The sequence below is a fragment of the Carcharodon carcharias genome, chromosome 12 (assembly GCF_017639515.1).
Source record: "Carcharodon carcharias isolate sCarCar2 chromosome 12, sCarCar2.pri, whole genome shotgun sequence".
Classification (NCBI taxonomy): Eukaryota; Metazoa; Chordata; class Chondrichthyes; order Lamniformes; family Lamnidae; genus Carcharodon; species Carcharodon carcharias.
This window is the reverse complement of record NC_054478.1, coordinates 92398629-92975344: the sequence shown is the minus strand read 5'-3', so window position 1 is coordinate 92975344 and position 576716 is coordinate 92398629. Positions and strand designations below refer to the sequence as shown.

General features: G+C 43.1%; 1 protein-coding gene and 1 pseudogene across 1 annotated transcript; both read right to left on the bottom strand.

Annotated features, from left to right (window-relative positions):
- Positions 1-223616: 223616 nt before the first annotated feature.
- Positions 223617-573851, bottom strand: znf804a (zinc finger protein 804A). The gene is made up of 4 exons (XM_041200252.1): positions 573741-573851; positions 292201-292344; positions 233539-233669; positions 223617-227133 (listed from the first exon to the last, which is right to left on the bottom strand). Exons 1-4 carry the CDS (start codon positions 573849-573851, stop codon positions 223617-223619), a joined length of 3903 nt encoding a protein of 1300 aa, XP_041056186.1.
- Positions 432855-433075, bottom strand: LOC121285359 (annotated as a pseudogene).
- Positions 573852-576716: the final 2865 nt, after the last annotated feature.

Sequence of the window (576716 nt, the reverse complement as noted above, 5' to 3'; positions counted from 1 at the left end):
ATTTATGTTTACACGAAATTGACAGTATGAAACATATGTTCACTGCTCTTCATCTCATCATTTTCTAGTTTGTCAATCACCTCATGTACATGTTTCTTACAGGATGCTGAATGGTCACTCTTATTGCTCGAAGGTACCCGTTGTGTACGGTCTGTTTGGATCAGTGCACGGCTCTTTGTAGCTGCATCAACTTTTGCTTTAGTGCACTGCCACTGCCAATGGCCCATTCTGCCACAGGCCTTATCGAATTGATGAAAAGCTGGGCAGTTATTGGTGTATGCAGAAGGCCACATGTTTTTCTAGGTTTGGATGTTCCAGTGAGTGCATCAACAATTGGGGTTGTACTTATGACCTGTAAACTTTGTCAACCTCTAAGGATCGCTTCTACTTATGTTCATCCTTGAGTAGCTCTTCAATGCTATACATTTTGGGTTTGTATGGTAATCTTTCTGGAATGCTTCCATGGGAGCGGATGTGATCACCAACTCAACAATTCAGTCTTCTAGCTCTGCATTTGAAAAATCACAGTACATACCCTTGTCTCTGCATCACTTGACAAAGTGGTACATAGATTTTGTAGGCTGTTGTTGAAATGACATGAACTCTAGTCGATGAACATGAAAGTTTAATCTGATTCTGAACTGGTCTTCCAATACAGTCCATAATTTTTGGAGATCCTTTAGTTTTTCTTCTGTAAATCCTGATTGGTTCAGCCTGTGTAGACCTTCATTCCCAATTGCTAGGTGAATTTTTAAGGCATGCTTGTCTGGTTCAGGCACATCTGAATCTAGAAACCATAGCTCTGTACATTTTTTTGAATTCAGATAGTAGGTCAGCTGCATCCCAATTCAAACTAAGGAATTTTGTGGACATTCTGACAATATCCCTTTCACCTTTCATCTTCTGTAGTATCTAGGATGATGTCACTGTAGCCATTTTCATGCGCTTTTCTGAAGCTTCACCCATCGAGATGAGCTGAGGTAGGAATGTACCACAGAGTAATAACATCTTAGCTTTTTTATTCACCTTACTGTTCAGCAACTCCTGAAGCCACCAATTATAACTGAAACCTTCTCTGGCCCGATTTTTAAGATTGTATTTTCTGGGTTTTTTGTTTTACTCTCCCTTGCTCACTATCAATTCAGCCCAAACCCTGGTCACTTGCCTTTCCCAGCTAGACTAACCCACAGTTAGCCCTCTTGACGCATTGCATCACTCATGGAACTGACAGGCTAAGTGCTGTAATCTCGCCATGAGGGATCTATCTGCTTACCAGCTCTTTACTTGAGCACTAGCTCAGTGCTGTATCTCCAAAGGTTTTCTTTGCAGTCACCATATTGCATTTTCAACACTCTCTAGCACTTCATTGTGGTGTGACCAAAACGTTGAAGGTTGCCTCATGCCATGTAGCATGATCTAAGTCTGTTTACCATGTTATACTTGCACTTAATCTTGCTGCCACTTGTCTGACCACTACTGATCACCATGTTGATATAATGATACAATACCTTGGGCTTATTTACTGTACAAGACACAAAGCACCAATTGCTTATAAGGGATCGGTAAACATGTTGTGGGTTAATTTATTAAAAATGGGTACATGAGAACAGTTATAGATAGGCATAAAGCTTGAAAACATCAGAGTTTTGTGTGTGCTTTGCTCAAAGCAAAAGTGAAACTAAGACTGGATCACATGATGCATTTCCCTTCTAGTGATGTCATGCTGATATCCGTTAAAGGTATATTACAGCAGTATGTACATCCATGAAAAACAGTTCAAAGAAGGTTCACTAAGCTGATCCCTGGATGGAGGGATTATCTTATGAGGACATGTTGAGCAGGTTGGACCTTTACTCATTGGAGTTTAGAAGAATGAGAGGTATCCTTATTGAGAAACGTTTCTGAGAGGACTTGGCAGGGTAAAGGTTCTGATGATGTTTCCCCTCATGAGGGAAGGTAGAACTGGGGGCACAGTTTCAAAATAAGTGGTCTCCCATTTAAGATGGAGATAAGAAGGAATCGCTTCTCTTAGAGGGGTGTTAATTTTTGGAATTCTCCACCCAAGAGAGCAGTAGAGGCTTGGCCATTGAATATATTCAAGGCTATGTAGGACAGATTTTTGATCTATGAACAAATCAAAGGTTTTGGGGGCGGGCAGGAAAGTGATGATAAAGACACAATTAGATGAGCCATAATCTTATTGAATGATGGAGCAGGCTTGAGAGGCTGAATGGCCTACTCTTGCCCCTGTTTCTTATTTTCTTAGAAGTCTGAGCTTCCAGTGCATGACTCAGATATTGTGTGGTTTCTGCTTTTGCTGCAATGGAAGCTGCAGCTCGATCATCAGACGTGGATTCATGACTAGGTCCACAAGTGTGTGAATGGAGTGGACCACTACTTCCATAATGGAAAAGCTGGGCTCTAAATTCTACACAAAGCCCTGAGCCAAGTTAGCACTGGACTCCTCCATGTTCTTTAATATTGACTGCTGGTTGTCTGTCAGGCTTTCAATGAGCTAAGAATTATGTTGCATCTAACTATCTGCTTTCTTCTGTCAGTTGCCACATCAGTGTCCTTATCCGAGTCTGCTGGAGCAGAGCCAATATCCAACCTCATCCTCCAGCAAACTGACACCTGTGTTGTACTTGCATACCACCCCCTCCTCCTCCCCTCGTTCCCTCACCCCCCCACCCCCACCCCACCCCCTCACCCCCAATTTGGCTGCAGCCCACTCATGTTTGCTGTTTCACCTGGTGCCAATGCCATTGTTAATTGTGTATGAATCAGAGTGAACTGTATGCAGGTGGTGGACATTAACTGGGGATTCATGCATGCACCCATAAATAGGAAGAGACTGAAATTGTGAGAGCTGGGCTAGGAGGGGAACACTTATGTTATGTATCATATCTCTGTGAGCAAATGCTTATAAACATATGTAAAGATTGGTTCCAGTTCTATCCTTCACCACCTGGTTTTCTGGATTATAACATGATGGCACAACATTGTTGCCTAAAGGTGAAGCTTGGAAACTAAGGAAACACTTTTCAGAGAGAAAATTAAAATCCTAGTAGTCATTTTGGAAAATGGCAGAAAGCAAATGTAAATTGTTGGGGTATGATTCCTCTCTGATGTCAGATTCTGAACCATATTTCTGAAGGAAGAACAAAGTGGATGTGTGGGCATGGGTTACATCCCTACCAAAGAGGAAACTTTGCATTGTTACTTCCCAGAAGAAGTAAAATCAGAAGTATTTTGTGAGATTGATGTCTTTCCATTCCAGTTCTTGGATAAAGTGTACAAGAAAGATGAATTGTTAAATGTCTATGAGGCATAGAAGTTAATAGGTTTCAGAAAACAGATGGTCATTCCATGGGTGAATATTTCATGGACTTTTGCAAATTGCATAAAGAGTTGACCAAGTTCAATTTGGAGATCCCTGGATCAGTACAAGTATTTAAATTACTGGATAGTGCTAAAGTGTCTCAAATGCATAGGCTACTGGTTGTAACTGTTATTTGCTTCTTTGAGAAGGAAACCCTCATGCATCAGAAGTCTGCTGCCTTACACCGGAGAAGAAACACTCTGCTGTGATACAGAAAATATAACACTCAATGATTGCCAGATTTTGAAATAGTCAAAATGCTGGATGTAGGTGTTAATACAACAGAAAGTTTAAAGGCAGGTTAAATGAGGAAAACACACTTCCCACAAATCTGGCTATTACAGCAGAAGACAAAAAATAAATGAAAATAATACATGAGGGAATCCCTGGAATGCCAGTTAATGGGTGTTTCAGGTCTGCTTCAAAGTTTCGTTATGCAGTTGACTGGCCAAAGTGAAGAAGCAGGATCCTCAAAATGCCTAATGATGATGAAGAGAATTATGTGGAAGAGAATGATGAATCTGAACAAATTGTACTGGTCACAAGGAGTTTTAGTCCTATGATGTATATATTAGCTATGGACTCTTTTAAATATGCAATACTTAATGGTGCTTGTACTTCAACAGTATGTGGGACAGATTGATTAAAATATTATCTCAATTTGCCAAGTTGAAAGGTTAAGGAATATAAGAATATACTACTTGCTTTAGGTTTGTCAATGATAGCTCATTGAGGTCACCAAAGAGATCGTGATTCTGTGTAAAATAGCTGGAGTAGGTTATTTTTATAAAAGTACTGATCTAGTCTCCAGATCCCTACTCTAATGAGTAAACCTTTTATGAAGAAGGCACAAATGAAACGTGACCTGGAGCATGATAAGGCAACTATTTTGGGGAAATCAGTGTATCTGCAGTTTATCCACTCAGGTCCTTATTGTAGCCCCTTAACAAATGTTTTTACTCAAAATGTTAGACAATAATTGATGGTTATAAGATTCAAAGAGAGAAAAAATCAAATTGGCTTAAAGTTACATAGACAATTTCTCACCGTACTTATCAAATGTTAAAAAACTTGCAAAAGATGCAGATGTAGCGGATGAAGAGTATAGGAGGCTAATAGAAGAGATTAGTGAGCATTGTGAAATCTGTAAAAAGTATTGGAGGATGCTGCCATATTCTGTTGTGAGTCTTCCATTGGCACATGTTAGTTGCCATAAATCTAAAGGTATGGGACAAAGATAAAAATATTTTCATTCTACATTTTGTAGATGTGGCAACCATATTTAGTCTTTCTACCATATTAATTACTAAGGACAAAAAGGTTATAGAAATGCCATGGAGAAATAGATAGAGACTGGACTTGGGACACCAGCAAAGTTTCTGACTGATAATCAAGGGGAATTTTAAACATGTGTAAAAATACTGAAAGCACAGCTGAAAGTCCTTCCAGCATTGTGCTCTGTGAAAGGGATCATACAACAATTGACAAAATGCTACAGAAAATTTTAGCTGATCAATCAAACTGCAATTGACAACCTGCTTTGCATGTGAAGTTCATGCAAAGAATTCACTCCGAATGGTTAGTGAATATAGTGCCTATCAATTAGTCTATGGGTGAAATCCCAGATTGCCTTCTATTCTGTGTGATAGTCATGTTTCTTTAGAAGACCTCTAAGAAAGAACTTGCCACTGGTAAGTTTAAGTATTGTTTGAATGTTCAGGATGATGGCCCAGAAATGAGACCCATGGGCTGTCAGAATGAGGTGAAAGAGCAGTGCAAGTAGTGCAAGTAGATGAAAGTGACCAGGTGTCAGAAAACGACTGCAAATCTAAAAAAGAACCTTCGATCGCGCAGAGAGAGATCTCGCAGTAATGGTTCCAACAAGCTTAAACATGGTAGTAGAGACCATACTTGAATAAATTAGATGATGAAATAAAAGCCACAGAATAGTCTTGCAACAGATCTAGAGGTAGAATTCCTAACAATTTTCATATTTTGCTGGCTGCCAAAAAACTTGAGGATAAATTATAAGAGTGACAAAACAAAGGAGAGAGTTTGGAGTTTATTCTGAAGTACCAGATGAGGGTCAGACAGCTTTGTCACATAGCTGGATTTGTGCTGAAGAAGTCCTTGCAGATGGGACTTGCAAGGCTAAAATGAAGCTAGTTGCTTGAGGTTTTGAAGAGTAACTGGGTGATGCAGATACTAGAGTGACCTCCCCCACAGCTGAAAAACTAAGTTTAAAAAATCTTTTTAGCTCTTTTGGCCACATATTCATAGAGTGTAGCTCAGCCTGCATAAAAGTCCTATTTCTGCAGGGTAATACTTTTCAAAAAGAAGTCTCCAAAGAGACAGCAGATGCAGGAGAAAATCTATGGAAACTAAACAAATATGTTTGTGACCTGAATGATGCCTCCAGGGTCTAGTATTTTTCAATGAGACCTTGTTTGTTGAAAATTGCTTTGTTCAACTAAAAGCTGATTCTGCACTGTTTATCTGGTATCATACAGGAAAACTTTCAGGCGTCTTCATGATACTTGTTTGTGATTTCTTATGGGGCAGAACTGCAAAAATTTGAGAAATGCATGATTAATAAGATTAGAGTGGAATTTAAAATTGGGAGCTGGCTTGTGGGGCTCTTAAATATATTGATTGTGATATTAAGTAAAGTATGTCTGGAATAATTTTAAATCAACAATCTTACTTAGACCAATCATAAGAAATAGGAGTGGGAGTAGGTCATTCGGCCCATCAGGCCAGCTCTATCATTCAATCAGATCATGGCTGATCTCCACTTTTCTGCCTGTCCCCATAACTCTTGACTTCCTTGTGAATCAAAAATTTGCTTAACTCAGCCTTGAATATATTCAATAACCAAGCCTCCACCGCTCTCTGTGGAGAGAATTCCAAAGACTAACCAACCTCTGAGGGAAGCAATTCCTCCTCATCTCTCAGAGTGTTATTCCCATCCAGTTAATCATGCTAGGGCATCACAGTAAGATAGTGACACAATCTAAAGAAAAGATCGAGCAATTGCAAAGCCTGATTGTTCTGCTGAACTGGTTGGGTTCTCAGACTGGACTAGATGCTAATTTTGATGTGATGGAGTTGAGTATTAAGATGAAATACCCTAAAGTAGAGGATGTGCTAAAGGCAAATAAAACATTAAAAAAAGACCCTGGAGAAATGCATACTCAAGTTCCCATCCTTAGATGACCCAAAGATCATGAAACAAATTATTTTTTATGATGCTTCACATGCAAATCTTCCTGATGGCTATTCCAGTGCAGCTGGACTTGATGGCTGAGAAAGGGAAATGTTGTCCATTAGCTTGGGAAGCTAAGAAAATAAAAATAATATATTGTTAGAAGGACCCTGGCTGTCGAAGCACTGGCCATTGTGGAGGCAGTGCATATGGCATTCTATTTGTCAAATATTTTGAGTGCAATTCTGTACAATGGGCATACTGAATATAATATGTACATTGAAAGTTATGTAGATAGCTTATGAGGTTGCCAGGAAAAATGGTAAACCCAGGGATTGGGAGCAATTTAGAATCCAGCAAATGAGGACCAAGAAACTGACTGATTAAGGGAGAAGAGAATATGAATGCAAGATAGAGAGAAACACAAAGGCAGACTGTAAAAGCTTCTTTAAGTACGTGGAAAGGAAAAGGTTAGAAAGGGCAAGACAGGAAACAGGAAAATTTATAATGGAGAATAGGGAAATGGCGAAGAAACTAAACAATGACTTTGGCTGGGATTTTCTAGTCCCACCCACCACTGTTCTGTTCTGTTCTGCTGAAAGTCAATGGGCTTTTGACTGGCCCGCTGCATCCCCAGTGGCTATTCCTGCCATGGTGGGGCCAGAAAATCCTGGCCTTTGTGTCTGTCTTCATGGAGGAAAATATAGAAAATCTCGCAGAGATACTAGAGAGCCAAGAGGCTTGTGAAAATGAGGAGCCAAAAGAAGTTAGTATTAGTAAAAACGTAGTACTCAAAAAATTATTTGGGTTGAAGGTTGATATAGTCCCTGGACCTGATAAGCTACATCCCAGCATGCTGATGGAGGTGCCTATGGAGATAGTGTATTCATTGGGAATTATCTTTCAAAATTCTATCGATTCTGGAAAGATTCCTGTAGATTGGAAAGTAGCAAATGTAACCCTACTATTTAAGAAGAGAGCGAGAGAGAGAGAAAATGGAGAACTACAGACCTGTTAGTTTGATATCAATGGTAGGCAAAATGTTAGAATCTATTATAAAGGTTGTGATAAGGAAAATAATGATATGATTGGGCAGAGTCAACATGGATTTATGAAATAGAAGTCATGTTTGACAAGCCTGTCGGAGTTTTTTGAGGGTGCTATTTGTAATAGATAAAGGAGAACCAGTAGATGTGATGTATTTGGATTTTCAGAAGGCTTTTGATATGGTCCCACACAGGAAATTAGTAAATAAAGTTAAAGCACAATGGGATTGGGGGTAATGTACTGGTATGGATTGAGAATTGGTTAACAGACAGAAAGCAGAGGGTCGGAATAAACAGGCCATTCTCAGGATGGCAGGCTGTTACTAGTGGGGTGCCACAACGATCAATGCTGGGCCCATTGCTGCTCACAATCTATATAAAGGATGTGGACATGGGGACCAAATGTACTATTTCCAAATTTGCTGATGACACAAAACTAGGTGGAAATTCAAGTTGTGAGGAGGATGCAAGGTGGCTTCAAGGGGTCTTGGACAGGCTAAGTGAATGGGTAAGAACATGGCAGATGGAATATAATGTGAATAAATGTGAAGTATTTTACTTTGCTAGACAAAAGAGGAAAGGCAGAATATTTCTTAAATGGTGAGAGGTTAGGAAGTGTTGAAGTCCAAATGAACCTGAGTGTCCTTGTTCATGAATCACTAAAAGCTAGCAGAAAGCAATTAGGAAGGCAAATAGTATGTTGGCCTTCATCACAAGGACATTTGAGTACAGAAATAAAGATGTCTTGCTGCAGTTGTATAGAGCCTTGGTCAGACCACATTTGGAGTACTGTATACAATTTTGGTCTCCTTGTCTAAGGAAAGATTTACTTGCCATAGAGGGAGTGCAACAGAGGTTTACCAGATTTAGTCCTGGGATGGTGGGATTGTTTTATGAGAAGAGATTGAGGAAACTGGGCCTGGATTCTCTAGAGTTTCAAAGAATGAGAGGTGATCTCATTGACACTTACAAAATTTTTACATGGCGTGACAGACTGGATGTTGATAGGATGTTTCACCTGGCTGGTGAGTCTAGAACCAGGGAACAATGCCTCAGAGTAAGGGGCAGACCATTTAAGATGGATATGAGAAGAAATTTCTTCATTCAGAGGGTGGTGAATCTTTGGAATTCTCTATCCCAGAGGGCTGTGAAAGCTCACTCAATGAGCATATTCGAAAATTGATAGAGTTCTGGGTACTAATGACATCAAGGGATATGGGAATAGCATGGAAAAGTGGAATTGCCATGATCTAATTGAATGGCAGAGCAGACTCGATGGGCTGAATGGCCTACTTCTGCTCCTGTGTTCCTATGTTCCAATGCAGATAATCATTCAACTTATATTTTACAAAAAGTGTGGGTGAGAAAAGGTTAAGTATTGACCTTGCTGGCTTGAAAAAAATTTGCAGATGATACAAAAGTAGGAGGGAAGGCAAGTGGTGAGGATGACACAAGGAGTCTACAGAGGAATATAGACAGATTAAGTGAGTAGGAAAAAAAGTGGCAGATGGAATATAATGTGGGAAAATGTGAGGTTCTGCACTTTAGCAGGAAGAATAGAGAAACTGAATATTATTTAAATGGAGAAAGACTGCAGAAGGCTGCAGCACAGAGGGATTTGGGAGCTCTTGTGCATGAATCCCAAAAAGCTAACATACAAGTTCAACAGGTAATATGGAAGGCAAATAGAATGTTGGCCTTTATATCAAAGGATATGGAGTATAAAAATAGGGAAGTCTTGCTAAAACTAAACAAGGCATTATATATAAAAAATGTAATGAACATGAACCCTCATGCGACTCTGTCACGTGAGCAAGGACATGTTACTAATTAAGTTTTAAATTTTTTATTTTATTTTTATTTGCTTTAGGAAACCTTGTCCCGCCCGTGGATGAGGTTTCCTTAAAAAGTGCAAAGGCAGCTTAGCCTTTTTGCCTGCCTTCCAACCGTTAGGCTGGATGGGCAGCGAAAACTCCTATTTTATTGATAATTTACTGGCCTTAACAAGCCTTTTAATTGTCGGCGGGTGCCAATTCTGGCATGTGCCCGCCGAAAAAAATATCGCACGACAGCATGTTGACATCAGGACACACACCAGATGTCCATGCACGTCATTTTACACTCCGGCAGGTCGGGTGTGCACCTGCCCGCCCAGCTAAAAATTTTACGCTAGAGGTCCTAGAGGAGGGGCACTCACAATGTGATATTTTGTACAGAATATCAAGATTTTTGATTTAATTTGTTATGTAATTTTGATTGTATGTATAAATTCTAATTATCATTTAATGAGAGGAAAGATAATCTGATAATTGTATATTAATTATGTTTAATTGAACATGAACTGGGGGTTAATTTCTGCCCTCATGAATAGGAACCGACTGAAATTGTGATTGTTGAGTCAGGAGGTGCACACTTGTAATCAGTATCCTTGTAAACAAATGTTCATAAAAGTGTGGAAAGACTGGTTCCAGATCTATCCTTCGCTGGTTTTCTGGATTAGGCACCATCGCCTCCAATCTATCCTCTAAGATATTCACAGTATCAGTATCTGAGTGTGAAATCAAGTAAGGGTGTTGTGTCTTTATCATCACACTTTGTGGCGTCCCTCCATTGCCTGACCAGTTGTGCCACCTGGGTACCTGAAAGGAAAAAAGCACAGGAGTAAGGTTGTGATGCAGGGTTGTGGGGAGAAAGCAAGAGATGAATGCTTACACCATCAGCAACTTGCAACTCTGAATAGATTGTTGGATGAGGATATAGTGGAATGTCAGAAGGAGAATTAGATACAAGGATACCATCATCTTTGATGGTTTCAGCCCCACCAATGGTTAAATCCATAACAATGGTTATTCCAATAATGGCCAGCACCATCTCCTCCATGGGGAATATGATATGCAGGCATGGCCTGTTTCCCTCCAGTTAGCTTCTGCTGCCTTCAGTTTTGCATGGCCTTGCTCTGCAAGTGATAGAGAGGCACACCATTGAACATTATGTAATCCATCTGGCTGATGTGGTTAACATGGTTGAAAATTTGGCAATGTGTACAAGCTGAGGTGTGGGTGCAAGGCTTTCAGTGAGGGTAAGGTGGACCTTATGAATGTTAACTATGAGACCTGATTAATAGAGACTATTGTTAAACGAATGATGGGTGTGTTGTTCTGAACAGCTATTGAGGCTATTGGTTAGGTTATGGTTTCTGAAGATGTACCCACTGACCTTGAGAACTGGTGCAAGGTCATTAAACTTCTTCTTGTACTGAATTTAGGTCCATTGGGCTTGCCTCCTAGCTGCTTTCACTGCCTTTTGACAATGTGTATGAAGAGCCTCCTGCCTATTCAGGATGCATCTCCTCCTTTTCACCTCCTCTACCAAGAACTCCAGTATAATGTCTGAAAATCTTGCAACCCACTCTCTCCCACATTGTGTCATTGCTCACTCTTTGCCTAGTTAGATCCTCCTCAATCACAACTCTAGTACCTACTCCAGTCACAATGTACCTCCCCTTTAAGAGATGCAGACTGGCTTTCAGTGGTGTTAGCCATTCACAATGTTGGCTAACTAATGAACAGAGTAGTTAGTATTGCACGGACACACAGATCATTCAATGAGCAGACACCACAATGGCGACCTGCATTGCAATCAATGGACAATTGTGCCTCCCAACCCCTGTGCATGTTTTTGGGAGTGATCCAAAAAAGAACTCTCTGTATCTTGAGGTATGAAGCTATAGAGACTTAAGCTGATACTGAATGTTCATTAACTGATATTAGCCTCAAAGTAAGAACACTTGCATTTCTATAGCATCAAAGTACAACATCCCAATGCATTTCACAGGAGCATTATGAAATAAAGTTTAATACTGAGGTAAATAAGGTGCTCTTAGGACAGGTGGCCAAAAGCTTGGTCAAAGTGATATATTTTGATTCATATTCTTAAGGGCTGGAGGGTGGGAGGAATGGAGTTGTGTGGCCATGAAGTGTTTTGAAACAAGGACGAGAATTTTAAAACTGAGGCATGATTGGACCAGAAGTCAATATGTAGCTTTATTTGAAAGCATAAAATGTATTTGATCTGTAAAAATCTGACTTAAATCAAGGTCATTTCACAGATGAAACATCACAACTTGTTGGAAGAAACCTGAAAAAAATCTTTGGTGATAAACCATGCCAGTAAAACATTTTGATTCCAGATACAAGCATAAAAGCAAAATACCCTGGATGCTGGAAATCTGAAATAAAAACAGAAAATGTTGGAAAAACTCAGCAGGTCTGGCAGCATCTGTGGAGAGAGAAACAGAGTTAATGTTTTGAGTCCATATGACTCTTCTTCAGAGCTCTGAATTTTTCCTGTTAAGTTTTTCCAGCACTTTCTGTTCTGAATCCAGATACCTTTGGCAAACAGAAATGAATATCTGAGGGCTTTAAACGCACAACACTTATTTTCAGTTTCATACAGTATCACATCATCTGCCAGTAGTAGGGCCTGGTGCCCTTTAGACCTATATGTATGCAGGTTCAAAGCCTTTCAGAGAAAGTAATGATAAACTTGCTGCTTACCATATGTTTCATTAGTTCTCAAATTTCTGCAGGCAGAAATGTTTCCAGCAACTTAGCATTGATTGGGTGGGGGAACGTGATAGAGAGGGGGGATGGGGGGAATGCTGGAGTGGTGATGAGATGGGGATGGAGACAGGAAGGTGCAAGATAAGCATTGGAAAAGTTATTTTTTCAATCTTTGAAATGAGTTGCCTTTAGTTTCCTTCGCTGCCTAAAAGCGAACAGGTTTCAGAATATTCAGTTTACAGAATGAGAGGGACGATAATTCCACATACTAGTCAACGATTTTATACTAATGGTAAATCAAATTTGCATTGTTCGCTAAGATGAGTGGGAAAATATACCATGCTCCTCACGTACTGTAAGTAATTGCATACATAAAGGTGTACTCCTCAGATACTGCTATTTCATAGATAAATAATTCTTGAACTTAAAACAATCACAATCACTAGAGACTGGGAAAACTAATAGGACTAAGAGCTGACAAGCCCTTGGACCTGATGACCTGCATCCTAGGGTCTTATAAGAAGTGGCTAGATTCTGGAAAAGTCCCAGCAGATTGGAAAACCGGAAATTTAACACCTCCATTCAAGAAAGGAGGGAGACAGGAAACTATAGACTAATTGGCCTAGCATCTGTTATAGGGGAAATGCTAAAACCTGACATTAATGAGGTTGCAGCAGGACATTTAGAAAATCATAATACAATCAGACAGAGTTAACATGGTTTTGTGAAAGGGAAATTGTGTTTGACAAATTAAAGTTCTTTGAGGATGTAACACGCTGAGTGGATAAAGGGAAACATTAGATGTAGTGTACTTGGATTTCCAAAGGGTATTTGATAAGGTGCCACATAAAAGGTTACTGCACAAGATGTTCATGGGTGTTGGGGATGATATATTAGCTAGGGTAGAGGATTGGCTAACTAACAGGTATCAGAAAGTCAGGACATAGGGGTCATTTTCAGGTTGTCAAACTGTAATGTGTAGTGTTCCATAGGGATCAGTGCTGGGGCCTGAATTATTTACGATCCTATATTAATGACTTGGATTAAGTGTTTTGTCACCAAATTTGATAACGATACAAAGAGTCTTCAAAGGAATATGGATGGATTAAATAAGTGCACAAATATTAGGCAGGTGGAGTACAAGGTGGAAAAATGTGAGGTTGTCCACTTTCGCAGGATGAATAGAAAAGCAGAATATTATTTAAATGGAAAGAGACTGCAAAATATTATGGTACAGACGGTCCTGGCTGTCCTTGTACATAAATCGCAAAAGGTTACCATGCAGGCACAGCAAGTAATTAGGAAGGCAAGTAGAATGTTGACCTTTATTGCAAGTGGGGATGGAGTATTAAAGTTGGAAAGTGTTGATACAACTGGACAGGACATTGGTGAGACTATGCCTAGAGTACTGTGTACAGTTTTGAGCTCCTTACTTAAAGAGGTATGTACTTGCATGTGAAGCAGTTCAGAGGAGATTCACTAGGCTGATTCCTAGGATGAAATAATTGCCTTATGAGGAAATTTGTGCAGTTTGGACCTATACTCAGTGGAGTTTGAAAGAATGAAAATTAACCTTAGTTAAACATATAAGATTTTGAGGGGCTCGATAAGGTAGTTGATGAGAGGATGTTTCCCCTCATGGGGAATCTGGAATGAGGAGCACAGTTTAAAAATAAGGGGTCTCCCATTTAAGATAGAGATGAGGAGGAATTTCTTCTCTCAGAGGGTCATTTGTTTTTGGAATTCTCCTCCACAGAGAATAGTGGAGGCTGGATCATTCAATACATTAAAGGCTGAGTTAGACACATTTTTAATCTACAAGGGAGGAAAGGATTATGGGGGGCAGACAGGAAAATGAAGTTAAGGCCACAGTCAGTTCAGCCATGACCTTATTGGATGGGGAGCAGGTTCAATGGGCCAAATGGCCTATTTCGGCTCCTATTTCTTATCATCCTATGTTTTTACACAAAATGGACTGTAGATGGAGGTACATACATCTCTACACAACATAATGTAATGTAGTGGTGTGCAGGACTATGTATCAGTCACGATCTAATTTAATGATGCAGCAGGCTGTAGGGCCTGAATGGCTTACTCTTGTTCCCATGTTCCTAATATGCTTCAGGAAAAGACACCTGCCATCCTTACCTAGTCTGGCCTATAATTGACTCCTCTTCTGCGCCAATATTGTTAAGTGCCATTTGGAGTGTCCTAGCAAACCACTCAACTGTATCGAATCTGGATAACTAGAGATGGGCACTAAATGCTTGCTTTGCCAGTGATTCTTCCATTCATAATTAATAAACTTTCTAAAAAGATAATGCCTCAGCTGCCATTTTCTTTTAGCTGCTCTTCTGTGTGCTGAAACTTTCTTGGATATTGGTGCACAGCAAGGAATTTGAGTCCATTTCTATCCCAACTATTCAACACCTAACATGTGAGAGGCCGTGCAGGACCTCTATATATGTCTGATACTCTACTGTAATCTTTCTCTTCATGGCAGGGTCCTTTAGTAATTCACTCATTTGCTTTGCAGCTAAGGGCTGAAAGTTTTACCCCTCCATTCAACTAGATCAAGTTCCATCTCTACTTAGGCATTCTTTGCCTCCTTTGTTCTCTGTTTCCCTGTGTTGTTACATGCAGGAACTGAATCCCTTCCGTTGAGTGTATTAGGGATGTTGAGTGAAAGGGAGAGGATGAATGATGAGCTCGAGGGACTGCAAGGTCAAGCTCTCCAACAGACTCTGCTATCTCCTGGCTTGCAACATCTGGAGGGAGTAAAAAAAACAATGTTGCTAACTTTGGTGTGCTTGAGTAGCGTTCTACCTTAATCAGCTATTTAATAGATCTGTTAAAAAGAAAGTGGCAGCTGGTGAGGGAAGTGAATGCATAGAATTGTTAAGTTCTGCTATCTTTACCCCATCCCCCCCAGCAGGGTAAATTTATTCAGTTGAACTTATTGTTAGCTTAAAGAACTAAAAGAACATTCAAATCATCATGAGCTTGAATCAGCTCATTGCAGATCTCTCTCTCATTTACTTTTTCATTTTTAAGTTCAGCAGATAGATGCAATCAGTTTGTATTTTATTTTTCATGCTTTGCAAATATTATATCATTAAAACATTTAAGCATAGCTACACTAATCTGAATATATCTCAATCAATCCACCTCACTAATAGAGATGAAGGGTAGTGCATATTCTGGTACAAATGTGAACATCAGAAACCCAGTACTCAATTTCATTGCTTTGTGTTATAATTAAACCAGGCTGATGAAAAACTGACCTGGAGAAATAATCAAGATAAAATTAATTCTATAGGGGTTAATTGCAGAACTCTAAAGTAAAACTGTTCCCTACTGTTCCAATGGCCATTGCCCAGGGCCCTTCCCCTCGCAACCTCGTCACTAAGTCCTGAAGCCTTTGAACTCCCCCAGTCTAGTCCCTCGACAACAGTGTCTATGGCCCAGTGCCCTTCCTCTTCTGTCATCAGGAAGAAATCGGGAGGGGAAGGGCACTGGGCCACAGACACCATTGTTGATGACGTTGAAGGACTGTACCTGGGGAGGATGTCAGGCCTCAAAGAAAAAGTCTGAAGGGAAGACCCTTCTGGGGCGAGGTAAAGTAAATGTAGATGTGCTCCAGGATCCAGCCAGGGAAGAAAGCAGCACATGAGTCAGACAACATTAGGAGGTAGGCAAGAAAAGGAAGGACCGGTGAATCTGACGCATCCAGCTGTGCCAATGATCGCTGCTGTTCAGAACAATAGCAATCATTGGTCGAGTATCTATTGGGATGGTCTACATGCCTGGATGGTCTACATGACTCATTGGCTGCTTTGGACACTGAACATCCCCATTGGACAGGCTACTCAGCCAATGAGTCTGGGCTCCTCTAGAGGCATGGGCCCTGGTGATTAACACTGACTACACCAGGTTCATCTGAAGCATTCAAAAAGGAATTCAACTGTTATTTGAAAAGGAAGAATGTGCAGGATTATGGGAATAAGGCGGTAGCATAGCACTAAGTGAATTGCTCCTTCAGAGAGCTGGTGCAAACACAATGGGCCAAATGACTTCCTTCTGCGCTGTACTAATTCTGTGAATCTGTGATCCTCTGAATAAAGTAGGGAAGTTTTGCCACAATTGTACCATTGTTGGTAAGACCAGATCCGGAGTACCATGTACTGTTTTGGCTCCTTACTTGAGAAAGGATATGATAGCATTAGAAGCAGTTCGGAGAAGATTCACACGACTGGTGCCTGGGATGAAGGGGTTATTTTATGAGGAAAGGTTGGACAGGTTGGGTTTGTATCCAATGGAAGAATGAGATTTGACCTTATTGAAACATTTAAGAACCTGAGGGGACTTGACAGGGTGGATGTTGAACGGATGTTTCCCCTTGTGCGAGAGATGAGAGCTGGAGGATGCAGCTTAAAAATAAGGGGTCTCCCATTTCAGATGGAGATTAGGAGAATTTTTTTCTTTCAGAGGGTCATGAGTCTGTGGAATTCTCTTCCATAGAGGCAGGGTCTTTAAATATTTTTAAGACTGAGTTATTTAAATAGATTTGTGATTGACAACGGAGTGAAAGGAGGTAGACTGAAAGTGGAGTAGAGGCCATAATCAGATCAGCCTCAATCTTATCAAATGGCAGAGCATTCTTGAGTGGTCAAATAGCCTACTCCTGCTCCTAATTTGTATATTTGAGTTTTTAATTCATCGAACTGTGGAGAAAGAATAAGGGAATTATACCTGTCCTCACTAGAAAAGGAAAATCAAGAGTAACAGTGACAATGATCCAAGTTTAAAATTATCCTAGATGGCATTAGAGCAGAGCAAATAATTGAAAATAAGGAATATGCTTATATACTAAGAAAACCACTGAATATGACAAGATCTTCTTGTATAATTAAAATGTTACTCTAATAATAATTAGGTAATATTTCAAATGTAGAAGTCACACTTCTTTCTTTCATTAGACGCCAGTCAGTAATGCTATTAAATTACTGTACCGGAAAAGTGAAATGTAATTGATTCCTCAAAAGAATTGCAACAGACTAGTTATTACATGAATTCCCTTTTTTTGGTTTAAGGGCATGATTGAAACCTTATAAAGCTGAATCCTCAAGTTGAAAACCATTTTCTCCCTTCCAAACTTGTTTGGCTATAATAAATACTTGACCTGACCCTTGTTGGAGCAATTTGTGGATAGCTGGATGTCATTGCTCTTGTTGTGTCAATTTGGCATGGCAAAGACAATGAGAATTTCTATCCGTTTTCAACTAGAACCCACATCAATGAGAATCAGCTTCCACAAAGGCATCAAAGTGTTGCAGTGAATCTTCCAGGAAAAAGTAAGTTTTATGGCAATGAAATTATGAAGATGCATTATGGTTTATGGTTAGCTCTCAATTTACACACTTTCTGAACTTTCTTTTTCACACTGGATTCCTCTTCAGTCCAACTCTGGCAGGATCCAAAAATGTGCTCAACTGTTTGCCATTTAAAAAAATACATTTTCACTGAATGTATTGCAAGTTACCAGTGTGACGAAGAATGTCATTTACATTTAAATTCCTTGCCCTACTTCTTACATCGGGATAAACTGATGATCAAATTGCTGTGTCAGCAGCAGTTTGTATCTGTGAATAATATTGTCAGTACTTCTAATCACTTGGCAATTATCTTGGCTCACAGACTGCACAGTTAAACGTGCTGATTAATATAGTAGGATGGGTTGATCGGGTTCGATGAAAAAAGTTGGGAGGAGGCTCATCTGGACCATAAACACCAACATGAACAAGTTGGGCTGAACGGCTGCAAATTCTACATAATCTTTGACTTTTAAAAAAAAGTATTTTTGTATTTTTGTACTGGGAAATATTTTAATATATTAATGTTCAGTCAGTCTCCCTTGCATTAACTTGCCAGGGTTTTAATTTCTTACAGGGGCTGTATGAACGCATTCTTGCCTACAACAAGTTTCAATGCATCACTTATATTCTTGAGTGATTCACATTTTTCTGATTTGATGTTTGGAAGACAAAGTTGACTGTCCTTTGCTGGCAGTCCAAAAGTATGACTGAACCATAATGACAAACATCAGTTTATCAATCTCATGAGCAAAGTATTTTGGGACTGATTCTTACCTGCTGAAATTGGTGTTAACTGGATGCCCAAGGTGTCGTAATGGGATTGGTAGATTAACTGCACCATTAGCACTGACAATCAGGCTTTTGTCAATTTCCCTGGGGCCTCCCATTCAGCGACAGAAGTATCTGCCTCTTTCGGGGGTATTTATTATACAAATTGTGGTACTATAATATACATTGGACCCTGATAACCATTTTAGGATAGGACTAGTCTATGCAGGATGATTGTCAGGCCAGGAGCAGCAGGAGTACTCTTCTGTGCCCCACAAAAATAATCACAGCCATCTCTCTGTGACTGTGTCACTATCCCTGGACTTAGCTTGCTGCCAGCCTGGTGGCCCTTGGTTACCCAATATTGGATCGCCTACATGTGATGAGGTGCCATTTGGCATCCATAGCTTGCAGATTCCTTTTAAATGAAGCCTGAGCCTTAAAATAGCTGAAGGCTCTTTACCCTCTGTGTGGATGTTGCCTTCCAAAATTTAAATTGATCCCTTGAATTGAGACTAAAAAGAATCCATTCAGGACAGAAAGGAAGCTAATATCACGTGTGTAAGCATCAAACCTTGCTCAAAAACAAAATACAACCAAGGTTCCTTTTGTGGCCATTTGCACCAAAACATTTCCAAGGCTCCTTTTTAGCTTGTCACAAAGTGTGATACTGAACCATACAGATTAGAAAGATCCCAGGTTCAAATCTTGGTCTTGGCTTTGATAGCTGATCTTAAGCTACATTCACCATACATCCTATGTCCTCAGGTTAGAAGGAAAAATTAAGTCTAGACTCTCACTCCTTTTAAGAAGGACACTTATTGGTGAAGTTGCTGTTTGATACATTTTTCCAACAAAATCTTTGCCAAACCTTACAGTACGGCATTGCAGAGACAGTAGGAATCTTCCAAGAGTCCTTAGATTTTGCAAAAGTCCCAGAGGATTGGAAAACTGCCAATGTAACACTCTTATTTTAAAAGGGAGGGAGACAAAAAACAGGTAACTATAGGCCAGTTAGCTTAACAGCCGTCATTGGGCAAACATTGGAGTCTATTATAAAGGATGTAATAGCAGAGTATTTAGAAATGCATAATCTAATCAAGCAGAATTAGCATGGCTTCATGAAGGGGAAATCATGCCTGACAAATTTATTAGAATTCTTTGAGGAGGTAACAAGCAGGATAGGTAAAGGGGAACCAGTAGATTTAATATATTTGAATTTCCAAATGACTTTCAATAAGCTACCATACATAAGGCTACTTAATAAGATAAGAGCCCATGATTTTGGGGGTAGTATATTAGCATGGAGAGAGTACTGGCTAACTAATAGAAGACAGAGAGTTGGGATACAGGCTGCATTTTCAAAGTAGCAACCTGTAACTAGTGGAGTGCCACAGTGATCAGTACTGGGGCCACAATTATTTACAATATATATTAATGACTTGGATGAGGGAAATGAATGGACTATTGCCAAGTTTGAGGATGATACAAAAATAGGTGGGAAGGCAAGTGCTGAGGATTACATAAAAAGCCGACAGAGGGATACGGATAGGTTAAGTGAGTGGGTAAAAACGTTGCAGATGGAATATAATGTAAGAAAGTGTGAGGTTATGCGCTTTGGCAGGAAGTATAGAGGAGATGAATATTATTTAAATGGAGAAAGACTGAAGAAAGCTGCAGCACAGAGGGATTTGGGGGTCCTCGTGCATGAATCCCAAAAGGCTAGCATACAAGTTCAGCAAGTAATAGCTAAGTCAAATGGAATGTTGGCCTTTATTTCAAAGGGAATGGATTATAAAAATAGGGAAATCTTGCTAAAACTATACAAGGCACTAATTAGACCACACCGAGAATACTGCGAACAGTTTTGGTTCCTTTATCTAAGGAAAGATATACTGGCATTGGAGGCAGTCTAAAGAATGTTCACTAGGTTGATCCCAGGGATGGAGGGATTTTCTTCTGAGAAGAGGTTGAGTAGGTTGGGCTTGTACTCATTGGAGTTTAGAAGAATGAGAGGCGACCTTATTGAAACATTGAAGATTCTTAGGAGGTTTGACAGGGTAGGTGCTGAGAAGTTATTTCCCCTTGTGGGAGAGTCTAGGACCAGAGGGCATAATCTCAGAGTAAGGGGGTGCCCACTTAAAACAGAGATGAGGAGGGATTTCTTCTCTCCAAAGGTAATAAATCTGTGGAATTCTTTACTGCAGACGGCTGTAGAGGCTGGATCATTAAATATATTAAAGGGTGATATAGACAGATTTTTAGTCAGTAAGGGAATCAAAGGTTGTGGGGAAAAGGCAGGAAAGTGGAGTTGAGGATTATCAGATCAGTCATGATCTCATTGAATGGCAGAGCAGACTCGATGGGCCAAATGGCCTACTTCTGCTCCTACATCTTATGGTCTTAACATTGTTGCCAAAGTGATTTGCAAGACAGAGGGACTGTTTCACTGTCAACTAGAATTGATCAAACTGGCATCACAGGCTGATTCCATTTATTTTGTCAGTGAGGAATTTTCTGACAAGTCCCACAATTTTGTCAATTTAAATAGTTTAAAAATTAACAAATGTTGACATTACCCTGTACTTATTTGAGTGTAATTTGCTTGTTTGTACACTGAATACAGTGAAGTATAATCTCATAAATATGACAACTATTTTGCCAATAAAACTTTATTCAAGGAATTCTCTTGAAATTAGGCTATATCAGCAGATAAACATTTAGCAGCTTTGCCTCAAATGTCCATTAAACTAAGGTATTAACTTGTATGTTTTAAACAAGTTAACACATCCATTGAAATACCTTGCACAGTGCACTTTTATAACCATTATTACATGAAAATATTAAGGAACTTTCTGAAATCCCACAATTCCAGCTAGAAAGTTGAAGTCAAAGGGAGGGCAGGTCAGAAATAGGGCTGAAAGCATGGGATTGCTAATTTTTTTCTTATTTGTTCATGGGATGTGGACATTGCTGGCTAGGACAGCATTTATTGCCCATCCCTAGTTGTCCTTGAGGAGGTGGTGGTGAGCTGCCTTCTTGAGCCTCTGCAATCTATGTATTTAGGATCACCCAGAGTGCTGTTAGGGAGGGAGTTTCAGGGCTTTGACCCAGCAACAGTGAAGGAACGGCGATATAGTTCCAGGTCAGAAATGTTGTGTGACTTGGATGGGAATTTGCAGGTGGTGATGTTCCCAGGCATCTGCTACCTTTGTCTTTCTGGGTGGTAGAAGTCGAGGGTTTGGAAGGTGCTGGAGAAGGAGCCTTCGTGAGTTACTGCAGTGTGTCTTGTAGATACTACAGACTGCTGCCACTGTGCATCAGTGGTGGAGGGTGTGGATGTTGAAGATGGTGGTTGGGGTGCTAGTCAAGCGGGTTGTGTTGTCCTGGATGGTGTTGAGCTTCTTAAGTGTTGTGGGAGCTGCACTCATCCAGACAAGTGGAGAGTTTTTCATCAAATGGTGCTCAAGCTTTGGGGAGTCAGGAATTGAGTTACCCTCTGAAGAATTCCCAGTCTCCGACCTGCTATCGAAGCCACAGCATTTATATAGCTGGTCCAGTTTACTTTCTGAACCCTCCAGAATGTTGATAGTGGAGAATTCAGCGATGGTAATGCCATTGAATGTCATGGGGAGATGATGCGATTCTCTTCTGCTGGAGATGGTCATTGCCTGGCACTTGTGTGGTATGAATGTTACTTGCCACTTAGCAGCCAAAGCCTGAATCTTGTCCAAGTCTTACTGAATATGGACACAGACTGCTTCAGTATCTAAACAGTTACAAATGGTGCTGAACTTTATGCAGTTAGCCGCAAACATCCACACTTCTAACCTCATGATGGAGAGGAGGTCAGCTGAAAATGATAAAATAGTCACCGGACCAGTTAGCATCTATGTTTTGGGACAGTTGAAACCCGGTTGATCCCTGGTCAGCACACATGACTGTCTTGGCAGGTTGGAAGCCAGTTGATGCCCGGTTAGCGGGCTGTTGAACTTGGCTGGTTGAAACCCGGCTGATCTCCTGTTCGTGGGCAATTGACATTAGCTGGTTGAAACCTGGCTGATCCCAGCTAGCGGGCACTCATTGCCCATCGAGTTGAAAGGCTGTTGGCTCTGATTACCGACTCATTGGTTGCAAGTAGTTGCAGGCATTAATCCCAGGTTATCTCCCGGGCTGAGCATTATGAGCCATGATATTATTGTTAGTGACTCCACCATGGTAAAACTTGTGCTTCACCATGTCATTGTTGCGTGTGATTGTGAAAATCCAGCAAAGACATTGGCTGAGCTAGGTTTCAAGCTTATTGGCAAAAAATTGAATTAAGTCAACATAATCACTGTATAAGTGTATGAATTCCTAAGCTCCCAGAAGACCCACCCCGAGTGATCAAGTTGGCTTAAGTGCACAGGAATGATGTGCAGAATTGTAACTAAGCTGTTAATCAAGAAACTGAAAGAGACAACAGCTTACTTCAAACATTTATTGTAAAAACCAAAATTAAACAATTGAAAACTCAACTGAAAGAAGCACGTTATTTACAAAATCAAACATTACTAAAATAAACACTTTACATAGTACCCATGGGATGTGACTTCTTGTTCAGATTCTGATGTTTTTCTGATACGTGGTCACTCATTTTCTTCATTTCCTTTGCTATACCCTCTGCACTTGGGCCCTGGATGTGGTGGTGGGTTATGAGGACAGAGAGACAAGGATAATCACAGCAGAAGGGTCATTTAGGCAACATTAATTTTTTTTGTTTTTTCATAGGATGGGGGCATCGCTGGCTAGGCCAGCATTTATTGCTCATCCCTAATTGCGCCTTGCTCAGCCATTTCAGAGGGCATGTAAGAGTCAACCACATTGCTGTGGGTCTGGAGTCACATGTAGGCCAGGCCAGGTAAGGACAGCAGATTTCCTTCCTTAAAAGGGACATTATTGAACCAGATGGGATTTTCTGACAATTAACAATGGTTTCATGATCATCATTAGACTTTTAATTCCAGATTTATTTTATTGAATTCAAACTTCACTGATAGAATTAGAACCTGTGTTCCCAGAGCATTATCCTGTGTCTCTGGACTACTAGTCCAGTGAAAATAACACTCCACCACCACTGTCCCTAAATCAACGACACAGAACAAAGATGACAACAGTAAACAGCCAGATGTATATTTGAGTGGTTACCTGCAATGCATTCAGCTTGATCAGTGAAAGTGCCAGCTTTGCAGTACCCTCACTGGTCATGATCCACAGGCATACTCTGCTGCAGGCCACTCTCTCCCGGAACGTCTCAGTGCCCCAGGTGCTAATAGCCAGGGACCTTACAATTTTGTCTGCTAGTCGTGGACTGAGTCCAACAGCTGCTCCAGGATCACGGTTCCACCCAGCAATTAAACCTGCATGAAATAAGGCCAGAGAGTTATTACACATTTAAAAAAGTGGGTAAAAATCACATATTCCATTAAGGTTCACATTACCATCTGCTGTCATATTATACACACAGTTAAGCCCCAGTTGATGAGAATCATTTAAGATTAATTACCTTGTTGTCAATTGGTTTGTACAGGTTGTTGCGTCTCTAGGTTCTGGAAGCATTTGGGGTGGCTTGACCTTGCCATTGCTGCACCTTTAGGTGCTGCCTTTTGAACTGCAATCCTGGAAAATCATTCATGCCATTCTCCCACCTTCTGCCGCTTTGAGAGAAGGTGAAGGAATATACAGATAGGCAAGTTACCTAGCTCTGACAGCACATTTTCCAGCTTCATGTTTTGCGCCTCGAGTCTCTCCACCCTGTGGTGCAGGGCTGCCCACTCCTCCTCCTCCATCATCTGCCGCAGGGCTGCCCTCCCTTTCCTCAGCTGTGCCACTTTCTGCCATAACTTTGCAATCTTCCCTTGAGTGTTTACACAGCACAAGGGAGTCCAGAGCAACATTAGAGATGCCTAACCTCCATGCAGAGCTTTACATATAATGAATCGGGCCAGACTGAGTCCCACAGCTAGATTGTAAGTATTCTAAGAACAGGGAATAATTTCAGCACCAAAAAATACTTTATAATAGCACAGATAATCAGCATTGTCTCAAAATTGCAAACTCTTTCAATAGCTCCTTTCTCTATTTCCCTACAAATTTATGCAAAGTAAATAAAAATGGGTTTCCTAACTATCCAGCAATGCATACCTTCAGAAATTTAGGGATTACTGATTGCTGAAATCTCTCCCTCTCCCATAGCAGACACCATGGGATGGCTTCTTCCAGGCTGCAGACACAAACAGCCCACCTGAGTATCATTCACAATGACCAATTGGATTTCAGCTTTGCTGAGGTCTGGCCAATCAGCATAAAGCAGAGGAAGGATATTTGATTTTTGAGATTTGGGGGCGGGGTCAGGAATGAGCAGCAAAATCTCACTGAGCCAATGAGGTTCCTCCGATCGGAAACCACTTCTGCTAATGTCCCATGCGAGGAGGAGGCAGCTGTGCACAGTGCCATATTGTTTAACCTTGATTCCAAAGCAGCACAATTAAAACAATGTATTAAAAACAAGCAGCGAATTTGTTGATGGGCCCCAGCTTCTCCGCATGCCTCCCCGCTTGCTGCTGCTCTCCCCCATGCTTGCCACCGGCCTCCCTTGTTCCCCCGCTTCTCTGCAGCTCTCCCGCACCTTTTATTGGCTGTGCACCCACATTCGTATGCTGCTAGGCCTCAGGCTTCACTCAGAAGCATAATAAGGGTTAGTGTGGGTGAGTGTGAGCCCATTAGGGTGAGTAAATGAGGATTGGTGAGTGCAAGAGGGCGAGTGAGTGAGGGTTACTGAGTGAGTGAGGGTAAGTGAGGTTAGTGAGTGAGGAGTTGAGGGTGAGCGAGTGACTGCGTGAGTGGGGTCAAGTAAGTGAGGGTGACTGAGTGGGTGAGGTTCCCAGGTGCAACACATTCATCAAGGTGAGATATCTCTGAGCGCTGGGGTCTCCTCCAGTTGGTTCCAATACATCCCCCTCTTCCTCTCCACCACCCCCCCTCCTCTTCCTCTCCGTAACCTCACCTCCTCCTCTTTCTCTCCACCACTTCCTCCTTCGACCTCTCCACCATCCCCTCCTCCTCTTCTTCCTCTCCACCTTCTCCTCTCCTCCTCTTTGTCTCCACCACCCCTCCTTCTCGTCCTCTCCGGCACCACCCTCCTCTTCGTCTCTTCCACCTCCACCTTCCCCTCTTCGTCTCCACCACCTCCAGCTCCTCCTCTTTCCCTCCTCCACCTCCTCCTCTTCCCCTCCGTCGCCTCCAGTCCTTCCTTGTCTTCTCCTCCACCTCCCTCTCTTTAGCTCTGCCACACCCACATCCTCTTCTTCCTCCCCTTCACCTCCGCCTCTTCCTCTCATCCACTTCCTCTTCTACAGCAACGCATTGGCCACGCAGGCATCTTGTGGTGGATCCAGGCAGCCGTCGTCTCTACAGCCACATCCCTCTCTATTTCTTGTACCTTTGAGTATGGCTCAACATGTGGAAACTCTCCATTTTTGTCATGTTGCCTGTTCTGTAATTTCATTGCTTACAAAAAAAAAATCAGTCAGAAATCAAACAATTGATGAACATGCATATAATGGATTTTCATTTTGGAACTGGGTACTTTTCCATATTGCAGGTTAAATGCCCATCAAATTCTCACAGGGCGGGATTTTGAGGTCGTCGGGTGGGCGCAGTGGGCGGGCCTGGGAGCGGCTGGGAAACGGTCCACCACACGCGATCGGCCCCTGACTGCAATTTCACGCTTGTGGGCCATTCAAGACTCTTGACTGGTCGAGAAGGACCGCCAATGGTGACCTGGCGGCCAGTTTAAAAGCCCCTGGAAGGCTATAATGGAAGGATGTCTCCTCTGTCTTTGCAAACCGAAGTTTTGGAGTCGAGTGTGGCTGGACACGGGAGATGGGAAGGGAAGTCAGATGGGCACTCGGACCCTCCTTTTCCGATGAGTGCCTTGCTGTCCTCCTGGAGGAGGTGGCTGCCAGGAGGTGGAAGGAGGAGGCCACCGCACCTCACAAAGAGGGTATGGGAGGAGGTAGCAGCAATGGTGAGCAGCCATGATGTGGTGCAGCACACCGGGGTGCAGTGCCGGAAGTGCTTCAGTGACCTGCTGCGCTCAGGAAGGCTGAGCACTGTGTTGGCATGGGTCAGATGTGTAGATGTGTTAAGGTGTGGCCGCCCCCCTCGTGGACCCGGGAGCTAGACTCTGAGTGACAACTGTCAATCACGCCGGAGCTGTCCAAGGGGGTGAGCCCTGGCTGCTTGGACTGGCTGCCTTTCGGCTTGAGGGCCATGACTCGGATGTGCCCTGCAAGCGGTTCCTCAGCTGCTGTTGGCCAGGCTACAATGGCGCTGCAGGTAGAGAGTGGATTAATCAATGTTCTTTCAGGAGGAGACAAGCGATAAGCAAGCAGAGAAGGCACATACAGGTGGAGGGCAGCCCAACTTCCTGCTGCTCAGCAGGCTCGAGCAAGACACCGTGGAACTGGAGAGCCAGGAGGTTCCCCAAGTAACCGGGCATGGAGAGGTAGGGTGCCAGACGAAGGTAAGAGTGCAGTGCACAGAGATGAGAGTTTCAGGTTGTGCAACCATTCTAGTGTAGTCTCCTCATTGATGTGAGCCCCGAACCTGGAGTCCCCATTGATCAGTGGAAGACAAGGGTACCATGATGCAGATTTCCATTGTCTCACCAGGGTGCCTGGCATGCACAGTGACAGTGTGATATCTTTAACTAGTGACATGTCCTTCTTCTCCCTTTTAGGTTCGCCAGCAGGCTTTCACTCTGTGGACCCCAAAGGGGCACTCCTGACACCAGAGGAGCACTGAGCTGCTGTTGCACCTGCATCACACTCGCTCTCTGAAGCAGGCACCAGCCCAGACACCAGCACCTCGATGGGCATTAGTTCAGTTGCTAGTATCTCGGTGCACATTGGTAAGGGCATTTCACATTCATTTGAGGTGCAGGCAGAGTCAAAGGGTGCCCAGGGTGACAGCAGTCAGAGGACTGCTAGAGACCAGGATGGTGCTGAGTCAAAAGCTGATGATGAGCCTCTGGAGTCATCCATTAGGTGGCAGATGCTGGATGTCCAGCGAGATGTGTGGGAGGATCTGGCAGAGATCCATGAGGTTATGTATGTCATGGTCTCCATTTGGAGGAGTTCTCATGGCTGACCGCCCTTCCTCCTCCATTGACAGAGTGGGGTCTCTCATGGAGAGGCAGCTCCAGGGTTCCTGGGGTTTCGCTCGGACCTACAAGCCCTCACATAGGCACTGAGCTTAGATGGTCAGTACCAGTGTGGGACATGGACATCTCCCCAGCATCCCAGCTAGGTGCCCGTCCATCAATGGTGAGCAGGGGGGTCCAGAGCGATCTCACGTTGGCACACAAGCTCTTCTCATCTCTGCAGGCTCCTCTCAGGCGCTCTGAATGACGGCAGCATCTCCTCTACCCCTCTGCCAGTGACCGTGGCATCTGATGAGGCTGCAATGACTGGGGAAATGCCCAATCAAATTGGTAAATGGAGGTCACGGTCTCCCTTGAGAGGCAGAGCCTCCTTCGTCATTGCACCTCAGATATATTGAGGTAGCTGCATTGCTGCCTGTAAACTCTGGCAGCAGAATAGTGGCATCGTCAGTGGCCCCTCCCGCCTTGGACTTCCTGCTGGCCCTGTGCCCCTTGTGCCTGCCCCTCTTCTCCTATAGGCTCCTCCCCAGGAAACTGCATAAGGACACATGGTCTCCTCTCCCTTCTGCCCTTCTCTTTCTCCTCAGAGGCGGTGCCACCATTGGAGACCGCAATCCCCATTACCAGGGTAACAGAAGGCTCTCTGATACCTGGAAGGGTGCACACAGTCCGAATCCTCCAGCGGCCTTGCAGATACTAAGGAAACCTGAAATGAAGCCTGGAAATGCTAAGAATGAAGCCCCAAACAGAGATGAAGCTGCCAAGAACCAAGAAGTCACCAGCAGCAAACTAGCTACCAAACACCTCACAACTCACACTCGCAATGCGGCTGACCCATTTTATCCCGCTCATGGATGTGTTTTTTGAAAATGTTGGCTGGCCTCCTGCTCGTTTTGCCCATGCGATGAGCTCGAAATAACATGGGCCATGAAAAATAACTGTCAATTGGACTGTTAATGTCCTTTAGTGGCCTGTTAATTAATAGTGGGTGTGGCTCCAGCACCCGCACGCACCCACCATGTGAAATATCGCGCAAGTGCGCTATGACGTCGAGGTGCTCGCCCAACACCATCGCGCGCTATTTTTGCCCGATCAGGTTAGGCACAACCTGCCAGTAGGACCTAAAATTCTGCCCATAGGCGTGAGGCTGATAATTGTTCAGCTGCCCAAAACTCACATTTAAAACAGAAGTAAAGGGACACATCGGAGGCCAAGGGGCATGCTCGACTTCAGCCTGTCTGCAGCCCAAGCTCCCTAGCTGACCTCACCAAGGCTTCTTAGGCAGCACCTTCCAAACCCACGACCACTTCCATCTAGATGGACAAGGGCAGCAGGCACATCAGAACATCGTCACCTGGAAGTTCCCCTCCAAGCCACTCACCATCCTAGAAATATAGTGCCTTTTCTTCATTGTCGCTGGGTAAAGTCCTGGAACCTCCTCCCTAACAGTGCTGTGGGTGTACCTACACTACATGGATGCAGCAGTTCAAGAAGGCAGCTCACCACCACCTTCTCAAGCATAAATTGCAAGCAAAATGCTTTCTGGCTGGTTTCTGGTGGGTTTCTGGTTGCTCTGGTTGACCCCAGGTACATACTGGTCATTCTGGTCAGGATGTGACCGGATATAGCTGTTTCTTCCAGCTGGGTGGGCCTAGGACACTACCCTAAAGAGCCCCTGCAGTGATGTCCAGTACTGAGATGATTGACTTACAAAAGTCATAGCTATCTTCCTTTGTGCTAGCTATGACTCTAACCAGTGGAGAGTTTTCCCCTGATTCCCATTGACTTCAGTTTTGCTAGGGCTCTTTGATGCCACATTCGATCCAATGCTGCCTTGATGTCAAGGGCAGTCATTGTCACCTCCCCTCTTGAGTTCAGCTCATTTGTCTACATTTGGACCAAGGCCGTAATGAAGTCAGGAGCTGAATGGTCTTGGCGAAACCCAAATTGAGCATCACTGAACAGTCTATTTGCTTAGTGAGTGCCTCTTGATAGCACTGTAGATAACACTTACCTTCAGTTTGCCAATGATTGAGAGTAGACTGATTGGGCTGTAATTGGCCGGGTTGGATTTGTCTTACTTTATGTGTGCAGGGCATATCTGAGCAATTTTCCACATTGCCGGGTATGTGCCGGTGTTGTAGCTGCATTGGAACAGCTTGGCTAGGGGTGCAGCAAGTTCAGGAGCACAAGTACTATTGCCGGAATATTGTCAGAGCCCATAGCCTTTGCCATATCAAATGCCTTCAACCATTTCTTGATATCATTAGGAGTGAATTGAATTGGCTGAAGACTGACATCTGTGATACAGGGGACCTCTAGAGGAGGCCGAGTGTGATCATCAACTCGGCATTTCTAGCTGAAGATGGCTGCAAATGCTCTAGCCTGGTTTTTGCACTGATGCGCTGGGCTCCCACTTCATTGAGGATGGGGATATGTGTGAAGCCTGCCCCTCCAGTGAGTTGTTTAATTGTCCACCACCATTCATGAATGGATGTGGCAGTGCTGCAAAGCTTAGATCTGATCCATTGTGGGATCAGTCCTGTCTATCGCATGCTGCTTCCACTGTTTGTTATTCAATTAGTCCCGTGTTGTAGCCTCACCAGTTTGATACCTCATTTTTAGGGAAGCCTGGTGCTGCTCCTGGCATGCTCTCCTGCACTCTTCATTGAACCAGGGTTGAACCCCTGGCATGATGGTAATGGCAGAGTGAGATGACAGATCATGAGGTTACAGATTGAATGTAGAAAGAACATTTTAGAAGATTAGATATTTCAGTTCCAAAACTTGTTAGGCATTCTACCAATCTCCCACAATAACTTTGGGAAGAGACTGATGGAACACTCAAGGAACTGACACAAATCTGGTTGCGTTGGATCCCGGCTGTTTCTGTCAGTTACTGCATTTCCTTCTGATGTGAAAAATTTCCATCTATCTCTGACAAGATAAATGACATGATAAGGGTGGGAACTCCCAAAGCCAGGCATTCCTGGCAGTGAGCTACAGTCATGGCCCAACATTTCCATGGCAGCCAGTGTGCTAAGAGCAATGAAGCAAATTACTTTCCATAAAGGTGCATATGGTCCACACATGTGCCGTTCAGTCAAGGCGAGCGTCAATTTTTATTACATTTTACTTTGTAACTTGGCTCAATCATTAGAGGGCTGGAGGGCTGATTGGATCCATCACTGGCTACTATCAGATAGCTGGCTCTTGGCAATACCCCTAGCTGCCCAGTTTTCTGGTGCATGAGGCAGACGGGTATCAAAGAAACAGCCCAAGTGGCTATTCAGTCCACTGGCTTCATACAAATGATGTGCCATATCATTGACCTTGGTGCGAGCAGACATAATCCTGGCCAAAATCACCACTCCTGGAATTCTGAGGCCAGAATATTGCACAAAAGCAATGAGCTCCAGGACAAATAGGACTTTAGCTGCTGCTTCATTTGAGCAGAGGTGATAAGGACTTCAAAAATAGAAACTGTGCCAACCTTCTCCTTTACAATAGCATGAAGTCTAAAGAGATTTTAGAAGATCAAGTTACTTTTAATATCAGCCATTTCTCTGATAAGGTGAAATTATTTTTAAGCAAACTCAAGTCAGCCAAGGAGAGCATGTGGAACAATGAGTCAAAGGTTATTTTTTATTTAAATCCCACGAATACCGAGATATAGAAATGTTTTTGCTTCCACGGTTTCACTAAATGAAACACTTTTTTTAAAAATTAGACACACCTACAGTATGTGCAGCAACCCATTGCATCTCTGCTAATTATAGATTTGATCTTGTTGTAAAGACAATGAATCTGAACTAATACGCCTTCATGGAAAATGAGTGCAGTAAACACAGGTATAATTCTGATTCAAATATTCAACTCCAAACTATTTTCTATTCACTTCCATTAAACAGATTTTCTGATCCTAGTATAACACCCGCATGCATCATCCTGCTTTGAGAATGAAATATCCCCCCAGTTGTTCCTTTTTAACACTTGTCAGGCTACGCTAAATCCGCAATGGACTTTCTTTCAGAGATAGCAGTATACATAACCATTCCTTGTGCAACATGCAGGGTTGAATTTCTACTTTTGAGTTGCATCTGTGGATAAAGATTTTCACCCATATGTGGTCACTAGAAGCATTTACCTACAATCCCTCCTCAAGAAAATTAATTTGAGGAGGCAAAAACACTTTGTTATTTGTGCCAACAATGCTGCCTGGAACATTGCTTGCATCACCTGGAGGGAAGTGATCCTGGGCAGTATTTAATCAAGGCGACAGGGTTCTCTCCCATTGGCTGGAGAGCTGGTGAAAGTTCCCTATTGCCCCTTTTAGGGAACACCCGTCATATGAAGTGTCAGTCAGGCACTTAACTGGACAGCGGTGGGTCATCCCCGGAATCGAAGCTTCTAGGTTTTAAGTCCTGCCTACCTTGAGCTCCTGGCCAACCAGGGGCTGGCAGCTCTATTGAACAGCGGTGCCACCAGGGAGACACTGGTTGCTGCTGGTATAACACCCACCCAACAGCACCTTGTTGGATCCCAGGCCACAGAAAGAGAGAAACCCTCCACAGTTGCTTGTCGGGCTCCCTGTAATACTTGCCCACCTAAGGCCCGCAACTGGTGGCAGAGAGGGGAGACCATCCATAGATCTTCCTGCCATGGACTTAATCAGGGTGGAAGTGGGCAAGCAGGGTCCTCAGCCACCTGATTAAATGCCAAAACTCGCCACGGGATGGGGCATTAAATTCCACCCAAGTTCCTTTCTATTGATGTAGATGGGGTGCTCTGTTGCAAAATGATGTGGATATCATTGACTGCGTCTTGGACACTGGAGAAGGCAGCATTGTCCAGAGTGATTCTCTTTCAAGATAATGACAAAGAAGAGTATGCCCATAGGGACTGCCATACCTGCTGCTGAGATAAGTCCTCACTATAGTCAGGGAGGTGCTGAAAAATCTGTTGGCAGTTTGACCCTGTCAGCGGGAAGCATTCCAGGCCAGTGTTTCCAGAATGGAAACAAGGATTAGCAATGCAGAAATCACATATCAAGCTCTCCGAGCTCTCCAGGTCAGAAACTCCCCACATCTATCCATAATCAACTAATTTTGGCAGCAGCCACAGTGTATAAAGCACACTTACACTGAGGCAGTATAAAAAAGAAACTTCAGCCCTCGTTAGAATATAATGACATGAGGGTACTCAGGAGAATGGGCGATTCATGGGAAGAGCCATCAAGTTTAGGAACTGGTAGAGAATGGCTTTTGCCTGATTCATAGGCTGGTAGTGCATCAGAAACAGCGAGGCAAATCATCCCCTATAAATTTAGGTTAAGTGTTTTATGTAAAGTGCAAAGTAGAAAACCTATTCTGAGGTTAAATTTTCATCTGGCATTAAAAGCTTTGCAGTATTCCTAAAGATTAATTTGTTCCGCTCACACAACATTAATGAGATAATATGTTTGAAGCTGGATTATTACAGGTGTTGCGCTCAAGATAACAATGTCAAAGTGTAGTTCAACCAAATGGTGGCATTGCAAGAGAGCCCAGAAATCCACTTATGTGAGAAAGAGTTTTGCTTTAAACAAAAGAGAGTGTTAAATAATGGTGTTTTGGTTATTTGCACTTCCATTGAACACAGAAAGTTCAGAATAATCATTTGTTCTCTATGATGTTTGCATCCTTAAGCTAGTTGTCTTCCAGTAGGTCCAAGTCAAGTGTAGAGCATGATCCGGTTATTAATTCTACAGTGTTCCTGAGAGAGACATACAGAAATAGAGTGCGTGCTATGGAAGTGAAAAGCTGCTGGTGAAAAGGTGCTCAGAGGCTGTCATGGAATTAAATCAGTACAGTTTGGGGGAAGCTCTGTTTCATTTTGTTGCTTTCATTATTGGGTGCTGTTTTTGTTTAGATTCCAGGTTTCTGGCATTTAGGATTTACCTTAGCTGCAGAATTGTAGATCAGAAATTCCTCCTAAAAAGAGGGTAAAAATGAACAATTTAAATGGAGTGAAGATGGATTGGGAGGAAAGAGGGATGGAGGTGGAGTTAGAATCAGCAAAGCTGCATCTCAGTGAGGGTTCCTGTCTACATGACATTAATAGAGGTAGAGCAAGAGCATGAGAATGAGCATTATAGGGAAATATGACTCATTAAAAAAGAGATCTCAGATTCTGAGGGAAATGTTTCAAGTTTCCCTCTAGGATTTGAACAACTCAGCATTTACCATCTGCTGTGCCATAACATGACCTATGTTGTTGGTAACTGAGTGGACCATGACAACTTGAACCTGCCCCTCCTTCTCCAAGTTCCCTTCAAGCAAATAAGGAGAGGTCCTTAATCTTGGCACTGGGCAGGCATCATCTTGGCTGCAGAGAACAGTATCTATTCCCCTAACTACAGGGTTCCCTACTACTACTACTACTACATTCCGCTTTATTCCCCTCACTTGAATGGCCCCCTGCACCACGGTGCTGCAGCCAGTTTGTTCATCCACCCTGCAGTCCCTGTTCTCGTCCACACAAGCTGCAAGAACATCAAACCTGTAGGACAATTGCAAGGGTTGAGGCTTTTCCAGTGCTTTCTTCTGGATCCCCATACCTGCCTCATTCATAATCACACCCTCCTGTCCCTGACCATGGACAACATCTGATTTAGATTGGTTTTATCAGGTCTATTGGTGCAGCAGGTTGCCACTGTGATTACCATTACTCTGTTAGGGTGGGCACCTTTGCATTGATTACAAATGTCACAGCCCCTGTAATTTGAGATGGGGCCAACAGCTTGGACAATTGGCAGACAGAATTCCCACCTTGTCACACTTCCAGTGACACAGCGCAAACCCAGCAATTTTAGGCCCAGCGGCACAGCAAGCAGAATCTGACTGCACACACAATACAGCTGCCAACTGGCCATTTCACTAAAGATCTTTGGAATTGCACACATATCCATAATTTGGTATGACCAATTGCATCACAATGTTATGATGCTCTGGCCATGTTCTGCTTTAGATTTTAGAGTTCTGTTTGCTCCTTGTAATATCACTAAAGAGCTGACAGTATGGAGCTCCATCACTGGACTACTTAAGGGGACTTTTGAATGATGTAGTTAAGAGTGCTTTGGGTTCAGTCCTACAACTGTAACTTTCAACTATTATATGCTGTATGCCATTACAATTGAGTACACCAAAGGATTCCATGTCATATACACATCTTTTCCTTTCTACCTTTTGGTAAAGCACAGGACATAGCACCAATGCTGCCAGAACCAGAACAAGGATTGATGTGGCTCATATCTAAATTTGATGCCTGCTGAAATCTAAAGACTTGGAGGGATTGTGCTAGAGTACCAGCGGTCTAATTCATGCCTGGCAGAGCTGCAGAAACAAGAGGAATGGGTTACAAACCAGGCATTTTGGATGAAAGCAGAATGCCAAGGTGCTGTTTTGGCAAGCAACTTCGGCCTCCCTAACAGTGAGCACAACAAACTTGCTTAAGCATTCTTGTGTTGCGCCTTTCATGATTTTATAGGCCATTGGTCTCCAAGGTTATAAAGTGCAGACTTTCACAAGGAGTACACCATCATCACGCACTCCACTAGTTTGGCATTCACTGAGCCCAGAAAAAAAAGTAAGGGTTGAGCTTCCTTTGCACTGTCAAACAAGAATGCAACATTTCACCAATTCTGGTAAGAATTGATATCTTAGGGAGGGGAGGGGAGGTGAATAAAGAAGAAATTGAGTGAAAAAATGCAATATAAAATACAACAGTCCTTCAGTTCAGAATCAGTGTTAAGGCAGAGTACACCCTTGCTGGGAGGCCCAATCCACCCCTCATTATTCATTATTTGCACAGGCTTCTGGCACTTGTCCTGCCTCAATAAACAGCTCAGGATGTGTAGAAGAAGGTAAGTCTCAGGAAAGGTTTGGAGTAGTCATTGGGAGGGCAGACAAGGGGGCAAACAATCAAAGGACAGTGGAGTCTGGGAGCACTTCTGCTTCTCCTGGGTCCACGCAAGGGTTTTTTTCAATGTTGTTTAAAAAAACTAACTTTTAGTTGACAGTCAAAGCCTAGCTCAATGCTCGCTCATCACTACCCATTTTATGTGAAGGGTAATTAAACAACTATTAAGTCACCCATTCAAATATGCAAGAGATCTAATATCTGTTTCAGGTGGCTACCAGAGAAGCCGGAGAAATGGCCCAACTTAATTTTGGGTCAGAGGTTTGTCATATGTCCTTGAGGTACATGGTATTGGGTGGAATTGTCCATGCCCGCTGGTGTCAATGACGTGAGTGGACAATATGGCGAGGACAAAAATCGGTCTCATGACGTCCGTGAAACCAGTTTGTGATCGCCTGCTCAATCCATCGGTGGCGGGCTATATCTCCTGCCATCGGACGCCCACATTGGCATGATTACATGCCGACATGTTTTGCAATAGCATATAAAAGGCGTGCACTTGGCGGGCTGCACTTTGAGGGGAACTTGGAGGTGAGTGCACAGTAACGTTGCAGAGCACTTGTGAGGGATGCCTGTTGGACTTCAAGGTTGTGGCGACTTGGCGGGGGGTTGGGCAAAGGCTGCCCTGCGGTTGAAGGCAGTGCACAAACATGTGTGGGGTGATGTGGGGGGTGGTGGTTGGGCAACGGAAATAGCCACTCATTAGAGACACCTTGTATAAAGTGACCATTCCCCTGCAGCTGAGACAGTTCAGGTGCAGCCACATTGATATAATTGATGTCAGGCCTCTAGCTTACCTGTTCACTCAAGCAACACAGAGACTTCAAAGTGCCACCAAGCGCTTCAGAGCTTTTCACCCCTCAGATACAAACAGCAAACTAATTAGCATTTTAGTGGACTGCAGAACAGTTAGACGACTGGGCACAAAAATCTCCTTGCTAAACTGGCAGAGGCGCTCACAGCCTTTGGAATGTCATCATCCCAGTGTGGATCAGTCTCCCCCATGTTTCAAGCTAACAGTGTAGCCTTGCAGTGTGGGTTAGGAGAATGCCTGTGGTCCTGAACTGAGAGCACAGCATGCAGTCCAATGGGCAAAGCTGTCGCCAATCAGTCAGGTGGAGTGCGTGGGACGAAAGTAGACTTTCAGGCAGCCATGCAGCGCACTAATCTCTGGCCATCCAAGTGATGGCCAGCACTCTCTGGGATGCATTAAGGGGCCTTCCGACTTAACCAAGAAATGTTCTTAGCACACCAATGCTAACCTGTGCGTCTCTCTCTTTCACCCTGCACGCATAGAAAATCAGGATCATGGAGCCTGGTGAACTACCTGTATGCCTCGTGGTGCACTGAGAGCAAAGACAATGGAGCAGAGAGCGACTGAGATGCCAGGCTGTGCGGAGGGTGGAGCAGCACCCTCTGGAAGAAGGGGCAGCTGGGGTTCCCGTGCACACCTCCAAACACCCATAGCGAGCCGTCGTTGGTTTATGCCTAGCTAGACCCAGGGTCTATGGACACCGCCGTCTCGGCCAAACCATTGGATGCGGGGTGGTACGGCAAGATCTTAACACGTGTCATGCCATTAAGACTTGCAAATCTTTGGAAGCCCCCACTGGTGAATGCCGTTCCATTATCAGACACTATTATCTCTGGTAACCCGTGTATCGCAAAACTCTCACAATCAGTCTATGGTGGTGGCAGATGTGGGTGATCTCACTTTGTATACATCCATCCACTTCAAGTGAACGTCTATAACCAAGAGGAACATTGTGCCCAAAAAAGGCCCCATGTAGTCAACGTGGAGGCAGACACAAGGCCTTCCTGGCCATTCCCAAGGATGCAATGGAGCAGAAGGGGGCAATTTCTGTACCTGTTGGCACTGTATGCAGCTCTTGACTAAAAGTTTTTGATTTCTGTATCCATCCCTGGCCACCATAAGTAGCTGCGCACCAACATTTTCATTCTAGAGATGCCGGAGTGAGCACTAGGCAATTCGGTCAATAATGGCTTACTTCCTCTCAGAGGCACAATGACTCTCCCCACAGCAAGATGCCAACCTGGCAGGTGAGCTCGTATCTCCTATTAAAATAAGGCTTCATTTCATCCAACTTTGGCTCGTTAGACCATCCCTGTAAGACTTGTTCCCTTACGTGAGACAAAACTGGATCGCAATCTGTCCACTCTCTTATTTGTTTGACATGTACTGGTGATGATTCCAGAAAGCTTAATAACAAGACAAGCTCTTGAGGAATTGGGACGTTCACATTGCTGTCTTTTTCAGGTAATTGGCTCAGTGCACTGGCATTTGCAATCTGGCTTCCTAGCCTGTGAATAAAAGTATATTTGTAAGCAGCTACAGTCAGTGTCCACCTTTGGATGTGTGCGGAGGCAATTGGGGATATTGCCTTATCTTTCCCAAACAAGCCTATTAGTGGCTTGTGATCGGATACAGTGGTGAAGTGGTGACCGGGTTGTATTGGTGGAACTTCTTAACGCCAAATACAATGGATAAGCTTTCTTTCTCTATTTGTGCATGTCTTCATCTGCCACATTGAGTGTTCTTGAGACGTAGCCAATGGGCTGTTCGGAGCCATCTGCTATCTGGTGGGAGAGTACTGCCCCTACTTCGCAAGAGAATGCATCGCATGTTAAAATTAATTCTTTCGTTGGGTCGAAATGTACCAGCAGGGCCGATGAATATAGCAACTGCTTTACTGTCTTAAAAGCCTCTTGTTGTGGAGCTTGTCAAGTTCACCCTGTGGTTTTTCTGGAGTAAACCGAATAATGGAGCCAGTACTGTTGACAAATTTGGGAGGAAGCGGCCATAATAGTTAATCATCCCCAAGAAGGACTTGAGTTCTGTGGTATTTTCCGGTGCTGGCAACTCACAAATAGCTCTCACCTTGTCTTCTATTGGGTGAAGTCCCTGTGAGTTGACACTATGACCCAGGTGAACTGCTTCTTTTGCTTGGAAATACATATTTCTCTTTTGAAATATACTCCAGCTTGTGAGAAACGCTTCAATAGCTCTTCCAGGTTAGCCAGGTGATCTTCATCAGTTAGCCCTGTTTCTAGGACATCATCAAGATAAACCACAACATGGGGCAGACCTTGAAGTAAATTTTCCATAGTCCATTGGAAAATGGCACAAGCCAATGAGACTCTGAAGGGTAACCTGGTATACTGGTATAACCCTCTATGTGTATTGATAGTCACAAAATCCCTAGAGGCCTTTTCTAGCTCCACTTGCTGGTAAGCGTGGCTCATGTCGAGTTTTGTATATGTGGTTCCCCCTACCAGCCTCCAGTACAATTCATCAATTTTTGGTATAGGGTGCCTGTCAAGTCTGACCACTTTGTTAATGGTCAACTTGTAGTCCCCACATATTCATACACTATGGTCAGGCTTTAGTACTGGAAATATGGGTGTTGCCCATTCAGAAAATTGTACAGGTTATAAGACTCCCAACCTTTCCAGCCTGTCTAATTCAACATCAATTTTTTCTCGTAATGCAGAGGGCACTGGCCTCGCCTTCAAGTATCTGGGGGTTACCCCAGGATCTATGTGGATTTTAGTTTGCAGCCCTTGAATCTTTCCAAGCTCTTCCTTGAAAATGGATGCATGTTTCTGTAATAATTCTTGCAGATCTTTCATCCTGAGTTGAAAAACCTCGGTCCACTCTAACTCTATTTCCTTAAGCTAGTTACAACCAAGTAGATTTGGACCCTCCTCTGCTACCACTATCAGGCGTAAATTAACAGACTGACTTCCATACTGTACTGGAACCTTGCATGTGCCTCTTACTTGTAAGTCTTCACCAGTATACGCCTTTAATTTATCACCTCAATTTTCCAGATTTAATGAGTGGCCTCCTCCATTCAGACATTTAAATATATGTTCCCCTATAACTGGCGTGGATGCCCCTCTATCCACCCTCATTTGGATGGGTTTACTGTTGACTTCCACTGTCACTAGATTGGCTCTTTTTTTACCCATTTTTAAGTTGTGTATAGAGTAAATATCTAAACTCTGTTTCTTCTGGTTCCGCCATGATGTGGATTTCATGATTTCTACCTGTCTGCTTAAAATTTTGTCTTAATCCGCCTTTACAATATTGCATAATGTGCCCTTTACAATGGCAGTAGAAACACTCGACTCTTTTAAATTGTTGTTCACTTGCAGGCTGGCTGGTTCCATTTTTGCCCTTATTATTGTGAGTTTTCTCTGTTAAACCGGCGCCATTTGGTTCTCCCCTGATTGCTTCTGAATCCCTGACTGTGCTCTCCATTGCGAGCGCCAACTCCAGCACCTTGCTGAAGTCTAAATTTCTGACAACAACCTTTTCTGAATGGCATCCTCGTAAATCCCACATACTAATCTGTCTCTTAACATGTCATCAATCGACACCCTGCACTCTGTGCTCTGTCAGTTGTTTTAAGGCTGCTACATGGCAAGAAACTGTCCCTCCAGGGTTGTGACTACTCGAGTTAATTTTAAAATTCTGCGTTGCTACTGAGGGTTTTGGCTGAAAGGGCTTTTTCAGAAGATTTACCAACTCATCAAAGCTCTTGGAATCTGGAGTGCTGGGTGCCGTTAGGCTATGATTTAGGCCATCTGTTTCACTGCCACATGTTGATAAAAGGATCGCTCACCTCTTCTCTTCCCCAATATGTCATTGGCCAAAAAGAACATGAGGCGTTCAACATAATGTGACCAGTCATTTGTGGTCGGATGAAATGGTTCGATTCAGCCAAACTGTGGCATACTGGAGGAAGATAACTTTGACGGCTATGATTAAGGCTGTACTTACAATCGCCTTGCAAGATTTACTTGTGTTGAATTTCCACAGCTTCCTTTGGTGTCGTCGACTGGTCGTGTTTTGCCGCGTCACCAGTTGTTATGTTCCTTCTGTCAGATCGCTTTGCTCAGTGAACACGGCTGCACACCTATCTACCAGTGCTTGATAAACAAGATATTGCAGATGCAGAGGCCAATGTCAGATGAAGCACATGTTGTTTATTAATACAAGTAACAGAGCACTAACACATGTGTGCTTCTCAAACCAGACCCAATTTTAAACTACTGATTAACATTGTAGCCCATGCTACACAGCAATTGGGTAATGCAATCACATGGTTAATCTGCTCACATTCACTTAAAGGTGTCTTGCACCTTAGATTACCACAGCAGCACACATACCCTCTGAGATAATGCTCCTGTCATGAAGATGCAGTGGAGGCCCTAATAGTTGCTTGATTGCAGAAGGACGATGACAACATGCAGTGAGGACACTCTACAGATCTTCATATAGCCTCTGAGAATGCCTGACTCCTGTCTGGCTGAGGGTAGCTTACTTACGCTCTGTGAGCAGGGTCATATCATAGAGACACAGCCATGAAATTTTAAAAAACACCTGATCTTTGTCAGCCTTCAGCAGCTGAACCCTTCAAGAGCACAGCGTCACTGGTCACAGATGCTGGAGCGATGGGGGCTAGCCCTACCTTAAAGGTGCTGAGGGCACACAGAAAGAATGATGGAACTCTGTGATGCCCGCCCACGACATTCTGGCAGCAATGACAAGCACCATCAAGGTGCAGGTATCAGTGATGTGTCCAGGGAGTGTGAGGCCGGACCATCGCTTTGGTCTGAAGGCTGCACAAAGCACAGGGAAGAGGCCCTGGACTGAGACCCTTGCCTTTATCTTGCGCAGAAAGGTTTCACATCTGAGTGACAAGAACACTGCTTATCAGAACAAGGAGTCATAGGCAGGGTGACATTCTTGGGAGTTTATGTACAATAGTGAACAGTATTTACTAGTGAGTAAAACCTTCCTAAACATAACACTACATCTTGGTGCTCCCTGGACAGCCACAGCGGAGGCAGAGGCAGCCTGCTGACTGCTACGCACACTCTGTGATGACCTTGCTGGGTGACCTCTGGAGGGCTGAGACTTGGTGGGCCCCGGCCTGCTTTCGGGATCCTGCTGTGTGGCAGTGGCACCTTCCTTGGCCAGTGGAGCTGGAGCAGCGGGGGTGACAGGAAGAGGGAAGTTGGATGAGCCAGAAACACCCTCGGTCATCTGGATGGATGGCTCTGGGGGTTTCACCTGCTGATCCTCCTACCTATGGGTGCCCAAGGGCCCCTGGCTGACTCCTTGAGGAGAAGAGGTAGCTGGAGTGTGCTCGAGCTGCCCAGCACCCCTCTCACATACACAGTGTTGGAAACCAACTATGGCATCAGTGATGGAGTTCATTCCACGCAGCCATGCAGGAACGATGTCCTGAACAAGGTCTCCATGGCAGCCACCATCCCGGTTGACCTCAGTGCATCGGCATGCTGGCGCTATCACCTCAGCCTGATGGCGGATGGACTCCTCCATTGTGCCTTGCAGTCTAATATCCTCAAACTTGTCTTTGCAGCTCCAACAACTGTGACATGACCGAATCCAGAGGCTTCTCATCTGACATGGACTCAACAAATTTCTGGGCTCCAGCAGTCCTCCAAGTGCCAGAAACCTGGGAAGTCCCTGCCACCGCCTGCTATGGATCAGCTATGTGCTCACCAGATTATGATCCTGAGGCCACTCTAGAGCTAGGTCCCACCAAGGTGTGTGTCTCTGTGCTGGTGGAGGGTGTGGGTGAGCGCTGTGACAGGTCTTCAGGGAGGGTTTCAGCGGATTCCTCTTCTGAGCTTTCCTCGGGGCTTGATTCATGGACTCCTTTGGCAGTTTCCCAGATGTGCAAGCGAAAGCATGGAGAGAGAATTAGTGCATGGCAGTGGCCTGAAAAATCCAATTTCTACCCCAATAGTGTACATTAGTAGTAATAAATTGGTGTTTATACAATGGATCCATAATTAGTAGTTAGTTTCATCGAATGATATTGTATGAAGTTGCAGTTTTAAGCTTTCTCTTCATCACATCATTATTAACTTGACATCAACAGAGTAATCAATCCCTCAAATTAGATACTGTAAACTTTCAATACCTCAACATTTACAAACAGTACAATTTTAGAATGGTACACACAGGGAGGTCACAGACTTGCAGTTACTAGCATATGCTCACAGAACTTGCCAAGATTCCTAGCTGTGGAAATGCATTGTGAACAGCAATTCTACTGACACAATGCATAAAGTTCTGTTTAAATCTTGAGTAAAGTAACGTCATTAAACAATTGTTTCTGCATCAGTGAGTTTTATAGCTAAGACAGAATGAGTTCCCTTTCTAACACATGCTGACAAGGGGATCTGGGTGGGTACATTGAAGGGAGCATTGGGGTAACTGCAAGCAACTGATGAAATGTTACCCTAGATTATGGCAATGAGCCATGATAGAAACACTAAGCAATTGCTTTGTGCTTCATTTTCTCATCACCATTAATCTAATGCATCATATACTGAGCAATTTATCATTCTGGAAGAGAGTAAGCAGACATTTTAACCCTTAGAGAGCAAAATGAGATGACATTTTTAGCAGTAGTATTTTAGGAAGTGTGCCCTTCAGTTTGAGCATACTGGCTGTGGATAATTTTGGCAAATCAAATAAGCTAAGGAATGCACAGATTATATTTTGTCCCAATAACAATATTTAGGCAGCCTCGTTCATAAATTATTTCTCATAATTTTAACATTTGGGTCCTGCATTAATTGACACAAGAAGTAAAGATAGTATGTGATGCACATACAAATATTAACAATTCGCAGGAGCACAGTTTTATGGTGACTGAATAAATCAAACGCTGTTTTTATTGCATGGAAATAGCTGTCTTTACAACATTTAGGCACACTCAGGGTAGGCAGGCTGAATTCAGGACAGAGGTGAGAGCCAGGTAGAGCATGCAGCAGTGAGTAGACTCAACTCAGGGTGGTAGCAGCAGGAAGAACTCACATTGCAGCAGGCAGATTCAACTCATGGTGGCAGTCTGAATGTGGATTGGGTTGGCAGACAAAGCACATGGTCAGCAGGTAGCACCTGGGAAATTCTAATAGTGAATTCAAAAATCTGGGTATAGGCAGTCACATTCTGAAAATATATTCTATTGAAAACAGATAACCTGACTTTGACGATTGTAAAGATTATTATTCTTTGATTGTACCAATTAATTACATTAGAGATTTGTCCATATTTTCATTCAGATGTATGGAATAGAGACTCCGCATCAGTTTTCACAAAGGAGGACTCTAGTCAAAGTTCCATCATAGTAGAATGGAGCCAATCCATAGATACTTAGAGGCCAGTAAGATTATTTAGGACCCAAAAGAATAAGGGGACTTGAGTTGAATCAGTAGCATACAATATACTGCATTAGCTTTTGTTTTCCATAGAATTGGGAGATATTACCAATATTTTTAATTTCAAACTAACTGAAAGCAACAGTGAGCCTAAGAAAGAAATTTCTGAGAATAGTGTGAACTTCAGAGAAGAATGTCCGTTCAGGGCCAACTGATACCTTTGAAAAGGAATAGGATTGCTACTTGTCCAAAAGAATCACTGAGGGTTATAGTGATATTTAATAATCCTTTTTTTCACCAGAGTGAATAGGGGAAGGAAATTAATGTTCACTAATATAGGCAGAACAACAGAATGTGTGAATCAGAGATCTACAATGGAATAATCACTTTGGTAAACTCTGGTTAGAACAGGATTGATAGCTGAATAGTATTTTCTACTCTTTGGGTTTTCTTATGCTTGGAGTGGTTGGGCCAAAAGGCTTGTGTCTGTGCTGAATTCTCTATGCCTTTCTATGTTGATTCTAATTGATTCTGGATAAACTTAGGGAGGCAAGACTGAAGCTAGTTCTATAATCTGCAGGATATGTCACATTGCATGAACACAGGCAACAATCCACCCAAAACCAGAGAAACACAGCAGCTACAGCCTAAACATCATGTAGATAAATCCTAACCCTCTTTCCCTAATGTACTAGTGTGTTCCTCCTCCAATCACTGTGCAGTCAGAATGTACAGTGGTTTCAACAATTTAACTGTACGTGAACATTGGAAGTTTTTATATCAGAATACATTTGCATGATCTCAATATCTATATGGCACCCACCGGCTGAAAGACACAAATTTAAACTATTGTAAAATGAACTGTAAAATCACTATGACATTTATTAGGCTCTTGGTCCCTTTATAGTTCCTTCTTAGAACTATAAAAAATGTTTTTATCATAATCTCCTATGCAACATGTGACTACATTATTCTGCAGTTATTAAATCATGGTTACTTCCCTGACAGTTTAATGAATGAAATGTCTGCATTATTTTAACCTCTGTAATTTTTTAACTGTGTAAACTCAGTACAGCTAGAACAAAGAACCCCACTATCACCATTCATAATGTAGCTAGTGCAAACATTTTCACTATAATGTCTAAGATTGGAGTTGAGAAGAAAATTGGCTAGGATTGTATATTACCTAGTACCTACTGAACACAAACTAAAATTTCTGGGGAAATGCACATGAATTCAGGACATGTTCTTAGCCAGTGATGACGACTTGTGTCATCTCAATCCCTCAACCTTTCTACTCTAAATTAAATTGCTGCTATCTATAATTCAAGTTCAGAATTCATAATTTGAGATTAAGTTAGTAAAAACTTAGTGAAACATGGAATAATCAAGTACAGTTAGTATGAATTTGTTAAAGGCAAGTCGTATTTAAAAAAAATAGAAGGCCTGTTTTATTCAAGTGTAAAAAGATGTATAGTAGGATGAAAGATGGCTGACAGGAAACAAAGATTTAAAATTAATAAATATTTTTCAAATTAAGTGTAGTGTAATGCAAGGGCCATTGCTCTGTCCACTTTTGTTCTCTCTCTCTCTCTCGCCAGATCTTCCAGGGGTCAGGTGGCAAGCGGGGAGGGGCTGTAAAATTGAGCCCCATGCCAGCAGCACCAATCCCAATGCCTACTCACCCCCACACTGGTCCCCTGCAATTTTACCAGTGGCAGCAGAGGTATCAGGTGACCTTCTGGCCTGTGGTACAATTGAGGCCCTGGATAAAAGGGCTGAAAGCAGACAGCGTAGAGCTGGAGGCTGCCATTTAAATTGCGTGAGAGGTGAGGGAGTTGGTCTGAGTTCACTTTGCGCACACTTCTTAAGGGGAGCTGCTGAACATCTTGAGGGGAATTATTTTGAAGAGGGGCTGCAGCCCCGGAGACATCCTTACAGGGAAGGCTGTCAGGAATCAATCACAAGGAGTGTGGGGGGTGGGGGGGGGGTGCATTGGTGATAGTTCACTCAGGTGGAGGTTTCTCAAGTGAGAATGAGAGAGGGCAAAGGATTCAGAGGAGAACAGCTGCCCACAGGGATAGCAGCAACCTGCTAGCCAACCAATTGGATAGCACGGTGATGCTGAAAGGCAAGAAAGACACAAAAAGGGCCACAGGCAACTTTTCCAAAGGAGACGAGCTTACCCTGAAACTAGAGTGTAGAGGCAACTCCATAATTACCTCACATGCCTCAGAACCAGTGCCTTAGGCAGCTGCATCTCTCCAAGAAGGCAGTCACAATTATTTGTGATGTGTTTGAAGGGGAAAGAAGCTGCAATTTGTTGGTGGCCATCCAATGCTTGTGGCACTGAAGGCGATGGTTACAGTGACTTTGTATGCTTTGGGATCCTTTCAAGGATCAGCCAGAGATCATGATCAGCAGCCCATCAGGATTGTCACTGATGCATTGTTGCAGAGGATGGACAACTTCATCAAGTCCACCACTGATGAGGACAGCTAGGCCAAGAGAGCAAGAGACTTTGGGGCCATTGCCGAATTCCCTAAAATGCAAGGGCCATTGCACAAGTGTCCATCAATACACCTGCAGGACAACCAGAGGCAATTGCCAACCAGAAGGGATTTCATTCCCTTAATGTACATATCTATTCCATGGAGAGAGACAAATGATTATAGCTTGAGGAGCAGCACTCTACATCAAGCAAGGCTGACCAGATCCACTAAAGCACCAAGATCTCACTCTACCACCTGCCATGGCAGGTATTCTTGTGCCTTCACTGCTGTGTGATGGAAATATAATAATTTTCAGAATATTCTTTTGGTTTATGGTGAAGTAGGTTTATGGGGCTAAGTATAGTTGGGTCTGTGTGTGATTTAATTACATTTGGAGTGAAGTAGACTGCAATTTTAAATCATAAATAAAAGCTAGGTGCTTGACATTTAATGAGTACACATGGCTTAACATGTAAGGTGTGAAGGCAATTTGCATTTTTAGATACATGAAGGGACATTTGCATTTCAAAGGGATCTTAATCTGTTTACAACTATCCAGGTAAGCAAGGCTAAGGAATGTGTTTATTTTTTCTCAAAGGTTACTGACAATATTGGCACCATAAAAGTTTTTATGTTATGAAAAAGATACTGTTTCAAACTCAAATGGAACAATAGAATTTACATATTAAAAAGAGAGAAACATATATAAAGGAGACAGAAAGACTATGTGTCAGAAGGCCATGTAAGATCAAACAGGAGTGTGTGAAATAGCCTTATTGAAGCCTCCAGCATTTATGCATGAGTCTATTATACAACAAAACTCAAGTTGGGGGAAAAGCCCTTTGGAATTCCACTGTCAAGTGAGTATTGTGTTAACTTGCTGGATCAGTTTAAAATCTAAAATCTATTTTGGACCATTGCCTTAAAGGGAGTGTAACTGGGAGTCAGGTTAATTAGGAATTGTAGGAGTTATTATAGCAGTAATTGTAGTCTTACGTATGTGCTTGAAATCTTTTATTTTGCTAATAAGTATTTTAATTTAATTTCTCTAAGGGGAGAGTTTTACCTATGTTAGGTGGGCTGGGCGGGAGTGGGCAGGGGTGGGCGCAAAGCTGATTGCCTCCTGCGATCAGCTGCATGCCACCATTTTACATGGGTGGGCAAATTAAGGCCTGCTCAGCATAATGCATGGCCAATAGCTCTCAGCGCTACCTGTGTGGGCGGGCCTGCACTCTTTCGCGCATAATCACAAAAGAGCACAGCAATCTCCCTGAGGCATGGAGCTGCCTCAGGGAGATTGAATGGATTATAAACCTTTTTAATAAATAAAATAAAAATTTAGTTGAACATGTCCCCACATGTGACAGTGTCACATGAGCTGGGACATCTTTGTGAAGTTTGGAAAAATATTTATTTATTTATAAAAGCTTCAGGAAACTTTACCCCACCCGTGGAAATGTTGCAATGACGTGCAACGACATCAGGACGCACACCCAACGTCATCGTGCGTCACTTTACACATCAGCACGTCGAGCCCGCCCCTGCACACCAACTGGAAGATTCAGCCCTAAAGGTCTTGGTAGACTTTTTACTTCTGAATTCAGTGCACGCATCTTGGAATAAATACAAATTGCAAAACCATTGTGAAAGCATGAGCAAATTTCCCTCGTGGATTTGGTCCACCTGGCACACATCATCTGCCATTTCATAATAGCTGTCAGAGTGATCAGTTAGCCTCTGCTCCACTACTGGAAACTTCAGGCGTTTGACGGATAATCGTCCCCATATCCAGTTGGCTAATGTCACATAGTTTGGCCAGTGGGTTGCTACTGTTGCCCGTTATGTAATTGCTGCCATGCCCCAGCAGCTACTTGGAGCCATATGTGAGAGCTGAGTATGATGTGTGGACCAGTTGCAGTACCAGCCACCCAGGACAAAAACCCAGGTTTGACCACTACACTGAGAGCATACACATGTGGTGTATTGTGCTTTATGGGTTCAAGAGCTAGACCCTAAATAAAGCTGATGAGGAGATGATTTCAGCTTTTGAAATGTGGCTCTGGTGAATGATCCTTAGAATTTAGTTAGACAGAGTGAAGAACCAAATAATTTGTCAATAGGAACATTGGAGTCCCAGCATCTCATGGGCTTTTAGCTGCAGTGAAGAAGCATAAATTTAAAAAGTATGCCCGCTGGAACGGGTAGGGTGAGAGTCTGGTGTTAGAGAAGCTAAAACATCAAGAAGGAACAGACCAGGTCAGAGAAGGACTGCTGAGTGGACAATATCAGAAACTGGATGGAGGGAGGAATGACAGCTGCACACAGGGTTACAGTAAACGGAGAGAGATGCCAATGGCCCCTGCTGAACCATGGCTAATTATGGAATGGAATGTAAGATTGTATGCTACCACCACCTGAGGGTCCTGCAGATGTGTGTGTGGTACCCTGGGAGTAGCCATGACGCTTATACCCTCAGGCACTCCCAGGTGCCACAGCCCTTTGCACCTCCGTGCAATTAGATGATTAGCCACTTGGAGACTGGGGCCATCCATTAAAGAGGCCACTCATGACGCCAATCAGGCATCCGTGCACAGATGCAGAGGAATGATAGAACATGAGCCATGCTTCCACCAGGGCAAATATTGTGCGTACAGTTGTCTTGTAAAAATGAGATTCTGACGCCTGGACTGAACTGCTGGTGCCCTTCAGTATACACCGACTTGGGTCTGCCTGGTTGTTGTCATTTGCTGTCCACTGTAGAGGGGAGAATAACTGTCAGATGAGGGCACCGTTCAAAATCAAGCTTCCTCAGATGGGGAATCAAACGATGAATCAGATGAAGATGACCAGCTTGCTGTACCACAAGAAGGTCAGCAGAGAGTGGGTGCCAGGGAGACCCAGGAGTCAATGATCATAAGGTGACACATTTAAATATCTGGAGGTCTGTTGACACAAGAGGTAATTAGATGCCATGTTTTGCCCATCAACCCCGATTGGCAGGATGCTCACAACTACCCAGAGGCTTACATCACCATGTTTTTGAGGGAATCTCTGAGGTCCATTGGATGTGGTCAAGGGCTTGCTGCCTTTATCATTATCATGTAGGTGTGAAAGCTTTCTCAAATATGGCACCGTCATCACAGGTGGCAATCATTTAAAGAAGTGGGTCAAAGCAACAAAACACTCAGTCTAACAGAATGAACCCCTGATAACCCATGTGAGTTTTATAGTGATTCCTTCATTTGTTTATGGGTGCTGTACTTCATGACCATTGGCCTGAATGATCTTTGCAGGCATTCTTCTGTCACCTGAGGACTTGAGAGCCCCAGCATTCTGACACAGTCCTGCCCAGTGGCAAGAGTTTCTCCTCTGTTACTGAGGCACTTTGAGGCACTGGTGTCATTGGCAGAGGGGTGGAGGAGACGCTGTAACCATCAGGAGCTCCCTGAGAAGAGCCCCCGATGCAGATTGTTATTGCTCATCTGCCATCATGAAGTCTTTAGAACTCTTCCTGAAAAGGTGGTGTAAGCAGAGTTTTTGAATATTTTTAAGACAGAGGTGGATAGATTCTTGGTAAGCAAGGGGTGATAGGTTATCAGGAGGAGGGGGGATGCAGATTTCAGGTTACCATTAGATCAGCCATGATCTTATTAAATGGTGGAGCAGGCTCGAGGGGCTGAATGGCCTACACCTGCTCCTTGTTTGTACGTTCATGAAAGGCTTGAGTGTTTGAGTTTAGAGTGATGAGATGGCTGCACGGCTGAGATCACTCATCCTCTACCTGCTTTGAAAGGCCAACCTCTTCTGTGCAGCATTGGTACTGATCACAACTGCCATCGTCTACCAAGCCGGAGTGCTAATGTAGTTGTCTCTCCTGTGGCCAGAGTGGAGGTAGAGGACATCACAGTGGGCCTCCACGGCATCCAAAAGGGCTGCAGTCTTCTTGCCTTTCAGTTCTTGCCTTCTTTGCTGCTGTCCTGGGCTGGAAGCACTGAGTGTGGCTGTTATTTAAATGTGGCGTCTGGCGTGATGAAGTGGTGAGGGGATGGTGTGGCGTACAAATAAGAGCCCTTCCACTATGGAAATGGCTTATTTCCCAGGAATGCATAATTAATACGGCAGGTTTGGGGCAATATGGCATGAAAACCCACCATCGTGGTGTTTTACCCACCTGCTACCACACTTAGGTACAAAACTGGGGTGATTCCACCCAGTGGATCAGCAGCAGCCTGATTTATATCTTACCCAATTTTCTTTTCTATAGACTTACATCAATGCAAGCTGTTGTCTTTTTACACTCAGCAATAAATGTTAAAATGACCCCTGAGTGAAGAGTGGTTAAGAGAAATTGCTTTGCTCAAGAGGATTGTTAGAGCATGGAATGCTTTGCCATAGAGAGTAGTTGAGGCAGGGATTACTGCATCTCTTAAAAAGAAAAGTGGATAAACTTTTGTAGCAGAGAAGACATGGTTTAGTCAAGCAAGAGGCGAGCAATGAGATTAGATTGTTGTAACAAAGATCCACACAGATATGATTCACTGATGGCCTCTATGAGTACTATAAATTTCTTAAGGGTTTATGGTCCAATGCTACATAATTCCCTCCTAGATACTTTAATTCTGACTACGCTCAATCATATGCCATGAAATCTTTATTGGCTTATGCTTTGAGCATTACGAGGAAAGAATATCTTTGACTGACAATTATCAATTTGCAGGAAAGATAGTTGTATTGAAGGATGAATTCTAAATTATTAAACATATTACAAGAAGATAATTCCAAAATCTTGTCAACAGAAAGATTCATAAAACAACTTTAAATTAATTTTATCTGAAAACATTGGCCGTAATAAATAGCTCGGCAAGCTCACATATCATACTCTAATTGGTGCACCAGGTTCCATTTATTACAAAACTTGCTGAGCTTTATTTAATATAACTGAAATATGAAACAAATGAAAATTAATGCATATTTGAATGTCATGCAAAGGGTTCCTTTTTCCTTGTTTGGGTATTTCCTATTCTGAGCCACTTTTCCCATTTGATATCTCATTGCATTTTCTTGTGCGTGTTTATTTGCAATATTGTTTTTATTCTATGACATAGATCACAGACAAAAAAAAATGCACAAATGGGGATAATGCTGAAAATATTGACACTGTTAAAAACCATATTTTTTTAACAAATGGAAGGATACTTGGAAGCTGACCTGGATTTTTAAAAAAGGGTCATAAGCTCATCTTTGGACTGAGAGTAAGTATGCCTTTTTCTCTTGGCCTTGCCTGAAACCATGTGATTGCCAGTATCCAGCTAAGAATACTCATCCCCATGGAACTTGTATTTCTTTGGAAACCTGAGAGGCTGAGATAAGAAGGATTGACTCTTGGCTATATTCTCTTCCATGTCGAAGCTCCATTGGTGGGAACATCCAGATGTCTTCACTTGAGGAAGCTCCATTCTGACAGTGTTGAAACCCTGCAAACTTTCTCCTTTAATTTATATTTATATTTTTGGGATAACTTCCCTGATGGCCTAAAGGCTAGGATTTGGCACTTTCAAGGGTTCGATTTCTGGTGTGGGAATGAGGGTTCTTGCTTATGTCCAACTCTAAAGCATCAAGGAGTATGGGAGAGAGTGGGAACATAGCATTGCGATAGAGGATCAGCCATGATCATATTGAATGGTGGAGCAGGTTCGAATGGCCACTAGCCTTTGGTTTCAAATCAGTCTTTTTCCCCCCATTCATGAAAATAATTGCAGTGTCAACATGCAAACAGCTCTTCTCCCTCAAGTACCAGGCTGGTCAGGTAATTTCTTGAACATTATGTCCAATTGTTTAGGGAAGATATGAAAGCTTCAGAAAAGCTGCAGAAAAGATGTGCTAGACTGGTTCCAAGGAATTGGAAACTCAAAATGGAATTGGAAAAATAATAATTGCAGAGCTACAGGGAAAGACAGGGGAGTTGGACTAGATGAGTTGCTTTTTCAGACAGCCAACATGTGCTGACAGGCCAAATGGCCTCCTTCTATGCTCTTACCTATCCATGATTTTAAGACATGCCAGAGAGGTCAGGAAGAACCACAGCCTGACTGTGCAAACCCACCATTATAGCACCAATCATACCACAAGTCCTGGCACAGTTAACTACCTACTGATGATTGAGACGAGCTGGCTTCACAGACTGAGAGCCAGCAGGAAGCCAGCTGCAGATTCATGCCATCTGCTTAAAGGGTACCTGAAGTCAACTTGAACCAAAAGGATGGCCCTCAAGGTCACCTCCTTTCTGAGCTTCTCTACCTCTGCCTCCTTCCAGGCTGACATGTGGATCTTCTGCAGTGTTATCTAATGTGCTTCTCACAATATATCAGACTGATGACAAATGCATTAATCAGCATGGTCAGTATTTTAATTTCAAAAGTAACAGCAGCGTAACACTGCTGGCTAATGTTACTACACACCTTCCTCTCCTAAAAAACAAGGGACCATTTAGGGCAGTAGGTTCCTGCTCTCCCTCTGTTACCAACATTGTTTCTCCTTGTTAGGACACTACGACTCCATGACATTACCTGGCCACATGGACTAAGTGGTTCAAGAAGGCAGCTCACCACCACCTTCTCAAGGGAAATTAGGGGTGGGCAATAAATGCTGGCCTAGCCAGTGATGCCCAAATCCCATGAAAAAGCTTAATAGCCGCTTCCTTTGGGTTTTGTGTGGTTTTGCTGCTGGTTGTTGGTGTATTCCTCACATGGGCTGCAAAGAATATAACTAAAACATTGGAGTTGGATTGTACCATCCCTGAGCTTAGCGGAATAACTGCTTCCCTTTCTCCTTCCATCTTTTGAAATGCAATGCTCCCCAAGGTGGGTCCTACTGAGGAAATCTAGGACCTGTAAATCCGAGCCGTTCTCCAGTTTGTTTCCATTATTTGTTGACAACCTGCCATGCAAACAGACAAAGTAATCTCCTGATGTAATTTGAAGGTGCACATAAACAATGCACTCAACCCAGGATCCATCCTGGTTGTAGCATCTGACTGTGCATCATCCAGCCAGGTTGTGACACAATACTTTGATGAGCATGATTCCTGGAAGGTGTCAGGAAGCCTTTCAGTTGCACTTATAACTTGAATATGTGTCCTGCTGGAGTATTGGAATGCATGAGGAGCAGCAAACATGATCTAAAGTTATGCGAGAGCTTGGCATGGGCCAAGACTAAATATAGAATCGTTTAACAGCCTATGCTTTGTGACATGCATATGTGGCTGCTCTAGTTAGAAAATGTTACTGTAATGTAATATTACCATGGCAGCTTCTTTCAGCTACATTGTCTTCTTTTGCATTTGCCCTCAGATCTTCGAGATACCTCGCATCATCAGCCATCAAACAGAAGGCTCCATTGTCTACATCCTCCTGCTTTGTCCTTTATTTTCCTATCTACTCCGACTCTCTCTTCACCCACATCTTGCTATTCCACCAGCTGCATTCCAACCCTTGCAGCCTCTGGAAATGAAAATAAAATATTTGCAGCCTCAGTCACTTACTGTTGCAAGGCTGCCTGCCTTTAAATATTGGCTGCAGGCCTTTAAATATTGACAAGGCATGCAGTTTCCCCCATCCCCCATTTGAAATACTCCCACTATCAGGTCTGTATGGCTAACCTTAGGAAACCTCATCTGTTAGGCCTAGTGAGAAATAGAACTCAATTAATTTTGCTTTTAGCCTGAATGCTTTAATGACTGAAACAAAAACAGAATTACCTGGAAAAACTCAGCAGGTCTGGCAGCATCGGCGGAGAAGAAAAGAGTTGACGTTTCGAGTCCTCATGACCCTTCGACAGAACTTGAGGGATTTGGACAATGTGTCTTGGTGTCTGTAACTGGGAACAATGGGCCATCAAACAATTGCTTTGATTCTGGGAGCGGGCTGACATGCAGGAAGTCATAAAATTGAATGGGATGGCAAAGGCTGCAATGCCCATCACCTACTTACCTCTGCTGGTATATTACCAGTGGCAGGATAGGAGTCAGGTGACCCACAAATCTTTGAGCCAATTGAGACCCTTAAATGAGCACTCAATAGCCTCTTAAGGGCCTCTTCCCACCACCGCTGGTCTTTTACCAGTAGCAGGTGGGTGCCCAGGCCATGTGACAAGGTCATCTGGTATACCTCAACAGCTTGCCTGTTGGCTCGGGTTGAGGGGACTCTCCTGTTTGGGCACCCCTTTGCCCTCACAGCTCCCTGCAGCAAAAAGGGCCATCATGTTTGATGACCCCTCTGGCTTCTCAATCAAAATCACAGAATTGTTACGGTGCAGGAGGCCATTCAGCCCATCATATCTGCACCCACTCTCTGAATGAGCATTATGACTTAGTGCCATTCTCCTGCCTTTTCACCACACTCTTGCACATTGTTTCTATTCAAATACTCGTCCAATACCCTCTTGAATGTTTCAGTTGAACCTGCCCTCACCTCACTTCCAGGCAGTGCATTCCAGACTCGAACCACTCGCTGTGTGAAAAAGTTTTTTCTCAGGTCACATTTGCTTCTTTTGCAAATAACTTTAAACCTGTGCCCTCTCATTCTCGATCCTTTTATTCTTTTACATTCACCCCAGCCCTACCATCCCTCGCATCAGGCCTTGTCTGAAAGGCCCTGGCGAATACACCCCACTCCCCTGCTTTTCCAGCCTCCATTGCAGGCTTAGTTCCAGACTGGCTGCAGTCCCACCAGTGGTCCAAGCTCCCAGTAATGCTGCTGGGACTGAAGAGCTGCTGATATTATGATTGGCCAGCATTCTTGGACATCCTACCTCAGAGGGATGGAAGCCATAACCTCAGGAAATTATTTGCTTGAACGAGGCAAAATAGCTGTTGTGGCTTTCAAGGTTAGCAGAGGCGGACTCACCCCTGGATTTCCAACTGGTCGGTGGAGGCACAACCATTGCGTTATATCCCGGTTTTGGTGTGTTTGCCTGAAATTCCACTTCACCGTTTTAGCGGTGATGTTAACCTATTTAAAATTGTTATGACCCTTGTGGAGGAAACTCAAACCAACATAGCCAAATTTACTAAATGACCCCCCAAAGAAGAAATTACTGACAAGACTTTACTTGTTGCGACTTTTACTTAACATGAACCTGAATCACTTAAATTAAACATGAATTAACAGGCAAATGGTACTTCAAATTAAAAGGTAAATTTTACTTTAAATAATCTATACAACAGATATGCCTTATGGAACCACAAACATTTGTATCACACCCTGCACAAATGTGATACTACATAGCTACACAGTTCCACAATATGCTGCTCTTTGTTCACACAGGGTAGGTCAGGAGTCCTATTTGACGACAGCTTTCACCTTCGAGTTTCACAGGTATGATTATTATTAGAAAGGCACAACTCTACAAACCCTCTCTTCCTTGGGTCACAACAATCCTGATGGTGTAGCTTTCCAGAGTTCCTTTTCAACAACCAACTAATAATACTCCAGTTCACAGTTTGATTACTTCTGGGAAAACAGCCAGCTCATTTGTACCTCTGAGCTATTCACACAGATTTCCAGGCTTTAGACCTTTTTAGCCAATTCGCACATTGCTTCCAAGAGCTTCTGTCTCCTTTCTGCTAAACAAAAGAACTGACCAGTTCCTGAGAGAGATTTGCTTCTTTTCCTCCCAAGAAATCACTGTGTTCCTCTTTCTGTTTCTGTCTGCTTTTTCTTTGTGTCTGCATCTGCGCACTGATCACTTCCATCCTCAAGCTCCCTTATCTCCTTTAAAGCAGTAGCTTCTTTTTTTATTCTTTTTTTAATTCATTCATGGGATGTGGGCTTTGCTGGCTGGGCCAGCATTTATTGCCTATCCCGAATTGCCATTGAGAAGGTGGTGGTGAGCTGCCTCCTTGAACCGCTCCAGTCCACGTGGTATAAGTACACCCACAGTGCTGTTAGGGAGGGATTTTGACCCAGCGACAGTGAAGGAATAGCGATCTATTTCCAAGTCAGGATGATGAGTGACTTAGAGGGGAACCTCTAGCTGATGGTGTTCCCATCTATCTGCTGCCCTTCTTCTAGATGGTAGTGGTCGTAGGTTTGGAAGGTACTGTCGAAGGAGCCTTGGTGAATTCCTGCAGTGCATCTTGTAGATGGTACACACTGCTGCCACTGTGTGTTGGTGGTGGAGGGAGTGAATGTTTGTGGATATGGTGCTAATCAAGTGGGCTGCTTTGTCCTGGATGGTGTCAAGCTGCATGAGTGCTGTGGGAGCTACATTCAACCAGGCAGGTGGAGACTATTCCATTACACTCCTGACTTGTGCCTTGTAGATGGTGGACAGGCTTTGGGGAGTCAGGATGTGTGTTACTCGTCACATTATTCCTAGCCTCTGACCTGTTCCTGTAGCCAGAGTATTTATATGACTAGTCCAGTTCAGTTTCTGCTCAATGGTAACCCCCAGGATGTTGATAGTGGGGGATTCAGTGATGGTAATGCCATTGGACATCAAGGGGCGATGGTTAGATTCTCTCTTGTTGGAGATGGCCATGGCCTGGCACTTGTGTGGTGCGAATGTTACTTGCCACTTGTCAGCCCAAGCCTGGATATTGTCCAGGTCTTGCTGCATTTGGACATGGACTGCTTCAGTATCTGAGGAGTCATGAATGGTGCTGAACATTCTGCAATCATCAATGAGCATCCCCACTTCTGACCTTATAATGGAAGGAAGGTTATTGATGAAGCAGCTGAAGATGGTTGGGCCGAGGACACTACCCTGAGGAACACTTGCAGTGATGTCCTGGAGCTGAGATGACTGACCTCCAAAAACCACAACCATCTTCCTTTGTGCTAAGTATGACTCCAACCAGTGGAGAGTTTCCCCCTGATTCCCATTGACTCCAGTATTGCTAGGGCTCCTTGATGTCACACTCTGTCAAATGCTGCTTTGATGTTAAGGACACTCACTCTCACCTCACCTTGGAGTTCAACTCTTTTGTCCATGTTTGAACCAAGGCTGTAATGATGTCAGGAGCTGAGTGGTCCCGGTGGAAATCAAACTGGGCATCAGCAAACAGGTTATTGCTAAGCAAGTGCTGCTTGATAGCATTGTCGATGACCCCTTCCATCACTTTACTGATGATCGAGAGTAGATTGATGGGACAGTAATCGGCTTCTCTGTCTGTGTTCTCTGTGTCTAACCACACAGCTTTTGTACCTTAACTTCCAATTGTTTGGTAGTGCAAAGGTTGCTAGCTCACATAGTCCAGTATTTCTTATTGTCCAAGAAAATTACAATTGATCTCTTTATAATTGATGAAAACTATTAAAAGTCCTTTTCAAACTTTCTTAAAAACAGTTACAGATTCCCTAGACATATTAAATAAATTACAAATTTTACTTACAATACTTCTTGGTCAAATGTTGTCACAAAATAAATGGGTTAATGCCTTCACTAAAAGAGCTACTAGTTCACACATTATTTTTCCTGGCATAATTTGTTGGCTCATATGTTGGACAAATGTCATTATCTCAAAGTCCTCATTGTTAAATTAGCAATGCTGTTTTAAAACAAATGGATTAATACCTCTGATGAAAGAGAAAAGCCAAGCCAAGCCTTATTATGCATTTCTGGCTGAGAGCCCAGACATACATTAGACTGCTGAAACAGCTGAGCCCCAGGGAAAACTTCGCATGATTGACAGCTCTGGTTCTCTGATCTCTTCAGTCAATTGCACAATGTTTATTTACACAAGGTAAAGAGGTTTCAACTGCTTGCAGTTTCAGCTATTGAAGCTTTAAAAGGTCTTGATGATTGACACTTGTATTGGCCTGTAGTAAAAACAAGTTTTTTTTAAGTAGAAAGTTATCAGTAAATGGCTGATTTTTTTCTCTTAAAGTTGATCCGACACATCCTGTCGTCACTATAGCACTCGTTGGTTCTATATGGTGTGTAGTGGGTGAATGGGCATGGAAGTGCCATAGCTTCAAATGTGGGTCATGGGGGGAATTGGCTGGTAAGTGACAGTGCATACGTTGGCATGGGGGCATGAAGGGCTATAGGGGTTAGGGTGGGAATACTTTGGCATGGGAGTATGAGGGGCTATGGGAGTGGCTGGAGAGGCATGAGGTGGAATGGATGGGGCATGGAGAGTGTATGTGAGGTGAGGGAATGTGAGGGGATGTGAGGGTTGAGGGCTAGAGGACCTTTTACATTATCAATGCGATGAAATCACACAGCACTGAGGTGGGTCTTTTAAACAGCCCGCCTCCGCACCCAGCAGCTGCTGTGGCTGTCTCCGAACTCTTTCCCGGGTTGAATGCAGCCCACACACAGCACCCCGCAATGAAAATCCCAGCTTTCCAGGCACTTTCTCCTGAGGTGTATGGGCCAAACTGGGAATTTTCCTGACTCCTGCCACCCACCTCGAGAATGAACATCCAACCCAATGATTTTGGTCCATCCTTCTCCCTTAATGCTCCGTAACCTGTTACCTCAGTATTTTCTCAGCATTTGATAAATTGACTGCGCAACACCTATCATTTTCCAAATGTTTCACTTATTCGTCTGGTTAATGTATAATACAATGTCTAATTAATGCATGAAATACTCTGGAAAACAAGATCAATTAGATTCACAGAGCACAAAAATGCAGCTAATGAAAGTTCTGCTGTTTTTAATCAGAAGAAATGCTAATCTTTCACTGTTACAATTTGTATCTTTGTTATGGCTGTGACTTTCTGCCACTTTATCAGTTCATAGACTGTGCAGCAGCAATTTCTAAAGTGTAGACAGTGCCTCCCTGTATAATGGCAAAGTATGGCACATGCAGTGCATAGTCACATTCTATGTTCAAAAGTTTATTGCCATGGTTATCAAATTTGTATATACAGGTGTGTACACTGATGTTTGGGTGGCCCCATCTGTGCCTGCCAGTATAAATTCTGCATTTTAACTCTTTCAGGAGAAGCAAAAAGGAAAGCATCAGGCTGCACTGCAGAACTTCCAAACGTCAGCAGATTGAACTCTGCACAAATTTTCTCTGGTGGTCATCCATATGAATAAAATGTTGGGACCAGACTATTCTGAGAGTCAGCTTGGAAGTTTCAAGTACAGTGACAACATTCCTTTAATTATTTACAATTGGGCTATGAACGTTTCAGTGTACAGTGTACAGATAGAGTATTATCTGATCCCGTGGTCTAGAAACAGGGGAGGTTAAAGGCTAAGGTTCAGTCCCAAACCCAAGCATATGCTGGCTTTAACCAAAATCTTTTGTTGGCATTGGGTCCATTATAATTGGCCTCATTGTCATTCCTGCTTGGCGCTAGTCCATTGCCCCTTTTGAAATTGAAGGGCAGAACTTAATGTGGCCCAGAGATGTGAGGAGGTGGGGTGGGGAGGGGAAGGGTTGTGGAGCATAGAATTGGTGGAGACTGGGGAAGGCAGGGGATGGAATCTCTGTCACCTTACTTATGCCGTGCAATTATTTCAGTGGCAGGGAAGGTGGGATGGTCAAGGATGGCCTCCCCACCCAGAGGTCAATTTGAAGCCTTTAAGTGTTCATTTGAGGCCTCTTCTCACCACTGCTGTCATTTTACCCTCCTCGATGTGGGAAGAGTCCTCAGTAATGTCTGGTGGCCTCTCTGCAGGCTTGGGAATGGGTGGCCCTCCTGATCGGAGACTCTGTGGCCCACAGAGCACCCCCCACTCCCTCCACAACCTGCCTTACTGGCCCCAGTGAGTGTGACCCCACATACCTCAGTTCCAGTGTGGTGTCCAGGATGCTGCTCTGCGCCAGTGGCATTCCCAGCAGTGTCCACCGTTCCCAGTGGCACTGCTTGGGCTGAAGAGCTGCTGGCTCTCCAATTGGCCAGCAGCTCTTAGAGGCAGGGTCTCCGTCTTTAAAGGGACAGGCTGAATTGCCTGATGGAAACAGCATTTTGTTGCCCTGTCGGAAACAGCCGAGATAGTGTTGCCCTTAGATTTCCAATCCATCATTGGGGTTACTGCCGGTCACATTAAATTAAGCTTAATGCGTGCAAATCAGGCAGGGGCAGGGTCAACCTCAGCTTTTGTGGCATCCATGATGAACTAGCCAGAAAACACACTGCACTGATACATGAAGAATGAATGCAAGTGTCTGTGATATTCTGCAGCAATACGAATCACTGCCTTAACGATGGAAGCAGATAAAACTAGAGTAAAATGTAGAAGCAAGCGGTCCATGCAATAATAATGTCTAAAACAAGCAAACATAAGTCTGTATTTGGATTGTAAACGTAAACAGCCATGACTATTACCTCCATGGATAAGAAAAAACGAGTCAAACTCAGTTGCAGGATTTTCCACAGCTCAGCTGAATCTTCTGAAAAGATGAGAAGGTTTATCACTACATTATCCAAACATGAATGAGTACATCAAACATAAGGCTGCCCCATAAATACTCTCCTAACCCAAGAGGCATGAAAGGACAGATTGCCAAAGAGCTATCACTGCAGAAAATATTTTATAGATGATGCAAAAGGCTCCAGTTATCTGCGTAGTAACATTAAATATTGGCATTCTAGTGTGCAAGTTAGTTAAAGTCAATTAGTATAGCAAGAGAGCTCCATTAAAATATGCTGATTATTCTTGTTTGCAATCTATCATTATTACCTATAAACCTCAAGGTTCATCAGCCTCCTGGCATTCAAATTGATTTTATCATGGCATGCATTTTGCTTTCTTGAAGAATACAGACTTTCAAATTCAAAATCCACCAATGGATATCTGAGCGTTAGATGTATCTACAGGTTGTGATGTGGCTTTCTGAATTCTTGATATCTCTTGTTTCAATGCAGAAATATAACTATAAGTGAATATTAATCTTGTACTGTGTTAGGACAGAGCTAAGCTTCTGGTGCTAAATCTCAAAGGTTGGATATTTCTGCAACAAGCAGACTACTCAATGATCAGACTATCTTTGCTCATTCCTGGTCACCTTAAATAAAAGAAAGCTGCAAGTCCACACATCCCTCAGTCTCTCAGAAGTCATGAGACTTCTTATGCTAAAGCTGACAAAAGGCTATCTTTAAGCAATTGTCTTTCTCTTATTGCAGTTCAAAGTTCAAATTTTTATGATGTAGTCAATAAAAAATTATTTTTATTTAAATAGTAAGTACTTAATCAAAGCAAGGGTTTTAAAAGCGTATCTGCAACCTTTATGAAAGGTTTTCTCAGCTGTTTTAATCATGCGAAAAAATAAAATAATAAAAAACAAAATAACGAGAGAAATTCAAGAACTTGGACCTTTAAATCTCACCAAATTAATATCTTCAATATCAAATGTTTAATGTGTTTGAGCACTCAATGATTGTGACTGACAGAGATGAGTGAACCTGCCCCAATTTAGAGATTTGTTTCAGCTTGATTCAGTCTACTTAGACCGAGTTGTCTACTGTATTTCATGGGAATACAAATCAATCATTTTGCACACCCCAATGTCTAGCACTTAAAAGTGACCCCATGCTACTACAAACCAAAGGATCACAGGTGCTGAGTTTCCTTACTGTTGCTGGTGTAGTAGCCAAGATGATAATTTGGCCCCTGGACTAAGGAAGAGAAAAGCTAGCCATGATTCTAACTTCTGATTTTGTTACAGACAGGAGGGGGGTCAATTCAAACAGCACCGTCCTCCTCTTACCACTTGTCCGTAAACAGAAAGTGTTTTGAATTAATTTGTTTTAAGGAATAAGCGGTGGCGTATTTTTTAAACCCCTCGGTTTTTGTGTGATCAAATTTCAGTAGTAATCCACAACAATTTTGAGTTAGGATTAACTCAGAAGGTTAGTTTATTTTGTACATTTGAAAACTAGTGAAAAGGATTGTTTGCAACTTCCCACTCCACATTCACACAGTAAAGGGATGGATAGAGGGAAGGAGGTTTACAGTACAAGGACCACATAAAAACTGAACATTTTTTCACGAGTTCCAGGGTCCCAAAGTCAGAGTCCAATGAGGAAGTCTTTCATACAGGCATTTGATAGTCGGCCGGCTAGAGACCAGTGTTGTAAGATTCAATTTTGCAAGCTGTGTTGATGTCGCGAGATGAAGTAAACATGCAGAGATGGTGTCAGTTCCATAGGTGATGATATAAAATCTTCCAGTAGAGTCAGGTTAGATGGTGGTCCAACCTGGACATAGCTTACTTTAATGTAGTCTGTCAGTTGGATGTTAAACAGCAGACTGACTGCACAACTCAGAGAGGTAATATTTAATTGCTCAAAAGGCTAGAATCTGAGTTATATGACCGTCCTTCTCCACAGTGACTTCAAAAAAGGATTTTTATTCAGCGTCTGGAACCTGGCTTTGTTTTCAGCTGATGTCTCAGCCATTACGGGTTGAAAGTTGTGCTATTCATGTTGAGGTCTAGTGTTTGGGTAGCGATTGGCCAGAATTTTACGTCTCGTCGATGGGCAAGCCAGGCCTGAACGGACATAAAACAGCACAAGATGACTTTAGACGAACATCCCAATGTCATCCCGCATGTGAGCAATCTTCATGTCGGTGGGTGCGCATGGATGTTGCAGCCACACCCGCCAACAATTAAGGGGTCACTTAAGGTCATTAAAAAGGCAATTAATCCCGATTTTATGTTGCTAGCGCAATTTTGCGCTTATTGCACAGGCAAAATGGGCACTTTTAACAAAACCTTGTCCAAGGGCGAGATGAAAATGATCAGCAGTATTGCCATGGTAACAGTGAGGAGTCTAGGAGGTAGTTTGCTGCTGTTTGCTTATTTGAACTGTTCTGAGTTTCAACCTTAGTATTTTGAGGCTTCATTTCAGGACTCATTGGTGTCTCCAAGGCCCCTGAGGATCTTGACCGTGTGGACCCTTCCAGGGACCAGACAGCCTTTTGTTACCCTGGTAATAAGGATTGTGTTCTCCACTGGTTGCATCTCCTCTGAGGAGGAAGAGAGAGGCAGAGGGGAGAGGAGGCCAGGTGTTTCTATGCAGCTTCCAGGGGAGCAACCTGTGGGAGGAGAGGCGCAGGCACCAGAATCACAGGGCCATCGTGAAGCCCAAGGCAGAAGGGGCCGCAGAAGATGCCACTACCCTGTTGCCAGGGTTTACAGGCAGCGATGCAGCTACCTCAACATGTCTGAGGTGCAATGCCGAAGGTGCTTCTGCCTCTTCAGGAAACTGTGACTTCCATTTGTCAGATGATTCAGCCTGAGATCACCTTCAACTGTATGGGTGAACACCCATGCCAGTGGCTCTGAAGGTCACAGTGGCCCTCAACTTCTATGCCTCCAGCTCTTTCCAGGGGTCAGAGGGGGATCTTTATGAAGTTTCCCAATCAGCTGTCTACAGTTGTGTCAAGCTGGTGACAGATGCTCTATTTAGGTGGGTAATTACATTTATTCATTTCCGTACAGACAAAACTAGCCAGGCTGAGCGAGCCAGAGGCTCTGCGGTGATCTTTGGCTTCCCCTGCATCGAGGGTGCAATCGACTGCACGCATGTGGCCATCAAGGTGCAAGTTGGTCAGCCGGGTGCCTTTGTCAACAGGAAGGGCTTCCAGTTGATGAACGTCCAGACAGTTTGTGACCACAAGATGCAAATTCTACAAGTCTGTGCAAAGTACCCTGGCAGCTCCTCTTGCGTCCTCAGACACTCATAGGTGCTAAGGCTGTTCACAGCTCCAGTTCGACTGGATGGATGGCTGCTGGGTGACGAGGGCTATCCATTGAAAAGTTGACTTATAATGCTTCTCTGCCAACCAAGAACACAGGCAGAGGAGCGTTTTAATAGGAGTCATGCGTACACAAGGGCAGTGATAGAGAGGACCATATGTCTTCTGAAGATGCACTTCTGATGCTTGGGCCGTTCAAGGGGAGCGCTACAATACTCCCCAGAGCGGGTGTCATTGATAGTGGTTGCATGCTGCGCTCTCCACACTCTGGCACTGGCAAGGGGAGACCCACTGGAGGAAGCGGATGTTGACTCAACTCCACAGACCACAGAGGATGAATCCAGTGGTGAGCCAGAAGAGGAGCACGGTGAGGAGAACTCTGAGGACTTGGAGGCAGACCTCTGGATCCTTCAGGGAGGTAGGGAAGCCTTAATCCAATGCTCCTTCAGCTAAGCTGACAAAGATCTGCTTCCACCTCATGCCAGGGGTGCCGCCTCCATCCCGTATATTTGAAATGACCCTTTCCTTTGAACTCAAAGTGCCAGTGCAATAACATTTAGAGCCACTCACATCCAAAATTTTTATCATGTTGGCACTCACATCGAATGAACATAACTATATATGGTGTTACTGGTCACACCAGTAAACATATTAACAAAACATAGCAGAACAGAAGGTCACCCATGAACAGTCCCTCTTGTGCTCATGGTGCCTTAAACTTACTCTTATGAGTACTGCGTCTTGTTGCCCCCCTCCCCCTCCCTGACACCAGCTTTGGAGCAGCCTGATGACTCTGCTGTCCCGTTGGCCTTGATGACCTTGTCAGGCGTCCTCTGGAGGCAGTGGGTTGGGCCATGAGGATCAACGCAATGCTCATGTCCCGCATATACTCCTCCACAACAGAAACCATGACACACATACCTTCATGGATCTCCACCAGATCCTCCCACACATCCCGCTGGACATCCAGCATCTGCTGCCTAATGAACAACTCCAGAGGCTCATAATCTGCCTTCAAATCAACATCGTCCTGGTCTCCAGCAGTCCTCTTGGTGCCCTGGGCAATCTCTGCCTCCACCTGCTCTTCAAGCGAGCTCTGCACCGACATTCTAGCTGACTATGTAATGCCCACTGAAGTGTTGGTATCTGCACTGGTGCTTGGTGCAGAGGGGGAATGTGATGCAGTGCACCCAAAGCCCAGTGGTCCTCTGACATCAAGGGTGGCTCTTCGGGGTCCAGCATTTGTGGGCTAGCTGGCGATTCTAGGGGAGAACAATGACATGTCATTAGTTAAAGTCATCACACTGTCACTTGCATGCCAGGCATCCTGGTGAGACACTGGAGATCTCCATCATCTTTCAATGATCAATGGGGTCTCCAGGTTTGAGACTCCCATTAAGGTTGAGACTACACAGGAATGCTTGCACAATCCAGCACTCTCAGTTCAGTGTCAGGTTTTTTTTAAAATGTCCAATTTAGCCTTTGAACTTCAAACTCTTGGGCCAGAAAATTCTCCCCATTGGGTAGGTTGTGTGGGGTCGGGCGGGGGCAGGCATGAACCCGATAAGCACCCCCGATCAGGTCTGCTCCTCCATTTTACATGGACGGGCCAATTAAGGCCTGCCCATCGTGACGCACACCCAGAAGCGCTGAGCGCTCGCTGTGCGGGTTGGGATTTGCTGAGTGCTTCCCTGCGTTCTTTCGTGCATGTGTACAAAAGAGCACAGAGATCTCTCTGAGGCACGGAGGTGCCTCAGGGAGATTTGCTTAAGGTATGGAAATTTGAATAAAGATGGGAAAAATATTTAAGGACATGTCCCCTCATGTGAAAGTGTCACATGAGCTGGGACATATCCATTATTTATTTTAAAAATTTTAATTTAAATAATAAACCCTTCATGAAACCTCATCCCGCCCGTGAATGAGGTTTCATGAAAAACGAGAAGGCTGCCTGGGCTCTTCACTTGCCTGCCAACCAGTTAATTACTTTAATTACTTTTTAACTGGCCTTAATAGGCTTTTGACAGTTCGGGGGGTGAACAGCCGACCAGGCTGCATGCCTGCAGACTGAATATCTGAATGACGTGCAGTGACGTCAGGATGCCTGCCCGATGACACCATTCATCATTTAACGTGTCGGTGAGCAGGCCCTGCCGCCACCCCCCCCACCTCCGCTTACCAATGGGAAAATGCTGCCTTTGATAACACATCTGCAAACAGATTTTCTCTACCAGCAACATGTATAATCCATAGATTAAATGGTTGGAATAATAGACTCCATCTGATAAGTTTTGCACTTTTGTCTCGAAATTTGTCCATAAACCTCAAAGGATTGTGGTCTGTACAAACAATTGTTTCTGATGAATTGTTGGCAACATATATTTCAAAATGCTGCAATGCTAACACCAAACCCAAGGTCTCTTTCTCAATCATTGAATATCTTCCCTGTCACACATCCAGCTTCCGTGAAAAATACCCTATCAGTTTTTCAATTCCAGTGTCATCTTCTTGTAACACTACAGCCCCAATTCCAATATCACTTGTGTCAATGGCCAACTTGAATTGCTGGCATAATTGGATACTGCCACAACTGTGGTCGTAGTTAGTACAGTATTCAAACTATCAAATGGCTTCTGACACTCCAGTGTCCATTGAAACTTCCTGTTCTATTTTAATAGTTCAGTCAGTGCAGTGACCACTTAGCTAAAATTTGGTACAAATTTCCGTTAAAACCCACTCATGCCCAGAAATCTCAAAACTTCTCATTTTGTTGTAGGCACTGGGAAATCCATGATAGTTTTGACTTTCACATCTCTCGGAGCCACCTTACCACGTCCATGCTAAGGCCTGGATACGTAAATTGCACTTTTGCAAATTCACTTTTAGCCAAGCTCATCACCAAATTAGCTTCTTGTAATCGAGAAAATAATTCTTCCAGATGCTGTAAATGCTCCTCCCACGTCTGGCTGAAAACAATTAAATCATCAATATAAACAGAACAATTGCTTAGACTTGCAATTACTTTGTCGGTCTTTGAAATGTCAAACGGCAGGACTTTAATTTGATATAGTCCACTTGCCGTTGCAAAAGCTGATATCCCCTTTGCTCTGTCTGACAACAGTCTGTGGCTTCCATTCGGTTTCGGTGCGAGCACAATAGGCGAATGCCAGTTACTGCAACTAGACTGAATGATATCATTTTGAAGCATGAAATCAATTTCATTTTGTACATGTGATAATTTTGCTGGATTTAATCGATAAGCAAATTGATTTATTGAAGATGAAACATGTACAGGGACATTATGGATAGTTAAATGTAACTTTCCCAACTTATTTTCACAAATAGGTTTGTGTGACTCCAAAACATTTCCAAATCACTTTGACACTTGCTTGGAAGGTAACTCAATATTTCATCTAAATTACAAGCACCCCCTCATTATCCAATCTGATTAGAGGAAAATCAATTTTAGAGTCTTGCACTTCTACCTCTTTCTCATCATTCGCCATCAATAATATTTCTTTTTGTTCCTCTTCCCTGTCAAGGTACTTTTTAAGCATATTTATATGACACATCCTCTGCTTCTTTCTTCTATCTGGAGTATTTATTAAATAATTTACTTCACTCAATTTTTTTTCAATCCTGTAAGGCACATTAACTCTTGCATTTGATGAATCCCATAGTACCGGTTCCAAAACTAATACTTTCTCTCCAGAAACAAAACTGCGAGCTTTAGCTTTCTTATCTGCCTTCACTTTCATCACTTGCTGTGACATCTTTGAATGTTCCCTAGCCAGCTCACATGCTCTATTCAATCTTTCCCTGAAATTTGATACTAATCCAAGAGAATAGTTTCTGAATTTTGACCCACCAATTTCTCATGAATTAATTTCAGTGGTCTCCTTACCTCATGACCATAAACTAGTTCAAAAGGATTAAAACCAGTTGATGCATTAGGAGCTTCTCTAATAGCAAATAACAAGAATGGAATTCCTATATCCCAATCCTGTGGATAATCCTGACAGTATGCACTCATCATAGTTTTTAAAGTTTGATGCCATCTTTTCAAAGCTCCTTGTGACTCCAGATGATAAGATGTTGACTTAAACTATTTTATTCCCAAACTGTTCATTACTTCCTTAAACAGCTGTGACATGAAATTTAACCCATGATCTGTTTGTATTTCCTTAGGTAAACCATATTTTGAAAACAATTTACTTAACTCCTCCACAATCTTCTTAGTTGTAGTGCTTCTTAAAGGTATCATTTCAGGAAACCTGGTAGACATAACCATTATTGTCAGCAAGTACTGATTTCCACTTTTATTCTTAGGGAGGGGTCCTACACAATGAATTATGACACTGGTAAAATGTTTTTCAAATGCTGGTATTGGGATTAAAGGCACTGCTTATGATTTCCCTGTTACTTAACATGCATGACAGGTTCTACAGAATTTAACTGCATCCTTAATCAATCCTGGCCAAAAAAAATTCCTCTGTATCTTTTCCTGTGTTTTCCTAATTCCTAAATTGGAATTTGATGAGCAATCCTTAGAACCTCATTTCTATACCCTAATGGGATAACATTCTGATGCACTTCCCTCCCTCCAGCTTTCATTTGCTGAGACATGATCAGGCCTCTGGATTACTTCCGGTGCCACGCGCTAGTGAGTATAGAAATAGGAGGTTAGTCCAGATGAATGTGTGGCTGGAGAGATGGTGCTGGAGAGAGAGAGAGAGAGAGAGAGACAGAGAGAGAGAGAGAGATTTCTGTGACATTGGGACCATTTCTGGGGGTGGTGGAACCCATACGGGTTGCACTTGAACCAGAATGGGACCAACATCCTTGCGGGGATGTTTGCTAGTGCTGTTGGGGAGGGTTTAAACTAACTTCGAAGGAGGGTGGGATCCTGAGAGGGGGTTCAGCAAAAGGGAGATGCACAGCTGAAATTAGAAGAGAGAGCAAGTGAGTCTGGAAGGCATAGAAATCAATTACAACAGTAAGGAGGGATTACAACAGTAAGGAGGCTCTTCAAATGAAACCATATGGGCAGAACATAAAAACAAAAATGGAGCAACCACATTGCTGGGAGTGTACTATAGGCTCCCAAACAGTCAGAGAGAAATGGAAGAGCAGATATATAGGCAAATTTCAGAGAAGTGTAAAAATAATAGAGTAGTAATAGTGGGGGATTTCAACTTCCCCAAACTTAACTGGGTTAGTCATAGTGTGATAGGTTGAGAAGGAGCGGAATTCTTAAAATGCATCCAGGAGAGCTTTTGAAGCCACGGCGTAGAATGTCCTATAAGAGAGGGGGTGGTCCTGGACTTATTTTTGGGAATGAAGCTGGGCAAGCGGTAGAGCTATCAATGAGGGAACATTTTGCAGATAGTGATCATAATTCTGTTAGATTCAAGGTTGTTATGGAAAAGGACAAAGATGGGCCAGAAAACAGAGTTATAAACTGGGGGAAGGCCGATTTGAATAAGATCAGACATGATTTAGCCAGAGTGGACTGGGAGCAGCTACTTTTAGGTAAATCTGCATCAGAGCAGTGGGACTCATTCAAGAAGGAAATAGGGAGAGTACAGGGCCAGCATTTTCCAGTAAAGACAAAGGGTGGAACCAACAAATCCAGGGAACCCTGGATGTTGAGGGATATATAGGATTAGATAAAGACAAAAATGGAGGCTTATGGCAGATACCTAGGGCTCAAAACAGCAGAAGCCCTAGAGGAGTATAGAATGTGTAGGGGGAAACTTAAAAAGGGAATTAGGAGAACAAAAAGGGGGCATGAAAAAACATTGGCAGGTAAAATAAAGGAAAATTCAAAGTGATTTTACAAGTACATTAAGAGTAAGAGGATAACTGGGGAAAGAGTAGGGCCCATTAAAGAACATATTGATCATTTGTGTGTGGAGCTGGGAGACATAGATAGGGTTCTAAATGAATACTTTGTGCTGGTGTTCACAAGTGAGAGGGATGATGTGGGTATAGAAATCAGGCAGAAGAACTGTGATATAATTAAAGAAATTAGCATAGAAAGGGAAGAGGTTTCAAGTGGTATGGCACACTTAAAAGTAGATAAATCTCCAGGCTCAGATTAAATGTATCCCAGGCGGTTGAGTGAGGCAAGGGAGGAGATAGCAGGGGCGCTGACAATAATTTTCAATACCGCTCTGGCCACAGGAGGACAACCAATATGGTACCATTATTCAAGAAGGGAGGAAGGGAAAAACCAGGGAATTACAGGCTAGTCAGACTAACCTCAGTGATGGGGAAACTATTAGAAGCAATTCTGAGGGACAGAATTAATCTACACTTGGAGAGGTAGGAATTAATGAAGGACAGTTGGCATGGTTTTGTTAAGGGGAGGTCATGGCTGACCAATTTGATTGAATTTTTCGAAGAGGTGACCAGGTGTGTAGATGAGGGCAATGCATTGGACTTCAGCAAGGCTTTTGATAACGCCCCGCATGGGAGACTGATAATGAAGGTAAGAGCCCGTGGGATCCAAGGCAATTTGGCTAATTGGATCCAGAATTGGCTGAGTGGCAGGAAGCAGTGGGTGATGGTTGAGGGGTGTTTTTGTGACTGGAGATTGGATGCCTGTGTCCAGTGGGGTTCCACAGGGACCGATGTTGGTGGTATATATAAATGATTTAGACTTGAATGTAGGAGGATTGATCAGCAAGTTCACGGATGACATGAAAATTGGTGGGGTGGCAAATAGTGAGGAGGATAGCCTTAGATTACAGGAGGATTTAGACAGGCTGATCAGGTGGGCTGATCAGTGGCAAAAGGAATTTAATCTGGATAAGTGTGAGGTAATGCACTCGGGCAGGACAATCAAGGCACGGGGATACACAATGAACGGTAGGACCCTGGGAAGTACCGATGATCAGAGGGACCTTGGTGTGTATGTCCACCGGCCCCTTAAGGTAGCAGGACAGGTAGATAAGGTGGTTAAGAAGGTATATGGGATATGTGCCTTTTTTAGCAGAGGCATAGAATATAAGAGCAGGGAGGTTATGCTGGAACTGTGTAAAACGCTGGTTAGGCCACAGCTAGAGTATTGCGTGCAGTCCTGGAATCCGCATTATAGGAGGGATGTGATTGCACTAGAGAGAATGCAGAGGAGATTTACCAGGATGTTGCCTGGGCTGGAGAGTTTTAGTTATGAGGAGAGATTGGATAGACTGGGGTTATTTTCCCTGAAGCAGAGGAGATTGATGGGGGACATGATTAAGGTGTATAAAATTATGAGGGGCTTAGATAGGGTAGACAGGAAGGGTGGAGGGATCAATAACCAGGGAGCATAGATTTAAGATAAGGGGCAGGAGGTTTAAAGGGGATGTGAGGAAGAACTTTTTCACCCAGAGGGTGGTGGGAATCTAGAACTCACTACCTGAAAGGGTGATAGAGGCAGGAACCCTCATAACATTTAAGAAGCATTTGGATGTGCACTTGCGATGCCATGGCATACAAGGCTATGGGCCTAGTGCTGGAAAATGGGATTAGAACAGTTAGGTACTTGTTTGACCAGCGCAGACTCGATGGGCCTTTTTCTGTGCTGTAGACCTCTATGACTCTATATTGTTCGGTTTCTAGTAGCTAGGTGCAAGATTTCACCCCCAGTCTTTGAATGGTTTATTCAACTAAATGCAAATATACTCTTTACCTTAACTTCCTTACTGTCTAACATCTCAAAACTACTATACATCAAAGCATCCAGACTAGCTGGCTTTAATCCTACTGAAAACAATTTCCAATAACATTATATAAATTAATATCTTCATGACAAGGAACCCAATGATTTCAATTCAGCAACCTGAATCAGAATACTCATTTTTATTTTTTAGGTCCTTGTACAAAAATGAGCCCTTGTAAAAGATACCAAGGCTAAATGTGGTGAGATGGTGGTGTAGTGGTAATGTCTCAGAGTTAGTAATCCTGAGGCCCTGTCTAATGCTCTGGGGGCATGTGTTTAAGTCCCACAATACCAGCTGTTGAAAAGGAAGAAAAACAATATGGTCCACTTCTGTCTAAATCTGACCTTTTTGGGTCATCACAGCATTGTGAGTGAAAACAGTTAATGGTTGCTTTTATTCTGTGGAAGTGAACAATGATTTTTTTCTGCTGAGTAGGCTGGTAATTCATATAAGTGAAAAGTAAATGTATGCTAATAAATAGAGTGCAGTCAGTTACAAAGCAGTAATTCAATCAAGTAGTCTGATGATATCATAAGCAACGAGTCAGCAGAATCCCTTTGAGTGAATTAGAGTCTCACATCTGCTGGCAACTCTTCATTATTGTAAACAATATAAATGGAATACCTTATTTTTACCTAATAATATACTTGTATAGCCTATTTTTACCCAATAATATTTATTTTCCTGTATCTTATTATTTATCAGGAACACAGTATTCTAGATGCACTGTAAGATGGAGATCAAAAATGTGTTGCCTTTTGGTGCACTCCACCTTAAACCTGGCAGGAGTGCACCAGATGGGTCGAGAATTCAGCAGGATCTGGATACACCAGGTCCCTGAATTTCCCAATAATTTTCCTGCAGTCTTTATTGGGATGGGATTATTGCATATGCTAGCTAAAGTTTCTGTAAAAAACCTACTACGGGGATAAAGGTTAAATGCCCATACCAGTTAAATATGCCTAGAAAGGAAGGGTGTAAACTGCCCTATAACATTTCCAGTGAGTTTGTAAGAAGGATGTTGCTGATAGAAAGACAAAGGGGTGGATTTTGACTTTGTGGAATAACATAAAATGGGCGAACAACAACAATTGAAATAAAAAATCGGGAGAGAAGTAAGACAGGCTGCAGGCAAGCTGACATGCATTTATATGGTCACCTGAAGCCAAGAGCTACCTGAAAACATTTAAAATTCTAGTATTCAGAGAGTAAATTGTAGATTGAATGAGGATGTGGGTAAATTGGTCTGTTGATATGGCAAATTGACAAAGAATAAAGAAGGATACCGGGGCATGTGAAGAAGAGTACAGGCAGGGAGAACTTTGCTCTCATAAAGCCTGTGATTAACTCTTGAAAATAATGAACTGCTAACAAAGAAATGAGCCTTCAGGATGATTTAAAACCAGATAAGGAAGAATAACAGAAAGCGGAATTCTGCCTGGGCGACACATGAACATAAAAATTAGGAGCAAGAGTAGTCAATGTGGCCCATCAAGCTGCTCTATCATTTAATAAGATCATGGCTGATCCAATTGTGGCATCAACTCCACATTCCACCTACACCTGCTAACCTTTGACCCCTTGTTATTCAAGAATTTATCTACCTCTGCCTTAAAAATATTCTAAGACTCTGCCTTCACTGCTCTCTGGGGAAGAGATTCGCAACCCTCTGAGAGAAAGAATTTCTTCTCATCTGTCTTAAATGGGATACCCCTTATTTTTAAACTGTGTCCCCTAGTTCTAGTCTCTCCCACAAGGGGAAACATCCTTTCAGCATCCACCCCATCAAGTCTCCCCAGGATCTTATCTTTCAATAAGACCACTTCTCATTCTTCTAAATTTCAGTGGACACAGACCCAGCCTGCCCAACCTTTCCTCTTAAGATAACAACCCCCATCCCAGGTATTAGTCAAGTAAACCTGCCCTGAACGGCTTATAACCCATTTATATTCTTTCTTAAATAAGGAGACCAAAGCTGTACAAAGTACTCCAGATGTAGTGTCACTAATGCCTTGTACAACTGTAGCAACTTCTATATTCCATTCCCCTTGCAATAAGCAACAACATCCTATTTGCCTTCCTAATCACTTGCTGTATCTACCTACTAACTTCTTGTGATTCATGCACCAGGACCTAAATCCCTCTGTACCTCAGAGTTCTGCATTCTCTCTTCATTTAATTAATATATTGCTTTTCTATTCTTCCTGCCAAAGTGGACAAGTTCATATTTTCCCACGTTACATTCCATCTGCCAAAATTTTGCCCACTCACTTAACCCACCTATGTCCCTTTGCAGGCTCCTTTTACCTTCTCCACAACTTCCTTTCCTATCTATCTTTCTAGCTTTGTGTCATCAGCACATTTAGCAACCATACATTTAGCCCTATCATCCAAGTCATTGATATAATTGCAAATAGTTGGGGCCCCAGCACTGATCCTTGTGGGGTCCGCTCGTTTACATCTTACCAACCCAAAAATGGTTCATTTCCTGTCAGCTAACCAATCTTCTATCCATGCTAATATGTTACCTTCTACACTATGAGCATAGTAACCTTTGATGTGGCACCTTGCCAAGTGCCTACTGGAAATGTAAGGACAGAACATCCAGAATAAGCAAGACAGTGGAGCTCGTTGTAAACATGTGGGCTATTAAAATCATTGAGAATCATGGAGCTAAAATTTTGATTAGGCTCATTAGTGGGCAAGAGGATCATGATGTGTGAATGTCCTGCACCTGGTCAAGGTCGTGTAGGCAGCACGCAAACCTTGTGCTGCCTGCTCATCCCAACGATTGTGAAATGTAGTACAGCATGAAATATATTGCGGATTGGCTACACACCGAGCCAGAGGCCCATTGCATGCCCTGTCGACATGACTTACAGCTAGCCTCCATTTCCTATAGGCAGCTTACCCTTCTTAAAGGAGAGGTGCACTCAGGCTGCATCAACTCTGGATCTTTTCATTAAACCCTTGCTGAGAAAGAAGAAGACTACCAATGGAGAAACAGGGATAAGACACTGCTCCCAGGTTCTCTGATGTGGTTCTGGAAGCCTTAGCCCAGGAGGTCCAAAGGAAGAGAGAGGTCATCTTTCCACAGGAGAACCAGGAGGCCCTCAAGGCATATCCTATGAAGGGAATTGGAGTAGGTGGCCATGGACATAAATGGCAGAAGTCTGGCCCCGAGGACCTTTCTGCATTGCTGCAAAAAGTTTAAAGACCTCACGTGAGTGGTCAAGGCTTGTGACTGCTTCTGTGACACCCCCGACCCACAGCAGCGCCAGCCTCTCATGCTTTTCGATGCACTATAGCCCCATCATTCAGCATTCAGCACTTAGGATTTATACCTAACATTCAGATGCTTCACCTCACCATCATGCACTTACCACTGCTGCAAGCCTCACATCCACACTACGCAGCTTCCACATACTTTCAGCTACTCAGCTATGACAGGCACATCACTCCTATTTGCAACACTAACACTGACGCTCTCCCTTTCTCTTGCAGGACAAAGTCACACAGAATGGGAGGCAGAAGCAGAGAATGGGCTGGGGACAGATGTGACTCCATCCCTTGAGCCTTTTGAGGAGATGTTGCTCTGCAGTATACGGTAGGCAATGACTGAGCCTGTCACAACGGCCATCACCAGGAATATTAAGACTGAAGGTTTGTTCCTGCAATATGTACCTTCTCAAATCCTACTTCACCCCCAGCCTTCTAACTGGCATGAAGTGTGAGCTCCAGATCATTGATCATGGGCTTCATGCTTTCCACCAACATCCTTTCCCTCACCCCAAACTTCCCTTCTGCATTTATGTTTTAAATACCCAAGGTGTGATGTTGAATCAGCCTCACCATGAAGGGCACAAGTAAGAGCAAACAGGTGTGAAGAAGCACTGACACTTAATCTGACACTTATTGCCACCAACTCAGATAGTGGCACTATAGTACTTCATAGGGTAATATAGAGTGAGAACCAGCACTAGGTAATGAATCAACAGGCTATAGCCAAACTGGGGGAAAGATAGAGCATGTGCCAGCCCACCAGAGGGTGAAATTAGAGACATGTTCTGCTACTGAGGACTCAGATGAGGATTAAAAGGAAAACACTCGTAGCATGTGTAGCGTATTGAAAATTGTGTTGTGCATTTTGTCTACTTAAGGCTACCATGCACTTACATACCAGTTGATGGAGTTTATTGGAAATCCATTGTTTTAACAGTACATGAGGTCTTGGAAATAGATACCATAACTCAGTTATATTTAGGATAGTTATGGAAAAGGACAAGATTGGGCCTGGAATAAAAGTTTTAAACTGGGGAAAGACTCTTGCTCTTTATATATTTTAAAAACCCCTTTGGGCTTTCCTTTATTCTACCCACCAATGCTTTCTCATGCACTCTCTTAGCTTTCCTAATTTCCTTTTTAAGTTCCCCTCTGCACTTTTATACTCCTCTAAGGACTCTGCCGTGTTGAGACCTTGGTATCTGCCATAAACTTATCTTTTTTTTCTTAATCCTAACATTTAGGTCCCTTGACATCCAGGGTTCTCCAGACTTGGTCCCCCGTCTTGTCTTTATGGGAACATATTTGCCCTGTACTCTCGCTTTTACCTCCGTGAATGCCTCCCACTGCTCTGACACAGTTTTATCTGCAAGTAGCTGCTCCCAGTCTACTTGGGCCAAATCGCATCTCATCTTAGTAAAATTAGCCTTTCCCCAGTTTAGAACTTTTATTCCCAGCCCAACCTTATCCTTTTCCATAACTATCCTAAATCTAACTGAGTTATGGTCACTATCTGCAAAATACTCCACTGATATGCCTTCCACCTGCCCGAGCTCATTTCCGAATATTAGGTCCAGAACTGCCCCCTCCCTTGTTGGGATTTCTACATACTGGCTAAAAAAGTCCTCCTGGATGCAACTTAAGAATTTGTTCCCTCTTACCTTGCACACTAAAACTATCCCAGTTTATATTTGGGTAGTTAAAATCGCTACTATTACTGCCCTATTATTCTTACACTTCTCTGAAATTTGATTACATATTTGATCCTTTTACTCTCCCTGACTGTTTGGGGGCCTATAATACACACCCAACAGCATGTTTGCCGCCTTTATGTTTTTTACTTTTACCCATATGGCTTCATTTGATGATCCTTCTAAGATATCATCCCTCCTCATTGCTATAATTGATTCCTTGATCAATATTACAACCCCACCCCACCCCGTCTCATCTGAATACTCTATAACTAGGAGTGTTGAGCTGCCAATCTTGCCCTTCTTTTAGCTAAGTCTCGGTCATAGCTATGATATCACCCTCCCACCTACCTATCTGTGCCCTCATCTCATCTGTCTTATTCCTCAGGCTCCTTGCATTAAAATGTATCCCATTTAGCCTTGCTAAACTCACTTCTTTCTTATCTAGCCTATGTTTCTTCTGCCTTCCAGACTCACTTATTAGCGTTTTAACTTCTAATTCCACCTCAGCTTCTCTCCCCTCTGAACTATGTCTCAGGATCCCACCCCCCTGCCAATTTAGTTTAAATCCACCCCAACAGCATTAACAAACCTCCCCACGAGGATGTTGGCCCCGTTCCTGTTCAGATGTAACCCGTCCATCTTGTACAGGTCCCACCTCCCCCAGAAAGGGTCCCAATGCCCCAGGAATCTAAAGCCCTCCCTCCTGTGCCATCTCCCTAGCCAGGCATTCACCTGCTCTATCCTTCTGTTCCTATACTCGCTACTGCGTGGCACCAGGAGTAATCCGGAGATTACTACATTTGAAGTCCTGCTTTTGAATTTTCTACTTAACTCCCTAAAGTCTGCTTGCAGGACCTCATTTCTCTTTTTTTCTATGTCATTGGTCCCAACATGGACCATGAACACTGGCTGTTCTCCCTCCCCCTTCAGAATGTCCTGCAGCCGTTTCATAACATCCTTGACCCTGGCACCCGAGAGGCAACACACCATCCTGGAGTCTACGGCTGCAGAAGCGCCTGTCTATTCCCCTCATTAATGAATCCCCTACCACTATTGCTCTTCCACACTTCTTCCTCCCACTCTGAACAGCTGGACCACCCACAGTGCCATGGCCTTTCCTCTAGTTGGCCTCCACAGAGGAACCATCACTCTCACCATTTCTCAAGGCCAAAAAATGGTTTGTGAGCAAGATGCACTCAGGAGATCCCCTTACTATCTGCCAGATCCCCTCCTTCTGTCTGGTGGTCACCGATTCCCTTTCTGCTTGCACTTCCTTCAGCTGCGGGGTGACCACTTCCTGAAACGTGCTATTCACGAACTTCTCAGCCTCGTGGTTACACCATGGTGCCCCCAGCTGCTGCTCAAGCTCCAAAACCTGGTGCTCGTGTTGCTCCAGTCGGAGGCACATCCTGCACATATGGTCATCCAGACCACCAAGAGAGTCTAGGATTTCCTATAAAGCACGGGATATGCAAATCATGGGACTGAGCTCCCCAGACATATCTTAGCTAAATAGAATATGGACCCTTGCTTTTATTTTACCCTTAATCCTACTTGAGTATAGACTAGATGCTAGATCCTCCTCTCGCACTCTCCTGTAGGTGCTGCTGACTGCCTGCTATCATCTGTATTCTTATGGCAAAAGTGGCTACGTTGTTTCGAAGGGGCAATGGCAGGTTTTGCAATCACAGATGACAGGAGAAAGATCTTAATTCTTCATTATTGAGGTGAAGAACTGGAAGATATATTTGATACCTTATGGCTGAGCAAAATGACTACAACTCAGCAAAAAACGCACTAACAACCTATTTCACATCCAGGAAAATACAATATATGAAACAATTGTCTTCCAATGCACTAAGCAAGAAGCAAACAAAACATATGACAAATATTGCACCCGATTAAGGCAACTAGCAACCAAATGTGACTTCAGTGATGCTGAACAATCAGAATCACGAATAATCAAAGGTTATCTCCCTCATCAACTACGTCAAAAAGCACTCGAGAAAGACAGAAAGCTGTCAGAGCTGTAGGTGTTAGCAAGATCATGATCAATTTTAGAGTCCAGAGCTACTGAAGTTGAAGCTGCCAACAGTGACTACCACACTCTGAATGCAACTTCTGGGAACATTGTTCATTGCTCACTTGCTAGGAAAACTACCTGAAAAGTAATAACAGAATTCTCACAAATAGAGTTGCAATGTGTCCAAATAATGCTTCCACTGTGGCAGTGCCTACCCACACTGGACAAGTATGTCCTACTACTGGCAAACAGTGTAGATCCTGTGGAAAATTCAACCACTCTGCTCGCACTTATTGCTCATCAGCAAAGTCAACTACAAAGACCAATACAAACAGAAGGGTGCCATGTGTGTATACCAGAGCAAAAGGGCAAGAGAATGTAGCCAACGTAGAGGCAGACAGCCTGAATATACTTTTGTGCTTTCATTCAGACAAAGCAACCAGCTATGCGTTATAGTGACCGTTGGCTGCTCGGATGTAGATACTCATGGATAAAGAAGCACCTGTCAATGCCATGGCAGACAAAACATTCAACAAACGTGAGGACTGCCCCATTCCCTGCACACCAGGGAATACAATAATCTTCCCTTACAGCAGTGACAAACCACTGAAAGTTCTCGAGACTTTTGAAATGCCAATCTCATTCAAAGACACTAAAATGAATGTTGTATTCTATGTCTTATCTGGAGAATGTGACATGCTTATCAGTTTCCACATGACAACCAATCTGCACATGATTCCAGTCACATTCATGATTCCTATACATACAACAATATTCTTGAAATGAATGCTGACCGCTTCGTGACATCGGCAAGCTGCAAGTAGATCCTAATGCGCCCAGTCATGCATCAATGACAACAACTACTATTTCATGTGAGAAAACAGACAAAGGAGAAACTTCAGCACTTATCTCACCTTGACATTATTGAGAAATTTGGGGATGAGCAAGAACCAGGTTAGAATATGTGGTGACCAAACCAAATCGTACAGTGAGAAAGACATTTGGCACTGATAATTGATGATATCATGGAGAAAGCGAATGGTGCTAAACAGTTTGCTAAACCTGACTTTAATGTATGCTACCATCAAATCAAGCTTGCAGAAGAATTGAGCTATCTTACAGTTTTCTGCTCTCACATCAGACATTTTCAATACAAGATGCTCAACTTCGGCATCAACCCAACAGCTGAGATATTTTAGCAGATGATTCGGTCTGTACTGCAAGGACTTGAAGGCATGCTGAACAACAGTGATAACATTCTCACCTACAGTCATTCTGAAAGTGAATTTGAAACACGCCTACATGCACAATGCTTTACTAACCTTGAAGACAAGTGCTTGTGCAATGAAAGTGGAATCCAAATCTGTTGAGTACCAGCCAGGCGATCTCAGCCCAGCGGACAAACTTTCACAACATCCATTGCTGACAGTCAGTCCTACCAGTCCTACTACTTAAACCTAAATACAGTGCCAAAGTCACTAAAACAAGCTGACATCAAAGAGGCAACAAGAAGGATGAGGCATTGTAACTCTCTATGATGGCTATGGAATCATGCAGCTGAAAAGGCGTGACTGACAGTCTCAGCAGATGAAATCATTCACACACTACAAGGTCTTCACAATGTTCGAAATGAGCTCACTGTTACAACCGCATCTGATCTCACGTTATGTATTGTCATTCCACAATCATTGAGAGAATGTGTTGTCAATATATCACATGAAAGTCACCAGCGAATTGCTAAAACCAAACAACTCCTGAGAAAAAAAGTATCGTTCCCAGGAACTGATCACATAGTAGAGCACATAATCAAACACTGCTTGCCATATCAAGCAACTATAATATCAAATCTTCGTGATCCTCTCAAAACATTTGTTCTACCTCCAGGACCATAGATGAAGTCAGGGTTGATTTCTCAGATTTGCCCACTTGCTTGTTGGCACTAGTGATTACTAGTTGTGATGTCAACTTCAACAAAAGCAGTCATCACAAAGTTTGATCAGATTTTTGCCTTGTTTGGAATTCCTCAAATGATGAGAAATGACAAAGGACCCCCATTCAACAGCGATGAGTTCAGTAAATTTGCAAACTATCTGGGTTTCACTTATTGAAAAATCACACCCCATTGGCCAAGAGCTAATGGAGAAGTCAAGAGATTTATGTGTATCTTGAAAAAAATTGATACATGCAGCGACAGCTGAGAACAAGTCATGGAAGCAAAAGTTGGATCACTTTCTTCACAATTACAAAGCGATTCCTCACTTGACTACTGCAAAGCTTCCAGCTGCACACATCTTTGCACATCCCATGCACATATATCTTCCTGAGCTACCCAATGGAGCTAATGACTAACACGTACCCAAATGTAACCAAGAACAGAAGAATCGAATGAGAGTAAATGAAGAGCAAAGCATTGAATTCAGAGCTACACCGCTAAAGCCAGGAGATAAAGTGCCTGTGAAACATGATGGTCATGTTGGAAAGCAAACAACCGCTTATGACATCCAGCCATTTGTTGTGACCAACACAAAAGGATCAATGATCACTGCAAGGCTTGGTTTGCAAATCATCATATGAAGCCTGTCATTCTTCAAAGCACTGAAAATGCCATTCTGGGTGTTCGAATTTCTCTTTAAACTTTAACGGTCCCTAATAAAATGTCAACACATCTCAGAACCTATCAAACAGGAGTGGAAGCAAGTCATCCTTGCACCAAGAAACTGCCTAAGAAGAAGACACAGGTTACAGCTCATAGTGTTGGGAGTAAAATATTGGCATGGATAGAAGATTGGCTAAACTAACAGGAAACCAAGAGTCAGGATGAATGAGTCATTTTTAGGTTGGCCTCAGATATGTCTGGGGTTCCAGTCGACAGTTCAGTAGCTATCTCTTCAAGGGATTTCCATTGAAAGGATCCATCCATACACTGCAAGTTGGAGTGAAGTTCTGAGACAGTGTGGATTGCCAGAGGATGAACAACCATGGAAGCTGGCAGGAAAGCAAGCGCATGCAGGGAGGATGCTCTTGTTGTTGTAGCAGACTAGGTGAACGTTGAGGGAGTGGAAGCCTTCCTTGTTGATCAATCTCACTGGTCGCTGGGTACCTTGATGGCCACATGGGTACAATCGATGATGCCCTGTACCTGAGGGAATCCAGAAAACAAGGCAAAATCCAATGCCCATTGTCACTGCAAGGCTGTGTTTTTTGTTAAATGAATGCACTGACCACCTCTGACAAAGGGGGCATCATTGACCAGTGACATGTAATGGTGTGTGGCCATTTTTGAGATGCCACTATGGTCCTCAGCTGATCCTTGGAACGAGCTAATAGCAAAGAAGATCAAGGTCACAGTGAGTTTGACAGCCATTGGCAGGGCATGGCTACCAGTGATGCAAAGTTTTCAGCAACAAGAGCACAGATCTCTGTGACTATCTGTCAGGAGAGTCACAGTTTCCTGCAGCATTGATTCTCAGTCATCTCCAGATTGATCCAACTTCAGTAGTCAATCAGGTGTTCAGGATATGGTCTCCGATGACTTCCTGCCTTTTTCTCCTCCTCTTTGCCCTCCTGATGCCCAGAGTTCTGCCTTTTCTGCAAAGGGTGTTGTCCTTCACTACCAAAATCTGGGGGCCCAAAATCCGACAGTAATGACTCCATTGCCAGCTGTTGCCTTCCTTCTGCACAGGTGGCCTTGCTGCCTGCTTTTCTGCCTCTGCAATGCCGGGGGTTTCTGATCCTGTTCAAAGCCTGGGTGCTGAGTGACCACTCATCGTATCACCTCTGCAGTGTCAAAGGCACCCCCTTACTAAGTTCCCAGCCCTCCTTTGTCTTGCTGATCCTCTTAGGGACTGGGGTGATGCCCTGTAGCAGCCATGATTGGGTCCCCACTAGGTACTTGTTTCGATGTTGTTGCCGAGCGTTAATGAGGTTTTACTCATGCCATGTTTTTAGTCTTACTGAACCTTGATGAGGCTTTGCTTCCCTTTAACAGACTTGAGATAGTCGGCATAGTTTAACTTCAAACATTTTACTAAGAACTATTTGCAGGTACCTCAGGGTAAGCACACTGTATTCAGTACACAGACTGTTCTGCATCTAGCTCTCTTGGAGCCTCTCCATCATCTGACTACAGACAGTTACATGGACTAATGAACATATCCATTAACCCATTGCTCTACATCTCCCTCCAAGTATAATTACAAGCTGTTACATTCTTTTGTTAAACCATTTACATTACATTCGTTTTTCCAATGTCTGTAAACCTGCTGCACTGTTTACAGTTTCTATCATACTCCTACACTCCCCCTGCCCTCCAAGTCACTGTCACCCAAGTCTTCAATCTTCAACAGTGTTCTCCACTCTCTTGGAGGACCTTGTGGAATATCCAGCCACGTCTTTTTTCTGGAAGACAACACATTGGTGGAGTGGATAGCAGCTTCCTACGACTGCTGGTACTTGGGCTATGATCTCTATGATGATTTGACTGTAAGGGTTGTGAAACCTATTCAATAAAAGACTGATTCAAGAGAGAGAACTTCAGAACATGGACAATAGCACTGTCTTGAATAGGAAGAGGACACATTAATATTCTCTCCAAAATCTCCTTCTTTGCACACTGGGAAAGGGCTGAGAAAATGAAGCATCTTCAACTGCGCTGAAGAATTCTGCAGCTGTATCATTCACTACTGCATGAACAATGAAAAACATATTCAATATCTGAGATTTGAATAAATTAGAAGACAAGAAGAAGAATGATGAATATCCTGAAGACATTGCAGGACATGAAGAATATATGACATCCCCATTACTCTTAGGGTACTACTCGCACTTTCTGTAGGTAGTGGTAACATTGCCATACTTGTTTCAGTGTGAGGCTGCTCCACTGTAGGCAAAGGGATAACAGTGCCAAGATAAGAAGGTGAGACTACACCACCTTCAACAATGGAGTGAATCTCCAAGCCTGGATCTAGATGAAATTCTTGTATACGACTCTTCAGCTATAGAAGCTCTGTAGTTTTGGCATCTGCTTCTGCACTGAAGGATAATTTGAATGTAAGCATGACTTGCTGATAAAATTCAAGTGTGGGCTGTAGTTTACTTGCACACAAATGAGTAGGCGATATATTTCCTCCAGTAATTTGGAATCAAATATTTCCTTTTCCCTGAATAGCTGAGCCAACAATTTACAATGCATCCTATTGGCAGGTTCAGTGGAACAAGTAGATGAATCCAGATCTTCAGCAGCTTCTTCAACTGACTCCTCAAAAAAAACAACAGAGACATCATCTGGATTGACAGCGAAGTCAAAGAATGTAGCAAGATCCAGGACCTTGTCTTCTGACAGATCACCTGTTTCTGCAACAACCTCCTTCTCATAAACTTTATCAGGGAAGAGCCAACCAAGGCCTAGAAGCTCTTCTAGCAGATGGTCACTTTCTTTTACAGTGCTTTTTATTTCTGCGCCTTCTAGCCCATCTGTGAAAAGAATTCATAGATCTGCAATGTCCTCCTGCCATCCAGTGGATGATTCTTCAACAATGAACAGTGACTCACTGCATTATGAGTGAACTTCACAAGCTGCTGCTGAATTGGAGTTTTCCGTTCTTCAACCAACTTTGAAAATTCCTGCTTGAATAGTACCTCGCGGTCCTGAACTGAGACCTTGTCGATATTCTGTATAAGTCCAAGGCTGGAATTTTCCGTCCTTGTTTACATCGGGCATCTTGGCAGGCACAAGCTGGCAATATGGCAAGAAGGCCAAAAAGTGATCTCATGCCATCGTGAAACAAGTTTGCAATTGTCCGCTCCAACTGTCAATGGCGGGTTGTGTTTCCCATGATCATACATTGGGAATGTCACTTTAATGCATCTGCATATAATTATAAGCCTTGCTCACTAGAATCACCCCCTCTCCCTGCCAAATTTGCCACTCATTTCAGCTGGAAAGCACGCTGGCCCAGAACACATCTTGCCAAGTGTGACATGCGGAAGTCGGGACTTATTGTCAGGGCCTTTCTCACACCACTGAGATCTGAGGAACAGAGGGTGCTGCAGCCGGACAGCAACCGGACTCTGGAGGAACACTTGCGATGCATGCTGGATGGATTTCTATGTACATGGTTCTGTCGCAAAGAAGTTCATGGAAGGTGGAAGGTTGCCGTTGATGTCTGGGATCTGCTTTGGGACATGAGGGCACAGGCAATGGGCTGCTATAGATGATTGTTGATGGGAGGGAGAGAAAGGTCTAGCTGGGAGCAGGAGAGAGAGGTGTACCCGAGGGGGCAGAAGAGGAAGTTCTAGGTTTGACTGGGAGAGGAAGGTGTTTTGGGGGGGGGGGGCGGGTGAATTTGGGAGTTGAGGAACAATGATGTTGGGAGGGTGTGGTTGGGAGGGGGGAGGAAGTATGGGGGGAGGGAGGCGTAATGGGGGAGAATGTGGCAATTGGGGATACAGGTCTAAGAGGGAAGGAAGATGTAAGGGAAGGAGTTCGGAGAGGGGAAGGCGTCCAGGGGGAGGAAGGAGTCTGGGAGGAGAAAGAAATCCAGGGGGAGGAGGGAGTAAGGTTAGAGGAGGAAGTAAGGGTGGAGGAGGAAGTAAGGGAGGGAAATCCAGGTGAATGTGCAAGGGAGAGGTCTGTGGAGATGTAAACTGCCTCCTGGGGAACAAACTGAGGGTAGGCATGGTAGGAGGGAATGGTGAGTATGAGAGAGGGCAGAATGAGTCAGTAGGTGAAACTGCGACGGTTACAGTAGAAGGGATGATGAAGGTGGTTGGTGGGGACTTGGAGGCAGGCATGGATCTTGGAGATGGGAAAGAGGAGGTCAGGAAGGTCAATGTGGATGGGGCTGGGATTCTTGAGAATATAGGGAATGTACATGTTCACCTGGACATCCTGTGAGGAATGGGTTCTGGTTGGTAGGCAACAGTGGAGAGGTAGAAGGTGATGCCGGGGGAGGTCAACAGTAATGGTGAAAAGGACATGAGTGACTAGGGGAGGGGAAAGGACAGGGGAGCTGAAAACAAACCTTACAACAAACATACCTCTGAAATCAAAAGTGAGAGGAGCATCGTGTTGGCTGGGCACAGATGCCACATGGGAGTGTGATCAGTGGTGGGCGGAGATGCAGGTCAGCTCAGATGGACAACTGAAAGAGAACCCCAGCAGGTTACATTAAAAATTCTCGGGACTTTGAGATGAGTGTGATGGAGAGTGCTTGCACGAGGCTTCAAAAAGCCCGGCTACACACACACTCATGGTCGGATGCGCGTAGCTGAACTGGTAGTGGTGAGGATGTGGGGAAGGACTCGCAAAGCCTGTAAATGAAGATAAAAGACACCATTACACATTACTCAGTGAAAGTGAATACATTTTCAGATTATAAATTGGCAAAATGTATTCTCCCATGCAACAACTTGTGATCAGAAATTCTTAACTTTTCTGTGCCTACCACTTCTCCTAGGTGCTGCCCTGACATCCACAGCAGGGGTGGAGACAGCCTGTGCAATGGTTGGCCCTGTTGCCTTTGATGACTTTGGTGTGGGTCCTTTGGAGAACCAAGGCCTTGAGGGTCCTGTGGGCCAGCTGCTCCCTCTGCGGTGACAGATGATGGAGTTGACGGAGTCACAGCAAAGGAAGCTCAGAGGGAGCAGCCAGCCTCTGAGATTCGTAAGTGGATAGCCCAGGGGTGTCTAGCTGCTGCTTGTCCTCCCTTTGTGTGCCTCAGGGCCCTGGCAAGGCTCCTTGGGGGGAAGATGCACCTGGGGAGACATCGAGGTGCTCTGTTTCCCTCTCGCGTTGCCACTGCAGGAATTAACCCATGGCTACTGTGATGGAGTGCATCTCCACATTCTGCTGGACTAGGGTCTCCATGACATTCACCATCCTCCCCATGGAGAGGTCCATATACACACATGTGGGCACCACTTTATCAGAGAGCAGGCACTCTCTGATTCGCATGCCACTCTGTTGAGGGCTTCTAAGAGCTATGCGTGATTTCCTCCCACCTTCTGCTGACTCTCCACAATGAGTTGGAAGGCTGAATCCAGGGGCTCGTCATCTGTCTCAGACCTCAGAGATGCCTCTTCCTCAGCAGTCCTCTGAGTACCGGAGTGCTAGGCTGAACCTGCCTCATCCTGCTGTGGAAACGTGTCCATGCAGTGACTACCAAATTGTGAACCCGAGCCTGCTCTAGATCTAAGTCCCACCGAGGAGCTGGTGCAGGTTGTGGGTAAGCACTTTGATGGGTCTTCCAGGCTGCTTATTTCCAGCTCTTCAATGGAGGAGGTGTCCTCTTGGCTGGAGGTGAGGACATGGATGGAGCTGAGGGACTGGTTGGCTGAGGGTGTCTGTCGCTTTGCACAGCTCCCTGTGAACCAAAGTTGTGATGATTACGGCATGGCAACAGAGTCAAAAGCAGGAGAGAGAGCACTCAGAGTTGTGTTGAGAGAGGGATGATGTGGTGCAGGATCCTCATGTGCGTGTTTGCCATTGACCCCACCATCGCTGCAGGCACGGTTCACATGCTCACCAGCCAGCACGATGCCACGCTCCTCAAAGTGAGTGAGGGGCCTAATGCGGGACACTCCCGCCTGGGACCTCTCCTGCATGGGAACAGATGGAGAGCGTGTGAGCAGGACGCATGGCACTGTGTGGAATGTTTGTGTGGTGAGCGGAGCCATGACGGGATAAGGACACAAGCTCCGGAGGATGTGAGCCTGATGGAGATGTGAGGGTGTGCGTGAGCATTGGTGGTGCTGTCCCTTGAGGTGTGAGATCCTTGTGGATGTGTGATGGGTTTGCGAGTGTGTGAGTTAAGAATGATGAGAAGAGTGACATACCCTGGCTTAATGGGTGAGAGCACTGGGTGGCTATCCTCTTTTGCAGGGGTATTGGTGCTCATCAACGCTGTCACTGCCTCCCATGCTGGACTGGTGAACTTGCTTGCTGGTCTTTGCCCAGATTGGGATAGAGGACATCACGGCAGGCCTCCACTGCGTGCAGTAGGTGTTCGAGGGAGCCATTGCTAAATTTGGGGCAGCATGTTTCATCCCTTTAGCAGCCAACAGTTCCCAGCAGCTTCCTATCCCTTGAAGAGTTTTTACTCTGTGCAGGAGCGACCTTTAAATATGGTGCCCGGTTAATGAAGGCCTGAGGTGATGGCGGGGCGGGTGTATCAGAGGCTGCCCCACCAGTGACCTGGCATGTTTCCCGGGAATTAATTATTCATGAGGTGGGATATGCTGGGAATGGGACAATATGGCGCAAGAAGCCGTGATTGTGGCTGGCGGGTAAATCGTCCTTTATTCTGCCCACTACCTCAGTGTAAATCTGGGATGATTCCACCCCAAGTCTCAAACACACTATCTGCTGAGCAGAGAAATTGGCTGATTCTGTCAAATGTAGAGGGTTTCTTTCATTCTTTTATCTTCGTGACAAAGGTTGGTGGTGAACTGACCCTTCACTTGGAGGTTTGTGCCTCCAGGTCCTCGTAGTTTTAAATCAGGTGCTTAAATTTTGTTTTATTTAAGCCAGTTTGGAAGCCAATCCAACTGTCTGAGAAGACAGAGACTCCCATACTGGTGTTGAGTTTAAATTCTGTTCTGTATCCTAAAGCTTCCAACTACGCAGACCAGAACTGTTTATTGGCTTCTTTGATCTCTCTTAGGAAAGTATCAGGTTGGAAAGATATAACCCCTGTTTCTTAGACCTCACACTGGCTGGGAAGTTGTTCTAATTTCCTGCCCTTGATTGTTGTTTTTGATTTACAAAACTGTTTAAGATGGCTAGTCCTGCCACAGAGAAAGCATTCAGCTCTCTCTGCAGGACTGTCTGTTAGCGCCACATCAGGAGCACTTGACTGCAGATGGAAGAGTTCTCCCTACCCCCTCGATGGTTTTGGCAGGGCTACTTTTTGGGCTTTTTGGTGGGCAACGCCCGACCTTGGGTCTACATACTACTGAGCCTAGCTGACAACTTGCATTGATTTTGGGGTCTCAACTCAGCCTGCCTGGTGAGCTATTCAGCCTTCTCTAGGGTCAAATTCTTTTTTGATTGCAATAAATCAGACAGCGGGTCGTGAGTAGGCCGACTTACAATGCAGTCTCTAATCAATTTGTTTTTTAAGGCTCTGTAACTGCAGGTACTTGCTAACCAATATAAGTCATTAACAAATGAAATGATGGACTCCCGTGGCCTTGGGGTTTTCTGATTGAATTATGTTCTTTCTATAACCAAATTATTTTTGGGACTGAAATATTTCTCAAAGGCTTCCATCATCTTGTCTTATGATACCGAGGATTCTTCAATGCCTTGCTGTGTGAGGGCATCAACTGCTATGGCTTTGACTGTATATGAAAATGTACAGACTTGGTGTTTCTGATATTTCCCTTGTAACCACAAATCCTTTGGGTACCTTTCGAACTATCTCGTCCAGAGCTCCCATCGCTGTCCTTGTGGACGTTCAATGTGTTGAATAGGCTGTGGAAGGGGTAGGGGCTGCTCAGTGGCTAACAACATCATGTGTATCTCACTGTCCCCTTACCGTGATACTTTTTGAGTCTGATCTTCATCACTGCAAAGTCCATTTCCTTCTTTCACTGATCGTCATTCGTGGGTCACCGATCTTTGGCAGCAGTTTGCTAGACCTTGGCCTCCAGTGCTGCCACCATGTTTTGCTATCATTTCAATGTTGTTGCCAAGCATTAGTGAGGTTTTACTAATACCACACTTTTGGTCTTACCAAATTTTGATGAGGCTTTGCTTCTTTTTGACAGACTTGAGATAGTCAGCATAGTTTAACTTCAAACAATTTATTAAGAACCATTTACAAAGACCTCAGGTTAAGCACATGGTATTCAGGAAACAGACTGTTCTGCATCTAGCAGCATGTCACAGTTGCATCGTTATTATCATCATGGTCTCATTAACATATCTATTAACCCATTACCCTACAGTACCTGCCTCCCCTCAGCTGTTCTTAAACAGACAGCTTCCAAAACTTGTCTGCCCCTTTAAATATCCCAGCCTCCCCCTTCAACAAGCTCTAAAGAAGCCTTTCAATGATCTTGATTGGACAGAGTGCAGGATTCCTGTCATGCCTTCCCCCCCACCACCCCACATGTTACTTTTTATTGCTGGCACCAGTATCAACGCTCTGAAATCAATATCCTGACATTGGTATCTTTGGAGTGACAGTTTCCATTTTTGTCTTTGTCTGCGATGGGGGAGAAAAAAATTCAGTCCAAAAAGTAACTGAAAGCATAAGAAAGATGTTTGTGATTTAAAACTAAAGCTAGATTGCACCAAGTAATCGGCAGCATGTCTGTTTGTCCCAGCATCAGCTTACTAGAAAATGAATTATTCAGCACATACCAAACAGATATAAATCTGTCAATTACTGTCTACCATTCCCAGCCTGCACACAATTGTATGGTTAATTTAAAAATTGTCTTAAGACTTTAGAAAACATTAATAAGGAGAGGCTCCTCCAACAGCGCGCTCCATTAGATGTATGAGCCTGTTGTATCTGTTGTAACTCAGTCATGAGTGAATGAATGCTGGTAACTCACCTTCACTGTTTAGATCTCTACACATCATCACTTGTGTTCTTACAACAAACAAATCACTCCTTGATTTTCACATCCCTTGAATATAGTCATAATAAGCATTTACTCTGATCTTTCAATTGTGGTGTATGGGAAAAATCTTCGAGGCTGTTAACACATCCCATCCACTACTATTCCACCTGCAACAGTGACAACTGCACATTAACTATGAAGCAGTGTTTTTCAAGGGTCAGGAAAGCTAAAGGTTAATTAACTAATGAATCCCTGTAAAACAAATGCTAGACTTTTATCATTCTTCAACCAGCTGGAGGTAAATTACCTGGCAATAAAGAATGTACAGCACATGATCTACATTCACAGGCTAATAAGTGAAATATGGGAATTGTACACAGTTACGTCCCACATATAATGATTGCATTTATAGAAAAGCCTGTGCTTTGGCTGATGCTTCAGGAATTACACTCTTGCCACCAATAAGTGCTATAAATTAATAGACAAGTATATCTGTGTTGTTATGGCAAGAGTAATAATTTTTACATTAGTGTTTGATAAAGCGTGATGCCTCAAGCTGATAAATATTTTTGGGGTCAGTTTAGCTCACATATTTCATTTTGATATCATTCCAGTAGACATTGTTTCAATTCATTATTCCAATTTATGACTAGAATACTAATGTCTTTGGTGCTTGGAATGAAGATCATTCAAAATGGTTGTCTCTCCACTGCTGTTAAAAATGAAAAAGTCTTCTGGTTTTTTTGACACAGGAGGTGTTAATTATCTTCTGTAACACTGGTTTCCAGATACACCCGGAGCAAGTTCCACTTCTTTCAAATCACTAAGTAATATAAGCAATATATTTGATTACAAGTTCATTTTAATTTTGTTTTAAAATCATGAAATATTTAAGCACACTGTCCAGCAGGATGCACAGCCGTTTTTTGAAATTGAGAGGTTCAAATAATTTAATGTAAGAAATGAGATTCTGGATGTGCAGTGGCATAAGGATGAGGCCATTGTTCTGCTCTGGTAATATGCCAAAACCACCCTAATAGCTATGTCATTATTAATTCTCGGCAGCCGTTGTTGATGCAGTGGAACAAAGCTGCATTAATTGGCCTCATGATGTTGCAATTTTAATTCTATTTGATCACTAGAACACTAAAACAGCTGTTTATGAATAACTGCTGATATAATTACTGAAACACATTGGCCTTGTAGAACAAAACAATAGTGTTTTCTGCATTATGAATGACAAGATAAAGTATCATTTTGAAAATGTTTGAAGTGTTTTTGTCAAAATTCAGTTTTTATTCTTTTGCGAATATTGGTCCTTTCTGTGCAATGATTTGGAAGGTGAAATTACAGGCGTAGTGAGGATCATGCTCAACAATTTTCCTGGGTATAAACTATGGCCATCTTTACAACTGTTGGTAACAAGGTTCTATAAATTACCAATAGGCTCTGGACATGAACAAATGTTGTGTTTGGTGCTTCTTACCTGGGGAGAACAGCCTTATTGCCTTAAATGACTAAGTCAAGAACTAGCAAAATTCCATCAGGTTTCGGAGTGTCAGTTTTAGTGCAAAGCACTTTTGAATGTGGGATGAGAAATCCTTGCTACAATATTGCACTGCAAACAGTACTCCAAATGAGTTAAAATAAGAGGAACTAAACAGGTGGAAAATAAGTGCCATTAAAAAACATTTGGTGAATTAACCTCAAAAACAGTAAGTATATTAATAGTTGAATTCTTTGTGATAAGATGCCATTCTTTTCTAACTTACTTGGATTAAAGCTTAACGCTTGCAATAAATTTCTGAAAATCTAATAGTAAAAACCATAAAACAAAATCCATAAATATAAAAGAATGTCATCCCCTTGAGTGTATCGCCTTTGATAAAGCAGATTTCATGACAGGAAAGGAATTATATGTCTTGAAGCTGACAATTCAGCAGCTGATTTATCCCATTACGCTAACAAGAGAAAGGCAATAAAATAACAGTCCCAGCTATTGAACTTTCCATTATTCCAGATCAGCCACCATTGGTGTTCACCATATACTTGCTGCCACAATCTAGGCATCATTAGAAATATTTTTACATGGGTTAAAAGGAAAAGAGACGTGCATTTATATGCTGCCTATCACATTTCTCAATTGCCTCAAAGCATACAATAAATTGTTTTTAAGTCCAGTGTCCATTGTTATGTAGGCAAGCACAGCAGTCAATTTCTGAAAAGTCATATTTACACAATTAATTGGATGAATGCCTAGTTAATCAGTTCTTGGTGGCTTTGTTTGAGGACGTTGCTAGAACACTTGCTCTTCTTTGAGTGGTGCTAAAGGATCTTATGCCAAATAAGAATAATGAAGGCAATATGGTATGTATGGATTAGAACATAAGAGTATAAGAAATCGGAGCAGGAGTAGACCGTATGCCCTCAAGCTAGCTCCGCCATTCAATATGATTGTGACTGATCTGCTTTAACTCCACTTTTTCACCCATTCCCCAAATTACTTGATTCCTTGAAAGCTACCTATCTCAGCCTTAAATAAAACCATAACATTACATTATATAAAGAGGATCAATGGAAAAAAATGTTTACCAATAATTTATTTAAATAATAACATTGCCATCATTTAAAATGGACTCTATAAGGGATTGAGCTTTTTTCCTCTTCTCTGGCTGTCTTCTTATCTGTGATAGCACAAAGTCTATGAAGAGGATGCCAAGGTAATACTTTGATGTAAAGGTTTAATTTCACATGCTGTTTTGTGCAAGTGTACTTGGAATAGGTGTTGTAGGCTAAAAGGAAATATATCGTCAAAAACTGCTTTGATACGGTAACATTTGAATAATCTGAAGAGATGTACGCAGACATTACATTCCCTCAGAATCATGAGTGGAAAACAGAAGTGTAAGAAAACTCGCCCTGTGCTGAGGCAAAAGTTGCACAGTATTTCATTTCAGACTTCATGTTCAGTATGAAAATGGTTTACTGAAGCTGTCTAATGGAAAGAAAGAACTCAATTTACAATATGTAGCTATTTTCATATCCCTCAGACAACCTGAATCATATCATTGACAATGAAGTGAAGTCCTGTTGTCATCTAGGGAAACACATCAGTCAATCTGTGAACAGCAAGATCCCACAAACAGCAATGAGATGAATGGCCAGATAATCTGTTTTGGTGGTTCAATGATTGCCAGGAGATTTGAGAATTCCACTGCTTTTGTTCAAATAGAGCCAAGACATTACACCAGATGGCAGATGGGACCTCAAATTAAAGTCTCATCAGAAAGATGGCACCTCTTGTAGCCCAGCACTCGTTCAGTGCTGCTTTGAAATAACAGTCGAGTGCTCATGTATCTGGACTATCGTTTAAACCTATGACCTGCTGACTTGGAGATCAGGAAATAATTCTAAAATGGCCTTAAACTACAGTTCCCTTTTTAAAATGATAGGTGGCCTTGAATTTCTGAAGTATTTTCTTGATAGCATATATGACTGTTAACCATTTCTCTGAGAAGTTTCCATCTCGCTCCTCGAGAACATTCATGTAAACTTTAAGCCTGATCTTACAAAACAGCTTCCTAGAATTCTGTTGTTAAGTTTTAAAATACCCCAAAATGAAATGTTCTCCAATTATGGTAATTCTACAAGCTATGCATGTTAACTTTCAATTTATATATTGGAATCTGAAGAGAGAGCTGTTCAACAATGTTATTACTCTTTCAACAGCTCTAACCAATGTGACATTTGTCATGTTCTTGTACAGTCTTTATTTAATATTATTTAGCCCTTGGAAAGAAGCCCAGGTGTACACAGAAATACACATCATTGTGCATTTGCAATGAAATGTTTGTAAATTTAATTTAACACTGGAATAGGTTGAGAGCACTGCGGTACACAGGGTACCAATTGCAGGGAGATGATCACAGATTATATAATGATATAATCAAAAATGTATCCAATACTGATTTTTGAGGGTTCTGATGAGAAGGAAAAGCAGATTGAAATGAGTCTACAAATGTATTCTGTTCACCTAACATACAATTTTAAAAAAAAACTTATATTATGTAGAAACACCTTATGGGGGTTACAACTGAAGCATTTTATGGAAAGTATAATTAAATGGGGAAAATTACTATTTTAAGACATTTGCTGAAGGAAAACATTTGAACTTAGATTCAAAAATCAAACAAGCTGTATTAAATCAAGGATGGAATTTTCCATTCCGGGACTAATTCCTGTGTCGGGGTGGGAATCAGGAGTGTTTCCCACTGCAGAGGCTGGGAATTTGCCCTGTATCGTGCAGTGCCAGCCTCATTAATTATGCAGTCAGGGGCTTCCCGGTGTTTTTCGCAGTGGAACAGGCTGGATGGCACATGCCCCATCATCATATCTGAGCACCATACTTAAGAGGTGCCGAGATATCAACTTACCACTATTGAAGGAGGAGATAGCCCACCAATCAAAGTGAACCCCAGCCCCCAGGTTCAGTGATGCTTTCTTGGAAATCCTTCTCAATGCAATGGAGGCCAAGAGGGCCGTCGTCTACCCAGAGGATAGAAGAAGGAGACCGAGCCATCACCCCAACCCTGCCTGGGAGGAAGTCTCCAGGGAGATCAGTGCCCAGGGCCTGCACCAGAGAGTGCCCTGCAATGCTGCATTCCATTCCATCAGCTTAAGTGAATCTTCAACTACTCAAACTCACCTCACTGAATGGTACAGGGGACATGGGCCTCAGTGTTAAGGGCACCATTTGTGTAGCCCATGAATTAAAGAGCTGCTCAATGTGGGAAGGTGATGCCTCACAGCCCCATTGCAGTCCATCTAGTCTGCAGGTGTACTCTGGGTCCCTGTCCCTTCCACGCTGAGAGCTCAGTTGTCTAGGAAGTTGGACTGGGGGAAGGAAGAGGGTTAGGCAGTGACAGCACCAGCAAGCACTGCCAAAGACCTGCCTCTGTGAGCCTTATCCTTCTATCTGAATGGGCTCACCAGGCTATAGGGTGCTGCCCCACAACCCTCGTGGAAAACCTGCAGTGCATCAATCACAGGGCACACAATCCAGTGGGTTATTTGTAAGACTGGAAGTATGAGAAAGATACTTGAAACCCAAACTGCTCTCAACACCATCTTCTCTCAACGCAGGAAAAGTTGAGGCACAACAGGAGAGAGAGGAGATGGGGGGGGAGAGACCTGAGTTCAAGAACCTGACTGACTTTGAGGTGTGGGCACCTGGCTGGCAGGGGAGGAACCAGACCAAGCCTGCGGAGATGGAGAGGTCAGCGGGTGGCCTCCATCCAGTAAGGACACATGCATGTCACATAGAAACCTAAGGGTCACGTGTTCCTTCATGTTGGAGGCAGCTCATGGAGCTGCTCGCTCTCTCATCTCTTACTTAGAGGAGCCAGCAGGAAGAGGGCAAGGAAACAAGAGGAGACCCTGTCCAGCAGTTCATCCAGCCCACAGATGACCCAGGACATTGGGGAGGAGGAAGAAATTGTACCTGCTGAGGTATCACTGCAGTCACCTGCACCCTCCACCTGCCCTGAGACACACACCTCAGTGGGAACTAGTTCAGGCAGGGTCTCACATTCTGGTGGTCACCACATAGACACGTGTCTACAGTAGGAGGAAACAGGGTCAGCCAAGCTCACCGGCATTCGGAGGACTGCTAGAGATGAGGCATCTGTGATCTTGGAGTTGGATGACACATCCCTGCGATCAGCCCTGCACGAGATGCTAGGGAAGCTACAAGAGGTGGGGAAACAGCAGGTAGAGGTGGCGGAGGCCCTCTACAGAGTGGCATGTGAGGCAGAGTTCATCTGCCTGCTCTCTGATGAAGTGGTGCCAACATGTTCATGCATTGAGGTCTTGGTGAGGAGGATGGCAAACACCAAGGAGAACCTGGTCCAGCAGAAAGCCCAGTGTCTGTCAGAGATGCGCACAGACCTGCACTACATCACTGTAGTCATAGGCGAGGTTTTGCCGCGGCTATGCGAGTGGGGAACAGAGCACCTTGATCTCCATCCAGTTGCTCCTTCCCCTCAAGGAGTCAGGCAGGAACCCTCGGGCACTCAAAGGGAGGAGTGGCAGTTGGACATCCCTGGAATCTCCACTCAGGACTCTCTGAGGATCTTCGGCCCTTCAGAATCTCCCTTTCCTGTGACCCCTTCAGCTTCATCCTCTGTGATCGCAGAGGGAGCAGCTGCCCCGCAGCAGAACAGCCGGGGCCCTCCAGGTCTCAGGTCTCCAGAGGACAGCCATCAAGGTCATCCAGGACAACAGGGCAGGCAGGTCAGCAGGCTGCCTCCGCCCCTGCTGCAGATGTCCGGGTAGCACCTAGAAGAACTGGTAGGGAATACAAGATTAAGAAGTTTTGTTTCCACGTGTGGTTGCATGGGTGCACTATGATTGTTAATCTTATAATGCTTTTGTAAATAGAATATGCTTGCAGTTTAATGAGGTCTGATGTGCTTTGTTTGCTATGTAGTCCTTAAGCCTATACACCACCCCCTCACCCCACTCATCTTCAGAGGGACAACCCAGGCTGGGTCCAGGTCCCACGGAACCATGCAGCTGCAGGGAGGCAAAGGTATTTGCCAAGGCCCTTGTGAACCATGTGCAAGAAGCCTCCCATGCACACTGAGCCTTCCCTTTCACACGTTCATCTTTCCCAGGGCCCTAGCATTGTCAGTACCACATGTCGGGGTTACCTTCGGTTGTCCAGTTGAAATGACCTGCATCTCCACCCACCCCCAGTGACCCATGACAAGTTGTGAGCAGCCATGGTTGTTATTACCTTCCAGGTACAGTCGAATACATTTACCCCCTCCCTGCTGTGACCTGCACTACCCTCCCTTTAACTGTTGAGCCCCCCAGGTACAACATTTGACTACCCAGCTACCCTTCAACCCTCCCCCGTCACCATTCCCCTTGTGCCGGTGAATGTCCACCTCCCACACCTTCCTGTGAAGCCCACCCCCATCACAATATATCTGCCCCCCTCATTTTGCCAAGCCCCAGAACCGCTTCTCTTTCCATATCCCCTCTAACAACCCTCAGCGCTCCTTTATCCGTCATCGTCGAACCCTTAGCCTCCCACTCTTGCATTTCACCCTTATCATCCCTTCCTATTACTAATTCTGAGTATACCCCCCAGGATGTCTCAATTGACACCACAAACCCTCTCCCTGAACCTCTTTCCCTTCTTCCCCATGCCATGCCCACTCACACCTGCACACACCCCCATGAGACCCAGGGTAATGCTCTGGGAACCACAACAAGAAGTGAAATTTGAATTCAATAAAAATCTGGAATTAAAAGTCTAATGATGACCATGAAACTATTGTCAATTGCCGTAAAAATCCATCTGATTCACTAATGTCCTTTATGGAAGGAAATCTGCTGTCCTTGCCTGGTCTGGCCTACATGTGATCCCAGACTCAATGCAATGTGGCTGACTGTTAAAAAAATGCCCTCTGAAGGAAAGCAATTAGGGATGGACAATAAATGCTGGCCTAGCCAGCGATGCCCACATCCCATGAACCAATAATAAGAAAAATGTCTGTTCACACTTGCACAGCCCCACCCCACTGCCCACACTCCAGCACAGCCCTTCCCAAAATCATGTTACATACCAGTTCACCCTCTCCATGATCCTGGAAACATCTCTCTCCTTCCCTACAACCCCCAACCTCCCTCACCCCCTTTAGGCCTCCACACCCACCTCATCATTCCTCTCCGCCCCGTCTAACCCCTCCCCCCAGCACACACCATCACCGCCCAACAGTGCCTCCTGCAGCCATCCACCTGCAGCTTGAAGAAGCTGTTGCCTTAAGATCCAAATCCTGGAAGAAGCTGTTGTGAAAAAGATCCACATGCTGGAAGCTGCTGCACTGAGAAGATTCACATGGTTGATGCCCCACCCACCCAGTGCTGCACGTGGTGGTCCAGGGCCCACAGTCACTGGAGTCCACCATCCCGATCTCCACAGGCTGCTCCCGTCCTTCTTCAAGTCAATACCGACACTTGCGCACCACATTGGTCCTGACGTATTCTGGGCTGGCGTGAAATCCTGCTGGTGGCTTGGATGATTGGGCATGGGAGCAATATTCTGGTTGGGCCTTCATCTGCATCCCATTAGCAGTATGCAAGATGGCCTCTGGCTCATGAATGGCAAACTGCTATGACAGGCAGGAGTGCGCATTCCTGCTGTCATTTTATGATGACAGGAAACCAATTTTTCAGCTCCCACCGCAATGCCCCCCCACCCACCATTAAACCCGGCACAGCGGGTCCGGAGTGGGCGGGGGTGGGGGGGGGGGGGGGATGGGGGTGGGTGGTGGTGGGAGGGGGGGGACTGGAAAATTCCACTGCACAATTAAATTTATATGAGATATTCACAGAATATAGATCCAGAAAAATAACTTTACACAAACAGTGAAACTGTTTTGCTGCATTGTCCAATTTCTGGTATCATCCTTTAATGAGATAGAAAATTGCTTTATTAAGTTTCTGATAAAATTAATTGAAGGGATAATGTTTGTTATACCAGAGTTAGTCCCATGAAATTGGACAGACTTGTGATAGTAGATGAATCTGACAGATTCACACACCAAGAAAACACTCGCTAGTTAGGAAATCACAGAGGTCATGCCAGCCTAGAAGTTTGGATTAATTAGGAATGACTTGAATTCAGCCACTGTGCTTTCTAAGCTGCTATCAAACATTTAGCACAACTCTGGCTGTGCCAGACTTGCTTGCTTGTTTGGAAGTGACTTGATATTTGATATGAGGGAATTGTGACCTTGGGCTCTGATTGAAACAAACTATTCCATGAGGTGACAATGTAAGTCAAACATCTAAAGCTGACAGCTGGATTTCTTTTTGTCACACAGCTGAGTGGTGAAGCACATGATGGCACTTCATCGGTACAAATTATAGAGCCTTTTGAGGGAAAAGAAAACATCCAGAATTCTAAATTGCTAAAGCACAAGTAAGGAATCAATTGGTGCACTCTCTCTAACTAGCCCACAGAGCAGCACAGCCACATAAGAGCACGTCGGTGAGCATGTATACGTGGAACAGCCTTGACTATTGATAAAACTTTGTTCATCAACACTATCCAATTGGAGAGGTTACACCCTGCACACCTGCGCGTAAAATGACATGTGGTGACGTTGGGTGAGTGTCCCGACATCACTGCGCACCATCGCCATATTTGGGAAGGCGCGCATGCTATAAGTTCGGATATGCGCCTGCTATCAATTAACGGACTAGTTAAGGCCCTTGATCTTGATTTTTCAGTGCCCATGCGATCTGCAGAATGTTGCATGGGCATAATGTGCAGGTGGGTAAGAGACATTTGTATAAACCTCATCCAAGGGTGGGATAAGAGGGGCCAGTGGGGTTGCGAATATGATGTTTGAGGTATTTAAGTGTGAAAGTAACTTATACTTGCCTGAGTGAGCAGAAATACTTCAAAACTCATAATAGCTGCTGGGATAGGAGTAAAAGCTCTGGTCAGGACTCTATAGTAGAGATCATTTCTGGGGCCTGCAGCTTTTAGGAAGCCTTCCCTTAGCCAGGGAATGGGAGCTGAACTCCCCACTGCAGGCACCACCTCTGAGGAGGAAGGGAGGGCCAGAAGTGGAAGGAGGCCAGGGTTCCACATTCAGCCTCCAGGGAAGCGACCTTTGGGAGGAGAGGCGCAGGCACAAGGGGAGCAGGACCAACAGGAAGCCCAAGGCAGAAAGGGACGCAGAAGATGCCACTATCCCGATGCCAGGGTATACAGGCAGCGAAGCAGCTACCTCAATATGTCTGAGGTCCAGTGCTGAAGGAGGGTCCGTCTCTCAAGGGAGACAGTCACCTCCATATGCCAGATGATAGGCCCTGAGGTTTCCACAAACTGTGTGGGTGGGCATCCCATGCCAGTGGCTCTAAAGGTCACTGCTACCCTCAATTTGCCCTCAAAAAAGATTCCTCACTGCAGAGTGCTGACCTGAAGGTTGTGAGACCAGACCAAGCAGCTGGTCTGCGTTTTGAAGTATTGCAGATCACAAAGGCAAGTATCAGTAACGTTGAAACATCAATATTCTACAGAGCACACTCACGACCACACTGAGCCCTCTTATCTGCCCATGGATCAGGTTTATACACATGTGTCCTAGCCACTTGCCCGTTGCACCCATGCGCCAACCCAAAGATTGCACGGGCACCAAAAAAATCACAGTTGATTGGTGTCTCAAGGGCCTCAAGCGGCCCGTTAATTAATAGCGGGCGTGCATCAGAGAGCATCGCATGCCCGCGCAACGAAATAGCACAATGGCGTGCGGTGATGTTGGGACGTCCGCCATCATTTTACGCACATGCTTGAGGGGCTCACCCCCACACGCCAATGGGAAAATTCTGCCCCTGAAATTTCTCAAAAAATGTAGTTTTGAGGAACATCTTAAAGGAGGAAGGAGAGGTCGGAAGGCAGAAAGATTTAAGGAGAGAATTCCAGAGCTTAGGGCCTAAGCAGCCGAAAACATGCCCACCAATGGTGGAGCAATTAAAATTGGGGATTTACAGGAGGTCAGAATTAGAGGAGCACACATATCTCAAAGGGTTGCAAGCTGGAGTAAGCTAAAGAGCTGGTTGGTTGTGTGAGATGTCAATGTTATGGAGGGGGGTGAAAATAAGGATGAGAATTGTCAAATCAGCCATTGCTCAGCAATTGTAGGTCTGCAGGCACAGGGGTGATAGGTGATTGGGACATGATGCAAGTTAGAATGTAGGCTGTATTATTTTGAATGAGTTCAAGCGTATGGAGGGCATAAAATGGGAGGCTATCTAGGAGAGTATTAGAATAATTGAGTGTAAAGATAACAAAGGCATTGGTGAGGGTTTCAGAGGAATCGTGTAGCATGTCTTAATTACTTCCCTGGCCCGAAAAATTTAATTTGATAAATGTGGAGCCTCATTTCTCTGGAATTTATTTATTGTTGATGATTTTTAAAAAGAAGAACACCTTATTTTTACAATTTCTTTCTATCTCCCTCTCTGTCTTAATCCCATCTTCCTTTCCCTCACTTTATTTCATTTTTGAACCTGATTTAACATTGAATTAAATATTTTAATTGATACTCCCTGCTTTAGTCTCTGCAGGCAGAATATTATGCCCTTTGAAAAATTTCAGGGCTCCGGACCATTTCTGGGTCAGAGTTTGCCCCATGGCACAATCTAATAGGCGGTGACCAATTAAAAGGCTGCGTCTGCCTTTACCATCCAATTCATTTTTGGAACAGTTCAGCAAAGTGAAAAATAAAGCATGGCTACAGTGCTCAGGACATCATTGTCGAGGGGGACCCCTTTCACACGGTTGCTTGGGGCTGCAGCTGTGGCCCTCTGATCCCCATGCCTCCTTGATGAAGGAATTCATAGAAGGCATTGATGTCCCTTGGCCTGCCACTGGCAGACTGTCCATGGTTGGAAATATCCCTGCGGCTTCACCAATTTGCTCCCAAGTGAGCACTTAATTCACCTAATTAGCTACCCACTGTTATTAGGTGCATAACCTGTGCCAATTTGACTCTGCCTCTGGCAAGATCAATCAGAGGCAGCAAATGTGGGGGAGGGAGTGTGACCCAGTGCACTATTTTCTTGTTTTGGTCCTGGTTACACCTCCAGACCTGCCCGGCCAGGAAGATTCCAGCCTGATGTATTAGTGAAGATTCTTCAATTTGTTAGATTGGAAAGATGTGTTGCTGCTTGCCTTGCCTACATACACCATAGATCCCGTTTGGAGGGCATCATCTTTAAATAGATCTCTACTAATCTTAAGTTATTGCTGAAATACCCACAAAATGTCTTTGGGCAACTTTAAGTGTAATGAGTTTCTTTGCCACTAATCTCAAAATTTGGGCTTTTGTTTCTGTTAGTTCTTTATTTGTTTGCTCAACTCGGCTCAGCGCAGATAATCCCACCTTGCTCTCGATCTGCAGCAAAAGTATTCCGTCTCTTTGCTCTCAAACAGCTTTTGGCCCTCAACCCTCCTGCTTGGGTATCATTATTCTACTTTCACAGCCATATCTCCTTGCTCAGTGACTGTCTCAGTCTCCGAATTACCCCACGTGGATTTCAACTGAAATTCCACCCCTCATGTTTCGAACCCACCCAGGATTACAGGTATCTCCGGGACCTAAAACGTCTCTCGGACTGCTGTTCCCGTCACATTCTGAAATCCACACTCAGTGCCATGCGCCGCCATATGAACACGCTTGACCTCTCCCTCCAGCAGCACCGCCGTACCTTTTTTCAAAGCTGTGCGTGCCCCCAGTTTCATTTTATCCTTCGGCTCATCCGACACCTCAACAAGAAACTTTTCCTCTTTCTCTCAAGTGCTAAGGAACGCAAGCTCCAACAACTCATCGAAACCAACACCCATCTAGGACCCTCCACCCCTGCCTGTCCCTCCATCCCCACCCTTTCTTCCAATCCCAACCCCAGCCGTGTATTCACTATACACCCTGACCTTCCCCTCTCCGACACTGAACGTTCAGTGCTCAGCAAAGGACTTAGTTTCATACCCTTACGCCCTCACCTCAATGAATTTCGGGCTCGGCATGATGCTGAACCCTTCTTCTGCCGTCTTCGTCTCCGGGCTCACTTCTTTGGGCAGGAGTCCTCTCCCAGTTCAACGGATCCTTTTACCATCTCCAATATTCTCCCTCCACCTGGACCCCTCCCTCTGGATTCTTACCTTCTCTTGATCTTTTCATTGAGAACTGTCGGCACGACATTAGTCGTCTCAATTTCTCTGCTCCTCTCACCCATTCTAACCTGTCTCTCTCTGAACTTACTGCACTCCATTCTCTCAGGTCCAACCCTGACATTGTCATCAAATCCACTGACAAGGGTGGTGCTGTTGTTGTCTGGCGCATTGACCTCTACCTCGCGGAGGCTGAGCGTCAACTCGCAGACACTTCCTCCTACCTCTCCCTGGACCATGACCCCACCACTGAACATCAAGCCATTGTTTCCAGGACTGTCACTGACCTCATCTCCTCTGGGGATCTCCCTCCCACAGCTTCCAACCTGATAGTCGCCCAACCTCGGACGGCCCGCTTCTATCTCCTACCCAAAATCCACAAACAGAACTGCCCCGGTAGACCGATCGTCTCAGCTTGCTCCTGCCCCACAGAACTCATTTCTCGTTATCTTGACTCCCTTCTCTCTCCCCTTGTCCAGTCCCTTCCCACCTACATCCGTGATTCCTCTGACACCTTACGTCACATGAACAATTTCCAGTTCCCTGGCCCCAACCGCTTCCTCTTCACCATGGACATCCAATCCCTCTACACCTCCATCCCCCACCAGGATGGTCTGAGGGCCCTTAGCTTCTTCCTCGAACAGAGGCCCGAACAATCCCCATCCACCACTACTCTCCTCCGTCTGGCTGAACTTGTTCTCACGCTGAACAATTTCTCCTTCAACTCCTCTCACTTCCTCCAAATAAAAGGTGTGGCTATGGGTACCCGCATGGGCCCCAGCTATGCCTGTTTCTTTATGGGGTATGTGGAACATTCCTTGTTCCAGTCCTACTCCGGCCCCCTTCCACAACTCTTTCTCCGGTACATCGATGATTACTTCGGTGCCGCTTCAAGCTCTCATCGGGACTTGGAAAAATATATTAATTTTGCTTCCAATCTCCACCCCTCCATCATTTTCACGTGGTCCATCTCTGACACTTCCCTTCCCTTCCTTGACCTCTCTGTCTCAATCTATGGTGATAGACTGTCCACCAATATCCATTACAAACCCACCGACTCCCACAGCTATCTCGACTACAGCTCCTCACACCCCGCTTCCTGTAAGGACTCCATCCCATTCTCTCAGTTCCTTCGCCTCCGTCGCATCTGTTCCGATGATGCTACCTTCAAAAAAAGTTCCTCTGACATGTCCTCCTTCTTCCTTAACCGAGGTTTTCCACCCACGGTCGTTGACAGGGCCCTCAACCATGTCCGGCCCATCTCCCGCGCATCCACCCTCACGCCTTCTCCTCCCTCCCAGAAACATGATAGGGTCCCCCTTGTCCTCACTTATCAACGCACCAGCCTCCGCATTCAAAGGATCATCCTCCGCCATTTCCGCCAACTCCAGCATGATGCCACCACCAAACACATCTTCCCTTCACCCCCCCTATCGGCATTCCGTAGGGATCGCTCCCTCTGGGACACCCTGGTCCACTCCTCCATCACCCCCTACTCCTCAACCCCCTCCTATGGCACCACCCCATGCCCACGCAAAAGATGCAATACCTGCCCCTTCACTTCCTGTCTCCTCACCGTCCAAGGACCCAAACACTCCTTTCAAGTGAAGCAGCATTTCACTTGCATTTCCCCCAACTTAGTCTACTGCATTCGTTGTTCCCAATGTGGTCTCCTCTACATTGGAGAGACCAAACGTAAACTGGGTGACCGCTTTGCAGAACACCTGCGGTCTGTCCGCAAGAATGACCCAAACCTCCCTGTCGCTTGCCATTTTAACACTCCACCCTGCTCTCTTGCCCACATGTCTGTCCTTGGCTTGCTGCATTGTTCCAGTGAAGCCCAACGCAAACTGGAGGAACAACACCTCATCTTCCGACTAGGCACTTTACAGCCTTCCGGACTGAATATTGAATTCAACAACTTTAGTTCGTGAGCTCCCTCCCCCATCCCCACCCCCTTTCTGTTTCCCCCTTCCTTTTTTTTCCAATAAATTATAAAGATTTTCCTTTTCCCACCTATTTCCATTATTTTTTAAAAAAAACACCCCCACTAGAGCTATACCTTGAGTGCCCTACCATCCATTCTTAATTAGCACATTCGTTTAGATAATATCACCAACTTTAACTTTAACACCTATGTGTTCTTTTGTACCATTATTGCCGACATCTTTTGATGATCTGTTTCTATCACTGCTTGTTTGTCCCTACAACCACACCCCCCCCCCTCCACCTCTCTCTCTCCCTCTCTCTCTCTTTCCGCCCCCGACACACACACCTTAAACCAGCTTATATTTCAACTCTTTCTTGGACTCGAACTCAAGTTCTGTCGAAGGGTCATGAGGACTCGAAACGTCAACTCTTTTCTTCTCCGCCGATGCTGCCAGACCTGCTGAGTTTTTCCAGGTAATTCTGTTTTTGTTATCATTATTCTACGTTTGTTACCATCCTGCCTGGCCAGCTAAGCTAAACACAACGGGGCCTTGGGATTTATCAGACTACTTAATTGGGCCATGGGCTATAAAGAACTACACCTCAGCTCTGGAACACAAGTTTATCCACTGCTATCTATTCCCCAGGAAAAACTCAGAAAATGGTACATGCAATGCATGAATCATGGGTAATCTTGGGGAATTGAGCATTAATGTACAGCTTTAAATCAAGGTTGACATATCAAATGCACATGAGGGAAACACATGTTCTATCTATTTATATCAGGTGTCAAGCTGAGCTCAGTGGGATTAGTTTTTGCTTTTGAGTCTGAAGGCCATGAGTTTAAGCCTTACTCAAGAGACTTATGTTTATAATGTAGGGTGACACCTAAATGTAGTACTAAGTGCTACACCATTGGAGGAGTCATCCTTCAGGTAAGATGTTATAAGTCTCATGGGTGGATGTAACAGAACCACAGTACTCTCGATATGCTGAGTAATATTTTCCCTTCATGCAGAACCATCAAAAAAGATTATCTGGTCATTTATTTAATTGTTGTTTGTGCTGTGCACAAATTGGCTGCCAAGGTTTCCTGTAGGACAAAAAGGACCACACTTCAAAGTTATTTAATTGATTGTGAAACGCTCGAGGATATCCTGAGGTCCGGAGCAGCACTACATAAATGCAAGGTCTTTTTATATGCAACCTGGCATGGCCAGAATGTGACTGAACAGCATGGGCTGAATTTTTGTCAGGGTTTGGAGGCATGCATAGATGCGCAAATGGCCATACTTAGGTCTTTTTGAAGCAACTCCGATTTTTCTCCTCATTCCTGATCCCACACCATTTTCCTCTGGGGCAGGATCTTCCGGTTGGTAAGCAGGGATGGGGCCCGCTCGCCGACACCTAAAATGTCGCGGGATGATGTCTGGCGTGCAGCCCGACGTCAACCTGCAACATTCACATTTGTAGGCTGGCGGTCGCGCTGCCAAGCTGGCTGCGTGCCCGCCGACCTGTCAGCAGCCTATTAAGGCCATTAACAAAGTAATTGAAGTCATTAATGGATCTGCCCATCCAACCTTAAGGTTGCCTGGCAGGCCGGGATCTCTGGCAGGCTTCTGAGAGAGCATGAAAGCTCATCCACGGGGGGGATGAGGCTTCATGATGATTTAAAAATCTCACAATATTTAAAAATAAAAGTTATGGACATGTCCCAACTCAGTGCCATGAGGGGACGTGGCAGGGGAATTTTTTTCTCAGCTTTATTTAAAATTTAAAATCTCAGCCGATCTTCTTGAGGCAGCACTTTGCCTCAGAGAGATCTGTGCACTCTTTCGCGTGCATGCATGAAAGAGCCCACTCCCACCTGAGAGAATCCCCCCCCGTCCACTCAGACAACGCATAGCACTTCCTGGCGGACGTCACGCTGGGCGGGCCTTAATTGGCCCGCCCACTTAAAATGGCAGCATGCTCCCAACTGAGAGAACCGATCGGAAGCCTGCCCGCCCACACCCGCTCCCGCACTTCACCACCCCCCCCCTCCCCCGATCGGGGGAAAATATTGCCCCTGGCCTTTTTGCTGATTGGGAACGCATAGTGTATAAAACGTACACCTGCCCCCACTCAGGATGTGTTCCCCATTTTAAATGGGGCAAAAAAATTGGATTTCCTCACACATACCATTTGCATCTGATGGTGTGAGACACTGGAAGCCCATTAAAGCACACCAGATTTGAGAGCTTGTGAAGAAAATGTAAAGACTGGTGTGGATACTGGAACATTCGGAAGAGTAAGTGTAAAGTGTTTTCACACCATCAAATGTCACTATTCGGTACTTTATTGGAATATAGATGTGTTTTATTGCAGGGATTCATCATAGAAATCTGCCTTTTATAAGAAAAAAAAACGTTAAAGGCAAGTTGACCCTTACATTGTCCATCCTTGTGTATTTGTTCAATCTTCAGCCAGAAGTGCCGAGTGGATGGTCTATCTCAGCCTCAACCTGAGGAACCCAGCATCACAGATGCCAGTCTTCATGCAATTCTATTCACTCCATGTGATAGCAAGAAAGGGCTGAAGGCACTGGATACTACAAAGGCTATGGGCCCTAACAATATTCCGGCAATTGTACTGAAGACTTGCGCTCCAGAACTTGGCGCATCCCTAGCCAAACTGTTCCAGTACAGCTACAACACTGGCATCTATCCCACAAGGTGGGAAATTACTTAGGTACGTTCTGTACACAAGAAGCAGAATAGATTCAATCCGGCCAATTGCTGCCTCATCACTCTGCTCTCGATCACCCGTAAAATGAAGGAAGGAGTCATCAACTGTGCTATCTTGCAGCACTTGCTTAGCAATAACCTGCTCAATGATGCTCAGTTTGGTTTCCGCCAGGATCATTCAGCTCTTGACTTCATTACTGCCTAGGTTCAAACATAGGCAAAAGAGCTGAACTCCAGAGGTGAGGTGAGAATGATAGCCCTTGACATCAAGGCAGCATTTAAATGAGTGTGGCATTAAGGTGCCCTAACAAAACTGGAGTCAATGGAACTAGGGGCAAACTCTCCACTGGTTGGAGTCATACCTAGCACAAAGGAAGATGGTTGTGGTTGTTAGAGGTCAGTCATCTCAATTCCAAGCCACACATAATCCTGACTTGGAAATATATTAACAATCCTCCACTGTTGCTGGGTCAAAATCCTGGAACTCTCTCCCTAACAGCACTGTAGTGCATGTATACCACATGGACTGCAGCAGTTAAAGAAGGCAGCTCCATCAGCTTCTCAATGGCAACCAAGAATGAGCAGTAAATGTTGGCCTAACCAACTATGCCCACATCCCATGAATGAATAAAATGACGTTCACATGTATTACTCTGCTTTTCCAATGGAAAAGCGACACCATAATGCCATGAAAAATGTGTCAAAATGTCCTGCCAGACTGTGCTCATATTTTTTACTGTGATTTAAATGGCACTGGCTGATTTAAAAAAGATTGATTTTGACATTAAACTAACCATCTGCCTACCTACATTGATTAACAGACTTTGAAATTGAAATGTACACCTTCTATTCTCAGAGAGTGATCTATTGTTTGGACATCTGTGGCCATTATCAATGCTTGGCTGAGTTTCAAGTGCTAATTAGTTTCAGCACAATAGGTATTCCATTCATCTGAGAATGAATGACAGTTTTAAGAAGGTGTCATATTGGATCGTGTCTTTGATGTAATTTCTATTTTGGTGACACAAGCTCATAGGATTACAAGTGTTACAAGTTTTTTCAACATGGCAGAATACATATTTTTCTCTCAATATCAATGATATGGAGACTTTTTGTAAATGGTGAGAACTTCATTGTTCCCAAGAAATACAAGATTTGTTCCATTCATATTGAAGAATTTGAAGACTGGATGAGTGGCTATGGAGGATAGAAGGCAGGGCATGGACATGGCATGGGGAATCTGGGGGGTGTGTGTCCTATGTGCTTTGGGAGCACACTCTCCATATTCCTACAAAGCCTGCCCACCTCTGCCCCCTCATTGTGTGACTGCTTCTGGCTGCCTTTCCTTCTGGAGGTGGGGCTGAGCAGCCAGTGCTCTTACCACTGCTCCCTGCTCTGTCAATTGCAGCCCAAGATCTTACTGATCAATTGAGGATGTCTTTGAATCCCTTGGATGATTTAGTTGCACGGACAAAGTCAAATACAAGACCGATATTAAGAGGTTACACATTCTTATGAAAGTAAATCAATGACTTATCCAGCAGATAAAAAGACACACATGGTTAGTAAGGGCCAGACTTTTATCTAGAGGTGAGTAGCTTGATACAGGAAATTTCCGAGCTACAGAAAAGTGCCCCAAACAGTGCAATTTCCATTCCAGAAGGTGGGGGTGCGGTATGGCGGTTGGGGGGGGGTTGCGGTTGGTGGTGGTGCTGGGATGCGGCAGTAGCGGTGGCGGTGGTGGGTGCAGGAGAGAGTTGGATCTGCTGCACCGGATGCAGATCAGAGGTAACCAGAACAGCTGCTAAGTGCCACGGCAGGCTATTTAAAAGGCCCATCTTGGTTCTCTGGGACTTCATCCAAGTCATTTTGTTAAACATGAAGCCCTCTGGCCCTCATTCCCCTATCCACTCCTCATGCCCCATATGCTAACTCATATCCTCTACCCATCCCCAAGGCCCTTACAGTCCCTATGCCAACTCATGCCAACTAATGATCCCCTACACACCCCCATGGCCCCTCATAGCCCCTGTTCGAACTTAGTACCAACTCATGATAATCCATGCCCCCATCCACCACCTTTTGCCCTTATACCCCCCTTGCCAACTCACCCAGTATTCACCATGTGCAGGCCTCAGGAACCATGCTAAGATTAAATAGAATAAAGTCCTAAGCATCTATTACAGACTTCACTATATAAAAAACTTTCTCATTCATGAGAGCCCATTCAATATATTTAAACTCCTTCAAGTACTTAAACCCCCATAAGAACACATATTTGTATATGAATAGTTCAACCCAAAACCACCCTATAACATGATCTGTCTGAATTACTTTAATTATACAGCTTTTGCATTTTATCTTCAGTTGCGGTTTAACCTCCAAAGAGAACCAGACTCCAGACTGGCAGCCTACCTTTGACCTCCATCTCTCTCCAAGTCTGATCCCCAGAAAGAACCCTGTATTTCACCCACAAAGTGAATTAATACCCAGGATACAAGAATACTTTGCTGTATCTTCAACAAGCTCAACCTGCAACCCAGTTCTTAAGACCAAGACCAGGAATTTCCAGACAAAGTCACCTAAAGGAACCTTCCTTGGACATTGATCCTGGACTCTGGACTCATGTGAAACCATAAGTTTTATTTTTATCGTGGTCTTGCCCTGTACCCCTTTCTTTCCCTTATCCCTCTTTTATTGTGAGTGCAAAAGGGGTGGAAGTCGCGAAACCCCTTTCCTGCGTTTTGTGTGTGTGTAAAATAAACTAACCCTCTTATTTTACCTTATCATGAGCTTGCTGTGGGGCTATTAATAGAAGATTGGATCACTCTAAACTGAAGGGTTGTGAAAAACACGCCACCACTTACAAAGGGGGAAATCAAAAATCAAAATTACCTTTCTGTTTACAGGCAAATAGTGAGAAGAGAAATCAAGGCTGTCCAAATTAATCCCCCTCCTGTTCTTAACACTGTGAACTTACAGGCCCCGCTGTGACAATGAGAGGTTACGGAACCAGTCAAACAGCAATAATGCTTTAATAATACCACTTAGGGTTATATCAAAAAACATCTCTTGAAACTTCTAGAGCAGATTTTTTTTACCCACACTGCTTCCAGCAGGCAGTTTTATTTCCAAACTTTAAAGGCAGTGGATTTAAATAACTTAACAGCTTGACAGTTCTGCATAGCTTACCTGCCCTTCATGAGCATTTATGTCTCCACCATAAAGTCATGGAACACACACCTTGGGTTGAGGCCCTTCCTGGAGTGAAAATCAGATCTGCTTGTCCCTTGCAATGGCCCAGGCAATTCGTAACTTGTGCCTGGGTGTTTCACACACAGCCCCCTTTCCCCTGCCGTCAAAAACCTGATCTGCCACAAATGGGAGCAGGACTTCCAGATCCGGGTCCCATTCTCCATTTTTGTCTGTGGAGTCTCCAAATCTCCTTGACAATCTAGCTCAAATATCCAAATAATTGTGCTAGGTGCAGTGCTACCACAAGGAAATGTTATAGAATTATTCCAAAGTGAAAATTGTCAGAAATAGGACACGTTTTTAAAGAATAAATGAAATCAACAGGTGAAAGTTAGCTCAGCTGGTTTTGCTCTGAGCTTCAGTTCCAAGTGACATGTGATTGGATAACTGATTATTGACTAATGCAACATCCAAATTCATATTATAAAATCAGAAGTTTAGGGCATTTCCACTTGGATGTGGGCAAAATAAAACAGATCAAAACTATGACACGATTGAGCAGAGGAGAGTTATCTTAAAATTTGATAACATCTTATGGTGAGCTGTGATTATGAAATATTCTGTAGTTACATGACAGCACAAGCAAAAAAAGTTATATTGTTCACAACACGGGCCCGACACGCCAGCACATAAAATGGCGCGTGATGACGTTGGGTGTGTGTCCTGAAATCATCATGCAGTCTCATCATATTTTGGCAGGCACACAGCCAGGGTCGACTGCACGCCCACTGATAACTGATAGGCCTATTAAGGCCATTAATGAAGCAAATAACTTCAAGTTTATGCTGCCCATCCAAGCTTATGGCTGGCCGGCAGGAAGAAAGGACAAATGGCCTTTACATTTTTTAGGTAACCTCATCCACAAGCAGGATGAGGTTTCCTAAAGCTTTTACAAACTAAATAAAAACTTTTTCTGAAAAATAAAAACGCGTCCCATCTCATGTGACACAGTCACATGAGGAGACATGTTTCATTAAATTTTTATTGCATTTGTTTAATTTTTTCAAAAGCGCTTCAACCTCCCTGAGGCAGCTCCATGTCTCAGGGAGATTGAAGTGCCCTAAGGAATGCTGGACCTGACTCTCCCTCCCCACAAGTAGCACTCAGCACCACCGCTCACTTATTAAGCTGGGCGGGCCTTAATTGGAACCGTTTGTGGGCAGCCATCAGCTCTGCGACTGCCCCTGCCCACTCCCACCAAGCCCGCCTGACACAGGAAACATTTTTCCTTAAGTAAATGAAAGAGTGCAAAAACACCATGGCTATATGAAACACTTTCCTAACTAAAGTTATGCTGACAATTAAAACATTTAGAAATTATGTTGAAAAGCACCACCCCAATTAGAATAGCTTATTGTCTCTGGATGGGCAACAAAAATGCTTCCTACCTTTTCTCTTGTAGGCTTCAAAGAATGGCCAGCCCAGTCCCGCACAACTGCCCACCCCAACTGTATTTTTGGCATGGGCAGCGTATTATTTGGGATAATAAGTTTGCTAACAAGCCTAATTGACCTTTAATTATTCACTTACATATGGCAGGTAAGCTGTGTAATAGGAAGGTAGTTCAGCATAGCAAGGATTAATGTGGGACTGGAGAACAATACCGCCCACAGTAAGATGTAAAGAATGTCATGACAGCGGATCACAGCCCAAATCACTTACGGACATATTTTTTAAATAAGACCTGTCTTTTATTTAAAAAGACTTACAAGCAAAAACTGGCTGAGAATGTAAAGTAACCACTTTCTGGAAAATACCTATGTGGATGATCCTTGACCAACTAGTCCAGAGAGGACATGGAATGTCATACCTAAAAAAGGCATCAAGGCCAACTTCAGACAGAGACACTTAAAAGGGAGAGATGCAATGCAAAAGACTGAATTCTAATCTCCTGCGATCGCAGAGACAATAGAAACTCATTGCCACATCTCAGCAGAAACCATCACCTGTTGGGTTATACCTCAAATGTTGAAATGGTCTCATGTGGAACTGGGCAGGTCATTCTTTGAGTTGAAAGAAAGCAGATTCTGGGCGAAAGGCATATTTGTTTTTCCCTTCCAGGAATGCACAAGTAAATGAGTTAAAAAGCCAGCTGCAAACCTGATCTGTGTGTTCTGGTTCTGATGTGATAGTATGTGCTGTAAAAGTCACAGCAGATGAACATCAGCTAGACATCTCTGCAGCTTGCATGTGAAAGTCTACCACTGTCTCTCTCTCCCTGGCTGGAAGCAAGTCAGCAAAGCCACAATCAAAAAGGAAAGAGGATAACTCCTTCAGCTAAGCTGCAGGATCAAGTGTCTCCAAACCAACTGCTCAACTGCCAAAGTCAGCTCTACCGGAATCACCCAACTTAACAGCTACAACGTTTCGCCATCTACTCCTCACGGACAAGCCAAAGACTGATTCATATGTCTGTTTTAGCTTTTACTTTTGGAGTCAACTTCTCATTTCTGATCTGTGTATATGTGCGTTGTGTACTTATTTATTTTTTTTTCTAAGATTTTTAGTGGCTAATAAATTTACTCTTTCTTTGACTCATAAAAGCCTGGTTAAATTGGCTCCTTCTAAAATTAAATATATTTGACTGGGAAAAGATGTCACAAGAGAAGGGATCCCTTTTAAATTAAACCTCATTGCAATCAACAAAGGGGGTTGAATAAAGAAGGGGAGCCAGCTCATACCTCCTCACCCGGGAGCATAACGAAATTTGGGTCCTGTTCAGGAAGCTAACAATTTGCGGTATCTCGTCCAGGATCATAACAAATTGGGGGATCTCACCCAGGCACCAATCGTAACAGGAAACACATGGCAGTGGGCAGGAAAGAGAGTTGTATGGAGAGGCTCAAGTAGAGGTCAGCATGAAGTTAGCTCTTAGTTTGGGCTATACTTTGTCCATATGTAAATAGTTATGTGTTACCAGTAAACACTACTGTTCAACCTTACAAGCCTCTGAACCACTTTGTGAAACCTACTGAACAAAGCCTTACAACAGGCTGCAGATTTCAACACCTGCCCACCTAGTGTATTATGGGGACTGGGTGGGGGGTGGGTAGGAAGGCAGTGGGTTATTCACCTGGCCCAGTTCATGTGACCCACCCCTCCTGCTGCCAAAAACACACCTAGTTGCGGCCTGTAAAATCCAGCCCCTTGTTGTGTCACAAAATACCTAACTTGTAAATGGTAATAAGAAGACTTGTGACCAAAACGATATTCTAGGTGATGTTGCTCAAAAAAAATTAACATTACTAATTTAAAAGGACAATGAAGTTTATAATTAGCAGCATTAAAGAGACCAGAGAATGGTATGAGTTTTCCCCAGTGGAGCTAAAGGGGACCAATTAGCGTCCAATTTAAAAACATCTTCAGAAGATATTCTCACATTGCCTTATCTCATGTACTATGTGGTAGAGGCACAGTTCCTACCACTAGGTCATTTCTGTATATTTGCAAACCTTTATACCTTTATACCTGTTAACACTAGCAGTTTAAGACTAACTTATCCTCTAGGTAGAAATAGATCCAATTTTCTGTGGAATATGATTATCTAAGATAAGGTTATGGATGGCAAGGACTTTACCCAGCACTGAATGGATATCAGGAGGGAAATGCAGCGAGACACAATTATCATTAATCTGCTGGCAAAAGTCCAAGGCCAGAATTTTTTGCTGAGTCGGTGGGCGCGATCCCAACCTGCTTGAGTGTAAAGTAGCGCACGATATTTTGGTGGCGGGTGCGCACTAAACTGGGAAGCATGCCTGCCGACAATTAAGAGGGCTATTAAGCCCATATACGGTGCAATTAACTGGGATTTTTCACGGCCCATCCAATGTCCTGGTTGATGGGCAGGTGAATCAGCCAGGCAGCTTTTGCATTTTTTCAGGAAACCTCATCCAATGGTGGGATGAGATTTCCGTTATTAAATATAAAAAAATAAAAATCTATGCATGGAATTTTTATAATGTCAATGCTCAGGTGACTGCTTGTGCTGCATGGACCTTTTTTACTGGATTTAAATATCTTTATTTGACAGCTTTGAAGTCTTCAGCTCCTTGAGGCAGCTCTCTGCCTTCAGGGAGCTTTCTGTGAGTGCTCCCCTGTGCCAGCGCTGACTTCAGCACTCATCCTCCTCTTGCCTCCAACCCAGGCAGCACCGATCATATTAATGCATTCTTCATGCTGGCTGTCTGCTGGTTGGCCAACCAGCATGAAATCGCAGTTGGGGGCTGATCGTGGGCGGCGCTCCATTCCCTGCCCACTCCTGGGCCCGCCAATCGTGCCTGCATGCCAACCTAAAAATCCTGCACCAAGGGGATAGTGGCAGGTAAGGTGAATGTGGACCGGAAAGAGGCTAGCCCCAGTGGGCATGGTGGATGTGAAAGTTAGTGAGGAAAAGTTTGAGGCAATTTGGTTTGCTGTTTGTGAGGAGTCAGCAACATGTATCTTGACAGGCCGTTTGGAGAATCCTGAGAGAGGCTCGGAGTGTAGCCGTGGCTTACTCAAGGCAAAAGGAGAGTAGAACAACAGAGTAGTAATGGACTGATGTAGGGTTAGGGCTACATATCAAAGGTCATATGACTGGGTGACAGGAAGTAGAGAAGAAAAGAGAAAAGAAGCTGCGATTTTTAAAAAAAGGTCAATGTAAAGGTCTTGAGGCCCAAAACAGTAACCAAAATACAGACACAAATTGGCATATAAAGAAAACACAGGTTACATATAAATTAGGAGAAATTAGGAGACCAGGGAAGAGATGCTAAGGAAAAGCGCAAAGTTAAATAAAGTCAACTTTGATACAGAGTGGAGTTTGCTCAGAGCTTTCAGTGATCGATTTCCAGGTTTGGAATTGCGGAAAGGGAATGGATCAAGGGCACATTTGATGGGTTAAATATCAACTGAAGCATTGGTAGATGTAGTTCAGTAGCATAAGAGGACTAAGGAGTAACAAAAGGTCAACCATAAACCAACAGTGATTGATTCTGGGGTCCAGCAGAGATGTGTTATGATGTCTGGTGTTAACAGAGCACTTCAGCAGATCTGGTAGACAAACAGAGGAATTAGGATTAATGGGAATTAAAGGACCAGGACCAGGGAGTCAGGGGAATATGAAAGTATGAAAGCACATGATGGAGCTGTATGGCAGTGAAGAGCACACAGGAATGGGAACTGCAGCAGGAGTCGGTCAGCCCAAATCAGCCCTGCCTAATATGGGGTGGTGAAGAAGTGCTTTCCCTTCATCCCCTGCCCTCAGGTTGCTCCCAGCATTAGCCTGAGTCTACCATCTTCCACATGGAAGTCATGGGAACTGCTGGCAACTAGGGTGAAGGGGATATTCGCTCACACTCCTGACTTGAGTCTTGCAGATTGTGGACAGGCTTTGGGGGTCGGGAGATGAATCACTCATTGCAAAATATCCAGCATCTTACATGCTCTTATACCTTGAGTATTTATGTGTCTGTGTTATAACACAGCAGTTGATAAAGCTGAGTTATTTAAAATCCCAAACAGAAACTTTAAACAACTGTCATAACCAATATTTTCAATTGGTAAAAGCAAAAAACTGTGGATGCTGGAAATCCAAAACAAAAACAAAAGTACCTGGAAAAACTCAGCAGGTATGACAGCATCTACGGAGAGGAACATAGTTAACGTTTCAAGTCCATATGACTCTTCAATAGAACTAAGGAAAAATAGAAAAGAGGTGAAATATAAACTGGTTTAAAGGGGGGATGGCGGTGGGACAAGTAGAGCTGGATAGAGGGCCAGTGATAGGTGGAGATAACTAAAAGATGTCATAGACAAAAGGACAAAGAGGTGTTGAAGCTGGTGATATTATCTAAGGAATGTGATAATAAAGGTACAGATAGCCCTAATGGGGGTGGGGTGGGGGGAAGGGATCGAAATAGGCTAAAAGACAGAGATAAAACAATGGATGGAAATACATTTAAAAATAATGGAAAAAGGTGGGAAAAGAAAATTCTATATAAATTATTGGGAAAAAGAGGGATTGGAAAGGGGGTGGGGATGGAGGAGAGAGTTCATGATCTAAAATTGTTGAACTTAATATTCCATAGTTTACTGCATTTGCTGCTCCCAATGCAGCTTTCTCTACATTGGAGAGACCAAATGCAGACTGGGTGACCGCTTTGCAGAACACCTTCGGTCTGTCCGCAAGCATTATCCAGACCTCCATTTTGCTTGCCATTTCAACACTCCATCCTTCTCTCATGCCCACATGTCCATCCTTGGCCTGCTGCATTGTTCTAGTAAAGCTCAACGCAAGCTGGAGGAACAGCACCTCATCTTCCGACCAGGAACTTTACAGCCTTCCTTACTGACGACTTGATGGCCACATGTGTGTAGTCTGTAGCACCCTGGATGCAGGGTAAGCCAGCAATGGCTGTGAAGCCTGGCTCATCTGTCTGGCTTGCCTCATCCCTGTGGTAGTGGATGAAGGTCAATGCACTCCTGAACAGAGCATTTATTACCTGCTTGACACAAGTGTGGACAGCTGATTGCGAGACACCGCGGAGATCACCCATTCTGCCCTGGAAAGAGCTGGAGGCATAGAGATTGAGGGCAGCTGTGACCTTTAGACACATGGGTATGGGCTGTCCGCCCACATAATTAGCTGAGATCTCTGGACCAATCATCTGACAGATAGTGTTGACTGCCTCCTTTGACAGATGGAGCCTCCTTCGGCATTGTACCTCAGGCATGTTGAGGTAGGTGCTTCGCACCCTGTATACCCTGGCAGCAGGATAGTGGCATCTTCTGCAGCCTCTTGCGCCTTGGACTACCTTTTGGCCCTGAACCCCTTGTGCCTGTGCCTCTCTTCCCAAAGTTGGCTCACCTGGAGGCTGAATGTGCACTCCTGGCCTCATCCCCGTTTTAGCCCTCCCTTCCTCCTCAGATGAGGTGCCTCCAGTGGAGAGATCATCTCCCATTCCCAGGTTCAGGGAGGCTTGCTGAAACCTACAGGTCCCAAAACAAATCCGCACTGAAAAGCGCTGACCTGAAGGTTATGAGTGGAATCCAAGCAGCTGCTATGAGTTTTGACACTTCTCGACCTCACACACACAAGTTTCAATAACTTATGAGCTCTAACTATTAAATGTCTGGATTTGCAAAAATAATGATCCCTCTTTCTCGGCTGTAGATGAGCTTCATTAAAGTTTCCGAGAGCCGCCTGGTTATTGCACCAGTGCGACGGGCCCAAATATCATACAGGTGCCTTAAAACCTACGGCAATTGGAGCCTCAACTACCTTAATTGGCCTGATAATTACTGGCGGGCGCTCAACAGACATCGTCATGTGCCCGCCCAGTAAACTATCGCGATGGCACGCGGTGACATCAGGATGGGCGCCCGACGTCACCACACATCATTTTCGCATCGGCATGTGGGTCCCGCTCCCTGAACACTGACGGAAAAGTTCTGGCCTTGATAACACATCTGCGAGCAGATTCTCCCTTCTAGCAGTTTGTATAATCCATAATTTTAACAGTTGCAACGATAGGCTCCATCTGAAAAGTCTTGCACTTTTGTCACAAGATTTTTCCACAAACTTCAAAGGATTATGGTATGTATAAACAATTGTTTCTGCTGAATTGTTTGCAACATAAATTTCAATATGCTGCAATGCCAACACCAAACCCAAAGTCTCCTTTTCGATTGTTGAATATCTTCTCTGTTGTACATTCAACTTCCGTACATTCAAATTCCAGTGTCATCTTCTTGTAACAGCCCTAGTTCCAATATTGCTTGCGTCAATGGCCAACTTAAATTGCTTGGCATAATTGGGGACTGCCAAAACTGGTGTCATAGTTAATACAATTTTCAAACTATCAAATGACTTCTAACACTCCAGTGTCTGTTGAAACTTCTTGTTCCTTTTTAATAGTTCAGTCAGTGGAGCAACCACTCAGCTAAAATTTGGTACAACTATCCTGTAAAACCCACTCATGCCCAGAAATCTCAAAACTTCTCGTTTTGTTGTAGGCGCTGGAAAATCCACAATAGCCTTGACTTTCTTATCTCATGGAGCCACGTTTTCATGTCCATGGTATGGCCTAGGTATGTAATTTGCACTTTTGCAATTCACTTTTAGGCAAGTTCATCATCGAATTAGCTTCTTGTAGCTGAGTAAATAATTCTTTCAGATGATGTACATGTTCTTCCCACGTCTGACTGAAAACAATTAGATCATCGATATAAACAGAACAATTGCTTAGACCTGCAACTACTTTGTTTGTCAGTCTTTGAAATGTTGCAGGTACATTCTTCATACCAATTAGCATGACTTTAAACTGATATAATCCACTTGGCATTACAAAAGCTAATATCTCCTTTGTCCTCTCCAACAATGATACCTGCCAATATCCTTTTAGCATGTCAATCTTTGGGATAAATTTGGATTGTCCCACTTTCTCAATGCAATCTTCCAACCATGGTATAGGATATGAATCCGCTTTTGTCACCACATTCACCTTTTGATAGTCCACACACAGTCTGTGTGGTCCATTTGGTTTTGGTACCAGTACAATAGGTGAACTCCAGTTCCTGTAACTAGACTCAGTGATATCATTTTGAACCATGAAATCAATTACTTTTTGCACTTGTGATAACTTTGCTGGATTTAACCTATAAAGATGTTGCCTTATTGAAGATGAAATTTCTATACATACATCATTTATAGCTAAATGTATCTTTCCCAACTTATTTCCACAAATAGGCTTGTGTGACTGCAGTAGCTTTTCCAAATCACTTTGACAGTTGCTTGGAAGGTAGCTCAATATTTAATTTAAATTTCCAAGCATCCCCTCAATTATCCTACTTTATTAAAAAAAATCAATTTCAGAGTCCTGCACTCCTACTTCTTTCTTATCATCCACCATCACTAAAATCTCTTTTTGTTCCTCTTCCCTGTCAAAGTACTTTTTAAGAATAATTACAAGACACACCCTCTGCTTCTTTCTTCTATCTGGAGTATTTATTAACTAATTTATTTCACTCAATTTCTTTTCAATTCTGTAAGGCCCACTAAATCTTGCATTTATTGAATCACCTAGTACTATTAACAAAAATAATTTCTCTCCAGAAACAAATCCACGGGTTTTAGCTTTCTCATCTGCCTTCACTTTCATCATTTGCTGTGATATCTTTAAATGTTCCATAACCAATTCACATGCTCTATTCAATCATTCCCTGAAATTTGATATGTAATCCAAGAGAATAGTTTCTGAATTTTGACCCACAAATTTTTCCTGAATCAGTTTCAGTAGTCCCCTTACCTCATGACCATAAACTAGTTCAAAAGGGCTAAAAGTGGTCAATGCATTAGGAGCATCTCTAATAGCAAATAACAAGAATGGAAATCCTGTATCCCAAACCTGTGGATAATCATGACAGTATGTTCTCATAGTTTTTAAAGTTTGATGACATCTTTCCAAAGCTCCTTTTGACTTCAGATGATAAGCTGTTGACTTAAACTGGTTTATCGCCAAACTGTTCATTACTTCCTTAAACAGCTGTGACATGAAATTTGACCCCTAAACTGATTGTATTTCCTTAGGTAAACCATGGGCAGAATTTTGCCGTCAGCGAGCAGGGGGCAGGGCCCACTCGCTGACGTGTAAAATGACACATGATGACATCGGGCGGAATCCCCGATGTCATCCCGGCCTATTTAAATTTTCAGGAAGGCAGGGACGCAGCAAAATCAGCTGTGCGCTCACCAACCTGTCAATGGCCAATTGAGGCCATTGACAGGGTTAATTATACAATTAAAGGACCTGTCCGTCCAACCTTAAGGTTGGCGGACAGGCCAGCAGCCCCAGGGGGCAATAGAAAAAACATGAAAACTCATCTACTGGTGGGATGAAGTTTCTTGTAGGGTTTTTAAAAGTTTAATAAGCTTATTCTGTAAATTATGAACATGTCCCATCTCATGTGACATTATTACATGAGGGAGACATGTTAGGGATTTTTTTCTCTCCTATTTTTAAAAGTGTCAGTGATCTCCTTGAGGCAGCTCTTAGCCTCAGGGAGATGTGCGCATTTTCGTGTGCATGCGTGAAAGAGCGCACTCTCGCTTTTGTGGAATCCCCCCCCTGCCGGCACAGGAAGCTCATAGCGCTTCCCGCTGGACGTCATGCTGGGCGGGCCAGCATAAAATGGTGGTGGGGCCCACTTCCCCGGTGAGGATCGGCTCCCCACCCGCCGGCGATTGGGTCAGGCCCGCCCACCCAACAGGCAGAAAATTCTGCCCCATATCTTGTAAAAAATGTAATTAATTCCTCCACAATCTTTTTAATCATAATATTTCTTAAAGGTATTGTTTCAGGAAGCCTAGTAGATACATCCATTATTGCCAGTAAGTATTGATTCCCACTTTTACTTTTAGGGAGGGGTCCTATACAATCGGTCATGACCCTGGTAAAAAGTTCTTCAAATACTGGTATTGGGATTAAATGTTAGGATTATATTCACTGGAGTTCAGAGGAATGAGGGGGGGATCTCATTGAAACCTATAAAATTCCTACAGGACTAGACAGGGTAGATGCAGGAATGATGTTCCCGATGGTGGGGGAGTGCAGAACCAGGGGTCACAGTCTGAGGATATGGGGTAGACCATTTAGGACTGAGATGAGGAGAAATTTCTTCACCCAGAGAGTGGTGAGCCTGTGGAATCCATTACCACAGAAAGTAGTGGAGACCAAAACATTGTATGCTTTCAAGAAGGAGTTAGATATAGCTCTTGGGGTGAAAGGGATCAAAGGGTATGGGTAGAAAGCGGGAGCAAGCTATTGAGTTGGATGATCAGCTATGATCATAATGAATGGCGGAGCAGTCTCGAAGAGCCGAATAGCCTACTCCTGCTCCTAGTTTCTATACATTTCTAAGGGCACTGTCTTAATCACTGCTTGTGGTTTTCCAGCTATTTGACATGTATAACAGGTTCTACAGAATTTGACTACATCCCTAGGCAACCCTGGCCAAAAAAAAAAATACCTCTGTATCTTCTCCTGTGTTCTTGCAATTCCTTAATATCCCTCCATTGGAATTTCATGAGCTATCCTCAGAATCTAATTTCTACACCCTAATGGGATAACAATCCGATGCACCTCCCTCCAGCTTTCCCCACGGGTAATAACATACTAGAATACATTTTGCTCCTGTTTCTGGTTAAGCTTCCTGATAAAACTGTTTTAATTGCAAATTATTTTTCTGCAACTCCACTAACCTCCTTGAGTTAAACATTTCAGCTGAATTGTCCTGTATTCTTTCCTCCTGAACAATGTTAACAACAAAAGTGCCAGCTAATTGAATTCTGACACCTTCTTCATGCCTTTGAACTGCCTGCCTCTCTTGTTTTTCTTGTTCTTCCCTATGAGTCTTGATCTTGTTACAACACAATCAGGAAACAATCCAGGATGTTCCTTCTGTAACGGTCCTGTTGAAAACACTTCTGCAGGCAGCTCAACTACCATAGGCATCACACACATTTGGGATCCAGCTATATCATTACCCAGAATAAATTGAACCCCTGCAATGAGCAATGTTTCCATCTCTCCAACTATAACTTTACCTGTCCTCCGTTTGCTCCGTAAATTTACCTTCCACAATGGAATAGGTTTAGCATCTCCATGAACCCCACTTATTATTACCTGCTCCTACAATGCTCCATTTGAACAACAAATATCAGTATCCCACAGCATTAAGTGTTGACTAGCCCCTGTGTCTCTTAAAATTTGAACATCTTTACCTACTCCACCCTGTACACATGGAAAGACTTTCCCTCCAGATACAAAGCCTTTAAATATTTCTGCAACCTGTTCCTCAGAATTCTCTTGAGTAAACTGTGAACACCCTCCTACTCTTCACCTATCACTGATTCTCCCTGTTTCACCTGTACACGAACCATTGATTTCTCATGCATTTGAACCTCAGAAACCACTGTGCTTTTACTTCCAGAGCTTTTCTGTACCCCAACAATTCCAACAGATTTTTCCTGCAATTTCCAACACACTGACTTCATGTACCCCACTTTATTACAATTAAACACTTCAATTTTCAAATGTAACTTCTACCTTCAGCACTTTGCTTTTCATTCTGAGAGAAATCTTCCTGCGAACTTCCAGCCACTCCTTCTCTTCCCTAACTACCTACCTTCCTTTCACCTTCCCCTTCTAAACCTTTTCCAATTTGAAAGTGTGATGGAGAAAATGCTTAGCTCTATGAACTAACTGATAACCCTCGGCTATCTCTGCTGCTTGTCTTCAAGAATCAACCCTCTGTTCCTCCACATGACTTCTCACTGCTGAAGGGATTGAATCTTTAAATTCTTCCAGAAGAATTACTTCCCTATGAGCTGCACAGATGGTCTCTATTTTTAACTCCCGTATCCACTGGTCAAAATTACTTTACTCTTTCAAACTCAATATAAGTTTGCCCAGGCTGTTTACTCATATTCCTACCTTTCTGCCTGTATGCTTCTGGAACCAACTTAAGGCACTCAAAATAACCTTTTTCACCGCATCATAATTCACCAACATTTCTTCTGATAGCGAAGTATATACCTCATGCACCCGACCCACTAACTTAGGCTGTAATAATAACGTCCAGTTTTCCTGTGGCCATTTCATCTGTTTAGCAAGCTTCTCAAATGAAATAAAGAATGCTTGAATATCTTTTCCCTCAAACTTTGAAAGAGGTTGCACAAATTGAAACACCTCCCCACTGGGTTCTACTCTGGAGATAAGTCCTTCCTCACCTCCTGGCATCTCTCTTTTAACTGTCAACATTTTCAGTTGGAATTCTCACTTTCTTTTTTCTCTTTCCTCTTTCTCTATCTTCACAATTTCTAATTCCCTTTCCTGTTTTATTTCTCTCTCCTGTTTTTCTATTGTTCCCTTTTAAAAGCCATTTCTCTGCACTTTGCTTCTAATTCAAGCCTATTCAGTTCCTTTGCTTGATCAAATTCAAGCATCTTAATTTGTAACTGAAGTCTTTCTACCTCCAGCTATGACTCATTAGTGTCAGGTTCCATTTCCAACTGTGGATGTTCTGCTATGCTTTTAATCATATCTGATTTCCTAGCCCCTGCGGTTAACCCCAATTTTAACTTATCTGCCAACCCTGTTAACTTACTCTTGTTTATGTTTTCCAACCCAATAAGAGTTACATCTTCTACTCCCAGACAAGTCTTAGCAATCGCCAAAGCCATCTTGCAGTCTCACCACTTCTAAATTACCTCACCAACTCCTGAATTCAAAGTGCTTCTCATACTCATGGCCTTAAGATTCACCAATTCCAAACCAATCAAGGAATTATAATTTTATCCCAGATGAGCCCCCCATTGTTATGACACAACAGCTGGTAAAGGCTGTTATTTAAAATCTCAGAGGGAAACTTTAAACAACTGTCATAACCTATATTTTCAATTGGTATGCGTGAGATGCAACTCTAAATTCAGGAATAAGACCACCAGTTCTAGACAAGTTTTTATATCAAATTAAATGAGACTTTTATTAATTTACAACAAAGTTTTAAACACATATACATGGTTACAAATTACTATCATCTTAACTTTTAACAAATTCCCAAATTAATCTCCACTAAGGCAGCATTAACCAATGACTTAAACAGAAACCAGACAAAACATTTTCACCTTACAAATTCAAAATAAGTTTCCCTTCAATTTGGTTCTTTTGCAGATGGTTGTAGGCTTACAGCTACTTTGATGTTACACGCCTCTGACTTCCACACACAAAACCCTCTCAGGTTATACCTGGCCTTTCTCTTTGAATGCAAATTCTCATTTTATAACCAGGCCCTTTGAACTCCACCTCTTCTAAAACTAGAACCCCTTTCATTGTACCAATTTTATTAGTAATAGCAACATCTTGCTTGGTATCTTCTAGCAAAATGGAAATGTACCTCTACCTCTGTTTACATCTCAAAACTACTATACACCAAATTACCCACACTAGCTGGCTTTAATCCAATTAAGACACACACAGACACACCCACAGGCTAAACCTCTATTTAAAACATAATAATTTCCAATAACATTATATAAATTAATAGCTTCATGACAGTCTGGTCCAGTTAAGGTTCTGGTCAATGATGACCCCGAGAATATTGATGGTGGGGATTTCAGCAGGTAATGCTGTTGAATGTCACTTTATAGAGACGCCAATAAGCTGACAATTGTGTGGCATGAATGTTATTTTTATCATAACAATCATCACATTTTTTTGAAGAAAACTCACCTTGCTTAATATCCATAGAACAGTTTTATTTGCAACAGCCTTTGATCCCTAATCAGAATGTATTTAACCTGCACCTTAATCCTCTCATATTTAAATATTCCACACTGCGGATCAGCTGTTCAATCTGTTATTTTTCAAACCAATTAATCTGACTTGGATCTGCTTTTGTCCCACTGAAACTAACTAACTTGCAATTCAACACATTTATCTGAACTCCCCATTTCCTATCTTTCTATTTAATACGGACATAATTAGGTTGCGGTCCCTATTTCCCAAGTGTTCAGATCACTTAAATATGACAAATCAAAGCTAGGAGAGTAAATTTCCTTGTTTAATTAAATACATAGGGCAGGATATTGTGCTCATTGGGCGGAATGCCTAACCCAAATGAGTGTAAAATGATGCCCGATGACGTTGGAAAGGCATCCTGCCATCATCGCGCACTCGTGCGATATTTTGATCAGTGGATATGCGTAGGAGTTGGTAGCCCGTCACCCGACAATTAACAGGCCTTTTAAAGCCATTAAAGGTCTAATTAAATGACATTTTTTGCTGCCTGTTGGCAAGTAGGCGAAAGGGCCAAGTGGCCTTTGGATTTTTTGTGAAACCTCATCCACAAGTGGGACGAGGTTTCGATCCATCATTAAAAAAAAATTAACATTTTTCAAACTCATTTCTAACATATTCTTGCTTGCATGACAGTGTAACATGAGGGGCCATGTTATTAACATTTTTTAAATCTTTCTTTTTTTATTCTGAAAAATCTTCATCTCCCTGAGGCTGCTCTGTGCCTCAGGGGGCTTTTCCTGCACACAATTGTGTGCATGCTTGAACTTCCACACTTGCCCTCCTACCACCATCCCCCCCACCGCAACCCCCACCCCCCCCCCCACCCCCCCCCGCAACTCAGGCAGCGCTGAGCACTGCAGTGTGTGCTTCATGCTACGCAGGCCTTAATTGACCCACCAGCATGAAATCGCGGCCAGGCCCCGATCGCGGGCGGCCGTCGCTTTTGCAGTTGCTCCTGGGATAGCACGCCTGACAAGGGAAAAATCCTGCCCATAATGATGAAAGAAAGAAAAGAAAAACAAAAGAAAGGAAAGCAAAAAAGAACGGAAAGGGAAGAAGGTTGGCAGGGGAAAAGAAAGGAAGGAAGTATACAAAGCGCCATTCACAGTTCAAAATCCATTCCAGGACTTAAGAAATTCGCTACCTTCTTAACCTGAGCTAGTTTGCTTTTTCCAATCTATGTGCAAGTTAAAACTCCCCCATTAAAACCTCTTTTAGCACCCACTTGTCTAATCTCTGCATTTATACAATCTACCACTTCACAGCTGCCACCAGAGGACCTATACAGAATTCCAGCTGCAGTCTTAATCCCTTTTCTATTTCTTAATTCTACCCATAATGTTTCAATTACCTCAACACCCTCTCCAATTTATTTTTTCCCATTCTGATCTTCTCCAGTCTTTGGACTACCTGTGGTATATCTCTTTATAGCGCCTCCTCTTTTTGACATTATTTAAGACTGTTTTTCCTTGTCTTTGACTACTTCCCCATATGCTCAAAGATGTGTCCTTCCCCCCATTCACTACTGATTAGGTCAGCAACACTATAATTCATATAAAATAGAGCAGAAAAGGGACACAACTAACAAATTTTCTTCCCAACCTGAATTCTTTGGAAGTCACATTGCAGCAGATAAGAATTGATTCCAGAAAGCAAATTTATGAAAGAACGGAAGTATGTCAAGTGCTTTTCATGTTCCCCCGATGAATTACTGGTTAATCACAATATGAGGTGGCAGGTCATATTGACATGGAAGGCAGCAGGTTTGATCCCTACCCTGTTCTACGTGAGCAGTTATCAACTAGGATGATAACAGGGGTACTACCATAGGAACTACGACAGGAACCCCTTGGAGAGGAAGATGAAAAAAGAATGTCTTGTAACCATTCCGAAAAGTTGGGTGATAACTGTGACCCTGCTATGATTAAATAGTTTGGCCTTGTTCCTTTCAAGGGAACCTCACAGAAACAATACTTACTTGGATGAAGCTCCTGAAGGTGGCCAATGTCCTGGAACATATGCCCTGGCAACATATGCCCCAAGTAACCTTCATGTAGAGGCATGATTCAAACGTTGTTCATGTATGGGAATAAGAAACATACAAAAATTCATCCGGAAAGGCTTTGCAGTTGGATTGTTTCCCAATGTAATTTCTTTGATGCCTTCCCAAGCCTTCTGTATTAAAGTAGGTAGATTTATTCATGCAGCGAGGTACTTCATTTTATTTGAAATAACCAATGCTTTCACACTGATCAGGGTGGAACTCAGAAAAAGCTCATGAAAATCGTTGATAGCTTATGAGCCTCTGAAGGGTAGAAGGAAGTAATTTGGCCTTTTGTATGAATAACTAGTATGTAGCTATCAGTTTATTTTTAGTTCATAAGCCAGCAATCTGCTGGGCCCACAGCATTTCAGCCAGGAAAAGACAAGCTTTTGATAACGACATATCTAATCCTGTTGTGATTCCACTCACCAATGTTGTTTATGTACACCCTGAATATGCTAGCTAACTGTTGTTTTGTCTTCATTTTAGTGCTCACAAATGTTTTTTTTTGCAATTATAAATGATATTAACTAATCCAAACTCAGATGGGCTGGCAGAAGGAACAAAACAGTTTTCCCTTGGCCTGGCAATGACAATGTGAGTTATATTTTCCACCTTTAATAACTCCTTAATGAGCTCTGCTAAAGGATGTATGGTTATCGAATGAGAATAGTATTGGGTACAGCTCTGGTGCTTTCTCATAGGTCGACATAAATGTTTAATGTTTCTTCTTGAAGAATAATTAGTTGGATTTTTATAGTGGTTGGAAGGGGATTTGCTCTGGTCACTATCTTTAGTGACAACATAACTCCTTTCAAAGTGAACATATTTCCCAAGTCATTAACTTGGTGATTAACAACCTCTTGCAAGTAAGCAAAATGCAATTGTGGAAGAGACAGGGCCTGGATATACTGGCTCCCAGCCCATGTTGTGAATCTGCACTGGGCATTTAAGGTACAAAGACTCTGTCCAACTTTTACAAGCCTATTGACATGGGAAGAGGGGATGATCTGGCTGAAAGTCTGAGGGTGGAAACTCCCTTCATTAAGTCTCTGCAATCTTAATCTTGGTCAAGGTATCTTTAGAGTCCAATCACCTTAGTATCTTTAATGTAGCCAAATTTTTCAAGGCAGTTCAGAAGCGGGCATTGGATACTGAGCTAGAGTTAGGAACAGGGTTAGGTGGGGTGATCAAAGACCTGATCAAATAGTCAGCCTTTTGAAGGTGGGATGAGGTATAGCAAGGTTGAGGAGTTAGGCAGAAAATTTCACAATGCAGCTGAAAGGTCTATCAGCAACAGTGGAATGGAGATGAGGCATGCACAATAACCCAGATTCAGCCAACTGATGTTGTGAGTTATGATGTCAGACTGGGGAGTTCACAGGAATAGAGGAGGAAAGAGTTTGAAATCAACATAGCTGGGGGCAGGGCACCTCTGGAAGTCAGTGAGAATGGATGATAGGTGAACAAAGCCAATTATGGAATAATTTGCCAGTAACACATTCTGGATGAATCAAAATTTGTGTAGCATAGAACATAGGTGGGTATCAAGGACAGTATTGGAGGCATGGAGTTAGAATGTGACGAAAGATGATTGAGGATTGGATAATGCAGTCTAAACTGATGGCGGGGCAGACTTTGCACCCAGCCATCCTAGCAGCCAATGATTCTGGAGTAGAGCAGCTCATGGCAATATTCATGCCATTACTGAGCTGCCTGCCTCAGGCAACAGGGATTAAGGGAAATGGTTGTGTCACTTGCCGCAATATAACCTAATTGGCAACACTGTTTTTAAAAATGTTTTAACCTCCCACCATGTCCATTGCAACCGATTATTTGTAGAGATACAAGATAACATTTTGTTTATCCTTCTTTTATTATTTTATAATTTTAGTAGACAGGTAGGATTTATATGCACATACATTTTGTGTTATATTGTTGCCTATTTAATGTTTCAATTAGTATAGTCATATATTTATATAATTTAATATTTTAGACCTATTTGAGGCTTTATCAATGCCTTGGCACGGAACTTGTGGAGTTGTAAAAAGGAGAATTAATAGATTTGCCACAGATGAATGAACACAAGTTTTATGTAGTTGACATGGCTGGGAGCTGGGACTCGCTTTGGAGACTGATTTAACAGCGGAAAAATCTACAGTAAAGAAGGATATAGAAAGAAGTGAAAACATAACAACATCCTCAGGCCATATGGACTGTTCCCTGTTATGATCAAATACACAGATGTGTATTTTAAAATTTATTTTTATAATGTATAATCACTTGAAGTTTAAATCAAGTTGTTGGCATTAAGACATTCTTACACAGTAATCCCAAAAAGCATTGTTAATTCTGGGCTGTTTTCAACCTCCTTTGAAGAGAAAATTGAGATCAGCTGAATGTGTCTTGAATCAGACCTAAGAGATTAGCTGACAGGTGTGACAATATTCCCGGCGTTAGAAATTGTCTACACATGTCGTGAATTGAATCCCTTACCATTGCAGAAAATAATTTAATTTGGTGAAGATTCACTCAACACTACATATCTTCACTACAAACGATCCACGACCCATGGAAAACTACTGGTAATAATACATTTGCCTTTTATCTTTGTAATGCTGAGTTTAGAGAAATATAAAATAATATAATTTATTTCCTAATGTAATGTCCTGCCCTTACAAACTGATTGATGGCAGCCTATCTGTGCTGTTGAAGTAAAGCTTAAATAAAGTCAGTAATTCACACTAGTTTTGAAGGTAGGAAAAATATATCCAATGTATACAAGGTCTTCGCATCCTGAGTTACAGATGCAAATAGATTTTAAATGTGGCAGATGTTATTTCTCTCGGTTGAACAAGTTCAGAGAAATTAAGTTAAGCCCAAATATATTCCTGTAATAAATACATTTGGTGAAAAAAATTCACTCAGAATGCCACTGCTGAAGAAGAACATGCCACTTTTGCTTACCCTTGAGGCAGTGTCATTATCTGAAGTGTTGTCCTTTGTATTCAATAATATAAATATAGTTATGCGTTGCTTTCTGAAGAAGATTGGCTGATATTTGGTTTCAACTATTCACAAGTTAGCATGAGTCTTTTTCCAAATTTTGCTCTGCTCCCAGTAACCATCATGGCTTTTTTTGGTGAAACGTCTACCCTTGCAATACAAATTTGTATCTGTGTAACCATGTTATTAGACCACTTAACATTTAAATTAACAAATAAGTCACTGGGGTAAACTTTCGACTTCGTAAATTGCACCCAAAATGTGCTTGAAATTATGGTGGTTCGGTTACGGTTCATTTTTCTGTTAAAATTTATTTGCAGAATCACAAAATGTGAAATCTTTCACAAACCAATGCAGTTGGGCAGCATAATAGAACATAATTGTTTTTTTCATTAAAATGTATCTTTTGATGTAATTAAGAGTGGTAACCTGATGTTGATTTGTTAATATGGCTGAGAATGAGTTTATCAGCAAAAATTAGTTGTTTAATAAGGGAGTCCAGCAATGTTCCCTCAAAACTGTGCAACCTTGAAGTTCCTGTTGCAATCCAAGCACAAGTCAGTCCCTTAAAGTAGCATGCTTGTGTGAAAAATGTAAAGGTCCTGTTCACTGAGTATGCTCTGCAGAACAAATAAAAAATTAGAGGGAACATTGTTGTCTAGTTCTCCACCAGTGAGTAACTGCATTTAAAATCACTGAAAAGTTGTTAAAGAAAAATGATCCTGAACCATTGAGTGGTTTCATTGGTGTACACTAGTTAGTTATTAGTAAACTAAATATTTTTTGGTATTTTTATTTTAAATGTCTACTGTTGCCTTTGTATCTATGAAAAGTAGCACAATTTGAAAAGATTTCTCCAAGCCAACACAATCAGCAGATAAACCAATGTGCAATCCTTTGTCCCTTCTATTTCTCACCCATCTGCAAAGACATGACGAATTTTCAGGTGTGGCTGATGACACCCAATTTATTACGAACATATGGATTAGGTGCTGAATAGGCCATTCAGCCCCTTGAACCTGCTCCACCATTCAATAAGGTCATGGCTGATCTGATTGTGGACTCAACTCTATTCTCCTTCCTACCCCATACACTCTTTGACTCTCTTGTCAATTAAGAATTTATCGAATTCAGAGATAAAAACAAAAAACTGCGGATGCTGGAAATCCAAAACAAAAACACAATTACCTGGAAAAACTCAGCAGGTCTGGCAGCATCGGCGGAGAAGAAAAGAGTTGACGTTTATCGAATTCAGCCTTGATATAAACCACCACATATCTTCCACTATCTCTGTATAATCAGACTGCTTGTCTGACACGGGGGGAGAATTTTCCCTCTATCGGGGGAGTTGTGCATGGGCGGGCATGGACTCGATCGGTGCCCCCAATCAGATCTGTGCCGCCATTTTATGTAGGCAGGCTAATTAAGGCCTGCATAGCATGAAGCGTGCCTGGAAGTGCTGTGTGCTCCCTATGCAGGGGGAGGGGTGGGGATTCCCTGAGTCGGGAGTGCGCGCTTTCACACATGCGTGCAAAAGAGCACAGAAATCTCCCTCAGGCACAGAGGTGCCCAAGGGAGATCAGTTTAAAGTTTCTAAAGTTTAATAAAGGAGAAAAAAATCTTTACACCAAGTGCCCTCATGTGAAACTGTCACATGGGGCAGAACTTTGCCGTCGGCGAGCAGGGGCCGGGAGCCAGTCGCCGACACATAAAATGACACGGGACGTCGTCAGGCGGAACCCCTGACATCATCCCGGCCCATTTAAATTTTCAGGAAGGCGGGGCGCAGCAAAATCAGCTGTGCACCCCCTGACCTGTCAATAGCCAATTGAGGCCATTAACAGGATCAATTATATAATTTAAGGACCTGCCCGTCCAACCTTAAGGCTGGCAGACAGGCCAGGAGCAGGGGGGCGGCAAATAGATAAAACATGAAACGTCATCCAGCAGTGGGACAGCTTTCAAGCAGGGTGTTAAAAAGTTTAATAAAGTTATTATGTAAATTCTGAACATGTCCCATCTCGTGTGGGACATGTTAGGAATTTTTTTCTATTTTTCATATTTTTCACAATTCCAGTGATCTCTCTGAGGCAGCACTTTGTGCGCATGTGTGAAAGAGCGCACTCTCGCTTTTGGGGAATCCCACACCCCTCCCACCTGCACAGGGAGCACATAGCACTTCCCGCCGGATGTCACACTGGGCGGGCCTTAATTGGTCCACCCACATAAAATGGTGGCGGGGCCCACTTCTCCGGTGGGGATCGGCTCCCCGCCTGCCAGAGATTGGGTTGGGCCCGCTCGCCTGAAAATTCTGCCCATGAGCTGGGACATGTGTATTAATTTTATTAAAAATTTTTCCAAGATTTCAAAAACATTCATGAAACCTCATCCCGCCCTTGGATGAGGTTCCATGAAAAATGCGAAGGCCGCCTGGACTCTTTGCCTGCCCACCAACCTTAAGGCTGGATGGGCAGCTTTCTCAATAGAGTTAACTAGTTAATTAATGGCTTTAACAAGCCTTTGACAGTTCGGCGGATGTGCAGCTGACTCGACTGTGTGCCCGCCGAACTGAAAATCTAAATGACGAGCGGTGATGTTGGGACGCATGCCCGACATCACCCCGCATCATTTTATGCCTAGGTGAGCAGGGGCAAAAATTCTCCCCCTAATTCTGAAAATGTCACCTAAGCTAACAAAGGGAATACCAAAGCCACTATTTATGGCCCCAGCCACAAATGTGTTAGCCACTGACTCCATCTTCCTCCCTAACCACTGCCTCACACCAAACGAGTCTCTTCACAGCCTTGGCATCCTACTTGACTCTGAGCTGACTTTCTGACCCCTGAGCCTCTCCATCAGGAAGGCATACTGCTTCCATCTCAGTAACTTTGCCTATCTCTGTAACATTGCCTGTCTCTATTCTGTCTCAACTTATCCAGTGCTGAACCCTTTATCAACGCTTTTGTTACCTTTAGTCTGGACTATACCAATGCTCTCCTTAGCTGTCCTGCTAGCTTCCACCTGCCATAATCTTGAGCACATCCAAAACTCTGTTGTCCATATTCTAAGCAGCAACAACTTGCGTGCATTACTCTGCGCTTATTCACTTACATTTGCTCCAAATAATTTTTTACTTCAGCTTTATATGTCCTCAGCTCTCCCTCTCTAAAACCTTCTCCACCGTTACAACCTTCTTAAGAACTTGGCATTCCTCCAACTCTGGATTCATTCATTCCCTGCTCTCTTTGCTCACCCTTGCCTTGAGCTATTCGTCCCTAACCACTGAAACTCCCTTCCTAAAATTCTCCATCCTTCCATCTCTCTCCTCCTTTAAAACTCTGCTTCAACTTACTTCACTGACCAAGCTTTAAGTCTCTTGTCCCAATCTCTCCTTCTTTGTCTTGATAGCAATTTTTAAAAATCTTATTAGGTACACATGAAGTTAATTTTTTGCTACATTAAAAGTAATTACTTAAGGTAAGTTATTATTGCATCTATATCCATGTGTTGCACAGAAATAAGTCTAATCAGAAGAGAAAGGAAATTGAGATTACCATTTCAAGTTGAGAGGATACCTGAGATCCCAATCATTCCATTTTAACAACATTGGCGAGTGATTATCTTGGTAACAAAGAAATGATTGGACAGCTCTTTCCCAGGCACGATGAGCCAAATTATATGCTTCTATTAAATTTTTTTTTCATTAACACCCTCTCCATGCATTCAACAGTTCTTTTTTTCTTTTGCGAAGTCCCTGAACTCTCACCTGACTGTCAAAATTTGATGTATTCTTTGGACTGTGAAACATGCCTATTGCTAACCACATTCAATCATAAAATGAATTCTGAGAGTCAGCACTTCCCTTGTTAAACATTGCATCACGTGACACTGAGCACAGCAGGTTCACTGGAGGAAACTAATCTCCTGTAATTTCCCAAGACAAGCAGTTTCCAACTTAAATTGCCAACATGTCACCTTAGTAGCTCGGAGTAGCAGAAGGTATAATTATAAGGCCACTAAACTTCTGCCAGCCAGCTTGTTTAAAATAAACTGGCAACCTTTCTTGAGCGTATTCTTAATTTCCTGTGAGGAAAAAAAAACACAACATGCCAGAGACATGAGATATTGAATTGTGTACAGAAAAACATTCATTGTTCCAAAGTGAACAATGCCCTAATAGATGAGTTGCGAGGTCATGAGTGAGTTATGAAGGGGAGATATTAAATGATACATTAAAATATTTTCACCATTTGTTATGTTTAAACTACACTTTAACTTAAAACATTCTTGTGCATAGTTATCTTTTAACTGTTAATGATATATCTCCTCAAGTGACTCTGTCACATGAGCAGGGACATGCTAGAAGTTAGTTTGAAAATTTAAAAAATATTAATGGCTGACTGAGATCTCATCCCGCCTGTGGGTGAGGTTTCACAAAAAATCCAAAGGCCGCTTGGCCTTTTCGCCTGCCTGCCTGCCAGCTGTCGAAAAATTTTGTTTAATTAGATCTTTAATGGCCTTAATAGGCCTGTTAATTGTCGGCGGGCACACTGTCGACTCCCACGCATGCCCGCCAACCGAAATATCGTGTGATGACTTGGAATGCTCGCCCAACGTCATCGTACGTCATTTTATGCTCATTCAGGTCAGGCGCCTGCCCGATGTGCGCAATATTGTGCCCATAGACACATCCCACTATAGCTCTATTTTACAATAAATTCTAATAATGTTATCTTCCTGACAGATTCTCTCAGTGGGTGTAGGGTATGAAGTATGATATTGTGTCACTCAGCATTGTGGGCATGGTTTGATTATGGACAATTTGATGACATAGGCCCCTCACTTACAATCATTGGCGTTCATGTGAGGGGACTAGGTTGTGAATGTCTTATTACCATGTGTTTGTAATATGATGAGGTCCATGATTATGATGGCGAGGGTTTCAGCTATGTGAATGTGACTGAGTCCAACTCATTGATGTTTATTATCTGCCTCATGGGGGATGAACAATCCCTTGATTAACTGTGGAGTCAACGTACAAAATCCTTTGGGTTGAAGTATGTCACCAAGGAATGGTTGATGGTAATTGTGATATCAGAGAACCCGAAGAGAATCTATTTTGCACAAAGATCCAGCTGGCAATGATCCCTTCCTGCATAGAGTCAGCCCTGGCTACAAGGCCATGCCTCCCAGCTGCTCTGCCATTGGCCTCCTCTTTATCCTCATCCATTTCCAAATCTTCCAAATGGATGGGGTCTTCCTCTTCCTCCTCATTTTCCTCCCCATCCTTGTAGCTCTAGCATGCTATTGTCATTATCGAATTGCAGCACACCACTATTATTCTTGATACTCTTGCTGGGGCATATTGCAGAGCTCCACCGGAGTGATCAAGGCACCTGAAGCTTTAAAATGTCAATTGCCTCCTCGATGGTACTCCTGATTATATGGCTGCTGTTGTAGTTGCACTCTGCCTCTGTTTGTGGGCTCCTAAAGGGGGTCATTATCCAAGTTTTTAAGGGGAAGTCCTTGTCCCCTAGAAGTCAAGCATAGATCTGCGTTGGTGGCTGAAATAGCTGAGGGAGTTTGGAAATCCTTAGTATGAACCTTGCACTCACATGAAGGATCACTTGGTGTGGACAAAAGCAACCTGTACCTTGACAGGAAGGACCTCCAGTTGACAAACTGGGTGCCCACATGTTGAGTTGGAGTCTTTATGGTAACATGGGAGCAATCAATAACACCCTATACCTGAAGGAAGCCTGCTAATTGTGCAAAAGCCATGGCTCTCTGCTTCTGAGGTGCCAAATCTATAGGGAAATTAATATCATCCCCTACATAAGCAGACAAGGCATTGGTTACAACTTTAATGCAGCTGTGCACTGCTGTCTGAGATATATCAGAGGGGTCTCCTGTTGAGCCCTTTAAGGATCCTGAGGCATACACATTGAGAGTGACGGTTACCTCTACAGCCATTGGCAGGACATGGAATCAACAGAGTGGGGCTTGAGTTGCTGTTGGGCCATGCAACGTATATCTGTCACCACCTCACAGCTTAGCCTCTGTCACCTTCGACACTGGTTCTCTGCCATGTTGAGGTAGGATGTCCTTGGTCTGCACACCCTTCCCACAGGGTGGTATATGGCTGTCCTGCCTTTCCTCCTGCTTCCTGGTGCACATGCAGCAGCCTCTTCCTCCTGACTTTCTGCCTGGCCCCTGGCTGCTCATGGTGACTGGCTTCTAAGGTCTCAGCGTGCAAGGGTGTCATGCCCATCTTCTATCTTCCTGCACACAAGGTGCAATGCACACTTCTCCAGCACAAAGTCTTTCCTGGCACCTGGGTGCATGAGTCTGTAGTGGCAAAAAAATTGTCCTGCAAGACCAGCCTCCTACTGCATTGGGTAGAGACAAGGCAGTTGGGATTTGTTTGTGCCAATTCTAGGACTGTGAATACATAGTTGAAGCAAATTCAACAGGGGTACCCTACTTCTCCAAAGGGGTATCCAAGAGAAACACCAAGTTCAGAGCTGCTTTTACCAGGTTTACTTTGCATATTGCCAGTTCCACACTGCCAGCTGCCAAAATTCGACCAGAGTGGAGGCAGCTGCTAGTTTAAATGACCAGCTGCCTCTGTGAAACGTGCATGCATGAAATGCACCCCCATTTCCACCTGAGGGGGAATGGGAACTGCCACCTTCAGGGGTGGGGCTTAGGATTTTCAGCTGCTTCCGCTATTTTCACCACAATGGATAGGTTCCATTTTGGTATTGTCTTCACATTTACATTGTGTTTCTGTCTCTCATGTTATCTCTTTTTCACCTTCAAAACTCTTAAACTCTTTGATATTGTCTGCCTCTGTGTATCTCTGTTTCATTTTGTCTGACTTTGTACATGCCTCTTATTGCCTATCTATTGTGTTTTGATCATTTATTTTTGCTTTTTCAGACAGTCTGGTGTATTTTTTTCATATAATCCAACTTAGTGTATCTTTCTTGCATCGTCTTTCTCTGAATTTCTCTGACATACTGGCATATTTGTGCCTACTGCTCCCATTATCATTTTCTTTGTGTATTGTCTTTGTATTGGCTCGTTTCTGCTGACTTGCTTTTCCAACTTGAACCTAATCAGCCTGTAATTTGTCATCTTGATTTCCATCTGTGTCTACGACCAAATGATCTCCAATTGTAAACGTGCAAAAAAGGAAAAGAATTAGACTTAATTTTGGTTCATGCTACTGAACCTTCTGGGACCTTCAAAAAAGCGACTTTGTTCTAAATCATGGTGGTTTGTAAAAAGAAAGGAAACTCTAATTCTTCTTTGAAGCATCAATCTTTGATCTTCCAGTGGAAGCATTTGTATCATTGATCTATTCATTTAAAATAATAAGATAAACGGAAGCTGTCAATGGAATTTTAAAAGTCAAAGAAGCAGCAGAAAGAGTATTGCAAAGAGGAGTGAAAGTAACAGGGGTGAGAATGAAGCCTGTAATAACATGACAGGCAGAAGGAGGAATATTGTGCCCAAAAAGCAGGAAACTTAGTTTGAACTGGTGAAGTGCTGCATTCTATTGAAAGAAGTAATGAGCTGCGATGCTATAAAAAGAGGAATGTTCATTTGAAGTAAATTATTATCAACTATTTAAAATAAAATGAAATCATGCTTATCCTTTCCTAGTACAAACATAAACTGCTCCTTGTTACAAAGAGGAAATATAAACTTGATGCTAGCAAACAGCTGTTCTATGAAATGCTATTTTTTTTACAATGAAGTAATATGTTCTCACCTCTTGGGGTCCCCTCACTGGTGGCATGATTTTCTCACTGAGGGTAGGTGGGCAATCTGTTCTCTTGTTTCTGCCAATGCCACTCAGATGCTGGCAGAATCTGTATGTATGTGAGAACAAATAGGGGTGACTTATCTGTCATTTTCTGCCTTCAGGGGAGCTTTGTGCCTTCACATTCTACCTCCCAGATGTTCTGGCAAAGATTGAAAACTCACTGAGTCTTGTAATTGCAGACTGTAATTGCATTGTAACTGTTTGCTACTGCTCCATGCAGTCTATTGTCAGAGTAATATGTGGACATCAAGGCATCTTGGATCAGGATTTGGACAAATTGCACATAAAGTAGCCAGTTGATTGCTTTTTATACCATGCCTCCTTTAATCATTCATTCAGCAATTCAATCTAAAATAATAGAAAACACTTCTCAAAACCTGTACCTTACCTAAAAGTGCTTAGACTTCTATAATCCATTGCTATCCCTAGTTGAAGATTGACAGGGGATTGACTGTGTTTTGTGTGCTAAGGCAAAAGCCTTGGCTTCTTGTAGAAAATTTTATTAGGCTTTGGTAGAGGTGAGAGATGATTTATTAAAAGGGCATTCATAAAATGTCACAAATGGGGGTGATAAGAATAGGTTAATACTATTATGCTGTTATACCATAACATTTTCAAACAGGCTGCCAATTGAAGCATTAAAAATGACTTAGTTACTGTCTAAAATAAAAAAAATGTTATGTGAAAGAGAGTGTTCTTCTGGGATTGTGGTACAGGCACATTTAACTGAAGATTTATTTAAAACCACAAGATCTTCATCTTTTGATCATAATGAGGAGTTGATTCTTGAATTATTAATGGGAAACATAAACATCCCAGCATAATATTTACAGGTTCTGCTGTTATCTTTAAACTGAGAATAGTAATGAAAGTAATGCAATTCTACTGCGATGAGGAAAAGTTAAAAAAAAAATTACACCTTCAGGGTTTAGAATACAGAATATGGCATGAATCTCCTGAAGGACAAAGAGATCTCTAAATGTAATGGTTATTAACCAAATGTAAATTTTTCAATCGCAGGAAGGATCTGCTAATTATAAATTAAGATTGCTGAAGTCTGCAATAAGAAATGCAGGATGTCAGAATCTTTTTCAAGTGTTGATTTGAAGTTGAAACATTGGAGACATTATAAAGTATCAATCTCATGTTTGGAACTGTGAGAATTAAAATGTTATTAAAAGATTTTGCATTCCTTTTCCGTTTGTCCTGGATCATTAGCTACAGTCAAGTGTGAAATATTATAGTATTACTGTTAATTATTTTGTACAGACTAAATTGCAGAAGTATTTATTTAATAGCTTTCCAAAATATCTCCTAATACAGTAATTTAGTCATTACACTTAAGCTACAGAAACTGGAATGAACAGATCACACAATATAGGGGATATAGAGTAAAATATAATTACACTTTGATTCTGGTTTTTAAACACATTGAGACTGGCAGCTATCCCAGGAGTCTTTGAGGCAGCAGATGGCCTGTATGCAATTCCCATCAATACAAAACAAGAGGACAATCATTTTCACATTCGTTGTTGAGATAGTGACAAACCGTCTAATATTAAATTCTTTATGAATATTAGCACTCACATTTGATAGCATTTATGTGGGGCTGCAAGAACTCAGTAAGTGTAACTGTTCCAGGAATCTCAAATGGCAGGATCAGATGAACTTAAATGTTCTAGGTTAATTTAGTAACAAATATATGTTAAATGTACGTACAGTGTGTTTGGTCTGTGTTGAATGTTTCTGAAAGAACACTAAGATAGATAGACCACAATTGGTTTCAACATCCTTAAGCTAAGGGCAGGGAAAACTAGCTTCTAGTAAATATTCATTAACCTTGCTGCAACGTACCCAGTCGTGGACATTGCATGATGACAAGAGTATTCTCAGCTACAATGGCCTGGACTTGAGTTGCAAACTGGGGTTTCTGGTGGATGGGGGATAGATGTTTCAAGGTCAGGAAAGGCAGACAAACAGGTTTCCTGAATAGCCTGCAATTAACTACTGGACTCCTTTTTAAAAAACCTGCCTAGATTGAACAAGCAGCCTATCAGGTAAGGAAGAATGTAATATGAGGCTGCAAGCTAACAAATCAGGTAGGTGCACTGGGGGAGTGGGAGAGATTGCGGTGGAGGAGGGTCCTAGTTGTGGTGCTCTCTCTGATCACAGAGGAGGAGGAGTGGGTGTCCAACTGTGTGCTTGGGGACTCCCGGTCGCCGTGTGGTGCGATGGGGTTGGTGGGGCTCCAATTGTGGAGTGTGAGAATGGGGACCAGTGATGTTTAGGATGGGGGAGAAATGAAGGGACTGCCAATTATGATGGGGAAGTATAGGTTCTGATGCTGGTTGGGGTGTGGCAAGAGGGAGCAGATGGTTTTTGAGGGGCTTGCTGTGAGGTGGGATGTAGACAGTGAGGCTGGGGGGTAGTTAGTTGAGCCCGGAACAAACACTCCTGCTCCTCCTGGCCCTTAAGTGGTTTTGTAAAGGCACTATAACCCCACAAATGCATCCCTTCTCACTTCCTCTCAGCTGCCAGGTTTCCTGAGGTCTTGGAATCCGGATCAAGATGAGTGAAAAATAGAATGACTGTTAAAATGAAGGCAGGCAACCTTCAAAATATTTCAATGACCAATCTGTCTCCCGGAGGGGGTTGGTCACCCATTCCTCACCTCACATGCAGCAGGAGAGAATACAGGAAACCAGGGAGGAAGAAAGAACTGAAGGTAATTCAACACAGGTCATGTAGCTGAGAATTGCAGAGGATGAGACTCTGGAGATCAGTGGAGCTTTAGTGGCCCTGACTGTTGGAGAAAGGAAGATGGGGCACTCTCATTTACATGGGGTGACAAGTAAATTAAAGCCACTACATGTCATGTTGACAGGGTTTCATGTAAGGAGGGAAAGAAGAGACAAATGAGTAAATGTAACGGAACATATTCATCCGATGGATGGAGTGCATCTGGTGAGGGTGGCTGTGAGGGAGAAGCATGGTATACATAAGGATGAGGGTAATGGGGGGATAAATGGGGAAAATAAAATAGATTTAAACAAAGAACGTAACATAAGGGAAAGGAGCAGGAAGAGACCATTCAGCCCCTCAAGCCTGCTGTACAATTCAATAAGATCATGGATGATCTGATTGTGGCCTTAACTCCACTTTCCTGCCTGCCCCCATAACCCTTGATTCCCTCATCAATTGAAAATCTGTCTAATTTGCCCTTGAATGTACTCGATGACCCACTGCTCACAGGGGGGGAAATCCCAAGCACTAATAAAGCTCTGAGGAAAGAAATTTCTCCTCATCTCCATCTTAAATAGAAGACCCCTTATTTTTAAACAGTGCCCCCAGTTCTCGATTCCCCCATGAGAGGAAACATGCTCTCAACATCTTTCTGTCTAGTCCGCTCCGAAAGCTTTATGTTTCAATAAGATCACCTCTCATTCTTCTCAACTCTATTGAGTATAAGCCCAACTAGAACTCACTAAGGCATGAAGATTAAAATTGATTTAAATTTACTAAAGTCAAGTCTTGATGAAGTTAGGTGAAACTAACTCAATAGCCATCACTTAGGCAATCAAAAGCTCAGGGCCATAATGATGAAATAGAGACATAGGGAAGAAATCTCCCCCCGTTGGGGGGGGGGAAGTGCAGGAGCGGGTGCGGTTAGGCGCGCCTCTGATCGGCGCCCCTGATAGGGGCGGGCCGCCATTTTACGTGGGCGGGCCAATTAAAGCCTGGCCAGCATGACATCTGCCAGGAAGTGCTATGTGCTCCTTGTGCGGGCGGGGGGATTCCCTCAGCTGAGAGTGCGCTCTTTCGTGTATGTGCTTGAAAGAGCACACTCATCTCTCTGAGGCTAAGTGCTGCCTCTGGGGGATCGACTCCAAATTTAAAAATGGTAAAGGTACAAAAGCAAAATTTCCCTGACATGTCCCCACATGTGACACTATCACATGAGTTAGGACATGCCCATCGCTTTAAATCAAACATTTATTAACGGCCCGTGGATGAAGTTTCATGCTTTTTCTGAAGCTTACCAGGGCTTCCGGCCTGCCCGGCAACCTTAACGTTGGACGGGCAGGTCCATTAATGAGGTTACTGACTTTGTCATTTATTCCTATTCTCTGTTTCCTGCCTGCTAAGTAATTCTCAATCCTTTTTTTCAAAATATCAGACTTGGTGCTGTGTGGAGTTGTCAAGGTGAAGAGCATTGATACATTTAAGGGGAAGTAGATAAGAGCATGAGGGAGAAAGTAATAGAAAATATACACTCAATTTAGATGAAAGAGAGTGGGAGGAAACTCAAGTGGAACCTAAATCTGGCATAGATCAGTTGGGCCAAATGGCCTGTTTCTGTGTTGGAAACTCAAAACTCTACTCAACCTTTCCTCATATGACAAGCCCCTCATCCCAGGAATCAGCCAAGTGAACCTTATCTGTACTGCTGCCAATGCAAGTATGTGCCTCCTTTAAGTAAGGTGACCATAATTGCACACAGTCTCTAGGTGTGGTTTCACCAGTGCCCTGTACAGTTGTAGCAAGACTTCTTACTTTTATACTCCAATCTTTGGAATAAAGGTCAACATTCCATTTGCCTTCCTAATTTCTTACTGTACCTGCTAACTTTTTGTGATTCATGTACAAGGATACCAAGATCCCTCGGTCCTGCAGCATTTTGCAGTCTCTCTCAATTTAAATAAACTTATTTTCGAATCTTCCTGCCAAAGTGGACAACCTCACATTTTCCCACTTTATACTCCACCTGCCAATTTTTTGCCCATTCGCTTAACCTATCTATAACCCTTTGCAAATTCTTTGTATCCTCCTCACAACTTGCTTTCCTGCCTATCTTTGTATTATCAGTAATTTGGCTACAATATACTCAGCCCCTCCATTCAAATCATTAATATAAATTTTGAATAGTTGATGCCCTGACTCATGTGGCACTCTGCAAGTTACAGTTTGTCATCCTGAAAATTAGCCATTTATCTCGAGTCTCTGTTTCCTCTTTGTTAGCCAATCCTTTATCCATGCGAATATATCACCCAATACCATACATTCTTGTGTAATAACTTTTTATGTGGTACTTTATCAAATGCCTTTTGGAAATCAAAATACACTATACCTACAGGTTCCCCTTTAACCACTCTGCTTGTTACATTTATAAAGAACTCTAATAAATTTGTCAAACATATTTTCCCTTTCCCAAAACCATGTTGAATCAGCCTGATAGTATTATAATTTCATAAATGTCCTGCTACTCCCTCCTTATTAATGGACATTAACATTTTCCCAGTGACAGATGTTAGGCAAACTGTCCAATTGTTTCCTGCTTTCTGTATCCCTCCTTTCTTGAACAGAGGTGTTACAATTGATGGGACCTTTCCAGAGTCTAGGGAAATTTAGAAGATTATAACCAATACATTCACTATCTCTACAGCCATTTTTTTTAAGACCTCAGGGCGCAGGCCATCAGGTCCAGGGGACTTGTCAGCCTCAAGTTCCATTAGTTTTCCCATTACTTTTTCTCTAGTAATAGTGATTATTTTATGTCCCTCCCTTCCTTTTGCCTATAGATTTTCAACTATTCATGGGATTTTTTTTGTGTCGTTTACTGAGAAGATGGAAAAAAAATACATATTTGTTCAAAGGCTCTGCCATTTCCCCATTTCCCATTATGAATTCCCCAGCCTCACCCCCAAAGGATCAATGCTCATTTTATTTAGGCTTTTCACCTTTATATATGCCATGTCGTATTATGAACTGTCAGACAATACTTTTAAAAATTAGACAGAAACAGGCTGTTAAGATAGCTGCTACAAATCATATGACTTTTAGCATTTGGGCTGCAGACAGTATCAAGTATCTGGCAAATACTTAATTAAATATGAACATATGTGAGGGTACATCACAGGCATCCACGGAATTCACACATCTCTTTGTTTAAGGATGGGCCAACACAAAGGACTGGAGTTTCCAGATTTCCTGTCTTCAAGTTTCATACTGGACAAAAGGGACGATCAAAACTTAATTTATGTCAGATGGAAGTGAGTGGCCTCTATCAACCTCCCATTGTATCATAATGGCCTCTCCTTCCAAACAAAACTATGTGGGTCTCAGAAGTATTAACCCACAACACAGGATATGGAATCAACATGAACACCACATCCTTTTTTGAAAAGATCTTGAACTTATAAAACGCCACATGGTGGGACAATCATGTTTTATTTGTCTGTTTAAAGCATCATCTAAGAGTAGTTTGTTGATCAGATCCAGCAGATCCATCAGAACCATCAGTCATCAGCCAGTTTGCAAACAATCTCTGAAACTAGTTGTAAGCCATCAAGCAGGCAAAATGCTTAACCTGTTCCAGTTTCAAAGTTCACCTGAGGACCAACCTCCTAGATCTTCGACTACCAGAAATCTCACAACCTGATGTGAACCCTTCACTTTACAAGACCCTCACTTCAACTTTAAATCATTGCAACCATTCAGAAAACCATAGGTCTGCCATGTGTGAGACCGGAAATCATAAATCAGATACTGAATTAACTGTATTCTGTAAAAGTGCATTATCTTTCCCTTATCTGATCTGTGTGTGTGTGTGGGTGTGTGTGAGAAAGAGAGAGAGAGAGAGAAAAGAGAAAGCCCAAGTGTGATGTTGTGTTAATTTGGGGTAGGTGTGTGAGAACAAACAACGTTCTTTATTTTGAAACTTACAAAAGCTTGCTGCTGAATTATTTAATTGCAATACCTGATCCAGGGGTAAGAAAATACACATATCTTCCCATACAAAGCCTTCTGATTAAAAGCAGTATGAGAACAAATACACTCTGCCCATGACACTAGTTTTCTCTCATTCTCTAATTTCTCTCTTTTTTTTTAATTCATTCTTTGATGGTTTCTAAAACTTTCCCAACCTTCTGGCCTACGACGAATCTTTGCAGCATTGTACATTAATGGTGATACAACCTTTAACTCCCTTAGTTAGGTGCAACCTTCTGGTACATTCTTTCTTCCTCAATGAAATATATATTTGTTGAGAGTTCTGAAATATCTCCTTAGCTGTTTTCCATTTCCTCTCTACTGACTTGCCTTCAAACCTATTTACCCAGTCCACTTTAGCCAACTCTGTTTTCATATCCTTGTAATTGCCTTTATTTGAGTTTAAGATAATAGTTATGGGCCCATATTTCTTACCCTCAAACAGAATGTGTAATTCTATTATGTTATGATAACTCTTGCCTAGAGGATCTTTTACTATGAGATCTTTAATTAACTGTGTCTCATTGCACATTACCAAATCTAAAATAACCTGTGTGCTGGTAGGTTTCAGCACATATTATTCTAGAAAATGTCCCAAATACACTCTATGAACTCATCCTCCAGGCTACTTTTGCCATTTTGATTTGTCTAATTGGTGTGAAGGTTAAAGTTACTCACAATTATTGCAGTGCCTTTTTTGCCAATCCCCATTATTTCTTGATGCATATTCTGTCCTACTATGTAGCTATTATGAGGGGGCTTATAATTACTCCCACCAGTGACTTCTTTCCTTTGCTATTTCTTATATCCACCCGAAGTAATTCCACATCTTGATCTTCTGAACCAAGATCATTTCTCACTATTATACTGATCTCATTCATTATTAACAGAGCTAACCCATTTCCCTCTTTTTTCCTCCTGACCTTCTGTAATGTTAAATACACTTGAATAGTCAAGCTCCAGCCTTGGTCACCGTTTAATTCTCTGCAATGGCTATCATATCATACTGATTTATTTCTTTATGCAAAAAACTCATTTATCTTGTTCTGAATGCTATAGGAATTCAGATAAAGGGCCTCTAATTCTGTCTTATTTACCATTTTTGCTACCTTGACATTATTTGCTGGGTGCACTCTGTTCCTTCCGTCACACTCTGGTTATCATTACCCAAATCATTACCCTGCACTATTGCCTTGTTCTTTCTCTTTAACTTTCCTAATCTCCCCTCATGTGAACCAACCCCCAACTATTTAATTTAAGGCCCTCTCAACAGCCCTCATTATATGATTCACTAGTACTCTGGTCCCAGTGCAGTATAGGTAAAGATCCCTTTTTGCCCGGTGCTGGTGCCTGTGCCCCATGAATTTAAACCCTTTACTCCCACACCAATCTTTGAGCAGCATATTAAACTCTATGATCTTTACCTTTTATTAATTTGCTCATAAATCAGGTAGTAATCCAGAGATTATTACATTTGTGGTACTGCTTTTTTATTTTAGCCCCTAGCTGCTCATTGGCCCTTAATAGAAATTCTTTCTTAGTCCTACCTATGTTGTTGGTACCCATGTGGACCATGACAACTGGATCCTTCCCCTCCAACTCCAAGCTCCTTTCCTGCCCTGAGAAAATGTCCTTAATACTGGCACTGGGCAGGCAACCCAGCCTTCAGGACTCATGCTCTTGGGTATAGAGAACCACATCTATCCCCATAACTCTATTGTCCCCTGCAACCACATCCCTTTTAACTTTCTGTACTTGAAAGGCCCCCATACCACAGTGCCAAGGTCGGTTCGCTCACCCTCCCTGGGATCCCTGCTCTAGCCCATAAAAACTGAAAGAATCTCGAACCTGCTGGATAGGTGCAAGGGCTGAGGCTCCAAAATTACTACCTTCTGGATACCCATACCTGCCTCACTCACTGTCACATCGTGCTGTCCCTGGCCAAATTCAAAGTATAAAGCCAAAGGGATGTGGCTGCTTCCTAGGACAAAGTGTCCAGGTAACTTTCTGCCTCAGATGCATCACAGCGTCTGACGCTCAGACTCCAGTTCATCAATTCTGAGACAAAATTCCTCAAGCTGCAGCCAGTTTCTGCGGTTAGTATGGATCAGAATGGTGTCCACCAGCTCCCACATACTTTGCTGCTACACATCACCTGCCCTGCCATCTTTACTGTGCTTCATTTAATGTATTAAGATTATGTATAGCTATATCAAGCTGTTTAATTCATTAAGTTATAAATTTAACACAATGCTTATATCTTGCAAGTGCCAGTTTAAACTACTGTTCCCATTTTTAGAGTGAAAAAATGAACTTTAAACTCACCAATATTATAACAGCCAATGGTAAAGGCTGAGTTGTTCAAATCCCAGAGGGGAACTTGAAACAACTGTCATAATCCGTTTTTGCAATTTGTATATTTTGAGGTGCAGGCTTTGAATTCAGTAGTAATAAGACCACTGAGTCTCAAGAGGTTATTTCATAAGACTAAATTAAACATTTATTAATACAAGAAAAATTGTAAGCAATTTTTTAAATTGTCTACAAAATTACCACTATAATAACAACAAAAATCGCCTAATTAATTTAAGTCTGTTACATCCCCTCGTTAAGGCAACAGGAAACCCATAGATTTTAAAAGACTCCACGCAAAGTACATTTGACCTTACAAATTCAAAACATGGTTCCTTTCAGACATGGTTGTGGGCTTACAGGCTGGTTAGATTGTAAATGCCTCTGTCTTACACACACAAATTCCTTTCTGTTTATACCTAGCATTTCCTTTGAATGTAAATTTGCTTTTTTATTACTGTTTTTTTAATTTTACCTCTTCAAACAACAACATCCTTTATTTCACCAATTTTATTAGCAAACTAAAAAAAATAAACATATTGCTTGGCATCTTCTCGCTAGGTGGAAGATTTCACCCATTCTTTTGAATATTTTATTTAAAAATGCAAATTTCCCCCTTGACACCTATGTTTCTAAACTTCCCCATGTTTATCTAATTACCGTTTCAAACCTACTTCCTTCTATTCATCAAAGAACCCAGACTAGCTGGCTTTAATTCTGTTAGACACATATAGACAAATACACCACTAAACTCTATTTTAAAAAATAATTTCATGTAACATTATAGACATTAATCTCTTCATGAAATTCCCCTCCTTATCGAAAAATGAACCATCATAATTCTAAAAGACAGCTTCATTTTTTATTAACTCGTCTTACAATATCTCCTATACTTAACTATACGCTTACAGTATTACATTACCAGATGCATGCATTAACATAATATATATACAAATCCTTGGCCTCAACAGAAATCATTCCAGTTCAGTGTCCAGGTTTAAAAATGTTCAATATTTTCTTTAAGCTTCAAACCCTTGGGGCAGAATTTTTCACTCAGTGGGTGGGTGCTCACCTGAACCGCTCAAGGGTAAAAAGACACATATTGACGTTGGCCGAGCCTGCTGACGTCAATGTGCACTCTTGTGATATTTCTCTAGATGGGTGTGCCTCCGTGACTCTAGCACGCCTGCCATTAATTAAGAGGTCAGTTAAAGCCCTTGAGACACCACTTGTCTCCGAGCTTACATAGCCCATGCAAATTTTTTGGCCGTCACATGGGCAAAACGGGCAGTCCAGCAGGCCACAATTTTCAAAAGCTCATCCATGGGCGGGATAAGAAGGGTCAGCAGCATTGTCAATGTGAATAGTGAGGGGTTTTGGAGATTGTATGCTGCTGGTTGGTTTTGTGAACTGGACAGCTTCAATTTGCTTCAGAGCTGCATTTTGAAAATTTCTAGGTTTCATTTCAGGACTCATTGCTGCCTGCCAGGCTGCAGGAGGATTCAGACTATGTGGGCCCTTCCAGGTATCAGACAGCCTTCCATAACCCTTGTAATGGGGGTTGTGCTCTCTGCTGGTTTCACCTCCACTGAAGCGGAAGAGAGAGGCAGAAGAGAGAGGAGACCAGGTGTCCCAATGCAGCTTCCAGAGGAGTGAACTGTGGGAGGAGAGGCGCAGGCACAAGGCGGGGGAGGGGGGCAAGGCCAGCTGACAGTCCAAGGCAGAAGGAGCCACAGGAGATGGCACTATCCTGCTGCCAGGGTTTACAGGTAGCGATGCAGCTACCTCAATATATCCTAGGTGCAGTGCCGAAGGAGGCTCCTTTACTAAAGGGAGATGGTGACTTCCATTTGCTAGAGGATCGGGCCTGAGATCAGCTCCGACTGTGTGAATGGACAACACACCCCAGTGCCTCTGAAGGTCACAGTAGCCCTCAGCTTCTATGCCTCCAGCTCTTTCCAGGTGTCAGTGTGGGAGCTTTGTGGAGTTTCCCAATCAACTCTCTATAGTTGCTTCAAACTGGTGAAAGAAGCTCTGATCAGGCATTGACTTTCAATCATTATCGTACGGACGAGGCCAGCCAGGCACAGCGAGCCAAAGGCTTTACAGTGATTGCTGGGTTCCCTCACGTCCAGGGTACCATCGACTGCACACATGTGGACATCAAGGCGTCAGCGGGTGAGACCACTGCCTTCATCAACAGGAAGGGCTTCCACTCCATGAACGTGCAGATAGTGCGTGATCACAGGATGCTGATTCTACAAGTCTGTACAAGGTACCCTGGCAGCTTCCATGATGCTTACATCCTCAGACACTCCCAGGTGCCGAGGCTCTTCAGTGTTCCAGCCCAACTGGATGGATGGCTGCTGGGTGACAGGGGCTATCCCCTCAAAAGATGGCTCATGACACCTCTCCTCCACCCAAGAAAAGAGGCCAAGCAGTGGTAGAGGAAGAGTCATGCCTGCACAAGGGCAGGGGTAGACAGGACCATGGTCTTCTCAAGATGCACTTCTGGTGCCTGGGTCATTCATCAATACCTGCAATGACCTGCAATACCCCACCAGATCGTGTGTCACTGATAGTGGTTGCATGCTGCACTCTCCACAATCTGGCACTGGCAATGGGGGACCCAGTGGAGGATGAAGATTTTGATGCAGCTACACAGGCAACAGATGATGAGTCCAGTATTGGGTCCGAGGACAAGCACGGTGAGGAGAATGCTGAGGGGATAGACACTGACCTGGATAACCTACATGGAGGCAGGGACACCTGGGACTCTTTGATCCAACGCTCCTTCAGCTAGCCTACCAAATAAGAATCACAACCACATGCCAGGGCTGCAGGCTCCATACTCAATTCCTGACAGGACCATTTCCTTGGCCACAAACATACATTCTGTGCCTTTGCAATAAAGTTTCAGACGACACACGTCCATCATTACATAATGGCTTACCTTGCACCTACAGAACAAATGAAGCATACAGAGGCCAATAGCACAAAATAAAATCTCATTTAATTGTGCATGTGAAACATAGCTGAAATGAACATAAGCACCCAGGCTCACATCAATAGAGACTACACTACAAAGCTAGCAATAACCGACATTCTCCCCTCAGTGCACTGCACTGTTACCTTCGTCTGACACCCTAGCTTCACCGTGGTTGGTTGACCGAGGTGCATGCCGCCTCTCAAGCTCCAGTGCCTCCTGTTCATAGCGTGTCAGAGTTAGGAGCTGTGGGGGTCCCCCACCAGTCCACAATCTCTCAATACTGTTATGGGATGTCTTCTCCTGAAAGGTTGGAGGAGCATTGATTAGTCCACTCTGTAACTGCATCGCCACTGCAACATGGCCAAGCCCAGCTGAGGAACACCTGGCAGGGCTCGGCTGATTCATTGCCCTTGAGCTGCAAGGCACTCAGTCCAAGCAGCCAGGACTCACCCTTTTGGCCAGCTCCAGCGTCATTGACAGTTACTACTCTCACTCTAACACCCATCAGGTACATGGGACATGGCCAGCTCTTAACTGTTCTGCACACTGACCCATGTCAACATGGTACTCACCCTTCTTGATTGCAGCAGATTGTTGAAGCACCTTCCAGCATTGCCCTCCATGTGCGCCTCACCACGTCATGGCTGCTCACCCTGGATTCCACCTCCTCCCAGGCCTATTTGATGAAGTGCGGATGCCTCCACCCCTTTTCTGGAGACAAGGGTTTCCCTTCTGGCTGCCACCTCCTCCAAGGAGGGCAGCGAGACACTCATCGGAGAAACACGGGGCCGTCTGCCCCGCTGACCTGCCCTCCTGCCTGCTGTGTCCAGCCGCACAGGAACCCATCGAGACTTCAGAGTCCTTCCATGGCAGCCTTCCAGGCGCTGCCTGGGCTGCTTTTGAATTGGCCGCCGGGTCGCCATCGGACCTGGTAGATATCTTGCCTCCTCCCCTGCTCGCCCCTTCTGAAAGCTTCCCCAGCCGTCTGTCATGCCAGGCCCGCCAGCTTGAAATCACAGCACAGTTCCGATCATGGGCAGCGGTCAGCTTTCTGACTGCCCCCACCCGCCCCCGCTGAACCCGCCTGCCAAGGGCAAAATTCAGCTCTTGATAACACATCTGCAAACAGATTTTCTCTACCAGCAACATGTATAACCCATGGATTAAATGGTTGCAGTAATAAACGCCATCTGTATAGCCTTGCACTTTTGTCTCAAAATTGTCCAGAAACTTCAAAGGATTGTGGCCTGTATAAACAATTGTTTCTGATGAACTGTTTTCTACATATATTTCAAAATGCTGCCATGCCAACATCAAACCCAATGTCTCCTTTTCAATCATTGAATATCTTCTCTGTTGTGCATTTAACTTCTGTAAAAAATATCCTATCGGCTTTTCAATTCCAGAGTCATTTTTTGTAACAGTACGGACCCAATGCCTATATCACTGGCTTCAATTGCCAACTTAAATTGCTGGCATTATCGGGTACTGCCACAACTGATGTCATAGTTAATACAGTTTTCAAACTATCAAATGTCTGCTGGCACCCCACTGTCCATTGAAATTTCTTGTTCTTTTTCAATAGTTCAGTCAATGCCAAAATTTGGTACAAATTTCCAGTAAAACCCACTCATGCCCAGAAATCTCAAATCTTCTTGTTTTGTTGTAAGCAATGGGAAACCCACGATAACCTTGACTTTCACAGCTCTCGGAGCCACCTTACCATGTCCATGGTATGGCCTAGATATGTAACGTGTCCTTTTGTAAATTCACTTTTAGCCAAGTTCATCACCAAATTAGCTTCTTGTAAGCGAGAAAATAATTCTTCCAGATGCTGTAAATGCTCCTCCCATGTCTGGCTGAAAACAATTAAATCATCAATATAAACAGAACAATTGCTTAGACCTGCAATTACTTTGTCAGTCTTTGAAATGTCGTAGGTGCATTCTTCATACCGGATTGAATGACTTTAAACCACTATAGTCCATTTGGCGTCATAAAAGCCAATATCTCCTTTGCTCTCTCCAATAACGGTACATTTTTTTGTAGCAAGTCAATCTTTGTGATAAATTTTGATTGTCCCATTTTTTCAATACAATCCTCCAACCATGGAATAGGGTATCAATCCTCTTTCGTCACCACATTCACCTTTCGATAGTCCACACACAGTCTTTGTGTTCCATCCGGTTTCGGTACCAGTACAATAGGTAAACTCCAGTTACTGCAACTAGACTCAATGGTATCATTTTGAAGCATGAAATCAATTTCTTTCTGTACTTGTGATAACTTTGCCAGATTTAATCTATAAGGGTGTTGCCTTATCGAAGATGAAACTGTTATAGAGACATTGGGCGGAATTTTCCCAGAATTGCACTAAGTGCTGTAGCAGGCGGGTAAAAGGAAGTCCTGCCCGCAGATGAAAATGACATGTTTTCGCACCGTATGTTCCCGAGCCCACCTCATTATTTATTCCGTCCTGGGAAACATGCCGTTCCCATGGCGGGTGGCTCTCATTCGTCCACTCACCGTCACCCTGCTGCTGCATCACAGCGGCTGCCATATTTAAAAGGCAGCCACCAGCAACGCGCTCATCGCCACCAGCTCACCACTAGAGGATGAATGCCCTCCAGAGGATGAATGATCTCCTCCGGCCCACCAGGGCAAGTCATTCTTTTCATCACTCCCAACTCATACACTCACAAACCCATCACACACACACAGGGCCCTCACTCACTGCCAGTGCAAGGGATATCACCATTCACTCTCTCACACAAACCGTCATTGTCCTCATCTCGTCCATGGGACCACTCACCACCCACACAGGCCAGGCATACTTATCACCTGGCCCCGCAGGCATCCTGATACAATATCCCCATCTCTATCCATGCAGGACAAACTGGCTCACAACAGGAGGGAAAGGTCGCAGACAGTTGGAGGGATGACAGAAATCAAAATTCTGACAGAATTCGAAAACAGAGCCATCCAGCTGGCCAGCGATGACTGGGACCAGTCCTGTGCTGTCAGTGAGGTTGGCGCTGCTCTACCAAGTGAGGATCCAGCAGTGCAACATCTGTCAGATAGCAACTGCCATGCACTAATTATCTCCCCTTGCTTTCGCAGGCACAACTGCCAAACAGTCACCCGAGTCCATGACCCAGGGCCTCCAATCAAGAAACTTCTGCAGAGGAATCTGAAAGCACCTTCCCTGAAGTCCCGTCACCATGCTCACCCACACCCTCCACCAGCGCAGAGACACACACCTTCGTGGGACCTAGCATTAGAGTAGCCTTGGTTTCACAATCTGGTGAGCACAATTGCACTTTCTGAAACACAATAGGCAGAGGAAGGGACATCACAAGCCCTTGGCACTCGGAGGACTGCTGGAGGCCAGAATGTTGCTGAGCCTGAGTCAGATAACGAACCTCTAGACTCGGTCATGTCACAGATGCTGGAGCTGCAAAGGCAAGCTTGGGAACAACAGGAAGGGATGTCCGCTGCACTCCTCAGAGTGAAAGGCACAATGAAGGAGTTCATCTGTTTCCAGGCTGAGGTGATGGCGCTAGCTTTGTAATGTACTGAGGTCAATGCTGGCAGGATAGCGACTGTCATGGAGACCTTGGTCCAATACGTCACTCCTGCACTGCTGCACAAGCTTAACTCCATCGCTGATGCCATCGTTGGTTTCCAACAGTGTGTGTGCGAGAGGGATGCTGGGCAGCTCAATCTCACTCCAGCTACCCATTTCGCTTACGGAGTCAGCCAGAGGCCCTTGGGCATCCATAGGAAGGAGGATCAGCTGGTGCACACTCCGGGGTCATCCAACCAGGTCACTCTGGGTGTGAACAGCCAGCTGGCTCCCCTCTTCCTGTGACCTCCACAGATTCAGCTTCACTGGCAGAGGAGGGTGCCACTGCCACACAGCAGGACCCCGAAAGCAAGCTGGACCCCACCAAATCTGGGCCCTACAAGGGGATGCCCACCAAAGTCATCACAGACAGGGTGTCACAGTCAGCAGGCTGCCTCCACCCCCGGTGTGGATGTCCAGGGAGAACCAAGATGTAGCGGCAGGGTTAGGAAAGTTAGGTAAAAGTAGTTTCACAACCTGGCCAAGGGTGTTGATCACTTGTATATACTATTCACTATTGTCAATGAACTCCTCAGAATGTCACCCAGCCTGTGGCCCCTTGTTCTGATGAGCAGTGTTCTTGTCACTCTGATGTGAAACCCTTCTCTACAAGATAAAAGGCAGGTGTCTAGTCCAGGGCTTCTTCCCTATGCTCTGAGCAGCCTTCAGACCACAGAGATGGTCCAGGCTTACACTCTCTGGAAACATTACAGGTATCTGCATCTCAGCAGTGCTGGTCATTGATGCCAGAATGCAGTGGGGCAGGCATCACAGGAGTTCACTCATTCTCTCTGTCTGCTCTCAGCACCTTTAAGGTGGGCCTGGCCACCATCACACCAGCATCTGCGACCAGTGATGCTGTGCACCAGCTCCTGAAGGGCTGAGGTGCTGTAGGTGGACACAGCATCAGATGCGTCTAAAGTGTCATGGCCACGTCTCTGATGAGGCCCTGATCATGAAGTGCAAGTGAGCTGTCCTAGGCTAGACAGGAGTCAGACATTCTCAGAGGCTATGTGAAGATCTATGGAGTGTCCTCACTACATTTTGTCATCATCCTCCGGCGATCTAGGTTCTCCACCGCATCTCCAGGACAGGAGCATTCTCACAGTCAAATGTTCACAAATGCGATGTGTGAAAGCCTCATCCCTGTCGTTGTCATCACTGAGGATCCCCTCACCCTCATCCCCATCGGCGTCCTCCTCATCGGGGGAGACGTGCAGCTCCTCCATCTCCTCAGGCAGCTTCTCACCTTTTTGTAGTACCAGGTTGTAAAGGACACAGCAGACAACGATGATGTGTGAAATCCTCTGTGGACTGTATTGCAGGGCTCCACCAGGCCGGTCCAGGCACTGGAACCGCAACTTCAGCATCCCGATGGTCTGCTCCACCAAGTTGTGAGCTGCAGCGTGAGCCTCATTATAGTGTCGCTCTGCTGCAGTCTGAGGCCGCTGTATGGGTGTCATCAGCCACGGCCTCACCAGGTAGCCCTGGTCCCCAAGGAGCCAATCCTGCAGCCTCTGTGGACCCTGGAAGACTGCAGAGATCTGTGAGCGACTCAGGATTTAGGCGTTGTGCACAATCCCTGGAAACCGTGCTCATACCTGCAAGATGCGTTTCTGGTGGTCACATACCAGCTGCATGTTCAGTGAATGGAAGTCCTTGTGGTTGATGAAGTCCACCGTGTGTATCGATAGAGACCTGAGCACCACATGAGTGCAGTCAATCACACCCTGCACCTGTGGGAATCCCGAGATCAGGGTGAATCCAATGGCCCTTGCATCCTGGCTGTCCCGGTCCCAGGAGAAATGCTCAAAGTTATGTGTCCTTGAGAAGATGGTATACGTGACCTCGTGGATGCATTTGTGAGTGGTGGATTGTGAAATCCTACAGACGTCACCTGTGCAGACCTGAAAGGAGCCAGTGGTATAGAAATTGATCGCCGCAATCACTTTCACAGCCACTGGCAGTGGATACCCTCCATGTCCCCTTGGCACCAGGTCCTACAGTAAGAGGCAGATGTGAGTGACCAGGTCCCTAAACATGTGCAGTCACTGGCGACACTGTTTCTCAGCAGGAATGGCAGGTGATATCTAGAGACCCTGGGTGTCACTAGGCACTGACCAGCCATGGCTCACTGTCGCTCCTGAGCAGTGTGTGTGGGAGCCCCTGCTTCCCTTCATCATGAGGTTGCTGCTCCTGCCTTTGCGCAGCCAGGAGCCTCAGTCGCTCTCTCCACCATTTCTATGGTCACTTTCAGCCATCAGGCATACAGCCAGGTCACCAGGATCCTGACGTAGTCCTCCTGCAGCATGAAGGAGAGGGAGAGATATGGCTATCATTGCTGTACTTAGCACCTTTCCTGTCCCTGTGTGACCACCCCTAATGCTTCCTGGGGAGTGCTGGGCACCCCGTGGTTGGCCAGAGATGAATGTGCTGCATGGCTGCCCTGACAACCTGTGACATGGGGTACACTGGTCCAAACCAGGATGCTGAGATTGCAAGGGGCTGTGAGCTCCTCCAGCAATGACATGGCCAGCATTGGCAGGGAGATTGTACAACATGTGCAGTCCAACTGCTCCATGGTCCAATAGAGTCATGGATGGTGGGGTAGGATATGGAGTTCTTGGTGGACCTTTGGTGCTACTGCATTGCTTGCATGGATGGGCAGGCTTGGAGCCTGACGCCAATCATATCGTTGCGGCTGTGCCTGACCTGCCTCAGTTGCAGAGGCATGGTTGGTTTATGCAGGTGTCCCTAATGCATGGACACTCTCCTTGTTTACTCTGCCTCCCACCTCAATTGCCTGTGCGTGGGATGCAGCGCCAGAGCAATGCTTGGCTACCCTCCCTCAGCAGTCGCCTCTGTGGCTGGCCAGCACTTGCCCTGACATCCCACCCCCTCAGCAGTTGCCTCCGAGGCCAGGCATCATTTTCTCCTGCCCCCCCGCCCCCCCCACCCCAGGCCTCCTAAGGCCTGTAAACAATGGGCGAGCTGTGGAGAACTCTGCTGCTCACTCGCCTCAATTTCCCCAAAGTGAAAGCCGCCAAATGCACGTCGCCTGTGTGCTGTTGTGAAACATGTCAGTGTGCTTTCCCGACGACGTGGATGGATGATATGGCAGGTTCCTAGAGCCTGGCAGGATTGCCTTTTAATTATATGCTAATGTATTACAATTAGCTCCCCATTGACCAATGGCAGGAAACATGGCCTGCAGCTGGTGGGCTGAGTGGAAGATGGCAACCTGCCTTCATGCCATCTTGAAATGGGCCCTGTCAAATTTTCTGCACACACCACCTATCACACCCACCAGCAGGCTCAGAAAATTCTGCCCATCATGTATAGCTGCCCTCCCCAACTTATTTGCAGAAATAGGCTTGTGTGACTGCAATAGTTTTTCCAAATGACTAACACTTGTCTGGAAGATAGTTCAATATTACATTTAAGTTTTCAAGTACCCACATTGTCCAATTTGATTAGAGAAAAATCAATTTCAGAGTCTTGCGTTTCTATATCTTTCTCATTATCTACCGCCACTAGCACTTCCTTTTGGTCCTCTTCCTTGTCAAAGTATTTTTTAAACATAGTTACATGACAAAACCTCTGCTTCTTTCTTTTAGTTGGAGTATTTATTAAATAATTTACTTCACTCAATTTCTTTTCAACCCTATAAGGACCAATAAACCTCGCCTTTAGTGAGTCACCCAGTACTGGTAACAGAACTAGTACACTTTCTCTCCAGAAACAAAACTGCAAGCTTTAGCTTTCTTATCTGCATTCTCTTTCATCACTTGCTGTGATGCCTTTAAATGTTCCCTAGACAGCTCACATACTCTGTCTAATCTCTCTCTGAATACATAATTCAGAAGAGTAGTTTCTGAATTTTGACCCACCAATTTCTTATGGCATTCTTATTCAGTGGTCCCCTTACCTCATACCCATAAACTAGTTCAAAAGGACTGAAAGCAGTCAATATATTAGGAGTGCACCAATAGCAAGTAACATGAATGGAATTCCCCCTATCCCAACCTGTGGATAATCCTGACAGTACGCTCTCATCATAGCTTTTAAAGTTTGATGCCACCTCTCCAGAGTTCCTCGTGACTCTGGATGATAAGCTGGTGGCTTAAACTGCTTTATCCCCAAACTGTTCATTACTTCTTTAAACAGCCGTGACATAAAATTTGAGCCCTGATCTGATTGTATTTCTTTAGGTAAACCATTTCTTGTAAAAAGTTTAGTTAACTCTTCTACAATCCTCTTGGTTGTTAAATTTTTTAAAGGTATCACTTCAGGAAACCTGGTAGACACATCCATTATTGTCAGTAAGTACTGATTTCCACTTTTAGTCTGAGGGAGGGGCCATACACAATCAATCATGACCCCAGTAAAAGGTTCTTCAAATGATGGTAATGGGATTAAAGGTGCCGGCTTAATCACTGCTTGAGGTTTCCATATCACCTGACATGTGTGACATGTTCTACAGAATTTGGCCACATCCCTATGCAATCCTGGACAATAAAAATGTTTCTATGCTTTTGCCTGTGTCTTTCTAATTCCGAAATATCCCCCCATTGAAATTTCATGATTAATCCTCATAACGTCATTTCTATACCTTAAGGGGATAACAATCTGATTTACCTTCCTCCACCTTTCATTTGCTGACACAGTATCCGGCTTCCATTTTCTCATTAAAATATCACCTTTAAGGTAATATCATTCTGGTATACATTTTGCTTCTGGTCCCAAGTAAGCCTTCTGATATAACTGTTTTCATTGCAAATCCTTTTACTACAACTCAATTAACTGCCTTGAGTTAAATACTTCAGCTATCGTTTCTCCCAGGCTTTCTTCCTGAACAATGTTATCAAACACAGTGCCTGCTAATTGGATTTTAATGCCTTCTTCCTGACTTTGAACTGCCTGTCCTTCTTGTTTTTCTTGTTTCAAGCTATAAGCCTGTGAGCCCATTACCACACAGCCTGGAAACAATCCAGGATGCTCCCTCTGTGGTAGTTGAGAAGGCTGTAGAAGTGTTTTCAACAGAGAACATCTCTGCTGAAAACACTTCTACAGGTTGCTCAACTACCATAGACACCACCCACATTTATGATCCAGCTATATCATTATCCAGAATAAATGGAACCCCTGCATAGGAAACTTTTCCGCTACTCCAACAATAACTTCCCCTGTCTTGCATTTACTCTTTGAATTTACCTTACACAAGGAGATAGGTTTACCATCTCCATGAATTCCACTTATTATTTCCTGTACCTGTAATATTCCCTTTGAACAACAAATATCACTATCCCATAACATTAAGGGTTGATTAGCCCCGTGTCTGTTAAAATTTTAACATCTTTACTTACTCCACCCTGAATACATGGAAAGACTTTCCCTTCACACACAAAGTCTTTAAACATTTCTGCAACTTGCCTCTCAGAATTCTCTTGGTTAAACTGTGAACATATTCCCACTTATTTACTTATCACTGATTCTCCCTGTTTTACCTGTATACACACCATCGGTTTTCCCTGTGCCTGAACCTCAGAACCCACAGTACTTTTGTTTCCAGAACTTCTCTGCACCCCAATAATTCCAACAGGTTTTTCCTGCAATTTACAACACACTGACTTTGTGTGCCCCACTTTATTACAATGAAAACACCTTAACTTTGGAATGTCACTTGTATCCTTAGCACCTTCTTTTTTACGCTGAGAAAAAAACTTCCTGGGAATTTCCAGTCACTCCTTCTTTTCCCTGACTACCCACCTTCATTTCAACTTCCGATTTTCTCATCTTTTTGGGTTTAAAAGTGTGACAAAAAAAGGTTTAGCTCTATGAACTAACTTATAATCATCAACTATCTCTGCTACTTGCCTTACAGTTTGAACCCTCTGTTCCTCCGCATGAGTTCTCGCTACCAAAGGGGTTGAATGTTTAAATTCTTCCAAAAGAATTACTTCTCTAAGAGCTGCATATGTTGTCTCAATGTTTAATGTACGTATCCACCAGTCAAAATTACTTTGTTTTGTTCTCTCAAACTCAACATATGTTTGCCCAAGCTGTTTTCTCATATTCCTAAATTTCTGCCTGTATGCTTCAGGAACCAACTTATATGCACTCAGATAGCCTTTTTTAACATATCATAATTCATCGATACCTCTTTAGACAGTGAAGCATATATCTCATGCGCTCTATCCACAAATTTAGGCTGTAATAATAATGCCCAGTTTTATTGCGGCCAATTCATCTGTTTAGCTATCTTCTCAAATGAAATAAAGAATACTTCGATATCCTTTTACTCAAACTTTGGAAGAGCTTGTACAAATTTAAACATCTCCCCACTGGACTCTACTCTGAAAATAAGCCCTTCCTCACCTCCTAGTGTTTCTTTTTTAAGTGCCAACATTTTCAGTTGGAATTCTTTCTCTTTTTCTCTTTCCTCCTTCACTATCTTCATAATTTCTAACTCCCTTTCCTGTTATTTTCTCTCTCCTGCCTTTCTGCCTTTCCCTTTGCTACACCCTGTCTCTTTCCTTTTCTTCCAATTCAATTGTTTTCATTTGCAAATGAATTTGAGCCCAACCCAATGAACCACCTCATGGAGAACTCTGTCTCTCAGATCTTCCTTCCAATTTCAAACACTGTGCTAGCACTTCAATTATGCCTGATTTCCTAGCCCTCGTAGGTAACACCAATTGGAACTTATCCACCAACTCTGTCAACTTACTCTTAGTTAGTTTTTGTAACCCAACCAGAGTTATATCTTTGACTTCCAAAAAAGATTTAGCCATGGATACAGCTATTTTGCAGTCTCACTACATCAAAGGTACCTCACACCCACTCCCGAATTCAAAGTGCTTCTTGTACTCATAGCCTTAAGATTCACCATTTCCAAAAATATCAAGTAAATTCAAATATATCCTGCCAAGAGCCCCCAGTTATTATGACACAGCCGATGGTAAAGACTGAGTTGCTCAAATCCCAGAGGGAAGCTTGAAACAACTGCCATAATTCATTTTTGCAATTTGTGTGTTTCAAGAAGCAGGCTTTGAATTCAGTAGTAATAAGACCACTGAGTCTCAAGAGGTTTTTTATAAGACTAATTTAAACATTTATTAATACAAAGAAAATTGTAAGCACACACATATGTATAAAATTACTACTATAAATCTACAAAAATCACCTAGTTAACCTGACTCTCAGTTACATCCCCCGTTAAGGCAACAGGAAAACTCATAGATTTTAAAATATCCCAGGCAAAGTACATTTGACCTTACAAATTCAAAATGAGATTCCTTGCAGTCACAGTTGCAGGCATACAGGCTGGTTAGATCTTAAATGCCTCTGCCTTACACACAAAAACTCCTTTCTGTTTATACCTAACTTTTCCTTTGAATGTAAATAGCTTTTGCCATTGTATTACTGGGTTTTTACTTTTACCTCTGCTAATAATAATGCCCTTTGATTCCACCAATTTCATTAGTAAGCTAAAAAAAAACATATTGCTTGGCATCTTCTAGCTAGGTGCAAGATTTCACCCATTCTTTTGTATGCTTTATTTAAAAATGCAAATTTCCCCCTTGACACCTATGTTTCTAAGCTTCCCCATGTTTATATAATTACCATTTCAAACCTACTTCTTTCTATATATCAAAGCACCCAGACTAGCTGGCTTTAATCCAATTAAGACACACACATAGACACGGACACCACTAAATTCTATTTTAAAAAATAATTTCCAATAACATTATAGACATTAATCTCTTCATGACACCAACTACTCACCTACTGGCTCACCCAATTAATGCTTCCATGCTTCAGCTGTGATGTCCTGCTGCTGGTGTCTGGCTCCCTTTCTTGGACTACTCCTATTTTACAAAAGGTCAGCACAGAACCTCCTCCCTCACTACACCAAATTCCCTCACCTCATAAATTCCAAAGCTTACATTCTGTCTCGAGTTGCACTCAGTCACAATCTGCTACCTTCATGCTTGCCTGCAAAGTAAGTAGGTGTGAGGGGTGATCCGATGCAGTAGAATTAGGAAGGCAGAGTGAAGGCCTGGAGACATGCACACCTCAGGATGTAGGTGCATGTGCCACTGTATTCACCTTTCCTGAACTACTTAAGTCAGTAAATTGCTTTCTGCATTAAATACAGGAGTGTGGCACCACACCCCTGCTGCTGACATCCTCAGCAGCCTCCAACTACACCTGTTTTGTTTCAGCAGAGGCCTCGTCCTCCTGTTGTAAGGTAAATGTATTTCCCTTTGCCCATCCTGAGGCTACCGCAACACTTGCAGTTCTCTGATAAAAGCAAAATACTGTGGGTGCTGGAAATCTGAAACAAAAACAGAAAATGCTGGAAAAACTCAGCAGGTCTAACAACATCTGTGGGGAGAGAAAAACAAAGTTAATGTTTCAAGCCAATATGACCCTTCTTCAGAGCTGAAGAGGAGTGGAAATGTGATTAAATTTATACTGTTTAAAAAGGAGGTAGAGCGGGTGGAGCTGGATAGAGGGCCAGCAATAGGTGGGGACAAAGGAAGGAATGACAAAGATGTCATGAACTAAAGGACAAAGGGATTGTTAGTAGTAGTAGTTAGTGCTAAAAAGATGCTAATAGTGGCATAAAGGTAAGAAAGCAGAATGTGACTGTAGCAGAACAAGGGCAGCATTGCGTGAAAGGGCAATAAGGGACAAGTAACAAAAAACATAAAGACTACAGCCCCCTGCTTCAGTGACAGGTCCCTTGAGTGCCTTTTGAATACTGTGAAGGCCTGTCACGATGTTCTTGACCCCTGCTCTTGTCACAGGATGGACAACTGCATCCAGCATGAGAGGCAGTGGCAGTGGTGGTCAGCACCAATGCCCTGCTAAAGAAGACAGCCATCCAGTGCCGCTACAGGATGAATGGTATCATCTGTTTGCCAGGATAACTCACTCTTCTCATCACTCTCAACTCATACACTCATAAACCTATCTCACATCCGCAAGGATCTCACACCTCAAGGGACAACACCACTAACTCTCATACACACCCTCACATCTCCATCAGGCTCATACCCTCTCGAGCTCACATCCTCAGCCTGTCCATGGCTCTGTTCACCATACAAACATTCCACGCAGTGCCATGTGCCCTGCTCACACTCTCTCCATCTGTTTTCATGAAGGAGAAGCCTGCTCACGTCAGCAGGGAGCGGGCCCAGGCCAGGGGTGGAGTGGTTCTCATTATGCTCCTCATTATGGGCCTCATTATGCCCCTCACTCTCTTTGAAGAGTGTGCCATCGCGCTGACTGATGACCGTGCCTGCAGTGATGGTGAGGTCAGCAGCGAACACCCTCGGGAGGATCCTGTACCACATCATTCCCCTCTCAATGTAAATGTGCATTCTCCTGCTTTTGACTCTGCTGCCACACACTACTTACCTCTACTTTGGTTCACAGGGAGCTCTGCCAAGCGACGGACATCCCCAGCCAGCCAGTCTCTCAACTGCATCCAGGTCCTCACCACAAGCCAAGAGGACACCTCATCCATTGAAGAGCTGGAAATAAACAGCCTGTAAACCAGTCATAGCACTTACCCACACCCTCCACCAGCGCCAAGACACACATCTCGGTGGGACCTAGATTTAGAGCAGGCTCAGGTTTGCAATCTGGTGGTCACCAAATGGACACATGTCCGCAGGAGGAGGAGGCAGGTTCAGCCAAGTTCCCCAGCACTCGCAGGACTGCTGTGGGAGAGGCATATCCCAGTCAGGTCCCAGTCAGGTGATCAGCCTCTGGATTTGGCCTTCCAACTCATCCTGGAGGGTCAGCAGAAGGCATGGGAACATCATGCAGAGATATTGGATGCCTTCAACAGAGTGGCAAGTGAGTCGGAGGAATGCCTGCTCTCTGATGAGGTGGTGCCCACATGTGCACTTATGGAGGTCTCCATGGGGAGGATGGCAGATGCCATGGAGTCCCTCGTCTAGCAGAATGTGGAGACGTGTGCAGACATGCACTCCATCACTGGAGTCATGGGTGACTTCCTGCAGTGGCAATGCGAGAGGGAAACGGGGCACCTCAACATCCCTTCAGGTGATCCTTCCCCTCAAGGAGTCAGGCCGGGACCCCCGGGCACCTGAAGGGAGGAAGAGCAGCAACTGGACACTCCTGTGTCATCCATTCAGGAATCTCAGAGGCTGACCCTATGAGTCCCCTTTGCCAGTGAGGCCCTCAACCTCATTCTCTGTCACCGTAGAGGGAGCAGCTGGCCAACAAGAGATTCTGGAGGGAGAAGTAAATTTGTGACAGGGCCATTCAGAGCCTGTGCAAGCATTCTCCCAGCCATGTAGATCCTTCATTTATCGCATTCACCTCAATGTGCTGAGCATTTTGAATGCTGCCTTCTAGGGTTTGCTTTCAGTTGTCCATCTGAGCTGACTTGAATCTCCGCCCATCCAATGATCACACTCCCATGCAGAACCTGATCTTGCCCAGCACGACAGTCATTCACCTTCGATTTGGACAGCATGACCTTTGTATGCGTCCTGGTCTTTACCCCTCCCCCAGTCATCTATTTCCTTTCCCCAATCCCTGTTGACTACTCTCCACCCCAGCTTCATCTTCCACCTCCCTCCGTCACCTACCAGCCACAACCCTTTTCCTTTGGGGATGTTCAAGTGAATGCAAACATTCCCTTCCTTCCTGAAAATTCCACTCCCATCCACATTCACCTCTCCAATCTCCCTCTTCCAACCACCAGGTCTGTGTCTGCCTATGAGTCCCCACCAACCACGCGCGCCGCCCCTTCTACCATTACCGTCGAACCTTCAGCCTCCCACTCCACTGTCTCACTCTGCCCTCAGTCATTCCCATTATTCCCTTGTTCCACGCCCACCTTTAGTTCACTCCCCAGGAGGCAATTATGGACTAATCAGAGCCCTCCCTCGCACATTCACCTGGACATCTCCCCACCTTTTAGCCTCCTTCCCCCCTTTGAACCCCTCCCCCCCTTGGAATCCCTTCCTCCTGCCCAGACCCCACCTCTTCTTAGTCCTTCCCCCTTCCTGATTCCTTTAGGCGCCCTTACTTCTTCCGCCACCCTTACTGCTTCCCCCCCCCCCCATCAATTCCTTCCTCCAGCCTCACTTCTTCCTCTAGCCTTACTTGTTACTCCAGCATTACTCCTTCCCCTTCCCAACTCCTTCCTCCATGCTTACTTCTTCCGCCAGCCTTACTCCCTTCCCTCTCCGCATTCCTTCCTCCCCCTGGACTCCTTCCCTCTCCACACTCCTTCCTACCCCAGACTTCTTCCCCTCTGCGGACTCCTTCCCCCCTCAGAACTCCTTCCCTTACACTTTCCATCCCCCTTACACCTGCCTCCCCAGTTCCTGTCTTCTCCCCTATTACCTCCTCCTCCGCCCATACTCCCTCTTCCCTCCCAACCTCCCACCAACAGCTTCATTCCCCCTCCCAACCTCGCCCCATCCTGAGCTTCATTCCCCTCCTCCCAAACTCACCTCATCCTGATATCTTCGTGCCCCCCTCCCAACCTCACCCCATCCTGACATCTCTTCCTCTCTCAGTTGATCTTAGACCTTCCTCTCCCACCCCTCTGTACATCTTCCTCCCCCAAACACAGCTGGACCTTCCTCACCACCCCTCAGCCATCAATGTTCAATGTAGTGAGCATCAACGGTGACTTCAACTTCCGTGAGCTGCTTCACAGCAGAGCCATGTCCATGAAAATCCACCCAGCATGTCATGGATGTTTCTCCAGTGTGCCATTGGACTGTGCGCCAGCATCTTCTGCTCCTCGGATGTCCGCGATGTGAGTGAGGCCCTGGCATTTAGTCCCAACTTGTGCACATCACACGTACCAAGACTTGTCTTGCACCAGCGTGTTTTCCCACTGATGTGGACGGACAATCCAGCGGGTTGGGGAGATAATTCTGGCAGGCTGGCCTTTTAGTGATATGCTAATGTATTACAATGAGGTTCCCGATGTCCGATGGCCCACCATTGATGAGCTGAGCAGACAATCGCAAACTGGTTTCACAACACCGTGAATTTATTTTTGGCCTCTTCGCCATATTGTCTGCTCTCGCCGCCGAGCATGCCCAACGACAGTGGGCATGGAAAATTCTGCCCATCACCTTCATCATGATAATTTGCAACAGATTCTTACCTTGCCAGGAATTATTGGTGTTTTTATCTTAATTTTTATCAGAGCTTTCATACATACAGCAGAATCGGGTTGCCGCAACATATGCTGAGTCCTCAGTGGAGCTAAGCCCTTCATGATCCTGGCAGGTGGCAGGGGAAGGCCTCCCAATGAAACTAAGCATCCCTGGCTGAAGATGGCAAGGCATGTTAGCAGCCGTTGTATCAACAGAAGAACTTGGGTGAAATGCTGTAAGAGGTTTAATGACCTGTTCTGACAAGGTGAATGCAATGTGAGACCCAGATGATAGGCCTCCAGATCTGCAGCCACCCAGCAGATACACCAGCTGAGCAGCCTTAGGGCACATGATGCTCGAATGGGAGAAATGTGTACCCAGGATAATCATTGATCCATCACCAAATCTCAGATCTCTTGTGCTGTTGATGAGCTGGCCCACTGATGAATGCAGCATCGAATTTACAGTAACTGGTGAAAGAGGCCAGCATTGCCTTATACTTCTCCCTCGCTTTGGTCCTTGCAGGAGAAGAGGCCACACAATGCCAAGGAGCGAGCTCACACAGGAGGCAGTACAGTTTCTATCCTGACAGCCATGGAAGAGGCATTCATCTCCATATAACCACATGCCAAACTTTCAACTGCATTGCTAACGCTTGCCTCTGCAGAGGCCTCTGCTGCCAGACGCAAGCTCTCATCACCTCCATTTTCTGTTTCTTACAGGACCAGTTGTGGAGGGAGAGCATGACAGTGCCATGGCAGCATCACCAGATGACATAGAACCCAGACCTAGTGCCCTCCATCAGTGCAGGTGCACTCACAGCAGTAGGCCCTTGTGTGTGGTTAGAAAGGGTGTCACTGAGTGATAAGCACAGCGCTAGTAAACAGGAGGAGTTGAGAGGGGCAGAGGCAGTTGTGGGCTGTCCCTCTTGGAGGGTGGAGGATAGACACAGCCATGCTTAGCTGAGCAGAGATGCAAGTCGTCAGCAGTCATAGCAAAGGAGGCTACAGTTTGACCAGCAGTGTGAAAAGCGTACCCACATCTCAGCAGTGTGGAACCATGGGCTGAGAATGAAGGAATCCATTCAGCTCATGTGTACCAGCAAGCTTTGCTGCTGATCCTTGGAAAGAGCCAGGGCAAAAAACATTCAAAGCATGGCAGCAATATTGTGAAGTCTTTCTCAACAAATCCCAATGTCCATCTGCCTAGATAGCCACACTCTCCTGTGGCACTGATTTTCTGACATGCCCAGGTAGTTGCTTTGGTGGTTCACTTGGTGCTGAGGTTATTGCCTTTATTTTGTTTCTGCTCCTGAGGATGTTGGTCCTCATCACTACTTGATCCTGTCACCGAGTACCTTAATCCCATGTCCAGCTATTGCCTTGCTTGTGATCAGCTGCAGCCTAATTATTTACTGTACCCCCATCTTATGGTCCCATGATCTCTGAAAGGTCCTGACCCTCTCAACTGCCTGAACACGCACAGACCGCTAACTCTGCTCACCCAATGGCTACTCTGTGCCAATGGCTGAGTGTCCCTGCACCTCAGCAAATGGCGCAGACCTGACTGGCTTCCCACTATGATGCTGCCTCCATGTACTTGGCCTGTTCCAAATCCAGGATGATTCTGTGCCTTCCAAAAAAATTACAGACTAGTCCTTAATGAGCTGCGAACAAACTTATTAAAGGTCTTAATCAGGCATTGCTCAGAATTGGGCAGATTTCTGGGTCCCGCATTCCCTTCCTCAGCAAAATCGCTGACCGTCAGAATAGCATCAGCAAACCAGTACAATGGCAGGCATCAGGAAATTACTTGTCCACCAGCCTTGTTTCCCACCCCCTTTTGCCCACCAAAATCCTGCCCTATTTGTCAGCTCAGGTACTCACACTCCGGTGGGACAAGGAAGACAGATTGTTGCATTTTCACCTGGTGACTCACAAATGAGCAAGCACAGATAGTGGAGACAGGGGCAGCAGTGGAGAGTCTGTAAAAAAAAAAACAAAAAAACAAAAAAAAAAACAAAAAAACTGCGGATGCTGGAAATCCAAAACAAAAACAGAATTACCTGCTGAGTTTTTCCAGGTAATTCTGTGGAGAGTCTGTATTGGATACAGCACTCTCCAATCTCAGCTCAGCTGGACACAGATGCTGTATCTAGGAAGCCGTTGTTGAGAGGGGGAATCATTGAGCAGCAGCAGATAATGAGTGAAGCACTGCCGGGCCTTTAAAGTAAACTCATCATGATTGCAGAGAAAATGGAGGGGTCCACCTCCACCATGAATGGGTGGATGATGCAGACCACTGAGACAGCATCTCCTTCTATAGGTATAGTGACAAACTAAGATACGAGCAATGGGCCATAATATGTTCCAAACAAACCATTCAGTTTCCAATACCACTAAGTAGATTTTAGATGCCAACATATCTCTCAGATTAAATAAGTTGACCTTTTTGATACTTTTGCCTTGATCTTACAGCCCCTCACTGATTTGGACCAAACTGTCCTCCAGCATGAGGGTAGCAGTGATGCGCAGCAGGGCCATGACAGGGATTATGGTGAAAGGAGACATTGAAGTGGATACTCCACTCAAAGCATTTCCATTTCTCAGCCGCAGCTAACTCTCAGTCAGTAGCCCACGTACTATCTCATCTGCTAATGGGTGAGTCTGCCCTTGCAATGGAGCAGATGGAACAATGGAGTCTTTGGCTCCAATGGGGTGTTGTTGAAGAGCTGGTTGTGTGGTTGCAGGGCTGCCTTGTGTCAGTTACATTGCTTAGGGGAGGGGGAAGGGCAGAGTAAGAACATGCTGCTTTCATTTCCTTGTGACATGGGTCTGCCACCTAAGTGAACCTTACCATAATAAGGGTATCCCCAGCAACAATGTGAATAGCTGGTGATACCCTCATCATACACCTCCTCCTCCACCTCCAGATTAACTGAGGAGGATCTGAGCAGGCCCTCCTGCAGGTCCAAGCCTCATGGCTGTGCATTGTTATGCAGAATGTGGTACACCAGGACCATTTTAGAGACCCTAGCCGCTGAGCACTGAAGGATGCCTCCAGATCTGTCTAGTGATCCAAAATGTACCTTCAACAAGCCAATGGCCTGTTCAAACATACATCTGGTGGTGATCTTGTATTCATTGTGGCGCTGCTGCTGTTGCACTTTAGTTATTGGTTTTCCAATGGGTTTAATGACCCAAATTTGCAACCCGTATCTCTTTCCTCCTAGCAGCCACCCTTTAAGCTTGCTTCCAGTTGTGAAGAGACTGGGTAGATTGGACTGCCAGAGGGTGAAAGCATCATGGTAGCTCCCTGGGAATCTTGCACACACCTGCATAATGATCTTTTTGTGGTTGTACACCAGCTGCACAATAATGGAGTGGAAATCTTGTTTAATGGAGGCCATATGTGCTAATGATTGGCTGTTCGAATCAAACAGCATGTTCCTTCGGCTTTTCATCATAAGCAGAGTATGGACTGAACTCAACCAGCCCATGCTCACAAAGCCCAAAACAAAACGTCTACTGTTAGATGTGATTCTACCATAGGGCAGCACTTGTTGAACAATCCTGGGTGTGCTAATAGCTACACTAACAACCAATTTAAGATAATCAGTTGAGATTGTAATGTGGCTCATTTATGCTTCCTTACATTCATTCATATTCAGGGGCCCATTCACTGCAAACAAAAGGAATATGTTCAAGCCAGTGTCTTTTTTGAATTACCCAGGATCTTGAAGAGTCTATACTTCTCAGTTGCTTTTTCCATGATAGTGCCTTGGCCAATCAGAGTCAACTTGTCTTGGCCAATCAGCACTCTTTTCTCCTGGGCCCGGATTTTATGGCCCTGCCGCAGTGTGACTCCTCCTGGCGGATGCGGCGAGCCATTTCAAGCTCCATTCAGTTCGACAGGACCGTAATATCCTGCCAGGCAGGAGGGGCCATAAAATCCTGGCCCTGCAGTATAAATTGTTGTGATTGTTTGAAATTTGCCATTCTTGCATTTGCCCTGATTAGTGCAAGTTGCAAAACTTTAGAAACATGTCTTTCTTTTCAGCAATAGAAACCCATGTTGTTGATGAACACTCCTGGTTGTCCTCGAGGTGCCTGAATTGCCACATCTGTGTAGTCAATGGCTCTCTGCCCCTGTGCAAAGCCAGCCAGTGTCACAAAGCCATGTGCCTGTTCATTCTGACTGGCATAATGATTGGCAGACTGGACAGAATTGCCCACCCTGTCAAACAAGCCATCAGTCACCGGTCTTTTACATTTGTGGGTGCCGTTTCTGAGATACTGAACTTGTCTGTGGCAAAAGAATGGAAAGATATGGAAGCAAAAAATGTTGAGGGGATGGTGGTGAATTTGGCAGTCATTGGCAATGCATAACTATCAGGTCCAGCAGCAGAATGTGTTCTTCCAGGAGGCGGCAGATCTATGGAAAATGCTGATGTTGCACCCTAAGTCACCTGAGACCCTAAGAAGCTGCACTTCGCGGGATATCCCCTATCTGTGATGCCCCTCCTGGCTGGTTCACTCCTGGCTGCTCCCCTCTCCCTCCTGCTCCCTTCTATCTGCTGCTCTCCTCTCTCTGCTGCTACCCTCTTCCTCCTGTGCCCATCTCTCCACTGCTCCCTCTCTCTGCTGCTACCCTATTCCTCCTGTTCCCCTCTCTCTGTTGCTCCCTCCCCTTGCTGCTCCCCCTCTCCCCCCACTCACCTCTCCCTGCTGCTCCCCTCTCCCTCCTGCTCCCCTCTCTGCTGCTCCCTTCTTTGCTGCTGTCCTCTCTCCACCGCTGCTCTCTGCGCAACACACCTTTCCACCCTTCCCCTCCCCGCCCTAGCCCTCTCAACCCCTACCCTCTCTGTCTCTTCCATCTCCACCGCTTCCCTCTGCGTTCCTGCCCTCTCTGCTGCTGCCCTCTCTCCTGTGTCATGTCTGTGAGCAGTTGGCTGTTGGGGCTGCTGTTGCTGGTCATCTTGGTCCTCATCTGAGGACCAATCAAGGTAGCCTAAGCAGCATCCATGCTGAAAGGACAAAGTCTAAAGTACAGGAAATAATCTCCCAAGTGCAAAAAAAACCTGTTTGTAAAAGTACTGCGAAGAAACCCATTCCCACAAGTAGGTTAGAAAATGGTTGATTACTGAGTAATTATTAGCATATTTCTCTGACATTGTTTAACCTTTCCCTCAATTGCTGTTGTGTACTCACTTTGTTTTCACTGGTAGGTTTCATGAAACCCAGGATTCATGAAACCAACATTAAAATCATTAGTGTGTGTTCATATGGTTCTAAATGAACAATTAACATGGTAATTGGTAACACGCTTCTCCCAAGGGAGTTGCACTCCACAGCCTCATTCACCTGAATTAAATGTGGAAGTCAGCAGGTTAGAACCAGCTTCCTGAAGCATTTTCCCCAGTTTTATACCTATCCCCACCCCTCCACCCAGACCCAAACCTGTTCACTCTTCCTAGTGTTTAAGTGGAGGAAATTTTGGCTCCTCCAGGATGAGAAACTAGACAAGTAGCTTGAGGGCACAAAAAATATAGAAAGGCCGAGATGGGATGTGAAGAGCTGGAATTGGTTGTTATCGCACTCATAGAACCTAATGTCATGGCTTGGGTTGAAGTATCTGAGAAGTATCATGTAGATAAGATATATGAGGGGACCAAGACTAGACCCTGGAGGACTCCAGAAGTAATGATGATGGAGCGGGAAGAAAAACTATTGGAGGAAATTCCCTGGATACCTCTGGATGGGTAAGAGTAGAACCTAGCAAAGGCAGTCCCACTCATTTGCAGAATAAAGGAAAGGTGTTGGAGCAGGATGGTATGGTCAACTGTGTCAAAAACTCAAGACAGCTCAAGAAGGATGAGGAGAAATAGTGCACCAGTCACATTTTGTAGATAAAGGAGTCTATGTAGAATCATGAAAAAGATGTTTTTTACAATGTTGTAATGGAACTGTGCCTATGGGTGACTTTGTGAGCATAATGTTGTGCCGCCTGATGTTATATGGTCATCAATCAATTTGACGGAAGTTGCTTATGCTTAAGCAAACAGCAATAAATAAATATTGCCACTTGGTGGCATGCACTGCATTTACACATAGACAGCGGTCACCTCAGTAAAGGCTAATAAACGAAAAGTAAAACTCACCTACTCACCCACTGCAGAGACAATATGACACGATGAGAAATAAGAGAGCGGAAAATAATATTGAATACAAAGGCAGAGCATGCACAGAACAGTGGAAATATAAGGCTAGAGATGTGGGTACTGCGAAGAAACAGAATTGTAGGACAAAATCATCGGGCTTTCACAAGTAAAAGTCTTTACAGTCTTTCGAGGAGTCTCAAATCATGCTCAATTTTCAGTTTTTCAACAGCTGGAATCCCTCCACCTTTTAAACATCTGGTCTGTTTGCACTTCACTGAGCATCTTCTGGATAATTGATTCCCTTGACCCTTCACTGAGCATCTTCTGAACTGGTCCCTCAACCCCTTTCTGAGCAACTTCTGAATGATTGGTTCCCCCCACCCCCGCCACCCCCCCGCATCCCCCCCCGCCCCTTGACTCTCCACTAAGCAACTTCTGAACTGGTCCCTCGAGCCTTCACTGAGCAACTTCTGAACAACTGGTCCCCTGAAACTCGCTGAGCAACTTCTGAACTGGTCCCCTGATGCCTCACTAAGCCAATTTTTGACAAATGGCTCCTCGATGAACAGCCTTTCAATATCTAGAAACCTCCACTCACAAATGAACAGATTTTCCTTCCTCTTCTCCCTAATCCCCTCTCCATCTTATTATCCCCTTCTTCACCATCTTGTTTCCTTTCATTGTCTCTTTGACTTTTCATCTTTTCTGCTTTTGTCAAATGTCTGGCCTCTCTCTCTCACCTCACTTCCTTCCCCTGGCCCAGTGCCCTCCCATCAACTGCTACCCAACTCTCTCCCCTCACCTCCACCCCCCCTCCCAGTAGCCTTCCTCCAGCTTTCCATTTGTCCCCATTCCCCTTCCCCAGTTTTGTTCTAATTCAGTTTTTCCTCCATTATCTAACACCACATGACCTGAATAATGCCCTTGATCTTGATTCCTGATAAGCAATGGCTTAAAGGATTGACTAAGGTAGAAATAGGATCAGTCATTTATGGTTTTGCTGAATATATGGACATTGATGCTTTGAATTACACAATAATGGAAGTTCTCAATACCCCATCTGACTCAGTCTCGATGCAACGAAGCCAACTTGCCCAGCCTCAAGGCACTAATGACTCAAAATCAGCTCCACTGGGTGAGGCAATTGTATGACTCCCAAAGCAACTGCTGTATTTAATATTTCTTTTTATCAAAGCATAGACACTTGCACTGTGTCATATATCATGGTGATCTAGGTGCACCGCCAGTATCTGAATCTGCATTCATTCAACTTATGAATTTAGCAACTTCAGCAGTTGAGCTCAGTTTTAGTGACACCATGTATGCCCAAATAGACGGTGTTGCCATGGAATCTCCTCTAGGCCCAGCTCTCACAAACATCTTTGTTGGTTTCCAGGAGAAACGCAACTGCGATGGAATGACGAACTTCCTACCCCTTGCATGTTTCCGATATGTAAAATGACACAGGGAGACATCGGGCTTGCGCCCCGACATCACCCGGAGTCATTTAGATTTTCAGTTTGGTGGGCACACAGCTGATTTGGCTACGTACCCGCCGAACAGTCAATGGGCTATTAAGGCTATTAAAAAACTAATTAACCTGATTGATGGACCTGCCTGTCCAACCTTAGGATTGGCGGGCAGGCTGGGAGCCCAGGCGGGCCTCGGAGAAAGCATGAAGCCTCATCCACGGGCAGAATGAGGTTTCATCAGGGTTTTTAAAATTTTAACAAATGTTTCAATAAAAGTTATGGACATGTCCCAACTCATGTGACAGTGTCAAATGAGGGGACATGGCAGGGAAATTTTTTTATTATCTGAAATTCAACTTTTACATCGGAGCCAATCTCCCCGAGGCAGCGCCTTGCCTCAGGAAGATCTGTGCGCTCTTTCACGCGCATGCATGAAAGAGTGTACTCCCAGCTGAGGGAATCCCCCCCTCCCCCACTGCACAGGGAGTGCATAGTGTTTCCTGGCGCATGTCATGTTGGGTGGGCCTTTATTGGCCCACCCACATAAAATGGCGGTGCGCCCTCGACCGGGCGCGCCAATCGGAGACCCGCCCGCCAGCGCTGACTCTTGGACCCACCCACCACCACCCCCCCCACCCCAGCCCCCGACTGGGGGAAAATGTTGGCCTATATGTTTGTTATATTTGAATCCCCAGCTCCAAATAAGGACTTCCTTATACACATTAATGGGCTTCATCCTGCGCTCAAATTCACCTTTGAAATTAAGATCCATTTCAAAGAGGGTAGATCAGGGTAGCCATTATCTTGCAGGATGCCTTTGATGTGCCTTATTTCAGCGTCAAACTGTGATGTCAGGTATGTGGGCACTACGTCCCAATGACTGGTGGATCATATCAAACAGCACATCCCATCTGCAGCTCACAACAGCAAACTAATGATCATAGCCAACCAACCCATGCTTGCAAAACTCAGAACACAGAGTCCAACAACAGATATGATTCTGCGACTGGACAACACCTGCTAAACAATCCCGATCATGCTAAGAATTATACTGAAAACCAATTTAAGATTGTCAGTCAGGCTTGTAGTATGGCTCACATGGGTACGCTAGATGCCACATATATTCACACACAGCAGACCAAAGGAACATGTCCACACATTGTGCCTTTTTCACTAAACAAAAGCTTGGGGAAAAGTTATTCTCTGGTTCATTCCCCAGGGCAATGCCTTGACCATTCAGAGTTGACCTGCCCAATTTAAATTGAACAAAGCTGGGCAGTTAACTGTTCCATTCTGCATTCTGCAAAACAATGTCTCCACTAGTCAAAGTCCACTTCCCAATCAATCAGCACTCTCTGCTCATGCAGTATAAATTGTTGTTCCCTCTTTACTGTTGGTAATTTCTTCTGAGCTGTCCTGATGAGTGGAAGACAAAAAGCTTTCATAGCACATGTGTCTCTTTTTTCAGCAATACTCAAGTTCTGTACCACCAAATGACTATTTCTTTTTTTGCAACCTGACATCTTGTTTACTTTGGTTACAGCTTTTTGGCATTGTTCATGATGAACAATAACACCAAGATTCCTTTTTCTCTCAACTGATTTTAATTCACTACTCTGTAGTTTGTGTAATCCTTCCCTAAATGTATGATTATGGAGGTCTTGTGGCACAACAGGAGCGTCTTTACCACTGAGCTAGAAGCTCCAGGTTTAAGCCCCACCATAGGACTTGATGGCTAAGGAAGGTGCATTCAAATGCAAGCAAACAGGCTGAGTATCAACCTGCAGATCTTTCCAACATGCTAATGGCAGGCAGTAAGCATAGCAACAATTCCTGGTCAGCCATGTGATGGAAAGGAAGTTGGACCGTCTACCATCACTATCCATTGCTCTAGACTATAACACACATGTAAGAGTGCATGTTGCCACAGCAGCTTCGACTCCCTGAGTGATCTGTAACGCATACAGAGAGACACGTTTATGAGCATTGCCTTGATGTTTTGTGCCTATAGGAACTTGAAGTCTTCTACCCATGGATTTGACTGTTATTTATGATAATTCTTGTTTATTTTCCATAAGGAGAAAAGTTTGGAGAGAAATTTAAAGGTATTTAAACAAGAGTTTTGATAGTATAGCCCAACTACTAACAAGTTGTAAATTTTGCCTTTCTTAATAGGAAAATGCTCAGCCGTCCCATAATGAAAAGACATGGTTTTATGCACTAGCTGTTATTTTGCTGTTAGTTTTGTTTATTTTAATGTTCATCACAGAATCACAGAATTTAGCAGCACAGAAGGAGGCCATTTGGCCCATCATGCCTGCACCGGCTCCCCAAATGAGCATTATGACCTAGTGCCATTGCCCTGCCTTTCCCCATAACCCTGCACATTGTTTCTATTCAAATAATCATCTAATGCCCTCTTAAATGCCTCAATTGAACCTGCCTCCACCGCACTTCCAGCCAGTGCATTCCAGACCCAAACCACTCGTGTGAAAAAGTTTTCTCTCACGTCATATTTGCTTCTTTTGTAAATCACTTTAAATCTGTGCCCTCTCATTCTTGATCATTTTAGGAGCGGGAACAGCTTCTCCCTATCCACGCTGCCAAGCCCGCTCATGATTTTGAACATCTCTATCAAATCTCCTCTTAGTCTTCTTCTCTCCAAGGTGAACAGTCCCAGCCTCTCCAATCTATCTTCCTAACTGAAGTTTCTCATCCCTGGAACCATTCTTGTAAACCTCTTCTGCATCCTCTCCAATGTGTTCAGTCCCTTCTTATAGTGCGGTGCACAGAACTGTATACAATACTCCAGCTGAAAGCTAACAAGTGTCTTATATAAATTCAGCATAACCTCCCTGCTTTTGTACTCAATGCCCCTATTAATAAAGCCCAGGATACTGTATGCTTTATTAACTGCCCTCTCCACCTGTTCCGCCACCTTCAATGATCTATGCACGTATACACCCAGGTGTTTTTGACCCTGCACCCCCTTCAAAATTTCACCCTTTGTTTTATGTTGCCTATCCATGTTTTTCCTACCAAAATATATCAACTCACACTTCTCCACATGGAACTTCATCTTCCACCTATCTGACTGTTCCACCAACTTGTCTATGTCCTCTTGAAGTTCCACACCGTCCTTCTCGCAGTTCACAACACTCTCAAGCTTTGTATCATCTGCAAACTTTAAAATTGTCTCCTTCATTCCAAGACCTATGTCATTAATATATATCAGGAAAAGCAAGGGTCCTAATACCAACCCCTGGGGAACTTCACTGCAAACCTTCCTCCAACCCAAAAAATATCCATTGACTCTCTGCTTCCTATTTTTCAGCAAATTTTGTATCCACATTGTTACTGACCCTTTTATTACATGAGCAATAACTTTTCTCACAAGTCTGTTGTGTGGCACTGTATCAAATGCCTTTTGAAAGCCCATGTACACCACATCAACAGCATTACCCTCATCGACCTTTTCTGTTAACTCTTCAAAAAACTTCAGCAAGTTAGTTAAGCACAATTTTAGCTTTAGAAATTCATGCTGGCTCTTCCTTATCAACCCATATTTTCCCATGTGACTACTAATTTTACCCTAAATAATTGTTACTAGAATCTTGCCCACCACTGAAGTTAAACTGACTGGTCATGGATGACCATTAGGCATAACTTTGAGACAATACCCATTTATTTTCTGTGGAAATGTGTTCAGCCAGCAAACAATTGCTTTGGCTAAAATATTGGATTATTTTTAACCCATTTATTGTGGCTAATACATTCTGTCAAGTTGGCTTTACTCCCTGCATTAACTTGAAAATATTTTCTCCCATAGGACCACTCCTATGCCCCCACATTGTGGGGCAAGAGAGATGTCATTCAGTGTGTACAGACCTCTGACTTAATAGATAATTTTCTTAATTTGTTTTCACTCTGCAATAAAATAAGTTGCTGAAAAAATATGTTTAGGCATTAATAAATTTTATCTGAAGCAGGGTGCATGTCACAAAATTTTACAGGAAAAAAAGAAAATATTTTCAAGACACATCAACCAAAGCGAACCAAAGAAAGATTTAAAATCACAGATACCATCACTACTGCATGGTTTTTATGCAATATCCTAGATGATCAAACATTTTCTCTCTACAATGCATTAAATCCACATTTTTGGAGCATACTGATAGCTGAAAAACAGAGAATTCCACAGGAAATGAAAGCCCATTTATTAATCCACAACGTTCATGACCACTTTCTGGTTAAGGTGATGTTGTCTCCACCACCCACCCCACCCCCATCCCTGGTCTCCCCACCTCCTCAATTCCCTAACAGATGGCCATACATTGGAACTCCCCTGTTAGCTTGATGAGCGCATCTGTTTTTCTTCCAGGCTGCTAACTAGAGCACTAGATTATGGTGTGATTTCTAGGGTGAAAAACTGGCAATGTCAGTGGGCCTCACAGTAAGTGAACTTTCTGTCTGCCAATTACACAGAGAAGCAGGACCAGAACTCCTGGGGAAGTCTACTCTGTCTTGGTTGCTGCTTGCAGATATTTGATAAATATATGTGTAAATATAATAAAGTAAAATGCAAAAAAGTAAAGAAAATCCATTGGGATTATTAATGTTCACCTTTGCTTAAGTAAGAAACAGTGTTCTAACCCATCTCTTATAATTAAATGTTTATGCTCCCATACTCCCAGGCGGGGCCGGCACAGGTTCCAAACATTTTTAGCTCTAAGAGGGGGAATGTATCAGCAAATAGAGTTTTACATTCTGTTTTATCCCTCGGAGAAACACAAATCATGATGCAATATGAATCAGGGGTAGCAGAATCCCTGTAACACATGGAAATAAACAGAATTGACTTTGTCCAATGTTATACATTCACTTTGAAATGGAGATAACAGGACAACCAATATTCCATAAAGTATTTGAGCACAGGGTACAATTTTTGCTGATCGTTCTTCCTGAACCACTATTTTGTTTCAAAGTCAAACAATGAAAGTGAAACCATCTGCGGCATGTCATTCATTTCTGATTCAAGTTATTGATCACTGATCCAATCTGGTAACACAACGCCAACTCACTTTTTTTATGGATTGTCACCCATTCATAGAAGAATCGATTGTTACTCTTTTCCATTTAAAACATTTCATTCAATAAAGATTTGATCAGTTATGCTTCTTGGCCTGGCCACAGGGGTACATTAATAATGATTGTACTTTGTGATGGTACATATAAAAAATAAGGTGAGCTGCCAGCAGTATAGACTGACCCTCATGTACTTTCATCCTTTATATCCAGATATCACTGCTGAAATCCACACCAGGAACCTTGTAATGATTTGAACTATGGCAAACTTAAAGGGGAACCACCTTCATACAAGTATGTTTGGCCATGTTATTTTTACAAGCACACAATGTAGTTATGCAATTCATTCAGAAAAGTTGAGTAAATAACTTTTCATACAGTGACTCTTTAATGCTGCAAAACAGGAATCGAGCAAGGGTTCTTGATAGGTTATTTAAACCTTTTCTCAAATTCCAATAAAGCTGTCATGAATGATCCATCAGGTTTTATAATGTAATAGAGAAGCTCAGGCAAAAACTGAAAGGTGTGAGCAGGTCATGGTGCCCATTTAGACAATAAATGAGTGTATCTTTGTGAGCTTACATTGGGAGTTTTACAACCTCACCAAAACAAACACTAACATGATAAATTAAAACCATGATCACTACCAATAAATCTGTTAAAAATAAAGTGTTAAAAACTGTTTAAATCTCTCAAGTAATAACTTAATTTCTGGATGGATTATACATATCAAATGAAAGCAATTTCAAACAAATATTTTAACTTGTTCAAGATAAGACTTTCACATCAGCAGCAAGTGGAACTGTTATGCTAAGATTGAAGTATAGAAAGTAGAATAAAATATTAAGCCAACAATACCAATGATTTGCATACAGTACCACAAAGGTAGTAAAAAGTTCCAAGGTGTTTCACAGGAGCATTTCCAAAGGTAAAGAGATAATGGGATAGTCAAAGAGGTAGGTTTTAAGGAATACTTTATAGAAGGAAAGATCGGAACAGAGAAAGGTTCAGAGAGGAATTCCACAGCTTAAGGTCTCAGCAACTGAAGGCACAACTGCTAGTGGAGGAACAGTGAAAATCAGGGATGTGTAAAAGGCCAAAACTGGAGGAGTACAGATATCTCAGAGAATTGTCAGGCTGGAGGAGGTTACAGAGATAGGGAGGGTTTTGAGGGATTTGAAAAAAAGGATGAGAATTTTAAAAATTGAGCCATTGCTTACTTTCGAGGCGAGGTTAGTGAAGACAGTGATGATGGATGAACAGAACTTGGTGCGAGTTAGGGCACTGACATCAGAGTTTTGGATGACCTCAAGTTTACATAGGGTGGAAATATGGGAGACTAGGAGTGTGTTTGGATAGTCATGCTTAGAGATTGCAAGGGTATGAAGGAGGATTTCTGAAGCAGATAAACTGAGGCAGTTGCAAAGCTGGGTGATGTTACAGAGGTGAAAATAGGTGGTCTTAGTGATGACATAGATACATGGTTTGAAATTCATCTAGAGGCCAATTATAACACCAAGTTTGTCAACAGTATTGTTCAATTGCAGACAAATGCCAAGAAGAGGGATGGAGTCAATGGATAAGGAATGGAGTTTACAGTGGGGGCTAAAGACAAACAGCGGCATCTTCTGGTCTTACCCGCCAGCAGGATTAACTGGCGCTATCAAAGTCAATGGACTTTTGGCTAGCTCACCGCGTCCCACCACCGTGTGGCAGGAAAATCCTGACCAAAGACTTCAGCCTTCCCAATATTTAGTTGGAGGAAATTTCTGCTCATCCAGTATTGGATGCCAGACAAGCAGGCTGATAATTTAAAGACAGTGGATCGATTAAGAGAGGTGGTGGTGAAGCAAGGCTGGGTATTGTCATCTTATATGTGGAAACTTTCAATGAGAAACAGAGGGTATCAAGGATAATTCCTTGTGGAACAACAGAGATAACAATGTGTCAGTAGGAAGAAAAGCCATTGCAGATCATTCTCTGGATATGACTGGCTTGTTCAGAAGGAACCAGGCCAATGCAATCACACCAAGTTGGATTATGGTGGAGAGGCATTGGAAGAGGATGGTGTAGTCAACAATATCAAAACCTGCAGATGGGTTGAGAAGGATGAGGATGGCTACTTTACCACCTCCACAGCCACATATAATGTAATTGGTAAAGTTGTTGAGAGCCATTTGTTACTATGATGGGATGGGCATTTGATGGGCACAAATTTGAGAGACAACAGCACATTGAAGGACCATGATGGAGAAGAGACATTGGAGATTGGACAGTAATTTGCTTGGATGAAAGGAGTCAACAGTTGGTTTCATGAAGAGTTGGTAATAAGGGCTGATTTGAAGGGAAGGGAAACAGTACGTGAGGAGAGAGGGCCATTAACAATATAAGCCAACATGGAAGCCAAAAAGAGAAGTTGGATCATCGGCAGTTAAGATGGAATGGTATAAAGGAGCCAGAAGTTGGTTCTCATGGATAAAATGAGCTTGACAATGAGAGCATATAGTAACTTTAAAACTGAGGGAAAGTTTTCCTATGTGCACACATGGACTGAATTTAGTGCTCTGCCTGGGAGTGGGCTGGGAGATGGGGGTTTGGCTGTATAATGGGCTGGAAAGGCTCAGAAAGTAGAGCCCATCAGTTTCCAAATTCCTGCCAATTAAGTTCCAGGTACGAAGGGTCCGGAATGGCCTTTCTGCCCAAGGCCAATTGAGGGGGTAACACTATATGGCCAAATCTCCAAGTAAACCGTGGTGGGAATGCTTGCAGCCTGGTGGGGCTCCCTCCTTCTCAAGCACCCTGTTCCCAAAGGAGGACCTACAGGCAGCAAGGGAAGGACCTGCGGGAATAAATAGCCCTCCACTTTACACTGAGCACCCTCTCCACCTCTCCGGGGTTTCCCTGACTGGTTCCAGTGACTCCAACCCACTTAACTCCATTCCAGAGTTCCAGCAACAATCCTTCCATGAGGCCCTCCTGCTGTACCAGCATTGGCCACGCCTCCTAGTGGCCTGCAGGATATTCTGCCTGGAGGAGCTGGAAACCCCAATGGCAGTCAGCAGATTGTCTAATTGAGAGTAAATCCCACCAAGTCTCCTGGAAATGACCGCAGAAGAATTGGCCTCAAGATGAATTTCGAACCATGTATCTATGCCATCACTAAGACCACCTATTTTCACCTCTGTAACATCACCCAGCTTTGCCACTGCCTCAGTTTATCTGCTTTAGAAATCCTCCTTCATACCCTTGCAACCTCTAAACGTGACTATCCAAACACACTCCTAGTCTCCCATCTCCTAGTTCTCCAGTGCAACCATTAAATTTCACCCAACGTTATCCCATCAATGCCTTTGTAGAAAACAGGATTATAATATCATTATGCATTGTGCATGGAGAAAATTTTCCCTCTGTAGAAAATCTTCCCTCCCTTGCAAGCACAGCCCTGGGCCAGAATTTTGCTTCCCGCAGGAGGGCGCACGGCCAACCCTAACGGGCGGTAAATTGTGCGGGATGGCATCGGGCGAGTGTCCCGACATCAGCGTGCACTTGCACAATATTTCACTCAGCGGGTGAGTGCAAAAGTCGGAAGCGCGCCTGCTGGCAATTAAGCTCATTAATGGCCCAATTGTCAGCAAGTTTTCGTGGCCCGTCCAGTCTTACGGTTGGCGGACAGGCCAATCGGCCAGTCAGGCTTTACATTTTTGACGAAACATCATCTAAGGGCCGGGTGAAATCTCCATTAGGATGTAAAATAAAAATAAATATCAGGGGACTGTTTTTTCTTTATGGGGTGTGCTTTCAGGTGCTTGATTATGCTTCATAGGCATTTTTTTTGTAGAAAAGTTATTTTATTAAATGTCATCCTTTACGTCTGTTTCAGCCTTTCCTCTGAATCCCACTCCGTGGGTCTTCAGCCCAGCCCCAGGCTGGGCCCCCCCACATTTTTGAGCTATCTTTTATTATATGGAGGTCCGCAGCGCCCTGAGGCATCTGTCTGACATCGGAGCTCAGTGGAAGCGTTCACCAGTACCTATGGTGACGTCAGCACCCACCTTCTTTTCATCCCCAAGCCTTTCTCAGCATGCGTTTCATGCTGGCTGACCATTAACTGACGTTAATTGGGGGCTGATCATGACCTGGGGGGGGGGACCATTTCCTGTCCACGCCGGGGCCCTTCCAACAAGCACAAAATTCAGGCCTTAGTGTTTATTCAACAGTGATTTAACCTAAGAGACCCTACTGATTCTCCACAATAGTCATTCATACGGGGCTCAACATTAAGCAATTTTAAATTTATTTAATGTAAACATTGTACATTTCTCCAAAGTTATTCTGTGCTTCCAATAATTCTTTCGATGCCCTTTCCTGATCCTTTCTGTTGATTCTTTGAGAATTTCAAATTCAGTCCAAATGAATTGGGAATTAATCACTGCTGATTATCCAATCAGAATTTTAGCTTGTAAATAGCATTAATTGCTTTCCTGTTTTTAATTTCTTCAGGGATCGGAACAGGCTCAGAGATTTAATAGCGGTTCTAAAAATTATGAATCGTTTAGGCATGATAAATATGGATAGGCTATTGCCTTTGGTTGAGGGGTCGGTGAAAAGGTGTTAAAAAGTCTTCTATGGTTCTGGGCAATAGCAATCCAATCCACATTTAGGCAATATTGTAGAAGCTAATTCTTGACAAGGCCTTAGTGTATATAAATTCTTACCACTCCCAACTTTGCTTCTTTCTAATCATAAATGGTTCAAAGCTCGAAACGATTCTTTTATAGTAATCAAGACTTAACTGAGAACTGTTATGTGGCAGACTCATTAACCTACAATTATAGTTTATTGTCTAGTGTGAGATGGCATGCGTTATAAAGATTGGGTAACTAATGAAACAGTAGCTGTAATCATGTTCAGCACTTGTTTGAAGCACGAAGCAGCTGCTCAAGCTTTGAAGTGGAACTTGTCACCACAATACAGCTGTTTTCTGATTGAGTTCAAAGTGGAAATGGAGCACAAGAGGAACAGAACTCACATTTTCATGATCAGCTTTGGGTATTTGCTAATTGGGAGTTGCCTCGATTGTTGCTGTACCTTTTAGTGAAAGATCAGTGGTAAACCTGTTTGTACATGTATCTGGGGGTTATGCTTATCTTCCACCAGAGTTACAGTAGCCAATCAGGACATACCTAAGGAACTTCCTGGTGCAAATATTTAAGGTTGATTCATGGGTCAGAATTTTGAGGCCGGAGGGTGGGCGCGCTCGGCGGGCCTGGGAGCAGCCAGGAAATGGCCTGCCACTTGCGATAGACCCCCGACCGCGATTTCACACTGGAGGGCCTATTAAGGTCCGCCCAGCGTGAATGGCAGCTCTTTAGTGCTCGGGGAGGGCCAAGTGGGGGCAGGAGCCTGTCGGCCTCTGGATCCAATGGCGACCCGGCGGCAAGTTTTAAAACAGCACAGGCAGCCTCAGGAAGGCTGAAAGAGGTTCAATGACCCGGTGTGCACAGGAAGGGTGAGTACTATGTTGGCATAGGTCTGGGTGCAGAAGTGTTAAAGTGTGACCGGGGTCCCCCCCATGGAACTCAGGGGTGCTAGAGTCTGAGTGCCAACTGTCAATGATGCTTGGACTGAGTGCCTTGCGGCTTGAGGGCCATTACTCGGATGTGCCCTGCAAGGTGCTCCTCAGCTGAGGTTGGCCAGGCTGCAATGGCGCTGCAGGTAGAGAGTGGACTAATCAATGCTCCTCTGTTCTTTTAGGAGAAGACAAGACATAACCAAGCAGAGAGGGCACAAATAGGCGGAGGTAACCTTCTGCTGCTCAGCAAGCTCAAGCAGGACACCCTCGAACTCGAGAGCCGGCACACTCCCTGTACAACCGGGTGTGGAGAGGCAGGGTTTCAGATGAAGGTAAGAGTGTGGTGCACAGAGGTGAGAGTTTTGGATTGTGCAACCATTCTAGTGTAGTCTCTTCATTGATGGCAGCCTCAAACCTGGAGTCCCCATTGAACATTGAAAGATGATGGCACCATGCCATAGATCTCCATTGTCTCACCAGGGTGCCTGGCATGCAGTGACAGTGTGATGACATAAACTAATGACATGTCCTTGTTCTCCCCTTTAGATTCACCAGCACACACTCGCTTTCTGGATCCCAAAGGGTCACCCCTGATGCCAGAGGACCGCCAGGCTTCACATGCACCTGTGTCACACCCGCTCTCTGCGCCAGGCACCAGCGCAGATACCAGCACCTCAGTGGTCATTAGATCGGCGACTAGAATGCTGGTGCACATTGGTGAGGGCACTTCACATTCGCTTGAGGTGCAGGCGGAGGCAGAGAGTGCCCGGGGTGCCTGCAGTCGGAGAACAACTGGAAACCAGGGCAATGCTCAATCAAAGGCTGATGATGAGCCCCTGGAGTTGTCCATTAGGTGGCAGATGCTAGATGTCCAGTGGGATGTGCGGGAGGATCTGGTGGAGATCCATGACGGTCGGCGTGCCATGGTCTCTGTTGTGGAGGAATCCATGCAGAGCAAGAGCACTGCATTGACCCTCATAGCTGAGCGCATTGCCTCCTCTATTGAGAGAATGGCGACTTTCATGGAGAGGCAGCTCCAGGGACAGAATGAGGGGTTCCTGAGGTTGCACTCGGACCGGCAAGCCCTCACACAGGTACTGACCTCAGGTGGTCAGTGCCAATGTGGGAGATGGATGAGGCACCCAGTATCCCAGCTAGGTGCCCATCCAACGATGGTGTGCAGGGAGGTCCAGGGTGGCCTCATGTTGGTGCACTAGCTGTTTGTCGTCTCTGTGGGCTCCTCTCAGGGTGCTCTCGATGATGGCAGTAACTCCTCCACCCCTCCGCCAGTGACTGTCACATCTGATGAGGCTGTGATGACTGGGGAGATGCCAGCCATAGCACTGGCCACTCACTCCCAGGCAGGGCCAGCACAGGCTCCACTGGCCAGAGGATGACCACCAAGGTCATCAAGGTCAGCGAAAAGCAGAGTCAGCAGGCTGTCTCCAATGCCCGTGCCAGCGACAGGGAGCAACAAGATGTAGCACTTGCAAACGTTAGTTAAATGCACCAAGAAAACAAGAGGGACAGTCCACAAATGATTTTCTGTTCATTTATGTTTAGCTTATATGTCTGCTGGTGTGGACATCAACAGCAGGAATGGTCATTATGCATTCAGTGTGACGATAACATTAAATTTGCTTTTGTTCTGATAGCCTGAGAATGCTTCACCTTTTCTTTTTCTGCTGCAGGGTACGCCAGTCTGGAATGCTGGACGTGAGTGACTGGATACTTTATTGCACAAGCATTGAGTGGACTTTGGATGCAAATGAAAGTGTCATCTCAGATATCTGGGATGGAGGCGGCAGCCCTGGCATGAGGTTGAAGCTGATCTTTGGCAGCCTAGCTGAAGCGTTAGATCAAGGCTTCCCTGGTGTCCTTGCCTCCTTCGAGTTACCAAGGTCTGCCTCCATGCCCTAGTGTTCTCCTTGCCATGCTCCTCTTCTGACTCACCACTGGATTCATCATTTGATGCCTGTGCAGCTACATCAAGATCCTCTTCCTCCAGTGGGTCCCCCCTTGCCAGTGCCAGATTGTGGAGAGTGCAGCATGCAACCACGATCAGTGACACCCACTCTGGGGCGGGGGAGGGGGGCGGCGGGGAGGTATTGCAGTGCGCCCCCTGAACAACCCAGGCATTGGAAGTGCATTTCCAGAAGATCTATGGTCCTCTCTACCACCACCCTTGTAGAGGTATGTCTTCTATTGTTACGCTGCTCTGACTCTGCTCTTGAGCGGCGGAGAGGCGTCATGAGCCACCCTTTCAAGGGATAACCCTTGTCACCCAGCAGCCATTCATCCAGCCGGGCTGGAGCACTGAAGAGCCTCGGCACCTGGGAGTGTCTCAGGACGTAAGCATCATGGTAGCTGCCTGGGTACCTTGCACAGACTTGCAGAATCAGCATCCTGTGATCACACACTATCTGCACATTCATGGAGTGGAAGCCCTTCCTGTTGATGAAGGCTCTCAGCTCACCCACTGGTGCCTTGACGGCCACATGTGTACAGTCTATTGCACCCTGGATGCGGGGGAAGTCAGCAATCGCTGTGAAGCCTCTGGATCGATCTGTCTGGCTGGCCTCATCTATGCAGTAAAGAATAAAGATCAGGATCCGCCTGAACAGAGTTTCTGTAACTGGCTTGACTCAACTGTGGACAGCTGATTGGGAGACTCCATATGGATTCCCCACTGACCTCTGGAAAGAGCCAGAGGCATAGAAGTTGAGGGCCACTGTGACCTTCAGAGCCACTGGCATGGGGTGTCCACACAGGTAGAGTTGATCTCAGGGCCAATCATCTGGCAAATGGAGGTCACTGTCTCCATTGAGAGGCGGAGCCTCCTTTGTCATTGCATCTTGGACATGTTGAGGTGGCTGCATCACCGCCTGTAAACCCTGTCAGCAAGATAGCGGTGTCTTCTGCAGCCCTTTCTGCCTTGGAATTCATGCTGGCCCTGTGCCCCTTGTGCCTGCACCTCTCCTCCCACCGGTCCCTCCCTTGGAAGCTGCATTGGGACACCTGGCCTCCTCTCCCTTCTGCCCCTCTCTTCCTCCTCAGAGGAGGTTCGATGAGCGGAGACCACAGTCCCCATTACCAGGAAGGTAAGGGAAGGCTGTCTGATACTTGGAAGGGTCCACACTCTCTGAATCCTCCAGGGGCCTTGGACACACCAAGGAAACCTGCAATGAAGCCTGGAAATGCTAAAAATGATGCCCCAAACACAGAAGCTGCCATATACCATTAAGTCACCAGCAGCAAACTATCTACAAAAATCCTCACTGCTCACACTAGCAATGCTGCTGACCCTTTTTATCCTGCCTGTGAATGAGGTTTTTGAAATTGTTGGTCTGCAGCCTGCCCGTTTTGCCCATGTGACGAGCATGAAATCGCATGGGCAATGAAAAATCGGCATCAGTTGACTTTTCAATGGCTTAAGTGGCCTCTTAATTAACAGCAGGTGCTTCTTCAGCACCCTCATGTGCTAACCGACTGAAATATCCTGTGAGTGTGCAATAACGTTGGGACCCTTGCCCGACATCATCGTGGTCTATTTTCCGCTCATGTGTGTCAGGTGCGCGTCCACATGCTGAGCAAAAATTCTGCCCATGGAGTGAAAAAATTGAGCATATCATGTTGGGAAACCATATCTTCAAGAATTATGTTTTCTTTTCAAATTTGGAAGGATGTTGCATTATTTGGACACTTGGGAAACAACATGTATTTTTTTTTAAATAGGTCATAAATTCACCTTGGACTGTGAGCAAGCATACCTTTTCCAAGCATTCATATTACCAGCTTGGCACTTGAAGAGGAGAGCTATTTGATTCATTGAACTGTAATTACTTTAATGGCTAAGGAAAAAAAAACTGTGTAAAAGGCAAAGCCCTGGTGATTAACTAGAAATCACCTGACGAAGATGAGTTTTATGTTTTGAACATTTTTTTTAACTCAGTTGGAAATAAACCAAGAAGGGGAGAGCTGCCCAACATGCATTCTCCTTGCCTTGCCTGAAATACAGTGTGGTTATCAGAATCCATCTAGGAATCCTCAGCTTAGTGGAACTTGTCTATATTTGGAAACCCAAGAGGCTAAGATGAGAGGGGGATCCCAAGCATTGATCCAGCTCTATTCTCCTCCATGCCAAATCTCCATTGGTGAGAATCTGCAGATAACTTCTGAGACTAGTGATCCTTCTTCGCACAAGGGACTGTGTCAAAACCCTGCAAACATTATTCTTTCTATAAAGTTTTTCTTTAACCACCAGTCTCCACAGAGGCCCTATTTGTTTGTTCTTTGCTTGTGTGTATGTGTGTATGTTTCTGTGTGTCAGTGGGTGTGTATGTGCTGGGGTATTTTAAAAATGATGGATGGTTACACTTCCAGATCATAAATTGGGTGTTCACCAGTTCTTGCAACTTGTTTTTAAAAGAAGTTTCATTTTATAATAAAGCAATCATCCTGAGTTTATTGAAAGAAGCCTGGTTAAAGTCTTTTTTATTCTGGGTCTAACCATAATGAAGGTAAACAATTAGCCATTTTGATAAGCGAATTAAATATTTACACTGATAATGCAACCTGTAGGGTAGTTGGCTTAGAGTAACTACGCATTCCCCCCGTCCTGGCCGTAACAGACATGGGAGGAATTTTATGGCGCCTCCCTTTGGAAAAATTTCCTGGTCCCACCGAAGACAATTGACTTTTGAATGGCTCACCACATTTTACAGCCTTGCCCCTGCTACGATGGGACTGTACAATTCTGCCCCATCTCTCATATGGAAGGTGATTCTCCCTTCCCATAACTGGTGTTTAACCTGTGTGAGAAGACTCAAATTGTTTTTGTAGCCAGGATATACAGAACCTTCAAGCAATTCGAAGACAATACCTTGGGAATCATTGGTAGGAATATCTAGAAGAGTACACATCACTCTGGAACAGAATGTACATACTTTGGAGACAAGTATATAGAGCCCACCTTCCAAGTCTGTTCAGCCATAGCTGAATTGTTGTCTGCAATCCACCTCTAAGGCCTGTGTAAGAGAAGCTATCGTCTTTACTCTTCTGATAGTTACAACCTGAAGTACCCAGATCTTGGTGCAGATTTTGTAAAAGGAGTAGTTATGGCTTCAAAACAGGTCCATACTTCACAGGCACTTTGGAATGCAAATAGTCAAGATACTGGGCAGAATTTTCAGGTCAGCATGTGGGGGCAGGACTGGCATGTTGACGTGTAAAATGACACGCGATGATGTCAGGCGTGCATCCCGACGTCACTGCGCGCCATCATGATATTTCGGTAGGCAGGCGCTATGAGTTCCGGGGCGCGCCTGCCTTTAATTAACGGGCCAGTTAAGGCCCTTGAGGCACTTGTGATTTTACACAGCTTGTGCGATTTTCAGTGCATCATATGGACACAATGGGCAGGCGGGTAGGCCATATTTTTTAAAACCTCAACCACGGGCAGGACAAGAAGCGTGAGTGGGCTCATTAATTCGAGTTGTTAGAACTTTAGTTTTTAACTTACAACTACATGCTTGTGTGAACAAGACAACTTTATTTCGCTTCAGAGCTGCTTTTACAGAAAAAACAGTCTTCAGTTCAGGACTCTGGAGGAATCATAACACTTGGGGTCTTGCAGGTATCAGATAGCCTTCCCTTACCCTGGGAATGGAGATTGTGCTTTCCACCGGAGGCACCTGCTCTGAGGAGGAAGAGAGGGATGGAAGAGGGAGAAGGTCAGGTATCCCCATTTAGCCACCAGGGGAGCCAACTTTGGGAGGACAAGCTCAGGCATAAGGGGCACAGGGCCAACAGGAAGTCCAAGGTGGAAGGGGCCACAGAAGATGCCACTATCCAGCTACCAGAGTATACAGGCGGCGATGCAGCTACCTCAGTATGTCTGAGGTACAGTGCCGAAGGAGGCTGGTGCCTGCCTGCCTGAGAGGATGTGACCCTGGTGCGATAATGTCTTCTGTGCCCTCAGGGATCAGCGGTGGTCCCTCAGCTTCCTGAGTCAGGCGTGCTCCGGTGAGGCTGAAATGATGGACAAGTACATTTGATTAGTTGAAGTAGTTACACTGTTAATGTGCATGTCTGGCACCCGGATCAGGATGCGCTCCTCCTTCCATTATCAATGGGGACCCCATGTTGGAGGCTGAAATCAATATAGAGACAACAGTGGAATGTGCACTGACAGACATTGTGACCTCAGTGCAGGCACTCTTACCTCCCTGTGGCACCCCAACCTCAGCACGGCCGGTTGACCTGGGCGCATGGCACCTCTCCAGCTCCAGTGCCTCCTGCTCGTATCTGGTCATTATGAGAAGGTGGGGCTGCCCTCCGCCAGTCCGCAGCTGCTCTGCATTGTTGTGGGCTGTCTTCTCCTGAAAGGAGAGAGGAGCATTGATTAGTCCACCCTGTACCTGCATTGCCATTGCAGCCTAGCCAACCCCACCTGCGTGAAACACTGCAGGGCTCATCTGATTCGTGACCCTGGAGCTGCCATACACTCACTCCAAGCAGCCAGGGCTGACCCCTTTGCCCAGATGCTGCCTCCATCACATTTGCCACTCACACTCTAAGAGCTTCCAAACCCACGAGCATTACCACCTAGAAGGACAAGTGCAGCAGATAGATGGGTACACCACACCCTGGAAGTTCCCCTCCAAGTCACTCAGCATCCTGACTTGGAAATGTTTCAGCGCTCCACCTCTGTCACTGGGTCAAAATCCTGGAACTCGCCCCCAAACAGTACTGGGTCTTCCTGCCCCACATGCAGCCGTTCCAGGAGGCAGCTCAGCACCACCCTCTGAGGGGCAACTAGGGAAGTGCAATAAATGCTGGCCCACCAGTGAAGGCCACATCCCTCGAATGAATGAATACAAAAACAAAATTCTGAGTTGGTTGGGGGAGGCCAACCTAGCTGCTGTGCTAAGTGGCCCATGCCAACATGGTATTCACCCTTCCCGATCACAAGAGGTCATTAAACCACTTGCAGCACTGCACCCAGGTGCGTCTCACCACATCTTGGGAGTTGACCCGTTCTGCCACCTCTTCCCAGGTACATTTGGTTATGTGGGGGGGGAGCTTCCTCCTCCCATCCCTTGGCACAAGGATCTCATGGCATGCTGCCACCTCCTCAAGGAGGGCAGCGAGACACTCATCCGAAAACCTCGGGGCCAACCGTCCCCGCGGACCTGCCCTCCTGCCTGGCCTGCTCTCAGAGGACACTATCCGACATCCTCCTGTCCGACATAAGTGGCAACCTTAGGGCAGCTGTCTGCGCTGTTTTTGAATAGGCTGCCGGGTCGCCATTGGACCTGGCGGACATTGATCTCCCGCCCCTTCCCGCTGATCTCGGGAGCCGCGATTTACGCTGCGCGGGCCTTAATTGGCCCGGCCGCGTAAAGTGGTGGCGCGGAGCCGATTGTGGGTGGTGATCAGCTCCGTGCCCACCCTTGACCCCTTCCGCCCAGCCTGCCCGCCCAAAGTAAAATCCTAGCCATAATGTTGCATAGCATGCGCGAAGCAGAATTTTATGTTAATAGGCATACAGCTGAATTGTCATTGCATGAAGCAATTCATTATAATCTTGACTATTCCAATACTCTCCTGGCTAGCCTGACATCTTACACCCTTCATAAACTTGAACTTCACAGGCTTCATAAACTTTAGAGGGTCAGCTGTGGTTCAGTTAGTATCACAATTGCCTCTGAGTTACAAGTTCTGGGTTCATGTCCCACTCTTAAGGCTTGAGAACAAAAATTGATACTGATCCTCCAATGCAGAGGAGTTACTCATGGGCCAGGATCTTTACCTTATCGGGCTGGCGCGACGGGTGGGCCCAGGCATGCTCACGAAGCCAACAACCACCTGCGATCGGGCCCCGACATTGCTTTCGCGTGGGCTGGTCAATTAACGGCTAGCCAGCGTGAAAGGCGCGCTGCAGCGCTCAGTGCTGCTGGGGTGGGGGGGTGGGAGGAGGACGAGTGCAGAAGTTCACGAGTGCAATGAAAGCTCAGAAGCACAAAACTGCCTCAGGGGGCTGAAGCTTTACAAACACAAAGATAAAAAAGTTACCACTGGTAAAACCATGTCCCCTCACTTGACTCTGTCATATGATCAGGGATATGTTATGAATGAAATTTAAAGGAATTTATTTAATTTTTAATTGCTGTTGGAAACCTCACCCTGTCCTTGGATGAGGCTTCCTAAAAAATCCAAATTTGCTTGACCTTTTCACCTTCCCGCTAGCTGTAAGGTTGGATGGGCAACAAGAAATTTCATTCAATTGTGACTTTAATGGCCTTGATAGGCCTATTAATTGTCGGTGGGCACGCTGCTGACTCCCACACCCGCCCGCCTACTGAAATATCACGCGAGTATGCGATGACACCAGGTGCTTGCCCGACTCCGTCTGGCACACACCTGCCCGCTCAGTGCAAATTCCTGCCCCTGGTGTGTCCTGACAAAGTATTTATCCCTCAATCAACATCACAAAAAAGTTACCTGTTCATTATCACATTGCTGTTTGTGGCAGTTTACTGAACACAAATTAGCTGCCATGTTTCCTACATTACAACAGTGGCTACACTTCAGAAAATACTCATTAGCTGTAAAGCACCTTGTGACGCCTGATGGTTGCAAAAAGTGCTATATAAATGCAAGTCTTTCTTTTTTTCTATTTCTGACTTAATTCAAAACTCTCCAGCCTGTATCCTAACTTGCACCAAGTTCTATTCACCCATCACCCTCCTGCTTATCTTTAGATAAGGTTCCATCAGGTTGGAAGCTGGCAGATGTAACACCACTATTCAGGAAAGGAGGGAGAGAGAAAAGAGTGAACTAAAGGCCAGTTAGCCTAACATCAGATGTTAGGGAAATGCTAGAATCTATTATTAACAAAGTCTTAACAATGCACTTAGGAAGTATAATATGATTAGAACAAGTCAATATGATTTTACAATAGGGAAATCTTGTTTGACAAATTTTTGTTAGGGTTTTTGAGGGTATGACTAGTAAGGGTAGATGGAGGGGAGCCAGTAGATTTCCAAAAGGCTTTCAATAAGATGCCACACAAAAGTTTAATAGGGAAGATAAGGGCCCATGGAGTTGCACGTAATATATTAGCATGGATAGAGGATTTATTAACAGAGAGGACACAAAGACTATGCATAAACAGGGCACCCAGGGGAGATGGTGGTGAAATGGCATTGTTACTGGACTAGTAATCCAGTGGCCCAGGTTAATGCTTTGGTTTTTGGCAAATTAAAATTCCGCCATGGCAGCTGGTGGAATTTAAAATTTAATTGATCTGGAATTGAAAGCTAGCCCCAGTAGTAGTGACCATGAGACTATCGTCAGTTGTGGTGAAAACACATCTTGTTCACTAATGTCTTTAGGGAAGGAAATCTGCCATCCTTACCCAGTCTGGCTTGCATGTGCCTCCAGACCCACAGCAATATGGTTGACTCTTAATTGCCTTCTGCAATGGCCCAGCAAGCCACTTAGTTCCAAGGCAATTAGGAAATGGGCAACAAATGTTGGCCTTGTCAGTAACAACCACATCCCAGGAAAGAATATATTTTTAAAAAAATTTGAGTTGGCAAACTGTGACTAGTGGAGTGATGCAAGGATCAGTTCTGAGGCCTCAGCTATTTACAATCAATATTAATGGCTTAGATGAAGAGACAGAGACCTAATGTATCTAAGTTTGCTGATGATACAAAGCTAGGTGGAAAGGTAGCCTACGCAAACTTTAGAGGACCAGCTGTGGTTCCGTTTGTAGCAGCAACTGCCTCTGAATTACAAGGCTCCGGGTTCAAGTCCCACTCCAAGGCTTGAGCACAAAAATCAATGCTGCCACTTCAATGTAAAGGCGTTAGCCCAGTGTGGGGAGGACACAGGAAAGCAGCAAAGAGATGTAGGCAGTTATGTGACTGGGCAATGAAATGGCAGGTGAAGTATAATGTGGGGAAGTCAGTTCCCAGTGTGGTACTCCTCAATTTTAAAATTCTCATCCTTGTTTTCCAATCCTCCATGGCCTTATCTCTCTTTATGTATAGGAACTTCTCCAGATCCTTCAAGATACCTTGGGTCCTCAAATTCTGGCATCTTGCACACCCCATATTTCAAATGGTTTATCACAGATAGCCATGCCTTCGGCTGCCTGTGTCTTAAGTTTTGGAAGTGCCTCCATAAACCGATTCACTTCTCTGCCTATTTTCCTCCTTTAAGAAATTCCTTAAAATCTACCTCTTGGTCTTCTGCCCTAATATCTCCTAATGTGGCTCAAATTTTGTTTGACACTTCACTCATGTGAAGTGCTTTAGGGCAATTTACTATGTTAAAGGCACCATAGAGATATAAGTTATTGTTGTTATTGACATTTCCAGTAGCACGTTCTTATTAAAATCCATTCCCCACTCCTGCCTGTTTATTTGTATGGAGCGGACTAGATCCCTAAAGTAAACTATAAAAGTGATATTCATTTTTTTTGAGAATGAAGGGACAGTCTTTCATTACCAAAATTCAGTTGAAAAGTGTTTTAACTGGAGGTATTGAGAATTGGGAGTTGAGAGAAGTGTTTTCAACTTTTGCCTTTTTAAATTCATTCTTGGTCTGTGGGTGTTACAGGAAAGTCTAACATTTATTTTGCATCTCCAATTAACCTGAGAAGATGGTAGTGGGCCTTCTTTTTAAACCATTGGAATCTGTGTGGTGAAGATACTCCCACTTTGCTGTTAGTTAGGATTTTGATCCACTGACTGTAGAATTATGCTCTCAATTCTGGTGAGTCTGTCCTGCCATTGGATAGGATTTATCTACAAATGGTGATGGGATAATCTGGAACATTGATTGATAGGTTTGACTCTGTTAAATATAACTACCTAAAACTGTTGCTTTACTAATTTGTAGGAAAGCTTTCTCAATTTTGGTACTAATCCCCAGATGTTGGACTTTGCAGAGCTGACTAAAGAGCAAGAGAATAACTAGGGAAAGAGTAGGGCCAATTAGGGACCATAGTGGTAATCTGTGTGGACCTGGAAGACGTGGGTACAATCGTCAATGAATACTTTGCATCGGTCTTCACAATGGATAAGGACGACGCAGGTATAGACATCAGGGTGGAGGACTGTGAAAATTTAGAGGAAATTAACAGAGAGAGAGAGGAGGTACTAGTGGGTTTAGCAGCCTTAAAAGTGGGTAAATCCACAGGCCTGCATGAGATGTATCCTAGGCTGTTGAGCAAGACATGGAAAGAGATATCAGGGGCCCTGGCAGTGATTTTCAAATCCTGGCTGGCCACAAGTGAGGTGCCAGAGGACTGGAGAACTGCTAACATTGTCCCATTATTAAAAAAGGGAGGAAGGGATAGACCAGGAAATTACAGGCCAGTCAGTCTAGCCTCAGTGGTGGGGAAGTTATTAGAAAGAATCCCGAGAGACAGAATATATCTGCACTTGGAGAGACATGGGTTAATCAGGGATAGTCAGCATGGATTTGTTAAGGGAATGTCGTGTTTGACAAATTTGGTCGAATTTTTTGAGGCGGTCACTAGGAATGTTGATGAGGGTAATGCGTTTGATTTGGTCTACATGGAATTTAGCAAGGCTTTTGATAAGGTCCTTCATAGCAGATTGGTCAAGAACGTAAGAGCCCATGGGATCCAAGGCAAAATGGCCCATTGGATCCAAAAATGGCTGAGAGGCAGGAAGCAGAGGGTGAGGGTAGAGTGATGGTTCTGTGATTGAAAGCCTGTTTCCAGGGGGTTCTGCAGGGCTTAGTGCTGGGGCCTTTGCTGTTTGTGGTGTACATAAGTGATTTGGACTTAAAAGTAGGGGGTATGATCAAGAAGTTCGCGGATGGCATGAAACTTGATAGGGTGGTAAATAATGAGGATAGCCATAAACTACAGGATGATATCAATGGACTGGTCAGGTGACAGAGCAGTGGCAAATGGAATTCAACCTGGAAAAGAGTGAGATAATGCACTTCAGGAGGGCTAACAAGGCAAGGGATTACACTATGAATGGCAGGACCCTGGAAAATACTGAAGATCAGAGGGATCAGATCCCTGAAGAAAGCAGGGCAGGTACATAAGATGGCTAAAAAGGCATATGGGATACTTTGCTTTATTAACCAGGCACAGAATACAAGGACAGGTAGGTTATTCTGGAACTGTATAAAACGCTAGTTAGGCCACAACTGGAGTCCTGTGTGCAGTTTTGGTCACCACATAATAGGAAGGATGTGATTGCACTGGAGAGGGTTCAGAGGAGATTCACCAGGATGCCTGGGCTGGAGGGTCTGAGCTATGAGGAAAGATTGGATAGGCTGGGATTGTTTCCTTGGAACAACGAAGGTTGAGAGGCGACATGATAGAGGTGTATAAGATTATACAGGGCATAGATAGGGTGGATAGTAAGGCACTTTTTCCATTAGTAGAGGGGTTGATAACCAGGGGGCATAGGTGTAAGGTAAGAGATAGAAGGCTAAGATGGGAGTTGAGGGGAAATTTCTTCACCCAGGGGGTGGTAGGAGTCTGGAATTCACTGCCTGAAAGGATGGTTGAGTCAGAAACTCTCGTAACATTTAAGAAATATTTAGATATTTATTTGTGATGCCATAGCCTCCAGGGCAATGGGCCAAGTGCTGGAAAATGGGAATAGTGTAGCCAGATCTTTGTTGACTGGCGCAGACACAATGGGCCATATGGTCTCTTTCTGTGCTGTAAACATCAATGAGCCTATGAGCCTATGAGACTAGGCTGGGGAACCTGTCACTGTGCCCTGATTTGATGCCAAGGCTACAGATGAGTGACCCCTCTGGTTTTATTCTCACTGGGCAGAATTTTAGGCTCGGCAAGTGAGGGCGGGGCCTGCTCTTCGAGGTATAACATGATGCTGGGTGACATCGGGAGTGCGTCCTGATGCCACCATGTGTCATTTAGATTTTCAGTTTGGTGGGCCCACAGCCGACTCGGCTGAGTGCCCACCGAATTGTCAAAGGCATATTAAGGCCTGTTAAAAAGCAATTAAGGCAATCAGCTGAGCTGCCCATCCGGCCTTCCGGTTGGCAGGCAGGTGAAGAGCCCAGGCAGCCTTCGCATTTTTCATGGGACCTCATCCATAGGCGGGATGAGGTTTCATGAATGATTTAGAATTTTCAGAAAAATTTTTGTTGAAATGAATGCACATGTCCCAGCTCATGTGACAGTTTCACATGGGGGGACATGTCATTAAAAATTTTTCAACGCTTCATTAAACTGTTTAAACTTAAAACTCACGATCAGGCAACCCGCCCTCACCCACACTAGGAGCGCACAGCACTGCTGGGCGCACATCACGCTGGGCGGTCCTTAATTGACCCGCCCACGTAAAATGGCAGCACCCAGCCAATCGGCTGCACGACCGCCCACGCCCGATTAGAAAATTCTCCCCATTATTCTTTCTAGCAGTTTGGTGCAACTAAGCAGCTTACTGGAACATGTCAAACAAGGGTTAATAGTCTTTTGAAGGTCATGCCACCCTGAATCCATGATTCTTGCTCATCTCTTTGGATCAGTTGGTCTATCAGTCCCAAATCCCCAATTCCTGCTGTTACATAGGAACAAAGGAACAGGAGTGGGTCATTCAGCCCTGTGAGCCTGTTCTGCCATTGAATGAGACTTCGTCTCAACTGTATCCTAACTCCAGCTATCTGTTTTGTTCTTAATATCTGGGCTAGCATCAAGAACAGTTTTCTAATTTATCCCCTGACTGACTTTGCTCTTATTTTAAAATTATGTTTCCTTGTCAACCATGTTACAAAATTCCATCCAAGCAGTCTTTCAAAAAACAGTGCAAGACATCGAAGGGGGTCAACTGGAAAAAGAACAAGCCTCCTTCCATGTCCATAAGTAGAGCCAGTAGCAGCTAAGTAAAATTTTCTAATGTATCCTTTCTTTATCTTATCTTTTCAAACATCATTTTTGGGCGGGATCATCCCAGATTTGTACTAAGTGCGGTAGCGGGCAGGAAAAAGAACGTTTTAACTGTCGGCCGTAATGGCGGCTTTTCACACCATATCGTCCCACTCCCACTTCATTAATCATGCATACCTGGGAAACACGCTGTTTCGATGGCGGGCAGGCACTCATTCACCACCGCCCCTCCCACGCCAGCGCCTCACAGATTCCTCATGCCGGGCACCATATTTAAAGTGCAGCCACGCACACCTCTCTGTGCTTCCAGCCCTGGACTGCTGCACAGGAAACATGGCCCCAAAATGTAAGATGACTGCAACCCGTCATTCAGTGACAAGTCCCTGGAATGCCTTCTGGATGGCGTGGATGCCTGCTATGATGTTCCCTGCTCTGGCCATAAGAGGGGCAACAACTTCACCAATCAGGTTTGGGACATGGTGGCAGCAGTGCTCAGTGCCAATGCTGCAAAGAACAGGTTGGCCATCCAGTACAGAAATAGGATGAGTGATCTCATCCGTGCCACCAGGATAAGGCAACCATCTCATTGCTCTAAACTCACACATTTAATACAGCAGTTTATAAAGGCTGAAGTATTTAAAATCCCAGAGGGAAGTTTAAACAACTGTCATAACCTATATTTCAATTGGTTTGTTTTGAGTTGCAGCTCTAAATTTAAGAATAAGACCACCAGGCTCTTGAGAGGTTTTTATGTCCAACTAAATGAGACAGTTATTAATTTACAACAAGGTATTAAACACATACACATGGCTACCAGTTATTACTATCACAACTTTTTAACAAATTCCCAAACTAATCACCACCAAGGCAACAACAGCCCATAAACTTTAAGCAGACACCAGGCAAAGCATTTTCACCTTACAAATTCAAAATGAGGTTCCTTTCAATTTGGTTCCTTTGCAGACAGTTGTAGGCTTACAGCTGCTTTGAGGTTTCATGCCTCTTCCCTGCACACACAAGCTCCATTCTCAGGTTATACCCAATTTGTCCTTTGAATGCAAATTCTCATTGTATCACCAGCCCCTTTGATCTCCACCTCTTCTAGCAATAAAACCTCTTTCATAGTGTCAATGTTATTATTAATATAAACATTACTTGGTATCTCCTAACTAGGTGCAAATTTCACTCCCCTTCTTGAATGCCCTATTCAACAAAATGCAAATATACCTCTACCTCTGTTTATATCTCTAAACTACTATACATCAAAGCACACAGACCAGTTGGCTTTAATCCAGTTAAGACACACTCAGACTAAACCCCTATTTTAAAATAAAAATATTTCCAATAACATTATATACATTAATAGAGTCATGACACACACTCATAAGGCCATCACATATTTGTCTCACTCACTGCCAACTCAAGGGACATCACCACTTGTTCTCTCACACACACCCTCACATCTCCATCTGGCCTCATCTCCACTGGAACTGCATCCTCAGCCCTCATCCTCTTGAGCCACTTGCACAGATCAACATGTGTCCCCACTCACATCCTGGGACACCCCCTTCCCCAGTAAGGCCCTAGCCCTGCAGCCTCTTCTCTTGTCTGAGGCCACTTCTCCCCCTTCTTTAAGCAAGCCATAGCTCTGCCAGCTGAAAAGCCACCACACCTTACAGCTGGTCTCGTAAGTAGAAACATGCCCGTGAATCCCCCTAAAAGTGATGTTGTGCCGCCTGCAAAGCCTGATGCTGATGACCATGAGTGCTGCCCAAAGCAAGGTAGGCAAACAAACCTCAAAGTCTCAAATGGAGTGCAGCTCAACAAATTCATGTTGCTTATGTTCAGTTGTGAAACAAGTCAGCAGGCAATCATGCCAATGTGCCTGGATGGTCCAGCATGGGAGGATGATTCCAGCGAACTGGACTTAATACATGCAGATGTATTAAAAGGAAGTTCCTGAACTGTGGTGGCAGGAAATGTGGAGCGGACGATTGCAAGCTGACTTCACAAAATTGTGAAAACAATTTTTGGTCTTCCCGCCATATTGTCCGCTCACGCCCTCCATGATGCCCGATGCCAGTGGGCACAGTAAATTCCACCCTTTCTTTAAAATTGTTCTAATGAAATGGTTAAACATAAGAAAATAACATTTTTTGTATTATTTAACCATTCCAATGTTCTGTGTTTAAATCTAGATCACAGAATCACAGAACCTGCGTGCAGGAGGCCATTCAGCCCACCAAGTCATCACTGGCTCTCTGAAAGACCATTCTATCTCGCCCCACTCCCCTGCCTTATCCCGGTAACCTTGCACATTCTTTCTTTTCAGGTAGTAATCCAACTCCCATTTGAACACCTCAATCGAATGCCACCCTCTCAGGAAGTTTGTTCCCGCTACCAACCACCGTCTGGGTGAAAAACTCTTTCCTCGCCTCACTTTTGCTCCTTTTATCAATTATTTTGATATCTGGAGTCATTACAGGTGCGTGACAATTAATGCTTCTAACGCCACAATACAAGTGCAGTTCAAATGTTGTTTCTCATCCATTGTTTGAATATTTCAACTTTGACTCAATTTGTAATGAGTTTGATATTGCCAAAGATAGAGTTGCGGAGGTATGTGTGCCCCGAGATGAAAATATGTTGGGTATTCAGTTTTCTCAACAGGAGCCATCAGTAGATTTTGTCCCTATTGTAAAGGCAAGCAAATCAATGAGGAAGTCTGGAGGGACATGGAGAATTATTGAAACTGGAAAAGTGAAACCAATCTGCAGCATTGCTAGACCTTGGTTACACAGCCATGTCTTGGACTACAGAAGAGAATAGGATAGTCCCAAAAGACTTACCATTCCTAATAGAGGAAAACTAAATGAAGTGCTAGTAGCCAACAGATAAAATAAAACTTTTACCTTTATCGATGACAAATAACACACTGACCAAAAAAGGCAACATTTTGAATGAAAGCTGTAACATTGATAAAATAATTATATTGCACTTTGAAATTTCTCTAACAGTAAAATCATTTAATGGATTTTTGTATTTGAAACGATTGGAGGTGTCTAACTTTATAACCATTTGAGATGGTGCCACAAATTAACAGCAGAAAGTGGTGAATCAGCATTTCGCCAGGCCTCTCATATTGTCTGATTGATTGGTTGAGTCATTGACTGATTACTATATTCAGTTAACTTGATTTAGCTTCTGTTGCTTGGGCAATTTTAATGATTTATCAGCTGGATATTTGAGTAAATTTTCCAATCCTGATAGTAATCTGAAGATGACAATTCTTCTACTAGACAGAGAACAGATATAGTCAACCAATATATCTGTTAATCTATTGTGCTATTCTTTTTCTATGAATAAATTGCCCTTAAAGAAAACAATTAATGTCCGAACTCTTAATCTGCATTTTTACCTTACACTGAATTTCAATTCAGTAATTGCAATCATAGCATGATATAGTTTCATGTTCAGTTTGAAGGGGAGAAGTGTAGGTCTAAGACTAGTGTTTTAAACCTAAGTAAGGGTAATTATATAGAAATGAAAGCAAAGCTAGCTAAAGTGACAGGAGAGATGTAGAGTCAGACTTTTAAGGAGATAATTAAAAACTCAGCAAAGAAATAAAGACTCTTTGAGAAGGATGCATCATCCATGGCTGAATAAGGAAGTAAAGGATTGTATCAAATTGAAAAAAAATCTCTGCAGAGATTAGTAGTGGGCCAAAAGAATGGTCAGAATTTAAGAACCAGCAACAAATTACTAAAAATAAGGGAGAAAGTAGAGTATGAGAGAAAGTAAGCAAGTAATTAAAAAAACTTATAAAAATTAAAAAATATAAAAAAGTAAGACTTCCTACAAGAATTTAAATAGGAAAACAATAATTAAAGCTAGAGTTGGTCTTCTAGAGAGTGAGTCTGGGGAATTGTTAAATTTTTAAAAAAGGATGGTGGAGATGTTGTACAGGCATTTTGTGTTTGTATTCACTGAAGAAGGCTTAGAAAACTTACCAAAGATACCTGAAAATCAAGAGATGAACAAGAGGGAGGAAATTAAAACAATCATCAATGCTAAGGAAAAGGTTCTGGGAAAACTATTCGACTAGAGGCTGACAAGTTCCCAGGACCAGATGGCCTGCATCCTAGGGTCGTAAAAGAGATAGTAGAAGCATTGGTTATAAGCTTCTAAAATTCCTTAGATTCTGGAAGGGTCCCAGTGGATTGGAAAATAGCTAATGTGGTACCTTTATTCAAGAAAGAAGGGAGACAGAAATAGGAAACTACAGGCCAGATAGCCTTCCATTTATCAAAGGGAAATTGTTAGAATCCATTATTGAGGGGATTATAGCAGGATACTAAGAAAATCATAATGTGAAAAGGCAGAGTCAACATGGCGTGTGAAAAGGAAGTCATGTTTAACCAATTTATTAGAGTTCTTTGGGGAAGTAACAAATAAGGTGGATAAAGGTGAACCTGTAGATGTGATGTACTTGGATTTCCAAAAGACATTTGATAAGGTGCCACATCAAAGGCTACTACACAAGATAAAAGAACATGGTGCAGGGAAGAACATATATCATGGTTAAAGGATTTGTTAGTTAACAGGAAGCAGACAGTAGGAATAAATGGATTTTTTTGAGTTGGCAAGCTGTAACAAGTGGAGTACCACAGGGATCAATGCTGGGGCCTCAATTATTTACAATTTATGTCAATAATTTGGATGAAGAGACCAAATGTATGGTAGGCACATTTAATGATGACAACAAGATAGGCAGGGAAGTAAGTTGTGAAGAGGAGGTAAAGAGGCTCCAAAGGGATTTAGTCAGGTGAAGTGGCTGGGCAAACATTTACAGATGGAGTATCATGTGGGAAAATGTGAACTTGCCCACTTTGGCAGGAAGAATAGAAAAACAGTATACTATTTAAATGGACAGAGATTTGCAGAACTCTGTGGTACAGAGGGATCTGGGTGTCCTGGTACATGAATCACAAAAAGTTAGTATTCCTACCTACCCCTGATAACCTTTCACCCCTTTGCATATCAAGCATCTATCCACTGCTGTCTTAAAGGTATTAAAGGATTCTGCCTCAACCACCTTTTGAGGGAGAAAATTCCAAAGTCTCACAACCCTCTGAGGGAAAAACAACGTCCTCATCTCTGTCCTAAATGGGCAGCCTCATATTTTGAAACAGTGACCCCAAGTTCTAGATTCTCCCACAAGGGGAAACATCCTTTCCATGTCCATCCTGTCAAATCCCCTCAGGATCTTATATGTTTTAATCAAGTCGCCTCTTACTTATCTAAAATCCAACAGATACAAATCTAACCTGTCCAACTTTTCCTCATAAGATCCATCCATTCCAGGTATTCATTTAGTAAACCTTATCTGAACTGCTTCTAAAGTATTTACGGCTTTCCTTAAATAAGGAGACCAATACTGTACACGATACTCCAGGTGTCGTCTCACCAATGCCCTGTATAACTGAAGCATAACCTCCCTACTGTTGTATTCAATTTCCTTGCAATAAACAATAACTTTCTATTAGCTTTGCTAATTAATTGCTGCATACTAGCCTTTTGCAATTCATGCACACTGATACCCAGATCCCTCTGCATCCCAGAGCTCTGCAACCTAGATAATATGCCTCTTTTTTATTTGACCTGCAAAAATGAACAACCTCATATTTTTTGGTCATCTGCCCTAATATCTTTTTACATGGCTCAGTGTCAATCTTCAATTGATGAGGCTCGTGTGAGGAACCTATGGAGGTTTTTTCTCTGTGTTAACGAAAAGTAAGTTGTTATTGCTATACTTTCAGAATAAAAAATAATTTCCAAGTGGCAACTGTGACACAGATCAATTTGCCAGAAATTAACAAAATAGTATTTTGGATGGGTTTTATAACCCTGAAGGGATTAGAATTTAGAAACAAAACAATGTGTCCTTATCACATTTGGTGCTACATGCTCTATTTTCATATAAATATATTTTCTAAATGTGTACTGCCAATGTGGAGCATTGCCCATCAGGAACATGTAAACAGCAATTTGCTCACCATCACCAGCTCGCCTGTTCATTCTATCTCAGTGATTTTTCTTCCATTGTAATGAATGGGCAGAAAATTCATGTGATATTCCAATATGCATTCCAAGCTGAGAGCATGATTTGTAAAGCTTAGCCTTTATTTTATACAAAGTTAAAACAGTGCAGGGCTCAAGGACAATACAATCATCCTTTCATGGGAGATGTTTAGTAGAAAGGGTTGCCATCAATAGCATCAAACTGTTCTAGCAGTAGCAAGGAGACAAATTAAGGCCTTGGAATTTAAATATTTCATTATTATTTTATTCTTTGATCTTTAACTGGGAACTGTCCCTTGGTGGCAATTCATTCTAGAAGTGCTGGTGTATATTTAAAGATAAATGGTAACCCTTACATTTAAAATTAGGCCAGTGATGTATTATTACAGCATATGCAACTGTGGAAATTAATGTTAAAAGATGTCAAGAAATGAATTAGCCAAAAACCTAAATAGATCCATCAAAAACATTTGAGTACAGGCCAAAAATTAGCCCTGTATTCATGTGCAGGTTTCATGATAGGGGATTACCCCCTGTTTGGTTGAGTAGAGGCAGGAGGAGAGGGTTAGGATTGTCAGACGTCTGGTTTTGTAGCGGACAGTCTGACTTTTAGTCCGTCTGACCACTGTCCAAAACTGAATGGCTTTACATTTTGACCCTTGGTCCACTTACCTTAACAGCAAGGTTATTTGTGTTCATTTATTTACCCATCTGCAGCAGCTTCAATGGAATGGAGACTCAAAAAACAGATTTGTTTTCATACATCCCCAATCCCTTGGCCCCAGCACTGTGTCTTGAACTGCAGTGAATCTCTGATCATGATGACATCACTGCAGTACTTTAATTATCCGAATATAGACTGGGAAAGTCGTAGTGTAAAGGGCAGAGAGGGCAAGAGTTCCTAGAGTGTGCAGGAGGCTTTACTACAGCAGCATGTTCCCAGTTCAATGAGAATGGAGGCATTGCTAGATCTGGCTCTTGGGAAAGACGTGGACCAAATGCATCAAGTCTGAGTAGGGGAGCATTTGGGGGACAGTGATCATTGTATCATAAAGTTTAGGTTTGTTATGGAAAAGAACAAGGAACAATCCAGAGTGGGAATAATGAACTGGGGGTAAGCCAATGTCAATGACGTAAGAATGGATCAGATCCAGATAAATTGGAATTGAAGGTTGGCAGGCAAAACTGCAAACGAACAATGGGCTACCTTTAAAGAAGAGACAGTTCAAGTACAGTAAAGGTATATTCCCACAAAGAGGAAAGGTAGGGCAAACAAATCCAGAGCTCTCTGAATGACAAATGATATAGGGATTAAGACGAAGAAGAAAAAGTGTGCTTACGCCAAATAGTAGGTGGATAATACAATCGAGAATCAGGCTAAATACAGAAGGTTCAGATGAGGAATTGAAAAAACAAATAAGAGAAGCAAAGAGAGAATATGAAAAGAGGCTGGCAGCTAACATAACAGGGAATCCAAAAGTCTTCTAGTAAAAGGGTTGTAAAAGGAATGGGGCTGGTTAGGGACCAAAATGGGGATTTAAGCATGGAGGTGGGTGCATGGCTGAAATCTATCTTTACCAAGGAAGGAGATACTGTGCAGCTCATTGTTAAAGAGGAAATAATTCAATCACTTGAAGGTATTTAAATTGATAAGGCATTGGTTGGGTTGTCTGTATTTAACTTTGATAATGCACCAGGATCAGATGAGATGCATCCAAAGATACTGAGGGAAGTGAGAGTGGAAATTACAGAGGCACTGACCATAATTTTCCTGTCTGCTTTAAACTCAGAGATGGTGCCAGAGGACTGGAGAATTACAAATAATATACCCTTGTTCAAAGCTGTGCAAAGGTAAGCCCAGCAATGACAGTGTTGTCAGTTTAACCTCGATGGTGGGGAAGATTTTAGAAATGATATCTTGGAAGAAAATTATTAGTCACTTGGGAAAATATGGGCTAATTAAGGAAAGTCAGATTGGAGTTGTTATGGGGAAATTGTGCTTACGGAACTTGCTGGAGTTTTTTTAATGAGGTTAACAGAGAGGGTTGATGATGGTAACGCTGGTGATGTGATGTACATGGAATTCCAAAAGGCATTTAATAAAATACTGCACAATAGACTTCTGAGCAAAGCTAGAGCTAATGGAATAAAAGGGACAGTGTCAACATGGATACAAAAATTGGTTAAGTGATAGGAAACATGGAATAGTAGTTAAGGGATGTTTTTCAGACTGGAGCAAGGTTTATAGTGGACTTCCCAGGGGCAGTGTTAGGACCCCTGTTCTTTCTGATATATATTAGTGACCCAGGTCTTGGTGTACAAGGCATAATTTTAACATTTGTGGACATTACAAGATTTGTAAGTATTGGGAGCTGTGATGAGGGTAGTGTAGAACTTAAAGGGACGTAGACAATTTGGTAGAATGGGTAGAAAAGTGGCAGATGAAATTTTGTGCAGAGAAGTGTGAAATTATTTATCAAGCTTTATTAATATGGGCATAGATTTCAAAAGCAAAGAAGTTATGTTAAACTTGTATAGAACATTGGTTCATCCTCAAGTGGAGTATTGCATCCAGTCCTGGTGACACACTTTAGGAAGTATGTGAAGGCTTTAGAACAAGTTCAAAAAAGATTCACAGGAAAGGCTCCAGGGATGAGGAACTTCTGTTACATGGATAGATTGGAGAAGCTGGGGCTGTTTTTCTTGAAGAAGAGAAGGGTGAGAGTGAGATTTGATAGAGGTGTTCAATATCATGAGGGGCCTGGACAGAATAGATAGAGAAAAACTGTTCCCATTGGTAGTTGTACTGAGAATAAGAGAGCACTGATTTAAAGGAATTGGCAGAAGCAATGGCAACATGGAGAAATTTTTTTTATACAGCAAGTGGTTAGGATCTGGAATATACTGCCTGAGTGTGGTGGAGGTAGGTTCAATGGAGGCATTCAAGAGGGAACTGAATTATTATCTGAAAAGGAAGAATGTGCAGGGCTATAGGGAGAAACCTCGGGGGTGGCACTAGGTGAATTGCACCTTCAAAGAGCTGGAAACTCCTTCTGTGCTGTAGCTATTCTATGGTGCTGTGACTGTCAATCCCCCAAGCATCACTACAGTGTCCAATTTTGGTGGCCTTCTGAGAGATAGGTTATGTTTCCATAGGGACCCAAGAGATCTTCATGCCATGGTCTCTGAAGGGAATGTGTACAGGTGACTGTGGAGGTCAATTCATGGAGTCTGGCCCCAAGGACCTGACTACAGTGCCAAAAGGTCCAATGATCTCATGCAAATGATCAAGGTCACTCTCGCTTACCAATGCTGCAACACTCACACTCACCTGTTGAAACATGCATATATTTCCAGCTATTCAACTATTGCTGACATATCACCAAAAGACATTGGACGTAGTCACTGTCATTTTTCCCTCTCTCTTCTGGGCCAAAGTTGCACAATACCGCAGGGAGTAGCAGGGAATTGTTGGAAGACAGGCATATTTGCATCTTCTGAATCATTTAGAGTGGATGGTGTTCCACATGAAGGTGCCAGCTGTCACTGAGGCTGTTGTACACAGTGTCACTGAGAACATTGAGGATAATGGTATGTTCTTGCCTTACCCATATTCTCAAATTCCACTTCACCCTCATCCTGCTATCAGTCATGAAATCCAAGCTTCAAACAGTGTGACCATGGACCTCTTGCTATCCACTCCAACCACCTTCCTTCACCCCAGCTTTCCCCTTCTACACTTTAACTTTCAAACACCCAAAACTGCTATCTGGCCAGCTGGTGTAATTTCAGTTTGAAGGATGTGAGCAAGGCCAGGCATCTAAGGAAGAGGCACAGCACTTGATCTCACATTTGTGGCCACCAGCTCAGATAGTGGCGATGCATGTACTTTAGAAGATAGTATAATGGTGAGTTCAGCATGTGGTGAATCATTGGGCATGAGTGGGATACAGCCAGACTAGGAGAAAGGGATAGTGAAAGTGCCAGCTTATCAGTGGTGAGCTTGCAGGCAGGCTCTACTGCAAATAAGTCAACTGAGGACATTGATGGAGTAGCATACAGGAGGACAAAGAAACATATGGTGCATTAACAGGCCTACCACGGGGCCTGTTGTCACTGTCAAGGAGCGTGGAGGACTCCAAATTGGCACAGGCCTTTGTGCAGAGATCTGAACCCATCCTTTCCAATGTGGAAATACTGGGCAACTCCAAGAGAGTGCTAAAGCAAAGTAAAATCCAAAATCCAAAAGTTCTGATGATAAGTCATGATCTGAAATGTTAATTCTGTTTTTCTCTCTCTATAGATGCTGGCAGACCTGCTGAGTATTTCCAGCATTTCTGTTTTTATTCCATGAGGGCACTTGCAGACTAAGCCATGATGCAGTGAGGGTGGCTGACATCTCAGCTTCCATTGCAGCATGAGCAAAGTCTCAGTTCTGCAATGGAAGCTCATGAGATCTATGCTTGTTGTCATGCAAGCCCAGGTTGCTGCCATCAGGGTTGCAGATATCAGTGCTCAAAGGAGCTTGTGGGCTTTTACAGCAGTAGAGTAATGTGTGCTCCAGCAGGCTGCTAGCATTACTCAGGGGAATGGCAATAGCTGTCCTCTCTCAGGATGAAAGCATTTGTGTCCCCACCCCTTCCACTCTGCCAATGCCTTTGCTGTTGCCTTTCAGTCAAACAGCCCAGACTGCTGTCACCCATGCCAATGGGGTACAGTCCAAAGTGAGGCCTACAAGGCCCAGAGCTACTTGAAGGCATCCTGCAAGGCTGTTGACAGTCTCCTCCAGTGAAGGTTATCAGCCTTCCACCAGCAAAGAGATTGCACTCAGATAGGCAAAGCCACATGGAAGGCTAAGGGATGCACTAGGATGAATAGTTCAGTTTTGTATGTATTATTGGAAGCATTGTTGGATAAAGTTATTCCAGAATTGTTTTTTTGTGCTGTCTTTAATTTCAGGAATTTGGTCAAGAGAACATTGTGAAGATCTGTAGCATAGAGACTGAGAGATGGGGAACTGCAGAGCAATGTGATAGAGGATCAGCGACGGAAACTGAAGACTATGTAACTGGTCATGCTCAGCCCATCAAAAGTAAAGGGTTCCTAGATGCCTCCTGCTCTTCCTCCTTCTCTCATGGTGCCCTCCAAAGACCTGGTGACAGTACCTGGTGTCCTCATGACAACTAATTTGTGGAGGGCACAGCAGACCACCACAATTTGGGGAAAAGCTCCAGAGAGTATTGAAGGGCTTCCCCAAATTGCCCAACTAGCAGAAGCATTGTCCCAGACAGCAAATGATTTGCTCCATCATATTCCTGCATGGCTCTCATTGTACCCATGTTGTCCATGCATGGCTGTGTGGCAGAGGGGAGTTGTGAGTCAGGTGTAGAGCAGGTAGCACTAATTACCAATAGCCAATAGAAGAACGCAGGTACATCTGACTGATGAAGAATGTGTTGCGATTGCTGCCAGGATAGTAGGCATTCATTGTCAGGAGGTCCCATGTATTGTTGTACACCTACTGCAAGTTCATGGAGTAGCAGCGATTGCTTTTCCAGTGCACATCCCATTTGCTCAATGGGACCTGCAAAGTCAGCTACATGCACTCATTTAAATCCTGCGAGCCATGTACCCCTCTTGCTAGCTTGTTCCTGATATAATGTCCCCTTTTCTAGCTTACAGAGCCTCTGTGACCTCCCCAATGCAGTCATGCATGATGAACTGCAAAATATTAATAATATTGCCTGCTGCTGCCTGGGAGGATCTACTGGCATAGAAATTGAGGGTCACAGTGATCTTGGCTCTGTTGAGTGACCACCTCTTGATGAAACTTAACCACTTCAAACCTTGCACCTGGATGATGTAGAGAGAGGAGAAGTGCACTCTGAAGATACTTTGTTGGTACGGCCTTCTGTAGGGACTCTCCCTCTGTGCATTGCTTCCCTTTTTTGCTGCCTCTGTTCCATCTCCCAGACATGCTGCAGCACAAGAGGGACTGTCACCCATCATTACTGAAACAGGCTTTTTCCTGTCAACCCTTTCAACTCCTCTGACATCCTTATCAATGCCCAATACCAATCCTCGGGAATCCAAAAATATCTCCAAACTTCTCCAATAACACTCAACAGTCAGGATGATGTGTGGCATGGGAGGAACTTGCAGGTCTCAAAGTCCCCATGCATCTGCTGCCCTTGTCCTTCTAGATGGTAGAGTCACAATTTGGAAGGTGCTGTCGAAGGAAGCCTGGTAAGTTGTTGCAGTGCAAGTTGTAGATGGTACACACTGCTGCCACTTTGCGCTGGAGTGAATGTTTAAGGTGGTGCATGAGGTACTGATCAAGTGAGCTGCCATATCCTGGATAGTGTTGAGCGATTTGAGTGTTGTTTCAGTTGCACTCATCCAACCAAGTACAAAGTATTCCATCACACTCCGCCCTGCCTTACTTGCACCTTATAGATGGTGGACAGGCTTTGGGGAGCCAAGAGGTGAGTTACTAACTACAGAGTTCTGGCCTCTGACCAACCCTTGTATCCATAGTGTCTATATGGCAAGTCCAGTACAGTTTCTATCAATGGTGATTCCCAAGATGTTGATGGTGGGGGATTCAGACACATTTTCAGATTTTTGTTGTGGCTGTATTGGAACACTTTGGGCAGAATTTTGCCCTTGATGGGCGGGCGGGCCCCACTGGCTTGGTGGCGGGCGCGCAGACAATCAGCGCCGTCAAAATGGGTTCTGTCGCCATTTTAAGTGAGCAGGTGGGCCTCCCCATGGGAAGCGCTATGAGCTTCCTGTACGGGTGGGGGAGCATTCTCCAACTGCCAGAGTGCGCTCTTTCGTGCATGCTTGCGGAAGAGCACACATCTCCCTGAGACTAAGTCCTTCTCAGGGAACGGTCTGAAAGTTTTTGAAAGTTTAAAAATAGAAAAATAAAAAAATTATTAACATGTCCCCCTCGTGTGACAATGTCACACGAGATGGGACATGTTAATAAATATCACAGAAACTTTATTAAAGTTTTTTAAAACTGACAGGAAACCTCATCCCGCTGGTCGACAAGGTTTCATGTTTTGTCAGAAGCCCGCTGGGGCTCCTGGCCTGCCCACCGCCTTAAGGTTGGACAGGCAGGTCCTTTAATTGATTTAACTACCCTGTCAATAGCCTTAATTGGCCATTGACAGGTCGGCGGGCGAACAGCTGATTTTGCTGTCCGCCCACATTCCTGAATATTTAAATGTGGCGGGATGACGTCAGGGGTTCCTCCTGATATCATCCCGCGTCATTTACGCGTCAGCGAGTGGGCCCCACCCCCAGTTCGCCAACGGAAAAATCCTGCCCTTTGGCTGGGAGTGCAGCTAGTTCTGGAGCACAAGCCTTCAGTACTACAGCTGGGATGTTTTTAGAGCCCATAGCCTTTGCTTTCAGCGCCTTTGACATTTCTTAACACCATGTGCAGGGAATCAAATTGTCTGAAGATGGCAATTCTGATACTTGGAACCTCAGGAAGAGTTTATGATGGAACACCCACTCAGCACTTCAAGCTGAAGATGGCTGCAAATGCTTCAGCCTTGTGTTTTTCACTTATGTACTGAACTCTGTCATCATTGAGGATGGGGATATTTATAGAAACTCCTTTTCTGATTAGTTGTTTAACTGTCCACTGCCATTCATGACTGAATGTGGTAATACTGCAAAGCCTTGAAGTTTTTCAGCAGGTCTGACAGCATCTGCGGGAGGAACACAGTTAACGTTTCGAGTCCATATGACTCTTAACAGAACTAAGGGAAAATAGAAGGGAAGTGAAATATAAGCTGGTTTAAGGGGGAGTGGGACAAGTAGAGCTGGATAGAGGGCCAGTGATAGGTGGAGATTGCCAAAAGATGTCATAGACAAAAGGACAAAGAGGTGGTGGTGATATTAGCTAAGAAATGTGCTAATAGGTGACATTAAGGGTAGAAAGCAGGACGAGCAAGGTACAGATAGCAATAGTGGGGGTGGGGTGGGGGGAAGGGATCGTAATAGGCTAAAAGGTAGAGATAAAACAATGGATGGAAATACATTTAAAAATAATGGAAATAGGTGGGAAAAGAAAAATCTATATAAATATGGAAAAAAGGGGGATCGGAAAGGGGGTGGGGATGGAGGAGAGAGTTCATGATCTCAAATTGTTGAACTCAATATTCAGTCCAGAAGGCTGTAAAGTGTCTAGTCGGAAGACGAGGTGCTGTTCCTCCAGTTTGCGTTGAGCTTCAATAGAACATTGCAGCAGGCCAAGGATGGACATGTGGGCATGAGAGCAGGGTGGAGCGTTGAAATGGCAAGCGACTGGGAGGTCTGGGTCATGCTTGCGGACAGACCAAAGTGTTCCGCAAAGCAGTCACCCAGTCTGCTTTTGGTCTCTTCAATGTAGAGGAAACCGCATTGGGAGCAGTGAATGCAATAGACTAAATTGAGGGAAGTGCAAATGAAATGCTGCTCCACTTGAAAGGAGTGTTTGGGCCCTTGGACGGTGAGGAGATGGGAAGTAAAGGGGCAGGTGTTGCACCTTCTACGGTTGCGTGGGAAGGTGCCGTGGGAGGGGGTTGAGGTGTAGGGGGTGATGGAAGAGTGGACCAAGGTGTCACAGAGGGAACGATCTCTGCAGAATGCCGCCAGGGGAGTGAAGGGAAGATGTGTTTGGTGGTGACATCATGCTGGAGTAGGCAGAAATGACAGAGGATGATCCTTTGAATGCAGATGCTGGTGGGGTGATAAGTGAGGACAAGGGGGACCCTATCATGGTTCTGGGAGGGAGAGGAAGGTGTGAGGGCAGATGCACGGGAGATAGGCCGGACACGGTTGAGGCCCCTGTCAACCAACGTGGGTGGAAAACCTCAGTCAAGGAAGAAGGAAGACATGTCAGAGGAACTGTTTTTGAAAGTGGCATCATCAGAACAGATGTGATGGAGGCGAAGGAACTGAGAGAATGGGGTGGAGTCCTTACAGGAAGCGGGGTGTGAAGAGCTGTAATCGAGGTAGCAGTGGGAGTTGGTAGGCTTGTGATGAATATTGGTGGACAGTCTATCACCAGAAATTGAGACAGAGAGGTCAAGGAAGGGAAGGGAAGTGTCAGAGATGGACCATGTGAAAATGATGGAGGGGTGGAAATTAGAAGCAAAATTAATAAATTTTTCCAGGTCCATACAAGAGCATGAAGCAGCACCAAAGCAATCATTGATTTACCAGAGAAAGTGTTGTGGGAGGGGGCCAGAGTAGGAATGGAACAAGGAATGTTCCACATGCCCTATAAAGAGACAGGCATAACTGGGGCCCATTTGGGTACCCATAGCCACACCTTTTATTTGGAGGAAGTGAGAGGAGAAATTGTTCAGTAAAAGAACAAGTTCACCCAGACGGAGGAGAGTAGTGGTGGATGGAGATTGTTCGAGCCTCTGTTCGAGGAAGAAGCGGAGAGCCCTCAGACCATCCTGGTGGGGGATGGAGGTGTAGAGGGATTGGATGTCCATGGTGAAGAGGAGGCGTTTGGGGCCAGGGAACTGGAAATTGTTGATATGCTGTGGGCTGTCAGAGGAATCGCGGATGTAGGTGGGAAGGGACTGGACAAGGGGAGAGAGAATGGAGTCAAGATAATATTTTCTTTTCCCACCTATTTCCATTATTTTTATATTTATTTCCATCCATTGTTTTATCTCTACCTTTTAGCCTATTTCGATCCCTTCCTCCCATCCCACTCCCACTAGGGCTATCTGTACCTTGCTCATCCTGCTTTCTACGCTTAATGTCACCTATTAGCACATTCCTTAGATAATATCACCATCTTCAACACCTCTTTGTCCTTTTGTCTATGACATCTTCTGGCCCTCTATCCAGCTCTACTTGTCCCACCCCCCTTAAACCAGCTTATATTTCACCTCTCTTCTATTTTTCCTTAGTTCTGTTGAAGAGTCATTTAGCTTTGAGTCATTGAATCATAAGAGTCAGTTAACTGTGATCCTCCCCGCAGATGCTGTCAGACCTGCTGAGTTTTTCCAGGTATTTTTATTATTATTTTTGTTTTTGTTTTGGATTTCCAGCATCCACAGTTTTTTGCTTCTACCTTGATCTTATTCGCTGACTGTGTGACTACTTTGCTCTGTCTGTCGCATGCTGCACCAGCTGTTTGGCATACAAGTAGTCCCTTGTTGTAGCTTCACTGGGTTGGCATCTCATTTTTAGGTATGCCTGGTGCTGTTTGTGGTATGTTCTCCTGCACCCTTCATTGAACCATGGTTGATCCCCCTCTGGCTTGATATGAATGGTAGAGTGGGGGATATGCCTGGCCATGAGGTTACGAATTGTGGTTGAATGCAATTCTCCTGGGCTGATAGATCTGTTCTGAATTTATCCCATTTAGCATAGTGGTAATGTCACACATGCTCAGTGTGAAGACAGAACTTCACCGCCACAAGGACTGTGCAGTGGTCACTCCAACAATATGGCTTGGGCAGATGCATGTGCAGCAGGTAGATTGGTGAGGAGGAGATCCAGCAGGTTTTTCCCTCTTGTTGGTTCCCTCACCACCTGCCATTGGCCAAGTTGGCAGATCTGTCATTTAGGACCTGGCCAGCTCAGTCTGTAGTGGTGCTCCAGGGCAACTCTTGGTGTTGGACATTAAAGCCCCTCACAGTATGTATTCTGTGCCCTTGCTACCCCCATGCTTCTTTCAAGTGATGTTCAACATGGAGGAATACTGATTCATCAGCTGAGGAAGGACAGGGTGTAATCAGCAGATAGTATGAATTCTGGATTACTACTCCAATAATATTACCACTATGCTATTGCTTAAATAGTGTGATTGGGTGGATTTGCCTGTGCAGCTGGATGCATGTTCCCTGGGAGAGATTGAGAGAGGGCATTAGCAGGACCCTTCTGAACTGTAAGAAACATCAAATTTACCATTGGCTCTAACTCTACAGTTAGAAATATAAACCTTAAATTTACTGCTGGCCATTCCAGGATGGTGCTTGAATTTTTAGGCCTAAAGAGCAGAAAGCTTTCCAAGCCACAATTTGCCCTGTAAACAGTAACATGCAAATAGATCTAGCTGTGTGTGGGTTGGCTGCCATGTTTGCCTGCAAAGTGGTGCGCTTCAAAGGTAATGGATTGGGATGTTCTGAAAGTATAAGAGGCATTATATAAATGCAACTTTATTCTTTTTAAAGAGACTGTATTTGCCAATAGTTTAGACTGCACTTCAGTTTATCAGAAACCAATCTTGCAAAAATGATTTACAAGGATGGTGTCAGAGCTGAAAGATTACAGTTATCAAGAAAGATTGAACTGGTTTGGGCTTTTTCTTTGTAAGAGACTGACTAAAAGAGACCTGATATGGATCTTTGAGTTTATAAACGGGCTGCACAGGGGTCATAAATACAAGACATTTACTAACAAACCTAATTGCAAAATAAGGGAAAATTTCTTTATTCAGAGAGGTCAGAATGTGGAACTGGTCACAACAGGAGGTGGTTGAGGCAAATAGTTGGATATTTTCAAAAAGAAACTGAATGAGTACAGAAGAGAAAAGGGAATGGAAAGATATGCCGAGAGGTTGAGGTGATGTAGTTAGAATGGGAAAAGACTGATGTGGAATATAAACAACTGTACAAACTAGCTGGATAAATGACCTATTTCTGTGCTGTATATTCCACGTAATTAATACATTTCTATGTTCTAATGCCGGTATAAACCTCTTTATTTCAACTAGTTTAATGCCTCCACCAAAATAATAGACTAAGGCATACCATATATAATTCTGGCTGTTCTGGTCTTTGATGGTTCAGTTGATACATGCATTGTCTAATGTGCAACTGATCTATACAGATCAGGAAGTCCCTATGTTTAATCCCAGGTCTGTACTAGTTGGTTGATTGCAGCTGGATGGCTGTGGATGTGCTAGAATTGGTCTCAAACACTCTTGAGCTAGGGAGAGAAAAGACCAGGCAGTGTTACTGCTACTGGTTGCTATGTAGTTACTTCTGCAGACAAATATGTGTTTATGTCCCTGAGGATTAAAGAATTAGAGCATTAGCTGTAGCTCAGTGGTAGGAATCTTACCTTTGTGTCAGAAGGTTATGGGCTGAAGTCCCACCCGAGAGTTTCGAACACAAGGTCCAGTGCAATACTGGCTGTGTGAATGCTGCAATAATGGCAATGCTGTTTTTTTTTGGATAATGCCTTAAACCGAGGCTCTGCCTGTCTTCTGAGGAGACATAAAAGATCTCTTGGCATTATTTGGAGAAGAGTAGGAAATTATCCTAGTGTCCTGGCTAATCTTTAACCCTCAACATCAGTGAAACAGATTATCTGGTCATTATCACATTGTTGTTATTGGAACCTGGCTGTGTCAAATTTGGCTGCTGTTTTTCCTGCATTACAGCAGTGATTGCATTTCAAAAATGAAGATTGGTTGTAAAGCACTTTGGGAGGCCCTGCATTGTGAAAGCTTCAAGATAAAGGTAAGTCTATCTTTCTTTATTGAGAACAAGCAGAATTAAGCTTGACTGAGATCCGCTCTCTATATGTTTGAAGTCCTCACAACTAGTCATTATCTAGGCACATGGGTGAATCATGGTCGTATAGGAATATAGGAATGGCAGTAGCTGTCGATCTGTGTCCCATATTAACCAGTGCGTTCAGGATAGGAGGAGAAAACATTACAGAAAGGAGAAGGAGTGAATGATTAAATACATCAAAAAATGTTTTGGTTTAAATAATTAGAACTGATCAAGCGGAATGTTTTCTCACATTTTTATTTTCAAATTATTACACTTTTACATGGCGCTACATAATCAAACAGTATCAACAATAAATCAGATGAAGAAGCTTAGACCACATGAAGCATTAACTTGCATTTAGGAGAGCTCTGTTTTGACACATGACTGTGTATTGTTAGGTATGTCTACAGGAAGGTCAAAATCTAGGCAAACCTCAGCACTGCAAGGACATAAACAATTCATACTTCATCTTGCTGGAACATATTAATCTTTCAATTTTTTTTGGTGCACTGTAGCTGTTGTTCAAGGAATGATTGGTGCGTGAAAAATTCTATTAACCACTTTTACTCTTATTGTTAAAAATTGTAGAAGGACTAATCCCTATACATCAAACTATTTTGCTTTCTGGCTTCAATTTTGTTTTGAAAAGGTCAACTGAAGTGCAAAAAGACTTAATCTAGCTGCAGTTGAATCTGTTTAAAATTACTTTCAGTTGCCCAGGGAGGCAAAAACTAAATGTTGAAATGGAAGAGATTTTATGAGGATGTGAACAGCATGAGCTCACAGAGCTCAGTTTTGTATGAGAGTAATGTTACAAGGGCTACAAAAAGTACTGAAGGATTTTTATGATTCACAAAAGCTTTACCTTAAAAGTTAAGATGCACCATGTTCATTAGTTTGTGTTGGATTAGCTTCTGCAATGAAAGATCAATGTCTATATGAATTCCTTTTCATTGTCTGGAACAATTTAAATATTAATTAATTTACATATTTTCTACTATCTAGAATGCTTTGGATGAACGTGTTGAGAGAATGAAGAATGATTGTCTAGATAAGTTAAACATCTCCATGAGAGAACAAATGGAGTAAGTTATGGTTAGCTCATGAATATTTTTCATCCCCCACAGTTAATCAGCCATTATTACATTTACATCAAATTCTTAAATCATTATTGATGAGAAAATTTATATTTGTAGTGTGGCTATTAGGAGGACATGTTTAATGCTTTTCATGATATTAAATCGAAAGCCTCTCAATTTCTTTCCTTTTGATGATTGGCCACACTATTGAATACCAGTATAATCAAAATATGGGGCTAATACCACCTTAGTCAATGAATAGAAAATATAACCTTTGATTCAACTGAGCATTATGAAGTTATTAACTCTTACGCTCTGTATTTTATTTAATTTTCTGATTTTTACACTTGCCAGGTTATGAACTATATGGTAGATGAACATGTAGGAAGCCTACGTGTGCCCATTCTTATGCAAGAAACATTTTACAAATGTCTGCTGAGATGTATGTGTGAGCAGAGTGAGGTGTTTGACCCATTTCTTCCCCTTCATTGATCAAAGGAAATATTAAAGTCCTGTCTGGTGCTTCTTCTTGTTCCATAGTTGGATTGAGAACTCAAACATGTGAAGAATTGCTGTTGCTTCTAACTATTCCACAGCACATAATTGAATTACTCGTATTCTCTGTCATTGGCCCCTTGGGTAATCAAGCTAACAGGTAGGATGCTGTGTATATTCAATGGGCTAATACAAATAACATCAATAAGGTATGGTAAAAAGGGATCCTTTAATGAAATTTTCAATTTTAAATGAAAAAAATGGTTTTGAAAATTTATTTGAGTATCATTTCTCAGCATATCTTCTGTCACTAAATGAGGTTGTGATTTACAATGGATTGAATGAGCAAGGATCTCAGTGTTATGAAGTGATAAAAAAAATGCAATTAATTGCCTTAACTTTGGGATTAGCGGAACAAGAAAAAAAATCATGAATATTATTTGTCAAAAAGCATTTTTAGCCTCTGCATGATACATCAGTTCAGAATTGTCATAAAATCATACAACATAGAAAGTTATTTGGCCCATTATGCCTGTGCCAGCCTTTTTGAAAGAGCTATTCAATTAGCCCCACTCACTTTTACTTTCCCACAAAACCCTGATATTTTTCCTCTTCAAGAATCTATTCATCTCTCTTTTGAAAGTCACTTTTATATATGCCTATTCCACCCTTTCAGATAGTACATTCCAGATCACAATTTATTGCATTGCACTACCACCTATAAGAACAAGGGCAGCAGATAGATGGGAACACCACCACCTGGAGGTTCCCATCCAAGTTACTCACCATCCTGACTTGGAAATATGTCGCTGTTCCTTCACTGTCACTGGTCAAAATCCTGGAACTCCCTTCCTAACAGCACTGTGGGTGTACCTACACCACATGGACTGCAGCGGTTCAAGAAGGCAGCTCACCATCACCTTCTCAAGAGCAATTAGGGATGGGCAATAAATGCTGGCCCAGCCAGCGAAGCCCACATCCCGTGAATGAAAAAAAATTCTCATCTCACCTTTAATCCTTAGTCGTGGGAAAATTAGAATGTTAGCTTATTTTGTGTTTTGCTGCTTTTCTTGCAGCAATTCACGATTGACTTGACAATTCATTAACAACCATAAGCACACTTCTTCTGAGAATTTGTCTAAACAAAAACACAATAGGATTTGAAAGATCCCTTCCATGTTACATCTGCCCATTCAGTTTTCCACAGCCTTCAAAATTCTGTCAGATTCCACATAAACTTGCCTTTGGTGCACCTATAGCTCAGCTGATCCTAGCTGAAGAGATGAAGGCAGTGATATTGGCCCTTGAACAGTCTGTATGCAGGTTGTTTAGCTGTTCACAATGTCATTGGTAATCCTGTAAGTGTAGCAGGATTGCTGCTTTGCTGGAGTATATTTAATTGCTTTTGTATTTGAATATTAGAGGTAGAATTTCAAGACTAGCATTACCAACCTAGAAAAATGCTGCATCAAATTTACACCTGACACCATTGGGATATTCAACAGGATTGAAATGCACCTATAAAAGAATAATAGGTGTAGCTAACTTCAGAGGAATAAAAATGGCTATCAAGGCTATTATTTGTCACACCACCAAATGAGAATAGGTATTAACACCATCTACCAATACGTAGTAAACTATGACTAACAGATCTCAGATGTAAGATATGTCAGAACAGTAATAGTAAAGAACTATACTGTTATTGTTTGGGGAATGGGGCTCTTCATCAACTATCATGATACTACTACTGAATATTAATTTGTGAAATTAACAATGGCCAAGATTATGTGATGAAACTATCAGCATCCATCATCATTACCCTTTTGAAACTGACAGCAAAACCTGGAGTCTGCACATGCGCAATTAAATCAGATGTAATTAAATCTGAGGTCTGTAATCAATCAGAAATCACTAAATGGACAAAATCTTGCCCATTAATGCCATTACTCCAGTGTTTAAAAAGTTACAGCTTGTTGAATGGTGGTTTTTAATAGCATACTAAATTCATAATTACTGCTGAACAGCCTCATTAGGAGAAACTAATTTTGTGTTTGTGAATGTAAAAGTTCTACACTATGATAAAAGAAGTTTAAATATTTTTTTAAAATTCAAAGTTTGTTGAAGATATCTCAGTTTTAACTTTAATCTCATATGCATGTTCCCATAAAATTTCATTAAAAGTGAAGAATAAAAAGTGAATTTTACTTTCTGCTTTGTTGTCTGTGAGGATGTTTCAATGTAATTACTCAAGCTGCTTACCCTGCATGATGACATCACTGTCACTGGATGCCTGAAGATTCAAACTCATGTGGGGAAAGGGTAATCCACACCACAGAGATTGCTGGATCTTTTTGGGCAGTTTTCTTCAAGTAGAGTGTGCCATCACTTTGCTGCTAATCACAAAATCCGGTCCAGTGTTAATGGTGGGGGTATCAGTACCCATATATGATTCTGACTTTGTCTCTGAACATTACTGTGTGTAAAGTGAGGTTGGACCAAACATTTTAATGCAAACTGTCCAAAGCACAATTTATTGTGTTCTTACCTGCTTAGGTAAAGTGTAAAGCAGTATTTAGCATAATAGCAAAGAATATTTATTTTGTCATATTAAATAGTATTAAATAGAAAGTGTCATGCTCCTTTGGTTTCTAACTTGATTTATATGCAACAGTGAACATTACTATTTGCTTGACTGCATCATTCATGCCATGTGGCAGGATAATGGCCAGAAATATTACCTACTTTTTACAGTTCTGGTACAGAGGTGGAGGGCGGAATTTTACACTGGTGAGATTTTATGGTCCCGCTGAAGTCAATGAACTTTTGAATGGCTTGTTGCATTTTATGGCCCTTCCCCCACCATGATGGAGCTGTAAAATTCCACCCAGAGTGCTACCTTACTTATTGTAAAGGCTGAATTGAAATAACCTTAAACTGCTGTTTTGATTTACAAAATGTATTTCCACTGTCAGAAACAATGCTCTTAGATATGTGCACTCATTAGAAAATAGAATATTGGACCTCAAGGCAGAAGCATTTTTCTATTTCACATGCAGTGACAGCTTTTAAGCCTCGCAGGTCAGGTATGACATAGATAAGATGCAATGCAATGGATCATGGTGTTGACGATGTACATCAACCACCTCAAAAAAACAGCCTTCAACCAATGACCAAAACACTGTAATTGTCCACACACTATATTTATGATGTCTTAGAGCAAGACTACTTAATTAGTGCCAGTTAGTGCCGAATTAGGATAATTTTCTAATGTAAGCTATGCTGATTATGAATTAAACAGTGTCTGTCGAAAATTATTTCAATTTTGATGGAGAAATACCATAGTACTGTTAAAATATGATTGTTATACATTGCTTATTGTAATATTGGATTTTAGGAGACACTTGTCAAAGTGTCAAAGTGTATTAATATTTCTATCCCAATGACAGGAAAAACTTATCATATTACTAAATTAAGACCTGGATTTTCACTACTGAGGCAAGGTAGATCAAATTGGGAAATTTCCCATCTTGCTGGGCCTGCCCCAGATGTTGCTATTTTTGCTTCAGGGGGAACTAGTGTGTGATGGAATCAGGCCATCCTGTTCTACTGAAAATGTTTTTACACCTGTCTTCATTATGCATGCTTGGCTAGGAGCCTAGGCTCATAAAAGGATTGTCCTAATAGCGGGTCCTGCACTGATAACTCGAGAGAACTGTTAAATCTGCTTGATTGACATCTTTAAATGGCTATAATAAGTTGTTTATTCTGTGATATCTTTTGGCAATGCTGCAATATTTGTTTGCACAAGATTAAGAAGTGTGAATTGTTTGAAGCCTCGATTACTGATACTTTAATGGTCTTTCTGATTGACACTTTTATAGGGCTGTAGGAGCAACATTTTTTTTCAAAGGAATGTTTGTGATTATTTTTTCTGCCTAGTTCCACACATGTCATTTTAACTATATAGCTATTGGTTCTGTTCATAGTGTATATTGGGTGAATGGGCATGAAAGAGCCATGAGTTTTAGCTTGGGGGGTTTAAGAGGCCATGGAAGGGTGGAAATGGGGCATGAATTGGCCTGAATTGGAATGGAGGAGGCATGGAGAAATGGAAGGGGCATAGGATGGGTAAGACTTTTTGAACTTATCATTCAAAAGGTTCGCAAATCCAGGCTATCGTTCATCACTCTTCTGAGGGATTATGATCCACAAGTCATGGTGTATCTGGCCTGACTCCATGAAAATTGTGGGGGCTAGATGATGCCTACATCTCCAAATGGAGCTAGCCAGGTCAGGAGTGCAAGGTGCAGGCTAACTACCTGCACCCCTATCATATGCAACAAAGGTTAGGGGAGCTGGAAATGGGAGTGGGAATCCTGGAATCAGGTCCCACCTGCCATTTTTAAAAGGCGCCAGAGTTGTTCCGTCTCCACGAACATCCGACTTAAGTCTTCCATGGTACAGCCAAGGAGTCATATAATGCCAGGAATTGCATTGTGCCATTGTACTGTGATACAGTCACATTATCAACGTCTTGCTTTTAGTAATGTATCAGAAGTTGGCATCTTTTATTCTTTGACAACACTTTGGTTGTGAAGATATACAAAATATACTTAATAAATAAAATAGATGGATAGTAGTAAGTTATAAGTTGCCAAAATAATCGTGGGTTCAGATGATGTTTCCAGACAACTTGAACTTAACTGTCAGAATTTATATTACTGGTTGCATAAATACCTGTATGTGTGTGTGTGTATGCGCATACCAATTTAAACAGCTATTTTGATCCAGCAGTTACATCCAGCATTACAAAATTTAGTGTAGTGACAAGGTGCATCAGGTATACACACAGCATTCACTTCATAAAAAACATAGCATACAACAAATAATTACAACAAAGTAGAAAGAAATTCCATAGCTAACATATTTTAAAAGGTTTGTGTGTACATTTGGACTAAATTTATGATATTTATTTACATTGCTGTAAACACTACCAGCAGTACATCAACATTAATACTTTGTAGACTTCAAGTATAATAGCAAGTCCTGCAGCAAGAAGGGAACATTCCAATACTTACAATATAAGATGCAAAAAAGGGATTAGTGTGACACATTACAAGGTATCCTTAATATTCTACCACTTTGTAAAAAGATTGTAAACACACCCAAAATAGGTAATGCCAATATTATTTTACAGGCTTATTGAAAATCCAAGCCTGGATTCCAGGCTATTTAGGTAAACATTTATTTCATTTCATATTTTACGTGTTGTGACCTGTTAGGTGCAGGAAATCTTGGGTAGTGAAATTAGAATGAAGTAAATGGTGGAGTGGAAGAGGAGGTGTATGTAAAGTGAGTAATGGGGGGAACAATGTAGCAGCTGGCAATGGATGGACAGCAAAATGGCTTGGGTGAAGAGCACAGGCAGGAATAATGTGGAGTTGTGGAGCTGCTAGAAAAGTTGGGTGCCCTCCTTGATAAAGGCCGGGGGTTAATGAAAGGTGAGTTAAGATTGGTGGGGGAGGATGGGCGTGTGGAACAGGCTGCGAGTGAGGTTGCATGAATGCTCCTGCAGTCACCGCAGCTGCAGTGGCAGCGTGATGTTGGAGCACAGTGTGATGAATTGTTGTAATTGATGCAGTCGTCACCGATTGCTGACGAGGCTGTTGCATGGGAGCTGCTACAGCAGTTGAAGGTGTCTTCACTTTGCTGACCAGCTTCTGTTGTTCTATGTGCTGTTGAGCTTGGATCTGAAGTTGCCTGTATTTCTCAATTTCCTCTGGCGTGAATGATATTGTTTGAGAGAGTGGAGAGAAAGTTTTGTACATTTCCTCAGTACTTTGAGTTTGATTGTCAATAATTGTGGTTGCTTCATTTTGCAGAGTTTGCTGAGTATTGCAGTGTGGAATATTTGAATTATCTTGAAGCCATGATGTTCTATCTGCATGTGTCTCAGGTGCAGTTTCATAATGACAGAGAAACACTTCATTTAGGGATGGCTTGATATCTTTGATGTTATCACCATATGAATCTGTCTGTTTCTGATGTATTACATCTCTTTGTGATAGAGTCTTCATAGTTGGCACCTTTTCACTCTGTGGCAACACAGTGTCATCATTTAGAACAAATGAGAGCCCAGGAAACAAAATATTCTCTGAAGGGTCTTTGTGATTAATCCACATTTCTGAAAACCTATTTTTTGTATGCTCATCAAATTCTTGTCCATCATGTGTCATTTTAGACACTTCTGTGTCCAGAAAATGGTTGCTTATCTTTGAATGGTAATCATCTGCAAATGTTCCTGCTGACAGCTTGAATACTGAACTGCAACCTTCCTCTGCCTGCTCTACAGTAGTATGAGAGATGTTTATCACATTCTTATCTTGCCTTGGAGCATTTGGTGCAGAATTTTCACAGAGATTCTCTTGACATGAAGGGTAGCAAGGCTGCAACTCATCTGCTGAAAAACACTTACTCTTTTCCCTTTTAGATATTTTGCTCTTTAAGTTAGGCCCAGCTTGACATAGTTGTTTTTGTCGGCGAGATTCTTCACTATGATTGTGTCTATAATCTGAGTTGGAACTACCCACTTCATTCCAACTATTATATGATGAATTCGGGCTTTGTTTATGATCTCCATTTGGGGATGAAGAATGTCTATGCCTACCGCGTTTGTGATGGATAATGACAGGCTTGCAATTCAGAGATTCATACCTTCTCTTCACTGAATGTCTTTCATCACTTTGTTGATCAGAATACTCCATGTCTGAAAAAGAATTGTAGCCATTGCTTCTGCTTCTTAGCTTATTTTTAAAAGAACATATGTTACATGATGAGTGGCAGTCAGTTGAAGAATCCCTGGACATTGAACAATGCTTGTGCCGTCTGCAGCCATTTCTCTGTCTGCCTGTAAGAAAATCATCATGTTCCCCATTGTCCTCACTACTCTCTCTTTTCTCTCTTGTTTCATTATTTGTATTACACACTCTGTCATTCTGGTTACTTTGCAAGGTCTCTCTTTTTCTATTGTTGCAATCAATTTTTTTCTGAGCTTGAGCCAGTTTTTCTGAGGCTGCATTATTTTGATCACACTTAACTTCAAATTGTTCAGGGCCTTCTTCTGAATATTCTTTTTGCATCTTTTCTTGTCCATGTCTGCATTCTACTGTATCTGTGGTGTTTTCTTCGTCAGACAATTCATTTGTGCCTGAAATGCTAGACCCTTCATCTACCTCCATTTTCTCTCGATTTTTCCACTCCACTGACAGCTTTCGCCTCTTCATTTTTTTATATATACAACCGTGCTCTTTCTCTCCTTTCCAGTTTGTATGACGTTTTTTTTCAGTCTTTTTCTTCTTCTGCTTATGCTTTAAATGCCTGTAAGACTTTTTGTGCTTTTTCCATTTTTTGGGCTTGTAATAAGATTCAGTTTCTTTAATGGATTCTTCTTGGCCGGTCCCATTGCAGTGAGGCTTTAATCCAACCATTTGTTCACCACAAATGTTCTGTGTCTTCTCAAAGTCACTTTTTTGAAGAGTAGTATACATCTCATCTCTACTCATAGCACCTTGTACATAGAGGCTCGAGTCATCTGGTTTCATTTCAGAAAAGCTACTTAAAAAATTCCTTTTGGCAGGTCTGCTGAGTTCTTTCAATGAGATTTGTGATGCCTTTAATTCATTTGCTTTGGATTTAATTTCCTCCACACAGCTTTTAGCTCGGGATGTCCTAAAGTCAAAATATAGAGGGTTGCAACAAAAAGTTATGGAAGGCTCAGTGTTAGTAAAGTTTAACATTTCTGAAGGCCACTGAAGGACAGTTGACTCATCCTTGCTGACTACAGGAAAAAAAGGATTATTTGGTCTTCTGCATATGCAAGGATTATCTTGTACAGCTGTACTTTCTGTCTCTACATGTAGAGAACAACAATTTTTAGATAAACCATCAAGGAACGCCTCGGTGGCATCACCCTTTTGTGTTAACTCGTTAGCTGTTGTAGATGTTTCAACTTCCACCAGTGAATTTAACACTTCATTACTTAATATCATTTTAACTCCATTTTTTTCCTCAGTTGGATCAAAACACCCTGACCTATCATTTTCAGAGGCTTTTTCTTCCTTGGTTACATCCTTGTAGAGTGCATCTTGTTTTGTTAATGGCACGGACTCGAAGAAGGGATGTTTTGGCTTATTCTTGCATTGAGCTTGAGGTATGCAGGAAGAAAAACTGCTTTCTGCTGCACTATTGTGTTCCTTCATTATCAAATCCTGTGACCCTTCTTTAAGCAAGGACATTGAATTAGTGCAAAAATTGTTTTCCTGCTGGTATTTACTGCTTTCTGGCTTCACATCCAAATCAGCAACTGTCTCTGGGCTAGAACTTGTCTGAGTACTGTAAGTATTACAGTTGATTTTGCGTTTGTGGTTTGTATTCGTTTTGCTTGATCCTTCTTCACTGTTGTCACAGAAAACTGCTGCAGATGATTCCAGTTTGACAGGAGCTTTCTTGGGAAAGGAAAAGGAGAATCCTACTTTTTGTCCACAGGTTTGTTTTCCCAACATGCAATGTTCAGCTCTCCAGATGTCAGTTGTATTGCTTACAGACAGTTTGTTCTTTCCTCTACTGATTTCTTCCGTGCTGCCTGCCATGCCAGTTTCAGGATCTGCTGATTTACTGTCTGCTCTTCCAGCATCCAGGTTGGCATGCTGCTGATTTTTCCCCGAGGCATTTTTCACAGCAACAGTTGTGGACTTGAACATTGGACCACTCCCTGGGGCACTAAAGCGCAACAAACAAGATAGTCTGAAACACTGCACATGAACAAAATATAGATATAGTATTACTGTCAATTCCACCAACAACAGAAAATAAAATCATAATAGAATATGTAAGTAGTCGTATTTCTTTCTATAGGGATTAGGCTGTCAATGCTATGATTTCTAAAATGATAAGTAACAACATTAGGTTCTATGTAGGTTACATAGTTCAGCAAAATTCTACCTGACAGGCTTTATAATCAGCACATTGGAGGAAATGGTAGTGCTCTATTGGTGCTTTATGAGAAAATCATGTTAGGCTAACTTGATCGAATTTTTTAATGAGCTCTTCAAAAGAGATAGACTAAATGGCTTCTTCTGTGCTGTACTATCTTATGATTCTAGGTGGAAAGTGGTAAGTTAAATTCATATCTGAAATATTTAGAACTTTTTAAAAATAAAATGGTATATGTATCTATATATGTTATGTGCATCTGGGTCATGATACTTATGTATGGAGAGTAATGTACAAAGTGTAGGATTAATACCACATCTGCTTATACACCACATAGAACATAATTAAAATTCATTGAGAACAAAAGGAATCTTGGTCTTATTATTCTCTATAGGGTTTATATGAACAATGCAGAAAAGCCATAGCCAAAGTAAACAGGATGTCAGGTTGCATAAAAAGAGCTATTAAATATAAAGCATCTCATACTGTCTTGATCTTGTACAACTGCCTCGAGGTCCTCTTGGGAGGCTATTTCAATTAGATAGGTTGGAAAAGACTAGAAATCATGTATATAAGTTATGTAAGAGTAGAGAGAGGTTAGATGTTAGATGGTGCTTCTTTTCTCAGACGATATTGGACAGATGGAGCAAGTTACCAGTTCATGTGTTGAGTCTAACCTTACTTCGTGCCTTCCAGAGAGCATTGGACCAGTTCATAATGGAAAGGAGATTGCATGCTATAAAAGATAGATCAAATACCCAGTGCTATGCATATGAATGATGTTGTCTGCTGGACAAGTTTTGATCATCGAAGGTTTCAGTAAGGAATTTTGCAAGAAAAAGAAATGACCCTGTTTATCTTGTTTTAATTCTGGATTTTTCACCTCTCCAAGGAGGTCACTTAACTGATGGTGGGTAAATAAGTAGGTGTACTGGTGGTAGGATTGCCTGACCTTTTTGCACTACTTTGATAATAATATCTGATATAAGACTGCTTGACTAGTGTGTGAGCAAGTTCTCCCAACTTCTTGAAATTTGCAGAATGCAACTAGGCAGGGTGTGTTATGATTCTGGTACATGCAGCAATGGCAGTCTAGAATAGAAAAGCCTGAGGATGAAACAAAATTTGTCATTGTGATTCAGATGAGTACGGGAGCCAGCCAAGCACCTGATGCACCTTGCCTGTCTCCACCTAATTTTCTACCCACCCTGAACATGGCCATCATTATAAAAGGAGAGGAGTGGATGTGGGTGTTACTGAATGTCAGAGTTGTGTACCCAGGTATTTCAATCAATGGGATCTTCTATACAGTCAGTGAAGGTACATATTGGGAGAAACATACATCACCACAGCGATGGAAGTGACATCCACCAAATGGTCCAGGATGAGATCGAGAATGAAAAGGAGCTGAATTTGAAAAAAATTATAGATTCAAATCTGGTTCCTTTGTAAGGGCCCATTGGGAATGAACAGAAAGTTATTTCAGAGGGGAAAGGGGAACCCAATACTCATGGCACTGAATCAGTGTCCTCTGTTGGATTTTCAGGTCTTCCCAGTGTTGTGGTTGCCCAGGTGTCTGCCAAAAGTAAAGAATGACCCTGATTCTGACAAATTCATCTGGGTCAGTGACAGAGGTTCCTGATGGGTATGATCCTGTGATTGATTGGATCGCCAGCTTTCAGATTATTAGGTCTATGGTTCACAAGTTTGACTATGATATGTCAAACCTTTGTGTCTATTGTTCCCTTCCCCTGTACATAGCATTGCCTTCATTTTCTCCATAATTTCTGTGATTTGACTGCAGAACAAGGAGAGTTCCAGGGAATTTGAGGACCAAACCTACCTTTCCATTGCCATTTCTCCAATATTGATCACTAATTAATATCCTTGCTCGAAACATGCTTTTCAAGATTTAGCTTAAACAGCATAAACCAATATAATGAGCTGGCTTCTCGCGAAGTCAGGGAGACTCCACAGTCCTTTAAAAATAACGTTGGGGACCTGATTCCAGGATTCTCAGCCCCATTCCCAGCACACTCCAATGTTCACCAGTCTGGGATAAGAGTGTGTCCTGGTGATGGTCATGTGCCCATGCCTCACATTCCCAACCTGGACATCTCCAGGGATAGGTGTCTCCTAGGCCCCCACAATTTTCGTGGAGTCAGGGCCAGCTTTTCATTGCAGTTCATGGCCCCTCAACTGTGTCATGAACCATAGTCTGGATGAAGGTAAGTTTGAAAGGTAATTTCAAAAGGTATTACCCATGCGCCCCCACCCCCCCCACCATGCCAAGCTTTGCTCCTCCCCCAAGGTCCCTCATACCCTCCATGTCAAACAATGGCACTTCCATGCCATTCACCTCAAATACAGGACCAATAAACCTTATAGTAAAGATAGCATATATGGAAAAGCTTTTAAAAAGTCATTAATTCATAACTTTCTACGTTCTTTAAAAAAATCTTTTATTACAGCCCTATAAAAGTTACAATCATCCAGATCTTTAAAGTCTCAATGGTAGAAACTACAAACACTTGGTATCTCTTTAACTTGTTTAAATAAACATTGTGCAATTGACAGAATAGGTCACAGAGAAAGAGCTGTCAATCAAATAATGTCTTCCCTTGGGCATAGCTGTCAAAATGGACTAAAAGATATCTGGACACTCAGCCAAGAATGCATAATTGGGGGTGGGTAGAGGGGCATAAGTTGGTATGGAGGGTATGAGGGGCCATGGGAGGTGGTTGGGTAGGAGCATAATATGGCATGAGTTGGCAAGGATAGGCATGGGGAGTGAGGAGGCGTGAGGGGTGAGGGCTAAAGCACTGATTTTTTTATTGATTTTATTGTAACTGGGACAAAGTCCCAGAATGCCAGTGTGGGTTTTTTAATTGCCCATCTCAGCCCCTGTGGCTGCCTCCAAACTCTTTCCAGGGTAGCAAGCCCAACTCCAGTTATCACCTGCCCCTCCCATAATGAAAATTTCACCTTTGCAGACATTTTCTCCTGAGGCAGACATGCCAAACTGGGAAATTTCCCGACTCCTGATAGCCGCCTTTAGGATGAAAATTCAACCCATTGTTTAGAGACTTTTAGATATTGCTTTATCCCCCCTAAGCTCCCATCTCTGCCAGGAGTATTGCCAGAATCCGATTTCCATTCAGTTAGTTCAATTCATTTGGTGTAAATTAGAGTGCTCGACAACAACAGCAACTTACACTTATAATGCACCTTTCATGTAGCAAAAGGCCTAAAGGATGCTAACAAATACACTTTGACAACTAGCCACATAAGGAGATATTAGGAGAGATGACAAAACTTGGTCCAGTAGGTAGGTTTTAAGGAGTCTCTTAAAGAAGGAGAGGGAGGTAGAGAACCAGAGAAGTTAGGAAGGGAATTCCAGAAAGAACGGGTACCAAAGGTGGATCAATTGAAATTGGGGATCTGCAAGTTGCCAGAATTGAAGGAGCGGAGAGGTCTCAGAGGGTTATGGTGCTGGAGGATCAGAGCTAGGGAGAAGCATGGTCATGGACGGATTTGAAAACAGGGTGAGAATTGCCATCTTGGAGAATGAAAAGTGGTAAAAACACTCTTACATGAAGCATATTAAGGTTATAGATGAGTGGAAGCAGTCAGTGTGAATCAGACCTGTAGAGAATGGAAAGGAAGGAAACATAAACTGTAGAAAATAGATTAGGGTCCAAGTGGAAGGAGACTTTGTGTATGAGCCAGCTTGGTTTGGTAGAAGAAGTGAACTCTAGAAAATTAATGCAGAAATATGTATCTCTACATGATATAATTTTAATATTATTCTTACACGTTTATGTTATATCCACACTGAGAGAATTAAAAAAACATAGTTAATTAAAAAGAAGTTCCCCAAACAACTTCTACAGCAGCAGAGGTATTGAGTTGAATGTGGAATAGAAATGTTATACTTGCTTGGATGGATTCTCAAATTGCAGTTATATGTGAGGTTTCCATGAGGTGCAATTGCCTGAAATCGGTCAAGCAAGGTAAAAGATAGGAATTTCAATTGCAAGTTATGTCTAGTGCAAATTGAGTTTTTGTGATCTTTTGCGCTGGTTTAAAAATGATTGTGTCCTGCCCTCAAAACTGGCCACTCTTCCAGATTGCAATTATCATCAAGGTAGGTTTCCATTAATTGCACCTGCTTGCAGGCCTTCGAAGAGACTCTTCAAATTATGCTATCTTTAGACATCAGAACACTAGTAGGTACCTTTAAAAAGCTTGTAAATATTTAAAAATATTAAATTTTTGCAAAACACTGACAAGTGTACATAAATGAAATGAACAAATATTTCGGAGAGGCCAGGATTTTCTGGTCCCACCAGCGGTGGGAAACGTTGTGGGCGGGACGGAAAATTTGACGGACCAGCCAAATGTCCATTGACTTCAGGCAGGAATTTCCGGTTCTGTGGTAGGCGGGGCCACAAAATCCTGGCCATAGTTTTTAAAGTCTTTTCAGCTATTTACATCACTCACAGTTACTCACAGATGGTTACTTTTGTGATAAGCCCATTTTCAGCTGTACTCAGAAAACTGTACCGCACTACTGTTAAATATAGCAAAGATTTTTTTTAATGCAGGAAAAAATAAACAACTACATTCTAAAATGCTGCATGCTGCTGGTGCAATGAAGGTTTTATGTTTGTGGTTATGCAAATGATTTTAAGCAGAAACTCATCAAGTGACAAGTTCATTTCGGAAAACCAGATCAATTTCCAACGTAATTCATACCTTCAATGTTGATTGTGCCCAAAGCAGAAACCTTACCCAATATGTAAACGGCCAATAAATTTTGGTGGGCATTTAGATTTAGAATGTTGTGGGAAATCATTTGACAAAAAAATCATCCTACCTGTTTTATATATATACATAGGGGATAAAATGAGAAAGTAATTCCTTTTTTGTCCATGACTGTACCTGGAGTAAGAAATGAGGATACCCTGTTGGTAATCACTGATTATAAACTGCAGTGGTTTACATAGGATATTTGACACAGAATAAAAGGCCATTCAGCCCAACTAGTCCACACCGCTCTTTACGCTCTACTTGAGCCTCCTCCCATCTTTCCTTTCCTAAATCTATTATCATAACCCTCTATTCCCTTTGCCATCATATCCTTCCCTAGCTTCCCCTTAACTGCATCTATCCTGTTTGCTTCAACCAACCCTGTGGCAGTGACTTCCATATTCTCACAACTCTTTGGGTAAAGAAGCACCTCCTGAATTGCCTATTGGATTTCTTGTTGACTATTCTATATTAATGATCTTGAGTTCTGCTCTTGCCCACAAGGGGAAACAATTGCCCTGTAGCCACTCTATCAAAATATTTCACATTTCAAGGACCTCCATTAGGTCAACCCTCAGCCTTCTTTTTTCAAGAGAAAGAGACCCAGCCTGTCAATCCTTTCCTAATATTTATACCCACGCATTTCTGGTATCATGCTTGTTAATTTCTGTGCCCTCCCCAGTGCCTCCATATCCTTTATATAATGAGAACCAAACTGCATGCAGTACTTGAGGTGTGGTCTAACCAAGGTTCGAATCAGATTTAACATGACTTCCTTACTTTTTCAATTCCAAACTCTCCTAGAGATAAAGCCTTAGTCTTTTATTCAAGGCCTTGCTAACCTGTGGCGCAGCCTTTCATGATTGGCGTATTTGCACTCTGAGATGCCTTCATTCCTCTACCCCACCTAGACTTGTACATTCCAAAAAATAAATGTCCTCTCTATTAGTTTAGGAATTAAATTGGCTGGAATGAGTTAGGGCAAGAGCAATAATGTTTGACGATTAGAAAATGGATTTTCCTAGTTTTAATATCATATCAATATTTATACACCAGTCAACTTGAGCTCTACCAGCTCATTGTATATCATTTTTTAATTTCCTTATTTGTGAATTTTTATTTACTGAAGTAAATTAATGTTTTGGAAAACAATTGTTAAGCTATTTTGCAAGTAAGTTAAAACATATACTATCGCAAATCATGAATGTGGTGGGGATTCTTATAATATAAAGATAATTTAACAACTCTAAATTGTTTAAAAGGTTTAATGTTTAATGAGATCCAAACAAAGCATTTTAACTGGTCATGAAGCTCCTTTGATTGCATCTGTGCCTGTTAATGTGCCTTTTCATTTGAGCATTAAATCATTTATTTACTCACCACACAACTTGCTTTCTGAGTTCAGCTAGCTCATGTAAACGTTTGAGAGCTTTTTCCTGTTTCTTTTCATCTTTTCTTGACTTGGAAGCTACATTCCGGGCAAACTCTCTCTGCTTCAGTTCTTTCAGTCTCTGCAAATCAGGTAGAATAGACATCAATTTAAATGTTAAGGCTTCTAACCTTAATCAAGCAGTACAATGAATCTATTTTCTTTTACCAATGGATATACATATCAAAGAGTTAATAGGGGGTGGAGTTTTGTGTGGCACAGTGGGACAGACACTGACCTTCCATCAAATCCAGCTCAGATTGCTAGGATTTATCTGCTGGATATAAGGATCCTGCATGAAATGAGTCTGAGAAATTTGGTGCCCTGTATAGGGAGGGCTGAGAGCATCAAGCTGATTGAAATGATGAGAATCTCAGGCAGAGATGCTTAAGAATAGCTGGTGTAGGAGATAAAAAAAAATGTACAGAAGAATGTGTTTCTATTTCGATGTTACAAGGAGATACTCATTGGGGCTGAAAGAGAGGAAGCTTTACTATTCTTCCAACTGTGATATACTTCACCAAGGGCGCTTGATGTTGCCCATCAGCACCAAAATTCTTTACTTTGAAGAGCATAAAAATTGACATACAAGCAGTGTTAAGTTCACAACTGCAGTGACTAAGTATTAGTTTTAAAACCATTTGTGGCAAACTAGGGTATTTGTGCATTTTTTGACATTGGAAATTAAGCTCTTTGATGAACTTTTGCATTATTGGATTCCAGCCGGTGGCAACAGTGCAGATCATTGCTAGCTCTTTTCAGCATTTATGAGCCAAACCTTTCTGACACTGATGGCATTATAGACCAACAAAAATAGGGGTTTGTGAATCTGTTGTTGGGTTAAATCTACCAGTTCCTGCAAAATATCTGCCAGACCCTTGCGTTTGCTCCTTATTTAAGGAACTGCAGGCAGGTGGGTAGACTTACTCTTTGGGTGCAAAACCTGCATTACCAATCGGTTGCATGGGGAGGATCTTCCGGTTGGTGAGCAAGGGTGAGGCCAGCTTGTCAATGCATAAAATAATGCAGGATGACATCGGGTGGAACTCCCAATGCCACCCCGCGTCATCTCCATTTTCAGGTTGGCAGGGGCGCAGCCGAATCAGCTGCACGCCCACCGACCTGCCAACGGCCAATTGAGGCCATTTAAAAAGTAATTAAGCTCATTGATGGACCTGCCCATCCAACCTTAGGGTTGTCGGGCAGGCCGGGAGCCCTGGAGGGCTTAAGAAAAAGCATGAAACCCCATCCACAGGCAGGATGAGGCTTCATGAGGGTTTTTAAATATTTAATAAGGGTTTCAGTAAAAGTGATGGACATGTCCCAACTCATATGCCAGTGTCACATGAGGGGGCATGTCAGGGAAATGCTGATATCATTTGCTTAACATTTTAAAATTTGGAGCCTATCTCCCTGAAGCAGCACTTAGCCTCAGGGAAAGAGCGAAAGAGAGCACTCTCGGCTGAGGGAATCACCCCCACCCGCACTGTCATGTTGGACAGGCCTTAATTGGCTCACGCACGTAAAATGGCGGCATGCCCCCGCCCGCTCCTGCACTTCCCCCACAATGGGGGGAAAATTATCTCCCATGTAAAGAAAGAGCTCAAATTTGATTTCCATTTGTGTATGAGCCAATGGCAATTAAAATTGGGCAAGTTTCGATAGTAGGTGACCAAAATGGATTCATTAACTTATTTTGATAGTCTATAAAGAAGTAAATGGTTTTACTCTTCTTCAGTTAAGAATAGGATTTTCTTTATGTGGTGTTTCTGTTGCATGTGTGGTATAAATTACTTACAAATAACCTTTCCATAAAACTCAGTAAAAGTAGTCAAAGCCTATATCAAAAAGAATTCATATGGGAAAACATTCTGAAGTATTATACAACTAGTAAAGATGCTTTAATTATTAAAATATAAGTAATAATGGAAAATAAGACCAAAATTCCATTTAGCTCCAGCAGCTGGTCCAGTTAACCTATAAGGTTGTTGGAAGCGATAACAAGAAGACAGTGGCATTCAGAGTGTAAAATCCTGCTTATGCTGCAGCAGCTAATTTACACATTCTCATCAGCATGATTTCTGGTTGGTGTTAAATGCTTACTTGTATCCAATACATTACTCATGTTTCTCTCCATTTAATTACTGTGAAAGTTGCTCTGTTTTTTCAAGGCTCAGGATATTCTGCACTCACATACTCTGCCTGCGCTATTATAGAAACTGAGGGTAATATTTGTCTGACAACTGCCCTGTGTACAAAGATATAGCAGTGGTAATATCAGTTTTTAAAAAAGAATTGATTCCACATCTGAGTGCTCCCCAAAGTAATTTTCCAGCAGGTGTCAATTTAGGTGCCCAGTGTTTCCACTTGAAACAAGCAGGAGCTGAGTAACAAAATGCATATCAAGGTCCAACACTGCTTTCAGGACCCGAATAGAAGGACATGCTGATAGGGAGGGATAATGGAGGGTGGGAGGAGGTTTGTGGTGAACATAAACACTGACATAGACCAGTTTGACCAAATGGCCTGTTTCTCTGCTGTAATTTGTATGTAATTCTACGTAAAATCAGAAGGATTGTTGATTCTGAGGCTTAAGTATGGTGGCGCAGGGTTGTGCAGGGAATGACAGAAATGCAAAGGAGAGTCTTACTTTTCCAGTTCTAGTGAGGTTGTTAGATTCCTTCCTGCGCTGCTCCCAGGTCCTGGAACCTCCCTGACATGTGTAAAGCTTGAAAATCATCCACTGAATCGTATATTAAGAACATTAATATTAACAATTATCACATTGTTAATGCTTTAAGGAAAATTGCACTGAGTTTGTACGGTTACTTTTAGTGGCGTTACCAACATCTTGTATGTTCTTGATGTGGGTTTAATGCACCAATAATTGATTACCACAAGAGAACTAAAAACATCAGTTTGTACAACCACCATAGTTGAATTACAATCAATTCAGTTAGTATGCCATTTTGGTGTTTTACAGTGCTATAAGTCACTACCCAAACAGCCTTTTGTGGCTATTGAGAAATTAAAGGTGCACTTACACTACAATTGTATCATTATTGCAATATGAAACCCCATATATGGTATAATGCAATCTGAATCTAGAGTCTGGATCTAATATACCACTGGAATGAAATTGGGTGAGATTCAGTGGATGGGGCCAAAACCTAACTGGATGCAAGCCAGGTAGCCAAAATAAACAAAGACTGTAGACAACATTGTAAAATGGCAGGAAACATAACATTTTTAAATGTTTACCTACATTGTTAACTTGACAGGAATACTGATTTATTTTTCATTTCAGGAACTTGGGTTGCTCATGTAAACATTTTAGTGACCTGGTCAAGAATAGATTTCACAAGCAACCCAATAACTGAGATAAATGGCCAAAATTTGTAGTGCCTTTAGAGTGTATCTTTGAAACAAAGAAGGTTGATTACAACACCAAAAAGTAAATCATCCATTCTTTTTCTGAGTACATTGAGGAATAGAAAAAAGTAGTAATCTTATACAATGACATATTGAAAATTTGATTAATCTCTTTTCCAAGGCTTCTAATTCATCAATTTCACCACTTAGCAATATAGGCTGAATAATACCTATGTCGGGCGGGCTGGGTGAGAGCGGACGGGGTAGGCGCGGTGTCGGTCGCAGCCTACGATTGGCTGCATGCCACCATTTTATGTGGGCGGACCAGTAACTAAGACAAATGGCCGGTAATGTGCTATCTCGTGAGCACACTACTTAGTGTGAGCAGGGGGAGGAGGGAGAGTCAGGGCCTGTGCTCTTTCCCGCATGCACATGAAAGGGCGCAACAATCTCCCTGAGGCACGGAGCTGCCTCAGGGAAATCAAATTGGTAATAAAACTTATGAATAAAGGAAATAAAAAATTATGTAAACATATGACAATGTCACATGAGCTAGGCCATGCTTGTGCATTTTGCAAAATTTATTTAAATATTTTATAAAACCTTCAGGAAACCTCATCCCGCCCGTGGATGAGGTTTCCTGAAAATGTGAAGGCTGCTCGGGCTCTTTGCCTGCCCGCCAACCTTAAGATTGGACAGACAGCGCTGTTAACAACGTCATTTACTTTTCTAATGGCCTTAATAGGCCCTTGACAGTTCGGTGGGCATGCAGAGGCCTCTGGCGCATGCCCACAGAAAGCAATATCGAAATGGCGCACGATGACATCAGGACGCATGGCCGACATCATCTCGCGTCATTTTACGGGTCGGCATGTCGGGTCCACCCCCACATGCTGATGGCAATATTCTGCCCAATATGTAGTTAGAAAACTATGGTTGTTGCAATAAACAAGCAAACCAAAATATTCTGAACAGAAGAGAAAAAAAATCTGAGAAATATTGTGATTAAATAGAAGGTTAGAGAGAGAAATTGAATTAAAGCAATGAATTTGCCACTGGAGTTTAATTTGCATTTGAACTTGCTGGATAATTTGTAAGATTTGACTTAAAATAGTAGGTCTGCTTCAAGCTATACAGCAAATGTGGCTTTTAAAAAAATCAATTCCTGGATCAAGATGCCATCAATTGGAAACAAAACACAGATTAATAAACATTAGAGATTAAAAGCGGCATTGATTAAGGTTTCATTTGTCTTATTTATACAAAGTACTTGTGTGGCACAGATAACCGATTCTTAAATTTTTTAAAAATCAATGAACAAGAGGCAGGACCTATATTGGGAAAAGGTTAATATTATCAACGACGAATTTAATTACAGATAGAATAGTGAATGCCAGAAAGAGAGTGTAAGTGACACATGGGTTCGTTTAATGAATTTTAAAAGGAGATTTTACATTCTTAAAGCAGAGAGAGAGATCATTTAATCGCAGTATTTGAAACCGAAAATGTTTTTGGTTCTGTAACTCCACTTTCTGCCATTTATAGAGCCAAAAATAAGTAAAGCATACATTTAACTTTCAATCTGAGGCTACAGAATTTTCAATTCTTGCCAGGTGTCCCATTTCAAATGAAATCTATCGAGTGGTAAACATATCTAAGTTGACTGGGCAGTATTTCAGCATCACACAAACATTTTATGGGCTCCAAAGCTCATAATTGTATAAACTAAAACATTCTTTCGTACTGAAAATGGTGCTATTGATACAGTTTTCTCATTTTAGGATTAGTTTTCTCTGGTTTAAGTGCAAGAATGCACTTTGGAAAGTAAAATAAACCCTCTTTGAGAAATTTTAATGGAGTTGTTTTGGCAGAACAGAATTCCTTAAAGTTGTCAAGTTTCTTGATGACAGCAACTAAAACCATAAGCCACTTCAAGTACCATTAATGAATTAAATCACTCTTAGTAGGAATGGAGTTAAATCAGTGGATTCACAGGTAGATCAGACATCTTGGAACTGGAGCAGCCTTGAACTCTCTTCCCCAGATGGCCTACTCCTGTGTCTAATTTGCATGTTCAAATCAGTTTAAAAATATGGGGTCTCCCATTTAAAACAAAGATAAGGAGATTATTTTTCTCTCAGAGGGTCCTGAATCTCTGGAACTCTCTTCCCCAGAGAGTAACAGCGACAGGGTCCTTGAATGTTTTTAAGGCAGAGGTAAGTGGATTCTTGACTAACAAGGGAATCAAAGGTTATCGGGAGTAGGCAGGCTAGTGAAGTTGAGGCCACAATCAGATCAGCCATGATCTAATTGAATGGTGGAGCAGGCTCAAGGGGCCAACTGGCCTACTCCTGCTCTTAATTCATATGCTTGTGAGTTAGCAAATCTAGTATTCTGCCATTTGCTGCAGTTCTTACATTATCTCACAATTTTCGTCAAAAGGACTTATTCTAACTGTTGTGTTTTCCTTTTATTCTGGAGCTGATGCCTATTCACTCCCCTTCACTTTTAATTTACAGGTGGTCAAAGTTGCATTCTAAGTACTGACCATTCCAGTAAAAATGCCCCAAACTTTTGGCGATTGTGCAACATTATTAGTCACATGGCATACTTTAGACATGCATCAAATTCAGTTCTTAGGATCAGTTATAAATCACTGAGGTCATTTTTACAGTCTTGCCATATTGTTTACTGTTGTGCATTACATAACTTTCCAGGATAGCATATCCTATTTCAATTTTCTTATTTGCACAAATTTTTTGTTTAGCATAGGCAACCAATTCTCAAGAATAAATCAAGGGGCAGAAACTATATTGGGGAAAAAATAATATTATTAATGAGCAATTGAATATAAATGTATTTAAATGTTATATTTCGTTGCTGCAAGAATGTACAATCTCATTTTCAAAAGAGTAATCACTGATTTTGATAGAAACACCGGAAGGGGTCAGCATCAGTGACACACATGAGCACATAATAGAGTTTCAACAGCCAATAGTGAACAATGCTCATGAGATTCATACCTGTTTGATTCTGGGTTAATTTTATTCTGTCCCTTTTCTAATCATCAATGGGGAAGGATTTGTGTTTTATCCTTCCTGTTCCCTTGCTACCAACAAAAAGTTGATGATATTCAGACCTTTCACTTGTTCCTGCTTGCCTATATCCAAGGCCCACCAATCCTGGTTGATGAGTTGCTCAGATGTGGTGATTTCCTTTCATTTTTTAGTCATATATTAAATACATTCTGAGAACATAATCAAATGTGCCTTACAGGGCTATCAGTCACTTCCATTAGCAGCCTGAGCATCTTACCTCAATGGGTATTAACTCACACTGCTCCATATCTGCATGCACAATAGCGTAACATGACAATAGAGCAAAACCCCTTGTGGCTGGGAAAATATATTTTTATCCTGCTAACATGTGCTTCTCCAATCTTTCTGAAAGTGGATCTATCAAACACTCAATTGAATATTGATATGAATGTTAAGATACTTTGTTTCACAATGACTGAACATACAGAACACCAGCTTTATCAGATTTGCTTAGTTCACCTGGTATAACTTGTCTTCACATTCTGTTTCAAACAAAGACTGCACTTGTCTTTCAGTTTTATCTCTTGCTGTTCACCGCAGATAAAGGATCAAAGACTTTCCAGTTGAGAATGAAGCATTACAAAGTACTTACAGCACAGAAACTAGCTATTTGGTCCAACACGTCCATGCAGGTATTTATGCTCTATGCGAGGCTCCTCCCAACAACCCCACGCTTAGCCCCTTAATATATCTTTTTTCTTTTTGCCTTGTGCTTATCTATCTACCCCTTGAATGCATCCATACTATTCACCCCAACTACTTCTTGTAGTAGCATGTTCACATTCTAACCAATTTCTTGATAAAGAAGTTTCTCCTGAATTCCCTAGTGGATTAATTACTAACTATTTTATCTCTCTGGCCCCTTGTTCTGGCCTGTCCCACAAATGGAAACATTTAGTGCTGGAGTTTCATGTCGGAGGCAGAAATCAGGAGACAGGAATAATCCTGCATCCTGTTCCTGCCTCCGTCTTGAGACTGCCAGCAGGCAGGAGTTTCTGCACATCCAGGCCCTACATGGCCTGGAAACAGGCCTGTCACCTGAGCAGCCAGGCTAAAAGGCTTGTTTCTGTTCCCAAAAAACCTTGACTCAACTCTATCGATGTTATCAGCAGCTCATTCTATACAGTTGAACCTTCTGCCCACTTTAAAAACCTCCTTCGTCCTACCCCACAACCTCACCACTCCACCCATTATCCATTTTATGCATATAGCTCACAAGCTCTATTATAACAGTTGGAAGCCATTGAATAGACCATAACTCACCCCAAGTAAACAAACTGACTCTTCAAATCAGCTGTGCAAATAGATTCACGCACTTGTAAAATGATTAGGCAGTTGGATTACAGCCAAGAATCCATAACTCTCATCAAGTAAACAACTTGACTTCAGAACTGCTATCTCACCAGATGTCAAGGCTGAATACATAAAAGCAATGGGAAAAGCTTAAACAAGTCAACATTGTTATAAAAGGCTACAGTTTCAATACTATAAAATGTACTCCACTATTTTAACCATTTCATAAACTTTTTTAAGTCATCTGAAGATTTTTCGACATTTACAATATAGATCTTTTACTTACAGTGTGCCAGTTGCCAGGAGTAGCGATCTGGCAAAGATATTGTTCAATGGGTAGTTACATCTTCCAATCACAGTGTTATGACTCACCTTAATGAATACAGATGCAGCTCATGCTACAGAATTTCATGATGAACTATAAAGGAGGCAAAAACATTTTATTTACCTTTTACATTCTTCCCACCTCCAATCCATGGTCATGCCTCAATAAAGCTGATGTAAAACCTGACCGCTGTTAAAGACCAGAAGCCACCATAAAAATTTAAAAAAAACTTACCTGTGGCAGGCTCTCAATGAGCCCACAATGCAATGAATTTCCTCCTTAAGAGTAGTGGTCATTTTTGACCACTCCTTCCTCCTTCCCTTATGCTTGTAAATTTGGTCAAGGGCAGAAATGGAGGCTGGGCGTCTGAGCGAGCCGCTTTTTTTTCTGCCTCAGCCTCTGTTTGGTACCAATTGGGACAATGAAAATTCTGCCCTTTGTCTACATCTACCCTATTGAGCTATGTCATAATCTTAATGACCTCTATCAGATCACTACTTAGTCATATATTTTCTAGTGAAAATAGCCCCAGCTTGTTTAATCTTTCCAGACAGATATGACATCTCGGTTCTGCTGTGATTCCATTAAATCTTTTATGCACCTTCTCCAGTTCTTCCATGTTCTTTCATAAGATAAAGACCAGAACAGTTCACAATACAAGTGTGATCTAACCAAGGTTCCACATAAGTCTCTGCTTTCCAGTTCAAATTTAGGAAGTAACTATCATGGCAGATTAAAGGGAACCAGTGGATGTAGTATATTTGGGTGTTCAAAAATAATTTAATAAGGTGCCATATGAAATGTTGTTGCATAAGTTAAGGACTCATGTGGTTGCTGATAACATATTAGCATGGGCAGAAGATTGTCTAAGGGACAGAAAACATAGAGCAGGAGTAAACTGGTCATTTCCAGATTGGCAGGCTGATAGAGTGATGCAAACAACAGTGCTGGGGACTCAGCTGTTTACAGTCAAAGCTAATGATTTAGATGAAGGGACTAAATGTAATTTGGTTGTTTTCTGATGATAGAAAGCTAAGTGGGAAAGTAAGATGTGAGGAGGACAAATGGGAGTGGGGGTGGGGGAATCTTCTCACCTCAGTCCACATTGGAATGATTGGACAATTTTTGGGTTAGAAACCCAATTGTTGCTCTTTCTCAATGCAAACTAATTCTCATCTAACCACCGAGCTCCCCAACTAATTAAGAAGGGTGTTCATTCTGTCAAAGAAAGGATTTCTAATTAAAGGAACGATATGGCATAGATCACAATTGCTGGCCGGCATTTGTATTATTAAGGCTGCAGCATCCACAGAAATGGAGTGGAGACCTGGGAAAGCTGTTCCCCGGGTCTGTCACTCTTACCTGGAGATTCTCCTGTGGGATCTGAGGGATTGCAGTGAGATGAGCTCTCCCAAGGACAGAGGAGGTTCGGAGTGGAGGGGGGAGGGTAGAGAGGACAACCTCTCCAACCAAGCAGTTGTGGATGGAAGTGGCTGAGTAAGTCAGCAGCAGGAGTATGGCCCCTCTAACCTGGAGATGGTGCACCAAGAGAATCCAGGACCTCAGGAAGGTGGGAAAGGTGAGTGGCATCACAGTTTGAGCTGCCAAACCCCACATTCTGACTTTCCCAGCTTGCTGCTGCATAGCACTCCTCAGAATAACACATCTTGCAGTTCCATGTATTCCTCTCTCTCAAGGTACCTCATACCCCCATTTGAATGATGAACACCCAGGCCAATCCTCAGTGTATGGTCCTCTCGCATTCATACCTCACGATGGCCCTTAACAGCTTGGTGAGGTAAAGACTGGATGTTGGGGGCGGGGGGAGGGAGCAGTGTTGGGTTGACAAACACCTTGTTGGCTATTGTTAACATGTGCCAGTTGCTCAACTCGGAAGGAGGTCTTGTTCCGGAGGCTATAGATGTAAGCTGCAATTACCATAAGAGCCTAAGCTTCCTGAGGTACTGGTGTTCAGGCATGGTGAGAAAGCTGATCCTCTACATCTGGATCATGTGTTGGGGCTCCCACCTCGGTTGTCTAGAGCTAGAGTTGGATCTCGGTGTTCATCCACTCTGCCCTGCAGAGAGGCACGTAGCTGGGGAGAATGCAGCTGGTGCTGCTCTGGTGTTGCTCCTGCTGCTGTTAGAGCTCTTTTGGTCCTATGATGCCAGGAGTGATGTGGGGCAGAGGTGGGTGGGCTGTGGTTGGGAGTGTGGCTGATAGCATCATTTGATGCCTGAGCACTGAATGCACACTCTTACTGCACAGTGCCAAGGGCACGTCCTTACCAAATTCCAAGACCCCTTTGTCCCGCTGACTCTCTTGTGTGGATGGGTGATGTCCTGGTGCAGTTCCCCACAATGTACCTGCCTTCCCTCATCTGGTCAGAAATTGACAGATCCGAAACCCATGCACCCTTTAAATAATCCACCAACTCCCTCCAAAGAGTTCTTAGTGAGCTTTTGAAGCACTTTAGCTGGCATCAGTTGATGGGGAGAGCCTGTACCACCTTGGTGAATATTGGTGGCACCGGGAGTGGCATCCCACAATTGACACATCGGCTGGCACCCATATTTTTGGGCCCCGCCCCTCCCTCCATTCCTGACTTTATGGGGGCCCAAAAATCCACCCCTTACTCTCTGGAGTTTAAAAGAATGAGAGGCAATCTCACTGAAACAAATATGATTCTGAGAGAGCTTGACAGCATAGAGGCTGAGAGCTATCTGCCCTGTTGGAAAAGCTTAGAACTAAGGTCCCTCATCTCAAGATAAGGGATAGGTCATTTAGGACTAAATTGGGAGAAATTTCTTCACTCAGAAGATTATAAATCTTTGAAATTCTCTACCCCAGGTACTGTTGATGCTCAAGTTGTTGAGCAAATTCAAGGCTGAGAATAATAATAGCTTTTTGGAATCTAAGGCAATCAAGAAATTTGGGGATCAGGCAGAAAAGCGGATTTGAGGTCAAAGGTCAGGTCTGACCTTATTGAATTGCACAGCAACCTTGAGGACCTGTTTGGCTTACTGTTTCTCCTATTTCTTATGTTCACTAGACCTGAACCCCAGTGCTTTGTTTGTTTTCTTTTTCTGGCTTTATTAACCTGCATTGCTATTTACAATAACTTGTGCATTTGTGACTTGTGTATTCTCCGAATAAAGGTGAGGTGCTCTTTGATTATAGAGATAAACAATGAATTTCTTTTTGTGTACCATTTAAGAGGGAACTACATCAAAAGCTTATTAAGAAAGGCTTGCAGTTATATAGCACCATTCACAGCCAAAGTGGCTTTACAGCAATGAAGTACTTTTGAAATGAAGTCACTGGTGCGTTAGGAAATAGAGATAGTTTAAGTAAGTTATATTGCTATGTGTGAGTGTTAGGAATCAGTTTTAGCTTTAATATTTAAGTTTGATTTGTATTTCTGAAAAATGTCAAGTTGAGTTTTAGTTTCACTTTAAAAGGTGCCTGCAATTTTAATGAGAGTTTGCACCTATAAGAGAAGTTAAGCAAACACAAGAGTAGAAAGACTGGGCTGTTGCCAGGCAACAGAAGTCCAGAGAGGCAGGTCCCTCCCACAGACACACACACTAGAAACTAGAAACAACAGTTTTTGATTTTAGTTTTGAGGACAGCTGCCAGGGAGAAGCAGCCTAGGAGTGGCAGAGAGTCAGTCCAAGCAAATATTGCTTGAAAGTAGCTGCCAGAGATAAACTGGAGCAAAGGGGACAGATAGCAAGTCCCAAGCTAAATAAGAAAGTCCCCAAGAATCCAGGGGAAGGGAACAGGAGAAAGTCCCAAGCAGACCTTCTAGTCAAAGGAAGGGCAGGAACCTGGAAAAGGTCCTGTTAAGTGAAGTTAAGAGTGAGGGGCAGAGAAAGGCTCCAAGTTTCACGCTCTGAGCTGCAGGAAGCAGAGTCAAAACAATATAAAGACTTGTGAGAAGTCAGAAGGTCCAAAGAGGCAACTGAAGGTCTGTAACTCTTTGCTATGGGCATATGAAGCAGCAATGTATTGTTGACAGCTGAGTCAGTGAGAGAGAGTGCATGTAAGAAAGTTTGAACGCATGTGGTGACCCAGGGGAGAGGAACATTGGAAGGAGAGTTCAAAACCTGGAGGTAAACACTTGGGAAGGCATCTGAGAGAACGTGTTGGTTTGGGAGAAGATTCCAAGGCAAGTTCTTGGAATGTGGAGATTGGAAACCCTCATATGAAAGACAGAGTTCAGTGAGACTGGTTGGTTGACGGTGTAATAAGCACCTGGGGGGTGTTGAGGAGAGATCCATAGCATCTGTCTGGGGTGGCATCTGTCACTTGGTTTCAGAGTGTGGTGTGTCTGACCATAGGTCACCTATTGGTTTACTTACTGTGTACTTACTGTGAACATTAGAGTATAAGATAGCTTTTGTAACTTGTGTTATCATTACAAATCTGTATATACCTGTAAAGGTATAGTTGCGGGTGGAAGAGTATTGTAATATATCTCATCTTTTCTTGTTTAATAAGCATTTTATGCTTTTGTTAAAAGTTCATTAGCTGACTTTGGTGACTGATTAGTACCCCTCTCCACATATCTAAACAAACAAATAAAAGTTAGGATCTATCAAGCTGGGTTCCATTCTGGGATCAGGCTTGTCCAGGGGTAATCTCAGCTGGGGATCATAACAGTTGTAATGTAGCAAACACAGCAGCCAACTTGAACACAGCCAGCTCCCAAAAACAGCAGTGTGATAATGACAAGATAATCTGTTTTTATAATGTTGATTGAGGTATAAATATCAGCCAAGACACTGGGGATATGCTGCTCTTCTTTGAAATAGTGTCATGGAATCTTTTACATCCACATGAAATATGGAGGATCAGCCTTGATTTTTGTGCTCAAGTCCTGGAGGGAAACTTGGGCCCATTCTGACTCAGAGGTAGAATGCTACCAGTTGAGCCAGGGTTGACACTATTAGTATTTAATTACCTATAATTTGTATAAACCCAACATTTGAAGTATTATTTCTCACAAATCCATTCTGTAGAAAAATGGCCAAAATAGTCCCAACATATGACAGTCACTTCCATCATTTGGTTGCATCATGATTGTATTTATATTCAGAATACAACGGTAAAGTACTACAGTGCACATGGACAAATCCCATTGCGAGAAGAGTTTTTTGTAATTGTATGCAGAGGTCACAGAGAATGACAAACTGCTATAGTAAATGAATATAAAATCAGCTCTATTGTTCAACTGATCACATTTTTAAGGCATGAAATTCAGTCCCCCAATAGACTTACAACAGGCTACCTATTTTACACTGTTACTATTGTTACAATTCATTTGTATTCTGATTACGGAATTGAAACTGAAACAGACTTTTGTTATTGTAACAATGTAATTGAGATTTGCACTGAGAGTAAATAAAATGCTTTGAGATATATCATCCTTCCTGGCACAGAATTGTTAATAATTTTAGAAATACTTTATAGATGAAAAGGATGCAACATTAAGAAAATCCCTGATGACATACTTTTAGATGGCTCTGAAATTTGATAAGTGGATAAGGTCTAAAAAAAATGAGCTCATTTTGGCTTCCATGAAAATACGATCCCTCCTGAAAAGCAATAGACTCTGCAATGGCTCTGCTTTGGATTTTTTTTTAGGTTCAGAATTACCAATCTCACCCGTAAACCAACAGAGCAAAAATTGAATGTAATATAGCAAATAACAAAGCATGCCGCTCTGGCCTTGTTAACAAGCTAATTACATTCTTCTGACCAGAAGGTTATTTGAAGCTGATTTTCACTTGGGAATATTGGCATTAACAGAAAATGGAGCTAGTGTCCTTATTCCCCATTAACCCTGCTGGAACCTCTATAGAAGTGCACTGCTGGGTGATGGAGCATCTTCCTGAATCAAGCAGATAACCTCTTTTCTATGAAAATCACATTACTAATGACATACTTTGCTTTATATTCGTCCTTGGGATGTGGGCTGCACTGGCAAGGCCAGCGTTTGTTGCCCATCCTGAGCTGTCCTTGATAAGGTGATATAAACTGCCTTTTTGAACTGCTGTAGTGTAAGTATACCCATGGTGCTGTTAGGAAGGGAGTTCCCGGATTTTGACCCAACAACAGTAAAGGAACAGTGATATAGCTCCCAGTCAGGATGGAGTGTGGCTTGGAGGGGAACTTGCCAGTGTTGGTTTTTCCATGTATTTTCTGCCCTAATCCTTAGGTGGTAGAGGGGATGGGTTTGGAAGATGCTGTTGAAGGGGCCTTGGCGAGTTGCTACAGTGTATCTTATTGAAGGTACACACTGATACCACTATGCGCCAATGATGGGGGAAGTAAATGTTTAAGATAGTGGATGGGGTGCCGATCAAGTGGGCTGCATTGTCCTGCATGGTGAGCTTCTTTGAGTGTTGTGGGAGCTACACACATCCAGGCAAGTGGAGAGTATTCCATCACATTCCTGACTTGTGCCTTGTAAATGGTGGACAGGCTTTGGAGAGTCAGGAAGCGAATTACTTGCCATAGAATTCCCAGCCTTTGATCTGCTCTTGTAGCCAGAATATTTATATAGCTAGTCTAGTTCAGTTTCTGGCCAATGGTAATCTTCAGGATGTTGATAGCGGGGGATTCAGCGATGGTAATGCCACTGAATGTCAAGGGGTGATGGTTAGATTCTCTTTTGTTGGAGATGGTTATTGCCTAACATTTGTGTGGCGGGAACGTTACTTGCCACTTATCAGCCCAAGCTTGAATGTTGTCCAGGCCTTGTTGCATGTGGGCAGGGACTGTTTTCACATCTGAGGATATAGGAATGGAACCAAACACTGTGTAATTGTTGGTAAACATCCCCACTTCTGAGCTTATTTTGGTGGAAATGTCATTAATGATGCAGCTGAAGAAAGTTGGACCTGGGGCACTACCCTGGGGAACTCCTGCAGTGATGTCCTGGGATTGAGATGATTGACCTCCAACAACCACAACCATCTTCTGTGGGGAGAAAGACAGAGTTAATGTTTCGAGTCCATATGACTATTCTTCAGATTTCAGATTTCTAGCATGTGCAGTGTTTTGCTTTTACCACAGCCATCTTCCTTTGTGCTATGGATGACTCCAATCAGTTGAGATAAGCCAGCAAGAAGTGGATGGTACACTTGGACACCCCTTCAGGTGTAGCTCCAGCCACAAGATGCATGGCAGTTCCATCTTGCAGTGAGAGGGCACAGGAGCCGCAGCCTGACTCACTTGAGGGTTCCTCTCAAAGCACTCTGAGGGTTGACAGCAGTTCCTCAGCCCCTTTGCCAGTGATGCACCAGGGTGGCAGTGATGATTGTGTCATTGTGTAATGATAATGTTGTTTGTGTTCCATTAAAATGTGTTTGTGCTTTCAGAATTGCCTGTTCTATTCAGTGAAGGCCTGTGGATAGCAGGCATGTTAGAGAGTTTGAAAAACAAGCAACAGTTGTGCAAGGGGCATTGTGTGGTATGTGTTGTTCCAGATTTGTGGAGCACATTAGAAGTTATAGATGGCTTATGTGAATGATTTATTGGCAAGACATGTGAAATATGTTAATGGTGAAGAAATCATGAAAGTGGCTGTCCCTCATGAAAGACAAGAGAGCTGGAAGTGTGTAAGCATCAGATTTTTTCTGGCCTCCCAAGCGTCTACCTCTATCCCTCTGACATCAGCAGAAGACAGATGTTCTTGTCTTTCTTCCTGCTGAACTTCCTCACTCCCATCGACCTCATTAGGTGAGGCTTGTGCCTCCACTTCATCCTCTGGGTTCAGATTCTCACCCCTTTGCATTGTTAGTCTGTGCAATGTGCAACATAACCATGATGATATGTGAGACTCTCACTGGTTCATACTGTACAGCTCCCCTGGACTGCCAAGGCAACAGAAGCGCATCTTCAAAAGACCTATGATTTGCTTCTTAATGGATCTTGTGGAAAAGTGACTGGCATGTACCTCTCCTCAGCCTTACTGCAAGGGTTCCTGATGGGGATCATCTTCCAAGTCTAGAGAGGTCCAAGTCTTATTCACATTCGGTGAATAAAGCTCTTCCTCTTTATGAATGCCGCCAGCTGATCCAAGGGAGCTTTGATGGCCACATGAATGCAGCTATTGACATTCTGCACACGTGAAATACTGGCCATGTCAGCAAATCCCATGGACCTCTAAGCCTGGCTGTCTTTGTATGCCCTGTAATTAGTGAAGCCTCCTGCCCTCTTGAATAGCGCATTGGTGACCTCCTTTATGCAGCAGTAAGTACTACTTGGGAGATATCATGCATGTCACTGGTTGAATCCTGGAAGGATCCGGGGGGCATTGAAATTGAGAGCTGTGGTGACTTTAAGTGCCATTGGCATCAGGTGGCCATCCTATCCCTTTGGAGCATTAAGATGCAGAGGCTAGTGACAATCTCCCTGGAGAGATATAATCTCTTCTGGTACTATTTCTCTGACATCTGCAATCAATTCACCCTTGTTCGATTGAAGCGAGATGTGCCTGGAGCTTCCATCTGCCTCTCCCCTACTGCCTGGCTGCCTGGCAGTGTGCTACCTCCTGTTGCTGCTGCCAGGGCTGCATTGGTGGGTGTGCAGCCTGGTCCTCTACCTCATTGCACATCCCTCCCGGAGCTCATTTATGCAATAGGACTGAGTGGATGATTCCCATTCTACTATGCCTCTCCCATTACCAGCAGCAAACTTCGAGGTGTGCCTCTCTGCCTTAGCTCCTCGGATATGTGCTGCCAGTTTAAGTTTTCACCCTCAGCTCCTCAGATGTGAGCTTCCTGTATACAGCTCCAGCTCCCAGCTCCTCAAAAGAGGTTTACACAGATCTTCCCTGGGAGTCACTCTCTTGCAAGTCAGTGAGTCAGAGAAACCCCTTATAAAGAGCCAACTTTCACTGCTTGGGTTTCTGAAGGCATGGGAGATCCATGCAAATCCAATTAAATTTGAGAGCCACTATAAAATTCCAGTGAGATTCATGATAGTTGGATATAAGTGGGTTGACAAGAATTGTAACTTCCGCTGCTAGCGAGTGTCTTTGCTGTCTTTCACCCTTTCTGGCACATTCTTAATAGCGCATGCATCTTCTGTTGTCAGGAATTGGATGGAAATCCTTCCACCTCTGGGCTCGAGCACCAGTTTGCCCACTCTAGTGGGCTTCACTAAATTCCACCCTACAATTCTGGATATACACTGCTTCTAAATTAATTCATATTTAAACTGGAACTGGAAATTCGCTCCCAAAGTCAATGGGCATTTTACTGGTCTGTCAAATTATCCACCCCGCCCGCTCCGATTCCTACAGCGGAAGGGATCAGAAAATTTAGGCCAACGTATTGTGGATTTAACTTCTCATGAATTGAATTTACAACATTGATTAGTATTTATGTAGTGCCTTTAATAAGATAAAAGCTGAAGGCATGGCCACGAGTGATGGAGTGATCAAAATTGGGATGCAAAAGAAGACAGAATTGAAGAAGCACAGATATCTGAGAAGAAGTGGAGGGTCACAGCGATACACAGCGGTGAAGCCATGAAGTGATTTGGAAAGGAGGATGAGAGCTTTAAAGCTGAGGTGTTGCTGGGCTGGATGTCAATGTTGGTCAATGAGCTCAGGTGCGATGGACGAAATGGGTGAATGAGATTTGGTGTGAACTAGGATAGCTGGGCAGCAGAGTCTGGATGAGCTTAAGCTTAGAATGTTAAATTGGTATAACCAAAATTCTTCTTTTTGAAAAGTGCAAATTGAACAAATTAATTACAGTTGTGACCCTTCATCCCAAATCTATTTTGATATTTGTGGACATTAAAATACAGTGGAGTGTAAAATATTTAAAATAAACGGAAAAGAAAAGATAGGGTTTTCACTTTGTTTTATCAACTCAGCCTTAAAATAACCTTAAAACCAAAAATCTTGTTTAACGCTGGGACTAGTTTTAAGCTTGTGTGATAACGTAAAACAAGTGATAGCCCATTTTATGTGTCTCCTGACTTTTATTTCCATTGATTTCCTTATTTATAGTGAGTCAGACCAGTACAGAATTGTAAGGGTTAATTAAGTAAGGATGTAACAGAGTGGTTTATTGAAATGCATGTCAATCAAAACTAAACAGCAACTTTGAAAAGTGGCACTGAGAGTAACTTGCAATCTCAAAGTCAGTGAAGGATGGAAAATCAGGTAGCATGCACGCACCGGCTGATCCAATACTGTCAGGTTTCCCAACCTCCCTGAAGGTGCTAGCTATCCCTGGCACTGAAGTCCTGCAGCGTATCATTTTATGCCAGGAAAATGCATTACATTCCAAATTCATATCTAAAATTTGTGGGATAGTGTTAGCCAGATCAGAAACATGGAAGATGGCATGATTAAAATGGAGACTAGGGGTGTGTTTTCAGATGAAACAGACTAAATGTTAACATCTCCAAAGGATGGTCTCTGTTGCATCAATGCTCATCATAGCAGAAAATCATGTGTTACAAATTTTGAGTCTGCTCTGGATGTTCTCTTAGATTCACTGCCATTGATCTTTCCCATAAGTGGACCCTCCGTCCCTTATATTAATAACAACAATTTCAACAGAAAACATTTACAAGGCCATTGCATAAGAGCAGGGGAATGGGCCTTTTTGGATAGCTCTACTGGCACAGGCACAATGAGCCAAATGCCCTGTATTGTTTTATGATTCTATGATCCCACAGTAAGGCCCTGTATTAAAAGAACTTGATACAGGAACCTCACATATTCCCACATTTCTGCTTCTTCTGTCTTTTGAAAAGCAGACAGCTTAACTTGTTAGTAAGATACTGCCATTGTACAAAATAAAGAAGATGGTTTACTTTACAGGTTACATGCACCTGAAGAGTGTAGCAAATCTAGTGATGTATTGTTCAAGTGTGTTTGCTTCTATCAAGAAATATAAAGTTGCTGGGGTTCTGTGCATTAAATCTTAGGATCCTGGATTTGACTAGATATTGTAATTTAAATCAGGAATCCCTTGCAGGTAAAATAGATAGAAATCCTAAAATTTGAAATATCTTGAACATTGTGTCTCCCTAGGATGGTAAAGTTTGATTTCAGTCAATTTTATTCCTTTACAAGTGTCAAAGGTCCATTTATACTGACACTGTTAACTCTCATACTTACCAGTAAATAGTAGAGAATTCTCTATTAAATGCTATTAGTCAATTCAGCTATTTCAACAATCTTCAGTAACCTTGAGAAAAATAACACCTCATTATTCAGACCAGCATTCATCTTTTTTTCTTTAGTTTGCCACTTAGAAAGAAAATGGGTCCATTTGAAATCCACACCATTTTCCTTTGGGATCAGTGAACTGGATGCCCTGTTCAATGATCATGACTCTATCATTCTGATGCATAAGCATATCTGCACCACCCCACGCCTACAGCCAGAATTGCCCTGAGGTAGGACCACCTCAGCTTCCTCCTGAGTTCCCCTCAACATAGATGACAGTGATCAGCCAATTCAGTTCATGCCATGTAATGCCATGAATTGGCTGAGTATACTGGATACAGCAAAAGGCTGTGGGCCCCGACAACATCCTGGCTACAGTGCTATAGTCTACTGCTCCAGAGAGAGCTACGCCCCTTCCTAAGCTGATCCAGTACAGTTACAACACTGGCATCTACTTGACAAAGTGGAAGATTGTCCAGTATGTTCTTCCTGCAAAAAGTAGGACAAATATGATCTAGCAATTAATCAGCCTACTCTCAAACATCAACAAAGTGGTGGAAAATGCCACTAATAGTGTTAGCAAGCGATGTTTTCTCATCAATAATTTGCTCACTGATGCTCAGTTTGTGTTCTGCCAGCACTGTCTGGCTCTAGTACTTGTTAGACCTTGTTACAGCCTTGGTCCAAACATGGACAGAAGAGCTGAATTCCAGAGGTGAGGTGTGAGTTACAACCCATGACACCAAGGTAACATTTGACTGGATGTGGCATCAAAGAGCCTGAGTAAAACTTAATTCAGTAGAAATCTGGGGGAACCTCTTCACTAATTCCCAGTCCATAGCACAAAGACAGAAGTTTATGAGTGTTCGAAGCCAATCGTCTCAGACCCAGGACATCGCTGCACATGTTCCTCAGGACAATGTCCTAGGCCCAACCATTTTCAACTGTTTCATTAATGACCTTGCCTCCGTCATAGGGTTGAAGAAGGGATGTTCGCTAATGATTTCATTCAGGTCTATTCATTATTCCTCAGATAATGAAGTATTCCATGCCTGCAAGCAACAAGAACTGGACAATATCCAGGTTTATACTGATAACTTACAAGTAGCCTTCATTTCACATAGGTGGCAGGCAATGACCATCTCCAACAAGGGAGGATCTACCCATCTCCCCTTGACCTTCAATGGCATTATCATCACTGAATCCACCAAAATCAACACTCTGAGGTCACCATTGATCAGAAACTTAATTGGACTAACCACACAAATACAGTGGCTACAGGTCAGATGCTGGCAGGTGACTCAACTCTTGACTCACCAAAGCTTTTCCACCATCTACAAGGCACAAGTTAGGAGTGTGATGGAATACTCTCCACTTGCTTGGATGAGTGCAGCTCCAACAACATTCAAGAAGCTCAACACCATCCAGGGCAAAGCAGCCACTTGAATGGCAACCCATCCACCACTTTAAACACCTCCACCGCCAGCACAACTTTGCTGCAATGTGTACCATATACAAGATGCACTGCATCATCCTTCATCATCGCTGTGTCAAAATCCTGGAACTTCCTACCTAACAGCACTGTGGGAGTACCTTCTCCACAGAATTGCAACAGTTCAAGAAGGCAGCTCACCAAAACTTTTTTTTAAGGGCAAGTGGGGTTGGGCAATAAATGGTGACCTTGCCAGCAACACTCAGATCCTGTGAATTACTAACTTAAATAAAAGAGAGGGTAAATTGTGATTTGTACATTAAATGATTTCTAACATTTGTTTTCTTACTTTACACCCCCACTGACTAAAATGCTCCTTTTGTTTCCATGCTTTTCTGTTTTTAAATGTAACAACATAAGCAACAACAATTTATGTCACTGCAAATAAAAACTATTTTCCAAAAACAGGTGAGACCCACAGTATATTGAGTTATATAATCACCTGCTTGCAAAAATCTCAGGAGTAAAAAATTTTAAGTGTGGTGAAAACTGTTGAATTAATCATTATTGCTTGCAGTATGCCACTCTCGTCATATTTTGGAAAGTAACAAAATGGTTTGATACCATTGTAAATGGTACAAAGGTGCTCAAGTAATCACTAACAAAATGAATGGTTTTAATAGTGCATTTGCAGATGAACAAATAGCACCGAAGAAGATATTAAAAAGCTGTTTTAGCAATGAACCTAGAGAAACAGAAACGCTACAGACAGCATGAGGGTTAAGAAACCAACTTGAAATCTATTGTAGCCGATATTCTCCATCATGATGTTAGTCTCGGATCTTTAGGTTATCTTACAAATGATTCCTACTTTCCCCCTTAGAGAGCATGGGCTATAATCAAGAGAACCTTCTTTACTGGGGCAGTCTTGAGAGATTTTAGCAACTTGTAGGACAATCTATCTAGTATATTTGGGCTACAGTTCAAAAATTAATTTCTCCTTTTCAGTACTTGCCAGAACATCAGCTGTAATGCTCCATAACTCATCCGGACATATATCTATTAACTATCTACGTGGAATTTTCATGGGAAGACCTTCTGTAACTTTGGTGAAACAATGGCTGAAATAGCTATTTAGTTCATTTGTCCACGGTTTTTGCCAAGGTTACCGTGGGAGGGCAAATGAACATTCACAGAAACTCTACCCCAAAATATTAAACATCTTACAAATTAACTGTATAATTATACATGGCAAGTTTACTTAGGTAAGTTTCCATTATAAATGTTGACATAAGAATTTATATTGGAATTATAAAGAGAAGGATTGTGTCTCTGTCATTTTGTCTTCATTTTCTGGTTCATTTATTGCATATCCTCTAACCCAACTTCATATGAAGTCTTTACTTGATCTTCTGTGTGTACAAAGCAGCTTGTAATATTTTAAGAACCTTGGGCTGAATTTTTAACTCGCTGATCTGTCAGGAGTGCGTGGGTTAGAAATAAATCCTGGGGAGCACTCCATATAGATTGCCTCTGTTTGGTTCCTTGCTCCAGAAGCCAACCTGATTGGTAGGCTGCCTCCCAACTGGCTGAAGGCCACATGGTGAGGTAAATCTGCTTGGTCGCTGGTAAAGTCAGAGATCAATCTCAAAGGCAGGGGATAAGGGTCGATTGATGATTGGTTTCCATTGCGGTGTGAGGAGGGTCAATGGAGTCATGTCAGGAAATGCATGGACCTGTATAGTGGGGGGTGGGGGGAGGTCAGAGGCCTCAGCAGGGGAACCAGGTTGGGGGCTTGCAGAGGGAGAGGTCAGAGACTTTAACTGGGGGAAGCAGTCATGGAGTCTTTTGGCTGGTGGGGGGCAGGGAGCCTAAGGGAGGACGGTAGACTTAGTTTGTGGGATGGGTTTGAAAGCCTGGTTAGGGATGTATTTGGCTCTCTTGGGGAAGATTATCATATTATAATATTTAAATTATCATTTAAGTGATCATATTTATAGTTTCAATAAGTCTCCTTGGCTTAGGTTGGTCGCCTGCCCACCTTCCAGCTTCAGGTAAAGCCAGAAACGGGCAGGCTGAAAGCAGATTTGGGCCAGGCAAAAAAATTTTCAGATTTTAACCCCACAACGACCCTTCTTTTAGATTAAAACTAGCCCCCTTATGTATGCACACAAATTCTATCAACTTTTTCTGATACAAGTTTCTGTATTCACATTTATAATGTAAACATGTCATGCTGCACCTCCAGCCTTTCACCAGTGATGGCAGTGTAACCTCAATTTTTGTCTTCCAGGTCCTCAATTTGCACTGCAGTGAAACTCCTTGTCTCCAACCAATAATTTTCACTCAGGGCATAAATATAGCGTGAGGACACTGAAACAGGTGGCCACCCCTCTCCTGCAGTTGGAGACCCAGATGTTTTCAAATCCTGAGACTCATTTTAATTTGTCCATGCTGACTCTAGCCTGAAGCCAGCCATCATGACATGGCCGACGCTAGTACGAATGGGAACTTGCATGGCTGCAGGGACACAAGTGGCTGAATTTTCCTTCCCGGCTCCCAATCCAGCCATTGGGAGGAAAGGGGGGTTGGGAACTCGCAAATGTTTGTGTTGGAAGTCAGAGGTTGATTTTCAAGGAGACTCCGGGAGCCCTGTCCAATTAAGGGTGGAGGGCGAGCTCCTGAGGCTGGAGTGCCAGAAGAAGCCTCTGTAGAACTGAAAGATCAGCAGCCCCACCATCAGAGGTGGAAGCCGCTGATATAGGGTGGGGAACAAGAAAGCATTTCAAGGCAGAAGCGCCTTCTGAAGAATTTTTCAAGGATTAAAAGTAAAACGTCATCACAGCTGCCAGACCGTCATTGTGGAGGGGGAGATCACATCTGGGTGATGGGGTTCGGGGGTGGGGGTGCTACAGTTAAATTCAAAGAGGTATCGATAGCCCCAGGGTCTGCCATTGGGGGACCACCTCAATTCATCAGCCTGGCTTTGGCTTCAGTGGTGGGGGTGGGGGGGGGCGGTGGGGGGGGGGAGGGGGGGGGGGGAGCCTGCCTACCAGAAGGCTTCTGACAATTGCCCTCGATGGGCAATTTAATTGGCCTAATTGGCTACCCAGTCCAGCTTCAATGAAAATCACCCGGAGGCGGGGCCATGGCAGTAGACTGCATGCCAGCTGGTAGAGGTAAACTGCAGGCCCGCCTGCCTCCGATCTCGCCTTCTCATCCCATTGAAAATTCAACCCAAGTAAATGGTCATCAACAAGATTACTGATGTGGAAGGTTTCGTGATGATTGCAATGGAAGGACGGGGGGAATGCCTGGGGGAGCAGGCCCAAATTTTCCCTGTGATGCCAGGGAAGAACTCCCACTCCTCTAGGCCCCATATGAAAACCTTAAAAAATGCAATATTGAATTTTCCTCAGCCTCTTCTAACGACAATACTGCTGGTTGTGCGATTTGCTGGCAGCTGTAGCTGGACACTGCATGATTTGTGCATTGTACAGTTAAATTCAAGCCAGAGTGCAAATTATTTATTCAGACCTCTTCATTTAAATATTTATGAGGTTTTTCAATGGGTGCCCTCAATGCTTTCAAAGGCATGAGAGTTAAAATGGCAGAGAAAGCAGCAGGCAGGCTGTGAACACTTGACTGGCATGAGGGGAAAGGTTTAAAATTAGGCTTGAGTTTCTGCTCCCCAAAGTCCCATTAATTTTGTTATTTATCCATATATATAATAATGTCATCAAGGTAAAGTATTACATTAAAAGAACACAGAATGCATGGCTTTAAAATGAGGTATGAATTTCTTCTTGTACATAAGTCCAATTATCTCCCACTTTCTAACCAGCGAAGACTTGACTTGAGCTTGAATCCCCATTGTGTGGAATGCCACAGAACATAACACACATGATAAATCTATTGTGTTTGCATATTTATACATATTGAGAATTTCCTATCAGCCATTGTAGCAGAATTACAGCATAAATGTGCATAAACATACACATTCTTTCAAAATTAGGTCAGTGGAGTGGAAGAAGCTCCGAGGAAACTGGAAATTTCAGGCCAGTGTGTGTGTCTATATAATGTCTGGATATACATTGTAAACATAAATACAAATGTGTACATATATATACATATAAATCATTGTGTGAATGTTACCTGTAGTGCATGCCTGTCACATGCTGGGTGTCACATATTAAAGTATCACTTTTTATTACAAATGCATGGCAATCTTTTTCAAAAAAAGAAAAAATGCCGGTAATTTCATGATGTGGTCTTCACAATTGGAGCCAGAATTTTAAATAGAGTTACAATTGTCTTGAAGACTTGACTATAGTTATGGTTATAGTTACCTGGATTTTTCTATTTGGAACATTTACAGAGTTATAAGAGGGAGTGTGCTAGGCCTAATCATCACAGCCTATATCCAGAACCCTCACTATACCCGTGAACAACATGTGGGAGATCTGCTAATTATTAATTAAATGACATACACTGAAATCTCCATTGGTGAAAAATTTTACTTGCACATGAGCAAAAAAATGAAGCCTGCATTTTCCTGTTTAATTACAAGCCCTGTGATTTGATGGATTATTAAATTAATTTTATGTCAAAAAGGCATTACCTTTCCACATTGTCTGAATTAATTTAAAACAGTTTGGGAACATGCAACTCTTGTTAATGGCCGAGGGCATATAATGAAACCTAAACTTTGTCTCTTGGTTCAGTTGCGTGAGCCTTTTTCTCTCATAACGGTTGTCTAGGTTTATCATCAATTTCAATTAGAGTGAATTTTATTGTTTTTGATTTATTATTTTTCACATAGCCAAATACGTTGTAACCAGAGAATAAATGCAATGGCATTGCATTTATTAATAGTATTCAACCTCTTTGATTTTGACTCTTGGGTGCCAGTTCTGGCATTGAAGACACAGTCAATGATTTGACAGACATCCTGGTGTAGTTCACTGCTCTTTGCCTTCAGAACTGTCATAAATCTGGGACTAACAATGGAGTCCGCAGGTGAGTACTCGCCTGAGGGGAAGGGTGAGATGAGGACAGATGAGATTGGTTGAAACAGGGCCAGCAGCAACCCACTGCATTCTTATGCAGCTAGGAGGAGCTCATTATGTTCAATAGAAAAATCAATGTTCATAATCCTTCTGGCTGTTTCCTCATCCAAATGCCAGTACATATGGAGGGAGCAGCGTCGAGACTTGCTTTGCCTATGTCTCCCTTAACATTGCAATTGGGGTCCTAACTATATGATTGGGACTCTGATTTGCATGGGAAAGAGACCTACTGCTTGATTTCTGGCAGCTGCCTTAGCTGCCCAGCAGTGATGGGTCTCTGTGAAAGTTACACTGGATAGATTGTCAGGGTTAACAGGATGGTAATGCCGTTTTTAGGGCCTTAGTGTCCCATTAATGCTGATCCTTTCAAGTGAAAATTATTCGTGGGAAGAGGAATTCATTCAATTTTATATTTGCTGATGTACATCACAAAAGAATTACAGCAATAGTGTTAATGGTTCTACTATCCTTATCCCTGGGCAAGGTAAACCAGCCAGGTGAACTTATTGTTAGTCTAAAATCTCAACTAAGAGAAATTTCAAGTCATTAAAGGAACCTAATCAGCTTTACCATCTATAGACTGGCTCCTGAAATGAAATGCCCTTCTCCTAGTAGTTTTCAAACCAGCAAAATTATCTCAGGGTAGAATGTATCTACAGGTATATTACAGCAGAACAAAAACTCTTGTTAAGTTTACCAATATCAGCACTTAGAATCCTAACGTAAGAATTCTAGGAAAGTGTTATCTATGTGTGGGCTCTTGAGATATGAGTATGAGACTACAACTCTTTCATACTTATTTATGAATATTTATTATGAGAATCAATTATAGATTGCATTACACTAAGGAAGGCATATCACAGAATAGATGGTGATTAAACTAGTTATAACATGACAATTCTACTAAAAATTACGTGCATTTTTGAATCCACCTTAATAAACAATGTGGATATTCAAACAAATATTGATTTGGAGAAGGTTATATTTACAATCCATCTAATCCAGTATAATTTCTTAATAGTATGTAGTGTCTTTGTCTCAACCTTTTTTGAGGGAATTCTTTTCAGAATTCAACTCTGGTGTCTTAAGATGGCTGACTTAGTAGCTGGAATTTTACGCTCCCCCCGGTGAATTCTGAGGCGGGGGGAACAAGAAGTTGCATGGATAGGATTCCCTCTGTGTTCTTGCCTGCCCCGATCTCGCAGCAATACTACGCTGTGGTGCGCAGGGCTACAGATGAGAAGCCCACCCTTACCCCAATTAATGGCCTCTTAAGGTCCTTTTCCCACCCGGCTTCAATTTTTAGGCTTGTGGGTGGATGACAGCTGGGGGGGAATAGCCATAAATGAAGAAGCCCCCTTCTGACTGGGAGTGCCCCCCACCTCTTAAGGCACAGTGACTTCTGGACTTCCCTCCCTCCACCCTTGCTCATCCTCTGAGACCCCAATCGCTCTCCTCACGACACTCCCCTGGGCCTTCCCTACCCTCCCCGCTCTTGGACCCCCAACACTTACCTGGGTCTCAGTTTCCTGGGGCTTAGGTTCTGGCTGTTCTGTGCATTGCCTCTTCCAGCCACTACAGCACTGTTGCTGGAGGAACTGGAGAGCTGGTGACCAATCTGATTGGCCGGCAGCTCTCCTGGGTGGTATTGAGGGTTGGAAGTCTGCCTTACACCGATCAGTGCTCGTTAGAGTGTAAAATAGCAGCGGGGCTCTCTGAGTCAGCAGGGAAGTGTTCCACGCCAACTCTTCGGATGTAACACATCCAACAGTAAGGCAATTCAAGGCCCTGTTTTGAGTTCCCGCATTTTCTGTGCCTAGCTTTTTGGCAATAGTTCAAATGCTGCACAATGTATTGATCTAATTAACGCCTCAACTTCTTCATTAAATAGGTCACTCCCTTTACAAGAGGACCTGCATTTTGAAATGCTGTAGATTATTTACATTTCTCTTTGTTCAGAATTTTCCGGTCAGTGTGTGGGGGTGGGCCCGACATGCCGACACTTAAAATGACGTGCGGTGATGTCCGATGTGCGGCCTGATATCATCACGCACCATCGCAATATTTCGTTCAGTGGGTGCGCGCCAGAGTTGGCTGCGTGCCTGCCAAAATGTAAATGGCCTATTAAGGCCATTAAGAAATTAATTGAAGGACTTGTGAACGCTGCCTGTCAAACTTTAAGATTGGTGGGCAGGCGAAAAGCCCAAGTGGCCTTCACTTTTTCAGGAACCTCATCCACGAGTGGGATGAGGTTTCCTGAAACTTTCATTAAACAAATAAATGTTCATATATATATATATATATATAAAGATATATATATATAAAAACATGTCTCGACTCATGTGACACAGTCACAAGAGGGGACATGTTTAAATAAATTTTTAACTCATTTCTTTAATTATTTTGGTATCCATTCAATCTTCCTGAGGCATCTCTGTGCCTCAGGGAGATTGCTGCGCTCTTTTGTGCGCATGTGCGAAAGAGCACTGGCCCCGACTCTCCCTCTTCCCCCCCCCCGCCTGCACAGGTAGCACTGAGCGCCACCAGTTGTGTATTCCGCTGGGCGGGCCTTAATTGGCAGTAATCGGCTCCGCGCCCGCCCCCACCCGCTCCCGCCCAGCCCGCCCACCATAGGAAATAGCCTGGCCTTGAAAGTATTTAATGTTTTCTACATGAAATACAGATATATGTATCTTGCTGCAGAGCATCTTCCTTCAATCAGTAATCTGCTACAAAGAATAGGATAGCAATGTTTAACTGTATAAGAGTCACCAAAGATGGGAAGTCAGATAAACCATAAGAACAGAAATATCTTCAAAATTGTTTATAGTGCTGCTTATAAGGTCATTGTGGAATCTAAGAGGATTGTGACAGTAATTAATGTGCAGAAAATTGCATGCTTAGATTTTAGGTCTAATATAACTCATCCTTTTGGGTAAAGATGCCAAATTGCAATGCAAAGATGCCAAGACAAGTAATTGTAAGCAATCAACATTTTAGAATAATTTAAATGTTAATAACTTAATTTCTGATTGTCTGCTATCCTAAAGAAATTTAATCGTGCCTTCATTAATTTTTTTTTAAAAATACAAGTATCTTAGAATGAATAACACAAGTTGAACATTTATTTTAATAAAATTAGTCTTCCACATGATGGATTTGAGACAATAGCACTCAGGAAGGTGTAGGTAATTTGCTTTCAAAATATTAGATAGAGGTAATCAAAATTCTAAAACGCAGGAATTTTTTTTTAGTCTAATTGACAGAATACTTTGAACAAACAATTGAAATGTGGCATTGGTACAACAGATAATTTCATGTTAGTTTGGCTGTTGTTGTAAACTTTGTTGGATAATTTGAGGAACTATTACTCCCACTCGAAAATAATCTCCTGTGAAAACTTATAAACTGAGTTGTTTTTAGTTATCCTCAGTCTACAGGTATCATCGATGTGAGATCAAGGAAAGACTGAAAAATATGGAGTATGGCAGCACAATTCTCTTACTTTCAAAGAACAGTTTCTTACACTAATTTTTGATTCACTGTTAGGTAAAATATTTCAAAACGACTTATATTTTTCAAAATGTTACATTTGATTGCAAAATGAAAGGGAAAAACATGTTCTGCGTGTTATAAATTCCTCGTTATGAATTTGGATCTGCTGTAGATATTTTCTTGGGTTCAGTGGTGACAATCGCTCCTATAAATGGTTTAAATGCCTTAACTTATTGGAACTTGACTTCCACTGGCCTACGTCTGCTGGTACAATGGTGTGCAATTTATGAATTCTTTCTCTGATATTTCTCAAGAGCAGGGCAGGTTTACGAAAGACATACAGAACCATCTGCATCTTACAAATAGTATTGCTTTAGCAGTCAGGAAACACAATTTTTCATCATGCCAAACTCATTCTTTGCATCTACAATTGTGGATATTTTCACTTTTGCTAGTTCAAGCAGACATCAACTATGATCTGAAGAGAGTAGTAATTATGTTTGAAGGCTTTGTCTTTGCTTCAATGCACAGGCGTACTTTAATCATTCCCTTTCATTATCACTGTCACTGAAGAGCCCCAATCAATGGTGACATTGATTGGTGGAAGAACCATCCTATCAGCAAGATCATTAATGGGCTTCTTGACCAGTTCTTTTACAGCTAGAGCTATCATACTGGCTGGCAGCTGTGTGAATGGCAACTCAGATTCAATTTGAAGGTGTGTAGTCTTTTGCATCCGTCTCATCTTTGGATACATTCTGGTAGTTGGCTACTGCATTTTGTATTGAGAGCTTTGATGAACTCTCCATTATCTTAATGCAGGGGTTTTCAAGCAGTGCATCACTATCTCCGGTGGGGTTCGCGGGATGAGATTTCGGGGTCATGAGCTCTGACGCCCTAATGGTGGCCAAGGAGCAGAGACACTGTTGGGAAAGCCCTGGGACCGGCTCCAAAGTCCCATGACACACACGCCGGGTTTTTTTTCAGCTCGCAGTTGGCTGGGAGGGCAGTGAACAAGCTTCACACAGGCAGCCTCACTACCTGCTTTGAGTGCACCTGATTGTTTTTAGGTTTGCTGGGAGGGGTGGGGAGTGATGCTTCACACGGGCAGCCTCACTGTCTGCCTTGAATGCGCCTGATCTCTCCCCCCACCACCCCCCACCGGCTCGCAGTTCACTGGGAAAGGAGGGGAGCGAATAAGCTTCGTACAGGCAGCATCAGTTGTGCTGCAGTTGGAGGGTTGGGGGAAATAGCATCTGTGTGCATAAAATTCCCAAACTCCTCATTGGCAATGTGCTTCCCTAATTTGGAGCTGAACAGGCTGAGAGACATTTTGATAATTAACAGCAACTTGCCATCTAACACCACAGACACATTTTTATGCATAACTTTTACTTTCAGGAGCCAGCCTTCTCACTCCTTTGTAAATGAGAAAGAAGAAAGTAAGAAACCTTCTTGTAAATACGATGAGGTGCCCCTTGAGTACAGGGTCACCAACATTTCAGTCAAATCCAAAGGCCAAAATGCTTAATTTCTCTCCAAGTGCTGTCCAGCGAAAGCATGAAGCTAAATAAGCTTAAGCAACACTTGGAGACCATTCACTAGGAATACATCAGGGAACCACAATCATTTTTCCAACATTGGAAAGAGGGATTCTCGCAGCAACAATTTCAGTTTAAGAAGGCCGTAACCATCGCCGAACAAGCTCAAAGAGCATCTTTTAAAGTGAGCTATTCAATTACACAGGCGAGGAAGACTGACACAATTGCAGAAACTTTGAGTTTTGCCTGCTGCATTCAGAATGGTTAAAATAATGTTTGGAGAGGCAGAGCATATTCACTTGCAATTGAATGATTGACCCACAGCATTCATGAAGAAAATTGCATTTCAGAAGAGTAAAATGTTGAAGTAGAACTATGATTCTTTCCAAGTTTCTTTCTGACAATGAGATTGAACAGTGTCCCACTCATGTGATGACCAACAATTTCAGCTGCCTAGAGACACGTCTTGCATCCTATTTTTCCCCTTATTTGGACATGAAAAAGTTTGATTGGGTCCCCTTAAATCTTTTTGAATGTCAGCTTAAAGATCTGGATTTGCTCACAGCTGAAATTGGACAGCAATTTGAAATTTCACACAATCGATTTAAAAAAAACATTTCCAGAGTTTCGCTGACAGAATTCTGGTTCAGTGTGAAGACTTACTACGCTGACATCACACTGCATGCATTAGAAGTGATGGTTCCTTTTAGCCAGCACGTATTTGTGTGAAGCTGGGTTTAGCACACTGGTCTGCATCAAATCTCCATGCCGATCAAGCCTGGATGTCACATTAGAGATTCAATGGGCACTATTAATCACACTGCCAGCTCTTGAGGTACTGTGTGACAACATGGATGCCCATTTGTCTCATTAGGCCCAGTGAGTAAGATAACGGGTGGAATTTTCCTTTCTGGGACGAAATCCCATGGCGCGGGCGGGAATGGGGAGTGTTTCCCGCTGTAGAGGCTGGTGGGAATTGGTATTGTGCAACGCTGGCCTCATTAATTATGCAGCGGGGGGGGTTCCCCAACGTTTTGTGCAGTGGGGCAGGCTGGATGTCTTCATATTTAGGTGGCATATTTAAGAGGTGCCCGGACAGCAACCTAGCCAGCGTTCAAGTAGGACATGGCCCACCACAGTGAGCTCCGACCTCCAAATTCAGTGTTGCCTCCTGGGAGTCCTGCTGCATAAAGTGGAGGCCAGGAGGGGCATCCTCTACCCAGACGATGGGAGGGGAAGGCCAAGTCGACAGATGAAGCTGGCATGGGAGAAAGTACCCAGGGTGGTCAGTGACCATGGCTTCCACCGGATGACTGTCCTGCAGTGCTGAAAATGGATGCATGACCTCATCCACGCTGCCAGGGTAAGTGAACCTCAACTGTTCATGCTCATCTCACTGAATGGTAGATGGAACATGGGCCTCAGTGGCAACATGGTAAGGTGATGCCCCATAGCCCCGCTGCAGACCACCTACTCTGCAGGTGGAGAGGCCACTATGAGTCCCTGACCCTTCCACACAGAGAGGTCACATGTTGTCTGGGATGGGGGAGTCAGTAGTGGATGTGCAGGGGTGGCGGGTGGCAAGGGGTTCAGGTGTTGAGGGCATCAGTAAGCACCATTTACAACATGCTGCTGTGAGCCATATCCTTCTATCTGCATGGACTTACCTCCCCAGTACCCTTGTGGACAACCTGCAGTGCATCAAGCACAGGGAACACAATCCAATGGGTTATTTGTAAGACTGGAAGCATGAGAAAGATACATAAAACCCAATAGCTCTCAATCCCATCTTCTCTCTTGGCGCAGAAAATATTGAAGCACAACAGGAGAGACAGAGGAGACCTGACTTCAAGAACCTGACTGACTTTGAGTTACAGGCACCTGGCTGGCAGGGGAAGAATCGGACCGAGCCTGCGGAGATAGAGGTCAGCAGGTGGCCGCCATCCAATAAGGGTCCATGCATGTCACATAGAAACCTAAGGGTCATATGTTCCTCCATGGTGGAGGCTGCTCATGGAGCCGCTCGCTCTCTCCTCACTTACAGGGGCCAGCAGGAAGAGGGGAAGACAAAAGGATGACACCCTGTCCAGCAGTCACATAAGCCCACAGAGGACCAGGACGCTGGTGAGAAGGAAAAAAGTGCACCTGCTGAGGTGTCACCGCAGTCACCTGCATCCTCCACCTGCCTGGAGACACACACCTCAATGGGAACTAGATTTAGTTCAGGCAGGGTCTCACATTCTGGGGTTCACTGCATGGACATCTGTCTACAGCAGGAGGAGGCTAGGATCAACCAAGCTCACCTGCACCCAGAGGACTGTTGGGGAAGAGGTATCTGTGACATTCGAGTCCAATGATGAGCCTCTGCAATCAACTGCTTATAAGATATTGGTGAAGCAGCAAGAGATGGGGGAACATCAGGCAGAGATGGCGGAGGCCCTCAACAGAGTGACATGTGAGGCAGAGGAGTCCATTCGCCTGCTCATGATGAAGTTGTTCCAACATGTGCATGCATGGAGGTCTCCGGGGGGAGGATAGTAGACGCCATGGATAACCTGGTCCAGCAGATTCTGCCGGAGACGTGCGCAGACCTGCATCCCATCTCTGTAGCCATGTGTGAGCTTTCACAGTGGCTATGTGAGAGGGGAATGGGGCACCTCGATTTCCATCCAGGTAGTCCTTCCCCTCAAGGCAGGGGACCGCAGGCACTCAAAGGGAGGAGCAGCGGCAGTTGGACATGCCTGGGACTTCCACTTAGGACTCTCTGAGGGTGGCCGGCCCTTCCGAATCCCCCTTGCCTGTGACATCTTCAGCTTCATCCTCTGTGACCACAGAGGGAGCAGCTGACCCACAGCAGGACAGCCAAAGTAAGCCCATGCCCTCCAGGTCTCAGGTCTCCAGAGCACGGCCACAAGGTCATCCAGGACGACAGGGCAGGCAGGTCAGCAGGCTGCCTCCACCCCTGCTGCGGATGTCGAGGAAGCACCTAGAAGAAATGGCAGGGAATTAAAAACTAAGAAGTTTTGTTTTCACATGTGTGAATGGGTACACTATGATTGTTAATGTTCTTACACTTTTGTAAATTATGGTCCACTTGCACTTTAATGAGGTCTGATGTGGTTTATTTGCGGTGTAGTCCTTAAACCTTCTGCCCATCCCCCTCACCGACTCCCCCCTCACCCCACCGTCTTCCGAGGGATCACATTTGACCTCCCACAGTTAACTTTCAACTCTCCCCCATTACCCTCTGTCCCATGCAGGTGAAGGTGGAAGTCCCCTACCTTCCTGAGGAGCCCACCCCGTGACAGTTGATCTGCCCCCACTCATTCTGCCAACCCCCAGAATCCACTTCTCATTCCATCTCTCCTCCAGCAGCGCCTCTTCACCCGACATTGCACATCCCTCACCCTCCCACCCTACCGGCTCCCACTGCCCCCTTTAACCTGCGCCATCCTTTCCCATCAACAATTCCCTCAGTATGCCTCCTGAGGGCTCATCAATTGACAGCACAGACCCCTCCCTCTGAACTTCTTTCCCCTCTTCCCCTACCCGTGCTTGTTCACATCTGTACACCACCCCCCTCATCCCCTGCCAGACTCCAGCATGACCCTTCTCACCCTCCCACTCCATACAACCTCGCCCATTCGAACACTCCCGCAGCACCCCTCTCTTTCCCCTGCCATGCCCAGCCTCCCTTGCTACCCTTTAGGCCTCCATACGCATCATTCCTCTCACCATCTAATCTTGCCCACCCCCAGCACAGAGCATGGCTGCCCAACGGTGCCTCCTGCAGCCATCCACCTGCAGCTTGAAGATCCGAACCCTGGAAGAAGCCGCTGCGAGAAGATTGGCACAGAGGAGATCCACATGGTTGATGCTCCACCCACCCACTGCTGCACGTGGTCTTCCAGGGTCCGATCACTGGAGGCCTCCATCGTCCATCCCGATCTGCACAGGCTGCCCCTGGCCTTCTTCACGTAAGCCCCGACATCGCCACACCACGTTAGTCCAGACATGTTCTGGGTTGGCTGGCGGCACGAGCATTTGGGTGGGGCGCAGGCAATTCCAGTCGGGCCTGCATCTGCACCTGTTAACGGAATGTAAAATGGTTTCACGCCGGCTTCTGGTGGGAATGGCGGCCCACCATGGAATGTGGAAGCACACGTTTCTGCCATCATTTTACCCTAACAGGAAAGCGCTTTTTCAGTTCTCACCACATTCTCCCCACAACCCCCCCCCCCAAACCGTTAAACCCACCACTGTGAGGCAAGGGAGGGGACTGGAAAATTCCACCCAACATTTCCACAAATCAGTTTAAATTTAAAAACACATGATTTTTGTACGTTTAATGTTATTGTGCTGTTTAATAATAAAATAGTGAAGGCTCCTATCCTGCTGTTTTGTTTTATTCTGGTACTGCCGCATCCCATTCAACAAATCTCTTACTCCCCCAGATTTTCACTCTGGGGTCACACCTCGTATGAGGCATTAAAATGGGGTCACACTGGAAAAAAGTTTGGGAAGCCCAGTCCTAATGTTATTATGAGTCACTATCCTAAGTTGCATATGTTGAATGAATCAAGCACCTAAAACAGATTGGAACTAATTAAAACTCTGCTACATTCCTTGGGGCCGGTAGCACTACTTATTCCTTTTCCCAGTGGCTTAATTGCTGTTTCATTGGAAATGAGCAGTAAAATTTAGAATATCAAACTGTTTTCTCTAGGATCATCAAAAGAATTGAGGTATTTATTCCAAAGTAGAACATAGGCTGTTATATAATGGTCTACCTGAAACCTGATTTTGTTTGTAATTTATAAGCATGTAGCCAGGTCATTGGTCAGCATGTTGGTCTCCTACAAATCCAACAACTTTAAAACAAGAGAATGTGATCTTCATGTGAATTACAATGAGCTTCACCTGTCGGGGACAGTTGCTATATTTCTTTATTCTGCCTGCTCTATTTTGTATGCTTTGCTGGGAGGTTATTCATGTTTCTACATGCATTAGTCTTCCTACCCAAAGGGGAACAAGATTCTTTTGTCAAGGATTTCAGCTCTATAGCATCGAGAGTTTTAGTGTAATGAGCAAAATTTGGCATGGCATCTGAAGTGTGCATGAGCACATCCAGTGCTAGCCATGCCAGATGTGTGATGAAGGTGTTAGCATGTGCAAAGGGATATCTGCCAGCAGTCGGCAGATCGTAATGCCAATTTGATTCCAGCACTTCCATTTTGGAGATCAACACTCCAGCTAATGCCCTCTCACAGGTGAACATGCATTCAACACCAGTACTATTTAAAAGAATCATCAAATACTTTCATATTGGTTACTGATTTATTTCTACTGGCTATTGTTGTAATCGTAGAAGTATTTTGTAGTTTCTGGGGTTGTTTAAAATTGATGAAGTCTACAAGGAAGTGGTGTGGGAGGTGCTGTAAGGCTTCCTCCTGGGCTCAAGGATTCTACCATTTGCTCCCAGACATGATGCAATAATTGCATCCCCCTTGGCACAGAAATAGCAGTGAAAATGAGCACAGATAACACAGAGCAGGACAAGCTGCTGGAAGAGGGAGCTGGAGCAAGGGGGAGAAGGGCTCTCAACAGGAGGTCATATATGCCCAGGATGTTCAGGGAGTAATTCTCTTCCCTGAACATCAGTGAGGAACAATGTTTCCAATATCTCCATTTCAGTAAATTCCACCTGCTGCGGCTACAGCTGCAACCTCAGAGTAGGGTGAGGACGGCATTGCCCGTGACTGTGGAGGTTATTGTGGCCACAAACTTTTGTGTGTTTTGGCTCCTTCAAGATAATATTTGCAACACCTTCTAGTTTACCATCCAGTGATGTATACGGGAGGTCACTGAGGCTCTGAATTCCAACAGGGCTGAATTAATTTCAATTTCCCTTGCCCAAAACATGTCGGTAGAATGAGCATACGGCTATTTGAGGATTGTACGCTTTTCCATGTTGCAGGGTGCTATTGACAGCATGCTTTCACTTCCTGGGCACTGCTCATCAACCCTGAGATGTACCACAAGTGAAAAGGATTCCAGTTCCTCAACATCCAGCTGATCGGTGACCAAATGCAGCATATCATGCAGGTCAATGCCTGGTTTACTGACAGCAGTAATGCTACCTTCGTTCTGCAGCAATCACTGTGCCATCTGCATTTGAACCACTATGACAAAGCAGAATGTGGCTACAGGGTGACAAAAGTTATTCTTTGACAACATGGCTCACTCATTCAGTGTGCAACCCATACATATGTGGGCAGCATACGTACAACAACAGCCCATCTGCCATGCAAAATGTGATAGAATAAACCATTGTGGTGCGTAAACAATAATTCCACTGCCTGGACCACAGTGGAGAACACTGCGGTACTCAGCAGAGTGTCTGTCAAGACTCATCATAGTCTGCTACATGATGCAGAATCTCACCATCATGAGGACACAGCCCTCGCCTCCAGATATATATCAACTTGCTAAGAAGGAGCAGAAGGGGTAGGAGGAAGAGGAGTAGAAAAAGAAGAAGGAGGAAGAAGGGAGGAGGCAACTTAACACAGCCCCTTTCTGGCCAGGATGTCTGTGATTGACTCATCCAACTATAATACCAGTAAACAAAACCCCAATATCCCATTCACCAATAATCCCATACCTTGCCTTCCCTCTGTCACTGACCATCGCAAATTTCACTTGGCTACAATGCAAAAGTAAAAACCAGCACAAAACATTCTAAAACAAACTTATAAATCAAACCATGCCAAATTGTAAATAAACATCAGCCAATCACTCTTCGACAGTCCCCTTGTGCCTGTTTTGCTTGATCTAGTGCTCGTATGCAATGCCAAAGCAGTGCTTGCAGCATAGCTGATGACTTTCACAGCTGGAGACTGCAGATGGCCTTGCACAATCACCTCGAGCAGCTCTGGCCCTGAGACCTGGGTCCAGACTGCACCATCTCAGCGTGGGTGACAGCAGTCTGGGCTGGCAGACTGACAGCCAATAGCAAGGACACTGACAGAGTGGCAATGGTGAGAGGACAAAAACTCTCATCCTGAGAGAGCACTGCAGGTTCGTGTTCCACAGAGTCAATGCCACTCGCCGAAGCAGTGCTTTAGTGATTCAGTAATCTATTGGAGTACAGACTGGTTCATTGCTGAGTTGTCCTGCAAACCCGTTTGAACACAAGTATCTGCAGTCATGATGGCAGTAGTTTAATATGGCATGGCAGCAAGCTCAGCTTTCATGAGATCGGTCTGAGTTTGCATGGCAGCATACTGAGCTTGAATGAAGTTCCACTGCAGCACCCAGTTGTTGGGTGACTTCTGCTTGCGCTGCAGTCGAAGCTGAAACATCAGCTGTAAGATGCTGCATCATGGTTGAGTCTGCAAGTGTTCTCGTGGGGGTGGCCACTACTTCCACACTGGAAATGATTACCTACATGCTGTCCTCTTCTACATTGATCACAGGCTTTCTGGCAAGCCTGCCAATGCACCAAGCATTTCACTGTACATATACATTAGCTTCTTCTATAGGACACCCAATGAATTTCTTTTCTGAGGCTTCTGCAGTCACACTCATGTGCGAACTTACCCTCCAGCAAGCTGACACCTCATCTCCTGCCCTGGCTGCAAGCCACTCCTGACTGGTGTTCCACCACAGCCAGATCCCACCTCTAAACTATCATCTAAATCACGCACATTATCAGTCTCTGAGCAGGCTGTTGCAAGTGTGAGAGCGAGTGATATTGTTTCTTCTTCATCACTGATATTCTGCTTTTCTAATTCTTCCTTCTCCAACACTGCCTGGCCAGGTGACAGTTCTTGTATCTCTGAAAGAACAAAGGCACCAATGTAAAATTGTGGTGTGGGTAGGGGAAAAAGCAAGAGGTGAGTTCTTACATCCTCTGAAACTTGTATACCAGAAGGGATTGTGAGCTAAGGGAGAAGCAGGGTGTGAGAAGGAGGATTAGTTATTAGCATACCGTCATCTTTGGTGGTTTCAGCTCTGTCACTAGCAACTGCTTAAATGATGGCAACCACTGTCTCCATCACATGCAGCCATACGTGACCTACATTGGTCAGGTGCTGCTGCTTCCAGATATACACCACCTTGTCTTGCAAGACAGAGAGAAGTGTATCAGTCACAGTGGTACAATGTGTGTCGGTGATAGGGCTGTCAGGGTTGAATAGGTGGCAGTCTGCAAACCCTGAGATGTAAGCGTAAGGCCTGCAGCAGTGCTCAGTGTGTGAGCCTGAGGTAAAGTTATGAATGTTGGGTGTGAGTCATGATTAATAGACATGCGAGTGAGCGAGGGTGAGTGATGTGATTTTGGTGCATTGAGCAGCCTGTGAGGTTGGTGATACAATCGGTTGGATGTGATATTTGAAGATCCATTCTTTGACCTTGTGTGAGGTCATTGAACTTCTTGCAGCATTACATCCAGGTCCTTAAGTTTAGACTACTGGCATTGACTATCTCGGTAATCTGATCCTACTGCCTTCACAAAGTTTATCTCGAGGATTTCTTGGCCCCCTCTGTATAAATCACTACTCCCCATCTCGCCCCGTCCCACAGCAATGCCTCCAATGCAATGCTGGAAAAGCTTGGAGCCTGTTTTTTTAAACCTTATGCCATTTTTGTGTGTTTTCCAGGTTAGAATTAGCTGTATAATGATTTCCAGCACCTGCTCCAGCCAGAATGAATCTCCATTTTAAGAGGTGCAGACTGGCTGTAAGTAGTGCAGGTTAGCTTTAAATGGTGCTAGCCTCTTACGATATTGCTCCCCCTGCTCAGGCATGCAGCCACTCAACAGCACATTTAATTAGTACTGGCTACATGCTACAATCCTTTAAATAAGCAGTGTCTGTGTACTAACTGCATCGGAAGCAACAGCAGCAAGCTAATCGTGCATCATGATCCCCTCACCAGTTCTTGTAGTATAAAGAGTTAACAATTGGGCTATGCTAATGTGTGACACAGATGATGATGCACCACTGACATCAGTCAGTCATGTGTTAGACTCTCGAGAGAGAGGTTGGAACATGCCAAAGAACTTTGTCCTTACTCTGTGACCTGTTTAGATGTAGTACTAATAAACAAGTGCTTAACAGACACCAGAGTATGTCTACAGTCTGTCTACTAATTAAATCCCATGCCTATAGTCCAAGAGCAAGCCCTAGGGCCCAATCGCAGAATATGGCGGCAGCAGTGGAGACATCGATGTAAAAAACACATCAGTGTTATCAAAGGAACCAAAGAGTGAAGAAAACTTTGAAAGCAGCTCGAAAAAGTTTGGTGGAAGAAGGAGGCATACTGGAGAGAGGTAATGATGATCGTATCTGGTGAGCAGTCCCTGCCCTTGCCCTACCCCTACTCCCCGTTTGATTGCGTCGAGGGCCCGCAGAGAGACCAGCAGTGCGAGTTATGGAAATGCATTTTCTCGGTTACCGAGCAGCATTAGGTATTTATGAGAAAGAGCCAAAGCTCCAAGTCAGTTCCTGTCTTTATGCAGTAAGCCCAGTAGCAGGTGACGTTCTCTTAAGGCAGCACGAGCAGGAGACTGCTGCAGATTCTGGTTCCATTATTAAAGTTTTTGACACCTATTTTAGCCCAAAGCAAAATTTAGTAATTGAATAGTAATTGAAAGAGCACGTTTTAACCAGTGCTCTAAATGACCTGGAGAATAAATTGAATTATTCCTAAGCAATCTATATCTCTTAGCTAGTCCTTGTGGATATGGGACGCTGAAGGATGAGCTAATCCATGATTGCATAATTGTGGATGTTTGGGATGAAAAACTCTCTTGACTTTCTGCAGGCCAATGATGATCTTACTTTGGATCAAGTGGTCCAGTATGCAAGACAGGCCAAGCTTAGAGCGTTTAACTGGGATATAATTCAACATGACTCCAAGGCTTCAGATGAATCCATTGACTGGGTAGGTCCATGGGCAGTGGCCCTATCCATCCAAAAGCCTGCCAAACCAACCAAAATGGAGGGAAGCTCCATGCTAGCAGCCATGTTGAAATGCTTGCGTTGTGGCGGGAAAACCAAGCTTAGATGCCAAGACTGTCCAGCAGGGGGTGTGGAAGCTTATAGCTTGGCAAAACTGGACATTTCAAGTGCTTCTGCAAATCCAGCAATTATAATCTGAGTCACAGACCAGGAAGTATTTAGGAAACACATTCCTTCCAAGAAATGGATAGTCCAGAAAACAACAATCCTACAGAATCCCTAAGGGAAGTAGACAGTCTTAATCGAGATTACTAGTCATTACAGTCCAAGTTCAAGGCTTCAGTACTTCTTTTAAAATCGATACTGGAGTTGCTGTTAACATATTAGGAGATGACCTCGACTGGCTTCAGCCAAAGACCCTTTATCCATCAGATATCAAGTTACAAGGTACAGGCTGCACAGACCTTCCAATGAAAGGCAGGATTATTGTTCCTCTTAGCTACAAAGGACGACAGATCATTGATTCTCTCTGTGTTCTTCACAATCAATGTACATCCTTATTGAGTAGTAATATTGGCATACTTTTAGGAATCCTAGAAAAACCAGATGATTCTCATAACTTGAATGACTCACTGTCTTTTATGCAGCAATCTTCAACCTTTTATTTAGAAGCAGTGGAAATTCAGCCTTCAGAAGTTGAGGAAGTTTATACACTCAGCAATAAGTCCCTTTCTTTCACAGACATCATCCTCTAGATCCAGGGCAGACACGGAAGTTATGAATCTCTCAGTTCTTCATAAAGTAAGGGCAGACGTGGAGGCACTGCAGCAGATGATGACTATCTCCATGAAGACCTGATGGACCTGAATTGGCTCTTTCTAGAGAGTGATTAGGAAAAATGTCTTGCAGCATTGAGTGACCTCTTGGAAGTTGAGGTCCTAGAGAATGATTCATTTTTCTCATTGATGGATGCACCTTATGAAGTCTCCATTGTCTTTTTAGAAGAATCAGCCATGCTTTTCGTAGTTGAGCAGCATTCAGATCTTAGTTCCACTGAATCTACCGACATAGCACTGACTTTATTTCCTGTTGTCCATGAAGGATCTTCTACAGAGAATGCCTTACCTGAGTCCATAGAGGATCACACTGCTTAAGAGCTCGTACATTCTCAGGGTGAAAGTCAATTGAAACCCATACTTCAGTTCCAGCTGAAAGTCTTCTTCTCTTCAGGGTTGAAGGCCCGTTCAGAAGCTGCGACAGAATCTTTAGCACTTCGAAAGCTGCAGAACCCTGTACAGCAATCTTGTCTCAGAGTTTATTTTCTACAGGAAATTCATCTCATTCCAGAAGATGAGGCTATCTTGTCTCCATATTCTCTGAAATTCTTCCCATTGTCCATAATGGAGCAACCCCATACAGAGAAAAGTCTGGCTCATTTACCACTTCCTACAGAAAGTAGACAGCCCACCCAAAGAACCTTTGGGAAATCATCTCTTCTTCTTTTCCTGACAGTCTTACAGGAAGTTGGTCATTTTTCCCTCATCGTCTAAGCTCACTGAAATTTGAGATCTTCAATGCATTTCCAGTCTTTGATACACAGTTGATGACGCAGCTTTAATAGCCTTCCAAGGATTTTAAAATCATTCCTCTCCTGACGCTTTTTCCCAAAGTTCTTTAAGGGAGAAACAAGTTCCTCAGATTGCCCTGAGTTCTTCTTTTCTAGTTCATTGAAAAGTCTTTGTTGTCCTAATTCTGCAACATGCCACCCAACTTTCCACCTATGCTGACACCAATGCTGATAAGATGTTGTCCTATTCTGCAGACGATGATCTCCTACCAGATTCAGCAGAAAACCCTTTTGTCTCCAAAACATCTTCCCTAAGGGCCAAAAATACTGAGGGAGATTGAACCCCTTAGCATTGTGACTTGGGAGGTGAAGAGTAGGGATTGGAGTTGAATAGAGTCTGTGGTTGTAAAAAGGGAGTTACAGAAATGTAATGTAAATAGTTAACGACAGTTTCATGTTATTGTTAAAAAGTAGGATAGTATACTTGCGGGCAGGTGTAGTATAAAGAGTTAACAGATGGGATCTGCTAATATCTGACATAGATGATGATGTACTACTGACACTAGTCAGTCATGTGTTAGACTCTCTCTCTCTCTCTCTCGAGAGAGAGAAGTTGGAATCATGCCCAGGAGCTACATGCCCAACCTGTAACCTGTTTAGATTTGGTATTAATAAAGAAGTGTTAAGCAGATACCCGAGTATGTCTACAGTCTGTTTAAGAACCAAGTCCCACACTTAGAGTCCAAGACAGAAGGACCCAATCTCAGAACAGTTTTCAGGGTTATCAAATTCTGAGGCTCTTTGTTTCTGACACAATGGGTGGAATCTTTTGCCCCTTCCCCGCCCACCGTGATGAGTTTGGTGGTGGGGTGTCAATTAATCAGATGGGAGTGGGGGGTAATGGATGGGGACGCTGCCTCCTTCCTATGTCCACTCTGATTAAGTCTGTGGGGAAGGCCCATGGACAGCCTTCCCACCCCACTACTAACTGAGGATCTTAAATGTGGCCAATTAATGGCTACTTAAATGATCTCATCCCACCACCTCTGGTGTTAACCACTCACCATGCGGCATCCACAACAAGCAAGCCCTGCTGTGTTTGGTTGTCAGCTCCTGGGGGGTGGGGGGTGGGGGGGGACATGGTTTGGAGGGTGCGTGGTGGGTTCCCTTGTTCAAAGGCACTCAGTGCCTGATTGAGGAACCAGGTACCGGGAAAGGGGGCCCCGCTGAGAGACATCCCCAGCCCCTGCTGACACCTTCTCCACACACACCCCTTATATCTCCCCTCCTGCAACCCCACCCACCCCACAAACCCTCTCACACCATCAATCACCTGTTGCCAAGGTCTTGAGTTTTGGTCAGTTGTCATTCCACCGGCAGCCAGCACCTCTCTGGTGGTGCTGCTGTTCAAAGAGCTGCCTGCCCCTGATTGGCCAGCAACTCTCAGTAGGCAGGACCTCTGCCCCCAGGGTCCTGATCCAGGTAAAGGCCTGTTGGTATGTGCTAAGGATGGGTCTTCTTGGGAAGAGGCAATATGAGGGCCTCGCCGGCTCTAAAACCAACAAGATCCCTGCTGCTGCTCAAGATTCTGCCCAATATTTTTGACAATTTTTGCAATCTCATTCAGGATATTTAAGGGAAAGTCACACTCTGTAAAACAGGTATGTGGAACCGAACAGTATTCCCAGTGCTTAACATTTTCATTTTCTATTTTAAAATGCTTTTTCAATTGATACGGTTACAGAAGAGGAACCAGTTGAGCAAAAAAAAAATGCAAGAGCTGGGTTTTATAGTTTAAGATAGTTTTAGAATTGCAGGAAGCTGGCTGTCCATGCTTCCAATTGTCCAAAAGCTTCTTTGATAACATCATGTTAAGTTCAGAGTGAGTTCTAACATGTCTCATTTGTTATTAAGTACAATTAATTATAAACTATGAAAGAATGCCGCGCTTTAAATCTGTGGTTTTCATTCATCGGCCATCTTTCTATAGAGGCAAACATGCAAGCAACTTCAACACAAAGGGAAGCAGTCAGAAAACTTCTGGCACATTATTGTAGAGTTACACTGACATTGAGGCAACTATGGCTATCTTTCCCTCCTGGTATTCATTAACGCCGCTACCCCTTCACATTGTTAAACAATCCATTTCCTTTGGGGCTGAATTCCAAGTCCCACTGCAGATTTCAGCACATAATTCAGACTGATGGTTCTATACTGCCTGAGTGAATGCTGCATTCTCAGAGTTGTCAGATTTCCTTAAACTCTAATTGCAATTGTTTCAGTCTTTTTCTGCGTTTGTCTGTACACTAACAGCTCATTACAGAAATTCAGACATGCACTGCGCATAATTTTCTCATGATTTAATTTTTCAGCAAATGCAGGCACTCAGATTTCCGATATCTGAGGCCAGTGGATGAACTGCCTCATTAAGGGTGTGAAACCCAAAAATTATCACTTGTATTCATTGTAAACCAATTTCTGCACTAAACTTTACATTAAAAGATGCCTCGGGCAGAATTTTGTTCGCATTGGGAGGGCATGCGTCCGAGCCGAGCGAGTGTAAAATGACACGCATTGATGTTGAGCGAGCATCCCGACTTCATCGCACACTTGCGTGATATTTCGGCCCGCTGACAATTAAATAACCTATTAAGGCCCTTAATCAATTAATTGACGAGAATTTTTTGTTGCTCGTCCAACAGTTCAGTTGGTGGGTGGGCGAAAAGGCTAAGCGGCCTTTGCATTTTTACCAAAACCTTATCCACGGGCAGGATTAGTGATTAAAAAAAAAACCTTTTAACACTCATATTTAACATGTCCCTGCTCATGTGACAGAGTCACATGAGGGGACATGATTTCATTATTTTAAATACCTTTATTTTTATTTTAAACATCTTCGGCTCCCTGAGACACGAACCCATGCATGTGTGTGAACTACTGCGCTCACCCTCCTCCACCCCCACCTTGGCAATGCTGAGCCCTGCAGCATGGAGTCGGAGCCCGATAGCAGGCAGCGGCTGGCTTCCTGACCGCTCCCAAGCCTGCTTGTCAAGCCTGCCTGAAGAACAGAAAATCCTGGCCCTTGTTCAGACTGTCTTACTATTTTTAACGTGAATGTTTTATTGCATATCATACTTTAGGATTAACATTCTTCCTTTTTTCAATGTAAGTACTCAGTTATGATATATTCAGGTGTCAGTTGTAACTCAGTTGGTAGCGTTCTTGGTCTGGAGTATTAGACTAAATTTTGTGCTCAAGTCTCTGGAGTGGCACCTGAACCCACAACCTTGTGACTAAGAAGGGTAATTTTGCCGCTGATTTGAACTCGACTTTTGGGAAGTTGTTAAGAGGAGACCATTGTCTTCACACAATTAGCTGATGCACATCAACTTTGTGAGGGAATGGATTCTGTGTCCCACACTGCTGTGCCTTCGCACACTAAATCTTAAGTACATTGAATCACTGCTCTGTTCCCAAACTTGCATTTTGAAAACCAGAAACGGTCAAAAAATAAAGTAAGAGCTGAGGAAATGATGAAGTAAAATGTAATCAAACTGTAATAATGCCTGTATTTTATCAGAGAATAGCAGGCCAATCATGCACATTGACCTGCCTATCCTCTGTTTTTTGGTTTCCAGTGCAAGCAGTTACTTTAATACAATGACTATTGTTGCAATAATTAACAGTTACTACAAATATAATAGCATCTACATTTTTATAGTCTGTTTCAAGAGCTAAAACTTATATTATTGCACATTGGAATGCCACTGCTATATAATGCTGTTATTTATCACGACCAACATATGGCTGGTATGTAGATGGAAATTAGATTTCAGCACAGAATATATTTCTTTTTTGTGTACTTTGGCAATAGAAGAAAGTAATTATGGCTTGTTTAGTGGCATGATAGTGCTATATAGAAATAAACATGTACTTTTCAGAAAAATGCACTACTGAAAATAAACAGACATTCCAAGCTGTTTTTTTTGCCAGTGTGATGAATATGTCAGTTACCAAGAGGACCACACTGAACTTTTTTACCATTCAAATATTTCTAATCTTACCAGGTTGTAAAAAATATCCATTAGACAGATGGGAGGCATTAGAAAGCCTTAAGAGTCAGTTGACTGCTCATAGGAGTTTTCCAATGGCACTAGATCCAAATATATATACTTTAATATTTATTGCTGTAATCCAGTAAGGTTTGTAGTTCACAGTTTTGAGCTAGGGTATAACATATATAGGAAACAGATAAAGGATGGCCATTTTGTAGTGCTTTTAGTACTGACAAAATCCAACTGTAATTCTCCACTACCTCTCTTGATTGTACAATCACCTTCATGTTATCAGATTACAACCCTGATACTTCTGGGGAGGCTGGGAGGACATGGGAGACTGGGGTTGTCCAGAGAAGTCCAGCAAGGCTGGGGACAAGAGATCCTTCTGAATTTAATGGCAAGATCTCAACTTATTTTTTTCCTTCCAGACGTTGATGAAATCCATACAGCTGAATGATAACTTTAAATCAGGCTTGACACCGAGCCACAGAAGGGGATATCAGGAAAGATGACCAAAAGATTAGTCAAAGACATTGGTTTTAAGGGGCATCCTAAAAGGAGCACAGAGGGGGAGCGAGGGAATTCCAGATCTTAGGCCTAGGCAGCTGAAGGCATTCAAAATGGTGGATGCGCAAGCAGTCAGAATTGGAGGAGTGCAGAGAGCTTACAGGGTTGTCGGGCTGGAGGAGATCGCAGAAACAGGGAAGTGAGGCCATGGAGGGGTTTGAAAACTGAGATGAAAATCTTAACATTGAAGCATTCTTGACCAGGAGACAATGTAGGTCTTCCTTCACACACAATTTTGTAATTTTTTTGGACCTGCCTTAAACCATGACATAACATCATGTCAGAAATCAGGCTTGAAGTTATTGACAAAAAGGGCCAAAGTAATTAGATTAAGGGAGGCATTCCTTTTAAAGCATATGTTCTTGTTTCAAAACTTTCAACATGTTTTCTTGAGTGGCTAATCGATTAGAGTGTTGAAATTATAGAGTGTTAGCCTTGCAGGGAATCACTTAGTTATCAAGGTCACCAAGGTCAAACCCTAGAAAAGGATCATTTACCATTTTAAAACAAGTTAATGACCCTGGCAAAAAAATCTATGCATAAGTACTTAGCTGAGGTCACTATTCTAGTCTCTGATTGACTGGTTATAAGTAAGCTGGAATACCTTCTGTCAGTTGTAATTTTTTTGTCATCCTTGCTAGCCATCAGAACTCTGTAAGTAGATTAGAAACAGATGGTAAAATGGAGCTGAACATTCCTGGAAACAGGGTTATAGGAAGGATTGTGCTTAAACCTCTGGAAAACATCATGAAAGAAAAATGCAGAGCTTTCTGGCAAAAGTGGAGGAATATCTGAGGTTGTATAATGCTAAGGACGTTGAAAGAGAAATGTAAAACTTCACCTTGTCTGAAATAAAGGTCGAACCTCAGCAATAGCTTACACTTTGTACTGCTATTGTAAACTCACTGAAAATCTTCATTTGTGACTTTGGTCTAAGGCAATAAGCTATAGCCAAGCACACAGTAACAATTATCTTCTAAATGTGGAAGGAATGTCACAAATTAACTGAGCTGTGTGGGGAAATGTGAAATGTATTTGTATGCAGCATTGGAGAAATTATGAATAAAGCACACATGTCTAATTGGGCATTAGATAACTGTGCATCAAGCACAGCAATTCCAACGTTAGACTGAAGGAATCAGACAAAGCAGCGGCAACCTTAGATACAAGAAAGTGACATTGCTCATGTCATCACTTTAGCAGTGAAAGCATCTCTACTGTTGTGCAATGCCCTTAATTAGCAATGTTTGAATGAAATACATTGCCTCAAATGTCTAACTTCAGCTTTACATTTAAATAGCATCACAATTTAATTTTTTTTTTGAAGATAAACTAATGCCTAAATACAATTGTGGCATTACATGACAACTGAATTGTGGTTCTGGCTTTAAAGAAAGTAATGCTACAACTCAATAATCATATAGATGTGTATGGTTGCACCTGTAAACCATCTGAAATGCCTCATAAATTGGGTTGACAGTACATTAGTTGATGAAGTCATTTGATGAATTGATTTATTTGAAACTGTTCTGTAACTGATCATTTCCATTGATTGGATCTAATTTCCTCAATTCAGAATGGATCAGTGAATGAAATTTATTTCCCCAGTTTGTGCCCCTTATAGACTATCACAACAAATCTGTGGTGATTATGAACAGGTCAAACCACTCACCAGAAGGAGGGAATATAGTAGCAAGTGGTATTGTTGGCCAGAAATGTGTGAAGGGATAAGTAAATAATTAGCCATGATCCACAAAGGATCATAGGCATCTTTCTCCATCAGAAAGAGAGAGACAATTAGTTATATATAGCTTGAGGGGTACTCCACAAGCATGGGGCAAAGCAAGGAGGCAAGCCTCCATGAACTATTACAGCCACTATATGGCCTGAACCCAGATCATCGGCATCAATCTGCATCACACTATAGCTATCGAAGCTAATAAGTTGTATGCGTAGTCGTTGAACAGTTCAATTGTATATGAATTGTACATGAATGTTATTTATCACATTGAATATCTGAATGTGTTGCCAATTAAATTCTGTGTTTACATATCAGAATGAATCTAACTCCAAAACAAGTTTGAAAGAATTTCTGAGCAACTACAAAAATCCAAATACCAGAAAGAAATGTTTTAATTCTTTACAAAATAGTGAAAAACCCATGAATAAATACTAGTTTATGAAAATGCTAATTTAACACGTTACCAGTAGCTTTACGTTCATTTCTGTTGTTAACTTGAATAAAACTGGATGAAAAGCCATGGTCAAAATCCATTGACAAAGGACACAAAAGGTGAAAAGAGCTGAACGCCCCTGTTAATGTTTTAGTGACTTTATCCAGTGAGTAGCTGAGTCATTTCGACCACTAAAGTCTTAGGTTTAATCACTGGCTGGTGTTAAATTAACTGTTCTCAGCAAGGAAACATTGCAAATGCCTTTTACCACCCCTGGTTTAGGGAGAGTAAAGTTGAACAGGAAATCCTGTTTCTGACTGTTGTCCAACAATCCCTGTTGCATGTTTAGATGTGGGCTTATGGTATTCTACTCGCTATCAAGACTTATACAGGCATGAATAATAGCACTCAGGGAAGATATTAGAAAGTGATCAGCATTCATGAAATTGTATCCCAACAAGAATTTAAAATCCTTGTAGAAATGAAAGAAAAGTGGAGCAAAAAAGAAAGAGCTGCTGATAAGAGGAGGTAAATCAAGAAGCAACCATTAATTGATGCCAGGTTTGGATTTTAAATTTAGAATGAAGGCAACATTTAGAATGGATTTAGAATGAAGACAATATTAATAGCTCAATAAAAAATAGCAAGCCATTGGCCTCCAATACTCATAATTACATTGTTCCATTGTTCTATGTGGGCATCAGGGCCAGTACAGGTGGTTTACAATCCTCCCAGATGACTTATAAAGAATAGCTGCCAAAAAGAGCATTACTGTGTTGCAAAGGATGGCAACATTTAATAAAAACCTACTCATACTCAATGCATGTAAACAAAGCAATGTAGTCAACAGATCATGCAGATAATGCCCAGGTATACTTGGTATCAGTACGTGCTGTGTTGTTTTCCATGTTCTTTATTTAGTGATTCACAGCGCTTTTATTCCCTTTCCTACAAACTTTATCAAGCTATTTTATGGCAATTTAGAAGATAAAAGGAAGATACTTTTAAAGGTTACAAGCAAAGGAAAATTTGAAACATTTATGGGCAGGTCTGTGCTAACTGTCACACCTTATCATGTAATCTAGAACTCACCCACTGTTAACTCAGAGGTCGGAGGCTTATTTCCCAAGATCAGATGATGTCCGTATTCAGCATGTTTAAAATGGATGCAAGCATACTGGGCAGAATTTTCTGCCCGTCAGGCAGTGAGCCCAACCCAATCTCTGGCGGGCGGGGAGCCGATCCCTGCCGGAGAAGCGGGCCCCGTCACCATTTTAAGTTGGCGGGCCAATTAAGGCCCACCCAGCGTGACGCCCGGCGGGAAACGCTATGTGCTTCCTGTGGCGGAGGGGGGGGTGGGGTGTGCGGGGATTCCCCAAATGCGAGACTGCGCTCTTTCACACATGCGCACGAAAGAGCGCACATCTCCCTGTGGCTAAGTGCTACCTCAGGGAGATCACTGACAGTTGTACAAACATTAAAATTAGAAAAAAAAAAAAATCCTTAACGTGTCCCCCTCATGTGACAACGTCACACGAGATGGGACATGTTCATAAATTTCACTCAAACTTTATTAAAGTTTTTTAAAGCCTACATGAAACCTCATTCCGCTAGTGGATGAGGTTTCATGTTTTTCAGAAGCCCACCAGGCTCCTGGCCTGCCAACCAGCCTTAAGGTTGGATGGGCAGGTCCTTTAATTGTTTTGGTTATCCTGTCAATGGCTTCAATTGGCCATTGACAGGTTGGCAGGCCCACAGCTGATTTTGCTGCGCCCCTGCCTTCCTGAAAATTTAAATAGGGCGGGATGACATCAAGGGTTCTGCCTGCGTCATTTTGCCATCGGCGAGCGGGCCCCACCCCCTGCTCGCCGAAGGCAAAATTCAGCCCACTGTTTCTAAATATCTGCTAAAATGAGTCAGTAAATAATTTTGGGCTGATTGAGTTAGCAATGACATAAAGTTACCCATTGGTTGGAGAAACAGGTCATGATCTTCAGTTGTATGTTTACATGCACAGCTGAATATGAGAGCATGTTCGTGCTTGTTTAAGTAATTCAATTTTATGACAATGCTCAGAGGTACTTGCCACCATGTTAAAAACATCTTTCTATCCTCTATTCTAGACTGTGAATAAATAGCAGAGCTATGTATCACAAAATAGGGAGTTATGGAAAATTTTATGATTTGCTGCAGTAAGATTTTCAGAAAGCCTAAGAATGCTTATGAAAGATTTCTACAGGGACTGAAAGCAGCACAAGTTTATTGGATTCATAATTAGATTCAAAATTGGTGGAAGGCCAGGAAGCAATAGGTACTCCTTAGAATGTTGGCATGGGAAAGCAGTACCCGATAGATCAGTTCTACATTCCTACTATTCCTGAAGTACACCAGTGACTTAGATTCATTAGCCAATTTTAATTAGTGAAATTTGCAGATAATAAACAATGATTGGGAAAAGCAGATATGGACCTACAAAATTATTTATATAAGAACTGTGCATGGACAGAACAGTGGCAAGTGGATATAATATAGTCATGTACAAGGTAATGCATATGAGGAACGAGCATAGTCATCAAATGTATGCAGTAAGCTACTTAATCTCCAATGGCGTTTCACACAGGGAGTCAACTAGAGTCTTCGGACTGAGCAGAATTAGACTTTGGGAGGGATTAATCAGACCAAGGCAAGAGAAAGGGGGAGGGAATGAGGACACAGGTGATGAGAAAGAGAATGGTGAAAAGGCAGCTGAGGAAACTGCAAAAGGGGAAGGGAGAAGAAGGCACAGGAAGGGAGATAGGGAGGAGGAGGGGTAGGCATGTTACTAAAGGAGGAGGCAATGTAAGTAATTATTTGCATACGTGGGGAAGAGATAAACAACTACTTTAAGGGAAGTTGAAATCTATTTCAGTGGATTGGAGATGAGTATGGGGAGGTGGAGGCATTGAAAGGCATCTCAGTGAAGGAAAGGATTAGAAATATCCTTCAAGAGAGGTTTGGTTGGAGATGTGCCTTGTGGAAAGTGCTTTAGTGGTTGAGGGGTGGAAAATGGATCAGGCAAAGGGACCAGGATCTAGAAGAATGATACTTTAAAATAGGGCTCAATGCTTTATAAGGAAGCAAGTTCTGATGAGTTAATGGCAGGGCAATCGCAGCAGGATACATCAAAGTTGGTGCATAGAACAGTGGGTTGATGGCAGGTGCTGTGCAGCAGCAGGAGTGAAATAGTACAGAAACCGTGAGCCTCCAAACTTTAATGCACAGCAGCAACATGGAAGTGATGAGGAAGAGAGGGCAAAGATTCTCATGATCAAGGGACAATATACACGGTTCAGTCTACCCTTGGTATTTGGACAAAAACACTCAGATGGAGAATTGGTAGTCCTGCAAACAAGGTATCGAAGACAATGGGAGAACAAGACTTTTACTGACATGAGGAATTTGATTTTCATTTTGAAGATTGTCTGCTGGGGTATACCATCACAAAATTCAAGATACTTGTAACCTCCAACAATATTAAAATTCAAAAATAAAAGCAGAAAGTGGTGGAAAAACTCAGCAGTCCTGGCAGTGTCTGTGGAGAGAGAAACAGAGTTAATGTTTCGAGTCCAAAGTGCCTCTTCTTCAGAACTTTTATTTTCAAATTCACAAGTTTATTTGGACTCACCGAATGCTCATGTTTATCACAATGTCTGCCTGGAAGGAGTTTCAGACAGCAGCATTGCTGAAACATCACCCAGTCACCCAAGCCTCAAAAAAAACCTCAAACCAAGCTTTTTGATGAGGAACTACAGAGTGATGGGTTTTACTGTCTGAGTAATGTGACAAAAGATTGAGTATTTTAGATAGGGAAAGCTCATTACAGCACTGATAGGATGTGGCCTGCCTGAAGGCAGGTCCTTGGTACATTGGCTGCTGATGCTTTATGGCAAACAATTTGCCATGGATTTCTACTCTTAACAATAGGTCCCAAGTCTACCTCAACTAGAACTGGAATTGAATCCATTCTATTCTTGTTATTCTCTGAACCAAATGCTAGCTATCTAACCAACTGAGCTAACCAGCCCCCTAGCGCAGGATTACCTACAGTTAATTTGAAATCTAATGGGGCCATGGCCAATTAACATTTAAAAAATCCAAAAGAAATGTTGACAATTGTAAAAATGTATAGATAGTATAGAAATGGGTAAGAATGAAGTTGGAAGGGATTTGGGAATGAAAGTATGCTCTGTTCTTAGCCTATCAAATTGCTATAGAGCGGCAATAATCCAAGCAAATAGACTGCTAATATGGTAAATTAGTAAAATATAAGTCACAGTATGATACACAATAATGTGCAGACCTCTGGTCAAACTGCACCTTTAGTTTTACATTTCATTAGGATCACCATGATATAATGCACACAAATCGATTACTGAGGTGGAGCCAGAGCATCAGAGGATTAAGCTATAGGGAAAGATTGCAGAAATGAGGCCATTTTATTCTTGCAAGAGGTGAATGAGAGAGGAGTCTACAGAAGTATACAAGATATTACATTATACAGAAGTAAAGCTGGAGCACTCAAGACAAGCAGCAGAATGTCACTATTTTCACTTTTGCCAATGAGAATCTGTTAATCATTCATTTGAATATGTCAGTTTTACACTTCATTATTTAGTGAATTATATGAATCTAACGAGTGTGAATTGTGAATTATTTAAATCATTATAGCCTCTCCTACTAAGACTGTTCATGCTCTCGTAAACTTGTACTTCATATTTAGAAAATGCAAATTAGTTGCACATGTTTTGAATTCTAGGATATTTCCGTCGTTTGATTACTTCATACGTGCCAACTGTTAGCTTTTCAACACATGTAGCAGTTTGTCAGTGATTGACAAGAAAAATCAGTTTTTAGCACTGAAATTGGCTATTGTGAGAATCAACTAATCAGATTGGTTGAATGGTAGGACTGAAAACTGTTAGGAGGAATCAATCAATCAGACATTACCTTCTCTCACTGTGGGTCCACAGAATGGGCCTCATTAGCATGGGATAATGTTGACTGTCATGTCCAAACATACAAGTACAGGCAAATGATTACTTACAATTTTCTAATCCTCAAGTTGAATTAGGCACACTGATAATCATGGGGCATGGTCTATTTAACCAGGCCTCTTAAAAGTTATTTAATCATGCAATTTCATTTTGAATTGCATCTGTGCTTTCTACATTTTGACCCATGTAGTCATCCCGTTCAATAGTTTCCTTCATGAGCATTGGCAGGTGCAGGCATTTAAATGAGTCCATACAAAGTGGTGAGCAGGAATATTTTTGCTGGATTTTGAATGTGCTGGATGCTTCAGGAAGAGGAAGCTGAACTCAGGAGGGGCCTCTGAATGGAGATGCGAGGCATTCTGCCCATATCCATAAAAAACATAGTATTGGTATTTATAAATACTTCCACATTTAGCTGGAAAAGTCAGAAGAGACCTTTCTTCATCACTTCCACTTAATCTGCTGCAGGATGACCGTCAGAAAACACCTGGAACAAGGATAGCTCATCTTCTATAAGTGAAGGTTACAACAGCATAAAATTTTCATGTCACTGGACCCTAGGAATGTAGCACGTCAGGCTTGCTGCAGTGCATTAAGCATGTGGTAGATTCTGGGGCTAATTTTACTTTTGCTGCAGTTTCAACCCGGTGACCTTTGCTGCCCACTGATTTTCTATTATGGGAATTGGTGTATAATGTCAGCCAATCAGATATCACCCATTTACACCATGGTCAAATATTAAAGTAACCCCTAACCTGTGTCATATGCCCTGTGAAATGGAGGCATTAATCAGGCAAAGCTTTCACTGGTGGGAGACAAGCTTAGGTGAAAAGTGATACAAATGTCAGTCTTGCAAGAACCAAAATTCCCTGAAGGCCATGGTCTAAAAGCAATAAGAGTTGCAGTCAGTCAATGTTTGGGTGGTATTTGGCTACAGAATTGTATGCCAATGGCTGTTCTCTAGGAAATAAGTAGATTGCCAATATTGAGTATTGGTCCACAGTGGCTGCAGCTTTGGCAGGAGATGACATAATAGTGGATAGGCGAATGGCTTTTAGGAGATGAGGGCTGACCTCTCCCTGCATGTTTGCTGACCCCACTGAGAAATCATCTAACAGCAAAACCCGGAAACCAAAGTATCTGTGTCATGAAGCTATTAATGTATATAATAATTTGGAAAATATTTTCTTTTAAAATAGAGATTTAGTCTGCAGGTATGTCTTAATTGGATTAAAGCCAGCTAGTCTGGGTGCTTTGATGGGTACTAGTTTTGATATGTAAGAGAGATAGCATTTGCATTTTTTGAATAGAGCATTCAAGAGGTGAGTTGAAAACTGACACCTATCTAGCAGCTACCAAGCAATATGTTTATATTACTAATAAAGTTGGTACTATGAAAGAGATTTTATTGTTACAGAGGTTTAATTCAGAGGTTGTTGATGAGAATTAATATTCAATGGGGCTGGTAGGTATAACTTCAGAGGCAATATGAGATCAAAAGGCAGCTGCAAACTTCCAACTGGCTCCACAGGAACCAAGTGAAAGAGCCTCTTTTTGAATTCATAAGGTGAAATGCTTTGCTTGGTGGTTGGTTAAATCTATGGGTTGCTGTTGCCTTAATGAGATTAGTTTGGGAAAGTTATGGTGGTAGTAATTTGTAGCTATGTGTATGTCTATTTTAACCTGTGTAAATTAATAAAATGTTTCCTTTAGTTTAATGTAAAACCTCAAGAACTGACGGTCTGATTCCTGAGTTTAAAGTCGCATCTCAAACATAACACTTATAATTATAGATTATGACAGTTGTTTAAAGTTTCCCTCTGGGATTTTTAAACAACTCCGCTTTATCAACTGCATTGGTCATAACGTCGTTTAATTGCTGTACATCAGCTACCTCCGCTGGCAGGAGAAATGTGCCAAATAATTTACCTGAAGCAAAACGTGTGCAAGAAACCACAATGGGCTGTGTTGAAATGAGACTCAGGAGGGTGTGGAAGCCCTTGTCTCAGAAATGTGGCATCTTTGATAAGCCTCAGAAGAAAAAATGGATATCAGTGACATGCACACTCACCAACATCTTCCTCTATCTCCTAGCAGACTCATTCTTCATTTCCTGGCAAGTGTAAGAAACCTTGGTGTCTACATGAATTTGACCAGTAACTTCCTGCAATGTAACTTGTTCCTGTGCTTTTTCTGAAAGCTGGTCTTGTGCCCAAATTGGTACAAGTCCTACACAGGACTCCAACACTTCAGCAAGGGTGCATTGTTATACGCATGTCTCCACTGCACCTTTCTGATCACTGTCTTCACTGTCCTGTCCTTACTACAACTTGCTCTTTCATGTGTAACTGAAGCCCTTAAGAGCTGCTCCTTTGGGCAGGATTTTCTGATCCCTAGCCAACTGTGCTACAGGCTATGCTCATTGGTCAAGTTTTTTGGTGCCTGTGACTGATTCAAATTAGGAGGAGCAGCTCCCAAAGGAAAATTGGGCCAGCTCACAGCTCTGTGAGCCTGAAAATGGGGCTAGGACAGCTCTATTTTTACCAGACTGGAAAAATCAAGAGTTAAGCTATCCAATGCTTTATATGCTGTTTAATTCAAAGAAAAAGTTAAACTCTGGACTACAGTTAACATCAGTCCCTGAAGTTTCTGGATGATGTGTTAACAGGAGCAGGTCTCAATAGGCTAGCTTTCCCTGTTCTCCTCATTAGGTACAATATTGTGACATGCGCTATCCATTTAACCATTATTTCCATTTTTTTAATAGTAACTGTGGGTCACAGGTGCAGCAACCCTAGATGAACAGGGAAAAGCTAGCATTTACTCTTTGTGCTAGTTCTGTTAAGTATGAGAGCAATAACACTATGACATAGAATGATTGTGAAATTATATTCTATCCTATTAAATGCATAAGTGGTTTCCTGGAATTTTCAACACGCGCTGAAGAGGGATAGCATGTTTGAAATTATGCCGTTGTTTCAAAAGAATGATAAGATGTCAGTTTTAACATTTTTAAAACTAATTTTCAGTACTACATTTGACAGGTCTGAACTTTGAGGACTTAGTTTAATAATTGACACATTAGGAACAGTGGGCTGGATTTTAGGGCACCCCCGCCAGGCACATTTTCAGCGGGTGGGTGGGGAGGTACATAAAGTATGTCAGGTGGCCAGCCCACCACCTTTCTACCCACCCTTGACCTGACCCCCGCTAATACACTGGGTGGGTGAGATCTGAAATTGGCAGTTTGCCCATCATATTTAAATGAATAATTAAAGGTCAATTAGGCTTGTTAGCAAACTTATTGACTGGGATAATACATTTCCCATAATATGGTTGGCATGGGCAGGCAGGCGGGAGTGGGCAGGTCATTTTTGTGGCCTACAGTTAAAATGATGGGAAGGAAGGGAGATAAGGCATTCAAGGCGGTGACCTGTGTGCATTGGGGTCACCCCTCCCACTCCAAGATGTCACCACCCCCCCCCCCCCCCACTCCTTCCTTGATGATTGCCCTCTAAAACACAGCTCCCACCTCCTCTGCCCCATCCATGGGCTCTCGGGTCTTTCCCCAACTGCTCCACTGAAGTGAGATTTTTGTAGGGCAGGAGTGTGAAATTTGGTGTGGGCAGATTAGGACAGGTAAGAGGAGGTCTGACCTTGGTGGATTTATTTGCATTTATAGGACATCCCTATGGAGAAGTAAAATACCCCTTTGTATATGGTCCCAGGACACCTTTTGGAGAGGTAAAGCATCCTTTTGGAGAGGTAAAGCATTCTTTGGGAGAGATAAGGCATCCTTTGGGATTGTTAAAAGTAACAAGATCATATGTAAAAAGTCCACAAACTCATTGGATCTGTCAAAGCTGTCAAAGAACTATCAGGTTGTCAAGGGATTCTCAAAGAACTGTCAAAGGATACTAGGTGAGTTGGCATGGAGTGGGTTTCAGGAGTGTGGGGGATGTGAGGGGTGAAGGCTGGGGGTCTGTTTTTTATTTTAATCTATTTTTAAGTAACTTAAACAAAGTGAAGGAGTACAGAGGCAGACCTTTCAGCCAGCCTGCCAGCATACCCAGCAGGTTCCGCACTCATCCTGGGGAGGTGGCAAGACTGACTTCCAATCCAACCCGCCTCCCTGGAACGAGAAACAAAACTGCGGGTGGCCATTCTTAAGGGTGGGTTCGCAGAGCCTAGAATTCTCCTGCACCCCACCTAGGAGCAAAAATATGGGCCCAGGTACTGCTACATGTGGACACAGACTGCTTCAGTCAATTAATGTAAAAATTGTAAGCAATATTATTTGAGGATTAGGAACTAGAATGGGAATTTCACCTGGGTGGCCCCTTCAGTGGTGAATGTTTTAGATATATATGTTCCTGTGCTGAATTCTGGCTGTTATCACAATACAAGGACTGTTTCCTTACCTGCTTGTGAGCATGATCATAGGAGTTTATATGATTATCAAACTCTTGATGTTTGTAATACTGTTTGTCACACAATTCACAGTAGAAGTTGGCTTTCAGATCCTCCAAGGCTTTTGCTATTGCTTTTTCCTTTTCAGCATAGTCCTGTGAAGAAATCAAAGAATTTGTCATTCCAAAGGATATTGCATTTCAAAACATTCTGGAACCCTGTAGTGTTCTGCTGAACATTTAGTAATTATGCAGCCCTAAGCTTCTAACACTCTGACTCCTTGTATGTAAATTTTATTTTCATTAAAAAGATGCTAGTGAAATAAATATAAGCAATTTCAAACTCAAACATTAATATTTAAATGCTTTGTTAGTCTGATGCAGAGAGAGTGATACGTTGCATCAGCAGGAACCTATAAAAAAAAACCAAGGCAAAATTTAATCATATAACTTTTCAAAACATATCCACGTCTCTAGTCACTGTTTTTTCAGCCTAAACATTAACTGGCATCCAATGGGTATGATATTTAATGTGAATGCATTAGCATTTTTGCAAGCTTTAAAATCCTACCCAATGGGGTGAATTTTTGGCCCTCCACCAATGTATCTGAAGGTGGGGTGGCATGTAAAATAAAGTGGGCAGCCAGCCCGCTGCCTTCCTGTCCACCCCCCTCCCCAACCAGTACCCCATATTATGGAGGTGCAGGGAAGGTGTCAGGCAGCCCACCTGCCCATAGGCCTATTGAGGCCCTTAAGTGGATAATTAACTGACACTTAAGAACCTCAATCCACTTCCGCCTCAATTTTTCATCTAGTTGGGGAAGGTGGGGGAATGGCAAGCATCCTGGCAGTTTCGACAGTGTGGACCGCTGTTGGGAAGGAAGTAGGGGTGGGGTTACCTCCTTTGCGGGGTCACTTGTACCTACTGGAGTTGCCCCCCTACCCCCCTGCCCAAGATGGTGCCCGCCCCCCGCTTTGTGCCTCCCTCAGGCTTTTAAAACCCTTCCCCCCCACCCCATCCCTCCTCATTGTAGTCTCCAATCCCTGTCCGACCAAAATGCGCAGACTTAACTTCAAGTCTGGGGGACATTTTTCCTTACTGGGGACTGCTTGGAGTCCCAGCAGTGGCCACTACCGTCTTCTGGCACTAATGAGATTACAGAGCTGCTGGCCAATCAGATTGGCTGACAGGTCTCCAGGCTGGGACTTCCTGTCCCTGAGGGGCAGTGGACCAACTCACAAGTAAATAAGGCTGCCTCCTGTGTATTATCTCTGTGAGGCAGCCGGATTTGAAATCAGCAAGGTGCCAAGCGCTTTTTCAACTGGGGAAGCGGGTAATCCAGCCCCAATAAAATTTACCCCTATGACTTGCACATTTAAGCCTCGGTCACTTTTGTATGTTGCACTGCAAAATCAGGCTAATACCCAGAAGAATTGAATATAAATCAATAAGTATTGAGCCATATTCTAACATATTGATGAATTGTCCTTTCTGCTTTTCAAAACTTTGACAAATGTGAGGAAGATTAGACCTTGAAATAAATGATAATCAATAATGATGATAATGGCCTCTATCACAGCCTTGATCATTCATGCTATTATTACTGCATTTTAAATTTATGTAAATTATTTAACCTTTATAATAGTATAATTTCAGTAGTTTTGTATAAAAGTAAATAATATTTTGCAAGCTTCAAAAGCCAAGGAGTTCTCCATAGTCATTGCTAGCTAGTTTCAACAATGGATGTCGATATGGTTGGTGCTTTCTGGTTGGGTGTGGATGATCTAATGATGCTGGTCTTTGATCACTCTGACATAGCTTCTTTCTTGCAGTAACATTGAAAGCATGACATACTGCAATTGGTGTGCTTCTGACGGACCATCCAATATTATGTTCAGGCAAGTATATACACATCTTTGCCATGAGCCTGCAATAACCACCTACTTTAAAATTTGGAGCTTCTGCATTTGTACCATTAAGGCCCAGGGCTTTTTCCACTTTGAATTCATCATTATTTCAGTACTGCCTTCTTATCTACAGTCAATCAATCTATTAAGTTGCTCCACTTCCCCCATTTAATACATTCTCTTTGTCACTGTCCTTTCTAAAAAAAAATTAACTGCTTATTAAATATTTCCACCACTCCTTCATCCTCCATATGCATATCTAAAACCTTTTACTATTTCTCTCTGCTCCCTGCAGCTATTTTCCTAAGCATTTCTCTTTTCCCCCTCTTTATTTTCTATGCTGCTTACTTTTAATTGTATTTATTAGTCCCAGATTTGTCTTATGCATTTGTTTAAGCCTCATTTTAATTTATTCTACAATTAACTTAAGATTTGCTTCACTTTAATTACTCCTTGTGCGACTATATTTTGCCTATATCTAAATTAACTCTTGTTTAAAAGTTTCTTATTGTGTGTTCAATAACTTATCAATTAAATTTTGAATTCGATTTATCCGTGCTAGCGCCCTTTTTAACCTCATTAAAAATGTTTTCCCACTCAAGTCCCTTCATTTTGGCCTGTGTTTATATTGAACCTAATTGTGTTCCCAATTGTTCTCTTAACCTTACATTATCTACTTGTTAAACGGTAATTCCTAAAACTAACTGCATTATTGGGCACATTGTATGAACCCTTCACTTTTACCCAAATCTATCTGTGAATAGATAAAGTCACCCTTTATTACCGACCTGTTGTTTCTGCATTTACTCTAACTTGTGTAAAACTTTATCTCCCATTTGTCAATCTATAATAAACTCCCAATAAAGTTACAGTTCCCTTCTTATTGCTAACTCTGACCAATGTGCGTAAATGGGATGTTTGATAGTGCAGCAAGACCTCTTTTTTCTTAACTTATTGCTCCTAAATGTTTTGTAACTAGGAATGTTTAGCTCCCAATCTTGATCTAGCTCAAGCTATATCTCTGTTAATTACATCATTCTATCATGCTCTCATTACAATTTGTGCTTGTAACTCATCAATTTTATTCAGAATAATTTGTACTTTTACATTGATAGAATTCAAAGCTGCCTCCATTTGACAGTCGTACTCATTTTACTCCTTTATCATCCTGATTTATTCTTTTTCACTCTCCTCTTTTTCTCTTTCGACTTTCCCAAAGCCTGTGTCATTTTTGTTCCCATTTTGTTTCCTCGTTTTATTTTTTTCTCTCATTATTTCCAGATTAGTTTTAATTCTAATTATTAGCCCACTGAGGATTATGGTGAAGCCCATCTGATCTCTACATGTCAATCCAGTCCTAGATTCAATCTGAATGTTCCAGAAAACTAATCTCATTTTTTCCCTACATCTTCAACCGAGTCACGCATTTACCACCCTTACTTTGGTATTCCTATTCAGATGACTATGTGGCTGGCTCTAAGGTTACGAAATGGAAGTCCTACTTTTTTGCCTATCTTCGAATTCCTAAAAGTCTCATTTACAAAGGCCAGAATTTTCCAGCCCTGTTGGCATTGGGCATCATGGTGGTTGGGGAGGAGGGAGACAATATGGTGAGAAGTCCAAAAATCGATCTTATGGCGTCATCAAACCAGTTGGCGATTGTTTGTTCCACCCACCAATGGCAGGCCGCGTTTCCCACTGCTGCATGTTGGGAACGTCATATTAATGTATTTGCATCTAATTATAAGCCCTGCTCACCGGAATCATCCACCCACATCAAATTTACCGCCCACATCGATGTGACTTCAGAACGGAGTGCTCTATGACTGCCTTTAAAAGGTGTGCACCTAGGGACCTGAACTTCAAGGGGAATCTGCAGGTGAGTGCACACAAGCTTGCACAGCACTCGCGAGCATCACCTGTAGGACATCAAGAAAGAGGTGCTGTCCATTCACGGGAGTCTCAGGCAAGTCACTTTTTCCCGACTGACTTTCAGTGCGGTGCCGGGGCAAGGGCTCCAGTGCGGGTAAGACCAGTGATGCCGGGCGGGGATGGGGGGGGGTGGGGTGGGGAGAGGTGGGTGCTGTGGGCATGGTAGGAGACAAGACAGCACAAACTGAAGGAAATGCTCAAGCACATACCATGGGGCTGTTGGAGGATGGGAGTTTGGGGGGGTGGGGGATGGGGGAACCAGCCATGCACTTGGAAAACCTCGTCAAAAGTGAGCATTCTTCTGCAGCTGAGACTGTTCAGCAGCAGCTCCATTGAGATGCTTGGAGTTGGGCCGCTGAAGCTTTTCTGCCCACTTAATCAACGCAAAAGCACAAAAGTGCCACCAAATGCTCCAGAAACTTTCGCCCCCTGGGGGCAGACTGCAAATTTGTTTGCGTTTTAGGGGGCAACAGAACAATTGGCCGACTGGGCGAGTTGTACAATCCTTTTGTGAAAGGTGGTCATGGCGCAGGCACTGGTGGAGGCACCCACACCCCTTTGCAATGTCTTTATTAATGTTTGGACCAGTATCCCTCATGCTTCAAGCTAACAGTGCAGCTTGCAGTGCGGGTTAGGAGAATGCCTGTGCCTGAGCTGAGAGCACAGCATGCAGTCCAATGCCCAAAGCTGCTGCCAATCAGTCAGGTGGAGATGGGTGGGGTTTTGGACAGCCAATAAGCACACGACACAATGGCCATCCAAGTGGTGGACAGCATGTGTGAAGGGCCTTCAGACTTAACCAAGAGAAGGCCTTAGTACACCCACCCTAACCCACACGTCGATCTCTTTGATCCTGCAGGAGGAGAACCTCAGGATCATGAAGCCTGGTGATTTAGCAGTATGCCTCATGGCTTACCGGGAGTAGAGGAGAAAAAGAAGAGAGTGGCAGAGGCGCCTGCTTCGGCAAAGGGTGGAGCACCTCCCTCAAGGTGAAGGGGTGGCAGGGCCTGCTACACACACAGCTGAAGATCCACAGCAAGCCATCGCTTGAAGGCACTTCACTAGACCTAGGATCTATAGATAGCATCTGTCATTCCTGCAGATGACTGAGGTCCAGTGTCGCTGAAAATTGCACATGTCTAGGGAACTGGTTGGTCATATATGCTACATACTGCAGGATTTGGCACCACAGGGGCATGGAGGGCATCCACTGCCCATGGCCATGAAAGTGACCATGGCGCTCAAGTTTTATGCCAGTGGCTCCTCCCTGGGTTCCACAGGTGAGCTGTGTGGGATTTCAAAAGCCACCGCACACAAGTGTATCCAGGAGGTCATGGGTGCCATCTTTGCAAAAGCACAGAACTTTGTGCATTTCACCTGGGATCAGGAAAGGCAAGAAGCAAGAGCGCTGGGATTTGTGCAGATCTCAGGGGCAGACTTTTGCCCTCATCGGGCGGGTGCAGTAATGAGCACATGCAGTAAAAGCTCCCTGAGGCACAAATTTTTAACAATAAAAATAAAGATTTTTAAAATGATGAAAACATGTGTCCCCTCAGGTGTCTCTGTCACATGAGCAGGGAATTGTTAAATATGAGTGTAAATTTTTTTATTTTTTTTAATCACTGGTTGAAACCTCATCCTATCCGTGGATGAGGTTTCGCCAAAAATGAAAAGGCTGCTTGGCCTTTTTGCCCACCTACCAACCGAACGGTTGGATGGGCAGCGAAAAATTCCAATCAATTATGTGACTAAGGGCTCTGGTAAGCTGCTTAATTGTCAGAGGACACACTGTCGGCTTCCGCACGAGCCTACTGACCGTGATATCATGTGAATGCGCAATGACATTGGGACGCTCGCCCGACATCATTGTGCGTCATTTTACACTTTAGCGTGTCGGGCACACGCCTGCATGCTGAGCGAAAAATTCTGGCCCAGGTTTTTCCAAAGGTGCAGGCTGCCATCAACTGCACTCAGATCTCCGTCGCAACAAGCAGTCAACTATGTCAATTGCAAGGGCTTCCAATCGCTGAATGTTCAGCTGGTGTGTGATCACCACAAACGCATTGTACAGGTTTGCGCATGATTCTCAAGGAGTGTTCATGATTCCTACATCCTTAGCAGGTCTCAAATCCCTGACATCTTCTAGTGTCTAGAGAGGCTGCAGGGGTCAAGGATTATCCAAAGAGTAGGTGGCTGATGAAACCGTGCAGCAGCCTCAGACTGCAGTAGAGCGATGGTATAACGGGGCTCATGTCACAGCCAGGACTTTGGTGGAGCAAACAATAGACATTTTGAAAATGAGGTTCCAGTGCCAAGACAGGTCCATTGGAGCACTGCGGTACAGTCCACTGAGGGGTCGCACATCATCATTGCTTGCTGTGTGCTCCACAACCTGGCACTGCAATAGGGAGAGGAGCTGGTTGAGGAGGAGTTAGAGGAGCTGAAGGTCTCCTCTAATGAGGAGGACGTCGAAGGAGCTGATGATGATGTGGCCCTTGAAGGTGAGGGTGCTGGTGATGAGGCCATGGTGCTGCCCAGATGAGGCAGGCACGCTCAGGAGGCCCTCATAGCCGCACGATTCATGGAGAATGATGACGCGATGCAGTGAGGATAGGCCTGATATCCTTGCCTGGCACCTGTGAACGTTTGACCCCTGTATGGCTGATGGCAGTGCACATACCCTCAGTGCTCAGCCTCATGTCATGAAGACGCAGTGGAGGACCTAATAGTCACTCGATTGCAGGAGGATGATGACAAGATGCATTGAGGACACTCCATAGATTTTGACATGGCCTCTGTGAATGTCTGACTCCTGTTTGTCTGAGGGCAGCTTGCTTGTGTTCTGTGATCAGGGTCAAATTATGGAGATGCAGCCGTGCAACTTTAAATGCACTTGATCCTTTGTCAGCCTTCAGCACCTGAGCCCTTCAAGAGCACAGCATCACTGATCACAGATGCTGAAGAGATGGGGGCCTGCCCCCACCTCAAAGGTGCTGAGAGCACACAGAGAGAATGACAGAACTCTGTGATGCCTGCCCACTGCATTCTGGCAGTAATGACCAGCACCGTCGAGCTGCAGGTATCTGTAATACCTCCAGTTAGTGTGAAGTCGGACCATCACTTTGGTTTGAAGGTTACACACTGCACAGGGAATAGGCCCTGGACTGAGACACTTACCTTTAGACAGGGAGACATTCTTGGGATTTTATTTACAATAATGAATATTATGTACAAGTGATTAACACCTGTGCCCAGGGTGTGTATCTACATCTTTTTAACTTTCCTAACCCTGCTGCTACATCTTGGTGCAGCCTGGACATCCACAGCGGAAGTGGAGGCAGTCTGTTGACTGTGACACCCTCTCTGTGATGACCTTGATGGGCGCCCTCTGGAGGGCTGAGACCTGGAGGGCCCCGGCCTGCTTTTGGGGTCCTGCTGTGTGGCAGTGGTACCCTCCTCGGCCTGTGGAGCTGGAGCTGCTGAGGTCACAGGAAGAGGCAATTCAAATGGGACTGACACTCCCAAAGTCACCTGGATGGAGGCCCTGGGGTGTGCACCTGCTGGTCCTCCTCCCTACGGGTGCCCAAGAGCCCCTGGCTGACTCCCTGAGGAGGAGGGGAAGCTGAAGTGAGATCGAGCTGCCCTGCACCCCTCTCACATTGATAATGTTGGAGGTCAACTATGGCATCAGTAATGGAGTTCAGCCTGCACAGTAGCGCAGGACTGATGTCCCAGACCAAGGTCTCCATGGCAGCCATCATCCTACCAGTGTGGACCTTGGGTTATTGGCATGCTAGCACTATCAGCTCAGCCTGATGGTGGACTTGCAATCTGAGGAGTGCGGCGGACATCCCTTTCTGATGTTCCCGAGCTTGTCTTCGCAGCTCCAGCAACTGAGGTGTGACCGAGTCCAGAGACTCATCATCTGACTCAGACTCAGCAGGTTTCTGGCCTCCAGTAGTCCTCCGAGTGTCGGAAACCTGGGAAGACCCTGCTGCCGCTGCCTGCTATGGATCAGATATTGAGATGTGGTCACCAGATTTTGACCCCAAGGCTACTCTAGAACTAGGTCTCACTGGTGGGGGGTCTAGGTGAGCGCTGTGATGGATCTTCAATTAAGGTGTAATCAGATTCTTCTTCTGAGGTGTCTTCGGGGCTTGAGTCAATGACCTGGCTCGGGGACTCCCTCGGCTGCTTCCCAGATGTGCCTGCGAAAGCAAGGAGAGATAATTAGTGCATGGCAGGGGATGGCGGAACAGGGGAACTGACTCTCATGGTTGTCAGTGGTTGTCTGATGGATGTCGTACTGCTGGATCCTCACTTGGTTGATCATTTCCAACCTCACCGTCAGCACAGGAACAGTCCAGATCATCGTGAGCAAGCTGAATGGCTCTGTTTTCAAAGTCTGTGAGGACCATGGTGTCGGGCATTCCTCCACCAGTCTCCCTTTTGTTGTGTGCCAGCTTGTCCTGCATGAAGACAGATGGAGAGGGTGCAAGCAGGATTCCTGCCAGGCCAGATGAGAAGGATGCCTGGCATGTGTGGGTGGTGAGTGGTGCCATGGATGAGGACACATTCCACAGGGCAGGTGAAGGTGTGTGTGAGAGAGTGAATGGTGATGTCCCTTGAACTGGCTGTGAGTGGATGTGTAATGGGCTTGTGAGTGTGTGATTTGAGAGTGATGAGAAGAGTGACTTATCCTAGTAGGCAGAGGAGATCATTCATCCTCTTTCAGCACCAGGTGGCTCTTTCTCTTCTACAGGGCATTGGCTCTGATCACTGCTGCCACTGTCTCCAAAGCTGGATTGGTAATCTTGCTTGCTGGTCTTTGCTCAGAGTGGGGGTAGAGGACATTACGGCCAGCCTCCACCCCATCCAGTAGGTGCCTGAGGGAGGCTTTGCTAAATTTGGGGGTATCATGTTCCTCCCTTTGGCAGCCATGACTTTGCAGCAGCTTCTGATCCCTTAGAGAGTGCGAACACTGTGCATAGGTTCTCTTTAAATATGGCGCCCGATTGCCAAAGGCCTGAGGTGATGTCGGGGTGGGCAAATTGGAGGCCACCCTGCCAGTGATCCGGTGTGTTTCCTGGGAATGCATTATTATTCTCGCACCGGGAATGAGGAAATACAGTGCGACAGGTTAAATGTTCTTTCTCACGCCCACCACCACACCTTGTGCAAATCTGGGACGATTCCGCCCAAGATCTCCATTCTGCTCCTTCTAATGTCTTCAACATGAACTATGGCTTAGGATTCTTTTCATTCCCTCTTCATTTTTCTTTTCCATCGTTTCTGCATTATCCCTTACCCAGGCTCCTGGGAGGACATTATTCAGGAATCTTGTCTGGAACTACAAACTTCCCACTCTATTCTCAATATAATGGAACAATCTATTGCTACCCCATTTCTAAATGCAGATTGTATGATTGCTGAATACCTCTGTTCAGTCCACAAGCGTGAATACAAGTTTCCGGTCGCTTGTCATTTTAATTCTTTGCCTCACTTCCTCTCAAATCTCCCTGTTCTTGGCCTCCAACAACCTTCTAATAAGGTTCAATGCCGACTTGAGGAACAGAGTCACATCTTTCAATAAGGCAACTTCAAACTCCCAGATTTACACTGAGTTCAGCAATTTCAGATTACAACCACTGCTCCCATTTTCTTCAGACAGCAGTTGTTGATGCTGATTCTGCTGTGTTCATTGTTACGACCATGTGAGGAGGGGTAAAATGACTCCCCTATTCTCCCACACCATGTTTGACCGTAACAGGGGCTTTTAGAGAATTTAGAGAGGATGTGGTTTGCCATTTCTGTCAGAGTCCCATGATTTACACTTTGAGGTTATAAAGAAATATTCAGATAGGTTTTCTTAAGTTTCACAAAGAACAAGATAGGTTTATTGAAACTATTTCCAAAGCTAAAGAAAAACTCGGTAAATGCAGCCACCATTCATTTGGTCACACACATTTGTCAGGGCCCACACACAAAAGTACAGCTGACAGAGCAAATGGATTGGCTTATAGGATTTTTACAGTTCATGAAAGATAAAACAAAGGAGTATATGGTGAGTTATTCCTTGACTGGTCTTGATGCAATAGTTCAAGATGAGGGGCAGGAGGTTTAGGGTGGATGTGAGAAAAAACTTTTTTACCCAGATGGTGGTGACGGTCTGGAATGCACTGCCTGGGAGGGTGGTGGAGGCGAGTTGCTTCACATCCTTTAAAAAGTACCAGGATGAGCACTTGGCACATCATAACATTCAAGGCTATGGGCCAAGTGCTGGTAAATGGGATTAGGTAGGTAGGTCAGGTCTTTCTCACGTGTCGGTGCAGACTCAATGGGCCGAAGAGCCTCTTCTGCATTCTGTGATTCTGCATGTTGCAGCCATTTTGTTCGGTGGTGCTCCTGGGTGTAGTTGTATGGAGCAGATTTCCATGGGTTTTTTAAAAGCTCTCTGTTTGCAGTCATTTTTCCTTCTCAGGATGGTTACTTTGCAAACTGGACACAACACGTCCAAAGGAGAGAGAAAGAGAGAGCACACATCTTCAATCAGCCTGTTTCAGTACAGCATTATCTGTTCTCCTCCCTCTCCTGCTCGGTAAGACCCTTGAAGTATCTCACTGGTTATATATTCCATAGAGATTCTATTAGTTCATAACTGCTGCAGTTATTGTTTCAGAACAGGTAATTACATTTTGATATCTCATCTCAGAAACATTTGAAAAGTCTCAGAATGGTGTGAATTGACAGGGGATGAGGTCTTCCATGCTCTCCGGATGTTGAGTGTATGTCTTCATCCCCCTTGGTGGAATGCAAGGTTGTGTGTATTGCAGTAGCCTAGATAGTTTTCCCATTGTCTGTACAGGGTACCAATGTTTTAAAATTCAACCAGAAAAAGAAAAATTAGAAATTGCTCTTCAAAAAGCACATCCTCATAATGTCATTTATAGCTGCCCTAGATCCATTGTTTATTTCTTTACTTATCCCAGTGTTTTGTCTTACACCATCATCCGTTTTGTTTAATTTAAATTCTCCTGCCTTCCACCCTATCACAGGCCCTCCCTTTCATTCTTTCCTCCCCAAACACCAACCCCCAACTTTCCCAGACTCTGCACTTGCTTAAAATGTGTTTTTACAATAATTCTTCCTCGTTTAAATTTTTCACTCAGAGGGTCATGAACCTTTGGAACTTTCTTCCTGAAAAGGTGGTGGAAGCGGAGTCTTTGAATATTTTTAAGGCACAGGTGGACAGATTCTTGATAAGCAAGAGGGTGATAGGTTATCAGGTGGGGTAGGTGAGATGCAGGTTTCAGGTTACTATCAGATCAGCCATGATCTTATTAATTGGTGGAACAGGCTTGAGGGGCTGAATGGCCTACTCCTGCTCCTTGTTCGTATATTCGTGTGTTGTATGAAAGGTCATCAACCTGAAATATTGGGCTGAATTGTCCCCCCGTCGGGGAGGTTGTGCGGGGGTGGGCAGGAGCGACGCAAACCCGATCAACACCCCCGATTGGGTGCACGCTGCCATTTTACATGGGCGGGCCAATTGAGGCTCGTCCAGCGTGACGCATACCCGGAAGCGCTGTGTGCTCCCTGTGTGGGCAGGGGGATTCCCTGAATCAGCTGATGTGGCTGCGCGCCCGCCAAACTGACAATCTAAATGTCACGCGGTGATGTCAGGACACCCGCCCGACATGACCATGCGTCATTTTACACGTCGGCAAGCAGGCCCCGCCCCCCGCTTGCTGACTGGAAAATTCTTCCCATTAACTCTGACCTGCTGAGCATTTCCAGCATTCTGCGCTTAAATTTCAAATTTCCAGTATCCTCAGCATTTTGCTTTTGTATAACTAATAATACGTATTGACAAGAATATTGTGAATACGTTGGAGTTGAAAATTCATATGTAAGACAATTTAATAAAACCTGATGCACTTAAAATGTAAAAGCAAAGCATCACTTAAAACTTTTGAAGCACCAGTACACACTTCAGTGTGGCCAACAATAAAAGCCCGTTCCTGGCAAAGCATTAAATCACACAAATTCACCTGCATTTCCGCCTTATTTTAAGCCTCATGGTGGTGAGGGAAGGAAGGGCAAAACTGAATATGAATCGGGGTGCAAAACAGGCAGAATCACATTTGCCAGTCACAGCAAGACACTCCTGAAATGCAGTTCTCTTGAGGAGAATGGACTACATATTGGATGGGGATATAATAGGCTTTGACATTTTATTATGAGGAAAATATGTTTGTGTGAATCAATGACAACAACCAACATGCAAATCTAAACGACAGCAGTCCACATTGATACGATTAGCCCACAATAGTGAACGAGGCTTAGAAGGGCTAACATTAAAACTAGTTCCTCTGGACCCTGGTTTTCTTTCTTCACTTGTCCCATTAACCTCCCTTTTGACAGGGTAGACACTGCAACATTGTTTCCCCTGGCTGGGGAATCTAGTACATGGGGACACAGCCTCAGGATCAGGCATCAATCATTTAGGACTGAGATTTAGGAGAAATTTCTTCACTCAGAGGGCTGTGAATCTATGGAATTGGCTACCCCAGAGGGCTGAGTATGTTTAAAGTTGAGATAGTCTGATTTTTTGGTCTCCCAGGGAATCAAAGGATATTCTGAGCTGGTGGGAAGGGTGGTGGATTTTCCATGAAACATAACATGCAGTGGCAGGGCCCCCCAAAATGGAAATTGCATCATAAACAGGGCAACTATTACTTCCTTATTTACAACAAGAATACTATTTTCCAAAATGCTCCTCAATTAAAAGAACTAATAGGAATAGATCTTCACCCAGATAGTCGCACCACTGTAGAGTGGCTCTCCTCTGGTAGGTATCCCTTAACTTGTTTACAGATCATCTGAAGAATGCCCTTTAAAATAACATTGAAGCATGGAGTGTTTACTGAATGCAAATCCTGTACACTACTAGTTGTTGGATACACTTCAGTCTACCTCTCCACTCTTATTCTGCATCCTGAATACTTTATTCCAGTGATCTTCCTAATCAAAAATTGGCTATTTAGCAACACATTGATTACACTAGTGATCTCCACTGTGGCTTCTAACTGTAATCTATTAATTTTTACCCTTAGGCAGATGACTGGATGAGGCACAGGATACAGAAATAGTTGCGCCATAACAGGACTGAAGAATTGTCATTACTTAGGTTTGTTCATTAGTTTGGCACAGTTTAGGCATCCCAATGAACTCAAGCTTGGTGATGGGACAATAGAAACAAGTGTGGATAATGGGGAGAAATAAAAGTAAATGATTTTAGTTGTTGCTGTTTTCCATTTACAATTTTAGTTTAGTTGCAAGGGACATGTTTGCACCTAATGGCAAAAGCATGGAATTCTACTGAAGTCAGTGGAACCTCTATAACGAGAATTGCTCTGGTGCGATCATAGTATAAGTATAATAGTATAAATGGAGCCCAATCCCGGAGTCAGGAGCTCATTTGACACTGGACCGAAATGGAATAACACTCCTGGAGGAGGGAGTCTCATAGCTTTTCAGCAGAATTCTCCCCCCATTGGCGCCCCCAATCGGGGGTGCACCGCCATTTTACGTGGGCGGGCCAATTAAGGCCTGCCCACCGTGACACATACCCGGAAGCGCTGTGCACTCCCTGTGTGGGCTGGAAGGGGCTTCCCTGAGTCAGGAGCGCGCTCTTTCAAGCATGCACGCAAAAGAGAGCAGAAATCTCCCTGAGGCACATTTGACCTCCACCCTGTCCTGATATTTCACACTATCGTAGACCTTTTTTGTTCTTCTTCCTCTTCCCTCCTGCTGTACATGCTTAAAAACAGTTACACCTCTAACTTCTTCCAGTTCTGGCACAAAGCCATCAACCTGAATGTTAATTCTGTTTCTCAGACAGGTGCTGCCTAATTTGCTGAGTATTTCCTGCATTTTCTCTTTTTGGTTAAACATTGTTCTATTTTAAACTAAGATAAGTAAAAGTAATTATAAATAGAGTTTTATTTTGAAATCTGATAAACATTACATTGTCTAAAAGTGTTACTTTTTATCATTTCCGTCTGTGATTTCTAACATAATTTGAGAATGAAAATTGTGTGCTCTTATCCAGATTAGATTACGTCCTTATTAGATAATAGCTGTTTTTTCTCACAGGATACAATGTCTATTGCTGCCTCCTTTTACCTTGGGTAGCACCACCTGTCTAACAGAAATGACGGAACAATGCTTTTATCTGATTTTAATTAGAATTGATCTAGATCCAGCCAACAGTTCGGTTCAGAGAATTACTTCCACAGAATTAATTCAGGAGCAACTGAGCCTTTCAGTTTTCACTGCTGCATTCCTCTTTTGCTTTCTGGGGTATTGCAGCTAGTTCAATACTTCTTGATCTTTAATATTGATTCATCGCATATCATGCAGACGTGAATATTGCATCGCCACCATACAATCCTGATTAAATATTAGCGCTGCACTATGGCTAAAAAATACACTGATTTTTAATATTTTTTTTCAACTGTTTTGATATGAACACCTCAGTTTTCCAGAAGCTTGAATGCCAGAACACAAATACAACAATGTATGAAATGCAGCATTAACCTTGAAAAATCTTTCATATTAACACTACAGCTGGCCTGTGTCACTTGTGATCTGAGAACAGTTGATGCAATCCCGTAATACTTTGCGGAAAAGTGTTTCCACAACTTTGTGTTACATGCCACACAAATGATGAAATGTGCATATTAGCTTGTAATAGTATTGATGGAGGGAAACTCATGAAATTACCATTTAATATATAAATACCTCTCATTTTTCATAATATGCAATTTTTTCATTCTGCCTTTTAATTATTGGCTTTCTACAGACATCATAAAAAGTGAAAACTGCAAAGGGTCATTGATGGAATGTAAAATGGGAACAAATTGTGTGACTGAATTTGTTGTAGAAAATGGTGTTATACATTAGCTTTATCAAAAAGTAGTCAATCACAACACATCTGTAATAATGATACTTTAACATTTCTCAAGCTAATAATATTCTACATAACTGATATAAATGTCAAATGATTTTTAATACACTGTAGAGTGCAAATACTTTTGAATGATGGTTTAACAACAACTTCAGAAAGCAATGTTTACTGAGACCTTCTATCCTTATGGACACCATTCTGTGGAAATTCACAACATTTTTGGACCTGGTTAACAGTGCTGTTTGTGTGAGTTTGCTGTGTGCATATTAGCTACTGAGTTTCCCCACATCACAATGGTGACTACACTTCAAAGTTACTCCATTGACCATAAAGCACTTTGGGATAGCTTATGGTCATGAAAAGTTCTATATAAATGCAAGTTTTTTTTTATTAGCCTGTTTGGTTGTTTATTGGACTTGTTAACTGGCTTTAAATGATTTGTGTACTTGGACTTCAAAATCCATTTGTTTCTGCATGGTTCCTTGTCTCTTGCCAATAAGAAAATATTTTATGTCTGACTGGGATCCAAAGTGGATGACCTTACAAACCCCCACACTGAACTTCATCTGACATAGTTTTACCCATTCATTTAACTTGTCAATGTCCCTTTGTATCTTTCTCCATACTTTCTCCATGACTTAGTATAGCTCCTAATTCAGCATTATCTTCAGGCATTGGATATAACATATTCTGCTCCTACATCCAAGTAATTCATAAATACCGTGTAAAGCTGAGGCCCCAGGAAAGATCCTTGGGAAGCACTATATATGGCGGCACAGAATGCAGCAGTAAATGCCATATGTAACTCTTTATTGCAATTGTACAGAATATGGTGTTCCTCTTTCCAATGATCAGTCTGAGATGATAAAAGTTTGCACTTAAGTTCATTCAGTCACCTTTTCTTTGAATTAATTCATTATTAAACATTCATACAAAAGGTTCAAGGATTGTCACTTTTAATCATGAATGGTCTATTTTTAAAACCCGAGCTGAAACATGGGGACTTAAAGTATTAAAATTATGCATTTTAAACAGCTTGCATATTCAGGTTTCTGTCTGTTCCACCATAATTATGAATAGTGGCTATAAATGTATTTGCTTTTACTAATATTTCAATAACGTTATACCAAGCCGTAATATTTTGTTACAATATTGATATCGCAAATACCATAGACTGCATAGTTCTTTAGTACGCAACAATCCCCAAAACTGTTGCTCGCTCCCTCTATGAAGGATGTATAACAGCAGAGACACAGAAATTGAGATAATCATGCTTATTCCATGATTTATGTTAACCTGGTAGTTCTATCTCTTTGACCCCAACACCTTGACTTTTTTTTTAACATATTTCCCCTCTTAAACACCTTCAATGTCTTCATATCTATGGCCTCTTGGATTGGATGTTCCACATTCCTAGATAATCTTTAACCCAATTTAGCTCAAATTTTCAGACTATGGGCCAGGTTTTGCTGCCCTGACCCTGGACAAACCCATGATGGGCTGCCGAAAATGGAGGCGTGGGAACCTTGAATTCAAATTTCCCACCTGATGGCAGGTGGTGACTCAACGCTCACTCAAAGTGACAAAGTGGTTTGTTCTCCCCAAATGAACCTCCACTCCCACAGCCTGATAGTTGGTGATCAAAGTATCCAGTCCCTGGGATAAATACGTTATCCAGAACAGAGTTTCCCAATTCCTGCCATTTTTTTGTCTGTCCTGTTCTATAGTAGGTAACTGCTATTGTTTACTAATAATTATTTCACACACTTTTGGATGCTTCAGTAGTTCTTATTTTCCATGTCATTGAATAAATATATAATTATTAATGAAGTGGAGAATTGAAACTCCTAGAGATATTGATATTGAATTGTTCCACCTCCTTTACAAGCAGTTATAGTTATTGTCAGTGAAAACAATTTACCTATTATTGGTAATAGTAATGCTGCAAGAGATGGATCTCTTGAATTAGCAATTCATCCTCTTGTTTTCCACTTTCAATCTTAAAGACTGGTCTCTATCAACCTCTCTAAAATGCTGGAATCTTAAATTGAGCAGTGCCTGGCTCCAATTGTATTTAAAACATTTTTCCCTTTTCAATGGCATAATATTGTTATCAGGAAATTTACCTTGTTGTACCAAGTGCTTGCTAGTCTTGTGAAATTTCTTTTAACTATTGGTGCACTTTTCACCATTTTCTTCCTGCCACTGGTAAAATATAATGGTCACACGGCCAGGAATGAGTACATTTTAATACTTTAATCCTCCAGTTTCCACCATTCGAACTAAATGAACCAAATGGTAGAGAGGCAGAATTGGCACCAGCTTGCAACTTGTTTCAAATGGCTTGGTCAAAAATCCTTCCTTTTATGCTGAAGTTGTGAAGCCTTGTGTGCAAAAGCAAAGAACACTCACAAGCATACATACAGCTACAGAATCTTACTTTACTCAAGTCATTGGAACTAGATTGTGAATTCAGCTATTTAACTTGGAGCAGTGGATAGCTCTAACCCTATTATGAAACACATTCAGCAGACAAGAGTTGTAAGGTTCCCTGGTGACATTTTGGGAAAAAAGATTGATTTTTTTTTATACTTCGTCCTGTTGTTGGAATCTCTAATGGCCTATTGTTAAACTTAAGATATGTCTTGAAATATCCAGTGTATCCTCCTGTTCCAGCACATGATCATGACAGCCAGGTTTTGATGATTATCAGCTATGCATAGCCAGGTACTAAGGGTAGATACATTTTGGGATTGGAAACCTTCTGGAACAGATGATGACTGCATGCAAGTCACTTCTGTGGCAGCCATATTCCCACAAGCATGGATTATGGAGTTGTAAGTGAGAAACTTTCAGGAAGCAATGTGTAAGATATGGGATTAGCTGCCAAAATTCCAGCTGCTCAGTCTGTCACTGGTATTAACACAGAAGCTCGAAGCTTAACTCATTCACTGCTGTATGCCTTTTATGATGTGGTGTCACTCATATACCTGCAATTGTCTTGAAACCATATCGCTTAGGTCATTCTAGTCTCTTAAGCAACACTAAGGGCAGAATTCTTATCTTGTCAGATGGGCTCGGTGGGGGCAGGCAGGGCCGGTCGGGAAGCCAACTGTTGCTGCCCACGATCGAGGCGGCACCACAATTTCACGCTGGTTGGCCAATTAAGGCTGGCCCAGCATGAAACACAAGTAGCAGCGCTCAGCGCTGCCTGTGCGGTGGGGGGGGCGGTGTGCGAGGAGGGCGAGCGGGGCGAGCACAAACTATGTGCATGTGTGCAAGTGCGTGCTTGAAAATCTCCCTGAGGCACAGAGCTGCCTCAGGGAGATGAAGAGTTTTCAAAACATTTTTTTGAAAAATGTTATAAAACATGTTCCCTTGTGTGACTCTTTCACATGAGCAGCGGCATGTTGTAGATTACATTTAAAAAATGTTATTTTATTTTTATTTGATGTTGGAAACCTCATCCCGTGCGTGGATGAAGTTTCCAAAAAAATGCAAAGGCCACTTGGCCTTTTTGCCTGCCTATCAACTGTAAGGTTGGACGGGCAGTGAAAAATTCCTTTCAATTAACTTTTTAATGCCCTTAATAGGCCTTTTACTTGTCAACAGTGCTCCTGTCAGCTGAAATATCACGCGATGATGTCGGGATGCTCACCTGATGCCATTGCGAACCATTTTACACTCGGTCGGGTTAGGCGTGCACCTGCCTGACAAGCCAAAAACTTTGTCCAGATGATTACATAGGATATACAGCATAGGACCATTCTGCCCAAATAATCCATGCTGATGTGCATTCTCCACCTGACTGTCCTCCTTTCTTTCCTTATCTAAATCTTTCATTCCGCCATAAGGAGACAAAAACATCAATCGACCTCAGGCCAATGCCATTCACCTGTGTCAGCTGCAGAAGGGAACTGCCACTCATGAATTGGCTTCTACAGCCACAACAGATAATGTTCATTACAGAAGTGACATACACTCTGGGTGCAGTCCATTGTCTCCCAAGACAGACAGATGCCATCGCAAAAAAAAGCCCATTTCCTTCTCCCTCATATGCTTGTCTAACTTCCCCTTAAATAAAGCTATAACATTTGTTTCAGCCACTCCACGTGGTAGTGAGTTTCACATTCTCACCACTTTTTGGGTAAAGAAGTCTTCTGAATTGCCTATTTGATTTCTTGGTGACTATCTTATGTTGATGGTCTCTTGTTATGCTCTTCCACTCAAGAAGACACATTCTCTTTGTGCCCATTCCATCAAAATATTTCATAAGATTAAAAACCTCAATTTGGTCACCTCTCAGCTTTCTTTTTTCAAAAGAATTAAGAGATCCCATCTGTCAATTCTTTAGGGTACGTATATCCATGCATTTCTGGTACTAACCTTGTACCCTGTGTATTTTCTTTGCCCTCTCCAATGCCTCTGCACCATTTTTTAATATATTAACTAGAACAGCATGCAATACTCTAACTGCAGTATAACCAAGGTTCAATATAAGCATAACATCCCTAGTGAGGGTAAGGCCAAGGCCATAGAGGGAGTTGAAAACAAACTTGAGAATTTTAAAATTCAAGGAATTGCCTAGCCATCAGAGTTCAAGAATCTGGCAGTATTGATGGTCATTTTCCTGGTGGTAGCCCAAAAGCTACAGGCATCAGGATGTTCCGGTCCCGCCGAAGTCAATGGACTTATGGCTGGCTCACCATCTGTTGCAGTGAGTCCAACGACAGTGAGGCCAGAAAATCCCAGCCAGGATTTCTTGAACTCAGCTTCAACAAGTTCCTTTGGTGGGAGTTGAACTCAAGGCCTTCAACTTGCCAATCTAATATCATAACCACTAAACATGTTGTAGCTGTTATTCTGGCATGTAACAAATGTTCCATATTACTTAAAAAAATTAAAACAGGTTTCCTCTAATAAGGTTCAGTGAGTGTTATTATATTTTGGTTTGTTGTGAAACATGCCTGAATGGTTATGAATCAGTACGCATCGTTTGATGCCAGATTCGAGCCAGATTTTCCAGGCGATGGCACATCTACATCATAGAGACTCGTAAATAGTGCATTAAAGAATAAGTTCTGGATTAAATAACTTTTTTCCCTTAAATGTACCACTCCATATTGTTATGATCCCTGTAGAAACCAATAACTTTAAACAAGAGATTTGAATTCCCAGTGACCAACTTAAAGGAGATACATGACTAGATTTTGGGTGGGATTTTCTGGCCTCGTCCACCACAATGGACTTTTGGCTGGGCCCTCACAACCCCTGTGGTGGGCACCTCCATGGTAGCCCCGGAAAATCTTGGCCTTCAAGTTTTAAGACTTTTGCCACAATGTACCAACTAAAAGCAACATGATAAAACATTATCCAGTAAGTAATTAATGTTCTAAACTACAGAAAAGTTAACCCTTCTTACTGCTTAATTTGACTGATAACCACACACTGCACATATATACATTACAACATGTCCTCCACACGATTGCAATCTTCATAGGAAACAGCCCACAGCCACTCACAGCTTCCAGTGTGTCCCTGTTTTGCTGAGTTGGAATGTTGAGTGACTGTCGAAAGGTGCTTCCCTCAGGTTTTGGAGAATTTCCAAACTGGCTATCAGCAATAAGATCCGCTGCAACAATTTCTCCTCTCAACCTTACCAGCACAAATCTTCTTGATCCCTTAGATTGCCATAAGATGAGTTTCTTCAACCAGAGCTCAACTGCATTCTGCTTGGTACTTCCCAGAAAGACAGTACTCTCCTTTCTGCTGACCACACAATCTGCAGCAATTGTCTCTCTGTGAGGCCTCTCTCTCTCTCTCTCTCCCCGCTCTCTCTTCTCTGTCAAAAAAATTAGACATAGAGATCTGAAATTTCACAGAGCCAGAAGAGCTCCATACCTCAGCCAAAATATCGCTGGTGCCCCAATTCCAGAAGTAACCACCCAAACAGAGCACCCATCATTTTCACCAGGGGTAGAATGGACTGGGATTGTAATTTGCTCATCTGTGGTTCATGAAGGCAGCTGCACTTGTAAAAGTGCAACTCCTTTCAAACAGGTCCACTTTTCATTAGTGGAATGTCCAAAACATGACTCGTGGGGTTTAGACATTTGAGCAAAAGAATTATTTGTAGAGGTAGAGTACCCTTTTGGAGATGTGGGGTACCCTTTTGGAGATGTGGGGTACCCTTTTGGGGAGGGAAAGTGCCCTTTGGGAGAAGTCAGGTACCCTTTGGGAAAGGTCAGGTACCTTTTGATATTTGGAAAAGTAGACATGAATGTACTTAAAAATGGACTCAGTCAATCTGTCAAGCTGTCAAGCCATTTAAATCCCAAAGCTCTTTATTTTTTTGAGAAAAATCTCTGCACTTGAAAAATATCAGTGCTTGCAATTTTAATATCTGTTGACATAAGCCTGAAGGTTGTCACTGTAGGATTAGTGCTGCATTACTGGTTTCACAACCTATCATGATCATAGTCGGGGCTTGTATGTTCACAGTTTGATTGACAGCTCCAAGTATTTAATCTGGGGCTATGAATATAAATGAGTGTTTTCATTAGGGATTAAGTACTTGAAGGATAGATTTGTTTTCATAATGGATTAAGTACTTAAAGGAATTTCAATGTATTAAAATTATTTTTATCAATGAGAGTGTTTTTTTTTTAAAAAAAGTCTGCAATAGACTCTTGGAACTTTATTTTATCCCATCTTAGTTTGGCTCCTGAGGTTGGCCCATGGTGGATACTGGGAGAATTGGCTTGAGAGTGTAAGGGAAAATGGTGATGTGTGGGTGGCATGGGTTGACCTGAGTTGACATTAAGTTGGCATAACGGCTATAAAGGGACATAGGAATTGGGTAGGGGTACATAGGCTAGCATAGAGGGCATGAGGGGCTTTGGGGAATGGGCAGAGGACATGAGTTGGTATGGATAGGGCATAAGAGTGAATGGGATATGAAGGGGTGAGCACAAAGAGCTGTTACTGGTTTTATTGTTTTTTTAACAGCTGGGAAGATGCCCTAGAGCTCTAAGGCAGGCCTTTTAATCAGCCTGCCTTAGCAACTGGCAGCCCCTGTGGTTGCCTCTGAACTCTTTCCTAGGGCAGTAGGCCAGAATTCTGTTAACACCCATTCCCATGGAACAAAAATTATATCCTCCAGGGAACTTTCTCCCAAGTCAAGTTTACAGAGTCAAGAATTTTCCCAACTCTGTGCTTTTGACCACGAAGCAAAAATTTAACCCAGAAAGTCTGTCCGCAGTCAGAACAGCTGCTTTCTCCTTTGTTTTCAGGTGTGAACATCTTACCATTCTCTCAATAAGTTTCAATGTGGGCCCCTCTGTCTACATAGTAACCAAGTCACCCAGGCTTGTTGTCAGGCAGAACTCATAACAGATCACATGACCCTCTTCACTACTCCATTTTACCTTGAATTAAAGAGATGGTCACAAAACATAAGCATCTTATTAAAGCTTGCATTCATAACAACCCCCTCTAAAAGATGAAAAATTATTACCAAAGTAAGGTGTATTTTCAACAACACTATCAATACATAAGATTGTGAACACCTTGTCAGCTAACTTACTAGATAAGCACAAGTAATATTCTCTCCCTTGTCATATGTCACCATTAATCAGTCTGTCTTTGGCAGCATTATAAAGCTCAACTTGTCACACCCAATCTCATGTTAAAATTGGGATTTAAAATCAGTTTATGACAGTTCTTAGAATTCCAATTTTCCTTTGAATGAGAGTTCATTTTGCTATTGGTGTCGTCCCTTTCTGTCATTCATCATGGTGAATCTCCTTTCACATTCTGAATAGGTTTTATAGTTTTTCCATGCCTTGAGTTAGAAAATTGAATACTTCATTTGGCACAGTTAACTTTGTCAAGAGCAACATTGTTAATTTCTGATAATCTCTCAGGCCTTTTGGAACTGGCAAGTGTGTGTTGCAAACCTATAAGAAAATTTCTGTCATACTCCTTACCACCACAATTCAGTAATTCATTTTGTTCTTCTTTAAAACCAGGTACCACACTGTTATCAGATGTTGGCCTTTTACCACAGTCTTTGAAATACCTTATTCATATTTTAACTAGACATCTATTCTCTTTCATGGCTGCAGGTCTTTTAATGTCCAAGTTGGTAAAGAACGTCTCAGCCAGCCATACAGCTGAATTGTCCTCCTCTTGTTTAAATGCAGGACTACTTTTATCTCTAAGTTTATTACCAGGATTTAAACTAAGAGTGTTTCTCCCAGGAAAGGCAGGTTTAATATTACCTCCTTTAAGAACATTGCTAAGGTCACATTGATGATCAGCCAAAACATCCTGACACTTATTTAGTCAGTCACAAATTCTTTTAAATTATTTCTGTTTTTCTTTTTCCTACTCAACACAAACATTGTTTAATTCTTGTATCACAAAAGCAATGGCTTCAGAGACTCTGAACTTCATTCAGAAGTTTTAGTTCCCATTCAAGAACATGTATCTGTCCATATCGCTCTTGTATAAGTATTAGTCACATCAAAGGCTTCCGTGGTCAAAGGTTCGGAAGTGCTATCGAAAGAGCCTTGGTGAGTTGCTGCAGTGCATCTCGTATTTGGTTCACACTGCTGCCATTGTGCATCAGTGGTGGAGGAGTGAATATTAAAGGTGTTGGATAAAGTATTAATCAAGCAGACTGCTTGGTCCTGGATGCTTTTTTAAATTCATTCATGGGATGTGGGCTTCCCTGGCTGGGCCAGTATTTATTGCCCATCCCTAGCTGCAATTGAGAAGGTGGTAATAAGCTGTCTTCTTGAAATGGTGCAGTCCATGTGGTGTAGGTACACCGACAGTGCTTTTAGGAAGGGAGTTCCAGGATTTTGACCCAGTGACAGCGAAGGAATGGCGATACATTTCCAAGTGAGGATGGTGAGTGACTTAGAGGGGATCATTAAGGTGGTGGTGTTCCCATCCATCTGCAGCCCTTGTCCTTCTAGATGGTAGTGGCCATGGGTTTGGAAGGTGCTGTCTAAGGAGCCTTGGTGAATTCCTGCAGTGCATGTTGCAGATGGTACACACTGCTGCCACTGTGTGTTGGTGGTGGAGGAAATGAATGTTTGTGGATGTGGTGCCAATCAAGTGGGCTATTTTGTCCTGGACGGTGTCCAGCTTCTTGAGTCTTGTGGGAGCTGCACTCATCCAGGCAAGTGGGGATTATTCCATCACACTCCTGACTTGTACCTTGTAAATGGTGGACAGGCTTTGGGGAGTCAGGAGGTGAGTTATTTATCACAGGATTCCTAGCCCCTGACGTGCTCTTGTAGCCACAGCATTTATATGGCTAGTCTGGTTCAGATTCTGGTCAATGGTAACCCGAGGATGTTGATAGCTGGGGATTCAGAGATGGTAATGCCATTGAACGTCAAAGGGTGATGATTACATTTTCTCTTGTTGGAGATGGTCATTGCCTGTCATTTGTGTGGTGTGAATGTTATCTGCCACCTGTCAGCCCAAGCCTGGATATTGTCCAGGTCTTACTGCATTTGGACATGGACTGCTTCAGTATCTGAGTAGTCACGAATGGTGCTGAACATTGTGCAATCATCAGCAAACATCCCCACTTCTGACCTTATGTGGAAGGAAGGCCATTGATGAAGCAGCTGAAGATGGTTGGGCCGAGGACACTACCCTGAGGAACTCCTGCAGTGATGTCCCGGAGCTGAGACGACTGACCTCTAACAACCGCAACCATCTTCCCTTGTGCTAGGTATGACTCCAATCCATGGAATGTTTCCACCATGATCCTCATTGACTCCAGTTTTGCTCGGGCTCCTTGATGCCACACTCGGTCAAATGCGGCCTTGATGTTAACGGCAGTCACCCTCACCTCACCTCGGGAGTTCAGCTCTTTTGTCCATGTTTTAATCAAGGTTGTAATGAAGCCAGGAGCTGAGTGACCCAGGCGGAACCCAAACTCGGAGTCAGTGAGCAGGTTATTGCTAAGCAAATGGTGCTTGATTGCATTGTTGATGACCCCTTCCATTACTTTACTGATGATCGAGAGTAGACTGATGGGAGGGTAAATGGCCTGGTTGGATTTGTCCCGCTTCTTGTGCACAGGACACAGCTGGGGAATTTTTCACATTGCTGGGTAGATGCCAGTGTTGTAGCTTCTTAAATGTTGTTAGAGCTGTACTCATCCAGGCAAGTGCAGAATACTCCATCACACTCCTGGTGCTGGTGGACAAGATTTGGGGAGTCAGGAGGTGAGTTACTCACTGCAAAATTCCCAGTCTCTAACTCTCCAAGCAGTGGAGAGTTTACAGTCTAATTCCCATTGACTTCAGTTTTGCTAGGGCTCCTTGATGACACAATCATTTAAATGCTACCTTGATGTCAAGGGGAGTCACTGTCACCTCACCTCTGAGTTCAGCTCTTTAGTCTATGTTTTGACCAAGACTGTTATGGGATCAGTGGCCCTGGCAGAACTCAAACTGAGTGTCAGTGAGCAGGTTATTGACGAGTAAGTGCCGCTTGATAGCAATGCAAACGACCCCTTCCATCACTTTGTTGATGATCAAGAATAGATTTATGGGGTGGTAATTGGCTGGGTTGGATTTATCCTGCTTCTTGTGGACAGGACCTATCTGGGCAATCTTCAACATTAGATTTCCACCAATAGATGCCAGTGTTATAGCTGTATTGGAACAGCTTCGCTAAGGCACAGTTAGTTCTGGAGCACAGTTCTTCAGTAGTATTGCCAGAATGTTGTCAGGGCCCATCACCCTTGCAGTATCCATTGTCTTCAGCCTTTTCTTGATATAATGTGGAGTAAATTAAATTGGCTGAAGCCTGGCATCTGCGATGCCAAGGAGGTCAGGAAGAGGCTGAGATGGATCATCCACTCACCTTGTCTTTTGCACTGAACTGCTGGGCTCCCCCATTATTGAGGATGGTGATATTTGCAGAGCCTCCTCCTCCTCTGATTAGTTGTTTAATTTTCCACCACCATTCATGCCTGGATGAGGCAGGGCTGCAGAGCTCAGATATGATCCATTGGTTGTGGGATTGCTTAGCTCTGTCTGTTTTTAATGTTGGAATTATGCTAAAGTAGAGTACAAACTTTAAGTCAGTTAGCAAGAGCAGCTGTCCACAGTTGGGGATGTATTAGGGCCTCATTACAAGAATATATAAAAAAAAAATGTTCACCCTGGGTGTTGGGGGGAATTGGAAGAGTCTGTGTATTTACTCTGCATGCTTGAAAATGAAACTGTCTTAAGGTGCAGGCTGGCTTCAGACTCATTCTTTCTTCAACATACGAATATTGGATTTAACATCTATCACATGCTGCTTCTGCTGTTTGGCACACAAGTATTCCTACTGCTGATGGCCCACAGTGCCTCATGGATACCCAGTCTTGAGTTGCAAGATCTGTTTGAAATCTATCCCATTGAGCACAGTGGTAGTGCCACACAACACACTGGAAGGTATTCTCAATGTGATGGGACTTTGTTCTACAAGCACCGTGTAGTGGTCACTCCGATCAATACTGTCATGGACTGATGCATCTGAAACTGGTAAATTGATGAGGATGAGGTCAAGTAGGCTTTCCCCTTTGGATGGTTCCCTACCACCTGCCGCAGACCCAGTGTAGCAGCTATGTCCATCAGAAATAAGCCGGCACAGTCAGCAATGATGCCACAAGCACTCTTGGTGATGAACATTGAAGACCCCACCTGCAATATATTCTATATCCTTGCCACCCTCTGGGTTTTTTCTGATTTGTGTTCATGGAGGTGTACTAATTCATCAGCTGAGAGATGGTGGTAGGTGATAATCAGCAGGTTTCTTTGTCCATGTTTAACCTGATGCTATGAGACTTCATGAAGTCCGCTATCAATGTTGAGGACTCCGAGGCAACTCCCTCCTGACTGTATACCACTATGCTGCCATCTCTGTTGGGATAGTCCTTCCAGTGAGACAGTTCATATCCAGGGATGGTGATGGTGGTGTCAGGGACATTGTAAGATATCTTTCAGTGAATATGACTATGTCAGGCTGTCGCATGACTAGTTCTCCCAATTTTGGCACTAGCCCTCAGGAGTTAGTAAGGAGGATTTTATATGGTTGACAGGGTTGGGTGTGCCATTGCTGTTTCTGGTGCCTAGGTTGATGTCGGTTGGCCCATTCAGTTTCATTTCTTTTTGACTTTGTACTGGTTTGATACAACTGATTGGCTTGCTAGACCATTTCAGAGTCAACCTCATTGCTGTGGATCTGGAGTCACATGAAGGCCAGACCAGGTAAGAATGCCAGATTTCCTTCCTTAAAGGACATTAGTAAATCAAATGGATTTTCACGACAATGGTTATGTTTTGTGGTCACCATTAGACTAACTTAATTCCAGATTTATTAAGTGAATTTAAGTTTTACCAGCTGCCATGGTGAGATCTAAACCCATGTCTCCAGAGGATTAGCCTTGGCCTCTGGTTTACTAATCCAGTGACATCACCACTGCTCAACCCCCTCACTGTGAAAGGAAGAATGGGTTAACAGAATATTTTTCAAAACATTGATAGACTAGCAAATGGCTGTTTTCAGAAGGATTTAGATGTCCTTATACATGCATCACAACAATTTAACAGGCAGCTACAGTAAGTAATTAGGAAAGCAAATGATATGCTGGCTTTTATTGTAAGGAGATGAGCATAAAAGACTCAGGGAGAAGTTAAAATTATGTAGGGCTTTGGTGAGACCAGACCTGGAGTATTGTGTATAGTTTTGGTCTCCTTACTTAAAAAAATGAGCTATGTGTTTATAGGGGGGACCAACAAAGATTCACTAAATCATTTCCTGGGATAATACAGCAGTTCTATGAGGAGAGACTGAGTACAATTGGACTCTGTTGTATGGAAGAATGAGAACTGATCTTATTGAAATATATAAAATCCTGAGAGGGCTTGAAAGGGTAACTGCTGAAAGGCTGTTTCCCCTGGCTGGACAGTCTAGAACTAAGAGGTAGGCCTCAGAATAAGATGTCAGCCATTTAGGACTGGGACCAGAAAAGATTCTTCACTCAGGGTTCTGATTCTTTGGAATTCTCAAGGAACCCAAGAGAAGCTCTTTGAAAAGCTCAGTAATCTGTCAAAATAAACAAGCTCCCATTCCCCTTGAAAGCTGTTTCCTACAAACTCTCCATTAGTGGGTTGGAAGGTAGTCAAACATTCATAATGAGATTCCACTGAACAACTGTGTCAAACAAATCTTCTTGAGCAGAATGTTTGCCTTTGAAGACAACCAGAAGGGCAGCCATCTGTCAAAGCTTTGAAACCGCCATCTTTGTGCTGATATGATTCACGTCACTGTCCAAAGCCAGCCTGACTCCATTGAAATTGCAGAAGGCCTAAAATGTCTACTTGAGCAATAGTGCTGGCAATGCCAGGACAGTAGCATGTGGACTCCCAGCCTGCCCACTTATCCCACACCGGTGAAAATTGCTGGCACCAGGAATGGGCTTAGGAATCTTGGGATTCGCATCTCACCCACCATCTTTAAAGACTGCCTGGCACACTTCCGCCTCGCAGCAGAATTGGATAATCCAGTGCATGTATTTATATTTTAGGTAACTATCATATTCTTTCACCCTTACACCAACCCCTTAAAATCAATGGCAATCACAATTTACCTGAAGTTAAGCCAATTCATGTTGCTGTCACTTATACTTAAGAATAATGATTAATGTGACATGGCAGCAGCATGATTTGTTGCTCCATGATCGGTAAGAGAAACTGGGGCTGAAAGTCAAATCAATCTGCATGAAGAATTTCACCTAAATTATGAGAAGAATTGCTGTTATAACAGTTATCATCATAGTATCACAGTAACTCTACAGTGCAGAAGGAGGCTATTTGGCCCATTGAGCCTGCACTGGCTCTCTGAAAAAGCATTTCCCCTAGTCCCACTCCCCTGCCTTATCCCCGTAACCTTGCACAATCTCTCTTTTCAGCTAGCAACCCAATTCCCTTTTGAATACCCTAATCGAACCTGCCTCCACCACCCTTTCAAGGAGTTTATTCCAGACTCCAACCACCTTCTGGGTGAAAAAAATTTTCCTCGCATCATATTTACTCCTTTTGCCAATTATTTTGAATCTATGCCCTTTAGTTCTTGATGTTCTCTTGAGTGGGAACAGTTTCACACTAGTTACCCTGTCAATACCCCTCAGGATCTTGAATACATCAATGCACAGTTCGGACTCAAAAAAATTCGCCAAAAATGTATCCATATATGAAGATTTGATTGGTGTTTGGTGGATAGCGCCATCCAGTAGTCATACATACACAACAATTACATTAATCCAGCCATATACAGTATATTTTCTGAACTCATTAATAGTGCTGAGCCTTTTTTCACATATTTACACTGCTACTTTTATCAATTATCCCTCATACATATACATTATCTGAACCAGTTGAGTATTTAAATTGATAGCTATGATAATATGCAATGTGAAATCTATATTATGTGCAGTATAAATCAATTGATAGCTATCAGCAGTGCTTGAAAGATAGCATTTATGTCTGATTCTTCCAATGATCCCTTACTAAGAATTATGTCACTGTCCTCAGCAATCAGACACATGAAAATTCACCTTCCCCCTCTTGAAACCTATAAATCCAATTGCAGAGGTCAATTGTTCAAATATTTTGACTAATAGCTAACAGAATGTGGATCTCAAACCAACCATGCGTTCAAACAAATCTTCCTGAAATGTACACTCTTGGTAAATGCTCATGTCCACAATCATTAATTCAGTAACAAAGATGTTTAAAATGAGGAGAACAAAAAATAAGATAAATACAAGATGTCCCCGCATGTTGCTTTGAGGTTTCTGGACTATTTAGTTGATTAAGGAACTCATCCAATCAGATCACATCATCAAAATAAAGGATAAACATGAATTGGCTTTCATTGTACTGGTTCATTTCTTGGACACGTTATGTTAATTGTTTTACAGAAACAGAACTTCCGAAAGTTCAAAATGTGGCATGAAATGCTTAAGGTTGTCACCAAGATGAATTATAGCTCTGTGCCACCATTTCAACAAAATTGCACCATTAGCGCTTAGTTCAATGCACTGACCATTGGGTTTACTGCTTGTGATTCACTGCCATGTGGTTTATTCTCATTAGAAATGCAGGAAACCATGCAGGAAGTTAGCAATAACGGGACAGGCATGCTGGATAATGGCATTTATGGTACGGACTGCCAACCTTGCCATTGCTGGCAAATCTGGGCCATTCTTATGTGTCCCTTAGGTTTAGGAATAGCCACTAAGCCACTCACTCTAATCAGCATCAAGGTGGTCTCCCTATAAACAGTGCACAAAGAGAAACACTCAACAACTTTTACTGAAGTGGTATAGTTTGAATTGACACTTTCAGTTATGGACACTAAAGCATTGGCTATAATTTGAGGCAATGATGATGAATATGTATTAAAAACGTTAAGTGGCCTTGTTACTATGGAAAAAGAGTTCTCCGAATTCCAAGGCTGAATTTGCACATAAAGGTTTAGAAATGAAAACCAAAATCAATGCATCTGTTGGTGCCAGAAGTATTTTATGATTACTTCATCAGAACTCTATAATCGCTCACTAATCTTATATCAAGCATTCAAGAATAATCTAGATACTGAACCAAAGGCCAATCCCTCTGAGGCTAAGCTGCTTTTTTCATTAACAAATGCCTATTGATTGATTTAACTGTAAATGTTAGATGTATAATTCAGCATACAGCTCATCTAGAGGCTAAATAGGCCATTTACAGCTGCCAGTGACAATCGAAATTAATGCATTTCTTTGTTGTTTTACATTTATCTTGCTTAGAGTGATAAACAAAAGCAATTGTTTTAACACCAGGCTGGCATTAAAGTTACAAAGTCTAGGTTATGTTTGTGTGTGTTACAAATTCATGGGCCTGCACTGGATATTTCATTCCAAACTCAATATCAGTCATTAGTCATGTAGGTAGATCTTCTGTCCCCTATGATCTGGAAAGAAAACCCTTACCACTTCTTCATGTCTCAACCTTTTTGACCATTGGTTAAATATGGCAGGCATCATTCAGAGACAATTTGAAGCCAGTGCAACTCGGAGAGTGTTGCTTTCTTCAACTTTGGTCATACAAGGTGTTTCTTTCAGTTGCGGAAGTGAGTGCCTCACGTTATTCCCTCCCCCACATGAGCGGGATCTCTCAGAAACATGCTCGAGATCCATCCCAAAATTATAGTTAGCTCTAACCCAAGGGTAATGGAATAGAGGTGGTGGACACCACCATTTACAGTTCAGAATATTGCTTTGTCTGTATCTCAATTAATTTTCCAAGAACAATTATGCAAAGTTTCTTCCTGATTTTAAAAGCAATAGAACAAAACTCCAGAATCTTACATTTCTTCCACATCTTCTTTTTCAACATTATTAACACTGTTAATTTTGGATTTCGAGTAAGTACCCTTTCAAAAGTAAGAACACCTGAATGAGCCACATGAAGGTTTTTTTTAAACAGATGACATTGGTATGGGAATAAGAAAAATCATAATCTCGATGAGCCTGTGTGCTCAGCCATTGTACTGCCACTTAAACAATTCTTTTTAATTCATTCACGGGATATGGGCCTTGTTAGCTGGGCCAGCATTTGTTGCTCATCCCTAGTTGTCCTTGAGAAGGTGGTGGTGAGCTGCCTTCTTGAACCACTGCAGTCCATGTGGTTTAGGTACACCCACTGTGCTGTTAGGGAGGGAGTTCCAGGATTTCAGCCCAGCGACAATGAAGGAACGGTGATATATTTCCAAGTCAGGATGGTGAGTGATTTAGAGGGGAACTTCCAGGTGGTGGTCTTCCCATGTATCTGCTGCCCTTGTCCTTCTAGGTGATAATGGTCATGGGTTTGGAAGGTGCTGTATATGGAGGCTTGGTGAATTCCTGCAGTGCATTTTGTAGATGCCATACACTGTTGCTACTGTGCGTCGGTGGTAGAGGGAGTGAATATTTGTAGATATGGTGCCAATCAAGTGGGCTGCTTTGTCCTGCACAGTGACAAGTTTCTTGAGTGCTGTGGGAGCTGCACTCATCCAGGCAAGTGGGGAGTATTCCATCACACTCCTGACTTGTGCCTTGTAGATGATGGACAGGCTTTGGGGAGTCAGGAGGTGAGTTACTTATTACAGGATTCCTAGCCTCTGACCTGCTCCTGTAGCCACAGCATTTTAATGACTAGTCTAGTTCAGTTTCTGGTCAATGGTAACCCCAGAATGTTGATGGTGGAGGATTCGGTGATGGTAATGCCATTGAATATCAAGAGGCGATAGTTTGATTCTCTCTCCTTGAAGATGGTCTATGCCTGACCCTTGTGTGGTGTGAATTTTACTTGCCACTTGTCAGCCCAAGCCTGGATATTGTCCAAGTCTTGCTGCGTTTGGACATGGACTACTTCAGTAATGGAAGAGTCGTGAATGGTGCGAACATTGTGCAATCATCAGCAGACATCCCCATTTCTGACTTTATGAAGGAAGGGAGGTCATTGATGAAGCAGCTGAAGATGGCTTGGCCGAGGACACTACCCTGAGGAACTCCTGCAGTGATGTCCTGGAGCTGAGATGACTGACCTACAAGCACAACCATTTTCCTTTGTGCTAGATATGACTCCAACCAGTGGACAGTTTTCCCCCTGATTCCCATTGATTCCAGTTTTTCTAGGGCTCCTTGATGCTACATTCGGTCAAATGCGGCTTTGATTTCAAGGGCAGTCACTTTCACCTCATCTCGGGGGTTCAGCTTTTTTGCCCATTTTTGAAACAAGTCAGTAATGAGGTCAGGAGTTGAGTGATCCTGGAGGAACCCAAACTGAGCGTCAGGGAGCAGGTTATTGCTAAGCAAGTGCCGCTTGATGGCACTGTTGATGACTCCTTCCATCACTTTATTGATGATTGAGAGTGGACTGATAGGGCAGAATTGGCCAGGTTGGATTTGTCCTGCTTTTTGTGCACAGGACATACTTTGGGCAATTTTCCACATAGTCGGATATATGCCCATGTTGCAGCCATGCTGGAACAGCTTGGCTAGGGGCACAGAAAGTTTTGGAGCACAAATCTTCAGTACTATTGCTGGAATATTGTCAGTGCCCATAGCTTTTGCACTATCCAGTGCCTTCAGCCGTTTCTTGATATCACATGGAGTGAATTGAATTGACTGAAGACTGACATCTTTGATGCTGGGGACCTCCAGAGGAGGCCGAGATGGATCATCCACTCGGCACTTCTGGCTGAAGATTGTTGCGAATGCCTCAGCCTTATCTTTTGCACTGCTGTGCTTGTCTCCCCCATCATTGAGGATGGGGATATTTGTAGTGCCTCCTCCTCCTCCTCCAGTGAGTTGTTTAATTGTCCACCACCATTCACGACTGGATGCGGCAGGACTGCAGAACTTAGATCGGATCCATTGGCTGTGCTTCATTTAATCATTCCATGTCCTCTGTATTTCCCTTAAAAGTAGTAAATATTATTTATTGAATAGCTTAAAATAAAGGTACTTTATCATCTTTCACCTTCTGTTCAGCAAATTAAACTTTCTGGAGGTGAACTGGGTTCCATTATCACATATCACTCTTTCAGGAATCCCTTGCTCAGCAAACAGAACTCATACTGCTGAGATGATTGTTGTAGCTCTCAAATCTTTCACCTTTCTGATAAAAGGGAGCCTTGAGTAATAGTCTGCCACCATGAGATGCGATTCTTGATTGTGTGTGAATAAATCAACTCTCACAGTATGCCACAATCTGGTTGATACTTCAGTAGTTATCAATTCCTCTTTCTCCTGTGTACTTCTAAACTTTTGGAATATACTGCATGTAGATCCCATTTTTTCGGTGTCTTTATAGATGCCAATCCACTACACAGCTGATCTGACTCTAAGCTTACACTTCTCAATCTCCATGTGGCCTTCATGTATCTTCTGGGGCAGTTCTCTCTGCATTGTTTTGAGTATGATAATTCTGGGTTCGGCCAGCACAACACCATCTTCCAGTGAGACATCATCTCTGATTGAGCAACACTGCTGGCTGTGTTTGCTGTATCTATCAGGCCATCCCTCAATCACTTGCTGAGAGACCAAGTACTGTACTTGGATTTCCAGAAGGCATTTGATAAAGTGCCACATCAAAGGTTATTGTGGAAAGTAAAACTTTATTGGGTAGAGAGTAATATATCAGCATAGATAGAAGATTGGCTGGCAGAAGGTACTCTTAAATGGGCCTTTTTCTGATTGGCAGGATATGATGAGCAGAGTCCCAAAGGGGTCTGTGCTGGAGCCCCAACTTTTTACAATTTACATCAATGACTTAGATGAGGGGAGCCACGCCATGGTAGCTAAATTTGCAGATGACACAAAGATAGGTAGGAAGGTATATTGTGAAGGGGACATAAGGAGATTGCAGATGGATATAGATAGGTTGAGTGAATAGGCAAAAATCTGACAGATAGGGCAGAACTTTCAGGCCATCAGGTGGGCACGGTGGGAGGGTCTGGGAGCGGCTGGGAAACAGGCTGCCACCTGTGACGGCCCTTGACCACAATTTCATGCTGGCTGGCAATTAACGGCCAGCCAGCATTAAAGGCACACTGAAAGGCGCCAGGGTGGGGGCGAGAAGAGGGTAAGCGCTGATATCCATGCGGGTGCGGGCGAGCGCTGACAGAAAGTTCCCTGAAGGCAGAGAGCTGAAGAATTTTGAAAACAAAAATAAAGATTATGAAATTCTGAAAAAAGTGGCCCCACATAGAACTCACTCACCTGAACACCTAGATAATAAAAGTTCTGCCCGCACATATTTTTAAAATTAATATCGGAGACCTCATTCTGCTTGGATCAGGTTTCCTCAAAAATGCAAAGGCCAGCTGGTCGATTCGCCTGCCCCCAACCATAATGTTGGACAGGTAGTGAAACGTCCGCATTAATTGAAACTTTAATGGCCTTAATAGGCCTCTTAATTGTTGGTAGGCGTGCTGCCAACTCTCGCGCACGCCCACCGACTGAAATATTGTGTGAGTACCCGATAACGTTGGGATGCTCGCCCGATGTCATTGTGCGCTATTTTACGCCTGATTGGGTCAGGCGCGTGTCCACCCGTGGAACGTGAAATTCTGCCCATGGAGCATAATGTGGGAAAATGTGAAGTTTGGTTGGAAGAATAAAAAAGCAGCGTATTATTTAAATGGGGAATGACTGCAGAATTCCAAGGTGCAGAGGGATCCAAATGTTCCAGTGCAATAGCCACAAACAATTTGAATGCAGTACAGCAAGTAATTAAGAAGGCTAATGGAATGCTCTCCTTTATTATGAGAGGAATTGAAGATAAAAGTAAGAATGTTATGCTTTAGTTAGACAGGGCATCAGTGAGACCACATCTCAAATACTGTGTGCGGTTTTGGTCTCCTTATTTAAGGAAGGATGTAAATGCATTGGAGGCGGTTCAGAGGAGGTTTACTAGATTAATACCTGGAATGAACGAGTTGTCTTATGAGGAAAGCTTGGACAAACTGGGCTTGTTTCCATTTGAGTTTAGAAGAGTGAGAGGTGATTTGATTGAAGTATACAAGATCCTGAAAGGTCTTGACAAGGTGCACTTGGAAATGATGTTTCCTCTTGTGGGTGAGTCCAGAACTGGGGGGCACAGTTTTAACATTAGGAGTAACTTTTTCAGGACAGAGATGAGACGAAATTTTTTTCTCTCAGAGAATTGTGCAACTTTGGAACTCACTGCCTTAGAAGATGGTGGAGGTGGGGGTCATTGGATATTTATAAGGCAGACATGTTTAGATTCTTGTTAGGCAAAGGAATCAAAGGTTATCGGGGATAGGTGGGGATGTGCAATTCAAAACACAGGCAGATCAGCCATGACTTTATTGAATGGCAGAGCAGGTTCAAGGGGCTGAATGGCCTACTTATTGTCCTATTTTGTATGTTCGTACATTCGTATGTACACCTGTAACGTGTTGTCTTTGCTCGTCTCATCTCTAATTTGAATCAGTTTTGGTGGTCCAAGGTCACACTTGGATGAATCTTTATGCCTAGATTCTTTATCTCATGGTTCTCCTGTGCCAACAACCAAAGTAGAGCACCTGCTAGCACCAATTCTTCTCTTGGCTTGTATTTGAGAGGCAAATCATAACTCTGAAGCATCAAGAGTAACCTTTGCAGTCTTTGCAGCTCTACACAGGTTTTCTTGTAGATCTGTTCTCATGGATTATGATCACTCTCCACCATGAATGTTCCCCCATAGAAATCTGTATGGAACTTCTCACAGATGTCCATGGCTGCCAAAAAACAATCCCTTTGAAGAAGCATCGATCTGCAGAGTGGCAGATTTCTTTCTGTTGCAGTATGACAGATTTGTCTCCTTTTATAGTACTTCCTTGAGTTTGCTGAAACTTCTCTCATGTGACTCTCACCACTGGTACGCAACATCCTTCCTCATCAGCTCTTGTAGGTTTGCTTTGTGGTCTGACACGTGAGGAATGAAAGACCTCATGTACTGGATCAAGCCAAGGAAACCCCTCATCTTTTTCTTGAAGCTTCCATCTCAGAGCTAGTTGCTGTGACTTTTTCAGGACTCAGCTTTACTCCTTCAGGTGAAAACTATTCAGAAGAACTGATATTTTGTCACCATTGCAGCACATTTGTCTGCATTTAGCTTGATCCCAGCTTTCCTGGTTCTCTCCATGTAAATGGTAGTCCTATCATCAGCTATGCTGACTGCTCCTTCATATATCTTGTATGTCTCATCTACTTCCTGCTGGAACACATCCTGGCTTACTTTAAGGTCAAAAGGTTGACACAGGAATTTGTACTGACCAAGGGCGTGTTGAATGTTGCCAACAGTGAAAATTCCTTGTCAAGTTTCATGTTCAAGTCACCATTTCTGGTATCAAGCTTATTGAAAACTTTTGCCCTTTCTAGTGTTGGCGTGATCTCTTCCAGTGTTGGTATAGGGTAATGGGTCTTCCATATTGCTTGAGTAAGATCTTTGGGATCCAGGCAAATTTAGGCTGTCCAGGCTTCTTTCTCACCATGATGGAATTTACCCAATCTGTAGGTCCTGTTACCCTGGTGATCACTTCATTTTCTTCCATCTCTTGGAGCTCTCTTTCAGGCTTTCCTTTTAGTCCTATTGGTATTTTATGTGGGGGATGAATCATTTCTTTCTTCTCTGGATCAATTGTGATGTACTACTCAAAATGTTCAAAGCATCCAACCATCTCATCAAAGCACTCTGCATACATTTGGACCAGATCTTTCTTACTTCTGATTGGAGGGTGCTTTTCAATGTGTGTACTACCTTCAGCCCTCAGTTTTGTCTCCTTCATCTCATGGTTTACTGAGAGCAGCTGCAGCTCTTCGCAACAGCTCAACCCCAGAATCGCAGGATCAACTGTTTCAGTGACATAGAACATGCAATCAATATATTTTCTTTTGTGTGTCCCATTGATTTGGGTCATTCCTAGCTGTCGAATCCAAGTTCCACCATATGCTGTCAGCATGACATTGCTCAGTTTCAGAGCATCTTTCTTTGAGTAACCATTTTCTTTCAATTTTTCAGGAAAGATCATCTAGTATAGTCTGAGCAGGCTGATGTTACTCTGTGCTGCAGTATCAAGCTTCAGCTTCAGACTTATAGCTTTGAGCTTATTTCTCACATTCTTCCTGATCCGAATGGTTGCATGAACTTCATTTCTCTGGGAACTGTCATATCCAGATATTACATGCAGTTGTATGGTCCCTATGCCTTTTGTATCATCAAATTCATTGTTATCTTCCAGGGTATGGATGATTTAGTTTATTTTCCTTCTCATTCGCCCTGTTGGTCTGCCTCTGGTAACTCCTTTCTTTGTCCTGCACATCTTTTCATTGTGATTGGGCTTTCCACAAGCTCTGCAGTTTGATCCATATGTGAGCCATTTCCTTCTGTCTGTGAACTCACATGATTGTCCACAGCTCTTGCATATCTTTCTCTCTGTCTGCTGTGCGTTCTTTTGTTGCTGCTTCACGGTATCAACCTCGCTGTCTTTCTGTTGACTTAATCTCAGGCTAGCCATTTGGGTAGTCAGCGTCTTCATCTGTCTGCTCATGGCTTCATGTGCTCTGGTAGTGTCCACAGCCTGCGATATTGTGAGCTTGTCCTATCCAAGTAAAGATTTGCCTGCATCAGGGTGCGTGGAGTCTCAAATGAGCTGAACCACTAGCCTTTCATCCATTTCTTAGAATTTACACTTTCTGGCGATATTTCTCAATCTAGTTAAGAAATTGTCAAAAGCCTCACCTGGCTCCTGCCTCAGGCTTTGAAATTCATATCAGTGGGTCTGATGATTTGACTTTGGCAGGAAACAAGTGCTGAGCTTCTCGAAAATTTTGTCTGGCTTTTTAACTGGTCCTGTTCATTTCCCAGCTATTGAAAAAATCTAAAACATTCTCTCCTACCCACAAAGGGATGTAGCTGACCCTTTCCTGTTCACTAGTGCCTTTTTAGAAAGCTATTAAATGTCAATCAGCATTTTGTTTAAACTTCTCAAATACCTCTATGACATCATCAGCCTCCCAATTCACTCTGAACTGGAGCTGCATGATAATTTCTGAGATGGCAGCCATTTTTTCAAACCATTCACTCGCTCTTTCTCTCTTTTAATGGCACTAATTCAGGTTGATGTTTCTCAACCTAATTCAGCATTAAATTCATTTAAAATGTTTGGATTTTACTTATAGACACCTGTTGTTGCCATGTAAGTCTTGTGGTTCCCAGAAGTTTGGAATAATCACACTATTTTGCACAGGTACAGGAGCTGACATCTAATGTATTTTTCAGATCTCACCGTGTGCTGCAGAATGATATATTGTTAGTTGGGTGCACAGACTGTGGTGCAATAGTGAGTGATGTGTCATTATGGATGCTTACCTATACTTGTGCATAGCAATATGATTCTTAGCTCTTCTCGAATAATATAACAATTGCCTTGCACTCCTTAATGACCTATGTATCCACAAATTCCTCTACTTCATTAAAAATCTTTCTTTTATTTTATGTTTCCTTTTCCTATTCTCACTGCCAAAATGCAGTTCTTCACTGTTTTCTGCATTGACCTGTATCTGCCACTAATCAGCTCATTCTTTCTAGGCTATTTATTTCCTTCTACCATCATTTACAATCATTACTGCAATTTTCCAGACTGCTAATTTGATGTCATCAGTAAATTTTGAAATTGTTCCATCAATGTCTACATTCAAATGAATTATGTTCAGCAATTCCTTCATTTGCTAAATGTTAAGGTTCCCTCTTTAGTCCTCCCACTTTTCCACTGAACGTAGCTAACATAGGGAAATATAACCTTCTTTGGGCCTATATTTCTGACTTTAATTGAGATAATTAATTACATTAAAATATAACACAACAGGATATCCAATAATAGAAGATACAAAGTAAATTTTTCAGACTGATGACCCTCCCCTAGAAATCTGATGGAAGTTCTGATGAACGGTCATCAATTATAACCATTAACTCCATTTCTCTCTCTCCACAGACGCTGCCAGGTCTGCTGAGTGTTTCTGGCATTTTCTGCTTTTATTTCAGATTTCCAGTATTCACGGTAATTTGCTTTTGTTATAGAAGATGCAATATGGAGATGCTCAAACAGATTCCAATGTGGACCTGCGGACATAGCTTAGTGCCAAGTGTGAAATTTAGGGCAGTTTTGTGTTCTGGGCTCAAGTTGTAAAAGGAAATTATTATTTGCCAATTTCCTTTTTTCATTTGACTTTTGCACCATAATCCTTCTTAACTGTAATTCTGTTGCATCTTGTTGCCTGTGGGATTTCTGAGACCCATCATTCCTGACTGCACTTTATATCTTATGAAATTACCTGCCGTATATGTTTAGCCACTGGGTTAAAAGGAAACAACCATGTGCACATTGTTTAGTACAGCTTTTGACATTTCATGTCAGCTCAGTACAGTATGATTAATCAAGGAGCACATCTCAAACTCAGGTGAATCCATGTAATCAAAACAGCCAATTTTGATAAAACATTCAATAGTTTGTGGCAAAATCACTGATAAACTGCATCAAAGAAGCAGCCAAGTGAAAACATTGTTATACTTAAGGTAGCTCATATTGAATCAAAAACATCTTATCTTGGAAAACTACTTTTCAAGCACCTATCCTTGAAAGACAACTTATTTGAAATGAATTATTCTGACAATGCCTTTGAGAATCAGCTGGTCATATGTGGAAACATTTTTCTTTATTTCCAAAATAGGAATGTCCTTAGAAAATGACTATTGTCATGCATCTGGCTTTAAATGTTGGTGCTAACTTTTATTTAAAGCCACAGTGATCGTAATATGACCCTGTAGTACAGTGGTTAAGGTTTTCACTTTGTAACTCTGTGACAAAGAGTTTCTAGTTGTGCTAGAAGATTAATTATGATATTTGATGCAGCAGCTCCCGATAGGCCAAACCTGACAGTCTGTTTGCAAAATCCCAATGGATGGAATATATTTCTGATCCTTGAAGAACAGTGATACCATCAGTCATAAACCCAGAGCTGTCATTGTTCCTGTCACAGATGCATTGAAATGAGCAGTTATGAGGTCCAGGTGGCTGAGTGTTGTAGAACACTGTCTTTTAGGTCTTGTATTATGTTCAAAGCAAGCTCAGGTGGATGGGATAAATATTTTTTGTTAGCTCCAAGGTTCCATAGTGAAATAGTTTTGGGTGTTTTCAGTTCAGTTCATGTTTACTGTTAGTACAAAGTACAAAACCACAAAATAATTCCAGGATTTGAGCATATAATAGAGGCTAATGCTGTATTGTTGTGTTTAAGAACATAAGAAATAGAGGCAGGAGAAGACCATATGGTTCTTCAAGCCTGCTCTGTCATTTAATAAGATCTTGGCTGAAATAATGGTGCATTTCAGATCCTATGGATTAGATTTTAACTTCAAGGCAAAGTTGAATCAGGTGAGGTGTCGAAAGGACAGCTGATCCATTATTGTGAGTTTTCTGTCCAGTACTGAGAATTAAAACCTCCCCCTACCCCACCTGCTTTTTCTGCCAATTCAGGTGGATGTTACATTGCCATGACATTTTTCAAAGAATAGCAGTTCTCCCGATATTCTGACCAGCATTCTTTCCTCAACCAATACTACCAGATGAAGTGATTATTTATCTCGCTGTTGTTTCTGGAATCTTGCTGTACACTTAAGACTGTCTGCATTTATTTCCAAAAAAAATCAATCTTCAGAATAATTCATTCTGTGTGAAAGTGCTTTGAGTTGTTTCCAAAGACGTAATGAGGTATTATATATGTAATCCTTTCTCTCTTAAAGTGGCCATATTAATGGTGAGCTGAACACTTGTACACCAATGCTGACTAAAATCTCAGTGGAATATCTAACTCTATAGTGAAGGACCCTGTGGATATAAAGGTTTCACATCTACTTTCTCTTAGAACACAAAATACAAAATGCAACCCATATTATAAAAGTCGAATAAGAAGAGTGGAATCAATAGGAAGATTCAAATGACCTAAGTGGCCCTGCTTTTCTAACACCCTGAATCCATCCCTGAGAAGGTGTTCAATGCTGTATGATTCTTTCACATTCTTGTGTGAAATACTGTTGAGAATGTATGACATGGATGGGCTTGGACAGTCAAAGGCTTTTTTTCAAATCATTAGTAGCCTGTTTCTGCATAAAGCAGCAAGAGAGAAAATAGTAGATTTTCAATGTAGATTGTCATGTTAGTGATTCTAAGTTGAAATCTCACAAGTACAATTTAATCGAAACAAAATTCAACCTTTCTGTCTGAGAAGTGCAAAAAATTAGGATTCAGTTGTATTTTGCATCCTACAAACTCAGTAAGCTTTGTGTTAGGTATTGTTCATATTCTACATCCATTAATTATTAACAGCATGATTATAAATGGCCGAATTTGTTTCTGGGTTGATTTTTTGGTGAAGCTACAACGCATGCATAATAAACAGCAGGAGGAGCATGACACAGTTAAGCAATTCCACAACCAACAGGTCAGATCAAAGCTCTGCACTCTTTCCACATCTAGTCTAGAATGGTGATGGACACTTAAGCAACTAGCTGGAGGAAAAGGCTCTAAAAACATTCATATCCTCAATGATGGAGGAGCCAAGAATGTCAGTGCAAAAGTGAAAGATGGAGCATTTGCAACTATCTTCAGAAGTTCTGAGTGGATGATCCATCTAAGCCTCGTCCTGAGGTTCCAATGATCACAGAAGCCAGTCTTCAAACAATTAGATTCACTCCAAGTGATATCAAGGAATGATTCAAGGCACTAGATATTGGTCCTGACAGCATCCTGGTGTAGTATTCAGACTTGTTCTCCAGAGCTAGCCGTGTCTCCAGCTTAGTTGTTCCAGTGCAGCTAAAACACTAGCATCTACCCAACAATGTGGAAAATTGGCCAGGTATTTCCTATCCACAAAAAGCAGAACAAATCCAATCCAGCCAATTACTGTTCCATCAATCTACTCTCAATCATCGACAAAGTGAAGGAAGGTAACGTTAACAGTGCTGTCAAGTGGCACTTCTTACTCAGCAATAACCTGCTCACTGATACTTGGTTTGGGTTTCACAGGGCCACTCAGCTCCAGATCTTATTACAGCCCTTGGCACAAACATGGACAGAGAGCTGAATGTCAGAGGTGAGGTGAGAGTGACTGCCCTTGACATAAAGGCAGCATTTGACTGAATGTGGCATCAAGGGGCCCTAGCAAAATTAAAGAAAATGAGAATCGTGGGGAAAACACTCCACTGACTCAAGACTTACCTAGCCCAAAGGAAAATAGTTGTTGTTGGAGGCCAATCACCTCAGTCTCAGAACATTGCTGCAGGGTTTCCTCAGGGTAGTGTCCTAGGTACAACCATTTTCGGCTGCTTCATCAATGACCTTCGCTCCAACATAAGGTTAAAAGTGGGGATATTTTTTGAAGGTTTCACATTGTTCAGTACCATTGCCTGGATGAGTGCAGCTCCAGCAACCTTCAGGAAATCTGACACCATCCAGAACAAAATAGCCTACTTGATCAACATCCCATTCACCACCTTAAATATACACTCCCTCCACCACCTGCACCCAGTGGCTGCAGTGTGCACCATCTACAAGATGCATTGTAGCAACTCGCCAAGACCCCTTTGACAGCAACTTCCAAACCTGAGACCTCTACCATCTAGAAGAACAAGGACAGAGACATATGGGAACACCATCACCTCTCCAAGTCATACTGCAGGGGTTCAAGAAGTTGGCTCACCATGAGCTTCTCAAAGGCAATAAATGCTTCTTCGTCAGCACCCCCAAAACCTGCAACCTCTACCACCTGGAAGAACAAAGGTAGCACATACATGGAAACACCACGACCTGCAAGTACCTCCGAGTCACACACCATCCTGACTTGGAACTATATCGTCATTCCGTTACTATCACTAGGCCAAAGCCCAGGAACTCCCTCCCTAACAGCACTGTGGGTGTACCGACACTACATGGACTGCAGCGGCTGAGGAAGAAACTTCACCAACACCTTCTCAAGGGCAATTATGGATGCGCAATAAATGCTGGCCCATTTCTCTGTCCCTATGCTCCAATAAAATCATTCGCCAGTTTAAAATAAATTGGAAAACATGTTCATTGAGATGAAGGACATAGGAATTTAGACTACTACACAGTTTTTGTTAATAACATCATACAACCTAATTTCAACTCAAATTGTTAAACATTTCCACCTATCTTTTATTAAGCAAAGATACACTTGCATCAGTTCCTGTACACAAAAAAATGTTGGAATCATTTTATTAAGGTTTATTTATTAATTAAGATCTATGTGGAATACATGAGAATTCAAGTGTATAAGAAGCAACGTTTTCTGGTGATTTCCATAACAGAGATTCCTGGACACATGACCATGAAGAAAATTCACTCTCCTCACTTCTAAAATATCCAATAAGCCCTATGCAGCTTCAAGCACCAGCACTAGGCTCATTGGAGCCAAGCTAACTAAAACCATAAGTGACCTATCAGTTTGTTCAATGACAATCAGTGTAATCTTAAAAGACAGTTTTGTCATAAGGATAGGTCTTATATCAGATTCAGTTTGACTGTAGGGACAAGATGCCTTACCAGGTTTGTAAACAGAATGCACAGTAGCATGATGATAGCATCATATCACCAATCATGGCTGCACAAAGAAAGGTGACATCAAAACTTTCCTCACTGAAATCTTCAGCAATACAACAATAAAATTCATGTTAATATCTGTTTAGAAACACATTCCTGACTGTTCAAACAAAACTATGCTCGATATTTCCTTCTGCAATTCCGCTTTCATTGCCACTGTACTGCTATTGTAGATTATTTTCAAAACAATATTTATCTTAATTAAAATATAAAATACTTTGGAACCAGGCCTTGCATTGTGTGACCAGTGCATACTCTCATGGAGAGGCTTGAGGATCAATGGAAATTGGTTCTTGGGTCTCATCAACATTTACTGTTGCACCTTCACCCGAGCAAAGGCAACTTCGTGGGAACACCTATCTCCCACAATCCTGTAGATCATAGTTGTAGCCACATTATTTCCAGGCAGCAGGCTTATTGCTGAGGAAAATGGCAGTTAGAGATGGGCCTAGCCAGCGATGCCTACAGCCTCTGAATGAATAAAAAAAGGTGTGCTGCTTGTGGAATTAATAGCTGAATCCTGCGGCTCAACCTGCCTCAGGAGCTGCCACACAAATGCAGTAAATATCTACCTCAGGGAAGTCATGAGGATTATTTCTTGGAGGTTGAGACCAACACAACTCGAGTTGTTTCATATGCTAGCACACATTGAACATTCTAATGTCCTCAGGGAAAACATCCTTCTCAAAGAACACCACCAGCAGACAACTAACAAACTAACTGCCACAGGGCCTCAAAAAAACCCCCACACATTCACCTGAAATCCCGTCGCCCCCACTGGAACACACTCTGTACCCTACAAAACTGGTGACTGCCCCAACTCTCAATGGTGCACTTCCTGATTGACTGCAAGCATCATCAACCACAACCTGGTAACTGACCCAGGTTTCAACCTTGCATGGAAAATCTGGACAACGCTCACCTGTTTGAGGATGGCCCGGGGAAGATGTGGAACCTTTGCAAGTGAAACAAAGTTCAAATTCTGACTGTGACCATCCAAGTCAGACAGTCACCCAAATACTGAACTCCTGCCCTGAGAGATCCATGCCTGGTCCATTCTTCACACTGCGTCAGCTGAAGCTATTGAATGGATTGTTACCCTCAACACCGAACTATAACTGCTTCTCCAGCCATACAGTCAAGAAAAGGAATGTGTCCCTTGGTTGACTGGTAAACCTCATGAATTATATAATTGCAGGTTGGCTCCTTTGTTTTGGCATCATAAATATGTGAATTTTAGACTCGCTGCCTTGGATTTTCCAAAAATTAGTAGCAAATATATTTGGTAAAATTTATTTTAATATCATTTATGCTTCAATAAACTTCATTACAGTAAAATAACGCTTCAATAAAGTAAGATGTACCTCACAACTGCTACATAAATCTAGGTCAGCAAACAAACTAACAAGCGTAGCTTGTCCCGGTGTGGTGCACTGAAGAAAGCAAAGCTTTACAAGTTAATTGTCCATTAAAGCACTTTTCTGCCTTTTGACATTTTATCAAAATAAGAGCATTTGAACTACTGTTCTAGAAGCGATACCTCCAGGGAACATTGCCAAACTTAGTTCAGCATGGTTCATCTTTTGGTTGACAAGGGAATCCTTGAACACAAAGGAAACATACTGTCATCTCAAACTGTTTAAATGCTTTCAGACAGGAAGCAGCAGCAATCCAAACAGGTCAAAAGAAAACTGCCTGAAATGCTGTGTGAATTTTGCACCAATTACTTTCCTAAGCTCCCAAGAGAGTCAGCGTGATGAAGTTTTAATAAATCTATTGTCATGTTCTATTTCTTCAAAGAAATAGCAGGTGAAATATTCTCCTTTTCTCCCATTAACACAAATTGCATTAATCGATCAGCTTGCTTTTACCCAGAAAGCTTTGGATATTTTCCCCTTCCTGCACTACATCAAATAGAATTAATATTTCATACACATTCCAGTGGTTCTTCTGTAGATTCCACTTATCTTAGCGAATATTTCTGCTTTTGGAGTATTACCAATGCCCATCAGCAAAATTCTTTTTTAAACCTTTTCATATTTTCTGTTACTTGCACTTTAATTTCTCTGCAGACCACATTGCATTCACTAATCAAGAAGGAAGGTAGACAACTTTTACTAGTCCCTTGTCAGCTGTGTTCTGTAGCCTGTTTCTAGGACACACACCCTGGTGTCATTAGCACTCTCGCACCAACAACCCAAGACAGAAAGTCACCACATGGAGAGCTGCAGCTCTGCATGTTGTTATGATTGGTCCCCAGGCAAGGTCAGCTCATTGTAATCCCAGACAAGATACCCCAAACAGTTAACTTCCTGAAGAGGACCCCAATTTCCTTGTGCTCCCAGGTGAGGAGGAGTGAACTGACTCCCTTTCTTTATTCAACCCCCTTAGGCGGTCGCAACAAGGTTAATTTAAAAAGGATCCCTTCGCTCATGGACACCTTTTTCCAGTCCAAATGTATTTATGTTTTAGAAGGAGCCAATTTAACCAGGCTTCCTTGAATCAGAGAAAGAGTAAGATTATTAGTTAGGAAAACCCGAGGAGCAGGATTTAGAGGTCTCTGGAGCAGCATGGTGGGTGGGCCTGGGAGCGGCTGGGAAATGGTCCGCCACCCATATTCAGCCCCTGACCGCAATTTCACGCTGGTGGGCCTATTAAGGGTTGCCCAGCATGAAACGTGGTTCCGCACTGGTTGGGAAGGGCCAAGTGGGGGCAGGGGCCTGTTGGCTGCCAGATCCAATGGCAACCTGGCAGCTGGTTTAAAAGCAGCCCAGGCAGTCCCTGGAAGGCTGCAATGGAAGGACGTCTCCTCTGCATTTGCAAACCGAAGTTATGGAGTCTAGTGCAGCTGAACACGGCAGGTGGGAGGGCACGTTGGGTGGGCACTCGGACCCCCCTTTTCCAATGAGTGCTTTGCTGTCCTCCTGGAGAAGGTGGCTTCCAGGAAGGACACCCTTGCCCTCAGAGATGGGAGGAGGAGACCACCGCACCTCACAAAGAGGGCATGGGGAGGAGGTGGCAGTGCTGGTGAGCAACCACGACATGGTGTGGCGCACCTGAGTGCAGTGCCAGAAGTGCTTCAATGACCTGTTGCACTCAGGAAGGATGAGTACCATGTTGGCGTGGGTCAGTGAGTAGAAGTGTTAAGATGTGTCCATTCCCCCATGGACCTCATGGGTGCTGGAGCCTCAGTACTCAATGTTAATGGCACTGAGCTGGTCAAGGGGTGAGCCCTGGCTGCTTGGACTGGTTGCCTTGTGGCTCAAGGGCCACGACTCAGTTATGCCCCGTGTGGTGTTCCTCAGCTGAGGTTGGCGCTGCAGGTCGAGAGTGGACTAATCAATGCTCCTCTGTTCTTTCAGGAGAAGACAAGCCATAACAAGAGAGGGCAGGTGCAGGTGGAAGGCAGCCCGTTCCTGCTCAGCAGGTTCTAGCAAAACATCCTGGAGCTCGAGAGCCAGCACGCTCCCCATGCAACCATGCGTGGAGAGGCAGGGTGCCAAACGAAGGCAAGAGTGCAGTGCACAGAGGTGAGAGTTTTGGATTGTGTAACCATTTTACTGTAGTCTCATCATTGATGGGAGCCTCGAACCTAGAATCCCCATTGATCAGTGGAAGATGAGGGCACCATGATGCAGATCTCCATTGTCTCATCAGGGTGCCTGGCATGCACAGTGACAGTGTGATGACTTTAACTAGTGACATGTCCTTGTTCTCCCTTTTAGGTTCACCAGCAAGTATTCGCCCTGCGGACCTGGAAGGGCCACCCCTGACACCGAAGGAGCACTGAGCTACTGTTGCACATGCATCACTCCTGCTCTCTGAATCAGGCACCAGTGCAGATATCAGCAACTTAGTGGGCATCAGATCAGCGGCTAGTATCTCGGTGCACATTGGTGAGGGCAATTCACAGTCTCTTGAGGTGCAGGTGGAGGCAGAGTGCCTAGGTCACTGGTATTAGGAGGACTGCAGGGGACCAGGATGACATTCAGTTGAAGGCTGACGATGAGCCTCTGGAGTCATCCACTGGCGGCAGATGCTAGATGTCCAGCGAGATGTGTGGGAAGATCTGCCGAACATCTATGAGGGAATGCGTGCCATGGTTTCTGTTATGGACGACTCCATGCGGAGCATCAGCACTGCATTGAATCTCATAGCTGAGCGCACTGCCTCCTCCATTGAGAGAATGGCGACTCTCATGGAGAGGCAGCTCGAGGAACAGAATCAGGGGTTCCTGGAGTTGTGCTCGGACCTGCAAGCCCTCACAAAGGCTCTAAGCTCAGGTGGTCAGTGTCCGTGTGGGTGATGGATGAGGCACCCAGTATCCCAGCTCAGTGCCCATCCATTAATGGCGAGCAGCGAGGTCCAAAGCGACCTCATGTTGGTGCACTAGCTGCTTGTTGTCTCTACAGGCTCCTCTCAGGGTGCTCTGGATGATGCCAGCAGCTCCTCCGCCCCTCTGCCAATGACTGTGGCATCTGATGAGGCTGTGATGACTGGGGAGATGCCAGCCATTGCGGGGCCAGCACAGGCTCCATGGGCCAGAGGATGACTGCCAAGGTCATCAAGGCCAACAAGACAGCAGAGTCAGCAGGCTGCCTCCAATGCCGGTGACATTGATATGGGGGGCACTCACAAGGATGGAGCACTCACAAGCTTAAGTTAAAGACTATGAGCCAGATCACGGGTGATTTTATTTTCATTTATGTTTACTTTATCAATACTGGCCTGGGAATGAATACCAGAGAAGTTTATGTAAATACTTTGGAATTGTCAAAATGAGATCAATGTTGTTCTTGTCGTCATGGCCTGAGTATGCTTCACCTTTTTATTTTATTGGTGCAGGGTACGCCAGTATGTAATGCTGGACGAAAGTGGCTCTGAAGTTTATTGCACAGGCACTGAGTGTTCTTTGTGTTCAAATGAAAAGGCCCTTTCAGACGTCTGGGATGGAGGTGGCAGCTCTGGCATATGGTTGAAGCTAATCTTTGGTAAGCTAGCTGAAGGTGCATCGTATCAAGGCATCCCTGGCGTCCTTGGTCCCTGCAGGTTACTGAGGTCTGCGTCCATGCCCTCAACATTCTCTTCACCGTGCTCCTCTTATGACTCACTACTGGACTCATCTGTGGCCTGTGCAGCTGCATCAAGATCCTCTTCCTTCAGAGGCTCTGCACTTGCTAGTGCCAGATTATAAAGAGTGCAGCATTTGACCACTATCAGTGACACTCACTCAAGGGGGTATTGTAGTGCAGCCCCTGAACAATCCGTGCATCATAACTGCATCTTGAGAAGACCTATTGTGCTCTCTAACACCACATTTGTGACCCGTATTGTAAAATTGCTCTGCCTCTGTTCTTGGGTGACAGAGAATCGTCATGAGCTGCCTCTTCAACAGATAGCCCCTGTCAACCAGCAGCCATCCATCCAGCCAGGATGGGGCACTGAAGAGCCTCGGCACCTGGGAGTGTCTAAGGATGTAAGCGTCACGGGAGCTGCCTGGGTATCTTGCACAGACTTGCAGAATCTGCATCCTGCAGGTCACACACTATCTGCACAGTCATGGAGGAGAGTCGCTTCCTGTTGACGAAGGCACCCAACAGACCCACTGGTGTCTTGATAGCCACATGTGTGCTGTCAATCGCACCCTGGATGCGAGAGAACCCAATAATTGCTGTGAAGCCTCTGCTCGCTCAACCTGGGTGGCCTCATCGGTATGGTAAAGAATAAAGATCAGTACTGGCCTGAGCAGAGCTTCTGTCACCAGCTTGACATAACTATGGACAGCTGATTGGGAGACTCCACAAAGATCCCCTACTGACCCCTGGAAAGAGCCGGAGGCATAGAATTTGAGGACCACTATGACCTTCAGAGCCACTGGCATGGGATGTCCACCCAGACAGTCAGGGCTGATCTCAGGGCCAATCATCTGGTAAATGAAGGTCACGGTCTCCCTTGACAGGCAAAGCCTCCTTTGGCATTGCACCTCAGACGTATTGAGGTAGCTACATCACCGCATGTAAATACTGGAAGCAGGATAGTAGAGTTTTCTGCAGTCCCTTCCACCTTGGACTTGCTGCTGGACCTGAGTCCCATGTGCCTGCCCCTCTCCTCCTACGGGTCCCTCCCCTGGAGGCTGCATTGGGACACTTGGCCTCCTCTCCCCTCTGCCCCCCTTCTTCCTCAGAAGAGGTGCCACTAGCGGAGACCACAATCCCCATTACCAGGGTAACGGAAGGCTGTCTGATACCTGGAAGGGTCCACACAATCTGAATCCTCTGGGGACTTTGCAGATACCAAGGGTCCTGAAATGAAGCCTGGAAATGCTGACAATGAAGCCTGAAACAGGGCTGAAGCTGCCAAGTACCAAGAAGTCACCAGCAGCAAACAATCTACCAAACTCCTCACTACTCACACTGGCAATGCTGCTGACCCTTTTTATCCTGCCCTTGGATGAGGTTTTTGAAAATGTCAGCTGGCTGCCTGCCCATTTTGCCCATGCGACGAGCGCAAAATCACATGGCCACAAAAAATCACTGTCAATTGGACTGTTAATAGCCTTTAGTGGCCTGTTAATTAATGGTGGATGTGACTCCGGCACCCACATGCGGACGCTGAGTGAAACATCATGCAAGTGTGCGATGACATCAGGATGCTCGCCCGACATCATTGTGCACTGTTTTATGCCCGATCAGGTCATCACATGCCACCGCTGTGGGACTTAAAATCCTGCCCTAGGAAAAAATAATAAAAATGCAACACACATGCACACAGTTTAGAAATGAGAAGTTGAATCCAAATTAAAAAGATATACGAATCAGTCTTTGGCTTGTCTGTGAGGAGTAGATAGCAAACCGTTGCAGCTCTTAAGTTGGGTAATTCCGGTAGAGCTGACTTTGGCAGTTGAGCAGTTGTTTTAGAGACACTTGGTTCTGTAGGTTAGCTGAAGGAGGTGTCCTGTTTCCTTTTTGTCTGTGGCTTTGCTGACTTGCCTTCAGCCAGAGAAAGAGGCTATTACCTGCAGCTACAGGGATGCTTAGTTGCTGATCTTCTATTGTGACCTTCGCAGCACACAACAGTACACCAGAACTAGAACACTAGAGCACACATATCAGGCTTGCAGCTGGATTTTTAACCCTTTTTCTTGTGTATTCCTGGAAGGGAAAAAAAACAAACATGTCCTTCACCCAGATGTGCTTTATTTCACCTCAGATCATGTCCACATTCTGAGACATAACTCAACAGGAGATGCTTTCTGTTGCAATGTAGTGATCAGTCTCCATTGTCTCCACAGCCGCAGGAGATTAAAGTTCAGTCTTTCGCATTGCATCTCTCTCTTTCAGGTTTCTCTGTCTAAAGTAGGTCTTGACACATTTTTAGGTGTGACATTCCAGGGCCTATCTGGACTAGCTGGTTGTATAATCCACATAGGAATTTTCCAGAAAGTAGTTACTTTACAGACTCAGCTAGCTATTGCTTGCATGTCCTTTTTTAAAAAAAACACATCCTCCTCAAAAAGTTCAATATGCCCATAAATAATTCAGGCTATAATCCACTGTCATGACATTGTGGATCCTGCAAGCCAAGCTGACTACTTTGAAGTCTTCACAACCACTTACCTTCTCAAATTTTCTTGGCTTTTTCTGTGGATAGTTGTTTCTTTCTGTTCTCTTATTCACAGCCATGTGTAAGCATTTCATTCTGGACTTAACATTCATTATTTTCATTGGAACCTTGAAGCTAGTTTAAAGATATACACTGGATGTTATCTCCTTTCAGGTGTTAGCCATGGCTCAGCAATAGCACATTCATTTCCTAGTCAGAGAATTGTGGGTTCAACAATTAGGGAGTGGGACATTCCCTAAAGATGTGCAGTTCGGTCACTGATGTCCAGCAATAATGTTGCAAATGCAATAGGAAGTGCAAAATTCTAAACTTGATAGTAGCCAAGTAGCTGGTAATTATCAGCTGTAACTGATAGTTAAGTTGAGTGTTCCTTGTACACTCAACTTAACTATTGAGTGTACAAGGAATTCACATCAGTGCAAATAGTCATGAGCTGCTGAGGATAAAATAAAGAAAAAATCAGAACTAATATTGATTTGAATTATTTTTGGCCAAATGAGCAAGTTGGGATCCTGGATAATGTTACATCAAGGAGAAGAACCTGGTTGATGCACTTAAACATACTGATGTTGCGAGTCTTTAGTTACTTACTGCCAAGTGACTAGAAACTCATTAAAATTTAGTATTCTTCTTTGCAAAAGGTGTGGGCCCTGTGGAGTATCTATCGGTTACAAGAAGCCAGTTAGAGAAAGAAAGCTAAGAAACGGTGAAGGTAGAAGTAGAGGGTAAACAGGCTGATTTAAATTGCAACTGGAAAGTTGTTTGTTGTTTTTTTGACAATTTTCTCCACTTGAAGCATTGACTTCTGACATGGCCACAAATTATGGTCACCCTCTGATGCCTTGCCCAAGTGACCATTACTTATGCACAAGACTTGACAGTGAGTGCTGACATACTATTCGATGACATTGAACATCACAGTCAAACCCAATATTGTTCTTACCTGACTTTCACACCCACTGACACTGTCAGTAGGAGGCATTGCTATGTATTCTGGAACAAGAAGATAATTTTCCCCTCCCCATGCCCAGGGGCTATTAGATCAAATGGCTCATCCCTGCTGCCACTGAAATGAGATGAGTCAGATCAGCACAGACCAGCAATCAAACCTGAGCAGAATTACCTGGAAAAACTCAGCAGGTCTGGCAGCATCGGCGGAGAAGAAAAGAGTTGACGTTTCGAGTCCTCATGACCCTTCTGTCGAAGGGTCATGAGAACTCGAAACGTCAACTCTTTTCTTCTCCGCCGATGCTGCCAGACCTGCTGAGTTTTTCCAGGTAATTCTGTTTTTGTTTTGGATTTCCAGCATCCGCAGTTTTTTTGCTTTAATCAAACCTGAGGCTCTCTTCGTCTGTATAATTCAGATACACAGTGGATAAATTTGCTGAGCCACTCAGGGAGAATTTTAACTGAGTTAACAAACCTGCACCGTTAACTGAATTTTTCCAACAGTGCGATAGAGATTTCTAGCCAATGAATAAATGTTAACCACCATACACTAGGCAAGGCCCTGAAATTCTGTTGGTGCTCCAGCAGTCGCCCTGTGGAACCATTAGGGAAATGTTATAAATAGCTACCAAAGCCTTTTTCCTGGTCGTTCTGCCTGTTTTCCGCTGGACGTACAGAGAAAAACTGATAGAAGTCCCATAGAATTTTAAGGCCCCCGTCTTTATATATTTATCCATCAAAGACCTACAAGCAATGTTGCTCGGGATTAAAAGTATCTAGCACCAAAATTCTACAGTAAAATGAAAAAAAACCCACAAAGAAATTGCTGACTTAACTCTTATTAAAATTCTGACATCTGTGTGTACTTCCTGTCTGCACCACTTCATCTTGTTGCTACATTTTTGTCAAGCATTTGTCTCAACTTTCTACCATTTTCTGTAGTTTCCCAGAAAAAAACCTGCTAGCAGTTATCATCTAGCCCATAATCTTTGACTTGTTGTATCAACGATGAGAGCAATAATTTTGAATCCACTAATTACCTCCCAAAACTGCAGATTTTAATCAGATGTATTCTCCCATTCTGGATAATGACATATCAATTTTCTTTGGAGAGTTGCTATTGTGTCTTATTTAATCTTGCCTTGGATAGCAGTTTGCTCAGCAATAGCAGCACAAGTATTTCAAAGCACAGTTTAGCTTTTTATCTTAGATAGCTTTTTTGCAAGTAGTATACATACCATGGCACATTAATAAAAAGTTGCCTGAGCAATTATTCTCCCCACTATTTTAGCAGAGGCATTGACCCACTTAAGTTTTATGGGGTTAATTCCTTCATTAAAATACCCGACAGACGGTGCCACATATATATGTTGACACTGCTGCTTTTAAGTCACCAACTATAATTTCTAGACTGTAGGTGTCAATATATTCTACATGTATATTTTATATAAAGATGTTGAAATTTAAAAGCATTTTAAAAAATGTCACTTCTGCAGATCAAGTTCCATCCTGAATTTAGAAATACTTTGAATTGTATGAACTAACTTGTTGCTGTAAGTTTAAACCTTCACATTTTTCTTTTTTTAATAAAGCATTGCACATTTTAAGTACACCATGCTTCCATGGGTTTACTAGTCTGAATTTATCAGCAGTCTCCTTTTTACAGGAACTTTATTTTAAAAAATTATGGGGAGAAGTATTCCTTTGGCTGGCAGGCTGGGTGGGGGCGGGGCAGGCGCGGCGCTGATCATGGCCCGTGACTGGCTGCGCATCACCATTTTATGCAGGCGGGCCAATTAAGGCCCACCCAGTGTAACGCGCAGCCGGGAGTGCTCAGAGCTACCTGTGTGGGCAGGGGGAGGAGGGAGACTCAGGGCCTGCGCTCTTTCACGCATGCATGGGAAAGTGCGCAGGGATCTTCCTGAGGCATGGAACTGCCTCGAGGAGATTAAATTGTTGTGAAAACTTTTTAATAAATAAAGTGAAAATTTATTTCAACACGTCCCCTGATGGGACAGTTTCACATGAAGTGGGACATGTTTGTGAAGAAAGTAAAATATATTTACTTATTTTATAAAACATTCAGGAAACCTCATTCTGCCCGTGGATGAGGTTTCCTGAAAAACGCAAAGGCTGCTTGGTCTCTTCACCTGTCCACCTAACCTTAAGGTTGGACAGGCAGGGTTGTTAACAAGTTAAATTACTTTTTTGATGGCCTCAATAGGTCGTTGACAGTTCGGCAGGTGCGCAACCGCCTCTGATGCGCGCCTACTGAACGAAACATTTAAATGACGTGCGATGATGTTGGGACACACGCCCGACATCATCACATATCATTTTACGTGTTGGCATGTCGGGCCCACCCCCACATGCCAACCAGAAGATTCAGCCCCATATCACATAGCAACAAGTTTTCATTTCATGTCACGAGCAATCTATCTGTGCATTTCCATTAATATGGCATGGGCATAAAAGTTAATGGGTCTCTGCATTCCAGTCAGGAGCAATCCTAATGATACTCAATATGATTCTCGTGAGCACTCAATATCAAGCACATCAATGAGACATTCCACCTTCCTGTTTCTCCTTAAGCACGGAATCTGTCATGACACAAAGTGCACTATCAGCCTGTAACAGAGCACCATCATGGACAATGTGATCTATAAAAGCAATACAGTACACTATACCTGGGAATTTGAGCTTGCCATGTGGAGTAATGAGGAGTTGACTGTTGTAAAAGAGGATAATTTCTACACTTGCCCTGGACATTGTCTTTTGTTGATGGAGCTGAACTTCAGAAACTCAAAGCTCCCTCTCCAACAATCCTCCAATTGAAAATAGTGACCACACTCTGTATCAACAATGGATCAGTAGAATCCATTGCACATACACTCGCATTTTCAAAACAAAGAGCTGAATGTTTGCAGCCAAGCGGAGGTCGGTCTTGGTATGTGCCGTGAGTAAAATATGCTGGAATTGACATCAGGTAGGGATCCCAATGTGATCCCGCCCTCTCCTTCAGGGCAGTGTTCAACTAAGGTTGCCAACCGTGATCAAATATGTTCCTGGAGATTTCATCGCATGACTTGCCCAAACGCTCCAGCCATTAGTCGACCAACACACCTATCCTTGTGACCTACTGCTTCCCTACGCTAAGTAGAAAGCAGGAAGACTCATTAGCCAATTGGATGATGCTTAACTGTCAGCCCTTTTTATCTCCATTTTCAATATTTTAATGTCTGGTAAGGAGAAATGGTCAAAGAAAATTAAAAAGAAACTATCTTTTTTAATGTCCCTCTGATTTGTCTCCAGAGTTGCACATAGCAGTGTCCTGGAGATGGCCTTCTCCTTAGCCATATGCTCCACCTCAGGGCAGAGAGGTTGGGCACCAAGATTCATCTGGGAGGAGGCAAGACCTCCAATACAGAGTCTACAAGCAGAGGCTCAGCCCTCTCTAAATTTTAGGAGCACCAGTGCCTCAGGAGGATCAGTCTCTGGTCATTGCTGATATCTGTAGCCTCCTGGGTGTAGACTTCCTTCCCAGTGGAGCAGGTGGGTTCACATTGCCAATGGCCATCAAGGTACCTGACAAAGGAGAGACATCACTCCCACGTCCCCACTGGGTCGTTGCCTTTCACCAAGTTGTGGGTTCTCTTCTCCTGCAAGGACAGGAAGTAGAGAAGTGTCAGTGTTTGTAATGGCTGTGTGCAAGAGAGAAGGACACTATTTGTGTAGGGGCTCTGTGAGGCATGGATGCGAGACACCAGTGCTCTGAGAGTGAGTATTGGCTGTTCGGCTGGGGTGATGAGGTGCCTGGAAAGAGAGCAATGAGTGGAACTGCAAGGTGTGTTGAAAAAAGGGATACTGTGCAGAAGAATTCTGGGAAAGTCCGAGTGTGGGGCTTGGCACCTCAAAATGTTATGTTCCCCACCTGCTATCCCCTCTTGATGTCCCATGGATCCTCTTGGTGCGTTATCTCCAGGCTGGCTAGACAACATTTCTGCCTCTGACTTCCTCGGCCACTTCCACCCACAACTGCTTGGTTGGAGAGGTTGTCCTCCACCTCCTGTTCTTTTGGTGGAGGGGTGGGGGGGGGTCTGGTGGTGTGGGGAGACACCTCACTGCAGCCCCTCCTCCTCCAGTCCTTAGGAGGGCTCACCTCACTACAACCCCTCCTGCCTCCTGTCCTTGGGGGTGCTCACCTCATTGCAGCGCCTCCTCCTCCCCTCCTTGGGGTGGGAGGCCACCTCACTGCAGCCCCACGCTTCCCATCCTTGGGAGAGCTCACCCTACTGCAGCCTGTCTGCCTCCTGTCCTTGGGAGGGCTCACCCCCCTGCAGCCTCTCTGCCTCCTGTCCTTGAGGGGGGGGCTCAGCTCATGGCAGCCCTTCTGCCTCCCTTCCTTGGGAGGGCTCACCTTGCTCCAGCCACTTGGATCCTCTAGGTAAGAATGAGGGACCTGGGCAGTGGTCAGCAGCCTTCTCAGGTCTCCCCTTCATTCATATGGTTGCTGCAGCCTCAAAGATCCAAGTGCTGGTGAGTCATTGTAACCCAAGTTTAGGTCCCTTTAATTAGAAATACTTCCTTTGCCAGAATGGATGCATCATCTCACTTACCCTCTAATGCTAATGCCATTGCTCTGGGAAAAGGCCTTGGCAAAGCCCATCCATTCAGTAATCATTTTTGCAACTTGAAAATTACCCCTCTCTTCCATAGTGATTAAATCCACAAGATTCCTCCCAAATGTCTTCACAGTCCAACAGACAGTGCCTCTTGCCTGTTGGTGTGGTATCTCAGGTCAATATGGGATATGTATGGCAGAACTCTCAACATATCTAGTATGTTTTATTATACCATAGAGGGAGCACCACATAACCTGAAACAGGACAAGATAGAACTAAAATGAATTGTTCATATCTTGGAGGATAGAAAAAACACTAAACAGGCAGATCATTTTAAAAAAGCTTAATTTAATACTCTCCTCGTTATGTCCAGAGGTTGACTGGTTCTTAAATACTTTGATATAATAATGTACTTCAAACCAACCTTGAACAGGAAAGTCAAGACCACGGCCACAGCCTCTCCTGCCATTTGCAACTTCAAGACTGTATTTAGTGTAGAAAAGCACTCTAATGTGTTTCATAGAAATGTAATCAAATGGAAAGTACTAAGCAAAAATAAAGTAAATATTTGGAACTGTCACCAAAAGTTTGGTCAAAAGGATTGGTTTTCTGAATTCTAAAGGACTTCTTCAAAATTTGATGAACCATATGCTTCAAAGATTGTGAAATCATCAGTAGGATTGATGAAATTTGGTAGATTTTCAGGTTAAGTGCTTGAGAAATGTTAAAACCATCACTATTTCAGAAGCATCCGAATAGAGCACAATTTCAATTAATGTGAATTTTCAAAAATCAGTTGCTTCAAAACCTTGCATTCTCATGATCTTGTTTTTAACTTTTAAAAAAAATCAGACAATTAGTTTTTAGACAAAAGACCTGAATTACTTCAGCTTAAGCACCAGGTAACAAAATATGACACAGCAGTGTGGAATTAAAGGAATTCTGCAATGTGCTTTTACTCTGTAATGTTGTTGAATAGATATCGCTGGCTTAGGACATGTAACACTCCTGAGTGATTACACTCCTATCCAGTAATAATACAGGAATTTAACAAATCAGTAATTTGTCTTTTGATCTTATGGCCAAGTACAATGGTTAATCATATTTTCAGAAAGCTATCTGTTATGAAAGTCTAGAATGTAAGATCCAAGAATATTCTTATGTAGCAGGGCCTTGAGCAACAAGTGGCAATAGTAGGGGAGAGCACAGGGTAAACAACTTTAGGGGCAGAGCCCGATACGATGAGGTGAGAGAGAAAGCAGCAAGGTCAAATTTGGGACTCGTGAGTGACAGGGTGGTCGGAACCAAGGCCATGAATAGGGCAGCTTGAAGCCACTGAGGGTGGCTGGAGCCAGGAAGGGGAATAGGAGAACTAGTTAGACTGACTAGAAGCACTCCTGAGCCTGAGAAGCCTCATGGAGAGAGGGAGAGAGAGAAAGAGAGAGGAGGATTGCAGCCAGGAACTGAAGCAGCAGATCAAACCTGGTGAGTCACTGTGTTGAGGAGCCAAGGCACCAAATAGGACAGAGATCTGGAGCATCGGCCTTATTTAAAGTTGGTTTGTTTGGAACTGAGTTTCATTCTGGGGGGTGGTGGGGGTGGTGGGGGTTGGTGTTGGTGAGCAATAGCTCCCACCCCCCAAACACCACCCCTCCCCACCAGTAAAATCCAGCCCATTGTGTATTTGTTCTTTTCTTGACATTTGTAGCTCGGTGAAACACTGTGTTGACCAAGGGAGAGTCTCTACTTTCTACAGCCTATTGTTGTAGCCAAACCTTATTCTAAAGATTAAGAATAGCCAATGTTATATATTTGCCTCCATGATTTCGCAATAATTTATAATTTATTGTATCATTTCACAATAATATAATTTGATATCAATTGATAATGGAGAATTGGAGATTGAAATAAATTCGTGGCAATTCCTGCCTCCAGAGTACAGCTCTCCAGCTTCATTACAAAAACATTTATGGATTTGCCTGCCAAACTGAGGTGCTAACCAATCGAGGATTTGAAACACAAATATAATGCAGTGAAAGGAACATCTTATCCTTGTTCAATCAAACAAATAGTTCGAAAGGTTCTTTTTGTCATTTGAAACTAATTTAATGAATAAGATCATTAAATAATGCAGCCTTGCTCATAACAGCCAAGTAATGCCACAGATATCAGATGGGAGGAGGCTATTCCTCTTTCCACTATGAAATTGTGTGTTTAAGTGCCCATGTCGGTACTTTACGTTGTGTTTTTTCTTGAATTCACATGTTTACATTCAGTAATCTTTTTCAAAACCTCCTTCCAAATAAATAATGATGCAGTCCTTCCAGGATTTCCCACTCTAAAATAAACCCTTAAGATACTGGGCAGAATTGTCTGTGCCCGCAGGTGGCAGGTGTGATAGATGGCATGCATGGACAATATGGTGCGATCTGTTTCATGATGGCGGGAAGGCAGGTCGCGATCGTCTGCTCAGCCCACCGGCAGCGGACCGCGTTTCCCGTCGGGGCACTTATTGTAAAACATCAGCATATCATTAAAAGGCCATCCCGCCAGGCTCATGGACCTCCGCCGGGGTCATCCGTCCACATCAATGTGTTTCACAACAGCAGACAGGTGACGTGCATTTGGCGGCCTTCACTTTGGGGGAACTGGAGGTGAATGAGCAGCATCGTTCTGCAGAACTCGCCAGGATCACCAGGGTCGCCTGTTGCTTTGCAAGCTTCAGGGGTGCCGGGAGCCTGGAGTGAAGTGCTGCCCTGCCTTGGAGGCAATTGTTGTTGCGGGGTGGGTGCCCAGGGGCAACTGCTGCCCAGCCTCGGAGGCGATTGTTGACGGTGGTGGGGGTTGGCAGGGATGGGGGTTGTGGAGGGGCAATTGCTGCACTGGCTTGATTCTCGCTCAGACGAAATCAAGGTGGGGGTCAGGGTAAGCGCAAGAAGTGGCCACGCAGAAGGGACAGCTGTATAAACTGACCATGCCTCTGCAACTGAGACAGATCAGGCGCAGCCACAGTGATATAATTGGGGTCGGCCCCTATGCTGCCCACCTACACAAACAATACAGGGGCACCAAAGAGCCACCAAGCGCTCCAGGCCTTACTCCCCACCACCACCACCACCACTCCCCGTCAACACTGGCCATGTAGCAGTCACTGCTGGAGGTGTTCACAGCCCCTTGCAATCTCAGCGTCCCGGTTTGGACCAGTGTCCCCCATGTCACAGGCTGACAGGGCAGGAGATGTGCTAAGTACACCATGCTAGCCACATCTCTCTCTTTCATGCTGCAGGAGGACCATGTCAGGATCATGGATCCTGGTGACCTAGCTATATGCCTGATGGTCTACAGAGAGTGGAGAATACTGAGGAGAAAGTGACTGAGGCTCCTGGCCGTGCAAAGGCAGGACCAGCAACCTCAGGAAGAAGGACAGCAGGGGCTCCTGCACACGCTGCCCAGGAGCAACAGCGAGGTGTGGCCTACTGGCACCTAGCGACACCCAGGGTCTGTGGGCACAACCTGTCATTCCTGCAGATGACTGAAAACCAGTGTTGCCAGTGACTGCACATGTCTAGGGACCTGGTGGCTCACATCTGCCACTTACTGCAGGACTTGGTGCCAAGGGCACATGGAGGGCATCCACTGCCAGTGACTGGGAAAGTGACCGTGGTGCTCAATTTCTACCCTAGTGGCTTCTTTCAAGACTCCACAGGTGACCTCTGTGGGATTTCACAATCCGCCACCCACAAATGCAACCAAGAGTTCACAGATACCATCTTCTTGAGGGCGCACAACTTTGTGCATTTTGTTTGGGGCTGGAACAGCCAGGGTGTAACGGCCATTGGATCCACCCTGATCTAGGGATTCCCACAGGTGCAGGGTGCGATTGACTGCACCCATGTGGCGCTCAGGTCTGTGCCGCTACATATGGTGGACTTCATCAACTGCAAGGGCTTCCACTCACTGAATGTGCAGCTGGCATGCAACTACCAGAAATACACCCTGCAGGTATGCACACGGTTTCCAGGGAGTGCGCACGATGCCTACATCCTCAGTTGGTCACAGATCCCTGGAGTTTTCAGGGTCAGAGACTGCAGGGTTGGCTCCTTAGGGACAAGGGCTACCCGCAGAGGCCATGGCTGATGACACCTGTGCGGCAGCCTCAGACTGCAGCAGAGCAACGCTATAATGAGGCTCATCAGGCAGCTCGCAACTTGGTGGAGCAAACCATCGGGATGCTGAAGATGAGGTTCCAGTGTCTGGACTGGTCTGGTGGAGCCCTGCAATACAGTCCACAGAGGGTGTCACGCATCATCGTCGTCTGCTGCGCCCTTTACAACCTGGCGTTCCAACGGGGAGAGGAGCTGGCTGAGGAGGAATTGGAGGTGCTGCATGTCTCCTCCGATGAGGAGTACACTGATGGGGATGAGGGTGAGGAGGCCCTCGCATTGGCTAGATGAGGCAGGTGTGCTCGGGAGGCCCTCATAGCTGCCAGGTTTATAGAGGATGATGATGACATGCAGTGAGGTGACCCATAGTTCCTCACATCGCATCTGTGAACGTTTGACTCCAGTCTGGCTTATGGCAGCGCGAATACCCTCTGTGATAATGCTCTTGTCATGGAGATGCAGTGGAGGCCCTAATCGTCGCTTGATGGCAGGAGGATGATGACAACATGCAGTAAGGACACTCCACAGGTCTTCACATAGCCTCTGAGAATATCTGACCCCTGTCTGGCCGAGGGCAGCTCACTTGCGCTCCATGATCAGGGCCATCTCAGAGACACAGCCATGAAACTTTAGAAGCATCTGATGCTTTGTTCGCCTTCAGCACCTGAGCCCTTCAGGAGCTGAAGTACAGCATCAGTGGTCACAGATGCTGTAGATATGGGGGCCAGCCCCTCCTTAAAGGTGCTGAGAGCACACAGAGAGAATGACGGAACTCTGTGATGCCTGCCCACGACATTCTGGCAGCAATGACCAGCACCGTCGAGGTGCAGGCTTCAGTAATGTCTCTAGGGAATGTGAGGCCAGAATATCACTTTGGCCTGAAGGCTGCACAGGGCACAGGGAAGAGGCCCTGAACTGAGACACCTGCCTTTATCTTGTACAGAAAGGTTTCACATCTGAGTGACAAGAACACTACTCATCAGGAGCCACAGGCAGGGAGACATTCTTAGGAGTTTATTGACAGTAGTGAACAGTATATACAAGTGAATAACACCCATGCCCAGGCTGTGCAACAAATTCTCCTTAACTTTCCTAACGCTGCCGCTACATCTTGTTGCTCCGTGGACATCCACAGCAGGGGTGGAGGCAGCCTGCTAACTGTCACACCCTGTCTGTGATGACTTTGGCTGGCGTCCTCTGGAGGGCTGAGACCTGGAGGGCCCTGGCCTGCTTTCGGGGTCCTGCTGTGTGGCAGCGGTACCCTCCTCGGCCTGTGGAGCTGGAGCTGCTGAGGCCACAGGAAGAGGGGAGTCGGATGGGTCAGACAATCTCGGAGTCACCTGGATGGATGGGCCCGGAGTGTGCACCTGCTGATCCTCCTCCCTATGGGTGCCCGAGGCCCCAGGCTGACTCCTTGAGGAGAACGCGCAGCTGGAGTGAGATCAAGCTGCCCAGTGCCCCTCTTGCATACACACTGTTCAAGGTCAACTATGGCCTCAGCGATGAAGTTGAGCCTGCGCTTCAGTGCAGGAGCAAAGTCCTGGACCAAGTCTCCATAATGGCCGCCAATTTATCAGTGTTGACCTCAGTGTGTTGGCAAGCCGGTGCTATTGCCTCAGAGTGACGGACTCCTCCATCGTGCCTTGCAATCTGAGGAGTGCAGCGGCCATTCTTCCTGATGTTCCTGAGCTTGCCTTTGCAGCTCCAGCAACTGTGACATAACCAAGTCCAGAGGACTCAGCAACGTTCTGGCCTCCAGCAGTCCTTCAAGTGTCAACCAGCTGGGAAATCTCTGCTGCTGCCTATTGTGGATCAGAAAGTGTGATGTGCTCATCAGATTGTGATCCCAAGGCTACTCTAAAGCTAGGTCCCACCGAGGTCTGTGCCTCTGCGCTGGTGGAGGGTGTGGGTTAGCGCTGTTATGAGACTTCAGGGAGTGTGCCTCCAGATTCCTCTTCAGAAGTTTCTTCGGGGCTTGATTGGAGGGCCTGGGTCATGGACTCTGTTGGCTGTTTGGCTGATGTGTCTGTGAAAGCAAGGAAAGATAATTAGTGCATGGCAGTGGCCTGTGAAAGAAGACACATCACTCACGGCATGGATGTTGCACTGCCGGATTCTCACTTGGTGGAGCAGCCAGCCTCACCAATGAGCACAGGACTGGTCCAGATCATGGCCAGCCAGCTGGATGGTTCTGTTTTCAAAGTACTTGAGGAACTTGATTTTGGGCGTTCCGCCACCGGTCTGCGACCTCTCCCTCTTGTTGTGTGCCAGCTTGTCCTGCATGAATAGAGATGAAGAAAGTGTAAGCAGGATGCCGGCCAGGCCAGATGATAAGTATGCTTGGCCTGTGTTGAGTATTTCCATGAATGGGATGAGGACAATGGTGGTGTGTGTGAGAGAGTGAATGGTGATGTCCCTTGAACTGGCAGTGAGTGAGATCCCTCTGGATGTTTGATGGGTTTGTGAGTGTGTGAGCTGAGAGTGATGAGAAGAGTGACTCACCCTGGCTGAACGGAAGTGATCATTCATCCTCTTGCGGCACTGGGTGGCTGTCCTCTTCTGAAGGGTGTTGGCTCTGACCATCACTGCCATCGCCTCTCAAGCCAGATTGGTCACGTTGCTGCCCATCCTGCGGCCAGAGTGGGGGTACAGGACATCCCAGCGGGTCTCCATGGCATCCAGCAGTCACTCAAGAGACCGTCATTAAACCCGGGGGCTGCAGTTTTCTTCAATTTCAAGGCCATGTCTTCCGTGCAGCAGTGGTGAGTTGGAAACACTGAGATGTGTGCTTGTGGTTGGACTTTAAACATGGTGCCCGGCATGATGCAGCAGCTGGGTGATGACGGGCAGGCAAATGAGAGCCTGGCCTCTATGGAAACGGCATGTTTCCTGGGGGTGCGAAAATAATGAGGCGGGTTCCCAGCGGGTAAAATGTCAATTTACCCACCCGCTGACGCATATAGTGCAAATCTGGGAAAATTCTGCCCATTGTTTCTTTAAGTCTTCTTTCAGTTATAGCCACTCTAGTCACTTAGAATATGCAATGACATATAGTTACCTAAATATTAAATAGTGGCAAACATAGTAAGGTGAAAAGTTTCACTTGTCATATGAGTTGCATATAATCTGGTCTGCTGCCTTGTTCTGAAACTACATGTACTTAAGCTCTGTGTTATCCAAGCTGATTGTGCATGCACTGTGCAACCACTTTCAACGCCATGATCCTAATCTGAGACCAAACAAATAGAGCAACATACATTCAAATATCTCCATGAAATGACTTTTACTTCAAATTTATGATACAACTTATTGGTGGGTGCTTTGTTACATTCATTACTATATTATACATAATCTATATCTAATCCAATCTAAGGCTTTCCCATTGAAGAGATTGTACAATTATAATTCTTGCACGATGATAATTCTCAAGGAATAGTATAGAATGGGCGGCAAATGCTGGCCTCGCCAACAAGAACCACATCCCATGGAAGAATAAATTTTTAAAAATAATTCTAAACATGAATTTGTGTTTCTTTTATGCATCATTCCTTCCTCTGGCAGCAGCCTTAAATAAATTCCATTGTGGCATTCAGCATTTGAAAAGAATGTGCACTGTCAAATTTGTGGCATTTTTAACAGATTTCTATTAACAAATGTCAAGAGAAAATAATATCCTCACTTTAGTAAGAACACATAACACGAAGCAAGACTTTGCTCCATAATACAATACATTTCAGCACTGTTATGGTGTCAACAAAAATTAGTGCTCAGCAATTTAAAGTTTTATAAACCATATAAAGCCAACCACTTTTCCAGCCTGATGCATTGTTCCATCCTCATTTCAGTGGAGTAAAAGCTTTTACATTCAACCCTTTATGGGTAATGAGTGTCTGGTTAAATATATTTTCATATACTGACAGTCTACATTTAAGGGTATGTTGTGGATTTAGATCACATAGTTCCATTGCCTTATTAAAACAACTTCTGAACTTTGCCAAGGACAATTCTGCACGGACAACAAATTTACTGATAGCATTATTTCATACACAGCCCATCTTTTAACATGCATGTTGGCTTTTTCTTATTGCCATACTGTCTCTTGTTGTCTGCATACTTTTTTATTCCTTCTTGGGACCTGGGCATCACTGCCAAGGTCAGCATTAATTGCCCATTCGTTGTTGTGCTTGAGAAGGTAGTGGTGGGCCTTTTTCCAGTCCATGTGGGGTCGCTACCCCCATAAGGGCAATTAGGATGGGCAATAAATGCTGGCCTGGCCAGTGATGACCATACCCCATGAATGAATAAAAGAAAAAATAATTAAGTAGGGAGTTCTGGGATTTTGACTCTGAAACAATGAAGGAAAGATGAGAAATCCTGACTTGGAGGGGAATTTGCAGGTAATAGTACTCCTGTGCATCTGCTTCCCTTGTGCTTCCTAGTACCTGCAGGCTTAGGACTTGAAGATAATAAAGCTTTGATGAGTTGCTGCGATGTTTGGGCTCTTACACCAATGACAGACATTCTCCAGGATTCTCTATTTTGGGCCTAATTCCCGTGGTGGGGACGGGAACTGGGAGTGTCTCCTCCCGCAGAGCCCAGCGGGAATTTGTGCCAAATTGTGCAATGCAAGGTTCATTAATTATACAGTCGGGGGCTTCCTGACGTATTGCGCAGCAGGGGCGGCCTGCATGAGGCACCTGGACGTCAACTGCTTTGTCGTGAACCCACTGTGGAAGGAGGAGATGGGCTGGCAATTTCAGGGAGTTTCAGCCCCTAGCTTCAGTGATGCTTCCCTGGATGTGCTGCTCAATGCAATGGAGGCAAGCAGGGGAGTCCTGTACTCCGAAGGATGAGGCCGAGCCATGTGACCGTGGAAAGAAATCTCTTGGGAGGTCGGTGCCCACAGCCTCTACCAGAGGACCACCCTACAGTGCACTGCCAGGGCAAGTGAACTCTAGACTGCTCACACTCACCTCACTGAATGGTAGAGGCAACATGGGCCTCAGTGGCAAGGGTGCCACCTGTGCGGCCCATGCATAAACAAGCTACTCAACGTGGAAAGGTGATTCCTCATAGCCCCACTGCAGCCCATCTACTCTGCAGGTAGAGAGGCCACTGTGGACCCCTGACCCATCCATACAGACAGCTCAGATGCTATCTGGGAAGGGATGGGGAGGAAGGGGCTTTGGCAGTGAGGGCACCATTAATGCAAGCACCATTAATGACATGCTGCTGTGAACTTTATCCTTCTAGCTGAATGGGCTCACCACTCTGCAGAGTGATGCCCCACAACCCTGGCGGACAACCTGCAGTGCATCAATCACATGGCACACAATCCAATGGGTTATTTGTAAGACTAGAAGCATGAGAAAGATACCTGAAACCCAATTGCTCTCAACCCCATCTTCTCTCTTTGTGCAGAAAAAGTTGTGGCACAACAATGGGGAGAGAGAGAAAGAGAAGACGGGAGGCGCCCGGCCTGCACTGAGGAGCCTCACAGAATTCGAGGAGCAGGCAGCTGAGCTGGTAGGGGAGGGACCAGACTGAGCCGGTGCTGATGAAGAGGTCGGCAAGCAGCCTCCATCCAGTAAGGATCCATACATAATGTAGTCACATAGAAACCTAAGGCTCATGTGTTCTTCCATGTTGGAGGCAGGCCATGCCATCACCTGTACCATCCAGCAGTCAAGAGAGTACTAGACGTAGTTCAGAAATGGTTTAATATTCTGGCGGTCACTTTACCGACATATGTCTGCAGCAGGAAGCGGCATGGTCAGCCAAGCTCACCAGCACTCGGAAGAGGCATCAGTGATGTCCAAGTCAGATGACCAGCCTCTGGAATCAATCCTGCAAGAGATGCTGGAGAGGCAGGGGAACATCAGGCAGAGGTGTCGGAGGTCCTCAACAGAGTGGCACATGAGGTGGAGGAGTCTGTCTGCCTGCTCTCTGATGAAGTGGTACCGACATGTGTGCGTGTGGAGGTCTCCATGCAGAGGTGGCAAACACCATGGAGAAGCTTGTCCAACAGAACACCAAGTTTCTGTTGGAGATGTGCGCAGACCTGCACTATATCCATGGCATCGCTATAGCGTCACTATAGCCATGAGTGAGATCTTGCTGTGGCTATGCGAGAGGGGGATGGGGCACCTCAACCTCCTTCCAGGTGCCCCTTTCCCTCAATGAGTCAGGCAGGGACCGCTGTGTACCCAAAAGGAAGAGGGCAGCTGGACACCCCTGGGACCTCCACTGAAGACTCTCTGAGGGTGTCCGGCCCATTGGAATCCCCCTTTCCTGTGAACCCTTTAGCTTCATCCTCTGTGACAGCAGAGGGAGCAGCTGACCCGCAGCAGGACAGCCAAAGTAAGCCGGGGCCCTCCAGGCCTTGGTTGCCACAGGAAGCCCGCCAAAGTTATCCAAGACAACAGGGCAAACAGGCTAGCAGGTTGCCTCCACCCCTGCTGGGGACATTGGGGGAGCACCTAGAAGAAATGTTAGGGAACAAAAGATTAAGAAATTATGATTTCACATGCGGTTACACGGGTGCACTCCAATTGTTAATGTTCTTATACTTAAGTAAATAGAGTACACTTGCACTTTAATGAGGTCTGGTGTGGTTTAATTGCAATTTATAGTTGTTAAGCCTGTGTGATCCCCCTACCCCCATCTTCAGGGGCTAATCTAACATGGGTCTATGCCCCTCGGAATTTTGCATGTGCAGGGAGGCAAAGGTCTTTGTCAAGGTCTTTGTGAACCATGTGCAAGAAGCTTCCCGTGCATGCTGAGCCTTTCCCTTCACTCTCTCATCCGTGCCAGGGCCCTAGCGTTGTCAGTACTACATGTCGGGGTTCCCCTTCAGTTGTCCAGTTGAGATGACCTGCCGCTCCATTCACCCCAATGACCCAACTTCCATTCAGCATCTCGAGATCACATGCTGGCGGGAAACCAATTTTTCAGTTCCTGTCTCATGGTACCTCTCCACCTCCCTCTCTGACCCCGTCTGTCATTACATTTGCCACTGTTGGGAATGGAAAATCCCAGCCATTACGAACAGTGCAACATGTGCAAGTTGCAAGTGGTCTATATAGAGTGGTGTATAAGCCTATTGTTGAATTGTAGAATTCTACCACAACAACTTCTCTGAGAATGGGTGTTAAAGGTTTGGTTGTTCTGGAAATTAGCAATAAATAATATCATTTAGTAGTAAAAATATTAAAGACAGATTGATCGTCAATCTAATAGATTCAGTTAGGTATAAAAATGTTAAGGCATGTATCACTGCATGTCATAAATAAATTCACAGTTTCTCAACGTTTCACATTGGGTAATCAATTTAATTTTCCCCTAAATTTTACACAATGCAAATTTATTTCAGGAATGTGAATGATAAAATCTAACCAAGCTATTATTTTTATTTTAGTAGTAGCATTCATTATTAAGCTCTTGGAAAAATCGAATGGAAAGAGTTAACATTGTTCTTGTTGGGTGATCAGCAGTCTGCTGCACCTTTACAAGCCTAATTCAGCTGTGCAGGAATTTTCTTGCTCCAAATCTTTATATTGAATGCAAGACGGTACCTGCTATGAATATGGTGTAATTGAAATGACAGGGTCTATGAGTTTGATGGTGGAATACTCAATTTTTTCTACAATGCAAAAGTTGGTTCAGTAACAGGACTCCTAGGTTTTCTAAGCTTTTGAGGTAATTTTGCATTAATGATTATCTAACTTTTATTTGAATCAAGACTGATATTTTATCACTAGTGCTTATAATTTTCCTTTATTCAGACTTTCACTAAATGTGAGCTTTATTGCGACTCCAAAAATGGCTCCTGTTTCTCACTGGCCATTCCACCTTCTCAGCAGATAATTCTTTGGAAATGCAGCTGCTTAATGACTGCTTCCTTAATGGTCTTAACAGTTATGGCGCTGATAACTTCCTTTACACCACAGTGTTACTGAAAAAGCCACTGAAAAGTTGATTGATTCATAGTAGGCACCCAAAATAAGGGAAGGGACATTGAACAAGCTCTGACTGCCACAGGCCCATGGTTTACATTCAGGGCTTCGATATTTGTTTTGCCACATTTGGTCAACGTTCTCAAAAATAAACACAAGTTCCAAATTTTTCAAACTCTGCAGTTTGGTCAAAGGTAACCAGAGCACAAAAACTATATTTTGACTTCTTAAAGCACCTTGGAAGAGATTATGCTCAGGCCTGAAGTTCCACATGGCCGGAGAGGGTCTCCATCTTAGTAAAAATGGCTGTGGGGGCCCAGATGTGGCAGTACCTCGCCGAGCCCAGTCCCCGCCATTTTCGCAGTGGCTGAGGGGAGCGGGGGGGGGTTAAGGTGGGGGTTCTAAATTGCACATCCATAGTTCATGGAGGCAACTGCACATGTTAAAGTGCAACTGCCTCAGTCTGATCTGAATTTGACTGGTGGGATGTCCAAAACACAACTTGATGTACACTTTAGACTTGATAGGAGAAAGTCTAATGTTGCCAGAGTTCTTTAGAGAGGTAGGGTACCCCTTTTCTTTATGGTCCCAGAGCACCTATTGACGAGGTAAATTGGCATTTTGGAGAGGGTAGATGGCCTTTGGGAGAGGGAAGGTGGCATTTGGGATTATAGACATGAATATGCATAAAAAGTGGATAAACTCATTAGAATTATCAAGCTAATTGGAACTGCCAAGCCAGCTGTCATAGGGAGCTGACAAAGGGAGCTTTCAAGTTGTCAAGGGATTTAAATCTCTTGTCCTTTAAATAATTGAAAAAAAATTGCCTGTGGTTTAAAAAAAAATCAGTGCTTGCTATTTCACTCTGGCTGTTGTTATAAGCTTGAAGGTCAGCATTATGGGATCAGTGCTGCATGACTGAGTTCACAACTTATCATTCTCAAAGTGGGGTGTGTGTCAGTTCAGTTTGATTGACAGCTCAAAGTGCTTATAAAGCCTTTGAAGTGGGACTATGAATACAAATGCTTACTGTTATAACGGATTAAGTATTGTAAGGAAGTTAAATGTAGTGAAAGAGTTTTTATCCATGTGAATGTTTTTTTTTAAATAATGGCACAGATCATCTGATCAGGATCAGAAAGCCTATTTCGGACCCTGATCAGACAAAAATACACACTTACCTTCCTCTGATTTTTCTGGGCAATCTTTGGAAGGAGGATCCTAATATAACACAGGGAACCTCGGACAGAGCAGTGGAGAAAATCCGTGCAGAAGCCACACCCCCTTTTTACATCACGAGTTGCCACATTCTGGTAAGTAAAGAGTTGAAGTGTCCCAAAACTGCTTTGAAAAGATGCAGAAGGGTGAGTGGATAAAGAAACAGGGTGGGTGAGGGGGAGGGTGGGTCAGGTAAGAGGGTAAGGGGGTAGGGTGGCAGTTCGGTAAGGTAGCAGGTGGGTATGGCGGGCAAGGTGGCAGTTGGGTGAGGTAGGTAGAGCGGAAGGTGGGTGAGTGGGTAGGTCAGTTGTCAGGTTGGGAGGAGCTGTCAGGCCGGAGGCTAGTCAGGTTGGGTTGTGAGAATTGGGTCAGGCTGGGGGCTAGTCAGGTTGGGTGGAAAGTAGTCAGGAGGTCAGAATGGGAATCAGATAGTGCAGCCAGGTCAGTTCAGGTCAGGGGCCAGTCAGGTCGGATCAGTAGGTAATCAGAGGGCCAGCGGGTTAGACGGGTGATGGGCTGGTCAGGTCAGGTAAGAGGGAAATCAGTGGGAGCTAGTCTGGTCACGTGGGGGTCAGTTAGGTCAGGTGGGGGAGCTGGGTGCAGTCAGGGAGATCTGGGTGCTAGTTTGGGGATCACGGGGTAATCAGGGGGTTGAGGGGGAATTGGGGGTGTCAGCGTGCATGATTATGAGGCAGGGGGTTGGGGTGGTCAGTTACATAGTTATCTAGGAGTTAGACTAGGGTTTTTCCTGTCTAATATTTTCTGGGTAACTATCCAAGTAAGTCCCACGGAACTAGCTGAAGTCTCCAACTCTAACTTAGGGTCTGAGACTTTTCAGAAGGTCCCAGGGAGCAGGGGAATTGCCCATCAGAACTTCAAACTTTCCAGGCAATTCCCACTGAATCCTTGAATTGGGACGACTGAGGGGTCCCGTAGGTACGTCGGCTCTCCGACTATCTGGTAGGTTACCCACTACAACTCCCACTTCATCCCTACCCCCCACATTGCCCCCAACCCCACTCCCCCCACCCAGACCAAAAATTGGAATTCCAGAGCAGTTTTTCCCAACGCAGGTTTGCAGAGCTGGGAATTGTCCTGAGTCTGCGCTCTTGACCCAGGAGTGAAATTCAGCCCTTAGTCTTGATATGACTTCCATTTCAGAGAGACTAACTTAGAGAAAAAGCCCAACACATAATATGACAATACAAAAGCCTAAGTGCTGTGCTGAGGTCTTACAGGCAGGACATTTAAATCAGCACATTTCCTGGAACAAAGGTAAAAATAAAGATCTAAGTGCCCTTACTTTAGACTGTGTTAGTGCAATGCTTTCTGACTCTGACAGGCACTTGAAAAATTAAAAGTATATTCGCTGATAACAGCCACCAAGCCACCATATGTAAAACTTACTACCCTAATACCATAACTTGGATGCACTCATTATACTACCAACCTCAGAAGTTACAAAATTATTCTGGGGATTGTTATATTGAATTGGCAATGATCACCCAAATGTCACAGCAACACCCTTTTGGTTTTGGTCGTAAGTAAGATCTTTGACCAACTTGACTAACATGAGGATGCAGATTTCCTTTGCTTGCTCTGTGTTAGCAACATCATAAACATAGGAAGAATATTCTTTCTGATTGTTATATCTAGAAAACTCCCAAATCCTGTTCTTTTCTTATGTTTTATTGTTAAAGATTTAACCCAGCTAATGAAAAAATTTGAATCTTTACCAAGAGCAGAGAGACACAACATCGTACACATACAAAGACAGAGAACCTTGAGAAGGCTTTGCCAGACAAGGCCTTGAGACTACAACAAGCTGAGGGCACCTGCATACAAAAGCACATTAATTGAACCTCCAAGAATTCTAAAACAAAGAACCATAAGAGTATGATAGACAGTGGTTATTCTATTTTTAAAGCAAGAAATTTTTCTTTAAATTAGGCTCTTAGGTAAATATTTAGATCAGATCTGCATGGCTGACAGAAGAGAGTAGAGATCTTACAGATCACTTCTTAGCTAAGACAAGGCAAAAACTATGCTTTATACTTTGATTTAGAGAATAAACTCAATATGAGATTTGTCTGAATATCCTACATTTGTTTTTAGATGGATTTGTATCTTTCTTTTACTTATAGATGGATTAGCTTATTTTACAATTATATTTTAAATGGAATAGTTTACTTCACTTACTTTACCCTTTATAATATTGCAATCATTAATATAATGAACTCTCAGATTTAAGTCTATAATAAAATATTATTAAGTAACCATTATAAAAAGTAGACTCACTTTGTATACCTCAGGAAACTAATTTCTCTATAGTTCTTTAATGGGGAATTCTATGTACCAAGAGAGTTTAACTCAGAAGAATTATTTCTTCTATAATATATCTAGTAAGTATATTTTATTCTGAGATATCTTTGTTTAATTCAAATACTCCTGGGAGGAAGACATTTTATTTCAAGATGAGGTCTATAGCTAGGAGAGCTGACTAAGCTCTTATAATGATTTAAAATCTCTCCTAGTTGAGGATTAAGACTGACAATAAGTTTGACTGAATAAATTTACCTTGCCGGGGGGTAAAGAAAGTAGAAAACTGACAAGATTTTGCTGGAAATCAGAAAAAAAATCACAGTGCTCTTCTCAGGATGTAACACACGATAACTGGAGGGCCACATGCACCAGCAATTTTCTTTTTTGCCATTGGTAATGTTCAACATCAAAATGGTGGAATTATCTGATGCTCTGCTTTTTTACTAAAATCTGAAAGATGGGAGAATAGGCCTCAGAAGAAACATAAACATTATCCTAGTAATGGCTAATGATAACATCAAGGCAATAACATCTTCGGTGGAACCACCTAAAAGCTATAATTATAATTCTGACAACCTGTCATTGGCTTAGCAGCCAACATCTTGAAGTAAGGATTCCGCTTAAAAACCACTTTGTTTGCATTCTGAGTGTTTGCTATATATGGTTATTGCTGCAGGCTCATAATCTTCATTGCATTAGGTTTACTCAACAAGTGGCAGTTCAGTTCCTCTACTCTGCAACCCTGCCTAAACAATTCAGAAGTTACTGATATGAATGTGGTGTGAGAGTATGTATTCTCAATAAAAAAGGTGGGCAAAATGTTAAGGAGATGGAATTATGTGACCTTAGTAATGAATACAATATAGACTTTGAAACTTCAGATTGAACAGGACATCAAGATTATTAATTAGATTCATTAGGCTTTAAACATGAACCTTTCTTAGCAGTAGAAATGATAAACATGAAGAAACAAATATGTAATCTTTCATCCATACGTAATCATAGAATTGCTCCAATATAGAAGGAGGCCATTCAGTCCCTCGAGCATGTGTCAGTTCTCTGCAACAACAATATAGTTAATCTTGATCATCCACCTTTCCCTTGTTACTTTATAATTTCTTTCCATCCAGGTACTCATTTAATTCCATTTTGCAAGCCACAATTGAATCGGCCTCCACCACACTCTCAAGTAGTGCATTCCACATCTTAACCATTCGCTGCATTAAGAAGTTTTTCCTTATGTCGCTTTTAATTCTTGTGCCAATCACTTTAAACCTGTGTCTTCCAGTTCTCAACCATTGTGCCAGTGGGAACAGTTTCTCTCTATCTGCTCTGCCTCAATTTTGAACACCTCTATCAAACCTCCTCTCAAACTTCTCTACTTTCAAGAGAACAACCCCAGCTTCTCAAATCTGTTCATGTAGTTGAAGTCTCTCAACCCTGAAATTGTTCTAGCCACCTCTTCTGCATCCTCTTGAAGAGCTTTGCATTCTTCTGGGTGTCCAGAATTAGACGCAATACTCCAACTGAAGCCAAACCAAAGGTATATCATAACTTCCTTGCTTTCGTACTTTATGCTTATATCTATAAAGCCCAGGATCCTTTTTTGTCAGTTGACTTCCCAACCAGCCCTGCTACATTTGATGACTTGTGCACATATAGACTGGGTTTCTCTGTTCCTGCACTTCCTTTCGAATTGCCCTCTTTATTTATATTGTGTCTTCTAGTTCTTTCTACCAAAATGTGTCACACGACTCAGATGCATATTCAACCAGCTCAGATATATACTTCTTGGTGGGACTACCAAGACTGGTATTTGAGTTGTCACATGATGAATGTATAAACTCATTCCTTCCTGTCTTGTCTATGGTTTTTCTCCCTTTGTCCATTTTCTTCCCACCTGCAACCACGGCTGTTCCCATATTCTCTGCCACATTCACACTTTCTTATGTTCTTATGTTAACAGTTTCCAGATTCCTAGTCCTAACCATCTCCCTTTCACCATGGGTGTGCAATCGCTGTACACCTTCATTTCCACCGGGATGCTGAGGAGCATCCACTTCTCCTTTGAATGGAACATCAACCAGTCTCCATCCACCAAAACACTCCTCTGTCAGGTTGAACCTGTTCTTACACTGAACAACTTTCTCCTTGGACTCTACTCACTTTCTCCAAATAAAAGGTGTTGCTTCTGGAACGCATTGGGTCCTATCTTTGCCTGCATTTTCATGGGATATGTGGAAAAAAAAGTTTTTCCAAGACATCTTTCCATGCAACACCCACTCTTTTACTTGTTCCCTTATCAACATCTCTCCTTCCAGACAAAACAACTTACTTGTGTTTCTTTCAATTTGATAAACTACAAGTGCTGCTCACAGTGCTTCTTCAATGTTGGGGAGGCCAGATGCAGATTGATGCCCACTTTGCCAAACAGTTCTATTCAGTCTGCAAGCATGGCCCTAAGCTTCCAGTGACCTGTCATTTTAATTCTCCTCCTCAGTCCCCCTCTGACCTCCCTGTTCTTCGCCTCCTCCACTGTTCTAATGAAGCTCAATGGAAGCTTGAGGAACAGCACCTCATCTTGCGACCAGGCACTTCACAGCCTTTGGACACTGAGTTCAACTATTTCAAATTGTACCCTCTGTGCCCAGCAGCTGGTAATGATTCTGATATCCTTCCAATCCACCGACCGTACACTAAAGTATTTTTTTCAAATTTGGCTCCCAAATTCCTGGACTTTTCTGGGCATCAAGTCTAAGGATTGAATTTTAACTTTCAGACTCACTTGCAGCGGGGGAGGCCAGCAGCGTGTTGAGACCCCAAAAGTTTCAGCATAATTCTTATGGTGGCTTTTTAGTTCAGCATTTGCATCTGACCTCCAGGTTTCCCAGCCAATTAGAGAGGTCAGGCATGATGATGACCCATGGCAGTCTCATTCAGCATCAATATTTAAAGGGACCCCATAAGGGTCCAAATTAAACGATGCTCGGTGCGTTTTGACAGACCCAGCATCTGCACTGCACAGATGCAGGGTCAACATGAAAAGGCAGCACCATGCTTCTCTGATGTATTTCTGGAGATAAAGCTTCAGGCTGTAAGGGCCCACAGGGAGATGCTGGCAGAAAGAAGGCAATCTCTGGGAACAAGCAGAATGTAGTAATCTAATGTGTAATATACCATTAAGACAAATGTTGTAATGTAAGATCACATGATCTTGGTACCCAATAGCAGAGTAGTCTTGAGTTAGAGTCTGAAGCGTAAAGACAGAGTTTTGAGTATCTCACAAATGTAGCTGCTGAGTTCCTTTTGTAAATAAACAGAATGTGTTTCTTCTAAGAACAGCCTACTGATCTTCCCTGTCTTGGTACCAACTCAGTCACCCTGAAATAAACATGCACCCTGGATCCTTTAACCCCAACAAACCAGGGCACTGGATCCAACAAACTGGCAACAGGAGTAAAAAGCAAGGAAAGGTATGAAAGGACAACGTAAAAGCAAGAAAGAAGAAGGAAACCAGAAGAACCAAAATCAAGCCATACCTCTCATAGTTGTAAGTAAAGAAAAATCTCCTTCCTGATAGCAGAAGCAATCCCCTCAGGGCATGCTGCAATTTGGAAGAGTTGAGCCTTTTGATCCAACCTCGGACAACTGGTCTCATTATGTTTAATGCTTCGCGTTCTTCTCCTGGGCTAACAACATCATGGGAGAGGGGAAGAACACATAATCCTCTTATCTACGTGTGGGAGTAAGACATATGGATCGATTTGAAATTTGTCGGCACCCATTTCCCCAGATTCGAAAAGTTTTGATGACTTAATGAACCTCATAAAGAATCACTACCAGCCCAAGCTGTTGGTGACGATGCAACGAGTCAAATTTAACTCAAAGAATAGAGCCACGGGGGAGACAGTGCTTGTTATGTGGCAAGTCGGAACCAATTAACTGAACATTGTGAGTTTGGTGCATCTATCAATGATTTGTTTAAAAATTGTTTGGTGTGCAGTATAAATGAAGATGCAATTCAGAAGAGATTACTGGCTGAAACAAATTTAGACTTTCAGAAGTTATTAGAAATTGCTCTGGCAATGGAAGGTGCAATGGGATACTTGAAAGCCATACAGGGAGTGCAAAATGGTGCTGTCCTCCACATTGGGTGGGGAGCCTCAGCCAAAAAGAGCGTGAAAATGCAAAGCTGCACTCAGAAGCAGGAAGCAGCCATCACTAGCAGATAAATTAAAAGAGATAATTTAGCAGCAAAAACATGACATAATGGTAACATAGGTGGAAGCAGATAACCTTGTAATGAATCACAGTCTAAAAAGATCGAATGTTTTTTCTGTTATTGAAATGGACACCTCACGAGACATTGTAAAGATAGAATCAGGCAAACTTTCAGACAACAGCAAAAACCCAATAAGATTAACAACTTTGAACAGCCTGAAGTAATAGATTCAGATATTTATTCATTATATAATTTAAAGGTGGGAAGAACAGAGCCTATCTAAGTAACCATGAGAGGCCTACCAGAATGGAGGTGGATACTGGAACAGCCACTACGGTGATAGTAAATATCTGAATCATGGGGAATATAAACTAAATTTGGAAGAAACTGATGGCAAATTCAAAACTTACTTGGGAGAAGACATACATGTCAAGGGCATATATAAAGTCATAATATACTATGGAGGTCAAACAGTGAGATTACCCTTGATGGTGGTAGCAGGCAGAGGTCCAAGCATACTAAGACGAAACTGGCTGAGGGAAATCAAACTTGATTTGTCACAGAGATTCCAAAAGAAAAGTGAAAACCAGCCTAAAGACCTTCACACATGACCAGTTTCCCTCCTGTCTGAGAATGTATCTCTGGAAAAGTATGAAGAGAAACAGAAAGAATTCTGCACTTCTCTAAGTAAAATGAAGCATGAGTTAGCAGAGAAGACATGACAATGCTTAATTTTCCAGGCAGCAGTAAACCAATGCAAATAAAAGAGATGGAAGGGCTGAAAAATCACTTATGTGAAACAAAAGAGGCTTTGGAGGCAAAAGCCGCAGAATTTTCTAAGAAGCAGACGGATGACAAAATTCTGGAAAACTCACCCACTGAGATCACTCAAGTCGAGTTTACATCTGAGATTAGCCTGGCCAATATGGAAGTTGAGAATAAGGCCGAGAATAAAGTCAGTGTCAGAAAGGTGAACGCCCGTTGAAAGAAAACACAGAAGCACAAATATTACCATTGATCTTGGCTGCGTATGAATATACTTTTATTCAAAGACCCAGAAGTCAAATTACAAATGCAGATGTACTCAGCTGTTTACCCTTGCAAGTAAAAGATGCAGATGTTCCAATTCCTCAGGAATTCATTTTGTTATTGAACTTCAGGGACTCATCACCAAAATGTGGAAGACAAATTAAAGATTGGACAAACCAAGACCTAGTCTTATCCAAAGTGAGGAATCAAGTTCTTCATGGTTGGTCACAAGAACCAGAACCTGATGAAGTGAAAACGTATTTCCAGAGAAGAAACAAAATAACCAGGCAGGAAGATATCTTATTGTGGGGAGCTTGAGTGATTGTTCCTCCAAAAGGACGAAAGCCATTGTTATCTGAACTTCACAGTGCACGTCCCAGAATTTCCAAAACTAAGGCAATAGCGTGCAGCTATTTATGGTGGCCTGGGACGGATGGAGAAATAGGAAACTTAGTGAGATGTTGTATGCAGTGTCAGCAAGTACAAAGATTACCTGCAACAGCTCCGTTATACCCCTGGGAGTGGCCAGAGAGACCACAGGTATGAATACGCACTGAATATGTGGGGCCTCTTATGGAAACAATGTTTCTACTTATCGTTGATGCACATTCAAAATGGATGGACATATATGACATCTTCTGCTACAATAGACAAGCTGCAACAAAGTTTCGCAATTAAGGTGCTACCTGAGGTGGTCTTTTCAGACAATGGAACAGTATTCATGAGTGCTGAATTTCACCGGTTTATCAGCCTCAATAGTATTATTTATGTGACCACATCTCCATCCCACCTTTCTACAAATGGACAGGCCGAGAGGGCCTGGCAGACGTTCAAACCTGGTATAAAGAAATTGCCTGGAGATTCTATAGCAACTAAATTAGCAGGTTTTATTTTCCATTATAGAACCACCCCTCATATGATAACAGGTGTCACACCTGCGGATTTGTTGATGAAGCATTGTCTCCGATCAAGATTGAACCCAGTTATGCCAAACTTGGGGGGAGAGGTGGAAAGGACTCAAGGAAGTCAGAAAACTGGACATGACTGTCACAGCCATGACAGGACATTTAATGTAAGGGAGAAAGTATTTGTGAAAAATTTTAGAGAAGGATCCGCATGGTTGTTTGGTGAAATAAGTGCAGTAATGAGATCTTTATCCTACCACATGAAAGTAAAAGATCTAGTCATACGGAGGCATGTGGACGACATAAGAAGAGAAACAAAATACCCAGAAATTATTCCACCAGTGTCCATGACTGGAACCAAAGTAGAGATAAGTAGTGCATGGCAGCAGAGTCAAAAGCAGGAGAGAGAGAGCACTTATGTTTGCATTGAGAGAGGGAATGAGGTGGTGCAGGATCCTCATGAGTGTGTTCACCGCTGACCTCACCATTACCATAGTCACGATGCATGTCCTCACCAGTCAGCGCAATAGCACCTCTCTCAAAGTGAGTGAGGGACCTAATGTGGACCACTCCACCCCTAGTCTGGGATCTCTCCCTGCTGATGTGAGCGGGCTTCTGCTGCATGAAAACAGAAGGAGGGAATATGCACTGGACACATGGCACTGTGTGGAATGTTTGTGTGGTGAGCAGAGCCATGGACAGCATGAGAACATGAGCTCAAAAGGGTATGAGTCTGATAGAGATGTGAGGGTGTGTGTGAGAGTTAGTGGTGTTGTCTCTTGAGGTGTGAGATCCCTGTAGATGTGTGCTGGATTTGTGATTGTGTGTGAGTTGAGAGTGATGAGAAGGGTGAGTTACCCCAGCGGAATGAATGAGCCCATTCATGCTGTAGTGGCACTGGTTGGCAGTCCTCTTTTGCAGGGCATTGGGCTGACCACAGCTGCCACCACATCCCATGGTGGATTGGTGATGCAGCTGCCCATCCTGTGGCCAGAGCGGGTGTAGAGGACATCATGGCAAGCCTCCATGGCATTCAAAAGGCACTCAAGGGATGTGTCACTGAAGTGGGATGGGGGTTGGGCTACAGTCTTTTTGCCTTTCGGGACCATCCTGTCTCCTGTGCAACGATCCTGGGCTGAAAGCACTGTGGGGTGTGCACGCAGCTGCACTTTAAATTTGGCGCCCAGCATGATGAAGCAGTGAGTTGATGGCGGGAGGGTGAATGAGAGCCCACTTGCCATGGAAATGGCGTGTTTCCTGGGATTGCATAATTAATGTGGTGGGTTTGGGCCGATACAGCATGAAAAGTCGCCATTGCAGCTTTTAAAACATCATTTTTCCTACCCGCTACCGCACTAAGTGCAAATCTGGAACAATTCCTTCCCTTCTCTTTGTTCTTTCCTCTTCTCCTCTCTTACCCTGCCCCTGTACTTGCTAAAAACCTGTCACTTTGCTAACTCTCTCCAGTTTTAATGAAAAGTCATTGATCTGAAATGTTTACGCTTTTTCTCTCTCCACAGATGTTGCCTGACCTGATGAGCATTTCCAGAATTGTCTGTTTCATTTTGAATTTCTGGCATCTGTAGTATTTTATTTTTGTATATATGTATCTCAGATTCATAATACTGATATAGAGAAAACTGGTTGCAAACTCCCTGAGCATCCCTGTCACATTATTAATAGATTCAAATATTTGCCTAGCAATCTTTATTCAGCTTTGGGAATTGATCCCTTGCCTCCATGTTAAAATGGGATAATCTGCATCCTTGAGTTCACAACAATAAACAAACCCAGTCACATGGAAATAGAAGATTATCACATGAACGTACTGACTCTTAGAGCCACAGATTTATCATAGGACAAGGTGATGAGGCACCATTGCATCATTATTATACCACCAGAAGCTCATGTTACTGGCTAAAATCTCTTGCAGTTTTCTGGTCGTCTTTACAGTGACACATGACAATCACAATCAAGTGAGCAGCAAAAATGATGTACTTGTAGTAATTGACTACTAAATTGTGATGCTATAGTATTAAAGCTTATTTGCCATCTGTGACATTATTATAAGAACATTCTTAATTATTCTTCTTTTCAAGTATATGTTTAGTCAGGCAAATCAAATGCTAACTTATCTAGCTTTCTCTTTAATCAATCTTTCATTTTAATTGACAGCATGCCATCTTTCCTAAAAATGCATTACTTGTGCCGTCAGTAGGGGATCAACAATTCTAAAAGCTTCCATTATAACTGATCCATTTTCACATTAAAATTGATTTGTATTAATATGATTACAAGCCTCAATCATCTCTGTTTTAGTCTGACTATATAGAATGCAATATTTCTCTTTATAGGTAATCTTACCCTTAGCATCAGGAACAGAATATTTTAATGTAACAAAATTAGCAATAACTATATTCTCAGGTATTAGGAATAATATAGAATGCTACAGCTATCCAAGTGGTGACAAGCAGATTCACCATTTTTATTTCATAAAGTGTGCATATGTTAAAAATGGCATCAAATACCATTTAGGTCGTGTTGAAATGGAAATCTCACGTCAGATTGGATCCTTATCTTTTTTGCTGGGTGTGTGAGAGTGCCGTCTTCTCTATAGCCATGATACTCCACTACTCATCTGCTCAAATTTCTTTAATTATGCAGAGCAGGATTCCAGTGATAAAACCATTGGTTATTGGTTTACTGCTACTTGGAAGGAGCAAAACCAGTGCAGATGCACTCACTCAGAAGGGTGTGGGTGGCGATTCAGACAGCTATCACTGGATGAAGCATTTAGTAAAGATGATGCACTGGGAGCAGGAGAATAAAATGTTTGTTCCTCTTTGGAGGGTGGAAAAAAGATCATCCTTCAACTGAAGGAACTAAGGATTCAAATCTCAGGGTCTCCATCTTCAAAAGAACAATGAGTCAGAAAACGATACCTCATGTGCAAGATTTGGAGATGGTTTCCATGTAAATGATTAAGATTATGAGAAATGGGGGGAATACATTACATTCATCTATAATGTATTGCAGGACTTTTATTCATCATTTGCAGAATACCCTGGAGAGTGTCTCATTCCAGAAGATTAATGTGGCAACAAGGCCAGGCTCTAAGGACATTGGACCTTCTGGAGTGGCAGTTACTCTTTCTCTACAGATGCTTTGATGGGTAGGCCTAAACATGACACATTCACAAGGCTTCCTAGTTAAGATTATTTGAATTATTCAGTCTGTAACCACACTGATCTGTACCGCGTCTATTATCTTGCACCAGTGTATTGCAAGAGGCAACAGGATAAGGTCCATCGTGATAATAAAAATGTGCCTACGTCTTTGAGGGCCCTTTCACTGCCTACACCAAGAGAGCTTCAGACTTGGTTCCCCTTGACAATCCAAGAAAATAATAACCAGAAACAGATTCCTCTGGGAGGGGCAGCAGTTTCATTGAATCACCAGCTCTCGAAGATTCCAGCTTCTCACTTCTCAGCCTTACATTACCGTGAATCACCTCATAAAAGTGATAAATTAGGAGTTACAGCAAGTTTGCTGACACAGAGATGGTGAGAAATGATTATAGTTAGAGTGCAAGAAATTATTGCTGTGATGGATTTTGTTGTTGAAATAAAAAATAATTGGCTGCAAAAACTTCAGAGTTAATTTCTATGTTTGCCGCTTGTTGGGCTTGGATAGTGCCCCAGGAGAATATGACTTCCGCATGTTGAGGTGCAGAGTGAACCCTTGGAGAATGCAAGACTTTGTAAAACAGCTGTTGATGGGGGAGAGGGAGAGGCAGAGAAATTTTACTTGAAAATGGAGGCATCTTTTCATCACCAGACCCTTCAGCTTTCCAAAGCCTGAATTATTTTTGTATGGTGATGTTATGCAGAATGAATCAAATAACAATGATTCTGGAGGTTCATGCTGGGCTACACTTCAGGAATTATCAAGATTTATCCATGCACCTCAAACAAATCTACAAAATTCCAATGGCTTGCACGATTGAAATATCTTGGAGCCCTGTGGGTCTCGTTATTTTTGTTTTGACCCTTTGCTTGCAGATGCTTAATTGGAGTCATAAACCATGACTGCAGAGGATATCCCTGGTCACCAATGAAACATCCTGATATACGCTTGCAAGTCCTTAAGGATGATATCATGGTTTGTCACGTGATAAAAGTATCATGACAGCTTCCTTGGTAGAGAACACTGTGAGTGATTGGGCATCACACAACAACTGGGCATTGAAGATAATAAAGGAAAATAATTTCCTGTTCATGAAGTTGATGGGGTTGTCATATGAGGCTTTGAAGGCCACATGAGTTTCATCAATTGCTTTCCAAACCTGAGGGAATCCTCCTAGTTTCGCAGGAAAATAAAGGTCATTCTTTATTCAATAACGTGTTGCTGCCTGATTAATATGGTAGAGTTTGCCCATTGATCCCTGGAAAGATCCAGTAGCAAAATATTCAAAATTCTGGCAATTTTTGGTGCTACAGATGGTGCTGTTCTCCTGATGGAAATGTGCTGCAAGTCTTCAGTTAATACCTGGCATAACTCCAATACCCTGAGGGTAAGGGTTGAGAGACAGGAAGTGCAGCCTTCTGAGGCACTTATGTGCAGAGAAAGCTCTTAGAGGTCTGTAACCCTGTTGAATAGGCCGCTGACTATCGCTTTTGTAACATTGTCCATCTTACTCCCCGCCACCCTCACACACTCATCCTGGTCTCAGCTGAAACCCTCATCCATGCTGTTGTTACCTCCAGATTTAACTATTCCAATGCTCTCTTGCTTGGCCTTCCATCTTCCACCCTCCCTAATCTTGAGCCTTCCTAAAACTTTACTGCCCATATCCCAACTTGTACCAAGTCCCATCCATAGAAAAATAGAAACTAGGAGCAGGAGGAGGCCATTCGGCCCTTCGAGCCTACTCTGCCATTCATTATGATCATGGATGATCATCCAACTCACAGCCTGCTCCCACTGCCTCCCCAAATCTTTTGATCCCTTTTGCCCCAAGAGCTATATCTAACTCCTTCTTGAAAACATACAATGTTTTGCCCTCAATTACTTTCTGTGGTAATGAATTCCACAGGCTCACCGCTCTCTGAGTGAAGAAATTTCTCCTCATCTCAGTCCTAAATGGTCTACCCCGTATCCTCAGACTGTGATCCCTGGTTCTGGACTCCCCCACCATCAGGACCATTCTTCCTGCATCTACCCTGTCTAGTCCTGTTAGAATTTTATAGGTTTCTATGAGATCCCCCCTCATTCTTCTGAACGCCAGTGAATATAATCCTAACTGACTCAATCTCTCCTCATATGTCAGTCCCACCATCCCAGGAATCAGTCTGATTCATGCATCACTCTAATGCTTGCTAACCTACATTAGCTAATGGTGCACCCATAACCCAATTTTAAAATTCTCATCCTTGCTTCCAAATCTTTCCTTTGTCCCTCCCTTTCTCTATAGCCCCCTTCAGCCCTATAACCAGGGAACTCACCATCCCTCCAACTCTGACCTCTTTTGTATCTGCCACTTTTTTCACACCACTATTGGCAGTCAAGCCTCCAGTCATTTAGGCTCTTTGTTTTGGAATTCCCTCCCCGAACCTTTTCACCTCCTCACTTCGCCTTCCTTTAAGACACTGCCTAAAACCCACCTCATCTGTCCAAGTGGTTTCCTTCTTCAACACAGTGTCAGCTTCTGTGTGATTAAACTCTTATAAAGCACCTCGGAATATTTTATTATGTTAGATGTGCTATTTAAATGCAAGTTGTTGCTGTTGATAACAATATGTTAGAAACAAATGCCTTTTGTGCTACTCTAAGAAAATCCAAACTAATATTTTCTATAGCTTCATCATCTTCATAATACAAGTCGAGAGAAAATTTATCACCCTAGTGCAAAAATGTTCTTCCTTAACTATGCACAAACACGGACAAGAGAATTCTTTAGTGCAAAAAAACAACCAAAAGACACTGTGTTCACATGGTTGCTGAAAGATTCAGGAAGGAATTACAAAATGGCTGCTTCCACATGATGTCAGTTCAGGCTTATTGCTATTTTGCCCATGCTGTTATCTGAATGGTGGCAGTTGCCTAGGAGGTCAGGTTGAAGTTGAAGTTGAAAAAAATGGACTGAAAACAGGCTTGCAATGAGCTCATGTTTCAGACCACTTTTTGGGTGGCAGTAAGGCACACAGCCCATTTTACTTAATGATACAACTGCCCAAAAATGGCCATTTTTCACAGGAAAATCCAGGCCATGATATATTGTCTATGGCGCCCAATAACAATATTGTAACAAATTACTTTTAAATAGCTTGGATTAAAGACAAATTGTTTCCTCATCATTCTGTAATAAGGGACACCACCAGGAGGTAACATATTAGCAGAGATAAAGGATTGGTTAGCTAACAGGAAGCAGATAGTAAGGATAACTGGGTCAATTTCGGGTTGACAAGACGCAACTTGTGGAGTGCCACAGGGATCAATGCTGAGGCCTCAACTATTTACAACCTATAAAAATTACTTGGATGAAAGTATTAAATGTATAGTTGCTAAATTTTCTGATGACACAAAGATGATTGAAGAGGACATATGGACTCTGCAAAGGGACATAGGTTAAGTGAATCAGCAAAAATTTGGCAGATGGAGCATAATGTGGGAAAATGTGAACTTGTTCACTTTGGCAGGAAGAATAGAAAAACAGCATATTATTTAAATGGGGAGAGATTGCAGAACTCTGAAGTACAGAGGTACCTGAGTGTCCTGGCATATGAATCATAAAAACTTAGTATGCAGGTACAGCACGTGATTAATAAGGCAAATGGAATGTTGCTGTTTATTGCAGGGGGAATGGAATATAAAAGTAGGGATGTTTTGCTTCAGTTGTACAGGGTGTTGGTGAGACCACATCTGGAGTACTATGTACAATTTTCACCTCCTTACTTAAGAAAGGATATACTTGCATTAGAAGCAGTTCAAAGAAGTTTCACTTTACTGATTCCTGGGATGAAGGGGTTTATCTTATGAGGAAAGGTTGGACAGGCTGGGCCTGTATCCATTGGAACTTAGAAGAATGAGAGGTGTTCGTATTGAAAAATATATGATCCTGAGGGGACCAGACAGGTTAGATTTGAAGAGGATGTTCCCCCTTATAGGAGGGATTAAAACTAGGGGACACAGTTTAAAAATCTTAAATAATTTAAAAATCTCCATTTAAATTGGAGATGAAGAATTTTTTTTCCCTCTCAGAGGGTCGTGAGTGTGTGGAATTCACTTCTCCAGAGAACAATGGAGGCAGGGTGATTGAATACTTTTAAGGATAAGTTAGGTCGATTCTTGACTAACAAGGGAGTCAAAGGGGATAGACAGGAAAGTGGAGTTATGACACAATCAAAAAAGCAATGATCTTGCCAAATAGTAGAATGGGCACGAGAGGCCAAATGGCCTAATCCTGCTGTCAATTCGTATGTTTATACATATGCTCATATGACACCAACTCCTCTGTGTGATGATTGAGGATCACCTTTGAACACACATCAAGAACATCCAAGTTGAGCTATTTGGGGTTGAGGTGCAGGTTAGCAATGCTCTAATTTAGAGGCTAAATGGCCTGCTCCTGTTCCTGGGTTATTATTTGCATAGTGTTCTTTTGGGTGCTGGGTATCTATGCTCGCTAGGTATTTAATTGATCAAATTATTCCGTGGTGGAGAGGTTTGCTCCAGTCCTTAGTGGAACACAGTACAACTGCTGATTATTAAAATGAATTGACACCCATATGGCAACAGACCTGTGGAGACCTGTAAATATGTAATCAGTGAACTCAGAATAAAGAAGTGGCAGTCCCAGATTTAATCTTACCGAAATACAGTAACCCATGAGCTGTGAATAAAAATGAATACTTAGAGGACAGTTTAGAATAAAGGTTTGTAACTGTGTTGAGGTAATTGTGCAGTTCTTTCACAATATTTTATTGTGAACTATATCCTCCAAAAGCCAGTTCTTAAGAACATCTTTGGGACTGGTGACCCAGGAGCTGCATTGCACAAAGGGCAATGAAGGTATAATGTTGCCCAAAATACAGGTAGTTTGTGTCTTTACTCTTCCGTAAAGTGTCAGCTGTTTTGTAATCCTAACATAGTGCTGATCTTTGAAACGGGTTGGAGCTGCTTATCCCAGTTGGCTGCAAGCATTCATTTCATGCATCTGAAAGTAAGGCCCCCGTATCATCAGCAAGTGCTGCTGAAAACATACAGAAAATTTACATCTCATACAAAAGATAGAGAACATGTCCTCCGGCCTCTCAGCTAAACATATTATTTCAGTGACAGAAAAGCTTTTGCTGCAAAGGAGTCTTTTGAACTGATTTTGAAAATTGATATAATTATAAATTTCAACAATATGTGGGTACTTTCATTAGTACCCACACATAGGTAGGTATTGATCTTAACACAGGGTGGACATTAAGGCAAGATTTTCCATTCCGAGACTAAGTCCCATGGCAGGGGTGGGAACCGGGAGTGTTTTCCGCCTCAAAGGCTGGTGAGAACATTGTGTGATGCTGGCCTAATTAATTAGGCAGTCAGGGGCTTCCCAACATTTTGCGTGGCTGGGCAGGCTGGATGGTGCGGGTCCGGCCGTCATATACAGACACCATATTTAAAAGGCGTCTGGGCATCAAGTTACTCACCATTGAAGGAGGAGGTGGCCTGCTGATCACAAGGAGCTCCAGCCCCCAAAGTCAGTGATGCATCCCTGGAAGTTGTGCTGAATGCAGTGAAGCCAAGAAGGGCACCCTTTACCCCGAGGATGGAAGGAGGAGGCTGAGCCATGTGATCAACCCTGCATGACAGGCAGCCTCCAGGCAGGTCAGTGCCCACAGCCTCCACCAGAGGACTGCTCTGCAGTGCAGGAAAGGGATGAATGACCTAATTCACTCCGCCAGGTAAGTGAACCCTCACCTGCTCACACTCACCTCACTGAATGGTAGTGGCAACGTGGGCCTCAGTGGCAAGGGCACCATCTGTGCTGCCCAAGCATCCAAGAGCTACTCAATGTGATAAGGTGATGCCTCATAACCCCACTGCAGCCCATCTACTCTGCAGGTGGAGAGGCCACCGAGGGCTCCTGACTGTTCCACACAGAGAGCTCAGATGGTGTCTTGGGAGGGGTGGTGGGGGAGGGGTTTAGGCATTGAGGACACCAAGCAAGCACCGTTAATGGCCTGCCTCTGTGAGCCTTATTCTTCTATCTGAATGGGCTCACTAATCTGCAGGGTGCTGCCCCACAACCCTCGTGGAAAACCTGCAGTGCGTCAATCACAGGGCACACAATCCAGTGGGTTACTTGTAAGACTAGAAGCATGAGAAAGATACTTGAAACCCACATTCTCTCAGCCCCATCTTCTCTCTTGGTGCAGGAGAAGTTGAGGCACAACACGAGAGAGAGGGAGAAGATGGGAGGGGTTCGGCCTGACTTCAAGAACCTGACTGACTTCGAGGAGCGGGCACCTGGCTGGCAGGGGAGGAACCAGACCGAGCCTGCGGAGATGGAGAGGTCAGCGGGTGGCCTCCATCCAGTAAGGACACATGCATGTCACATAGAAACCTAAGGGTCACGTGTTCCTTCATGTTGGAGGCAGCTCACAGAGCCACTTGCTCACTCCTCTCTCACTTACAAGGACCAGCAGGAAGAGGGCAAGGGAGCAAGAGAAAGCCCTGTCCAGCAGTTCATCCAGCCCACAGAGGACTGAGGACATTGGGGAAGAGGAAGAATGTGTGTCTATAGAGGTGTCACCGCAGTCACCTGCACCCTCCATCAGTGCAGAAACACACACCTCGGTGAGTACTAGATGTAGTTCAGACAGAGTCTCACATTCTGGTGGTCACCGGTAGACACTTGTCCGCAGCAGGAGGAGGCAGGGCCAGCCAAGCTCACCAGCACTCAGAGGACTGTTGGGGAAGAAGCACCTTTGAGGCCCAAGTCAGATGTCAAGTCTCTGGGATGGTCCCTGCAAGAGATGCTGTGGAAACGGCAATAGGCGGGGGAACATCAGGCAGAGGTGTCAGAGGCCCTCAACAGAGTGGCACATGAGGCAGAGGAGTCCGCCTGTCTCTCTCTGAAGAAGTGGGAGGCGGTGGTGTCATGGTATTTTCACTGGATTAGTAATCCACACACAGGGTAATGCTCCAAGGACCCAGGATTGAATCCCACCATGGCAGATGGTAGAATTTGAATTCAATAAAATATCTGCAATTAAAAGTCTAATGATGGCCATGAAACCATTGTCGATTGTCATAAAAAACCATCTGGTTTACTAATGTCCTTGAGGGAAGGAAATCTGTCATCTTTACATGGTCTGGCCTACATGTGACTCTGGACCCACAGCAATGTGGCTGACTCTCAAATGCCCTCTGAAATGGCCTAGCAAGCCAATCCGTAATATCAAACTGCTAAAAACAAGTCATTAAGGAATGAAACCGGACAGACTACCTGGCATTGACCTAGGCACCGGAAACAACGTCAAGCTCAGCCTTGACAGCCCTGCAAAGTCCTCCTGACTAACATCTGGAGGCTAGAGCCAAAATTGGGAAAGGTATCTCATGGTCTAGTCAAGCAACAGCCTGACATAGTCATACTCACAGAATCATGCCTTACAGGCAACGTCCCACCATCACCATCCCTGGGTATGTCCTGTCCCACTGGCAGGACAGACCCAGCAGAGGTGGTGGCACAGTGGTATACAGTCGGGAGGGAGTTGCCCTGGGAGTCCTCAACATCGACTCTGGACCCCATAAAGTCTCATGGCATCAGGTCAAATATGGCAAGGGAGCCTTCTGCTGATTACCACGTACTGCCCTCCCTCAGCTGATGAATCAGTGCTCCTCCATGTTGAACACCACTTGGAGGAAGCACTGAGGGTGACAAGGTGCAGAATTTAGTCTGGGTGAGGCACTTCAATGTCCATCACCAAGACTGTCTTGGTAGCACCAGTACAGATCGAACTGGCCGAGTCCTAAAGGACATAACTGCTAGGCTGGATGTAGGTGGTGGTGAGGGAGCCAACAAGGTGGAAAAACATACTTGACCTCGTCCTCACCAACCTGCCTGCCACATATTCACCTGCCCATCACAGTACCTATAGGAGTGACCACCGCACAGTCCTTGTGGAGACGAAGTCCCGTCTTCACGTTGAAGACACCTTCCATCATGTTGTGTGGCACTACCGCTGTGCTAAATGGGATAGATTTCAAACAGACCTAACAATTCAAGACTGGCAGCCATGAGACACTGTGGGTCATCAGCAGCAGCAGAATTGTACTCAGCACAATCTGTAACCTAATGGCACTGCATATCCCCCACTCCACCGTTACCATCAAGCCAGGGGATCAACCCTGGTTCAATGAAGAGTGCAGGAGGTATCAACCTGGTGAAGCTACAGCGTGGGGCTACTTATGTACTAAACGGCATAAGCAGCAAGCAATAGATAGAGCTAAGCGATTACACAACCAATGGATCAGATTGAAAACAAAAACAGAATTACCTGGAAAAACTCAGCAGGTCTGGCAGCATCGGCGGAGAAGAAAAGAGTTGACGTTTTGAGTCCTCATGACCCTTCAACAGAAATGAGTGAATATAAGGAGAGGGGTGAAATATAACCTGGTTTAAGGTGGGGCGGGAGGTGGTGGGGGGTTGGGGGGGGGTGGGGGGAGAGAAGTGGGGGGGTTGGTGGTGTGGTTGTAGGGACAAGCAAGCAGTGATAGGAGCAGATAATCAAAAGATGTCACAGACAAAAGAACAAAAGAACACAGAGACGTTGAAGGTGGTGATATTATCTAAACGAATGTGCTAATTAAGAATGGATGGTAGGGCACTCAAGGTACAGCTCTAGTGGGGGTGGGGTGGAAAGACTAGCAGGGCATAAAAGATTTAAAAATAATGGAAATAGGTGGGAAAAGAAAAATCTATATAAATTATTGGAAAAATAAAAAGGAAAGGGGAAGAAACAGAAAGGGGTGGGGATGGAGGAGGGAGTTCAAGATCTAAATTTGTTGAATTCAATATTCAGTCCAGAAGGCTGTAAAGTGCCTAGTCGGTAGATGAGGTCTGTCCACAAAAATAACCCAAACCTCCCTGTCGCTTGCCATTTTAACACTCCACCCTGCTCTCTTGCCCACATGTCTGTCCTTGGCTTGCTGCATTGTTCCAGTGAAGCCCAATGCAAACTGGAGGAACAGAACCTCATCTTCCAACTAGGCACTTTACAGCCTTCCGGACTGAATATTGAATTCAACAACTTTAGATCTTGAACTCCCTCCTCCATCCCCACCCCCTTTCCATTTCTTCCCCCTTCCTTTTGTTTTTTCCAATAATTTATATAGATTTTTCTTTTCCCACCTATTTCCATTATTTTTAAATCTTTTATGCCCTGCTAGTCTTTCCACCCCACCCCCAATAGAGCTGTACCTTGAGTGCCCTACCATCCATTCTTAATTAGCACATTCGTTTAGATAATATCACCACCTTCAACACCTCTTTGTTCTTTTGTTCTTTTGTCTGTGACATCTTTTGATTATCTGCTCCTATCACTGCTTGCTTGTCCCTACAACCACACCACCCCCCAACTTCTCTCCCCCCACCCCACCCCCACACCACCCCCCTGCCACCTTAAACCAGCTTATATTTCACCCCTCTCCTTATATTCACTCAGTTCTGTGGAAGGGTCATGAGGACTCAAAACGTCAACTCTTTTCTTCTCCGCCGATGCTGCCAGACCTGCTGAGTTTTTCCAGGTAATTCTGTTTTTGTTTTGGATTTCCAGCATCCGCAGTTTTTTGTTTTTATCTCTGGATCAGATCGAAGCCCTGGGATCCAGTCATGAATGGTGGTGGACAATTAAACAACTCACAGGAGGAGGGGGAGACTCCACAAATATTCCCATTCTCAGTGATGGGGGAGCCCAGCATATCAATGCAAACAATAAGTCTGAAGCACTTGGAACCATCTTCAGCCAGAAGTGTCAAGTGGATGATCCATCTCAGCATCTTGCAGAGGTCTCCAGCATCACAGATACCAGTCTTCAGCCAATTCAATTCACTCCATATGATATCAAGAAATGGTTGAAAGCATTGGATACTGCAAAGGCTATGGGCTCTGACATTATTCTGGCAACAGTACTGAAGACTTGTGCTCCAGAACTTGCTGCGTCCCTAGCCAAGCTGTTCCAGTACAGCTACAAGACTGGCATCTACCCGACAATGTGGAAAATTGCACAGGTATGTACTGTATACAAAAAGTAGAACAATTTGAACCTGGCCAATTACCGCCCCATCAGTCTACTCTCGATCATCAGTAAAAGGATTATCAATAGTGTTATCAAGCGGCACTTGCTTAGCAATAACCTGCTTACTGATGCTCAGTTTGGGTTCCACCAAGGTCTCTTAGCTCCTGACCTCATTACAGCCTTGGTTCAAACACGGAGAAAAGAGTTAAACTCCAGAGGTGAGGCGAGATTGACTGCCCTTGATATCGAGGCAGCATTTGACCGAGTGTGGCATCAAGGAGCCCTAGCAAAATTGGAGTCAATGGGAATCGGGGGAAAGCTCTTCTCTGCTTGGAGTCATACCTAGCACAAAGGTGGCTGTGGTTGTTGGAGGTCAATCATCTCAGCTCCAGAACATCACTGCAGGAGTTCCTCAGGGTAGTGTCCTCAGCCCAACCATCTTCATCAATGACCTTCCTTCCATCATAAGGTCAGAAGTGGGGATGTTCGCTGACGATTGGACAATGTTCAGCACCATTCATGACTCCTCAGATACTGAAGCAATCCATATCCAAATGCAGCAAGACCTGGACAATATCCAGGCTTGGGCTGACAAGTGGAAGTAACATTCATACCACACAAGTGATAGGCAATGACAATCTCCAACAAGAAAGAATCTAACCATCACCCTTTGACATTCAATGGCATTACCATCACTGAATCCCCCACTATCAACATCCTGTGGGTTACCATTGACCAGAAACTGAACTGGATTAGTAAAATAAATACTGTGGCTACAAGAGCAGGTCAGAGGCCAGAAATCCTGCGGTGAATAACTCACCTCCTGACTCCCAAAAGCCTGCCCACAATCTACATGGCACAAGTGAGGAGCATGATGGTATACTTGCCTGGATGAGTGCAACTCCAACAACACTCAAGAAGCTTGACACCATCCAGGACAAAGCAGCCACTTGATCCGCACTTCATCCACAAACATTCACTTTCGCCAACATCGACCCACGATGTGTACCATCTACAAGATGTACTGCAGGAACTCACCAATGCTTCTTAGACAGCACCTTCCAAACCCGACTACTAACATCTGGAAGGGCAAGGATATCAGACTCAAGGCTTGGAAATATATTGCAGTTCCTTCAATTGCTGGGTCAAAATCCTGGAATTCCCTTCCTAACAGCACTGTGGGTGTACCTACAACACATGGACTGCAGCGGTTCAAGAAGGCAGCTCACCATCACCCTCTCAAGGACAATTAGGGATGGGCAATAGATGCTGGTATAGCCAGTGATGCCCACAACCCCCCCATGAATGGATAAAGAAAAAGTGGTGCCAACATGTGTGTGCATCGAGGTCTCCATGGTGAGGGTGGCAGATGCCATGGAGAACCTGATCCAGCAGAATGCCCAGCTTTGGCCAGAGATGCACACAGACCTGCATTCCATCGCTGTGACCATGGGCAAGCTTTGGCAGTGGCTGCATGAGAAGAGGACAGGCTACCTTGATCTCCATCCAGACAGGGGACCTTGGCCACCCAAAGGGACAAGGACCAGCTGTTGGACACCCCTGAGGCCTCCATTCAGGACTTGCTGAGGGCGTCCAGTATTTTGGAATCCCCCCCTTGCCTGTGACCCCTTCAGCCTCGTGCTCTGTGACCAGAGACGGAGCAGCTGACCCCCAGCAGGACAGCCAAAGTAAGCCGCGGCCCTCCAGGCCTCAGGTCTCCAGAATATGACTGCCCCCACCCCTGCTGCGGATGTTGGGGATGTGCCTAGAAAAAGTAATAAGGAATGCAAGATTAAGAAGTTTTGATTTCAAAGATGGTTGCACACAAGCACTATGATTGTTAATGTTATGTTACAATTATAAATGGAGTACACTTCCACTTTAATGAGGTCTGACGTGTTTTATTTGTGATTTGTAGTCCTTAAGACTGTGCCCCCCCAGCCCCCCATCACTTCAGGCTGAGTCTGTATCCCCCGGAATCAGACATGTGGAGGGAGCCAAAGGTCTTTAGCAGGGCCCTAAACAAAAACAGAAACAGAAATACCTGGAAAAACTCAGCAGGTCTGGCAGCATTGGCGGAGAAGAGTACAGTTGACGTTTCGAGTCCTCATGACACTTCAACAGAACTAAGTCAGGGCCCTTGTGAGCCATGTGCGAGAAGTCTCCCGCACACGCTGTACCTTCCCCTTCACACTCTCATCTCTTCAGCACCCTAGCATTGTCAGTACTAGATGCTGGGATCCACTTCAGTTGTCCAGTTGAGATGACCTGCATCTCTGCCCACCCCCGATGACCCAACTCCCATGCAGCATCTCGAGTTCTCCACCATGAGGCTCTATGTAGTTTCAAGAAGCCATGCTTGTTATTACCTTTGACGTACTGTCCAATACCTTTACACCTCCCCTGTAACCCACACCCTCCCCCCTGCAATAACCATTCGATCTTCCCATGGTTACCCTTCAACCCTCCCCCACGCTCTGTCCTGTGTAGGTGAATGCTCACGTCCCCTACCTTCCCGAGGAGCCCACCCCCTTCACAGTAGATCTACACTTTCGCCCCTCATTCTGCTGACACACAGAATCTGCTTCTCCTCCGTCTCCTATCCAACAACCCTCAGCTCCTCTTCACCCATCATCACCGAGCCCTCACCCTACCTTCTCCCACTGTTGCCTTTAACCCTCACCATCGCTTCCTATCAACAATTCCCTCAGTGTGCCCCCCCAGAACTCATCAATTGACACCATGGACCCCTCCATCTCAACCTCTTTCTTCCCTTAGCTCCCATTTCTATTCACACCTGCACACTCCCCCATGCCTGTTCACACTGCACACTCCCTCATGCTCTTTCACACCTGCACACTCCCCCAGGCCCGTTCACACCTACACAACCCCCATGCCCATTCACACCTGCACACCGCCCAGGCCTGTTCACACCTGCATACCCCACATGCCCTTTCACACCTGCACACTCCCCCAGGCCCGTTCACACCTACACGCTCCCCCATGCCCATTCACACCTGCACACTCTCCCAGGCCTGTTCACACCTGCATACCCCACATGCCCTTTCACACCTGCACACTCTCCCAGGCCCATTCACACGTGCACACTCCCCCATGCCTGTTCACACCTGCACAACCCCGATCCCCATTCATAACCTGCACATCCCCCTCCCGTTCACACCTGCACGCTCCCCCAGGCCCATTCACACCTGCGCACCCCCCCTGCCCATTCACACCTGCACATCCCCCTCCCATTCACACCTGCAGACCCCTGAAACCTGTTCACACCTGTACACCCTACCATATCTTTCCGCACTCCAGCACAGCCCTTCCCACCCTCCTGCTCCATACCACCTCACCCACTCCATGACCCTTGCAGCAACTCTCTCTTTCCTCTACAAACCCCTAAACTCCCCCGCAACCCCCTCTGGGCCTCCACACATGCTGCACTTCTGCATTCCTCACCTCCCCATCTAATCCACATCCCATGCCCACACAGAGAATCACTGCCTAATAGTATGTCATGCAGCCGTCCATCCGTGGTGTGAAGATCCAAGTGGTTGATGCTCCACCCACCCACTGCTGCACGTAGTTTTCTCGGGTCCACAGTCACTGCAGGCCTCCATCCCGGTCCCTGTGGGCTGCCCCAGGCCTTCTTGCAGGTAAGTCCGACAGCTCCATGTTCCAGCTGGCAGCGCAGAAAATCGGATGGGGAGTATGATTCTGGTCAAGGTTTCACCTGCATCCCATTAACCAGATGCAAAACAATTTTACGCCGGCCTCTGGCAGGAATGGTGACCTGCAATGATGGGCAGAAGGACATGTTCCTGCCATCATTTCAAGCCAGTGGGAAACTGATTTTTCAGCTCCTGCCACATTGTCCCCTCCCCCATCAGCTATTAACCCCATCACAGGAAGGGACTGGAAAATTCTACCCTAAGTGGTTTATTTTTACAGTGAGCAGACGTTAAGCAGATGGTCATGCAGCTCACTTGATATTTTTGGTTTGAGGTGGAACGATTTTAAGGACCAGGCATCAAATTATTTTGCCAGGAAACTCGCTGGTCTTTGTGAATGGGAATTTTGGCAACTCTTCCACCTGAGTTCCCACTAAAATAAGCTCATGCTTGTATTTTCCTGTATGGCTTCCAGCAGCCCCTTTAAGAAACATTGCTAGGCCCCTTTATCCCTGGTACTGATGGATGGCGCATATGCCGTGCTTACTCTGCCTATTGGCACTCTCTTGATGTTGGTGATTACTTTGGGATCCCATTCCATATGCTGCAGGATCCCTCCGTTCTTCGTCAGTCTATGAGCGTTTGACTTGGGCAGCATCCAATGCCATATTTAACTCCACCATGTTCACTTTCCAGCAGAGGCCATTGGTTGGTGATCAGGAGAGGGAACCCTTGACTTGCTTATCCCCTTCCTCAAACTAGCACAAATAACAATAGTGCCCTGTCAAGGGGTTGGGGAGAGTTCAGGAGCATGGCATTGAGATAGAGGATCAACCATGATAATATTAAATGGTGAAGCAGGTTTGAAGGGCTAAATGACCTACGCCTGCTCCTATTTTCTGTTTCTGTCCCCCCATCAGCTGAAATCAGCTAACACGTCACTATACTGAGATGGAAACAGAACATTTAATATTGCTGAATCAACTTTCACTCATAGTGATTCCAAAAACCAAAGGATATAAGTTGGGTGGGAATTACATTTTTTTTTACATTTCCATCCAACCCCAACCTGCCTCAAACCCGTTCACTTCTAGTGTTAACGGAGGCTGGACAGGGAGGGCAAGCGACTAACCTGCTCCAAGGAGGTGGGCCAGTCCTTGAAATCTATGAAAGATTCCTCCATTTTTAAAGATTTTAATTAATGTTTGCCATATCTTCCAGGCTTGGGAATCCTGGCAGGTAAGGTAAGGCGAGAATGTCCACTTCCAGAAGGTAAGGGCATTTACAGCACTGCCTGTGGTCCAGGAGCATCAGGAGAAAAAAGAAAAAGGAAGAGTTGGATTTATATGGCATCTTTCATGACATCAGGATGCCCCAAAGAACTTTTCAGCCAATGAATCACTTTTAAAACATAGGTACCATTCTAATGTCAAACGTGACAGCCAATTTGTACACAGCAAGCTCCTAAAAGCAGTAATGTGGCATTGACCAAATAACCTGTTTTACCAGTGTTGACTGAGTGATAAATATTGGCTAGAACATCAGGAAGAAGTTCCTGCTGTTTTTGAAACATGGGATCTTTTACATCCAACTGAGATGGCAGATACAGCCTCTATACAATGCCTCATCTCTGAGATTGCAGCACACCCTCACTACTGTTCTAGATTTTTGTGCTGTCCAATCCTTGGAGTGCAACTTAAACCCACAACCTTCTTACTCTGAGGCAAGAGTGCTGCTCACTGAGCCACCATGGAGTACTTCCTCCACGCCTGACAATCTCACCTCTGGATCACCTGCAATCTCTCATTGTTCTTTGCACTCTCCGAACCCCAAAAAACTCTCCACAATCTCTGAAACTCAAACATCCCTGACCCCACCCCCAACACCCGATATATTGCCCCTGTGATTTCAGAACTGCCAAACCTCCACAATCTCTGATCCCTACTGGCCTCTCAACCCCTGACCCCACCCCATTCCCCCTACTCTGATCTCCAACTCCCACAGTGCCCGGCATCCCTGACTGACTTGCCCCCACTTACCTGCCATATGCTCCTCAGCTGCTTTCCGACCTACACTGGCTGTCAGGCAGGAAGCCTACTAAAAAAAATTTTTAAATCTCCTACAACTAAATCATGCAGCATGCCTGAGAAACCCTTTCAGCTTTCCTACCCAGAAATTCACCTTCCACCCAGATCTCTTCATGACCCTGAGTAAATACCGGGGTCAATGTATTTCTAATATAAAATTTGAATTGACAGCTCAAATTAAACATGTAGACAAAGAGGTGAAAGTTTGCAGCTAAGTGTCTTTTTTTCACAATACAGCATGCATTTCTACATTTATGCATTATTTCCATCATGTGCCAAATTATACATTCCATCCTTATTTACTTGCATAACAGTCATTAAACTTTGACATTAGGATTAACTGAGATTTTTTTTTTATATGTTCACTTCATAGCAATAACAGCCATTCAGCTTCTCTTTGACCTAAATTCTTGTCATATCTAATCATTAAAGCACTTGCCACAATGATTCCTGCACCAATTAAGCTATTGTCTATTCAGCAAAATGAAGAATATCTATTTGAATTCACCAGGTTGAGCCGCATCTATATATAGATTAAAATATTCCTTCAAAGTTACAGACATTGCTTGCTATCTTTTACTGCAATGAGGCACATTTTCAGAGAATGTCTGATGTTTTAAAAGTAGCTTTGAAACGCAATTAGAATTCAAAACACAGCACGAGCAAAACCTTAATATTTATGCATTGACAGTGTGGGAAAAACAACATCCACTTCTCATTGTCTCAGCTTGTCTTTCACTACTTCAGATAATGATTGTAAAGGACCTGCTTTTCCCTTCTAAACTAGGGGTTTCACAGCAAAATTATACTGAATCTTTAATGTAGCTGTTGTTCATTAGTTTCAAAACTAGCTTGATCCCTTGCTTCCCTGGCAGGCTTGTTTGTTGCTAGTTCCATTTCATTTTACAGTATCTGGGTTACCCTTGAATGTTTCATAATGTGGTATTTTCTTCACAGAATTTAAAATGTAATCGAAATTTGTCGTTAGTGGCCAACTTTTACCTTGCTACATTGTCATCAAATTATTAGATTTTTCACTTTCTCGTCTTGAGCTTGACCTCAGTTTTAATGGAACTGACATTTAGGAGTGAGTTGCATCCAACAAATCCAGATGCACTGCTGGTCCTTTAATATTAGCGAGGGCCCAGTTTAATGAGAAGCAGTATTGCTGAATAATTTCACATGGTGGTGATAAAGGCCAACAAAAGATAACAAGCATGAAATTATTTTGGTAACATGACTTTCATTATCAGATACCTCAGAGGAATTGCCAGTCAGCTGATAAAGTATTTATCACCGTTGTCCATTCCTTAAACTATCAGTCAATCACTATCATGTTGTGATAACATGGATCTAATTTATTCAGCTGTTATTGTCGAGGCTTTGAACGATGTTAGGTTTGCAAAACCTGTGTCCAGATAGTCCTCTCAATAAATGGTGATTTTTTTTGCCCCCTGTGGTAAGTCTTTCTGCATACTGCTCAGTGGATTTTGTGATCGAGTTCTTATCATGTGGTGTACGAAAACTGGAAGATTAGGGGATGATTCACTGATTTCATCAATTTACTCCAATTACCCTATGCTGCCCTGTTGAACGTAAGGACTCATTGTAAGCATCAACACCAAAGGGAAAATCATTTCACTTGCTATTACTACCAGGCAAAAATCATTGCAAAGTCAATTAGGACATGAGCCACCATCAGGAATGTCTAGCCTTTAATCTAACAGTGATTAGTCACGTTTTGCAGCATCTCACTAAAACGTTGGAATTAGAAAAGCCATTTAAATCTACCAAGCAGTAGTAACATCAACATGGGAGAATTTAACTCAAGTCAGTTCCCAATCAAAATGGGTGGCGCTATCTAAACACGCACCCAAACCCTGAGGCGCAATCAAAATCCAATCTCGGTTTGCAGGATACCAACAAGCTCCGAACACCAATCAGTGGTACCATTCAGGGCCTGAACAATTACAGCTGTCTCTGACATCAAGACAGCCTGCAGGAAGGTCCTGGGAGGAATAGATTGGGTGAAACTGAAGGGGCCATTAATATTTTTGTGGAGCCAAAATCAATGCCCCTACTCCTCCTGGCTTCACAAAAATGAAACTATTCAATTGGCTTCTTTCAGCAATCTCCAGTGATTCCCTTGAGGACTGCTCAAAACCCAGGGCAGCAAACTCCAATCACTTGTTGACCAATTACAAACCTGGTTCTACAGCTAGTGATAGGTCTCTGTGTTGCATATATAGGGCACCTAACACCTGTTCCAGCTACATTGTATTCCTAAGTGTGGCCAGCTTCCAGTTTGGTAGCTGACATACTTTCAGAGGAGACCAAGTACAGGAAATCACAATCCAACATTTGTCCAACAATCTAACATTAGTTTATTGTCCACGCACTCTAAGATCATAAGATCATAAGAAATAGGAGCAGGAGCAGGTCATTCGGCCCATCGAGCCTGCTCCACCATTCAATAAAATCATGCCTGATCTCATTGTGGCCTTAACTCCATTTTCCTGTCAGGAGGAGTAGGGGCATTGATTTTGGCTCCACAAAAATACTAATGGCCCCTTCAGTTTCACCCAATCTATTCCTCCCAGGACCTTCCTGCAGGCTGTCTTGATGTCAGAGGCAGCTGTAATTGTTCAGGCCCTGAATGGTACCACTGATTGGTGTTCGGAGCTTGTTGGTATCCAAACCAAATCCGAGATTGGATTTTGATTGCACCTCAGGCTTTGGGTGCGTGTTTAGATAGCGCCACCCATTTTGATTGGGAACTGACTTGAGTTAAATTCTCCCATGTTGATGTTACTACTTTCCTGCCTGTCCACCATAACCCTTGACTCCCTTGTTGATCAAAAATCTGTCTAACTCAGCCTTGAATATATCCAATTACCCAATCTCCACTGCTCTCCAAAGACTAATGACCCTCTGAGAAAAGAAGGAGCACCTCATCTCCATCTTAAATGGGAGACCCCATATTTTTAAACAGTGCTCCCTAGTTCTAGATTGCTCCATGAGATGAAGTATCCTCTCAGCATCTACTCTATCAAGACCCTCAGAACCTTATATTTTTCAATAAGATCGCCTCTCTTTCTTCTAAACTCTAATGAGTATAGACCAACCCGCTCAACGTTTCCTCATAAGATAAACCCCTCATCCCAGTAATCAGCCCTTCTTTGAACTTCTTCCAATGCAACTACATCCTTCCTTAGGTAAGGAAACCAAAACTGTACACAGTACATTAGGCATAGTCTCACCAATGCCCTGGAGCAAGGCTTCCTTATGTTTATACTCTCCCCCCACCCCAGCCCCCTTCTCTTGCAATAAAGGCCAATATTCCATTTGCCTTCCTAAGTACTTCCTGTACCAGCATGTTAACTTTTTGTGATTTATGTACAAGGGCAGCCAGACCCTCTGAACCACAGCATTCTGCAATCTCTCTCCATTTAAATAATATTCTGCTTTTCTATCCTATTATGATGCTGAACTTATTCCTGATGCTTTTAAGAAAACCGTTTCATTGTGTCTAATCTACACCAGTTTTAACTATAGCATGGTTTATCCACAATGCTGATATATAAATATGGACTACATGGTCCATACATAGACCATGGTGTAGACACTAGGCCGAGGTTAATGCTCTGGAGGCGTGGGTTCCAAACACTCTTCAACATCTCATGGAATTTTAATTCAATTAATAAATCTAGAGTATAAAGCTTAGACTCAGTAATGGTAACTATGAAACTATCATCGATCGTCATAAAAACCCATCTGGTTCACTAATGTCCTTTAGGGAAGGAAGTCTGCTGTCCTTACATGGTCTGGTCTACATGTGACTCCAGACCCACAGTAATGTGGTTGACTCTTAACTGCCCTCTGAAGTGGCCTAGCAAGCCACTCAGTTCAAGGGAAATTAGGGATGGGCAACAAATTCTGGCCATGCCAGCGACGCCCACATCCCATGAAAGAATAAATAAAATAAATTCAAACTATATCGATATCGAGATTTTCCAACCATTGATTGTGAATGGTTTCTAATACTAGCTCTTCAATATAACCTTTGAATTTTTTTTTTATCATGTACAAAAGCAACTGTCGTCACTGGCAGTGCAGGAAAAAAATGGAGAGTAAGCAGCTGCAATAATATTCACAATTTGCACATAAATCGAACATGGAATTATATGTATATATTTTAAAAATCTGCACCTCAGCTCACTCCCAGCCTCCCACACGCCCACAAAAATACCACTACAGGAAATGCAATTTCAACTGCCCAAGAGGTGATTTAAATCAACATTGTCCTTCATATCAGAACCAACCCCTGTCCTTCACAAACATATTACTTCCATGGGAGGAATTTCTGTTTTATATTGGTTATCTGTGTAGATTCACTGATTCAAGTCACCTATTGAATTTGATTTAAGATGTTATGCTTTGCATTTATCTCCCAATTTTTGTCAATTATTTTAACCACCTACATTCTTCCATCTGGGCAATGCATATTACAACCACTGTGTAGCACAATGCTTAATGCTACCCAGCAATTCACCTGCTGTTCTCTGGATCTGTCAGTCTAAGACTGTACTGTAAAGTATTAGGCATGAAATCCAAGTGCCCAGATGGCAAAGCTAGCAGGAAGCAAGTTATTTTCATGAAAAAGCTTGCCTTATCTGGCTAAAGACAGGAGTAGAACATATCGATATATGTCAAAATCAACTCTGAAAAAAATTTTTTTATACAAAATGTGAAGTTTTCCAGTCAAGAATTGCCAGCTGTGTTAAATTAATGCATTTCATAACATTTAAAAAGTTATTTTGAACCTTACGTGTCCAAGAAAGCTAAGTACTGATTCTTTTGTCGTTTCTTTAATGCCAAATTATTTTGTAAATTGGTTGAAGCATATTGACATCTTGTCAATGAAATCTCTGGCTGATTGAAGAACAGGAATATTTTAGAACTTTAATTTTCTACTCTGCATGAGGAAGCAATCTACTGTGATAACAGCTTCCTGCAGCTAACTGGTGACTGATTTTGTCATTCCAAATGACAGCGCAAATTTATATAATTTAAAGTTTTAGTTCTGTGCTTCTTATATACCAGTCTGAGTCATTCCAGGCTAATGCATACTGTTGATGACTTCAGAGGTAAACAAAGTTATGTCAAATACTCTGCCTGGGTAAAATCATTGGGCTAAATTTATATCCCAGGGTTGGGACCCTGACATTGGGATCATTTCTGGCTTCTGACCTCACTCAACATCGCTGCTGGATATCGAATAGGCTTTCAAAAGAAGTGGCCAAATTGCGCCCACTGGCGCCTTCACCCTCCAATTAGGAACGGAAGATGTGTTGAGGAAGCAGGATGTAGAAATGGTGGGCCCGATTTAAAGGGCATCCGACAGCCATGATTGTGACACTGGCATCCTGGTGGATGGCAGAGGCTGGAACCCAGCAGAACAGCAGCATGCACCTGTGCAAGGGCAGCCCCACAACTTGCTGAAGCCTCCCTGGAGGTGTTGTTATAAATGGTGCCAGCCTGGAGGAGTGCCCTGTTTCCGGGAAGTGGCAGGAGGAAGCAAATCAGTCAGACAAAGCCGGTAGAGATGGAGATGGCTCAGGAGGTGAGCAGCTGCAGTGTGATCAGTAGGATGTGGATGCAGTGCATGAAATGCTTCAACAATCTTCTGAGGCCTGGCAAGGTGAGTGCAATGCTACACCCAGAGGACAGGCCTCCAGCTCTGAAGAGAGCAGCCTGCGATTGCCTAGCGCCCAGGAACATTGAAGATATGTGTGCAAACCTGCATTCCTGAGCAATGGGCAAAGCTCACAGCACAAGCACTTGTGGAGAAGTGACACTGGAGCCATGGACATCACATGTGAGTGAGTGAGTGAGATTAAGGGTAGGGGATCGACATGGTCTTAACTCTCACTTCTGACTTTGCAGGATAAAAGAGGACACAATGCAGGAGAAAAGGGTCTCTCTGGTTGTGGAGTGGTGCATCTTGCTGTACTGACTGACATGAAGGAGGATGCTCTTGAAGTTGCCGGGCCAACAGCTGGGCAGGAAGTCAGTGAATGGAGTCAGTGAATAAAAATGGAGTTTCTCATTTGTTGACTCCCTGCCTTTAGGTTAAGCTTTATGGGCTGCAGCGGCTCTGCATAAGCAGCTATTGACAGAGAGAAGATTTCCTAACTATAGTCATATGTCTCCCGCAGGGCTAGCTGTGGAAGAACAGCCTCAGCATACCACTGCGCCAATGGTGGAAACTTCAGTGGAGGAAGATGCATCTGAGACACCGCCGTCACAGCAGTCAAGTGCATTCTCCACCAGCATAGAAACAATCACCTCGGTGGGGGGAACATGAGCTTAGAAAGGCCGGCACAGGGCACGCAGAAGAGGTGACAGAGGCAGAAACAGCTTTGGGAAGTTCCCCCCATCCCTCAAAGGATGGAGGACATCTCCGACCATGCTCAACTGGGTGGATAGGCAGAGCCTCAAAGGTCACATACAAGGCAATCCTCCCTGGAGCATCAGCAGGAGATATGTGCCCAAATGCTCACTAGCACATCAGGTTTATGAACATGTGAGCTCCTCCACTGAAAGAGTGGAATATCTTGTGGAGAGCCACATGCAGCTTCACACTGAGTAGATCCAGGTTCAACATATTGGCACCCACAGAATGCATGCCACATTCTGTTGCATTGACCAGTCAGTTCAAACTGATGACACAAGGATGCATGGATGAACAACCAGATGTCCTCCAGCTGTTGGTTCCATCAGACATGCATGAGCACCATGGGAGCGCTGAGGCATGCAGGGATAATATCAATTGGGCAACCCCTCAAGGAGCACCTTTGTCTTCAGCCATTCCATTGATCCTTCTGACTAAAGTAACAGATGCACAGCAAGTCCCTGTGGTTGAGGCTGCCCCTGAAGTGTGGCAGTCTGTAGATGTGTCCCCACTGGCACCGCAATATGAGTATGGGCACTATGGGCATCTGAGCTGCATGTAGGCACAAGTGAGCAGCCAGTGTCTATTTCTGCCTCAGCCACAGGGAGAGCACCCTGTTGGAGTGGCCGCGTGCAGGTGGTGCCACATCAGTGGTTTCACTTTGGGGTTTACTTAGGTGGCTTTGGTCATACTTCTGTTGACTAATTAACCCTCAATGTAATGTAACAGAGGCACCCTGATTTATGTCATCCCACCATTTTGAGGGCATTAAGGCACTGGCATGATGAAGCGTATGTAGGTGATCAGGGGCACCATGTGGCCAGTGCTGACATGTCTCCCAGGCATTGTGGAGACAGGAGACAGTTCTGCATGGCTGGCATTTTGGACACAGCCACTCATTTTGGGAAACATCTGGTAATGGGGCCAAATACAATCCAGGATATGTCCCCCCGAAGGGAAATACGCCTTGTTGAGTGTAGCTTGAGCTTCCTTGCTATCCTGTTCAATGGTTTGATGCCTTATCCAGACCTCTGGAAGGCCTTGCAGCATGGGATAATTGTGCTCCACCATGTCCTCTTCCTCCTCCTCTGAAGACAGATGCCGCTCGTCCCCATCTTCCTCCTTAAGGTGGACACCACTCTGGAGGGCCATGACGTGCAGAGCTCAGCAGATCACCACCATGTGAGAAACCCTTGAGGGAGTGCACTAGTGGACAACCCTCTGACACGTCCAGACACTGGAATCACATCTTCAGTGGACCCATAACCTGCTCTATGGTAGCCCTTGTGTTGAGATGACGGCAGTTGTAGTGACTGTCTGCGTCCGTTGGGTTGTGCACAGGTATCATCAGCCACTTCTTCAGCAGATAACCTTTGTTCCCTCTCAGTCATCCATGTAGTCTCTCTGGTGGCACGAACAGCTTCAGCACTTGCAATTGCATCAAGATGAAGTTGTCATGGCAACTGCAGGAAACCTGGCACACAGCTGCAGAAAATGTTTGTGATGGTGACATACCAGCTGTGTACTGAGAGAGTGGAATCCCTTCCAAATTATAAATTCCTCTGGCTGCTCCCCTGGGGCCTTGATGGCCTCATGGGTTTAGTCGATCATGGCCTGCACCTGAGGTCAAGCCCATGGCCCTCTATGTCTGTTTGGCCCCCTCAGTCTGGATCTCAATGTGCTTTGATGCCCTCTCTTACAGTGCACAAGTCACCTCACTGATGCTATGATGGGTGGTGGCTTGTGACACAGGTCCACTGTTGCCCCTTGAAACAAGCCAGAGACAAAGAAGTTCAGCGCCACTGTCACTTTCACAGGTTCTGGCAGGGTTTGCCCATGTGACTGGTGAGGCCCGAGTTCCTCCTCCACGAGGGCACACACGACAGCAATCACCGGCCTCAATATGCTCATCCTCCAGCGGCACTGCTGCTCTGACATGGCCAGGAAACTGAGTCTTGGTGATGGTGAGTGTAGCACCTTTGTCTCCTCCCTGTCCCTGGGGCGCCACCTCTGTGTCCCTCTGCACCAAGGGGCTGCATTTTCTATTGGTGCTGCTATTCCTCATCACTACCCATCACCACATCGGAGTAGGCGAGCCTCTTGTCCAGGGATGGCCTGTCTTATCACCAGCTGCATGAAAATGGTCACCTGTCCTGATGTGCTTCACTGACCGCTGCAGGTACACTTATTTAATATTGTCCCAGCACCGACACCTGAAACACTTTGTGAATCTGCTCACACAATGACCACCCTGTGGAATGGATGAGCTCCTCTCTGCTCCTGCCACCATTTCTACTGTGTCAGGACAGCTCCCGCTTCTCTGACTGGCTCCCTGCTGCACAGCTGTCTCGTCTCCTAGGACCGGCTTCTGAACCGGTGCATTTCCTGCGCTTCTCATGGAAAATCACATAGGGCAGGATTGTCTCCTCATTGGGCGGGAGCGGCCGTGGAACCAGCTGCTGCCCTGGAGCGGACCTCGACTGCAATTTCACGCTGGTAAGCCAATTAAAGCCCACCCAGTGTGAAACACGGCTCCACACTGGCCAGGAAGGACCGAGCAGGGGTGGGGGCCTGTCAGCCAAGGGGTCCAATGGCGACCCAGCGGCCGGTTTAAAAGTGGCCCAGGCAGCCCCAGAAAGGCTGCCAGGGAAGGACTTCTGTCTGCCCTTGAAACGATGGACTCGAGCGCGGCTGCAAACACCAGGCCAGAGGGCAGGTCAAGTGAGCACTCGGCCCCCCCCAACTTTTCTGATGGACACCTTGCTTTCCTCATGGAGGAGATGACTACAAGGAGGGACACTCTTGTTCCCAGAGAGGGGAGGAGGAGGCCACAGCACCTCACAAAGAGGGAATGGGAGGAGGCAGCAACCCAGGTGAGCAGCCATGAAGTGGTGTGGCGCACCTTGGTCCAGTGCCGGAAGCGCTTCAATAGCCTGTTGTGCTCAGGATGGGTGAGTACTGTGCTGGCATGGGTCAGTGTGCAAAAGTGTTAAGGTCTGGCCATTCCCCTATGGACCTCAGGGGTGGTAGAGGCTGAGTGTCACTGTCAGTGATGCTGGAGCTGGCCAAGGGGGTGGGCCCTTGCAGCTCGAGGCCCATGACTCGGATGTGCTCTGGGAGGTGCTCTTCAGCTGAGGTTGGCCAGGCTGCAATGGCGCTGTAGGTAGAGAGTGGACTAATCAATGCTCCTCTGTCCTTTCAGGAGAAGATGAGCCATAACCAGGCAGAAAGGGCACATGCAGGCAAAGGTCTGCCCAACCTCCTGCTGCTCTCCTGGTTTGAGCAGGATGCCCTAGAGCTGGAGAGCCAGCACGGTCCCCATGCAACCGGGCGTGGAGCGACAGGGGTAAAAGCGGAGTGCACAGAGATGAGAGTTTCGGATTGTGCAACCATTTTAGTGTAGTCTCCTCATTGATATGAGCCTCAAACTGGAGTCTCCATTGATCATTGAAAGACAATGGCACCAAGATGCAGATCTTCATTGTGTCACCAGGGTGCCTGGCATGCACAGTGACAGTGTGGTGACTTTAACTAATGACATGTCCTTGTTCTCCCTTTTAGATTCGCCAGCAAGTATTTGCTCTGCGGACCCCGAAGGGCCATACCTCTCACTGGAGGACTACCAGGCATCATTTTCACCTGTTTCACATCCACTCTCTGAAGGAGACACCAGTGCAGATACCAGCACCTTTATGGGCATTAGAGCAGCTACTAGTATCTCAGTGCACATTGGTGAGGGCATTTCACAGATGCTTGAGGTGCAGGCAGAGGCAGAGAGTGCCCAGGGTGATGGCAGTCGGAGGACTGTTGGGTACCAGGACGATACTCAATCGAAAGCTGATGATGAGTCTCTGGAGTCATCCATTAGGCGGTAGGTGCTGGATGTCCAGCGAGATGTGTGGGAGGATCTGGCGGATATCCATGAGGGTCTGTGTGGCATGTTCTTTGCGATGGAGGGGTCCATGTGGAGTGTGAGCACTGCATTGACCGTCATGGGAGAGCGCACTTCCTCCTCCATTGAGAGACTGGAGACTCTCATGGAGAGGCAGCTCCAGGGGCAGAAACAGGGGTTCCTAGGGATGCACTCAGACCTGCAAACCTGCACACAGGCAATGACCTCAGGTGGTCAATGTCAGTGTGGAAGATGGATGAAGCACCAAGTATCACAGCTAGGTGCCCATCCATCAATGGTGTGCAGGGAGGTCCAGAGTGACCTCATATTGGCGCACAAGCTGCTTGTTGTCTCTGTGGGCTCCTCTCAGGGCACTCTGGATAATGGCAGCTGCTCCTCCACTCCTCTGCCAGTGACAGTGGCATCTGATGAAGCTGCGGCGACTGGGGAAATGCCAGGCGTGGTATTGGCTGCTGCCTCCCAGGCGGGGCCAGCACGGGCTCCACTGGCCAGAGGGCAAAGCCAAGCTCATCAAGGCCAACAAGACAGCAAAGTGAGCAGGCTGTCTCCAATGCCAGTGCCAGTAAGGGGGGAGCACCTAGATGTAGCATTTGCAAACGTAAGTTAAACATACCATGAGCAAAAGAGGGACAGGGTCACTGGGGATTTTATGTTCATTTATGTTTACTTTACCTATACTAGTCTGGGAATGAAGACCAGAAACGTTTATGTAAATTGCTTGGAATTGTCACAATGAGATAAATTTTAATTTTGTCATCATGGCCTGTGTATGCATAACCTTTGTATTTTATTGACGCAGGGTGCACCTGTGTGTAATGCTGGACATAAGTGGCTCTGAACTTTATTGCACAGGCACTGAATGTTCTTTGTGTTCAAATGAAAGGGTCCTTTCAGATATTTGGGATGGAGGAGGCAGCACTGGTATGTGGTTGAAGCTGATTTTTGATAGTCCAGCAGAAGGAGCTTTGGATGAAGGTGTCCTTGGTGTTCCTGCCTCCCTGCAGGTTATCGAGGTCTGGCTCCACATCCTCAGTGTTCTCTTCATTGTGCTCATCTTCGGACTCACTATTGGACTCATCATCTATGGCCTGTGCGGCTGCATCAAGATCCTCTTCCTCCGGTGGGTTCCTTCTTGTCAGTGCCAGATTGTGGAGAGCACAGCATGTGACCATAATCACTGACACCCGCTCTGGGGGCTATTGTAGTGCTTCCCCTGAACAGTCTAGGCATCAGAAGCGCACCTTGAGAAGACCTATGGCTCTCTCCACCATCGCCCTTGTGGAGGCATGACTCCTATTATAACGCGTCTCTGCCTCCGTTCTTGGATGGCGGAGAAGTATTATGAGCCACCTCTTCAATGGATAGCCCTTGTCACCCAGCAGCCATCCAGCCAGTCAAGCTGGAGCACTGAAGAGCCTTGGCACCTGGGAGTGTCTCAGGATGTAAGCACCATGGGACCTGCCTGGGTACCTGGCACAGACTTGTAGAATCTGCATCCTGTGATCACACACTATCTGCACGTTCATGGAGTGGAAGCCCTTCCTGTTGACAAAGGCACCCGGCTCACCTGCTGATGCCTTGATAGCCACATGTGTGCAGTCGATGGCACTCTGGACACGGGGGAACCCAGCAATCGCCGCAGAGCCTCTGGCTTGCTCAGCCTGACTGGCCTCCTCCATATGATAAAGAATAAAGGTCAGTGCCCACTGAACAAATCTCTATCTCCAGCTTGATGCAGCTGTGGACTGATTATGAGACTCCACACAGATCTCCCACTGACCCCTAGAAAGAGACGGAGGCATAGAAGTTGAGGGCCGCTGTGACCTTCAGAGCCACTGGCATGGGGTGTCCAGCCACAAAGTTGGAGCTGATCTCAGACCATCTGGCAAATGGAAGTCATGCCTTCCCTTGAGAGGGGTAGCCTTCTTCGGCTTTGCACCTTGGACATACTGAGGTAGCTGCATCGCCGCCTGTAAACCCTGGCAGCTAGATATTAATGTTTTCTGTGGCCCCTTCCGCCTTGGACTACCTGCTGGCCCTGTGCCCCTTGTGCCTGCTCCTCTCCTCCCACAGGTCCCTCCCCTGGAGGCTGCATTGGGACACCTGGCCTCCTCTCACTTCTGCCCCTCTCTTTCTCCTCAGATGAAGTGCCCGCAGAGGAGACCACAATCCCCATTACCAGGGTAAAAAGAGATTGTCTGACACCTGGAAGGGTCCACGTGGTCTGAATCCTCCGGGAGCCTGGCAGACAGCAATGAGTCCTGAAATAAGGCCTGGAAATGAGAAGATTGAAGCCTCGAACAGAGATGAAGCTAACAAGTACCAATAAGCAACCAGCTGCATACTATCTCCAAAACTGCTCACTACTCACACTGGCTATGCTGCTGGCCCTTTCTATCCCGCCTTTGGATGAGGTTTGTGAAAATGTCAGCTGGCCGCCTGCCCGCAGAAATGAGCAGAAAGTCACACAGGCAAGGAAAAATCACAGGCAATTGGAGTATTAAGGGCCTTGAGTAGCCTGTTAATGACAGGTGCCGCTCTGACACCCACACGCTCCCGCTGAGCAAAATATCGTGCGAGTGTGCGATGACATTGGGGGGCTCGCCAGACATCATTGCGTGCTATTTTACTCCCGATCAGGTCAGGTGGGCACCTGCCCATAGGACAAAAATTCTGCCCATACAGCCCTGCAACCAGTTCTCAGGTGATTTGTTAACTGCCTCAATTGATGAGCCGCCACTCTTGGGCAGGCTGCTGCAATCCTAAAAAGACGCCAAAACCACTGGGAAGCAGGGCCATGTTGGGAAACTGCTGTGCCGCTCAGCGCTGGAATTTTCCCGGAATGCCTACCTCTTCCTCAGTGTGAAAATTCAGCTTATTATATTGTAGGACTTGCTGATTTAAAGTGTGTTTTGGAGAGGGAAGTTTTCCTCTTTGTATTCGGGTTGGACAGTTATGAATCAGCAATGCAGTCACTGGGAATAATTGCATCAATAGCATTGATATACAATTTTTCATTTGGTAGATGAGTTGTGAATTTTTATGATAAATGTTATAGAAATATGCTGTTTATGCTACAAGATGCTACAGAGGTAATACATTAAGTGTACCCTTTCTATCTCTCAATTACAGCAGGATTTAAGTCACTGTGTAAGTAAATCGCCAGAGCTCTAATGTTACCTTCAATTGTGCTCTTAAAGTCATTGATGTATATTGAGGGATTAGAGCCAGTATGCTTCCTAATAATCAATAAATATTTAAATACAATTTATAAAAACGCAAAAAAACTATATTGAGTTTACCAGGTTTATTGAAAGTGATTACAAATAAATCATTTGATCGCTCCACACTGCAATGTAATGTGAAGTAATTGAAACTACTAACCTTTATTTTGCAATCAGGGGTTAACAGTTCATATATGATACTAAATCCGTTCCCTTTTTTTGGTGTTGTTGAGCACAGACTGATCCCTCTAATGGCTGAGAATGTATTTCATAGTTCATATGCTGATAAATCGAAGAAACATTTTGCGGGGGGTGGGCTTTACAGACCCCCAGCCGGTGTATTTACAGGCACCTAACATAGGATGGGTGGCTAGCCCACTGATTTCCCACCCACCTACAAGTTGTCTCCCATAACATGATTGCTGGGTGAGGCATCAGCCAACCCACCTGCTCTTAGGCCTATTAAGGCTCCGATCTGGCCAATTAATGGCAAGTTAAAGGCCTATTTCCACGCTGGCTGTAATAATATGTGCAGCTAGTGAAGACAGAATGAAGGAGGCCAGCCCATTATTTTATCATCTCAGTTGAAAAGACAAGAGGAAAAGGGGTATACCTCCTTGTGACTGCCTGCCTGACCTCCAAAACCCAACACCTTCACAAGCTTCCCCTCCCTCCCTAGGGTCCTCATTTAGCACCCTCCCCCATCCTCATGACCACCAAAACCCGAACCTCCACTGCCCTCCCATAGTTCCAAGAATCCTGGACTTACCTCTTACGTTTAGTTGCCATGGGTCTTCTCCTCAGAACTTGTTGTAGTCCCAGCAGTGGCCACTACTGAGTTCCAGCGCTGCTGGGATTATTCAGATGCCAACCAATCAGACCTTTCCCTGAGGGGTTGCAGTCCCACAATTACCTTGTCAAGGCTGCCCCCCAGTGTATCATCGCTGTGGGGCAGACTTTTCTACCAAGAGTGTTGTGATATTGCTTTAAGAGAGGATATGCTAATGAGTAAGTAGCCAGCATGTAAACCATGTGGCCAGCAGACATTGCTCAGAGCAGCTTTCAACTTAGCTACCAGCATGTGGTGTGAAGGAGTTTTAGGTGTACTCTCCTGTCAACAATAACTCTTGCATCTTAGTAAATCTGTCTGCTGAGCAATCCTATATGACTTTTACCTTACTAGTCCTGTGTGAGATTGGTGGATTTGTATTAAGCAAACACAGAAATACAACATGGTGAGCAGCAGTGGTTCCTCTTAAAAAAACAATGAAGATTTGAAGATCACAGGAAAAGCCACGGACAATATTTTGTGCTGTACAAAAGCTATATATGCATTGAAGACCCAGGGAGGCAGAGGCTTTCTACTAAGACGGTGGCCGGAATTTTAGGCCAGTCTCACCAAAGCCTATAGAGTTTTGAATGGCTCGCTGCAGTTTATGGCCCTGCAACTGCCGTAAGCTCTGCCCAGTGTTTCACAGAGCATTGAGTACCTGATTTATGAAGTAGCCAGATCAATGGTGAATCGGGCAGTCCACTTGTTCATTGTGAATCACACAGTACCAGCTACAGCGGCATTGTGATGTCATCAGGTGCCATTCCCACGAAAAGGACAGAAAGTGCATGAAACAGAAAAGACCTGAGCTCCAGCCAAAAAAAAGAGAGAAAAAAAGAAAAGCACGCAGCTGTTGCATTGCTGAACCTCTTGTCCTGAACTTTTTAACCACAGAAAATTATTCACCTTCAAGAACTAAAAACACTCTGGAAGAATTTGTGTTTTAAAAGACACTGTACCTTAAAGGGTTAATGCAGGACTCTGGTCGCTATTCCTGGAAGAGCCATCTTCAAAAGAAAAGGTAATTTGGCAGTTTTAAAGAAGCTGGAAACCTCTTGACCCTGGTGGACTGTGTACAAAGGGGTTCACATGATAGTTAATGCTCTGGGGAAAAAAATGCCTGGAAAAACTGTGTTTAAAAGTTGGTTTTGGTTTTACTTTGAGAAGAAGAAGGTTCAACTGCTTGTGAAAAGAAGATATCAGCCTTTGTGCGGTCCAGAGCCAGTCCATAACTAGAAATGAATATAAGCTCTTCATGCTGGTATTGAATACCTGCAAGTATTCCTCGAGTCTGCCTGAAAAGCAGTGCAAGAATTATTGATTGTTTCACAGATCAGAGCTGAGAGACCAGCTGTATAACCCAGATGCCATTTCAAGGACTCCAAGAGGCTTCATCGGGAATATGCAGAGGCGAAATCGAGACATCAAAGAGAGAACGTAAACCTCCAAACAACTCACCTAACAAGCACCATCTGCCCTGCATGTAGAACGCAAGAGAGTCATTCTCAATCCCAAGGACTGCCGAAGAAGAAGACTGTGTAGGAGCACGAGGTCAGGCAAAGGCATGTTAAGGCAGGCACTAAGGGAATGTTTAGTGTGATTTTAGGGTGATTTGTTGACATTTATATGCAATATGGCATGCTTTGATTTATAAGTTTGGTTTGAATTATTTACTATGGTGACTTTTAGTTCTACAATGTAGCTAAGTGGATGGTGTGATGATCAGTGACAGGAAAAGTAAGGTATGGGATTGTTGGTGAAAGGGGAACTGGTGTTGCAGTTACTGGTATCACAGCGAAATGAGTTGCTCAGACTGGCCGGCCAGAACCAAAATTAAGATCTTCTTCCGACCAGCTCCCACAGCAGAACACCTTTGCCCATCAATGAAGATCAATGGTAAGATTCTGGAAAATGTAGACTATTTTCCATTTTATTTATTCATTCATGGGATGAGGGCATGGCTGTATTGGTTGCCTACTGCTCCTCAGCTCCTTAGCTGTACACCAGGTGGCAATGACAGCGAGGTTGTGCAGCATGCAGCAGATCACCATGAATCTTGGCATGTCCTCTGCCAAGTACTGCAGGCCTCCTCCCGAGTGGGCCCTGCACTGAAACATTGTTTAAGTGCTCCACTGTTTTCGCTGTCACATTTTTTTGTGGCTGCGTGGCTCTTGTTATGTGCATGTTACCCCGTGTGTGTGGGATGCATACTGGAGTTATGTACTATGTTGTTGAAGGATAGTCCACGTCACCCAGTAGCTACCTTCTGGTTGATGTCATGATGACTCAAGTGCTAATGCACGGCAGACTGCCACAGGATGAAGGCATTACGAATGCTGCTGTGAGTTCTTCTCCCAGTCCTCCTCCCACTGCCAGCAGCTTGTCCTGTTCTCTGTCGGCTCTTCTCTCTGTCATGCCCTAGTCCAAGGGGGATGCATACTACTACAGTATTTCTGGGAGAAAGTGGTTTGTACAGAATCCTTGAAGTCAGCATGAAGTCCTTCAGCATGTGCCACACCATTCCACGTTAACTTAAGCAATTTTAAACAGCTCCAGAAATCATCAAACACATCCACAATTGCAGCAAATGGAAATCAATCAGCAGCTAACTTGAAAGTAATTGATGGTTTATTTAAATAGTGCTGGTGGAATTTCTTCCTGCTGCTGAATGCATGTTCAGCTGTGCTAGCTTAAGAGGGTGTTAGCTGGAGCATTGAATGCCAGAATGACAGCCCTGGCATCAAATTAGCATTGCGCACGATTGATGACACGATCTGCTTACACTGCATACTCCTGACTGACATGCCTGGCACATAGGCTATTGCCCTCATCAAGATGGTGCCTGGCACAGCTTGCGCTAGAAGTGTGCGCATGCGCTGGAGATGCCATTTTAGAGGCAAAATGGCACTTGTAACTCCAAAAAAAGGTGGTGCTAAGGGGCTGAATTATATAGCAGTTGTGTTTACTTGCAGGATACAAATTATATTGTATAATGTAATATACAGTTATATTGTATATAATAGTACAATATTTTTGTAATTGTTTAGGCCATTAATTTTCATCTGTAAATCCACTTAAAAGTTCTTTCTCCATATATGAAGAATGCTATAAAACTGTAAAATTTTGCCAGTCTCACTCCTTTGTTGCTGCCTCAGTTTATCTGAACGTCCTCTCTTGCCTAATAGTTCCATGATTTAGCTAGGCTCATGACAGAGTTTTGCATGACAGGTAATGGCTGAGTATATGCCTAAACAACCTCCAACACCCTAATCTCAATGCAGGGTGGGCCTCCTAACGTGTGCTGGATTACCAGGTCAGTAGGTCATTAAAATAGCATTGTATCCAATGGATATTGTAGGACTCCAATTGCATATGTTAATGAGGCTTCCACCTAGGCCAGGCAGGGCCTAGTTAAGCTGCTGGTGGGCTGGAATCGAACAGAAATGTGCTAGTAATTCTTTGCATAGCTATTTTAACTGCATGTCAACCCCATTTCTGGGTGAGTTAATATTTCTCCCCTATATAGCAGTGCTCCACCAGAAGCTCACAACACATCCTGGAAAAGAGAGGACCAGGTTAATACCAACAAGAATGCATACTCATCACTAGTCCCCAACTATACACAAAAAGTAACACAACCCAAAAAAAAAAACATTGAGTAGGACTCCCTGTGCAGCCTCAGCTGGATGTGCTATCCACCTTGACCTGAACCATACTAAACTGCAATAACAGCCGCTTTCAGGCTGTTAGTTGCCTACGATTTGGCATTCCATTTACCTTGATGTTCTGCAACTGTCAATCTGCTTAACCATGCCTTCACCTCCATCTTTGATGCCATTTTTCCCAGTAAAACCTTTACTCTCTCCCTGGTATGCCCTCCATCTTCACTCTCTCAAGTCCAAGAGGAACAGGTAGCTTGCCCCATCCCACTCCCCTCACCCACCAAGCCAAACTTCCTCCAAGGCTTCCCCCTGCCCTCGGTCTGATGCTGCATTTCCCCTGGTTTCTCGCCTATCACTTCTCATGCCCTCTTTGAGCTCATTTGGTCCATGGGATCCACCTGTGCCTTTGCCACCTCCACATGTGCCTGTTCCAAAGCTGTGCTCCTAGATAAATAAAAGTTTCATTCCCAATGCCCTTCCTATTCTGAGACAACATTTTAGATCTAGTTCTTGTGTAGAGTTCAGCATTCCACAATTCTTCTGGGTGGAATGTAACCATTTCATGAATGTGAAGTTTAATTTAGCACTTTTTATTCTATTAGGAGTCCTAATAACATTCTAGTATTCATTTGGAGGTTCCAGTTGTGAATATGCAATTGTGTTCTCAGGTATGCTTCACATGAATCTATTTTGTACATGTGCTACCTTTATCTAATGTAAAGTGAATATGTAGCACATTCAGCAGTGCCCAGCAATATATTTGCCCTCTTTCACATTAATGATGATGCCTCCATACACAATCATAAAGCATAATCACTTTTCACTGATATACTTAGCATGATAAAAAAAAATGACCTTCATCTCTCTGATTTTTCAACATTGGTGTTAAATTAAAGCTTGACCTGAGTGTGATTAATAATTTCAGGAAAAGTTAATTGGGTTTGCCCCCCAACTGTTGGTTTAATTGGTCCTTCTAATCCACTGGTGTTAAGATTTTCTTGTCTTGTTAAAGCTTTGTCATGAAAGTTGAACATTAGCTCCCACCACCCAACTGCACTTTTAAATCTAAATGAACACCATCTGCAGGGTGTTCGGAAGGTGTTAAAATTAATACCAGATTATCTTCCTACCTATCTTTGTCTTTCATTCTTAAACAGTTTTTGTTTCTGGCTATTGATAGTTACTTACTGAATAATGCTTCGGTTCCATTACAAATTAAATCTCTTATTTGATTAAGTATGACAGTTAATTGAAGATCTAAGATTAATAGATAATGGCTTCACAACAGGGAACTTTTTGTTCTACAACTGAGTTATGGTATGTCTCACAAACAGCAATAAAAGTCATATTTCATTGCTCTCCATTGTGTATTTTATTTATAAATACTTGTGTGGCCTTACATGGGAATAAACCATGAACAGGCAGAAAGGTATTCACTGAGTTCTGATTACATCATAAATTTTAAAACAAAGCTCAGGTGGTTTATGGATTAATCGGAGGCACTTGAGTAGAACTGTGAAATTCATGTTCTATTTTATACATCGGTTTGCCTCTTACAAAGCTCTTCTCCTCCATCAGTAAATATTTTTGTCCCTAATGTTTTTTTCCAATTCTAAGCCAGATTTACAGAGCTCGGTTTTGTGTAGAGTTCTTCATTCCATACTTCTTCGGGGTGGGACTGTAAGCATTTCACGAATGTAAAGTTTAATTATGCACTTTTTCTTTCCTATTAGGAGTTAATAGTTCTAGTATTCATGTGGCGATGCCTTGCTGGTTCCAGTTGTGAACATGCAATTGTGTTCTCAGATACATGTTTCACACAAATCTGTTTTGTACCTAATGCAAAGTGAGTATGTAACACATTCAGCAGTATATTATTTAATATATAAATATATTACATACATTGGCCTAGGCCTTCCAGTCACTGGGAATGCTGGGTGCATCGTCGCCACCTTGTGAAGTTCTTCCCGACCCGACAATACAGTTCAATGGGGTCTTCCAATCCCACCGGAAGCAAATGGCAGCACTGTAACTCCAGGGAAGTCCAGTGAGCTTTGGAGGTTTTATGAAAGGAAAGGATATGCTCCCTTTTAATGGCAGTAGCTATCATATTCGGTTAAGTTTTTAAAGGTCCAAGGCATTTAATGAATGAGTGTGTGTTAGTGGATGGGTGAGCGAATGAGTGAGAGAATTGGAATGGGTGAGTGGGCAAGTGAGTGAATGGGTAGGTGGGTGAAATGGATAGGTGAGTGAGATGAGTAGGTGATTCATTCATTCACAGGATGTGGGCTTTGCAGGCTGGGCCAGCATTTATTGCCCATCCCTAGTTCCCCTTCAGAAGGTGATGGTGAGCTGCGTGCCACATGGTGTAGGTACACCCACAGTGCTGTTAGGGATGGATTTCCAGGATTTTAACCCAGTGACAGTGAAGGAACAGTGAAGAATATATTTCTAAACAGGATGGTGAGTGACTTAGAGGGGAACTTCCAGGTGGTGGTGTTCCCATGCTTCTGCTGCCCTTGTCCTTCTAGGTGGTAGTGGTTGTGGATTTGGAAGGTGCTGTCTAAGGAGCCTTGGTGAATTCCTGCAGTGCATCTTGTAGATGGTTCACATTGCTGCTACTATGCATCGATGGTGGAGGGAGTGAATGTTTGTGGAGGTGATACCAATCAAGTGGGCTGCTTTGTCCTGGATGGTGTCCAGCTTCTTCAGTGTCGTGGGAGCTGCACTCATCCAGGCAACTGGGGAGTATTCCATCCCACTCTTGACTTGTGCCCTGTAGACGGTGGACAGGCTTTGGGGAGTCATGAGGTGAGTTACACATTGCACAATTCCTAGCCTTTGACCTGCTCTTGTAGCCATAGTATTTATACGGCTAATCCAGTTCAGTTTCTGGTCAATGGTAACCCCCAGAATGTTGATAATGGGGGATTCAGTGATGGTAATGCCATTGAACATCATGGGGCAATGGTTGGATTCTCTCTTGCTGGAGATGGTCATTGCCTGACAGCTGTGTGACACAAATGTTACTTTCCACTTGTCAGCTCAAGCCTGGATATTGTCCAGGTCTTGCTGCATTTGGACATGGACTGCTTCAGTATCTGAGGAGTCACGGATGGTGCTCAACATTATGCAATCATCAGCAAACATCCACAATTCTGACCTTATGATGGAAGGAAGGTCATTGATGAAGCAGCTGAAGATGCTTGGGCCTAGGACGCTACCGTGAGGAACTCCTGCAGTGATGTCCTGGAGCTGAGATGACTGACCTCTAACAGCCACAGCCATCTTCCTTTGTGCTAGGTATGACTCCAACCAGTGGAGAGTTTTCCCCCTGATTCCTATTGACTCCAGTTTTGCTAGGGCTCCTTGATGCCACACTCTGTCAAAGGCGGCCTTGATATCAAGGGCAGTCACTCTCACCTTACCTCGGGAGTTCAGCTCCTTTGTCCATGATTGAACCAAGGCTGCAATGAGGTCAGGAGCTGAGTGGCCGTGGCAGAACCCAAACTGGGCATCAGTGAGCAGGTTATTGCTAAGCAAGTGCCACTTGATAGCACTGTTGATGATCCCTTCCATTACTTTACTGATGATCGAGAATAGACTGATGGAGCGGTAATTGGCTGGGTTGGATTTGTCCTACTTTTTGTGTACAGGAAACAAATGGGCAATTTTCCACATAGCTGGGTAAATGCCAATGTTGTAGCTGTGCTAGAACAGCTTGGCTAGGGGTGCTGTAAGTTCTGGAGCGCAAGTCTTCAGTACTATTATCAGAATATTACAGATTGTGTTTGAGTGCAATGCTGCTGCTGCTGATGGCCCACAGCGCCTCATGGATGCCCAGTCTTGAGTTGCTAGGTCTGTTTGAAATCTATCCCATTTAGCATGGTGGTAGTGCCACACAACACGATGGAAGGTATCCTCAATGTGAAAGCAGGACTTCGTCTCTACAAAGACTGTGCAGTGGTCACTTCTACCAATACTGTCATGGACAGATGCATCTGAGGCAGGCAAGTTGGTGAGAATGAGGTCAAGTATGTTTTTCCCTCTTGTTGGTTCCCTCACCACCTGCCACAGACCCAGCCTAGCAGCTATATCATTTAGGACACAGCCAGCTTAATCAGCAGTGATGCTACTGAGCGACTCTTGGTGATGGACATTGAAGTCCCCCACCCAGAGTACATTCTGCATCCTTGCCACCCCCAGTGCTTCCTCCAAGTGAGGGAGGTACGTGGTGATCAGCAGGAGGTTTCCTTGACCATGTTTGACCTGATGCCATGAGACTTCATGGGGTCAAGAGCCAATGTTGGGAACTCCCAGGGCAAGTCCCTCCCTCCCGACTGTGCTGTGCTGCCATCTCTGCTGGATCTGTCCTGCCAGTGGGACAGGACATACCAAGGGATGGTGATGGTATAATTCTGTGAGGATGACTGTCTGGTGTCGCTTGACTAGTCTGTGAGACAGCTGTCCCAATTTTGGCACTAGCACCCAGCTCTTAGGAAGGATGACTTTGCAGGGTCAACAGGGCTGTGATTGCCGTTGTCGTTTCCGGTGCCAAGGCTGATGCCAGGTGGTCCATTAGGTTTCATTCCTTTTTTGTGACTTTGTAGCAGTTTGGTACAACTGAGTGGCTTGCTAGACCATTTCAGAGGGCATTTTGGAGTTAACCACATTGCTGTGGGTCTGTCTGGAGTCACATGTAGGCCAGACCAGGTAAGGACATGAGATCCTTCCCTAAAGAGCATTCGTGAACCAGGTGGATTTTTACAACATTTGACATTGGTTTCATGGTCATCATTAGACTTTTAATTCCAGATTTTTATTGAATTCAAATTCCACCATCTGCAGCGGCAGGATTCAAACCCAGGCCCCCAGAGCATTACCCTCGGTTCTGGATTACTAGTCCAGTGACAATACCACTACGCCATCACCACCTCCCAAGGAGTAAGGAGGGAATGTGGTTGAGGTGTGTATTTGGTTTGGGGGTAGTCGGCAGGTTAGGATGTAGTTGGTTGGTCAGTGGATAGTTAAGTTGGGTCTGCGGTAGTCGGATGGTCGGGTTGATAGTCGAGTGGTTCGGGTGGGTGCGCGAGGTGCAGTTGAGTCAGGTCAGGGGGATAGTCAGGTAGTTGGGGGGTAGCCAGCACTGGTTGGGGGGAGGTCTGGTGGTCGGGTTGGGTAAGGGAGCTAGTCGGTTGGTCAGAGGCGTATTCACGTGGTCAGGGATAGTCAGGTTGGTTGTGATGCCGAGTTGAGTTATGCAGCTATTCTACCAGGTATTAAACTGTGTTACATTTCCTCGGTAAGCATCCAGGTAACATTTTTAATATTATTATTCATTCGTGGGATGTGGGCATCGCTGGTTGGCCAGCATTTATTGCCCATCCATAATTGCAAGGGTGGTGGTGAACTTTTTGAACTGTTGCAGTCCATGTGGTGTAGATACACCCACAATGCTGTTAGGAAGGGAGTTCCAGGATTTTACCCCAGCAACAGCGAAGGAATGGTGATGTATTTCCAAGTCAGGATGGTGTGTGGCTTGGAAGGGAACTTCCAGGTGGTGGTGTTCCCGTGTGTCTGCTGCCTTTGTCCTTCTAGATGGTATGCTAATGGATTTGGAAGGTGTTGTCTAAGGAATTTTGGTGTGTTTCTGCAGTGCATCTTGTAGTCGGTTTGTGGATTGGGTTCCAATCAAGCAGGTGGCTTTGTCTTGGATGGTGTCAAGCTTCTTGAGCGTTGTGGGAGTTGCGCTTATCCAGGCAAGTGGAGAGTATTCCATCACACTCCTGACTTGAGCATTGTAGATGGTGGACAGGCTTTGGGGAGTCAGTGGGTGAGTTACTCACCAGAGGATTCCTAGCTTCTAACCTGCTCTTGTAGCCACAGTATTTATATGACTACTCCAGTACAGCTTCTGGTCAATGGTAACCCCCAGGATGTTGCTAGTGGGGGATTGAGTGATACTAATGTCATTGAGTGTCAAGGGGCAATGGTTAGATTCTTCTTGTTGGAGATGATCATTGCCTGGTACTTGTGTGGCACAGATGCTACTTGCCACCTGTCAGCCCCAGCCTGGATATTGTCCAGGTCTTGCTGCATTTGGACACGCTCTGCTTCAATATCTGAGGATTCATGAATGGTGCTGTACATTGTGCAAACATCAGCAAACATCCCCACTTCTGACCTTATGGTAGAAAAAAGGTCATCGATGAAGCAGCTGAAGGTGCTGGGGCCTAAGTCCCTCATATCTGGCCCAAGTCTCCACCCTAAGCTCAGAGTCAGATTTGTGGAGGGTCCCAGGCAGCAGTGAATCCGCCCATCGAAAGTTTAAACTTCTTTTCTACTGGTTCAAAAGCATTTTGCTGGAAGCCTGCCCTACCCACAAAACTGGTCACACCCACAGTTGGAATTAATCACCCTGGTGAGTTTCCGCTAGTTACTCGCATTTGTGGCCTCTTAAAGTTAAACTTTTGGTGTCAAGGTAATAACAGGCATATTTTAAAAGCTTTAATTTACTAAGCAACTGACCAATGGAACTAATAAATGGTTCAGCGTAGTTGTTCAGGGTCATTTTCAGCCATTTAAAGTTGTGTTATTCCTAGGTAATGAACTACATACTCTGATTAAAATTGCTTAATAAAATTAAGATGAATCCATTTCCAGCTTAATGAATAAAATTGCACCAAGTTAGGTACAAAGATATCAAAAGAGCAGCAGTCATCGAGCCTCGCTGCTGAAGTAACGGTTAATGAACAAAAATAAAATGAGTTAAATTTTTATGTCAACCTGAATCGTTTTATAACCACTGCTGTGAAACTAAAATTCAAAGCACATTAACGAGAATGACATTTCCAGACAAGCAGAGAGTCTGTCATGTAACAGTGAGTCATGATTTTCTCATGCTTATGATAGGGAATAATTTTTAACACAATTTTATTTTTAATTACGTTTTCAGATGCTGCCTGATTGCACTGGTTCATGGGAGATTTTGCATTTGGTGATATGCAACTTGGGCAAAGAATTCAAGCTCAGGAAACTAGTGCTATTTGAAGCCAGGTCACCAATTCTGCTCAAAATGGAAACTTTTGGCCATTGTATTGCACAGAGGATGTACAGATGAAAGGCTCCTCCAATGAAAACATATGGGTAGAACTTAAAATCAAAAAAGGAGCAATCACATTGCTGAGTGTGTACTAGAGGCCCCCAAACAGACTGAGAGAAATAGAAGAGCAGATATATAGGCAAATTTCAGAGAAGTGTAAAAATAATTGGATAGTAATTGTCGAGGATTTCAACTTCCCCAATATTAACTGGGTTAGTCGTAGTGTGATAGGTTTAGTGGGAGCAGAATTCTTAAAATGCATCCAGAAGAGCTTTTTAAGCCAGTATGTAGAAGGTCCTTTGAGAGAAGGGGCGGTCCTGGACTTAATTATAGGGAATGAAGCCGAGCAAGTGGTAGAGGTATCAATGGGGGAACATTTTGCAGATAATGATCATAACTCCATTAGATTGAAGGTTGTTATGGAAAAGGACAAGGATGAGCCATAAATCAGAGTTCTAAATTGAGGGAGAGCCAATTTTAATAAGATCAGATATGATTTGGCCAGAGTGGACTGGGAGCAGCTACTTTTAGGTAAATCTGCATCAGAGCAGTGGGACTCATTCAAGAAGGAAATAGGGAGAGTACAGGGCAAACTTATTCCAGTAAAGTCAAAGGGTGGGACCAGCAAATCCAGGGAACCCTGGATGTCAAGGGATATACAGGATTGGATAAAGAGAAAAAGGGAGGCTTATGGCCGATACCAAGGGCTCAAAACAGCGGAATCCCTGGAGGAGTATAGAATGTGTTGGGGGGAACTTAAAAAGGAAATTAGGAGAGCAAAATGGAGGCATGAAGAAACATTGGCAGGTAAAATAAAGGAAAATCCAAAGTTATTTTACAAGTACATTAAGAATATGAGAATAGCTAGGGAAAGAGTAGGGCCCATTAAGGATCATAGTGGTAATTTGTGTGTGGAGCCGGAAGACGTAGGTAGGGTTCTAAATGAATACTTTGTGTAGGTGTTCACAAGTGAGAGGGACGAGGTGGGTATGGAAATCGGGCAGAAAGACTGTGATATAATTAAAGAAATTTGAATAGAAAGAGAGCAGGTTCTAAGTGGTTTGTCAGGCTTAAAATTAGATAAATCACCAGGCCTGGATGAAATGTACACCAGGCTCTTGATGAGGCAAGGGAGGAGATAGCAGGGCGCTGGCAATAATTTTCAATACCTCTCTGGCCACAGGAGAGGTGCCAGAGGACTGGAGGACAGCCAATGTGGTGCTATTATTCAAGAAGGGAAGAAGGGAAAAACCAGGGAACTGCAGGCCAGTCAGTCTAACCTCAGTGGTGGGGGAACTATTGGAAGCAATTCTGAGGGACAGAATTAATCTACCCTTGGAGAGGCAGGGATTAATCAATGACAGTCAGCATGGCTTTGTTAAGGGGAGGTCAAGTCTGACCAATTTGATTGAATTTTCCGAAGAGGTGACCAGGTGTATAGATGAGGGCAATGCATTTGACGTAGTCTACTTGGACTTCAGCAAGGCTTTTGATAAGGCCCCGCATGGGAGACTGATAATGAAGGTAAGAGCCCATGGGATCCAAGGCAATTTGGCAAATTGGATCCAGAATTGGCTGAGTGGCAGGAAGCAGAAGGTGATGGTCGAGGGGTGTTTTTGTGACTGGATGCCTGTGTCCAGTGGGGTTCCACAGGAATCGATGTTGGGTCCCTTGCTGTTTGTGGTATATATAAACAATTTAGACTTGAATGCAGGAGGATTGATCAGTAAGTTCACGGATGACATGAAAATTAGTGGGGTGGTAAATTGTGAGGAGGATAGCTTTAAACTACAGGAGGATATAAACGGGCTGGTCAGATGGGCTGATCAGTGACAAATAGAATTTAATCCAGGTAAGTGTGAGGTGATGCACTTGGACAGGACAAACAAGGCATGGGAATACATGACGAATGGTAGGATCCTGGGAATTACCTTAAGGTAACGGGACAGCTAGCTAAGGTGGTTAAGAAATCATATGGAATATTTACCTTAATTAGCTATTTTAAAACAACATTTAGGATACACAGTGGATTTTACATTGCAACCACTTGCTTCACACCTGCTGAACCCATTCTTTCCACTTGTTTTATTCTTACGATATTAAAATTAGCTAATTAAAAGGAAAAGTTGCATTTATTTGTTTTTTGCACTGGATATAAGAATATAAGAGCAAGGAGGTTATGCTGGAACTGTATAAAATGCTGGTTGGGCCACAGCTAGAGTATCGTGAGCAGTTCTGGAATCTACATTATAGAAGGATGTGATTGCACTGGAGAGAATGCAGAGGAGATTTACCAGGATGTTGCCTGGGCTGGAGAGTTTTAGTTATGAGAAGAGATTGGGTAGAATGGGGTTATTTTCCCTGGAGCAGAGGAGATTGAAGGGGGAGATGATTGAGGTGTATAAAATTATGAGGGGCATAGATAGGGGAAAAGTTCTTTCCTGTCTACCCTTGGTGCAGGGATCAATAACCTGGGGGCATAGCTTTAAGGTAAGGGGCAGGTAATTTAGAGGGGATGTGAGGAAGAACTTTTTCACCCAGAGGGTAGTGGGAATCTGGAACTCACTGCCTGAAAGGGTGGTAGAGTCAGAAACCCTCATAACATTTAAGAAGTAGTCGGGTGTGCACTTGCGATGCTATGGCATACAAGGCTATGGGCCTAGTGCTGGAAAATGGGATTAGAATAGTTAGGTACTTGTTTGACCAGTGCAGACTCGATGGGCCGAAGGGAATTTTTCTGTGCTGTAGACCTCTCTGACTCTGTAACGCTATAACATGCTAGTTCAGCACTGAGTGAGTGCTGCACATTTAAACAGGCAACATTTGATTTGAGAAATGAAACAGAGACCCTACCTACCCCTCAGGTAGGCATAAAAGATCCCAAGGCATTATTTTGAAGAACAGCAGAGATGTTATCCTTAGTGCCCTGGCCTGTATTTATCCCTCAACCAACATCACAACAGATCATTTGGTCATATCATATTGCTGCTTATGGGAGCTTGCTGTGTGGAAATTGGCTGCTGAGTTTCTTACATTACAACAGTGACTACACTTCAAAAGTAATTCTTTGGCTGTAAAGCCTTTTGAGACATCCAGTGCAAAAAACAAATAAATGCAACTTTTCCTTTTAATTAGCTAATTTTAATATCATAAGAATAAAACAAGTGGAAAGAGTGGGTTCGGCAGGTGTGAAGCAAGTGGTTGCAATGTAAAATCCACTCTGTATCCTAAATGTTGTTTTAAAACATAAATGTGGCTCTTCCAATCACATAGACACATTCTGTTGTGAGTGTCTGCTTTGCATCTGCCAGATAAATTTTATTTTAAGAGGTGTTTTCAAACTGTCTTAATTCTGCTGTATTCTTAGCTATGCAAGACTTATACTCAGGAAAGCAAAACATTGAGTCCTCCATGAGTGTGAGAAATGATGACTCACTTTTACATGACAGACTGTCTGCATGTATGGAAATGTCATTCTCATTCATGCGCTTTGAATTTTATTTTCACAGTAGCAATCAAAAATCGTTTCAGGTTGACATGCATATTTAACTCATTTTATTTTTGTTCATTAACCATCATGACTGCAGCCCTTTTGGTATTTCCGAACCGCTGGTGAAATATTCCTCTTATGTCTGAAAGATTTCAAATTTTCAGCATCCATTCTTGACTATTTTGTTTTAATATTCATGTTTTAGTGTTCAAATGCTCCCTAATTTCATGTGCTAAAATTTAGTTTTAAAACTATTTGCTCCTATGTTAGATCTCATCCAAATTTTCACTCATTGCTCTCCAGTGGGTGGTTCACTATATTCTTTTCTCCTTATCCAGTGCCTTTTGTGACTGGTCAAAGAGTTAGACATTAGTCTGGGCATGGAGGCTTCATGTGGACTATCTTCGAGAGCAAATTATGAAACTTGCCTGTGCTCAGGACAGAATAAGAGTATTTTCAAGGCAAATATCTAATCTTTCTATGAAAAGCCCAACTCACGTAAGTGGAAATGGTTGATAACACTTCGAGAGAAAAGGTTATGATGTATCCTTTTTTAAATGGTGCTTAGTTTGTGGGGTTTTTTTCTTTTGATTTCCTTGGGGAAAACCTCTTGAAAAGTAACCTCTTTTACACTTACTCCGGCTTTATAATTCATGTTTGCTTGCATCTCTTAATTTGGCACTGAGCTAGTCCAAGATCATGATTGCTTGGCTTAGTATTTTTGTTCTTACACCTTAGAATAGGTACTTTTCTAGACAGAATCTTGTAGAATCAGTGTAAAGTTACTTGGATAGATTAAGAATGGACAGCATTCCCATGGTCAATAAGTTATTATTAACAGCAGTGGATCTGCTTCAAGACCAGTTACAAGTGGTGTCCTACAGGGATCATCTATTGCTTTATCGCATCTATATAAACAACCTGCGTATCAATTTTGGAGCAATGAACTGTATGGTTGGCAATGATATGAATATTTGTGCAAGTATTAGTGTGAGTTGAATATTAATCAAATTTAATTGGATGCAGGTGGTGGGCATTAACTGAGCATTTGTTTAGGTTCCTATAAATAGGAACATACTGGAATTGGGGTTTGGGTTTAGGAGGTATTTGCTTATAGTGTGTAGTTCTCTGAAATGTATGTAAAGATTGGCACAACTGGGCTTTCTGGAGAGCAACAGGTAGAACCGTGGAGAAAAACAAAGTTCTGCCAGCAGATTTAGTTGCTCTGGGAGGATGAGGAAAATTGTGGGCAACAGTTTATAAACTGGACAAGTGCAGTGTTATTCATTTGAGCAGAACCAACACCAAGTACACCTTCACTTCACGTGGAACAGAACTGAAATCAGTTGACAGAGAAAAGAATTGTAGCCTTGGGGTTCATAATTCTCTGGAGGATCAGGAATAATGCTGAGATGTCATAACAAAAGCAAATAGGGTACTAGGTTGTATTAACAACACTATTCATTGTAAGACAAAGAACATCATTTCGTCCTTGTACAAGAGCTTAGTTACACCACATTTAGAGTACTTCATTCAGTTTTGGTCATGACATATGTGTGATGTAGAAGTTCTGGAAAACTTTCAAAGAAAAGCAACAAGAATAATTCCTAATTTAATCAATCTGAAATGCACCAATAGAAATGAAAAGCTAGGTGTATTCACTTTAGGTAGGTGTAGACTTTGGGGTTATTTGACAGCAATCTATAAAATAGTTAACTGACTAGATTATGTTCCTTCTAATTGTTTCAGTTTGATACATTGGGGAAGACAATGGAGAGACCATGTGTATAAGTTAAGCAAGTATGGAACTGGATGTGAGTCAGTTCCTCTTTTCCCATAGGAGTGTAGACCTGTGGAACAAGTTGCCAACCCGTGCAGTGAACAGTGAGTGTTAAATCTCTGAATACCTTCAAAAGAGAGTTAGATCGGTTCATGACTGGGGCAAAGATCACATCTTAAAAGTAACAGATGAAATATGAGATATTACCAGTAAGTCAGTGTGGTCTGTTATTTTTTTTTGATCCGAGAGGAACTTTCCAGTTTTTTTTCCCTTCTAAATGGGCTTGGATTTTTAACAATCTTTGCCTCGCTCAGGAGATCTCATTGGTCCTGATGAGTAGAATGCCTCTATTCATGATTCCTCCATCATCATGGCTTGTTGGACAAAATGGCCATTTCCCATTTATCATTTTTCTATGTATATATCTATGTATCTTCTTACATTATTTAACCATTATTTCCATGGTTGCCTCATTTCTCTTCCTCTACGTACAATGGCCATCCATGTGGTAGTGTTCGCTTGCCCTGTGTTTGATTATGAGTCTGTTTACTATCGATGCTCACTGTGCTTGATTAGTTAAGTCTAGGTGTAGACTGAATGCAAAATAAACAAATTGTAGAAGTTGTGGAAGCTAGAGCTGAAACCACGGACCAGGCTTTTAAAACACTATGAAAAAAATGTGTTGCACACATAGAAATTACAACAATGTGGCAATGAGGATGATTGAGTAAAGTTTAAATTTACTGACTCCAAAACCTTTCCTTTCTTTGCAGGGAGATCCACCGATGCCATGGGATTAATGGGTTCAAGGCCTACACAGATGGACAGTTTAGGTGTAACAGTGATTCACAAGAAGATGATACTCATACAGAGCAGAGCAGAAGGCCAGAGGACATTTGAGCGTCTCACAGAAGACACATATATGGCTGTAAGTGCTCTCAAAAAATGCTAGAGGCCAAAGAAAAATGTGATGTTTGGAATGATATACATTCCACCAAAGATGCCAGGGAAATGGGGAGCCCATAAAACAATACCCAGCAACAGGTTGTGGCAGTTGGCTTCTACGTGTAGTTTTGGCACACTAACTAATGAACTAATTTGTTTAACTTCAATTCCATGAGTTAGGGAACATCTCTTCATGGTGAATGATGATTTACTTTTGGAAAAAAGCCGTGGTCCAAATTGAATCTGCTATGTTTGGTTCGAAGATGTTATTCAGAAAAGCACTCTCAGAATCAGGGTTGCAGACACAGCTTGCCTGACCAAATTAACTGCAAGGGTTACAGACAAAGAGGCCTCAACAGTCTTTTCAAAATGTGCCCCATCATGGTCAAATACCTTCAGAACTGTGCTCAAATTGTGGAGATGCTCATCAATTCACATCGCCATGTCCAGCTCAAGGGAAAAAAGTGTAACACACACTTAAAGTGGATCCACTTCACAAAGGTGTGGAGGTCAAAGCAGAGGACTTCATTGGTTCAACAAGTGGAGGAGTCTCTTCTTGGGAGTGAGGTATGGCATGTATAAAGCATTATGAATGATAAATTCATGAGTCATTTTAGAGATTGCTCAGTCGAGATCACAAGCATCTCAGTGTCATTTCTCATCAACGTTGGCACGAAAACATCTATTTGAGTGACGAACTCTACCATTGGTGTTTTTTGCAACTTTCTTTCACTCCTGCAACTTCAAACTTACAATGACTCTATTATTCCAGTTTCAGAAACAATCACAGCTACAAAAACGTCACCCTAGACAGATTCATGTTCTAGGTAGTTAAAGGCAGAAGTCTTATGGGGGTAAATTTTTTCGATAGGCTTGGATTTAAACTTGAAGACTTCACCAGAGGACACATTAACGTCATTGGTAGTGCAAACTATACACAATCTTATTTACCGGATTTAGGGAGATTAAGGGTTACTGTCATGCTCCACATGTCAACACATCAATACCACTAGCTGCACAATTTGAAGTGGTTGCCATTTGCAATCCATCCTGAAGTGTCACAGGAGATGAAACAACTAGAAGCAGACAGTATCATTGAGTGAATTGACTTATCACCATGGATATCGGACCTAGTCATTGCACAATGCAAAAATGGCAATCTTGAACTATGTGTTGACCTTAAGGTGGTCAACAAAGCTATCATTCCAGACAAGTATCCACTTCCTACAATCCAAGAACTATCAGAGCCATTTCAGGACTCCACAGTCTTCATGAAACTCAACATGCAACAGAGATATCTTCAGATACCACTAGCAGAGCAAAGCCGATATCTTTCAGATTTTGTTACTCATGAAATGTTTCAGTAGTGAAGAATGCTCTATGGACTAAGTTCAGCACTGAGTGCATTCCAGATGATTGACATTAAGGAAACACTGAACTTGCTGGATGATGTCATTGTCCGTTGAAGACACATAGCAGAACACGATCAGCAGTTATCACTCGACTCATACTTCAAAATTTGATGCTCAACAAGGAATACACAATCACAGCTGGAATAAAGCCGACATGCAACAATGTCAAATCCATTCATGAGCTTCTGACCCCGTCTGTCTTGAAAGATTTGGCATTGTACCAACTGTTAATATAAATTCATTCCTAAGTATGTATAGGTTGCGGAGCCTCTTCAGAAGCTGCTGCACAATGGGAATGGACAATCGCACAGCAAACAGCGCTGGATACATTGAAGGCAAAGATAGTATCTTCGCCAGTCCTTGCGCATTTCAACCCACGTGGAAATTTGTCACACGAGATGAGTCAGGAAATGCGATTGGAGCTGTAGTCTCAGAGTACATTGAGGGAAGTGAATAACCAATCGCTTATGCGTCATGCCTGTTGTCAGAAATTGAATGCAAGTAATCTACTGGAGAGTAGGAAGCACTAGCTTGCATCTACTCTTATGAACTACAGTAGAAAGTTCACTCTCCGCACTAAACACCAAGTGCTGACTACATTTTTAGCTACATCAGGGATCTGGTCATCAGCCTCCCCCAGCATAATAGCTATTAACCTGTAATACTACAGCCTAGTCAGCTGCATATGAAGGAACCACTGCAAGCTGTTGAGATAACAGCACATAATATAATTTAAAGATAGTTGCTCAGCACTCTGTTCCTCCTATCTCACACCCCTGATTGCCTTCCTTCACCTTGGGTCCTGACTTTCAGCCCAGCTTCCTGGAAGTATCGTTGGATTCTCCACCCTCTTGCACACTAGCAGCAAGTTGCCAGTGAGCAATCAGTCAAAATATTCAGATGAGGCCTGACCATAACAATGCTCTAGGCCTTTTATGGCACTATTAGGCAGATATAGCACCACCCATACTCACTGCCCCCCCCAATATGTGCTCAAGTTAGTAATCACCATTCTTGTTTCCATCTCCTCCAATAAATTGCTCATTAAAATCAATGGGATGAAAACTGAGTGGTTTCTAGATAGAGCAAGAGAAGCCACACTGCCAAGTTACTGCCCAGGCTGTAAAAATAAAATTGATCCCCACTGCATTTTACATATTTCCTCAGCAATTTTCATTTCCACATTTCACAGGCACAGAAGCATAACAAAGATAAGCTTATGTAAACAATCTCATTTTTGATTTGATTATAATATTATTAAACTACTAAATGTTAGAAATAAAAATACCTGGAAAAACTCAGCAGGTCTGGCAGCAATTGCGGGGAGGAACACAGTTAACATTTCAAGTCCGTATGAAGAGTGATACAGACTCGAAACGTTAACTGTGTTCCTCTTCACAGATGCTGCCAGACCTGCTGAGTTTCTCAAGGTATTTTTATTTTTATTTTTGTTTTGGATTTCCAGCATCCACAGTTTTTTGCTTTTATTAAATGTTAGAGTTGGTTTCTAGGCTGCAGCTTTTACAGGAGGGCTACTGATCTTAATCTTCTATCCATTATCGTGATATACCTTTCTCATCAAATATTTAAATTAATCTCTTGACCTTCATTCTGATTTTACTGCTTAAACTTTGCTTGTTACTGACCCTAGTTTGGTTTCACTTTACATTTATCATCACCTCAAACATTTCATTTAGCCTGTTTATGCTCTGGCTCCACGTGCTCAGTTTGTCCTCCGCTTCAGTATGTAGGATGATACTGTCAGGAAAGTTGAGATTTGAAATCTTCCTTCCATTAAACTCCCACTTCGCTTGCAAATCTCTGTAATACTTCTACCACCATGTTTTTGTAGGAAGGTATTAAATAAATTACGCAGTAACAAGTGAGTTGTCCAAATGTTCTTTAGAACCCCTCAGGATGTTCTTCAGTGAACAAGACTGAGTACGCTTTGGTGGACAGAGTGCTTTCAGGGTGTTGATTAGTTTTGCAGGTACACCACTTTGTAAGGATTTCCTAATGTGCTTTCCCTTAGACTCTCAATTGCATTTTGGAAATGAACAAATTATGGTACAATCTCAAACGATGATCAATGACTGCTTCTGACAATAGGTATAATAAAAAGATCTGCTTCAAATGTCACACTTAGATTACTGTCTGATGTTGCGTGCTACTCTTCTCTGGATAACACAAAAAAGGTTTTCAGTATAACGTTGCACCCATTATAACCACTATAATGTTGTATAATTTTGACATCTAGATTTGTTTTCAGTGTTTGATATCGTGGTCATAATGGGTCATACCCATTTTTTTGAAAAATTCAATCCTATCTGGTTAACACTAAAAGGCTTGAATTGTGACTGCAGGAGGCACAAAGAATAAAGACATTTAATGGCAAATGCTCCCTACAGGTACACCTTCACCTTTTATATATCAGTTAATCTGCCTCTCAAACCTTCAGATTAGCTAGCATCATGAAAATTCCTGACAAAAGAATTATGTGTTAAATTTACTGACCATTCAGCCCTTGGTTATTACTAATTAAAACAGGGAATACTCAGCAGGTCTAAGGAGAAGAGTTGGCAATTCAGGTCGATGACCATTCATCAGAACTAACCTTTTTATTTTTTCCACAGGAGCCACCTTAGCCACAGGGCTAAGTATTCCTTGCTTTTTATTTCAAACATCTTGCATCTGCAGTATCTCGCCTTTGCTCTGTTATTATTTGTCTCATCAGTGAGAGGTAAGTAGATTCCAATTTTAGCTTAAAGGCTTTGTCTAAATGAACACAGAAAGCAAAGGTAAAATTAGTAGTAAAACCTCTCTCACTACATCAATTCTATAACACCATGTGTATAAGCTGATAAGTTATAGCATTGCTTGTCTATTGGGGAAATGCAGGCAATATGTTTAATATATTATCAGATCATCTAGGAAAAACTGAATTCTAGAGCATGTAAGCATTACAATGAGCCAGATTTTGAGGTCTGCAATTGTTAAATGTTCTTCTAAGGGAATGAGACTTCCCATTTGTAAAATTTGTTTTCAGTGCCAGAGTAGCTGTTCAGCAATAATAATGGTTTAGTGTGCCGTTAAAAATTCAATTACTCATAATGCCACAAGACTTAAGTTTATTGTTGTTCCTTTGCATAGAACGAGTGAGTAATTAAATTGACAAATTAATGATTTCTAAATGATTCCATCAGCGAAGACTACAACAGCATATCCTGGGAGGAGCAGAATATCACTTTTATTTAATCCTTCATGGGGTCTAAAAATCACTGGCAATGTCAGCATTTATCTCCAATCCCTAATTGGCATTGAGACGCTCATGATGAGCCACCTTCTTGAACCTCTGCAGTCCTTGTGGTGGAGGTACATCCACAATGCTGCTAGGCAGCAAATTCCAGGATTTTGACCCAGTTACAGTGAAGTAACCTAGCAATATACTTCTAGAGCTATACCTTGAGTGCCCTACCATCCATTCTTAATTAGCACATTCGTTTAGATAATATCACCAACTGTAACACCTATGTGTTCTTTTGTTTTGTTGTTTGTGACATCTTTTGATGATCTGCTTCTATCACTGCTTGTTTGTCCCTACAACCACACCAACCCCTTCCACTTCTCTCTCTCTCTCTCTGCCACCCCCCACCCCACCAAACCCCACCCCCCCCACCCCCCCACACACCTTAAACCAGCTTATATTTCAACTCTTTTCTTGGACTCACTCAAGTTCTGTCGAAGGGTCATGAGGACTCGAAACGTCAACTCTTTTCTTTTCCGCCGATGCTGCCAGACCTGCTGAGTTTTTCCAGGTAACTCTGTTTTTACTTCAAGATGAGGATTGTTTATGGGTTGGAGAAATAGTGGTGTTCCCATGTGCCTGCTCTCCTTGTTCTTCTAGATGGTAGAGGTCTCAGGTTTGGAAATTGCTGTCGAAGGAGCATTGACAAGATGCTACAATGCATCTTTTAGATGGTTCACACTGCTGCCACTATGTGATAATGGTGGGGGGAGTGAATGTTCAGTGTGATGGGTGGGGTGCCAATCTAGTGGGATGTTTTGTCCTTGATGGTGTTGAGCCTCTTGAGTGTTGTTGGGGCTGCAATTATCCAGGCAAGTGGGGAGTGTTCCATCACAGTCCTGACTTGTGTCTATTAAATGGTGGACAGGCTTTGAGGAGTCAGGAGGTTGGTTACTCGCTGCCAAATTCCCAGCCTCTGACCCTCTCTTGTAGCCACAGTATTTATATAGTTGGTCTATTAACGTTTCTGTCATGGTAACCCAAAGGTGTTAATGATGGAGGATTCAGCTATAATGCCATTGAACATCAAAGGGAGAGGATTAGATTCTGTCTTGTTGGATATGGTCATTGCCTGGCACTTGTATGGCATGAATGCTATTTACTGCTTCTCAACCCAAGCCTGAATATTGTCCAGCTCTCGTTGCACATGTGCACGGTCTGCTTCAGCACTTGTGGAGTGGCGAATGGTGTTGAAAATTGTGCAATCATTGGTGGACCTCCCCACTTCTGACCTTATGATGGAGAGAAGGTAATTGATGAAGCGGCTGAAGATGGTTAGGCCTTGAATACTACCTTGTGGAACTCCTGCAGTGATGTCCTGGGACTGTAATGATTGACCTCCAACAACCCCAGCCAGCTTCCTTTGTGCTAGGTATGACTTGAGCTTGTGAGGAGTTTCCCACAATTCCCACTGACTTCAATTTTATTCAGGCAACTTGATGCCACACTCAGTCAAATGTTGCACGATGCAGATTTCTGCATTTAACTGCACATTTAGATGTCAAAAGCTTCTGTCAGTTTTACTTAATAATAGCAAGCACGAACAGCCTCACTGTTATAACCACAACAAATTCCAGGCCATTATGTGTTGCATTATGGACACAAAGGGTTTAGCTTTCAAATGATTTTGTTTCACGACAGTTTCTGATATGAATTTATTTTTTGTTACTATTTGTTTGTCAGCAAAATTCAAAACTTATACTCAATAAACTCTGGCACATTTTTCTCCACTCCCAGGGAAATCACATACAAATGCTATATAAAATAAAAATACATTTGAACTGTTGTATACTGAGTGCTGTAAATGAGGAGAAGATTGAGAGAGTTCAAGCTACCATACTGAGCATGTTTATATTTGCAAATGGTAATGATCTTATAGTTTGCCAGTTGTAAAGCTCTGAAAATTATAACATCTAATGTTTTGTGATTGTACAAGCTTCACTCTGTGTGGTCAGACATCTATCTCTTAGGTACAATCTTAGTCATTGCTATAATCCAGCAAAATTTGTAGATAAATGAATGACAAATTCATCCGACCAAAGTGCAAAGTCAAATTGTCCCACAACATGGAAAAATTGTACAACAGTGAACTCACAACTATCTTGAGAACCATATCTTGAATACAGCTGTGAAAGTAGCAATTGACCCAAGTGCTTAAAACATGGAATACAATTTTTATAAGCTCTTGAACTATCTATATATAGATACAACCCATTAAACCGGGGTCATGTGTGATTATGTTATTTAGCTTTACTATAACGTGTATATATCTACTTTAATCATCAAAATGTATATTTCCAGAGTTAAGTAAATCAGTAAAGAAGGCAGCTTTTTGGCCTTACCTGTTTATTTCCTACTTCCTTAAAGTATTCTCTTGCATTGTGAGCATTTTGGTTATGTGCAAAAATATGTCCATATATAACATTAATTAGAAAAAGCACAATAACTCTCTCTCTTACAAAGTGACATGAAGGTGTAGAAGTCATTTCAATGGTCTTCCCCTGTGACTTCAAGATAATCATAACAGACACCCAATCAAATGGGAGTTAATAAAGGAGTATCCACCAATGGAGTGGAGAATTCCTGCTCGAGATTAATATTGGTCTGCCAATCTCCCAATTCCCTCTGCCTAACAGTTAGGAACAATACATTTATCATTTTCTGACACAAATAGGGGCAGAAAATGCAGATGTCAAATGCAGAGGACAATTTGCTTGTCTAATGTTAGCTGTGGTTTCATTGGAAAATGAGGAGTGAAAAACTCAGGGGAGGTATCTCTTCTCTAATGGGTTAAATTCAATTTTCATCTGATGGATATTACAGAGTAATTTGTTTTTGCTGGGCATTTGCTCAAATGACTGATTTGAGAGGAGATGTGATAATGGTAAAGCTATAGGGAAACCTCACTCAAGATAGTCACTATTAGGTTCATATTACAGTTAAGAAAGTTCTGCTTGGTTTTATTGTGCATCAAATCACATTATGATTTAGGATGTATCATGATCAGCAGTTATAGAGTGTTTTCACTTCAGTTCACACAAGCCTGAATAGTTGAAGCATTAAAATAAACTACACAATACATTGGTTTCACCAAAGTGACATTCAGGTTGATTTTAATGACCAACTATAATGGTATACGCCAATATTAGGTTATGAAATAATAAATTCATTTTCTTGATGTGCGCTAAGAATATTTTTGGTGTCTAGGTATCAAGTGTTACAGCTATGTTTTCTAACCATGATTTTTTTTCTTGAGTATTGTCCATTTCAAGTGTTTCGATATGAACTTGCGAATGTACATTGACAGAACAGCTTCTGGAGCCACTTGCAAGAACAGCAAATCTACGCTGTAAGCATCCAATCAGGACACAGCTGCAAAACAGTCTCTTCACTCATCTTAAGCAGCAAAGGAACTGCTGAACTAGCTTAAATAGTGAGGAAATCTATAACATAGCTGTGCCCTAAAGGAATCCAAGCTCTAACACAATAGCCGAGTGCCACTGACAACAAAACTCATTTTAGCAACAGGGGACTTGTAATATTACAGGATGGCACTGATTCAAAGCAATAGTAGCTTGGTGGTGTTAGGGGAATGTGGTCACAAAGAATAATCCCAATCAATCTCCCGTTATAAGAATTCAGTAAGAAATAAAGGTGAAGTTCCATAACATTGAATAGGTTTACAACAGTTAGCCAACATTATTGATATTATGAAGGGACATGAAGAAGAAATTATCTTAGGTTTCATAGTAATGTTGTAACTGTTTAAACAAATGTTTCATATGCAAACCAGAGATGTATATACACAAGAAATCTAAAAGTATGTTGCAATTTAAATTAAATGATGCTCACAGAACAAGGTGACCAAATGTATAACAAAAAAGGTTTGTAGAGAAAGTAATGCATATTTTCTTACTGTATTATCTATGGTGTGATAGTACAAGGTAGCCAATGAGAGGCGGAATAAAAATGGCTGTTGTGCTCTATTTTAATGTACTTTGCTCTTATTAACTGAGACAATATGGTATTCAGTCAACATGGGCTGAATTTTACCAGCCCACCATGGGTCCCATCATTGCACATGATGAATGCGGCAGGCCAACTGCAATCATGCGCCAGTTGGCATGACAGGCACAGGGCTGTCTTGTCGCTGGATGGAGATGGGTAACAAAGATGCAGGTGTTGGTGCCATTTTTAAATTGTGCCAGCTCTGCATGGAAACCTGAGTGCAACTGGAGCCCCCCCACCCCATTCCAGCTCTGCCTCTGTTGCTGATGGCCTCCTCCTCTGCTGTTGCTGTTGTACACCTTATCATTCCTCAGTACCTGCCACCAGTGTATTTACTGTCACTCGGGATTAGATTCTGACTCACAAACTGTTGAGAGCACCACACACCTCCCCAGGTAGCTGATGGAGGCAGCGACAGGTGAGGGCACTGACAGATGGAGGACAGTGGGAGGTCCTACCCATTCTGAGACCAAGCTGGACAATGAAGCTTCGATGTTAGCAACAAAGAAAAAGCTGCAGTTGTGGCGAGACCTTACAGAACATCTGACAACAATGAGCTGATGATAGAGGAATCCATCCAGGCTATAAGTACTGCCATATCTCAAATGTGCGGGCATATGTTTTCCTCCATTGAGAGGTTGGCAACCCTCATGGACAGCCAGATCCTGCAAATATGTGTAGAAGTGCATACTATTGCCTTGTCCCTGAATTCACCACAGTGAGTGGCAAACAAGAAGGGGTTGAGGCACGTGGAGACTCCTGCAGATCCTCATCCTTCTCTGATCAGCAAGGAGGTTCAAATGAGCCTTGAAAGAAATGAAAAGTGCCTGCCCTCCACATCTGAGGGCTCCTCTCAGAGTGCTCCAGGTGTAGACAATGGCTCCTCAGCCCATCTGCCAGTGATCCATGGGGATGGTAACATAGTGGCAATGTTACTGGACTAGTAATTCAGAGGCCTGGACTAATGCTTCAGAGACAAGAGCTTGAATCCCACAATGGCAGCTGGGAGGAAAGTAAATTCAATTAGTTAATAACACTGAAATAAAATGTTAGTCTCATTAATAATTGTCATTAAAAACCCATTTGGTTCACTAGTATTCTTCAGGGAAGGGGATCTGACAATCTTACCTGGTCTGGCCTGTATGTGAATCCAGACTCTCAGCAATGTGGTTGACTTCTAACTGCCCTCTGAAATGGCCTAGCAATGCACTCAATTCAAGGGTAGTTAGGGATGGACATTAAATGCTGGCCTTGCTAATCCCTCTCATGTCCCAAGGATGAATTAAAAAGGAGTGCCCAGCTCCTCTGGCAGTGACAAATGTGGAGGTTTGTGTGCAGGAGCCCATCAGCCAGTTGGGACCCTCTAGGCATCAGGCTGCCAGAGGACAGCTGCCACAGTCATCCTGTCTCCACCTCAGATGTGGGATTAGGGCAGCACCCCGTGGAGTCTCGCGGATATTAAAAAATTGCTTTTGTTATTGGTTGTTGAGAGACTTTAGATAAAGGGACATGACTTTCATTGTGGAAAATCTCTCATGCTTTCCTTCATGCCTTGGCAGATGCCACCTTCACCTTTGCTCCCTCAATCGGCTGCCAATGTGAGTCCTGGCCTCATTTGTTTACCCTTTCAGGTAAGTTTGGTAGTAAGCTGGGCATTCAGTGCTGGAATGCAATTAGATGGAAATGACAGGCAGTATACATCAAGGTGAGTCTTTATTGAGTTCACTAGGAAGGGGTATCATGGTCGCAGGAATCAGGGCATGTATTACATTTTCCCGAGCCTCCCTTGTAAGTCTTTCAATGCCCCTTGCCTCCTTTTCAAGAGCTTCCTCATTTTTGTGTGCTGCCAGCCCATTCCCCCAAATCCACCTTGTCAAATGGAGACTGGCGATTAGTCGTGTTCTCTTGATGCAAGGCCACCCCTCTGCAGTTCTAGATTGCTTAGAGCACAGTAGACCACCACAATACACAACACCCTCACTGGGCATACAGGAGGACTCCACCAGGTCAACTGAGGCATCAGAATCTTATTTTCAGCAGCCCAATGAACTGCTTGATGGTCGCTTGTATGAATCCATGGCAGGTATAGTATCTCTCGTCTGCTGCAAGGCATGGGTTCCTCACAAGCATGAGTAGCCATGTTTACAATGGGCCACCCTTGTCCCCAAGAATCCATCCATGAAGGCAAACAGGGGGAACCAGAAAAGGTCGTGGCACCTGGGAATGCATTAGTCTTTAGGTGTTGTGGCTGCTTTCTGGGAACTGTGCAGATACCTGAAGGATCCCTTGGGTGGTTGCAGACCATTTGCACATTAGTAGAATGGAACATCTCACAATTCATTGCAGTATTTAAACCAGAAGGAGTTTGCTAAATGCGTCCACAGAGCAGCAAAGTCCTGATGACAGAAACAGCCTGGAGTAACAGGTTATTTACATCAGAACAGAGGGGCTACCGTGCAGGTACATTACTTTAACACGCCAATGACTCAAGCACATTTGACTGTACAACCATTCAAGAGACTTGCTAATGAAGGTCACTGACTGTTTTGTGGGAGCCTTGATGGCCACATGCATGCAGTCAATGAAACCTTGCACCTGGTGCTTGCTTGGAACGTATGGTTAAGGTTGGTTAATGCATGTCTGAATTGTGGTGTCAGTGGGGACAGAGTGTGGTGGGGCCATGGTACCCCAGCTAGGAGGCCAAAGCCTCCAAGTGGGGCTGGTTAGATGCCACCTCCCGTATGACATGCCCCTTGATTCAAGGTATCATCCCACCAAGTTTAGTTGAGATTGTCCCAAGGACCTCAGAGGAGTTTGCCAACAAGCAAACAGACAGACATTTCACTTTTATGTATAAAGATTTGTAGTGTAGAGTCATCTATGCTGTCCTCCATTTTGGAGAGTTGTAAATAAATTTAGTTCAATAATGGCTGTCTGCAGTTGAGTTATTAGTCTTTTATCAGTGTAGTACACAACAGAGAGATGGCAACAAGGATGGGATGGAATTTTCTTTTACATTTCATTTGAGAAATTAACAACTGGGAAATATTGTGACACACTTTTTGGAACTTCTAAAGTTGAACTTTGGAAGTGTGAGTAATTTAGAAGATGGTTTTGTATGCACATGAACAGCTTGGTGAGTCAGCACAGTATGTAATTGAAAAAAACAGCACTGAAGCATTTTTGGGCACAATGGGAAATTCAACCCCAACAATTAGGACTGATATAATTACAAAGGAAGGTTACACATTTGCTGAAAGTGAATAAAATAGGAAATGAGGATAAAGTAAATGTTTTCCTCACCAGGTGCTGATGATGATGATGCAATCAGTATTGCCCATGAGACCCTGGACAACAAAATATACTGACATTAGTGAGATTATGGCACTACCAGGAACGAAATTGCACTGAGAGTTGCATTCCATCAAAGGAAGCAGTTGCCAAGTGAGACTAAAAATAAAAAAACAAAAAACTGCGGATGCTGGAAATCCAAAACAAAAATAGAAATAGCTGGAAAAACTCAGCAGGTCTGGCAGCATCGGCGGAGAAGAGCAAAGTTGACGTTTCGAGTCCTCATGACCCTGTTGAAGGGTCATGAGGACTCGAAACGTCAACTTTGCTCTTCTCCGCCGATGCTGCCAGACCTGCTGAGTTTTTCCAACTATTTCTATTTTTGCCAAGTGAGACTGTTGTAAATGACTTTCTTGAGGTGAAGAAACTCTCTCACCACTGTAGGTGTGGCCTGAACTTTGAAATCAACCTTCAAGACACTTTCATAGGAGGCCTAAAGAAATAAAGCCCAGGCCAAGCTTTTGAGTAAAGGCAATAGGCTGGCATGAAAGGAGACCCGCAGTGAGGCCATCGCCATGCAAATGGCAGAAAGAGATAGTTGCAGATTGCAGGGGAGCTCTTTTCCTGAGCTGGCAGGGGAGCTCCACCAGATTTCAGCAGGATCCTGGCCACAGCAGCCAAGTTCACAGTATCAGAGATTTAGATAATACTGTTACCATGGTAACCACCAACCACCAAAATACCCCCATTTCCAGTTAAAGTGCTATGGCTGTGGGAAAGTCAATCATATACAGACAGCATGCAGGAGTAGAAGAAAAAATAATGCTTCAGTTTGAGGCCAAGCTCCAGGTCACAGCCATGCACCAGATTAAGGTCGTCATGGATCTAAAGCTTGTACAGGAGCCTGGAAGGCCTCGAACGCACATATGATAGATATGGAAACAGAAGTTGATGAAGTTCGGAGCAAGAATAACAGCACATGGAGGATGACAGTAATAGGGCTGAAGGCATAATTCCAGTACCCACAGTAAATGAAAATCAGAGATTCGTAACTGACTTTCATCTTTGATACAGCTGCAGCCGTGTCTGTTATCTCAGAAGGAGGGAACAAGAAGTTCCTAAGTCACATTGCCTTGTGTGAAACTGATTAGTTATTCCAATAACAGTGTTCCAGTGTTAGATGAAGTTAGTGTTGGGGTGGAATAAGATGATACATTTTATTACTTGCCTTTGGTAGTAGTAGGATGAAACCACGTTTCCCTGATGAGGAGTTCACTTAAACTGGGCCGAGTTATTTACAGGAGTGATCAGTAAGAGTACGTCTGCCACTGAGGAAGTGCTAAGAGAGCACAATGAGGTCTTTGACCAAGGAAGACCAAATGATAAAATTCGACATCACAAAGATGAAGTCAAGATAAAGAGCAATATACAGCTGACATTTTGCAAGGCTAAGCCAGAGCCTTATGCACAGTTAAAGGTAGTGGCAAGAAGCTATTTTTGGTACCCAAAGGTAGATAGAGATATTGAGGAGCACACAAAAAGCTGTGAAGTGTGTCTCAGTATGAGAAATGATCCAACCAAGGTTCCTTTGATTCCATGGTCAAACACACGAAAACCATGGCAACAAGTGCATTTTAATTACGTTAAAGTGGAAGGGAAAGAGTACCTTGTTTTGGTCAATAGCTATAGCAAGCAGCTAAATGTTAAACCTATGCTCAGTACTACAAGTGCCAAAATTGTTAAGGTTTTGAGAAGTTGTTTGTAATTTATGGTTTGCCAGAGGTGTTGCAGTCAGATAATGGTTGACAGTTTATCTCAGAAGAGTTTGCAATATTTCTGAGTGAGAATGGAATCAAACACACTCTAGTATCACCATATCACCTAGCATCGAATGGGGCTACAGGAAAATTCTGATGAGTTCTTTGCAGAAGTGACAAGCTAGGTTGTAATTTCCATGTTTCTCTTTGACACAGGCTGGACAATTCTCTGTTCTCTTACTGAAAAACCCCAGAGTCTACAATGCATTGCTCACCTTATGAGTTAATGTTTAAACACGGTCCTAGGACAAGCTTTAGTTTGCTAAGCCAGATGCCAATAGCAAAGTAAGAGAAAAACAAGACAAAGTGAAAACGAGTAATGATACACCAGGCATAAAAATTAGAGGGTTCAGTGCTGGTCAGAATGTCATGATGAAAAACCACCAAGGAATAAGGAGAAGTATATGATTGGAGTTATAAAGAGACTAGGTGCCTTCACATATCTAGTGAAGATTGGAGAGAGACTCCATCCGTGCCATGTAGATCATTTGCTTGAAAGAAGAAATCTGATGAAAGGAGAGTATGATAACCCTCCTAAAGCCCAAATTACTTCTACAGTTCAAAGTGAAAGTCAGAAAGAAAGTGGAAGTGACAAAGGAACTGAAAGTTTAACGGTATCATAGGATCCACTGGTAGCGCAAAGTGAGCCAGGATGTTTGATTACATCTAATTAATCAATGTCACAGTCCCAACCATTAAGTGGTGTTGGTAGTCAAAATCAAAGTCCATGTTTAACACGGTCAGAGATGTTGAGAGAGCAGAGTCAAGCGAATGGAAATGGGAGAAAATACCAAAACAGGAAGAGAAAGAAGCCAGATGGGCTAATTGAAAGTAGGTAGGAAAGAAGAAAAGATTGTTATTTTCATTATTTCTTGTCAAATGATATTTTTGTTAAATATACATTTGTTTTAAGGAAAAACATTCTTTTTAATTACATATAAATTAATCTGGTAATTTTGGTCTCACACACACACACACATATATATGTTTTAGTTGTGATTACAGTCAAAACAAATATGCAACCTAATTTTAAGGTCTGACATTGTCGATGTTGGTTTATATTGAACTTTGGAAAATTATGTACATGTACATTTTACATTTTAACGAGTAAGTTTTTTTAAGTGAGTAAGGAGTGTAGTGTAGAGCCCTCTCTGCTGTCCTCTCTGTTGGGGAGTTGGAAACAAAGTGAGTTCAATGATAGCTGCTTGCAATTGAACAGGTGTTAGTTTTTTCTCAGTGCAGTGTGCACCATTTTTCTCTGACATAAAAAGGAAATTAAAATGGAGATTAAGATGCACCACACATTCATCCACCCTACCTTGCACCTCCTTCTCAGTCTTTGTGCTGTTTATTTCACAATCCTTCTTCAATCTGATTGGTTAAGGAAATTCACAGTTGCTTGCCCTGTTCATTTAGGCCCCAGATGCCTGGCTTGCCTCGCTGAGACATCATCAGGTCACACATTCAGCAATGTTACACAAAAGATGTAAATATCTAAACTTGCAAGGGCAAGTCTAACCGATGGCAGATGCTGTTATACACCTAGCTACAGCAAATTACAATTGAATATGTTTCCTGTGTGTGCTGTAAATATTTATGGTGTTATCGACCTTTACTTTCACTTGAAACTGCAGAGCTGATTGACTGTGTTTCAAGTTCACTGTGAAATGGGTGGCAGAATTTGTCCAATGTATTGTTTAAGTTTAAGCAATATAAAGTCCTGCTGCTTTGTGAAGTTTATGTGGTTTCATTTGATGGGCTGCAGCTTGCTCTGGGATAGTTTGTAACAACTGTCATGGGTTTCCTGATGTCCTCTATGTTCCTTCTCCACCTTGTCTTCCAGCTGCCTCTCCACAATTTGCTAATCAATTACTGCAGTATTCCCAATGGTGGTTACAAACAAAACAATTGACAGTTAAACAGCATTGCATGGATATTTTCCTGCCACTTTTAGAGATGGTGCTTTTTCTTCCTATGGATGCCAGGTCTGACTGTGCTTCAAGCCAACCATAAACGTGTATCTTTTACCAAGACTCACTGTTCAAAGTTTCTTCATGATTACTTTTACTTGCCAAACAAAAGCAAGCTCTTCACAGGCCAAAATTCCTGGTGTGTCTTCCATGCTCTTTTATTAAGGCTGAAGACTCATCTCATTTCCTGCCATTGGCTGTTTTTGCCTGTCTAGACTACTCTCCTAGTCTGATATATGCCAAAGGGAAATTCATTTTCTTTGTTTTCTGGCTGTTCATTCATTGCACTTTAGTTGGCCACTTGTAACTGCCTCTCCATCAGAGTTTCTGGGATTCAGACAACTGAAATGCATACAGCTGGTGTCTGTGCCAGTATTGACATGTCTTGGGCGCCCTTCAATTGTGGAGGGAAGGAATACAGAAATTATGACTTTGGATAACCATTTTCAGGAGAAACCAGCAGTACAGCTTCTAAATCAGTGTCAAAGTAAAGTTGATGGCTCTTCTACTGTTCTTTTGTATTGAATAATAGCAACTAGCTAGTGTCTGAGACACAGGAGGTTGGAGAGGTGGGAATTCTGGTACCAACACTCCTTCAATTCCATGCTGCAAGAGGAGGTAGCTATGAGGACGAGGAAATTCTTATGACATTTTCTTCATGGTGGAGCCTCAGCATTACTGCTCCTACCCATTTCCCACTATCGCTTATCCTTGTCCATCCAAGTCCGTCGCAGGTCTCAAGAAACTTTGGAGTCAAGATGCTTTATTTTGTTTCACTTTAGTCTGCTAGTTATGCTTCAGCAGCAGCTCAGCTCGGGCTGCAACCTGCTGTGAAAACTGTTTAAATGTCATATTGACTTCTTGGCAAACTCATTCAGGGGTGCACCATATGATTAATTCTTCTGATTCTTATATCAATGTATAAACGTTAACTACAATCTCCAAGCATGCACTTTCCAGAAGTGATTGGTATGAATAATATTCTACTTCTTACGTCCTCACATGCACTATTGTATTTTGCCAGATTACAACCACGATAGCCTGAATGTGATCCACTTTAAATATTGTCCCGTACCACCCCACCTCATTTTTAAAAATATGTGGTTCATTTTCTTGACTTACACCAATGCCCACTTCCCCACAGTTGAAAGGACAGGCAAAAAAACCAGTTTCTCTGCCTTTGCAGATGCCATTCTGTACCTGGCCACTAGCAGTAATGAAAGAGCAACATGAATTGACCTGCCAGTTGATTTTTCCATTCCTCTGACGTCTTCTCCTCTGGTTAGCTGTCTTTGTAACTGTCAGTGCTGGGAAAGCTATGGTGCAGGTAAATGGCTACCTACTTCATGGTATAGCACATTGATTTACCAAAGTACTGTGCTACCAGACTGTCTGCCAACCAGAGGTGGATGGCCAATTAAACCAACTAATTGGCCAATTAATGGCCACTACTCCATCCCTTCCCACTGCTGGCATTTTACAGACATTGAGACAGCCTCCCCTGCCATGTGGGAAGATTGGCAGGTAAACTGTGGCAGTCTCCCAGTGGCTTCCTAGGCAGAGACCAATACCTGCAATGCCCGCTACCGAGACTCCATCACCACCACTGGCCAATTCCATCATCAGGGTCTGACAGTCTCCGTTCCTGTTTCACTCTGCAAGTTCCCAATTTTCCAGAAGGGGATTAAAACTTTGGAACACCAACATTGGTGGAATATACTGGGATCTATCTCTATAAATTATGACAGTGAAAGGGCAAAAGCTGGTAGTTTCACTGAACTCTAAGATATAAACAGTTAATCCTGGTGAAATTACAGAGAAATGACTCGAGATAATCACAAAAGCTATTCAAGCCTTAAGCGCATTTCCATGAATCAGAGTCGCTCTCTGGTATACCCTTTTCTGTAATACCTCGAGGTTTAATTGACAGATGATTATACCAAAATAGTGTCAATGCAGAGCTGAAATCACCCACACCTATAATGTTCAGACTATCTTTAACATGCACTAGCCTTATATTCCCTTCTATATGGAGTATTATGTGGTAATGTAACTGAAGTATTTAGGGTGATTAAGTGAGTAGATAAAGTTAAACTTTTCCCTCTAGTTGTGAAGTCCAGAACAAGGGGACATAACCTTAAAATTGGAGCTCAGTTATTCAGGGGGTGATGTCCCAAAGCAGTCCCTCATGCAAAACATATTGGAAATCTGGTACTCTATCCTCTCACCCACCACAAAAATTGTTGGCTTTAGGTTAAATGATAATTTCAAAACAGAGATTGATAGATTTTTGTTAGGTGAGGATATTGAGGGAGCCAAGGCAGTAGATGGAATTAAGATTTAAATCAGGCATGATCTAAGGGAATGGCAGAACAGTCACGAGTTGCTAAATGGTCTAATCCTGTTCCCATGTTCCCCACAGAAAGTTGCACAGAGAATTATTTTCACAAGTAAAATATCATTTTCAGTTCCTTCATGTTACCAACAATGACAGCAATCATCAGTTTAGAATTAACGTTCTTCAGCATATGCAGTGCACTCTGAAATATCTCCACAAACAAAGCAACAGTATATGTTCTTAAAATTGTGCAGTTGAAAAGTGCAAAAGACAGCTCCTGTTGACTGTATACATAAGCTACATAGGAATAATGCAATCAATGCCCTTGTCTCTCATTTCTACATTCTACATTCTACTCTTGAAGTAATGATTGTAGCATTAAAAGGAAATGTAGTTTACTTTGGTGGAAATTGTGAAGCAATGAATTTCCAAAATTATATGGTGTAACTCATTGGAAATGCAATGCACTGTACCACAGATTGGCATATTGCTTGTCTACTTGGTGAACGCTTCAACTTTGCAATGCCCAAGGCTGGATTGAGAGGTAGAGAAAATCATAGGGTGGAATTTTATAGTCCCCCATGGCTGAGTTTGAAGAAGAGGCAGGCCCATACAACTCACAATGACCTGTCTCCAATTTTACATTAATTTGGCATGGGCAGGCCCATGCCAGGTGGGTAGCCTGGCAGCTTTGACTAGGCAAGCTGCTGTTGGGGAAGTGAGGGAGGACCTCCTTTGGAGAACCCTGCACTCGTCAGAAGCACCACCCAACAAGGTGAAACCCTCCCCCTTTAACCGTCCTTCCCAGCCTCTCAAACCTGTTGCCCCCACACCTCTCACCCACCTCGCTGGGGCCTACTAGCCAGGCCCCACCAATACTCCTAGCTTAGTTCCGCTTCTTCAGGGACTGCCCAAAATCCCAGCAATGGCCACCGCTCAAAGCTACCACTGATGGGACTGCAGAGATGCCTGCCAATCGGATTGGCCAGCAACTCTCTAAGGTGAAACCTCCATTCTGGATGGGGGTGAAAGTCTTCCCCTGAGTCAATTAATGTCCTATTGAGCATTAGATGACTGTGGGGCAGCCAGGATTGGCAGGGATGCGTTCTCCGTTGACCTGTAGTGTGGGTCATCTAAAGAGCTTTCATTTACCTTTAGTTACCAATCAACTGAGCTGATCAGCTACCTTTTATCTTAATGGGGGATGGAATATTGGCACACAGGCCTGAGAAAGGAGAAATAGAAAGTATACTTTATTTTAATAAAATATTTGCATAACTTATATAAATGAAATAATAATAAAATAAATGCAACATAAATTAGCCAAAAATTTATTGAAAGACTGTGTTCATACTTTGGCATTCATTTTTGTTAAAATGTCATCCAAAGCAGGGAATACTGAAAATAAATGTTGTGAAAAATTCAAATAATTTTCTTTAAAAATTACTTTCAGGAATGGCATTGCATTTGTGCAGTGGATGACATTTCATGAATATAAAACCTATGCAGTATTTCACTTGCTTTCGCACTGAACATTGAATTTGTTTAAGGCTTCCAAAATGATTTTATCACTTAACATCTTCAAAAATGATTGTAAATGTGTAGTGCTGACTACTTAGTATAATTTGTAAGAATTAAAGAAATATAAGAAACAATTTCTCTATATGGGAAAGGCAGTGGTATGTTATAATGGTAATGTCACCAGACTTGTAATCCACAGGCACAGGCTAATGCTTTGGGGACAGAGGTGTGAATCCAACCACGGAATTGAAACTCAGTTAATAAATCTGGAAATTAAAAAAAAACAAGTTAGCCTCGATAATAGTGACTGTGAATCAATTGTTCTAAAAACCCACCTGATTCACTAACACCCTTTAGGGAAGGAAATCCACCATCCTTGCCTGGCCTGGCCTACATGTGACTCCAGACCAACTTTTAAATGCCCTTTGAAATGGCCCAGCAAGCCACTCAGTTGTGTCAAACCACTACAAAGCCTACAAAAAGGAACAAAGCCAGACAGATCACCTAGCGTCGACTTAGGCACTGGAAACAACAATGGCACACCCAGCCCTGTTGACCCAGCCCTGTTGTCCTCCTTACGAACATCGGGAGGCTTGTGCCAAAATTGGGAGAGCTGTCTCACAGACCAGTCAAGCAACTGCCTGACACTGTCTGTAACATATGATTCCATGAGTATGACTATATCCCAGACACCACCATCACCATCCCTGTCCTGTAACAACACAGGACAGACCAATCAGAGGTGGTGGTACAGTGGTATATAGTCAGAAGGGAGTTGCCCTGGGAGTTCTTAACATTGACTGTAGAACCCATGAAATCTCAAGGCATCAGGTAAAACATGGCAAGGAAAACACCTGCTGATTACCACCCATTGCACAACCACCCCACCCCCAAACTTGCCCCCAGCTGATGAATCAGTACTCCTTTATGTTGAACACTACTTGGAGGAAACACTGAGAGTGGCAAGCAGACAGAATGTACTCTGAGTAGAGGAATTCAATGTCCATCACCAAGAGTGGCTCAGTAGCACCACTACAGACCGAGCTGGCCGAGTCCAAAAGGATATAGCTACTAGACTGGGTCTGTGGCAGGTGGTGAGGGAACCAACAAAAGGGAAGCGCCGACTTGATCTCATCCTTACCAATATACCTGCAGTAGGTGCATTTGTCCATTGCAGTATTGGTAGGAATGACCACCGCATAGTCCTTCTGAAGATTAAGCCCCATCTTATTTATTTATTTATTAATTCACAGGATGTAGGCATCACTGGCTGGGCCAACATTTATTGCCTATCCCTAGTTGCCCTTCAGAAGATGGTGGTGAGCTGCCTTCTTGAATCGCTGCAGTCCATGTGGCGTGTGTACACCCACAGTGAAATTAGGAAGGAAGTTCCAGGATCTGAACCCAGCGACAGTGAACGAATGGCGATATATTTCCAAGTCAGGATGGCAAGTGACTTGGAGGGGAGCTTCCACGTGGTGGTGTTCCCATCTATCTGATGCCCTTGTCCTTCTAGGTGGTAGTGGTTGTGGATTTGGAAGGTGCTGTCTAAGGAGGCTTGGTGAATTCCTGCAGTGCACCATGTATATGGTACACACTGCTGCTACTGTGCGTCGGTGGTGGAGGGAGTGAATGTTTGTGGATGTGGTGCCAATCAAGCTGAATGCTTTGTCCTGAACGGTGTCCAGCTTCTTCAGTGTTGTAGGACCTGCACTTAGCCAGGCAAGTGGAGAGTATTCCATCACATTCCTGACTTGTGCCTTGTAGATGGTGGACAGACTTTTGGGAGTCAGGAGGTGAGTTACTCGTCGCACGGCCCCTAACCTCTGACCTGCTCTTGTAGCCACAGTATTTATATGGCGAGTCCAGTTTAGTTTCTGGTCAATGTTAACCCCCAGGATGTTGATAGAGGGAGATTCAGTGATGGTAATGCTATTGAATGTCAAGGGGCGCTGGTTGGATTCTATCTTGTTGGAGATGGTCATTGCCTGACACTTGTGCCACGCGATTGTTACTTGCCACTTGTCAGCCCATGCCTGGATATCGTACAGGTCTTGCTGTATTTGGACATGAATTTCTTCAGTATCTGAGGAGTTGTGAACGGTGCTGAACATTATGCAGTTCATCAGCATCCACACTTCTGACTTTGATGGAAGGAAGGTCATTGATGAAGCAGCTATAGATGGTTGGGATTAGGACACTACCCTGAGGAACTCCTGCGTGATATCCTGGAGCTGAGATGACTGACCTACAACAACCACAATCATCCTCCTTTGTGCTAGGTATGCCTCCAACCAGTGGAGTGTTTGCCCCCTGATTCCCATTGTCTCCAGTTTTGCTAGGGCTCCTGGATGCCACATTCAGTCAAATGCGACGTTGATGTCAAGGGCAGTGACTCTCAGCTCACCTCGGGAGTTCAGCTCTTCTGTCCATGTTTGAACAAGGCTGTAATGAGGTCCGGAGCTGAGTGATCCTGGTGGAACCCAAACTGGGCATCAGTGAGCAGGTTGTTCCTAAGCAAGTGCCTCTTGATAGTACTGTTGATGACCCCTTCTATTACTTTACTGATGATCAAGAGTAGACTGATGTGGCGGTAATTGACTGTGTTGGATTTGTCCTGCTTTTTGTGTACAGGACATACCTGGACAATTTTCCACACAGCCGGGAAGAAGCCAGTCTTGTAGCTGTACTGGAACAGCTTGGCTAGGGGTAGGGCAAGCTCTAGAGCATACGTCTTCAGTACTATTGCCGGAATATTGTCAGGGTCCAAAACCTTTACAGTACCCAGTGCCTTCAGCCATTTCTTGATATCACGTGGAGTGAATTGAATTGGCTGAAGACTGGCATCTGTGATGCTGGGGACCTTCAGAAGAGGCCAAGATGGATCATCCACTCGGCACATCTGACTGAAGATTGTTGCGAATACTTCAACTTTATCTTTTGCACTGATGTTCTGGGTTCCTCCATCATTGAGAATGGGGATATTTGTGGAGACACCTCCTCCTCCTGTCCCTCCGTCCCCACCCTTTCTTCCAGTCCCAACCCCAGCCATGTATTCACTATACCCCCTGACCTTCCCCTCTCTGATGCTGAACGTTCAGTGCTCAGCAAAGGACTTAGTTTCATACCCTTACGCCCTCACCTCAATGAATTTCGGGCTCGGCATGATACTGAACTCTTCTTCCGCCGTCTTCGTCTCCGGGCTCACTTCTTTGGGCAGGAGTCCTCTCCCAGTTCAACGGATCCTTTTACCCATCTCCAATATTCTCCCTCCACCTGGACCCCTCCCTCTGGATTCTTACCTTCTCTCGATCTTTTCGTTGAGAACTGTCGGCGCGACATTAGTCGTCTCAATTTCTCTGCTCCTCTCACCCATTCTAACCTGTCTCTCTCTGAACTTACTGCACTCCATTCTCTCAGGTCCAACCCTGACATTGTCATCAAACCCGCTGACAAGGGTGGTGCTGTTGTTGTCTGGCGCACTGACCTCTACCTCGCGGAGGCTGAGCGTCAACTCGCAGACACTTCCTCCTACCTCTCCCTGGACCATGACCCCACCACTGAACATCAAGCCACTGTTTCCAGGACTGTCACTGACCTCATCTCCTCTGGGGATCTCCCTCCCACAGCTTCCAACCTGATAGTCGCCCAACCTCAGACGGCCCGCTTCTATCTCCTACCCAAAATCCACAAACAGAACTGCCCCGGTAGACCGATCGTCTCAGCTTGCTCCTGCCCCACAGAACTCATTTCTCGTTATCTTGACTCCCTTCTCTCTCCCCTTGTCCAGTCCCTTCCCACCTACATCCGTGATTCCTCTGACACCTTACGTCACATCAACAATTTCCAGTTCCCTGGCCCTTACCGCTTCCTCTTCACCATGGACGTCCAATCCCTCTACACCTCCATCCCCCACCAGGATGGTCTGAGGGCCCTTAGCTTCTTCCTCGAACAGAGGCCCGAACAATCCCCATCCACCACTACTCTCCTCCGTCTGGCTGAACTTGTTCTCACGCTGAACAATTTCTCCTTCAACTCCTCTCACTTCCTCCAAATAAAAGGTGTGGCTATGGGTACCCGCATGGGCCCCAGCTATGCCTGTCTCTTTATGGGGTATGTGGAACATTCCTTGTTGCAGTCCTACTCCGGCCCCCTTCCGCAACTCTTTCTCCGGTACATCGATGATTATTTCGGTGCCGCTTCATGCTCTCGTCAGGACTTGGAAAAATTTATTAATTTTGCTTCCAATCTCCACCCCTCCATCATTTTCACCGTGGTCCATCTCTGACACTTCCCTTCCCTTCCTTGACCTCTCTGTCTCAATCTCTGGTGATAGACTGTCCACCAATATCCATTACAAACCCACCGACTCCCACAGCTATCTCGACTACAGCTCCTCACACCCCACTTCCTGTAAGGACTCCATCCCATTCTCTCAGTTCCTTCGCCTCCGTCGCATCTGTTCCGATGATGCTACATTCAAAAACAGTTCCTCTGACATGTCCTCCTTCTTCCTTAACCGAGGTTTTCCACCCACGGTCGTTGACAGGGCCCTCAACTGTGTCCGGCCCATCTCCCGCGCATCCGCCCTCACTCCTTCTCCTCCCTCCCAGAAACATGATAAGGTCCCCCTTGTCCTCACTTATCACCCCACCAGCCTCCGCATTCAAAGGATCATCCTCCGCCATTTCCGCCAACTCCAGCATGATGCCACCACCAAACACATCTTCCCTTCACCCCCCTTATCGGCATTCCGTAGGGATCGCTCCCTCCGGGACACCCTGGTCCACTCCTCCATCACCCCCTACTCCTCAACCCCCTCCTATGGCACAACCCCATGCCCACGCAAAAGATGCAACACCTGCCCCTTCACTTCCTCTCTCCTCACCGTCCAAGGACCCAAACACTCCTTTCAAGTGAAGCAGCATTTCACTTGCATTTCCCCCAACTTAGTCTACTGCATTCATTGCTCCCAATGTGGTCTCCTCTACATTGGAGAGACCAAACGTAAGCTGGGCGACCGCTTTGCAGAACTTTGCACTCTTAATTGAAGCAGGGCTGAAACCCGGGCTTGATGGTAATTTTAGAATGGGGGATATGCAGGGCCATGAGGTTACAGCTTGTGGTTGAGTACAATTCCGCTGCTGCCGATGGCTTACTACGCCTCATGGATGTCCAGTCTTGAGTTGCTAGATCTGTTCGAAATCTATCCCATTTAGCACGGTGGTTGTGCCACACAACACGATGGAGGGTAACCTCAATGTGAAGGCGGGACTTTGTCTCCACAATGACTGTGCGGTGGTCACTCCTACTGATACTGTCATGGACAGATGCATCTGCAGCAGGCAGGTTTGTGAGGATGAGGTCAAGTATGTTTTTCCCAACTGTTTATTCCCTCACCACCTGCTGCAGATTCTGTCCAGCAGCCATGTCATTTAGGACTCGGCCAGCTGAGTTATTAGTGGTACTACCTAGCCACTGTCGATGATGGACATTGAAGTCCCCCACCCAGAATACATTCTGCGCCCTTGCCACCCTCAGTGCTTCCTCCAAGTGATGTTCAACATGGAGGAGCACTGATTCATCAGCTGAGGAAGGGTGGTACATGGTAATCAGCAGGAGGTTTCCTTGCCCAAAATTGACCTGATGCCATGAGACTTTATGGGGTCTTCACATTAAGATAATGCTCCATCGTGTTGTGTGACACTGCTACTGTGCTAAATGGGATAGATTTCAAACAGATCTAGGAACTCAAAACTGTGCATCCATGAAGCACTGTGAGCCAACAGCAGCAGCAGAATTATACACAATCACAATCTGTAGCCTCATAGCCTGGCATATCCCCCACTCTAAAATTACCATCAAGCCGGGGGTTCAGCCCTGGTTCAATGAAGAGTGCAAGGGGGCATGCCAGGCATACCTAAAGGGAGGTGTCAACCTGGTGAAGCTACAACACAGGACTACTTGTGTGCCAACAGTGAAAGCAGCAAGCGATAGACAGAGCTAAGAGATTCCACAACCAACAGATCAGATCTAAGCTCTGCAGTCCTGCCAGATCCAGTTGTGAATGGTGGTGGACAATTAAACAATTCACTGGAGGAGGTGGCTCCACAAATATCCTCTTCCTCAATGATGGTGGAGCCCAGCATATCAGTGCAAACGATAAGGCTGAAACATTAGCAACAATCTTCAGCCAGAGGTGCCGAGTGGATAATCCATCTCGATGACCTACTGAGGTCCCCAGCGTCACAGATGCCAGTTTTCAGCCAATTCAATTCACTCCACATGATATCAAGAAACGGCTGAAGGTACTGGGTACTGCAAAAGCTATGGACTCTGACAATATTCAGGCAATAGTACTGAACACTTGTGCTCTAGGACTTGCCATGCCCCTAGCCAAGCTGTTCCAGTACAGCTACAAGACCGGCATCTTCCCGACTGTGTGGAAAATTGATCAGGTATGTTCTGTACACAAATAGCAGGACAAATCCAACCCAGCCAATTACCATTCCATCAGTCTACTCTCGATCATCAGTAAAGTAATGGAAGGGGTCATCAACAGTGCTATCAAGTGGCACTTGCTTAGGAACAACCTGCTCACTGATGCCCAGTTTGGGTTCCACCAGGATCACTCAGCTCCTGACCTCGTTACAGCCTCAGTCCAATCATGGACAAAAGAGCTGAACTCCAGTGGTGACACGAGAGTGACTGCCCTTGACATTAAGGCATCATTTGACCAAGTGGAGCAAAACTGGAGTCAATGGGAATCAGGGGAAAATCTCTCCACTGTTTGGAGTCATACCTCGCACAGAGGAAGATGGTTGTCGTTGTCAGAGGCCAATCATCTCAGTCCCTGGACATCACTTCAGGAGTTCTTCAGGCTGGTGTCCTAATCCCAACCATCTTCAGCTGCTTCACCAATGACCTTTCCTCCATCATATGTTCAGAAGTAGGGATGTTTGCGGATAATTGCACAGTGTTCGGCACCATTTGCAATGCCTCAGATACTGAAGCTGTCTGCGCTCAAATGCAGCAGGACCTGGACAACATTCAGGCTTGGGCTGACAAGTGGCATTCATACCACACAAGTGCAGTTAATGACTGCCTCCAACAAGAGAGAATCCAACCATCGCCCCTTAACATTCGATGGCATTACCATCGCTGAATCCCCCCACAATCAGCATCCTGGGGGTTACTATTGACCTGAAACTGAACTGGACCAGCGATATAAATACGGTTGCTGCAAGAGCAGGTCAGAGACTGGGAATTCTGCAGAGAGTAACTTATCTCCTGACTCCCCAAAGCCTGGTCACCATCAACAAAGCAGAAGTCAGGAGTGTGATGGAATACTCGCCACTTGCCTGGGCGAGTGTGCTTCAACAATACTGAAGAAGCTCAACACCATCCAAGACAAAGCAACCCGCTTGATTGGCACCACATCCACCACCTTCCTCATCCTCTCCCTCCATAGCACAGTGGCAGCAGTGTGTACCATCTACAAGATGCACTGCAGCAACTTAACAAGGCTCTTTGACTTTCTAAATCAGGGACTTCTACCGCCTAGAAGGACAAGGGCTGGAGATACATGGGAACACTGCCACCTGCAAGCTCCCCTGCAAGCCACACTCCATGCTGATTCGGAACTATATTGCTGTGCATTCACTGTCTCTGGGTCAAAATCCTGGAACTCTGTTTCTCACTGGTTAAACCTGCTGGGACAGCTCCAAGACCTCAATTAAAATATCATGTTACTACGCACTATATTATTCAGGTTGTTCACATATTTGATAGTGTATCAAACATAAATCTCGTTTAAGTTGCAAAACAAGCCAAATACAATAAACAAATTGTTTTTCAATGCCAGCAATTCTTGTTGAATACTGAAGTCAATGCTGGAGCCTCTTCTCAAAGCCAATGGCTCATGCATCATCACATGCTAACTATGATATTTATATTTTATGAATTCTCTTTGCATGTCATTGTGAGGGCTGATAGTAATGGAGATTGAATTTTTTTTGTACGTTTGTAAACCAAGATCTCTATTAGTTGATCGTCAAGTTTTAATGTCAAGTAATGTTCCTTCTGGTCTGCCCCAAATCTTACACCAACTTCACAAGGGCATGCTGAATTACATCAGTGTTACATTTTCGTTTCCATAATCACCCATTTTCAGAAAAACAGTTTCTGTGTTGCAGGTTATGAAAGATAACAGTTTGATTTTAGACTCAGATCCTGATTTGACTCTTGTCTTGACAATGGGCAGAATTTTCCCCCTCGCCTGTTGGGGGGGACATTGAAGAGCGGGCGCATGGAGGTGCGTCTCCAATCAGCGCCCCCGATCAGGAGTGTGCCACCATTTTACATGGGTGGGCCAATTTAGACCTGCCCAGCGTGACGTCTGCACGGAAACGCTATGCGCTCCCTATGTGGGCGGGGGGGATCTCAAAACCCGAGAGTTCTCTCCTTCGTGCGCGCGCACGAAAGAGCACATTCATCTCCCTAAGTGCTGCTTCAGAGAGATCAGCTCTACAGTAAAAATTGTTAAAAATAGAAAAAAAAGAATTCCCTGACATGTCCCTTCATGTGACACTGTCACATGAGTTGGGACATGTCCATCACTTTTAAATTCAGTTTAATTATATTTTTAAAAACCTACATGTAAACCCGCCCGTTGATGGGGTTTCATGCTTTTTCTAATTCTCGCCGGGGCTCCTGGCCTGCCCGCCAATCTTAAGGTTGGACGGTCAGGTCCATTAATTACTTCAATTACTCTGTCAATGGCCTCAATTGGCCATTGACAGGATGGCAGGTGCACAGCTGATTCTGCTGAGTCCCCGCCTACCTGAAAATTTAAATGGGGCCCGGTGACATCGGGAGTTCTGCCCGACATCACCGCGCGTCATTTCACACATCGGCGAGTGGGCCCTGCCCCCCACTTGCTGACCAGAAAATCCTGGCCAATGTTTGGGGTACAATTCCAGGGCATCTCAGACCTGATTCAAAAAATTATAAAGGAGTTTCTTAGACCTCTTCATAAACTTAAGAGCATGCAGATGTTCTCAAATCCTTTAAATTTTACTGGTCAATAGCTGCAGTATAAATGCCAACCTTGCGGTAATTGGCATTGAGACATTCAACAAACATTCAACTATTGATATCTGGAAGTTAAATTCATGTTAGTCAAGGGCACAAAACAAGCAATAGCAAGTTAGCTTCCAATTACTATTCCTGACTATTTTCTCTTGTGCTGATTTTTTCCACAGAAACAAGAATCTGATGAATGGTACATCAGGCTTCCAATTTGTTGTTATCCATTTTGTGTTCCTACCTGTTACGATGTCCATGGGAGAACCATAAATCAAATATACTGAATGACCCACAAATGAAAAAAAAATAAGATTTAATTTTTTGTAGCTTTTACTTTAACACAAATCAGAGCTAAAGAAAATTAAACATGAATTAAGAGGCAAATTAGCAGGCAAAAAAGTAAATTTCAATTTAAATAGTCAATAAAACAAAGCTATGTCTTTCACAAACACAAATATTTCCTTCAGCATGTCTGGCATTACACAGCTACACAGTTCCACAAGATGCTGTTCTTTATGCAGAAGTCCTGTACGACAAGGGCTTTTACCTTCGAGTTTCATGGGTACAATTATCACCAGCAAGGCACACTTGATAATCTTGGAAGTGCATGATAAAATAGGGCAAAGTCAGCATAGTTTCATCAAGGGGAGGTCATGCCTGACAAATCTGTTAGAATTCTGAGGAGGTAACGAGTAGGTTAGACAAAGGAGAGCCAATGGATGTTATCTACTTAGACTTCCAGAAGGCCTTTGACAAGGTGCCGCACAGGAGGCTGCTCAGTAAGATAAGAGCCCATGGCGTTAGAGGCAAGGTGCTAGCATGGATAGAAGATTGGCTGTCTGGCAGGAGGCAGAGAGTGGGGATAAGGGGGTCTTTCTCAGGATGGCGGCTGGTGACTAGTGGAGTTCCACAAGGGTCAATGTTGGGACCACAACTTTTCACTTTATACATTAATGATCTAAAGGAAGGAACTGAGGGCATCCTGGCTAAGTTTGCAGATGATACAAAGATAGGTGAAGGGACAGGCAGTATTGAGGAGATGGGGAGGCTGCAGAAGGATTTGGACAGGTTAGGAGAATGAGCAAAGAAGTGGCAGATGGAATACAACGTGGGGAAGTGTGAGGTCATGCACTTTGGTAGGAAAAATAGAGGCATAGACTATTTTCTAAATGGGGAGACAATTCAGAAATCTAGAGTGCAAAGGGACTTGGGAGTCCTAGTCCAGGATTCGCTTAAGGTTAACTTGCAGGTTGAGTCGGAAGTTAGGAAGGCAAATGCAATGTTGGCATTTATTTCGAGAGGACTAGAATATAAAAGCAGGGATGTGTTGCTGAGGCTTTATAAGGCTCTGGTCAGAACACATTTAGAATATTGTGAGCAATTTTGGGCCCCATATCTCAGGAAGGATGTGCTGGCCCTGGAGAGAGTCCAGAGGAGGTTCACGAGAACAATTCCAGGAATGAAAGGCTTAACATATGAGGAACGTTTGATGACTCTGGGTCCAAACTCGATGGAGTTTAGAAGGATGAGGGGGGATCTGATTGAAACTTACAGAACACTGAAAGGCCTGGATAGAGTGGATGTGGAGAAGATGTTTCCATTAGTAGAACAGACTAGGACCCGAGGGCACAGCCTCAGAGTAAAGGGAAGACCTTTCAGAACAGAGATGAGGAGAAACTTCTTTAGCCAGAGAGTGGTGAATCTATGGAATCCAATGCCACAGAAGACTGTGGAGGCCAGGTCATTGAGTGTATTTAAGATGGAGGTAGATAGGTTCTTGATTGGTAAGGGGATCAAAGGTTACGGGGAGAATGCAGGAGAATGGGGTTGAGAAACTTATCAGCCATGATTGAATGGTGGAGCAGACTCGATGGGCCGAATGGCCTAATTTCTGCTCCTATGTCTTATGGTCTTATCTTCTTCCCCTTGGGTCAGGACAGTGACGTAGCTTTCCAGAGTTCCTTTTCAACCGACCAACCAATAACACCCCACTGGTTGGATCTGGGAAAATCCCCAACATTTTAGCATCTCCAAGCTATTTCCACAGTTTTCCAGGTTTTAGACCTTTTTAATCAGCCCACCATTGCCTCCTGGAGATCCTGTCTCCTTTTCTGCCAAACTGAAAACTGTCCTCTTCCTGAGTGTGACTTGCTTCCTCTCCTCACAAGAGTTCAATATGTTCCTTTGTCTTTGTCAACTCATTCCTTGTGTCTGCATCTGAGCCTTTATGCTACAGCTCCACTGCTTGTAGCTCTCCTTTGTGCCTGTCAATCTCCTTTGTGTCTACCGGCCAAGCAGCATCTGTATCTTAACTTCTTTCCTTTGGTACTGCTTCCAGATCAAGGTCAAGTCACATGGACCAGTATTTATGATCCAAGAAAGGTACAACTAATCTGTTTACAATTGATGCAAACTCTTAAAAGCTATTTTCAAATATTCTGAAAAACAATTACAGATTCCACAGATATTTTTTTAAAAATTACAAGTTTTCCTTACTATACTGCTTCCTGGTGAAAGGTCAGCACACCATCCAAGACAAATTTCACCCTTTTGGGCCAACGAAGCAAAAGATTATTCATCTCCACATCAGATTCAAACCCAGGTTTCAGTGGTAAATGGTTATTACACTGATATAATGCACCTACACCTAACTCTTCAAGATCGCAATTTCTAGTTATTCAAAATCATCTTCTGACTACCACTTGCAAAAATGAATAACCAGAAATGACAAGATGCATCAAAATCTTAATGAAAGGCAGCAGTTTTTTTTGCAATGGTATTGTTACACATTTTCATTTTGAAGTACGGGGGATGAAATTTAGATTCGGCAGTATAACAGATTATAGCAAATCTGCAACCCATTTTACACTCTGTCTGAGTTGTTTATCCAATAAAGGCAATGAAAAGGAAAATTGGGCAGAATGTAAGGTGAGCTGTTTTTCATTATTGCTGAAGACTAATTTCACCCCACCCCCAAGCAGTATAACTTGGGGCTGCCATTCTATGAATTCTGTTTAGTAGACGGGAATGCAAAATGGCATACCATCAGGCAGGAAGAGGGTGGTAGTGTAATGAACATTGCAGTGCAGCACTTAGCACCCTGTTCTCACCCACGTTCATGTCACCACCATTTTGGTGGTGGTCTTGGAGTGAGTGTCCCAAGCAGTGGGCTTGTTCATCCATCTCCTTCCCAATGGAAGCCACCACTTGAAAATTGACCCCAATGAGGGTGGGGACCTATTCTTATTATTGAATTAAATGATTCAAATTGGGTAACATTTGTGAAGTGAAACAAATAGATAAATTTAATCCCTTTGCAATTTGGATTCAGTTGAACTATTTGATATATTTGCAATGTTCTTTACTGCAAATGAATCCAAAATTAAGAATGTCAGTGTATTATATTGCTTTTTTAAAAATAATTCATTTTTACTGTTTTGGACAGTTTTCTATATTAATAACACAATAGAAATGTATTGTTCGCATTTCTGTGCTGGTGTTGTACAAATGAAGTTGGCGGGTTGGGGGCGGAGGCGGCAAAAAGAGCGAGTTCGGGAACATGAATGTTGACTTGTCAGGAATAATTGTGGAAACTTTGAAAAATGACACTGCCACAAACAGATAAGCTAAATTTATTTTTGAGTCAATATGCTGAGCATCATGACGGAAGGTGGCAGATGAATGGTTATTATCTCTGCCTGGAGCAACAGAGACAGTCATTTAAAAGAAAATGACTATTACTCATTTTTTTTTTAAACATATTACTGTGTCACTGAGTCACTTTTTGTCTTGTGCAGATATCCAAATCTGTGCAGTTCCTGTGTCCATTGTCCCTTGCAGTTTACAGAGGGCTTTTTAATCATGTGTGCCAGTGAACATGGCTCCATCTGTCTACTGAAAATGCTTCTTCCACTGGCAGCTTTGTGAAGTTGTTTGTCAGAGTCATATGTCCAATCCAAGGAAAATCAGAGGACATTTTGAACTGCATGAGACTGATTGGCCAAGAGGGTACCTTCACATGGCTACTGATGATGTGTGAAGAACCTGGTCATCTGGTAATATGGTGGAGGAGTGTATTTTTATTACAGAGATTCCAATGAGATTATAATCAAATCTCATTTTAATCTCACTGATTGCCTTCTTAAACAAGTTTTCATTCATTAAATATCAAAATCTAACCTATGCCTAGTGAACAGTACCTTTATTAGGAACATGGGGCAGAATTTTACATTCGGCACGTGGGCACACGCCCAACACACCAGAACATAAAATGATGGACGATGGCGTTGGGCATTCGTCCCGATGTCATCGCAAAGTTGCACGATGTTTCATTCGGCGGGCATGTGCCAGAGTCGGCTGCATGCCCGCCGATAATTGAAAGGCCTATCAACCTGAATTTTACACTGCCCGTCCAACCTTACATTGGTGGGCAGGCAAAAAGGCCAATCCACGAGCGGGATGAGGTTTCCTGAAGCTATTACAAATTAAATGAAAAGTTTCATTTGGACTTAAAAACATGTCCCATCTCATGTGACACAGTCACATGAGGGGACCTATTTCGTTGAGTTTTACTGCTCTTTGTTAATTTTTTCAAAAAGTGCTTCAATCTCCCTGAAGCAGCTCCGTGCCTCAGGGAGATTGAAGCGCTCCTTTGCACGCATGTGCATACTGCACACTAGGCCCGGCTCTCCCTCCTCCACCCGCCTGCACAGGCAGCGCTCACGCTACCGCTCATGATCCATGCAGGGTGGGTCTTAATTGGCCCGCCCATGTGAAATTGTGGTGCGGAGCCAATCGCGGGCGGTGAATTGAAAATCCTGGCCATGGATGCTAAAACATAATGCCCTTGAAAATTCTTCACTAGTAATTATCCACCAAAAGTCAGATATAGTGTCTACCTTTCAGGGCACGAACATACCAATTAATGTTTGAGCTTTCACATAGCAGGCCAGGAGTTTAGATTTAATAACTGTTACATTATGGGGGGACATATTCACCAGCTGCTAGCAGGCCCAGCTACAATGCTTCCTTCCATAAATGTTCCTATTCTTCCACAGTCCACAGCAAATTATTTATCTTTGGCATTTCCTATTACATAAATTCTTCTATAACAAACATTATTGTGCAAATTCAAGAACTGTGTGAGTTTCATCTAATTATCTTTCTTCCTCATCCTAAAATTTCTCAATGCGTCCAGATCTTTTGGAGGAATTTAATTTGTTCATTATTTTTTGTTGTTCATTATAACATAAGAGATTTTCATTCCTGATAATGAATTACGGTTTATTTCTTGGTTTCATTATTACTTTTAATTTGTTCTGAGAAAATCCAAAAATTATAAATAACTAATCTATGTTAGCACATTAATTGCTTCACTTCCTTAAAAAGGAAATGATTTACTTTCTAATATTGTTGTATTACACACGGTTAAAGTTAGCTGTCATTCAATTATCTGCATTGGCTCATAAAATGTAAATGACCTGCTCAGTATGTGTGTAATGAATAAGAATGTCATATAGATTTATAATCTTAAATGCAAAAACAATAAAACTATAAATTTCCCTATGCCAAAAATTAATGCACAATCATAAAATTCTAACTTAAAACATTTTTACAAAAACATTAAAGAAATATTCTGATGCACACCACAAATTTTAATTTTCTTTGCATTTCTGAAAACCAAGCTGTTTGATAATGTTTAGATTGCCTTGAACAATGAACTGAGAGAATACTGGCCAGGATCTTTAGGTCGGCGAGCGGGGGGGGGCGGGGCCCGCACACCAACATGTAAAATGACACGGGATGAAATTAGGCAGAACTCCCGATGTCACCCTTCGTCATTTCCATTTTCAGGTCGGCGGTGACGCAGCCGAATCAGCTGTGCACCCGCCAACCTGTCAACGGCCAATTGAGGCCATTTAAAAAGTAATTGAGATATTTAACGGACCTGCTCGTCCAACCTTAAGGTTGGTGGGCAGGCCAGGAGCCCTGGCGGGCTTCAGAAAAAGCATGAAACCTCATCCATGGACAGGATGAGGTTTCATGTGTGTTTTTAAAATTTTAATAAATGTATCTGTTGCTTTAAAGTGATGAACATGTCACAACTCACGTGACAGTGGCACATGAGGGAACATGTCAGGGAAATTTTAATTTTGCACCAGCACCATTTTTAAATTTGGTGCCAATCTCCCTGAGGCAGCACTTAGCCTCAGGGAGATGAGCGTGCTCTTTCATGCGCATGTGTGATAGAGCACACTCTTGGCTGAGGGATTCCTCCCCTGCCCACACAGGGAGCATGTAATGCTTCCTGGTGGACATCATGCCTACGTAAAATGGCGGCATCCCCCTGATTGGGGGTGCCGATCAGAGGTGCACCTGCCCGCGCCCGCTCCAGCACATCCCCCGCCAATGAGTTGTTATTTTTCTTTCATAACTTGCCGCTCTCATCTTTTGTCAGCAAAGATCTGTTCTCCAACATGGCAAGGTCATGAATCAGTACAGGAATCAAATATCTGCTAGTGAACCTAATAAACAGCGCTAAGTGATTGTTGAAGGGTCATGAGGACTCGAGACATCAACTTTCTTCTTCTCCGCCGATGCTGCCAGACCTGTTGAGTTTTTCCAGGTAATTCTGTTTTTGTTTTGGATTTCCAGCATCCGCAGTTTTTTGTTTTTAGCTAAGTGATGAATTACCGGCTATCTATTGTGTTACCTAATGCATCAATATATAATTAAAAATGCTCACATGAATTATTAAAATCTAATGTTGAATTACATAGTTATGGTTAAGATGTTCATGGGTACTAATCTGTATGAGGGAGCAATGTTTGGCTTTCTAAGAATGATGTACAGAAATCATTATTTCAGCTATTGTTTTGGACAGGTTGCTTCAGGCATTAGATATGAACTTTTTTACTGGAGTCACCAAACATCCAAATGTTTCTGCACATCAAGGTAGTGATTGCAAGCAGAGGAGGGATTATAGTTCAGCCTTGGGATGCCAGTTCATAGCAATAAACAAACAAGAGTTGCAGTTAGCTCAAGGTACAGGTCTAAAGAAAAATATATATTTGGTTGTAAAGCAGCAGGCTATAGAAAGAAACAATGGGGTAAATGTTAGAGAGGTAGGGGGAACGGATTGCTTGATTGAAGACAACGCGTCTACCAGACATAGCTAAGTCTGGGGCTTTTTGTCAGGTATGATCAGGTACCCTACGGAAGGGATCAGGCACCACAGGAGTGCAGAGGAGTTCAGCTTCTGGAGGCTGGTGGGTGGAGGGGCAGGCAGGCACAAAGAGGGAGCATGACATTAAAAGGGGGTGCCCCCGATGGGCAATATAACTCTCTTGTGAGGCACATTGGAATATATAAATGTAAGTTGTCATTGTTGAATGATATTCCATGTTAATGTTGCTATGTAGGCCAGATATTTTTCCTGGTATATTGGATGTGACTTAGAAGGTTGTGGTTACAGTTTTAGTTTCTACTGCAAGCTATGAGGATTATTAGATGATTCGAAAATACCTATGTTATATTTATTTAACTGCAATCACTAATAAACTACAAATGTACATTATGTGGACTGATTCTGTTACTGTGTCTCAAAATAAGGCATTAGATTGCTTAGACTGTACAGCACAGAAACAGGCCATTCAGCCCAATTGGTCTTTGCTGTGATTTATAGACCACAGGAGCAGCACCCCACTCTTAAGTACTTTTTCTCAATTCCCAGCATATTGCTTTATTCTCTTCTACCTCGTGAATGCAAATTAGTGGCCTGTAAAGGGATCAAGCATGTGACCTTGACATTATTAACACCGTGCTAAAACTAGCTGAGGTCACCACCCTGAAACAAATAATTGGAGGGACAAATGTAATTCTATAAGCCTGACTCTAGAAGGTCTTTCCTAAGGTCAAAAGTAAAATACGGCAAGGTACTCAATGAAAAACTTTGGAGTCTGACAGTATCAATGAAAACAGATTCACATTTAAGACTGGGAGAGGTAACACATGAAGAGATCCTCTCAAAGTGAGAAAGCTCAACTCATCTTACTGTCCCTAGATAAAAAGGGCAGAATTTTACAGGTCCCCCCACTAGCAGGTTTGCAGGTTGCGGGGGGGAGGGGGGAGGGGGGCCCATAAAATTCTCCGGGTGATTTTGCCACCGCCCACCTGCCCGCACCCGGCCTGTCAGAAGTTTTACATGGTGGGATGGGAGAGGCCTATGGTCACTTAATCGACCCTTAAGGGCTGCTTCCCGCCCGGCCACAATTTTGAGGCTGGTGGGAGGAGATCAGGGATGAGGGGGAAGCCCTGCAGTTTAGCCTGCTCCAATCTTGGGCAGGAAGGTTGGGGGAGGGGCACCTTCATCATTAGACGCTAGTTGAATAGTGCCTTGATGTTTACATGAGCTACTCTCACCTCTCTTCCAGCAGTCAGTTCTTGAATCCCTGGGGAGTCTAATAGAGTGGTGCTGGAAGAAACTTAATTGAGGATCAGAGAGCAGATTATTGGTGAGTAGGTGCTGCTTGATTACACTATTGATGACTCTTTCCATCAATTTATTGGGCTAATACAGCAGTAATTAGCTGGGTTAGGTTTATTCTATTCTTTTTGCTCAATAATCTTTCACGTTGTCAGTTAGGCCGGGATTTTCCAGCCCAGCCATGGCTGGATTCCCCGCGGTGGATGCGGCAAACCATTCAAATGTGCGTTCACTTCAGCGCATGCTGGAACAGTTTAAACAGGGAACTACAATTTAGATGTTTTCAGTGTCCAAAGTGTCTTTTGTTTCCAGTGCACTTAGTTAATCTTTAATGTCATGTGCCAAAGTGATGCCTTCGGAAAGAGGCTGAGGATCATCCATGACTGATAGCGTTTGCAAACACATGCCTCTTATGTTCACATGCTGGACTCAGCCACAGCTGGGGCTGGGGATGTTCATGGAGTATCCAGTAAACAAAACCCTTAGGACATTAATCTAAAATTATAATGCTGTTTACTCAATATTGACTGGCTGCATTCTATAGATGACATTCTAGATTCCCCAAATACCATTTCAGGTTGATCGAATTTTCTTCTTTCAGGATTGCTTTTGCAGTGATTATGAAATATTTGCATTCATGCACCACACTAGGATAGAAATAATTTTTGTCACAATAACCTGTAATTAAGTTTTCAAATTTCAATCTTTTCTACATACAAATCAGTTTGGGATGAAAATCTGTTATACTTTAGATTCCATAAGCACTTTCTTTCCAAGTTACAGTTTTAGATGGACCTTCTGAACAGAAGGTTCAACTCCTCAAAGAAGGAGAAAAAAATATTTTACTAGATCAGCTGCCAACTGGAGAATCTCTATACAGCAGGAATAAATGCTTCAATTCTTGTTTTATCGTTTTTTTTCCAATCTTCAGCTGTCTCCTTCTAGCTCTGTTCATCTTTTGCTGCTCCTCATTTTCCTATCTTTAAATATTTCCTCAATTTCCCATTCCTTTTTCTTGTGTCAATTCATCCTTTTTTAAAAAATCTTTTGCAGTCCTGCTATCTTCCAACTGTACATGTACCCAAAATGCAAAAGCTCCACTTGTGCAATAAATTAACAATGGTTAACAAATGAGGTAAGAGGTCATGTCAAGATAAAAGAAAAGGCTTTCACAAATGCAGGTAAAAATGGCGATCTAATATATATATTAGACATATATAACGCACAACAAATGAATATAAAAAAGTAAAGAGAGGTGTGAATACGAAAAAAACCAATGGATATAAAAGCTTACAGTCAAAGCTTTTTAGAAATGTACTAAGGGAAAGTGCACATTAAGGGGAGGTGGGGGGTGGTGGCCAAATTAGAATGCAACTGAGACTATACTGGATAAGGAAGTGGCAGATTTGTTAAATGAATATTCTCACAGTGGAGCAAGAGGTCAAAATACCAACAGTTAGGGAACTAAAAATAAGCCAAGGAGAGGAATTTATTGAATTTAATATTTAATAGGTTTAAAAAATAGTGATGGAGAAAAAAAGATAAGACAGACACTGCCAAGGCATGATGATGTCCACCCCAGGGTACTAAAAGCAATAAATGAGGAAATTGCAGATGTGTCGGTCATAATTTTCCAATCCTCACCAGATTTTAGAACTGTGCCTTCAAATTGGAAAGATTCAGGTGTCATTTCATCATTTAAGACAGAAGAGAGGGAGAAAATAAGATACTACAAACCTATCAAATTAACATCATTTCTGGGAAATATGTCATCAGGGACTGAGCAACTGAAAATTTGAACAAGTATGGGCTGATCAAAGGGATTCAGCACAGATTTTTTGTGGTTAGGTCATGTCTGACTAATCTAGCTGAATGTTTTTGATGATCCACCAGAATATGTGTATGGAGTGTCTATCAGTATTGTCTATATGGATTTCCAGAAAACATCTGATAAGGTTTCACACACATGATTATTAGTAAAAAGAAAAGTGCAGGAAATGGAAGTAGCCTTGTGGTATGGGTTAGGAGATAGGAGACAGAGAGTAGGGATGTAAGAAGTGGGATGGTGGGATGTGAGAATTGGTATTTCCTAGTTATCTATACAGCAGCCACAGTTTTTCACTATACAGCAAATCCTCACTTAAAGTTGTAGTTGCATTCCTGAAACGTCTTTAAGCAAATCAGATTTTCCCATTAAAACCAATCTAAGAGCTGTAGTTAGGTTCTGTAGGACCATTCTCATAAAAGACACACATTAAAACATTATACCCTCTAAGTTGAAATGATTTACATTGCTAAATCCCAATATTTGTAAATGAAATTATATTTAAAATATAATAAATTTTAAATGTAAAAGAAATTTGCTAACTTTCAACTGACCTGCTCACTACCTCTCCTGCTCTCCTGCTCACCGCTGATCCTGCTTCCTGACCTTCCATCTCGCTGTGACCATCTAGTTCACAGCCTCTGCCGCTCCCTGATCCCCTTTCACTGCTAACCCTCCTGGCTCATTGTCTCTGCTGCTCCCAAACCTACCCTCCCACTGCCGATTCTCCATGCTTGGGGGCTCTACCGTTCTCTGAGCCTTTCTCTCCCCAATCCTTCCTCATGCTGAACCACCTGCTCCCCCACTCTCCCACTGGCTGCTTCCATCTCCTGAACCCTCCGTGTGAGCAAGAGCTCTGGAAATGAGCTGCAAGAGGAGCAGCTTTGACTTGCAGGAGGTAAGTCCTGAACTGGAAGAACTGCAGCAAGAGCACGGGTCAGGGAGAGGGAGACGCCTCAAGCTAGAGGGTTGGCAGTGAGAGGGTGAATCAGGGAGCTGGAGAGGCCACTTCAATATGGTGCCAATCAGGTCATGTGACCCTACGTCAGGCCGGTGCGGACCAACTTTAAAACGCAATGTTAAACGAGAATGCAGGCCCCATTAAAAGACCAACCATAGTAACTGTAGCTTTAAGGGCTGTAGCTTTAAGATTTATTGTACTGTGCAGTATCATGTGATAGTGTGAATGAATTAGCCGTAAGTGCAGGGAACCTGAGGGGTGGAGTTTTTGACTAGTTATGGATTTTGATGAAAGCATATAACTGCTGCTGAAGCCCTGTAAATAAAGTTCACTGCTTATTATCAGAAACCTGTCTGGAAAATCAAGTCTATAAAAATGACATTAAAGCTAAACAACATAAAACAGGGCAACTTAATCTCTTGTACTAAAGATTAGAGAGTTGCATATCCAAGTTTTCTGATGGCACTAACTTAAGTACTTAAGTTTGGTCGGAAGAACGTGGAGAGACAATATAAAATAAAGAGTACAATTCTAAAAAGGGAGCAGGAGCACAGGACCTGGATGTATATGAGCATAAGTCATTGAAGGTGGCAGGACAGGTTGAGAGAGTGGTTAATAAAACATACAGTATCCTTGGTTTTATTAATGGGAGCATAGAGTACAAGAGCAAGGAGGTTATGTTGAACTTGTATAAAACACTTCTTCAGTCTCAGATGGAGTATTGGGTCCAGTTCTGGGAGCCACTCTATAGGAAAGATGTGAAAGCATTGGAGGGAGTGCAGAAAAGATTCACAAGCATGGTTCCAGGGATGAGGAACAACAGATTGGAGAAGGTAGGACTCTTTACCTTGGAGAAAAGAAGGCTGAGAGGAGATTTGATCGAGGTATTCAGAACTATGAGGGATCTGGACAGAGCAGATAGGGAGAAACTGTTCCTACTCATGAAAGAATTAAGAATGAGAGGGTACAGATTTAAAGTAATTGCTAAAAGAAGCAAAAGCAACACGAGGAAAATCTTTTTCACGCAGCCAGCGGTTAAGTCTGAAATGAACTGCCTGAGAATGTGATGGATGCAGATTCAAATGAAGCATTCAAAAGGGAGTTAGTATCTAAAAAGGAAGACTGTGCAGTGTTACAGGGAAAAGGCGAGTGAATGGCACTAAGCAAATTGCTCACTTGGAAAGCCGGTATAGGCACAATGGGCAAAATAGCGTCTTCCTTTCTGTGATTCTGTAAGATGTGTAGGTGGGAGAAAAAGTTACAATAGGTCATAAATGGGCACAAAGGGATTTAGCTGTCCAGTTACACAAATCACTAAAAGCTAATGCACAGGTTTAAAAAAAATAAAAATTTAATGGAACGTTGGTCAGTATCTCAAGGGGTTTGGAGTACAAAGGGGAGGAAGTTATGTTTCAGTTATACAGAAGCTTGGTCAGACCCCATCTACATTCACTATTGGTCACAGAAATTCAGGCAAAAACTTGTAGGAACAGGAGTAGGCCATTCAGTCCATCGAGCCTGCTCAGGCATTCAATTAGATCATGGCTGATCATCTGCCTCAACACCACTTTCCCATATTATCTCCATATCCCTTGATGTCCTTCGTGTTCAAAAATCTATTGATTCTGTTTTGAACATGCTCAATGATTGAGCTTCCACAGCCCTCTGGGGTAGAGAATTCCAAAGATTCACCACTCTCTGAGTGAAGAAATTCTTCTTCATCTCAATCTTAAATCGCCTACCCCTTACTCTGAGACTGTGTCTCGAAGTTCTAGACTCACTAGCTAAGGGAAACATCCTATACACATCTACCCTGTCACACCCTGTAAGAATTTTGCAGGTTTTGATGAGATCACCCTTCAGTCTTCAAAATTCTAAAGCATACAGGCCCAGTTTCTTCAATCTTTCCTCAGAAGACAATCCCGCCATCCCAGGGATAAGTCTGGTGGATGTCCATTGCACTTCCTCTATGACAAGTATATCCTTCCTTATATATGGAGACCAAAACTGTACACAACACACCAGGCGCGGTCTCACCCAAGGCTCTATATAGTTGCAACCAGAAATCTTCACTTCTGCACTCAAGTCTCCTTGTGATGAAGGCCTAAACAAACCATTTGGCTGCTTTATTGATTGTTGCACCTGCATGCTAGCTTTTCGTGACTCATGGACAAGGACACCCAGGTCCATTTGGACACCAACACTTCCCAACCTCTCACCATTTAGGAAATACTCTGTCATTCTGTTTTTTTTCTACCGAAGTGAATAGCTTCACACTTATTGACATTATATCCCATCTGCCATGTTCTTGCCCATTCTTTTAGCCTGCCCAAGTCTGCTTGAAGCCATGTTGCATCCTCCTCACAACTCACATTTGTTTTGTGTAACCTTGGCTTGGAGGCGGTACAAGTGCAGAGTCATCAGAATGATATAGGGGTTTAAAGGGTTAAATCATAGGAAAGATTGTATAAAATTTTCTTTTATCCCCTTAGGGTGAGAAGCTTGAGGGATAATTCATGTATTTAAAATAATAGAGATTTGATAAGGTAGCTACAGAGATCTATGTTTTTTTTTCTGGTGGGGGAATCCAGAACAAGGGGATATAATCTTAAAGTTAGACCTCAGCCATTTAGGGGCAAAAATCATGAACTCTCTCCCTCAAAGGACTGTGATGCTAGGTCAACTGGAGGTTTCAAGACTGAAGTTGACAGAATTTTGTACAGAAAGTGTATCCATGAACATGGAGCAACGGTGGGTAAATGGAGTTGAGCTGTAAATCAGCTATCAACTTGTAAAATAGAACAGGCTCGACGGGCTGAATGGTCCATTTCTCACCCCATGAATTACATAAAATGGCTTTGATGAAAAGGATATAAAGCAATGGGAAAATAAATTATTTGGCCATACTGTGCCAATCTGATATTCAGCATTGCATGATTTTTTTTCTAACAGCAGGTAGCAGACTTGTTAATCAGAGAAGATTCTTACTCCTGTTAACTCCACTGCAGTAATATGTTTGTGAATATTGCAAACATATGATGCCCCATTGGAGTTTCAGGAAACCTGATCCACCAAGGCACAATTATTTGATATAAGAGTAAAGAATACTTTAAAGCATCTGGAGTGCACACACAGCAGCCCTTCAAAAGCAGGAGGTATTAATCATTACAGTAATCCCAGGCAATTAGGGCCATCACCTGATGGGACACTTTCAGTAGGCAGAAAAGAACCTAGATTGAATGCTGCCAAATGAGAGTTTTCCATTGCCATGGAAACTTTACTTCAAATCTGTATGAACCTGTGGTCGGACCTTATGCAATTTAATTAACTAATTAGAAGGATTGTAAAGAACACAATGTAAAATTAAATTTACAGTAATATGGTTTCACCTAGGATCATTTATAAAAATATTATCATGAGACTACCACCTCCTCACTTCATATTGCAGATCAGAGTTATTTAATGAACAGCTGAGGAAAGGCTCTAGTTATAAGATTCTGAAGGTTGAGATTCAAATGGGCTTACACCTGTGAAGACTATTGGTACCATTGATATATAATTAATTCATTAGAATATGGCACTATCACTGGAATCTAGGATCAACGTAAAGTTAATACTGCAATGTAGGATTAATGTACTAGAGATATACAACATTCAGAACAGACGTGGGAAGCAACAAATTACTAATGGTGAATAGTAACCAGGTGCAGAAAGAATATGCTGTGTGATAAGGTAACTGATATTTACAGGTACAAAGATTGGTATTCCTATCGTTTGCTAAATTTCAGGTAGATGAATGCCTACTTATTCATTTTGCTTTATATGGACTTGTATTTAATATATTCTTACAGGGTCCTACCAACTCGGAGCTTGTTTCTCCTTACAAACAATGATTATTGAACAATCCAAGTTTCAAACACCTTCCTTTAATGAACACAAAGTAATGATACAACTTTAAACCATCAACTCTCAGCTTTTGTCGGAGCCTCCTTCACTTGAGCATCCCCTTTATGCATAGCTGCTCTTATTCCAGCTGCTCGCACTTCAAATACAATTATCTTTAAAGGGAAGGCTCTTAAAGGGGCCATAACCCTCATCTGCAATCAGGGCTGCCATCAGCCTGTGGTTGGCAAACCTCAAGCACCCAGCTACTGCTCCCAAATCAGTAGTGTTCTTTGGTCTATTGAAGATAATAGCCTTTTACAATATTTTACGATGGTGTGTTTCACTGTGGAATCTCTGAATTGTGCTAAAGCTTGTTAAAGGGGAATATGGGAGTGTCTGCATTAAGAATTCTGAACTAAATTGTGCACATACTTTAAAAGATCAGTCAAATGAACATGTTAACATGTGCCCTTCACGGTCAGTATGATCTTACTTTCTGTCATGTTGCCAACTGCACATCAATTCCTTGAAATTCTGTTCCACCTTAAAGCTAATTCCTGCTATATGTCCAACCAAACTCCATGGTACGAGAGTGTAAATCCTCATATAATTCTGACAAACTCATTAGTGGCAACGGAGTCTTGAAAATATTGGACAGAATCGTCCCAGATTGGCACTAAGTACAGTAGCAGGTGGGTAAAACGAGGCTTTACCAGTCGGCCGCGATGGTGGGTTTTCACGCCATATCATCCCAAACCTCCCACATTATTTACACATTCCCAGGAAACCCGCCTTTTCGATGGCTGATGGGCTCCGATCCGCCTGCCACACTATCACCTCGCCGCTTCATCGTGCCAGGAACCACATTTAAAGCACAGCTGCGCTCAGTGGTTCCAACCCAGGACTGCAGCAAAAAAGACATGGCCCTGAAAGGCAAGAAAAACTGCAGCCCTCGAGCACCATTTGGATGTTGTTGAGGCCTGCTATAATGTCCCCTACCCCTGCTCTGGCTGTAGGAGGGGCAGCAACATTGCCATTCTGGCTTGGTAGGCAATGGCAGCAGTGGTCAGTGCCAATGCTGCGCAGAAGAGGTTGGTCATCCAGTGCAGATAGAAGATGAATGATCTCATCCATGCAGCCAGGGTAAGGCAACCATCTCATCACTCTAAACTCACACACTCAAGCCTATCACACATTCACTAGCATCTCACTCCCTGCCAGCTCAAGGGAAGCCACCCATTATCACACACATACCCTCACATGTCCATCTGGCCTCATCTCCTCCGGAGACTGCCTCCTCAGCCCTCACCATCTTGAGGCCACTTGCACAGATCAACATGTGCCCCCCACACACACACCCTGGGTTACCCTCCTTCCCCAGTACAGCCCTCATCTTGCAGCCTCTTCCCTTGCCTGAGGCCACTTCTCCCCCTTTGTCAAGTAAGCATTAGCCCCGCAGCCATTGAAAAACCACCCACATATGGCTGATATGGTAGATAGAGACCTGCCATGAGCCCCACTAAAAGTGATGTGGTGCCTGTGAAGCCTGGCTCCAATGACTGCAAGCGCTGCCCGAAGCAAGGTAGGCAAACAAACCTTGAAGTCGCGAGCGAAGTGCAGCTCACTAGGTGCAGGTCGCTTATGTGCTGTTGTGAAACACGTCGGTGTGTTTTCCCGCCGACATGGACGGACGATCCAGTGTGGGGAGGACGATTCCGGCGGCCAGGCCTAATAATGACATGCTGATGTATTACAATGAGGTTCCCAATATCCGATGACAGGAACTTGGCCCGCCATTGGCGGGTTGAGTGGACAATCGCAAAATGGTTTCACATCGCCATGAAATCAATCTCACCATATTGTCCACTCATGCCACCGAACATGCCTGATGCCAGTGGGCATGGAAAATCCCAGCCATTGTATAAAGCTCATGGTTATTGTTTTGGGAAATGCTACATTTTCAACTGTTTAATTATCTTCAAGTCCATGCATAGTGTTCAGCTATTTATAGTAATAGCCAACCACTTAACACCTAGATGTCTCATTTAACCTGCCAGTTAGCCGTGATACAGTTAGTTGTCAAATGTCAAATATCCAAGTAGTGCTTATTGACACAATCCTCTAATCTCTAATGATTTTCTCTTGACTAATACAATGCATTTCACATTTTGTGCATTTAACCTAATAAGCTTGACATAAATATTCTGCAAAACGAACTGATTAAAATCCTTATATTAATTAGGTCACATAAACTGCATGGATTCCGTACCCTGTGCACTTCATTTGCAGGTGCAGATGAACATACAAACATAGGAAACGTCAACTCTTTTCTTCTCCGCCGATGCTGCCAGACCTGCTGAGTTTTTCCAGGTAATTCTGTTTTTGTTATACAAACATAGGTGATGCACAAACAGGAAATCAATAGGGATTAGGAATTCAATGGCCATTGATTGAGAACGCTTGAAATTGGTACTTCTAGTGGCATATAATATACTTGAAGTCATATACATTATCACAGTGATAGGAATGTAATGGAATTGCGATATCTGGGAAACAGGCTTTCAGTTTCCTGCAAAACCTTGTCTGGGGCAGAAATTCCATCCACCTCAAAGATAAGCCAGAGACATCAGGCTGAGTATTCCCTCCAGGGCAGGGTACAGATACAGATACTGTCACTCATGATTTTCATGCGGATGCCCCCTTAACTGGCCTGGAAACAGACCTGTTGTCCAATTAAGGACAGTGAGTGGAGTCTCAAAGCTAGAGGGCCAATCAGATGCTTTCCAGATTGAAAGGCGTAGCAGATTACACTGGATAGTAAGAGAGAGGGTGCTTCAAACTGGGGCCCCTCCACAGGGCAGTCTGCGGCTGCTTCTGCGCCCAGACAGGCAGGAAAGGCATTAAGACCTGCCTGGATCACTGGCCACCCTGATCTGCCAATGGGACACACCCCTAGGCATGGAAACTGGCCCCCACCATCTGTGGGGAACTGGAGGCTGACTGGAAAGTCACGATCAGCCTCGCATAACTGGCCTCAAATGGCTTTTAATGACCCTGCTGCTCCTTCATCCTGCCTCCATAAAAGTGGTTCAGAGGTAGGATAGAGCAGGGGAACTCGCACATAGGCCGGTGGAAATAGTTTTAGCTCCAAAGGCCAGCGAAGGCTGAAAATCCAACCCAACATGTCAGATGATGATTTTTATTTCCCAAAAACATACTTTATTCATAAAATTTATAAAAGAACATTACATCACAGAATCACAGTTTTTACAGTGCAGAAGGAGGCCATTTGGCCCATCGTGTCTGCATTAGCTCTCCGAATGAGCAATTCACTTAGTGCCATTTTCTCTCCTCGCTCAGTGAAAAATCCTGCCCACTATCTTTTATAATATAAAAGCACAATGCTGTGGATCCTGGAAATCTGGAATAAAAACAGAAAATGCTGGAAAATTTCTGCAGGTCTGGCAGCATCTGTGAACAGAGAAACAGTTAATGTTTCGAGTCCAAATGATTCTTCTTCTGAAGTCTCTTCTTCATTTATATATGGCAAAGCAATGAAGGGCCAACTTGTTTTAATCAGATATGCCTCCCCAACTGACTGACCTGCATTTTCTATAAAAGACTTGTTAGTTGCTTGACTCCATCATTCTTGTAAATCTCCCAAATAATCCCTCAGTCAGGTTTCAACTCCTACCACGGTATTGAAACACCTCTTATCAAAGTCATAAACAACATCCTATGTGACAGTGGCAAAGATAAACTTTCCCTCCTCACCCTACTCAACTTGTCTGCAATTTATGACATGGTTGACATAATCCTTCTCCAATGCCTCTCTACTGTTGTTGAGCTGAATGGGACTGCTCTTACCTGGTTCTATTCTTGTCTTTCTAATTGTTGCCAGAGAAACACTTGCAATGGCTTCTCTTTCTGCTGCTGCAGCATTATCTCTGTTGTCCCCCAAGGATCTATCCTTGGCCCCCTCCTATTTCTTATCTACAAGCTGTCCCTTGGTGACATGATCCAAACACATAGTGTTAGCTTTTCCATGTATGCTGACGACGTCCAGCTTAACCAAACCACCACCTTTCTCGATTCCTCCACGGTTGCTAAATTATCAGACTGTTTATCTGACATCTAGTGTTGAATGAGCAGACCTTTTCTCCAGTTAAAGATTGGGAAGACTAAAGCCATTGTTTTCAGTCCGTTTCTTCCAGGCAACTGCCTGAGGCTGATCTAGGATGTTCACAGCCTTGGTGGCCCATTTGACTCTGAGACGAGCTTCCAATATCAAATCCATACAGTCACTAAGACCACTTATTTCTATTTCCATGTCATTGCATGACTCCACCCCTGTCTCAGACCAATGCATTCCTGGCCAACCCTCAATATTCTACTCTCCATAAACATGAGGTCATTCAAAGCTCTGCTGCCTGTGTCTTACTTGCAACAAACCTCAATCCATCACCCCTGTGATGCCTCACATCCATCGGTTCTCAGTCAAACAATGTTGCAATCTTAAGATTCTCATTCTTGTTTTCAAATCCCTCCATGGACTCATCATTTCTTATCTCTGTAATCTCCTCTGGCCCCAGATCCTTCCAAGATATCTGTGCTCAAATAATTCTAGACATATGAGCTTCCCAAATTTTAATCATTCCACCACTGGTTATGCCTTCAGCTGCCCAGGCCCATGCCCATGCCCTGAAATCCCCTCCTCTTTCTAACTCTCTTTTCTCCTTTAAGATGCTTCTTAAAACCAACCTCTGGCTTAGCTCTTGGTCATCTACCCTAATATCACCTTAAATGGCTTGGTGTCAAATTTAGCTTTATAACAATCCTGGGAAGCATTTTGGAACTTTTTATTATGTTAAGGATGCAATGTAAATACAAGTTGCTGTTTTAGTTGAAAGTTAACTATTTCTGCATTTATTCTATCTTATATTATTTGTACTATTAGATGAGGGGAGTAAAAGGCATGACACAAAGATAGGTAGAAAAGTATGTTATGAAGAGGGCATAAGGAGTTTGCAGAAAGATATAGATAAGTTGTGAGTGGGCAAAAATCTGGCAGATGGAGTATAATGTGGGAAAATGTGAAGTTGTTCATTTTAGCAGGAAGAATAAAAAAACAGAGTATCACTTAAAGGAGACTGGCTGCAGAATTCTGAGGCGCAGAGGGATCTAGGTGTTCTGATGCATGAGTCACAAAATGTTCATATGCAAGTACAGCAAGTAATTAAGAATGCTAATGAATGCTATCCTTCATTACAAGAGGAATTGAACATGTAAGTAAGGATGTTATGCTTCAGTTATACAGGGCATTGGTGAGACCACGTTTCTGATATTGTGTAGAGTTTTGCTCTCCTGATTTAAGGAAGGATGTAAATGCTTGGAGGCAGTTCAGAAGTGGTTTACTGGATTGATACCTGGAATGAGTGGGTTGTCTTATGAGGATCGGTTGGACAGGCTGGGCTTGTTTCCACTGGAGTTTAGAAGAGTGAGAGGTGACTTGATTGAAGTAAATAAGGTCCTGAATGACAGGGTGAAAGTGGAAAGGATGCTTCCTCTGATGGGTGAGTCCTGAACTTGGGGAACTATTTTAAAATTAAGGGATATCCTTTTAGGACAGAGATGAGGAGAGGGTTATGAGACTTTGGAACTCTCCACCTCAGAAGGCGGTGGAGGCAGGGTCATTGAATATTTTTAAGGCTGAGGTAGGTCGATTCTTATTAGGCAAGGGAATCAAAGGTTATTGGGGGTAGATGGGAATGTGGAACTCAAAACACAAACAGACCAGCCATGATCTTATTGAATGGCAGAGCAGGCTCGAGAGGTCGAATGGTCTACCTCTGCTCCTATTTTGTATGTTCATATGTACTTTATTGTGTCTCACTCACCATGTAAATAAGCAATTTAAAAATGAATGACATTTGTTCTCCAATGTAATATATCATGGAAAAACAATAGTTGATAGTGGCACGCTATTTAACTTCCAACATAGTTGTAGGTTTCAGTTTGTTTTGGCTCATTTGTTTGTTTGGCTCATTTTGTTTATAAAATCTAACCTTCTGCTGTGAGGAAAATCCATTTACAGAAAGCTTGAATTGTAAGTTGTTTTATTTGTTCATGGGATGTGGGTGTCGCTGGCTAGGCCAGCATTTATTGCCCATCCCTAAAGGACATTAGTGAACCAGATGTTATGACAATTAGTAACATCAGACGTTTACTTCGAGATTTTTTTAATGAAGTCAAATTTCACCATCTGCCATGGTGGGATCCAAACTCAGGTCCCCAGATCATTACCCTGGATCTCTGGAATAACAGTCCAGTGATAATACCACTACGCCACTGCCTCCTTTGCAAACTTAGTTCTTTTTCAAACATCAACACTCTAGGTCTCACAATCTCCTCTGAACTCAAAAGTATCTCTCACACCTCCATTGGTCAAGCTTCCTCAAAGAAACTTGGATTTCTCTTTTATAGTTTTCACCTTTAACCTATCAGCAATTTTTACCTTTCTGTGAAGCTGGAGTTCATTCAAATCTGACTTCAGTGCCTTTACTCCTTTAATTGAAAGTAAAACTCAGAGCACAGTCTCCCAGAATAACTCATTTTTCCCCACAGTCTTTATGCAATGGAACACAATTATTTCCTTCAGCCTTCTCCTTTCACAACAACCTTCAGGATTTGAAAACCCGACTTAGACATCACTTCATAATTTACGTTGTCTTCCTTTCTTCAAACTCAGCAACATGCCATGCTATTTCATCCTCGGTTTTCCATATTACAAAAGTTGAAAACTGGGAATCATTGTCTACACCAATTCACTTTGTTCTTGCAAATAGTATCCAAACGTACGTAGTCCACCTGAAAATTTGCTGATGCATGAAAACTTGCCGCATAGTAACATATTATTCTGGTGAAAATAAGAACTTTGTATATATTACATCAAAGAACTTTAGGGCAACCAAAGTACAAATAGATGTATAAGTTTCAAATTACTTGGAGAATGACTTGATTCATTTCAGATAATCCCAATTAGTAAGTCTCAGGGTCTCAGTATATATAGGAATCACTGCAGGTTCCTTTAAGAATTTTAACCAGGAGGTATTGCTTGTCAAAGTCATAGTTTGGTAACTATAGTTTGATTAATTACTGGTAAGGCATTAAAATTATTTTTATGATGAAGAATAACTGAGTTTCTTTTTTCAGTGGCTTTCACCATCTAACAGCAATTTAAATGATAGCCAGAACAAATGGATTTGAAATGAATTCAAAGGGAATAAAAACATTTAATGAGCTCCTCTTGTAAAACTAGATTGAACAACATGCAATCTTGTTTTTGCATCAACAAAGTACAAGAATTTCAGGCACTGCGACTAACTCTATGTCACATCTTAAAACAGAGGGATTTGTTTTAAAAGGTTCTTTCATTTCTATTTGCTATGCATATTTTCATCTCCGGGCATTTGTACTGCTGACATTTAAAGAGCTTTTGAATACTAAGTCTCAATGAAGAAAAGTAATTACTTTATACTCCATTCTCAATATTGCAATCTGCTTAAAATGAAGATTGACGGCATTCTTTTTACATGATACTAATCCATTCAAATATTAGAGAAAAGCCTGCATAACTATAAATGTGAATACTTGCTTATCATGGTATAAGCTATTAGTGATTCATAAATGATAACTTCATTAAACTAAAAAAAATCTCTTATGCTCCAGGCAATTAATGTTTTCAAAAGAATTGGTCTCCATTTTCTAGGAGTCTATACTTACTACTTCAGTTTAAGAAGATTGATAACTCAGGCACTCCATTTGTTTTTCGACACGTGAAACATACAAAATCAGTAAATTCAAAATGCAATTTATTCAGAAAACGAATAGTGAACAAAACTAAATTCAATATACTTATGACAGGCATTGAGACTTTTATTGTTTATGTGCTCTCATGAAATGAATAACTTAGAAATAAATTAGAGAAATTCCTGATTAAACCTATTATTATTGAGACCAATAATATCATTCATTTTTGTAATTTAAAAAAGCCATTCATCTGCTGTTATAGCAGATTTAGATATGACTCATTGATAGGTGTACCTAATCCATCAGTATTCACATTTTATCTGAAAAAATCCCAGTTTTCAGTTCCTTTAGGAGTAACACTTGCATGGTGAATGGACTCACAGTATAGTTCAGAGTTTTGCATTACGTTTTTTATTTACGGTATCCAAATGTATTATTTTTCTGAGGCTTGGATTGCAAAATACGCTTAGAGTTGTAATTTCCAAAGGAAAAGAATAACCAATGTCTGAGAGGATATATACTAGTTCAACAACTTATATGAAGCAGCTTAGGTTTTATTGTGGAATACATTTGAAGATATAATACACAGCCTGTCCAGGAAGAGTCAGTAATATTGAATGTAGTAACAGGCAATTAATATATGCAGAATCATCATATTTTACCACATCCTGCACACCAGGGAAATGCAGTCCAACTTGTCATTTGAAATTCGAAGAAAAGTCACTGATGGAATGAATCACTTTATCTGAAGTGACCAGCTTATTACTGAAGAAATTGTTATTGACCCTCAAAATGTCCATTAACTTGATGAGCAATTCCTCTAGGATCATCTACCTACCTTTAAAATATTTCTATTCCTCACTGAATATAAAGCAAAGTAGGTCTAACTTTTTCAGTAATCGGGAAGCTTTTTTGTCCTGAATGTAACTATCGCAGAATAAAATATTTCAATTATGTACTAAAATCTATCTTGAGGGTATTGCAAAAACTTTTCAAAGAAAGTATTTCACTACATTTGACTATCTTTTGTACAAATTGCTCAAAATAAATCATTTACTATACAACCTATTGACTGCAAATTGTCATGTAACTTTCTCAATCTCTTCAGTCTATATATACTTGCAATGAAGATACTGTCTGGAATCTTTGTAAGAGCAGGACTAGAAATACAAATTGATCTAAAGTGTGTCTTTAATACAAAATTAGGAACCACAGTACTTATTACTGCCACTGTCATCACAAACCAACAGCGAGCAATTAAGACAAAATGCATATTTAGACAGTTTCAGTGGTGAGCTCAAAAATTAAGATCAAATTCTTAAATGACATTGTGCAGGATTAAAGAAAGTAACCGTGCAATGTAATCACGTGGTCATTCTTAGCAAGTTAATCACTTTGCAGTGCTAAGAGTCCTCCTAAATAATTTATGTCCACACTTTGTTTAAGTAACATAGGTGGTCTCAGGCCTGCTAATGCTCTGCTGCTAGCCTGAGCAGTCTCTTTAAACCTATTCTTTAATAAGCAAACAAAGGCAACCAGCAACTTATATACTACTGCTATCAATCACGGGGCAATGTGTGCTCTTTTGAAGTTTATATGAAATACCTATTAATAAAGTTATCTATCGAACAATCTATCTATTCAATAATTGTGCATGCAGCACACATCTGTCATACACCAGACATTAGAATCTCAGGGATGAGAAAGTGATTCAATTATAGTACCAGGAGTCTGCAATTTATCTGCAATTACAACTGCCCTCTGATTGATCTCTGCAGTTTGTAAATAGCTTCAATTACTTAGATCTGCCTATTAGGAGCAATAGCCTTACAGAGACAGAGCAGGTTAACAACTAAGCATCACAGATCCTAAAATCACCTATCTGTAACATCCTGGGATGATGTGGAAGTGTCACTACTAAAAGATAAATATTCAAAAGGAAACTGCACCATGCAAGTTATCAGTGCTGAAAGTAGAAAGGGTAATAGAAATTGGAATTATTTTCACAAAAGGCTGTGGATGTTAGGATAAGTGAGTTTTAAGGACTGAGGGAGACAGGTGTTTGGTATGTAAGAATATTAAGGAATATGGAGTAAAGTGGGTTTGACGTGTAGATCAACCGTGATCTAATTGAATAGACGAGCAGGTTCAAGAGGCTGAATAGCCTCCTCCTGTTCCCAATGTTTATTTATTCATCTGTAGAAAGCTTATTAGCCTCAAAAGATATATATCTCACCATACTGTGGGAGATTAAGGAAGAAATAGTGAAGTAATAGACAATACCTATCTGAAATTTATTGACAACTCAATATGACAAAAGTTAAGCAGCATGAAAGGTCTCAAAACCAATGACAATCCTGAGGTTAAGCACAGGTCTGAGAAATCAAGTGGAGGCAAAACTTCTGGCAGGACATAGGAATATCAGGGGCTGGAAATTCTTCTGGGATAGAGGCACAAAACAGGTGGCATTGAACAGGCGCCTGTTATAGTCTTGGTATTCCATTCCATTGCAGTCAATGAAATTAAACATCAGGTGCTGTGCAGGATGGACATCTGATCCAATGTTCCCCCTTATTATGCCACTGCCTGAGATGAAGTTCTAGCCCCAGCTCTCCGCTCAGAATCCAGCTCACAGGATTCTTGGGGTGGGGGCCAGTGGAACAGTACAGAACATTAGGAACAGGAGTAGTCCATGAATTTAAACATATTTCTAAGCAGGGGAAAAGAAACTAACTAGGATTCCCTGAGTGACTGCGAGTGATGAGGTACGAGCCCAGTGCCGAATCCCCCATCACCTGGCGGGCGTGGGAAATTGGCGTATAGAAGACTTTTCCCTGACAACACTCTGGGGCCCAAGTCCTTCTGATCAAAGCTTAGCCTGTTGATGGTATGAGATCTCAGTGAGGGTGAAGGGTGGGAATGGAGTACTGAGCATCTCTGATAAAAGCAATATATTGTGGATGCTGGAAATTTGAAATAAAAAGTGAAAATGCTGGAAAAACACAGCAAGTCTAACAAAATCTGTGGAGCAAGAAGCAGAGTTAACTGTATGACCCTTCTTCAGAGCTAAAGAGAAGTAGAAATGTGATGAAATTTATACACTTTAAGTGGGGTGGAACAGAGGAAGCTGGATAGAAGGCCGGCGATAGGTGGGGGCTAAGGAGAGATTGACAAAGATGTCATAGACTACAAGACAAAGAGAGTATTAATGGTAGTGGCGAGGGCTAAAGGAGGTACTGATAGTGACATAAAGGTAAGAAAACAGAATGTGTTAATAGCAGAACAAGGGTAAGTGTTCTGTGAAAGCACAACATAGAACAAGTAACAGATGGCCCTTTTGGGGGTGGGGTGGAGGGAGGAGGTGAGGATTGGGGAAAAAGGGTTTAAATGAGATAAAAAGGGAGATAAAGCAATAAATAAATGAAAATAAGTGGATAAAATATAAAAATAAATTTTAATTTATTTTTTAAAAAGGAGGATTAAAAAATGGGTGAAGAAAAAGGACAGAGTTCATGGTCTGAAGTTGTTGAACTCAATGTTAAGTCCAGAAGGCTGTAAAGTGCCTAACTGGAAGATGAGGTGCTGTTCCTCCAGTTTGCATTAGACTTCACTGGAACATTGCAGCAGGCCAAGGACAGACAAGTGGGCACGACAGCAGGATGGTGTAGTGAAATGGCAAGCAACAGGAAGGTCTGAGTCATGCTTGTGGACAGACAGAGGGTGTTCTGCAAAGCGGTCACCCAGTCTGCATTTGGTCTCCCCAACATAGAGGACACCACACTGGGAGCAGCAAATGCAATAGACTCCCAATGCAGTCTCCTCTACACTGGGAGGACCAAATGCAGACTGGGTGACTGCTTTGCTGAACACCTTTGTTGTCTGCAAGCATGACGCAGACCTTTCTGTCACTTGCCATTTCAACACATCATCTTGCTCTCATGCCCACATGTCCATCCTTGGCCTGCTGCAATGTTCCAGCGAAGCCCAATGCAAACTGGAGGAACAGCACCTCACCTTCCAATTAGGCACTTTACAGCCTTCCGGACTGAATATCGAGTCCGACAACTTTAGACCATGAACTCTCTCCTCTATCCTCACACCTTTTTAATCCCCCTTTTAATTTTTTTCAATGTATTTTTACTTTTTATCCACTTATTTTCATTTTTATTAATTTATTCATTGTTTTATCCCCCTTTTTATCCCTTTTTAATCCCCTTTTCCCCAATCTCCTCCCTCCACCCCACTCCCAAAAGGGCCACATGTTACTTGCGCCGTGTTGTTCTTTCACAGAGTTTTTACCTTTGTTCTGCTATTAACACATTCTGCTTTCTTATATTTATGCCACTATCAGCACCTCCTTTAGCCTTTACCACTACCATTAACACTCCCTTTGTCTTGTTGTCCATGACCTCTTTGTCAATCACTCCTTAGCTGCATCTATCGGTGGCCTTCTATCCAGCTTCATCTGCTCCACTCCCCTTAAACAGTATAATTTTTTTTCACATTTCTACTTTTCTTTAGCACTGATGGGTCATACAGACTTGAAATGTTAACTCCATTTTTCTCTCCACAAATTTTGTCAGACCTGCTGAGCTTTTCCAGCCTTTTCAGTTTTTAATATTATACTGACTGTCTATGCTAGGGCCCAACATGGGCCTAGCATTTTCAGCTCTTGTATCTTAGATTGCTCATACGAATGAGTTCCCACCTCCCACATCTTTGAGAGTGTCTATAATTCCCTAGTGTTCTGGGTAGCTTTCAATAACAGCCAGATAAATGGACAAAAAGGATAATTTCCAGACATGAGCCCTTGCCCCCTCAAATCAAGCTGTGATCTTCTAAGCAGGACACTGATAATGCACCATTCCCTGGGGTCAAGCAGAACACCTTAACTTTAATAAAAAGGGAAAATGTTGGAAATGCACAGCAAATCAGTCAACATTTTGTAAAGAAAAATAATTAATGTTTTGGTTTCATACATTTCATTAGAACTGGCCAAAACTCTGCTTGTCATGTTCAGTTCCACACTAAGGTCTCGATTGTGATACAGGGCTTTGTGGAGTTTTGAATGGAAAACCAAGCAGTCTCGGTCAAGGTTTCCCTGTGGAGTTTTAATTCTACATTGTGTGACTTTTTTAACAGGATCATTATTTGGAAGTTAGCCTGATTGACAAACTTGCCTTCCAGTTGGCCGGAGAGCACTCTGGAGCAGGCCACATCCCCAAGTAGGAAGCCTACTGATGTTATGTATGGGAGGGGTTCAGCCCCAGACCCCGGGAGAGGGTACAAACCTTGACTCTGGCAGGATGGATTCAATCCCCGAGGGACCTTTGAAAGGGAAGGTAGTGGTTCTGATGTTAACGGTCAAATGCAAGAAGGTGACCTTGTGTCTGAGGGGAAACACTCTTGTTCCTCCTCACCCACAAGCAGTTCAGCAAAGGCACTTACATTCTCCTTGCCAACTTCCAACTGCTGAAATTGCCAAGGGGAAACCTGGAGAAACCTGCAAAGCAGGTTAAATCTGAGGCTGCCAGCCTCATTAAAATATTTACATGCCAACCTGCCTCTTGGGAGCAGATTGGCTGCCCATTCTTTGTTATGCTTCTGTTAAATCCAGAACTGGGTGTTTTGGAGGTAGGTTGGGGTGAGGTGTGAGTTTTTTTTATATGTTATCATCTCACCAAATTCCAACCCATCCATTTTGGGATATAATATTCACCCCAAATTTATTATGCCCACTATCCCCAGCCTTGCTAAACTCCATTGGTTTCCCATAATTCCACATGCAATATTTAAAATTCCTATCTTTGTCTATGAATCACACTGTGGTTTTTATCCATCCTATCCCCCAATCTCTTCCAGCCTAAAGCTTCTCCAAAATGCCTTGTTTCTCTCATCCTGGCCTAGTATGTATTCATCCTTCCTTTGCAAGCCATTGCTGTTAGTACCTTCGGCTGCATCAGCCCAACTGTATGTCATTCTCTCCATGGACAACTTCACCTTTCCACCTCTCTTACCGCATTTAAAAATATTCTCAACACCCCTCTCTAAACTTCCAATCCATTTCCTAATTTCTTCCTTCCTTGCTTGGAGTTCATTTCCAATTACCAGCTCTAAAGTGCTTTGAAACCTGTTTCCAAATTTGAGCTTCACGCTGGATACAATAAAAAAAGTGTTCTTAAATAATAAAATATTTGTTTTTTTCGGAATTGGTAAAGTTCATGAATGTCTTTGTATGTCGTTATGATCCCATTAGGGACTAGTAACCTTTTTTTGAAAAATGGATGAAATTTGAAATCCCAAATATTTACTAAGAGAATAAAACCACAAGATTCCACAGTTTTAACGAACAGAAGAAATTTTGCTATACAAGTATCAACAACGCAAACATTCAATGCTATCTATCTTATATTCCAACATCCAGAATTAACATGAGGTAAATATGAATTAACCAGCAAACTGTGGTTAAGTATAACATATATATTGCACATTAAATGATAAATACAACTAAAACAGATTCCATGAATTTTCTCAGCAGCCCACCCAGATGTCAGTGATCCCTGTAAATCACAAAAACTCTTCAAGCTCTGTCTTCCTCATAAGGGATTTCAGCTTCCTCTACTCTGAGGATTTAGCCTCTGATTTCCCTTTAACAGTAACCCCAACTCAGCCTAGAGGCCTCTTTGTTGCTTCTGCATGTAATGAGTTCTCAGGCAACAGGATTGCAGTTCAGATTCCCTTATGACTGCTCACCTCTCAGTTGCTCAACCTCTTCTCCCGAGACTGTGTCCCACTTGGTTTAGAAGGCTGTACCTCAGCATCTAATCACAAGCCCAATCCCTGCTCTTTAGCTGGGCTGAGCAGAACACCACTGCTCACAGGTTTTTCTTTGCCATAACTCCCAGTTTCATGGAGCAGAAAATCCCTTCAGCTTCATTGAGGTGACAGCTACTCCCCATGGGCTTCCTTCTGTGCCCCAGCTTCCAACTGCACTGAGCAGATGCCTCTTAAGTTTCACTGAATAAACACTTCTTCAGCTTCACTGAGCTGACAATGCTTCCAGGCTTCTCTGAACATCAGCTACTCAGCAGCATGGAGCTACGCTCCTAGGTTTTTCCTTTGTGCCCAGGCTGAACGGAGCCAAACCTTTTCTTCTTCTGCTCCTGATTACTCTTGCCACATGGGCTCATTTTCATGCCCAAAACCCCTGTCATCTGAGCAACTTTTGCACCATGTCCCTAGGTCCCATGGTCACTCATTTCCCACCATCTCTCTACAGCCATCAAACAAAATGCAAAACTGAACATGCAAGGCTGGTCTTCATGCCCCAGTCTGCACTTGCACTGGAGCCCTAACATTCTAAACAACCAGGGAACAGCCTCCACCCAAAACACAGACAGAAAGCATTCCAAAAATATGGATTCCCTCAGAAGGATGTGGCAGTATATTACAAACATCTACAGCTTATTATCACTTCTGATTTTTTTGTCCATTCTTGGATAATTAGCTGCTGGCTGAGCTAGAAATGCATCTTTGAATGGATTTGGGTGCGTTGCCTGCTACCACTGTCTGCAAAATACGATTTGCACTATAGATATTTAGCAATTGTAAAACAAAGGACAGTCTTGTGTACAGTCCTATAGGTCCCGCCACTGATATGCTGGATAAGCAAAGGAAGTAATGGAGACTCTCTCAAGGCTGCTTAGAAGATTGTCGCCTCATTGTATTATGCTGAAAGTTTAGTCTCACATGCTGTTTGCTTGAGTGCATTGGTTTACATTCTTTTTGTAATACTATATTTGAAGGAAGGATTCATTTAAGAAGAAACAAAATTAAGGCTTGTCACATCTGCCACATTCGTTTGCATGTGGCTTTCAGGCTGTGTGATGGAATGTCTAAAAATTAATTTTAATCTCACTCTGAGCAAATAGATTTCTAGCACTGACTCATCTAGGAATTGGAGTTCATATAAATTCTATTCATTATATGCTGTAAATGAGGAGGCAGTCGCGCTTTTGGAAAGGATAAAACTAAAGAGGAAGTACTTAAAAGGTTGGAAGTCTTCAAAGTGGAAATGTCATATGGGGCAGAATCATCTGGCTGGCATGTGGGTGGCGGAGCCCGCACACTAGCGCTTAAAATGTCACGCGAGCGTCCCGATGTCAGCGTGCGGCATCGCAATATTTCGGTCGGCGGGTGCGCTATGGAATGGGACGTGCGCCCGTCATTAATTAAATGCCTTGTTAAGGCCCTTAACTTGCCAATCGTCGGCGATTTTGAGCGGCTGGTGCAAACTCCGGCTCGGCACACAGGCCCAACGGTCAGGCGGGTAGGTGATTTTTTTACAAACGTCATCCAGTGGTGGGCTGAGGTTTGATAGCGGTTTAAAAAAAGTTTGATAAAGTTTTTGTTTATTTCATTAACATGTCCCATCTTGTGTGACATTTTCACATGAGGGAGACATGTTAATTAATTTTTTATTGCTCTATTTTTTATATTTGCCAGCCTTTCAGCGATCTCCCTGAGGCAGCACTTTGCCCCAGGGAGATATGTGCTCTTTTGCGAGCATGCGGGAAAGAGCGCTCTCTTACAGTTGGGGAATCCCTCCCCCTCACCCCGCTCCCACACTGGAAGGGCATAGCAGTTCCTGTCGGGCAGCCTGCTGGACGGACCTTAATTGGCCAGCTCACTTAAAATGGCGGCGGGGCCTGTTTCGGCGGTGGCGATCAGCTGCCTGCCCACCGCCGAGTCGGTGGGGCCTGCCTGCCCATCAAGGGCAAAATTCTGCCCATGGTCTGGATGGGATGCATCCTAGATTACTGAGGGAAGTAACAATGGAAATTGTGGAGGCTCTGGCCACAATCTTCCAATCCTCCTTGGGAATTAGGATGGTGCCAGAGCACTGGAAGGTTGTAAATGTTAGACTTCTGTTAAAAAAAAAGAAGAGGGCTAAACCCAAAAGCTATAGGCCAGTCAACATCAGCGATGGAAAAACTTTTAAAGACAATGATCTGGGACAAAATTAATGGGCATTTGGAAAAGTATAGACAAATAAATGAAAGTCAACAAGGATTTGTTAAAGTCAAATTGTGTTTGATTAACTTGATTGGTTCTTTGATAAGGTAGCAGAGAGATTCAATGGAGATAGTCCGATTGTTGATATTGTGCATATGGAGTTGGTGTTGTGCTTATGGAGCTTCAAAAGGTCACATCATGGACTTGTTAGCAAAATTATAGTTATGGGATATGAGTGGCAATATGAATATGAAATTGGCTATGGCAGAGAGTATGAGTGAATGATTGTTTTGAAACTGGAGGGAGGTTCACAATGGTGTTCCCCAAAGATCAGTATTAGAACCATTGTTCTTTCTGGTATTTATTAATGACCTCGACTTGAGCATATGGGCATCGTTTCAAAATTTGCAGATGATACAAAACTAGGAAATGTTATAAACAATAAGGGAGATAGTTACAGATTTCAGGAGGACATAGAGCGACTAATGAAATGGGAAGACACATAGCAGATGAAATTTAACTCAGAGTAAAATGATACATTTTAGTATAAAAAATGAAGAAAATTAATATGAACTCAATAGTACAGTTTTGACTCAGGTGCAGGAACACAGAGACCTGGGGATGTTTGTACACAAATATTGGAAGGCTAAATTTGTATGTACACAAATCTTTGAAGGCCACATAATAAATGCTTTATGAAAAGACTTCAGGGAACATTTTCTTTACGCAGCAAGTTGTCGTGATCTGAATGCACTTCCTGAAAGGTGGTGGAAGCTGAACAAATAGTAACTTTCAAAAGGGAACTGGAGAAACATTTGAAGGGAAATAACAGTACTAGGCTGTGGGGAAACAGCAGGGGAGTGGGATAGGAACATAGGACTTAGGAGAAGGAGTCAAGCCATTAAGCCAGGGGATCAACCCTAGTTCAATGAAGAGTGCAGGAGGCCGTGTCAGGAACAGCATCAGGCATACCTAAAAATGAGGTGTCAACCTGGTGAAGCTACAGCACAGGACTACTAGCCTGCCAAACAGCATAAGCAGCAAAGAGATCCCACAACCAATGGGTCAGATCTAAGCTCTGCAGTCCTGCCATATCCAGTCGTGAATGGTGGTGGACAAATAAAAACTCACTGGAGGAGGTGGCTCCACAAATATCCACATCCTCCATGGTGGAGGAGCCCAGAACATCAGTGCAAAAGATAAGGCTGAAGCATTCATAACAATCTTCAACCAGAAGTGCTGAGTGGGTGTTCCATCTCGGCCTCCTCCAGAGGTCCCCAGCGTCACAGATGCCAGTCTTCAGCCAAATCGATTCACTCCACGTGTTATCAAGAAATGACTGAAGGCACTGGATACTGCAAAGGCTATGGGCCCTGACAATATTGCAGCAATAGTACTGACGACTTGTGCTCCAGAACTTACAGTACCCCTAGCCAAGCTGTTCCAATACAGCTACAACACTGGCATTTCCTTGGCTATGTGGAAAATTGTCCAGGTATGTCCTGTAAACAAAAAGCAGGACAAATCCAACCTGGCCAATTACCACCTCATCAGTCTACTCTCAATCATCAGTACAGTAATGGAAGGGGTCATCAACAGTGCTACCAAATCATTTGCTTAGCAATAACCTGCTCACTGATGCCCAGTTTGAGTTTTGCCAGGGCCACTCAGCTCTGGACCTCATTACAAGCTTGGATCAAACATGGACAAAAGAGCTGAACTCCCGAGGTGAGGTGAGAGTGACTGCCCTTGACATCCACGCAGCATTTGACCGAGTGTGGCATCAAGGAGCCCTAGCAAAGCTGGAGTCAATGGGAATGAGGAGGAAAACTCTGCTTGTTGGAATCATGCCTAGCACAAAGGAAGATGGTTGTGGTTGTTGGAGGTCAGTTATCTCAGCTCCAGGCCATCACTGTAGGAGTCCCTTGGCCCAAGCATCTTCAGCTGCTTCATCAATGACCTTCCTTCCATCATAAGGTCAGAAGTGATAGACAGGGCTCGCTGTTTGCCGAAGATTGCACAATGTTCAGCACCATTTGCAACTCCTCAGATACTGAAGCAGTCTATGCTAAAATGCAGCAAGATCTGGACAATATCCAGGCTTGGGATGACAAATGGCAAGCAACATTCGCACCACGCAAGTGTCAGACAATGACCATTTCCAACAAGACAGAATCCAACCAGTGTCCCTTGACATTCAATGGTATTACATCACTGAATCTCCCACTATCAACATCCTGGGGGTTACCATTGACCATAAACTGAACTGGACTAGCCATATAAATACTGTGGCTACAAGAGTATGTCAGAAGCTAGGAATTGTGTGACGAGTAACCCACCTCCTGACTCCCCAAAGCCTGTCCACCATCTACAAGGCACAAGTCAGGAATGTGATGGAATACTCCCCACTTGCCTGGATGAATGCAGCTCCCACAACATTCAGGAAGCTTGACACCATCCAGGACAAAGCAGCCTTCTTGACTGGCACCACATCTACAAACATTCACTCCCTCCACCACCGATGCACAGTAGCAACAGTGTATACCATATACAAGATGCACTGCAGGAATTCACCAAGGCTCCTTCAACAGCACCTTCCAAACCCACGACCACTACCATTTAGAAGGATAAGTGCAGCATATAGATGGGAACACCATCACCTGGAAGTTCCCTTCCAAATCACTCACCATCCTGACATATCTTCTAGCCCACTTGCAATAAATGCCAACACTCCATTTGCCTTCCTGATCACTTACTACACTTGTATTCTAACTTTTTGTGATTCATGTACCAGGACACCCAGATCCCTCTATACCACTGAGTTCTACAGTCTCTGTCCATTTAAATAGTGTACTGCTTTTCTATTCTTCCTGCCAAAGTGGGCAAGTTTACATTTTCCCACATTATACTCCATCTGCCAAATTTTTGCCCACTCACTTAACTTGTTTATATCCCTTTGCAGACTCTCTACCTCCATTGACAACTTACTTTCCTAACTACCTTGGTGTCATCAGCAAATTTAGCTACGATACATTCGGTCCCTTCATTAAGATCATTGATGTAGTTTGTAAATAGTTGAGGCCCCAGCAAGAACCTCTGTGGTACTTCATGTGTTACAGATTGCCAACCTGAAAAAGATCCATTTACCCCTACTCTCCGCTTCCTGTTAGCTAATGAATCCTTTAGCTATGCTAATATGTTACCTGCTGTGCCATGTAATCTTATCCTGTGTAGTAACCTTTGCTTTTGCACCTTATCAAAGGCCTTCTAGAAATCCAAGAACATCACATCTACAGGTTAATTGGATAGCTCTCCCAAAGAACCAGCACAAGCACAATGGACCAAATGGCATCCTTCTGTGCTGCTTTATTCTATGACTCTATGATTTCAATGCAACTTCACAATGTTTAATAAAAAAAATTATTTTTACCAGTCTCAGCATAGAAGGTTAAACAAGGAACAAAGGTTTTGAATCATTGTCTGATTTCTGAGTGGTAATATGCTTCAGTGAGCAACTCAGGCAAAGACAGACTCAGTTTCAAAAGTATCCAAACTGTGTAGGTTTATAAGAAGCTTTGCATTTAAATTAAAACAGACTACTTGTTTAATTAAACTGAACATTAAATGTTTTAAAGATAAAAGCAGATGCCAGAAGAATTGTTTCTTGTATATGTACAGTATCGAGTGACTTAGCCATTATTTGCATTTTATAAAACTGCTGAGGCAGCTCATTGAATTGTGTGATAACTCTTAAAAAAAAGGTAGATACACTAACAGTGTTTCAAGTAACAATAGGGCCATGTGAGGTTCCCCAGGGTCAGTACTAGGGCCATTGCTTTTCTTAATATTTCTTAATGACTTGGGTGTATAAGGCACAAGTTTGAAATTTGCATTTGACACCAAACTTTCTATTGCAAACTATGACAAGGATAGAGATAGACTTCAAGAGGACATAGACAGGCTGGTGGAAAAGGTGGACATGTGTGAGATCAAAATTGATGCAGAAAATTATGAAGTGTTTCATGTTGGTAGGAAGAATGAGGGGAGGCAATATAAGTTGTAGGGCAAAACTCTAAAGGGGTTGTAAGAACGAAGAGACCAAAGGGTATATGCACATAAATCACCGAGAGTGGCAGGGTAGGATCAGCTAAATTTCTGTTGCAGTGAGCTGGCTTGGACTTAATAGGCTGAATGGCCTCTTTCATGCTGTGACCATTCTATGATTCCATGAAATGTTGTGGTGAATGCATGGTCAAGGGCTAACCAGCAGGGATTTTGAAATATAAGTGAATTGGGAGGTCTTGTGGTGCAGTGGTAGCATCCCTATCTCTGGGCCAGAAGCTCTGGACTCAAGTCCCATTTCAGGACCTGATGGCCATGGAAGGTGCATTTGTAATGTGGCTAAACAGGTTGATTATCAGCCTCCTAATTCTTCTAATGTGCCTGGTGGTAAGAGTGGGAGAGTTTCCTGGTCAGCCATACTGCAGAAAGCAACGGCAAACCACTGCAGTGCTTTTCCAAACATAATCATGGACCAATCCAATGGAAGTCCATGGTCACTAATGCCTTGTTAGGACATGGTACCTGAGAGAGGAGGAGGAGTTATCAGTGAGTGGTCAAATAGCGTTTTTCAAGGGAAGATCAGAGGGAGATAGGTTTGGGGCAGGAAAGGGGGATATGGTTGGAGACCGATATAAAGAAGTGATCAGAGATGGTCTTTTCTGTGACAAATATAAGGGAATTAGCTAGATCACATGAGATGGCAAGGTCACCCCTTGGATTGCCCTGAATATTGGATGGGGAGAATATATAGGAGAGATTTAAGGGGAATAAGAGGGCTGTAATCCTAGGGGTGAGGGTGCATAATGAGTTGAGCTGGAGGATGAAATCACTAGTAATGAGGAGTTGTTCAGTGCAGAGGCTGAGGGAGAAAATCGCTGAAGGTATCTCCGTGAGAAAATTTTTATCGTTCTTGGGACGATGATAGAGAATGGAGGTTTTTGAACAGAGATGAGGGGCATGGACCAATCTGAGATGCTCAAAGGAGGAGAAAGTGCCAGAGGGTTCAGGGTAAGGTGTGATTTGTTGTTGAGCACAACACCACCGCAATGACAGTCTTGATGGGGCAAGTGATGGAACGTGTAGTAGGGAGAATTTGACAAGGGAAAAGGTGTCATCCAGGTTTCTGTTAAGGCCATGATGGCAATGCAATCATCCACAATAGGTTCATGGATAGCAAGAGCCTTGTCCACAAGTGAGTGAACATTATGGAGGGAAATGCATAGAGAAGCAGTGAGAGCAGGTCCACTGGCAGAGTCCACAGGGTCAGGACTGGAGAGGGGGGTTGGCAAAGGAGGGTGAGTTGGGAAGGAGATTGGCAAGATTAGCTCCTAGTGAACACACTGAGTGTGAAGTTTGATGAAAGAGTGGGGTGGAGCAATTGGAATTGAGCTGGTGTCGAGTGCCTCAGTGAGCCCTTTGGAGGATGCTGAGAGAGGCACAGCAATATCTGTAGGCATAAACAATAGGCACTCAAGTCTGTGATGGCAGTAAGAGAGTGGGAAGGTCAAAGGCTTGAGGTAGATAATTGGGAGGACAGAATAGCTGAGAAGGGCATAGTCAAAGAACACATGATGATAAAAGAGGGATAAAGAGCAAAGAAGAATAAAAAGAACAAAAGTGAAATAGAGTGAAGGACTCAGTTCTGGAGCAGCTAAAGTGTGTACATGAATAGACTCAGGCAAAGCTCAAGTTATATAAGCCTGGTCACATAAAAATAAGGATAGGTAAAAATCTGACAGTAAACAGGAAGTAAGAAATAGATTAAAAAAAACAAATTTATTCAGAAGTCCTATGGTGGATAACATTGTGTTTGGGAGAATGGAGTCAGCATGGGGCATCAATGAACTTTTATTCGAGTTCAAAGATGGGTGTAACCAGTGAAGTCCAGATACTTATGAGAATATGGTATTGGAGAACACACTGATGGTGGCACTTTCATGTGAGTGAGCATGTAGGAGTGGCGGTTAGCACAATTGGTTAGAGTGTGTTACTTCAAAACACCAGCAGGGTGGGTTCACTCCCTGTACAAGTCAAATTAGTCCTTGGGGCCTACCTCTTTTACTTGCTCCATTGTGATATCATAACATCATTAAGCCATGAGTAGCAACCCTCGGAAAATGAGGATACTACATGAAGAGAGAAAGAAAGGATGCAGGAGGTGTGCAGGGGAGTTGCAGGATCAGAAAGATGATGGTGAAGATGGAAGATGCCATAAAATCCAGAAGCGCCAAAGGTTTGTTCTTCAGCTCAAGGCGAATAATTTTCTGGTCTGGAACAGACTGAAGCTGAGAAATCAATATCACTAGTGGTTAATCACAAGAAATTGAAGTCTGCAGTCACAGCAGTGGTGGGAGAAGGGCTATAAACTGATCAAAGTTGCTTTAAATATTTCAAAAGAGCAACCAATCACAGACAGAAGCTGGGTTTACTGTGTAGCCTGTGAGGTCTAGAGTAGAAGTGTGTTCTTGATGATGGGAGAAGTCTAGCAATTTGAAGCCAAGTTTGTGAGATCTAGATCCAGATTTTTCCAGACCTTTTACATAGCTTTAAGAGCAGCAGATTATAATCAGAAGCAGTGTAGTATGGTTTACCTCAAACATAGCATAGAAATGGGGGCCGAAATTATTCAGAAGTGGCAAGGGTCCTGCAGCCAGGACTGAAAGTGAGAGGAAGAACCTGCTTAGGTGGGTGGCAGGATCCCGGGCTGCACTTTACTAGCAGCAGCCAACTAATTGTTGAATTAGTTGGAAGCTCAGCAGCCTCAGTAGCACCAGCATTCATGGTGGCCAGTGCTGGGGCAGCCCATGGAGGAAGAGGATGCATTGATGGACATGTGCCTTCAAAGTAAGATATGTGAAGCCTGGGGGTGCTGGGGCCAGTCAGGCAGGCCCTGGCTGGGAATATTGTTGAGGGCAGGCGGTGCCATTGTCGCATTGAAACCGGGATCCTTTCCTCCAATTTTAACAGGCGGTCTCCCCACATAGCCAATAAAATGACAGTAGAGGCAAGAAGGGTCCCTTTCTTGGTCCAGTTGGGCTCTGGGTGGGCAAGCGGGCAGGCTATCTGCTATTTTTCCTGCAACTGGGAAAATGACGTGACAGTGGGAAGATGTTGGACACCCATCCCCCATTGCCACTTGCCTTGCCACTCCATTTTGGCAGCCATCCTGACTCCTAGCCCTTCTCCAAAGGCTCTGTAAAATTCCAACCATGGTATTTATGGCCAAGGAAGCCCAGGAAGTTTGAAAGTAAGCCTTCACCAGAGTTCACAAAAGTAAGGTCAGAGGGTGGGATTTGAGTTAATAGAGAGAGGCCATTTAGGCAAATAGTGAACTTGAAATTAGATTGAAATGCACCCACTTTAAGAATGAGAGGAGCTTAACACATTGGAGGGAGGATTTAGGGGATAAAGAACAAAGGATAGCAACAGATAGCCATAGATAGACCTGCACAATGAGGAGCTCCCTAAGGAGCTGACAGACCAAGATCCATCCTCCCATATAGCCTGTGTATTCAGTCAATATTTAAAAAGCTAATAATTAAAGTGAATTCTCTATTGATCCCCGTTACCTGTACTTGAGTAAAGCAGTAATAATAAAATACATCAACATCACTTTAATCAATCTAAATGGTATTATCTTAAATGGAGTATTGATTTTAGTGCTATTGGGTTCGGACCATTCAGATTTGGTGCTATTACTCTTTGCAATACATTAACAGGCACTGTTTAGTTAATATTAAATGCATGACCCAAATTTCATTTAGGTTTTTAAGACTGTTCTTTGTCAATCACCTAATTTCCTAAATGATAGCTTTCGAGTTTTAGTACGTACATAATATAGAAAACAATCTGAGATCAACTATTATTGTAAATCCAAAAGATTTACTAAATGTAGCGTGGCAATTGCTGTATTTTGTATAGTTTCTATTTCAACTTCTATTAAAATTCTTAGAGCAATCTCACATATATTTTCATGGGAGCACATCATTCATTTACTTAGGATGTTGCCTAGGACAGCCAGATTATTATGCATTCTTGGCTGACAGCCCAGACATCCATTAGAGTGCTGAAACACCTGGGGCAGGATTTTCGGGTTGTCGGGTGGCCTGGGAAGTGTCCCACCGCCCACGATCAGCCCCCAACCGCGATTTTGCGCTGGCTGGCCAATTAACTGCCAGCCAGCATGAAAGACACGCTGAGAAGCTCAGCGCGGCTGGGGTGGGGGCAGGAGGAGGGTGAGCGCTAAAGTCTGTGCATGCACAGGGGACTGTGCACTGAAAGCTCCCTGAAGGCAGGGGGCTTCTTCAGGGAGATGAAGAATTTTAAAATCAAAATTAAAGATTTTGAAAATTGGGAAAATATGTCCCCACATAGGACTCATTCACATGAACAGAAACGTAATAAAAATTCTGTCAAAACATTTTTTTTAAATTAATGTCATAAACCTCTTGGATAAGGTTTTGTAAAAAACCTAAAGGCCACCTGGCCTTTTTGCCCACCCGCCAACCATAACGTCGCACAGGTTAAATAGTGTGCACCCACCGACCGAAATATTGTGTGAGTGCGTGTTGACATCGGGATGATCGCCCAATGTCATCATGCACTATTTCATACTCAGGCATGTCGGGCACATGCCCGCACGCCAAGTGGAAGATCCTGCCCCCGAGCTCCAAGGAAAACATAGCTTGATTGACAACTCTGGTTCTCTGATCAATGCTGTCAATTGCACAATGTTTATTTACACAAGATAAGGAGGTTTCAAGTGGTTGCAGTTTCTGATGATACTTTAAAGGGCTTGGATGATTGACACTTTTATTGAGCTATAGTAAAAAGCAGTTTTTTTTTAAGAAAGTGGAAAGTTATCAATGAATGAATTTTCTTTTTAAAGCTCTTTTTACACATCCTATTGTCACTATAGGGTTCATTGGTTCAGTGTAGAATGGGTGAATGGGCATGGAAGTGACATAACTTTGCATGGGTGGTTCGAAGTGGGGGGACTCCCTTGGCATGTGGGGCATGAGAGACCATAGGCGTTGGCTGGGGGCATATACCTTAGATTTGGGGCATGAAGGACCACGGGGGCCTGGGGGGCACACCTTAGCACGGAGAGTGCATGAGGAGGACCTTTCAAACTTACATTTCAAAAGGTTCCCCTATGCAGATTATGGCTCATGACACCTCTGAGGATCTGTGATCATAACTCATTGAAAACCTGGCCCAACTCCATGAAAATTGCAGAGGACTAGGGCATGCCTATCCCCACAATGGAGTTAGCCATTCAAAAATGCAGGGTGCAGGCCCATGACCTGAACCTGCCCGCCCCTTAAAAGGTCCTGGTGAAAATCAGAATCCTTGGTAAAGGGGTCAGGAATCCTGAAATTGGGTCCCAGCTGCCATTTTTAAAGGTCTGTGGAGTCTCACTGATTCGGTGAAAATCCAGCCCAAAGTGTAAACATTGTTTTCATGCAGGAAATGTGATGGCCAATTTGCATACAGAGTGATCCCACACACAACATGATGATGACCAGGTAATCTATTTTTATGATATTGAGTGTGGGATAGGTATGGGCCAGGTCACCCGGAAGATCTCTGTTGTTGCTCTTTGAAGTAGTGCAATGCAAACTTCCATCTGACTGAGAGGGCAGTCGGGGCTTCAGTTTAACATCTCACCTGAAGGACAGCTCCTCTGACAGAGCAGCACCCCCATCGTTTTGCACTAGAGTGTCAGTTTAGATTTTTGTGCTCAAGTTTTTGGAGTGGAACCTGAGCTCTCAATCTTCTGACGCAGAGGTGAGGATGTTAACAACTGTCGCTCTGGCTCTAGCTTCTTTTGAATCCCCCTCTTCCCTTCACCCCATCACTGGCTTTGGGTGACTCTGCTTTCAGCTGCAGAGCAGATTTCACCTTGTGGCAGGAGGTAAGTTCTTTGAATCAACATTTTTTATGGAGCAGCAAACAAATGAGTTTAACAACATAAAGATATTCCACTCATGTAACACATGCAGGTAAATGCTTGTTTGCCTCTAACTCCCTGCTGTCTAAAACCAGCAGTCTCTTTATGCTCTGTGGCTCCTGAATGAGCATGATATATAAGCATAGCCCTATAACTTGGATAACCTAACAGGGGGCAAGAAGTTAAACAGTGAAATCACTGGAGTACTATTCTGACACACAAAGTGAGGACAATATAAATTACTGTTTACCACAGCCCATAGAGAGGGCTACAGTACAGACAGTCATGTTTGCAGACTAAGATAGGGAAATATGGAGCTGAAAAACTCTCAGATCTGGAGTAAAGAGTACAAAATTATTTGGGACAATTTTTCTGATTGCTCTTGAACATATCTTGGAGAATGGCCCACCTTATGTCTGCAATACAATAATCTAATCTTAAATATTTGTTGGGAAACTAACTCTCATACAATTTAAATACTTTTTCAAGTAAAATCAGTTATATAAATTCATTGGATGGTTTCTAGAAATATTTTTTACAAATATAAATTATGCTTTTCCTTTTATAAGGTTTTGCCCAATACCACTTCATAAAGGTGGTCTTGATTCCTAAAACTATAAAGATTAGAATTACCACATTCAAACAACATTTGTGCTTGTTTCACGTATTATTTTGTGTAATATTTAATTATTATTTTTGGGAAATAAGATTAATAAGATCACAGGCAACAGACAAACTCACAGTTTACAGCAACTTGAATATATAAAAATGCTACCTACCAGCAAATGTTAAGCGTACTGAGCAGCCATCTCAAGAGATTTCACACATTGGCCTGAATTTTGAGGCAAGGCTACAGCTCCTAGTGGCAGCACAGGAGAGGGTGAAATTTCCAGTCAGGCATACAAACTCACAGCCATCAGCCAATTAACTCAGGGGAGGCACAGGGGTCATCCAATTGAATGCAGAGGCGAGAAGTGAAATGCTGGTGCCATATTTAAAGGGCCGTTGTTTGCTCTGAGAGAGCCTGACTACTTCCTTCTGCCAAGGAACTGAACAGAAGCCCACAGCAAGAATGACAGAAGAAAGATTCCGGATGGCTCTGCGGTTCAGAACTGCCTCCCTGCAGCAGGTTCTCCGCCGGGCTGCAAAGGCAAAGACAGCCATGCAGTGTAGCTAGCACTAACCATATTATTGTCAGTGGGATACAGATGTTAGTCTGTGGTATTGACACAGACAAAGCAAAAGAGGAATCAGAGGAAGATGTCCTCATCCCTAGAATGGGTAGAGGAGATCAGCACGCTTGACCAAGCAAACCTGGACAGAGATCGCTGAGGAGGTCAGCAGCAGTGAGATCACCCAGAGTACCTGGTACAGGTCTGTCAAGGTGAATACTCCATGCTTCTTTCCCCTTTGGAACCTGCATGTGGGGACATGAGATGGCTTGGTGAAGGGGCAGTGACCACCCAGTCGATGGCAAAGGGTCAGGCAGTAACATACCCAGTCAGAAGCATAGCTGCACCTAAGTGAGAGGCGCTCTTGAACATGACATTGTCATTTGATATGTAACATCAACCTCCAGTGGTAAAATCCAGAAATGATATAAAGCCACTGGACTTCTGACCAAGGATGTTCCGTCAAATTTCCCACACCCTCCTCCCTTCCTCCTAAGCGTATAGCAAAGCCACAGTGGTTTGAATGGGGCATGCAGACTGGGATATGCAGACTAGCACATATTTGGAAGGCAATGAATATCTTGAATGTCTATGAGCCACTTTCCTGCAGCAATATGATTTAGAACCAACAAGGGACATAACATATTAGGTCTAGTAAAGATTAAGGAGCCTGATTTAGTGAACTACCTAACAGTGCATTAACATTTATCTATAGCAACCATAATATGATCGAGTTCAACATACTGCTTGAAAGGTATAAGTGTGAAACAGAAGATTCTACATTTAGATTAAACTGACTTCAGTGAAATGAGACAGACAATGACAATGGTAAACATGCACCAGGCAAATCTGCTCATGGGTAAAATAACAGAAGATCATTTGGTAGATAGTACTTAGTACTTGTCACTTGGTAAGGTTCCCTCCATAGTCTACCACTAGAGAATTTTCACAGGAGGTGCACTATGAGTGCAGTCGGTGGCCTCATTAATGTAAAAAAGTTCAACAGATTTTCCTTAAATTAGTCCATAGCAGGCATGGAGATTAAGATTTGTGGGAGGTTGTTCATGTCCTTAAAGGTACTTGGTAAAAAGGAGTTAGTAAAGCAAGTACCGTGGGGTGTGTACAGTAAGATCTGTTGGTTGTAAACTCTTTGAGCTTGGTGACTTTGGGCTTGATGCACTGCTTAAAAATATTTAATTGTCCATTCAAAATTTTAGAGAGATATGTCAACCTCTGGGCCTTTCTTCAGTTCTAGAGACTGTGCCAGCCTAACGATGTGACCAACGGGGAAAAAGCAGTACCTCATGAGTAATTGTTTGTAGCAAAGTGAACTGGCCTGCATTGAACTTCCTAAAGGAGGGTAATGTTTTTAGCAGGATATGGGTCTCAAGCAAAACAAAAACAGAATTACCTGGCAAAACTCAGCAGGTCCGGCAGCATCGGCGGAGAAGAAAAGAGTTGACGTTTCGAGTCCTCATGACCCTTCAATAGAACTAGGTGAATCCAAGGAAGGGGTGAAATATAAGCTCGTTTAAGGTGTGTGTGTGTGTGTGTGTGTGTGTGTGTGTTGGGGGTGGGGGGGGTGTTGAGTGGGGGGAGAGAAGTGGAGGGGGGTGGTGTGGTTGTAGGGACAAACAAGCAGTGATAGAAGCAGATCATCAAAAGATGTCACAGACAACAGAACAAAAGAACACATAGGTGTTGAAGTTGGTGATATTATCTAAACGAATGTGCTAATTAAGAATGGATGGTAGGGCACTCAAGGTATAGCTCTAGTGGGGCTGGGGGGAGCATAAAAAATTTAAAAATATTTAAAAATAATGGAAATAGGTGGGAAAAGAAAAATCTATATAATTTATTGGAAAAAGCAAAAGGAAGGGGGAAGAAACAGAAAGGGGGTGGAGATGGAGGAGGGAGTTCAAGACCTAAAGTTGTTGAATTCAATATTCAGTCCGGAAGGCTGTAAAGTGCCTAGTCGGAAGATGAGGTGTTGTTCCTCCAGTTTGCGTTGGGCTTCACTGGAACAATGCAGCAAGCCAAGGACAGACATGAGGGCAAGAGAGCAGGGTGGAGTGTTAAAATGGCAAGCAACAGGGAGGTTTGGGTCATTCTTGCGGACAGACCGCAGGTGTTCTGCAAAGCGGTCGCCCAGTTTACGTTTGGTCTCTCCAATGTAGAGGAGACAACATTGGGAGCAACGAATGCAGTAGACTAAGTTGGGGGAAATGCAAGTGAAATGCTGCTTCACTTGAAAGGAGTGTTTGGGCCCTTGGACGGTGAGGACAGAGGAAGTGAAGGGGCAGGTGTTACATCTTTTGCGTGGGCATGAGGTGGTGCCAAAGGTGGGGGTTGAGGAGTAGGGGATGATGGAGGAGTGGACCAGGGTGTCCCGGAGGGAACGATCCCTACAGAATGTCGATAGGGAGGGTGAAGGGAAGATGTATTTGGTGGTGGCATCATGCTGGAGTTGGCGGAAATGGTGGAGGATGATCCTTTGAATGCGGAGGCTGGTGGGTCGGGCACACACTGGCCCACTGAGCTAAAAATTTTGCCCCAAGTGGGGAATCATGCATTATGTAGTTAGGTATTGTTGGATATTGTGTAAAGTGGAGTACCAGGTAACTTTAAGAGAACACAAGTGGACTGCACGAAAAATGGCTACGGACAGAAAATTATAAGAGACCCCCAAGAGAGGGCAACTTTGTGGAAGGCAAATCATGAATGGATCAACAGCAGTCAAGAAAGCCGCGGTGAGTCAAACACCTGAATCATCATTAACTGGGAAGCCCATTGGAAACGGAGTCCCCTTGCAGTCGTTCACAATGCCGCAGTTCGGGCGTGTTGATCCATTTGACCCCATTTCAGATGACTGGTCTCAGTATGACAAACGCCTAGCATTCTTTTTTACTGCTAACGGCATCGCAGGGGAGGAAAAGAAGAGGGCAATTCTTTTGTCCACATGCGGGAGCAAAACGTACAAGCTGACCTGCAACCTCACGTCATCTAACACCCCCGACTCGGGGGCTTTTGATGAGTTAATAAAAATCGTACAAAACCACCTGAGACCAAAGCCCTCAGTTACCATGCAGCGCTTCAAGTTCAATTCAAGGAAAAGGCTTCCAGAGGAGACATTAGATGATTATGTTGCCATTTTAAAGGCATCAACTGAACATTGTGAATTCGGAATGTACATGAGTGATATGTTGAGAGACCGACTGATAAGCGGGATTGGAGATGATACTATTCAAAGGTGTTTGCTAGCCGAAGCTAATCTAGACTTCAATAAGGAACTAGAATTAGCTACAGCCATGGAGAAATTCAGAAGCTATAAGAGATACACACTGAACTTCACTGGTCCATCTGGTAGGGCTGGATAGACTAGCAACAAAAAGTGCGAAAACATCGGACTCCACAGAAAGGCTGGAAACATCCGCTATGTACAGATTAGTGAAAAACAGCAGTATTACAGTGAAAACCCACAAAATGAATGAGAGAAATGCATCCAGGCATCCAGTGGGCAATCGACAATTCAAACAAGTCAAATGGTTTTTTTTTGCCATCACTGTGGTCACACAATGCAGCACTGCAGAGATAGGCTGAGACAGCATTTTAAAGACAAAGGGAGAAATCGTGAAATATGTCTCAAGGAAGAACCAGAAGAAATAGAATCAGACGTCCATTCATTATATTACCTGAAAGCGGGTAGAGCCCAACCAATCCAAGTAACCATTATAGTCACTGGACAACCCATTAAGATGGAAGTTGATGCTGGAACATTGATGTCCGTCATTGGAGAACATATATTCAGATACTTGAATAAAGGAACCATCCTTTAAGATTGGAAGTTTTGGACACTAAACTGAGAATATACACAGGTGAAGAAATAAGAATGAAAAGATTATGTCAAGTCTCAGTGACATATGGAGATCAATCTGAAAGCTTGCCCTTGATAGTGTCAGCTGGAGAGCACCCCAGTTTAACACCTGATAACCGAGATTGGGGAATTATATTTGAAGTTGGCAGGTGGCATCACATCTTCAAAATTAGACACAAGCCTTGCCTACCAGCAGGTAGAGTTGGAAAAGGACTCTAAGGAACTCATCACCATTAACATGCATGGAGGATTGTATCAACACACACATCTGCCCTTTGGGGTTTCCTCGGGGTGTGCTATTTTCCAAAGAACAATGGAAAACTTGCTCCAAGGATTGCCCCATGTTATCATTTATTTGGATGAACACTTAGCAAATCTAGAAGAGGTGTCAAACGCTTCACACAAGCAGGGGGATGTTTAAAATGAGATAAGTGTCTGTTTCAAGCTAAGGAGGTAGTTTACTTGGGCCACAAGGTTGGTGCGCAGGGCCTGCATTTTGTGGAAGAAAAGGTCCAGGCCATTTGCGAGGCACCTGCCCTGAGAAATACCACAAAACCTAAGGTCTTCTTGGGCATGGTAAACTACTACAGCCGATTCCTTCCCAAATCTCTCAACTGTGCTGGCCCCATTGTACAGCCTGCTTAAGAAGAACCAGAAATGGAGTTGGCAATCCCCCCACCAGGATGCCTTCCTGAAAGTGAAGTGATTGTTAAGATTGCCAGCCTTGTTGGTCCATTTGACCCCAAGAAGGAATTAATTTTAACATGTGATGTGTCCCCTTATGGAATAGGGGCTGTTGTTTCACATCGGATGGCAGATGGCTCTGAACGACCCATTGGTTATCCATTTCGCACACTCAGTGTCACAGAGCGACAATATTCCCAAATTGAAAAAGAGGGCTTATATATTGTGTTCGGCGTCCGGAAGTTTCATCAATATCTCCATGTTCGCCATTTCCATATTATAACTGACTACAAGCCCCTAGTGGGATTATTGGAGAAGATAAAGCGATACCCCCTACCGCATCGGCTCACATCCAGAGATGGGCACTAATATTAGCCGCCTACAAATACACTTTTGTTCATCGTTTGGATACTCAAATCGCTCGTGCTGACATACTAAGCCACCTTCCCCCTGCCAGCTAATAACAGGGATACTCCGATTCCCCAGGAACTGGTCTTAGTGCTAAATTTCTGGACTGCTCCCCTGTTCAGACCAGACAAATCTGTGAGTGGACAAGTGGAACCCACTATTGTCTAACGTCTGGGAGCAGGTCTTGAATGGTTGGTTGGATGGATCTAAATCCGAGGAGATGAAGCCCTATTCTGACCACAAATATGAACCCTCCTGCCAGGACGGCATATTATTCTGGGGAGAAAGGGCAATCGTGCCCCCAAGGGGGTGAAGACATTTATTAGCCGAGCTACATAGCGCTCACCCAGACATTAGCAGAATGAAGACGCTCATACGCAGCTATTTGTAGTGGCCAGGCATAGACTTGGATATCGAAATCCTGGTCAAAAACTGTCCTCGATGCCAGCAGGTGCAAAAGCTCCCACTCCGCTTAGCTCCATTACACCCATGGGAATGATGGGACGGCCATGGGTGCATCTCCAAGTCAATTACGTGGGACCCTTCTTGGGCAAATTTTTCCTTTTACTGATTGATTCTCACTCCAAATGGATGGATGTCTATGAAATCCAGTCATCCACGTCGGCTGCTACCGTAGACCAATTACAGCAGAGTTTGCAGTGCATGGGTTGTCGGAGATCCTCGTGTTTGACAACGGGACCACTTTTACCTGTGGGGAGCTCCGCACGTTCACGGTCCTTAACAGCATTACCCATATCAAAACCTCACCCTATTGCCCAGCATCAAACGGCATGGCTGAGCGGGCAGTCCAAACCTTTAAATCCGGGATGAAAAAGATGGAAGGGGATTCCATCAGCACGAGATTGTCCCGGTTCTTGTTCGCATACCAGACCATGCCACACACAACTACCGGCATTGCCCCTGTGGAACTACTAATGAAGAGATGCCCCTTCACACGCCTGACCCTTATCTGGCTGAATTTAGGGAAAAGCCAAGTGGTGCAGAAGACCAGGCATGATGGGCATGGCCGCGGTGGGAGATGCAGTGCTCGTGAAGAACTTTGGAGATGGGCCCAATTGGATGTTAGGTGAGGTTAGTGTAGTAACTGGACCCCTCTCCTATAATGTATCGGTAAACAGCCGAATAATTAGATGACATGTGGATAATCTGCACAAAAGATAGCCAATCCCACAAGAAGAAATGCAGTCTTCATCTATGCTTGAATTTGTGCCGCGTGTAGAGGACAGATCACATGGTTTGGAAGTACCGGTGGGGCCTATGGGACCTGAGGATTTCGCGGAGACAAACCTGCCAATTTCCACTGAGGAACTTAGTGGACAGCTATCCCCTGAAAAGGAGGTCTCGGAAAAACCAGCCGAGGTTGTTGAACTGCAATGCTCAACACATCCAAGAAAGCCTCCTGAAAGATTTTATTTGTAAATAGTTATTAGTGTAAATAGTTCACATGTTATTAAGTTTGTCAACTGTATTTTTAAATAAAGGGGGAGGGATGTGGTAAAGTGGAGTACCTTGTATCTTTAAGAGAATGCAAGTGGACTAACCATGTGATGGCACTGACCAATCAATGGCTGTAGTTAATTGAAACTCCAGACCTGGAGGTGGTTGTGGGAGTATGCAAAGATTTAGTGCCCTGCCTTCTGTTGCAATGAATAATCATAGTTTGTTCTTATGTCAATCTCCATTATTGATAGTGAGCATTAACTGACAAGTATATATGAAGGTGCGCAATTCGAGTTTACTCGACTAGTGAGCTCAGAGTGTCAAGACATAAAAGATATCATGTACTGCTGATTCACATGATGTTGCATTTCTCTATGTTGAATTTAATTCCCCATGTATTGGCCCATTTGACAAGATGATTTAGACCCTGGAGGCTAACCATATCTGCTGCTTCAGTAATGGAAAAAAGAATTTCTTCAAAAAAGAGTTTAGCATGATATAGAACGAGTTTATACCCCTAAGGGCCAAGTGCTGGAACTTGCCAAAGAAAAACAGTCAAGGACAACTAAAGAGAGAAGAGACAACATTGAACTAAAAGAAAAAAAGCATAGAAACGTGCATCAAATAGCATAGATCGTGGCAAATCAGGAAATACAAAGAACAACAAATGTTGACAAAACTGATGGTAAGAATTATAAAAATGGTGTATGAGATTGTAAGGGATATTAAAATCAAAATAAAACAGTTTTATGATTCGATTAGGAAACAGATGATGGTCAGCAGCAATTTGAGCTGTTGAAAGCTGATAACATCAACATTGTCAATGAAAATAAGGAAATGGTGAACGTGCTGGATAATTACTTTGCATCGGCACTCACAGTAGGGAGAGAGGTCAGCATAACAAAAACAGAATTACCTGGAAAAACTCAGCAGGTCTGGCAGCATCGGCGGAGAAGAAAAGAGTTGACGTTTCGAGTCCTCATGACCCTTCGAGAGGTCAGCATGTTGGACACCCTAAGGAAACTAATATCAAGTCAAAACAGGGACTCACCAGAATTATTGTAAGCAAAATAGCAGGAATGCGGAAAATAATTGCACTCAATAGTGACAAATCCCTAGAACCAGATTGTTTCCATCCCAGTGTTTTAAAGGAAGTAGAGGAAACCATTGCACTTGCGGTATAATCTTCCAAAGTTCTCTCAACTCGTGAACCATTGCTTTCGATTGGAAAAATATGCATGCCAATCCACTATTTAAGGAAGGTGAGAGAGAGAGACCAGGGAATTATAGATCAGTTAACCAAACATTTGTTATCAGGAAGTTGTTAGAGTCTATAATTAAGGATAAGGTGACTGAACACCTTTTAACCTTTCCAGCTGATCAAAGAGAGCCAGCACGTATTTGTAAAGAGTAGGTTATGTCTGATGAATCTGATTGAACTTTTCAAGGGGTGACTAAAGTTGTGGACAGAGGAATGTCGAGGGAAGTTATTTATATGGGCTTACAGGAAGAATTTGATAAAGTCACTCATAATTAATTAATTATCCTTTTTAGTACATTTTAATTATCTGTTTTGGACTGGAATAGTAATAATGCAAAAGGCAGAGAGGGCTAACAGGTTCTTCAGTGTGCTCAGGAAAGTTTTCTACACATTATATTTCCAGTCAATGAGGAAAGGGGCATTGCTCAATCTGGTTCTGGGGCATGAGGTGAGTCAGGTGGATCAAGTGTCAGTAGGGGAACATTTAGGGGACAGTGATCATATCATATATGAGTTAACTTGGCTATGAAAAAGGACAAGGAACAATCCCGAGTAAAAATAATTAATTGGGGGAGGGCCCACTTCAATGGGGTGGGAATGGATCTCACCCAGATACACTGAAATCAGGTATTGGCAGGCAAATCTGTAATTGGCTTTCTTTAAAGAGGAGATGGTTTGGGTACATCCCCATGTTGGGGAAAGGTAGGGCAAAAAGATCCAGAGCTCCCTGTATGAGAGATATAAAATAAGATGAAGCAGAAAAAGGGTTTATATGACAGATTTCAGGTGGCTAATACAATTGTGAAACAGGCTCAATATAGAAGCTTCAGAGGGATGCGAGAATGAAAATATGAGAAGCAAAGAGAGAGTATGAGAAGAGACTGACAGACAACATTAAAGGAAATTGCAAATGTTACACCCTTTTTTGAAACTTTTGTAAAGTTATGTTCAACAACCCCAGGCCAGTCAATTTAACCTTGGTAGTGGGGAAGCTTATAGAAATGATAATCCTATACCAAATTAACGGTCATTTGGGAAAATGCAGGTCAATCAAGAAAAGCCAGCACAAATTTGTTAAGGGCAAATCATGTTTAACTTGCTTGAGCTTTTTGATGAGGTAACAGAAAGGAATGCTTGGGGTAATGTGATTGATATGTGTACATGGACATCCAAAAGGCATTTGTTGAACGCTACATAATAGGCTTGTCAGCAATGAAATGGACAGCAGCAGCATGGATACAAAGTTGGCTGAGTGACAGGAAACAGAGAGTAGTGGTGAACAGTTGTTTTTTGAACTGGAGGAAGATAGATAGTGGAGTTTCCTAGGAGTTGGTGTTTGGACCCTTGCTGTTCTTGATATATATTAATGACCTAGATTTGGATGTACAAGGCACAATTTTAAATTTTGAAGCTGACACAGAGCTTGGAAATTTTGTGGAAGGGGTGGAGGGTAGCATTAAAGTTCAAAAGGACATAGATAGCCTTGTGGAATGTAGTATGAGCGCGGCAGGGAAGTATAAAATGATTAATTTTGGTAGGAAGAATGAGGAGAGGCAATATAAAATAAAGAGCCCAATTCTGAAGAGGGGTTCAGGAACAGAGGGACCTGGGTGTATATGTGCACAAATCATTGAATGCAGTAGGGTAGGTTGAGAAAGTGGTTAATAAAGTATACTGGATCCTTGTCTTTATTAATAGAGACATGGAATATAAAAGCAAGGAAGTTAAGATAAACCTGTAAACAAAACACTGGTTCGGCCTCAACTAGGAGTATTGCATTCAGAAATGGGCACCACATGTTGAAAAGATGTGAAGGTGTTGGAGATAGTGTAGAAAAGATTCATGAACATGGTCCAGAGATGAGGAACTTTACTTATGTGGATAGGTTGGAGAAGCTGGGATTGTTCTTCTTGGAGAAGAGAAGATTAAGAGCAGATTTGATAGAGGTGTTCAAAATCATCAGGGGTCTGTCAGAGTAGGTAGGGAGAAAACATTCACTTTGGCGGAATGATCCAGAGCCAGAGAACACCAGATTAAGGTGATTGCCAAAAGAAGCAACTGCGACTAGAAGAAAATCTTTTTTACGCAGCAAATGGTTCGGCTCTGGAATGCATTACCTAAGAGCAGTGGAGGCAGATTCAATCGAGGCCTTTGAAATAGAATTGGATAATTATCTGAAGAGAAAAAGATTGCATGGCTATGGGGAAAAGGCTGGGGCATTGGAACTAGGTGAATTGATCTTGTGGAGAACTGGCAAAAACAAGATAAGTTGAATGGTCTCTTTCTGTATTGTAATTATTCTATGATTCTATAAGGGATTGTTTCCAAGCTCATGGAATTGAAGCTAAATTCTTGACCTGATTAGGAAATTAGCTGAGCAGCAAGAGACAGAGAGCATGGATAATGGACAGTAATCTGACAGGATGTGATTAGTGGTGTCCAGCAAGGATCTGTGTTGGGCCTCAACACTGTAATCATTAATGACTTAGGTGATGGGATAGAAAGCCACATAACCAAGTTTGCCAATGACACAAAGGAGGCAGATAGAAGGGTACAATGACAAAGAGATGTTTATAGATTAAGTGAGTGAGATTAAGTATGACAAATTGATTTCAATGTAGACAAATGTGAAGTCATCACTTTGGACCTAAAAAGGAAAGAACAAGATATTGTTTAAATGGTAGATAGATAGAAACAGTGAAGGTCTTGCTGCAGTTGATAGAGCCTTGATGAAACCACACGTGGAATATTGTGCATAGTTTTGGTCTCCTTACCTAAGAACAGGTATACTTGCCATGAAGGGAGTGCAATGAAGGTTCACCAGACTAATTTCTGGGTTGGTGGGATTGTCCTGTGAGGAGAGATTGAGGAGACTCTGCCTGTTTGCTCCACAGTTTATAAGACTGAGAGGTGTTCTCATTGAAACATACAAAATTCTTACAGGGCTCGACAGGGTAGGAGCAGGGAGGATGTTACCCCGGGCTGGGGGGCCTAGAACCAGGGTATCAAATAAAAGGTAAGCCATTTCAGACTGAAATGGGAAGGAATTTCTTCACTCAGAGTGTGGTGACTCTTTGGAATTCTCTACCCCAGAGGACAGCGAAGGCTCAGTCATTAAGTATGTTCAAGACAGAGATCAACAGATTTCTAGTTATTAAGATATCAAGAGTTTTGGGAAAATGGCAGAGGTAGCAGATCAGCCATGATATGATTGACTGGTGGAGCGGGGACAAGGGGCTGAATGGCCTACTCCTGTTCCTATGCTCCTTGGTCCAAGAAGACTGTGGTGGTTAGGGGGAGGGGTGGGGTTGGTTGGGGTGGGATAGGGGGTGGAGGTGGGGTGGTTGGGGCGGGTCCAGATACATAGATCATCAAAATGTCATGAACAGGTACAGAAAATAATCAAACAGTTTAATGAATGCTGGACTTTATATCTAAAGGCAAGAATACAAGGGGGTAGAAGTCATAGTCATGCTTCAGCTATGCAAAGCCCTGGTTACATCAGGCCCTGGAGTACTGGGAGACATTCTGGGCACCACACCTTAGGAAGCATTTATTGGCTTCGGAGAGAGAATAGCATAGATTTACTAAAATAATACTTGGAATCCCAAGATTAAATTATGCGGAGTTATTACACAAGCCAGGATTGTATTCCCTGAAATTTAGAAGATTAAGGGAGAAATTGATTAAAACTTTCACAATATTAAGGGGAACAGACAGGGTCGATATAGAAAAACTCTATAAGCTGGTTGGAGAGTCCAGGACTAGGGCACATGGTCAAAAAATTGGAGCCAGACATTTCAGAAGTCAAATTAGGAAGCATTTCTACATACAGACGGTGGTACAAGTTTAGAACTTATTTCCTCAAATGGCAATCAGTGCTACATCAATTGTTAATTTTAAAACTGACACTGATAGGTTTTGTTTTCGTGAACAAAAGGTTTGAAGGGATAAGGGAATAAGACAACAATGTGGAATCTCAAATGAGCCGAGATCTCATTCAAAGAGGTTAAATGGCCTATCACCACCAAGACGTTCTACAAACTCAGACAGAGCCAGGAAACATTAATCAGCAATTAATCTGCAGGTTGTTGGCAATTCCTATCAATGGTATTTATGGGAATGTCCTTCCTGCTGCTCAGCTGTGTATGTTTAAGATCAGGCATTAGCTGGAGTAGAGAAGTCAAAGATGGCAGCACAGATATCAATTCCGTGTTACATGCTGACTATATCATGATCTGTCTGTTCCTGCATATTTCTGGTGCATGGTCCTCATGCTTGCATTAATGCCCTTACCAAGATGGTATTTGGCATATGTACACGCACTGTCAATAGGTACCAAAACAACATCCATAGCACCAAAACTGCAGAGCCTAATTCCGCAGCCATGCTATTCTCAGGAACAGTCTTAAATGTACGCTAAAAATAGCTTCCATTTACTTTAGCCATATGCCTTACCTTTATCATAGTTTACCTTGGAATTGTTAACATTGACAATCCTATTTCTCTATTTCATATCTCTCTTGATTGTCTACAAATCTTGCCTTTTAAACACGCACAAATTTGTACCATTATCCTTCCTAATATTTAATACCATCTATTTGTGTTTTATCTTAATGCAGCCACCGAGAATATCCTTACGTTCTAGCACTGTGGTGGAATCCTGTTTTTAATATCCCCATTCTCCCCTCTCCTTCCCACCTCTCTATCTGAAAACCTAGTGTCACAATGGCTACGTTAAAGCCAATACAACAGTGTTCAAAGTCAAACAAAATTGAAAAGCTTATTTACAGAAATCCAATATTTAAACTGATGAATGTTGTAGAAGCACATAAATCCTGAGGCATTTTGTTTGGATTGACTATGACTATTAGCCATTACTTTAAATCAGCCACTTTATTTTAAATCACATATATCATTTAGTTTCAAGACAAATATACAACAGGGACAAAGATACCCCTGCTTAGGGTCAGTGTGTTTTTCAAGAGGGGTTACAATAACAATAACCATGCCATAAATTGAACTTTGCTAACAAGTGTTTTAATATCCTTTAATCCACAATATTTACATTTCCCATGTGAAAAGAGAACATGACCCTTTCATGATATTTCTAAATTATCTTAACTTTAGCATTAATTGTCTCTCTTGTGTGTTCATTAGCTCACTGTCTGCCTAGTAAATGTTGATGTGAAGAAGAATTCAGCTCATCTGGCATACAGTTATGCTGCACAAATCCCATGAGCTTGAATTCATGCATAGAGGCCAAATGACAGAATGATTTACGTTTCAAAACAAAATATAAAACACTGATGCAGTAATTCCTATATTATGGTGATTTATAAAGTATTCTGATCTTTTCTATGCTCAATACATAGATGAAGGACAAATAGCAAAATACTTATTTCTTTATGTCAAGTGGCAGTGTCAGATCTGTTAACATTGACCTCCATTGTGAAAACTTAGCTCCTTCTAATTGCAAGAGAATATACTTAAATGTCACCTTCATCTGAATTATGTTGCCCGCTGGACTAGATGGTATTTCCAAATGAGAGCATGGTGATGTGAAAATTGTATTATGGGTAATTTGAACAACTGGCATTAATTTAGAAATATTGTTTTAATACAAGATCTGTTCAGTTAAATGAGAAACCAGTTCTAGTTGCTACAGCTTTTCAAAATCATCACTTTTGGTTATGTACTTTGTGTTGCACCTGTTTTTCAACAGTGTAATATGCAACCAAGTCTCTACTATTGTGGTACCTTAGGTAATAAGGAAAGTACGAAAATAACCCTGGACTGTGCGAGATATCACAATTTTGTCTTATTAGTGGAAATGAAATGAAAACTGGTTTTCCTGATAAAAACTATTAAAAGTAAAACTTGCATTTCTATAGAAACCTTATCATATCTCAGAAATGCCCCAATGCCCACCAAAGCCAATTAATTAACTTGAGGTGTTGTTACTGTTATGTCAACAACTTGACATAATGGAGTGGGAGGACTTTTAGCATGGGTGAGTATGGGGTTTGGGTGCAGCTGGTGGGTGGAGTGGGTGGGAGTTAAGTGCTGAGAAAAAGCGATTCTGTCAGGAGCCAGTTTCAACCCATTTCTTCTACATTTCATTCCAGTGCTATAGGCTGAGTGCTTCTTTAGGGGAGGAGAGTTGTCAGTTTCAATATGTTAATCACTCAGTTACAGACATGTTATCATGCCTTTTGCAATTTAACTGTAGGTCCATGGGTATCTCAGGCTTCTTGGACCTCACCAGTGAAAATAAAGCAAGTGCTCAGTGATAATTGAGAGCGCTAAAGACTTGACAGGGAAAAGGGACCGACTCCACATAGCTGCTTTCTTGCCTTCTTGAGTGAAAGGTTTTGTTTGCAGTACTTGTGCTGAGAGGTTATTTTTACAACTTGGAACGTGTCGTCTATATTTTGGAGGTTTGTTAATCCGATCTGCACCTTGGAGCTCTGATCAGATCAGCATGGGTGCCACTTATGCAGTGTTACATTGGACCTCGGATGAGGACCAAGATGACCAACGCCATCAGCACCAGCAGGGACAGGAGCAGCAACACCTCTGTTGCTCACAGACCTGCAGCTCCACAGGAGAGAGCAGGTCAGCAGGGAGCTGCAGCCCGCAGGAGGCCCTACCCACCACACAAAGTCTACAGGCAGAGTGTAAGCTTCCTTGACATGTAGGGGCACAGGCAATGGAAGAGGCTCAGAGTATCAAGTCAGGCGCTGGCTGAAACGAAACCTGCTGCCAGTAGCCATACTTTACCACTGGCTGCCAAAGTCACCACTGACCTCAACTTCTTTGCCTCTGCCCCCTTCCAGGCTCTGCTGGAGACATTTGCAGAATCTCATAGTTGGTGTCCCACCAATGCATAAGACAGGTGATGATGGCTTGTTTGCCAGTGCTGGTAATTACGTGTGCTTCCTGCAATGACACCAGTTAGAATGAGCAAGCATATGGTTTTGTGGCTCTGGCTGTCTTCCTACAGGTGGAGGGTTTCATCCACTATCCCCATGTGGCAATTAATGCACCACCTGATCAACCAGGTGTGTTTGTCACGCACAAGGTGTTCCACTCCATTAATATGTAACTGGTGTGCAACCAAACAAAGATCTTTATGAAGGTTTGTGCAAGATTCTTGTGCAGCTGCAATGATGCTTTATCCTGGGGCAGTCCACCCTGCCAAAAGTCTTCACATCTGGAAGCAGTTACTATCTAGTTACCCGTGACAAGGTTTACCCACTTAAAACATGGTTGGTGACACCCGTGAGGTACCCAACCAATGAGGACTAGGAGCAATACAATGAAAGTGATTTGATAACCAGATGTATAATTGAACAAGCCTTTGATATGCTGAAAATGTGCGTGAGGTAGGTAGACAGATTTGGAGTCATTCTTCAGAATGCACCAACCAGGGTCTCCCGAATGGTTATAGTATGCTATTCTCTGCAAGGCAGAGAGGTTTGGACCCTCAAGAGGAACAACATGCAGAACACAGAAGTGCTTCAGACAATTCTGAGGGGGAGGAGGTGGGACATGGTCCAGCCAGTGCATCAGCAACCAAGCTCATTGCTGCCTGGAATACCCGGAATACCTTCACTATAGTGAGGGTCACTCAGGTTCCTACAGTCCACCCATCTGCCAACCACATCAAAAAAAACACTTCTCCCCCTTCCCCATCACACAATGACACTAGCACAAAGCAATACTGAAGATAACCAAGCATCTATTTCATAGCCGTCTCTCCCCCCACCCCCATTTTGTCAATGTCAATTTATGAGTTACCATTCATCACAAGTGAAAAGGCCACTTATCAAGCAGCAAGCAAAAAGGAACAACATGGAAAAGTAGAGGAAAGAAACAATGTTAACATGGTTCAGAAATAAAACACCAACTTAACCATCTAATGTTGTCTAACACATTCTTGTGCATACCCTTGTGCAATTATAAATATTTACTTTTCCTCTTCCTCCCACTTTGACCTCCATGGCTTCAGCAGTGGGAGAGGCAGGCAGCTCAGATCCTTGTTCTGAGATGCTCTTGGCTGATGACCTCTGGGTTTTGGAGCCCATGAAGGCTTTGGAGCGTTCCACATGCGCAGGGATAGATTCAGCCGTTGGGATACGAGACAACATATGGGGGACTGAGCAAAGGGGCAGGGGAACAATGCTGAATAATGGAAGCGCTTTGAGTTGATCCCTACTTCCATGCACCCTTTCACCATCATCCGTCTCATGGTCCAGCCACACTTCCTTGCTCATGGTGAGCAGGAGAACACTTTGCTTCAGATTAGCAGGATGATGAACAGCCAAGTTAAGGCATCATGCTTCCTATTTAAGGTGGCATGACAGTGGTGAGGGCCTATATGCACTCGCTTTATTGCTGTTTTTGATGGTACATGTAGCTGGCCACTCTTTCTCTATTGTCATAGAGATTTATGACATCACAACATTATGCTTGAGATGGACATAGTGCGGCTGCAGCAACCTTCCAATGTACATTCTTTGTTGTTGTTCTAGCAGTCCCCTATATGTTTACGGCCCTTGAGGTACAGCATCTGTGTCCGGCTGATCAGATCTTAGAGCATCCCGCACCTTCCAGCATGGACTCCTCACTGCTGTCCCTGTCTCCACCACCTGTCTTCACACATCACTTATGATGTGTGAATTAACAGGTGAAAATCCTACTCTATGCCTTTCGGAATTCTACTGAGGTGTGAATATCTGAGCTGATGCATGGCCTGCATGAATCCTGCAATGGTGCACCCTCAGAGTGAGTGACCTCTTCTGAGAAGTTATCGAGATTCTTTTGGACTGTCCCCTGCAAGGCTCTGTGGGAGATTAAAGACATGAACTACAACAGTCAAGGTAAGAATGTTTTAAGTGATCAATTGTGCACATGATCATATTTCACTCACTGCCAACGTCAAATCAACATGAGTGAGTGTTATATGCCATGTAGCTGTCTGATATTTAATTCTGTCACCAGGTAGCTGGGAGGTCCCAGCCTCCCCATCTCTGATGACCAGGGACATTGACACTCCTCCAGAGCTTCCTCCTCTGCAGTTGTCAGCTGCAAGATGGCTCTCATCTCAGATTCTCTGCCTTTTCCTTGTGTGCTGTGCCCATTTCTCCTGCAAGGAGGGAAAGAAGAGTCCTATGAGTGAGGCAAATGAAATGGATGAATGGAGAGAATTTGTTGATGGTGCTTATGAAAGAGAGGCATGACATTACATAAGGATGGGAGTAAGTGTCACTGGTGGATGGCCAGGTGGAAATATAAGGATGCGCTTAGACAGAAAGGAATGGGTGCACCTGAAAGGTAAGTAGGTGTGAGGAGTGATCTGCTGGAAAAGGTTTGAGAAGGCAGAGTGAAGGGTTGTAGTGATATGTCGATCAGAATGTAGATGAAAGTGCCCTGGTTCTAATCTTTCCTGCCCTCATTAGGTCATCAAACCACTTTCAGCATTGAATCCATGACAGTGACACCACAAACCTGCTGCTGACATAATGGGCAATGCCTCATTTGTTTCATCTGCAGGCTTATTTCTCCCACCAGTAAGGAAGAATATCTCCCTGGAGGCCGTTACAACCCCCGGCAGCACATCCAGGGAGATGTCATTAATACAAGGAACAGCCTTTGAACATCTCAACTCTATTCTACCAATTCTTTCTGTTCACAACTCCAGACTTCATTAAATTGTATGTTTGACTGTTTCTTACTCAATTTGACATTGCCTCATGCAGATCATCATCACGTCCGCTCTCACTAATCATTAGGGAAACCCGGAAATTATATGTTAATGCAATGCCTGGGTTAAAATTTACTTCAGGGTTTCCAGCATACTACCAGGCTCGTCTCTCCTCCGCTTCCAATGCACACTGAAGTTAAAATATAAAACAATATAACTTTTTGACAGTTAATTAAAAATTCACAACCAATCACAAAGCATCTGTAATAGCATTTCTCAACCTCCCCAATGACTACTAGCCTCATGATTCATTTGTGGAAAAAAGCTCACCACCATCTGCCTCATGGTTTCACTGTCAAACTGCTGATTCTTCTTTCCTTCCTTTCTCCCTGTCCCAACAGCTGTGCTGCTGGTGACCTGATAAGCTGCTCTGCTGTTGATGCCCTCGTTCTCATCTATTCACTCATCACCTCCCACCTCTGGCGTTCAATCAGCACTCCTGTTAAGTCAAAGGGCTGAAAACTCGAGTGCAATTGACACATTGCCATCGTCTGATGCTTCATTGTGAAATTTAGCTCCACCATGCTCTGCATCAACATACACAGCTCCACTTGGAAAAATACTACTCCAGGCTCATCCTAAAATCCCAGAACAATCCAGGTCTACATTCTTCTACAACTGTCTTCTTACATCACTTTCCTCTCCCTGTGCTCTTATCTCTATTGCTAAGGGCAGAGCTCATGGATTATTTCATCTGTAAAATTGTGCCCAGCCATGCAGTTATCTCAGTTATTGCTGACTTTCTCCAGTTTCCACCCACTCTCACCCTGATCCCTGTTACCCTGCAGTTTCTCTTCTTACCTCCTGTCCTGCCTAAGTTAATCTTTTCCATTTTGTTCCTTCGATTTATGCCCCATTCAGTGTTTAAGCATTCAGTTTACTTCCCTGATTCTCTGCCAGTGAAAATGATTAATGACTCCTTTTTAGCAGTCGCAATCCCTCTTGCTTTCAAAGCTGTTGTCAACAACCCTCCTCACAAAATCTATCCTCAGATAGCCAGTACAAACATGATGGGCCAAACGGCCACCTTCTGCACTGCAACAATTTTGTGATTCATCTGTCCTGCCTGTCATCCCATCATTAACTGCCCTCTCTTTTCTGAAGCCCTCATATGCACCATTGCCACCCATCACTCCTGAAACTCCCAGGGTGAATCCTTTTGGCCTGGGTTCTGACTGACTGCCAGCACAGAGAGTGCCCCAGCCTAAGTCACACAGAGCATCCTCTGTGACTGTAACTATGGTGCATTTCTCAATTTTGTTCCAATGTTGTCCAACACCATGGAACTAACCTATTATGGTTCCACTCCTGACTGTCTGAAGCCAGTCAACAATGGCTTACATAGCTGCCTCTACATAGCCACATCCAAAGTCTTCTGAGGTCCTAGTTTTGTCCTTCCCCTCTTCCTCATCTACACACACATGTTCATGATACTCAACTCTATCACCTTCAATAACCACATGACACGCTTACTGTCACCAAACGTAAATAATATTTTATTAATACCATAGTTGCCATAGATTTTTTCTAGTTATCCGAGGCAGACATCACTGGAGGTTAGCCACATATAGGGAATATTAAACTAAATTAGTAGTCACAATAGTTACCAATCTGTGAATAAGAGGAAGGAATGTAGGAATTTCTAGTGCAAAACTTAAACAGTCAGGTACACATTAATTTGATATATTGTGGGAAGGTTTCCACAATTTGCTATTTATAGTGAATTAATAAACACATTTATTTAGAATTAATTTATGTTTTATTCCAAGTAGTGAACATAGGAAATCTTCCCCATACTTAATATAAATTATATTTCCACTTTGAACTGTTTATGTAAAAGAATGATGTAAAAGTGAGTCTGCTGCTCAAATCTCAAGGGTAAAATTTCAGCTTTGGCTGGGGGTGGTGCTGGGGCGGAGGGGGTTGTGGGGGTGGGGGGGATTGTGGGGGATGGGGGCACTAAACAGATTGGAAATCAGCTGCTCATTATTGACTTCAATAGAGATGAAAATTGAGCGGGGTAGATAATTAGCAGCCGATCCAATACCCCCATTTGCTCAATGACAGAGTTAAATTTTGGCCCCAAAATACTCTTGCCATCAATCCCACAATATACTTAAAAAGACAATTCCCATACTTCCATTTTAAAATATGGTCCACATTTAATAATAGCTTGCAGACAGCTGTATTTATTTTAAGTGCTGCTATAGAGTTTACGAAATGTCAAGAATTGAGACGTGTGTTTCTACAGTTAAAATCTGACAGAATAGCTTACAAGCGACAGTCAATTGCAATTCATTTTCACTCTTATTGTGCTACTTATATCCAGTTAAATGTTGAATTGTTCTGTTTATGATTTAATGCTCATAACCTAAATTAGATACAAATTTATGGTTCTATGACAGCACAATGTGAAGATACATAAATATATTTCCATTGCTTCCAAATCATGTATGTGATGCATAAGTAATATTATTCTGATTTGTTCGTTCGTTTTCTTTCAGTATATTGTCTGGATTTCCTGATTTCTATTATGAAATGCTTTTTTTTGCTTTATATGATTATTTTGCATTTTTGAATTACCTTGATTACATTATATTGAAACGTTAAATCAACCCATAAGAAGGATAAAAACAAAAACAGAATTACCTGGAAAAACTCAGCAGGTCTGGCAGCATCGGCGGAGAAGAAAAGAGTTGACATTTCGAGTCCTCATGACCCTTCGACAGAACTTGCGTTCGAGTCCAAGAAAGAGTTGAAATATAAGCTGGTTTAATGTGTGTGTGTGGGGGGCGGGGAGATAGAGAGACAAAGAGGTGGAGAGGGGGGTGGGGGTGTGTGGTTGTAGGGACAAACAAGCAGTGATAGAAGCAGATCATCAAAAGATGTCAACGACAATAGTACAATAGAACACATAGGTGTTAAAGTTAAAGTTGGTGATATTATCTAAACGAATGTGCTAATTAAGAATGGATGGTAGGGCACTCAAGGTATAGCTCTAGTGGGTTTTTTTTTATATATATAATGGAAATAGGTGGGAAAAGGAAAATCTTTATAATTTATTGGAAAAAAAAAGGGAAGGGGGAAACAGAAAGGGGGTGGGGATGGGGGAGGGAGCTTACGACCTAAAGTTGTTGAATTCAATATTCAGTCCAGAAGGCTGTAAAGTGCCTAGTCGGAAGATGAGGTGTTGTTCCTCCAGTTTGCGTTGGGCTTCACTGGAACAATGCAGCAAGCCAAGGACAGACATGTGGGCAAGAGAGCAGGGTGGAGTGTTGAAATGGCAAGCGACAGGGAGGTTTGGGTCATTCTTGCGGACAGACCGCAGGTGTTCTGCAAAGCGGTCGCCCAGTTTACGTTTGGTCTCTCCAATGTAGAGGAGACAACATTGGGAGCAACGGATGCAGTAGACTAAGTTGGGGGAAATGCAAGTGAAATGCTGCTTCACTTGAAAGGAGTGTTTGGGTCCTTGGACAGTGAGGAGAGAGGAAGTGAAGGGGCAGTTATTGCATTTTTTGCGTGGGCATGGGGTGGTGCCATAGGAGGGGGTTGAGGAGTAGGGGGTGATGGAGGAGTGGACCAGGGTGTCCCGGAGGGAGCGATCCCTACGGAATGCCGATAAGGGGGGTGAAGGGAAGATGTGTTTGGTGGTGGCATCATGCTGGAGTTGGCGGAAATGGCGGAGGATGATCCTTTGAATGCGGAGGCTGGTGGGGTGATAAGTGAGGACAAGAGGGACCCTATCATGTTTCTGGGAGGGAGGAGAAGGCGTGAGGGCGGATGCGCGGGAGATTGGCCGGACACGGTTGAGGGTCCTGTCAACGACCGTGGGTGGAAAACTTGGTTAAGGAAGAAGGAGGACATGTCAGAGGAACTGTTTTTGAATGTAGCATCATCGGAACAGATGCGACGGAGGCGAAGGAATTGAGAGAATGGGATGGAGTCCTTACAGGAAGTGGGGTGTGAGGAGCTGTAGTCGAGATAGCTGTGGGAGTCGGTGGGTTTGTAATGGATATTGGTGGACAGTCTATCACCAGAGATTGAGACAGAGAGGTCAAGGAAGGGAAGGGAAGTGTCAGAGATGGACCACGTGAAAATGATGGAGGGGTGGAGATTGGAAGCAAAATTAATAAATTTTTCCAAGTCCTGACGAGAGCATGAAGCGGCACCGAAGTAATCATCGATGTACCGGAGAAAGAGTTGTGGAAGGGGGCCGGAGTAGGACTGCAACAAGGAATGTTCCACATACCCCATAAAGAGACAGGCATAGCTGGGGCCCATGCGGGTACCCATAGCCACAACTTTTATTTAGAGGAAGTGAGAGGAGTTGAAGGAGAAATTGTTCAGTGCGAGAACAAGTTCAGCCAGACGGAGGAGAGTAGTGGTGGATGGGGATTGTTCGGGCCTCTGTTCGAGGAAGAAGCTAAGGGCCCTCAGACCATCCTGGTGGGGGATGGAGGTGTAGAGGGATTGGACGTCCATGGTGAAGAGGAAGCGGTTGGGGCCAGGGAACTGGAAATTGTTGATGTGACGTAAGGTGTCAGAGGAATCACGGATGTAGGTGGGAAGGGACTGGACAAGGGGAGAGAGAAGGGAGTCAAGATAATGAGAAATGAGTTCTGTGGGGCAGGAGCAAGCTGAGACGATCGGTCTACCGGGGCAGTTCTGTTTGTGGATTTTGGGTAGGAGATAGAAGCGGGCCGTCCGAGGTTGGGCGACTATCAGGTTGGAAGCTGTGGGAAGGAGATCCCCAGAGGAGATGAGGTCAGTGACAGTCCTGGAAACAATGGCTTGATGTTCAGTGGTGGGGTCATGGTCCAGGGAGAGGTAGGAGGAAGTGTCTGCGAGTTGACGCTCAGCCTCCACGAGGTAGAGGTCAGTGCGCCAGACAACAACAGCACCACCCTTGTCAGCGGGTTTGATGACAATGTCAGGGTTGGACCTGAGAGAATGGAGTGCAGTAAGTTCAGAGAGAGACAGGTTAGAATGGGTGAGAGGAGCAGAGAAATTGAGACGACTAATGTCGCGCCGACAGTTCTCAATGAAAAGATCGAGAGAAGGTAAGAATCCAGAGGGAGGGGTCCAGGTGGAGGGAGAATATTGGAGATGGGTAAAAGGATCCGTTGAACTGGGAGAGGACTCCTGCCCAAAGAAGTGAGCCCGGAGACGAAGACGGCGGAAGAAGAGTTCAGTATCATGCCGAGCCCGAAATTCATTGAGGTGAGGGCGTAAGGGTATGAAACTAAGTCCTTTGCTGAGCACTGAACGCTCAGCATCGGAGAGGGGAAGGTCAGGGGGTATAGTGAATACACGGCTGGGGTTGGGATTGGAAGAAAGGGTGGGGACGGAGGAACAGGCAGGGGTGGGGGGTCCTAGATGGGTGTTGGTGTCGATGAGTTGTTGTAGCTTGCGTTCCTTAGCACTTGAGAGAAAGAGGAAAAGTTTCTTGTTGAGGCGTCGGATGAGCCGAAGGATAAAATGAAACTGGGGGCACACGCAGCTTTGAAAAAGGGTACGGTGGTGCTGCTGGATGGAGTGGTCGAGTGTGTTCATATGGCGGCGCATGGCACTGAGTGTGGATTTCAGAATGTGACGGGAACAGCAGTCCGAGAAACGTTTTATGTCCCGGAGATACCTGTAATCCTGGGTGGGTTCGAAACATGAGGGGTGGAATTTCAGTTGAAATCCACGTGGGGTAAGTCGGAGACGGAGACAGTCACTGAGAAAGGAGATATGGCTGTGAAAGCGGGTTTTAGTAAACACCTTGTCAAACACTAGGAGGGAAATGGAAAGCAAAGAAGGTGAGCAAGACAACAGAGAGATACGGAAATCTTGTCGCAGAGAGGAACAGAACTTCTTCAAGGAGGTAGGCATTTCTTGAAGAGCAGTGGCAGTCAATTAAACACAGAGATAAAAACAAAAAAACTGCGGATGCTGGAAATCCAAAACAAAAACAAAATTACCTGGAAAAACTCAGCAGGTCTGGCAGCATCGGCGGAGAAGAAAAGAGTTGACATTTCGAGTCCTCATGACCCTTCGACAGAACGTGCGTTCGAGTCCAAGAAAGAGTTGAAATATAAGCTGGTTTAAGGTGTGTGTGTGGGGGGCGGAGAGATAGAGAGACAAAGAGGTGGAGGGGGGGGTGGGGGTGTGTGGTTGTAGGGACAAACAAGCAGTGATAGAAGCAGATCATCAAAAGATGTCAACGACAATAGTACAATAGAACACATAGGTGTTAAAATTAAAGTTGGTGATATTATCTAAACGAATGTGCTAATTAAGAATGGATGGTAGGGCACTCAAGGTATAGCTCTAGTGGGTTTTTTTTATATATATAATGGAAATAGGTGGGAAAAGGAAAATCTTTATAATTTATTGGAAAAAAAAAGGGAAGGGGGAAACAGAAAGGGGGTGGGGATGGGGGAGGGAGCTTACGACCTAAAGTTGTTGAATTCAATATTCAGTCCAGAAGGCTGTAAAGTCCCTAGTCGGAAGATGAGGTGTTGTTCCTCCAGTTTGCGTTGGGCTTCACTGGAACAATGCAGCAAGCCAAGGACAGACATGTGGGCAAGAGAGCAGGGTGGAGTGTTGAAATGGCAAGCGACAGGGAGGTTTGGGTCATTCTTGCGGACAGACCGCAGATGTTCTGCAAAGCGGTCGCCCAGTTTACGTTTGGTCTCTCCAATGTACTTTGTTTTACCAGCATGAGTCTATATTTGACCAAAATTATTGCAGGTCACTGCTGATTTTGTAGTCGATCTGTTTATGACCTATCTATTCATGGTTTGTGTTTAGAATGCACAGTCAAAGTAATTACTTTCAAAGTAGGATAATTGTTAATAAGGTGTGCAAAAAAATGCCACATATCATGATTTGAATCCAGAAGCAATTGTTGCAATAGGATCATGGTCACTCCAGAATAAACATAAAACAAAGATCACCTAATTTTCCCACAAGTGCATTGAGTTTTTATGTTTGGGTTTGGCAAATTGTGACAAAACTATTAAGTTTGCATACTGCGCATTTTCAATGGACATTTGACCTGTATTCTTACCATACTGACAAGAGCAAACATACTTTATAAAATAAATTGTGATTCTGCTACTGGTAAAAGATATATATCTAGCAATGATTCTCAGTACAAACTATGAATGTTTTACACTTGATGCACTCTTATGGGGAGATGGCGGTGTAGCGTTAATGCCACTGGACTAGTAACCCGGAGGACCAGGATAGCACTTTGAACACAGATTCAAATCCCACCTTGGCAGATGGTGGAATTTAGAATTCAATTAATAAATCTGGAATTGAAAGCTAGTCTTAATAATGGTGACCATGAAACTATCATCGATTATTGTAAAAACCCATCTGGTTCACTAATGTCCTTTAAGGAAGGAAATTTGCCATCCTTACCTGATCTGGTCTGGCCTATTGGTGACTCCAGACCCACAGCAACCTGGTTGACTCTTAACTGCCCTCTGAAATGGCCTATTAAGCCACTTAGTTCAAGGGCAATGAGGGTAGGGCAATAAATGCTGGTCAGGTGCAAGGGTTGGGGCTCATCTGATAGCCCCCTTCCCGATGTTGGGTCTCTCAATGTGGAACTGAATGCTTTTGAATGAAGAGCCCCCCTGGGAGACCACAAGCACCCTGCACAAGTTTGCATGCTGTGCTCCTTGCATGGTGACAGGCCCATCTGCTGGGATGAGGCTGTTAAGTGGTCATTATTTGCCCACTTTAGGACCTCAATTTGTCGCAGGGCTGAAAGTCTGACCATGGGGCCTTCCTGCACTGGACTTAATTTTGGTGGTGGTGGGCAAGTGGCATGTTGCTCACACGCCACTCTCCCACCTGATTAACTGTCCTTCCTGCCTCCAAACATGCCACAAAAGAGGTCATAAAATTCCATCCCCCCCCATCAAGTTGCGGATGTGTACCGACAGTTGGAACCTTCTGACAGTGGCTAATTAAAAGGCCGCCTCCATGTTTACCTTCCAATTATGGAAAACGTGCAGAAGAAATGAATCAGCAACTAAACTGTAAGCAGCTGATAATCTCTTTAAAGAGAGCTGAAGGGCAGTCTTTCATCCTGCTTCATGTTATTGTCAGCTAGAGCTCCAAAATGGCAGCATCGGCATCAAATCAGCATTGCATGCTGCTTGACTTCATGGTCTGCTTGCCTGCAAGCTGCTGGCACACATTAAGGATTGGATTTTGCCACAGGGGCAGGTGTGCCAGTTGCCTGACACGTTGCCACCTCCGCGTGATTTTTCTGGCGGTGGCTCCTCAGTGAGGATGGCCGTCCGCCCAGTAGCAGTGGACAGGTAAACAGTCCAATGAATGGCCCACTTGGCGGCACGTTGGTTTTCCCGGTGTCAGACTGACTCCCCTACTGAGGCCAGTGGCAGCTTGGAGGCAGCCCCCTGGTGGCAAGCTGTAGAGCCATCGGGCCATTATCTCACTGGCCCCATGAAAGGACCACAAAAGTGTAAAGACCATACATACCCTTGGTCATAACCCTTCCTGTGGAGGGATTTTCCTCCAAATTGATGGCGCTATGAGCTTTGGGCCCTCGATATTTTAACATATTAATAAATCTTCTAATGGCACCTGCATTTTGAGGTGCCTTTCCGCACCCTACCTGCTTCAGCATTGCCCATGTCTCCCAGTGGTGCTGCTGTTTGGGACATAAAATTATTAAATCAATCGATACAGCAACTAAAGTGCACACGTCCTCACCATAGCTCTGCCCTGGATGTGATTAAGAGTGGAACTGCAATTCTACTGGTCTTGGGTGCTTAAAGCTTCAATCATCTGCAGGGAATAGTGTGGCAGGCGCAAAAGTATTTTTCTGGTGACTTAAAGGCTTCTGTACAGACTGGCTTCTCCCTGATTTGGGCTGACTGGCTTTGAGCATGACTGGGAGAATGAGCAGAGGTCATGTGTAACAGGACAAACTGTCTGAAGAGGGAGGAGGAAGAACAAGAGAAGGACTCTTAGTAGGAGGCCGTACCCACAGAGAATGTTTAGGGGGTAGGTCTGAACAGATTGCAGGAGTTCTGTGATGACCTGAAAGCCCCTTAATACACTGTTGTCCAGTGCCATGATGGCAGCAGCCTGAACGTCCATAGCAGCAAACTCAGATTGCATGGTGCTAATCTGAGTTTCCACTGCAGCACTCAGGCATTGGCTGAAGGCTAAGACATCAGTCACCAAATGCTGCGTCATTCTCAGTTCCACAGGTGTGCTTCTGGAAAGGAGAGACTCCAAACTCCAATTCGGCAGCATTCTGCACTCAACATCGAGTTGGGAAACTTTAGATCTTAACCTCTGCCTTCATCTTGTTCTATGAGTATTAATTCTCTTTCTTTTGTTTTCCTGTGTCAGTCTTGTCTGTTTTCTTGCTTTATCCCTTCATGTCACATCCAAATGGTTGCCGTGTAGCCATTCACCTCTCATTTGAACACAACATTCTGTTTCTTTACTATACCCATTACCACTCTTTATGGATTTTGCAGCATGAAATCTTTTCTTATTTAATCTCCCCCCACCATCCTCCAACCTATCACAGACCTACTCTTTTGTTCTTCCTGACTCTCCCTCCTTCCATTGGCTTAAAAACTTACATTTCTATCTTTCTTCAGTTCTGATGAACAATTATTGACCTAAAATGTTAACTCTGTTTCTCTCCACAGATGCTGCCTGACCTGCTGAACATTTCCAGCTTTTTTTTGTTTTTACTCCACGCTCTGTGTCCAATTCCAAGTTGGGGCTGGGCTCCTACATGTCCCTTGCCCTTGAACTCAGGCTTTCCCAGAGACTTTGCAATGCACCACACATTTGGCTGCTAACACCTTTCAGATCCCTCTGCAATTTGGTCCATCAAAGCCAGCATCCGAGTTCCTTGCAGCAGAACTAGTGTGTGACCTCACCCTTTTGCCAGCTGGTACCTGTGTTAACCTTTCTCCCTGCCCTGCATGCAGTGCATTTGCTCATCATGTGCAGATCCTACTTCTCTGCTACCCTCTAAGATATACACAATATCATTATCCAAGCTGGTAGCTGCAACTGTGAAATTGAATGTCAGTGTGGCTTCATCTTCACTTTCTTCCTGCTCTTCCTTCAATGCCTATTTCTGAAAGGAAAATGAGACTAAGGTTGGATCGTGGTAAAGGGAGAGGAGAAAGTGAGAAGCTTATGCTTACTCCATCAGCAGCTCTCAGTTCGAAGAGATGATGCAATGAGGGGGAAGTGGGTGAAAGAAGGAGGATCAGGTGGGTGGATACCCTCATGTTCAATGGCTTCCCATAATGGACCAACTCCTCCACGAAAATGCAGATGCTTTTCTCCTCCTCTGATTAAGTCCTGCTGTTACCTTCTCCTGCAAGTGAAATGGAAGTGTGTCAGTGAGTGAGTACATTACGTGTGGGCAATGTGACTATCATGGTTGAATAGCTGGAAGTGTGTACAAGCTGTGAGGTGTGGATGTGAGGCTTGTGGCAGTGCTACATTTCTGAGGGTGAGATGAGAAATATGAATGCTATTTAGAGCCCTGATTGGAGATTATCGGCAGATGGATGTTGGGGGTGTGATGACTTGAGCAGTGGCTAAGTCCAACTGTTCTGTTAACAGGATATGGCATTGTCAGATGCATTCAATAACCTTGACCACATGTGTGAGATCATTCTTCTGCATGGTATCCATGCACCTGGAACTATATGTCTTCATTAGTGGACCTCTTCCCCTATCTCTTGCCATTGCCTTTGGCACATAATCTGGAGGATTTCGGCCTGCCTGCAGGATACAGGATATCTCTCCTCTATTCCATCTATTCCACCAAGACCTTCAGTGCAGCATCAAAAAACCTTGGTGCCCACTCTCTCTCATGGTCAGCCATTGTTGATTATTGCATATAAGACTTTTCTCAGTGATCCTCAGCACCTCCAACAGCCAGAAAGCTGAAGAAGTGCAGGCTGGTTTTAAGTAGTGCTCAGCAGTCATGATATTGGGTAGCCAATGAATAGTACAAGGAGTATTGGTAAACTGGAGTATTGTGGAAATGCTATCATGTTGTTAACAAATGTATTCTGATGAAAATATAAATCTTACTGAACCCTTACATTAGATATAAGTATGAACAAATTAGTAGCCCTCCAATGGAAACTAGATTTTCTTGTTTTGTAAATTCCTACTTTGTAGAGAATCGTATAACAGCAGCCTTATATTACTCTTATTGATCCATAACAGCATCAGAGTGCATTATTATTAATTTTATTCTATAAATGATGGGTTCTCTTTCCTGAATGTCCATGGGTCTATCCCAAATTATCTTCCATAAACAGATTCATGATCAAATTTTTAAAAGATAAAAGTTTACCAAAGATTCCATGATACATACATCACATAATAATGTATGGTAGCATAAAGAGCAATATTTGACCAAGTAACATAAGGCCAAAAAAAGGGGAAATTTTCTGCAATTACCAGCAGTGGGAACCAGCTTTTTGACCATTTCCAACTCTTGCCCCTGGGAAACTGTTATGAATAAGATAGTAAATCTGCACAAAATGTTTGGTAGGCATTCACTGAAGACTCCCAAAAAGACTGTGATGACTTGAAATGGTAGACAAAGGAAAATCAATAAGCGTCACCCTAAAGAAATTCTGCTAGGAGATGCTGCAGGAATAAGAGAGCCTGTAGCTGCAAGGATAAAATAGAACTTAGAGGATTTGCTTCACACAGAGTACAATAAACCACCTGCATATTTATGTCAAGAATTTATTCTGACTGCAGATGAACATCAAAATCTGGTCCCAGTGGAGATTAACATCAGAATTCTTTCATTCTCATATTAGAATTCAGCCTCATTAGAGATCGACAACAGAATCCAGCCTTGCTGGACACACATAATCATGTCTGTCCCAAAAACTACCTGCTACCAAACTGTTTATATGTGCGGAAAATAAAGATTTAAATATATCTACTTTAATTTGCAGATCCTGTAGTATAATTAATGTCAATTGTACTATGAATTTCTAAATCTTATGACCAAAACCATATGGATGTCCTAATTATTCTGAGATATTAGAATTTAATTCTCAATGAAAAAGTTGCACAGCTGTGATACAGGGCAGTCTGCCATGGTTAATAAGTTCTACTTACCTAAGGCTTCTTTTCCCATTACATGATATTATATATGCATGAATACACTTATTTATCACAATCTAATACAGTGTGGCATGAATAATAATCCATGTTTTGCATAAAGGTATAAATTTGAGTTCACGCTTTTTGTTTAAAAGCTGTGTTTTTTTCATGCCATCATTCCCATAATTGATGTGGAATAAAAAGAAAGAAGACAATAGTGTTCTTTTCTCTGCAATATTCTTTGACCAGTACTCACCATAATCCACATATGATGATTCAAGCACTTACTGCACCCAGCATACAGGCCTGGATTATGTTTACATGTAACTTCCTGGGATTACTGAGAGGGCATCTTACCTGCATGTGCCCAGTGGCTATACATGCTCGTATAAATTTATCTCAGGAACCTACAAATCTTATACTGCTGGAAACTCCAGTGCCTACCATTTATTTGGAAATAATGCCTCCCTGAAGACCCCATTCTGAGCCCCTTTGGCTCTCTGTGTTACTAAAGCTTCTAAAAACAAATCTCCAGCTAGAACCATTACCCCTTTCTGAAGACCAATAAGCCCCACCAGGCTTAGTGTGCTTGTTTCTAATTTTACATTGGGTCTTTATTCCTTGTTATGGCCATAAATCCCCTGACATAGCTGGTTTCATAAGTAAAAGGCAGATACTCAGCCCTAACAAGGCCAAGCAGGATTTTCCAAATGTGGTCAGAGCCTGCTATATCCAGGTCCTGGTCTTTCTCTGAGCTGTTTCAATTGGAGTTCTAGTGGGAGTCGGTGGGATGGTCAAAGAATCCCAATTGTTGAGTAAGGAATTGAGCAATTCATGTGAATTGTTTTTGGTCACCTTGGGCATCGATTTTTAACCCCTACTCACTGGACAAAAACTGGGCGGATTACTTACTCTCTTTGATTCCAATCATTTCTGAAAACAGCCTATAGGGTTTTTTCAAGGAATTGATATACCTGCCTAACTCTCTGCAATATACACACTCTAAATGTTTCCTCATCTCCCTCAATAGAAGAGTTCTATATGAACAGCAGTTGAACATAAGTCAGTTGGTCCTAAGACGGTAAATAACCTGCTAAAGCAGCCTGAGAGATTTATGCTTAAGACGGAGTCCTATTATGTCACAGGACCTTGATGCATTTTTAACTGGGTCCTAAAAATAAAACCCCTGCTGTGAATACTTCCTACTTTCCTCCCAAACCTTGAAACCTCCTACCACACTCTTACCTGGAAGTTAATGAGTAGCTAAGGGCTCCCTGATATTTGCTTACCTGCAGCCGCTCTCTGCACCTGTTTAGATGGGTGCTGTACTGGCAGCATTTAAATAAAGTCAAGCAGTTAAAATTGTTGTGACCCCCCTATTGCCTCTGTTGTTCCAAGTTAAAATCCATTACTTGCTTCCTGAAGAGTGCAGAATCCATTACTGTGCTTCTACTATTGAGCATGTGGAGTGCATAAGTTCACTCAACTTACATATATTCAAAGAACTGAGTCACAGATCAGTGTGAGCCAATGCTTAGGGAGCCCCAAGTGGACCCCAAGGGTGCTGCAGAAATAGAACCAACGAAATTTGTTCAGCCAAATCTTTCCAGGCTCCATTAATGACTCAGACTGCCTGGTCAATTATCAACAGTGCCATGGGATGTTGTCCTGCCTAGCTCAGTTCCAATCCTCCATCACTGCATCTGTCATTTTGGAGTCACCATGGTCCTGAAGAGACCAACATTGCCCCACCCTAAGGAAGAATAGTCACTTGTTGACCATTGGACAACTGACAAACATGGGTGTAGACCTTCATTTCACAGACAGTTAAGGTGTCAAGAACTCTTGAACAGTATGGCAGCTCTTCATTAACAGTGCTTACATTTCTTCCTTTCTCCACAAATATGAACAAGCACCATGACCTATTAAACAGTGGTTCCAGAAGCTAAAGATGCTGAACTTCTTCAGAGTTCTTTGTCTTCCTGCAACATAATTGTGATATTTATCTTAACCTTGATATTTGAGAGTGTGTTCATATAATTGGCCTCCACGTAATGGTATCCAGAAACAGCAGTGTGTTTTCTCATTTGCTATATGACAAACATCCATTTTCAGCAATTGAAGGTGAGATGTAGAAGTGCCCCTTTGTAGGTTAGCTTTATGTTCCAGGTGTCCATACCCAATGCCACGAGCAAGGCTTGCTGTCATGCTGGAGAGAAGTCAGCCTCCTGACAAGCTTCTGTACAGAAAGCCTTCATGTGAGGACCTAACTTCTCACCACGATGCTCAGCAACTGATAAGAATAATATTTGTTTAGCACCCAATTACTACAAATGTCTTGGAAATTGTATTGTGCTTTAGCTGACTTTTGTCGAGAAATCTCTCCATCCTTCTTTTTTTCTGATACATGGTATACATTCTGACATCCATCTTTTCATGATCTTCCTCAAAGCAATATAATGGTCCACAATTGTTTGCAAATTAACTACATGGGCTAACAAACCATCTTGTAATGCTTTTATTTTCCTGTCTTTCCAATAATGAACACTTTTAAGCTACAGATTTTTCAGCAGTTGGTTTATGTTATCATCAAAGATAATTATTTTATGGATCAATTAAATGTGAACAAAAGCATGTGACACTTTAGACAATATGGCTTATGTCCAATTTAAATTTGATTAAAAAAAGTCCACATGTATATTTAAATGAAAAGGTGTAATAAACAGCAAATAATTTGAATGATTTTCTTACAGTGGTGTCAGTGCCACACGTCCATGAGATCATCTAATGATGATATTCATTATAAATCTGTGGCATTTGTCACTACTTTGGCAGTTTAAGAGTAAATGGATCACTGATTTATTGCATTTGTACAAGCTAATCTCCTGGAAAAGGAAGATTTTTTTCTAACACTGTAAAAGGTGAGAATTTGCTGCTGCAATCAAACGCACAAATGCATGTTATAGATCTAACAAATTCCAGAAAATTGAAAATTAAAAACATGGTTGAAACGGCAATTTGAAAATGACACGCAGGAAAGTAATAATTACTGGACTGTATAAGGTTTGCTGCTGATCTTCATTTTCACAAATGGCCTTGATGAAGTGATTCAAAGCCAGATATATAAATTTGCTGATAGTGCAAAATTAAGCAGGAAAGCAAATTTTGCTACAGAAGCAGCTATTATCCAAAATGGCTTGAGAGAGAATTGGCACTTGGATAAATGATTGGCAAATAGCTTTTAATGTTCAGAAATGGAAGATAATGCATATTGAAACTAGTAATTTTAAATATGAAACATCAATCCACTATTAGGTCATTACCATGACAGCATTAGACATTAATGTTATTGCTGTCAAAGTATATATCAAATTAAAGTATTTGTAATGCATAAAGTCCCCTGGGGCAGGATTGTCGGGTTGTCGGGCAGGCGGGCGGCTCGGGAGCTGCCGGGAAACAGACCACTGCCTGCGATCGGCCCCCAACCACGATTTCACGCTGGCTGGCCGATCGACAGCCAGCCAGCCTGAGAGGCGCTCTGAGAAGCTCAGCGCTGCCAAGGTGGGGGCTGGAGGAGCACGAGCGCAAAAGTCTGCTCATGCACATGAGAGCGCACACTGAAAGCTCCCTGAAGGCAGGGAGCTGCCTCAGGGAGCTGAACAATTTTAAAAGGAAGATTTTTTAAATCTGAGAAAAAATGTCCTGACAGGACTCACACAATAATATCAACAGAATTCCCACCCGTGGGTGAGGTTTCCTAAAAAACCTAAGGCCACCTGGCCGATTTGCCCTGCTGGAAGGGCAGTGAAAAATAGCTTTTAATTAATGGATTAATGGCCCTAATAGTCCTTTTAAGTGTCAGCAGGCACGCTGCCAACTCTCGCGCACGCCCGCCGGCTGAAATATCACACAAGTTTTGCTTTGACATTGGGGCGTTCGCCAGACGTCATCGCACACGATCGGGTGGGGTACGCACCCACCTACAGGACACAAAGTCCTGCCCCTGGTGTTTTGAGTTGGTGTGAATAATTTTCCTGGTGCATTTATATGATTGAATAGTGTTAGTACCATAGAAATGCTTAAACTAATAGCATGGAATCTGACTTAGCTTTTTTTTATCTTTCATGTCTTCCTATAGTTGTAATGAATGCTCTATTGTACTTAATGCTGTAGTAAGATACAATCAAACTTATTATCTGTGCCTTTATAAAAAGAAATGTAAACCATTCATCGCTAAAACAATGCGACATACAAACATTAAAAGAGGTAATCTTTTCCAAGGAGGAGACAGTCCAATTGAAATTAAGCTCTAAAAGTAACGATTTGTAACACTACAATAAAACATGTTTTGGTACCAGGACAACTTTCACCAGTACTCATGCATCTTCAAATAAGTGAATCTTTGTCAAGGTTAGAGCTGGTTGTCTGAGAATTGCAGTTAGAGGTGGCTAATACTAATCTTGAAAGTCAATACCAGTCAAGAACACAGAAGGGCACATTCAGGTCGAAATTTCAAAATTGCTGACTCCTTTGAATTGGCAACCAGGAGAAAAATATTGCTAGTCCTGCTGAATCAATGGAGGTGCTTACTGCCAGACCCCAAGGATTATAACAACTGACTAGCTCACTACTGCCTTTCTGACCAGAGACATGGAGCAGATTTTTTGCTTTGGGGTCACAACCCCAGGATCAAATCCTGGTCCTGACCCTGCATTGTGTTGGAACTGGTAACCCGACACAATTTTCAAAGGAGCGGCCAAAGGGTGTGCTCGCTTTCCGATTAAGGACAGCGGGTGAACCCCTGATGCTGGAGGGTGAATGGGAAGCCCTGCAACACTTAAAACATGGTAGCCTGTAGTGCAGTTAAAGGTGAAAGAGAGTGCCTCAAGATGGCGGCACCATCGGGATAGAATCTTTGGCTTGGCGAGTGAGGGCAGGGCCCGCTCGCTGAGGCGTAAAATGACGCGCAGTGACATTGGGCGTGCGTCCCGACATCACCGCATGTCATTTAGATTTTCAGTTCAGCGGGCGGGCGGGCTACCTGGCTGTGCACCCGCTGAACTGTCAAAGGCCTATTGAGGCCATTTAAAAAGCCAATAAAGCACTTAGCTGAGCTGCCCATCCAACCTTAATGTTGACGGGCAGGCAAAGAGCCCAGGAGACCTTCGCATTTTTCATGAAACCTCATCCACAGGTGGGATGGGGTTTCATCAACGTTTTTGAAGTGTTTGAAAAACTTTTAATAAAGTTAATGGACATTTCCCAGCTCATGTGACAGTTTCACATGAGGGGACATGTCCTTAAATATTTTTTTTTACCTCTAATCAATGTTTTATAAGTGAAAGTAATCTGCCTGAGGCACCTCTGTGCCTAAGGGAAATTTCTGCACTCTTTCGTGCGCATGCGACTCAGGCAACTCCCAGCCCACACAGGGAGAGCTCAGCGCTTCCGAGCGCGCATCACGCTGGGCAAACCTTAATTGGCCTGCCCATGTAAAATGGCGGTGCCCAGCTGATCAAGGGCGCCGATCAGCTGTGCGCCCACCCGTGCCCACTCCTGCACAACCCTCCTGACAAGGAGAAAATTCTCCTCTCTTAGCACTTCCAAAATTTATGATGATAAAAATATCCACAGTTATCAGACCCCCCAAAAGGGTGGGCTATGGCCGCAACTGTGGCCATCTTTTGACATTGGCACGTGGGTATGCTGTGTGTTGAGGTGGGGGATGGTTTTAAATGCTCCTGGAGTGCTGGTCCCCCAGTCTATTGCCATGAGAACACCTCCTTTCACTGGCCATGTTGGTCTCCAAAGGAGGCCCTGCTACTGACTGGACAATTCCAGTTGGCCCAGGAGAGGGGCGTTACTATTTTAAAATGGATCAGAGGTAGAACAAAGCCAACAAACCAGCAGTTGGAAATCCCAGCCTGCCCGCCTCAGGTCCTGTCCCCACCGACCACTGAAAATTCAATCCATGGATTGCCTGGAGCCACTGTGATGCAATTTCACATCCTATCTTTCCATTGCAAGCTTACTCCAAAATTTCCTGGAGACGTAATTTGAAAATAACACTGTGAGAATAATGGTGAATCAGGGGCTTCAGAATCGGGGTAATCAATGACTCACCCTATCTGTATCATGGAACTAATTAAGTTTGCCATCATTTCTGTATAATGGTACAGCAGCAACTTCAGGTGAGAAGGGGATACAGGGTTAAATATCCAAACATTGTTGCCCAAGTTGCATCGTTCAGGCAAAGCTTCACACAAGCAGTATTTTGCACTCTGCCTCACCATTCACAAGTGTTGAAAGTCACGGGACTGAATCTTCCAGTCAGCGTGCAGGGGCGGGCCCGACACGCCAATGCCTAACATGACGCTCAATGACGTCGGGTGTCCTGACATCATCGCACATCATCTCAATATTTCGTTCGGCGGGCGCGTGCCGGAGGTGGCTGCATGCCCACTGAAATGTCAACAGCCTATTAAGGCCATTAAGGAAATTATTAAAGTAGTTAAAAATGCTGCCCATCCAACATTAAGATTGGAGAGTTGGCGAAAGGCCCAAGCGGCCTCCATGGGCTGGATGAGATTTCCTGAAGCTTTTATAAAATCAATAAATTAATTTCCCCAACTTTACAAACATGCCCCAAGTCATCTGACACTGCCACATGGGTGGGCATGTTTAAATAAATTTTAACATCATTTATTAAAGTTTTTTATTGCCTATTCAATCACCCTGAGGCAACTCCGTGCCTCAGGGAGACTGCTGCGCTCTTTCGCGCATGAAAAAGCGCAGTCCCCGTCTCTTCCTCCTCCCCCTGCCTGCACAGGTAGTGCTGAGCGCTACTGGCTGCACGTTACGCTGGGCGGGCCTTAATTGCCTGCCCACGTAAAATGGCAGCGCACAGCTGATCGCGGGTGGCGATTGGCTCCCGCCCAGCCCGCCTGCCATGAGTGAAATCCTGGCCACAACATTGCTGTACTTGCATGATGGATATGAACACACAACTCACCACAGATAATTAGAACCAGTAATTTGTAGCAAAAGAACCCTTTTGACATGTGAGGATTTTTCATTTATATGATTAATAAATTGATATGATTGAATTCTACATTAGATATGAAAAGAAGAAACTTGACACAGCTACTAAGATTCTAAATTTTGATAAAACTAATTTTAAAGGGCAGAAACAGAGGCTGATGACAACAAACCAGCTAGTCAAAACTGTTGTTAGGTAAAACTGGGGATGAACAACGGGAGGTGTTTCAAAAATAATTAATACAGCAAGAGCTCTACTTATTCCAGCAAGGATTGATAATAGAGGTGAGAGATAAAACTTAAGGAAACAATGGGTGGAATTTAATGCCCTCCCCCGTGGTGAGCTAGGTGGCGGGAGATGGTGGGTCGGGACCCCACTGCCTTGCTGCCTCCACCCTGATTAAGTCCGTGGCAGAAAGGCTAGTGGGCAGCCTTCCCATCCTCCCCAGTTGAGGCAATTAATTCCCACTTAAGGGCCTCATCCTGCTGGTGTTAACCATGCAATGCAGGGGGTACAGCAAGAAAATCTTTGCGGGATACTTGCGGACTTGCCAGGGTTGGGAGGTTCCCTCATTCAAAGTCACTCAGTGCCTAATCGAGGGACCCAGCCTCAGGAATGGGGTGAGGGAGTGCCTGCCAAGAGCCACCCGCTGCCCAAGCTGTCAATCCTCTCCCCCGCAACTCCCACCCCACAACACCACCCACCCCCCCACCTCCTCCACCCCTGACCCTCACCATCGCTAACTTGTTGCCTGGTATCCAGCGATGAACCTGGACCTTGGGCAGATGTTATGCCAGCATCAGCCTTTCCCTCCCCAGTGGCACTGCCATTCAACAGAGCTGCCACCCTCTGATTGGCCAGCAGTTCTCAGCAGGTGGGACTTCTTCTGCCCCAGTCCTTGGCCCCAGGGAAGGCCCTCTGCTCTCCAGTTAAGTGCCCAAGTGCCCCTTAAGTCAGCGGGCTTTCTTTAAAAGAGGCAATGTGTGGCTCCCATCGGCACTCCAGCCAACAGGCAGGACCCCCATCACCATCAATAAATCCAACCCAGCATCTCAAAGTATAAAGAATAGTTTAAAGTCAGGGAACTTGGAAAGACACAAACAACAGCAAAGGAAAACAGAAAGGATATCGAGAGCTGCAAAAAAAAAACTTGAGAGAGATATTAAGATGCACACAAAATGAGTTAATAGTTCTATCAGAAGAAAATGGTAGTCAAGGACAATAAAGATCCTTTAAAAATAATGGGGGTAATACAGCAAATGAAGTTGAAGGAAATGGCAGACTTGTCGAACAATTACTTTGTGTCAGTCTTCACAGTAGGGTAAGAGAATAATATATCTTTCATTCAAGGGAAATTAATAATGCATCAAGAACTGACATACTATAGTGAACATATGCAAGAAAACAGCATAATATAAAAGAATGGCACTAAAGACTAATACAGTCCCAGGACCTGTTGGTTTCCACCCCAGGGTTTTAAATAAACTCCCAGAAGAAATTGTTGATGCTTTAGCCATAATCTTCCAAAGTTCTCTTAATTCAGGAATTATCTCTGTAGATTGGAAAATTGCAAAAGTAACTCAATTATTTAAGAAAGGTGAGAGAGAGAGAGAGAGAGAGAGAGAGCAACCAGGAAATTATAGAGGTTAGTATAGCATCTGTTGTGGGAAGTTATTGAAATTTCTAGCTAAGGACAGAGTAACTGAGCCCTTAGAGAAACATGAGCTGATTAGAGACAGCCAACATGGATTTGTAAAGAGTAGGTCATGCTCAATAAAATTAATTGATCTTCTTTTGAGGAAATAACTAAAGTAGTGGACAAGGGATTGTCTATAGATATTGTTTATATAAATTTCCTGGAGACACTTAATAAGGTTCCTCATAAGAGACCGTGAACGGAATTGAAAGATTATGGAATTGAAGGCATATTATTGACCTAGCTAGGAGATTGGGAAGACAGTAGAAGACTGTATGTGTACATGTGCTGGAATTGGGAGGAAGTGACCAATGGTGTCCCACATGGAACTGTGCTGGAGCCTCAACTATTTACTACATTTATTAATGACAGGTAAGATAACAGAGAACAATATATACAAGGTCGTCAATGTCACAAAGATCGGTGATAAACTAAAGAATGGACACGGAAGCTCAAAATTATAGGGACATTGATAGATTAAGTGATTGGGCAGGCTTGTGGCAGATGGATTTCAATGTAGCTAAATGTGATGTTATCTATTTTGGACCAAAGAAAAGATAGTTCTGAGGTTTATATAAAAAGTGAAAAGCTAGGAACAGTGGAAGTTCAAAGAGATTTAGGGGCCCATGTACATAGATCACTAAATGTAGTAGTCAGGAACAAAAAAGTTTTATTGGCCTTGGAAGGAATGAAGCGCTGATTCATGAGAATGTTACCAAGGCTCCAAGGATTAGATTATGAGGAGAGGCTAGACAGACTTTTATACCCTAAAATATAGAGGATTAAGGAGTGATTTGATTGAGCCTTTTAGCATTTTGAAAGGGACTGACAGGGTAGCTAGAGAAAAACATTTTCTGCTGATCACGAAGCCTAGGACAAGGGGACATAATCTTAAAAATCAGTGCCAGGCTATTCAGGAGAGAGGAAAAGAAACATTTCTTCATGCAAAGCACGGTAGATGTGCATGGACTGTCTCTGACAAAATGTTGCAGATCCTAGTCTAATTCATAATTTTAAATCTGGGATCAATATATTTTGGTATAAAGAGATAAGGAGCCAAGTTAAGTGGATAGTGTCTTGTTCTTTGTTTCAACGATGCACACAGGCCGCCAACATTATAGCTTAGCTAACTTTATTGATGACACATTTTCCTAACATCAACAAATATCCGCAGTAACTGAATTCTATCAAGACAGGTTCCAACATGTGGTCTCTGACATTCATTCCCTGGGTCAGGTGTCTCCACATCCAGCACAGAGTACCGTATAGTATCTAATACTGGAGTCCAATACCACAATCTATTATTATCATATAGATGGTGGCTCCAGCATCTGAATGCCCTACTCCTGCTTCTATGTTTCTAAGTTCTTTTGATAATTGCTGCCAATCAACCTAGCCGACACTGAAAATTAACTACAAGTGCGGAGTCTCATTCCTCAGGTTTTGAATTTTTTGGGAAGATTTTCAAAATGACAATTTTTTCATACTTTTCCTTTTTGTGGTAACTGAGGGTATAGTTCCACCCTTCTATCAATGGGGGTTACATGATGTACTGTGGGGGCTCTGACCAGTGAGCTTGTAACGTGGGCAATCTGGGGGGCGGAGCTTCCTGACGAGAGTCCTGGTCGAGTGTGAAAGTACCTGTAAATGTCTCTGTAATAAAGTTAACTGGTTCTTTATGAAACCTGCCTGCTCCATTGAATCATCGCGTTTTTCTTTCTTTTTTGCTTTCTTTCTGAATTGTATCTTTCTGTACCTGGTTTGTACCCTCTTTTTCTGTACCTGGTTTGACCTTGAATTTGCCCTCTTTTTCAGCGCTTTTGCTTATTTCCCAATCTTTAAATCTCATTGGCTAAGAAGAGATAAACTGTTGATTGCTTGGTTTATAAGGTCCCAAGTGCCTTGTTTTCCTGACTGCACCATTATCAGTTCGCCCTTTCATCAGCTTTTTGGGCAATACTTTTGAGCTAAATGATGCAGGTACAAGTTAAACTAATGGCAAACTCTGCTAAAGGTCCTAATACAGCAAAATCCAGCCCCTTATCTTGCAAACCTAGTCAGGATAACTGAACATCTGAGATCCTATACTAACGTTGAAAAGACTTTCAACATTAACATTTTTTTCTGACATAAACAGGAAATTAAAATACAAAGTAAGATACATCACACACCCTAAAAAAAGCATTTTTGTAGTTTGAAAATTTGATTACAATTATATTACTTTAGTACATCTTATCTGTAAGGATTTTTTCAAGGAACATGCTCAGTTAATATTGTATATTGATGCAAATAACCATGAATGTTAACAAATTTCAGACAAAGCATCATCATACAAAAAGAATATCTAACAAAACTGGTTTGAAAATTGTAATACCATTCTAATAATATTATGCTTCAGGCAGATTTTTTTCTAATTTACAATAAAGATTCCATTGAGATTTTAAAATGACTCTTTTAATAGAGTTTGTCTGTGTGCATATATTGATATTTCTGTTCAAAAGATGCATGGTAAAATTGGCAATCAAGTTTAATCATGCAAGCACGGTTCATGTTTTTGCGAACATACTCAGATACCCCTGCCACAAGACACTGCTGCTACTGCAGCATATCACTATGAACTTGTCTCTTATAGCATTTCATGCTGCATGTATATTACTTATATTTAAGTATAAAGCATGTGAAATTGGGCTCTGTAACACAGCTGGTGCTGGCACTACATAAAATGGTGCAGGCTGTGCTACCAGCCACTTCTGGTGTTGCCCAAGTAGCTTGCCATTCTGGGAAGGGTGCTAGCACAAGTATATTGTGCATGTACCAAAAGCATCAGGAAAGGTTGAATTGTGGCATCAGTCAGCTGTTTTGACTGATTTGAGACAGGTTGCTGAAACTTTGACTGTGCTGCTCCAGTGAACGTTTGTGCAAATCACTCACAGCTGAACATGTGTCCAGCAGCACAAGAGTCCTCCCACTCAGACTATTTAAAGGGTCAACTTGCACGTGAGGTGCTTCTGACTTACTTCTGCTGTGAAGGAGTTTGTGAAAATACTGTGGCTTATTTCTGCAGGTTCTGTTGGTGAGCCTGTCCATTCACTCAGGCCAAATAGAAGATGTTACCTGTCGTCTGCAACAGTTTTGAGGGCTGTCGTTGCAGTGCCTCTGGGTCTGCAATGACCAAGAAATGGAGCAGAGGCTACAGAGAGCAGAAGCTCTGCAAAGAGGGAGGACGAGGGCTTTCCACAGATGACCCCACCCACCATGGGTTTTCCGAAAATATTTCACATGCCTCGATCTGAGCCAGGAGTAAAACCTGAGGTGACATGGTTTCATCAAGGGGTTGGCTAGAAGAACTGTGCTGCCCCCTTCAACCCAACCTGGAGACTGATATCAGAATGAGCATGGCATTGCCAGTGGCATAAAGATACAAGGGCAGCAACCTTCTGTGTGACCGGATTATTCCATACAGGAGTGGGCAATATATCCAACATCCTCCAGTCCTTCATCGACGCACTCTGGGTGATGGAGGCCCTATATTTGAACAGACGATTACATCATCTAAGGATGGAGAAGCAGGATGAATGGGCACATGGAGTTTCATGGAGAATAGGATTCCTAATGGTTTAGGAAGCCATTAACTGCAAACACGAGGTTCAGTGGGCCCCCATGTTAACTGGGACAGGTATAGGAACCGCAGGGTCTACCATTTTATCAACGTGCAGTTGGTGCATGACCGAGCACACTAGATCATAACTGGTGAATGCCCCAATCATGATACCTTCATTCTTTATTAGTATTCATTCATACATGTGCACCACTGGCAAGGACAGCATTTATTGCCCATCCCTAATGGAAGGGTGGGTGAACACGCTGTGATCCACCCCTCTGCCCTTGCTGCCAAAGTTCTCCTCCCGACCCCCACCCCGTGAACAACGCCCTGACCCCTGACCCGCCCCCACCTCTTCATTACTTGCCTGTGTCCTGAGGTACTCTGCGATCCTGGGACTCTGGTACCTGTTTTTCCAGCAGCAGCCACAGCCTCTGCAGTGGCACTGCTGAACATAAGAGCTGTCTATCTGATTGTCTAGCAGCTCTCAGTAGATGAGACTTCAGCCCTGGGGTCTTGATTCAAGGGGAAGACCTGCCGCTGGCATCGCCACTGCCTGATTGGCTTGTGGTTCGTCCGGCCTACCTGGAAAGAAGCAGTGTGGATCTCTCACTGCCTCTCCAGCTGGCAGATCCTAATGCCTCAACAAGATTCTGCCCAGTATTCCAGATGTGGTCTTACCAACACCTGTGCAATTTTAGCAAGACTTTATATTCTTGTATTTCAATTTACTTGCAATAAAGGCCAACATGCCATTTACTTTCCTGATTGCTTGCTGCACCTGCATGCTATCTTTCCACGTTCCCTGTACAAGTAGCCACAAGTCCCTCTGAACATCAACATTTACAAGTTTCACACTTTTTAAAAAACACTTTCCTTTTCTATTTTTACTAAGAAGTGAATGATCTCACATTTCCTCACATTATACTCCATTTGTCACTTTGTTGCCTGCTCACTTAACCTGTCTACATCTCTTTGCAGCTTATCTGTGTCCTCTGTGTAGCTTGCATTCCCATCTAGCTTTGTATCATCAGTGAACTTAGATACATTACTCTCAGTCTCTTCATTTAAGTCATTAATATAGATGGTAAATAACTGAGACTGCAGCAGTGATCCTTGTAGCACTTCACTAGTCTCAGCCTGCCAACTTGAAAATGCCCCATATCTGTTAACCAATTCTCTATCCATTTTAATATATTACCCCCAACTCAATGAGCCCTTATCTTGCCTTCTAAACTTTAGTGTGGTACCTTAGCAAATGCATTTTGGGAATCCAATTTTACTAAAGTTACTAAATCTAAAGCTCCCCATCCTCAAAAAACTCTAATAAGTTTTCAAACATCATTTCCTTTTCATAAAACCATGTTGACTTTGGCTGATCATATTTTCTCAATGCATTGTTAAGACTTCCTTAAATAATAAATTTGAGCACTTTCTTGACAACTGGTTTCAGGCTAACTGGCCTATAGTTCACTGTTTTCTCACTCCTTCCTTTCTTGAATACTGGTATTACATATGCTAACTTCTCACCTGCAGCGACTTTTTCAGAATCAGGGGAACATTGGAAAAGCTCAGCCAGTGCACCTACCATCTCTGCAGCAACCTCTTTTAGAACCCTGGGATATAGGCCATCAAGTCCTGGGGATTTGGTAGATTTTAGCCCCTTTAGTTTCTCTGGTACTTTTTCCACTGCTGATATTGATTACCTTAATTTCATCACTTTTTTAGCTCCCAGGTTTTTCTCTACTTCTGGTATCCAACTTGTGTATTTTATTGTGAAGACGGACACAACATATTTGTTCAATGCCTCTGCCATTTCCTTATTCCTAATGATAATTTCTGCTCTCTCTGTTCCTAAGGGATCAATATTTACTTTAGGTACTCTTTTTTTTATATACTTGTAAAAGCTCTTACAATCTGTTTTTTATATTACTGGCAATTTTATTCTCATTTTTTTCCTTTTTATCAACTTATTTGTGGCCCTTTTCTGATTTCTGAAATACTTCCAAACATCATACCTACTATTATTCATTACAAAAACCTCTTCTTTTAATTTATTAATGTCCTGAACATCCTTAATGAGCCAGGGGTGGGTGTTTCTTTTTTTTTATGTTTTTCAATGGAATGCATTTCTGTTGAACATTTTGAATTGTTTCCTTAAATTTTTCACACTGTTTATTTAACACCACATATTTTAGTCAATTTACCAAATCGACCTTAGACAGCTCTCCCCTCATACTTATGTAATTGGCTTTGTTTAAGTTTAAGATTTTTTTTGTGATTGGAGTGTATCACTTTCAAACATAATATGGAATTCAATTATATTATGATCACTATTTCCCAGTGGATCTTTTACTATCAGATTATTAATTAATCCTGCCTCATTATACAATACTAGATCAAAAATAGCTTTATCCCTAGTTAGTTCCACTGTCGTTGTCACAAAAGCATTCTACAAACTTATCTTCTACAACACCTTTGCCAATTTGATTGGTCCAGTCTATATGAAGATTAAAGTCACCCACAGTTATCACTTTGCCTTTGTTACAAACTCCAAGCTCCATATTCAATGCTCTATTCAAAAATATAACGACTGTCAGGGGAGCTATAAACTACTCCCAACAGCATTTTCCGACTCACCAAAAGTCATTCTACTTCCTAATCTTCTGAGGCAAGATCCTTTCTCACTAATGCCCTGTCATCTTTTACTATCAGGCTACCTCTCCTCCTTTCCCATTCTTCCTGTCCTTTTGAAATGTTTTGTATCCTGAAATATTTATGTCCCGAATTTGCTCACCTTGTAACCATAGTTCTGTAATGACGATTAGATTTAAACCATTTATCCCTATTTGTGCCATTAATTCATTGATCTTATTGCAGATGTTTTGTACATTCAGATAAAGAGCCTTTTTTTTCCCCTGCATGAACCTTACTCGCAGATGCAATATTACTGTTAAACTCTCTGTCCCTAATATCCCCCTCTGCTTGTTTATAACCATATCACTACACAATTCTATTTCCTTGAAACTTCTCTTTGGATTTATAATTCTCACCTCACTTGAAACCCTTTTCTGTTAGTTGAAAGCCCTTTATACTGCCCTAATTATACAGGTCACCAGAACATTGGTCCCAGCCTGATTAGCTCCCTCTTTCCTGACTCTTGATGCCTGTGTCCCATGAATCAAAACCCCTTTTTCCCATGCCATGGGTTTAATTTGAGCCATGGGTTTAATGCTCTAGCTGCTTGTCCCTATATCTTAATTGGTGCATTGTTCAGGAAACAATCCAGAGAATATCAGCTTTGAGGTTTTGCATTTTAATTTGGACCCTAACTCCTCAATGTCTCTGAACAGAACATCTTTTCTAGTTCTACTTATATCTTTGATTCCTATATGAACCATGACAACTGGATCCTTCCAGTCTCAAGGAGATGTCTTTATTTATTTAATTAGTCAATTAGTTATTAATTTAGTTTACTAATATAATAATAATTTCCACTTTCCTAGATTGCAGGTAAAAGAAGAACACCCACCCAGCTACTGAAGGTGAAATCAAGGCTTAAAAAGCAGCACCCCATTCCCTCCTGCACCCCACTCCCTCCTGCACCCCATTCCCTCCTGCGCCCCATTCCCTCCTGCGCCCCATTCCCTCCTGCACCCCATTCCTTCCTGCGACCCATTCCCTCCTGTGCCCTATTCCCTCCTGCGCCCCATTCCCTACTGCGCCCCATTCCTTCCTACGCCCCATTCCCTCCTGCACCCCATTCCCTCCTGTGCCCCATTCCCTCCTGCGCCCCATTCCCTCCTGCACCCCATTCCCTCCTGCGCCCCATTCCCTCCTGCATCCCATTCCCACATGCACTAAATTTCCATCTTACGACTTGGTTCATGAAGCACTCTGCCCTGGGTCACTCTGTGTTTCCCCAGTCTGTACTTTCCCACTCAGGAGAGGAGGAGGAGGATGAAGAAGGACAGGTCTGGGGGAAAGTGCAGCCGGGAGGAGATATCTGGAACACCTTCAATGCAGATGGTCTGTTCAAGATTGCCTGCTCAGACTCTGCTACTCATTGGACTACTTCCCTTTACTAGCATGGTTCCACTATTCCCCCTCTTACAATCCATCAGGGACATCCCATTACAATGTCTCCTTTACCGAATTCCAACAATAAAAGTCACCATCAATAACATTTCCATAACTTCCTCATCCAAAACACATCCACTTATATGAACAGAAATGAGTTTTTCGCTCTTATGCTTTCCCTTATTGCCTGTCTTGCAGATGACCTTGCCTGTACTGGTGGCCCTATGCAGTGTTACCCCAGAGACTGCAGTATGGCTGGTGGAAGGCTGCTAACATTCACTGGGGATGACTGCTGATTGTCCCTCAGGATCTCCTCAAGCAGCTCTGGGACTTGAGGGTCCAGCTTCAGTCTGCTTCACCTCAGCATGGGCAGCAGCAACCTGGGCTGGTTGGCTGAGAGGCAACAGAAGGAGCACTGGCTGAGTGGCAGTGGTGAGAACACAAATGCTGCCATCCTGAGAAAGGACAGTAGGTTCCTGCACCACAATGCCAGAGTTACTCCCTCAGGGCATCACCAATCATTGTAATCTGATAGAACACAGGTTGCTGAACTGTAGCAAGACCCTGCAAGACCCTTTCAGCCATGATCTGAGATTCACAGCCATGAAGACAGCAGTCTGAGCCTCCAATGGCAACAAGAATGGCTCTCATGACCTCAGTCTGTGCTTCTATTGCAGCACTCAGGTGTTGGTTGGCTTCCGCCTGTATGGCAGTGGAAGCTGAGAAAGCAGCCATCAGACGCTGATCATTGTTGAGTCTCAAGCGCTATCAAGGAGTTGGCCATTTGCAAGCTGGAATGGATGAGCTCCAAGTTCTGCACGATGCCCTGTGCCATGTTAGAGGTTCCTTGATAGTGGCAGCAGGCTCTGAGGCAGGCCTGCCAATGTGCCAGGCATCCGTGTGCATGCTCATCAGTGTTCTCCCACATGCTGCCCTACCTCATTTGAGTCACCCACAGCAGAACTTCTCTGTGACCTCCGCCTCCAGTGAGCTGGCACACGAACTATCCTTTCCCCCTGACCTGGATGCCACCCACTCATACTCGGTGACTCAGGCTGATTCAGTATCTGCGTTAGTCACTGTGGATGTTAGATCAATTGTTGGGGACTCTTCATCAGTACTGGGCTGCTACTCTCTCTTCCTCCTAAGGCTGCTGTGGCAAAGCCAACAGCAGTTCTTGGGTACCTGAAAGCATAAGATCAGAAGGAGAGGATTTGTGTAAGACAGTGGGCTGGGGATATTGTACAGGAGGCCCATGTTCACACATTTGCAGCTTGCACATCATACCAGATAGCAGGATGAGGGTGAGATGGGATTTAAAAAGGGGCATAAGGCGGGAACATACCATAATGCTGACTGCTCTCATCGATGTTGGATGTTAGGAGATATGTTGCAGGCAACCTCCATGATACAGGGAGCCATTTCCTCTGCAGGGCTCAGGGGTTGAGGGCATGCCTTGTTGTCTTCTGCTTCTTTCTATTCTGGGCAACTTTGTCCATCAGGAGAGAGGATAGAATATCAGTGAATGTGTTGCACTGTGTTTGATTGATAGCCTGCCATAGCTGAATAGCTGGAGATCTATAGAGGCTACAAAATATGAGCATGAAGCTGGGAGCATGGTAGGTGTCTAAGGGTGAGCTGTAGAATCTGGATGTTCAGTGTAAGTTATGCAGCAGAGAGTGCTGCAGGATTACTGATGGGATCGTGGAGCATGAAAAGCTGGAGGTATGAAGGGTAGGAGATTTCCTTCGAAGATGCATTGACTGACCTTGACCACCTGTGTAAGGTCATTAAATTTCCAGTAAAGATGCCAGACCATTAGGGTCAGGCTCCAGTAGCTGATCTCCCTGGCCACCTGCACCTATTCCCTTTGGTAGGTGTTCCTTGAGGGCCTCCTGGACCCCTAAGGAAACTTCTTGTTGACTTCCATGATCGAGGCTGGGAAGCACCACATTATTTAACTGTGGAGCCCTCCCTCTCTTCTGGTGATCCATTTTCCTTCTCTCCAACTGTAACACTGGCAGTTAGCAATAATTTCCTTTCAGTGCAGCTGCCCTTCAAGATCTGGGCAACACATGTTAGCCTTGCCTGCTGTTAGGGCCCCCCTGTTGAGTATGTAACAAGCCAGCAGTAAGGCTTGCACTGGGCTGCATGCTGAAGTCATGGACATGAGGAGGCAGCATGAAGCTTGCCTGCTGCCTGCTTCACCGGGGCAGGGCGCGGACAGATCATGAATCGCGCATCAGTGCCCGAAAACAGGTGCAAACAAAACTTTGACCCAAAGAAGCTGCTCTTCGTATGTTAATGCAACTGCTACTAGTGATGGCTGAAATGATTTTGCTGATAGGCAACAGGGCAAATTCAAGGTGAGCGCTGGCATTCTTGTTTAAAGCAGGGGTTGAAGTTGCTGTTAGTTCACACTGAACTGAACCAATAAACTGAGAGTCCAGAATAGGGTAAAAAAAACTGTCCTTCATTTTACCACATGATTCTTTGGATAGCTGATATCATATGGCAGAATGTTTAGGGCATACTGCATACAAATATTCAATTTTGAACAATTAAAGTTAATCTACAATTCAATAGGATGCTCAGCAGTCACCATTACTTATTGAATGCAGCAGTAATTAGTTGAACACTGCCTCCAGAATAGAAAATAGAAACCTTTGTTTGCTTCAGAGGTTTACAACCAAGTAGCAAAAAGAATGGGTGGGGAACTTCTGAGGCATAGAGAACATGGGATTTCAGCAAAGCAGATGTCACAAATATGGAACCCAAGAGGGTTTTGAGCTAATGAATAATGGGGGAGATTTCAGAGATATGGTGAAGGAAGGAATTTTCAATCACAGAGCTAGCAGAAAGAGGTCATCATGGAGAAGGTGGGAGAAGTACAGCATAAATGTACTGTTATTAAAATTCGAGAGTACAGATAGATTCTGTAACTGAACAGAGTGTGTTTTTAAGAGCCCATTTATAAGACATTGACAGTGCCATAATTCAGAATAAACTTCCAGATTTAGTTACATTCAATTTATGGCCACACAATCTGAAGGATTTTACTGCAAACAGGATACCGTGATTTTTTTGCATGAAGTCTTTAAATTCTAAGTATTAATATATATGTTATTTGAATTTAACACATCTATGTGAATGAAGCACAAAGGAGTAAATTGATTTTGTGTTTTGTGTAAAACAGGTGATATTAAAGTCAATGAAAATAAAAGTAGGGAGAAATGTTAAAGATGTTGCTGAGTTGCTAGCACCTGTTTTAGATTATTGCACAGGTTCACAACCTACCCCATTCACTTTCAACTACAGGCTTTATCCACTCATAGGGCGGGATTTTCCAGTCCCACCAACAACGATGCCCGCTTCTGGTGGGACTGGAAAATCCTGGCCATAATGTGTGAATTTACTATGCAGTCAATAGCCTGTACTGTATTGTATATGGTTTTATTGATATTATGCAGTAACAAATAGTGTGTACAGCTATTCCCTATAAGTGGTCTCAAATAGAGTAGTTTGTTATGAAGTAGTTAAAAAATTACTCCCCCATTATAAAGTAGCTGGGAACCAGTGCAAAAGTCTTTTTGCAACTGTCTGCATAGCTACCGGGTAAATTAATGTTTATGTTATGTATTGTGGCTGAAAACCTTGGGTTGGGTTGGGTTGGGAAGACATCTCCTGATTTTACACGATTTAAATGGAAAAACTTGCTTTGATTAAGTAACTTTGTTTAAGTAGTGATTTCCAGGAACTTATCTACTAGTTAAAATGGGATATGCCACATTTTATTGTATATAATTTGATATTCGATACAAAAGTATTCATTGCCTGATTCTATTTTGTTTACTTTTTATGCTTTTATTCTCAAAGGTAAATGGAAAAAATTGCTGCAAAATAGATTCTCATTCAGGGTTTGATGTTGGTGTTTTACTTTCTATTTTTGGTTGCTTCTCCTTTTGTATTTTCTATGCTGAGTATTGTGAGCCTTCAGATTTGAAAAGGTAAGATAATTCACATCGATAGACCTCAACTAATAATACTGCTGAAAAGATTGGCAGTCAAAGGCTTACCACAGTTGTGCATTATTCTATCTACTGACCTTGGCATATTTTGTTCATGTATTTCAGTTTTAACTCGCTGCAGCTGAGAATTGTCAAAAGTAATGGTCCCATTATTACCAGGGAGGTGGGGAAAGTGCAGGGGAGTGCATGGCCCAGGGAAAACCCACCAGCCTGAACAATTGATGTGAACAAGAATTTGTGGCAAGTAGCTGCAGCCAGTAACCTGTCAGAATGGTCCCTGGTAGTTAGTGGAGGCTCTGGTTGGAATCGAGGTTTGGAAGGTGGGCAGTAGAGGCGTCTAGCTCTCAGCTTGAATTTGCAGATGGAGTTCTGATAACATCATTGGACTCGGTCTGCATATTTAAAACAGGACCCCACTTCCTTGCTGCAAGTGCTTTGCTCATAAGAGCAGGAACGAAGCAGCATCAGTGGAGGTAACTGACTTCTGTTATTTTAACTTCCCCATGCCCTGTTTACACCAGGTGGGGATAGTTAAAATCAGGTTCAATATTTCAACTGAGAAGACAAGGCTAAGAGAAGATTTGGTAGAGGTGTTCAAAATCATGAGGTAACTGGATAGTGTAGACAGGGAGAAACTGTTCCCGCTCGTAAAAGGATCAAGAACGAGAGGGCACAGATTTAAAGTGATTTGCAAAAGAAGCAAATGTGATGTGAGAAAAAACTTTTTCACATAGCGAGTGGTTCGGGTCTGGAGTGCACTGCCTGGAAGTGTGGTGGAGACTGGTTCACTCAAAGCATTCAAGAGGGCATTAGATGATTATTTAAATAGAAACAATGTGCAGGGTTATGGGGAAAAGGCAGGAGTATGGCACTAAGTCATAATGCTCATTTGGAGAGCCAGTGCAGACACAATGGGCTGAATGGTCTCCTTCTGCACCAAAACATTCTGTGATTCTGTGAAATGTTCACTTCTACCCAAATTTGAAACTACTACCATAGCTATACTATAATGATGGTACAGGCATGATGGACCGACTGGCCTCCTTCTCTGTTGTATGATTCTATGGTTTAGGAAGAAAGTGGTATTCTGCAATGTCAGCAGTCTAAATACAAGGATATAGCTCATTATTTCTTGCTGTCCTCTTGTCTGTTTATACTGCGAGTTGACTTGCTTCCATCAGATCTAATGTTTTCAAGTGGAACTTGTCTGATCACATTATCTAATAGCATTTTATCAGAACAAACTCAGACTTTCCAACTCTATTCTGCAGATCAAACATGACGAGTTTGTGCAATGGATGGGGAAATCAGCAGAGGCTTCCACACCAACTGCCATCCAGCAGTTCCTGGTGAAAAATGTGAATGTATATATCAAAATCAACTATGAAACCCTCTCAGTATCATAGCCCGTGAGCACTCAAAAGGCTGCTTGGATGAGGCACTGATGGCAGCCTGCATCCATAGAGACAACATCAACATCAGACATAAGAACATAAGAATTGGGGCTGGAATAGACCATATGGCTCCTCAAGTCTGCCCCGCCATTCAATCAGATCATGGCAGATATCTGACCTCAACTCCACTTTCCTGCCCAATCCAAATATCCATAGAATCCCCTTACAGTCTAGAACTCTTATCAACCTCATCCTTGAATATACTCAATGGCTGAGCATCGATCACCACCCCCCACCCCCCCACCCCGGGGTAGAGATTTCCAAAAATTCACAACCCTCTGAGTGAAGGAGGTTCATGGGAATAGCCTTGCAACATCTACTCTGCCAAGCCCTCTCAGAATCTTATATGTTTGAATTGGATTACCTCTCACCTGAATTCCAGAGAAGATAGACCCATTCTGCACAACCTCTCATCATAGGACAGCTCTGTCAGCCTAGATATCCATCCAGGCAGCCTTCGTTGTACCTCTTCTAAGGCAAACAAATCCTTCCTTAGACACAGAGAATAAAGTTGTAAACTGTATTCCAGGTGTGGTCTCACCAAAGAGCTATACAACTGTAGCAAGACTTCCTTACTCTTGTACTCCACCCCCTTGCAAGGAAAGCCAACTATTTGCCTTCTCAATTGCTTGCTTTACCTGCATGTTAACTTCCAGTGTTTCATGTACAACAACACCCGAACCGTGCTTAATTCCAGTATTAAACAATTTCTCACCATTTGAAGAATCTTCATTTTTTCTGTTCTTCCTACAAAGTGAATAACCTCATATTTCCTCAAAGTATACTCTATCTGCCACCTTCTCTTGCAATAATTTAACCTATATATCCCTTTGGAGACTCTGGGTAAATTTTAACCTCAAAACACCAGCAAATTAGGGTCTGGTGGCAGGTGAAAGGTGTGAAAAATGTGAATCCTGAGTCATACCTGCCTCCAACCCACCCACCTCCAGTTTCAACAGAGGTAGGATGCTGGATGGTCAACCAACCCCTTGACACTTTTAATATTGGACTGAGGCTGTGAACTTCATTATTATTTTGGATTTCACTGTAGATGGCCGGGTTTCCTGGACCTTAGGAAATCCAGGAGCTAATTCCTGGCAAGTTCAATGGATCCAGTGCCTTTGCACAAACCTGCTGGATCCAACATGCTTGTCTGGGCATCCCATCCACCCCACCTTTCTACAGAATCGGGCACACTCCAAGCCAACTCTTCATATCCCTAGACCTTCCCTATGAGATGTCCAGAGCAGCCCAGGGCCTCCAGTTCTCCCCACCGGGGCCTCCAATTTCACACCCCTGCCCTCTCCCCAACCTCCAACTTCCCCCCATCCTCAGACCTCCAACCTCCTGCCCCCATGCTCAGATTCACCCCTCCAAGCTGCTAGTCCCACCCTAAACCTTTGATTCATGACCCCAAGCCATCGAGCTACCTCCAACCCAGCTGCTAACTACCCAGGACCACAGGTCTCCAACCTCCACACTTCCCTGGCCTCTGGTTGCCTTCTGCAATATTACCCACAGACCCTGGAAACTGACAACCACATCTGCCCCATCAAGGATTCTGCAAATCTGGAGCGATTCCCTCCTTGGAATCTTTGTCATCCCATTGGGTTCCCACCCTATCTACTCCAGCCTGGTATCCTGGGATATCCCTGCTTCTGGATCAACACCCTCCCCCTGGAATGACCCCTGTACCCCATGTGGATTACTCTTACACACCACCCCATTTGGGATCAACCCGCACCCCCCAATCAAAATACACCTCCCCCCCCCGACCTTCCCCAACACACCCACTGATTGCAACCCCACTCACCCCTTCCAAGGGGCACAGGAGTAGGGAGAGCACATCAGGAGGAGTGCCCGGCCTACCTAAAAATGTGCTGCCAACCTGGTGAAGTTACAATATAGGACTAAATGCATGCTAACAACAGCATGCAATGGACAGAGCTATGCAATCCCATAACCAGTGGGTCAGATCAAAGCTCTGCAATCCTGCCATATTCAGCTGTGAATAGTGGGATACATTTAAACAACTAACTGTAGGAGGAGATTGCACAAATATCCCCATCCCCAACGATGGTGGAGCCCAATGCAACTGTGCAAATGTCAAGGCTGAAGCATGTGAGCCATCTTCAGCCAGAGGTGCAGAGCAGGGGAACCATTTCGATCTCTTCCGGAGGTCTCCAGCATCACAGATGCCAGTATTCAGCTAATTTGATTCACTCCACATGATATCAAGAAGTGGCTGAAGGCACTGAATACTGCAAAGTCTATGGGCCCTGACAAAATCCCGACTGTCATACTAAGGACTTGTGCTTCAGGATTAGTTGCGGCCCTAGCCAAGCTGTTCCAGAATAGCAACAACACTGCCAGCCAACTGACAATGTGGAACATTGCCCAGGTATGCCCTATCCACAAAAATCAGGACAAATCCAACGCGGTCAATTATCACCTCATCAGTCCACTCTTGATCATCAGTAAAGGGTTGGAAGGCATTATCAACAGTTCTATCAAGTAGCATCCACATAACAACGTCCTACTCACCAAGGCTTAGTAAGGGTTCCACCAGGGTCACTTGTCTCGTGACCTCATTACAGACTTGGTCCAAATATGAACAAGAGAACTGAACTCAAGAGATCAGGTGAAAATGACTGCCCTTGACATTAAGGCAACATATGACTGAGTTTGGCATCAAAGTGCCCTAGCAAAATTGAAGCCAATGGGAATTGGGGAAATCTGCCCACTGATTGGAGCCATTCCTAGCCCAAGGAAAAATAGTTTGGGTGCTATGGGCCAATCATTCCAGCCTCAGGACATCACTGTAGGAGTTCCTCAGAGTAGTGTCCTAGGCCCAACCGTCTTCAGCTGCCTCATCAATGACCTTCTTTCCATTATAAGGTCAGAAGTGGGGATGTTCACTGATGATTGCACAATGTTCAGCACCATTTACAACTCCTCACATACTGAGGCAGTCTGCGTTCTTAATCAGCAAGACCTAGAGAGCATTCAGCCTTGGGCTGATAAGTGGCAAGTAACATTTGTGCCACACAAGTGCCAGGCAATAATTACCCCCAACAAGAGAGAATCTAACCATCGCCTCTTGACATTCAATGATATTACCATGGCTGAATCCCCACCATCTACATCCTTGGTGTTACCATTGACCAGAGACTTAATTGGACCATCAACATAAATACTGTGAGCTGGTCAGAGGTTGGGAATTCTGCAGCCTGTAACTCACCACCTGACTCCCAAAATTCTATCTACCATCTACAAGGCTCAAATCAGGACTGTAATGGAATATTCTCCATTTGCCTGAATGAGTGCACCTCTAACAATGCTTTAGAAACTGAACACCAGGGAAATCAAAGTTACATGCTTGATTGGCACCTCATCCACCACCTTAAACATTCGCTCTGCCAACCATTGACGCACAGTTGATGCATTGTGTACCATATACAAGATGCACTGCAGCAACTCACCAAACCTCCTTCGACAGTACCTTACAAAGCCATGACATTATCCACCTAGAAGGACAAGGGCATCAGATGCATGGGAACATCATCACTTGCAATTTCCTCACCAAGTCACACACCATCCTGACTTATAATTACATTGCTGTTCTCTCGCTATCCCTGGTCAAAATCCTGGAACCCCTTTACAGCGCTCTGGGCATGCCTACAGCAGATGGACTACAGCAGTTCAAGAAGGCTGCTCAACACCACACTCTCATGGACAATTATGCATGAGAAACACTGCTGCTAGCCTAGGCAGCGATGCTCACATCCCACGAAAGAATAATAACATACTTTGTAATGCACGCTCCACTAAACTGTTCCCCACCTGATTGGAAGCCAGGCCAGTTAACCAGGCTGGCTGCCAGGCAGGGAAGCAGTCAGTGAACGTAAGACTCCCAACATGTCAAGTAATTTATAATCCAGCCCTTTGTGTTCTCCTCACAGCTTGCTTTACCATCTTGCTTTGTATCATCAGCAAACCTGAATGCATTGCACTCCATTAATGATCCTACTGCATGAATAAGGAAGTAAGGGCATTTGTGAGAAATAGGAGATTTTGAAGAAAATTTACACTAAAAAAGAAAGAGGATACCTTTGAATAAATTATCATTCAATGTCTATTACTATTGTACAAGATACCAGTTTCTGTATTTAACCAAGCAAAGATGCATACATCTGAATATGTAATATGGAATATAAAAATCTTATTGTCAGTGATAAAGGAAAGTTACTTTGCTTAATATGATAAAGTAATAGGGAATTTTATTTAGTAATCTCAGAGTCCATTAGTTCACTAAATAAAATAAACAAATCTCTAATGTAATGCATACCTAATCTGCAGTGCGTTTCAAAAGCTTTATCTGGCATCATATAGCTAAAAAGCATGCAATCTAATTATAACTCAGGAATTCTTTGCCAATAAACTATAAAAAATGACAGAAAAAGACTGAGAGGCTGCATTAATTTTTGAAATTCACTGTGCAGCATAAAATATATTATCAATTGAAAAAGAAATGAGCAATGGAGGCTTCCAGAATATAAGATCATGTGTTAAACTGAACTCCAAAGAGCAATACCCTGAATACTTGCTTTTAGACACTATGGAACTAGTTGCTGTAAAAGCATTTAATCAGCTTAATGTCAAAGCTGGGATAAATATAAATCCTTAAGTGATGCTAAGAGTTATTAGTCACCATATTGATAATCAAAGTAAGTGTTCTGCAATTGAAAAAAATTGCTTCGTAAGTGTTTCTAGTTCATAAAGCCTTATGCAAAACAAATGGAACTTGGCCATCAAAGAAAACATAACTGAAAACGAAGACCCCAGAATTCTTCTTATAATAATATTTTCAATTAAGTCCTCTGCCTTGCTAATCACAACTCTCTAATCAAAACACTAGTGTCCCTGGTTTTATACTGTGCTACTTCAAGAAAATAGATTTGCTGGTGGTAACAAAAAAATATAGGCCAACAATGATAACACTTACCAAGCAGCTAACAAGCCCCTTAACTGTATGAATGTCTCAAAAATATTTAGTACAACTATGGACTGCTAAATTTTAGGAGAGAATGGATGACTGTCAATGGGGTGCAATGGATAACTAAGAGCTCCAAGCGCTAGTGAGTGCTGCGAGTGGTGGGTGAGGAAAGGCAACAAAATTAGATATACATGGGTCTATGTCTTTAAGACAATGAAGAAGAGGTAAAATTTTGTATGACTTAAATAACGGCACTAGATAGTTAAAAGCAAAATACTGCGTATGCTGGAAATCTGAAACAAAAACAAAAAAGCTGGAAAAACTCAGCAGGTCTGACAGCATCTGCGGAGAAGAATACAGTTAACGTTTCAAGTCCGAATGACTTTTCATCAGAACTAAATAGTTGTTTAGTAGGACAGGACTTGAGTATTGCTGATAAAAGAGACATGTTGAAGCTTATCGTCTTGCACTCATCAGGACACTGCACAAGAATTCCAATACAAAGGGAAAACAGGCCACCAGAGGACACCTGCCAAAATCCTCACAGTCAACAGGGCAAAGCAGTCAGCAGGCCGCCTCCACCTCAGCTGTGAATGTCGGGGCTGCACCTGGACATAGTTGTAGGCAACAAAAGATTAAGAAGTATTGATAGCATACAGGGTGTACAACCATTGTACATAGTTTTGGCATTTGTAAACATATGTTCACTTGCAATGTTTGGAAATTTCCTGGATTCAATATTGCTGTTAGTTGCTTCAATGATGTTGGCTTTTAAAGGGTGTGGAATTTGGCCCCTCATCAGAGTCCAATAATGAATCCCTAAGGACAGAATTCTTAAAGTTTATCCCGACGTTGGGACACTGATTTTCGGCCTCATGTCAAATTAAGCTAGCCCACCCGCCAAGCTTTCCACTGCTGGCGGACTGAAAGACTCTGCCTTCTTTGTATATCTTTAATTTTTTTAAACACCTCAATTATGTCACTCTCATCCATCTGAACTCAATGGAATACAATCTTAGTTTATGCAACTTATCTTCATAATTTTATTCTTTAAGCATTCTAGGAAATCTGCAATGGAGTCCCTCCAAGGCCTTTTTATCTTTCCTGCGGTTTGGTGTTTAAAACTAAAATACAGAACAACTGTAGCAGGTGTGAACTTTAATCACCCAAAAAGGGTGAGTTGGGATTGGATCAGAGGTAATTTTTTTGTTAATTTCAAACCTGACTCCAGTCTGCCCCTAACCTGACCACTTCTGGGTTTAACAGAGGTAGGACAAGGGGTGGTCAATCCCTTTCTAGGAGACCTGTTGGCCAGTTAAATATTTTAATTGTGCTGGTTACCTCTGATTCAACCCACTTTACAGGTTTATCAATGGCTGACCTGCTTTCCTGGGCTTTGGGAAACCTAACAGCTGAAGGGAGGCAGGGACAGCTTCTGGTAGAAGCTAAGTGCCTTTATAGTACCGCTTGTGGGCAAGGGGGAGAATGAGAGCTTCTACGCAGCTCCTCCAAGCTCCTCCAATAGACCCCTCCTGATACAAAGAACCCGGTGTCAGAGCTTGGATCTCCATCTAATGTAGCCAGTAGCAGCTGTAGCCTGCCTACCTGGGGCAACACCCTGCTCTGGAGCCCTTTCTGTCCAACTGGAAGCCAAGCTTGTCAAGCTGGCCCATATTCATGTAAGAATCCTGTCGAGAAGAAAGTTTGCATGCTGTGGAAAACTGTTCAGGATGGGGTTTCCTATCCTAAACTCTTTACTCCCATCCATAGCCAGTCCATGTCAATATCAGGGCCATTAGATCCCCACTTTCAAATTCCAATCCCTTTGAGTTAAAGACTATCATTTAATCAGTCTTTCTGATTTATTTTTTGTAGCCGTGCACCAGCTTTTTGTTATTTTTCTATCTGGATACCTAAACCCCTTTGTTCCTCCACAATTCCTGGTCTTTACACCATTCAGGAGATATTCTGATTTGTATTTCTCAAATCCAAAGTGATTTCCTCACACTTTCTCACATTAAAATTCACCTGACTTGGCTAGGAGTCAGAAAGTAGGGATCAAGGGTTTGTTCTCTGGTTGTGCTCTGGGATATGCCAAGCATTGTTACTCAGGGATCTATACTGGGCCCTCAGCTATTCATCATCTTTATTAATGCCTTGGATGATATGTTAGAGACGTGTATATCCAATTTGATTCGTGATTCTGTATATCCCTTTGTAATTCTCTTCTTGCATCTTCACAACTGACTGTGTCTCATTTCTTACTAAAATCTTCAAATTGGATATATACATCTCTAACACATCATCCAAAGCATTAATAAAGATGATGAATTGCTGAGGGCCCAGTATAGATCCCTGAGTAACACTGCTTGGCATATCCCAGAGCACAACCAGAGAACAAACCCTTGATCCCTACTTTCTGACTCCTAACCAATTACTGACCAATGTCACAAGGTTACCTCCAATTCTGTGCAGTCTCATTTGAGCTAATAACTCTCGTATCCATGTCAAATATCTTCTGAAAGCCTATTTAGATAGTATCCATAGACACTCCCCATATATCATGCTAGTGATCTCCTTAAAAATCTCAGTGAGATTAATCAGACATGACTATGCTTCATACTTACTTGCCTTGGTGGAGGTACAAATTTCCAATTTTTTTTTGCCAGCTTTTAATCTGCAATGGGTGCAGCAGGTGTGTTTTGAACTGAATCCAGGGGCAACATTATCTGCCCATTGGAGGGGGGGGCGATGGGATGTGCAGGAGCAAGCGCGGGCGGGCAGGTTCTCAATCAGCGCCCCTGGCTGGGGGCGTGCCGCCATTTTACATGGACGAGCCAATTAAGGCCCGCCCAGCGTGATGTCCACTCAGAAGCGCTGTGCGCTCCCTGTGCGGGCGGGGAGGAGGGATTCCCTGAGCCGGGAGTGCGTTCTTTCGCGCGTGCGCAAGAAAGAGCACACAGATCTCCCTGAAGCAAAGTGCTGCCTCAGGGAGATTGCTGGAAGTTTCAAAAACTTTTAGAAGTTTGAAAAAAAATTCTTGACATGTCCCCACATGTGACAACTTTAAGGTTGGACGGGCAGGTCCATTGATTACCTCAATTACTTTATTAATGGCCTTAAGTGGCCGTTGACAGGTCGGCGGGTGCACAGCCAACTTGGCTCCGTGCGTGCCGACCTGAAATCTAAATGACACGGGGTGACGTCGGGATGCCCGCCTTATGTCACCCCACGTCATTTTCCGCATCGGTGAGCAGGCCTCGCCCACCGGTAGGCACAGTCCCAGTACTGTCCCATTAAAAATTGTGCCACAGTTAAACTTAAGGTTTGGAAGTACAACAAGAAGGATGCCACCTATGTAATCTAAAAAAAAGTACTGCATTTATACAGTGCCTTTCATAACCACAAGAGGTCTAAAACTGCTTTATAACCAATGACGTACATTTGAAGTTTAGTTACTATTGTAATTTAGGAAATATGGCAGTAAATTTGCATACACCAAGCTCCCTTGAACAGGAATGTGGTAATAGCCAGATAATTAGTATTTTCGTGATGTTGGTTGAAGGGTAAATGTTGGTCATGCCAACAGAAGTCACTTTCCTACTGTTCTTCAAATAATGCCATGGGATCTTATACACCCACCTGAGACAGCAGGTGAGCCTTAGTTTCACCTCTTATCCAAAAGACAGCATCTCCACCAATACAGCACTCCCTTAGCTTTTGTGCTCAAATCTTTGGAATGGGGCTTGAGCTCACAACCTCCTAAATCAGACCTGAATAGACATCTGAATCTTAACTCAGACAACCTGTTCCTTAGGCCACTCCAAAAGTAATCCTGACATGATCCCCGATGAAAGGTGGAGATTTTAATTCAGTCTTGCTGTGAGTCCAAAGAAAATATCTTTGGGTTCCTGATTGCTAATGCGTATTTGCAAAGAAAATTAACCAATACCACAGTGCTTGGTGCTGGAGAAAATGCCCAATCAACAGTTTCTGCTTGAATTCTGTATAAGTTGAACCACCCAGAATAAACAAAGCTTTCTTCAATTTCAATTCCTTTCTCTTCTGTGCCCTATTATGGTGATAGACCTAATGCATTGCCAGCATTGGCCTTACAGTGATATGTGATTGTTCACACTGTTTTGATGCTAGTAAGCAGGGTTGAAGGAAGTCTATGTATGTGGTTCATAATTTGTCATCCTCTTTGACTACTGAGTGCATTTTCATCAAATTGGAAATAGCTAACAGGATAATCAGCTCATTTACTAAGAAGAAAGCTGAATTGTAAAAAGGGAACCACCTAATTTAACCGTTACTACTGCTGTTAGACAAATTCTTAGTCCCTCCATAAGTGAGCCAATCCTGAGAACCAAAGATTAAAATATGTGTATCATTGTATTTGAAATCAACTGTTAGACCAAAATACCGTAGTTGGGCAGTATCAGAAAATATCATCAGTTACTAATATTTTCTTTCTATTTTAACAAGGTACAGTGCATTGTTCAAGATTGTATTTATTAGCAATAATTTGCAGAGTATTCCTTGGACAAACGAGGGAAGCAGGGAAATCTGTAAAGCTCCAATCAAAGGCAAAAGAAACTGAGGGCACACCAGGTGAATCTTAATGAAATGTCAAGTCATAGAGACAATTCACAGCATGTTACTAGTGCAGCAAAATGAATTCTCTTTGCCAAATAAATCAATACTCATTTTAGCATCCTTCCTGTTACACAGCAATTTGTCTTGGAAACTGAATACTGTCACTTCTCATATGTCTCAAGAAACACTGCTTTTTACTGGAGTGACTTCCGTAGTGTGAGTATAGATACAGTATTAATAAAAATGTTGGCCAATCGTCTTTTTGGAAGTGAATCCTTAGGTGCCCTAGCAGTAACTACACACTGTCAAAATAATAATAATAAGATATTCTTTAGCCATGTTCTACATAAAGATAGAAATAGATATTCTCAGCTTGGCAGGAAACCATTTGGACCCTCTTGATTGCGCTGGGTTTTGGCACTTCTAATTTGACCCATTCATTGTCTTCTGAGGCAAGGACCATCCCCATATAGAATACGAGACACTAGGTTAGCTAAATGTCCTAGGTTTGCAGACCTGTCTTACGTAGGACCCACTTCCCATCCTCCAACACTTTAGGCCCTCATCTTGGAATGCACATGTTCATTATACTTTTATTTATATTTTACAATGCAATAGGACAATAACATTGCAACAACAAATAACAATAACAACACACATATTTAGAAATGCTAGAATCATTTTCCATCGCTATGGGAGACTTTTATTGTAAATTAGAACAGATATTATAATTTCATTTGAATTCATCTTCTAGGTATCAGTTTATCTTTTCATCTCAGAGCCCCACTGAGGTAAAGGAAATCACCATGGTTGTACTGCTAATTACATGAGGCTGTGACTATAATAGTAATGCCTGTGGCAAACAGCCCATTACTAAATAATTACTCCCTCTATTCTATTGTTCTTTTAAAATAAAAGTAAGTGGCACGGATTTGAGATGGAAAACTGCAATCATAGAAGCCACATGTCTTATGATCATTAGTAATAACAGCTGTTTTCAATAAATAATATATCATACTGCTTTGTGGACACACACATATCATACTCTTCAGAAGCTCATTGATTTCTGATGAATGTTAAGCAGTGTTAGACAAAAAGGGAAGTCATGCATAAATGCTACTATGCTTTTCTTTCAAAATGTGAAACATCAACAACCATGTACTAAGCAAATTTGGCAAACAAGAAACCTCTGTTTAGCCCTGTCAAGTGCAAATTGCACATTATTCAAATCAACATTTCAATATTGTGCATTCAATTTGTTTTTAACAAAAGTATATCTGGATCAAAAAATTTGTAAAGTCAATGACAAAGAAATCAACAGTGGCAAAAGTTCACCACAGAAATATTGCTCAACTGCTAAAGTAGGAAACCAAGTAAAAGAAGGTGGCTCCACATCACTGGTACTAAAACCATGGCGCAAACATAATTTAAGTTGGCACAAACATGTAGTACGAGCAACATCATTAGACCCAACTTGGGCACAAGAAGGCAAAGTACAGCTTCTATTTCACAGAATTGTGTATTTTCAGAGAGGGGAGCTTGTGGTGAAGCAGCTCACCTCTCTTTTATGTATAAGGTTTTAATGCAAATTTTGAAATGAGACTGATTTTCAGCAGTGAAAATTAAACGCATTATAAAAACAATTAAACTAAACAAGCAGCCAAATTTCACACACTCAAGTCATTCCCAGTATTCCAAAAATATTTACTGAGCTCATTTAAAACTCAACAAAATTTTCAAAATTCTCTCTCACACCATGGTGCTTTTCAAATGTTTGTTGGAAGCTACTGAACACAATCAGGTATTAATGTTGTACATGTGTTAAATGAGTGCTACCTTTGGTGTGAGCATTTTGGGAATAAAGTTATGTGCCATTGTACGAATAGTATTGAGACTTATGCTGTACCATTGATAAGGATTACCTCGAGTCACAATTCATCTTATCCATGTGATTTTCTTAGATAGGTATCTGGAAGAATAAATCTTTTTCATATTGAATTAGTGTGACTGCTGATGGTTTAACACCTCTCTCCAAAAGATAGCTAAAGAGTAAGTAAGCAATTCAATATACAAAGGTAATGTGTCGGCCGGGAGAAGATTACAAGGCTCTAATCCAATCAAAAGATACAGATTATATAATATAGTGAGAGCATAGTTCAAGCAGTTTTGTTAATAGCTGAACCTCAAGATTGTTTACCACCTGGAACACTACGTCAGCCACCAATGCTTTTTATGTCTTATGCAGAGGGTTGTTTGTTTTTTGCTGTCCCTACTTCTTTGACATTGTGGGTTGATTATTTGCAGGATCACTGGTTAAAGACAACAGTTTGTACAGTACTTCATAGTAAATTAGGCATTAATTATCAACAAATATTCCAATTGTCACAGAACACTGTATGATTTCCAATAGTGCAGTTCAAAAGCATATAGTATTTTAAACAGAATCAATTCAAGCCTATTAATTCAGGAGTGTCAGCTTCTTTCACATCTTCGCTCTTTGAGATAAGAAGAGGGTGCACATCAATTCATATACTAAGTACAATTTCTATTCCAATTTCCATCATTATCTGACATATAAGAGTAAATTCATTAATTCTGATCTCCCAGTTTGGAGCCACGCATGAAAGGTTTGTGCAGTTGGAGAAGGAATTCCAACACTAAAGTGTCAGCTCTCCAACCCATGCTTCCTTTGAGCACAAGGCAGCATCAATAAATTTACAGTTATTTTGTCATATCAAGAGTGTTCCTCTACCACATGTCCTTGTCGACCTCTGGTTTGATACACCTTAAATCTTTTGTCCTGTTCACTGTTGTATCCCTCACCCCCCTGTGATACAACACTTGCTGGTAGTGCTGATGAACTTACACACAGGTTGTATCTTTTTATATATGGTATTGTAAGTGTCTTACATGGTGTTGCACTGAGGCATATAGACCAGGAAGATCATTAGTTTGATCCATGCTCCATCTAATCTCAGACAAGAACCTCAGTCCAATATCAACCAGTTCCTTCAGAAGAGGAGGCGTAAGAAAATTGAAATAAGATACATAATTGTTACAAGAGTCCATCTCCTGTGACATTGCAAACTTCAGGGACAGAATTTCTAGCCCTCGCCGGGGCTGGGAATGGAGGCAGGCAGCTGCTAAAAATAGCACCACCAGAAGTCAAATGGGATTTTCCACTCCGAACCTATGACCCCACAGGTGGCTGGGGACAGTTTAGCTGCCTGGAGGTGGCCTTCTGGTGGCAGACTGGGGGAACCAGTGCTCCAGACAGATTTTGAGGCCCTCCCTGCCAACCTGGGTTTAGCTGGAGCTGCAGGCAGCCCTCTGGAGAGGCTCTATCAACTCCCCATCTCCCCCAACCCACCGCCATAGTGGTGTCCTGGCTGCAAAGGCCTTTTTTTTTACCTCAATTTTGAGAAAGTTGGAGAGAGGGCACTTCCATTTTGAAGCACCTTCTTTCTCAGTTACCTGCCGTGGCATCTTACTGCTGCTTCCAAGTTGGAGGCATCCCATTGGCCCTCCAGCTTCAAGAGCCACCTACCCTCCACCCCCAATCCCTCGCAGCAACTATCTTTAATTGGCCCTATAACCACTAATTGGCCAATTTGGGGAACATCACAGGTGAGTGACTGTTTCCCACCCAGTGCTGGCTTCTGACTCCATGTAAACCTGATGGTGGAGCCCCAAAGCCTGCAGGAAAATCCCGCCCCAGATCGTTGCTTGGAGGGAAATCCAAAGAAAGCAAAGGCACAGAATACACTCTGGGTGACAGTATTCAATGCCCACCATCAAGGTAAGTGTACGACTTTCCTTCATTTGTCCAGGTGCTGCAGGGGTACTCCTCTGGTCTCCATAAGGAGAGTCATGGTCTCATTTGCCCAAACTCCCACTCCTGTCTTGCGAGGCCCTCAGTCCTGCAAATCAGCAGTAACTCTATGCTTCCTTGCTGACCGCAACTCCATGCCTTCTTCTGCTATGCTGTGGGTGGCAATTGACTCAGTGACTCTTTATTGAGAGCCAGAAATTACAATCGCCACTGGCTGCTGTTGCTGCTGGCAGGCAGAAAATTAAGTGACTGGAAAGGTTTCCCATCGGAAGCCTACTCAGATTCAAAATCCTCCCTAGACTGTCAATTGGCTATATGATGTAAAAAGCCTTCCCACCTTACCCTCATCCCCACCCCCTACCCCATCCCCACCACACCTGCAAAACACTTAGAGGTATTTTTTAGTTACATAACTGTATCATCGGAAGAGAAAAAAAAAAAACACTTCTACCTCTATCTCTTGTAGTCAGGAATGCATTTGTTAAAAATTATTTTCTAGGAATAACTGATTGAACCTGACTGTTACAAAATTATTTTGCAGTCACACTGGTGGAGGTGTGTTTCTTCGCGCAACTCCAATGCCCAAGCATTCCTTGGCAACAATGTAACCTCTAATTTATCATGTGCAATATCATAGGAGATCTTCTCATATTCATTAATTGTGAAAAACCTATCCCAAATGGGGACAGCTTATAGGCAGAACTTGAGCATCTTTGCACCCATCTGCGGGCACAAATTGGCATCAGGACATTGGTTCACATATCTTGTAAGCCAAATTGACTCCAGTTGAAACAGGCACCAGGCCTCATGAATATGCAAATTGAGGTCCTAATGCCGGTTGCAGCACCCTGTTGCAAACTTGGTCAGGCTAGGCGCTCATCGGCCTAACTGGAGGCTGACCACAAAATGTAAGCAAATTTCTTTATCTATGGGTAATTGGCATCCACAGCTTGCTGTTTTAATGCAGATGATGCCCGAGGTGCTATTTGATTAGCCCTTAGGTTGTTCAGACTCATGTTCAAACTGCGCCGCCCGTTCTGTGCTGGAAAACGAAACTACCCGATATACACCTCCAATAATCTTGTATTTGAATGATTAAAAATTGACAGCTTGCTCATAAAGGGGAAACAGAAACAGACAGTTTGATGACATGATGGTTCCTCAGTAAGTGGGTGGCACCTTTAGAAATTATACATTAAATGTGAGTGAAAGTGGGAGGTGAAATAAACAAAACCCTCTGTTTACAGTATAATCATTTTAAAGCCATTATTTATTCACAAAAATGCAGAATACTGTAAAACTTAAGAAGGGAGCAGATGTTGTTGTCATCAGACATTTATCTGTGATGTTCTCCCATGAAATTTCAATGGAGCGACAGCTGTGGCATGTGATCTGTTGAAAGTACATCCAGCCACAACGATACTTTTTACATCAGTGAAGATATCAATGTTGACGTTCATGTGAAATACTGATCTGGAGTGTCACTGGTCCCTGTATTACATGCATAAAAGAGTAAAACAAAGTTTCATCACTTAAACAATGGCATGAAGTTAAATATGCAGAGATTGTTTTGCATTATGCGCAAGTTGGACGAAGAAGAATGTGAACTGGGTCATGTTAAACGGCATCTTAATGATGGCAAAACTGTATGGATGGAACGAATGATGCATGAATCAATCATGTGAATTCCACGTCCATATATGCAGTCTTAGATGAAAGTGAATTAAACCTGACCATAGCTGATTGAGATACTTAAATTATAATGCAGCTGAACTAACATTTCCTTATGTCATTAATCAAGGGAGCAGCTTTTTCCTAAGTGAAGTGGTAGATCGACCATATAATGTGTAGAATAAGGCAATCTATGGCTGTGTTTATTATAATCCTAATTCCCACTGAAACACTCAAAACACTACCTTTGTCTCGTTACACATAGGTGCTACAAATGAAAAGCCAGTTCTGCTTTAATTTGAATGATTTGATTTCAAATCAGTGTTGGCATGAAGAGATATTAATATTTTTAATGTTATTGGAAATTATTGTTAAATTGTAGTTGTAGTAGTGTCTGTGTCTATGTGTGTGTCTATGGGCAGAAATTTTCACTCGACGGGTGGGCATGCTTAATTGTGAAATGATGCGCGATGACATTGGCTGAGCATGCCGACATCAACGCGCAGTTCCGCAATTGTTTAGTCAGCGGGCAAGCACCGGAGTCGGCAGCACACCCACCAACAATTAAAAGGCCTGTTACTGCCATTATATAATCAATTAACTTAAAATTTTCGCTGCCTGTCCATCTAACGGTTGGTGGGGAGGCAAAAAGGCCAAGCGGCCTTTGCATTTTTTTGCAAACCTCATCCACAGATGGGATGAGGTTTCCAAAAGCAAATAATAATAAAATAAACGTTTTAAAATTTAATTAATAACATGTCGCTGCTTATGAGGGGACATGTTTTATTAAATTTTTATTTTCTTAATTTTCTTTTTTTAGAAACACTTCATCTCGCTGAGGCAGCTCTGGCACACAGGGAGATTATGCAGTGCTCACGCACATGCGTGAAGTTTGCGCTTGGCCCATTTGCCCTCCTCCCCCACCCGCATAAGCAGCGTTCAGCACTGCCACTCATGTTTCATGCTGGGCTGGCTTTAATTGGCCCGCCAGTGTGAAATCATGGTGTGGTGCCAATCGCGGGTGGCAGTCGACTTCCCGACCTCCCCCAGCGAGCCCGCGAGACAAAGGCAAAATTCTGTCTTATGTGTGTTTCCACGCGTGTCTTGATTGGATTAAAGCCAGTTAGTCTGGGTGCTTTGATGTATAGTAGCTTGAGATGTTACTTAGATAAATATAAGGAAGTTAAAAAAAAGTTGTGTAAATTTGCATTTGTTGAATAAATCATTCAAAAGAATGGGTAAAATCTTACACCTAGCTGGGAGATGCCAAGCAATGTGTTTATATTACTAAAAGAATTGATGGAATGAAAGAGATTATTGTTAGGAGAGATAAAATTAAAAACCTGGTAATACAATGGAAAATTTACATTCAAAGGGGAAGCAAGATATAAACAGAAAGGAGTTTGTCTGGGTAGGTCAAAGGCATTTGAGCTCTAAACAGCCTGTAAGCCTACAACTGTACCTGCAAAGGAACCAAATTGCAAAGAACTTCATTTTGAATTTGTAAGGTCAAATGTGCTTTGCCTGGTGTCTGTTTAAAGTTTATGGGCAAAACCTTATACTTGGTGTGCAAATAAACTTTAAATAAAAACTTTATTTTGGAATTAAAAACATGTCCCATCTCATGAGACAGAGTCACAAGAGGGGACATGTTTTATTAAATTTTTACGGTCTTTATTAATTTGTTATAAAGGTGCTTCAAAATCCCTGAGGCAGCTCAGTGCCTCAGGGAGATTGAAGCACTCTTTCATGCGCATGCACAAACTGCATGCTAAGCCCAGCTCTCCCTCCTCCCCCCGCTCGCACAGGCAGTGCTCAGCACTGCTGCTCACGATCCAAACAGGGCGGGCCTAAATTGGCCTGCCAGCTGAAATCACGGAACAGAGCCAATCACAGGTGATGGTTGGCTGCCCGACCAACCTCCCCCCCCACCACCCCCCCACCACCCCCGAGCACCCCCATCAAGGGCAAAATCCTGTCCTATGGGTTGCTATTGCCTTGGTGAATATTTACTTGGGAGTGATTAATTTGGGGATTTGTTTAAAAGTTTTATGATAGTAAGTTTTAGACATGTGTATGTGTTTAATTTGTTGTTAAATTATTAAATATTTAATTGTGTTTTATATAAAAAAAACCTTTTGAGGCTTGGTGATATTATTCCTGAATTCAGAGCTGTACCTCAAAACATACCAATTTAAAATTTGGGTTATGACAGTTGTTAAGTTTCCCTCTGGGATTTAAAAAAACTCAACCTTCACCAACTGCTGTGTCATAACAGTATATCAATGCAGCTATCTTTTAAGGTAGTTTAAAAATAAAGTATCAGCTTTTCTCAGACTGTATCGTTATTCTTCTTTGATGAAGACATCTGAATAAAACTCATTTCTATTCGAAGACTAAAGAAGTCTTATGTACCAATTGAGATATAACAACAGTTACAAATAAAATTCATAACACTCATTGTGCAAAACTGTTCCAAATTCTATCATTTTATAATCTGTAGGAATTACGTTTGGTCATACCTAGTTATTAGCGACTTTTTCAGTACCACAGCATCCTGATGCAGAATAATCATATCTGTCAAATTAATTAAGTTAATTGAACAATAATGGACATGTGTTTGCATTGTGCAAGGAACTTAGAATAGGTCACTTGTGTGAAGGACAAAGTTACAAAATGCATCCTTTAATTGACAGAACTGTTTTCAATTCTCCACCAAATGCACATGCAAATATATTATTAATCTGTTGAGGGTTGCCTTCTTTCCACTAGTATCTTCCCCTTTTTGATATTATTGATTCATCTGGCTTTAGCATTACAATGTATTTACAGTAATATTTAGTGCACAGCTCTTCAAGGCTGACTGAAGTACCATACACCATCAAAGTATAGCTTTTCAAGGAATATCTGAGCACATCATTGAAATTATAGAACCATTTTTGTCACTTTTTTCCCTGAAACAACTAGAGATTTTGCATTAGATTGCTTCAATCTTTGAGGCCCACCTCTGTGTATTGCCTGCTGTGGTAACAAGCTGTTATGCAAGGGCATTATCAACTGTGCAAAGACATGCTAATATCTTTAAAGTCTAACATTCAGCCAATCAAAATGCTATATACTCCTCAAGCACGATAGTTAATTCTAGCTTTGCTATCAACCCCAGCTCAGTGGTGACACTCACCTGTGAGTCAAAAAGTTATAGGTTCGAATCCCACTGAGACCAGGTTGACACTTCAGTGTAATACTGAAGGAGTGCTGCACTGTCAGAGCTATCAGATAAGTTATATAATAATGACAAGGGGCTGAAGTTTTGCTGCTGAGGCAGGTAGCATGATTCGGAAGCTTTACTGACTCAGCAGACTCGCCTTGGTTTAAAGGGCCCAGTTGGACCCAATGTTTTCTCCAGGGAGCGGGCAGTGGGGTTAGAGTTGCACCTGCCAATCCTGGAAGCAAATCCTGTGTGGCCATGGGAGCGGGTGAGTGCCAGGGTGGGCTGGTTGGAAGGCCTGCCTTGGTTTTCTAAGACTTCATCCCAGTTGTTTTAGAAGCTACTCACCTACCCTCACAGCCCCCATCCCCATAATCTTCATACCCCACCCCCCACTCCCATTCCACCTTCATAACCACTCACCCAGTATCCACCATGGGCAGACCTCAAGGGCCATGTGTGCATGAAAAAAATATAAACTTTGAAATATCTAAAATAGCTCTCACTCTTACATACTTGATAATGAAAACCTTCCATTCATGAAACCCAACAAAGCTTTTTAAATCTCAAATCATTAATCTCTTATAAAAACAAAAAAATCTATTGAGACTCCATTTCAAAGACAGATAATCCTTTAATCTTATTTTACCATATAGCCTCTTATTAATAAAGTTTTATTATTAGTTTAAATAAAACTGTGTACTCAAAACCCCCACTGAGATAGTAGTAGCTTTTGAAATGCAGCCAAGCATTCATAATGACACAATAATAGCCCTTGGAAAATGTCAACAAAGATCTCTACCGAAACAGAATGAACAGATGGTAATATTTTTTGAACCTACACCAGAACATCTGTCAATCAAAGCAGTCCAACAGAGGGTTTTTAAAAGTCTCACAGACAGCTTAAGCCTTTTTTTTCATGTATAAAAAGTGGGAGCATGACATTCAACAGACCTTTTCTGCCTTTCAAGAGCATTTACATTTAAACCATCAATTCTTGACTCCCACATTGCGGGTTAAGGTCCTTGTTACACCCAAAACAGGGATGTATTGAACTCAGTATTCAGTTCAATTGGCCTTTGTGTTTCCACCTTGTGTGATTCAATCCCCAACCTCTTCCACCTGCTCTCAAAAATGGCATCTGTCAGAAATGGGGGTGAGATTTCTTCATTAAGATCCTGCCCACAGTTTTCAAAGGTTTCTGGAATCAGCTCAACCCTGCGAAAATCCGACCCAACTCAAATAGATGTAAAAGATCCCGTGGGACTATTTGAAGAAGACTAGGGAAGCTCTCCTGCTGTCCTGACCAACACTTATCCATCAATCAACATCACTGAAACAAAATATCGAATCATGTGTCTCTTTATGTTGTGGAACGTTGCAAATTGTGCAAATTGGCTCCTGCACTTCCCTACTTTGCAACAGTGATTACACTACAGAAGCACTTAATTGGCTGTGAAGTGTATTGTGATGTACTGAGGTCATGAAGGATGCTATTTGAATGCAATTTCTTTCTTCTAAATTGGCAGATCTTGATTTGTTGGGACTATTGGATCCAAACTATCAATTAGATTGAAATTTGAAGATTTTGAGAGAAGCTTTCTTGCTCCTAACCCAGAAGGTATTACCATTACATTTGAGTTTCTAAACCCTCTATGAGTAAAAAGTACAAGATAAGAGGATGACCTAAGTGTTGAAGAGAAAAAAATATAAATATTAATTACACTAGACTTAAAGGAGCTGAACAATGAGACATAGCCTCCAGAATGTAATCCAAAAGTTTTTAAAAATCAAGAATACTAATGTAAACAGACATAATTCACATATCAATCTGCTCATTTACTTAAAATTACATTAAAATTTTGCTTAATTGTCCTAATGTATTACTTACAAACAGCACTTATGCTGATTCTTAATACATTAAAGAAGAAAATAAAAGACTGAACTACGTTTGTTTTGCACGAGTCATTTTAATTCACTAATTTGAACTTCAATATTATGTCTTCGAAAATTCATAAATCTATGCCTGTGTAAGAATATAAAAACATAACTAATGATGAATAAATTAAATGATGGACAGACATTATTTAAGATTATTAAAACTTGTATAAAGAGAGATTTAGTTTAATTCACATTTAGAAAAAGATTATGCAGCAACTTGTAAATGCTGCCACATCCATCAGGGGCACTTTGACTCCCCGACTAAAGCAGCCTTAAAGGGAGTGTTCCACTGAATTTAAAGTGATTTGTACTGATATCGTTGTGTCTATTATGGTTTTTTACAAAACGTTTTCAGAGCTATTCTTAGGTTGGTCCTGAGTGGCTCAGTTGGTAATGCTCCTGCGTCTAAGCTGGGAGACCCTGTGTTCATAATCCCACTCAATGACATGGTAGTCATGGAAGGAGCTAATGGCTCAAAGCTGCTAATTAATCAACTAGTGAGCCTTTCTAACACTCCACACCATTCTCCAAGGGGGGAAGAAAGTGTGAAGACATGCACCAACAGGTGCCATCCAGTTTATAGCTCTTCCCTTTCAAGTAAGGAAGTAACATGCAATTTTAATTACTTCAGATGGCAAAACTCAACTATAAAAGCTGTTGTTTTGCATTATTAGTATTTTCCTTTTTCATGAACTGAATCTCGAAATATTTTATTTGTTTCATATCATGGGAAAGAAATGCACAAAAATGAACTTTTACAATGCATCCTCCCATATACTTATATCGGGAGCCAGTCACACCCGTAAGGTTAAGTAATACTTCGGAGTTGGTCAATGTCAGGGACATGAGGGTGTGACTGGGAGACAGGCAGTTATGGGGATCCAGCATATAGTTAAGGGTGAGCCTAGGTCCTTGCATTTGTCTAACACATTCTAGATCCTTGCTGCCTATGTGGACAGCAGCATGAACTGCCGGGAAGATGGGTAAACTGATCATGGCACCATGGTGAAGGAGACCATTCAAGTGGGGAGAGTAAAAAGGAAATGTGGTAGAGGTCAGGGATACATAGTCAGGGGAATAAATATGATTCTCTGCAACCAACAGCAGGAGTTCTGAAGATTGTGTTGCCTGCCTATTGCCAGGGTTTTGGACATCTCCTCGTAGCTGGAGAGAAACTTGGATTGGGATGGGGAGGATCAAGTTGTCGTGGTCCATGTAGGAACAAAGGGCATGGTAAATCTAAGGCTGAGATCCTAAACAGGGAGTTTATGGAACTAGGTCATCAATTAATAAACAGAACCTCAAGGATAATAATTTCTGGATGACTACATGAGCCACTTGAAAATAGGCATAGGGTCAAGCAGATTGTAGCTCAAAAAGTGATGTAGAAAGAAGGGGTTTCAGTTCATGGGACACTGATACCAGTCCTGGGGAAAGAGGGAGCTGTTTTGCTGGAATGGGTGCCAATTAAACCAGACTGGGATCAATGGCTTGGCAAGTAGTATAACTAGGGTTATGGATAGGACTTTAAACAAAAAGCCATGGAAGGGGTCAGGGGAAGGGAAATTTATAAATCTAAAGAGAAATTTGAGGCAATACAGCTGTGTAGTGAGGTCGGTAAAGAAAACCAGAGTGTGACAAGAAGGAACAAAGAGTTTAACAAAAATAATGAATCAGCAAATAACATCCATGCAAAGAATGGCAGGTAAAAATAAATAAAATTAAAGGCTCTTTATCTGAATGCACAAAGCATTTGTAATAAGATAGGCAAACTAGGGGCAGAAATAGAGATTTTGGAATAGAGAGAGTTTTATATAATCATCATTATAATGTCATGAGGTGGGATCTTCTCCCCTTATTCCCTACCAGAATGGCAGGACCATTTTCAGCTCTGGAACCCAACTCTCTGCACACTGGATCGGCCATTGCTCATAATCAGAGCAAACCAATTGTCATTCCGTACAGGCTCTCCAACCTACTGGGGAGCGTGCTTAGAATAACCCATTCATTCTGTCAAAGGAAGAATTTCTAATTAAAGGGACCACAACAGGGGTTACATTGGCTCACCAGCATGTGGATTTTTGAGGCTGCAGCAACCACTGGAAAGGAGAGGAGACCTGGGAAGGCTGCTGTCCAGGTCTTTCACTGTTACCTGCAGATCCTGCGACAGGATCTGAGAGGCTATAGTGAGTTGTGCTCTCCCAAGCAGGGGGAGGGGAGAGGACAACCTCTCCAACCAAGGAGGCGTCACTGGAAGTGATTGAGGAAGTTGCTCTCCAGTGACAGGCACCTTTGTTGGTCATTGCCACCATGTGCCCACCTGCTCCTCTGGGAAGAAAATCTTGTTCAAGGAGGCTGCAGATACCAGCAGTGAACTGCCATGAGAGTTTGCACATCCTGAGGCAGTGGTGCTCAAACATGTTGGAGAGCTGATCCTCTCGAAGTTCTGCTGGTCAATTGGAGGCCAGCAGCTCTTCAGTCCCAGCAGCTCCACTGATAGTTCTGGCCACCGTTGGTAATGCAGAAGGGCAGAAGCAGTACAATGGAATGGAAGTAAGTGTCTCAGACCAACCAGACAGCCCCAGTGATGCACGGGAGGAGGTGGGGTGCACTTTGTTGATGGAAGGGGTGGCATTCTGAAGGGCAAGCCTTTATTGCCAGGGGAGGGGTTCCCTCAGGGAGCCTGATCAGGGTGGACCACAAGGGTACCTGATCAGGAGGCTGCCTCAAACCCATAAGGGGTTTTGCTGGGCAGCATCTCCACATGGCATAGGGTGTCCCTGTTTCTGGTAAAGACTGACAATGAAGAGCCTCAAATGGCATCTAGGCAGCAAGGCCATCCTTGACTATGCTCTCTGACAGAATTGCAGGGAGTTCATTTTTAACCATAAGGATCAAGCAAATTATTAGAAATGTTGCTCACTGCCTTTCTGCTCTATTTGAACCCATGTGATCAAATTTACAAAATGTTTTGGGTAATTACTTCCAACAATGCTTTCATAAAAATTAATGCCATCAGATGCATTATTACTAAATGAACTTTCCAATTGGTTGAATTGGCTTCAGTTTGAAAGTTCGACTTACAGTATCTTTCTTGGGAGTTGTGAAGGAAACAGGTATCCCGCCACCACACACTACCACACCCCCCCCCCCCCAACCCACATCATGCCTCTTGATTCTATGTCCACCCCTGCCTCTCTGCCCACTCCCAAGGGCAGAATTAAATTAAATGCCCAGGGTTTCGTTTCCTTTCAGCTGGATCTTGGTGTCCATTCTTTCTGTCCTGTGTTGGGCATGTGGTTGAAGAGAAGGCAGCTGGCATTGCTGTTCCTACTGTTGGAGCTGCTGGCAGTGGCATGGCTTCTGCTCTTGCCCTTCAGCAGAGGTGGAAAGTAGAGCTACATGAGCTGCTCCCATGCCATGTCAATGACTGGCAACAGGGAACTGCAGCTGAAGGCGAATGAAGTGCTAGACAGTGGAGCGCCTTTCAAGAAATCAGCTATCACCTGATAAGCAGTGAGAGCACTCCCTGATAGAAGAAGTGCTTTGAAAAGTAATCTCTCAATGGCCATGGCTGGAAGTCTTCAATGTAACTGATGAAACCCCTCCCTGTTTGTTAGTTTCACTGAAGAAACTCTTTCCACTGCACACTTGCCTTGGTGACCTGAGCAAGTTGCTGACAGTTCAGGAAACAGATTTCCTGGCTAGAAAACAAGGATTCAGGGATAAAGCAACTCATGAGTGGCTTTTTAACAACTCAACTACTTTTTAATTACTTACACAGAGATCTAACGAATTTCCTGTTCTCCTTATGTTCTGATGTTCTCAAGTCAATGTGCACCCAAAATGAAAGATACTGTAATTCGAACTTTCAAATTGAAGCCAATTCAACCAATTGGAAAGTTCATTTAGTAATAATGCATTTGATGGCATTAATTTTTATGAAAGCATTGTTGGAAGTAATTACCCAAAACATTTTGTAAATTTGATCACATGGGTTCAAATAGAGCAGAAAGGCAGTGAGCAACATTTCTAATAATTTGCTTGATCCTTATGGTTAAAAATGAACTTACTGTATTTTTCCTGAATATAAACTAAACTCAATGTTACATGAGATTATGAGGCTATGAGCTAGAGGAAGGATTAGCTAAATGATATCATTGGTTAAAACATTCTTACATTACTTTTATAGAACATGTCCTGAATGAGGGCTAAATTGAATACCTTCTTCAGTGTCATGAAAGGTTCAAATATCTCAGAAGTGCCACACTGGAGTACACAATTATCACAAACAGTTTAGTGCAGGAAAATAGTAGGGATTAGCATCTATCTTTTCCCTTTCATTTTCCCTCATTTCATCTTTCCTTCGTCTCTGGAAATCTTGACTGGTCCTCTAAATGGGAGGAAAGGCTAGTTCAGGTAGCATAATTTACTATAATCAATATATACACCAATCTTTGAGCAGGATGAGTTGGACAACCTTATGTGTCCCCTTTTTTCAGGATGATGAGACATCTTCCCTCTGTAGTGCGCCACCTAGCAACTCAAAGTAGAACTCATGAAATTCATTCAACGAGCACAAATTATTGTGAATGGCCCAGTCCTAGGATGTCCAATCTTCTAACTGAGAATAGTCCTCTCAAATAGTTCAGCTAATGGGCCATATGTCAATGCTGTTTTTTTTCCCCCAAAAAGGAACAAGTTTTGCAGATTTTCCTTTGCAATTTTACATTTAATCATATAATCCTCTGAATAAATTATATACATAGCTTGTTGAAGCATGCCAGATACAGTACTCCAGTAGTATTCATTACTAAAAGCATTGGCTGAGTGTGCTCTGTTCAATCGAGATAGAATTCAATGTGCATTATTGCAGCACATAAAAAATATCATTTATCAGTCTGCATCTTGCGCTGTTTTTAAAATGTTCTGTATGACCACAAAACACATCTCATCTTGCTGACTGCTGCCACAGCCTGGTAGCTTTTCAAAGTACCGGCTTCTGTTTCTAAATCAAGAATCCCTTTCTCTGTTCATTTTTAATGAAAATAATTATAGTGTAGGTGCATTATGTAAAGGTTAAATGTTTATTCAGTCTCCAATGCACACAAATAATTAAATAAGTAGATGGTAAATCTTATCTCTTCCATATAATTCATGCCTCAAACCCCTTTGACCTAATGAAGCAGATACAGTTCTATTGTGTATTATCAAAACAACATTATAAGCACAAAACCTTCCCAATGTATTGCATATCTGTTCTGGATTGCTCTTCTAATATTATATCTTTATGAAAAAATATAATTGCAAACACATCCGATCATATTAGAAATGTTTAATATTCAAGTAACAAATGGAAAACTCAAGATGACAAATGACAACTGCATTTACAGCACAAAACTGCCTAAAATGTCAATTCTACTCAACTTAACTATACCACTGTTTAGCTTGGAAGTAATATTTTGGGAATTAAGGTGTTCTTATTAGTGGAGGAACACGAGCTGGCCATTCAGCCCCTCAAATCTATTTCAATATTCAACCAGATTGTTGCTAATTTGTACCTCAATTCCATTTACTCACTTGTCTTTCATATCCCTTGATATCCTTCCCTAGCAAAACTCTCTCAATCTCAGTTTTGACAAGTGCAGTTGATACAGCACCACCGTCTTTTGGGGATCAAGTTTCCATATTAAACCATTATATAAAAAAAGGGCTTCCTAATTTCACTCTTAAATGGTTTAACTCTAATTTTAAGATGATGCTCCCTTTTTTTAGGTTACCTCACCATGCAAAATAGTTTCTCTGTATTTATCCTATCAACTTCGTGTATCATTTTAAACACCTCAAATAGTTCACTCTTCAAACATCTAAATCCAAATGAATACGAGTAGAGTTTACACAATCTAAGCTCATAAATTAGCCCTTCATGCATTCTGGTGAGTCTGCCATACCCTGTACTGAGATGCAGTGCCCAAAGCTGAAGGCAGAACTCCAGGGGAGGTTTCACTGAAGGACAACTTCCTCTCCTTTGTATTCCAACTCCCTTGAGATAAAAACATTCCATTATCTTTTTCGACTTCTCCTGGGTGGAATGGATTTGCAGCCTTCTAAAGGTTACAAAGGCCGAAGTATAGATTCAGAGTTTCTTCAATTTCTTGGTTCTTAGCTGAGGCGGTTTGCTGACTTATTTATTGTTATTCTTATGATGTGCATTCGTAACGTTTTTACATTCAGCTTTGGCAATTGTTACCATTTAAAATTTACTTGCATAATCAGGGTTTATATTAGGATACATTTTTGCATAAGATCTCCTGGTGTTCATATTTGGATTTGATATATTCAATTATATCAAATCCAGGAACCATATTTGTATCCTTTTAATTTATAGTTTTGTTAGAGTTGTGAAGTTATTATGGCACAGAAGGAGGCCATTCAGCCCATAAAGTTTACGCTGGCTCCCTGTAGTTCAATTCAATCAGTCCTAATCCCCCCTTCTATCCCCACAGTCCTGAAAGTTTATTTCCCTCAAGTGCCCATCCAATTTCCTTTTGAAATCATTCATTATCTCTGATTCCATCAGCCTCGTAGGCAGCATGCTCCACGAATATATAGAATACCATATCCAATTACTTAAATCTTTAATTACAATGTTTCTTGATCCACTGACCATTATTAATTATGCTACTGACCCACAGCCATTGCAAACTTAGAAAATGTTCACGCCTTCTGCTTCTCAAGATGTTCCACACTCCAGGCTATTTATTTCCTGGTAGTTTTCAGAACTTGTACTGCTGAGGTATAGACTTAAATACCAGGTGCGTAGTTTAAAGAGTCAAAGCACTGTACTACAATCACAATGGTTTTTACATCCATTTTTTCTTTGTTTTTCCTTTGACATATGTGCTAACAACATTTAAACACTAGCTGAGAGCTAATGAAACTGCTGAAACAATTGGTGGCCATGAACATGCTGCTCTACAGCTCCTGTGCTGAGTGAGCATCTCAATTTCTTTGCCCTTAGATAGCTCATAATTTTATTATTCATCAGTCTTATCTTTAATTAAATGCTATTCTTGCAGAAAATTATTTGAAAGCTTCGTAGAAGTTCTGCTCTATCTTGCAATTGTCATGCTGATAAAGAACTAACAGTTAGCTTTAATGTTAGTACCACTTAAAAATCTTTTAGCATTACTAAGTTTTAAGTAAACTTCTGACTTGGGGAAATTATAGGTGAAAATAATTACCATTAAAGTCATGTTGAGTTTCTGGCTCAATTTTGGTTCTTCCAGAAACAAAGTCAATTGAACATGAAAGCTAGTTTGTTAATTTGCTAATCTTAATCTGCATTATCAAACTGTAGTAAAACTAAAACCAGCAGCCTTTAGCTGCTCTTTTAATACAAAGTGATGTATAACTTTATAAAACTGTCAAATGAGTACAGTATTGTGTGCTTATGAAAAAGGCAGTACGATATTCCACCAGACTGAACTGACTAACCCTGGTACCGTGACACATATTAGGAGACAAAATCTTCCTGAAAGCTGTTTCGTAAGAGAATGCTATCAGATTTCCCTGCTGATTATTCCTTGTTCGTGCTATCACCAGGAGCTTTTCACTTTCACCTCTCATTCCTTTGCAGTTCATCTAGTAATTAGGATGAAATAAATTTAGAACAGGCAGCGACCGAACAGATGAGATGTTGGCAACTTGCACTCATTTCATACTGCTGTTGACAGGCAACCTACTAATGGTAACAAATTGAGGATTAAGGAAGAGTTGAGATGAAAATAACAAGGAATCTGTATATAAATTAAGCATTGTTGCTATTAAGTTAACAATAAAATAACAAATCGTTAAACACAAGCCCTGCCATAAGATAGTCGAAAACCTGCAATCATGACAGGTGGTCCTAGGTGATTTGGAGAACTCGGAAAGCACTGAAGTGAGAGTGGTTCAGCTAAAGAATCCTAAACAAGAGAATGACATTTTTCTGTAATTACATTGTGCTGCATATTACTAGCATTTCTAAGCCACCATGCATAATATTTGATTGCAACAATCTATTGATATCTTCAGTCATTGTAAGTAATCAATGTGTACAACATCATTTTTTTACTTCATTAACCCAAAAAGTACTACAAAAAATTACAAATAAATAGCAATGCAATGGTTTAAATTTCACCCAGCACACAAATACACTTATGTTATTACGAGATATATATACTCTGAATTTTATTTTACCAACTAGATAAACAAGTAAAGTTTAAACTGTCAGCGATCAATTAACTTTCTGTAATAAGCTTAAAATAAGCTAAATACCAGAGTCTTGTTTCCATTCTTGCAGAGTGGGCCCCGAAAAACTCCCTTGATGTTTCTGAAATGGCCATTGCTAAGGTGTGTGGAGCTGATGACAATATAGTAACACGCCATATGATGCTGTAGCTCCCATGCACACAGTGCATGCAGTTCAAGTGGACTGCAAACGAGAAGCCTCCTGATGATCTGAGCTAGGAACACACAGCACTCAATGAAAGCCGCTCCTCTTTTCTCTTGTTTCACACTGGTACATCAGCATAAGCAAATGAGGCATTAGCTAGTCAGCTTTTCCGTCTACAGCTGATTCGTCCTGCTTAAAGCAGTGTGCCCAATCTCTTTGCATCTCTGCTGCACGAATGAGAGTTCTAAACCTCAGTCTCTCACAGGCATAACATTATACACCACAAAGAGCTGCTGGTCCATTGCACTGGGCCAATGGCAGAAAGCCACTAGCCTAATACTGAAAGCTGTCTGAGAGGTACATATGTCACATGCTGCTTCTACACATTACTGACTCAGCCTCACAGAGCCCTGTACATGGCAAGCCTCGTCCAACCAGCAGACAGCTGCAACAGTATTTGTAAGAATGATTGGGAGATCGGTGCAGTTAAAAGAGTTTCATATAGATCAAGGCAAGAACATTTCCGAACTATCATTTGATGGCTGCCAACACACTACGAAACTCACTTTACAGCCCTTTAGTGGTTTATTGTTTTATTTTACATCACTCCATTTGGTGATTTATTTGTAACATTATTATTCACAACACAATCACATTAACACATTCAGGTCTGACAGGTCAGTATAATAACTGAGGGAGGGGTGTACAATTCAGTGTCTCACAGGAGGAATAGCAAATCACATTGTCTATTTCTAAATATTCTGCTCTTGAGGCAAATTCTAATTGAATTGCCTCATTTACCATAACAAGAGCCATTAGAGACCAACATTGCAAACATTGTTTCAACCAACTGGCACTAGCTGTAAAAGTGTGCTGTAACTGTATGCACATTGACTCCTGTGAAATGCAGCTTGATCACTAGCTCTCATTTTTGGGGTCGGGTATTTGTGCTTTAGTTTCCCCTGAATCAATTTACAGTCAAAGCACGAGCCATTGTTTTCATAAAATCTCAGCTTTCCTTCTAGACAAGTCTCATATTTTTCTTCTGATTACACATGACTTCTTCATGCAATTTGGCTGATGTGTTTCAAATATCCCTGAAGTAAGTCTATGAATTCCCAGACGGCTAGCCATATGGGTCTTGTATTGAATTCATCTCTGGCTGCAGCTTCCTAATGGCAAATTATTTTTTTCCCAGTTATCAGTTGTTAGAAGTCTGGGGAGTTCAATAAACATGATCTAATACATCTGTTGGATTTTGTATAGCATACAGTGTTTTGTATAATTTATGGTAAAGTATTCAAAATGTGGAAGTAAAATCTTTAACAACATTATTAACACTTACCATTTTGCTGATAAATATCACACTGAAGCCATACCAATCACTTCTGCATGAATTCATTTGCTGTGTGCATGATTATAAAACCACCAGGGGTAGAAATTTATCTGTGCTGTTTTTAATCAGCTGGTTAATATGTTTAATGAAACTCTTCTGTTCAGTATTTTAATGAACTTATTGTCTGGTTTATTTAAAACTCTTAGAAGTTTTATTAAAATAGGAAATCAGGAATTTCTACCCCTTGACCGTAAAGAAGCATCAATCTCCACACAACTAGTCTAGTCCAGCATATATTTGTGCAGGATACTGTGCATTGGTAGAATATTATTTATGATAAGTTAAAATCTCTCAAATATTAAATGTATTCCAATTCATTGTTATAACATTCAATACTTAATAGCACAAGATTGTACTGCTGTAGACTTAAGCAGGTGTAACTAAGAAAAAGATGATTTTGCTTCCAAACATTTATTTCCTGAGGGCCTTGATGGGAATAGATTCCAGGGAAATAAATAGTGGTAACTTATTTCACTCCTTAGCTTCCTGCGATTATGCAATGTGCATCAGCAGAACAAAGTCCCTACCTAGATGTAGTACTTGCACCTCTCCTTCAGTTTGATTCTTAATCTATGCTGCTCCTTTGCCAGTTTAAGACTGCATAGATTTTCTTGCTCTTGTAAAATTCCCCTGTACCTTTCTTAAAATGTATTTATTAATTTACAAATTCTAATGAACAACATATTATCCATTTTTCCTTCCAATATTGTCTCTGTTTTGCTTAGTCCAGGGTCACAGTAAATATCATATTTAGGTTAAATCAAGATCTGAACCGTATTGAACCTCCTGGGATTTACATGTAGTATTGTCCAGTCAGTTGCGCTTAAGAGGGTATTAAAGCCCCAGCTTGACTCATACACTTCATTTTATCTTCAGTAGGAAATGGCAGATTTTTGTAAGCTACTTATACCAATCTGATGCCAATCTCTGTTTAACAGCCCACGCCAACTTTAAGGCCAAGAGGTAGGACTTGTTATTCCAAACTAACTCTGGGCTGGTCATTCCCGATCATTTAATGTGCACTGGATTGGGGGAAATGTGAAAAGAGAAATAGTGCAAATTTACAGTTGCAGTATAAGGAAATATTCCTCTTTCTCTATTCTTTTCTATCATGCTTTAGCCACCATGTTTCTCTTTGCTCTCAGGATCCATCTCCTTTCCAAGACAAAGATTTCTGCTCTGTACATGCCTGTTTGTGACCTTTTAGCCCATTCACTTTAATGGGGGGGAAATCACAGGCCTGAATTTTTTGCTCATCAGGCACACATGATCGGTGGCCCGAAAGCTGATGGGAAACGGGCCCCCGACCACGATTGGCCAGTCAGCATGAAACGCGCACTGAGAAAGGCTCAGCACTGCCATTGGGGGCGGGAAGAGGGCGTGCACCCGCGTTACCATGGGTGCTGGTGGGCGTTTCCACTGAGCTCCCTGAAGGCAGACAGCTGCCTCAGGGAGCTGCAGA

Bases quoted from the DNA above. Each gene is read 5' to 3' on its own strand.
- znf804a (XM_041200252.1), bottom strand. From the start codon at position 573,851: ATGGCGTGTTACTATATTGTCATCAGCTCCACACACCTTAGCAATGGC. The intron at 292,345-573,740 runs GTATTTAGCTTA...ATTTCTTCACAG, and splicing joins AGAATGGAAACAAGACTCTG to GACTATGCTGAAAAGGAAAA. The intron at 233,670-292,200 runs GTAAGGAAACAG...CCTGATTTGCAG, and splicing joins ATGATCATGCTCACAAGCAG to AGACTGAAAGAACTGAAGCA.